The sequence below is a fragment of the Callithrix jacchus genome, chromosome 7, assembly GCF_049354715.1.
Source record: "Callithrix jacchus isolate 240 chromosome 7, calJac240_pri, whole genome shotgun sequence".
Classification (NCBI taxonomy): domain Eukaryota; kingdom Metazoa; phylum Chordata; class Mammalia; order Primates; family Cebidae; genus Callithrix; species Callithrix jacchus.
In genome coordinates this window covers 12,293,405-12,752,590 of record NC_133508.1, presented here as the reverse complement: position 1 = coordinate 12,752,590, position 459,186 = coordinate 12,293,405, and the positions used below count along the sequence as shown (strand labels likewise).

The 459,186-nt window shown below is 46.9% G+C and overlaps 1 protein-coding gene and 2 pseudogenes across 17 annotated transcripts; 1 reads left to right on the top strand and 2 right to left on the bottom strand.

Annotated features, from left to right (window-relative positions):
- Positions 1-5,286: 5,286 nt before the first annotated feature.
- DIP2C (DIP2 acetate--CoA ligase C (putative)) lies at positions 5,287-392,908 on the bottom strand. 17 transcript variants are annotated; one of them, XM_035252738.3, is made up of 39 exons: positions 392,733-392,908; positions 195,140-195,211; positions 193,443-193,610; positions 183,445-183,555; positions 166,240-166,365; positions 151,163-151,372; positions 147,381-147,515; positions 143,648-143,767; positions 141,670-141,867; positions 135,790-135,881; positions 129,551-129,661; positions 120,739-120,862; positions 120,293-120,402; positions 120,023-120,125; positions 117,639-117,703; positions 113,661-113,754; positions 113,100-113,219; positions 111,785-111,899; positions 92,731-92,870; positions 90,105-90,241; positions 85,686-85,894; positions 83,823-83,937; positions 83,120-83,321; positions 79,316-79,425; positions 77,975-78,055; positions 72,855-72,978; positions 71,871-71,992; positions 70,793-70,904; positions 70,602-70,711; positions 67,409-67,539; positions 53,074-53,242; positions 49,977-50,147; positions 37,567-37,596; positions 36,137-36,198; positions 19,255-19,312; positions 16,905-16,979; positions 13,960-14,134; positions 11,733-11,856; positions 5,287-8,371 (listed from the first exon to the last, which is right to left on the bottom strand). In XM_035252738.3, the coding sequence occupies exons 1-39, from the start codon at positions 392,815-392,817 to the stop codon at positions 8,119-8,121; spliced, it is 4,869 nt and encodes a 1,622-aa protein (XP_035108629.1). In that variant the 5' UTR covers positions 392,818-392,908; the 3' UTR covers positions 5,287-8,118. The 17 variants fall into 17 exon arrangements, with proteins under 17 accessions (XP_035108629.1, XP_035108630.1, XP_035108632.1 ...); XM_035252739.3 differs by having other exon boundaries at positions 193,443-193,607; XM_035252741.3 differs by lacking the exon at positions 392,733-392,908 and adding an exon at positions 271,537-271,558.
- On the bottom strand, positions 332,931-335,080 carry LOC144577113 (uncharacterized; annotated as a pseudogene).
- LOC144577112 (uncharacterized) lies at positions 355,637-358,359 on the top strand (annotated as a pseudogene).
- Positions 392,909-459,186: the final 66,278 nt, after the last annotated feature.

Below are 459,186 nucleotides of genomic sequence, written 5' to 3'. Positions count from 1 at the left end.
TGATGATGGGAAAATCATTTGAAATTCAGTCACCAAAAAAGCCCTGGCACTAGAGCCACAGTACTTATTTGAGGGCTATCCATGGCTGCATTTGTGCTATACTCAGAATCAAGTGGTTCAGATGGAAACCATATGGCCCACAAAGCCTAACATATATTCTCTCTGGCCCTTTACAGAAAGTTTGCCTTCCCTGTCTTACAAGGCTAGCAGTGAGCTACCGCTGACACCAAGCACAGCCAGGAAGCCTCTCGTTTTCTGGAACAACTGCCCATTAACGGCTAATGGTTTCATCTTAACCCATAGAATCCCTAAAACCCATGAATATCACCTAGTCCCATTTTGGCAGCCCACTTCAACCTCCAGGAAACAGAGCTGGTTATAGGCAGCAGAGTGTCACCTGTCTTTGGTGTATGAGCTCCCCAAAATGATCATCTAGCTTATGACGACCTGATGTAGCCCAGGAAATGCCTGCAGCATACCCACTAGCAGCAGGAACCACTCTGAGGATGAGAACGTTTTACATTAAGAATTCCCTGTTTTTTTTGCAGCAGACTACTCAGGCCAGACATGTGTGGCCTCTCAGCGATTTGAACCATTTGAAACTCCCTATCCCTGCAGGGAGGCTGGGTTCCTGGTGGAAACCTAGCCTGACAGTGAGAGGCCCGAGGAGCAGACCCTGTGAAAACACCTTTTTACACTGACCAAAGCTGTCAGTCATGGGCCAGTGATGCAACAGGTCACCTGGTGCATTCTAGCTCCTCAAAAAAGCAGCCCCTGGGAGGGCCAGGAGGAGGCTGCTAGCCCCAGCTTCCCTTGCAGCCTCCCCAGGTGTGCCCAGGAGCCCTGCAGGTTTGGGTTCACCAGGTCCCACCAGAGGCCCAAGATGCTGCATTTCTTTTTTCTTTTTTTTTTTTGAGACAGCGTTTTGCTCTTGTTGCCCAGGCTGGAGTGCAGTGGCACAATCTCAGCTCACTGCAACCTCCGCCTCCTGCGTTCAAATGATTCTCCTGCCTCAGCCTCCTGAGTAGCTGTGATTACAGCCATGCGCCACCATGCCTGGCTAATTTTAAAAATATTTTTAGTACAGAAAGGGTTTCTCTATGTTGGTCAGGCTGGTCTCGAACTCCTGACCTCAGGTGATCCACCTACCTAGGCCTCCCAAAGTGCTGGGATCACAGGCGTGAGCCATGTGCCTGGCCCAAGCCGCTGCATTTCTTACGAGCTCCCAGGGGATGCAGATAGTCCTGGTCAGAGGTGCACATTCTGAGTATCAAGAGCTGTGGGGCCTTCTGTGATTGAGGAAGGGGCATTTCTGGGGTGGGCAGAAGAAAGGTCTCTGGCTGAGCTGGAGCAGCAATCTCCATCACCGTTTTCTAGTAACTAACTTCCACTGTCTTCCCTTCCCACAACTGACCAATGGCTTTGGAAAATGCTCTGAAACTTTTTCAGAGGAGTTGACCCCCAACTCCACACTTAGGGGAAGTCAACCCTACTTCTCCTAATCCAGAGAAGGAATAAAAAGGAATTTGTTTCTAAAGGCCCTTTAGAAGTATCTTCAGGTCTGACAGGGGCAAGCTAATCTCTCTGGTCACCTTCCAGGAATCTTCTGACTGCAAAAAAAATAGCATTACTACCTGACTGTAAACCCAATGAGAGAGAAAAACACAACCATTTAACTCAAATATAAGCATCTGGCCTCTGCTCATCATAGGAGAGTAACACAAATATCTATTTTTAAGATGAAACTAAATATAATTGACCAAAACATGAATGGGGAGACCTCAGTATGATACAGCTCTTACCTGGATGGAATTTGTAATCAAGAGGATGAGACTGGATTATAACTTGTGCCAACGTGAAAGGGTTTACTCAGGTATCGTTGATTTTGCTTGAATGCATGGATAATTTCCAAAGTTCTTTAGAGCTGAATTTCACCATTTATTTTAGTGCAGGTCCTGGTGAGCCCACCTTGACTTAGGTCATGGTAAGAAGCAGTGAAGTGGCCACAACGCTGGGCAAGAGAAGCCAACATCAACAGCCAGGGAGTGGCTGGGTCCTTACCAGGCTGGTGGGCCCTGGGCCAGGAGGAACAGCACCTTTGCCTGGTCCATGAGTAACTGGGTCCAACTCTCCTGTGGACATAGAAGGCCAAGGTGACCAGCGTTTGCAGGAAAAGGAGGAGGAATCGGCAGGTTGGGAAGGTGGCCATACCTCCTTAGTCACCTCTATCAGATTCCCTTCTCAGCCTCAGGGGGAGCCTCTCCTAAGCTGCGTCTTTGGTATGTCATGGGCACTCGGAGCTGGTGAAAAAGCTGGAGGGTCCTCTGGGAGATGACAGAAGCCCAGTGTAGCCTTGTAGTCAACAAGTAGGTGTACTTACCCCTGAAGTTCTACTTCCAGATTTCTGAAAACACAGGAAGGCATATGTGTGATGTCTAAGCTAACCTCAGCCTCTGGGTAGGGTTAGAAGGGCTAGCTCCAGTGTCCCAGGAGGGCCTGAGGTTGGTCCCTTCCCTTCCCAGCTCCCCTCCATGGTTTAGCCTGATCCCTTCCGTCCCTGAGTCCTGCACATGGATGCTACACACAGAGCCTCTGCTCCACTTCCAGGAAATGGAATCTGCACAGCTGGGGCGGGGTAGCTGTCTGTTAAAGAGCAGACCTACGAAACGAGCATTTTGACATCATTTCCTGCAAAAACACATTTTTAAATAGCTCAGGTTCTTGTTCCAGTACTGGAGCCTAGGTGTTGCTGGGGTGCCTGGGATGAAAGGGTCCCTAAAGGTGGAGTTCTCCTGCAGTTCAGCTCAGAGCAGAGACACCAGGATGCACTGTTGTGGGGTTATCTGTCTTGGTGGCTCAGGATAGTCCATGCCCTTTCCCTCCACTCTGTTCTATCCCAGACCTGTAGCAGCTGACGCGTGGCCAGGTCCATCCCTGGACATCCACTTGGACCTGGCTACTTCTGCACCTCCTGAAACAGGGATAGGTCCCTGGGGCCTCCTGAGGGGGTGCACACACACCTCCAGGTGCTTCTCACACACTCTTCTCCAATAGGGCCACAAAATATGTTTCTGCCCAACTATGCTGTATAACCAAACTTCCTAAGGACTCAACCTTTCTGCCTCCGGCACCCTCCTTCCCGGGCAGGGCTTCTAAGAAACATGGCTGGAAACCTTATCTGAGTGAAGCCAGCTGGTTTGTAGAAGTTATTTGCTAGAAGTCTTTGTAGTTGGTGTAGTTTAAAAACTTAGGCTGGGCATGGTGGCTCATGCCTGTAATCCCAGCACTTTGGGAGGCTGAGGCAGGCAGATCACGAGATGGAGACCATCCTGGCTGACAAGGTGAAACCCGTCTCTACTAAAAATACAAAACCTAGCTGGGTGTGGTGGTACACGACTGTAATCACAGCTGCTCCGGAGGCTGAGGCAGGAGAATCACTTGAACTTGGGAGGCAGAAGTTGCAGTAAGCTGAGATCGTGCCACTGCACACCAGCCTGGTGACAGAGTGAGACTCTGTCTCCAAAATAAATAAATAAATAATAAATTAAAAATTAAAAACTCAAGTCTCAGAGGCAGTAACGGAAGCCCTTTCTATTTCTACCCATTTCTGCCTTGAATGCCAGTTCTAAACAGGGCTGATCTGGCTACCATGTGACAGCTCAGGCACAAACTCGCTGTGCCCATGGAGGTCCAAATCCAGTTTAGAGATGGGGGTAAACACAGGTGTGCAATCTGGGGAGTGCAGAGCAGAACCACCACTGGACCCCTCGAGCAAGCTGGGTGGACCCCTGTTGCCAACACCCCACGATGCCCTCATCTGACAGGCCACGTTAGCACTGGGGCCAGCCCAAACCACTTGCTCAGCTAGGGTATCAGCTTGGTCTTGCCCAGGTATTTTGTTCACGGAATTAACACTACAGGCTAAAAGACAGCAAGAGCTACAACTGAGAGTAAGCACTAGACTTGAGCTGCATGTGCCTGCAGTACATTTTGCCAGAGGGAGATGATGATACCAGCCAATGTTTTCATCCTACAAAGAAAACCCAGGGATGACAGGAGAGGTCGTCTAGGACTCAGCATGACTTTCTGGAATCTGGTAGAAAAAATGTTTATCAGCACGGATCAGGCATTGAGAGTTCTACTGAGACAACACAGTCAGAACTCAGCATCACAGCAAATGCAGCAGTTAGGAAATGACCCCTTTTGCTCTCCACGAAAGCACTCTGACTGCCTCTGTCCAGGTGGACAGACCATCTCACCCTCAGCTCACTGAGATATTTCACAGAGAATTCTCAAGACAAAGTGGGGGCTAGCCAGCCCACAAAACTGCTCTTGGTTGCGTCCTAAGAACCCAGCCTTGTGCGAGGGGCCATAGAGAACACAAAACACAACTTCACAGTAGCAAATCCTACACTCACACATAGGCGCTGGAACTCACACATGCATAGTTGAAAGGAGGGCGCCCCTCCCCGCCCCCGCCGGGAACAGTTCTTCTGGTTACCTGGTTTGTGCTTGACTGGTCACAGTGAGGGCTGCCACCTGAGAAGTGGGGACCCGTGGAGAAGCATCTCTCCTTTGCTATCTTCAGCTTAATCCGACGCAGCCCTGCAGGTCTCACACCAGCTCTGCACTTTTACACATCCAAAGCCTCATTCTCAGTCAGCGTGGGACTATCCTGAATGAAAGCTGGGGGTCAGGGGAGGCAAGTGAAATTCTAACAAAAAGGAACTTGGATTACACCTGGGTCTCTGTGCAAAGATTTTAGCTCCACTGATTTTCTTGTGAATAAATGTTTATCTTCATGGAAGGCCAGCTGACCTGCTACTGCTTTCCGAAAGAATTCTCAGATCTTGGGCAAAAGATACAGCTTTTGTTTGTCACATGGACAAAGACAATTTGGGCTGGAATAGTCAACCACTCCTACTTCCTGATACGCAAAGGTTCCCTATGATACAGCTGACAAAGCATTTGCACACAGGACTCATGCTGTTTGTCCCCAAATTACCAATAATCTGTACACTTGCAGCAAAATGTGAACAAATATATTTAGATATATTTAAAAGAATTAAAAAACATTTCACAAAACATAGTTGCCATAGGAATTATTTTTAGCAATAAATGCCCACATCAAAATTTAAACATTGTTCAAAGTATGATTATCTGTACTAAGTAATGCAAACAAATTATGTAAACAGAGTCAGATACATTTCCCTGCAGGAGTGACTTCCTTCTTGGGATTAAAGCTGTCCCAGACATCTTTCCAGGGGACCAATTAAGAAACTGCTATTTTCAGAGCAACAAAAATAAAAGCTTTTATTTGTTCATTTGAATATAAAACAGGCGTTATCACAGATGTACAAAGCGTACTGGTGGTTTAACATACAAGAAGGTTGCTGTCCTTTGCACATAAAAATTTTGTTTGAAACCGTGATTGGTTGAGTACATGAATTTCTCTAACCAGTCACCACACTCTGAAATAACGCTGCTAACATTCAACTGATAAAAGGGACCATCTCCCTTGGGTAAAGTGTCAAGCAGGATTAAATATATATAATAAACAAGCACCATGAGGAATCTGCTCCTGTTTGATTAGGTCTGTGTTTATATGTTCATTGTGTACCCTCTTTTTGTGCAAGTTGATTACACGGTTTTGTCTGACTTCAAAAGCACAAGGTCACAAGACAAACATTTTTTTACATTCTCATGAATGATATCTACAGTACAATTTCTGAAACAGAATGACCCTTCTTTATTGCTGAAACTGGTGGTACTGTCTCCTTTCCTTTTTCTTGCACAACGAAATTTCAATCTCAGTCCACCAACTCTTTTGAGCCAAAACTCTAACATCAGAGTTGACAGGATGCAGAAGAGACTGCTGCTAACTGCCCTCACAACTGCACTGCAGCGTTCACACTCCTTGAACGTAGAGTTGATTTGGTGACAGTTAAAATTATGTTTAAAGTGATATCTAAATTTGTTTTGCTTCCTGACTTCAGCTGGACCTCAATGTTTTCCTGCACACTGCAATTAATGTTTCATAGTCAGTGTCTGACCTGAAGCCCTACACCTACTTCCCTTTAAACAAGGTGGGTGGGTGGGTGGGTGTAAGAAAATGTCTTTTTTTCCTGTGTGTGGTGGTTCCCCTCTTAGGAAGCAGAGACTAGGAATGTGTATCTGAAGCATATGAAGAAAAATATTCACACACAGCAATGAGGTCAAACAATATTTCAAGAATCAAATGGTTTGCGGAGATGGACGGATGCACCACATATGCAGACAAATTTTTTGTATGTGCCACTTAATTTTTTTTTTTTTTTTACAATAATCAGCCTTGGATCTCAGAAGTCAAACAAAACTCTTTTAGCAAAAGGCTTACTGCTGACTGCATACAGCAAAGGCAGACAAAGACACTGCCTACAACATAATGAAAAATAATCTAAATTTTGCCCAGCATCAATCTTAGTCATGCATATCTAGCACCGAGAGCCACTGCAGGTCACACTGGGGCAGTCACAGAACACATCTTTCTCGGAGTGCAGATGCTCCTTCTTGGACACCGTGGGCCAATTCAATTTAGAAGTGCACAGGTGAGCTCTGAGAAGCTGTGGCCAGGAGCTGCCAGGGCAGAAACCGGGGCACAGTCGTCCACAGGCGGCAAACGATGCAGCTGGAGGACTTCTTGCTTTAGCTGGAGCTCTGGCATGAACCCCCAGGAACTGTGCTCAGGAGGCTCACACAGAGCTGGCTAGGTCTTAAGATGAGGGGACGATCACCGATGTGAGTTCCGGACACTTTGTCCACTCCACATTGGCCATCAGAGGGGGAATCATTGCAAGCCAGTGCAAATGACCACAGAATCGCATTCCTTTTCATAGCAAGGACCAAAAAAAGATGACACTAACAAAAATGATGAAAAACATTGTGCAATGAATTCTTGCAGCTAAGAAAACTATTTGCCAACCTAAACCCCTCGGTATCATCAGCACACGCTGGCATAAACACATTCACTGTTGTCCCACAGCAAAGAAAAAAATAGTGCACACTGAGCTTTAAATCCTTTCACCATCCTTGAGATGGCAATAATTTCACTTGCTGGTCTCTGGTTCTAGAAGAAACTGAGACAGCGCTCCTGCGCTCTGTGACTGCTGCAACAGCAGAGTGTGTGTGAGGACGAGGGGGCACACCATGCAAGTGACAAGTTCTGCATCTTCAACTGTAAAATCTCCTTTGTTCATTAGTGAATTTATATTTCATATATATATATTTGTTGTGATACTATCCACGCAAGATAATACAACACTTTTTTATATTAGCAAACATTACAAGACTTTAATATTCTTGAATGTTTTTCTCTTTTATAGTTCTAAAGAGATCAAAATAAATTAAACGTTTTGTACATAATTACATATTAAGGAAGTTAACTTATTTTATCTTTTTAGTTTAGTACAAAGATATTTGCAAGATAATTGCCGAAATACACCTTATTTATAATTTCTTCTCATTCTATACTAACTTCAAAGGCCATGTATCAGCCTTTGTTTCTTCAGCACATTTCTGACAAAGAAAGCTGCTAAAATCTAATTGAAAGGTGCTATTTGGAAGGTTGTCTCGTACCTCAAACTTTCCTAAAAGGATGAGATCTAGCAATGGCTTAAATTAGTAACAGATCCATGTCATTAAGATTTCATGACACATTAAAACAGAGAAAACAATTCTTTGTCACGCTACATAAACTGTTTAAAAGAACCCAATAGAGGGCAGGATACTTTTTAATTGCTATTCGGCTTAACAAAATACCACATTTACGAAGAAAGCACTTATTATCCAATAATTAAAAAAGAAAGAAAAGAAAAGAAAGTTTTTGAAATGGGCTTTTCCAATGAGCTGAAGGCAGTAATCCAAAGTCCTTCTGAGCGAAATTCAGTGGTAAATTCACATTTCACCCCCATGCCAATCGTGGCTGCTGTGAGAAGTCCTCTTCCTCCTTCTCTTCCTCCTCCACTCTCACCACAGAATGGCTGCATTCTGGTGAGTATTGCCCTGTGTCTGCAAGCTTCAGTGGACACGGAGAACAATGTTTACATCTCTAGAAAAGTCCATGGAAGCCAAGAGGTGAGACTACATGTTGTAGGCCACATAGATGGGGTCTAGCTGGTCTGCCAAAAACCCATCTCGCAGGTGCATGCGCTGCTTCTCCCCTCGGGAGTTGATGGGGATGACGCCAATGTCCACTACAACCACCACTCCCACAATCAGGTAGTGCTCCTCCAGGACTACGTTGGTCACCAAGGGAACCAGGTCCAAGGCTTCTTGTTCCGACCCATCAAGTTCAACCACAACCACCAACAAATTTGTCCAGGTAAACACAGCACTAAAGGACAAAAAAGAAAGCCATCATTATGTGTATTCATGCTTTATTTAATAGCTGCGGTTTCTTTTCACAAGTTTGCTTGGCTCTCTCTGACCTGCCCAAGCACTCCCGACAGTCTCCTCTGGCCTCTCCATGTCCTCCGTCTGCCGCTCACTAAACGCCCCCCACACAGCCTTCTTGGCGAAGCACTTGCCAGTGTTTTTCCTACCAGCCTTCTCTCTCGGTGGCTTCTGCACGTATCTCACCATCTTCCCGAGTTCTCATTTCTAGCACAGGGTTATGCCACCTGGCTACGGAGTCTGTATTCCAGTACTGCCTCTGCTGCTTCCTGGAGAACCAATGCCCTGATCGCAGAGTGCAGCAAGCCATCAGCCTCCGCCCTCAAGGCAGCCCTGGGCCTCCTGCTTCTAGACCCCAGCTCTGCTGTTGCAGGGTGTGGGCGCAGGTGTGTGTGTGTGTGTGTGTGTGCGGAGACCCAGGGCATGGGTGCATACTCCTCTCTGTATGTGCGGTGCACCCGAGGGGGAGCGTGTTTCCCAGCCCTGCGGCTTGGGCTCAGCATGGAAGCTGGTCAGCCTGTGTTAGGGAAGTGAATGCCAGCGGAGGCTCCGGAAGGGCTGGCTATGGGGGCTTCTCCTGGTGTGTCTTGATGAAGACACACCTGGGCTGGCCCTTGGGTCCCAGAGTATAAGAAACACATGGAGAAGAGCCACCAGTCCTATGCCTGGCCGAGCTGCTCACTCCAACTGAGCCAGCCCCCGACCGCAGATGTGGGGACATCTTAACAACTCTGTCTAAAGCACTGAGCATGGCTGGCTTCCTTACAACAGCTGCTACCCATGTGCAGAGAGAAGTCTTCTGGAATGTGGAAGAATCACTCAAATGTTTTTTTGGGGGATCAAGTCATCTTTCGGCAGGACGGGCACCAGAGTATTTTGTCCAGCAGGCGGAAGCGAAAGCCCAGTGCTTTACATTTTAAACTACACAGGATTGGCTTTTAGAAATAGCTGTTTAAAGGCCCTGATATTCACAGACCCTGGTGCTCAAGGTCTGCTTGGCTGAGGCGGCCAGAAGGTTCCCAGACAGTGGGGCTGGAAGGAGACCGGGCCCCAGGGCTGCTGGTCATGTGCCTGACAAACACATTCAATCCCAGCTTGAGGCAGGAGGTACTGAGGAAACTCACTACTGTTCTAAGTGTGAGAGTAAGTCAATTAGGAAAAACATGTATATTTTATTCAGTATGGCCCATATATGTTAAACTGAAAGGGAAAATTGGAGAATTTTCCTGGAAATTCTAAACAGTTCTCCTAGATTTGGCTTTGTGATTGCTGCACGCCTAGGAGCATGCTAAGAAATGTTTCCAAGAAAACATGCTGGTGCTTAATTCCAGTCACACTGCTCCTTGTGATGTTAAAACGTTGCTGAGTGGCCCATGTGAGCCCATATTGTGAGTCTGATATCACAGATACGTACATCTCAGGCACATTGGGTATACTTTTATTATGGCATTTGAAATTTACAGAACAGTCCTAGAATATCACAATGCGCTCGGCTCTCCGGAGGTAAGAGTTGGTGGAGGGTGTGCTTGCTCTATGGCTTCCTCTGGACTGCAAGGACCTACAGGATGGTGCCAGCGACTCAGGCTCTCAGAGCTTTCCCAGGAGCTGTACATGCTACGTAGTGCTGACAACAACTGACAGAGGAGACAAAGTGTGTCTGGCCTGAATCTGGCAACATGGAGAGTCCTGTTCCACAAAGCTGGAGTCATAGCTCAGCACGGAGCAGCCAGCAGTGGCCAGAAGGGGCAGTGCAGGGAGGCTGGGAGAGGGAAGATGGAGCAAAGCATCATGTCAAGCATTCGAAAGTCCACTCAAAGGGCAGCATGTGGACAAGGGGCATGTGAGTCCCTGACTAAGTGAGGGACGACCCAGGTTGGCGGCCACGTGGCAGGTAACAGCAGCAACACTTACTACAGAGTGAAGCCCAGCACCAGGGTCTAGAAGCCCAGAGGGTACCAGCGAGGCCCTCGATGCTCACCTTTTATTGGAAACCGGACAGAAAATGCTTGAGGGAGGTGATACAAACCAATTTTAATTATTTCCTCAAAAATATGAAAATGGAAGGCTGTAACTGATATTCATAGCTATTTAGACAGAAAATAAGGTAGGTCCTGGCCGAGTTTCTGGGTCAAAGTCTTCTTAGAATTTCTGTCTTCTTTGTATACTTGAGGAGAGAACTGTCAAGGAGACTGACAATTTGAGGAATTTTGTTTATGAGTGAGTAGGGGCTTAGCAAATTCAAACCACAGGATCATGGTCAGGTATGCAAACTCGATCTTGTAAATTCTGCCAAGTACTCAATGTTCAGATTCAGCAAATGGCAGTAAGTACCAGCCTTTACTGCACCTCAGTTAGCTAAGAAGAGGAACGAATGATCTCAGAAACCATCCTTTCAACCCAGAAAAGCTGTTGATGAGAGAGTGCAGAATGCGCCTCCCTCAGGGTTCCTGAGCTGAGACTGAGACTGTTTCATCAGGGGCCTCTCAGTAAGCACCCTGTCTGTTATCGAGGGAATGAACAAGTCTAAAGCCAATGGTGTTGAGTCACTTTTCATCCTAACTGCAAATATAAAGGCACCGAGCAAGCCCGTCAAAGTCCCCAGCCCTAGCTGGCTTAAAGACTCACAGCACTCTAGCATCCAATCCACTCCCACACATCAGAAGAACGTGCTGCTGATTCTCCAGCAGCACCACAGACATGCTCAGCACTTCACAACAGATTACACAGGTCAGAGAGGAAGATAAAGTCCCATCGCAAAGTCCTCACCTGGGCCCAGACCAGAGCCTGCCCCCAGGTAGCAGGTACAATACACATACCCTGTCACTGCCAGCCTTGGCCTACCTCAAGCAATTCTTCCTTTGGAAGTCTCCGCTGGGGTCTGGCCACAGGCTGCCTTGCCTTTCACTGGAAATTTTCCCACGTCTCATGCTACTTACAGTCCCCAAGTCAATAGTCATAAAAGCATATTCTGTGCCTATGTATGTGTCAGGTTTGTTTTCTTCCTATATCATGCTTTTGTAAATTAAAAACCAAACAATAATTTGGCTTCCTGGAAAATCTTATCAAGTAGTTTTCATAGCAATAGAAGTCTATCATGTTCAGGTAACATATGATATATTAACTCGATGTGTGGAGTGTTCTTTTGTTGCTTTAACCCCAAAAGATAAAGGTTTATAGTTCAATGTTGACTTGTACGCCCTTCCCTACCTGAGCGAAACTCTCCTCTACCGCCATGCCTCCACATTCCCAGTGCTTCACAAACTGCTCCCGATTCGGGTACAAGCCACAAGCTCACAACTTACCATTCTGTGACGCTTTTATGGGCTCTGATGACTGAGGTCTCGATGTCGATGGGGTGGTACCGCATGCCCCGCAGTTCCATGGCTTCGTCCAGGGCCCCAACCACGTAGAGGGCATCGTGGCGCTCTGTTCAGGAATGAAAGCCTGTGTGAGCTTCCCTGTCATGCTGCTCAAGCCACTTTCCTTCTTTTGTTAAAAAAGATGAAAAACTACCCCAAGTGAGACATGGACACGAAGGAAGGGAATCATGGTTTCAGGGACAGTCTGTTTCCTTCTGCCAGTGAGAGAGCTCCCTGGCAAGGCCCGGCTTATGTGTTGGTGGCCAACAGGCCAGCTGCAAGGCCGCCATGCTCCCTCTGCACTGGCTCAGCTTCCACACCCAGTCAACTGCCTACCCCATGCTCATCAGGAGCAACTGAGGGATGGGTCAGCACCCAGTGGTCTGAGTCCCGTGGACTCATCGGCCGAGGTCTTGCCTGCCCAAGGTCATACAGGATGCAGCGTGGCCACAACAGACCCAGCTCCCTGACTCCATCCCACACAGGCTCCTCTGTGCTATTAGTTCTGGGTATAAGCAGGTAAAGAAAGCGTAGCTCCTGGTAATGTTCATGAAGATTTCCTTAGCTCACGGAGCCATGAAATTTATTTCTATCCTTCATGCAAACCTCAGAATCATGACAATGACAACAAGTGGTCAAGTCCTATCTTTCCTTAAGGAAATATGTCCTATATTTTTATAGGGTCATAAGCATATTAGGGAAAATTTGAAAGGAAGGACTGACGTACAAAATAATATCAGATATAAGTATTTTCTAATTTCAATCAGACAAAGAAAGACGGAGACACTGACTCAGTCTCTGCCCCTACAGCAGCTTTGCCTCTTCCCCTATGGCAGGGGACATATCCTTCAGGGAATCCCTGCTCCCAGGACTCAGCGGGATGTGGCTTTCCTGGCCTTTCCCTAGGAGTATAAATTGCCACCAGCTTTTGCAGCTTCCAGGAACCTCAGACAGCACACTCAAACTAGTCTATAATTTCCCACAATGCAAATGTCATACCAGGATATTTTCATATGATTCCTAAACATAGCCCATTGGGCCAGGCCTTCATAGGTATGTTAGACAATGAAGCCTTACTGATGTCTAGAAACTCATCTTCCTGGGGTTTTGGTCAGGCAAGATCTCATCAGGAACCTCAGCTCCCATTGTTGTGAAATAGCCAAGTCCTGCCTCTATTTTTAGCAGAACTAAGGAGCTAAGAAAGGATTCTGGAATAAGCAAAGAATTAAATATGGAAGTGCATTTTTACACTGTGGCATCAGGAAGCACCCCTGGCCTCACCCCTGCTCTCCTCTGATGAGGGAAAGGCAATGCCACTCCACACCAGGCGCCAGCAGCTGTAGCACCAGGCCCTGTACTCTGATGAGTGCATGGGCAGAGACAGCCAGCCACCAGGGCGATGAGCCTTGAGCCTCCTCTTCCCAGATAGGGACAGACCCAGCCCTGGAAGTGGAGCATGCATGTTCCTGAAGCTACTGGGCTAGCTTCTGTCTCGGATGAACCCCGTGTGAGCATGCAGCCTTCAGACGTGCTGAGGAGACTCTGTGGGCTGAGACTGGGCACTTTGCTGTGGGAGGCACTGCAGCCTGTGCTCAGCAGCTGGGCCCCTCCCTAACTTTCAGTCTGCACTGGTTCTCAGGACAGGACGGGGTACATAAGACACAGCTCAGCCTGTGGGACACATTTGCGTTTTGCCTTTCTCTTTTTTTTTTTTTTTGAGATGGAGTTTCGCTCTTGTTACCCAGGCTGGAGTGCAATGGCGCGATCTCGGCTCACCGCAACCTCCGCCTCCTGGGTTCAGGCAATTCTCTTGCCTCAGCCTCCTGAGTAGCTGGGATTACAGGCACGTGCCACCATGCCCAGCTAATTTTTTGTATTTCTAGTAGAGAGGGGTTTTCACCATGTTGACCAGGATGGTCTCGACCTCTTGACCTTGTGATCCACCCGCCTCAGCCTCCCAAAGTGCTGGGATTATAGGCTTGAGCCACCGCGCCTGGCCTTGCCTTTCTCTTTTAAACTCAGCTCTTTTCACACTGGGTTGCAGCCTGTGCACATGTCCTCCTTCCTGGGTGTGGCCACAGTGAACCTTGGGAATGGCCTCAGTACCTAGGGGAGTCTAACGTCTCTGCCCATCTGTGTCGGGGGGCCGTCAGCCCGGACTCTTACTCACCTCCATTTGCATCTGTGAGCTCAGTTCTCCGCAGGAACCCCAGGTAGCCTGTGCGTGCCCAGATGGTCTGGGTGTCTCCAAAACTTAGTCGTGAATTGAAGTGATCCGACTGGAGGGACTCGTCTCCATAAATAGTGAAATAACCACTGGCGTTGTGGGCACTGTGAACCCAGATCTGCGAACGGAGAGAAATGTCACCGTGGAGGACATTATTTTATCTCCAGCGAAGTGAGGCTACAACTTTGACAATAAATTATATTCAGTGATATGAAAAGTTTCCTTGAACTGAATAACCAAGATGATGTTAATCTCGTTCAGCTTTCTGCAGACACATGGAGGATACTGAAATAAACTCACTTTACCAACTTTGTGGCCAAGAAACCAACCAAGCCATCCACCTATGGGGAATTGTATTAAAGCAGATTGGTTGAAGATTTCAGAAACAGCTTGTAAAAACATACACAGCAAATGAACAAAGTCATACTAGATTCCTTACACTTTTCCAAATGATTGTTTCTAAAGAGCAAGAACAAAGTGGAGAAGCTTTGAGATTTCTTCTCATGTCACCTGGTTAGCATATCTCTAGACATACATTGCAATAAAACCACACACCACAGAACAAAACCTGAGGGATGAATGCGTATCACACCAAAAAACGGAGACAAGAATGCTTGGATGTCTGACATCTGGGGAAATGGGTAAGCAAAGACTGATATAGTGACTCAAAGCCACAGCCACGTGGATCACACAGAACCATGGACAGGGCTGGGTAAAAGCAAAACCGCTAAGTTCCCCAGATGCTCATGCTGCTCTGCCCACACAGCAAGGGTCAGGAGAGGAAGGGCCTTTTGGACTCTGGCATGTTTGCAGTGGAGACATTCTGGGCTTGGCTGTTTCTGTTATTTACTGACAATGAAAGGTGGTAAGTTCCATGAAGTCAGAAACTGGTTTACTACGGCACCCACGTCCCACAATGCCTAACGCGCAGCGGTACTCAGTGTCTGCTAAACAAATGAAAAGACGAAACCGAGAGAGACAGTGCAGCATCAGATCAGGGAAATGACAACATTCTCGGTTCCCAAACACAAAGAAGTTCTCATTAAGGCAATGGAATATTCTACAGCCTTAAAAAAGAAGGGAATCCTGCCATTTGCAAGAGCACGGATGAGCCTGGAAAAAGTGATGCTGAGTGAAAAGCCGGAACAGAGAAGGACAAATACTGCACTACCTCACTCACGTGGAATCTAAAAAGCTGCGTTCACAGAAGTGGTTTACAGTGGTTGCCAGGGGCTTCAGAGTGGCAAGGGGGAGATGAAGGGCAAAGGGGCAAACCGCCAGAGGGCATACAGGTTCTGGGGAGAAAAGGCAGCCTGGTGACTACAGTGAATAACATCCTATTGTTTACTTGAAATTCGGTAACAACAGAGCCTAAATGTTCTCAACACACACACAAGAATGTGAGGTGATGAACAACAGAACTAACCCGGTCGTGGTATCTGTTTCATATTATGTACCTACATCAAAGCATCACAGCACGTCCCTTACTTATTATAATTTCCTTAATCACCCCTCAGACTGGAAAACACACATTCCCAATAAGAATGTCATCTTGGAAATTCCACCAGTTCTGGCCACCCTCAGAGGGAAGAGAATTCTGACCTTAGCCCAGCACATGTCTCAGGCAGTACCTGTGGGGACCCCTCTGGATGCTGGAGGGGACCAGCACCTGTGGGGACCCCTCTGGGTGCTGGAGAAGCAGGCTCTGCCTTCCAGCTTTGTTTCTAGGAATGTATTTAAAGGAAACTCCTAAGCGGGAGCAGCACAGAATTTTATCTTTGTAGTTCTGATCTTCCATGTGTCTGAGAGAGTCAAGCCAGGGGCCAAAAAAAAGGCCCAGGAAGAAAAGCAAGGTGGGATGTGAGAACTGGTTAGGACTTGCTCATTAACTGTGTGTTCACCACACACCATGCAGAAACGTGTTCTCGTGTGTGCTGGGGATGCAGCTGGGGCCGAGGAGGTGGCAGCTGCAGGAAGGGGGATGCCCAACGAGACGGGACAGGTGACAAGGGGAGCGAAGTTGTCCATGGCTGCACAAGGGGCTTGGTCTAATGGCACAGCAGGCCTGGTCTTGGATGGAGTAACTGGGGGGAGGGCACAAGTGCTGGCACTGTGGGAGGAGGCTGGCTCCAGACACATTCTTCTCCGGTGCCCTCCGCTTCCTCATAGAAGCAGCAAGCTCATTGCTAGAAAGAAGAATGGGGAAGAAGGAGGACGCATGAAACAAGTTGCCTCTCAGACTGGGAACGCCCAGCAGCACCAGGGCCTGCTTGAGAAGAGGTGTCAAGAATGGAGACCAGACTGTGCAGCTCCACAAGGAGTCTTTCTCCAGCCAAATCCCACCAGCAGCACAGGTGTTGGGGGGCACAGCAGCAGGGAGTGAAGAGCCAGCCAGGGTGGGTCCATCCTGAACACAATGGGCAAAGCTGTCAAGTATCCTTGTTTGCTTTCTGATCTGAAATCACCACGTGACCTCTTGGCTGCTGTGAACTGGCTCTGCTGTTGTCCTAGCATTACTCTCTGTGGAGGTCTCTGCCGTTTTTCCTGGTGAAGGACTTCTAAGTAATAACAGCAGGAACACAGAAAGCAAATTCGAAAGCTAAGAAGGAAACTCAGTCCACATGCGTTATGTGTTTAAATCTCTTCTGAATTATTTGAGGAGAATATATTATACTTCCCTAAGGAAATGCCATCTTGTAATTGTGAGCTTTCATGGACTCATTTGAGCAACAAAACTTACTTCACACTATTTCCAAGGCACTCATAACTCACTCAACTCAAATGGGCATGTGGCAGATCAAGGGTGTGTGAGCAGTTCTGACGGTGTCAAGACAAGCCAAGGACATACAACAGAAAATAACCTGGATCTCTGCGGGTGCTCAACTCACCTCTCCAAGGTGCGAGTCCCCTAGTGGTCCTTTCGTTTCTGGGTTGGCAATTATAATCCGAACCCCTGGAAGTATCTATTTGGGAGAGGAAAAGTCTCATTAATGGAAGGAACACAGGAAGAGGCTAAACACAAGCCAACCTCAATCTCGTCTTCATGTCCTTTCCTTTTTAAAGACCGTTTAGAAAGCAATTAAATTAACATATGCCACAAAGTTATGACCCATTATGCAACCACAGCCTCACAATCACGATCACATTCTCACTGTAATTGTTACAATATTGTATGCCATTATGGTGATCTTAAAATTAAACATTTTGATTGACAATCACACCTCAATAAAGCTAAAAGAAATCTATTTAAAATCACAAAAACAACTTTTGAACAAAAACATGATAAATGATGTCACGTTTAACACAACCTGACTTTTGCAAAATGGGAATTTTCAGTTGTTTCAATGAAGTTATTCACAATATTTACAGATTCAATATTACGTCTTACACCCGGGACAAGGCATGGATGGAAGGTGATGCTGGCCATCATCACTGAAGTCAGAGAGTCACAGAGTGACGTTTTCAGGGGTAAGCATGGACTTGAAGATAACCCAAAATGATTCTGGCAAAACTATTTAGCAGACAACTGCTTTGGTGGTGCCAGAGGGAAAGCTTCTGTATCAACTGCTAATGAAGTCTGGCAGGCTTTAATTAGGATGTCTGTGTGATATCCAGCTCATCTCCACTGAATTGTCAACTCAAGATACTGGGGAACTGCAGGTAAACATCTTCTACTGTAATGGATGTCAATATTAAACATTTCCTTTTTTTTCATTGAGACAGGGTCTGGCGCTGTCACCCAGGCTGGAGTGTAGTGACACAGTCACAGTTTACTGCAGCCTTAAGCAACCCTCCAGCCTCAGCCCCACAAAGTGCTGGGATTACAGGCAGAAGACACTGGGTCTGGCCAGAATTTCCTTCTTAATGGAAGTTTAGCCTAGAAATATCTCACATTCCACTGATACCACTTAGATAGGAATCAAAAGTTCATTATGGAATTCCTGAATATAGCCTGTCTCAGATCAGTTCATCTAACATTTACAATTGAGATAAAGGCAAAGCATTTTATGGTAAAAACACAGAATGTCCCAGAATAGTCATACTGTGCTTTCAGTCTGAAGTGAGACTTCAGGGCTCTGGGTTCCGCTGCTGGCGAGGTCCGCCAGACTCTTATGGTGATGGTGAGCACATTCCTACTGCTGGAACCAACTCTGTAAAGAATTCCAACTTGCAGTCTTGCAGGCAATTTTATAAGAGGCCCAGAAGCAACATGAAATGCTTTTAGAATTCTATCAATGGAGAAGAAATCTGACAATTGGGGCCAAAAAGGAAAAAAAAGAGTCTTCATTTAGGTTTAAGCATGTTTATTGCCGGGCGCAGTGGCTCACGCCTGTAATCCCAGCACTTTGGGAGGCTGAGGCGGGTGGATCACGAGGTCAAGAGATCGAGACCATCCTGGTCAACATGGTGAAACCCCATCTCTACTAAAAATACAAAAAATTAGCTGGGCATGGTGGCGCGTGCCTGTAATCCCACCTACTCAGGAGGCTGAGGCAGGAGAATTGCCTGAATCCAGGAGGCGGAGGTTGTGGTGAGCCGAGATCGCGCCATTGCACTCCAGCCTGGGTAACAAGAGCGAAACTCTGTCTCAAAAAAAAAAGTATGTTTATTGCCCTTTAGTTCTAGTAAATAACACAACCACTGTGGCAGAAACTACTAGGTATCTTTTGATAACCATTCTTTTTTACTCCCACAGTAATAGATACCCCGATTTTTAGGCAGGCCTGCAGATAGTCAGAATTGATATCTCAATAGTTCCCAACCTTCTTTTTAGCTAGGTGTGGCCAAGTGACCAAATTCTAATCAATGGTATTTCAGCGTAGGACAGCTTGGGAACCTTTCCTACGGTCTGCCTGCTTTGTTCTCTTCTTTTTCTATTTCTCCTCCTGCTGGCTGCAACATGGAAATGATGGCTGGAGCAGGAGCAGCTGCCTCAGCCCTGAGGTACCCTTGGGAATTGGGCTACACTGTGCAGAACGAGGCCAAAGGCACCAGCGCCTGTGCTGGTTTCATGGAACAGGAAATGCCTATTTCCCAACTTTTACCTGAGGAAAGAAGTCTAACTTGTTTAAAACACTGTTATTTTGAGTTTCTATACTGATTAATATGTTACTTTCCAGAAAGCTTTTGGAAAAAAAAAAACATTCTATAAAATACATTTCTTAAAACTTAAAAGCCCATACACACACACAGAAGCAAACTGACACAGAAATGCATGCTTCTTCCTATAATTCTTACCTTTCCCGATTCCATCAGGGGCAGGCTATGAGGGGATCCTCTTTCCACTAAACGGACTCTACAAACAGAAAGAGAAAATATTCCTAGATGTGTTTTCTGTCCAGTTTCCCCTTCACCAATTCAGCATGAGGTCATGAGCCCAGCAGGCTGTCAGGGAAAGTTGATTCTGAGCATCATCCAATGGCAAAGACATATGTCACAGAAAGGGCAACCCAGTAGCAGCGGAAACTGTACCTAAAGTGATGGCCACAAAGAAAGCAGATGAAGCCGCATCTCTCAAACCTGCCAAATAACTGGAAAAATGACTCTGAACTTAAAGTAAACATAAGTCCACTTATCATTTTCAGGAAAGGAAAAGAACACAGATTACAGGGCATCCTTGAAAGAGCTATGGGTCACGCAGGACTGTGCCACCTGGTCCTGAAGCATGGATGGCTGCACTGTGGGTGGAAGGCAGGGCCAGGTGTGCAGGGCCAAGAGTCCAAGGCAGTGTGAGCATCACAGCCACAGAGGAGAGAGAACTGCTGGGCCCTGTGACGGTAAAGCTACTCAGAAAAGACTCTTCAAAGAACATGTCATAGTAATTTAATCTTAAGAACTGCAAGAACATTGCAGCGATCACAGCCAGCGCTTTGCCAACGGTCCCTGCAGGTGCGTTATTTCTGTCTTTTGAGGCCTTCAGTGCTGGTTTTACATTTTTACCAGGTCCTAGTGGACCAAGACACTCTTCATTTCCCTAAGAGGCAATTTTTATTTAAACAAAGTAAAGCAAAGGAGAAAGTGCTCAAAGGCTTGAAGATGGCAGATCACAGGAGGACCTGCCTCCCACCTGGGGACAGGCTGTGGGCAGGGAGTCTGTTGGCTCCTGAGATGCCCTTCCTACCATTGATGTGTCATTTTTCAGAGACAGGGTCTCACTCTGTCACCCAAGCTGGAATACAGTGGTGTAATCGTGGCTCATTGCAGTCTTGACCTGCTGGCCTCAAGCAATCCCCCCACCTCAGCCTCCTGAGGTGCCGGGGCTACAGGTGTGCACTACCACACCCAGCTAACTTCTATGTTTTAGAGATGAGGTCTCACTATGTTGCTCAGGCTGGTCTCAAGCTCCCGGTCTCAGGTGATCCTCCTAACTCAGCCTCCAAAAACACGAAGATTACAGGCGTGAGCCACCATGCCCGGCTCTCACCGTGATTTGAACTACACTCTTAGGCACTGGGCACAGTGGTCTTCCTCTGTAACTGACAGGTATAGTCAAAGACAGAGGATGAAGGGGAGGCAAGGGGCAGGAGGTACCAAGAAAGAAACCTGAGTGTCAGGGCTCTGAGGGAACAGTCCAGCATACCCCTCTGCAAAGCATGAGGGAGACCGTGGAGGGTGCGTGCACCTCTGGGCACAGGGGTGTTCCTGCCACGAAGGGGGAGGCACCCAGTGGCATGGAGGACAGGCAGTGTCAGTAAACCCAGGAGTAGCGTGAAGGGCTCAGCGCAGGCACAGCGTGTGTGCCAGTGTTTTCGGACGGGCCTGACAGCTGCACTGCTCCTGCCAGATCCAGGGCTGTCTGCAGTGAGGGGCACCGTCTCCTGTGGTTGTTCAGTGACTGAGGCTACAGAACAATTCCTCCCAACCAACCTAGTGTGACTTCTCCTGTTACTGCAGCAGAACAGCCTGTGCTGGGGAGGGTCATCTGTGGTGGAGCAGAAACAGAGAAGGCTGGTGGCACTTTCCCTTCCTCAGGAGAACAGAGAGGAGACACTGGGGAGGCTGCCTGCATGTGTAAGCAGGAGTCTGATCAGGGAGGAGGACTTACTGGAGCCATTTCACATTGGATGACAAGCATCAACTCTTTGGTGTTTGTCTTAAAGGGAAACCTTGCTGCTAACAGCTGATGACGGCTGCCAAAGAGTTCACATGATTCAAGCTCTTCGGGAAAACACCGAGACTAGACAACACTAACCTCCTCCACAAAAGCCTCACTGGCTGCTTTAACACAGAATTGCAAGAAACCAAAGACCTTTCAGGAGCTAGGCAGGGTTATGCTAACTTTGGGTGGGTTACTATTGAGACTTGCCCTGAGAATACCTAGAATTTGTGGTGCAACACAAACATGCTCTCCTCTGGACCCTGACCATGCGAGCAGCACACAGCATGAGCACACCTGAGATATTGGCAGGACATGCCCATGCCGGACAAGGACACCAACTCCTTCCTCCTGTGCCAGGCACACGTGCCCTGATCTGAGCGGCCAGTGGAGTCAAAAGCCGGTGAACTGTGGATTCCAGAAATGGGCGATCTGCTCCAGATGAAGACAGTAGCAGAGAAGCCAGGCCAGCTGGCCAAGGCAGCAGTGAGAAAGAGGCACCTGAAGATGGCAAGGAGAGGGAAAGAACGAGAGGTGGGGTCAGATGCCCCTGCCTCAGCTTCCTACAAAGGCCAGCTGACCAGCCAGGGAGTGAAACAGCCAAAACTGAGGGCTGTTTTGGACACACTGTTGCCGTTTCTGTGCCCAGTCCACAGTCATCTCTACTTTACGATGTCTGAGATCCTGTCACTGCCTGGAGTTGGATGAATCAGCAGCTCTGGGAGCTGTCACTATGGGGATGACTTCAGATAGGGTCCGGGGGTCACTCAGGAAACAAGGCTCTTGAGTCACAACAGTGATGGGCAAATGCCCCAGGGCTCTGCCAGGCAGGGACAGGCTGTGCAGTATTCCCAGATCTTCCTTCTCTCCATCCCGGTGAGTTACCGCCTTGGCCTGTGCCCATCCACTAAGGGGCATGGAGGAAAACAAGGCAGGCGAGGCTCCGGGCAGGTGTGTGCTGGCCAGCGCCTCGCCCTCTGGCCGCACATCCTTCACTCTCTCCTGCTCTTGCCCCCATACTGACCCACAGCCTCAGGAAAGGAAGCAAGATGGAATCTCAGCTGAGAACCTTGTCTGAAGTGTGGAAAACATGGAAGATCTATCATCCAAAATTTCCTCTCTGGTTAGTATGAAAAAGGTGTGCTTCATATGAAAACAGGTACAGGGTGCTAAATCACTCAGGGCCAGTCCAGGATGAAGAAGCTCAATATCCTGCTAGCAAATGCCACACAGGAATTCCTTCATCTACACCAAGCTGAACAATATCCACATAAAGAGAGAAAACGACATCCACGTAGCAAAGAGAGGAAAAAAGCTGCCCCTATCTAAGGGCAGAAGAGATGTTTTTCTACAGAACTAGGAGCTATATCTGTAAGATACACATTGAAGGGCTGATTACCTCCATGTGCAAAGAACTCATAGCAATAAACAAGGTGATCTTGGTTGTTCTCAAAGCAGTGTCCTCCACAGTTACAGGGCAGGCTGAGTGAAAACGCGAGTCCAGCAGAGCTTGGTGCCGACTTTCTCGAACTGGGGATCATATGCAGATATCACCAGGTTTGGGCAAATTAAATGGGCTATGACTCTGAAGTGCTCATGGTCTGTGAGTTATAAGTAGCTGTGGTTATTAACACTTCTCAGTTAGAACTCGGTTGTAAGGTTAAAACCAAGGCATCTCCTGGCATGGTTTTACAGGCATGAGCCACCATGCCTGGCCCTCACTGAGATTTGAACCACACTCAGGCACTGGGCACAGTGGTCTTCCTCTGTAACTGACAGTTGTAGTCAAAGAAAGGGTGGACTGCTTTACAAGAGAGAGGTGGGCTGCTGGAGGGAAGTGCAGAGGTCTGAGGACTCCAGGAGCCAGAGCGGGGCAGGAGTGCTCCATGAGGGAGGGAGAAACACATAGAGCCAGCCAGGCTAGCCCTCTCCTGTGGGAAGTGTGACTGAGCAACCAACAGGACCAAGTGATGCCCTAAGAGGACGCTCATATCACAGGAGCCATTGTGCCAAGGCCCGTGCCCAGCAGAGCTACCCCTGTGGCAGAGCACCTGCCACTCAGGTCAAGTCTGCTTCAGATAACTCAGAGCTGAGTAAAGCTGCCAGCTCCGGACTGGGAACTCTGTGCTGCTTTTCTTGCTGCCTCCAGCGTGCATTACCGCTGACCAAATTGGCTCCAGGAGGTGGGCACTGACACCCTCCCCAGGTGAGAGTCAGTTTTAAACAGCGCACTTACTTTCACAGCAAGGCTACAATTTAACTGTATATCTGAATAACTCTTCTAGCCTGGCCTGTCTTGCCCCTTATTTCTTCTTGACTCTAGTATAAATCCTGGACTTGCGGGGAATGAACTGTCTTTTCATCCTATGCTATCAAGTGGACTTGAAGTTTAGACTTTTACTGCAAAAGCAGAGACAGAGAGTTGACATGAGGGTACTTGCCACTAGCCTCTAACCTGCCCTGTCCTTGAACTGCTCTCAGATTGACTCAAATTAGCAACTTGTTTCACTAGAAGCAATGCCTTGGAATGCTGGAGCCCTGATTGTACCATGTAACCCTGAGTGGGGAATGAAGGCATGGTGGTCACAAGGTCTTTCTGTGAGGTCTTCATTCTTCATTAGTGCTTCCTGGGAATGGCTGGGAAGGTGCTGCTTAGATAACCTGGTTTTTCATCATTTGTCTAAGGAGAGCCATGGTCAAACCTCTCTCTAATCCTTCCCCACAAAGCTACAGATGGGACTCTTTCTTCTTCCAACTAAGATTCTCACCAAAAGGCAAGAAGCCTCATCTGGGCCAGGCAAAGGGGGATGAGCACACCTGCCCTCTGCCAAGGACCACCGCCCCCCACGCCTTGGCAGTACCTGGAATCCTCCCACTGGCTGGTAGAGCATCCATCAGCACACCAGCTCCAGACACATAACAACAACCGAGAAACAAAACAGCATTCTCTACCCCAACAAACATGCGCTAGCACATGGCAGCGCCGCCCCCACCAGAAAGACAATTGCTTCAGACGAGTGCAGCTGGAGCCATGACCAACGCCTCAGGGTGGGGCACCTGATGCAAAGCACCACCCCGTCCACCCACGCCGCTGCTCAGCACTGGCCTGATGGCCACTCATGACCTGAAGGTTCATGCACCCTCTGCACCTTCAATCTCAAAAACCGGCATGAGACCAGATGCAGACAGAGTTGGTGCCGACCTCAGTGCCAACTCTGTGGCATTTCGAGGGGAGCAGATGGGACACAGAGTAACCCGGTGCCACATGGAAAGCTCAGCTGCAGCACAGCCATGCTCACCGTTTGAGGATGGCATTTATGAAAGTGCTGCTGAAAAAGCAACCAGAACTTAAGATTTTAAACTATACCTTCTTCCAAAATTAATCTGAAACATTTAAAATACCCAATATAATAAGACCATTTGAACAACAACCTTTTAAAAATCCCCTCAAAAAGAGGAGAAATTAAATATTCAAAAACTTTAGGCTAATTGACAGAGATGCTGTGATTGAGTCTAGTCTGCAGCCTCCTGGCAGCTAAGGTGAAGGAGAAGACTGAGGAAAGTGTTACTGTCAAAGTTGAGATTTTAAGGTCTTGCTATTTCCTTTGCAACCAGTGAAGCACATAAGAGCATTAAAATCACAAGGAATAACAATGCTTAAAAATAATAGGCATTGCCGGGTGTGGTGGCTCACGCCTGTAATCCCAGCACTTTGGGAGGCCAATGCGGGCGGATCACGAGGTCAAGAGATCAAGACCATCCTGGCCAACATAGTGAAACTCCGTCTCTACTAAAATATAAAAAATTAGCTGGGCGTGGTGGCGCATGCCTGTAATCCCAGCTGCTTGGGAGGCTGAGGCAGGAGAATTGCTTGAACCCAGGAGGCGGAGGTTGCAGTGAGTGGAGATCGTGCCACTGCACTCCAGCCTGGCACCTGGTGACAGAACGAGACTCTGTCTCAAAAAATAAATAAATAATAATAATAATAGGCATCAGGTTCACACATTCAAAATCGAAAACAAATGCATTATTATCTCTACAGGAGGTCCTCCTGGGACTTGAGCCCTAAGGAAGCCATAGATGACTACATGAGACAGCCACGGTGGTCACCACAAAAGGCTAAGGGCAAGCAGACTTGGTTATGGAAGCCCAGAAACAGACACCAATCACCCTGAAAATGAGCAACAAGAGAAAATAGAAGAAGGTTTTCATCTAACCAACAGCATTGCACAAATGAAGTACCAAAGCATACTTTGTGTACGTTTTAATGTACAGAATTATAAACTTAACCTGACGCCCCTCCAATCCAGACTCTTCTGTGCATCCTCTCCTCTTTTCTCTCCCTCAGGAGGAAGAGAGCTCTCTGTTTTTTTCTTCCCATAAAAAGCACCATTTGGAGGTATGGACTGAGCCTACCTTACAGCACAAACTGCCCTCTTCCCTCTTCTTCCAAGGCCAGATGGTTTCCAAGTTTCCAAAGTGCTTGATCTCTGAATGCTAAGTCTCAGCACAGACCCCTGCTACCTAAGATCCCAATCACATGTATTGATGTGCGGGGTGCAGAGGCTCATGCATGTAACCTTAGCACTTTAGGAGGCTGAAGCAGGAGGATCACTTGAGCCCAGGAGTTTGAGACCAGCCTAGGTAACATGGTGAGACCCTGTCTCTACAAAAAATGCAAAAGTTAGCAAGGTGTGCTGGCATGCACCTGTAGTCCCAACTACTCGGAAGCCTGAGGTGGGAGGATCACTTGAGCTTGTGAGTCAGGGATCACCGTGGGCTATGATCATGCCACTGCACTCCAGCCTGGGTGACAGAGTGACACCCATCTCAAAAAACAGTTGGGGGTGGGGGAGGAAGCATCAGTATTACTGTGGCAAAGAGTGGGATAAACTGTTTATCGCTTTATGTCCATCCATAAGGTTTTCATGACAAATTCCTTTGCGCTGAATTTAAAAAAAAAAAAAGCATTTTTGTTTTTGAGAACTCCTTGGCTTTTAAAAAAATACTTTCTGAATAAGACCTCAAAAGCACAGGACACAGTAGCAAAAACAAGCAAATGGGATTATATATAACTTAAAGCTTCTGCACAGCAAAAGGGAAGAATCAAAGTGAAAAAACAACCTACAGAATGAAAGACACATTTACAAACTACTCCTAAGACAGGGAATTAATATTCAGGATATATAAGGAATTCAAACATCTCAACCTCAAAAGCAAAAACCCAACCAAACAAAAAACCAAGCAATCTGATTTAAAAATGGGTAAATGATCCAAACAGACACTTCTCAAAAGACATAAATGGCCAGAAAATATATGAAAAGTGCTCAACATCACAAATCATCAGAGACGTGGAAGTCTTTTTTTTTAAGTGAAAGCAGGTTAGTTAATTAGGAAAGAAAACAAATAAAAGAATGGCTGCTCCACAAGCAGAGCGCAGCATGGGCTGCTCGCTGCTTATACTTATCATTACTAGAGAGCTGAAGTTCAAAACCACAATGAGATATCATCTCACTCCAGTTAAGATGGCTATTATCAAAATGACAACAAATATCAAATGCCGGTGAGGATACAGAGAGGGAGGAGAAACTCTTAGACACTGTTGCTAGGAATATAAACTAGTCCAGCCACTATGGAGAGTAGTATGAAGGTTCCTTAACACACACACATACACAGAGACACACACCCTTACACACACACACACACCCTGTGAAAAGAACTACCATATGATCCAACCATCCCACTGGGGGTTTATCCAAAGGAAAGAAAATCATCTGTCTACTGGAGAGACATCTGCACTCCTCTGTCTACTGCGGCACGATTCACAACAGGTAAGACATGGAATCCATACAGGAGTCCGACAGCAGATGAATGGATATGGAAAGTGTGGTATGTTACACTGGATACAATTCAGCCATAACATAATGAAATCCTGTCATCTGCAGCAAGATGGACGAAAATGCAGGACATTACATTAAATAAAATCAGCCAGGAATAGAAAGTTAAACACTACATGTTCTCACTCATGTAGAAGCTAAATAAAGTTGATTTCATAGAGGTACAAAATAGAACAAGGGACACTGGAGGCTGGGAAGAGAGGGATGGGGAGAGATTTGTTAAAGAGAACAAAGTCACAGCTGGATGGGGGGGATAAGTTCCAGTGTTCTGCAGGATGACTATAACAGTAATCTACTATTCAAATTGCTAGGAGGAAGACACCAAACATTTCCAAAGAAATGATGCACGTTCCTGATCTAACACCCTGATCTGCTCACCATGCGCTATATGTATTGAAACATCACTATTTACACTATGAGTTGTACAATTATGTGCTAATTAAAAAAATAAAAAATTTAAAAATACACTTTTTAGGACAGTTTCAGATTTAAGAAAAATTGAGCAGATGGTAGAGCTCCCACGTTGCCCTACAATACAACCCAATTTCAGAATGTGCGCACATCTGACATCAGTTAGAATTAGTGAGCCAACAGTAAGATGACTTAAATCCATCCTTTACTCAGGCTTCCTCACTTTCCCCTCAATGCCCCTTTCCCATCCCAGGAGCCTACCCAGAATCCCACATGACATTTGGCCGTCACATCTTCTTGGGCTCCTACGGGCTGTGACAGTCTCTGAGAAATGTCCTTGATTTGCTGACCTTGACAGTTTTGAGGGGACTGGGGAGCTGCTTTGTAGGCTGCCCTTCGGTTGGGATCTGTCTGACCTTGTTCATGGATAGACATGGGTCACAGGTGTTTTGGAGAAAGGCCTCAGAGATGAGCACCCTTCCCCTGCTCATCACTGTTCAGGGTAACCTTGCACTTAGCTAGGTCACATCTGCAGGTTTTCCCCAACCCGTTCACATGCCCTCTCTGGAGGCATCGCTCTGCACAGCCCATGCTGCAGAGGAGAGGGCATGTGCTCTCTTCCTGGCTTCTGAGATGCAAGAGTGCTGGCCTCATGGACGGCACAGCCTCCTGCCTCTGGGTGACCAAGCCCATGCCCCAGGCCCAGTAGCTTTTGTTTTTAGACAGCATTTATCATGTCATGTTTACATGCAAAGGCAACATTGTTGATATTGGAGGGAGGGGGTGTCGGTCAGACCAAGGGCTGTGAGCAGACAGTAGAGTGCTGGGGTCTGGGGAAGGTGGAGGGGTCAGGAGAAATGGCAGCTGCAGGGAATCATGGTGAGTGGGAAATGCTCATTGATTCATTTAGGAGATAAACTGAGGCCCTGAAAGGCTTAAAGTCACACTGATGCAGCAAAGGGGAAGAAATTAGAAAATTGGATGTGAAGACTCAAAATATCAATGAGTTTAAACACGGACACAGGCTCTCTGGGATATGGATGGTAATTCTAAAAAAGCACAGACAAAAATATTATGGCAACAAGCCTGCCTCTTTCTTCTCCTGAAAACATGCCTTGGAGGGGCAGGACCCAGAGCCCACCTCTGGCAACCATCCTGGCCTGCTTGCCGCCGGCCACAGTGCTCCATGGCTGCTCTCCTTCCACACACATCCAGCTAGGGGATTTTTGGAGAGTGGGGAGCCAGAGAGGCGGGAGCAGTGCAAACCAGGCAACGGGAGGATGACAGAGCCTTGCAGGAGACTCTCCTGTCCAAATAACATAAGTGACATACATGGTGTAAATGTCAGTTATTTCCTCTTCATTCAGTTTTCTCCACTGGTTAGTCATCTGTTTTCTAGTGGACTGCAAGTTCTGTTTAAGGAATCGTGAAAGCCATACTGTCCCTTACTCAATGATCATGTCTCAAGTTGGGCAAGACAATGGATTAGAAGGCTGTTCATGCCTGAAGACAACCAGAGCAGAAGAAATAAAGGAGAAAAATATAAACTAATCATAAGAAAAAAGGCATCTGCATGAGTACATACATAAAATTGTATATCCACGTAAAGGTGTAACTACGTCAGCTAATTGTACCGAGACCTACAGCTAGCACTGTCCCAAGCACCTGACGCATACTAAGAATCCTCCTAACAACTTTAGGAGTGGCATCGCTACCACCATTTCACAGGCAGAGAAAGTAAAACACAAAAAGGCAACCTGTACAGGATCTCATGGCCAGAAAGTGATAGATCTGAGGCCAGACAATGGGTCCTGAGCCTAATCCAAGCACCTGTTAGATTCATCACAGCCAAACAACTCTGAGGCTCAGCTAGGATACCCAAGGGATGGGGGAGGGAGGGTGAGGCTCCTGGGTACACATGCTGGGGCGGTCACTTGAGGAGCATGTGACACATTGAGAAGCTGGAGCGAAAAATACAGTCATGTCCCTTGATAACATGGAGACATCTGAGAGATGAGTTGTCAATCGACTGCGTCATCGTGCAACCACCACAAGTGACCTACACACCTGGACGGGGGAGCCTCCTGACTGCGTCATCATGCAAACACGAGTGACCTACACACACCTGGATGGGGGAGCCTCCTGACTGCGTCATCATGCAAACACGAGTGACCTACACACACCTGGTCGGGGGAGCCTCCTGACTGTGTCATCGTGCAAACATCACGAGTGACCTAAACAGACCTACACACACCTGGATGGGGGAGCCCCCTGACTGTGTCATCATGCAAACACGAGTGCCCTACACACACCTGGATGGGGGAGCCTCCTGTGTCATCATGCAAACACCACGAGTGACCTACACAGACATGGATGGGGAGCCTTCTGTACTCCTAAGCTGTGTGGTATGGCCAAGTGCTCCCGGGCTGTATGCCTGGACAGCACGTGACTACACACACTGTAACACAACAGCATTTCTGTATCTAGACATAGAAAAGGGACAGTAAAAAATGCTGTAAAGAGATAAAAAACAGTGCACCTGCATAGAAAACTTACCCATAAACAGCTTGCAGGGCTGGAAGCTGCTCTAGGTGAGCGGGTAGTGAGTGCACACAAAGGGCTAAGACCTCACCGGACGTGGCTGTCAACTTCATAAGCGCTGTGCCCGTAAGCGACACTAAATCTACATGAAAATTCCTCTGCTAAGTAAATTAACCCCCATTCACTGTAACTTTATGTTGTAAATTGCTAAAAGCTTTTTGACTCATTCATAAAAACAGATTAAAACATATTGTAGAGCTGTATAATTTTTCCTTATATTCTTCTAAGCTTCCAATTAAAAGCTTTTTAGTTTTTGAACTTTTTTTGTTAAAAATGAATAGACACACACATTAATCTGGGCCTCCACAGGGTCAGGATAACTGAAATTGCTGCCTTCCACCTCCACATCTTGTCCCACTGGAAGGTCTTTAGGGCAATGACATGCATGGAGCTGTGATCTCCTGTGGGAACAATGCCTTCTTCCAGAGTCTTCCTGAAGGACCTGCTGAGGTTCTTACAATTAACTTTCCCTTTTAAGTAGAGAGAACATACTCTAAGATCAAGACCAATGATAAGTACCTAAACCAGTTGCACAGCTGTCTTTTATCATAATCCAGTATTACGCATGTGCTGTGTACGATCCTACTTGCTGTATGTTTATATGGCTGGCAGCACAGGTTTGTTTACACTAGCATCGCCACAAACACAACGGCTCCAATGTCAAAAATTCCTCCATTTTCACAGGAATTTTTTGGCTTTATTGCAGTCTTGGGGAACCACTGTCGTTTAGAGAACAGTGTCTTGGGGACCACTGTGGTCCGTCATTGACAGAAACGTCACTACACAGCACACAACTTATTCAGTAAAGGAGCATGGGCTCCACTTACAGCCAAGTTCCCAGTCTGCTGAAACCACAGGCCATGATGAGTGGACTAAAGACCAGCTGGAGAACTCTGGCACCCTCCCAGCGAATCCTTCTCATGCACACATGTATGCACACGAATGTACTCACACACAACATACTTCCACATGCATGCACGTGTGTGCATACAACACAACTCCACATGCAAAACATAGGGCAATACTAAGACTCAATTTGCATGTGCAGATGCACATATATGCAACACACACAACTCACATAACCAACACACCAGCACAAATGCATCTGCATGCACACATGTACGCATGCAGCATACACACAGAAAACATTCAGTACACTACACTCACATGCACACTCACTTGCACATACATGCACATGAGTGTGCACTTGCATTCTTGCAGACCCTCATACACTTGTGTCACACACCCACCCACCCATGCAACATACACGTGCATGCTCATACTTGCATGTACTCATGTGTGTATAAATACATGCTGCATATTTGGATGCACACACAAGATGTGCAAAGCCATAAATGTACACCAGTCGAAACAGTCATAATTGCAACACACTTGCAACACACTCATGACACACATGCCTGTGTCTATTTTCAGCACACAACATACACGATACACTCATGCACATGCATGTGCAGTTGAAACACATGCAATATTGCACACACAGGCACACTTGCAACACAAAACAGCATCATATATACACAATACTCTTGCACAAACTCATACTCTCATGCACATATGCACTTACATCATACTTGTACCCAGATCACACTCACCATGCAACATGACAGAGGCAAGCTCACATACACACACACACATTCACTTAATGTGCAGACACTACATTCATACATGCAGGTACATATACCACACTCACATATGCACTGAGACACACATACAAAGACCTGACTGGGTGGAAAGCCGCTGTTTAGCTGTTAATCTTGATCTCTATCTTCACTCCTTCCATTCTGCTGCTAAGTCTCAAGTTTATTGATGCACTTTTATTCTGTGCCCCCTGCTCTCAGGATCTTGATACCTGGGCTAACCACTGAGTTGGAATTAATTTAATGTCTATGCTTTTCTGGTAATACTCTTTAACTATGACTTCAAGTCACAAGCCCTGAGGAAGCTAAGAAAGTTTTCATTCTCAGACTTTACACCAGGGTAATGTTCGTAAGATCTTACAAATTGCTGAAACTATTTCTTTTTGAAACAAGGTCTTGCTCTCCAGGCTGGAATACAGTGGTGTGATCACAGCTTACTGTAGCCTTTAACTCCTAGGCTCAAGCAGTCCTCCCACCTCAGCCTCCTGAGTAGCCAGGAATACCGGCACATGCCACCACACCTAGCTAATTAAAAAATTTGTAGAGATGGAGTCTTGCTATGTTGCCCAGGCTGGTCTCAAAACTCTTGTGCTCCAGTGATTCTCCTGCCTCAGCCTCCCAAAGCACTGGGATTACAGGTGTGAGCCCCTGTGCCCAGCCTTAAAACCGCGTCTTTAACTGTGGACAAATATCTATATTTTTTCCTATCTAAAGTCTGAAAAACTCAAGTATTCATGGAAAGACCAAATTGGAAGTCATGAGACACTACTGAATTCATTTTAAATGAATAACATTGTAAGGAATATTTTAAAAATGAACAGTCTCTTTCAGATAGTCTCAAAAGTTTCATCATTTCCTTCCTGCACATATGGGACTGTGATCTGTACCAGAAGCAGGGAGTGTGTGTCTCCTTGCTCTGTGATGCAGAAATGCTCTCCAGGGTGACCTGTGCAGATGCAGGTGGGTCCCACCCACCATGGCTCCATGAATAAAAAGGGCATCAGACACAGAGGCAGAAAACCAAGTAGAAATGGCTAACGGACCTGTTTGACCACTGAATTCCACAATGGTGGTCTTCCTCTGTAAGGCTTCACTCTCCTCCTCTCTCAAGGAAATTGCATGTGCATACCAATAAGCTAACCTTCTCCAGAGTAATTAGATGATAATTGGGCAGGTGCCTTGGAGCTCCCAAGTGAGTGTGCCATTAAAGTGACAGAACAGTAATTAATCCCGTGATAGAACCTAATGCAGATCAAGTGAGAAAACCAGCATCCCATTTTTATAGGAAGAATAACAAGAAAGAAATAGGGTCAATTTTTTTGGTGGCTCTCATTTCGTGCCCACCAGCTGCTGGCCTTGGACTGTCTGACTTTCTCACCCTCTATAGTCAGCTGCCCTGGGCCTGTGGATCAGAAGAGGCAAGTCCTCTGTCATCACCCAGCTGCCAGAGCTCAGTGACAGCATCTGCCTCAGTCTGACACTTAATAGAGTTCCTTGACATCGTCCTCACAGGTGCCTGGGAAGACTGGTTTTACTGCACCTGTTCTGAGCACCCTCAAAGCTCCTGCTGAAATGCAATTCCCAGGGTTGGAAGTGGGGCCTAATGGGAAGAGTGGGAGTCATATCGGTGGGTCCCTCAAATAGGTGTAGGACCTCCCTGGGGGTGAGCAGGTTCTTGCTCTACCAGCTCCCAGGTGAGCCAGTGGCTAAAGAGTCTGTTTCCCCCATCCCCTCCTCCCACCGCATGATCTCTGCACATGAAGCTTCTTTCTCTCCATTGTGAGTGAAGCACCCTGAGGTGTGACCAGAGGCAGATGCAGGTACACTTCCAGCAGAGCCTGCAGAACCCTGAGTCAAATACACTTCTTTTCTTTATAAGTCACCCAGCCTTAGGTGTTCCTTACAGAGACTGAAACGGACTAAGGCAAGAGGGAAGCTGAGGTGACAGAGAATAACACCTCATCCCAAAGGAGCTGACTTCTGACCTGTGTGACCCAGAGTCCCCTTCTACCAGTGGCTTCAGCACAAGGCATGTTACATGCTGGTAAAGGTCAGAAGTAACACTGGAGATTAAAGCTGGATGACATTTTTACCTGGGAATATTTAAGGGAGGTTTAAGGAAGGAGAGGGTGTTGGAGCTGAGCTTGGAAGACTGGAGGGAAGGCCCCTGAGGCCAGAATCCCTGGAGTGGGCTAGGGACCGTGGGCTGCAGGCTGTGAGTGGTTGCTGGAGGCACTGGAGGATGAGGGTGGGACACCCCTGAGTTCTCTGGACTGGGATTAAGGGAGAAGAGGCCCAGCCAGATGGAGGGGGCAGAGACAGACACAGTCAGAAAGGTCAAAGAAGAGAACATCGTGAGGAAAAAAAGGAAAAGGAATGAGAGAGTGAGAGCAGCCCCAGGAGCCGGGAGGGAAGGGTAGCATCTCTCACCCAAGTGCACGGGAGGAAGAGCGGCACCGGCTGCCTCTGGAGGCCAGCAGGGAGCAGTTCAGGGGTGCCCGGGCAGGGCCTGGTGAAAGGAAGTCCCTCTGCCATGCAGAGCTGGACTTTGTTTTTGTTAAGTAAACAAAACAGCTTTGTAAGTAAAATGCTGAGGACACAGGGAGGGTCTGAGTCTTGTGAAGACATCAGCATCCAAGGAGCTCCCCTTAGTGCTGCTCAGACAAAGGCAAGAGCCAGCACCAGGAGTGCTGACGGGAGCCATACGGTGGCGTGTGGGAACCTGACCTGGACGGTGCGCTCTTGTTCCCTACGTACACTCACTTCCATCTCAGATGCTCTCCAAAGGAGCTAGCAGCAGAGTCAGGGCAAAGTTTGCTCTTTGAGGGCCAGGTCATAGACAGAACTGCACAAATGTGTTCTTTGATGAGCTACTGCTCACTTCCTCAGGAAGTTATATAATTACAAGATGTTTTCCAAAGAATTCTTATGGGGAGTTAAGCAGATTTGTTTTAAAGCCCAAAAGTAATTATTTAGAAAATTGTACGCCCAGAAACAAGTTATCTAATCTCAAATGGCATTTCTGATTTCTCTAAGAGTTCCAGTCTGAACTTTGTCCCTGGCAGGTGGTGAACCTGGGACAGGTGATATCTCTGGCCCTCAGCCTGTAGGGCCTCTCTAGGGCTTCTAGGTGGCCACCACTTATCTGTAATTTCTTAACTGTGCAGCCAGTGGGTCTGTCGACCGGAGGTTCTGATACAAGAGCCACAGGGCGAGGCACACATCCACGAGTGTGAACTGTCAGGGTAGCCATGGCTCCTGGGCCTGGGAGCTCTCAGCCACAGGCTGTTTAATGCAGGCTGCAGGGCAGCATCTCTGCCTCCCTCCACCAGATGCCAGCTGAGCCACTGCTCACATTGTGATGACTGAAAATGCCTCCAGGCACACCAGACCTCCCCGGGGGCACAAGTACACACAGCAACACGTCACAGAGCAGCTGCTGATGGTGATAAGGGCAGACACCACATCCCACACACTTCACCTAAGCCACAGTGAACGGGAATGTCTGGTCACCAAGTGGAAAATGACCTGTTTCAATGGGGAAGTCTGCAGTAAAAATGACAGCATTCTTTCCTTCCTCTCTGGAGGAAGGTGAGCAGGTGAAATTTCATCTGAGCAGGTGAGATTTCTCTAAAGGTCTTTTCATCCTGCTCAACCCTATCATCCCTGCTTCCTGGAGACGTCCTCACACTCTCACCAAGAACTCCACTTTTCTTCTCCAGGGCCGCTTAGGAGGCCACATAGAAAAGGTGATCCCTAACCCCTATTCTAAGCACCTTCACAAAACATTTCCATTCATGTAAAGAAATGTGGGCATTTCTTTACATGAATGGGCATTTCTTTACATGACATTTTATGAGAGGTGCAAAATGATGCCTGACTAAAATGGCCAAGGAAAAGAACCAAGCACCTGCCCCCAGGTGAGACAGTCAGATAAAGCAGCTCTGGCCACATTCTTCCTGCCACTGCTGTCCCGCAGCAGGTTTCTTTTTCCCTTTTTTTTTTTTTTGAGACAGAGTCTTGCTCTATTGACCAGGCTGGAGTGCAAAGGTGTGATCTCAGCTCACTGCAACCCCTGACTCCTAGGTTCAAGCAATTCTGACTCAGCCTCCCAAGTAGCTGGGATTACAAGTGCCTGCCACCAAACCTGACTAATTTTTAGTGGAGACAGGGTTTCGCCATGTTGCCCAAGCTGGTACCAAACTCCTGATCTCAGGCGATCAGCCTGCCTTGACCTCCCAAAGTGCTGGGATTACAGGAGTAAGCCCCTGTGCCCAGTCAGTTTTCTAATTGCAAAGTTCAGGCCAATGCCTAACTCCACCACATCACTCACGACGGCCATGCTCTGAGCAGATAAACATCACACGCACCACTTCTCCTACACGGATACCTGCATGCAAGACCACAGAACAGAAAATAAAAAGGGAAACAAGAAAAAACCCAGCAGCATACAGTACCTGTCATGCCTCAGGGCCCTCATGTCCACGTAGACAGTGGTTGGGTCAGGTCCTGAGGTCCCCTGCAAGCAACAACACAGGGTGGTTAGTTCAAGTTTACATGGAAGATCAGGGTCAATGCTTCTTCTAGCTGGGAAACATTTCTTTGGTAAAATCTTAAAGTGAAAAATAAAACTAAAAGCATTTATACCAACAACCTCTCCAAGGCACCACCTGTTAGCTTTCAGTCTGATAACCTAAATTCCAGAAGGAATACCTGATTAGGATAATACTGGATTCACACAGCTTGACCACAGATACACAGAAAAAGGAGAGAGAAGAGATAAGCCACACACTGTGCCAATTAAAAGGAAACTGCCAGGATGGCGGCTGGAGGCAAAAGCAGGTGGGAAGGGTATGAAGCATCTTTGTGGAGAAACTTTTACTACATGCATACACCTTTAAAAACAAAAGGTATATTCTGAGGGCCCAGGGCAGTGAAGATGCGTGACGTGGACGGACAGGTCAGAGAGGAAGAGGTGAGGGCAGCATCTTGATCCTCCGGCCTCAGGAGGACATTTTTGTCCAAGACATAGGTCAGAAAAGGGGTATTTTGTCCTGGTAAGCTACTCAGGACTTTGTGGTCTGAGCCATCGGGGTGTTGATTTTACACAGGGATCCAGAAATCTTATTTTGGCACCATAAATTGCTTGAAAAATTATACCATGCTGACTTCTGACCAGTTACCTCTGTCCAGATAAGAGCAGTCTCATTACAAACCAAAATTGTATGTCCACTTTTTGGGAAGGCAATATAATACCTTGGTTGAAAAAAAGACTGAATCTACAATAAATTTACCAAAAATAAAGAATCTCTTCAGAATTCATTTGAAGAATTACACTAAAATTCTTCAGGAAAGAATTTCAGTTTTTGTACTAAATGCATAAAATTGTCTTACATTGTTTATACATAAGGAAAAAAACCAAAGACAATGTCATTAAGACATACCAGTACTTAGTAACCCTGGGCTGTGGTGTCTCACCACCGAGATCGAGAAAAAGAACAGAACATGCGAGTCAGCTGTGTAGCAAAGCCGCGCCACAGACCAGTGCCGAGCAGAGAACCAGCCACAGTGAGTAATGCAAAATACACAGCCACAGAGGATCAATTAAGAATAAACAAGCAAATGGAAAAGAGGTGGAGAATGAAATAAAACAGAGACGACCCAAACTGGCAAAGGATCCACTGACCGCACTATGGGAAGATAGTGTCGGCTCTGCGTGAGGCCTCAACGCAACACCACCGGTCTGGCAGCACCCATGATCCCGGGGCCCACAGACCCCCCAGCCAATCTCTGCACTCAACTGCTAGTCTGTCCCATGGCTGGATGCGTGCAAGGCAGCAGGGCTAGACAAGGAGGCACGGGTGTGACAGACAGGAAAGTCCCCTACCTGCTCGGCCAGGGTCCACAGCCTGTGAGGCTACAGCAGCAGAAGGGTGAGGACAAGAACAGAGGAGAGAACACCAGATAACAGAAACCCACACACACAACACACAGACACACATGACCCGACAGTGAAAAATGGGACAGAGAAGAGGGAAGGGTGGGGAGGAGAATGCGAAAAGCAGGAAACAAAATGAAAGGAAGATCAAAAACAACATCAAAGATGGAAATCATTAAAAATAATCACCGTATTGTTAAAGGCTAAAAGAAATGTTTTAAAGATGTCAGCGTATCCATAGAGCAACAGAAGAGGCAGCAGCAGGTGACTAGCCGAGTGACTTTCCAACACGTAAGGTAAACGGTGCACTGCATAGTCTCACTCACCGTGCTCTTTCTGAGGGAAGCAGGAGGGCAAGTTTTATTTGCTAAATCTACTAAGGTAGTTCCAAGTTTCTGATTCTAGTAACAAAGGAGGGCCTGCAGTGTTTACATCTTAAATTAGGGCTCTAGACCTATCCACCTACATGATCAGGCGAAAGCAGAGGCCACTGTGCATCTGAAGCCTGAGAGAATCTGACACTGAACTCTCCTGCTCAGCAGCCTCATGAGGAGTTTCCACTCCAGCAAACATCGTCTGTTGCTATTACCCAAACAGACACCACTTTTTGTTTTCTTCTCCTCCTCATCTTCCATGGGTGTGGTCTCTGCCTGCTGCCAGTATTAAATCATCTACCTCAGCTGCTGGACAATTCCAGAAAGCAACCTGGGCAAGCTTCTTGGATGCAAGGTATTTTTCCTTATGTCACTTAGCTGTCTTTCCCAAATATTCCCAAGAGGTACAAAGAGTAGACAATTTTCCCCAGGTGCCTGGACCGATGCACACCTGTTCTTTGTGTGTACGGCCCAGCAGCCACCCACACCCCATGATGACAACAGGCAGACATTAGAGACATAGCCGCAGCAGCCAAAAGGGAGTTCTGAACTGGGATTCTTCAGGCTGAAATTTGGTAACAAAGCCAGATGGAAAAACTGCCACCACTCACAACAAAGCCAAGTCTATGAAAATAAGCAATGACTCAAGATTTAAAAAGAAAACATTCATGATTCCACTTTTCTCTGTTACTTCACTAGGGTAATTATGGCTACCATCCTCTCTCAGCATCCTTATCTTTAAAAAACAGAGGCAGGGGAGGCCGAGGCGGGTGGATCACGAGGTCAAGAGATCGAGACCAGCCTGGTCAACTTGGTGAAACCCCGTCTCTACTAAAAATGCAAAAAGGTTAGCTGGGCATGATGGCATGTGCCTGTAGTCCCAGCTACTCAGGAGGCTGAGGCAGGAGAATTGCCGGAACCCAGGAGGCGGAGGTTGCGGTGAGCCAAGATCGCGCCATTGCACTCCAGCCCGGGTAACAAGAGCGAAACTCCATCTCAACAAAACAAAACAAAACAAAACAAAACAAACAAACAAAAAAAAACAGGCAGGGCATGAAAACAGAAAATAATTGGTCAATAAAGGCATGTACATTTCAAACACATAATGGATTTTTGCTGAATATATTCACGCTGAATGCAGTGATTTAAATAACCCTTCCTTCGTGATTCCTTGAAACCTAAATATTAACTGGAATGAAAGTAAGTCAACATTCTCTCTAAATTATCTTGCTTCAGAAATTCTATTATAATGGCTCAAGGTAGTATCTCAGAAAAAAATGTGCATGGCTAGTACTTCCTTCCCGTCTTGCATCACATGGAGGTGGCAACACTGCACCTGCAGCCAAGTGGGCTGAAGCGTGAATGGAGTAGAATTTGTGAAGGAGGTGAAGAGGAAAGATACAGATGACTCCAAATTACAACATTCCTGAGCTACAAAGTCTGAAATTTCAAGATACATATTGAGTGAGTATTTAACAAAATCTTCATATTGCCAAAGAATGCCATCCTTAAATAAAGAGATCCCTAATGCAAAAGAGTGCCTCTCAGTACTCAAGAATCAAATACTTGCAAAAAGGATCCACAGAAAAACAACATTATCCATTTCAACTAAAACATATCAGAAATAAGATAAAGCATTTTTGAAATTCCAAGTTATGGAAATGAGAAAAAAGGAACCACATTAAAATTCAGTTACATAATAAAAACATTAAAGACTCAGCCTTCCATATCCCTGATTTTTGCATCTTTTGATTTAACCAAACTTGGTTCACAAATATTTGAAAAAACTGCACTAGTACTCAACAGGCACAGACATTTTCTTGTAATAATTCCCTGAATGATACAGTACAACTATGTACACAGCATTTACATCACATTAGGCATTATGTCATTTAGAGATGTTTTAAGGTACGCCAGAGGATGTGCATAGGTTCTATGCAAATGCTGTGCCATTTTCTAGCAGGGACCTGAGTGTCCGTGGACTTAGGTATCCATGGGGAGTCTGGAAACCTGTCCCCTGTGGAAACTGAGGGACAAATGTATATACCAAAAAATAAGTTTCTTACTGACATAAAAGTATTACACCAATTAGGTATTAAGTGCTTTTGGAACAGGTGAGTTGTATTTAAATCTCAGCTGAAGATATACAGACTCACACCCCAAATATCAGCACAGAAAACACAAAATGGCACTAATTTTAGCACTTAAGCTGATTAATGATTATCCTTTTCAGCAATTCACACACCATAGTGTTAGCATAATCTAGTACTTGCACATACCATAGTATTAGCACAATCTAGTACTTAACACATATTTCTACAGTTAAGTAGAAATGTGTGAAAGAACGAACCAGCTCCAAAGAACTGACACTGGGCTTATCTAGTACACTAGGATAGTCTGAGAAGACAAGAAAAAGCTTGTGTTATATGTCTCCAGGCAAATAATATTCCTGAAATTAAAAGGGAAAATGACATACAATTTGACTACTTCTTTGTACTCCTCTTTCCAGAAGAATTTCTCTATTCGCATTACATGTAGGGGCTATGGAAATGTAACAGGCTTGGAGGAGCCTTATTGTTGTACTCTGAGTCATCTTTTCAAAACAAGTAGCGAAATATGACACGTCCCTGCCCGAAGCCCTGCAACAATTACCCACTGATCTTGGGAAAAGGACCAGTGCTTCATGCATCCCTCTGTCGTCCTCCCTCTCCTAACCCTCAGAGGTTGCAGGGGCTTCAGCTCCACTTCCCTGGCCAGAGTGCTCTTCCCTCCCCATTGTCGTCAACGCTAACTCATCTTCCTGAACTCCAGCCAGCATCTCCTTAAAGAAGCCTGACTGGGAGCTCCGCCCTCCCTGTGCTGCACCGGATCACCAGCCGCTGGACACTGTCCTTCACACGGTCTGTGGCAAATGTCCGCCTGTCCTGCACATGGGAAGGCCCACCAGGATGAGGCTGGGTCTGCTCTCGCTGCTGTGAAATACCTTAGACTAGGTAACAGCTGCTCACAGCTCTGGAGTCCAGGAAGTCCCAGATCAATGCACCTGCAGAATGGATGAATATGTTCCTTTAGGCCTCTTGCATGAGGGTGGAAGTCTCATTTGTGAGGGTGCCTTTTTCACGATCTAAGCACCTTGTAAAGGCCTATCTTATTCTACTATGTTAGGAATTCTATTTCAACATACAAGTTTTAGGGGACATAGACATTCCACCTCAGCAGTCATGTCGGCTACAGTCATTTGCTTTTCACGTCTTTCTGGTGCAACTGCTGCAGGTTCTTGTCCTTGTTCTTTGTTCCTCCCTTCCTGCCTCCTTTTCTCATGAATGGAAAGAATATTTTTGTATCTCATTTTACCCTCTGTGTATTAATTTTTTGCATGATTTATTGCATTCTATCTTCACATAGTGTTATAAAAACGAAGAAATCTTGCAATGGTGCATTTCCAGGGCCCTTCCTGTTTTCTCATCTGCTATTCCTACATATGCTATAAGCACATCAGCTGTTAATATTTTTGCTTTAAACAGTTAATACTTTTTAAACAAACTGAAAAATACTGACATGTCTACATACTGATAGATTCTAAAATGTTTTCTTGTGTTTATCCATTTTAGTATTCTTCATTTCCTCTTAAAAATTTGGGCTTCATTTTGCCATCATTTATTTTTATCCCAAGACATTCTTACCATTTCTTGTGATATGTGTTTGCTGATGGATCCTCTAGGTTGGCTAAGTATGTGCTTTTCTCTTCCATTCTGAAGGCTCTCCTGTGGATAAACAGTTTTCTCAGCAGCCTGCATGGGCAACTCCACTGTATTCTGGCTTCCTGCACTTCTGATGGGCGCTCAGTATCATTTTTATTATTCCCCCCATGTAGCTTTATTTACACAGCTGCTTTAAGACTGACTCTGACAGTGACTTACAGTGTTTTGACAACAATGTGTCTGGGTGTGGTTTCTTCTCATTCACTCTGCCTGGAGCTCACTGAACATCTTGAATCTTTGCATTAATTTTTCCCTTCATTCCTGGCCACAGGTCTTCAAATTGTTCTCCTGCCCTGTTTTCTCTCACTCACCCCTTCTGGGTCTCTGATCGCTACAGGTAGACCACTGACGTCCCACAGGCCTCAGACACTCTGTTCCACTATATTTTCATGCCTTTTCTCCTTGTTTTATGTTTGGGAAATTTCTGTTGATCAGACTTCCAGTTCATTCAATGAATCTTCCCTCTGCTGTGTCTACTCTCCTCTTAAACCATGTGAATTTTATTTCTAATACTACACAGTTTTCATTTCCAGTATTTCCATTTTGGTTTTTTCATAGTTGTTATCTTTGTGCAACACCCCCCAACTCTTCATAGATGTCGTATACTTTTTCAACGACTTCCTGCTCACAGCTATTTCAAAGCCTCTGATAATTCCAACGTGTCTCTTCTACTGACCCTTCTAGCGGCCATGTCCTCTCATAAACATGAGTCCAATTCTCTTGCTTCTTCTAATTTCTGATTATATAACACAAATAGTGTTTTATGAACAATGAAGACTGTGTTTAAAAGAACAGTAAAGATTAAATAACATTTACCCCCAGAATTTACAAGCCAGTGGGCAGGATCTGGACACTGGGCCTGAGCACTGACACTAGATGTCTTCTATGCTTTACGGCTGAGAGATTGGCTCTCCAAACAGTGGGAGACTCTTCTCACCTAGGGCTTTGCTGCCGGCTCTGTAGGTAACTGGGTGATTCTCTCTTCTCCTCAGTCTCACCTCCAGCCTTTGGAAGGCAAATATGTCACATATGGTGAAGGGCAAGGATGTTGCAGAGGGATGTGCTATACCCTCATCCCACCTCCATTGTTGAAGTGTGAGTGGAGTGCCCACAGTGATCCGGGCTGTCCTGGAGCAGTAAGCGCGTGGCTCTCTTGAGTGATCCAGGCTGCTCTGGAGGGGCAGCTAGAGGCTCTACTGGGTGATCCGGGCCGCTCTGGAGGGGCAGCTAGCGGCTCTATTGGGTGATCTGGGCCATGGAGGGGTAGCCAGCAGCTCTCTCAGGTGATCACGGCTGTCCTGAAGGGGTAGCCAGCAGCTCTGTCGGGTGATCCAGGCTGCCCTGGAGGGGTGGCCAGTGGCTCTGCTGCTCACCTTCTAGCTCTCCAGCTCTCCAGCTCTCCAGCCCTCAGGAGCCCCTGCTTTTTGCACACTAAACGTCCTGAGTGCCTCAGAGAAAATGGATCCACTTTTAGGGCTCCCCCTTCAGATGCCAGGTGCCTGTGGTTTTATATTCACTAGAATACAAAGGCCTAGAAACCCCAGGTTGGTGAGAACGTTGGAATGCTCATCCACCTTACAAACCAGATACTACCATTTACATTGTTTAAAAAGTTCAGAAACTTTTTGCTTTATCATTTTTTATGGTAAATTCTTCCTCCTGGCTCCTCTGCCATGGGTAAAACCACATACAGGTCTCAGATTGCCAAAGGAGCCTTCCATTGCTTACATGTCAGGAAACTGGCTGATGTGCAGGGTAACTAGAATATGTTTTCCATGATCCCAGCATTGGCTTCCTTAGCTGGGACAACATGTATCAGCAGGAGAGGGTATACAAGTTCCTGCTGGCTGTGGCTCATTCCCTGAGGCTTTCAAAATCCCCAACAGCACCTTATTTTTTAATTTCCTTCACCTAAAAGCAGTATAGGGGGACAAGGACCCTGAGAACTCAAGTTAATGAAAGTCTTATTATAACTATTTGAGAATTAGTTAAGATTTACATCATCCCATGAGCCTTCTACATTTATACCCCTTCCACCCCTGCCTTTTTTTTTTTTTTTTTTCCCAGACGGAGTCTCACTCTGTTGCCCAGGCTGGAGTGCAGTGGCACAATCCCAGCTCATTACAACCTCTACCTCCTGAGTTCAGGTGATTCCTCTGACTCAGCCTCCTAAACAGCTGGGATGAGGGGCGTGTGCCACCACACCTGGCTAATTTTTGTATTTTCAATAGAGACAGGGTTTCACCATGTTGGCCAGGCTATTCTCGAACTCCTGACCTCAGATGATCCACCCTCCTCGGCCTCCCAAAGTGCTGATATTACAGGCTTGAGCCACTATGCCCAGCCCACTTCTTTCTTTTCAACAATCCACTCTATTTCTATTACTAAGGTGGCTTTCTCTTTCATTGTGTGAGTTTCAAGATTTAAGGGTCACTGCAACAATTACTGTTGATTTGATCCCACAAAGCCGCTTATAATAAAGCTGCCCTCTAAGACAAATCAGTTATTTTTCCATATAATAAAAATCAAAGTTTCTGTTTATGTTTTTTTTTTCTAATAAACAAAGAAATGAGCTCTCTTGGAAAACCGAAGACCTCATGTTTTTCTTCCCTTCTACAAGAAGGAGGATGCTGATTTTTCTGTTATAGCGAACAATATCTCTAAATCTAATGCAACAGAAGACATTCCAGCTTATGTTTTTGAAGAGTAATTGTGGCTGTGAGAAATATATTTCCAAATATTAATAATAAAATGATACCATCTAATAATCCTAAGAAAAATTTATGTGAAAGCTAATTAAACATAGAAGTCATAACTTGATCTTTCTAATGTCCACTTTTATCATAAATTCAATAAATTGCAATTGTTTTAAAGTCATTTTTACAGCAAAAGATTCTGGGAAATGTTACTCCTAAGAATAACACATAGCTTTTACTTCTAAATTTTGTTGACTTTACCTCCTAGCTTTGTCAATTAGGAAAGTTCACTTAACTTCTCAGGGCCTTCATCTCTCTTCTTAAAATGACTAAGGACACTGAATGAGCATGGGAAGACCTAACTAGATGCTGTCTGAATCCCAGCGGTCCAATGCAATTACTAAAGAATGTATTTTTCAAGCATGAATGTCTCTTTTCTTAAGGTGCAAGCCCCAGACTTCCTGTTTGAGATGAAAATGCTGAAGGCTGAAGAACAGTAAACCCTTGCCTTTCATTTGCAAGGAACAGTTACAAATGTCGTACAAAGCTTTTAGCTGGTGAAGATTCACACCAGGGATTCATTTTAGAGAAAATACAACATGCCAAGTTATTTTCCATGGTAGACTAGACTCTAGTCAAGTAAGTAGATGTTTAATTTCTCTAATGTGAATCGTATTTACACACAGATTGGTAGTTAAGGGAATCACTACTTTCACGAAATGTGTGCAACATCAAGAGGCGACTATGTGATTATGTGAGATGGCACTGGACACTCGCAGAGATTCTTTGGTAAAACCATGTCCTTGGCCAGGTGCGATGGCTCATGCCTGTAATCCCACAACTCTGGGAGGTTGAGGCAGGAGGGTCACTTGGGGCCAGGAGTTCAAGACCAGCCTGGGCAACACAGTGAGACCCTGTCTCTACAAACAACAACAACAAAGAAAAAACTGTGTCCTCTAACACAGCTACTCACAGAGCAGAAGAGACACGGCCATGTTCATAAATAATTATAAAGCAGGTAGAAAGCGTGAAGGAGGAGGAACAAAGTGCCCTAGGAATTTAGAGGAAAAAGATCACTGCAGCTGAGGGCGTCCGAGAAGACCCCACGGAGGGGACCCAGGCAGAGAAGCAGTACGAGGGCAGAGCAAGGTCCATCCAGGCCGAGCACAGTGTGCCAGGGTTACAACACAGAACAGGGAAGACTGCCCAAGACAGTGGCTTAGGAAACACTGCATGAAGGGGAGGCAGATGCTTGGGACTGGATGGTGGGAGGACCAGAGTGCTACTGATTAAGATGGTTTTTGCAAAGTGAAAACAAACCCCCAATGTATGTCTGTACACCTGTAACATTTAGTGTGTCAGATATGTTTTAAAAAGTGCTTGTCCAGGTGCCAAGTCAGCACTGGTAAAACTGCATGTGGCTTCCCCTTGATGCAGCACTGCTCAGTAGCACCAGCGAGGCTACTGCAGTAATAAAAATCATGAACCACGCAGCTCTGCCTTCCCCAAAGACCAGGGGCCCTTCTGAAAGCGATGCCACTGACACGTCCTAAGCCCTGGTGCACACAGGTGAGGCTCCCCTTCTCGTGGACAGTATTCTTTGCTGAGTTTGCTCCCTATCTCCTGGAGCTAAAACTCTTCCCTCACTCCATCAGGTGTCTCAGATAAAACCCTTCCCGCCCTCCATCAGGCATCCCCCACCAGAGCACAGTCAGGGAAGGCCTGCTGGGGTGCGGGGGTGCGGGGGCACGTGGGCTCCAGTGGAGAAACCGACGCTGTTAGGACACAGTCCATCAGCTGAGAGCAGACATGTCCCTGCTTCCACACTCGCTCAATGCTGCTGTTTCAAACTGAAAACTAAATTTGTCAACATCTTTAAATATTTAGTTACGAGGTTTGGAATTTCGGGAATATCTTAATTTTTTGTGTTTTTGATTTTTTACATCAAATGATGGTGATTATCTTGGGGTAGATGGGTTTATGAGTGTCATTTATTTATGAGCTAAGGTATATATTCTGATTTTGTTTTCTAAAGTAAATATTTTTTATAAAGAAAAATAAATCCAATGTATACAAAATTCAGAAACACTTCAGGCTTTCCTTATTACCACTCATTAGAACTCAGTGTGGTTCGTACATTTAATGTATCAGGCATGTCCTGTGTGCTGGGCTCTGGAGAGCTGGGGAGTGAGAAGCTGGTTCTGCCTCTGGATCCAGGCTTCTCCCGCTCTGCTTGCTATCACCATCATGTTTAATTCTGCAAAATTTTTAGAAAATGAATGTTTCCAAAGACCAGCTCTGCCTGAAGCCTTTGCGCTTACTGCTGCCTTCACTGGACTTCCGCACATCTTCAGCCCTTCGCTGTGCTCTGCTGAAGTGTTCCTGACCGCCTGCCCCCAGGATGTCCCCCTGTGCTCATGGCACTCCAGCCTCTTACTGCCTACTTTTACTAACAATTACTCACTTCCTGAAAAAATTATCTACATGCTTACTGTCCATCTCACTGACTATGAGAAATGTTTGATTGTGGCACAAACTTTGTCGTAGTAAAATTTGACCTAGGCTGACATGAGCCCCTTCACACCTGGGTCTACTGCCCTCCTTGCTGCAGGAGCACTGCCACATGCGATACTGAGCTGTGGCATGACGCATCACATCTGTGCACGTCACCTTTCACAAAGCCAGAAGCCTAATTCTGAGGCACACCTACCCTCAAAGGTTCTGGCAAGGGGAGGTAAGCCTACACTGCTTTGTACACAAATTTAATTTCCCCCTGCTAGTAGACACGTTGATACTTCCAACTATTTTCCAATACTATTCAGACAAGGAAACACTGACTGAAAGGAGCTGTGAATAGGGCAAATAAGTAGAAAACCGAACATGTACAAAAATGCTTAAAGATAGTGCCAAGATTGCAAAGTAGCACAATGACCCATGATTAGCAATAGTGGATTTTGATTTAGCGGTCATATTGATGAAACCGTCTTCTGTACAAGAATGTACTGCTATTTGCTATTAAGAATACAGAAGAGTCCTCAACATTCTCACAGCACACATTCATTCAACATCCACCATGTGTCTGGTCCCGCTCCAGTGCCAAAGTAAGGACGGTGGCACGCTGCAGATGCCTCGCATCAAACACCCGCACCCCAACTCTGTTCTTCACTCTGTCCCTTTCCCTCACAGCAAACACCCACACGCCGAATCTGTTCATCATTCTGTCCCTTTCCCTTGCGTCAAACACCCGCACCCCAACCCTGTTCTTCACTCTGTCCCTTTTCCATGCTTTTTTTCTTTCATCTCCATGTTTTGGTTCATCTTTAGTGTATTTTGTCTTCTTCTACTGTGCATACTCCTTTCTTGTAAACCATGTGAAAACATTTTTGGATCCAGGTGGATAGAAATAAATGAAAAATAAAGAGGAAAATAAATGTATGTACTCTGTAAGAGGCCAGTGTTGCACAAAAGGCTTTAGAACTCTGTTAGCTGTTGGAGTGCACAGTGCTAAGTGTTACTAAGTCAGCACTAAAGCAACTCTGCTCTTCTCCCTTGACCCCCAGCCTGACATTTTAAGAGACAAAGCCAGAAGCAGCAGCCTCACATTGCCATTGCCCATCTCTCATAATTCAAGGATTTGCTCTTGCCCAAGGGTCCCTGTGGCTGGTGGGCAGAGGCAAATGGGACATCACACTATTGCTGAACTCATTTATGAAGCAGATTTCTGCATTTCCTATTTCCCCTAATGGGATAGATGGCAGTAAACATTTATGAGGAACAGAAAATGGTGAAAAGGGAGAGAAAACTTCAATATTTTAAGAACCTAGTTTAGTGAAATAAATCTAATTCTTTTTTTTTTTTTTTTGAGATGGAGTTTCGCTCTTGTTACCCAGGCTGGAGTGCAATGGTGCCATCTCGGCTCACCACAACCTCCGCCTCCTGGGTTCAGGCAATTCTCCCGCCTCAGCCTCCTGAGTAGCTGGGATTACAGGCACGTGCCACCATGCCCAGCTAATTTTTTGTATTTTTAGTAGAGACGGGGTTTCACCATGTTGACCAGGATGGTCTCAATCTCTTGACCTTGTGATCCACCCGCCTCGGCCTCCCAAAGTGCTGGGATTACAGGCGTGAGCCACCGCGCCCAGCCTATAAATCTAATTCTTAAGATGACCTCTTAGAAAAGGTTAATTTTAATCACAGGACAAGGTTTACCTGGCTCTTGAGAGAAATTTGGTAATTTATAATTTCTTAAAAATGGAGCTATTGTAATAATTAAAAGAGAAGGAAAACAGAAACAAGGAACACCACATCTAGGAAAAGTAAAAAAAAAAAAAGGCCAGGTGTGGTGGCTCATGTCTGTAATCCCAGCACTTTGGGAGGCCAAGGTAGACCGATCTTTAAGCTCTGGAGTTCAAGATCAGCCTGGGTGACATGATGAAACCCCATCTCCACAAAAAATAGGAAAATTAGTCAGGCGTGGTGGTGCGCACCTGTATTCCCAGCTACTTGAGAGGCTGAGGTGGGAGGATCGCTTGAGCCTGGGGGTGGGGGTCGAGGCTGCAGTGTGCCAAGATTACGTCACTGCACTCAAGCCTGGGTAACAGAGTCATACCCTGTCTCAAAAAAGAAAAAGAAAATTAAATAAAGCTTTTTGTAGCTACTTTTTCTGAAGTGATCTCAGGACGAGAGGAGGTTCCCTCCTCTGACCCAGTGGCCAACTCCAAGCACCTAGACAGGCATAAAAAGGGCGGAAAGAACTTTTGGAGGCTCACCCAGCAGCAACTTAAACAATCACTCTGTGATCACCCAGCAGCAACTTAAGCAATCACTCTGGGATCACCCAGCAGCAACTTAAGCAATCACTCTGGGATCACCCAGCAGCAACTTAAGCAATCACTCTGAGATCGAAAGTAGGACAGGGGTGGGCAGAGAGGGAGGTGGAAGTGATGGCACCAACCATTTGCCTCAGCAACACCTGCTGAGAAGGAAGCCCTTATTCTCTCAGGAACCAAATCTGCAGCTCTGCCTGGGGCTGGCCAGCCACTCCTAATGTGGTCTTACTAGAACGTCCTCACTTACACCCATTTCACAGAAATGCAGCTTTGCTGTTTCTAAACTGCCACTGCAGCAGAAATCCCAGAACCTGCTCAACGTAATTCCTACAGAGATTGTCTACATACATGAGACTAAGTACTTCAAGAGACAGATTCCTCAATCTGTCTAGTATTAGACAGATTTATCTGACTTAACAAGTCTGACAGCAGGAGTCTGGACAAACTACTACTCCTGTCATAAAAACTAAAATGTTCTAGGACAGAGTAAGTGCTATGAATGCTTGTTATGAATAATAGATATGAATGCAGACTGCAGGTTAAAAAACAGAGATGTACACCAACCGCAAGCATGACTGAAAGATCTCTTCTGAATGTAGCTAAGCATCAGCCGAGGGAGACGGGTGGAGACAGTCTGTGCTGTGCCCACCCCTGAAGCCACGCTGTTGACTCAGTGCCTGTGATGGTGGCGAATCTCACCTGCAAGCAAATTGCCAGGTTCACCCTGCAGCCAAACGAGGTGCTGACGGCCCGCGGGTGAAGGCCCAGGTCCTTAAACAGCTTTGAGAACGACTGTGTGAGTGCGATCCGAGGCCGCTCTTCTGCCACAACCACACAGGTCCTTACTCGGGACAAGTCCAGCCCTCGAGCCTGGAGATAACAACAGAGAAACTGGTGTTAAACCTTGTCCATGTGCTGAGCTTGGAGTGAGCCAGAGATTCCTTCACTCGGATCCCTGCATAAACACTGGAAAACTCAACACAGCTATACAACTTGTGTCCACTTCATTAACAAATCCAGGGTGTTGGTGAAAAAAACACACAGCTTATTCAAACGATTAAGAACGAAATTATAAACATGTCTCAAACAGCCACCTGGAGCCACATAACTGTGATGAGGAAAAAGGTTGAGGAAAAGCAACTTCCTGGATGAGACGATTAAAGGCAGTTTGGGAAAGGAGAGGCATCTGATACATTCTTGTGGGCACGGATGTACAAGAACACACATTGGAAAGAAACAGGAAAAATCTACACATTTTAAAGAGATGGGGTCTTGCTATGTTGCCCAGGCTGCAGTTGAACTCCTGGGCTCAAGAGACCCTCCCGCTTTAGTAGTCTCCCCACTTTGGGCTCCCAAGTAGCTGAGACTACAGGCATGTACCAACCACCACACCCAGCATGAAAACCTACATTTTAATATATAGGAATATAAAACTAAATTTTTTAGACAACTTCATATAGACAGTGCTCCATTTATGTCCCTTTACACTGAGAAGGTCACAGATAAATTCTCACTCTCAAGCGTGTCCATTTCTACAGTAAGCATAAGATTAAGAACATCTCTCAGTTTCCACACCAAATTTAGTCAGCTAAGCACAACAGCAAAAGTCATACAAGGATTTCAAGGAGTTAAGCGCAGCTCGTTCTGTGGTAAAAGCTGGCTCTGCCTCGGCCAAGTGGAAGGAAAAGAAGTTAGCAATAGGCTCATGAATGTGAAGGTGAACCGTGAGTGACCACGTCTTGGAGTGGAAACCAGAGCTATTAACAGGGCAACCACCAAAACCCCAACTGTCAGGTCCTTTGAGCCCTTTCAAGGTAGCCTCGGCATGCGGACAACTGAGAAGGGTCCTGATGAGGAGACACAGCTCTAGCTTTGGAATTTGCTCTCCATGTACAGGCATGACTGCACACACACAGTTAACCAGGAAAAACTCAAGTTAGTTAATTCAAATTACATACTCACATATGTGCATGTCTGAGAGGCAGAGCCACATGCAGCTGCAACAGCAGGTCTGAAGCCAAAGATTCTAAATTTGGCTCCAGGTTCATTCAAGGTAAGAACCTGGAAAGGTAGCTTAATTTCTCTGTGACATAACTTTCCTCATCTTTAAAATGGAGACAATAACGGCTCCTATATCAGAGAGCTATTGTAAGGATTAAATGAATATGTAAAATGCTCAGTGACCCTCAACTATGTCATTACTATTTTATTTTGGTTATTTATACATGTGCCTACAGGAAGTTCATGAAAATGCACTCACTTGCTAATATAATACAGGTGAAGGTGAATAATATTTTGTAACTTTTTTCTACAAAACTTAAAATGATTGCACAATTACTTATGTTACATGAAGTTATCTTGCATTTTGCTTTTCTGATCAAGCTTAATGCATTAGGAAGACAAAATGCAGGACAGATAAATGTACCGCTGAGCTATTTATCTGTGTGTAGACACAAACACAAATATACTCTGTCTATATACAAAGACATATATACATCCAAACAGTACATAGTCAGTATTGAAATCTAATCAAAACTGGTCATAGGATTATTCCCTCCTAGTTACTTGGAACTAAGGACTACTTAATTTACCATGAAGATATACCTATCAAAATGTCCTTGGTTTAAATGGAGGGAAATGCTACTAATCTTACATAATGGCAATTACTAAAAAACAAAACACAACACTGTTAATTGTAAAACAAATTTAGCTCAGGGTCCAGACCTACAAATCAGGGTCTCCAGGGAAAACAAAAATGAGTGGTTAAATTCAAACCTACCTTTTTAAACACCAATATCAGATAAAGTTAACACCACCTAAGAGCTTCTAAACACTGAACACTTCAGAACACTGAAGCCACCAAACAAACAAACAAACAAACAAACCAAGAAACAAATTCAGGATCTTTCAAGTAGACCCAGTGGAATGATAGACATTGAAAGTATTTAACATTCTGGCTCGTTGCTGTCTGTGGTTGTGGGGAAATATTCATGTTAAAAACATTTTCATGTTTTGACAGGTGGCTCACGCCTGTAAACCCAGCACTTTGGGAGGCAGAGGCGGGCGGATCAGCTGAGGTCGGGAGTTCAAGACCAGCCTGACCAACATGGAAAAACCCTGTCTCTACTAAAATTACAAAATTAGCCGGGCGTGGTGGTGCATGCCTGTAATCCCAGCTACTTTGGAGGCTGAGGCAGGAAAATCACTTGAACCTGGGAGGCGGAGTTTGTGCTGAGCCGAGATCGTGCCATTGCAATCCAGCCTGGGCAACAAGAGCGAAACTCCATCTTGGGGAAAACAGCAACAACAACAACAACAAAAACCATTTTCATGGCTGGGTGCGGTGGCTCACGCCTGTAATTCCAGTACTTTGGGAGGCTGGGGCAGGTGGATCATGAGGTCAGGAGTTCAAGACCAGCCTGGCCAACATAGTGGAACCCTGTCTCTACTAAAAAAAAAAATACAGAATTAACTGGGCACAGTGGCACATGCCTGTAATCCCAGCTACTTGGGAGGCTGAAGCAGGAGAATTGCTTGAATCGGGACCCAGGAGGTGGAGGTTGCAGTGAGCCGAGATCACGCCACTGTACTCCAGCCTGGGCTACAGAGTGAGACCCCATCTCAAAAAAAAAAAATTTCATATGAAGGCCGTTTGTAAGCTTCAGGTGACGTCAAAATAAACTTAAGTTTTTTTTTTTTGAGGATTGTTTTAAATTCACCCAATCACAGATGTGCCTTCTTAGAAATGAGTCCCTGTAGGCTCGTGGGGCGCTGAGCTGCCAAGGGAGCTGCTTACCTTGAGGGACTCTGTTTGTGAGCCCAGCCCCTTGGTGCACAGCTCCATCACGGAGTAGGAGCAAAATGTGTCTCGGACTTTGTACTGACTCACGGCAAGAAGCCACAAGGCAGGGTTGGTTTCCAGCTCAGAGGGTGGGATCAGGATGGACTGGTGCCCAGAATACACACTGCAGAGAAAGAAGAGGCTGTCAGGGCGGGAGCTCAGCAGCGCTGGAGGCTCAGGGCAGCACTGACTCCGAGGAAAAGGAGGACCTGGAACAGCCCGTGCTGCCATTTGTAGATGGGGAAGTAAAACCAACGCTGCAAATTGCAACATGAAAGCATTCTGAAAAGCAAATATGTACTAGAGAATCATGAGGCAGTTACTATCACTGTGAACACACAATTAAGACATCTAAATGCTGTGATGCTGTTACGTCTCTCAGACCTGCTGCATTATTAGCAAACTGGATCCTCTTTCTTAGAAGAAAACATAGGGATCAAATTTTTGCAAAAAGCTGTCTAACTTCGGAACAGAAACTAGCAAACCACAGACACTGCCTGTTTTTGTAAATAAAGTTTTATAGGAACAGGGCCACCACCACTTGTTTAAATATTGTCTCCTGCAGCTTTGAGCTGAGTGATTGGACAAAGACCACAGAACCTAAAATATTTACCAAACAGCAATTTAAGGAAGAGTAGGCCTATATCTGGTTTAGAAAACAGATAGCCAGGGTGAAAAAAAGACAATTATGATAATTAAAGTTAGTCACCCAAGCTTTTTAAGTTTGGATTTTTACTTAAAAATCATCCCAACAAATCACCAAACAGAAGAAATGAGGAAAATATAACCATTCTTTAATTTTACCTCCATACTAGAAAACAGATTTAGAGAAATGAAGAATAGGTTACATATTTCAATTCATCATCAACTGATGGGGTAAGTGTGGATTTAATAAACAACTTGTCAAAACTACATTTTTAATGTTTTTTTTTAGTTTACTACTATGAATTCACATTAATAGATATCATACATTAAAATGTCCTAGATACAACACGTTCTAAGATATAAAATTTAATTAATGAGAATGTTCTGTTGCCCAGGCTAGAGTACGGTGGTGTAATCATAGCTCTACTATAACCTCAAATTCTTGGGCTCCAGCCATCCTCCTGCCTCTCCTGAGTAGGTAGGTCCACAGGTGTGCACCACCATGCCTGACCTTTTTTTTTTTTTTTTTTTTTTTACAGTGGTAGGGTCTCACTGTGTTGCCCAGGTTCATCTTGAACTTCCAGGCTCAAGTAATCCTATCTTGTTACTGCTATGGCCATGGAAGATGTGCCTGAGCCTCCCAAAGTGTTGGGATCATAGGCATGAGCCACCATGCCCAACCTACACAGTCTTTTTTTTTTTTTTTTTTTTTTTTTTTTGAGACAAAGTCTGACTCTGTCCCCCAGGCTGTAGTGCAGTAGCATGATCTTGGCTCATTGTAACCTCTGCCTTTTGAGCTGAAGCCTCCTTCCACCTCAACCCCCCAAGTAGCTGGGACTGTAGGTGTATACCACTAGGCCTGGCTATTTTTTGTGTTTTTTTTTTTTTTTCTTTGTAGAGACAGGGTTTCATCATGTTGCTCAGGCTGGTCTCAATCTCCTGGTTTCAAGTGCTCCTTCTGTCTTGGCCTCCCAAAGTGCTAGGATTACAGGCATGAGCCACCAGGAGAGGCCTACACAAAATTTCATCGAAGAAATAGCACTATGGTTAATGAGTTAGGTCTTGTTAACTACTATGCTATAATACCAAAGCCAGTTCTTTAATTTGGCCAATCTCATTTAAAAACTTTCCTAATTGTTCATAACCATTTTCCTTAAATAAATGTAAGGAAATTAAGTTGGCTAACAAAATATATTTCAAACAGGACCCTTAGCATGAAAAACTACTCTTCCGCAAATGTGACAAAGGTGTTTTGGGGCAAGTTTCCGGTTCTTTCTTCATTCTCTATCACAAAGCTTTATTTATTTTTGTCAAAAGGAAACACAGTCAGCCCTCTATATCTGTGAGTTCCCCATCTGTGGCTTCAACCATGAATCAAAGATATTCATGAAAAAAACTGCATCTATACCTAACTTGTAGACTTTCTTGTCATTATTGACTCAACAACATAATACAACTATTTACATAGCATTTACATTGCATTAGGTACTACAAGTAATCTAGAAATTATTTAAAATATAAGAAAGGAAGTGCATAGGTGATTTGCAAACACTATGCCATTTTATATCAGGGATTTGAGCACCCTCGCTTTTTGGTATCCACAGCGGTCCTAGAACCTGTCTCCTCCATTGACACTGAGGGTCGACTGTAAACAATGACCTTTTCAAGGGTTTAATCATTTGAGATCAGGGTTAGGCACGTAAGGGGTGAATATCAGGCCTCAAATTATTACTCTGTTGTAAGTTGGCCATTTTGCCTTAGTTTTAAAAATTTTATCGTGGTAAAATATATGTAACAAAGCTTACCATATTAAACACTTCTTTTTTCTGTGACAGAGTCTCACTTTGTCACCCACGCTAGAGTGCAGTGGTGTGATCACAGATCACTGTTGCTGTGACCTCCTGGGCTTAAGTGATCCTCTCATCTCCGAGTATCTGGGACTACATACCACCATGACTGGCTAAAATTTTGGGGGGAGAGATGGGGACTCACTACGTTGCCCAGACTGGTCTGGAACTCCTAGGTTTAAGCAATCCTCCTGAGTCCGACTCCCAAGTCATTGTAACCATTTCTACATATTCCTTGAAGTGGCTTCCTCAAAAATACACATCGGCATTAATGATTTGCTTGGTCAGAACTGTCAGCATACAAATGGGTTTGGATACCCAATGTGAATTCCTGACTGAATAATTTCAAACATACCTGTGAAAACTAAATATAGTTTCATCTCCTTCCTCATCCCCATAAGAAGTCAACATTTAGAAAAAACTAGTAAGTCTTGATGGCAGAAACAAATAGAAAACCCAACTCATGATCTCCTACTTGCCCTTACCTCGCTCAATATGACAAATGTTGATTAGTTGCTGTATTAGCCAAAATTGATTTTTTGGCACTAACAATAAATACTGCTATGGGCAAGACAAACCTACTTAATAGCAGGTTGTTTACTCTGAAGCCATTATTTTCTGATAATGTTTGGAACCTGAGCTGTTCTTTAGATCTTAACTTCTAAAAGAACAAAATAATTAAAAATAGACATTTTAGTAAGTAGCATAAATTTGCATATTAGCAATCTGACAGATTACTAACCTGACAAAACATACCAACAACTAAAAGCTCTCCCAACTTAGGCATTCAACAAGACAGGTTCACCTCACCTGGGGGGAGTCCCTGGTCGAGCCCCCTCTACCAGCAAGCATGACGTCCAGCCCAGGGTCTCGCTATACACTTTAGCTACTGCAATGAAACACTTTATTCTTTTTTTGTTTTGAGACACAGTCTCACTCTGTCACCCAGGCTGGAGTGCAGTGGTGCGATCTTGGCTCAATGCAACCTCCGCCTCCAGGGTTCAAGCGATTCTCCTGTGGCGTTATTTCTGAAGCCTCTGTTCTGTTCCATTGGTCTATATATCTGTTTTGGTACCAGTACCATGCTGTTTTGATCACTGTAGTATACTTTATTTATTATAGTATACTTTGAAGTCAGGTAGCATGATGCCTCCGGCCTTTTTATTCTTGCTTAGGATTGTCTTGGCTATGCAGACTCTTTTTCAGTTCCACAAGAATTTTAAGGTAGTTTCTTCCAATTCTGTGAAGAAAGTCAATGGTAGCTTGATGAGGATAGCACTGAATCTATAAATTACTTGGGCAATATGGCCATTTTCATGATATTGATTTTTCCTAACGAGCATGGGATTCCTAATGATTCTTCCATGAGCATGGGATGTTTTTCCATCTGTTTGTGTCCTCTCTTATTTCACTGAGCAGTGCTTTGTAGTTCTCCTTGAAGAGGTCCTTTACATCCCTCCTAAGTTGTATTCCTAGGTATTTTATTCTCTTTGTGGCTATTGTGAATGAGAATTCACTCATGATTTGGCTGCTTGTCTGTTACTGGTGTATAAGAATGCTTGTGATTTTTGCACATTGATTTTGTACCCTGAGGCTTAACTGAAGTTGCTTATCAGCTTGAGGAGATTTTGGGCCGAGACAATGGGGTCTTCTAAATATACAATCATGTCTTCTGCAAATAGAGACAATTTGATTTCTTCTTTTCCTAATTGAATACCCTTTCTCTTGCCTGATTGCCCTGGCCAGAACTTCCAATACTATGTTGCATAGGAGTGCTAAGAGAGGGCATCCTTGTCTTGCGCCGGTTTTCAATGGTAATGCTTCTGGCTTTTGCCCCTTCAGCATATTTGTCCATTCAGTGGGTTTGTCATAAATAGCTTATTATTTTGACACACGTTCCATCAGTACCTAGTTTATTGAGATTCTTTAGCATAAAGGACTGTTGCATTTGGTTGCAGGCTCTGCGTCTATTGAGATAATCATGATTTTTGTCTTTGGTTCTGTGTATGTGATGGATTACATTTATTGACTGGTATATGTTGAACCAGCCTTACATTCTGGGAATGAAGCCGACTTGGTCATGGTGGATAAGCTTTTTGATGGGCTGTTAGAATCGGTCTGTCAGTATTTTATCAAGGATTTTCACCCATTCAGTATGTTCATCAGGGATATTGGCCTGAAAGTTTCTTTTGTTGTTGTGTCTCTGCCAGGTTTTGGTATCAGGATGATGCTGGCCTCATAAAATGAGTCAGAGATTATTCCCTCTTCTATTGTTTGGCATAGTTTCACAAGTAATGGTAACAGTTCTTCCTTGCACCTCTGGTGCAGTTCAGCTGTGAACTCATCTGGTCCTGCACTTTTTTTGGTTGGTAGGCTACCAATTGCTGCCTCAATTTCAGACCTTGTTATTGGTTTGTTCAGGGATTCAACTTCTTCCTGGTTTAGTCTTGGGAGGGTGTAAGTGTCCAGGAATTTATCCACTTCATCCAGATTTTTCTGGTCTATTTGCATAGAGGTATTTGTAGTATTCTGATGGTAGTGTGTATTTCTGCGGGATCGGTAGTGATATCCCCTTTATCATTTTTTTAATTGCATCTATGTGATTCTTCTCTCTTTTCTTCTTTAATAGTATGGCAAGGGCATGATGGTGCACGCCTGTAATCCCAGCTACTGAGGAGGCTGAGGCAGGAGAATCGCTTGAACCCAGGAGGTGAAGGTTGCATTGAGTCGAGATTGTGCCATTGCACTCCAGCCTGGGCAACAAGAGCAAAACTCCATCTAAAAAAAAATGGTCTGGCTAGCAGTCTATTTTGTTGATCTTTTCGAAAAATCAGCTCCTTAATTCATTAATATTTTTGAAGGGTTTTTTGTCTATATCCTTCAGTTCTGCTCTGATCTTAGTTATTTCTTGTCTTCTGCTAACTTTTGAATTTGTTTGCTCTTGCTTCTCTAGTTCTTTCAATTGTGACATTAGGGTGTTGATTTTAGATATTTCCTGCTTTCTCTTGTGGGCATTTAGTGCTGCAAATTTCCCCCTTCACAATGCTTTAAATGTGTCCCAGAGTTTCTGGTATTCTGTGTCTTCATTCTCATTGATTCCAAAGGACATCTTTATTTCTGCCTTCATTTCATTATTTATCCAGGAGTCATTCAGGAGCAGGTTGTTCAGTTTCCATGTAGTTGTGCGGTTTTAAGTGAGTTTCTTAATCCTGAGTTCTAATTTGATTGCACTGGAGTCTGAGAAACTGTTATGATTTCCATTCATTTGTATTTGCTGAGGAGTATTTTATTTCCAATTGTGTCGTCAATTTTAGAATAAGTGTGATGTGGTGCCGAGAAGAATGTGTATTCTGTGGACTTGGGGTGGAGAGTTCTGTAGATGTCTATTAGGTCTGCTTGGTCTAGAGCTGAGTGTAAGTCCTGGGTATCACTGTTAATTCTGTGTCTCACTGATCTAATATGGACAGTGGGTGTTAAAGTCTTGCACTATAGTGTGAAAGTCTAAGTCTCTTTGTAGGTCTCTAAGAATTTGCTTCACGAGTCTGGGTACTACTGTATTGGGTGCATATACATTTAGGATAGTTAGTTCTTCCTGTTGCATCCCCTTACCTATGTAATGTTCTTGTCTCTTTTGATCTTTGTTGGTTTAAAGTCTGTTTTATCAGAGACTAGGATTGTCACCCCTGCTTTTTTTGGCTTTCCATTTGCTTGATAAATCTTCCTCCATCCCTTTATTTTGAGCCTATTTGTTTCTTTGCATGTGAGACGTGTCTCCAGAATACAGCACATCAATGAGTTGTGACTTTTTTCTTTTCTTTTTTTATTTTTTTGAGACACAGTCTTACGGTGTCGCCAGGCTGGAGTGCAATGACATGATCTTGGATTGCTGTAACCTCTGCCTTCCAGGTTCAAGTGAGTCTCCTGCCTCAGACTCCCGAGTAGCTGGGACTACAGGCATCTGTCACCACGCCCAGCTAATTTTTATATTTTTAGTAAAGATGGGGTTTCACCATGTTGGCCAAGATGGTCTCGATCTCTTGACCTCGTGATCCGCCTCAGTCTCCCAAAGTGCTGGGATTACAGGCATGAGCCACCGCCCCTGGACTTGGGTCTTGACTCTTTATCCAATTTGCCAGTCTGTATCTTTTAGTTGGGGCATTTAGCCCATTTACATTTAAGGTTATTATTGTTATATATTAATTTTATCCTGCCATTATGATGCTAGCTGGTTATTTTGCCCATTAGTTGATGCCATTTCTTCCTAGCATTGGTGTTCTTTACAATTTGGTATGTTTTTGCAGTAGCTGGTACCAGTTGTTCCTTTCCATGTTTTGTGCTTTCTTCAAGAGCACTTGTAAGGCAGGCCTGGTAGTGACAAAATCACTTAGCATTTGCTTATCTGTAAAAGATTTTATTTTCTCCTTCACTTAGGAAGCTTAGTTTGGGTTGAAATGAAATTCTTGTTGAAATTCTTTTCTGTAAGAATGTTAAATATTGGCCCCCACTCTCTTCTGGCTTGTAGGGTTTCTGCTGAGATCCACTGTTTGTCAAATGGTTTTCACTTTGTGGGTAACCCAGACTCTCTCTCTGGTTGCCCTTAACATTTTTTCCTTCATTTGAAGCTTGGTGAAATCTGATGATTACATGTTGGGGTTGTTATTCTCAAGAAGTATCTTTGTGGTGTTCTCTGTATTTCCTGAATTTGAATGTTGGCCTGCCTTGCTAGGTTGGGGAAGTTCTCCTGGATAACAATGTGAAGAGTGTTTTCCAACCTGGTTTCATTCTGTCACTTTCAGGTATGCTGATCAAATGTAGATTTGGTCTTTTCACATAATCCCATACTTCTTGGAGGCTTTTTTCATTTCTTTTCATTCCTTTTTCTCTAATCTTGCCATCTCACTTTATTTCACTGAGTTGATATTCAATCTCTGATATCCTTCTGCTTGACCAATTTGGCTACTGAAACTTGTGTATGGTTCACAAAGTTCTCGTGTTGTGTTTTTTAGCTCCATCAGGTCGTTTATGTTCTTCTCTGAACTGGTTATTCTAGTTAGCATTTCGTCTAACCTTTTTAAGGTTCTTAGCTTCCTTTCATTGCGTTAGAACATGCTCCTTTACCTTGGAGAAGTTTGTTTTTACCCACCTTCTGAAGCCTGCCTCTGTCAATTTATCAAACTCATTTTCTATCCGGTTTTGTTCCCTTACTAGCAAGGAGTTGTGATACCTTGGAGGAGAAAAGGCACTCTGGTTTTTGGAATTTTCAGCCTTTTTGCAATGGTTTCTCTCCATCTTTGTGGATTTATCTACCTTTGGCCTGTGAAGTTGGTGACCTTTGGATGGGATCTGAGTGGATGTCCTTTCTGTTGATGTTTAAACTGTTCCTTTCTCTTTGTTAGTTTTCCTTCTAACAGTCAGGTCCCTCTGCTGCAGGTCTGCTGGAGGTCCACTCCAGACCCTGCTTGCCTGGATATCACCAGCAGAGGCTGCAGAACAGCAAAGATTGCTGCCTGTTCCTTCCTCTGGTAACTTCATCCCAGAGAGATATCTGCCAGATGCCAGCCAGAGCTCTCCTGTATGAGGTATCTGTCAGTCCCTGATCGGAGGTATTTCCCAGTCAGGCTACACAGGGGTCAGGGGGCCACTTGAGTAGGCAGTCTGTCCATTATCAGAGTTCAAACGCTGTGCTGTGAGATCTCCTGCTCCCTTTAGAGCTGCCAGGGAGGGAAGTTTAAGTCTGCTGAAGCTGTGTCCACAACCACCCCTTTTCCCAGGTACTCTGTTCCAAGAAAATGAGAGCTTTATTTATAAGGCCCTGATGGTCTGCTGCCTTTTTTCAGAGATGCCCTGCCCAGTGAGAAGGGAATCTAGTGAAGCAGTCTGCCTGCGGTGGCCTTGCCAAGCTGTGGAGGGCCAGCCCAGTTCAAACTTCCTGGTGGCTTTGTTTACACGGTAAGGTTAAAACTGCCTACTCCAGCCTCAGCAATGGCGGACGCACCTCCCTCCACCTGCTCGAGCGTCCCAGGTCAAGCTCAGGCTGCTGTGCTACCTGCAAGAATTTCAAGCCAGTGGAGGATCTTAACTTGCTGGTGTCCATGAGGGTGGGACACGGCAAGTCAGACCACTTGGCTCCTTGGCTTCAGCCCCCTTTCCAGGGGAGTGAGCAGTTCTGTCTCACTGGTGTTCCAGGCATCACTGGGGTATGATAAAAACAAAAAAACCTACTGCAGCTACCTCGGTGTCTGCCCAAATGGCCTCCCAGTTCTGTGCTGGAAACCCAGGGCCCTGGAGTTGTAGGTACCGGAGGGACTATCCTGGTCTGCGGGTGTGAAGACTGTGGGAAAAGTGCAGTAACTGGGTGGGAGTACAGGAAACAGTCCTAATGGCTTCCCTTGGCTAGAAGAGGGTGGTCCCCAGCTCCTTGTGCTTCCTGTGTGAAGCGACCCCCCACCCTGCTTCAGCTCACCCTTTTTGGGCTATACCCACTGTCCAACCAGTCCCAGTAAGATGAACCAGGTACCTCAGTTGAAAATGCAGAAATCACTCGCCTTTTGCATCAATCTCATTGGGAGCTGCATGCAGAGCTCTTCCTATTCGGCCATCTTGGAAGCTCCCCCACCATCTTAATAATATTGAATCTTCCAATACATGATTATGGGCTATCTGACACAATTTTTAAAAACAGGTATAATCTTAAAAATATTTTGAAACAATTCCATTACATTCATGATTTTCAGATAAACAATCCTCTATGACAGAAGAAAGCTTTAGGATGAGGACACATACATTATGTGTGTCACTTAAAACTTTCAAATAATCACAAAGTTACAAGTACATTTAAAATAATTTTTTCTCCTTGAATTATCTGATGGTGAGTCATTGACTCGATGCCCTTCAATCCCAGACACTTCAGGGGTATTTCCAACAAACAAGTATATTTTCCTCCAGAAACAACTTAGCCATCAAAACCAGAAAACCAACATTCCTTCTATCCCAGCTCAGACCCTATTCCAGTTTCTCCAGCTGTCCCTGATTACATACTCTATAGCAAAAGGGTCCTGTTTGCACAGGCACACTGCGAGCAAGTGGTTAACTCTCAGCCTCCCTCTGCCCAGAGCAAGTTTCTGGATGTTTCATGACTCTCCCAACAGCAGGCTTTGTGAAGTAATTCTAGGCAGGTGCACTGTCCAGTCCCCTAGCTTGGGTGGCCAATGTTTCCACACGGGGAGATCCAGGGTAGGCATCTTTGGCAGGAGTATTGCGGGAGCGACACTGCTTTCCCCATCTCACACCACGTAATGCAGGATTCACCATCACTGAGGTTGCTTGGACCACCTGGTTCACGCTTTTCCACTGTGAAGCCTCTTTCCTCTAACTATTTTGTGGATGGCTACTATATAAATTCTCATTTCTCATCAAGCTTTGAATTTGCTCATCTATTTCTATCTGAATAGTTGGAAAATTTCCTATTTTACCCAAAGTGTTACAATCTGTTTCAATTTTTATTTCTTGAGACAGGGTGTTGCTCTGTCACCCAGGTAGAGTGCCATGGCGTGATCTCAGCTCGCTGCAACCTCAACCTCCCAGGCTCAAGTGATCCTCCACCTCAGCCTCCCAAGTAGTTGGGACCATAGGCACACACCACTACACCTGGCTAATTAAAAAAAATGGTTTTGGAGGCTGGGTGTGGTGGTTTATGCCTGTTATTCCTACATTTTGGGAGGCTGAGGTGGGAGGGTGGCTAGAACCCAGGAGTTCAAGACCAGCCTGGGCAACATGGCAAGAACCCATCTCTATAAAAAGTGTAAAATTAGCACTCCTGTGGTACCAGGATAACAATGGTTTAGTGAAGGATGGGTCCATGTACGATGGTAGTCTCATGAGACTATTATGAAGCTGAAAAATTTCTACTGCCTATAGACATTGCGGCATACCACATTACTCACATTTGTGGTGATACTGGTCTAAACAAACCTGTACTGCCAGTCACATAAAAGCACAGGACATACAATCACGTCTTCAGTTCTGTTCATGTGATGAATCACATTTATTGCTATGTATATGATACAACCTTGCATCTTGGGAATGAAGCCTACTAGGGCATGGTAGATTAGCTTTTTGATGAGCACATACGGTTATGTACACAACCTAATACTTAACTGTGATGATAAACAACTGTGTTACTGGTTTATGAATTTACTGTTTTTTTTTGTTGTTGTTATTTTACAGCATACTACTACTTATAAAAAAGAAACTTAATTGTAGAAGACCCTTGGCAGGTCCTTCAGGAGGGTCTTCCAGAAGAAGGTATTGTTATCCTCGGAGGTGACAGCTGCATGCACATACTGACCCGAAGATGCTCCAGTGGGACAAGACGTGGAGAAGAAGGCAGTGACACTGAACACTCTGGCCCTGTGGAGGCCTGGGCAGCTGTGTGTGTGTGTGTGTGTGTGTGTGTGTGTGTTTGTGGAGGCCTAGGCAGTTTTGTGTGTGTTGCGGAGGCCTAGGCAGTTTGTGTGTGTTGTGGAGGCTTAGGCAGCTGTGTTAGGCAGCTGTGTGTGTGTGTGTGTGTGTGTGTGTGTGTGTGTGTGTTGTGGAGGCCTAAGCAGTTTGTGTGTGTGTTGCAGAGGCCTAGGCAGTAGTGTGTGTTGCGGAGGCCTAGGCAGCTGTGTTAGGCAGCTGTGTGTGTGTGTGTGTTGTGGAGGCCTAGGCAGCTGTGTGTGTGTGCATGCGTGAGTGCATGCGTGTGTTGTGGAGGCCTAGGCTGGTGTGTGTGTGCATGTGCACATGTGTGTGTATGTGTGTTGCAGAGGCCTAGGCTGATATGTGCATGCATGTGTATTCGTTTTTAACGAAAAGTTTAAAATGTAATTTAAAATTTAATAGAAAGGAATTTATAGAGTAAGGACATAAAAAATTATTTTTGTATAATTGTATTATGTGTGTTTTAAGCTAAGTGTTTTTATAGATGAGTCAAAAAGTTTAAAAATTAAAACGTTTATAAAATTAAAAAGTTACAGTAAGTTAAGGCTAATTTATCATTGAAGAACTATAGGCATTTTTGATGAACTTAGTGTAGCCGAAGCATTCTGGTGTTTATAGAGGCTACAGTAGTGTGCAGTAATGTCCTGAGCCCTCATGTCCAGGTGCCACTTATTCACTGACCCACCCAGTGAGTTTAACCTTCTGGACCTTACTTTTACTGTACCTTTTTTGTGCTTGAATATGTCTAGATACACAGATACTTACCATTGCATTACAATGGCCCACAGCAGTCAGTGCACTGGCACACTGCACATGACTGCAGCCTGGGTATGTCAGGCTGTCCCAGCCAGGTCTGTGTAAGCACACTCGGTGTTTGCACAACAGTGAAATCACCCAAGTGGAACACATCCCCATCACCCAACGATGCCTGACTGCACTTACTTCCAATCCCCCACATGCAGCCCATCTCCCTCTGTGGCTGCTCATTCCCGGAACAAGCTCTGACTCCCACACTGCACCCTGCCTGGCTCCCACAGCCCAGGCTGGGAATACCCCTCTGTGGACTCCCCTCCTCTGAACTGGGCTTGGGCACCCTGTGTGGCTGCTCCACACCAAGATGCCCTCCCTACCCTGCTGCGCTCTTAGAGGTACACCCCTAGGACAAGGCCTCCTCAAATTTCTGCCAAATTCTCTTTCCAGATCTGCTGAACTGCATGGGAAAGTGAAGTCATTATTATTTTAACTTCTGTATTAGTCATTGTCCATCTAGGACCCAAGTGCTTTTTCTTTTTCTTTTTTTTTAAGCAAGTCCAATGGGATCTGTTTCTATAGAGGATTTTTTTTTTAATGGAAAGGTTTATGGCTATATTTATTTGTACAGCTGCAAGGGCAACCAACAAAGTACTGTGATCTTGTGACTTCTGAGTTATTAATATTTTTCAGGAAAGATGCTTGTTAAAGTTCATCACAACATGGACAAGCCCTTAAAGAGTCTATTGTAATTGTTGGTTCACACAGAGAACTTACTTTCCCTGCCACAAACACTTTCCCTCTGATTTTCATGGGGAGCCAGGCTTGGTGAGCCTGCAGGCAGGAGTCTTCCATCTGTTGGCTTTGGTTTTAATTGTACACTCTGCCAAATGAAATATGGTCACCCTACAAGGGCAGTTGTTCAGAACAGACCTCTGCTCTCTGGCTTCGCATGTTATCTAAGGCCATTTTGGCCCAGCTGCTGGAATAGTATGTTCTGGGCGATTTCCCAAGGAAAAAAAAAAATCACTCACAATATTATTGCATTTTATATTGAGGCAAAAATCATTAAATATTTCATTATTCAGTTTTATCTGCTTTCTCAAGAAGCTGAATTGTCCTAATTAGAATATCAGTATTTTTCAAAAATACAAGATTACATTTTAATCCAACTTAATACTATTAAATATTAAGAATACATTAAAAATGTTTGTTTACAGACATGAGAAAAAATTCCCACTGGGTATGGTGGATCATGAGGGCAAGGCAGGTGGATCACTTGAGGTCAGGAGTGCAAGACCAGCCTGGCCAACATGGTGAAACCCCGTCTCTACTAAAAATACAAAAATTAGCTGGGCATCGTGGCAGGCACCTGTAATCCCAGCTACTCGGGAGGCTGAGGCATGGGAATTGCTTGAACCTGGGAGGCAGAGGTTGCAGTGGGCTGAGATTGTGCCACTGCACTCCAGCCTGGGTGACAGAGCGAGACTTTGTCTCAAAAAAAAAAAAAAAAAAAGGAAAAAAGAGAAGAGAAAGATCCACTATAAATTTTAGGAAAATCATAAACAATTTCATACTGTAGCATCTCAGATTTATAAATACATTAATGCATATTCATAAAATAGTATGTGTAAAAAAGATTTAACGGTGAAGTTATACGTTTGTGTTAGCTTTAATATGCCCCATTTTTTAAAAAAGGTGGGGAGCAGGAACAGGTGGAAAATACAAAACTGCTAAAATGCTGACACATGAAGCTGGATGACAGTCACTGGTGTGTACTGCTGGATACGCTCTACACTTAAGTATGTTTGAAAATGTTAATAAATTAGAAAATGAACTCTGAAAGACTATGTGCTCAAATGCTGCTAGTGGATATTTATCGGTAATGCCCTTTATCAGGTGGTATGATTATTGATGGCTTCATTTTCTTCTTTATATTACTTTGTATTTTCTAAAAATTTCTACAATGATCAAGTATGTATGATCAGACAAAAAAGCCAAGAAACATCCATTTGGTTTTCTGGTCCTTCATTCATCCGATAAATATCTGGGGAGCACCTGCTGTGAGCCAGGCTTCGAGCTGACTGCTGGGCAGAGTGCCGCACGCCCCAGGGAACACTCAGCCCTTGTGGACTCACCTCTGGGCTTGCCCAGCCTAGGCCCTGCAGTAACAGCTAGGGTGATGCCCAAGGGAGGTGAGAGGCTGCAACGCCTGCTGGCCCAGCAGGAACCCAGATCAAGCACGATCACAAGGCTTTACAGGCATAAGAGCCAAGTCCGAAGCCCGGGAGTCTTCTGATTGTCAGAAATAAAGGTCCACACAGACAACTCTCCAAAATGTTCCTCTACTGCTGCAGAAAGTGACTGTCACCCCAGGCGCTGCTCTGTCCCCAAGAGCCAAATCCACCAGGAGAGGGAGAGACAGGGACAGGAGTCAGCTACAGGCCTCCTCCAGCAAGGGTGGGGGTACAGGGCCAGTGCTGAGGCTGCCTGACTGGGTGTAAGGTCTGGAGAAGAAGGTGCATGATTTCTTTTTTTTAATGTAAAGATATGGAGAGGAATCTTACCTGCAGAGGCACCAGAGGACAAATCCCAGTCCACAGTAGGGGTCCAGGCAGATGGCCACTTCTCTAGAAGGGTAAAGTTCACATTGCAGCTTAATGGAACGGCAGAAGGCACTGGTGGCTGCATGAGACATCTGCAAAACACAGGGCAGTGTTATCTGAATGGCACCTGACACCCTAAGACACCCGTGAGAAAACAAGGCTGCATTAAATGCATGGGACAGTATGCCCAAGGATATCTATGAGACAATAAGGCTGCATTAAATGCATGGGGCCCGACACCCAAAGGCATCTAAAATAGAGTAAGGCCGCAGGAAATGTATGCTGGCCTGGCACAGTGGCTAATACCTGTAATCCCAACACTTTGGGAGGCCCAGGTGGGATGATGGCTTGAGACCAGGAGTTCCAGGCTGCAGTGAGCTATGATTACCACTGCACTCCAGCCTGGAAAACAGAGTGAGACCCTGTCTCTTAAATAAAATTTAAAGAACAAAACCCAAAAAACAACAAATGTATGATACCTGGCACCAAATACCCAAGGCTGTTTTTACGACCAGGGACAACTATAGCCAAGCTGGGGCTACGTTGTATCTGGGGAATGTGAGTGGCCAATATTTTCACTGGGGTTCTCATTGTCAATGAGTAAACCTCACTCAGAACTGCCTGTCCTCTGGGACCTAGCAATTCCAGCTGTTGAAATAGTGCATTTGAACAGCAAGTCATGCAGGAAGGGGTTCTAGTGTGACTCTCTCTCCAACACACTGACCCACAAGTAGAGGAAACATGGCACACTCCTGCCTCTGCCAGTCAAGGCCCTGCCTCATTCATGGGTGTCTCCAGGGCTGGACAAGGCCTCTGCTGTACAGCAGGTGGCCAGTGAGACCTGCTGGGTGGCTCGCCATCTCAATGATCAGGAAGTGAAGGCTCACAGAAGTGAAAGATTTTGCTGACTGTAACATGAGTTAGAGCCCAGGTACTCCTACACTCATCTTTTACCATCCTCCACCACCCTGCAGGGAGACGGTGGCCAAAATCCATTCATCCCATCATTGACCAGACAGTGAAGAGCTCTCCACATCTTCCCCTTTCCTAATCCCTGTAATAGTCCACTACAGTCCGTGTGTAATGTAGATTGATTTGAAATACAATAAAATATATTACTAAGATTAATTTTCTCACAGAAGCTTTCTCGCCAAACAAACCTAAGAGGAAAATGGAAGTTAAAGCAGCATAGAAAATGGTTCTGATTTCTGTCATTTTAAAACATGTCACAAGTTATCTAAAGTTGAATGTTGCGCAGAGCTAAACTGTAAAGGGACCAGCACGGAGCCTTGTAACTGGAAATCCAGCCAAACGCCTGGCTCCCATCTTTCATTCGCCACTCCAGCAAGACGTGAGAGAATCAGGGTTGGGGGTCCTCCCACTGTGAAATGCTGCATCATTGTTGAAAGTTCTGCCCGGGAGAGGGTTTCATAACTGCTTTACTATATTCATAAAGTGGAACGTAATACTTTTATAGAATATAAAATGTAAGTAATTCTTTTTAGTTTGCTTTTAAGGTAAATATTTGTTTAATGGAGAAATGAGACTTAATTTATCAAATACTCATCCAGACTCCTGCCTCCCTGGATTAGCAGCTAGTAAAATCCTGCCTTCCAAAATTACCCACCCACTCAGATCAGCAACTGGAGCAAGCCTGCCCTGAACTGCTGCTGCTCTGTGCAAAGCACTATTTCCAAGTGAAGAATTGAGCTCTTCAGCACAGCAAATACTAAAGTATTCGTTATATATCAGGTATGGTGTTAGGTGCTGGAGATGAACAGAAGACTGAGACATGGTCCTGCCCTCTGGGCCCGGTGGGAATTCAGAGATGAGCACGTGGACAACCATGCATGATGTAAGAGAAGGGTGCTCCTATCACCCCGGCTGTGGGTCTCAGACCCACTGGGGCCTTCATGTGACTTCAGCAGACAAACAAGAATGGACACCAGTTAAAGAAAAGCAGCCGGCAGGGCACAGTGGCTCAAGCCTGTAATCCCAGCACTTTTGGAGGCCAAGGCGGGCGGATCATGAGGTCAAGAGATCAAGACCATCCTGGCCAACATGGTGAAACCCCGTCTCTACTAAAAATACAAAAAAATTAGCTGGGCCTGGTGGTGTGAACCTGTAGTCCCAGCTACCTGGGAGGCTGAGGCAGGAGAATTGCTTGAACCCGGGAGGCAGAGGTTGCAGTGAGCCAAGATTGTGCCACTACACTGCAGTCTGGCACCTGGCGACAGAGCAAAACTCTGTCTCCCAAAAAAAAAAAAAAAAGAAAAGAAAAGAAAAGAAAAGCAGCCAAGAAAGTTCTGATGATCTACTCTACATGAGATGCTGAGATTGTAACTGGGCCATGAGATCAGAAGCATGAGCTTCTCTTGGGCTGTGACAGTAGGAGTGTCACTGCTAACTTCATCCTATAGGAATTACGTCATCTTAATCTGAAAACATTTCTTTTCAAAAGCTTTTGAAAAATTATTTTATTTCATATTGCAGCTAATTTGGCATGTCGCCTGAGCTGAGAGGGTCATCACCCAGGCTGGAGTACAGTGACGCAATCTTGGCTCACTGCAATCTTCGCCTCCCAGGTTCAAGCAATTCTCCTGCCTCAGCTTCTCAAGTGGCTGGGACTATAGGCGCCTGCCACTATGCCCGGTTAATTTTTGTATTTTTAGTAGAGAGAGGGTTTCACCATGTTAGTCAGGCTGGTCTTGAACTCCTAAATTCAGGTAATCCACCTGCCTTGGCTTCCCAAAGTGCTGGGATTACAGGCGTGAGTCACTGTGCCTGGCCAATGACGATTTCTAATAGTGCCCAGATTAAAACGCAACAAAGTGTAGTGTGCAGAGATTTATCGTAGGGCACTCAGATTTAAGAACCATCAAGAGAGAAAACACGTGCAGTGTTTTACTGTCAGCTATGGAGACTGTGTTCACATAAAAACACATTTGGGGCATTTGGACAGAATCAGTCAGCCTGGTTAAGGACAGAAATGATCATACACGTCGTGCTGTGAATGAAACATGGACATACGGCTCTTTCCACATCTCAGAGTCTGATTACACAAGAGGTGCTGACAGTTGGCACGTGGGCTTGCCATGTGCAGCATGCTCTGAAGTGGCCTCCCGTGGCCACCTCCTGCAGCCGCCCTGCTCACCTTTACGCCAGCTAGCATCCCAGTTGTGGACACGCTGAAGTCGAGATACGCAAGGGTGTCTGGGTTGCAAGGTTTGCAGATCTGGGCAGGCCGCTTCTTTGGCAAATCATCTGGAGAAGAACACGGCTATCAACAGATCTGGCCTGAGCAAGGCCCATGAGCAAACCACCATCTCCAGCCAAAGCACTGACCTGTGTCCAGGATGAGGGGCCACGTCCTGACGTCCACAGCTGCCGCCGCCTCCCTGGACCGTAGCAACTTACAGATGAGCTGTGTTGTCATCAGACAGGCAGAGCGACTCACCTGGCATCAGAGAATGAGAACAGAGCCGGATGAAAGGGTGCTCACTACACATATGTCTCCTGCTCACTAGGCACACTAAAACCATGTAGCTTTTAGGAAAACAGAGCTATACTTTCAAACAGGAGCAGATTAGGCTCCCAAGCCCTGCTGGATCCTGCTGGTTTGCTTAGGTAGAAGAGAGCTAGGAGTCTGGTGACAGAAGAGCTGGGTCAGAATGTGGGGCAGGGTGCAGGTCCTGAAGCCTGTGCACCTGCGCTTTCCCGGCCCAGCAGCATCCACAGCATCATGACCACGTACAGAAAAGAGCTCACTGCTCACACCATTAGCTCTGTTCTACTGGAAATGTCACATATGCCCAGACACATTGTGCGTACTTTGTAGCAGGAGTGGCCACTGTGAGGGTCCTCCAACACCATGGAGAAAGGGACTCAGATGTGGGCGGAAGAAGGCATTCTCTGCCCCAAATTGCTTTCCCCTGTAGTTCCTCCTTCAACGAGGAAAATACAGCGGAATCCTATGAAACTTTTCCAGCTGTAGACAAGGGAAAACAGATCTATACTTTCAAACAGGAGCAGGAAACTTCTAAATCCTGAGGAGAGAGCTGTTGAAAAAGCCCTTCGTCTTCCCGTGGTGGGTCTGCTCAGCTGAGTTTGTGAGGAAGCCTGAGGGATGGTGGGGATACCCTCTCTTGGGACCTGTTTTCTCCCAGGCATCTTCAACTTCAAGACCCTGCAGTAAGAGCTACTATCCAGCTTCTGCCTCCATGTACAAGTTTAGATCTCACCTCTATACCCAGACCGTAGGCTTCCTGCAGGCAGAGACCCTTTCCTGTCCTGACTGATTCCAGACACACACACCAGCTCCCATAGCCAGCTGCTGCCCTGGGAGATGTCAGAGTCTGCGTGCGGGCTGTGAACTCAACACTCATCTCCAGGCAGGTGGAGGCCCAGCTCCCAGGTACGTTACCTCCACAATCATCTTAACGGTAGGCAGCGTTGTCGCGATGTTCTGTGGGTGCGGGGGGCGGACGGTTATTGGCACACAGCCTGCATACAGGCAGCCATAAAACGCTGCGATCAGGTCTATTCCTACACAGGAGAAAACCAAACATCACTACTGAAGCAGATCACGCTGCTTAGCGGCCACTGCCCCTGTCAGCATAAATGCCAGTCTAGGACAAGTTCAACAGGTAAACGAGCAGCAAAACTTTTCACAGGCTCTGTCATCCTGGTGGGTTTTGTCAGCTTTGGCGGGCACTGTCATTTTCCCATCCTTTCAGACTGAGATGACGAGGCAGCCTGGAGGTTTAATTTCTACATCATTTTGCTAAGGAAATGCCCACCTTTGCAATTGTGAATTTAGTTAAGATTTAGTGCCTATTAAGTGAACCACCTGAGGTATCTAGTAACACAAATTAGACATAAAAGTCTTTGAAGGGGCCGGCGCGGTGGCTCATGCCTGTAATGCCAGCACTTTTTGGGAGACTGAGGAAGATGAATTATGAGGTCAGGAGTTCGAGACCAGCCTGGCCAACATGGTGAAGCCTCGTTTCTACTAAAAATATAAAAATTAGCCAGGCGTGGTGGCAGGTGCCTGTAATCCCAGCTACTTGGGAGGCTGAGGCAGGAGAATTGCTTGAACCCGGAAAGTGGAGGTTGCAGTGAGTCAACATCACATCACTGTACTCCAGCCTGGGTGACAGAGCAAGACTTCATCTCAAAAAAAAAAAGGTCTTTGAAAGCATCAATTTATTGAAGCCTCTGACAGTAGCACATGTAGCTGGTGCTCATGTGTGGTCATAGCCAGACACAATGGGCTGGTTAGCATCCAGCTGGATACCGCACAGACTCCTGGCCAGCACACTGCCCTCTCAGGCACCAATGGGTGTGTCAGGGAGCTCCGTGCACTGCAGTGGTCGGCATCTCTCAGGGAAGCCCACCCTGCCTGTACCTGGGGGGTAGACCAAGGCCACATGGTCACCATCCTGCAGGTGGCCCCGCTCCATCAGCATCACGGCAATCTTCTCAGCACGCTTGTGCAGCTGCACGCAGGTCAGCGAGTTCGCGATCGCACCCTGTGGGCCAATCACAGGGACAAGCGTGTAAGATTCCTTCAGTTGAGACGCTTGGGGAGAGCGCGCACGCTTCATATAACTCACTGACACAAAGCATAGGTCAGTGGTTTTTAGAACATGCACAGACCTGTGCAACCAACATGGAGAGTCAATTTTAGAATGTTTTCAGCTTCCCCCAAAACCACATATCCGTTAGAGGTCAACTCCATTTTCTTCCAACTAGGTAAGAAGTACAGACCAAAGAGCATCTAGATGTATTTGGGGTGGCAACAAACATTTTAAAAAATGATTATGTGAATTAAAAAACAGTGGAACAAAAAAAAGAAAAACCCTAGTAATTCTGGGACTTGTGTTACTGTCATGGACAGTGAGAATTACCATTGCGCCTGCAGGCCCCACACATTGGTAATGAAGACTGATTAAAAATGTTCATTTAGAAAGACCACAACAAGGGACTGGGCGCGGTGGCTCAGGCCTGTAATCCCAGCACTTTGGGAGGCCGAGGTGAGTGGATCACGAGGTCAAGAGATCGAGACCATCCTGGTCAACATGGTGAAACCCCGTCTCTACTAAAAATACAAAAAATCAGCTGGGCATGGTGGCGCGTGCCTGTAATCCCAGCTACTCAAGAGGCTGAGGCAGGAGAACTGCCTGAACCCAGGAGGCGGAGGTTGCAGTGAGCCGAGATGGCGCCATTGCACTCCAGCCTGGGTAACAAGAGCGAAACTCCGTCTCAAAAAAAAAAAAAAAACCACATCAAAAAATCAAGGAAGTCAGAAAGTTAAAAAAAAAAAAAAAGGAAAACAAATAGTTAAAAACACCCTAAAGGAATGAACAGAACTGTCAAACACAATTTCATGTAGACTTTACTGTACAAACAAATAGAAAACATATTTGTGCTGAAAATGCCTTACAAAAGAGTTATTAAGGAAGATGGGCTGCAAGATACGTACTAAGAAACATCCTAAGAGTGTAGGATTCACTATTTATTTTTTGAGAAAGGGTCTCTGTCTCCCAGGCTGAAGTGCAGTGGCATCATCACCATTCACTGCAGCCTGGACCTGCTGGGCTCAAGCGATTCTTCTGCCTCAGCCTCCTGAGCAGCTGGGACAACAGGTGCCACCATCATGCCTGGCTCATTCTTTAAAAAAAAAATTTCTCGCAGATATAGGGTCTCCCTATGTTGCCCAGGCTGGTCTCAAACTCCTGGCCTCAAGTGCTCTTCCCACCTTGGCCTCACCATTTAAGTCAAGAAGAAAAATATGAATAAACTGCACATTATAAGCATGCAGCTAACCAAAACAAGCTTTTCCTGAGGACACACTTTACAATTTAAGTTCATGTGTGGCATTCTCAGATGTGGAGAGACTGATTTTTACAGCCATTTAAAAACCACTTCTTTGTGACTGGATTCTGTCTCACAGCTGCTAACAGGGTGAGGATCGTCCCTCAAGCAGTGGGAACTGGACTGAAGTCCATGGGTCCAGGAAGACTCCAGAGCCAAAAAGTGACAGAACGACCGGGCTCAGGAATTTTCCTATAAGTCACGGCTACAAAGAATAATGTGAGAGTGTGGGGAGAGAAAGCACTGCAAGCCCAAGAAGGCTGCCAGGGACCGGACACCATGATTCAGCACTTAGGCGCCGGAAGGGAGGCCCCGAGGGGCTGGTGGGGAGCTGACTTTGTGGAACAAGGAGGATGCTGCATAGACAAACAGTTTCGGGGGCTAATCAGCAGCGATGCTGGGAAAAGCACGTCAGCCTCCCTGCTCAAAGGGCCCATGTCGGAAACACATGGGCGGGACGTGGTGTGAGTGGAAGAGAACGTCTCTGGAAGCATCAAGATGTGAGTGCCAGACCCTGACCTCTACCAAAACGTCCAGAAGATGGCCAAGGAACAAGGACTGTGGGGAGGCTGCCCAGGTAACTGCCCCGTGGGTCTTCAGATGTGTCCCACCGACTGTGGTTGGTTTCCTCCATGTAGGAGAGGGTTAGCTTACATTTCTCTGAATTCAACCTTCTCATCCCACACATTTTCCTTAATTATTTTCCCCCTTAGAGGATACCTAAAAAATAAGAAAACAGAAACTGATTTAAAGTAGAAGAGCCCAAGAGCAGAAGGTGGCAGAGATGGGCAAAGACAACAAGAGTTTCTGCCATGTTGGTCAGGCTGGTCTCGAACTCCTCACCTCAAGTGATCCACCTGCCTTAGCCTCCCAAAGTTCTGGGACTGTAGGTGTGAGCCATGGCACCCGGCCTCCACCACGTTAAGTGAGCTTGTGACTACACTGCCAGCAAAAAGTGGCCAAATCCATAATCAACAGAAACGTGCCTCCTTGATGGAAGCAGTGGCTGCGCGGCCTCGCCCCAGATGAGTGACTGGTGTACGTGCTGAACAGGGACACTTAGGATATGCTGAGTGGTTCCTTATTGGAATGAATTTCACCCATTTCTTTTTGCTTTTTAAAATCTTGCTTTTAGAAAATGTGTGATTCTCTATGTTTCCGTTGGACAGTGCTCAACAGGGAAGCTGATTTAGGTGGGGATTACATTATAAACATCGTGGAAACGATGCTGCTGCCTTGGTCCGGGCCGAGCATCTCTGGGTGTGCATACAAGGCAGCAGAGGGGGAGACAGACACAGATGCCTGATCTGATGTTTGTAGGAAAGCAATGGCTCAAGTGTGCCTGTCTCTATGTCCAGCGAGCCTTGGAAACAGCAGGTCACACCTCCAAGGAAAAGGTATCCTCAGGCCATGTCTTCCTCACACAGTCCAACAGTAAATTACTCACGGCTTTGATCCCTACATCTGGCCCCCATCTGATTTGCAGTTGTTCCTAATAAAGCCCTTTTCAGAGAACCTGAATCATTTCTAGGAAACACCTTTTCCCAGAAGATCCAACATCCAGCTATGCAAATGACCACCACAGGGGATCAGGGCCAGGAAGCTGTCTGTTCACAGGGCCAGACAGACCAGATGCCATGCCCAGCACCATGGCACCATCCAGCAAACAATCTGAGGGATCTTCCCCAAATCAGGCACAGCTGGAAAAGCCCTATTTTCCTCCTGATGGCACACGCTGCCTATGAACACATCTAAATCATTTCCAAATCTTTGCATATATGGGGGTCTGCTGCTTCCTGAGCTGCCCATCAATACCTCTAGATTATTGAACACAGACGCTCATGTAACCCACACACATGGGTGCAACATGTCAGGCAAGGTTGGGGCAGGGCTTCAAGGAGACTCAGAGCCGAATCCGCCCCTGGCAGCTTGTGGCTTGCGAAGGGATGGCCACCAAAAGCGTCTTCTGCTGAAGGATCTGGGGTGCCAGAGGGAGGCTAGAGTTGGTGCCACAGATTTATGTCACCACTTTGGAGGTGACAATGGAATTCTCTACAGCACTGCCAAGACCAAAGGGAAAGAGGAACAAGTCACAAGTAGTTTACAGGAGAAACACTACTTGGAGAGAACAAAGTCAGAGGAGAGGAGACAGGCAGGAAATCAAGACAGTGCCCGAGGACGGCGAACCTGACCATCGACTGGGTTAGCAAAGGGGCCTCATCCATATTCACAGGCCGAGGAAGGGTTCAATGGAGAAAGAGACGAAAAGTGGAAGGTGGTGTTTCAGATACAGGGACCCACAGCAACTCTGGGTCCTCAAGAGCTCCAGCCCCCATGCCTGATCTGTCAGCTTAGGGCAAAGGCTTCATCAAAGCGCCAGCGAACTAGGGCCAGAGAGGTAACAGAAACAGGCCTTGCTGTTTTAAACGGCTCTTCCTGGGAAATGGTCTCAAGCAGATACAGTGAAGGACCAACTACTGAGATCAACTCAGCACATGTGGCAATGTCAAGACAAGAAGCGCATCTCTGGCAGAGGAGGAGGAGGAGGAGAGGTTATTCCTGTGAACTACATCACATGCAAGGAATGGTATAACAAACTCAAACCAGAGAGTTGGGGAATAATTTCACGATATTGCTGGCACTTTCTTTTGTCTTCAATCTGCTGCTTCAAATGGCAGGGGGGCCTAACACACTAAGATTTTGATATTTACTAATTCTCAATAGCCACGACTTTTTGAAGAGCTGCAAGAGCCTATACTTGTCAAGAAGACTTACATTCCTCATCTATTTTTCAAGCTTCATTTCCATGGCAAAAAAAAGTTACAAGCATACTAAGATTTTTGCATTTTTGTTGTTAATAGTATTAGCTTATTTAAGACCTTACTCTTAAGTACTACAATAGAACAATATTTGATGAGCTTGGTTTTTTCATGTCAAGTGTAAAAAGAAACTTTAATTACAAAGTGGAAATGATTTTTCATTCTTGAGTCTGCAATAAACATAACTTCTGATGCATAAAAAAGTAGTTTAGGGCCGGGTGTGGTGGCTCATATGTGTAATCCCAGCACTTTGGGAGGCCAAGGAAGGTGGATCACTCAAGGCCAGGAGTTCAACACCAGCCTGGCTACCATGGCGAAACCCCGTCTCTACTAAGAACATAAAAATTAGCCAGACATGGTGGTGGGCACCTGTAGTCCCAGCGACTCAAAGGCTAAGGCATGAGAATCGCTTAAAGCAGGGAAGTGGAGGCTGCAGTGAGCAGAGAGTGCCACTGCACTCCAGCCTGGGCAAGAGAGAGAGAGAGAGACTGTCTCAAAATAAAAACAAAAAAGTAGTTTAGTAATCAAAATAAAAATGCAAATATCTCAGACTTGCAATTTCTCTCTTGTAGATACCATTAAGAAACACTGTAAATAAGGTGCTAAAATATCTGTATTCATAAACAGGTATAAAGAACTGCACAAATTGTTATGTTTAAAAGCAATCCCTAGGTAAAAATGTCTCATTAGTCAAAATAGCAAAAAATAAAAAGAATTAACATAAGACTTAAGTGAAAGGATTGAGTCAGAAATAAAGAAACAGGAGCGTCCCCAGGGACCAGGCTGGCCCCTTCGAGGCGAGAAGCCAGGGAACGTGAGCTCCGGGCCTCACCCGACAGTTGAGCAGCGTGTAGAGAACGTGGTCTGGGGTGGTCTGCGCTCTCCACTGCAAGACCTCCGAGAGGAACAGGAACTGGAACAGAGCACGGATGAGGCTCAGGCTGTGCTGTATGAGGTGAGGCAACCCCAATATTAAACCCACAGAAGCTGTCTGAATGGCTTTGGGTTTGATATCCACGTGCTTCTCTGCAGAGAGTCGAGGACCCTCATGCTGGGAAAATCTCCAACACATACAATGGCAGGACAAGCGAGTATCCAGCTTTATTCCTGCAGGGACTTAGATTCACAGCACCCGACTTAGAGTCACAAAGCAAAGGACTGATGCTGTACCAAGGTTTGAGAGGTTTTCTGAAAGTCTGCCCAGGATAGGAACCATTTCCCTCATAGGCAAGACCAGCCTGCACAGAAATCCCTTCTCCTGGGGCTTCCAGGAGATGTGACATGGACTTCGGTGGCTACAACGACAGAATCAGATCTATCCGGTTTTAAAAAGTGGGCTCTAACAAATTTAGGTTTCTAGAACAGCAATACCCTAATGGCATTAAGCCACATTGCAAATTACACACACTACATGTTCCCTACCAATCTGGTTCACGGTAAAAGGGGCAGCCTTGTTTCACATCTGGGTACAGCAAAAGCCCACAGATAAGGCTTCATCCCTTTCATAAATAGGGGTGGCACAGTGATCAAGGGGTTCTGATTAACATAATACTGGAGGTTACCAAGTTGGCAAAGTTTCACAGGGTGGATTTTGCCCCATTTCCTAATGGGCCATATAGAAGGGGACACCTTTTGGCTGTGGGAAACAGGACCTCTGGTGAACCTGAGCATTCTCAAGGCTGAAGAGTTCTAATGGGGACTCACAGACACACACAACACCCTGTGCAAAGTCTGGGCCTCAGGAGGTTCTTCCATTGCTTCTAATGCCACTGTCAGGACGCCTGGCCCCTGAACCTGGGTTTTGAACTGCTTCTTAGAGTCCAAAGAGCCCAGGACAGAAAGCTTGCTGCAAGCTGCTGTGGGGCAGAGTGAGCTTTGGATCTGGGCTGGTGCGAAATTAGAAATGAGTAGTTAGGGGAACACAGTGCAGGACAAGCACGGCCAGATATTTGCCTCAGTCCTGCAGGTCAAGGGATCGGACACCCCTCACCAATTTCTGCATCGCTGTGAAATTTTCTGAAACTTTGTATCTCCTAATAAAGATGTTTTTCTTATGAAATTATATGGTCTCTTGTAGGATAGGACAGGTAGAATAAAGGCGAGATGGCAGTGGAGGTCTAACCGCCAGAGTGGGAAAGTCGGGGATGGTCACCATGGGGACCTGGACTCCTACCTTCCGGGCCTGGTCGTTATCTTCTATCTGACCCAGGTCTCTGCCACTAGCCTGGGCAATTCTCTTCCCAGAGACCAGGTTCCCCACCATCACAGAGGCGGGGCCGATTTCTGGAAAGAAACAGAGGCACAGCCATTAGGAAACAAGAGAGAAATTCCTTAAGACTTTGACCTCCCACCTTGGTAGAGACCTACCAAGGTAGGGAGAGAGGAAGGGAGAAGGTGAATAGGGTAGGGGGTAGGCGGGAGGTGGAGTTAAAGAATATATACCGAAAGAATTGCATGTAAAATAACGATGACATTATCAATTTGTGCCTAATCCTTGGTTTGAAGGCTACTATTAAGCCAAATTCTTAAACTCCTGATAAGGGTCAAGTACCAGGTTTATAAACCAGGCCACATGCTGCATTAGTTATCATGCATGAAAAGCTATGGCTAAGCAGACTGCTCGTTGTCATGTCAAAAACACACACGTGTCCAGATGCAGTTGACAGGGAGGTGGCACGGAACAAGACTTAGGATGGGCCCGTCATTGTGACAACCACCACCGAATCCCTTCACGGACATGGAGGCACCAGGACCAGGCAGTCAAGGCCTGACGTCCTCTGGCTGGCCCCCAGGGAGAGCAGGGCCACCAGGTCTCTACAGACACACAGCCAGCCTTTTCAAATTTGGGTGCTGTGAACAATTCCACTTATCACAGCTATGCAGGAGAAGGGAAGGCACTTCAGCAGGAGTGAAATCCAGAGAACAGTCTGTGAGCCTATGTCTGGGCTTCTGCCTGCCAATGCTTGGGTTCTAGGTCACTTGTAGGAGCCTCATAGTAAGATGCCTTCTACACTCAATAAATCATTTTTGAATTTTCACATCGTAGTTGTGAACAGACTGTTAATTCTTATGGAAGAGGAATAGCCTTTTCATATTTAGCAAAAGAATTTGGTCAGGTGCTGCATGCTGGACGGAAGGGAGCAGCCCTGTGGTGGGAACAACGGCTCCCGTGTGATTTCCAACACCTGGGAGCACCCTCATTCACCTGCCATGCATCTTCTATCTATCAGATAGAAGCATCTTCTGAATGAAGCATCTTTAACAAAAAATTTTTTGAGACAGTCTCACTATGTTGCCCATGCTGGTCTCGAAGTCCTGGGCTCCAGTTATTCTCCCACCCCAGCCTCCTGCATTGTTGGGACCACAGGCGTGAGCCACTGCACCTGGCTGGTGAAGCTCTTAGCCTTCTCCTTGGTGACTGATGCTGGGCAAGATGAGACGGCTCTTCTAAGAAGCCTACTTGGAAACTGGCCTAAATGGGTTCCAAGGCTTCCCCCAGTGTTGTTAAGAATTCAGACTGGGGTAGGGAAAGTGAGCTTTTGAGGAGGGATCAGGCTTTGGCAGAGCCTTATTTGGTGCTCCTCTGGCACGTCTTCCCTTGTCTCCACGTGCACCCTCTGGACCGGAGTGCCTCAGGGACCTCGAATGCCTCCCCACACAGACTCAGGGACTCAGTTTTCCTAATTGTTCCTGGGAAGCGAGGCCTTCCAGCTGCACCTCACTCTCAAAGCCTGTTCTTAGCAGCAGGTGATGGTCTCCCCTGTTGCAGAGAGGTAGGCGTGTCCGAAATGCTCCCTGGGTATATCACTCTCTAACCCTTTAAGACAGAGTTGAGAGATATCCCAAAACATGTACATTTGACACTCACGTCTCTTCTCTTTTCTGCTCCCATTTATGGATTCACCCATCTGCAAGTCAGCAGCCACAGTGCTGGTGTTATCAAATTCCTACCATACAACGTGTGGCAAATTCACTCAGGGCACCGGGCAGGAGTTTTATCTCCAAAACAGCAGCAAGACACACAGAATCCCAAGTAGGAGGTAAGGCCAGCCCTTCCCAGGAGCTGGGGCTCTGGCCATTTCTCAGCGACCCCCACCCTCCATGCTGGGGCAATATTCCCAGTGGCTTTTAAAACTGTGGAATTGCACCTAGGTTTGTAACTCTAATATTTTTGCTAGCTCAGCTGCTGAGTTCAAGGTCTTTTAATACTTTTTTGCTCAAATAAGATCATCTCAGGGTACACAGTGCCATTAACTGAGTAAATATGAATTCATCCAGGAAGAAAGGCAATTTGGTTGTTAACAGTCCTTCTCAGTTTCCAGCATCTCAGAACACCTCACCCAAAAATGGCCTCAAGGAGTGTTTGCTTTGGCTTCCAATAACATAGCCACTTACTTGTCAGGGTCATTTTAAATGTTTATTCCAAAGAGGCCTTAAAAGTCATCCAGCCCAATTCCCTCTGTGTGGTTCGGAAGCTGAGGCCCCAGGGGATGTCCTCTGTGCTGCCCCAACTCATGCCCCTTGGTGGAAGGGCTTTGTATCAGGCCCTTGGCAGAGACAGACAAGTCTATGGGTAACTCAAGGGGCCTCAGCTCCTGACCTCACAGCGAGGCTGCTGGCTGTGTCTCCTGCCTGGGTTTTCCCGACCTCGCTGGAGGCTGCTGGCTGTCTGCTGACCTCATGCGAGGCTGCTGGCTCTGTCTCCTGCCTGGGATTTCCTCACCGGCTGTCTCCCGCCTAGGTTTTCCCGACCTTGCTGAAGGCTGCCGGCTCTCTGTCTCTCCCTGGGATTTCCTCACCTCACACAGGCTGCCTCTGTCTCCTGCCTGGGTTTTCCTGACCTCAGCGTGAGGCTGCTGGCCGTTCTCTCTTGCCTGGGTTTTCCCAGTCGCTGGGCTTTGTGACATTTGGCTCACGTGAGCCAGGCCCTGTAGCTATGGAGTTATCACAGCTTTGTATTTGCACAGGATTCTCCCTACCATAAACGCTTGTCTGAACCCTGTCTCCACCAGCTCCTGAACAGCCAGGCTTCCCACCTGGGAGCAAAGGTCACTAGGGTCACTGGGTCAAGAGTGTCTGATAATGAATCAGACAGTGGGGAGAGAGAATCAGATCACTTCAGAGTTTACAATACACTACAGAAACAAACAGCCCAGGGAGAGCAACTGCATCTGCATTCTTCAAGAGGCTGTTTACATCCTGAGACAGCAGACGGAGGAGGCGCTTCCCACCCTCCCGGGGCCTCAGACTGAGGAGGTGCTTCCCATCCAGGCACTGAGACAGAGGAGGCTTCCTGCCCTCCCAGGACCCTCAGACTGAGGAGGCTCTTCCCACCCCTGCCCCTCCCAACCCCAGGGCCCTCAGACAGAGGGGGCGCTTCCTGCCCCTGCCCCTCCCCACCCCAGGGCCCTCAGACTGAGGAGGCGCTTCCCATCCTCCCCAGGCACCCTCTAAGGAAGATGCCCTGTGATTTCAGTGGCTCGTAACAGAAGGCCATGCACCCAGAATTTAGCGAAAAGGACACTCTGTCACCTGCAACTCCACATTCACTGTCGCAATTGTAAAAACCAGAGATCGCAAGAACAATGGTGTGAACAAAAAAGAAATGGAGGAGTATTTAAGGAAATCTCTAACATAAGAAAAAAATTAAAAATAAGTAGGTCAGAAATGAAAGAGCAACACTAAATGTCAACCCGATATGCTTAGAAAGGAGAGCACCACGGCCAAGTCCTTCAGGGGAATGAGCTTTCGCTGCAAGGGAACAACAAAGCCAGTAAGTTCCATGCTGATGACCACACAAAACACCCGATTCTAGAGAGGACAAAAACATGGCAGTTACAGCCAGGAGACCAGAATCCAGGTGCTCTCCCTGTTCTATTCTTGGGGTAACCACTTCTTTCCTGCAAGCATGAGCTTCCTGCAGGCAGCTCTGGGTGAACTCCCGCACCTCACAAAACTGCCCACGTACTGCACATACCTGGCTGCTTCTGTCGAGGCTTAGGCAGGTTTGTGACGCAGGTGTGAGGACACATTAGGACATTGCAGGGGTGCAGAGAGCCCTCCAGAAAAAGCTGTTTTGTTTCTGACAAATGGATGCCACCAAGCGGGGTTTTGGGGAGGGTGTTTGCTGGTACCAAGGCCAGGCAATAAACGCCAACCTGATGTATACTGTCAATTGCCTAGAAAGTTAGGAAAGAAGAAATCCTATTATAATAGGAAGCATAAACAGAAACACTCAGTATATATTTATATTATGCAAAATATGATCCACAATACATAGCAGTCTGTGCAGTATAAGCACTGTTTCCAGTGTAAAAACGCCAAGGAAAGAGGGTTTTCTTACTAAACTCACCAAAACTAAATAATTTTACCCAGGGCTTGGGGAAGACCACATACAGTCAAAAAGGAACTTTGGAGACAAGATAACATGTTCTCAAGATCAAACAGAAAGCTTACTTTGACCTCCCCAAGGTGACCGGTAGGAACCAGCTGAACAAGCTCCTGGTCCCTACACCCTCGATGTGCTCAGCTAGTTTCTGGACACTTGATGTAACTCCTGATCAAACGAAGGGAAGGGAAAAGGACCACCCCATGGGCAAGGCCACAGCTGGTCAGGTCATGATCTGAATGAAGTAGGGAGGCCAGAAACAAGACATGAGAGGACCAGCGTGGAGGGTGACCTGCAGCACGCGGCTCATCCACTGGAAGCTGTCCTCCTCTGTGGAGTCGGGCCTCTGCTCAGCCACTATCACGATCCTCTCGTCGTGCAGCACAGTCACGGAGAACACGGCTATCCTGCGGGAACACAGGAGCATGGTGAGCATGCGCCAAGAACGCCCACTCAGCCTTCCCTCTGCAATCAGGAGCTCCATAACTGTCACTAGTGAGTGACACATCTCAGGAGGCCACAGCACCAACTATAATTCCAAAATGGCAGCTGTGCTTCACAATTTCCCCACAATCATCATTACAGGAAGAGCTGTGGGAGGTGCCCAGGGATGCTGCGGAGCCAAAGTTACCCTGATCCCCATGGAGGCCGCGCACAGCACCCGTGGGCCCTGCTGACAGTTACACCTCTCAGTATGGCGATTGAGCATGCCATGATCAGACCTGCTGAAAGTTAGACAGCCACACCCTTCACATCTCAAGTTTGCACCTGTGGAGTTAATGGTCTCCAAATCAGTAGAAATTTCCTGTTTTGGAACTAGTGATTTTCTGCTAAGTGTATGTGCCTTACACAGTCAGCATAGCACAGTTACCGCTAGTAAACTCTTTTTTACAAAGAGGTTGTAGCTTTAAAGATAATTAAAAGGCGGCAAGTCTACTTCCCGCTCCCGTCAGCTTCCAAACTGAAATAAGGCTCTAAAATGCTTTGTGACTTCCTCCAGATTGGCGAAAACTCCAGAACCAGGGCAACTTGTTTCATCACAGAGCCTCCCCTGTGCACCTGGCAAGGCAGGGAAGAAGAAAACTGTGGGAGAGCAGGGAAGTGACAAACATCTGCCCTCTCACACGAGTCTGTGGGTGATGGGCATCCACACTCTCACGCGAGTCCGTGGGTGACGGGCGTCTGTGCTTTCAGGTAAGTCTGTGGGTGAAGAGCATCACACTCCCATGTGAGTCTGTGGGTGTTGAGCGTCTGCGCTCTCAGATAAGTCTGTGGGTGATGAGTGTCCACACTCTCACAAGAGTTTGTGGGTGACGAGCATCTGCACTCTCACGCGAGTCTGTGGGTGACGAGCGACTGTGCTCTCGGGTAAGTCTGTGGTTGATGAGCGTTCGCACTCTCACGTGAATCTGTGGGTGACGAGTGACTGCGCTCTCAGGTAAGTCTGTGGGTAATGAGCATCCGCGCACTCTCACGTGAGTGTGTAGGTGACGAGCATCTGCGCGCTCAGGTAAGTCTGTGGGTGGAGTGTTCACATTCCGATGTGTTTCTGTGGGTGTTGAGCATCTGCACTCTCACACGAGTCTGTGGGTGGCAAGCAACTGTGCTCTCAGGTAAGTGTGTGGGTCATGGATGTCCGCACTCTCATGTGAGTCTGTGGGTGACAAGCGACTGTGCTCTCAGGTAAGTCTGTGGGTGACGAGCGACTGCGCTCTCAGGTAAGTCTGTGGGTGATGAGCGTCCGTGCACTCTCCCGTGAGTCTGTAGGTGACAAGCATCTGCACTCGCAGGTAAGTCTGTGACTCAACGTTGTCCTTGAGTCTTTCCAACCCGCTCCACAATGAACATCTGGATCTTTAATTTGTGCTGCTATTTATCAGAAATAAGTTTTCAAAAGCATATTTCTATTATACTTAGAGGAGAAGTTAAATGGAAATATGTTTATGGGGCTCAGGAAATTTCTATAAAATCTTGGACATTCAGAAATAGATTAAATCTCAGAGATCACTGAGTCCAGGTGCTTCAATTATATGGAAGAGAAAACCAAGACACAATAAATGTAAAGAATCTGTGTAACTTTTAAACCCTTCAAAACCATATGAAAAGTGTGGCCGACAGACAATACATGCTTAATTAGCAGAAGAACACCACTGACCTTCCTCTGTAGACAAACTTCATGGGCTCCACAGCCAGCGCGGTGGCCACAATGTCGTCAGCGTTGTGCCTGCGCCCGCTGACCACCATGAGGCCGTCCATCTTGCCCACCACGAAGACAAGACCCCCAGGACCCACAAACCCCAGCAGGCCTGTCCTTATGAACGGGTATTCGCTGATCGGAGCCCCAGAGCTCGTCATGGGAAATACCTGGAGAAACAGCGTCCATCAGGCCACCATCCACGTGGTCAGCTGGTTTCAGTCCTCCCTGCTTCTCCTGTGCACATGGCACTTGCTTGGCTTAAGCTCTGCCTCCTGCCCGGGGGCCGAGGTCACAGTGACCGCTGGTGGCCAACAGTCTTTGAGGCAGAAAAGGAATTCCGGCCCACCTCGGCAGAAGCCCAGCTGTTCCTGCACCCCTGCACCTCCACTCGCCTGCCGGAGCCTCCTCCCACCTCTGAACCCTGAACAGGTAACAGGTAGCAGTCTCACAGTAGGTCAATCAGCTGATGGATTACATTGATTATAAAACCACAATGTAAAAGATGAGTAAAGAATCAAAGTACATTTTAAACAACATATGTCAGTCTTAAAGTAATCTCTGCTCATTCATAAAATGTTATTTTCCCTTGTTCAAAGTATGCTGAAAAGAAAAATATTAAGGAAGGAAATCAGGGACTTCAAGCTCTAAACCTCTTTTCCTACACCCTTGCAGGTAACTCACATAGAACAGAGATGTAGTTTTTATTTAGATTTGTGTCTAGCTCCAGATTCAAGAGATATTTTAGAAAGTTGAATTCACATTCAAGAAAGTTATCGTGGACAGGCACTGTAACATCTGTTTGGCCACATCCAAAGTTCTAAACATTTAGGCTAGGAGCAGTGATTCATGCCTGTAATCCCAACACTTTGGGAGGCTAAGATGGGATGATTGCTTGAGGCCAGGAGTTTGAGATCAGCCTGGACAACAGCATGAGACCCCATATGTACAAAAGAAATTTTTAAAAATTATTCAAGTGTGGTGGCACATGCCTACAGTCCCAGCTACTCAGCGCTGAGGCAGGAAGATGGCTTGAGCCCAGGAGCTTGAACCTGCAGTGAGCTGTGATCGTGCCACAGCCCTCCGGCCTGAGTGATGGAGCAAGACCCTGTCTTAACAAACAAAAAGTTCTAAACATTTAGGAAATGTATCCCCAAACAACTTATGCTTTTTTACATACAGCTTAAGTGTTGTGATACGTCTAAAGCCATGACCTACTTGATAAAAAGGTAAAAGTTCTGAGTTGCAGCACTGAGCAGGCAGGCCCACATGTCTGACCCCTTAATGTCTCTGCTCATTACACAGCACATCTGTGCACACACCCCATATATGCACATCACACACACATCTGTGCACATGCCCTATATATGCACATTACACATGCATCTGTGCACATGCACCACACGCGCATATCACATCCGTGCACATGCCATATATGCACATCACACACGCATCTGTGCACACACCCCATGCACACATCACACATGCATCTGTGCACATGCCCCACACGCACACCACACATGCATCTGTGCACCTGCCATATATGCACATCACACACGCACCTGTGCACATGCCCCATGCACACATCACACATGCATCCATGCACACACTCCACGCACACATCACACATGCATCCGTGCACATGCCATATATGCACATCACACGCACCTGTGCACATGCCCCATGCACACATCACACATGCATCCATGCACACTCCACGCACACATCACACATGCATCCATGCACATGCCCCCCACACACATCACACATGCAACCGTGCACCTGCCATATATGCACATCACACACATATCTGTGCACATGCCCCACGCACACACACATGCATCCATGCACACGCCCCCCCACACATGTATTCGTGCACACAGCCCACATGTGCACATCACATGCATCTGTGCACACGCCCCACACATGCACATTATACACACATCTGTGAACACATCCCTCACATTACACAAACATCTGAACACACTCCCCACACATGCACATTACACACGCATCTGTCCACATCATACACATGCACAACACACGCATCTGTGTATACACATTTGTCTACACCACACTCCTACCTATGCACATTACACACACATCTGTGCACACGTCCCATATATGCACATTACACAGGACATCTGTGCACACGTCCCATATATGTACATTACACAGGACATCTGTGCACATGCCCCATATAGGCACATTACACAGGACATCTGTGCACATGCCCCATATATGCACATTACATATGCATCTATGCACACTCCCCACACACGCACATCACATATGCATCTGTGCACATGGCCCACACACACATTACACAGGCATCGGTGCACACGTCACCATTACACAGGCATCTGTGCACACTCCCCACACATGCACATTACACACACATCTGTCCACACCACAGACACACCTGTGCACATGGCCCCCTCACACTCACACATGCATCTATCTACACCACACACAATTACATGCATCTGTCTACACCACTCACATCCCACACGCACATTACACATCTGTGAAAACCACACATGCATATTACACATGCATTTGTGCACATGCCCCACACATGCACATTACACTCACCTGTGCACACCACACACCCCACATACACATCAGCGCACACTCCCCATACACACACATTACACATCCGCATACAGGCCCCTCCCCACATATTACACATGCATCTGTGCACATGTCCCGCACATACACATCACAATCTGTGCACACACCCCACACATGCCCCATACATGCACATTATACACACATCGGTGCACTCCCCATACATACACATTACACATGCAACTGCATACATGCCCCCACACACATTACACGTGTCTGTATACAAAACTTTCCATACATGCACCTTAAACACAGTGCACGCTCCATACACACACACACGCATCTGTGTACACCACAGACGCCATACATGCACATCACACGCATCTGTGCACACCCACATGCACATTACACCAACTGTGCACACGCCCCATACACGCACATTACATACACATCTGTCCACACCACCCCCCCCACACACTACCCACACATCTGTGCACACATCTTACACATGCACATGACACATGAATCTGTGCACACCAGGCACATTACACATGCATCTGTGCACATGCCCCACAAATGCACATCACCCACGCATCTGTGTACACGCCCCACACGCACATTACACACACATCTGTGAACATGCCCCACACATGCATATTACACAGACATCTGTCCACATCCCACACATGCACATTACCCATGCATCTGTGTACACATCCCACACATACATATTACACACACATCTGTGTATCCCACACACATTACACAATCTATGTACACACCCCACATACACATTACCCATGCACCTGTGCACACCCGACACATGCAATTACACACACATCTGTGTATACCACATGTTAGACATCTGTGCACACCCCCCACACGCACATTACACATGTGTATACCACATATATTACACACACCTGTGTGCACACCCACATGGGCACATTACACACATCTGTGCACACCCCACGTGCACATTACACACACATGTACACACCCCCACATGCTCACATTACACACATCTGTGCACATCACACCCCATATGCACACATTACACACATCTGTGCATACCACACACCCCAAATGAGCACATTAGACATCAGTGCACACCACACCCCACATGCACACATTACACACATCTGTCTACACACCCCACACATGCACATTACACATGTATCTGCACATGCCCACACACACATTACACACACATGCACACCACACACGCACATTACACACACATCTGTACACCACATATGCACTCCCTATATACACACATTAAACACGCATCTGTGTACACCACATACATACTTGCTTGTGCCACTGAGATTGTTACACACATGTCTGCCCAAGTTCTCACAGGTTCATACCTGGCCGCATCTAGCCCAGGCTGAGAGGCAGTAAAGGGGCTCCAGTTGGCTTCCCTAGGTGAGGGTTCATACCCAGCCATGTCTAGCTCAGGCCGAGGGGCCGTCAAGGGGCTCCAGATGGCTTCCCCAGGTGAGGCCCTTCACACACACAAATGCACGTTCCCTCACAATCCAGTAAAAGTGAGAAAAGTAACAAAAAGGACCCTTTTAAAGAAATCATGCTTATTCTTTTAAACACTGGTTATAAGGTCAGAACAATGCTGATAAAACAAATTTATCAAAAGCAATAAAAAGTGGAAAGTGCAATCATTTTAATTAATAGAAACACATCTTGCTGAAAATCGAGCCTACATTTCGTATCTATCACTGCACACCTTGCAAGGGTTCTATGGAGATGGAGCCACAGACAGTGCTCATGGCAGGACTCTCCTCAACCTACCTCAAAGGTGTTCTTGGTCATGCCAGAGAGGCCATAGTAGGACGTGCCCGTCGCAACTGCACACACGCACAGCTCCCCGATCTCATCTGTTCTACACAGCTGAGGAATCCCGTCTGGCTTCACCGAACACATTATGGCTAAAAGCAAACAGAAAAGCACACACAGTGTGAAAGGAGGTGGGGTGGGGAGAACGAAGAGGAGGAGGAAGATGGGAATATGAATGAGGATACCCATGAACAGAAATAGGGGCTGGAGCAAAACTGCAAGGATGGCCATCAGCCAGGCACTCATTTCCCTAAAGAGTCATGATTTTCATGTTGCAGCAAAATGTCAAATTTAACACATGAAACATCATTACCTATTTTCAATTGTCTAATGTTAATGTGCAAGTTGTATTTAGGTGTGTAACCTCATCTGCCATCTAGATATGGGGAGGACCCTCAGAACCAGCATCAGGGCCACCTGCCACACGCACATCAGCAACGTGGGTGCAGCCTGAACTCTGCAAATCGAGCCTCTAACATCTTATGGAAATCTTCATTTTTGATTTCATACTCCCCGCAAGGTGAGTCCTTCAGAGAACATTGTTTAAGTGCTTCAGCACATGGTTCCATGATGATAAATTCTCACTGGTCTGTGCCATGAGCACTTTGATGCTTTGTACAACATCAGCATCCTACGTACCCTCACTGCAAGCCACCCACGAATCTGATTTGGCAACCAAGAGCCTCACATTTCAGAGGGGTGGAGTGCCTACTGAGTGACAGCTGAGCTGTTTGGAAAGAGCCTCAAACGGCTGGTACCCAATGGGCTGGCGTACAGGTGTCTAAGAAGTAGAACAGTGTTCGAAACGTAAGAAAAGTTACTCACAGAAAGAAAAACTCACATGAAAATTACACTGAAACCATTCTTCTCCCATCAGATGGGTAAAAATAAAATTCAGGTAATACAGTGGATAAGGGAGTGGAAAAAGAAAGAAGTGCTGTTGTTTACTGCTCGGCAGGGTGTAAATCCTCACAGCCTTCGGAAAGACAATTATCATAACAACTACATTAGTAGTTCTCTTTCAAACAGAACTCCCACTTCTAGAACTGTTTCCATTAGACATGAGGGCGTCACTCACTGCAGCAGCAATAGAGGAAAAATCACCCAAACGGGAGGCTCAAATAAACTCTGTGCTCCCACAACATAGCACTGTGCTGCCTGGAGAACAGCATGGAGCTTGCTATGTGCTGACAAAGGGACTTTCAGGTATAAAACATGCACATGTACACAGTACTTTATCATTCTGTCAGAAAACCACCCAAACCCAGGGCAGAGACACACACATGGGGTGCACACTTCACAATACTCCATCACTGTGTGAGACACACACATATGGGGTGCATGCTTCTGTTTCCACAGCCCCGGGTGCATCCGACAGGGAGCCTGGGAAGTTCACATGGTCAGAAAGTTGCGTTTTCATCGTGTTCTTCAGAACCTTTTGAAGATTTCACCATGTGGCTCTCTTTATTTGAAAACTAGATATTAAAGGGAGAAATGGAGCCAGGGGGCCTGGCCACTGCTGGGAAGCAGGGGCTGTAGGGCCGGAAGCAGAGGGAAAGCTGCGGGGACGCTGGAGGGCATCTGCAGGGAATTGGGAGGTTAGTGAGAAGGAGGAAAGCCAAGGGCTGCCTTCATCTCTTTTGTGCCCAACAGGGCAAACAGAAAGGCAAGATGGCTTCTGGAATGCCTGGCCCCAGCACAGCTCACCAGGAAGGGCATGAGGGGTCTGCCTCTGTGTGACTCCACAGGGCAGGGGTCCCTGCTGAGGCCCACCTGACCTGGTGCCCTGCACCTGCTGCTGAAGGTGGCAGCACTGCTCGAATGGGCCTGGCTACGCTGCTGGGCTTGAGTCCACACCCCGTGCCTGGGGAGCTCAGCAGGAGACAAAGGCTCTGGGGGGCGCCAGCTGAGAAAAGAGTCGGGTTCGCTTTCGGGGGCCAGACAGCCAGGGGCTGATGCTGCCTGCGGTCTCATGAGTTGAAAGCCAGGTATGTGAACCCTGAGAATGGTAAGGTGGCTCCTGGGAGGTGCCTGGGTGTTCCTTGTGGGGCAGGTTGGGAAGCATGGTGGGCTCTGCAGCCAGGTGCTTCCTCACACATCTGCGGAAAGGCTTCTGAGACTTGGAAAGAGGGTTCTCTGCTGAAAACAAGCTTCATGGTCACACAGACATATTCCTCGGTTTTCACAAGTGTCTGCCTTCAGGGAACCCGAGCTTGGCTGTTCCCACTCTGGCTGGTGCCTTAGGGTGATGGACAGGTACATCCTCTGGGGCAGAGGGGAAGCTGCCCAGGCACCAGTGTGGACCCTGCGTTGGCCCCAAAGCCTTCCAGGGAAGAGAAGCCTGAGGTCCCAGTGTGCAAAGGTACCCTTCACCATCTTCTCGATCATCTGGTGTTTTCCTTTACCAGGAGAGCAAACACTGCCTCAAACATCTGAAGCCCAACAAGGACTTCAGAAGCTTGGGAGTGAGGCTCTCACCCAAAAGTGCGCACACAGGAATGTGGAACATGTGTTCTGGTGATGTGTGTTAGAAAAGCATCTAACAACAGGTTAGTCCATGCGGCTTGAGACCCACACTCACCTCCAGGCATCACGAGGCCAACATCCTGCACGGTAAGCACCGAGAGCTTCTCTTCCGAGTCCACACGAATGACCCCGTAGGTCAGCCCATGCATGGAGAGGACGCCCCGGCCTGGTGGCTGGTTACTGTCATCTGTGGGCCTGTAATAGCAGTTTTCAAGTTGGATATGTGGGAGCAGATAAGCCATCACAACCACAGACGCGCAGTCAGCACACATGCAGCAGTCTGGGCACCCCTGGGAACAGAGCTGGCCGCCACATGGACATCAGGAGTGCTCGTTCTGTTTATGACAGCTGACAGCCAGTCTACTGCTTCCAGCTCTGCATTCCCGGGGAATCTCAACAGCACCTGAGAACTACAAAGGTGGCTCCTCACCCACCCCTTCTACACAAACCCTGTACAGACTGGCTCTCCCTCCCCTCTCAGCTCCTGCTCACTGCATGGTCTGTGCTTCCAGTTTCATAAACGTCTGGATGGGTGTGCATCCCCTCCAAGAATGCAGACAAAACCACTGAACAGAAATTATGGAAATCCTGACGGTCCAGCCTCAATTCAGATGCAGCCTGTCTAGGCGTATGCCCAATTTTATATATAAGAATCTAAATTAAGATTTACGCTGTGCCATTCTGGCTGCCAAGTGCTAAGGAAGATTATTTGGGTGGCAGGCAAGCTGTAAAATGCATTGTGGGTCAGGAGAGGAGGGGTCTACATAAGCCCATTTTCAAAAGACCGCTGTGCTCACGCTCACCACTCTGTGGCCCCCCGACCTCCTCTGCCGGACACCCAAACTCGCTCCTGCCACTACCCAAGATATTCCCCCAGCTGATGTCTGCACAGCTTTCTCCCTCCCTCTCTCCAGAGTTTGGCTCAAATTTGGTCTTCTCGTCCCCTCAGAAAACACCCCCACCCAGTGCACCGACCCCACAGCATACATCTCTGACTACCTGTGCAGCCTCCTCCCTCAGACGCTAACTCTCCCGAGAGCAGCCAGAATTTGTTTTGTTCACTGCTGCGTCCCAGCCCTGGAAAAGATCTAGCAATAAATATCTGCTGACTGAATTTGTGAATAAGTAAGTTAAAATATCTCTAAAATCATGGATTATATCCCTGAAAACTAACAATTCTTCAATGGTTAACTAAGGAGTCACCACAATTTAGGTATATATCACATTTGTTTCTGTAATTTTCCATATACAAATCTTTAATGCACTTCAGACCTAGAAGTTAGACTATAAGTTTTCTGTTTAACTTTAAATTATTATGGTTTATAATGAAACTGAAGACATAAATGGGGCAAGATAAAAGTTAAAATTTGCAAAAAGAGAACTCATTTGAATGAGTAACTGATGTGTTGAAAAAAAGCATAAAGGACTCAGGAAACAGAATTAGTCTAGATCTAAGAGTCAAAAAGGATAGAGCCAACCAGATATAAAAGATAAGTCTGCCCAAATAAGAAAACCCACATGGAACCACCTGGATAGGATGAGCTCGAATCAGCAGGCTCCAAATTATTAACCTGGCCTTTTACTGCCCAGAAACCCCAAACAAATCAAAACTTCAACGTGTTCTCAGTGGTTCCACCACCATTTCCTCTCCCTATAAGAGTTCTCTACAAAGATTCAGTGTGGAATTCAAGAACTGTGAGCTTCATCATCTGTTGTGGGTTGAATTATGTCCCCACAAAAGATCACCCCTCATATCTGTGACCTTATTTGGAAGCAGGGCCCTTGCAGAGACAGATGTCCCTGGACTTACAACGGGGTTATGACCTGATAAAACCATTGAAGGTGAAAAACCGCTAGTCGAACCACCTTAAGCCAGGACCATATGTAGGATCAAGATGAGGTCATGCTGGGTTAGAACTGACTCTAAATCAAATTATTCTGTCCTTGTAAGAAGAGGAGAGAGAGGCACAGGCACAGGGAGAATGTCATGTGACGATGGAGGTAGAGATGGGAGTGACAGGCACCCATCAAGGATCACTGAGAAGAGCAACACCAGAGGCCAGGGAAGGCCTGGGTGGGTTCCCTCAGCGCCTCTGGACATCCAGCCCTGCGACACCTCAGTCTCTGACTCCAGCCTCCAGAACTGAGACAAGTACCTGTTGTTTAAACAACCCAGTGTGTGGTACTTTGTAACGAGAACCCAAATACATTGTCTTCGTAATACAAATTTAAGGTATACTTATTGTTTTAAAAAGTCACATGAAAGCAAAGTGCTGGGCAGCCAAGCTTCAGAACACTGACCTGCCATGATCTGTGAACAGGCCAGGAGGAAAAAGTTGTGTTAGGACCCAATCACGTATGTACTGTTGCCTCAGTTAAAAAATCCCCTATCCTCTTTTATTTTTATTTATTTATTTTTGAGAAACAGTTTCACTCTGTCATCTAGGCTACAGTGCAATGGTGCAATCTTGGCTCACTGCAACCTCTGCCTCCGGGTTCAAGCCATTCTCATGCCTCAGCCTCTCGAATAACTGGGACTACAGGTGTGTGCCACCACAGCCAGTTAATTTTTTTGCTCTCATTAGTAGAGACAGGGTTTCACCATGTAGGCCAGGCTGGCCTTGAATTCCAGACCTCAAGTGATCTGTCCATCTCAGCCTCCCAATGTGCTGGGATTATAGGCATGAGCCACCACACCTGGCCAAGATCCTCTTTTCTATGTTTAAACACAGTTAATGAGAAATAAGACTTGATTCCTAAATACTTTAAAATTACAAATAGTGTTTGCTATAGGAAATTTTCAATTATACAATGACAGGTACAGGAGGCTGAATACGTTCACTTACAACGTAAATTAATGACATTAAACTTGTACTAACTTAACCTGCCACTGTACATTTATATTCCCTTGCTAGTCAGAGAAACCACATGGCCCTGGATAATTTTCCTTGCAGGTGTGCAAGACGCAGGCACACAGGTGGGCACAGAAGCATGGGAGCTCCCAACACAGGTGGGCACAAAAGCACGGGGGCTCCTGACTCAGAGGCGGGCACAGAAGCATGGGAGGTCCCGACTCAGAGACGGGCACAGAAGCGCAGGGGCTCCTGACACTGAGGTGGGCACAGGGGCTCCCGACACAGACGCAGGCACAGAAGCACATGAGCTGCTGACACACAGGCGGGCACATAAGCGCAGGAGGTCCCGACACACAGGCACAGAAGCACGGGAGCTCCCGACACACAAGTGGACACACAGGTGGGTACAGAAGCGCAGGAGCTCCCGCCACACAGGAACAGAAATGTGGGAGCTCCTGGCACATAGGCAGCCTCACAGCCCCACCTCCCAACAGACGCGGTGTCTGGGGTCACCCCTTAACTTCTGACCTGGTGGTGCTGATGCCTCCCTCTCCAGATGGTAAACCAATGCCCCACTGGCACTCTCCATGTGCCAGAATGGTTCTGAGTCCTTCATGCATAGGGACTCACTTAAAATTCACCACAAGCCTATGGTTATTATTCCACAATTTCAGATGAGAAAACTTGGGTATGGAAAGGTTGACTTGATTACCCAGGTGAGTGGTGGGGCTCAGCGGGACTCAGACCCAGAGCATAGCCCCTGCTGACCTGAGTGCCTGTCCCTCCCTGGCCTTCTCCTGCCTCTGATCCCAAGACATGGAGTGAATCAGTCTACTGCTGTCTTTTTATAAAAAATTAGAAGCAAACAGTATGACCAACACGAGCACATTCTTAGTATGAACAAGGCTAACATCACAGTCAAAAGGGAAAGTCCCTGTTTCTGCTCCAGTCCTATGCCCTACAGATAACCACTATTGAGATTTTTTTATGTAAAGGTTTAAACTCCTAGATAGGCAGTTACATATAAAATTTGTATGTATACTAATATACTGATTTTTAAAAGTAAAGCAGAATCAAGATGCATCTTCTTCCATAACTCACTCTCTTCACCAAACATATCTGCAGATCCTTCCATGTGCCTATGTGGATGGGTGCATCCGTGTGGGCAGGTGTGTGCATGTGTGTGTGCAGGCATGTGCACCACTGAATTCAGCTGGTTTGTTACACAGTGTTCAGTAATATGAATATATGATCATATATTTTCTTTCATTCAATTTTTATATAGCTGGAAATGTATCTGTAATATACATATCTAGAAAGAAAATGGAAGAATCCAAAAGCATATATACTTAAAATTTTAAGACCTAAATACCCTCCCAGAAGAACATATTTTGCATTCCAACTGACAGAACATGAGTATTATTTTCTCATCTACTAGAAAAGCACCTAGCACTGGCTCTGTGTTGCTGTGGTTACACACTTAACACCCGTTTCTGCACAGCAACCCTGTGGAGATGGGTGCTGCACCATGACCCTCCCGATTAGCAGACGGGCGGGTGTGAGGAGGACTGGGTGCTGCCAAGGCCGCTGCTTCGGTGCTGAGCCAGCGCCAGTCTCAGGCTGGCCTCAATCTGTGCATCCGACTACAGCACCAAGCTGCCTTGGCAGTGCCTGTCTCTGCACACTCTGGCCAACACTGATAATCAAACCTTAAAATATTTCCCAATTTGTTGAGTAAAACACCATTCCCTGTTGTTTCAAGTTGTGTTCCCTGTGTTATTAAGCAAGTTAGATGACATTTATCTCGATCCACACCTCGCTAAAAGTAAAAATCCCAAGTAGGTAGACGAGGTGAGGAAGGGAGGAAACAATCCCTATAGGCAGAATCCAAGGGGATTTAAAAATATCTAACTTAATAATAAATATCAGTGAATTAAATAATGGCTGATAAAGGTATCCACCCCACTCATCAACTTCCAAACTCAGTTCCAAGGTGAAATGGTGTTCAAGACCAAGCAGGTTAATGTGTCTCACGAAGAACACGGATTCCAGGAAGGACCAGCTTAGTGATCTCCAGGACTGTAAGGAGGTGGCATCCATGCTTGCAGAGATGGAATGAGCAACATACACAGCTATGTGTACAATACCACAACGATGTGCAAAAGGGAAGCAAAAATAAAATTAAAGGACAACAGAGTCTGGATGTTTCGTTGCCTCCAGATCTCACGTTGAAATGTGACCTCCAACACTGAGGCAGGCCTGTTCTCACAGTAATGTGAAGAGTTCTCACTCTATGAGTTCACGTGGGATCTGGTTGTTTAAAAAAGAGCTGAGCACCTCCTGTATCTCTAAGCATGTGACACGCAGGGACACATCCCACTCTGCCTTCTGCCATGATCATGAGCTTCCTGAGGCATTATTGGATGCAGAGCAGATGCTGCAGCCATGGCTCTCTTACAGCCTGCAGAACTGTGAGCCAAAATAAACCTCTTTTCCTTATAAATTACCCAGCCTCATGTATTACTTTATAACAATGCAAACAGACAAAAACAATGCAAAATGACAAAAAGGAGAGACGCATGCCAGACCTAAGCAATGAGGCCTCAGGAGAAATGTGCACTATGGCTTCAATGGAACAGTTTGCACAATTTACCTGTTATAGCACTTTCAGCCTCTGTAAAACATTTCATTAAGCCTAGCCTGAATAACACCTGAAGAAACAGCTCCTATTAATTTCAATGAACACATCCACAGTTCACTACTCCTGACCACAAGCAGAGCCTGGTCAGGCTCAGGACATTAACACAAAACAGACAGATCAAGTGGTAAACAAGCCTTACCAGCCTCTAGTTCTCGGGCTTACAGAGGAACCATAATTGCATCTGCACAACTTTAGTGCCACTTGTCATTGACTGAATCCTTAAACAAGTGAGTAAACAAAGGTCTTGCTGGGCGCGGTGGCTCACGACTATAATCCCAGCACTTTGGGAGGCCGAGGCGGGTGGATCACGAGGTCAAGAGATTGAGACCACCCTGGTCAACATGGTGAAACCCCATCTCTACTAAAAATACAAAAAGTTAGCTGGGCATGGTGGTGCGCGCCTGTAATCCCAGCTACTCAGGAGGCTGAGGCAGGAGAATTGCCTGACCCAGGAGGTAGAGGTTGTGGTGAGCCGAGATCGCACCATTGCACTCCAGCCTGAGTAACAAGAGCGAAACACCGTCTCAAAAAAAGAAGAAGAAGAAGAAAAAAACAACAAACGTCTTTCATTTTTCTCATCTTATCTGGGTGATCTCCAAGCTGGTAATTCTCAGCTTAGAGAGCCTAGAGAGCGAGCTTCCCACCTTCACCGCCTCGCCCACCCTGTGTATACAGCCTTTTTTTTCACTAAATATACTCTTTACAGATATTTAATTTTTTTGTTAGCAAAAGAGGGATCACACCATATAAACTTTTTGCAAACTCGTTCTCATAAGCATCAGCCATCTTTCTGCGTCCAGGGGAGGTTACGGGCTGGAACTGGGTGACCCCATGGGGAAGGCCCCTCCTCTGGCATCTTCCGACTGCACCTTGCACCTCGGCCAAAACAAACTTCTCAGCATCTTCTAACACATTGTAAAAGGCAGGTGGTGGGTTAAATAGCAGGAAAACTTGCCTTGCTCTTCAATGCTACCTAATTATCACATTCTTGTTCAGGTAATTTTCATCTATAAACTATTCTGTAGTTAGAGAATTTCAAAATTTTATCCCATTTTTTAGATAAGTTACGTATTTTAGTTTATCTTGCTTTCTCTTACATGTGGGATTATGGAACTCTGGGTCTGACTTTTCCGTGCAGTCAGAAGTGCTTGCTCTTGGCAGCCGTGTTGGCTCAGGGCTGATGCTGATGTGTTCCCCCATCACTCATACAGGCAACATCAGCACCCAGTGGGTGTCAGACAGCATCCTTCTCACTGTGGACACCTTTTCTTTGATTTTGTTCCAGTATTCTAGGCTGGATACTTTCAAAAAACAGAAGACAGCTGTGCTGACAAGGGGATATTTTATCTTTTCTGGAATTACTGTTTCATTGTTTTGTATGATTTTTGCCTTTTCATTACTAAAATATCAAAGTATCCAAATAGTACTTTGTAATTACAAAGCTAATTGTGTTTTTTACTTCAACAATTTCACAATGTAGCTTGAAGAAAATCAATTCTATCATCTACATTCTAGAGATGGTAACAGACTCAGATGGCAGAAGGTTTAGGGCACACTTGTAGCCAGGAAATAGTTTCCTGGTTTTCGCCTTCCAATTATTCCTTTAAAAAAACTCTGATGAGTTCAGGCATCACAAGCTCTTATTTCCCTAGTATTTTTCTACTATAAAACTAATATCAGGAGAAAAGAAAACATAAAGTATAGTAGGCTGGTCACAGTTTTAAAGAGTAGAAACTTTAAATGCCTAGGTGAAAATACAGTTCACGTAGGAAGACAAAGCAGACTTCACTAGAGAACATGACTTTCTGCTAACCACTTGGCTGGCATGTGTGAACACACAGACATGAAGGCGAAAACAGACATGTGAAGGCACATACCACATCAACACAAACATGAAGACAAGCACGCAAAAGTGGAGACAGATACGTGAAGACACACACCACATCAACACAAACATGAAGACAGGTACACACAGGTGGAGACAGATATGTGAAGACACACCACATCAATACAAACATGAAGACAGGCACACAGGTGAAACATACATGTGAAAACAGATATGTGAAGACACATACCACGTCAACACTAACATGAAGACAGACACAGGTGAGAACATAAATGAAGAAAGGCATGCATGCATGAACCCAGACATGCATGAGGACACACACATGAACACAGACATGATTGCATGGAGATACAGAGACATGAACACAAGACATGCCCGAGGACAGGCACACACACAGAAGACATGCATGAGGACTGGCACATCTCCAGCCCTTGTCCCTTCAAGGTCTCTGACTCATGTTCTTAAAGAATCTCAACCACCCTGCAATGAGTGCTGGTCATTCCTTTTTGGAGATTGGCCTTTTTCTGAGGGGAGAGCCAACAGCATAAGTTCTGGCAATGACCTGCCTCCAGTGCTGGGCAACCTGAGGGAGGGTACAGTACCTGGAGCCCAGGCGCTAGGCTGCTTCTGGCTCCCACAACCCTCTCCCACCCTCCCTCCCCCATCTCCAGGGCTGCTGCCGCTCTCACATGCTACCCCACCCCAACCATTGCCAGGGCCGCTGCTGCTCCCATGCTTCCCCACCCCCATCATTGTCAGGGCTGCTCATAGCTCAGATGTTCACACTCTGCCCTGCTGTACCTGAAAAATGACTCATAGCTCAGACATCCACACTCTGCCCTGCTGTACCTACAGAAATGACTCATAGCTCAGACGTCCATGCTTGGCCCTGCTACACCTGCAGACTGACGCATAGTTCTGATGTCCACGCTCGGCCTTGCTGCACCCAAAGACTGAATGCTCAGACGTGCACACTCAGCCCTGCTGTACCTGCAGACTGACTCATAGCTCAGACATCCACACTCAGCCCTGCTGTACCTGCAGAATGACTCATAGCTCATACATCCACACTCGGCCCTGCTGTACCTGCAGAATGACTCATAGCTCAGATGTCCAAGCTCGGCCCAGCTGCACCTGCAGACTGACTCATAGTTCAGATGTCCACACTCAGCCCTGCTGTACCTGCAGACTGACTCATAGCTCAGATGTCCATGCTCGGCCCAGCTGCACCTGCAGACTGACTCATAGTTCAGACATCCATGCTCGGCCCTGATGTACCTGCAGACTGACTCAGCTCAGATGTCCATGCTCGGCCCAGCTGCACCTGCAGACTGACTCATAGTTCAGACATCCATGCTCGGCCCTGATGTACCTGCAGACTGACTCAGCTCAGATGTCCATGCTCGGCCCAGCTGCACCTCCAGACTGACTCATAGCTCAGATGTCCATGCTCGGCCCAGCTGCACCTGCAGACTGACTCATAGTTCAGACATCCATGCTCGGCCCTGATGTACCTGCAGACTGACTCAGCTCAGACGTCCATGCTCGGCCCAGCTGCACCTGCAGACTGACTCATAGCTCAGATGTCCATGCTCGGCCCAGCTGCACCTGCAGACTGACTCATAGTTCAGACATCCATGCTCGGCCCTGATGTACCTGCAGACTGACTCAGCTCAGACGTCCATGCTCGGCCCAGCTGCACCTGCAGACTGACTCATAGCTCAGACGTCCATGCTCGGCCCTGATGTACCTGCAGACTGAAGCATAGCTCAGACGTCCATGCTCGGCCTAGCTGCACCTGCAGACTGACTCATAGCTCAGACATCCACGCTCTGGCCAGCTGTCCCTGCAGACTGACTCATAGCTCAGACGTCCATGCTCAGCCCTGATGTACCTGCAGACTGACTCATAGCTCAGATGTCCACTCTTGGCCCAGCTGCACCTGCAGACTGACTCAGCTCAGACGCCCATGCTCTGCCCTGATGTACCTGCAGAATGACTCAGCTCAGACGTCCACGCTTGGCCCTGCTGTGCCTGCAGCCACTGGGTGGCTTTCCTGTGAGTGCCTCAGCTTCTGACTTATCTACTTTTTTGTTTTTTTTTTGCAGGAATGAACCACTAAGTGATACATTTTCCAGAGAGGGCCAAAATTCTACAAATAGTGAGCAAATGCATCTGCAATTTTATTTGCATTCTACTGCTGATAATCACTATCCTTTTAAAATTAAGTGTACTAAAAGCCAAGCAAGCAAGTAGCTGCACAGAGGACAGGAAATGCAATCTCTGCTTTGTCACTAGGGCAGAACAAGTTGTCCCTGGAAAGTGGTTAAAACACAGGACACAAATGCTTAGATCACAACATAGAGGAAACGCCCATCCTAGTACCCATTCAAACCCATCCTCCATAGACCCTTCTCTGCAACAAAACAGAGCAATGTAGCAGCCAAACACTTGGTTTTTTGAGACAGAGTCTCGCTCTGTTGCCAGGTGCCAGGCTGGAGAGCAGTGGCACAAACTCGGCTCACTGCAACCTCCACCTCCCAGGTTCAAGCAATTCTCCTGCCTCAGCCTCCCGAGTAGCTGGGACTACAGGCATGCACCACAACGCCCACCTAATTTTTGTGTTTTTTCAGTAGAGATGGGGTTTCACCATGTTGGCCAGGATGGTCTCCATCTCTTGACCTCGTGATCTGCCCGCCTTGGCCTCCCAAAGTGCTGGGATTACAGACATAAGCCACTGTGCACGGCCTTGTTTTTTTCTTTAAAAATCATAAGGAGTAAATAAAACGTGAGCACTCTGTGCTTCCCATACTGGATGTAACAACATTTAAGAAGGCATTCATTTTGTTCCCATGCCAAACCTATAGGGAAGCCTTTCCAGACCCCACTTAAAACAGCTTTGCAGAATGTATGAAAGCCATTTTTCACTTAGTAACCTGGCCTCTGACCTCTCCTACGTGGAAAATTCACCTCAAGTATTGAGACAGAACACACTATGAGTTCAAAGGCCCTGGCTCATTTTCCAAAAACACGCATCTGTCCCCACCTTTCTGTGGCACACAAATGAAACCCCAGCATGCAGGGAAGTTTTCCTGCTGTTCATATATTCAGAAAACAACACAGAGAGGAGTGTGTTGGTGGAAACACAAGCACGAGTGTGGCTTTCTTCAAATTTACTCAAAAGTGACTTAAACATCAGGATGATGAAAGATACAGATTCTGAAGCCTCGCACTGGCTTCTCTCCTGAAGATTTTCACCACTGAGACAGAGTTATTACCTAACTCATCTCCAGGTAATGAGAGTCGAAGTGCAGTGGCCAATTATAGAGATTATTCTTTCGCAAAGCATCAGCACTGAACAGTTTAAATACGCATCACATGCACAGTAACGCCATAAAAAGACAGCAAGTATCCTATGAGACTGAAGAATGATAGAGGGGCAGGAAGAGCTGGCACAGGAGCGCTCAGAGGCTGCTTCTAGTTTTCAGGACACAGTCATTCCTAATTCAAACTGGAATACTAAACTTGTACCTTTTAATCCTTTTCTGACCTTCAATTTGAACCCAATCATGCCAATCAGAAAGTGGCACATCTGAGAAGACCACTGACGCCAACTCCAGGGAGGTGGTTCTGGAGAGGGACTGCTGTAACCCACTATCCGCCGTGTCCAGAGACCACTCCTCCGACACCATGCAGGGTGCAGGCACAGCCAACCTGATGTACACGGCCACGGGCACCCCCGGGCGAGACAGTGGAAAGGAGATGCCCCCTGCTCTGGTTATTTCTGTCTGTGTCCTGGTCAGTGCCTGCCCTTCCAGTTTTGCCTGTCATAACTTAAAAGTCACACACCACTTTGGGAAGCCTGCTGCAAGCAGGTCTCCACACTCACTCCACACTCCAAAGCTCACCCCACAGGAATGGAAAGAGCCTCCTCTTCCCTACCACTGGGCATATTGCCATGGACATGCTGCCCAAGGATTCCCACACCTCCTCTCTCTTGCCACGTCTTCCTCTGGACCAGCCCTGAGTGGGCCGGCAACAGCCGACACAGGACACAGCTTCTTCGCAGGAGCCTGTTCTCGGCAGATGGCCACAACAGTGTATTTAGGCCGTCAGTGGCACCTACTTCTTCTAAGTAAAACGAAAACCAACAAAAACCCAAAACCACACACTGCTCGGCTTATGGAAAATGCCAAGTGTGTGTATAGCACGTGCATAAACGTACAGGAAGAGGTGTGGCCTTCACTTCTTGTGAATGACATGGGATTGTCACAGGAAAATGTACAGGAGGAACTTTCTGAATTTACCTCCTTTAAATTTTACTTTCATTCACTCAAAAAACATGTATTAGGCACCAACTATACACCAGAGACAATGAAAAAATAAACATAACAGTAAATCCCACAGCACATGGAAGTCAGTAACATTGGAAGAAATGGGCTGATGAGGTCCCAGCATGGAAGAGCAATCGCATCTCCCAATGCAGGGGCCACACTGCGGGGGTGGGCACAGGCACAGGAAAGAGCAGACACAGGCCTTCAACCTACTCATGGAGGAACAGCCAGGCCCACGCGAGTGAGAGGAAGGGGCAGGAAGAGAGGCAGCCGGGGCAAGCAGGCAGGTCCCATGGGCCGTGCACTCCTGCAGACTCAGTCACCTGAACAAGGGGCCAAGGAGGGCTCTGGCCAGACGAGAGACAAAACAGGAGCACAGAGCCTAGGGGAGGGCAGCCCCGGCAGCGGCAGGGAAAGGAGAAACAGCTGGATTTAGACGTTTCCTGGCAGCCTGGATGGGGGGGGCCCCAGGAAGAGGCAGCACAAGAAAGGTTCTGAGTTTCCAGCCCGGCAGCTGCAAGGACAGAGGGAACATCAGCATGAGGCTGTGGAGGCCAGTAGAGAAGTAGCAATTTCTGAATCACTTTTAACAGTAAGAACGTATACATTGCTTCCACTGGGAATGTTAAAATATGTGAAATTATGATGACTGATATTTAAATTAGACACTACCCTCCATGCTTCTTATGCTCATTACCAAAGTGAAAGCAGAATTAAATTGTCAACACAGTGCCAAGAACACAGTGCCAAGACCACAGTGCCGAGATCTTCATGTATTCCTGGACCCGACCCTACTTTTCATGGACAGTGAAATGCTACAAAGCCTGGCAAGTAGGAAGGTGCATGGCACACACAGCCCACAGGCTCAGTGGCTGCAGATGCCAGGCTGTGACCTTGTGCCCACAAGCCACTGCAGCCCTGTGACGCCGGTGGCACCAGTATCAGCAGGCACAGTATTGGCTTCCTCATTCACAAAGGAAGAGACTGGAAACCTTGAAGGATGGTTGGTCCAAGGTGACATATCAGAAGGTCCAGTAAGTCCAATCGCCTGCCTTTTCTACTGAATACGGTGTTTTTGAAAATCTAAATGAAGACGTAAAAGCACTTTTAAATCTACAAAATAATGGACAAACTCCAGGTATCAAACACCATAGCAAACATTTGGTAAATATTAGCTGACTAAGCCATCTTGTGATACAGCTTAGATTCTGTCCACCGATCCTATCCCATCCTAATAGCAAACTGAAGGGGTGAAGGGTGATTTTAAGTCACGTCAAACCACAAAATCAGTTCTGGCACAGCACACTGTAGCACTGACCATGCACAAGTTCTCAGCATGGAGGAAATTTGCCAGGGTTTAGAGCCAGGCATCACCTGTCTCTCTGCTCCTGCCTTGCTCATTTCAAGGTGCCCATTGTCCTGGGTCCCTCTGGCAGCTGCTGGGCCTGCAGAGCCGCAGAGGGTGCACAGCCACAGAGCCAAACCCTGAACTCAGCTGTTGGTTTTAGAAAGTACGGTACAGTTTTTCACATAACCTGAAGCCTGCTTTATTTCAGTTGTCTTTGAGGGTATTTAAATCTAAATTTAAAAAATAACCTCCTATTTCAATTTTGGTTACAGGCATTTATCATTCTGAGATCCAAGAAGGATGGCGAAAGGTGAGGCATTTGTGGTACTTGTGATTAATTTACATGGGTAACACAACTTTTTTTTTTTTTTACATTGGTAACACAACCTGCACTTTCAAATACATCACAAGAATATTTTCCCAAAATTGTACTGTCTGGCTAAAACCATGAAGTCAGTAAGAAAGCCATGAGCGTGGCTTAGATTCAAAGTCGTCCACCTTCTCCTGGGTGGTTTTTTGTGGTTTATTATCCTATACAGGAGCCACACAGAAGGGGGCACACATCACCAAATGTCACATGTGGCCTGGGACACATGGCGTGGGCACAGGACATAGGCACAGACCATGAGATATGAACACCACTATTACCACATAAGCAGATCAGGGTAATCTTGGCTATGCCTTCATCTCACTGGTATATTGCAGACTTGTGTGAGTCATGAAATGCTTGCCTTTTGGTTTTAAAGACTGGGAAGAGTCACGGGATAGAGTGCTGAGGAGAAAGGTGAAGCAATTTCCTCAAGGCAAGTGTCCGGACCCTCTGCAAGGGGTAGTGTCAGGGTTAAGAAAAGGCACAGATGAGTCTTCGAGGAAAGATCTTTCATCAACATCTGAAGGTCAGAAGACAGAGCAAGGATCATGAAGCGGATTTGGAAAGTTGAAAGCACTTTCTCTTCAAAAAGCTGTGTTACCAACATACCTTTTTATTTATTTATTTGAGACAGCGTCCTGCTCTGTCACCCAGGCTGGAGTGAAGTGGCACAATCCCAGCTCACTGCAACCTCTGCCTCCTGGGTTCAAGTGATTCTTCTGCCTCAGTCTCCCAAGTAGCTGGGGTTATAGGCACATACCATCATGCCTGGCTAATTTTTGTATTTTTTTTCTAGAGACAGGGTTTCACCATGTTAGCTGGGCTGGTCTTGAACTCCTGACCTCAGGCGATCCACCTGCCTTGGCCTCCCAAAGTGCTGGGAATACAGGTGTGAGCCACCGCCCCCACCCCCACCTGACACACCTTCTGATGGTATCATTTGCTTTTTCACAGGAGCTGCCTACCATGAGGTCATTCTGCCTGTCACTCAGGGGTACTCAAGGAGGGGAGAGAAGTCAACCTTCCCGGCCTCTTCAGAGCCCAAGCCCAGGGCTGTGCACAGCAGGGGAGGTGAAGTTAAGATGGTCACTTGCTGCGTATGGCAGGAGTCGCACTCTTTCTCAGGAAAGGGTCAGAAAGTAAACACTCGAGGCCACACTGCTCCACTCAGCTGCTATGAGTAATTGGTAACAAGCGGGCATGGCTGAGCCGCAAGGAGATATCAAGCACAGAAGGGGGCAGGGGGGTTCGTTTACCCGTAATGCAAGGACACATTCTGCTTTTTCATGAGGACATGTTCTGCTTTCTCACACACAGAAAGGGGTGGGGTGGGGGTCTGTCCACCCATGACACAAGGACACATTCTGCTTTTTCACACATGGAAAGGGGCAGAGTGGGGTCCATCCACCTGTGGCGCAAGGACGTATTCTGCTTGTTCACCCAGTGAAACCACAGGGCAAGTTCCACAGCTATCTGCAATGACCTCTTCCTTGACCTGACAGGCTGTGGACGTCCTCCCTCACCATGCCCCTTTCTGGCCTTTCTTTTTGCTGCATTCACATCAAAGGAACTACTTCTGCCAAACAACAGGTGTTCTAAAAACATCTGCTGAGTGTGAGAAGTTAACATGGAGCCAGAGACAGGTTGGAAAGCAGAGGGTGGAGGGAAAACAGAAGAACAAGAGTGCTAACAGGCTGAACAGCGAGGGGACCGCAGCAGCGGGCATGCTCTCCCTGAAGATCCATGTGAAAGAGAAGGGTAAACAGCTGTCTGGGAGGGGATGTGACATGGGCAGCGCCCAGGAGGTGCTGGGGCCAGGGGACAAGGCCCTTAGTGCTCGCAGCTCCATGCCAGGCCCAGCCAGGACTGTTTTCTGATCAAGTGCTCTTGTAAACAGGACCCACCCCATGAATCCTGCCCTCCCACTACCCAGTTTCATGGCTGGCTGTGGGAAACAGAGCACAGGCTCCCTAGACCTCTGGGGGCACATGGGCTCTGGGGAAGGGCTCCAGGACCCAGGTGGCCCTGTCTCTGGAGGGGATTGCAGGACCTGGAAGAACAGCAGGCGAGGCAGCTGCCCTCCCTCTGGGGTGGAACAGCTCCAGGGAGACCCGCCTGCCCCCGTTCTGGTATTTTCACTGGTTATCTGGAAACAAGTGACTATGTCTCTAAAGACTGACAATGGCTGCAGGTTATCATCCGGAGTGGGGAGGCTGGAGGACCGGCAGAGGCATGCTGGGGGCCAGCAGACAGGAGCCACACCTCCCAAGGCCAGGCCAGCTGCCCCAGCCTTCAGGCTCAGATCAGCTCCTGGTCTCTGGTACATCTAATACACAGATTCACCAGCCTGGGGTGGAGGTGGGTTCAGACTCTGTTTCAGCCAGTCATGAACGGAGTCTGGAAGCTGCTCAATCCCCACTGCTTCTTTTCCAAAGGAGAGTTACACCTTTTACAAAACTGCAAACTACCATTCCCCGTCCATTTATGATTTCACGGACTCAAACTAACGATCCCCCTGTGTATACGGCAGGTTCTCGTGATGCTGGGCATGTTTGCTGGTTGGTGAGTTTAAAATGCCTGAGCCCCACGAACCATGAGAGAAACGTCTCTCGGGCCACACTGAGACACACTCAGTAAACAGATGCTGCTTCATTTGCCTGTAATGGACCCTGACCTTTTAATCTTCTCAAAAAAAAAAAAAAAATTTTGAGAGCATTTTAAAATATTTTACAAGAAAGGATTAAACATCCTTTGCTCATCCTGTCTTCTTCTTGCCAATCAATGCTGGGGCTCAGTGCTGTGGACCTTCACAGAGTGTGCTCTCAGGAGAGGCAAACGGGTGAAGCATCCTACCCTAACTCTGGGTGCGGAGAAGCATGGGTGAACCATCGCCCTCCCCATAATAACTCTGGGCTTCCTGCTTGTGAATGGCTCATTTTCCAAATTGACTGTGGCAAAGCTGTGACTCGACAGAACTGTGGGGTCTTCAACATTGACAGGTGGAAGGAAATTTACAGATTACTGAATCCAACCTCTCATTTTCCGGTGAAGACAATGAGGTTTGGGGCAAAGGGCGGTGGCCAGGATCCTGCAGCCACCCACCGAGGCTCTGAACTGGCTCCAGACTCGAGGCCCCACCACACTTGCTGCCTGAAGCCCCTCCTTGGCATCCACTCTTGGGTCCTCAAATAGACACGCATTTTAGTGCTGATCTCTGAAGAACATGATTGTGATGGTAAATCTGCTACTACAACCTTGGATGTAATTTTTCTCCAAGGTCTAACAGGAATGCCAGAAAATTATTCAGAGAGCACCTGCTGTTAGGGTAACTCTATCTTTTTAAAACCTGGCATGAGAGCTAACACCATAAAAACCCTAGAAGAAAACCTAGGCAAAACCATTCAGGACATAGGCATAGGCAAGGACTTCATGACTAAAACACCAAAAGCGTTGGCCAAAAAAGCCAAAATAGACAAATGGGATCTAATTAAACTCCAGAGCTTCTGTACAGCAAAAGAAACAATCATTAGAGTGAAATGGCAACCAACAGAATAGGAAAAAATTTTTGCAATCTACCCATCTGACAAAGGGCTGATAGCCAGAATCTACAAAGAACTAAAACAGATTTACAAGAAAAAAACAAACCCCCCATTCAAAAGTGGGTGAAGGATATGAACAGACACTTTTCAAAAGAAGACATTTATGCAGCCAACAAACATGAAAAAAAAGCTCATCATCACTCGTCATTAGAGAGATGCAAATCAAAACCACATTGAGATCCCATCTCACACCAGTTAGAATGGCAATCATTACAAAATCTGGAGACAACAGCTGCTGGAGAGGATGTGGAGAAAAAGGAACACTTTTACACTGTTGGTGGGAGTGTAAATTAGTTCAACCATTGTGGAAGACAGTGTGGTGATTCCTCAAATTTGACCCAGCAATCCCATTATTGGGTATATACCCGAAAAATTATAAATCATTCTATTATAAAGACACATGCACACATATGTTCGCTGCAGTGCTGTTTATGACAGCAAAGACCTGGAATCAACCCAAAGGCCCATCAATGATAGACTGAACAAAGAAAATTTGGCACATATACACCATGGAATACCATGCAGCCATAAGAAATGACAAATTAGTGTCCTTTGTAGAGATATGGATGAATCTAGAAACCATCATTCTCAGCAAACTGACACAAGAACAGAAAACCAAACACTGCATGTTTTTACTCACAGGTGGGTGATGAACAATGAGAACACTTGGGCACAGGGAAGGGAACAACACTCACTGGGCTAGGTGGAGAGGTGGAGGGGAGGGGAGGGGACGGACAGCAGGGGGTGGGGCAGATGGGGAGGGATAACACCAGGAGAAATGCCTGATGTAGGTGACGGGGTTGGTGGGGGGAATGCGGCACGTATGTACTTATGCAACAATCCTGCAGGATGCGGGATGTGCACATGTACCCCAGAGCCCAAAGTACAATTAAAAAAAAAAGTGAAGATCAGATTCTGGCTAGTGTTACCATCTTTTATCTATTTAAATTATGTAAGACTTTTAACTTCTGGTTTAATCAAAATTTAAAGTGGCTTCTGATATTTCAAATGTTTCCAGTTTCTCAGCCTGATAGTCAGCTAATCTAGTTAATATTACATGAACACCTAAAAGCTTCAGAAGGCCTGTTTACTTACGGAAATAATTTTAGTAATATTTTTTTGGAAAGCCCAATGTTTTCCTAACACAGAGCAGAACTCATGTACTTTGTACACTGACTTTCCTATGTCATTTACACTACATCTGTGCTATATGAGAGAAAACCTAATTATGGATGGAACCCAAAGATATTAAAAAATAAGTCATGTCACAAGTTTCAAAGGTCTAGATGAGTTACACACTTTCTGACATGAGTGCTGATGGCGGAGAGGCTGCTTAAACAGGCCTTTCTTGCACCAGCGCCTGAGATTGATGGTGTTGAACACTTTCCACCTGGGCAGCACCGATTTTACACCCCCATTACCACTTCCTTCCCAAGCACTATGCTGCCATACAGCAGGCTGCAGTGACCTGGATCATAGTGACCTGACCCAGGGCCCTCTGGATGACAGCGGCCTCAAGGAAAGCACCCCATGGGACATCTGGTTACCACAGACCTTCGAGCCCTTAGATGTGGTACTAAGCTCCTAGAATGCTTAGCAAAGCAGCGCCCTTTAAAGTTCAGCATTCCAAAGGGCAGAAAGTGAAGACAGCGAAGGGCAGAAATGGCATGCCACAGAGCATGTGCTTGACTGTGAGGATCTCACTTCTTCTAAAGCCTACTCTATCCCATCCCAAATCAAACCACACATTGATATGAGCAAGTGGAAACGAGTAAACTGCAAGGACTGGATATTATGGCTCCATGTGTCTCCAGACAGTTCCACTTATTAAGGAATTACAGTGAAACTTCAGGGATCAATGTTTTTTAATGAATGAATCTAGGCTGTTTGAAAGAATCTGTTCCAGCACATAAAAGAGAAATAAACTCATCCTGAAAAGTTAGGTCCCATTTTCACCCTCACCCTCAGCATCGACTGTCAGGATTTCCTGATCTCCCTCTGCTGCTGAATTAGGATTGTCTCTAGGTTATCTACATAAATCAGCACGACCCAGTACCTCCGGATGGCCACAGTGAGGGCCTCTGGCGAGCTGGCACAGGGACAGATGACCTCCTGTCGAAGGCCTTTACTTTGGAAGACATTGAGAAATGCATCGCAAGAAGAAATAGACCCTAGAGTGAAAGAGGGACAATGATCAGACAGCTGAAGCACTGTGACTGATTACAAAATCCCGTAACATAAAGCAGTTCTGAATGTAGGATTCAGGCACAAGTGGATCTAGGCAGCATGGAAAAACACTGCATTTAATACAATTATGTTCAAAATAATAGAACTCAAGAATTTAAGAATGCAATCTCCACATTTATGATGCCTTTTCTGGCAGATGAACTTACTTTAGTCACTTTTCTGAGACTTGTTCCACTATTTTCAGTATGCAAAGTCAAAGAGGGGAAAAATCTAAATCAAATGCTGAAAACTTTCCTCTATATTAATTTAAATGATGAGGGTGAGGCAAAATTATGAAGAACATATCAGCTAAACTATTTCCAAATATAGATATACTTTCCTTTATGTAAGATGTATTGTTCTGTGGAGTTATGGGTTAAAAACAATTGTTTATTAAATTTGCTCAGGATTTATGAAATTTTATAAGTGTAAATTGTAAAACATGTTTATGAGTCTAATTTTGTATATCTGGCATTAAAGGCGTTTATGCTGCTTTAGTTTACAAATTTAAACGCTGCATGTTGCATAAATGTGGTCAGAAACCTCCTTTCATCAATTTCACATTGCTTCTAAGCTTTAGATCTTTTCTCACAAAAGCATGCCAGCTAGGTTCTTATTTCAGTTAACTGAAATATTTCTCAAGGTATATTAATAGCATTCTGTAGAACTGCTAGTTTACTTTATCTGGGCATTTTTGTTAGAGGATGTAGTAATGAAATTACATTAAAAATGACAAATTAATTTACTAATCAAGGAAACTACTATAGACCATAAAGGAATAGCAGCCAAATATTTCCTGAGGCACTTGTTACCTGCTTAGGGCTTATTTCATTTAATCCTCATGAAAGTTTATGACTTAAGAACCGTTTTACAGCCAGGGGAAACAGGGTCAGCAAAGGAACTTTTTCTACAGAACCAAGACATCCTCTGAATCCCAGGGCTGTGGTGTCTGCAAATACCTATCCTTATCCTTACGCCATCGCACCTCTCAGCCAGAGTGAGTGCCACTGTTTGGTTATTTTAAGACCACTTCTTTACTAAGATAAAGATGAGAAAAAGAAAAATCAAAGTGCAAAGAATGAAACTTGGGGAAAAAAAGACTCCACAGACCCTGCCTCGTGAGTTCACATGGGTTCTTCACTTACAGGGGTTCGCTCCGTCTGCCACGATCAGCATTCGCAGAGAGGAGAGGTTGATGTCTCTCTGATCTCTGTGTGCTACTAATGCCCAATGCATATCCCTCGATTTCACACATGCCACTTTTGCTAAATAGAAAAATAGAAATAGGTTAGTATGTGCCACTGTCAGACCATCCCCTATTGAAAAAGAGGTCATGATGAGTAGTGGGGAAAGGTGAAGAATCATTTGTCACTCAGCCCCCACGAGCCACATAGGACCCACTTTTTTTGTTATTTTTGAGATGGAGTTTTGCTCATCACCAAGGCTAGAGTGCAGTGGCACAATCTTGCCTCACTGTTACCTCCTTCTCCTGGGTTCAAGTAATTCTCCTGCCTCAATCTCCAGAGTATTTGGGATTACAGGCGCACGCCACCACACCCAGCTAATTTTTATATTTTTAGTAGAGACAGGGTTTCACCCTGGTGGCCAGGCTGGTCTTAAACTCCTGACCTCAGGTGACCCACCCACCTTGCCCTCCCAAACTGCTAGGATTACAGGCATGAGCCACCCTGCCTGCTGAGACCCACCTTTGTACTGGCAGACCTTCTGGATCCAGGAGAGAGGATTCACCTTCATCAGCGAGTATGGGATGCTGATCACATGCATCATGTTCATGACACTCTGCAATCAATGAAGGAACACATAGGGTGAGCATGGAGGGGCATGCAGAGGAGCAGCTCTCAGCCAGCAGTACAGACACCAGGCCGCATGGGCCCCCAGAGGAGGAGTGGTTCTCAGCGAATGCCATGAACACCAGGACGCAAAGGACCTGAAGGCTCTTTAGGGAGGGGATGGAAGGGATGGCCAGTACAGAGAGGCATGCAGAGCAGCAGCTCTCAGCCAGTGTCACGGACACCAGGCCTCACAGGGCCCTGGAGGTCCTTAAGGTTGGGACAGTAGGGATAGCAGGGACAGCAAGTATGAAGGGCATAGCAGAGGAGCAGCTCTCAGAGTGTGATGCAGACACCAGGCCACATGGGGCCCTAGAAAGGAGGAGGAGTGGCTCTCAAGGAACACCACAGACAATAGGCAACATAGTTCTGGAGGAGGAGCAGCTCTCAGGGAGCACCGAGGACAACAGGCTGCACAGGGCCCTGGAGGCTCATTAGGGTGGGAGGGTGGAGAGGGGCAGGGATGGCTGGTCTCCTTCAGGTGTGACATGGCCAAGTCTTGCTGTGATCCTATAAAGGCATGTCTACAGAAAAGCGACTTCTCAAGGTCTCCCTTGAACACCACTGCTTTCCCTAAACTACACTGAGATAATTAGATAATTTAAGGCCAAATCCTTCTGAAGATGAAACCTTTGGTGCAGGATCATAATTTTCAATGGCCTTTTGTATCCTCAGAGCCTAATTCTTCCTAGTGTGATATGCTAACTTTCATTTCACAGAACCCATCTTGAGAATCACATGCTGCGCTGAAACATGGGGCTGGGGGAAGCTCACACTCTGGCTCCTGCCAGACCTTGCTGCAGCAGATCAGGATTCCTGACAAAAATAAACTAGGAAACACTGGCTAGTACCTACACACTGCTGCAAACTGAGGGTGGGACTCACATCTGCATGGGCACCACGCTGAGGCTGGGACTCACACCTGCATGAGCACCATGCTGAGGCTGGGACTCACACCTGTACACTGCTGTACACTGAGGCTGGGACTCACACCTGCATGGGCACCACGCTAAGACTGAAACTCACACCTGCATGGGAACCACACTGAGGCTGGGACTCACCCCTATATGCTGCTGCATGCTGAGGCAGGACTCATACCTGAATGGGCACCACGCTGAGGCCGGGACTCACACCTGCACACTACTGCACACTGAGGCTGGGACTCATACCTGCACATTGCTGCACACTGAGGGTGGGACTCACACCTGCACACTGCTGCACACTGAGGCTGGGACTCACCTATATGCTGCTGCACGCTGAGGCAGGACTCACACCTGCATGGGCACCACACTGAGGCTGGGACTCACACCTGCACACTGAGGCTGGGACTCATACCTATATGATGCTGCACGCTGTGGCAGGACTCATACCTGCACGCTGCTGCACACTAAGGCTGGGACTCACACCTACATGGACAGCATGCACACACCTGCCGCAGACCAGGCACCACCTGGCAGGCTGTGTGGTAGGCTGGGATTCTCGAAGTCTTGCAGGCTATAGGGTGGAGGCAGATAAGATGGCACAGACCCCTCTGCAGAGCCACTGGCTTGATTGGGGAAGCTCCAGATGAAAGAGGAAAGATAACATGCCCCTTCCCTCCCCAGAGCTCTAACGGCTCCCTCCCCACTGTGCTGGGGGAGGTGAGGGCATCTTTCTGGTTGCTGCAGTCTGCTCAGAGACCTCACTTTAGATGAGACGGTGCAGAGACTCGCACCTGCCAGGGCTGCCAGCTGTACCCTGAGAACAGAGCTGGCACCACCCATAAGAGATACTCAAGGAGCGAGGTGGCCCCAGGATGAGGACTTGAAGCACGGCTGTGTGGACAACATCACAGCCAGAAACTCAGGCATCCTAATAATGAGAGCAAGTAACAGCAACAGTAACGTAGCTGTCTGTTCTTCAGGATCTGATAACTGAATCACATGCACCAAACGTACAGGTGCAGTGGGTGCTTAAGCTTTTGGCCACATAATTCTCACACCAGCCACATCAAATAGGATTGTCATTCCTATTCACAGACAGGAAAACTGAGGCTCAGATTTGAGAAGGGCCTTAGATGCAAAGGTGACATGTCCGAGTCACAAAGCAAAGGCTGACACACAAGCCCAGGTCCTCCAATCCCAAAGCTGGGGCTCCCCCACCCCCACACCAGTGCAGGACGGTGCCAGTACCAGGCTGCTCATCCCATCCCCTAACAGCAACCAGGCTTTAGAGATGACCCACATGTGTCACAGAAAGAAGCCAGATGGGCTTCTCTGGAGCCTCAGGTATTTGGTCTAGGAGATACTTGCTGGCTCCTCCTCACATGAGTTCTGGTTCACCGAGAAACAGCAAACCCTGTATTCATATGTCCATCACTCATGCGACAACTACTAGAACTTTCTACCTCCAAATGGTAAGACACTTTAGCATGAGAAATTATTCAAAAGAAAAATAAGTGGAAATTACCACATATGAAACAGATTGGGGGAGCAACTAAGCAGTCATGCTCCTCGTAGCTTTTAAGTGCCAAGTCTGCCTTAAAAGACAAGGTTACTTCCCCATGAGAAGCACCCACAGCCCGGCGCTGTCATCTGGGGCACTCATGATTGTGAGACAGTCATTTCTCTATAACACACACAGATTTCCACCTTCAAGGGCAAATCCATAAACTACTTTTCCCTGCAGGTAACACAACAGCAGGCCCCATAAACGCCTGTAACACACAGGAACATCCACCTATCCAGATGCAGAGGACAGTAATCCACACACAAAGCAACCTTTGATGTTACTGTAAGATACTGAATGCCAGAAGTGTGGGAAAAAAGATAATGATCTCCATGTCAGCCCTGGGAGGCTGCTTTTTGGCAGCTATAACCTCAATCCACGCATCCAAGACCCTCACACCAGTGGCTGCTGAAACAACTGGCGTTGTGGTGTAGCCATGAACCATGTTAGTGACAGCATCAGCCTCGTAACAGTGACGGTCTTCCATGCACAGCGTGGGGAGAAGCGACTTGCCCAGGTGGACATGGATGCAAATCTAGTCACTTGTATTCCGAGACCAAGCATACTCCTGTGTGGACAGGCAGGGTGGGCAGGGGACTCGTGTGTGGACAGGCAGGGCGGGCAGGGGACTCGTGTGTGGACAGATGCTGGAGAACAGGGACTCCTGCGTGGACAGAGGTTGGGGGGACAGGGGACTCCTGCGTGGACAGAGGCTGGAGGGACAGGGGACTCCTGCATGGACAGAGGCTGGGGTGACAAGGGACTCTTGTGTGGACAGAGGCTGAGGGGACGGGACTCCTGCGTGGACAGAGGCTGGAGGGACAGGGGACTCCTGCGTAGACAGAGGCTGAGGGGACAGGGGACTCTTGAGTGGACAGAGGCTGGGGGGACGGACTCCTGCGTGGACAGAGACTGAGGGGACAGGGGACTCCTGTGTGGACAGAGGCTGGGGGGACAGGGGACTCCTGCGTGGACAGAGGCTGAGGGGACAGGGGACTCCTGTGTGGACAGAGACTGAGAGGATGGGGACTCCTGTCTGGACAGAGGCTGGGGGGACGGGACTCCTGCATGGACAGATACTGAGAGGACATGGGACTCCTGCGTGGACAGGCTAGAGGACAGGGGACTCCTGCATGGACAGAGGCTGGGGGGATGGGGACTCCTGCATGGACAGAGACTGAGGGGACAGGAGACTCCTGTGTGGACAGAGACTGAGAGGATGGGGACTCCTGTCTGGACAGAGGCTGGGGGGACGGGTACTACTGTGTGGATAGGCAAGGTACAGGCAGGGCGGGCAGGAGACTCCTGTGTAGACAGATGCAGTGGTCGGGGGGGGGCCTAACTTACTGTTAGGATGCCATGCCAGAGCCCGACGTCCTTCTTGAAGTCCAGCACATTCACAATGGTTTCAGCTGCACAACAGAGATAGTCAGAAGATTTTTACTTAGGGCAGCACAGATCAAAATGCAAAGAAAATCAAACATTGCATCGGGGGTAGTACCAGATCTTGGAAAAATATCATTTTGCCCTATCTTAGTGGAAATTCTGTAGCCTCCAAGTAGACCCGTTTGAGTGCCGGCTATCCTGTAGTTTCTAGACAGATATCCTAACACATGAGTGAGCAGCATTAGCTCTCCATGCTACGCCTTAAAACACAGCGTTTCTGGTTGGAGAAGGTGGCTCACACCTGTAATGCCAGGTGGGAGGCTGAGGTGGGTGGATCACCTGAGATCAAGAGTTCGAGACCAGCCTGGCCCACATGGCAAAACCCCGTCTACACTAAAAACATAAAAATTAGCTGGCGTGGCGGCAGGCGCCTGTAATCCCAGCTACTCGGGAGGCTGAGGCAGGAGAATCTCTTGAACCTGGGAGGCAGAGGTTGCAGTGACCTGAGATCATGCTACTGCCCACCAGCCTGGGTGACAGAGCAAAACTCCATCTCAAAAACACAAAAAACAAACTAACAAACCACCGTGTTCCTTCTCTTTTTATGTATTTTCCCTTCCTGGCCTTTTCCTTTAAAAGATTTCTTTTTGCTTCCTCGTGAGTCTCCCACGAGAGGAAGCTTTGCAGCCGGCGTGCCCTGTATGCATAGAGGAAGAGGTGGATTTTTGGCAACGCAGGAGCCTACGCAGCTCTACTGGAAGTCTCCAAGTGTGGGGTTGCGATAAAAAAGGAGGCAGCGGAATTTGGAAGACAGGGAGGGAAGTCTATTCAATGACTATGGGGGAGGGCTCTAAAAAGGTGCTAAAAGTTCCTGCTTGATGAGGATCTCTATCACCTAGCATGGAAGTGAAGCCCCAGAGCTTGCCAGGAACAGGCCCAGCTTTCTCCTGAAGTCACCCGGCCAGCCAAGGCCAGCAGCTGCCTGCACGTGACTCAGTCTCACCTCCCCTTTCACAGGCTGAAGTGTGGCGGGAACAGACTGAGTGGCTTTCACAACAAACAGCCAAAAGGAAACAACCCAAGTTCCTTTTTAAAGCAGTGAAGTCAGGAGTGAATGGCTCTATTCCCATCCAACCTCTGCAATGGTGACTTCCCTGGACCCTAGAGGCATTATTAGGGCAGGGAGCAGGGGTCCTAAGGTTAGACAACGGGGCAGTGAAACTAGGGCAATGCGTCCCCACAAGTGAAAAGTCCATGGCCAAACATCTGAATACCCATGAGACACACGTGCTGTTTTTAAAAGGGAGATAATCAGGATAGGGAGAATAAAAACAGTAGAAAAAGAAAAGCCTTTCATTCCACAGCGGAGCAGCAGATGCAACCATGGCTTTGTCAAGTTCCAGAAAGAGATGCCAGGCAGGGCTGCACACTGCAGCTGTGCCCCGTCAGGACCCTGGTCAAGGGGGTCACTAGGGGGCTTCAGGGGGTCTCCGGAGTGGGTCTCAAGGGGCCTCAGGGCATCCCTTGGGATCTCAGGGCCATGGGGGCTCTCTGGGGGGGGTCTCAAAGGGCCTCAGGGCACACCATGGGGTCTCAGAGCATCTCAGGAGGTTTCAGCGCATCTCAGCAGGACTCGGGGCACCAATGAGTCTCTGGGCATCCAGGGGTCTGCCCGCACCCTTCACTCTCTGTGCCATTTCAGCACGGTTGCCACGGTTCCCTCCACTCACTTCCCCTCTCTGCCTCCCATACCAACCCACCCAGGGGAAAGAAAACACAGAATGGGCACCAATTCATCTCAGCCATGGAAGCCCAGAGTCTGAAGCGATGGGCAGGGGTGGGCAGACACGCGGGTGTTTTATTTACAATTCCTGACGATACACAAATGTGCACCTAGGGATGAACCTTCATGGGGTTCCCAGAGTCTCCCCAAATCCACACGCTGAAGCCCCAGGCCCCAGCATGGCTGTGTGTGGAGACAGTGCCTTTAAGGAGGTCATTCACGTTCAATAGGGTCGTAAGGATGGGCTCCTAACTACATATCTTCTTACCCCTCCTATGAGGAGCCAGGAAGAGGCCCTCAATGGGAACTGCCCAAGAGCACGCTGACCTCTGACCTCCAGCACTGTGAAAACATAAATGTCTGCTGTTGAAGCTGCCCAGTCTGTGGTATTTTGCTACGGCAGGCTGAGGTGATACCCTAACTCAACAATAAGTTAACATCAGTGGAACTGGGCACAAACTTCACGCTATTTCTACAGCTCCTCAAGGGAGTGATGTGGCCTCTGTGTCAGGTGTCCCGGTTAGAACCAGGGTCCCAAGGAGCCAGAGTCTGGCAGGCCCACCTTCCGTGTAGCCGCACGCCTGCGTCAGGGCCTGGCAGTGGGTCAACAGTGCAGTCCTCGTCACCGTCACGCCCAGAACGCTGCCGTCCTTACACGTCTTGTACTGAAACAAGACAGAAAGCGTGAGGAAAGGGGCTGAGAGGTCAAGGCAGCTTTCCTGGTTATTTGAGGTGCTCCGAGTCCCTTAATTCTGGCGCTTGTGTAACCATCGGAAATGCATGTTAGTTCCCAAGGTCACACCAGGGCCAGTGGAGGCCGAGACTGACTCACCTCAATATAAGCAGTGTCGTTATTAGCATCTTTAATGTGAGGGAACCAGTCTCGGGGTGGCTTGGAGAGATGCTTCGACTCTGTGACAAACCACAGCAGCTTTGGCCAACCTTGGAAATAAACAACAAGTTCCTTTTAAGTGTTGCCCAGAAAGTGTCTATAGAATTTCTCTCCATTCTTGATGTATACTTTCAATCACTTCAACTAGATGGAAATCTCTGGTGTTTCCATATTTCATGGGACCTAAGACGTCAACAGACGAGTACCCAATCCACCACCACGTGTTACATCATGTCACCCCATGGGCCGGCCACCCAGATGTGTCATCAGAGATGTGGATGCATGAAAAGTTGTGGGTCTGCAACTCGGGCGGGATAATGCATTCCCACAGCCGTCTTCTGACAAAGGACTTGGGCATGCAAGCTGTCAGAGGCTTGGTGGCCTACCTTTAAACTGTGGGATCTCTCCTGTTGGGCTTTTTGGAAGTCCTTTATGGCAAGCATCACTAGTCAAGGCTACAGTAACTCCGCAGCTTCCAAGCAAGAAACCTATCTGCTGGCTCCCTGCATCCTGAGAGGGCAAACAAGAGAGGAGATGAGAATCCATGACCTGCCCCACTCCAGCAGCACCGCCCAGCCTTCAGTACTGGGCAGTGAGCTAACCTTCCAAGCCCTTCCTCCAGAGTTCACATGGAATCTGGAGTCTGCAGAACCAGGCAGCAACCCCAGCCCTGCAGCTTGATGTCTGTGGGATCCTGAAGAGATTAGCTTGTGTGGCCTCCAGGTCCTCACATGTAAAACAGGGATAGAAAGAACAGCCCTCACCCAGGTTTGTTGAGGGACAAATTAGAAGTGTATGAAAAGGGCTCAGTGCAGGGCTGGTGCTCCATGGGTTGCATGAAGAGGCTGCTATTGTAGTTCCCTCTGATTTTATAAGACTATGATTATATGACATTATTACCATGGAGGACAGACAAGGTCTGAGAAAACACTTCTACCTAATACATCAACACCAAGCACCTGATTCTTAAAATGCTCAAAGACCAAAGGCATGGAGGGCACACCTGGTGTGGGTGCCAGAGAGGGAGAGCACCTAGGCCAGAGAAAGGAAGACCTGGGTCACCACCTTCCTCACCCTGAGCACACCTGGTCTGCCCTTTCCTCATCCTGAGCACGCCCAGGCTGCCCCCTCCTCAACCTGAGCACACCCGGTCTGCCCCTCCTCACCCTGAGCACACCCGGTCTGCCCTCTCCTCAGCCTGAGCACGCCCAGTCTGCCCCCTCCTCACCCTGGGCATGCCCAGACTGCCCCCTCCTCACCCTGGGCATGCCCAGACTGCTCCCTCCTCACCCTGGGCACACCCGGTCTGCCCTTTCCTCATCCTGAGCATGCCTGGTCTCAGAGAAGTAACTAAACTTGCCGAAACGGGTCACTGCTGTGCAGCCGCACTGGAGATACGGGTACAGGTGGCTCCTGACTGCCAGCAGCAGTTCTGGAAGGTCAGACCTGCGCAGACGGGACTCCCTTGGCTGCAGCAGCCAGGGAGCAACCATGCCCATGCCAGTCCTCACTCCTGTCCAGCTGCCTGGAGGCAGGTGGGAGAACAGCCAAGGTGCTCACATCACTCTCTCTATGCCCACCAGTTGTGCCAGCTGCATGGGGTTTCCATTATTTGATTCATAAAATAATCTGAAAGCTCCAAAACAGCCAGGATTTCAGGAACTAAAAATGCCACACAGTAAGCAAGTCATCCCTCTTCACTCCCCAGATGGCTCTGTGTGGACCTCCCAGCATAGACCCCAACAAGTCCCCTCTTCACTCCCCAGATGGCCGTGTGGTCGCCCAGCACGGCCCCCCAGCGTGGACCCACAGGTCACCCCTTTTCACTCCCCAGACGGCTGTGTGGTCCCCCCACCACCCCGAGGGTGAACCACCCCAGCGTGGAGCCTGCACAGCCCAGTTTCTGTTGGTGACCAGAGGCCTGGCTGTGGATCTTCCCACCTGCTCCCTGATAATGGAAAACAGGAGATGAAGACTGGTGTTTTCACCTGGGTAAATTAGGCAGCATTAAAATTTCAAAGCTGTAGTCTCTTAAGTGCTTAGTTAGTACTTTTCGTATTGTAGATTTAAATCGACAGTGAAAACGCCTCTCTGTGGAATTTTCACGGAGCAATAACCAAACAGGCCAACCAACCAGTGCACACACAAAGCAACTCCACGAGGTCTGGCCATGGGGAGCTCAGCTGACAGAACCCACTTCAGTGATGCCTTGTGGTGCTTTTCCTGCAGGCAGTGCTCGCTCAAGTAAAGCCATGATTTGTTACTTTTATGTGAATCTCAGCATCACATTAGAAAATGCCCCAACTCTGCAAAGGTGATGGGCACAGGTGGGGTGACATCAGCTTCCACAGCAGGAAGGCGGCTCCACTGAGCCAGAAAGCACCCAGCCGAGGCAGAAGCACATGTGTGACAGTCACAAGACGGAGGAAGGGCTGAAGCCAGTCGCTCATGGCTGTGGGTGAACTCAGGCCAGGAGCCAAGCTTTCCCTAAACCCTGCCTTTGTAGTGTTTGCCCATGATTTGATCTCTCAAGTGATAAAATCACACACATAAAAAGACCCCTAAAAATTAAGGAAGAGACCAAAAACCACAGGAGCAGCAGGCCTGGGGGGGATGTAGCTGTGATTCAGCCATGGTAAGGCTGGGCCTCCTTCTCCTCATCACATAGTGCCCCCGCAGCCCCATCAGACGTCAGTCCTCAGCACAACTCTGCCCAGGCCTAGCCAGCATGCACAAAACAGCCCTTACCGTGCCTCACCCTGCACACCCATGTGGGAGGCAGTCCCAGTAAGCCTTCAACACACACACAGGTGCCCATGCACACACATGCTCACACACATTCACACACAGGTGCCCATGCAGATGTGCACAAACACATGTGCCCATACACATGTGTGCACACATTCATACACAGGTGCCCATGCACACACACGCATGCACACATTCATCCACAGATGCCTATGCACACACACGTGTGCACACACATTCACAGAAGTGCCCATGCAGACGCATATGCACAAACTCCCACGTGCCCATACATGCACGTGCACACATTCACACACAGGTGCCCATGCACACACATGTGCACATTCACACATGTGCCCATGCACACATGGGCACACATCGACACACACATGCCCATGCACACACATGCGTACATACATTGACACACACATACGCATGCACACAGATGCCCATGCACAAGTGTGCACACACATGCACACATACTCATGCACACATGTGCCCATGAACACACACATGCACATTCATACACATGCATTCACACACACATGCCCACGCATACATGTGCATGCACACACACAGAATCGCTCAATTAAAAAAGGGACCAGACAGGTGGTTCCTGCACACAGCACCAGCAGCAAAGGGCTATGGGTCCTTGGTGGGCCTCACAGCCTCTGCACGTGACCCAAAGACCGGTCAGACCAGCTGCACCTAGACTAGTGGCAATGGCTTTCTTGATTCACAGGCTTCAGTCCTCTGTCCTTGGAAAAGTGGCGCCGACCTCAGTCTGGCTGGATCAGAGGCCAGCTCCAGGAAACAGGTGCCATGCTTCAGGAAAGTGTGACTAGCAAGAATCCTCCCAGCACCATTCAGAAAACTAGGTTCTCATCAGGGCCTGTATTCTAAGACTCTTCTAGTGGCTGTAGGACTGGCAGATGAAAGAAATATTAGGGTTCACATACTTGTCACTACACTAATATGCTCATTTTGCATTGCACCACAGCCAATGAATTCCTTCAGTTAAAAATAAAAAAAGTTCTCTAAGACCAACAAACTGCCATATTCTAAAGGCACATTTCTCAAAGGATGGCACACAAATGACCAGCACATCCATGAAAAGTTGCTTGACATCACTAATCATCAGGGAAACACAAATTAAAACCACAAGGAAGCCAGGCATGATGGCTCATGCCTCCTAGCACTTTGGGTGGCTGAGGCAGGCAGATCACTTGAGGTCAGGAGTTCAAGACCAGCTTGACCAAAGTGGCTAAACCCTCTCTCTACTAAAACTATAAAAATTGGGCCGGGCGCAGTGGCTCACGCCTGTAATCCCAGCACTTTGGGAGGCCGAGGCGGGTGGATCACGAGTTCGGGATATCGAGACCATCCTGGTCAACATGGTGAAACCCCGTCTCTACTGAAAATGCAAAAATTAGCTGGGCATGGTGGCACGTGCCTGTAATCCCAGCTACCCGGGAGGCTGAGGCAGGAGAACTGCTTGAACCCAGGAGGCGGAGGTTGCGGTGAGCGGAGATCGCGCCACTGCACTCCAACCTGGGTGACAGAGCAAGACTCCCTCTCAAGAAAACACAAAAAACAAACCAAACCAAAAACCACCACAAGGAGACATCACCTTATATTGCTCACATTGGTTATCATGGCTTTTATTAAAAAGAGGAAAAATACCTGTTGGTGAGGACGCAGCAAAAAGAAAACCCTTGCACACTGTTGGTGGGAATGCAAATTAGTACGGCCATTATGGAAAATGGTGCGGAGGTTTCTAACAAAAAAACTAAAAATACAACTACCATATGATCTAGCAATCTCGCTATTGGGCATTTAGCCAAAGGAACTGAAATCGATCTGGAATTCAGGAGATTATCTGCATCCCCACATTCACTGGAGGGTTACACACAAGGGCCAAGAAGAGAAATCAACCAAAGAGCCCAACGACTGATGAATGGAGGCAGAACCGGTGCTATTCCGCCTTCAGTGAGGAGGAAAGCCTGCCGTGTGCTGGCCCAGAGGACATTACTCTATGGGAAATAAGCCAGCCACAGAGAGGAATGCCGCAAGACCTCATCTACGCATGGCATTTGTGGTGAACAGAAAGGTGACCACAGGGGCTGGGGAGGGAGGAGATGGGGAGACGTTGGTCAGAAGAGACAAAGCCTCAGATTGGAGGAAGACATTTTGAGATCTACGGCACAGTGGGGTAACTATAGTCAACAAAAATGTAATGTACATCTCAAAATAACTAAGAGTAAATTCCAAATATCTCATCATAAAAAATGAGGAGTAAGCAAGTTAACAAATATATTAATCAGTTTGATAAACATTCTTTGTATGCGTATATCAAAGTATCACACTGTACCACATAAATGTATATGATTTGTCTGTTAAAATACTATTTGAAAAATAAACTCAAGTCATAGTCTTTAGAACTGAGAGTCTCGGCCTTTGGGGAGGTCTGTCTTCTATACCTGTGAAATCACTTGTGGCTTCCCTAGAATTCTATCCCAGGACCACTGGTCTGCATAGTAAAGGTTTCCAAATGCCCTGTTAACATCTGTGCATTCTCCACAGCTTTCTGCATAGCCTGCGACATCTGCAGGCAAAGCCACCTCACGGTTATATTGGCACATAGAGGGCAAGGCAGGAATGTCAACCATTTCTTCTGAGAAGGGTTTTGGTGCTAATCATGCTTGGTAATAAAACTGCGTCCACGGAGGGCCCTAGAGGTGAGTGAGGGACAGGCAGGGGCTCTATACTGGCATCTCCACATCCTCATCACCCGTGTAGGTTACAGTCACTGACACCTAAGTCCTCAGGGACCTCCCAGCATGAGAAGTCTTGTTCTCCTGAGATGTCCCCACCCTGTTCTCTTGCTGTGCTCCCTGCCCTCTGACCACACAGAGTCCCCCTGAGATGCCCCCATCCCCACGCGGACCCCATCCTGTGCACAGTGAACCTGCAGCCTCTACTGGGGTGCAAGGGGCTCTCAGCTCAGGAGACTGTCCGGTCGTCCTGCGGGGGAGGAAAACTCTCCTCCTCCACCAACACTGACACAGCTTCTCAGCCACGTGCCCTTAGATTTCTAATCTGTTCAAACTGGACAGCTTACATCTCTATCACCATTCAAAGGTGCTTACCTTTGTTATTTCAAAGGATCTTAAACATGTGTTACGGTGAAACATTTCATGGCTGAAATAAATGCCACCTTGGAATTTCTAAAAAATCTGCATCAGTGCTATTTGGAGCTATGCCCAGGATTTCAGATAACAGGATGGCATTTCTGCCAACCAGAAAGCACTTGAACTTGCTCAGGAAAACCACCTCCCACCTTCATCCAAATTATTTTCCTTTGCACACCAGCCTGGTGTGGAGGACACCAGGCTATACACTTAACATGGACAAATACAAATTGTTAAAGTGAAGAAAAGAAAAAATTGTTACAAATAACAATGACACATGTTCTGTGTCTGGTTATTGAAGGAGTCTCCATATGCTCATGCCTACAAGTTCCTGCAAATCATCATTTCACTGTTGCTTAGAGACCTCAGAGCATGTCCAGAGAGCCTCTAACCACTGACATGAACATCAGCTGAAGAGGAGCTGCATAAACCCCTCACTAGATCCCAGGATGGGGGTTAAACTAAGGCACTGAGAGATCACAGCTGTCACACTTAGGGAATCCTCCAGTCCTTTCCACTTTTCTCAAATACTGTGATGACCACAGGACCCAGGGAAATGTCTGAGGCACACGTGGCGTGCAGGTTGCAAATCAGGGGAAACACATTCTCCCATAGTAGCTACCATAGACACCCCCGCCCCTGCTTGAGGGGAGCTATGCTGGACACACACACACAGGAAGCCAAGCATGAACCTCCTGGCATTGTACACAGGAAATGAAAATAGCAATCCTCTTTCCCGTTTCCAAAAGGAACCCCATGTTCTCTCCCTCCTCATCCAAGGGGCAGAGTTTGAAACGCAACCATATAACTGGCACAGACTCTGAAGAGATACCCAAGATATGTTCCGAGAGGAGGCAGACAGTTTTCTTAAATATTGAATCAACAAACTTTCATGTTGGAGTAGCCACAAAGACAACCAGAAGTTCCTTTGTAAACTCTTAGCCTGGGCTACCAGTGATTGCTGCCTTTAGAGCTAGAAGAGTCACTCACATGGTACACTCATTAAAGATGTGCTGAAGGGGCCTGACACAGTGGCTCACGCCTGTAATTCCAGCCCTGTGGGAGGCTAAGGCAGGCAGATTACCTGAGGTCAGGAGTTCAAGACCAGCCTGGCCAACATAACAAAACCCTGTCTCTATTAAAAAAATAAAAATTAGCCAGGCGTGGTGGGGCACACCTGTAATCCCCTGTGTCAGGGGATTACATGTGTCAGCTACTTGGGAGGCTGAGGTAGGAGAATCACTTGAACTCTTGAGGCAGAGATTGCCGTGAGCTGAAATTGTGCCACTACACTCAGGCCTGGGAGACAGAGTGACTCCATCTCAAAAAAACAAAAAAGCAGTGCACTGAAGGGAGCTGATGGTTTCCAGGAAGTGTCCACAGGCACATCACAGGTTCAGACCCGGTGGTCCCTCAGGGCGCATAGTGCTGGCTTACTCCCACAGGACTGGCCATCCTACGGGGAACAGCGGCATGACCTGCACTGCAGCCACTCCACTTTATGTCTCTTAAAGTTACCCTAACTCTGCTTCACAGAGGAACAAACTATCCACATGGACGACAACCTTATATTGATATGTAGAGTAAACCAATAATAAAATTCTAAGCCCCTCAACCAACTGAAGAGACCTCTTCCCTCAGCCAAGGACATTCCAAAGTTAACCTGAAAAACCAGTTCAGCCATGAAGGGGAGGATGGGTCGGATGTGCCTGACACCCTTGTCCTCTGAAATTCAGGTACAGCTGACCAGCAATGGCATTAAACAGACTCTTTGTAGCAATAAGATACCAACATGACAAATAGCGGGCCCTGAAAGAAATAAAAGTATTTTACCTCAAAATAGTTTTCTTTGACGTAGTTTGAAATCATCCTATAAAGCTCTCTCTTGTGGGGAAACTCTACATTGTGTAGAGAATCTCCTTCCCTTTCTAGGTCCTCTTCCTGATCCAGGGGAGATCTAACTAAGTGTGGCACCTTTTTAAGTCTGATAAGAACCATTGACATCTATTCTCTCTGAAGCCTGCTACCTGGAGGCTTCATCCACATAATGAAAATCTTAGTCTTCACAACCCCTAACCCTAAGACACTGGTTTCTATTGATTCCAGGGCTTTAAATGAACTCTTTCAACCAACTGCCAATCAGACAATCTTAGATTCCACCTGTGACCTGGAAGGCCCCAACTTCCGCTTCAAGCTGTCCCGCCTTTTTAGACCAAACCAACATGCGTCTCACATGTATTGACTAATGTCTTAGGTCTCCCTAAAATGTATAAACCCAAACTGCAGCCTGACCACCTTGGCTCATGTTCTCAGGACCTCCAAGGCTGCAGCCTGACCACATTGGCTTATGTTCACAGGACCTCCAAGGCTGCAGCCTCACCACCTTGGCTCATGTTCTCAGGATCTCCCGAGGCTGCAGCCTCACCACCTTGGCTCATGTTCTCAGGATCTCCAAGGATGCAGCCTCACCACCTTGGCTCATGTTCTCAGGACCTCCGGAAGCTGCAGCCTCACCACCTTGGCTCATGTTCTCAGGACCTCCCGAGGCTGCAGCCTCACCACCTTGGCTCATGTTCTCAGGACCTCTGAGGCTGCAGCCTCACCACCTTGGCTCATGTTCTCAGGACCTCCGGAAGCTGCAGCCTCACCACCTTGGCTCATGTTCTCAGGACCTCTGAGGCTGCAGCCTCACCACCTTGGCTCATGGTCTCAGGACCTCCTGAAGCTGTGTCAGGGCCATGTCCTTAATTTTGGCAAAATACAATTCTAAATTGAGACCTAACTCAAATATTTTTTGATTTACAATGCATATTAATCTTTTTTATATTGGATTAAACAATAATTATAATAGTAAGTTTAGTTGTTTAATTATAGAATAAGATTTGACAAGTCACAGGTCAACCTGGGACTGGATAACGTGAAAACACCTGAACAAAAGCAGCATCCACCATTGTTCAAAAAATAATAAATTTACTATTATTTACCCCAATTCTAGTGCACATGACACCAAGGAACAGGATTCTCAAACACCCTTGCTTTACTGACCAAGATGCTGCTGCTACACATTTGACCCCAAAGCTGTACTCCACCTTGGGGGCACCCATCCCAGCTGTGGGGGCCACTAGTGACCACACCCCTTACTGAGGCCACCAAAGGAAACCCAGTGTCTCAGGAACAGCCAGGAGGCCTTCACCCTACTAGGAGACTGCCACCATGAAAACCATGTCACCCGGTGAGACCAACCAAAGGGCACGCTCCTTACCTTCCTCGTGAGCGGCACCTCGATGGGCACAGGGACCACTTCTGCCAGCAGGCAGCCGTAGAAAGCCACCATGAAGGCAGCCGGGTCGTTGTTGGGGAACACCAGCGCTACCTGTAGGACAGGCAGAGCGGGGTCAGCGTTAATGTGGGATCCTGGCTTCCTAAGACGCCGCAGAAGAGCCTGGTTCTAGGTAAGAGGGCATGCCTCAGTGAAAATCAGGTGCCCTATGTAAGATGCATTGCAGTAAGCTGTATTTTAGTAAGCATCACATGCCTTGCCTTTAATTCACGTAGAAGACAAACACGTGGACAATCGTCTATGACACCGTCACCAGAGCACAACTGCCTTTTTCTGCATCCACACCCACACGTTTTCACACAATGAAGTTATAGCCTACTGTTGCTCACCAAGCTTTGTAAATGCTTCCTTGTGTTTCTACAGAGTCTTCATAACTGTCATGGGATGGTTGTACAGTTCTTCATTAAGCCGTACACAGGACTCAACTCAGATCCCATGTTAGTGCTTAGCTCTGGAATCTCAGGCACAACTGTAGCCTCTCTAAGCCTTAGTTTTCTTCTCTCAAAAGTGAGAAAGATGATAGAGCCTATGTCTTAATGTTTGGTAAAGGTCAAATGAGAGAATATAGAGAGCTCAGGGATGCCTGACACACGGCATGAGGTGGTATACACTAAGTGACTGGCACTGGGGCTGGCAGCACTGTCAGTCACCGGATGCCACACACATGCATGTGTTGTGGCCCTGCCCTGGCAGCAAAGTCCTCCCTGTGTAGCTGCCTGTATGTGACACCAACTCATTCTGCCTAGCTCAGCTTCTCTTTGGAATCAAGTTCCTAAAAGTAGATTTGTCACAGAGTTCTAAAAGTGTGGTTAATGTAAATTATCATCAAGTAATACTGGTACCTAATAGATAGTATGATTTTTTTTTAAGAAACAAATTCTCACTCTATTGCCCAGACTGAAGTGCAGTGGCACAATCATAGCTCACTGCAGCCTTGAACTCCTGGGCTGAAGTGATCCTCCTGCCTCAGCCTCCTGAGTAGCTGGGACTACAGGTGGGCCCTACCACAGCCAGCTAATTTTCAAAAAATATTTTTAGATGGGGTCTTGCTATGTTGCCCAGGCTGGCCTCTAACTCCTGGCCTCAAGCAATTCTCCTGCCTTAGCCCCTCCAAAGCGTTGGGATTACAGATGTGAGCCAGTGTGCCTGGCCAATATAATTTCTAAATGTTTTCTGATAGTCCTTAACAGTATGGTGTATCCTGAGGAAGAACAATTTTCCTTCAATGACAGAGTTTTAATAGACAACTGTATTTCTGGATTCCCACTATGTCCTGCAGAACTCTGCTTCTATTTTAACATAGGTTACTGGTAGCTTTAGTGTTATTCTTCCACATGGACAAGTTTGGTATGTTTTCATCAGTACATGAATCCTATGATTCAGCACATATGCATCATTTTTGCATTACCTTTTTTTTTTTGAGATGGAATCTTGCTCTGTCATCCAGGCTGCAATACACTGATGCAATCTCAGCTCACTGCAACCTCCACCTCCCAGGTTCAAGTGATTCTCCTGCCTCAGCCTCCCAAGTAGCTAGGATTACAGGCGTGTGCCACCATACCCAGCCAATTTTTAAATATTTTTTGTAGAGACAGAGTTTTACCATGTTGGTCAGGCTAGTCTCCAACTCCTGACCTCAGGTGATCTGCCTGCCTTGACCACCCAAAATGCTGGAATTACAGGTATGAGCCACCATACCAGCCCTCATTCTTGAACTGAAACAACTTTTATTAAAAATGTCCTAACTAGAACTAATTTCATTGTGAACAGCTTTAGACAAACATCCTGATAATCTCTGTATTTAAGCAAGCAGGCTGACATGAAAGGATCCAGATGATCGTTGAGAGGGGACAGGCCATGCTGGAAAGGCCGAGATGCAGGAAACTGGTAGACACAAAATCAAGTTCTGGATTCTATGAATATTTCCTTTCTGTGTGGCATTTCTACAGTCCACTACAATCTGCTAAGTAAGAGTTAGAAAAGGAATGAAATGATTTGCACATCTATACAGATAAGCCACAACCAATTCTTTTTTAAAACTACCTAGCCAGAGCCAATTTATCTAGACTGGAATTGTAATGGAGAAAGAGTAACTCATGCAGAGCTGAGTTTATACTAGTCATGAGTGTCATCTGATGGACTGAGAGCTGATGGCATGTTTTTCAGATCTTGAACAAACAGTATTCAGTTAAATATAAGATTTCCATATTGCCACTGCTTCTTCCCATAAGGCAGACCAAAAAATACCAGGAAACTAAGTTTGACAATTCAGAAGGTGTTGAAGTTCCATCCAAAATTGATGGTTGCATGCATTCATAAAGAACGCCTTCAATTCTGACTCATTATTCTTCCCAGAATACCAGCTCTGGAGGTACAGTCTTCACCAAGGCACACAGCTGAACTGAAGAGGATACCTGTCATCCTCACAGCCAGACTGCGATCAACCCTCCCCCGAGAAGCACCTCCAGTCTGGCTCCTCTCCCGGCACCTCTGCTCAAAAGTTCTTCCCTACCAAGGGTTTAAAATTATCACTGGTTTATCACTATTCAGAGTTAATGCTGAAAATTCCATATTATAGACCATTGCAGAGTTGTACTGAAATGTGAAAAGTTAATAAAGCAAAATATAAAATTGTACATTATTGTATGGATGCGACAATACAAGTAATGGAGAGAAAGGGTCAAATACTTAAACGTTCTTTTGGCATCAAAACTGAGAATTTTTTTGCAATTTGTTTTAGGAAAAAAGTTTGTATTTACATCATTTTTGTTAGGCATTCCTTCAATATGTGAATCAGTCACAAATCCGGTTTTATTGGTACCCCCATAGTGATCCCAAAACAATACTCTACGAATGCAAAGATGCTTGATTTCTGTCAACCCATATGGCTTCCCTCCACTCAATCCTCTGTGTGCTTCTCTGATAGTTGACTGCACCTGATGATTCACAGAGGAGGCATCAGCCAGTCAGGAGATACAAGCCCAGCCTCCTCAGCAGAGCAAAGGCCTTTCCAGCGGAAGGACTCCCAGCTTCCTCCCAGCTGCCCTCCAGGGCTCTGCACACAGCCGGCCCCACTGTCCAGGTGAATGCTTCAGCACCTTCCACACTACTTCCTGGTACCTGCCCAAGAGCTATAGGCTCATCTTTTTCGAGAAGCCTTCTCAGATACTCTTTTGTAAGAAAAATTTTAGAAAAGTAGCCATTTTTTCTAAAGGGGCTGACCCACCAAGCCAAACCAATCCCTGCCCAAAAAAAACCTCTTTATGTATTTCATTCAAACTGTGCTCCTGTATCCCTACTGACATCTTAGAGGAACAGAGGAGTTTATTTTGTGATTATTATTATATGGAAACTTTAAGAATCTGGAGGCCATCCTACTAAAGAATTTTTTAAAAAACTATTAAGACTGTGAACCACATTACAGATAAAGGAGATAGTCCATGACAACTGCCATTTCATTGTTGTGGCAACACAACATTTATGTTTCTAACAATTTTTACATGCAGAATTTGGTAGCATTAATTACAATCACAGTGTTGTACAACCACCCTCACCAGCCATCTCTAGAGCCTTCTCATCTTCCCAAGCCGAAACTCTGTCCCTATTAAACATCACTTTGCATTCCCCTCCCCCAGACCCTGGCACCTACCTTTCTACTTTCTTTCTCTACAGTCTGACTACTCTAGGCACCTCATGAAACCACCCTTGCAAAAACTGTAACCGCAGAAATTATGACAGTAAAAGGGATCAGACCTAACCAACTCCATCTTGCTTCTAACCTTTAAGCTGTCCTTGTTCATTCCTGGGTGTAGGCCAGACTAACCTTGGGAAGGAATTCAGTTTATGGTTTGACTCTGAAACAAAACTGATAATAGCCATTTCCCAAAAAGGCCCCCTTCTTGCCTGGGGACCAGTCAGCCTTTGCAGGACTAACAAATTAGCTACAAGATTAGAAATTACCATTTGGGGTCATACAGCCTCTGGCTCCAACAGTCTGACCCTCCCAAATCGCTTCTGGGGATAACATCACTATTGTAAAACCTAAGATCAGGGCTTGAGATAATTTGCAGACCTTATACTTGATGGAGTAGCTGATACCACCCAGACAGGTCATCTGGCTCACCCAGTTCAGTGATGCCACCCAGGAATAGAAGACAGCAGGAAAAACTGGCTTAGACCTTTTATGATTCCATCTCCAACCTGACCAGTCAGCACTCCCCACTTCCTACCAAGTTATCCTTAAAAACTCTGATCTGATCCTCAAAGGCTTGGAGATCAAATTCCTGTCTCTCGCACAGCCAGCTCTGCATTAATTACTCTTTCTCCATTGCAATTCCCATCTAGATAAATTGGCTCTGGTCAGGCAGCGGGCAAGGTGAACCCACTGGGCAATTAAGCTCATATGAGTGAATCACACAATACTTGCTTTGTGTCTGGCTTATGTTACTAGTCATCACTTCTTCAAGGCTCATCCATGTAGTATGTGCCAGAATGTCCTCCCTTCTAAAGGGAAATCCACATCCTGTTCCATGTATTTGGGGTTGCTTCTACTGTTTGGTTTTCTGAGTAGGCTGTTGAGCCTGAGTGTTCTAGTATCTCTTCTAGACCTTGTTTTCAATCCGTTTGGGTACATACCCAGGAGAATTGCTGGATCAAATGGTAATTCTATGTTTAATTTTTTGAGGGACTGTCATAATGTTTTTCACAGAGGCTGTACCATTTTACATTTTCACCAGCAACACACAAGGGTTCCAATTTCCCCACATCCTTGCCAACACGTGCCCTTTTCTGTGGTTTGGTAATTACCATCCATCTTGGTGTCAAGTGGCATTTCACTGAGGTTTTGGTTAGCATTTCCCTGATCAGCAATGCTGAGTAGGTTTTCATGTGTTTATTGGCCATTGGCAAATCTTAGTTGAAGAAACGTGTATTCAAGTCTCTGGCCCATTTAAACATTTTTATCGTTTCTTTTGGTGGTGGTGGCGAGTTGTAGGAATTCTTTAAATATTCTGGATATTAATCTATTGGAAGATAATTTGCGAACATTTTCTCCCATTCTGTAGGTTGCCTTTTCACTCTCTTGATAGTGCTCTTTGACGTACAAACATTTTTAATTTAAACAAAGTTCAATTTATTTTTTCTTTTGTTGCCTGTGTTTTTGGTATCATATCCAAGAAACTGTTGCCAAATCCAATGCCATGAGGTATTTTCTCTATATTTTCTGAGGCATTTTATGTTTTCTTCCAAGTTTTGGTTTCAGCTCTTCCATTTTACTTTTTCTTCCAAGTTTTGGTTTTAGCTCTTACATTTGGTTTTAGTTCTCATATTTGGTCCATTTTGAGTGAATTTTTCACATATGACATTAGGTAAATGTCTGACTTCATTTTCTTGCAGGTGGATATCCAATTTTCCCAGCACTGTGTGTCGGAAAGACTGTCCTTTCCCCATTGAGTATCTTTGCACCCTGCTAGATATCACTTGTCCATATCCATGAGAGTTTATATCTAGGCTCTTCATTCTGTTCCCTTGGTTTACATGCCTATCTGTAAGCCAGTACCACATTGTTGTGATTATTACAGCTCTGCAGTCAATTTCGTCATCAGGAAATATGACTCCTACAATTTACTTTTAAAAGTTAAAGGCCAAACGTGTTCAGTAAAAAATGGGAAGAATCCCAGTCTACCACAGTCTCCTGGAGCTGCTACGATCTGTGGAACACGCCCCACAGCAGACTCATGCCTTTATAGTACTGCTGAAGTCATCAAAGGTCGTGCTCTTATTGGTTTATGGAGCTCTAAATGATGTATTTATGTAATTCACTTGGAGTCCTTTAGGCAGGATAATCTAAGCTTGGGGCATCTAAAGCACATAAAGAGGCTCTACACGTAAATGCAAGAAAACCAGGTCCTAAACCAAGCCCCACATCTAGACTCGGGTATAAAGTGTGAACAAGACCACAACCTGCTCAGGATGTAACATTAGAATGGAGACACTATTAATAGTATCTGCCCTGTGTAGCTTAACCAGGCCGAAGGTAAGAATAAAAATTTGCTTTCCAATGGAGAGTGGCCGCGGCAGCGCTGAACTCTGGAATTAACAGTAGGCACCTTTCCACACAGGACTGTGTGTTTTCTGGATCCAGCAATTTACATTGCACTTACCCGGTCTCCAGGCCGCACCATGGGTTCCTGCTTTGTGCCTAGTTTGTGCAGAATGCTGTAAGCAACCTTCATACTTCTTGTCCACAGCTTGCCTACGAATACAAATCACAGACAAGTGTGCATGTTAAATCATAGGAGAGCACTGCTTCTCCAAACCCACGTCTAGGACATGCGTCCATTCTGCTTCCTGCGTATCATGGTCTGCAAGTAACCTGAATTGAGGACAGCTGAGCAAAGGGGGAACTGGTAGGCGAGAGTAGAAACTGAGTGAAAGCAGAAAAGCAGCAGGGGTTCTAAAGACAAAACTTCAGGAGAGAATGAAAATAACAAGTGAAAAGCAAGCACTGGCCAGTCTTCTGATCTGTCTGTGATGGGGTGGGAGGTGCTGACAGTATACGCACCGTCACAGGGCTGGTATCTGCCCAGCTGAGATGACACTACCAGGGAATGGAGGAGCCCTGAGAACCCTCTTCCTGAAGATCAAAGATTGAACTCATCCTGAGTCCCTGGAGTAAAAGCACTAACTCCAACTCTGACAGTCAGAGCTGCCTTGACGCTCGAACAAGGCCAGCACAAAACAAATGCCCTCTCAGTGTGTGAAGTGCCTGCAGCAAAGCCACTGAAAATGCCAATTATCAGTACAGAAACCATGGGGAAGGGTCTCTGGAGGAAGTCCTGGGGGGTCCCCACAACAGCGTCACTGCCACATGTCACGCATGGTGATATGTCCCTCGTCCACAGCCGGTCTCACGTGAGTGTGATGAACACAGAGCAGAAAACCACCTTGAGAGGCTCACTCCAAACAGCCTCTTTCCCTCCCCAAGTCCTGCGTTTCTCACCTTCAAACTTTCCTAACCTCAGGAGTTTAGGGTGTTTAATCACAAATCCTTGGATTCAGATAACGGTAAATATTTGAAATTATTTAAAATTTCTGAACTCTAAAAACATTACCACAAAGCAAGATTAAAAACAAACACTTTAGAAAAAGGGCCTGGCTCTGAAGAACCCACCTCCTTCACATCCCAGCCTTGTCCACACCAGACACGTCCTCAGCATTATCAGGTCGGGTGAGCAGTCAGAGATCAAACAATGACTTTAAAGCCTAAAGTGAGTTCTTAAATACACCATGGCCTTTTACAACCCAGTCTCAGGACTGCATCTGTGAGAGCTTCTTGGTAGTCAAGGTGTCAGAAGACATAATAATAGGGTAATAAAGGTAACAGCAATCTTAACTATTTTCTGTTTCAATGCAATCAGTTTTAATCTTTTCCCTATTTTAAATGTAAACACTAAATCAAAGATTTTGTTGTCTATAACACAGTGCAAATTTCAAAACTCTGAATTTATTTCATATCGGAATGAGAGCTCCTCAGATTAGTGTTATTATTTGCCTACCACAGGATTTAACTCCTTACTAATGAGAGCAAAGAGAATGATTATCTCTGATTGCTCTAGTTCCTAGAACACTTCTTGTTCATAGTGTGTGCTTCGCCAATGTTTCTTCATTTTTCTAATATCACAGGCGAGCCATAATGAAGTACAAAGTTACAGTGTGCATTCTAGCATATGCCTGAGCACGTCACTGCTAGACAGACACTTTCATTCATGTTCCCTCCTCCCATCTTCTTTAACTTCTCATCCTCAACACCATGGGCAGTCTTCAAGACTGGCAGCTTTACAGTCATGTGGAATTCCATTTGAGGATTTTCTTTTCCTGAAAACAATCACTGGCTCATTAGATGTAACTCAGGAGTATTTTTCCCCCAACAAAAACAGTTATTTTGTGGCTTTAGATTTCTTTAATGTGAACAAGATTAGGGAACTATTATAGTTGGGTAAACAATTACAATCAATTCATTGCAAATGAAAGAAAAACAATGTGTTGTTACTGAATAAATCAATTACACTCAATTAGCACCATTATAGTTTGTGAAAGTTTCAACTCCATTCTCAGCTAAGAGTCTTGAAATCCCAAGTTCATACAGATGCTAGTTTACAATAGAGACTTTGAAAAGGCTAAAACACATGCAAACTTTTGGCAAAATTCTTGAAATATAGTTGGTATTTTTATACTTCTCAAAGAGAAAAGTCACAACGTTAAGCTGCTGATATAAAGATACAGCAGCTCTTAACTGATGCATAAAGGAGATGTGTGTGATGTAAGCACTGTTGTATTAGATATTAATTATAATTTCCCTTGGCTTTGACTGAGGAACAGGCAACTGTACAGAGTGTGTCACTGCTGAGGGGCGAGGCAGTGGGTGATGACAGGCTGATCCAGAGCAAGCCTGGGTACAAGGCAGGAGCTTGAGAGACACACCCTCAATCATGCAAAAAGCAGAAAGGCCATAGAAAGGTGGCTGGCTGCTCTGCTAGTTCAAGCATATAGATTTCTTGAAACATCTGGAGCAAAAGTCAACCATAAGTAAATAAAACATAAAAAGGGAGATAAACATGAGCATTGGCTTGGTAGAGAAAGCAAAATGAACTCATAGGTCTCTCCTGAAAACCACAGAGGTAGCAGAGGAAGAATGTACTGAAAAGCTTCTGCGAGGTAGGACATGCTAAAAGGTATTAACTGCACAGCATGACTTACTCTTATTAAGATTATGTAATGCCATGTGTAGTCTAAAGTGGAAACCAGAATTATAGATGTTTTACAAGTTTATTCACTTGTGGTTAACTTTCATTAGCCACCTATACCTTCTATTAATGATCCTGAGGTTTATCAGCTAGGAATTCTGCTACCCCAGTGCTTCACAGAAAGCTAGATTTGGGGGTTGAAACTGCAAGACTTTAGATAGTACAGCCCTTTAGTTATACGAAATTACTCAGTATTACAACAATTCTCATTTGATGAGCTTGTTTCTGAGTCTCCTTAGCAACAGCCAATCACTCATTCATCCACGTTAGTGTTTCTACATAGATGGCACTTTCCACCATGTTACTGCATTTTCATCCCATAAGCTGTAATCTTGTATCTGGGAACATGTTCCTTTCTTATATTCCTTTAAAGTAAAAACCAAGATCAACCCACAGCCTGCAATTAATACGGATAATTAAAATACAACAAAATATAGATGATTTAAAAGGAGGAGTTAAAATGCACTGGTTGTGGGCATGAGTTCTGACGAATCCAACTTTACATATGTAATGGTCAGTCTGTGTCTTACATCTCCAATTCATCCTAACCTTGCAGGAAGAGGAAAGACACCAACACTGCTCCGCTGTTCAATGCAAGGGGTGATGCTTCTGTTCAAGATCACAAGCCCCGTAAGAACTGTGTCTTATTCATTTTTGATCCCAAACCTCAGTTCTGTGACAATGAATAGTGCATGCTTAACATATCCAAGAGAACATCTGTTACTTCTCAGAGTGAATGCATGCACCCGTGAACGTACAGCTGCTCCTGGAATTCCCTGCATATAGGCAGGAAGACCTTGGCGGCCATCAGCTGTCATGCAGCAGCGACTCCAAGTACACAATTAGCTCCAGGGCCGAATTTGGCCAGAGATGAGGGTCACACAGAAAAGTCTTTCATCCTTTTGACCAAAAAAAAAAAAACCTATTTCTGAGAGCATAATTAAAAAAATAAAGTTTACGCTCCATAATGGAAGACATACACTATCCATTTAAAACTACCCATTGAAGCCATAAAAGAAAATTGGGCTACAAAACAAATGCTCCTAAATCCAACATGCTCCCAAACCCAGTGATGTGCTCCTAAACCCAAAGATGTGCTCCCAAACCCAATTATGTGATCCCAAACCCAGTGATGCTCTCCCAAACCCAAAGATGCTCTCCCAACCCAAAGATATGCTCCCAAACCCAAAGATATGCTCCCAAACCCAAAGATGCGCTCCCAAACCCAAAGATGCTCTCCCAAACCCAAAGATGCTCTCCCAAACCCAGTGATGTGCTCCCAAACCCAAAGATGTGCTCCCAAACCCACAGATGTGCTCCCAAACCCAATGTGCTCCCAAACCCAGAGATGTGCTCCCAAACCCAAAGATGTGCTTCTAAACCCAGAGATGTGCTCCCAAACCCAAAGATGTACTCCCAAACCCAAAGATGTGCTTCTAAACCCAGAGAGGTGCTCCCAAACCCAATAACGTGCTCCCAAACTCAATGACGTGCTCCCAAACTCAATGTGCTCCTAAACCCAGTGATGCGCTCCCAAACCCAATGATGTGCTCCCAGACCCAAATCCCACATCTGCTGTGAAAGGCACAGGTCTACAGCTGCTGCCTCCAGGAGCTCCACATGCAAAAGGCTAGGCTCTATGAGGTTCCATTATTCAATATAGCATCTGGCTCTGACTTCCATGGCTAATGTAGAAATCAATTCCTTTCCTACCTGCAATCAAAAAAGTGTTGTGTTATCACCACAAAATCTAAAGTTAAGAACAAAATCTACAACTGACAACAGTTGGAGCTATGTCAACAGGTGCCAAGAGCCTGGAATCGAAACAGCTATGTTTAAAATTTCAACTATCAACATAAATCTCACATACACAGACATAATGTGAACCATTTTAGTCTTTTAGTTATTTTCTTATCTTTTACAAATTCCAATTAATTTTTTAGAGATGGGGTCTTGCTCTGTCACTGAGGCTGGAGTGCAGTGACACGATCACAGCTCACTGCAGCCTTGAACTCCTGGGCTCAAGGGATCCTCCTGCCTCAGCTCCCCCGCAGCTGGAAAGACAGGCATGAGCCATTCTGCCAGCCTTTTAGTTACTAAGCTAGTTTCTTTGCAAAGCTGAGGCAGAAAGTGAGAAAAGAGCCTGACAATCTGCTTCTCCATGGACTCTTATCCACAGAAGAAAGAGAAACACATTTCTCTGCTACTGTCAACCATGTGCCAAAAGTTTACAGCCTGTATTGATTGTACTGAAGACTTAAGAAAAAGGTGATTTCTCTGTCCTTCTGAAAAAGTCCTCTGGAAACCAATTTTGTTTCTTCTGATACATATCAGAAAGTTTAGATATACATTTTTCTAACCAGCAATCTTTATTGAAAGCTTAGCATTTCAATAAATTGCATATGTATTTAAGAAGATCTAACATCTTATTAGAGTTATGGTCACTGCTTTAAGCAATCATTTCTGGTGTTAACTAAAAAAAAGAATTAACAACTACTCGCACTTTTTATATTGAAATAATTTTCCTAAAAAGTTTCTTTAGATTCCATTTATTTCTGTGCAAGAAACATAAGGCAGCACAAAAATCAATCAGCCACCCAAAATAAAGGAGACTGAGTTTCAAGTGCTTGGGAGTGGCTACCCAAGGGATGGGCAAAGGACAGAGGGTGAGACTCCGGGATTACCATAAGTGAGGATGTAAATGGACAGGGATGGATAAAGGACAGAGAGTGAGCCTCTGGGATTACCGTAAGTGAGGATATAGATGGACAGGGATGGACAAAGGACAGAGGGTGAGCCTCCGGGATTACCATAAGTGAGGATGTGGAGGGACAGGGATGGACAAAGGACAGGGTGAGCCTCCGGGATTACCATAAGTGAGGATGGAGAGGGAGGGGATGGAGAAAGGGCAGAGGGTGAGCCTCCAGATTACCATAAGTGAGGATGTAAACGGACAGGGATGGACAAAGGGCAGAGGGTAAGCCTCCAGGATTACCGTAAGTGAGGATGCAGATGAACAGGGATGGACAAAAGACAGAGGGTGAGCCTTGGGGATTACCTTAAGTGAGGATGCAGAGGGACAGGGATGGGCAAAGGACAGAGGATGAGCCTCCAGATTAACTGTAGGTGAGGATGTAGAGGCATGGGAGTGGACAAAGGACAGAGGGTGAGCCTCCAGGATTACCATAAGTGAGGATGCAGATGGACAAAGGACAGAGGGTGAGCCTTGGGGATTACCGTAAGTTAGGATGTAGAGGGGCTTCCCATTGGTGTCCATGGTGGTCAGGCAGGGGGCCTTGGGTGAGATGGTGCCCCACCTCTGCAGTGCGGCCTCCAGCGATGGTGGCCAGTTCGTGACCACACCCAGCTGCTCTCCGCGCATGGCCAGCATCTGGGCCCCCTCCGGCTTTGGTTGGTTTGGATCTGGTTGTTGAACTAAGTCATTTGAATACAAGGGGTTACAAGAGAAATGCATCCACATTAGCATGGCTAATTTTTATTCTTCATAAAGAAGCTAGATTTATATTTAAGGTGCACATATATTAGCTGACACAAAAGCATGCTTATCTATAATTGGGGTCTATACACTAACATCGTGAATGCTGGTTAAAAAAAAAAAATCAATTCTTGTAATATCCAGGATAGTATGTGGATGGAGTACTTCGGTGGACCTGGACACATCTGCAAACTGACAGCAGGTGGAACTGCGTACCACATTGTGCCAAAAGCCTGGAATTAAACAGCCATGGATGTGGTCCCATCACTACTTTTTCCATGATAAACTAGTGATTTTGGACCCCAAATTGCTTAAATTTGCTAAATTATGTTTTGTCCTTAAAGACTAAACAGTAAATTTCTTTTCGGAGGCAGGGTCTCTCTCTTTTGCCTTAGCTGGAATGCAGTGGCATGATCACAGTTCCCTGCAGCCTCCACCTCCCAGGCTCAGGTTAACCTCTGACCTCAGCCTTCTAAGGAGCTAGGATTACAAGTGTGCACCATCATGCCCAGCTACTTTTACCACCATGCCCAGCTACTTTTAGAATATATATATGTTTTTTTTTTGTAGAGACAGGATTTTGCCCAGGCTGGTCTCAAACTCCTGGGCTCAAGTAATCCACTCACCTTGGTCTCTGACAGTGCTGGGATTACAGGTATGAGCCACCGCACCTGGCCTGAGCTGTACATTCAAACCTGCTACAACTACTCTGAATAACAGGGCATGGAGCAAGTATGTTCCCAAGTAAAGCTAAATCCAGTGTGTCGTAGTTAAATACCACCTGCCCAATCCTTGAGAGAGAGAAGAATGGAAATTATCGCTCCCATTTCTGGAAAAGGTTCCTCTCTCACTTTATGACTGACAAGAAAATCAGTCGTTTTTACTTGTGGTTTAACACATAAGATAATAAGGAGCTCAAGTTTGCTACAATTAGTGATTATTTTATTTGTTTCAAGTTTAAGTTGTTTGTGTAGAAAGACCCAGAAGCACTCGGAGGCAAAGGCAGTAGCTCTGGCTTCTGTAAGGAGAGGCAGGAGGAGGAGGGGAGGAGATGGCCCTTCAAATGCATTCAGGGTGCCTGTTTTGCTGAGAGCAAAGGATTTCCCCAGTTTACTTGCTTTTCAGTATTTTTATACTTTACTTGTATTTCTATACTCTTAAAGAGTTCTTGAGAACAGACCTGACCTGTGTCACCAAAGAAAATCACATTCTGCAGAGGACAACTAACAACCAGGTAAGAGATCTGCCAACACTGCGGCCGCCTGGGAACATCACCTCCTCCCAACCTGGGTTCCCATCATCCTGTGAATGCCAAGATGACTGCTCTTAAAAAGTAAAAGAGCCGGCCAGGCACGGTGGCTCATGCCTGTAATCCCAGCACTTTGAGAGGCCGAGGAGGGTAGATCACGAGGTCAAGAGATTGAGACCATTCTGGTCAACATGGTGACACCCCATCTCTACTAAAAATACAAAAAATTAGCTGGGCATGGTGGCGCATGTCTGTAGTCCCAGCTAGCCAGGAGGCTGATGCAGGAGAATTGCCTGAACCCAGGAGGCGGAGGTTACAGTGAGCTGAGATCACGCCATTGCACTCCAGCCTGGGTAACAAGAGTGAAACTCCGTCTCAAAAAAAAGTAAAAGAGCCTTGTAAAAAAAGTGTCATTGTTTATGGGACCACAGGAGCATCTGAAAGAAATATGTGGGGAAGAGTTCTCTCACCTTCCAATAATTCTTCAAAGTCATCGACAAAGAATTCTCGTAAAGGTGGTCTTTTCGGTCGTTTGAGGGTATTGACAAGCTGCTGGATTTTTGCTGACACCCGGCTACTTACTGGTACTCCTGAAAAACAGGAATCGGGGGTAGGGGAAGCAATCATCACAGCTTGAACAAGCACCCACAGTACCACAGCCCCATCCCCAGTGCAGCTGCAACAGGCTGGCCTCCTTCTAGATGCAATCCCGGGAGGGGCCCAAGGTGATGCTGCTGCACAGTAGCCCTGCAGCTACACAGGAGATGGGACAGAGATACACGGGACCCCAATGTCCACCATGCTCCAGGATGTGCTGCTCTGCTGGTCACACTAGGAAGAGCCTCAGGACCACACATGCTTGATCTCAGCTCTAATTCTCAGGACAGAGTTTGCCATCTGCAGAAGGGAGACTCTCCTCATTCCCACTGCCCCAGGCCCCCCTTCTCAACAGGGTGAGACCACCAGTGGAGCAATAAGTCCTTCCCTGAGTCTGTCTCTACAGAGACCACCAGCAGTCAGCCTCACGGAGGCGTGAGAACATCGGGCCGGTGAGTCACATCTGGGAACCCCCAGCATCCCCACAGCCCAGGGTTCAGGTTCCAGAACCATCACGCCCAAGCCCCGTCTTCTGATAAAGGCTGAGCTCCTCACATGGGTTCCAAACGCACACAGTTCAGCCCACACATAAGCAATGCATTCTAAAGCACAGAAGTTAAAGTCTCTAAACTAAGGTTTTTGTGTAACAGAATACTAGCACATACCTATCCAAGTGTGCTGAGAAAATCCCCATTTTATAATACTGTGCTTATTAATTACAATGATGAATGCTGTATCATTCTGAAAATCAACTAAATGAACTGATAAATGAAAAAGAAGTTTCCAAATTTCAAGATGAATAATAAATCAAATAAATGAACAAGACAGAGGACCAAGACGTTGATGCCCCAACCAGATCAAAAGCGTCCTCCCCAGGCACACATTGCCAGCTGGCAGGACCTAGAAAACCATCACCCAGAGCTACGGGCTTGGATGGGGTGGGGTGGGGTGGGGGTAGGGAGGGTGGAGGGCTCTGCAAGTGCGGTCGGCAGGAACTGTGAAATCATCACCCGGAAATGCGGTCTTGGACGGTGCAGAGGGGCGTGACGGGGATGGGGGGCGGGTGGCGGTGGGGAAGGCTCTGCAGGTGCAGCCGGCAGGACCGGAGAAGCCATCACACGGGGCTGCGGGCTTGGACAGTGCAGTGGGCTCTGCTGGGGTGGCTGGTAGGTCTTGCCCCTCACCCGAGGCAGAGCCCTTGTTTTTCCCTGCAGAGGACCATAAAAAACAGACTTCAGCCAGGCTTGGTGGCTCATGCCTGTAATTCCAGCACTTTGGGAGGCCAAGGTGGGCGGATCAGCTGAGGTCAGGAGTTCAAGACCTGACTGGCCAACGTGGCAAAATCTCCGATTAAAAATTAGCCGAATATGGTGGCGGGTGCCTATAATCCCAGTTATTTAGGAGGCTGATGCAGGAGAACCACTTGAACCCGGGAGGCGGAGGGTGCAGTGAGCCAAAATCACGTCACTGCACTCCAGCCTAGGCAACAGAGTAGGATTCCATCTCAAAACGAAAAAACAGACTTCAACGTTTGGAGGAACAGAACAGAATTCAAGGAAATTTTTTCTATCAAGGATTTTTTTTTTTTTTGAGACAGAGTTTCACTCTCGTTACCCAGGCTGGAGTGCAATGGCGCGATCTCGGCTCACCGCAACCTCTGCCTCCTGGGTTCAGGCAATTCTCCTGCCTCAGCCTCTTGAGTAGCTGGGACTACAGGCACGCGCCACCATGCCCAGCTAATTTTTTGTATTTTTAGTAAAGATGGGGTTTCACCATGTTGGCCAGGATGGTCTTGATCTCTTGACCTCATGATCCACCCGCCTCGGCCTCCCAAAGTGCTGGGATTACAGGCATGAGCCACCATGCCCGGCCCCTATCAAGAATTTTTAATAGTCTCAAAATGCTCTATGGGCACTTTCAGAATTGAGACATTAAATATTTCATATCTCTGAAAATACAGAAAAACACACAGTCCAGAATTCTCAACATCTAACCATAGTATTTTCCCATTAAATAGCCCAATTAATTTGGTTCAATGAATCAGAGACCATTTCACAATGCCAGTGATCTCAAGCTTAATTTGGCAGAATTGCCTTGGGGCCCCCCTAACTTCCAGCTCATGACGTCTGGGGCGTGGCCCAGAATCACCATGCCAGCAAGTGCCCCTGGGGGATTCTGGTGTGGGAGGCTGCGACACACTGAGACCACACAATGCACGATGCAGGATTTACCTGGGGAACAAAGGCAAAGGTGATAGATTTGAAAGATGACAGTTATTAAAATGACCATAAGGAGACTAACAAAAATGGCCACCTTTGTAAAGACTGAATTGATTAGAGAACTAAAGCAAATGATGACACTGAAACGCCTTCCAGGAAAAGTCATTGCACTAACTGGACACTTGCAAACACACAGCTGGTCTCTGCCTCATGTGAGAATGCAGCAGTACGCTTGTCAGAGCTCAGAGAGGCCTCCTCCCTGTCTGCCTGTGCCTGTCAGACGTCAGATAGGCCTCCTTGTCTACCTGTGCCCGTCAGGGCACGGATAGGCCTCCCTGTCCACCTGCACCTGTCAGGGCTCGGATAGGCCTCCCTGTCCACCTGTGCCTGTCAGGGCTCGGATAGGCCTCCCTGTCCACCTGCACCTGTCAGGGCTCGGATAGGCCTCCCTGTTCACCTGCACCTGTCAGGGCTCGGATAGGCCTCCCTGTCCACCTGTGCCTGTCAGGGCTCGGATAGGCCTCCCTGTCCACCTGCACCTGTCAGGGCTCGGATAGGCCTCCCTGTCCACCTGTGCCTGTCAGGGCTCGGATAGGCCTCCCTGTCCACCTGCGCCTGTCAGAGGTCAGATAGGACTCCCTGTCCACCTGCGCCTGTTGGGGCCCGGATAGGCCTCCCTGTCCACCTGCGAGTCCCATGCACCACAAGACGGCACACCAAGGTGGCTCCATGCAGCTTCTCACAAGGGCATTGTATTTCACTGCTAGGCTCTACTCTGACTTTTATGACCCCAGGAAGGACTAAGACTTACATAGAATAGTGGCTGGATGATACGAACAGCCATTGTCATTAGAACATACCAAGACCAGGCCACGAGGATGGATGGAGAACCCCTCAGCCGCAGTCTGCTACCAAATCACTGGTAATCTCTGTCCAACACAGATAAAAAAAGACCCTCTTTCTTCGGAGGTCTAAAGCAACATATCAGCCCATCTCACAATTGCTTTGTTGTACATTTAACTTCATCTTGCTCTTCTAAGTAACTGTTCATGGTCTTAACACCTGTACTGTAATTTCTCAATTGCTGAACCACCATTATTCAGTAGCTAAAACGTCAATATCTTATAAAATTTCTTTTTCTTCTCATGACTAAATTCCTACAACATTTACATTTTTCCTACAAGGAGTAACATTTGGCTCACTTGGAGAATATCTGCATTTCTGTGGCTAGGCCACCTTCCATGAGAGGCTCCCGAAAGATCTGATTTATTGGCTTTAACAGAAATGATTGCTCCCCAGGAAGAAACACACCCAGTCCCAGGCACAGAAATGGACATTGGCAACAGTAGTTTACCAGAAAGAAACACATCTCTGCTTTGACACGTACCATCCCCGGTCTCCATGAGCTCGGCGTTGCCATACTTGGGTGCTGTCCGGGACCCCGTGGAGCCCTGCGGTCTCTCCACCTGTATTGAGTGCTCTGAGGTGTACGTGGTTACGTCAGGAGGTGCAGAATGATTTTCTGTAAAGAAGCACATCATGAGATTTTCTGAAGTTTTCTCTGAAGGCTGAGCAAGCCACGGCCTGGGAAGAGACCAGAGCACAGGTGCTCACCCTGTGCATGCCGTGAGCTGCCAAAGCCACTCTCAGCCACGTCCACCACACCATCCAGCACAAAGGGGGACCTGGCATAACTCATGTTGCCACAAATGGAGCAGAGTTCAGTCCAAATTCCGACGTCATTTCCTACCAGGAGCCACGTCAGCAGACCTCAGTAGCATTTTAACTAAAGTAACGTTAGCCAATGGCAGGGCCTCAGGAATGCTGTGTTTGTTCACAGAAGGGTCCTATTTCCTATCTGCCACAGGCAACACAGCTGAGGGCTTACTCACACTTTGAAGCCAGGAGTCTCCACTGGAAACCCGGCTCCAGAAACTTCTGGGAATTTGGGGAAGTCCCTTAAGCTCTCCATGCCTCAGTTTCTTCATCCATCAAATAGGAATAGTAATGGCCATGACCATGTAGGGTAGTGGTGTAGATTAAGTGAGTTAACATGTGTAAAGGTCATAGGTTTTCCTTCATAAAAGGGGAGACATTAAGAACTATTATTTTATTATTTATCTTAGGACAAACAATACTAGTCATTCAAAAAACCACATTTACACCCTAATGTGTACTAAGGGCTGCATTAGGCCAATGAGCACGTGGAGCTCTTTCCCTTACAGCATCCCCTGGAGATAAAGCTGAGCCATACATGGCTAAGTGCGGAAAAGCAAGCTTTTCTATTTAACAAAGGAAGCGTTGAGGAAGATGCGCCAAGCAGCCCATGAATGACACTCATCACACCTAGAATCTTGACGGGCGCCCCATGTGGATCTTGGTTCTGAATCCTCCTCTGACAGAAGCTTTTCGGGAACACCTGCCACTTGTCCCACGTGACAGAAGCACAGTATTTTGCCCTCCTGAAAGTGGTGCTCATCCCCAAAAGCCTTTCTTCACCGGACACGGCATGTGTCAGTACCATGACTGGAGGCCATCCAGATGGCAAAATTAACAGAACGCACAAAAACAGGAAACAGAAAATTGAGGCACAAAAGAGGCTGTGAAAGGAGGATCCTTTATGATCTGAGAACAGAGCGGGGAAGGTAGGAGGGGAAAGCTGCCTGGGCACTGCGTCAGCCCCTCCTCAAGGAGGGTGTTAATCTGGGGTCACAAGTAGATTTGGCAAGGCCACAAACTTGGAACCTGTAACTGAGAAGAGAAGAATCATTGGCTCTCACTAAGGAGCAGGCCTGCCACACTGTTCGTCAGTGCGACATTCCGCCTGGAAGGCAGGCAGACCCACGCCCGATTTCCTGCAGAAGCAACTCACACACCCTCAGTCCTCGGCGGACTTGGACGGCAGCATCTGGAGGCCTTCTCTCCGCTCCAAGGTGTAAAAGCACTGCACACAGCTTCTAGATAGACAGTGGGTAGAGCAGCAGAAAGAGAAACCTGGAATGGGATCTCCTATCTTATGTCAAATTGGCTTGACTGTTGAGATACGTGTGAGATGTCCCTACTTAATTGCTGGTGTAATTAAATTGGTGGAAAAAATCCACAAAGGACTACTTGAGATTTTGCTTCAAAAACAAGTAAAGCATGGCCAGCTCTGTGAGACTCTGTGACCTGGACTCCAGCCCTGGGCTTTTCTCCCCTCTGACAAAAGCAGCCTCTGCGGTCTCCACTTCCGTCCCTTGCCGGGGTGATCGGCCAGTGTGACTCAGTTGTTTACTGTGCCCTGGACTCCTTAAAACACTCATGTGCGTGCACACACACACGCATAGGCACACACGCACATGTACACATTTTCTTGTTTGTAGGCTTCTATCATCTCAAAAGGTCAAATGCAAATCTGACTTTTTACTTCTTTTGTTTTGCCACAGAAAGTATTTTCTTTTCTCGTCAAGTTTACTTTGCCACTGCTTGCTTTCCAGAAAAGTTTCATAGTTATAGAAAATTTTCAGATATTCTAGGAAGATCATCTTTGTGCCAAATTAGAACTTACTGAAATGTTATACACCCAAGAGTTACATTTAGGTCACATTGACCTTGATGTACATGAGTTACGAAACCGGCATAGTTTGGATAAATTAATTCTTTGTGCTAAAATTTCCATCATTATTGCAATGATAAACCCACTGAGGGAGGCCCAAGTACAGTGATTAATCTGTTCAAAAATATGTGTTTTTCTTGGTAATATTCTGAGCATTTCCCTAAAAATGAATAAAATCAGAAGATACAAATGCTTCCAAGTGGCAGAGGTGGTGTTTGGCCTCTCAGTTCAGGTGCCAGATGAAAATGGCAAAGCCTCGGCCACTATCCTGGGATCCAACATATACAGGGAATTTTATTATGGAAAGTCACACATTTCTGTTCAATTTTTAACTTCCTGTGATTTCAAGTAGAGGTTATTAATTCACATAAACCAGTGTACATGTTCCCGAAAATGTGTCAAACTGAAGTGTAATAACAGTACTTTGCATTTGAGTATTACTTTGCAGACTTTTAAAGAGTATTTCTATTTTCTCCTTTATACTCCCAACAGTTCTGAGAGAGAAAAAAGAAATTATTTTTCTCATTTTTCACTAAAAACTTAGAGCAGGAGAAGTGACTTCAAGATCCCAGCAGCAGTTATTGGGAAAAGTGAGACTAGACCCAGCTCTCCTGACCACAGAAAAACGGCCAATACTTAAACTCTCGGTGAGCACTGGAGGGGCTGAGACCCAAGTCAATCCGAAACACCTCTGAGCATCGAAGAGTCACTGACCTAGAGTGAACATTCTGGGGTTCTGGGGTATGTGTGGGTAATTTAATCACGCGTGACACTCACTTGTTTCCCTCTGCATTTTTCAGAAAGCAGGCTTTCCTGTGGTAGCTGAGATACCGGGAGGGTCTGAGCCTGTAGTTGACACTCTGTTATAGGCAACATGGTATGCAGCATCTCCTGTTGCTGCTTTAAGGAGAGGCACCCCCAAACCCTATTCAACCCAACTCATGTACTTTATGAAAAACATTTACTACTGAACCATTCAAAGGCAGAGCGATGCAAAGTTCATCACCGCTCACCCATGTGCTGGCTCTTCCTTTAATAATTCTCACTTCACTTCTTTTCGACAGCATCTTCAAATGTCATAGGGCAGAGGCCCTAACTGCTTTTTCTAACACAGGGGATCTCCCTTGCCATGGAACCTACACACATAACAGGGTGATGTGCCCAAGAAATCCAAACAATCAGTCATGATTAAAGTCCCATCTCCTTAAATGACTCCCACAGTCAGGACGAGTCCACTTTAAAACCCTGTCCTATTGATCGGCACTGTCAGAGGTTCACTTAGGAGCATAAGTGAGAAGAAAACACATGAGCGGATATGGCTGCAGGTCTCTCCAGGAACAATGGATTTGTCGATGAACAGAAGGCCCCTGGAATCGCAGCAGTGGGAGGGACCTGGGTGTGAGAAGCAGTAAAGCAGCTTCCAGAAACAATCAGATCAAAGCACCCCAGGGGCCAGAGGGGCTCTGTGCTTTTTCCACAGAGGGATTCCACAGGGATGACACAGATAGAGGAGAACATGCACACAGAAAGGCGTTTAGTCAACAGGCACGGAAAGACACTGGAAGCGTACTCACCTATGTGGGTCTGGGCCATGACGTCTGCCAGCCTGTGGGCGGCCCCGCTGCCCCCGCTCTGCGTGGAGGATGAGGAGGTGGTGGATGTGGTGGAGCCATGGATGGCCTGGCTGATCCAGTGCTCCATGTTGATGCTGCCTTGGCTGGAGGTAGGGGTGCCCTGGGAGTCCCCCTGCACTGAGCCTTCGTCTTCTGAGCCAGAAGAGGTATCTGTGTAAGAAGAAAGGCGATTTGCTATATAGTGCAGCAAAAACACATACCACAATTTCAGACCCTCTCCAAACACAGATTGACTTCACCTGAGTCTGAACAGTTGTTCAATGACTTTTTGCTATAGACTCTCTTGAGAAGTTAAACCACTTTTCAGATAATGAACCATTTCTTTTGGAGTAATGAATTTTTCATCCAAAACACCTTAAATAAACATACTATAAGATGTTTATTTTGACAGTGTAATCTCAAAGACACACCCATTTCCTATACACAACAGTTTCAGAAGAAACCACGTGTTTTCTTGTGTCACCCACAAAGTGAGCGCACGAGGGCCACGTTCCCTCAGGGATGCTGAGGCCTGTGCTGCTCTCCTGAGTCTCACAGTGTGACTATGTTTAGTCCTTGTTAGTCCTGAGATGTTCTTCTGAGCACTAATTTATTTCTAAGTCAGTGTGTGTTAGACACCCATGCAGCTCCTTAAGGATGAAGACGCTGATGCCAGTAACAGGAGAGAAAGTAGAAGGTACTCACGTGGAGTGGCCCCACCACCCTCCCTTTCCTCCGGTGCACACAACAAACCTTCATCACATTTTACACGCAAATGAAATCTATTCACTTATACGGCATTGGTTTCTTGTACATTCTCATTATTTACTGATTTTTCTATCTGTACAAATTGGATATCTTGGATTGTGATAAAATATATCAACTTTTTCACTGTAATTTATGAGAATATTTTTCATTTAATAAGTTTTCATGCAGTATCAAGGGTTTTGAGAATGAACTATTGGTATATTTGTTATTTAAACTTCAATGTAAGAATGCCATTCAGAATCCTTCCTACAGGTGAGTTATGGGAAACGCCAGCTCAGGTGAGCAGCTCCAGAGCATCAGGTGAGAGGAGTCGTCATGGCAAATAATCTTAAGACACAGGTTTGTCTTTCAAAAGATAATAACTGCAAACAACATTCACACTTACTATCACTGTCGCATGACTTGGGCTGTCTGGAAATTTTTTTAACGTTTACTTGTTAAAAATTTGTTAGAAAAGCAACAATATTAAGAGCCTGAAAAGTCTCTATCACCCTGCCTTTCAAGAAAACTTACACAATTTATATAAAAAGTGAAACTGACACAGCCTCGAGACTTTTGAGAAAGGTACACCACCAGGTATCCAAATGGAGCACAACTATCTCCCCAGAACGTCTTCTCATGACTCTTTACAGTCTTTCATTCCTAACTCCTATCCACCTTTTCCAAGAAAGCTGCAGAATAATATGTAGACACTCCACAGAATAACAGCAAAGCAAACAAGCCGCATATGAAAGGGATGATACTGCAAGACCAATGGTGACCAGCATTAAATACCACGGACAAGAATTAAGGTTGATTTAACATTCAAAAATGAATCAGTGTTGTACACCGTATAGAATTAAGGGAGTAGAACCACAAGCTAACCTTAGAAGACAGAAAAGTACTGACAAATTCAAGATTAAAAATTCAACAAACCAGGAATAGAAGCTAATTTCCTCAACCTGTTAAAGTGCATTCATGAAAAGCCACAGCTAACATTGTATTTAATGGTCAACAATGGAATGCATTTTCCCTACAACTGAGAACAAGACAAAGATATGCCCTCTTGCCATTTTTATTCACCATCATCTGGCAGTTTCCAGCTAATAAATTCAATTAATAAATTTAGTAATAAACTAAAGACAGCCAGGTTAGAAAGGAAAGAATAAAAGAGTCTTCATTAATAGATGACCGTAGATGCAGAAAACTGTGAGAAATCCACCAAAAATGCTTCACATTACTAAAAACTGAGTTTGATGAGGTCACAGGACACAAGATATACATATATTAACAATAAACCTGAAAATGGAATTTATCCTTCCATTCACAATAGCATCAAAAGCATAAAACATTCAGCACAACTTCTAACAAAAAGGTGCCAAATGTGTACACTGAAAACTAAAAACATCACTGAGAGAAATTAAAGAAGATTCAAATAAATGGAGACAGAATAATAATCATGGATTGGAAAACTCAGTATTATCAAAACAGCAATTGTTCCCAAAGTGTTCCATAAATTCAAGGCACTCCCTAATAAAATCCCAGAAGGGAGGGAGGGAGGGTGTGTGTGTGTGTGTGTGTGTGTGTGTGTGTGTGTGTGTGTGTGTGTGTGAAATTGAAAGCTTATTCTCAATTTTATTGGGAAATACAAAGGAACTAGAACAGCCAAAATAATTTTGAAAAAGGAAAACAAAGTTGGAGGACTTCACTATCTGATTTCAAAACTTTACATAAAGTCACAGTAATTAAGGGAGTGTCAGCACAAGAGTAGACATATATGTCAAAGGAACAGAATTAAACCCAGAAATAAAGTCTCATATTTATGGTCAATTAATTTTTGACAAAGTTCTCAAGACAACTCAGAATAATATGATGTACCCAGTTACCCACACCCCAAAAAGAAAGCATGGGAAAAAAATTCCCCCAAACCAAAACGACAAAAAAATTCACTTAAGATCCCTACTGCACGAATACCAATTAACTCAAAATGGATCACAAATCTAAATTAAACAGTAAGACTATGAGATTTAAAACTTCCAAAAACATAATCCATAAATTAGTAAACTGGACTTCATCCAAATAGAAAACTATTAAGTTTTAAAAGATGACAATCTCCCTATAGCTAATGCGACAAATTAGCTTGATCGTAGTGGCTTATAACAACACACATATTTATTATCCTACAAATGGAGAAGTCAGAAAATCTGAGTGTCGGCAGAGCTATGTTCCTTTCAGAGGCTTCAAAGGAGCCTTTCCCAACTTCTAGAGGCCACTTGCGTCCTTGACTGACAGCCCTCCCCATCTTTTCAGAGCATCGCTCCATTCTCTGACTCTTCCTCTTCTCTAGTAAGGACCTTCTTGATTACAGTGGGTCCACTTAGTTAAGCCAGGATAATGGTCCCATCTCAAGATCTTTAAATTAAACATGGCTGAAAAATACCTTTTACTACTTAAGGTAACACGTTCATAAGTTCCAAGGATTGGTACATGAATATCTTGGGGGAGGGGTATTTATTCTGTCTACCACAGAATAGTCTGTCCTTTCATTGAGAAACTGTACATCTGTAAAAGTGTTATGTTCAGATTGTATAAAGCACCTATAATCCATATGATGACAACCAACCCTTTTAAAACATGGGCAAAAAATCTGAACAAATGTTTTACCAATTAATATATACAAATGGCTATGAATAGGAATTAGCACATTAAAAGCTAATAATATTAAAATATGCTTAGCATCATTTAAATAAATATTTAATAATATTTAAATAATATTAAAAGATGCTTAGCATCATTAATTGTTTCAAATTAAATGCACAATGATATTCTATTTCACATCAATTAGAATGGCAAAAATAAAAATACCAACAATACCAATTGCTGGTGATGTTGTAGAGAAATTGGGATGCTCATATACTGCTGGTGGGAGTGTAAAATGGTGCAGATATTTTGTAAACAATTTGGCAGTTTTTAAAAAGCGAAACAAACTTAGGGTAAAAGTCAATCATTGTACTAGTTGGCACCCAACCAAGATAAAGGAAATTATATGTATACACAAAGATATGTACATATATAATGTTGACAGCAGCATTATTCACAATTGCTAAATACTGGAAACAATGAATAACCAATTGGTGAATCAATAAAGAGAATGCGTTATATCTATCTAATAGAGTATAATTCAATAGCAAGAAGGAATAAGCTACTGATGCATGGTACAACATGGACAAACTTCAAACAGGTAAAGGAGGTATAAAGAAGAGTAGACATTTGATGATTTTATACCATAAAATTTTAATATAAAAAACTAAAAGCCATAAAATCATAAACATAGATTAAAATATTCTAGAAAATTTAGAGAGTGCTGTTACAATTTATAGGATTCTTTTCTTTTCAGAGCTAACCTTTCATCTGGTATCATTCCCAATCAGCCTAAAGTACATTCTTTAGCATGTTTATAGTATCATTCTGCTGATAACACATTCTCCCTGCTTTTGCATTTGTGAATGTGTTATTTCACCCTTGTTTGTAAAGGAGATTTTTACTAGATATGAGTTGACAGGCTTTTCCCCTCCTTTTAGTACTTTAGAAAATGTCTTTCCATTGTCTCGCGGTCTCTATTGCATCTTTATGGAAGTCATGCATGGTTCAAATGCTTCTTCTCTGGTATGTAACGTGTCTTTTTCTTCTGAGTACTTCTGGAATTTCCTTTTAATCTTTGGATTTCAGTACTTTGACTATTATAAACTTAGATGTGATTATTTTTATACTTGTTCTGCTCAAAGTTCACTGAACTTCTCAGGGCTGGACACTGGTATTTTACACCAATTTGAGAAAATTATGACTCATTTCTTCAAATACTTCTGCTCCTTTCTCTCTCTCTTCCTTCTTGTATTACAAGTATGTTACCATTGTACCATAGGAACTTGAGGTTCTGCCAATTTTTCCTTAATTTTTGTTTCCCTGGTCTTCACTTTTAATTTCTCTTCATCCCTCTTAAAGTTCATCTATCTTCCTTCTACAACCTGTTAAGCCCATCCAGAGAAATTTCATCTCAGTATTGTGTTTTTCAGTTTTACAGCAATGTCTCATGTATTCTTTCCAACCCCACATATGCACAGCTTTCCCTACCATCAACATTCTCTACCAGAGTGGTACAGCTGATATTTCTACACCGAAACATCATTATCACCCAAACTCCACAGCGCACATTAGGGTTTTTTCTTGGTGTTGCACAATATATGGGCTTGGATAAATGCATAATGTATCCACAATGACAGTATCATACAGAGTATCACATGATACTAAAATCCTCCTGCTCTGCTTATATATCCCTGCCTCCCCCAGCCCCTGGCAGCCACTGATATCTTCACTATCTCCACAGTCTTGCCTTTTCCAGGATGTTGTATAGCTGAAATCACACAGCAACCTTTTCAGATTGGCCTCTTTCACTTAGCAATATGCAATTGAAGTTTCCTCCATGTATTTTTATGGATAGCTCATTTAATTTATTTTTAGCACTGAATAATATCCCACCGTCTGGATGTACCATTTTACTTATACACTCACCTACTGACGGGCATTTTGGTTGCTTCCAAGTTTTGGCAGTTATGAATAAGGCTGCTCTAAATATCTATGTGTAGTCTTTGCGTGTGGACATAAGTTTTCAAATCCTTTGAGTAAATGCCAAGGAGTATAATTGCTAGATCATATGGTAAAAGTATATTTAGTTTTGTAAGAAACCACCAAACTGTCTTCCTAAAGGCTGTTCTATTTTGCATTAAGACCAGCCACGAATTAGAGAGAATTCTCACTGCTGCGCATTGTTACAAGCTATGGTGCTGATGAAGTTCTGGATTCTGGCCATTCTGATAGGTGTGTAGTGATATCTTACTGTTGTTTTAATCTGCATTTCTCTATAACATCTGAAGCATCATTTCACATGAAGATCTGCCATCTTCATATCTTCTTTGATGAGGCATCTGTTAGTCTTTGGTCCATGTTTAATTTTACTTACTCATTTTTTAAAGACGGAGTCTCACTATGTTGCCTAGTTTGGAGCCAATTCTCAGGCACAATCCCACTACTGATCAGCGTAGGAATTCCGACCTGCTCCGTTTCCAATGTAGGCTAGTTTACTCCTCCCATGAGGTCACTGGGCTGACACTAAACTTAGTGTAGACAACTGATAGGCATAACTCACAACAACCTGGAACTCCTGGACTCAAGTGATCCTCCTGCCTCTGCCTCTGCCTCCTGAGTAGCTGAAACTACAGGCATAACTCACAACAACCTGGAACTTCTGGACTCAAGTGATCCTCCTGCCTCTGCCTCTGCCTCCTGAGTAGCTGAAACTACAGGCACATGCCATCACACTTGGCTGGCCCCTGTTTTAATCAGATTGATTTGTTATTTTTTCCTTTTAAGAGTTCTTTGAATATTTCAACTAAAAGTTCTTTATCATTTACATATTTTGTAAACATCTTCTGTCTGTGGCTTGTATTTTAATTACTTTGAGTCATTCACATAGCAGAAAATGTTCATTTTTATTGGAGACTAGCTTATCAATTCTTTCAATTCTTTGTTGTATTATCTAAAAAGTTATCACCAAACCAAAGTCAGCTAGATTTTCTCTTACCTTCTATAAATTCTATAGTTTTGCATTTTACATTTAGATCTGTCATCTATTTTGACAGGCAAGAATACAATACTTTACCACTATATGAATGAGGATGGTGGCTGTGTGATCTATTTTAATTTTTTTGAAGATGTAATGTCTGTCTAGGTTTATTTTTTTCTCTGCATGTGGATGTCCAGATGTTACAGTACCATTTGTAAAAAAAACACTGTATTTGCTCCACTGTATTGCCTTTGTTCCTCTGTCAAAGTTTAGTTGACTTTTTTTTTTTTTTTACTGGGCTTTCTAGTCTGTCCCATTCATCCTTTTGTTTGTTCTTTCACCAATGCCACATGTCTTCACTATAATCAAATTATAGTAAGTCTTGAAGTTGGGTAGGATCAGTCTTCAACTTTGCTCTTCTTTTTCAATATTGAAGTGGCTGTTCTGGGTCTCTCCAAACTTTCAAATCAGTTTGTTGATATTAAAAAAAAAAATCTTGTTGGGATTTTGGTTGGATTGCATTGAACCTATATATCGAGTTGGGAAGGAAACATCTTGACAATACTCAGGGTTCCTATCCATGAACATGGACTCCCTGTCCATTTATTTAGTTTTCCTGTGAATGAGTTTTGTAGTTTTCCTCATACAGGTATTTAATATATTTTGTTAGATTTTATACCTAAGTATTTCATTTTGGGGAGTACTAGTGGAAATGGTTTTTTAAAAATTATTATTTTTAGTAGAGATGGGGTTTTGCCATGTTGGCCAGGCTCCTGACCTCAGGTGATCTGCCTGCCTCAGTCTGCCAAAGTGCTGGGATTATGGACATGAGCCATGGGTTTTACTCTCAATTTCTGCTTGTTCATTGCTGGTAAACAGGAAATTCACTGAACTTTTGTATATTAAACTCATATCCTGCAATACTGGTGTAATCACTTATTAGTTCCAGATTTTTCCTGTTTATTTTTGTTTTCTTTTTGATAAATTCTTTTGGATCTTCTACGTAGGCAAGGATGCCATCTATGAACAAAGTTTTATTTCTCTTCCCAGTGAATATACATATATATTTTTCTTGTCATAACTGCATTAGCTAGGACTTCCAGTACAATGTTGAACAAAAGTAGTGAGAGGAGACACCCTTGTTTTTCCTGATCTCCTTTCCAGATCTTTGTGGGAAAGATTCTAGTTTCTCACAATTGAATATGACATTAACAGAAGGTTTTTTGTAGATATTCTTTATCAAGTTGAGGAAGCTCACCTCTGTTCCTAGTTTGCTGAAAGTTTTTATGAGCGTTAGATTTTGTCAAATGTGTTTTGTTTTTCTCTAGCCTGTTACTGTGATGAATTACCTTAATTAGTTTTTGAATGCTAAACCAGCTTTGGATATGTGAAACAAATTCCACTTGGTTTTGCTGCACAATTCTTTTAACAGTGTTGGATTTAATTTGCTAACATTTTGTTGAAGGTTATTGCATCTATGTTCATGAGAGATGTTCCTCTATAGTTTGCTTGTAATATTTTGTTCTAGTTTTGGTATTAAAATGATGCAGGCTCCAAAGAATGGGTTAAAAAGTATTCCTCAGCTTCTATATTCTGAAAGAGATTGTAGAGAATTGGTGTAATTTCTTCTCAGATGTTTGATAGAATTCACCAGTGAACCTCTGGGACTGGCACTTTCTGTTTTGAAACTACTGATTCAATTTAACAGATATAGGCCTATACAGGTTGTTTCTTCTGTTCAAATTTTGGCAGATTCTGTCTTTAAAGAAATCAGTCCATTTCATCCGAGTTATCAAATTTGTGGCCATAGAGTTGTTAATAAAAGTCCTTTATTATCCTTGTAATGTCCATGGGATCTGTAGTGATGTCCCTTATTTCATTTCTCAATTGGTAATTTATATCCTCTATTTCTTTCTTATTCTTGTTAGAGGCTTATAAATTTTCTCTCAAAGAAAGAGCTTTTGGTTTCATTGACTTTGTCTACTGATTTTCTGTTTTCAATGTATTGATTTCTACTGTTTCATTATTTGTCTCCTGCTTAATTAACTTGCTGTTCTTTTTCTAGTTTTCTAAGGCAGAAGCTTACTGATTTTAGATCTTTTTTTAACATATGCATTTAAAGCTATACATTTCCCTCTAAACATTACTTTCATTGCATCTCACAAATTTTAAAAAGGTTTCATTTTCATTTACTTCAAAATTTTAAAGAAATCATATTTCTTCCTTGAGCAAGGTTTTATAAGCATATTGTTTAATCTCCTAATATATTTTCCAGTCATCTGTTACTGATTTCTACTTTATTGTGGTTAAGAACATTGTTGTTTCATTCCTATTCTTTTGAATTTGTTAAGGTCTGTTTTGTGGACCAAAACATGGTATATCTTGGTGAATGTTCTGTATTTTGTTGTTGGAGGAAACAGCCTATAAATATACAGTTGACTTAAGATGTTAATTTCAATTTCGTCCTTACTGATTTTCTGGCTACTGAACTGGTCCATTTCTGATAAAAGGGGGTTAAAATTTCCAATGATAATAGTGGGTTAATTATTTCTCCTTGAAGTCTATCAGTTTTTGATTTGGCATTTTGATGCTTTGCTAGGCAGAAACACATTTAAGGATTATTGCATCTTCTTGGAAAATTGACCCCTTTATTATTATGGAATTGTCATCTCTGGTAACTTCTCTTGATGTAAAGTCTACTCCGTCTCAAATTAACATCACCACTTCCGTTTTTTTTTGAATTAATGTTGGCCAGGTGCAGCGGCTCATGTCTGTAATCCCAGCACTTTGGGAGGCTGAAGTGGGCAGATCACCTGAGGTCAGGAGTTTGAGATCAACCTGGCCAACATGGCGAAATCTCATCTCTACAAAAATACAAAAAAATTAAAAAAAAAAAAAATTAGCTTGGCATGACGACAGGTTCCTGTAATTCCAGCTACTCGGGAGGCTGAGGTAGGAAAATCAGTTGAACCTGGGAGGCAGAGGTTGCAACGAGCCAAGATTGCACCATTGCACTCCAGCCTGCGCAAAAAGCAAGACTCTGTGTCAAAAAAAAAAAAAAACAGTGTTAACATTTTTATATTTTTCCATCCCTTTACTGTTGATCTATATCTCTCTTTATATTTAAAGTGGATTTCTTATAGACAATATATAGTTGGGTGTATTTGGACTACTGACTTTGAAAGTGAGTAATGATATACAGTTGGATTAACATCTACCATATTTGTTACTATTTTCTATTTGTTGCCCTTGTTCTTTTTGTCTTTCACTTTGATTTTTTTTCTTGTGATCTTAATTGAGCATCTTCTATGAGATTTATTTTCTTTCCTTTCTTAGCATATCAGTTCCTTTTAAGTGGCTGCCTTGGAATTTGCAATATAAATTTATAAGTAACCCAAGCCCACTTTCAAACAACACTATACTGCTTTCTGGATAATGTAAGCACCTTATAATAACAAAATAATCCTAATTCCTAATTGCTCTCTCCTATCCCTTGTATCACTGCTGTCATTCATTTCACTTATATTTAAGTATGTGTATATGATATATAGATAAGCATATATAACCAAATATATTGTCACTATTATGAATGAACTGATATGTCAGATTAAGAAAAATGAAAGTTTTTCTTCTACCTTCACTGTTCCTTTGACGCTTTTTTTTTTTTTTTTTTTTTAACAGACAAGGTCTTGCTCTGTTGCCCAGGCTGGAGTGCAACAGCATCATTATAGCTCACTGCAGCCTTGAACAGGATCCTGGGATCAAGTGACCCTCCTGTCTCAGCCTCTCAAAGTAGCTGGGACTACAGGTATGAGCCACCGTGCTTGGCTTTTTTTTTTTTTTAAAGAGACAGTGACTTACTACATTGTCCAGGCTGGTCTCAAATAACTGGCCTCCTGCAATTCTCCCACCTTGGCCTCTCAGAGTGTTATGGTGACAGCCCCTGCACACAGCCTGTGCTCTTCCCTTCTTTATGTAGAGCTGAGTTACTGATCTCTACTATTTTCTCTCTAAAGAACTTTGAACATTTTTTGCAAGGCAGGTCTACGGGCAACAAATTTTCTGAATTTTTGCCTGGGAAAGTCTACTTTTCCTTCACTTTTAAAAGATAATTTCACAGGGTACAGACTTCTAGGTTGATGAGATTTTTTTCCTCTCAATACTTTAAATATTTCACTCCATTCTTCTTGCTTTCATGGTTTTTGAGGAGAAGTTGAATATAATTTTTATCTTTGATCTTCTATAGGGAAGGTGATTATTACTCTGGCTTCTTTGGTTTTTTTAATCTTTTGTCATAGTTTGAAAATTATATGCCCAAGTATAGTTTATTTTTGTTTTGTTTTCATCATTGTTGTTTTTACATTTTTCCTGCTTGGTGTTTGAGCTTCCTGAATCTATGGTTTGCTGTCTGGCATTAATCTGAGAAAATTCAGCAATTTTTGTTACAAATACTTCTTCTGTTTCTCTTTCTTCTCCTTGTATCATAGTTACGCATATTTTACGCCTTCTGTAGTTGTCCCATAGTGCTTGGATACTCTGTTCTTTTTTGCTTTTCAGTTCTAGAGGTTGGAGTTTTATATTTCCCTTCCTCCAGGTCAGAAGGCTCTGATAAAGCCCCAGTAGGTTAGTCTCTAGATAACTAGCTTCTCTGGAAGGCAGAACAAGTGAAGGTTGCTCCTGCATATTTAAAAATGATTCATTTTCTCCTTCCCCTATAGTAAGTATGAGGGGATTTTTCTCTGATATTTACTTCAAGGACCTGGTTGAGCTTCTGATGGTACAACTCACAAAAGCACGGGTCCATGTGCATAAGCCTCCTAGGGGGTTTAACTCTCAGGCTTGGCCACACCTCACTGCAGCAAGTTGTCAATTACAGTTAAGATATTTCAATTCCAGTGCAGTTTCCTTGGAGCATTCTGTTCCGGCATATGATGGTTCTCCGCTATTTTTTGCCTGTCCATCCAATCTGGGGACAGCGGCTTCTGCAACCTCATGTCTCCTGCACGTTTAAGAAGAGTTGCTGATTTTTCAGTTTGCCCAGCTTTTTGCTTGTGAGGAAGAAGTGACAATTCCCAAGATCACCAGGTATAGAACCTGAAGCTCCCTATCTCCATCATAGTAAAAAGTGTCTTCTTTTCCTCTGGCTCAAGTATTAAAATATTTTCTTTTAGTTCTTTGACACATTTTCTTTTGATTGCCTGAATATTTATAATTGTAGATTTTAAAACTCTGTCTTCTGCTATATCAGATATTTAGACCAGGGCCTTTCAACAGAATTATGAGAGTCCTATATAGAACTTTAAACCTTCTTTGTAGCCTCATATATATAAATGTATAAACAGGTACAATTAATTTTACTAATATATTTTTAACTCAAAATGCTCATACTATACTTTCAATAAAATAAAAATATTTTCTATTTTTCATATTAACGGATATGTCTTTCACACTCATAGTGAATTCAATTCAGACCAGGCGCACTTCCTGTGCTCAGCCGCCGCATGTGATGAGTGGTGACAGATCTAGTGTGGTGGACTCCATCTTGCACAGTGTGTGTGCACATTTTACTGCCTTTTTTCTTGACCACAGATTGTACCTTCTGTCACCTCCTGTTTCTCTGTATATGCAGTGATTACTTGCTGAATATTACACATTGGAAAACATGTCGAGTATATTCAGGATCCCATAACCTTCCTCTGAAGCTTTCAGCTCTTGTTTTAGCAGGCAGTGCAAGCACTGCTGGGTCATCGTGACCATGGGCAGGCTTTGACTGATTCGTTGCTAGTGTGGATCTGTGGAGAGCTCCGGTCCTGCACCCACTCCAATCTCCACCTCCTGGACCTGGTAGGGTGGCCGTGCTTAGCTCACACCTAAGCTCTCCGTGCATTGTCTGCAAGTGTTCTCCATGGAGAGAGCAAGTGCACTATGCATTCATCTCATTCATTCTCCTGCTCTCAGGTTCTGGCTTACACAGTTGTGGTCCACAGACTGAAAACAGCCATCTCATTTGTTTCGTGCAGTTTTACAACTGTTTACAGCAGATGTGTGATTTGGGTCCCTTTCATTTCATCACAGCTAGAAGCAGAAGTTTTGGTAAATTATTCTTGTATCTTCACATGTGAAAACTAAAGGAACGTTTCATCCATAGAATATTAGCATTGCAACAATCCTAATGAGATTTCCTCCAGAAACTATGATCCTGGTCAGCAACCAGTCATTTCACAGAGAGAAGATAAACTTCAAGAATATTCTCTGAACAGCAATGAAACTGAGGTAAGATCTAACTACTGTTACCAACAACCAAGAAAAATAGATCAGAGGAAATGCAGCTAAGATTTCATTGAAGTAAGCATGATAATAAACATGCAGACTACCACTAAGCACAAAACAGGCTGGGAGTAAAAAATTTTTATGATATTGATTTATGATTGTACACAACTGCCCCATGTGATATTACTAGGACTCCTTATGAAAATTTACAAACTGTGTTTTATGGTTAACATAAAAATGCTAATCAAATAAATGCAAATATTTCACAAAAACATTTCAAATATACTTTTATATTTTGCAAAGACATCTGCATAATAAGGTTTTTCATCACACATGACCCAGTAACATTTCCCAGTGGCTGGATTCAATATGAGAAATAAGCATAAACACAAATAATTGCACCGCTTCTTCCATTTTAAACTCATTTCTCTTATATAAAGTGGTCAAGAAAAATACCTATTGCCTTAAATACTGGCTAGTGCCAAAAATTTGGTTTAAAATTTTTTTAAACTTTTAAGTCCATTTTGTTAGTTACACAAAGAACGCATACAAATAAAATTTTTACCATAGGTTTTGGTATATTCTAACCATAAACAAACAGGATTAAGCATATTATTTTTTTTGAGACAGGGTCTTGCTCTGTTGTCCAGGCTGGAGTGCAGCAGCACAATCATGGCTCACTGTAGTCTCAACCTTCCTCCCAAGTGATCCTCCCACATCAGCCTCCTGAGCAGCTGGGTCTACAGGCACACACAACTATGCCTGGCTGATTTCTGTATTGTTTGTAGAGATGGGGCTTTGGAATGTTGCCGAGGCTGGTCTCAAACACTGGGGCTCAAGCAATCTGCCTGCCTCGGCTTCCCAAAGTGCTAGGGTTAGAAGCGTGAGCCACCACACCCAGCCTAATCATTTTTAAACGGTCTCTAAGTATTTATTATTATTTTCTCATTGAGATGGGGGTCTCACTCTGTTGCCCAGGGTGAAGTGGAGTGGTGCTGCCTCAGCTCACTGCAACCTCTGCCTACAGGGCTCAAGTGATTCTTCTACCTCAGCCTTCCAAGTAGCTGAGACTACAGGTATCCGCCACCATGCCCAGCTAATTTTTTGTACTTTTGGTGGAGAAAAAATGGTACATTTTGCCATGTTGTCCAGGCCGGTCTTGAACTTCTGGGCTCAAGCCATTCACCTACCCTGGACTCCTACAGGGCAGGCGTTACAGGCATTAGCCACCATCCCTAGTCCCTAATTAGGTGCTGCAATTTAATATTAAAATAAAGAAAGGGAGGAGCCCAAGGGAGCATGTTGGCAGAAAGAGCTCCCTTGCCAACAACCTTGCTAGCATGGCATTCACTTCCTTGCCTGCTGGCACTGTGTTCTTCAGATGAACATGTATCTGTAAATACAACATAAAAACACCATAGGAACACCACGTCTCTACAAAAAATTAAGAATTAGCTGGGTGTGGTGGCATGCACCTGTGGTCCCAGCTGCTTGAGGGGCTTGAGCCCAGGTGGTCACAGCTGCAGTGAGCGACGAGCTGCGATCACGCCACTGAATTCCAAACTTGGCGATGGAGCAAGACCTTGTCTCAAAACAAACAAAAAACAGCGAAAACTCAAAATGGTGCACTCTAAGTTCTGTCCTATAAATCTCCGTACCTTTACTTGTAAAGGCACAAAAAGGTGACTACTCAGGAGCTGTCTGGAATAATGTGGCATATCCTCGACCTCAGTTCTGATTTGAATCATGTCCTGCTGTCTCACTGCTTGCCAAGACCGAGCTAAACTTCAAAACATAAAAATACTCCCATAAACGTTGTACTTTTTCAACTATTCACATTGTACCTTAAGTTTCTCTTGTAGTGGAAAAAAATGGTGGCATTTAAAGCAGCATGTAGCTTCAAAGTGGTATGGGAGGTGATTTAGGTCCTTCAAGAAGACAAGCTTGCCACAATGACATGAACAATGCTGGAATCAAAATCACAGAAACTAAACTCCAAATAAAGTGGGTTCAATCCACGTTTCTAACAAGTATCTGGGTAACTGAACTTTCTGCTTCACTTCGGTTGTGAAGATCATGAGATGTAGTTTATAATTATTTGGGCAGAGTAAAATAGAGAATTTGGGTAGTTACGTAAAATTAAAGATTAAATAAAAGCAGTATTCTATAACAGAAATATAAATGGGCTATTACCTTCAGTCATTTAGATCAGGGGTTGGCAGGTCTGTGCACCCAATCTGGTCTGCTGTTCTTGTACCTAAAGTTTTATTGGTACATAGCAATACCCACTTGCTATCACCCATGGCTGCTTTCACACTCCAAGGGCAGAGCTGAGTAACACGGCGGGCATCTGAAGGTGGCAGGCACCTCAGGAGGCAGTGTCAGGGAACGTGTCCCTTACCTGGAGGGGTATAGGCATCCATGGAGGTCTGCACGACCAGGGACCTGCGTTTTGAAGGCATAGGCACTGCCATCTTCCGCTCTTTGTGTTTGGCCAGAGCCGCCTGGACAGCTTCTGTGTGGACATCTGAAACAGAGAGAGCTTGGTCACTCAGTGCTCAGCTGAGGTCCCAGAGGCCAAGCTGCCCCCTCTTCTGTTCCTGGAGCACAGTTCATCCACCTTCTCAAACTCACCAACACATGGGTAGGTGAGGAAAGAAAACTGGTGTTTATGATTCCAGTAAAGACATTAAAATTCATTCGCAGACTTTTAATTACTGATTTTATCACTGCAGAATCCATATCTATAAGCAAACACTGACTGTAAAGTACGCTGTAATTTTTCTTTTTAGGATGAATGGCCCTTGATCTTTGGAGATCTCTTTGTAGATCACACATTTGAGCCACCAAATCCTTTCACCGTACTGCTGAGGGTTGTGTGCACGCCTCGCACCCTTACTCATGGTCACAGCTCAGCTGGGCACCAGCCACGGGCCAGGACTGCGTTGACTATTGATATGGTTTGGCTGTGTCCCCATCCAAATCTCAACTTGAATTGTATCTCCCAGAATCCCCACATGTTGTGGGAGGGACCTAGGAAGAGATAATTGAAGCATGAGGGCCTTCTTTCCTGTGCTCGTGTTGTGATAGCAAGTAAGTTTCACAAGATCTCATGGGTTTATCGGGGATTCTGCTTTCACCTCTTCCTCATTTTCTATTGCCACCACCATGTAAGAAGTGCCTTTTATCTCCTGTCATGATTCTGAGGCCTCCCCAGCTATGTGGAACTATAAGTCCAATTAAACCTCTTTTTCTTCCCAGTGTTGGGTATGTCTTTATCAGCAGTGTAAAAACAGACTAACATGACCATTAACACGTTTTGTGGCTATTAACCCATTACATTAATTCCACACATTCGCTGAGTGCCTCCTCTGTAAGGTGGTGCCCTAAGAGCTGCGGACACAGTGGTGACAAGGTAGATGTGTCACCACATCTCACATAGGGCACTCCCTAATGGACAAGACAGGGTCCAGGTGACAGATGAAGCAGCAACTCCAAACTGTGAAGCCAGAGAAGAACCCTCTTAATGCAAAATTAAGTAACAGGAATGAATCACACAGGCTACCAATACGAGAATCTTCAAGACACAGGCAAAAACCTGCTCAAGGGCCCTAAACTGTGAGAATGGTGTTGGCAGATAAAAACACCACCAACAAAAATGGTCAGTGTGACTGAAGACGAGTTGGGGGGCAAGGATCCCCAGGATGGGGCAGTCTTCTCTGAAGCTGCAAGGATAATCCCACTGAAAGGGAATCAGACATGTCTTTCCTGCTTAAACCCTCCACACTGCTGCCTCAGACAGGACCCAGATCCTGTCGCATCATACACCCCAATCAGCCCATTACGCTGCTTGGTTGTGGTCATCCTTTGTGTGTACTTTCTTCCTCCCAACTAGATCAAGAGCCTGGTTTTCTGGCTAGTCTTTCTAATTCCCAGGTCAAAAACCAATACATGACTGACTTAGGTTCATGGCTAAAACTTGAAGGGCTCATCAATGAGGTGACACAGTCCATTCACTTCCCAGGGATCACTTTCAGTTTTACATATTCTTTTTAAACTTTTTCGATGTAATTTCAAACACAGAAAATCTGAAGGACCAGCATAGAGAATTCCCATATAACTTTTACCCAGGTTCACCAACTGCTCTTATCTTACACCACTGTTTTCCCTGTCTCTCCCCCATGCATTTGCTAAGTCAAATGAAAAAAAATTTCAATACCATGTCACTCTATACCTAAATGTTTTGATGTGTTCCTCAACACAAGGATATTCTCTCACATAAATTTCCCTCAACGTCAGGAAATTTAACTGTCATAATACTATAGTCTAATCCAAAGTTCACATTCAAATGGTGTCAACTGTCTCCATAATTTTCTTACTTTGTCTTCCTATTTTATGATCCAAACCAGGATCATGAATTGCATTTATTTGTCATGTGATTTTCACCCTCCTTAAATCCAAGTTTCTTGGCTTTTGTGTTTCTTGAAATTGGAAATTTTAAAGAATACAGGCCAGTTATTTTATAGCTTTTCCTTTATTCTGGTGTCTTCTGGATTCGAGAGTGTGCATTTTAGGAGGGACAAGCAGAAGTCTGTCCTGTGTGACAATGTCAACATTGGTCATTCAGTGAAGGTGGGGCTTATTGAGCTCCTCCATAGCAAAGATTCTACTTCTCCCATTGCAATAAAGATGTGAAAGGAGAGACCCTGACGCTATGTGCATATTCTGTTTCTCATCAATGCTTCACTACTGGTTTTAGCATCCATTGATGATTGCCTGTCATTCCTTCTAAATCATTAGATCTACACTCACTTTAAAAATATTCATTTTATCTTTCATCATTCATTTACATGTATCAACATGTTCCATAGAGTCTGACTTGGTGGGTTGAAATTCATAATTATAATGGTTTATTCTGGTGCTCAAACGGCTCCAGATTTGACACCAGATTCCCCAGCCCTGGGATGAGACCCAGCTCCTTCTAGTGAAAAATGGTGTCTGGAATCTAAGACTGGGTACCAGGTGTGCTGCCACTGCGGGTCACTGCTGCTGGACAGTGCTGGCAAGCAAAACACACCACATGTGCACACGCAAGTACACCCATGCCCATCCACAGGCACTTCTGTTACTGCTTATGTCTGCTGGGAGCCACCAGCTCATACTGGTACCTCCTGCTGCAACCCAGTGCTGTACGATCCATTCCAGGCTGTGGCCTTCTCATTTCTACCTCTCTTGCCAAGAAGGAAACCTGGCTCCTGTTAGCCTCAATCTAGTCACTAATTTATTAAGCTTATTTTGCTTAAGCCTGGAGATACAGAATGCTTTTAGAATTGTTATCAATACCACTGTGAAAAATCTATCAAGTAGAGTTCAGTGTTCACTTATAATTATTTTTTCATTGTTTTTGGAAGGGATGGAGTATAAAGTATACATAGTGAGATGTTCAGATCTGAAGTACACTTGATGCATTTTGATAAATGGAAATCAACCTATTACCCCAATAAAGATAAATCGTTCGCCCCGAAGTTCCCACATGCCCCCTCCCGGTCAACCCTGGCCCTCAATAAACAGCCACTGTGCATTCACAGTGAGTGGTCCTTGGCGCTCTTCCATCAATGGAGACTCGTGCAGATTCTGCATCATCATAGCGTGCAGACTCCACGCTATGGTGTTCCCTCTTTACGCAATTCAAGGCTCCTGGAACTCATCCCCACTGCCTGTTTCAGTTTTAGTATTTTGCACATTTTTCCTGATGGGAACTAGGACAATGTACGAATATATAATAATTTGCTCATGTTTCTCCAGCTGAGAGAGATTTGTTCCCAGTTTTTGGCTGTGACAATTTACTCTTAAGATAACATACATTCTTTTACATGGACACACATTTTCATTTCTCCTTGGTGAACGTCTAAAGTGTAACTGCTGGGCCATATGGTAAGTGTACACATTTTAAAGAAAACTTCCAAACTATTTGCTAAAGTGGCTGTAACATTTTGAGTCCCCATCAGTGTGAGATCCAACCTGTCACATCTTCACCAGCACCTGCTACTGCACTTCTTTCCCACTCCTGTGAAGTGGAACCTTGTGGGTTTAAGTTGTACTTACCTGACGACCCCTGGCGGGCACCTTTCACAAGCTATCTAGTCACTTGCAGATTCCCTTACATGTTCTCAATAAGCCCCTGAGTCTTCTGTAAATCAAGTGTCTCACCAATTCCAAGTCTTCGTGCCTCTGAGCTCTCCTGACTCGCTTGACTGACAAGGACCCCAGTAAGTGCCACATGGACTAGAGCCATGGAAAATGGCCGTGTTCCGGTACACACCCGACTGTGTGCAGAGCAGCCAGGCTGCCACCACCAAGGAGGGTGACGGTCAGCTCTCATTTTTCAGGAATGGCCTTTATCAAATAGAGCCATTTCCCTTCTGTTCCTGATTTAATAGGAAATCTGTATAAGGACTATTAAATTTCATCAGATGTTTTTCAGCATCTGAGATGACAAAATGGGTTGTGTCACCTTCATTTTTTGTTAATTATATCGATTTTTGAATGATGAGCCAAGTGTGCAATGCAAAACTATGCCACATCATGGGAACAAACTCCAATTGGTTGTGGTGTTCTTATCCCTTTTACATTTTTCTGGGGCTGATTTAGTAATAATTTGTTAAAAGCTTTTGCATCTGTATGTCAGGAAAAGGGGAAGCTATAAGATTTTGCCTTGCATGCCAGCTAACAAGGCAGCCAGTACCAGCCCAATGTGAGCCAGGACATTCCTGGGCCAGGAAAAAAGGGCTTTTCACACACCGTGGCAGCAGGATCCATTCACCCCTGCTGATACTCGGTGACATCCTGGCCACTTAAAGGACTTTCGAGCTCATCTTGTGTAAGAAAAGTCAACTTCTTCACCTCCCTATACAAAGGCAAGATGTTATTTAGACAAAACAAAATTAACGATCATGTAAAGAAATGCTTACATTTTTCTCTTCTGAGAAAATTTGTTTTTAGCAACCATGGCTTTCAAAGCATGCCCTTATATATTACACATGATATTGCTTATCACCAAAGTCACAGTGCTTTCCTACTTTCAAAGAATTTATCCAGAGTCCTGAAAAGTGAGTATTTTAAATAGAAAAGCATATGTGGCTTTCCTCTGGTTAAGGAGTAAGCCAAATTTTGTGAAATACGTGATTTTTCTAATTAGAAAATCTGAGAACAAGACATCATTGTGAGATCCTGTTATCTCTAGGGAGGAGTGAAATGGGTGTTAGAAACTGAGGGAGCTTTGGAACAGGAATCTCATGGCCTTAAATGGGGAGTCCAGCAAATGGGAAAACAGTTGTTCTGATTTATGGACATTTCTGAAAGCTTCAAGTCCACTCCGTGTTGCATTCTGAATGACTTCTTGTGATGTGGACCCAACAGAAGAGAGGTCACACGTAGTAGTTCAGCACTTGCCAGGGTGTGGCACCATGCTCACCTCTACAGAGTAAAGATGTTTATGTAAACATTACAATGGTTCAACTGTATAAAAACTGATATGGATCGATTCCCTTATTTCTCACTTGGGCCACACTTTCTGATTCTGCAAGAACATACTGCTTGGCTAAAAGACATGATGTTGACATTGAAAAGCAAAAAGACACTATAAAAATGGTGCAGAGACTTCTTCTCCAAGGCCACTGGGACACATACTCTGTTGGTGACCAGCTGTCTACTAGCAGCAGCAAGAGAGACAGAGCTCCACACGTGAGCAGCCATGGCACCCATGGCTGTGATCCATATTAAGACCCCCAAGGGTAAGGACAGGCCAATCAACAGCCTTGGAAAGTATACTTCTTTTCCAGAATAGCTTCCCAAGAGAAAACAGAAACACTGATAACTGCAGACATTTCTATGACTGGTCTGGAACAATGAAACCAGACACCTCCAACAAGGAACACATGTTGTTTCAACTGAGCCAAACAAAAAGACCAAGAAAACAGCACAAAAGACAGGTTAGTTCTATCACTTACACACCCGGAGGTACATGTATGTACATGTATGCCTATGCGTATATCTATGTATATGGCCGTATGTGTAGGTATAAAATATACTGTCCATGCCACAATAATGGCATCCTCTAAATATAGCCTGCAAGTTCCTCAGGGCCAGGGTGGGAGCCTTGAAGCCCATCTTCAGCACCAGGCTGTGCTCCCTAGCTCCTGCCCAATGGACAGTGACCAATGAAGCAACAAATCCTCCTGGCCCTGTCCCTTCTACACCACATCAGGAACAGGTGTATACCCAGCACAGAAAGCTCCCTGGAGCCTGAACAGATCATTCGATTCTAATTCAGATTGACCTCCTCCTACTCTCTGCAGTACAGTCCTACAAACAAATTTTCAAAAAGCTACCAAACCACCACCTCAAACCTCATGTTTTGTCTACTTCAAAACAGGACATGGGACTGGCATTTATATGGCCACTGGAGCACTCACAGGGTATTATCCTATTACCCCTCAATGCCCAAAATAATAATGTGGTCTCTCACAGTCAAAACAAAACCACCACAACCACCACCACCACCACCCAGCCTTACTTTAAGTTGTAGCCTCTTTCTATATGGTCTTCCTTTTTGCCCCAAACTTGATGTTCTTTTTACTTTCTCCTTATTTCCTGATTATAATTTGATCACTACAATTAAAGTGCTTGTGTTAAAAGCAGTTTTATTTAAAAAGAATTGAAAGAACTACATCAAAATTTTAAGAGTAGCCATTTCAGGATGACAAGATGACAATATTTTGCTTTGTGTTCTTTTTTTTTTGACACAGTCTCTCTGTCACCAGGCTGGAGTGCAGTGCAGTGGTACAATCTCGGCTCACTGCAACCTCTGCCTCCTGGGTTCCAGCAATTCTCCTGCCTCAGCCTCCTGAATAGCTGGGATTACAGGCATGTGTCACCATGCCCAGCTAATTTTTTTATTTTTAGTAAAGACAGGGTTTCACCACGTTAATCAGGCTGGTCTCAAACTCTTGACCTCATGATCCACCCACCTCGGCCTCCCAAAGTGCTGGGATTACAGCCAGAAGCCACCACACCTGGCCCATTCTTTTCAAAATTTGCAAAGTTTTTTGCTTTGAGTGTAATCACTTTTACAATCAGATGGAGGTTACATGAAGTGCTTAGTTAAAGGAGGCCATGAAGCATGCACACACCGCCCTATTTCTAACATAAAGCAATTGTTTGGTAAAGGATGGAGAGGCAGGAAAAGTACATCTTAAAGCAATGCAAGTGTATTTTTCATAAAGGCAAAAGACATTTTAAAAAAAAGTCTGCACCATACACAAGTCTGCTAAATTTTGTTATAAAACAGAAAACAGTAACAGAAGAACACTTTAACCCACAAGGAGATCAGCACACACCCACTCGGGGCCACTCCAGAATGAAGATAAAGAGTGGTTCACTCACAGCTGACCCACAGGATGGGTAACATGAGCAGGAGGGAAATGTGGGGACCACGCAATGTCAGACTGCTGACTGTACAACAAAAGCGAGCAACACATAAGCCAGCAGAGTAACTAAACTGTTGTAAAAGGATGTCTATATGCTATGTTAACCACAAATCAATGGCATGGTGACAATTCAAAACATCTATAAACAGCACCTTGAAGATTCCATCAGACTGTACACTGAACAATATTATGACAAATAACAATGACAGGATAGCCCCCCCTCCCCAAATTGCGCTATGGGGTCTTCTTAGTGCAGACTCTTAGAGAACAAGCTAACCCCATCAAAACAAGGCAAAGATGTGGAAAAAGGACAACCTGCCTAAGTTCTTAAGCTTCTTAAGCCTGCGGTGTAATTACAGCTGAAAACATCTCTTGCAACATGGAATGAAGTGTTTGAGTTAGAATCTACATCCATGCGCTAAGCTGTTGCTATGTTTAATAATCCCAGTGTGACTCAAATATCCAAACCAGAAAGGAATACCCGGCCACTAGCACCTAAAATAGTAATTGAATGGATAGCTCTTTGAGGAGAGACCTTTCACAACATGACACTGAGAGGGGTCATGCGAGGCGACCCATGCCCCGGCCCCCCGGTTCCTCTTGCTGCTCCTCCTGGGTCCTTCACACAGCAGGGTGTTCTGCCAGCGCCCTCCTACAGAGAACACACCCCACGCAGCTACTGGAGAGGTCTTTTCCTGAGACATCCAGCTTAAAAGGCTGCATGTCCACTGCCAGTGGCCCAAATCCTGCAGGTGAGGTGAGAGAAGAGGGAGAGATTTGACCACAGGGCATGGGGGTCAGGAGGGACCCATCCCCCGTGAGAGCCGACATTGGTGGGTCATAGGGAGGCCCGGCCAGTCTGAGGCCCTGGTTTGAGGAAGGGGACAGTGTCAGATGAACACACAGTGCTGGAAAGGGTATTGGCTGAGAACAAAGACATTTGCAGCACTCCACATAAAACCCAGATCACTCTGAGAAGAGCTCATAAGATGAAGAACTTCTAGGAAAATATAACATGGGTAAGCAAGTTGCTACAAAACAAATATTTCCTTGAAAATACAATATAATTTCCATAAAATGAGCCAATAAATGAAATTCAGCAGCTGTGCAACATCAGAAAGCCATCAAAGCATCAGATCAGGTACCCTACACAGCCTCAGTTACAAATGCCCTGAATTCAGTTTCACCCCACCACTTGAATGAGACACCAGATGAGAGGCTGTGGAATGGAAACAATGATACACAGAAATCTCCTGTGTGAGGGTACCAGGCAGGATTGCAGAGAGGTCGACAGGTGTGTAGGCGAATGTCACAACAGTAACAAGATTTGCTGGTCATGCTAGACACACAGACAGTGTCACAGACAGCAAATGCCTGAAATACAAATGCTTAAAAAGATAAAAGGAGAAAATAATGGGGATGCTTAGCAGTTAGGACAGAAGGCAGTGATTTTCTAGGATTTCTAAGTATCTTTGAGGATGAGCACTGAAAGTATTCAAGGATACTTCCACCTATGGAGAGGCTGGGAAGTGATGGATTAAAATTTCATGAAAACAGAAAATTACTTTAGTCTGGGATTGTAAGTGGCATTAATGTGCTATTGAAGCAAAGAGAAAAGCAGCAGATGCATAAATACTGAGTGAGAAGGACACAAGGGAAGGAAACAGGTACAGCTGGACTCAGGGCTGTCAGGGCAAACGTATCACAGGGCTCCAAGGAGACCACACTGCCTGCAGCCTCAGGTTGTGGGCTCTTGCTGGTGAACCTCCTACAAAGCTGTCAGGGGTGGGGGGGGTGAGCTGCTGGCTGCCGTGCCACACAGAGGCTGAGACCCCAGCAGTAGCATGACCTGCTGGGGCCCGTGTGCATAGCTCCGGGACTAAGAAGGGAAGCTACTGTCCCAACACACTTCTGTCACACTCCACTAACGTGAGCGAAGGAATTTGCAGGGCTCAGATCCACTGTTTCTGAAGGAGGCAATAAAGGGTGAATTTGGAACTGAGAGACAATAAATTGGTAGAGGCGCATTTGATAACCCAAAATAGGCATATATTTCTCGTCTTTTCTCTCTGGTGCAACTGTTTATGGTTCATTCCCTTTAGGCCTTTCACTCTAAGAATCCAAAAGTACCCATCTATTAAGAGAAAGGATTATTCAGGATCAGCTTCATGCAGCATTGAATAGATCACTATTGCTAGTAAAGAATGTGTTGATACTTCTTTCATTTGTAGTGTTAAATTGGTAAACTAAAATGTATTTCTTTAACAGCATTTCTTAAAGTACTGAAAATGGTAATAAACCACTTAGTATGTCATGTGACGCTGGAGAAATAAAAAATGTCTTCTCTTGCAATAGTTTATTAGAAGTTCAACATCACAGCACACATATCACGCAGCCATTCCTTATGTCTCCATTTTATGCAAGCACCTCTTCCTAAAATAATGAAAATGAAACATTCGTTTTTCTTTCCACTTAATTCCATGAGCTGTGATTCTGTCTCACTGACAGGAAGTAGCAAGGGACTGGCAACATCCCAAGCTCCTGTGTTCCAGGGAAACGGAAGAATAAGGATGAAGAGTCCAGGCTTCGGTATCAGAATCCCAGCTCTGCCACTACCACTGAGTAAGTTCTCAAATCCCTCAACGCATCCCTTTCATCATCAGTGGGAGCAATACTGTAGAGCTGCTGTGAGAATCACCTATGATGGAATATACACAGCAAACTACTAGGTACGGGTCACACAGCAGCACTCAATGACAGCTGCTTTTATAAATACCTGGAAGCAACAGATTTGCTACAAATTTCTAAACCTAAAAATCCCAAAGGGATTAGACTGTTGACAAATCCCACCTTGTCCACTGGCACAGACAACATGAATTCCTGGAGTGACATGACTACAGGACATACACATCCCATAGTCACTTGGGAAATGCGGGCTTATCCTAACACTAGTGTTTTGCATGACCATATATTACAGACCACAGGATAAGCCTACTAGTACCGCATCTTGATAGCAGGAAGACAGGCAATGATGCCAATCACCTCCAAATGGGACCAAGTGAACAGTATCAAACCAGTCATCAGCAGCTTCAAAGCCAGTTCCTTGAAGGTCAGTCCCAAAGGGCCATCACTGGCCATGGGTCCTCGCTCTTCAGACTCTCATATTTTGAGTCCCCACATCAACATCTAACTAAGGTCTTTAAACAGATGAAAGTTAATACACCAGTTTCCTTTTGGTTTAACTAGATCGTGATCTGTTTTGTTCTGGGAGAAACCAGTATCCTGCAGTACAATAAGCAATGGAATGTTTTGGGGATAAAAAAATCGGAACGCTTCAAACCCCTCAGAGAAAGAGGTAGTATAAAAATGCACCCTTTATGCTTGCTGTCAGTATTGCTGTTACTAGCATCCTATATTCCTATGTATATCCACAGGTTTAAATCTAGAAAAATGTACTCCCTTCACTTCTGTCTGCTGAAGTCATAAACTCACGATCCATTTCCTAGAGCTCCTGTTATTTGCACAAAGCTCACAGCATTACACAATCAGCACACACACAGCCTGGGGACTGCCATCCAACGTTAAAGACAACCGTGAAATCAAGAGGAGAATGTTCCTCCAAGGTAGATACTTGGCTTCACAGCAGCAGGGCAGGAAGATACAGGTTTGGGAGCCAGGCCACACAGGTTCAAACCCCAGCTCCTCTCTGTTACCTTAAGCAAGTTACTGAACCTATGCACATCCCCGTTTCCTGGGATGCAAATTAGGAATGGTAAGAGTCCCTGCTAGAGGGGAGGCCATGAGGATTAAATGACTGACCACGTCGGAGAGCTCACAGCAGAGCTGCTCGTGGTGATAAACACACTCCACAAGTGAGAGTGTTCAACAAGATGCTCATCCTTAGTGTGACCCGAGTCTGAAAAGCAGACCAAGAAGTAGTCGAGTCTGGGAGAAGCCAAAGTTGTGCAAGGGGCCGAATGAGACAGGCTGTGTGGAACCCCACCTGTCCACGGCCACCCTTCATGTCCACTGCACAGTGTTCCCTTCCGCAAGGATTTCTTGTTGTCATGCTGCACTTTTGTTCTTTGGTAAAATATGCAGAAGCAGAAGTGTAGAGAGTCATGCAAAATGGTGAAGACAGAGTAAAGGCAAGAAGATTTTATTTTATCTTCACTTATTCCTTCTCTAAGCCTTTCTTTATGTGGCATTTCTGACCTGCATGTCCAGGCTACTGGTGGCCCGTCAAACACATTCTTCATTTCTCTTGCAGTGTTTATTTTCAGCATTGCCTTTTGATTCCTAGATTTTCTTTCCATCTCTCTGCTCAAGCTGTCCACTTCCAATTACAGCACAATAGTTTGAGGTTATCATCTCAATTCTCTGACAGATCTAGGAAGGGTTGTTTATTTTTAGTTTGTCCAGCTCTTTGCTCATGGGGACAAGTTTGATAACTTCCAAGCTCCTCAGGTGCTGGGCTGGAAACCAGAAGTCTATGCATCCCCCACTTTATTTTATTCTTTTTATTAAAGAAGATGTCACAGTCACAGAATCCACTGGCTGACAGAACAACCCTACATAACCCACCACAGGCAGCCTTGGAAAATCCGCTGTGTGCTCAAGAGTGTGTGTGAACAGGAGACATGGCTGTGTCATTCTGGAAAGCATGACCCTACAGACATCCCTGAGAGGGTCTTGGACCCCTGGGGGTCCCTGGGCTCTGTTGGAAGCTTTCCATCCTAGAGGACACAGGGACACTCTACTGCAAAGGAGGGCAAGGCTGAGGTCAGGCTCTGATGCCTGACAGGGCAGCCCCAGCTGTCCACACTCAGACACAGAGGTTCTTAGTTCACCAGAAGACACAGCAGTAGTTCCAACCACATCAGGGAACGGCATGCTGCATATGACTGCTGGTATTCTTCCTCTCACAGTCTTGGTTAGAACGGGCACAACACAAGTCTCAGGGTTTTTGGTTGGGAGAAAAAGGGTGATAACTAAAGTTAGAATCCAAGCTCTGAGACTTTACCTAGTTAAGGTAATGAAGTGCTTAAATTAGACTCTGCTACATTCTAGGTGCTTGATAAATGCCTGTTCTTTCACTCACTTCCGAAATCAAACTCAAGTTCCAAAAGAAAGTGATTTAAAAAGAAGAGATATATACTACTATAAAGAATTTTCGTAAAAATTCATTACAAGGTAAGGTCATGGGTTTAGAAATGAAATGAGAAAATACAGCCAGGAAGATTAAATGGCTGACTAGATTAATTGTTAAGTAGGTCAATTATCTAAGAGATAACAGAATAACTTCTTGGCTGATGAAATTCGGTCACTGAAGCAACCACAGTAGCTTTACTGAAAGATGAGTGGTCACAGAGCTTGAGCTGCCGAGTCTCCCAAGGAGCCACAGCCCTTTCCTCGTGAATGACTCCAGTGTTCCTGGTCGGCTCAGGAGAAAGGAAAAAGCAGACAGAAAACTCTGAAACGTGTCTACTGGTCATAGACTAATATAAGCTCCTCTTACCTCACACCTCATTGTTAAAACCATGTGAGCATGTACTCACATGAGAAAGTAAATTATAGCATATCTAAATTTAAAGAAGTCACAACTAGATCCCTGTAACAACAGTAAACAGCAGAGAATAAGGAACCCCAATAATGACCCCTATGCCCCTCCTGCTTTTCTGAAGAGTAGCTGCCATGATATATAAAGGGGAGTGTTCTGTGTTGGCTACAGAAAGTAGAGCCGCACCTGAGCATTCACAGGCAATGCGGAGGCCATAGGGTACACTCATACCCCTATCAGTCACTGCTGATTAAAAACAATGATGAGTACCCAAATTTTAAAAACTACAACAGCATGCATGGAATCGTGGTGTTTTCCATTATATCTCACATAAATGACACTTCAAGGAATGTCTACAAAATTGTTCATAGTATCTTCTACGTAGTAAGTGAATAGCTAAGGTAAATTCTGCCACCTATAACCTACACACAGTAAGCTTGATTCCCTAAAGAGAAGCAGCTGCAGAACTGGGGAGCATCATCTGTGCAGGTGCATAAGCTGGACATCTCCGAGTTATCCTGAGTACAGAATCAGAGACCAGCATCTGTGCAGGTGCATAAGCTGGACATCTCCGAGTCACCCTGGGTACAGAATTGGGGAGCATCATCTGTGCAGATGCATAAGCTGGACATCTCTGAGTCACTCTGGGTACAGAATTGGAGACCAGCATCTGTGCAGGTGCATAAGCTGGACATCTCCGAGTCACCCTGGGTACAGAATTGGGGAGCATCATCTGTGCAGGTGCATAAGCTGGACATCTCCAAGTTATCCTGAGTACAGAATCAGAGACCAGCATCTGTGCAGGTGCATAAGCTGGACATCTCAGAGTCACCCTGGGTACAAAATTGGAGACCATCATCTGTGCAGGTACATAAGCTGGACCTCTCAGAGTCACCCTGGGTACAGAATTGGGGAGCATCATCTGTGCAGGTGCATACGCTGGACATCTCAGAATCACCCTGGGTACAGAATTGGAGACCATCATCTGTGTAGGTGCATAAGTTGGACATCTCCGAGTCACCCTGGGTACAGAATTGGAGGCCATCATCTATGCAGGTGCATAAGCTGGACATCTCAGAGTCACCCTGGGTACAGAATTGGGGAGCATCATCTGTGCAGGTGCATAACTAAGACATCAAGGTCACCTTGATTTCCTCTCATGTTCCTCCATGTTGACCCAATCTTCAGGACCTATTGCTATTCTCTTTGGAGCATTTTTCAAATCTAACTGATACAATTTTTTTTTTTTTTTGATGCTGTGTCACCCAGGCTGGAGTGCAGTGGTGTGACCTCAGGTCACTGCAACCTCCACCTCCCTGGTTCAAGAGATTCTCTTGCATCAGCCTCTGGAGTAGCTGGGATAATGGGAATGCGCCACCACACCCAGCTAACTTTTGTATTTTTATTAGAGATGGGGTTTCGCCATGTTGGCCTGACTGGTCTCAAACTCCTGAACTCAGGTGATCTTCCAGCCTCGGCCTCCCAAAGTGCTGGGATTACAGGCATGAGCCACCATGCCCAGCCCTGACCAATATCTCTTAACTACACCTCAGTACTTAAGAGATATCAGGGTCTTTTGGACTCCCCCACTTTTAGTCCACGTTCCATGATGCTGCTAAAGTGATCTTCAAACCCTGAACTGGCTCCCACAGTGCCTTTGCCTAAAATCTTCAAGTGGTTCTCATCGTCTTCAGGATGAAGTCCAAATTTCCGAGCATGACACACAAGATGCTATAACCTGGCCCCTCCTACCTAACTTCTTGCCCTTCCCCAAATGTGTTATGCTCCCCCATCTTCCTTCCTTCAAAATATAGAAGCCAGGCAATATTGGTGCTTGGCCAACATGAATGAACCAAGCAGAGTTCCTGCCTGTGTGGGCCTCGTATTCTATGGGAGAAGGTGAGAGACGGAGGCAGATGGAAGACGGATGGATGATAGATGGAAAATGGATGGATGGTGTATGTAAGTGGACGATTGACAGATAAGTGGATGATTGATGAAAGGGCAGACAGGTGCATGAGAGGTCAATAAATGGAGGAATGATTGACAGGTAGGTAAATAATACAGATATGCAGATGGAGCGACAGAATGTCATGTGGTGACAATGGCAACAGAGACATGAATCAGGATGGGGAAGGGGAGGGACTGTGTATGAAGAGGTGCTATATTTCACAATTCTACAAAAACAGGAGAAAGGAACCCTGCTTCTCATGTTGAGCCTCACTTCCCCTGCGGAGCAGGGCCTGCAGTCTGTGAGCTGAAGTGTTGGTCTCCTCCAGTCACCCTCCCACTCTTAGCCACCCGCTTCGCTGTGTGCCTCTCCCACACCTTCTTGCCTTTGAAGAGCTGACATAAGGTGCACAGGTGAACAGAAAACGCACCTGAGGTCAAGAGATCACTGTCTCCTACTACTCTCACCTCTCAGGCTTCTATCTAGAGAGAAGCACGTGAGTCGACCACAACCTGCCACACTTATCTCACGAAGTAGCTGGGACTATGAAGATGACACGATTCAAAGGCCAGGTCAACACACGGTTGATCAACCCCCTGCAGTGTCGTGGAGAGAGACAGAACATAGGAAACAAGACGCAATGGCGACTGACGCTGACCTCCTCTCCTGTGTGGTAAGGCATCAGGCTTTCATCCCACCGTGATGAGTGGCCCGTGTGATCCTCAGCCATCATGCGGCCTCCCTGAACTTGTTTCCTAATCTACAAAATGGAAGACCAACCACCACTGGCTTCTGTGAGAATTGAAGCTATGTGAACTCACTTCTCGGTGTGCTGTGTGTTCACAGACAGGGCACCGACACAGTAACACTGACAGGGTGAGAGAAGTGTTCATCGCAGGCTGACAGCACACAGGCGCCTCCACTTTCCTGAATGTGACGGGGGCATCCAAGACACCCACATGAGTAAGAGAAGCTCTTGGTATGCATCAGGGTTTAAGACAGTTCTGAAAGAATGGAGGTTGGATTTGGGAACAAATCCTCCTCCATCCCATCCCCACACGTTTTCCTGGGGTCAAAGCCTCCTCGGAGAATGCAGGAGGGATGCTAAGGAGGTGCACCGGCTTTTCATTCAGGCTCTCAGGTGCATCCTTCTCGTTTGCATGGGTGACACTTCCTGTGGCCATAAAACGTCCCCTATAGAAAGGACAGTAGAGCCAAGACGCCAGGCAGACAGCAACTGAGGGCACAGCAAAAGCAGCTAATCACATGAGCCTGTGCAGACAGAGAGATTCATTACAACCCAGCTGAGACTCACAGGATTTCCTCGACCACTGGGTGAGTGTCATAATCACTTAGCCTCAGTCTCTTCTTCTGACACACTAGACAACAGTCACACTTCACCTGCTTATCATAAAGCTCAATGTGAGAATGCTGGTGATGCGCATGTGAAAACAAAGTGATTCACGAATCAGGTCCATCAGCAGGGATCACCCCTGACCTAACCAGTGCCCCAGGAACTACAAAGAATTCACAAGTAATTTTCTTTTAAAGAAGCAACTTGAACCTACATGTTGGAAAAACTCTCTGAGTAATTCAAACATGAATCACAGCCTAAGTTTTTTGTTTGTTTTGTTTCATTTTGAGACGGAGTCTTACTCTGTTACTCATGCTAGAGTGCCGTGGCATGACCTTGGCTCACTGCAACCTCCACCTCCTGGGTTCAAGCGATTCTTCAGCCTCAGCCTCCTGAGTAGCTGGGACTACAGATGCATGCCACCACACCTGGCTAATTTTTGTATTTTTGGCAGAGACAGGGTTTCAACATATTGGCCAGGCTGGTCTCTAAGTCCTGACCTTAATGATCCACCCACCTTGGCCTCTGAAAGTGCTGGGATTACAGGCATGAGCCACCAAACCCAGCCTTTTTTTTTTTGAGATGGAGTCTTGCTCTGTTGCCCAGGCTGGATTGCAATGGTGCGATCTCAGCTCACTGCAACCTCTGCCTCCCAGGTTCAAGTGCTTCTCCTGCCTCAGCCTCCCGAGTAGCTGGGATTACAGGCATGCCCCATCATGCCCGACAGCCTAAGTTTTCTGTTGCTAAATCAATAAAATTTCAGCTGGCCAAGCCCTGGTGACAGTGGCAATACAGTGTCCAAACAACCCATGCAGATGGCATCATAAAACACAGAGGAAAACCAAACAGGAAACGTGTGATAGTGTATGGTTTTCGTTGCCATTTAGAAAAGTACACCTGGAAGACAAATCACTGAGGGCAAAAAGAGAAAATCTCTCCTAGCAACCACGATTACAAAATTATTTAATAGAGACACCTAAAAATGAGAAAGATTTGGCACAAGATTATTATCTTTTTAATTAGTATGAAGTTCTAAATAAACAACATAGAGTTGTAAAGCATGCGAAGAGCTACCATTTACCGGACACTGGAGTCTCCCAAGAGGGTGTGCCTGCGCAGAAAGCTGGAGGTTCGTTGCCTGCCGGAGACCCACACCCACTATGCTTCTGCCTCTCCCAGTGGCTGGGCACAGGTACCTTCTTGGCAAAAGTGGCAGACAGACGAATTACTATCATGCCCTGCCCCGTGCTTACCTGACCGATAGCGCTCATCTCGTGACCCTGAAGACCGTCGGCGGTGGTAGCGGGAGGCAGAGGAAGGAGTGACGGGAGGCCGGCGTTCTTGCGGCAAAGCTTGGTCCACCCCTGCATTTCAGGGAAAACAGCAGAGTGAGGTGTGGCTGTGCTGAGTGGAGTCCGCAGCCTCTAGCAAACCATCTCTCCCTCCTCACAGCAAAGCCAGAGCCACCCACGGGACTGGACATGGGGGCACCTGAGTCCACAGGCAGGAGGGTGAGGGCTGAGGGGAAAGCTCTCCCACAGGTGGGGAGGTCACTCCTGCCTGGATGCCACCACAGTCATATCGCAGTGCAAAGGCCCCCTGAACCACAGGGAGGGACACAAATTCAGCCACAGGTGACAACTGGATTCCTTGGACTTAGGGTGACAGCAACCAGGCCCAAGACACAGACTCAAGGTATGACCTTTCCATGTAATAAATATACAGAATGGGTCATATATATTCCCAAGAAAACTTAAAAGTGTATTACTAAAGTTAGTTTTAAAATAAATTTTATAGGACAATTTAACAATATAGTTCAGGTAACCAGGATATACCATGAACTTCCACCTTTGCTCATTCTAGATTACTCTCTGGAAACTTACTCCATTTGATGCCAAGTGTTTTAACACATTATATTTGACTATGACTTTCACGAATCACAAAAAAAATTCATGTGGTCAGATAAAAATGATTTAATGGTGTTAGTCAAAACACTGACCCAAATCTGCCCGTCATGGTATTGATTATACTCAGGTAATAACAGGATGGCCAGGAACACAACTAGACAAAACTAAACCCACAGGAAGGGTGTCATCCTCACAGTTCCCTGAAGAACTGTTCCAATACTGAGCACCAATCACTAACAGATGCTTCTTCAGGAAAGGATCAGTCATATTTGACTGAAAGTAAACAAGAAATAAAAGTTTTAAGTTAACAAAAGAAAATATTTAGTCCTTGGTTTTCCATGTTGGGCTCTTAGGACAGTTGTCGAGTCTACAGACTTAATCTTCCTCTTACCCTTCCGGTTTCTGAACAGCAGCCTTTGATGGCACCCCTGTAGGTCCCACGTCAGGCGGGCGAGTTCAGAACTGAGTAAAGCACTGCTCCTATGCCACCATGTTGTGAAGTTCCATGTGCTCTTCTTTCAGCAAGCATCCAAATCACTATAGTTCCTGATGGCTGAACTGTCTGCTGCTACCAACCTCTTCCAGTCATCACTCACAAATAATCTCTTAAAAATGACCTTCAGTTACCTTTTTATCAAACAGATGCATTTTAGGAAATCAAAGATTACTACGAATCTCATGTGAAAACAGTAGTTACCTGGCACTTATGTTCATAAATATAGACTTATAATGTGACTTCCTGAATTGTCCTTTTTAGATCCCACACCTTAAGCCACTGTGGTCATCATGCCAGGGCTACGTACAGATGGTCTTCTGCAGGGTCTGCAGTGTGCTAAAATACCTTCCTATCTTTTCAATGATGCTGGAGTTAATACTTGTAATCTATTTTCCATTATCTTGGCTTTCAATGTACCTATGGCCAACCCTTTCGTGATTCTCCAGCAGCACTGAAAACTGTTTCCCATGCTTTTCTTGCCCACGATCAAACACTGACAACCTGGTAAGAACCTTTGTTCGCTTCTGGAAGCCCTGTTGGAACCCCGCCCTGACCCAAGACCTGCTACAGTCACTGGGCCATGCCCTTCTTCCCACCGGCTGTGGACACTCACTGTGCTGGTCACTTGTTCTCACACTCCTCAATGCCCCCTCTACTCTCCCATCCTAAAGGAGCACCTCAAGTGGCTTCTTCAGAAAGAACAGATGAGAAGGAATACTTGGGGGCCCAGCATGTCTGAAAGTGCTTTTCTTTCTACCCAGCGTGACTGGGTCTTTTACCTACATAAGGAATTCTAAGTGAAAATTACTTTCATTCATTGCCTTTCATTTCCATTATTGGTGAGAAGCTAAACATCACTCTGATACTATAATCTTTGGGTAATATCCATTTCTTTATTTTCTCCTTCCATCATCTTTTCTTTATTCCCACTGGAGGAGCTGCAAGTAAGTTTTTTCTTCTTATGGGGGCACAACACCACATCTCTTCCCAGGAGGGCTTTCATCTAGGCTGTTTTGTTTGCCAAAAGAAGAGTCCTCTCCTCTCTGGTTTTATAACCAAACACAGGCACGTTGATCCTTCTGGGATGGGCTATTCCCTCCACATGTGTGCTCTGATCTGGGGCCTCTGTTTTCAGTACCATTCCCAAATCTGGAGCCTCCCCATTTAATTTCTCCAGAGAACACACAGGGCTGGGAGGAGGGGAGGGGCGGCCACCTGCTTCCTGGACACAGTTCTCCTGGCTCCACACCTGCAGCACCCATAGCTCTCCTAGTGTCTGCATCTTGGCTTTCTCCATTCTGCTAAATGATGAACCACAAATTCCTCTACTTGACTTCTTGTCCTGTGGATTTATACCTTACACAGTCACTGACATCTTAGCACAATTTGAGGAGAACTAGAGATAAACACACATTTTCAAGTTGCCAAGTGTAACTGGTGGGCTGGTGTTTTCAATGTTTCCCCTTCGATCTTAGTCCCACACTTATCCAGTCCATTCAAACACGCTTCCTGGAATCACCTCCAAGCCTAACCTCCTCTTGGTGCCCATGGACAATGGTCTACAGAGTTCTAGGATGCTGCTTGGCTTCTCAGGCCTTATCAAACACAGGCCTTACATGTCTGATATCAAAAAGCTATTTTTGTATACCGACCTTGTGAATACTTACTCTCATAGGTCGAAATGCAATGTTTACAACAAAAGTTTGAAAACAGAAACGAATAAAACAGAAGGGTTGAAAACCAGCTCTCAGGACAGTCACAGAAAGATCGGAAGCCTCATGACAGAAGGCATGGTCAGGGGAGAGGCGGGTGTGGTCCCTGGGAAGGGGAGGTCCCCAGGGAGACGGTGTGGCTGCATCCAAACATGCAAGTGTGGAGGACAAAAAGCGAGGCCTCCTCAGGCAAACACACAGCTGAGATGGAGTTGAGATTCTCCTCCCAGGAGTACCTGCTCAGCTTTCACGCATTGGCCGTAAGAGGCACCAGTTCAACTCCAGCCCTCCATAGACAGGAGATTCCACGCCTATGGTTGGGGCCCCGATCCATCTGGCTCCTGTGATTCTGTGGTATTCTGGGCAAGTTCCAGAACCTTTCTTAGGACAGAAGTAGCAGTGATAGCCTGGCCTAAGCACTTTATACTTCACTCAGTCATCAACACAAAAAGCTCCAGGCCGGGACCATTCCTTCTGCTGTTTTCTTGGCAAGGAAACACGGGTGCAGAACGGATTCCTGAGTGCGGGCAGCCTGGTGCCACCCTTGTATGGTGTCTAAACATTCTCCCATGACTGCCTTTTCATTTGCAAATGGGCCCCTCAGCAACCTGGCATGAGGGCCTTCAGGTGCTCCCCATCTTCAAATATCTGAATCCCCTATGACCTGTCTCCTCCTGGGGTCCGCACATGGCCTGCCTGGGCACTATCCACCGCAGGTGTTCTCTGCCTAGAGTACTGTGGCTTCTACTTCCTCCCAGTGCCCAGAGCTGTCTTCCCCACATTGGTCCAGAAGGGCTCTGACGGTTTCATTCCTTTGCGTCCTGATGACCACAGAACAAAGCCCCCAACTCCTTCACTGGAAGTGGGTCCCTCTGAGCCTCACTCCACCTTCCTGTCCAGCCGCATCATCTCTTGTGCCCCAAACCCCGGACCTGAGTTAAAGTGGAATGCCCACTGTCCCAGGTCTTAGCACCATTTTTATTAGACCTTCAATTACTTACAGCACATAATTAAGAAAGGATTCCCCAAGGAAATTCTAACAATAGAGTTCTGTGAACTGAGCAGCCTGTCAATTCCAGGTTAGTAAGTGCAGGAGGGTACTCCATCGATACCATGAAAAAGCAGACAGTGGACAACATGGCAATCCTCAAGTCCCCCTCAGAACAGGGCAGGCCTGGGCCACCACCCTCTGACACAGCAGTGCTCCACAGGCCAGAAGCCCAGCAACACGGGCGCCATGCGGTTCTTTAGGATGTTCAATGTACCAGAAAAAGTCAGGATTTCTAAATACAGATAGTCAGAAGTACACTGAAAATCCTGATTTTTCAACATGTTTTTAAAAGACATCATCAAGAATGTGTGGAGGAAAACTTAAATTTTAAAAGTATGTGGGATTTAAGATGACAAGTCCTTGCTCCAAATTCCCATCTTGTTCTCACTCATCGCGTGTCCGGGCATGCTGGGGGTGCAGACATAAACATCTCTATGGCTAGCCTTGGCTCCCAGAGCTCTCCTGGCCTCCTTCCTGGGCACCCAGGGGCAAGCACGCCATGCTCCATGGAGGCCTCCACAGGAATGTCCTGCATGAGAAGCCCGCTTTGGGCCCTTCGTGAAACTGCTGGGGATTGTTCTGTATTTCAGGTCTGTCCCAAAGCAGTTTCTGAATCCAGAATCTGTCCCAAAGCATTCTCTCCAGGACCCAATTACACACTCTTGTTCATATCACAGAACTTGTTTTTAAAGTAAGTACAATCAAGAACTTTGACATAAAGCAAACAGGACAACTGTTTCTTTGTATTTACTCAGATGGGAGTACCACACAATGAGAAGACTGAAACCTACCTGCTCCAACCCCACAAATTCTCACCCTTTTTTTTTTTTTTTGAAAGTTTTGCTCCGTCGCCCAGGCTGGAGTGCAATGGAATAATCCTGGCTCACTGCAACCTCAGCCTCTTGGGTTCCAGTGATTCTCCTGCCTCAGCCTCCTAAGTAGCTGGGATTACAGGCACCCACCAGCATGCCCAGCTAGTTTCCGTATTTTTTATACAGAAACGTAGAGGTGGGGTTTCACCATGTTGGCCAGGCTGGTCTCATAATCCTGACCTCAGGTGATCTATCTGCCTCAGCCTCCCAAAGTTCTGGGATTACAGGAGCAAGCCACCGTACCCGGCCCCACGCTGTCCTCCTTTCTATCCATCTTTCATGAACCGAAATCTTTACCACAAGTCAGTATACATTTGCTTAACAACCATTTTCCTATTATAATATTTTAACTTATTAGGGGCTCACACATGGGAAATTGTCGGCAATCCGGAGTTGGGAGGGTCTGATATCTGTGCATCATCCCCCAGCCTGACCTCTGGTCATGCTCACTGGATCAGATAACAATCTCTCCATCACGGCCAGGGCTACACGTTTCCGCACTTTGCTTACACCTTGGATTTTTCACAAAACCCACATGAGCAGTTCCAAAGTGGGCACTACCCTCCCCACTGGAGACACACCCAACTCTGCTCAGACCCGAGACACCCCGCATGGTGTGGGCTCCGCTGCACCCTCTATCCCTAGCGACTGACATCTGGGATGAGGAATGTGATTATTAAACGTTGCTAAAAAGGCCAGGAAATGCACGGGTTCAAATTCACAACTGTGTGTGACAGAACACATCTCCAGCAGCTGAGCATGGTACCCTGGGAAGTGCCGGTGGGAACACGGCTGACCCGTAACACAGGTGGTTAACCTTTCACTGAAGCAACTTGTTCTAGAAAGATTCACACTAAGTCACAGGCAATACAATCTAGACACTCTCATTTCTCCCTCTCTGGGATTTAGGTTTGCACCTCACCCTGTGAGCCACCACACGGCCTGCCCCTAAGTGGAGGAAACCTGCCAGGGACAGGCTCCCAGGACCCTGCAGCCCAGCTGAGGAGGAGGTCTCTATGCCAGCACATGCAGGAAATGGCTGCGCTGGGGTCACAGGACTGTAATGCTCATGGCAGAACAAGAACGCAGACCTGCTCTGCACCTGCCCTGGGAAAGCACAGCTTCTGCTGACATGAAGCATCAGAACAACCAACAGCAGGCCCAGGTGAACAGGCCATGGTCAGCCAGCCAGGTCTTCTAAAGAACACAGAACAAAGTGGCATTTACGTCCGCAAAGGTAAGAAAGGTTCTCGTTCCGTATGTGACCGAAGTACAAGATTCACAAATGCCAACTCCAGGCCACTTCCTCCCTCACAACTGTCAAAACCCAGTGGGGGAATCTGCAACGGGCCTCAGAAGAAGCCCTCTCCATGGTGAAAGGGCAAGGCAGCCACTCAAAGCGATTGTACTCAGGCCAGAAGAGCTGTTCTCATGGGAACATGTGATCCACTTACAGGATCCAATGCTGGAATTTAGGCCAAACAACAGCACTCAGGCCAGAACAGCCATTCTCATGGGAACATGTGATCCACTTACAGGATCTAATGCTGGGATTCAGGCCAAGCAACAGCACTCAGGCCAGAACAGCTGTTCTCAGGAGAACAGGTGATCCACTTACAGGATCCAATGCTGGGATTTAGGCCAAGCAACAGCACTCAGGCCAGAACAGCTGTTCTCAGGAGAACAGGTCCACTTACAGGATCCAATGCTGGGATTTAGGCCAAGCAACAGCACTCAGGCCAGAACAGCTGTTCTCAGGAGAACAGGTCCACTTACAGGATCCAATGCTGGGATTTAGGCCAAGCAACAGCACTCAGGCCAGAATAGCTGTTCTCAGGAGAACAGGTGATCCACTTACAGGATCCAATGCTGGGATTTAGGCCAAGCAACAGCACTCAGGCCAGAACAGCTGTTCTCAGGAGAACAGGTCCACTTACAGGATCCAATGCTGGGATTTAGGCCAAGCAACAGCACTCAGGCCAGAACAGCTGTTCTCAGGAGAACAGGTGATCCACTTACAGGATCCAACAGTAGGATATAGGCCAGGTTCTAAAAATGATATAAATCCCACTGACTGGGCTGGACTGAGGTACATGTTGCCCTCTGTCATTTCGGTCATTAATTAGCACTTACATGTTACCATCTACCATTTAAACTTATCCAAATCAAGAATAAAAATAAATCTGTGGCACAGATAGATGCTGAGGCAGTGGAAGCTCTCCGGTGCCCATTTCAGGCTTTGTGTGAATCTGAGCAACATGTGGGCATGGTGGAGTCTGCCCTCAGGACACTGCACATCCATTCTCATACCATGGTGGGGGTGGCCACTCGGTAGGGGGCAAGCAAGTGCTGCCCCAGCCTGACCCCATGGGCAGACTCGGCCCCTCCGTCCCGCACCCTGGCATCCATTCAACAAATACCTGCCCAACATCCACTTTCTGTGAGCAGGCAGCCAGGGCCTTGGGCAATTTTTATATCCGACTGTGGGGAGTGGGGTGGAGACTGAGCACTTAGTAACCACCACCCAACTATTCCTGTGGTGTTTCAGAGACAGGACGCCAGGGAGATGGGAACCAGGACCATCTGACTCAGGGATCGGGAGAAATCCCTCAGGACCAAGGGGTCAGGGAAGAAATCCCTCAGGATGCAGCATCCAAACTGAGCTTTCAACACCACCTGGACACGGCCTGTGGACTGTCTGACCAAGGGATTGGGGGAAATCCCTGAGGACATAGTATCCGAACTTACTTTTCAGCACTACCTGGACATGGCCAAATGTGCATCCTGGGCAGAGTTCCCAGTGTAGACAGCAGCATGGCCTTTGGGGAGCCCTGGCAGCAGGGTGTGGGGAGGAACTGAGAAAAGTCCGGGTTTGTGATCAGGGACTAGGGTCAACAGCCAGACGGCACAGCGCGAGCCTGCAGGCCAGGGCGGCTATCGAGTTCTCAGTGGAAACAGTGTGGGGCTGAACTCTCACTGACTATGGGAGGCCACTCACACAACAACCACACAGAGAGAAGAGGATGTGCCGTGCACACTGACCCCCTTACAGAATCCTCATAACTGGCACCTGGGGTCAAGCTGTCTGGCTGTTGGAGGAAAAGCAAGCTGGGCTTGGAGAGGAATACTGGATCTTCATAAATTGCTTAAGACCAAGAAACGTTTCATGGACAATCACATAAGAAGCTGCTGTGAGAAAGAGGAACTGTATCTGAGTGAGGAAGATTTCACTGTTTACAACCACCACACTGAAATTTTACTACTTTAAACCTCCATGGCTTGTACTGTAAAAGCAGTGAGCTTTGTAATCAAAGTCCACAGTGTTACTGAGATATCCCTGAAGAGGGTGCCAGAAAGTGGAGTCCATTTCCTACATTTACCAGTTTAACTGGGCTGGGTCTGATGAGGGTGGGTCTGAATTGCAAAAGGGCAGGTGCCAAGTGGGCAGCTTCCCTAAACAGGGTCTTCTCCCTGAAAACGATCTTCAGGCACTCTTACTGGCCCTTTCACTGCACATATGATCCTCACATTTCTTCCTGGCTCCTGGCACTCTTCCTCAACTAGATTTAGGCAGGCGCTCAGCACCGTGGTCACTTCTGAACCCTGACCGGGGACCTGATACCGCCACTGCCCTCCTGAGCCACTGGGACGCACCTGGCTGGCCTAGAGAATGAAATTCCCAATGCAGCTCGTAATCCTGCTTCCCAAACATCCTAGAAACACTTCTAGAATACTTTCTGGAGAAACACGGATATAAATGTTGGGGATAAAAAGGGTGGAAGTTTATCATAACACTCGCTACTTCCCAGGGATAGTCAGACATGGTGTATGCTCACTCATCACCAGCAGCATCTCCTAATGAAGGTCAGCAGGGGAACACAGCCTGGCTGGAACGCCAGCCCTTCCTGAGTCCAGTGTCTGGGCCTGAATCAGGTGGCCTGGGCCATCTTTCCTCCTGTTTCCTCACGTCTCCAGCTGATAAATTCTGAAATGGACCTCACAGCTAACACCCAGTGCTGTCACCTTCTCATCAACTCCGCCACTTGCTCCTGAGTGTGCGAGGGCATCAGCCAGGGGCTGGAGAGGAGGAAGGTGGTGGAGGCTGGGAGACGAGGCAGGGTTATCCTCTTCTGAAATCCCGATGGCCAATTTTAATAATAGAGTTTGCCTCTATGACTTGATTTTACCAATTTTTTTTTGAGACAGGGTCTCACTCTGTCGCCCAGGCTGGAGAACAGTGGCGCAATCATAGCTCACTGCGGCCTTGACTCCCTGGACTCAAGAGATCCTCCTGCCTCAGCCTCACGCACAGCTGGGATCACAGGCACACCACATCATGCCTGACTAACTTCTTCTTTTGTAGAGATGGGGACTCCCTTTGTTGCCCAGGCTGGTCTCAAACTCCTGGGCTCAAGCAATCTCCCTGCCTCAGCCTCCCAAAGTGCTGGATTACATGAGCCCCCGCGCCCGGCCTTGTATATGATTTTAAAACACCACATTTTGAATTATAACCATGAACATGAATTTAAAAATTCACCGTGAATATGATTTTTTCTTTTTTTTCTTTTTGAGATGGAGTTTCACTCTTGTTACCCAGGCTGGAGTGCAATGGCTCAATCTCGGCTCACCGCAACCTCCACCTCCTGGGTTCAGGCAATTCTCCTGCCTCAGTCTCTTGAGTAGCTGGGATTACAGGCACCAAAGTAATTTTGACCTTTGAACAGAATCCTTACCTCTAAGAACAAACTCTATGATTGACTGGTTTTTCTATTTCAAAAACCCAAACTTGGCTCTTTGGGATAGAAATCTCAAAATTACTCCCTCAAGCAGATCTCAGAGGCCAAGACTCAACAGCTCATCCTTTAATGAGGTCTTTGACTATAAGGAGACCACTGACTTTAAGAGCAGCTTTATAATTTGTCATGCATTCTTCTTGTTTTGTAAGTGGTGCCCCAACTGAGAAAGTGGAATTATGAAAGCAACATTCTACTTAACAGGAAACCCAGAACTGGGCCCTAACTCACAGGGACAGAGCCGGACTCTGGTGAGCTCTGGGCCTGCGGAGTGCCCTGGCTGGAACTCATTGGAGAATGAAGGGGACCCTCAGGCCCAGGCCACACCCTACGGGCCTATACAGGATGGCACTTGGAGGGTGGCCCCTTTTCAAATGTTGTCCCTGCTGTGGGGCTGGCTCTCAGCAAAGCAACGCTCACCGAAACGAAAGTAAAACAGAGGCCGGTTCCCTGCGGTGCTGGCCACCCGCTCCCGGGCCGCGGCTTCTCGGACGTCACACACCCCGATGTGAGCAGAGCGGAACGTTCTTCTCGGCACTCCTTCACTGTGCTGCAGTCTACACCGAACCACGGCAGCTCCATTTGCTGCTGTAACAAGTTGAAAAAAAACTAATTAATTCAAACTTTAGTTTTTTTTAAATTTGTTACAGCACTGAGCAGAGCTGCCGACCCCATGCAGAACAGCACACAGACCACCAAGGGGACCACACAGCGTGGTCACCCTCTGAGCCCAGCCAAGGCAAAGCCAGGGCCACCGCAGGCACCACAGCGCTCTGGAGAACCGTCCTGGGAAGCAGGGAACTGCTTCTGTTTCACTTTTGTTCGGCAAGGCACAAAAGTTAAAACCAACAGCGTCCGCAGCCTACAGTCAGCCCCCCAACCTTCCACAGGACATGAGGGCACCTGCAGAGGGGAACTCACAGGGACAGGGCTGGGGCAACTATCACCACATGGCTCTATGAGAAAAGAATAAGGGAGGGGGCGCAGGCCATCGGGGTATCTGCCCAGCACCACCTGAAGCCTCTGGCCCCAGCATTTCCGCCAAGCCCTCTGCTTCCCTTCTCTCGGATTCCTCGGCATCTCTCCCTGACTTAAGCCTCGCTAAGCAAGGCCTGCACGAACACATCCACCATTAAAGCACTGTCTCAAAAATCAAGGTAAGAACAACAGGAAATGAAAACAAAACTACAAATAGCAGAAGCTCCACACCAAGCTTCCTGGAGTGTGAGCCCAGGAAACTTTCCTTGCTGAGTCAACAGGACGCCGGATAGGCGTATCAGGGCCTCAAGAAGACCAGAATTGGGCTTTGCGCAGGTGTGGACACATGCATCCTTAAACCTTTTAAAATCTTGTTTCAACTATAAAAACTATGGAGTTCATTTTACAACTTTAAAATTCATGTTGCTATCCTTTGTGTTTGAGGAAGAAACTGCTTGGGTTAGCTTTAAGCCATTCCTCGAGCCTAGAAAATTTTCAAGGAAGGTCACTTTCCGGCTCAACTGAGCTTGCCTGGGAACTGAGGTGCTAGAATCCTAGTCTAATATGAGGTTCTTTCTACTGAAATTTACAGAACCTAGCTCAAGTGCAGAGAAGCTACAAGTCTGCACATGTAGAAACGCTGGCAGGGAAGTGATCATCATGCATGTTTATGACCACCTCCCAACACACAACAAACTTCTACGGTTTCAGAGTCCTAGGTGGGATATCACAGCAGTGTCTAGATTTGGCCTCCTAAGACAGCAACCAATGCCTTGGATTAAACCATAATCAGCAGTAATAAATAACTCTCTAAACCAAGTATCATAAATTGAAATCATAAATCATAAAATGTATTTTTATGATTACAGCATTTTAAAGTAATCAACACAATATTGATCTGTACTTATAGAGGAAACACCTATTACATTAGGCACATTATTAGAAAAATCCTATGTGCCTTAGACATTCACACAGCATGTGTGATTGTTCAAAGGAATTAGATGCCTGGCACGTGAAGGCCAGGCACCTCGTCCTACAGACTCAGGAGTACAGAAACGTCTGCCTGCAGGTGTTTCTCTGGCATGATGTATTGAACGAGTGAAATGAGATGACTCATGCTACTCATCGGGGTTACGTACTCGGAGGCTGTGGCAGGTAGGCTCCAATTAACTTTGACCTCTTCTTTTCATATCCTTTTTGTGTGATGTCGCCTGCAAGAGAAGGAAAAAGAAGTTCAGCATTATCTCAATGGACAGAGTTTATCATTCAATGGCGCTCAAGAAGACACAGTCATCATGGTATCTCATTTGCCTTATCATTGGAATATTAAAAACAAGCACTGCACAGCATGCAATGGGAGTTCCACCCCAGCTCTTGAACAAAAACCCACAGCATTTACATCACATAAAACTCATATGTTAAACACACACCTATTTCTGGCCCCTTCCTGCTTGGTTTGTCTGGCTGGGGTCCAGAATTAGACCCCGGCCACCTCATTGCCAGGGGCTGCCACAGGAAGCCAACCCTGGCAGCAGGGGCAGTTGTTAACTCAGTCGACAACTGATCCTGTGGCTGCTGGGGCCGGGAAGGCCGACACCAGCACCACTCAGCATCTTCTTCATTAATGAGACATTTTCCAATAAGCCTGTCAGTCACAAGGACTTTAAAACCATCACAATGTTTTTGAAAAATAAGTGATGAAGGCCAAGGGAAAAAGCCAAAGAACAAGGCCTGCAGAAATCCAGAGGAAGTGAGAAAGGTGCTTGTGGTGAGGTAAGAATCCACACGTTAAAGCCATCAGCTCGCAGATGGCAAGGAAGCCACGTAGCAGCAGTGCCTTTCCCGGGGCCAGTGCAGCACACAGGCCAAAGCCACCTCATCAACATACAGAGGCCTTTTCCAATCATAAGCTCCAGTGCACACAGAATACTCATTAGCTGCTAACATTTTTGGAATCTGTTGTCTTTTCTTCTAAGACTGACAAAATCATAATTCCTGGAAGCGTTAAAAACTCAAGTTTTAATAAAAATATAGCAAGCGAGTGAAAAGTTATCATGATGTACACATAAGCTGGTCAACTTGCTTTTCCTAGTGAAGGATGTGCACTGTTGGGGGGCAGCCTTTGCCTCTGTGGCCGCCTTCACCAGCTCACCGAGGCTCACGGCAGGTTCTTGTCTCCCCACGGAACACAAGGCCAAAGTCTGAACACGGAGCCACAAACGATATGACATGAAATCCGCTCTGCCCATCGATGAGTGTTCTCGAAGCTAGCTAGCTAGCTGGCCAGCACCAACAAAGGGTTGGTTTCTGCAAAAACATTAAAGCTGTGTGCAGCATTACGCGTGCTGGGCACTCCACACCCGCAGCCATTGGCTGCCCACTGCAGAGACTTATCGGTTGCTTTTGGAAATGCCTTGTTAACCCAAAGGATGTCCAAAATCTGAACCACAGGGGCAGCCATGTGCACATGTGCTCTGGAGCTCAGGGACGAGTTGCTGCCTCAAATGCTGGCTGTGAAGTCAGTTTCACTCTTTTCTCCTATAGACTGCAATGCCGGTACCACCACCACCAGAGAGAAAAATATCCAATTTTGAGAAAACATTATAAAAACAATCTGTAGAGGAAATAATATGCCAGAAGCCTGGACATTCTGTCCTGGCCCATCAATCACAGGAGACCTGGTTAACCGGTGGACACATCCCCAGCCATTTCACTTCAGCTCTCTTGAGAGCAGAATGACAGAGGAAGAGGCATCCAGCTTAGGGGGCTTGGCCAACTCTAGCTCCCCTCTTCTGTTGCACAGAAGGTGGGTTGTTCCACCTATGAGGACAGACCAGAACCCCCTACCCCCCACCCCATCCACACACTTGGCCTTGGGATCCCCTCTCCTGCTGCAGAGAAGGTGGGTTGTTCCACCTACAAGGACAGAGCAGAAACCGACCCCATCCACACACTCAGCCTTGGGATTCCCTGAAAAGGAACACAAGGCCGAAGTCTGAACACGGAGCCTGCTCTCCCTGTGGTTCCCAGCCTGGCCTGGAAGGTGGCGGTGTGAGGAGGAAACTGCTCCGCCCACTCTGTCCTGTGCTCAGCATCTAGAGGAGTCACCTCCACAGCCTGCTCCCTGCAACTGAGGAAGTACCCCGGTGAACAGGAAAGAAAGGGCCAGGAGCAGATGGAACACAGCTGCACCAGGGATGATGATGGGTGAGCACCTGCCCCGCCATATAACAACATGCCAGGCAGCTCTCCTGGCTGACTGCCCTGCTGCTCCAGTGGTGGCTCTCCCAGCTGACTGCCCCGCTGCTCCAGTGTCCCAGTGGCTCCCCTGGCCGACTGCCCCACAGCTCCAGTGTCCCAGTGGTTCCTCTGGCCAACTGCCCCGCTGCTCCAGTGTCCTGGCCTGCAGTCTGCCTTGAACAATTCTACGATCAAGTTCCAACCTGAAAGCCCGGTCTACACCCAGATTTCAGCTCCCAAGTCTCACTAATTTCTCAGTTGACCATTTAAGGGTGGGGAGCTTCTCTTCCTTAATTTTCAGTTGAGGCTGGAGTCAAAGAAAACCGCTGGTGAATTCTGTCTCACTTCAGAAAGCTCAGACTGCCAAGGCCCCCAGCAGGAGGAACAAGTGCGTTCCTCCAGGCCCATGGCTCCTCTCCCCAGGAAGTAATGCCTGCAGGCCTAACTGCACACGTCTTCTCACACTCCTCACCACACAGGCTCTACAGCGAATCTCAGAACAGGGAAGGGCCAGACACAAGGACAAGCTGCTACTGAAAAACAGGTGTTTGGCTTGATTTAAATCGAACCCCCAATCAATCAGCAAAGAAAATTTCCAGAAAAGACTAAGAAATCCTAGGTTACTATAATCTCTCAAAACCTAGGAGGTGGGAAAGGGCAGCACCACTGAGTCACTTCCACGCCCTGCACTTCCCCTAAACCAAGGTCTACAAGCTAAATCTTGAGGCTGAGCCCAGGCTCCAGGCCACTTCTCAAGATGCCCTGTGCTCACAGCCTGTTCCTTACAGAGCCGCAAGGCTAGGCAGAGTTCTGTCCAGCTCTTCACGAGAGGGTTTGCCGGCCCATCCCCAAAAAAGACATTATTAAATCCTTATAACTTATTTTACAGATAAGAATTTGAGGTACAGACGGTATTTATGTTCCTCGCCAGAACCACAGAACTAAGACACAAGTCTGTCCAGCTCCAAAAACTTGTCCCATGAAAACCACGCCCAGTGTCTTCCACACTGAAGCTGGTGCAGTGTCCAGAGACTGCACCCTGGCTTCCTGGGCCGTCCTGGTGTATTCACACCCAAGCACATTTTCCCCACTCCATAACCTGCCTGGGAAGTGCCCCTCTCTGAAGGAAACAGGACTCTACTTCCAGCTTTGCCCTCTCCCAGTCCCCGCCCTGCTTGGATGATGCCTCCTGGTGCTCACGGCACCAATCGCACGGTATAGCTTGTGTGATGTCGTGGATGACTGTTTACGCACACGCACAGTTGATCCTTAAAACTGGACAATGTCACATAGAATTGCACCTCAACCCGGTTGTTACAAACTTACGTACTCACATAAGTGCATACACACACAGACGTCTGTGCCTGACGCGGAGAGACCTGCAGATAAGCGACTGGCTGGGGGAACTGAAGACTGAGTCAGATGTGGGGAGATCATTTCCCTGTTCAGTGACGGGGCGCAGGGGGCGGGGGCCGAGGGGAAACTTATGACAATTTTATCACCAAAGTGCAGAAGACAATGGCTTGATTTGCGTGCTGACCCATGGTGCCTGATGCCATGGCCCCTGAGACCAGGCTCACTCAGCACCCAAAGCTAAGGGCTCACAGGCTCTTGCTACGTTTTCATGGAAAAAGTCCAGTTATTTTTAACTCTGAGCTACCTCAGCATCTGGCAGAAAGAGGTCCAAAAGATTCCCATCATAGACTTGCTGCAAGTTTACATAAGCAAACCTTCTAGCAGCGGGTCTTTGACAAGCTGTCCGTTATTGTGAAGCAACCAATGTTTCCTCTGCGAATACAGTAATAGATAATAGGCGATACCCCAGTAAGACAGAGTCACCAGCAGAACACTGAGACAGAGGGATGATGTTTCTTTCCTTCCCCAAATGGAAGAATTCTTTTTTTCACCTAGGTTGCAATCTGGAGTTTCAGGGCAAAACCCAATTCTTAGAAAAGCAAGGAAAGGTCTGCCCCATAAACGCAGGGTTAAAACAACAGAAGGGGACACCCAGCCCTGTGGCTTGGGGGTCCTTCCTCTCCAGCCTGGCCCACAGCAGCCAATCTGGCCCCATGCAGAGCCAGTGCTATCCAAGAGCCCTGTGGCCCTGAGAGATGAAGGGAATGGGCCACAGAGCTGCTTCCAGGGTGGGGCTCAGCTCCGAGCACACAGACCCACTCGGCCGTGATGGTTTCCATGCGAAATGTCAGGAGATTTAATGCTGGAGTGAATACTGTATATTACAAAGCAATTGTTTCCATGTTCGGAATTCTACAGCTGTCAGGAGCTCTGGTGCTGCTGCTCCCCTAAGCCTACTGCTTTATAAGGAACCGGGAGACCCTGGAAACCACTGCCCTCTCAGCAAGGCTGAGTTTTTTTAATCTCCAATAGGCTTCTTTGTTCTCCAGCAGAAGCTGTAGGCCGGTAACAGCTCCTACGTGTACCCTTTGCCTGCACTGGGGACAGGGGCAGGAGGACCTGGGATGTCCTATCACCCCAGCAAGCTGAGCACAGCACAGGCCCCCCACAGGCCAGCTAACTAATGTGGGTCTCATTTTTCTGATGGATAAAAAATAGGTAATAGCACCTATATACCTGCTACCACAGATAAAGAGATCAAACACACAGGATGTGAAGGTCTCAAAGTACTAAGGATGCAAGAATATCTTTTAAAAATTGAACAAGCACTCATTCAATACCTGTTACACATTCAACTTGTGAGAGACGTCCGAGTCAAGGGGAGACTCATGAACACAGACCTGCTGTGCAGCCTTCAGGGCCACAGGAATTGCCCCTTCAGGGGAGGGGGGCAAAGAAGATGGACCCCGGAAAACCAGGGACTAGGGAGAAACTAAAAATCCCGACTGATTCAGAACACAGTTGTTCTGCTTTGATGTCAACCACCATCTTGGGACCATGGACGCATAGGCTCCCATGCTGCTGAGATGCTCCAAGCTCTGGGGCTGAGGCTCCTGGCCCCACACACACCCCAGGAAGCAGCCAGAAGGGTCGCTACAGGAATGCAAATATGGTGAGCCTGTCTCCCCAAACCGAGTCAGAGGCTTCTCCCTGCTGTTTGGGCTGAGACCAAACTCCCCACAGGGCCTCCAAGTCCTTCCTGACTTGTCCCTCCACCTTCACCTGCTCTGCTGTGGCTCTACCTTCACCTGCTGTGCCCATCACCGCCTCATTCTCACCAGCCCCCAGCACATTTCCAGTGTGAATATAGTATGGGCAGCTTAAATTCCATAAAGATCTTTTAAATAAAGCAGCCAGGGTAAACATAAAGACTGCACTGGGATTCATACATTCATCAAAGCTTTCTGTTTAATAAAAACATTATTTATTGTTATTTAGTGCCTAGTGCCCCCATACTCCAGGTGACAGAGCAAGACCCTGCCTCAAACACACACACACACACACACACACTCTCTCTCTCTCTCTCTCTCTCTCTCTCTCTCTCTCTCTCTCTCTCTCTCTCTCTCTCTCAATGGCAGGAGTAGAAAGGAAACATTTAATTAATGGCAGGAGCAAGAAGGTTTTAGATACACTGTTGTATTCAGATGTCCAGGTCACTTCGAGTTTTACCTTTTTGGTTTTCTGAATTTGTACTGTCCCCTGTAGCTCTTCTATTTGGTATGTTAAGAATTCCAGTTGGAAGGAGGATTAAAGTAAAGAGCTTGGAGTTCATTCTACTTTCAACACATGGATCAAAAGAACAGGAGAAAGATCAGCAGAAGTTCACACTACTGCAGTGATCTTGAAAATAAGCTTCCAATGTTAAAAGAAAACATCGTAGTACTAACAGTCCCTGAAGGGCTTAAAATACGAACACCAGTGGAATTTTTAACAATTCGAAGGGAGGGTGTGGTGTGCGTGTAGAGCAGAGGCTCTGTGAGTTTGAGGAGATTCCAGTCCTCCTGCAGCCTCGTAACACCCCCTCCTTCCTGTGCCTGGAAGAGTGGGGGCTCTGCACGAGGTCTCCAGAGACGCCCCAGTGGTAGTCCTGGCTAGTCGGAAGATTTGAATATACCAGTTTCACACAAAACTGCTGTCGTAACTTGCTAAAAACGCTTCAGGCAAGCGTAATTTCTCCAGTATGTTCTGGGAGTTGGCAATCCCTCCTTCACACAAAAAGGAAAAAGAAATCACCCCTTGTAGAAGGGCAGCTCTGAGAAGACTCTGCCAGTATTACACCCAGCTATTTACGTTTCTCATGATGCTGATTCTCAATTTTCCAGATCTCAGGCCTCACCAGTAAGCTGGTTTTACTGGATGTTGTATGTAGATTTTCTGGTGGTGGGGGCAGGGAGAAGGGGCAAGGCAGGGCCAATGAGGCCCAGCTTCTATGATTTCTAGCTAGACATTTAGAAGGTGAAGTGTAGAACAGGACCCAGCATGGCCCAGTCCTCCCTGTGGGCTCTTCTCAGATGGCTGCTGTGGGCCTCATGGCTTGAGAGCAAGCCTCTTGCACTCCACCCTCCGCTCCCTGACAGAAAGAGGGAGAGACCCCTCAGAGTTTTTCCTTTGGATTGGGAGAGAGCATGAACCTGAGGACAGGTGGATAGGGGAAAGGATGGAGGCTGATAATCCACCTACAAAGCTGGGTTCCTACTGCAGACTTTACAAACAACTATGGCATTTAAACATGATAGATTCCACAAGCATTATCATCCTGATTTCACAGATGACAGTCTCAGCAAGTCCGAGACGCCTACCAAACGAAATCACCGCACAGAACCACCTGGCTCTGTGCTGCCATCCCACCCCCGACTACAGGAGATCCTTCAGATGCCACAGCAGGGAGAATTTCACAGTCCTGCTGAAGGAGGGGAGGACAACTGGAATAAACAAATGTCCACATCACTTCCAGGATCTGAAAAGTTATACTGGACCACCCTGAGGTGAGCAATGGATTGGTCTATCCCGGATGCCAGGCCACAGGGAACGGCTGCAACCCCGCGCCATGTGACCCACTTCTGCATCAGAAAGTGCTCTCAGGGAAACAAGAGAACTGTTAAGGCTATCAAAGACTGAATCACTTTGACAACAGAAAGAAGTGGGCTAACCTTAGCAAATGCAAAAGTGCATGCCGTCCCGAGTCCTAAACCCTGGGAAGAGCACATCTCTGTCAACAGCGCTCCACAGCCACCATGTTCACGCCAGAGTCAGAAGCGAGCAGCAAGTTCAGCACTGGAACCAACAGAGTCTCAACTTTCCACAATACACCAAGCACTGTCTTCCTATTTTAGAAGCACACACCCCCTCGCCCAGAGTTTGACTTTAAGTCTCTGCAGAATCATTTAAGCAGCTGCAGAGTAGCTATGGCTTTCTGCTCAGTTGCCTTTTTAAGTCAAAGCACCCAAGAGTCAAAGCAATCCAAAAGGCTGCTCATCCAGTCCAAACGCAGCATGAGAGAGCAAAGCTCAGAGAGAGGTGCAGTGAGTGGTCAGGCCACCTGTGCCCACATCACAGAACCAAGGGGATCTAGTATTGGCAAAGATGTGGAGCACACAGTTGATGGGAGTGCAAATCAGTGTAGCTGCTGTGGAAAATAGCATGAAGCATTTTCCAAAACTAGAAACAAACCTTTATGATCCAGCAATCCCACATCTGGGTAAATATCCCAAGGAATTTAAACTAGTGTAACGGAGAGATACCTGCATGCTCATGTCCACGGCAGCGCTATTCACAATCACTTAGATGTAGAATTGACCTATGTGTCCGTCAGTGAATGAACAGATAGAGAAATCCTGGTGTACGGACACAATGAATACTACTGACCTTAAAGAACAAAATCCTGTCATTTGCAAAAACATAGATAAACCTGGAAGACACTATGCTGAGTGAAATAAACCAGGCACAGAAATACAAATACTGCATGATCTCACTTACGCAGGGCATCTAAAAGAGTAGAATTTATAGAAATAGAGTGGAATAGGGGTTACCAGCGACCAGGGATGTGGACACAGGGAGATGCTGGTCAAGGGCACACACTTCATGAGAAAATGAGTAAATTCTGGAAATACAATGCACAGCATGATAAATACAGTTAATAACAATGTATTGTCCACCTGCAATTCAGTCAGTGAATGAATCTTAGGTATTCTCACCACACACACAAATTAACTACAATGCACAGCTTGGTGAGTATAGTTAATAACATGTATCGTCCGCCTGCCATTCAGTCAGAAGAGGGATCTTCCCTATTCTCACCACACACACACAAATTTACTACAATGTAACTACAGTTAATAACAATGTATCATCCACCTGCAATTCAGTCAGAAAAGGGACCTTACCTATTCTCACCACACGCACAAGTTAACTACAATGCACAGTGCGGTAACTACAGTTAATAACAATGTACTGTCTGCCTACCATTCAGTCAGAAGAGGGATCTTCCCTATTCTTACCACACACACAAATTTACTACAATGCACAGCGTGGTAACGACAGTTAATAACAATGTATCATCTGCCTACAATTCAGTTAGAGAAGGTATCTGAGGTATTTTCACCACACACAGGAATTAACTACAAAGTGAGGGATGTGTTATTAATAGCCTGAATTCGGGGAGGAAAAAAAACCCTGAAATCCTTCCCTTCCCCCACCCTAAAAACTATTTATAGATTTTGAATGTTGGTCTATGTGGAAAAAATTTTGTTTTTTCTAGTAAGTGAGTAAGGCATGCTAAGATACATCCTTCGGTGTCCATGGGTGAGGACACCTGTCCCGGGGGATCAGGAAGCCAAACTCTATGGATGCTCGAGTCTCTGATAGACAATGGCGCAGCATCTGCACAGAACCTATGCATGCCCTCCTGTGTACTTTAACTCTCTAGATTACTCATCATACCCAAAACATCATGAGTCCTGTGTAAACAGTGGTTGTACTATATTGTTTAGGGAATCATGAAAATGAAACAGCCTGCACATGTTCAGAGCAGGTCAGAGCATTCTTTTCTTTCTGAATACTTTCACCTTCAGTTTGGCTGAATCTAGGGTAATAGAACCCACCGACCTGGAGGGTCAACTCTACATCTTGGAGATTTTTAAAACTCAACAGGCAGGGAGAAGGAATACAGGCTCCCCCTCCCACACCCCTCAGTACTTCCTGGTGGTTCTGCTGTGTTAGCTGCTTCTCTTTTGACCAACTTCAGAATGAATCTTCATTCTGGACAGACGGAAGCAGGTGTCCTTCTCTCGAAAACCGTGTTTGCTGCAGCAACGAGCTCAAGACCATATCTTCTTCCAGACGTTCATCCTGAGGAATCCAAACCGTATGTAGTGAAGATCAGTCCTGCCACATTCAGCAAGTTCTTGGATCCAAGGAAATGAAACATGCAGCCAGGGCTCCTCTGATGCACACAAGGCCATGCGGAGAAGCATCTGGTAGTGTTAGGGCATCGGGCTGGTTCCACCATAAGGATGGGATGCAGAGGAAGAATTTCTTGAAGCAACAGTCATACATTTGGATTGAAATGCAAAACGCAAGGACCAAAAAAATAGCTGTTTTGGAACAGGCTGGGACAGGGAAAATATCTGTCATGAGATTAACAACAATTTTTTTTTTGAGACAAGGTCTGCTCTGTTGCCCAGGCTGGAGTACAGCGGTGCAGTCATGGCTCACTGCAGCTTTGACCTCCCAGGGTCAAGTGATCCTTCCACCTCAGCCTTCTGGGTAGCTGGGACCACAGGCAGGCACCACCACACCTGGCTAACTGTGTATTTTTTGTAGAGATGGAGTCTCACTGTGTTGCCCAGGCTGGCCTTAAGCTCTTGAGCCCAAGTGATCCTCCTGCCTGGGCTTCTCCAGACTGCTGGGATTACAGGTATGAGCCACGAAATCCAGCCTCTGTCATGAGTTTTATAAACACAGTACTTGAGTGTTTTCCAACCTCTTGCTATCCAGCTGGTTCCCTGGCTGTGGTGATGGTAGTGCTGCTGCTGTCGCACTGATCACCTCTTCAGGAAGGGCAGGGCAGATGACAGGGACGTGGTGTACCCAGGAAATGGCCCAGCCCTAACAGGAGATGCCTCAGCTGAAGGAAGTCCTCAGAGCTCCTGCATCTCCACACCGATCCCACTCACCATCAGCAGTTTGGGCCACAGTAGCAGGCGCCGGAAGAGATGCTTGCCTCTCCTCGGGGTCACGTCCGACAGACCCCACCCAGGACATGCAGAACAGGTCAGAGTCACACTCATTTCTCCCTGCTGCCCAGAGGGTTCTCTTAGGGGCTGGTCAGAAATGCACCTCTGTCAAGGGATGACTGACTTCCATTTCACTTACCTGAAATGAAGTTTCTGCCCATTCCTTCTCAGCAATTTTTCAATGAAGAAGTCAGTTCACCCCAAGACTCTGGGCTCAAGTGTGCCCTGATCTCCAGCCCTGAGTACAAAACCTCCTCTCAGCTCCAGGGTACCTTGGGAAGAGTCAGAACCCCACTCACCGTCCTGCAGCAACACTCCAGGCCTAAAAAAAAAGCATCTGCCATGCGGGCGAGTTAAGGGGGCAATGAGCATTTGTTGAGTCCTGCTAGCTAATTACAGATAAAACATGGTTTTTGAGAGCTGTGAATGCGTATTTTCTGTGATGTTGTTTATCTACATGCCGGCATTTCTCACCAATGCTCCTCTGCACTGCAGAGCACTGCTGACTTCGGAGAAAAACTGCTTTCCTTGAGGGATTCTCAACTACCAGTTTTCATGCAAGGCACTGACTCTGAAAACACAGTCCTATTAATTTTTTTTATCCTTTTTCACACATTGAAAATGGGCTGCTCAATGAGAATGGCATGGCTGAACCCCTCGATGGTTCGCCACACGCTGTGCCAACTGACCCCTTGTCAGCACCGAGGCCTCACAGCAGCACCCACGCTGTCCCCTTCTCCCTTTGTGGGCTGCTGGGCTGCATCAGTCCATTTTCATGCTGCTGTAAAGAGCTGCCCAAGACTCTAATTTATAAAAGAAAGAGTTTGATTGACTCATAGTTCCACATGGCTGGGGAGACCTCAGGAAACTGACGTTCATGAGGAAGGTGAAGGGGAAGCAAAGGCATGTCTGACGTGGCGGCAAGCGAGAGGAAAGTGCGCAAGAGGGAGGAGCCCCACACTCATCGAAACACCAGATCTCGTGAGAACCCCTCACAATCACAAGGACAGCATGGGTGAATTCCCTAGAACCCAATCACCTCCCATCAGCTTTTGCCCTTGGCACGTGGGGGTTATGGAAATTACAATTCAAGATGACATGTGGGTGGGGATACACAGCCAAACCATATCAGGGGCTTTCCTGATACCATTTTAAAGGAACTCTAAAATGTCCAGTTATCATTCGTCAAATTATTCACTTTATCAAAGAGCAAGCATGGATACCCTGGCCCCTTGAACCTGTGAATAGCCTAGGTGCTGACTAGTACTTGTCTCCAGTAACCTGGCTCTGCCGCCCCAGGAGCAAGGTAGGAGCCCAACCTCAAGCCCAGCTCTTGCTCAGGTGGGTTCTGAAGGCAGACATGGCCACTGAGAGCAAGTTCAGACCCAGGGAATAGAACTGAGGACCCCTCAGCAAGCGCAGACTCCTGCAAGCCTTCACAGGAGATACGGGTACACCTGGTCCCTCCTCTACATCTGTATATCCAGGTGACCCCTGCGGACAATGCCTACCAGCTTCCCTGACACCCACCTCCCTGATCATCAGTGTCTGGCGGGAAGGCGGGTTCAAAGCCCTGCCTATCTCAGGAGCAGAGACCACGGCTGCTTCTATGTTCTCTTCTTGAGACCTATGGCCACCAGCCCCTGGCCGCTCTGTCAGACATTATCTGGTACTATTTCAGTAGGTCCTGTGACCACCACAAATCCAAGATACACGAGGAGAAAGTGACTGCTGCTTAGTAATTAAACACAAATACTGCAGCTTTCACTTGGCCCTGGCTTGGAAACACTGTACATGCACCTAGACTTTATATGAGAATTTCCAAATGCCATAGAAATTATCTTGGATTTTATATCCTCATTCATTCATCCCTCAAATATTTGATCCCTACTGTGTGCCATATGACGGACAGAGTCTAGTACATGAAACAGAAACCCTACACAACATAGAAGCCACACACAAAACAGAGAAACTGTACACAAAACACAGACACAGTATCACCAAATGTGTGCTGAATAAAAGATTTTAAAAGTTTTACTTTAAAACTTTTTACAAGCTGGAAGTAAAGGGATGCTTAAGTCAATGACTTCAGTGATTTTCTTAAACAAATCATCCCGTCTGGGTAAGAAATGGAAAACAACATGAGGCAGACTGGGTCCCACCAGGAGAGGAATGACAGCACCATCCTCCCCTCACAGGTTCAGGACTCAGAAGATGCCAAGAGCTTTATACCATCCTTAAAGCTAAATTTTTCCGACAATCTTGCTTTCTAAAATAATAGTTCAGTCATGAAAAGGCTTACAGTGGATTTAAGAGGTCTGAGGTTTTCTTTTGGAGAGTGGAGGGGACAAGTGACTGACCACAAGATGTATGTAATCAGCTCAAGTTATTCCAGAGTTCATACAAACGTGACAACTCTCTCTGAGACCAGTGAGCTGGGGGCATCCCTCCGCAGGGGTCACCGGGACCCCTGAGGCTTCCTGTGCACAAATTCATATCATGTCAAAAATACCCCAAGCTGCAGGGAGGAAAGCAGAGACAATTCCTTGCACAACACGTAAATGTGCTAAGATTTTGATGTCTTCACTAGCTATTTAAATAATAACATTGATAGTACAAACTTTAATTTGTAGAAGCATCCTTTCTAAAAGATTCTGCCCAAACTTTATTATAGGGAATGATTAAGAATATACTTTATTCACAAGGTAAACAAAGTAGAACGTATGTAATCCTAAACTCACTGATACAGTAAGAGAATTAGAACTTGTCAGCAAAGATGTCTGCTTTGCAATACTGACTCCTACAATAAAAGAATCAAATCCCTGTTGTTTACATAAACACATGCATATTCAAGGATTTTTATTATGTTTATGAAGAGACATGCATTGGTACCCTATATCCCAATTATAGAGGGAAGATGAAAATATCCAATCAGAGAGAATGGGGGGGTGGGTCTTCATTTAAAGTGAAAAAAAGAGGCCAATAATCAAAACAGCCTGAAGCACAAGATATTACAAGGTAACTTGCAGAACAAAGCAGCCCAGACAAGCAAATGGACTGGCACAGAGAAACACAAATGAGAGTAAAATTATATGTAATTCAATATATGAGCACCACAGTATTCATTCAAGAATATGCATGACATACCTACTACATGCCAGGTGCCATGTCAGGTGTTTCACAATATCAGAACACCAAATATAAAACTTCTGCACCTGCACGGCACTTCAATTCCCGGCCAGGTGCACTGGCTCCCTGTGACTTGGGAGGCTGAGGTGGGAGGACTGCTTGAGCCCAAGAGTCTAAGACCAGCCTGGGCAACACAGTGAGACTCCATTTCTACTATATTAATTAATTAATTGGGTATAATGGAATGCACCTGTAGTCCTGGCTGCGCAGGAGACTGAGGTGGAAGGACTGCATGAACCTGGGAAGTCGAGGTTGCAGTGAGCTCTGATTGCACTGCTGTACTCCAGCCTGGGTGATAGAGACCCTATGTCCAAACATTCAAATTCCCACATAATTTTTACACCACCAATACACCATGCAACCATCTTCCCGATAAGCTCAATTATTTCCTGGTCAAGGCACAGAATGTGAAAATATTATGAGGTGCCTGCAGAAACTAAACCTGCATGAATTTTTATCTTTTGCTAAAATGAGATCCAGGTGAACTAAATAAAACCACCATGAGCGCTCCAAGGAAAATAATTTTCAACTGAACTGAAACAAAAATTAAAATCTATGAAATGCAGCCAAAATAATGATGGGATGTAAGCTTGTAGCATAAAAAGCTTGTAGCATATTTGAAAAAAGTCAAGTCTCAGGTCCATAACCTAAGCTTCTATCTTAATTTAAAAAGGTGAAGTAAACTCAATACCAGTAAAAAGAAAGACATCATAAAGTGCAGAAATCAAAGAAACTGAAAACAGAAAGAAGCAAAACCAAAAGCCTACATGTAAAAATTCCCAATGAATCTACAAAAGTAAGTCCTAGATGCAATACCTGAGTTTAGCAAGGTCATAACACAGTCAAATCTTACTTCAATTACTGGCAATTAGTATTTGGGACCTAAATTTTTAAAACAACACTATTTACAGTAGCTGCATAAAAACCACTTAGGTATAAATCTAACAAAGCACACAGAGAATGTGTATGAGGAAAACCACAAAATACTGATGCAGGAAAGAAAAGAGCTACATCAACTGAGTCACAAGTCCGAGGAGAGGCAGCAACAGAGTCAAGATGCCAGTTCTCTCTGCACTGACCTACAGACATGTCACAATTCCAACATAAATCCCACCAGCACTTTCTATAGATACAGATAAGCTAAGTTAGATGAACAGGAAGAAACAGAGGACAATAAACATTCTGATTACAAAACTGGCAAAGATCGAAGAGATACTTCAATGAAGTAGATCGATGGATTGCAAATAACCACCATGGGGAACTCACAGAAACGCCCAAAGAAAATGGCGGTGCTGCTATATATAAATTTAAAAAATAAAATAAAAACTTTGACAAAGGAGAAACAAATAAGGGCTACAAATATGTATTTTAAAGCTGGAGGAAAACTATGGAAGTCTTCCTTGAGTCTTTCTCTGAGAGCACCACCTGACCATCCAGGAGAAGTCACTGACAGACCCAGAACAGGTGGGCACTAACCACAGCTTCCAAACAGGTGAAAGTCATTTGAAGAACATCCAGAAATATCCCTATGGCTCTTAACCTTCTGCTGGGCTGAACTCGGAGTTACGCTGATGGGCCTCCATATGCACACTCAGCCTGCATTTGTAAACCACTTTTTAACTCTCTCAGGACAGGGCAATCCTTCTTTGTCCCTACCATTTTCACTACAGTTCTATATGCACCTGAAAAATTCTGCCACCTACATCAGACATTTTGCCTAAACCCATTACTGTCACTTACCCTAAATTTGCAACCATTCATTTTAACTGCAAGTCCAAAGACTCATTTCCACAGTAACTATTTTACTCAAGAATTAAATTCCAGCTTGCTGATCACACTTAAAGTCAACTGCTTTCAGCTTCTGGGTTATAGATAAAATTGGTCTAATTATGTAAACAGAGAGGATTTCACAGAAATACTCTCTCTTCATTTCATGACACATGCAGGCATCACCTGTAGCCTTCAATCCAACTGCCTGCCCACCCAGAGCATGAAAGAGCAACAAAGAGTTTATCCCCATCTCCCTGAGCTGGAGACCCACGGCACATCAATCACTGTCCAATCACTGCACGGCAAAAATTTGTTCTAACGCCCCGTGGAAAATAAAGGCCACACCAGAAAAGGCATGCAAGGGAAGTAGCCGTCTGCCACAGGGCTCCCACCTGCAAGATGGCAAATCCATGCCGGCATGCCGAGGCCAGCCCTCAATGTAATGCATACCCTGCCACCACAGAACCATTCCAGGCACAAACCACCTGGAAGTCCTGGGAGAGAAAACCCAGCACGCAATGTTGCCATCAGTCCTGCAAGTATGATCCCTAGGATGGACAGGTTAGTCCAGGAGAGCAAGGACAGGACTCTGAAGCCACAAGATGACCGGACAGAGAAGCACACACAGGTTCCATGACCAAGTCATGAGTAATGAGATGAGACACTCCCCCGAGTTCTGTCACCTTGCCACTAAAAATTTAGGACATCTTCCTTTTTCCCAAGAAAGCCTAAGTCCTGAGTAACAAAAAGTGATGGCTAACCTGGTTATTTTTAGCCTCATAATAAAAAACAACCCAAGTCACTAAAATGTCACATCCTATGGCTGCATCATGGCTTTTATGGCATGTCAAACCCTCAGCTCCAAGCAGCAGTGGGAAATCGTACTCAAAGAGAAGAGGTGAGCCCTTTAGTCTCCGTTTCTTAACACTCAAAGCCACTTCTATAGGAGCTCATGCAACCCTCAGTGCTAGGTTTAATCATTCATTCATTCAACAAAACCACCATGAACCCATGGGATCCCCACCACCCTGCCCTCTGAGGGATACTATTCTGCTGCAACCTGTGTCCACACCCATATAACTGCAGCCCAGCACCCTTCCCAGAACCATGCGTACCTCCCCAAAAGAAAACAACTGTACAGAGAACGATGACATATCCAGTTGTGTTCAGAGGAGCAATTCCAATCGTAAATGTTTTAAGGCAACAGACTAATAACTGGCACCTTGTCAATACAGAGTTACTACCTTTCCAGCAGTATCGCCAGTCCCTCTACAAGGATACACAGACATACACAAAGGAGCTCAGGAGTCCAAGCAGGCTGTTAGGAAAACAAGAGAAAGTAAAACACTTCAGGAGCAGAGAGGAGAATCTCCACCTTCTACTGCTATAATTTGTATCTTTAGTGATCAAGGCAAGGGGCAACCCCCTGCCTGAGGCTCTCGGCTGATCCCCAGCTGTCCTTCCTGGTAATAAAATAGCTGCCAAGCTGCACTACCTGTGTGCGCTGACACGAGTAGAGATGGAGGCCGCCTGCCCAGCTGTGCTTCCTGTGTGTGCCCCTGACGCCAGTGGAGATGGAGGCCGCCTGCCCAGCTGTGCTTCCTGTGTGCCCCTGACACCAGGGGAGATGGAGGCCACCTGCCCAGCTGTGCTTCCTCTGTGCCCCTCACACCAGTGGAGATGGAGGCTGCCTGCCCAGCTGTGCTTCCTGTGTGTATGCCCTGACACCAGTGGAGATGGAGGCCACCTGCCCAGCTGTGCTTCCTGTGTGCCCCTGACACCAGTGGAGATGGAGGCTGCCTGCCCAGCTGTGCTTCCTCTGTGTACCCCTCATACCAGTGGAGATGGAGGCCGCCTGTCCAGCTGTGCTTCCTCTGTGTGCCCCTCACACCATGGGAGATAGAGGCCGCCTGCCCAGCTGTGCGCCCATGACACCAGTGGAGTTGGAGGCCGCCTGCCCAGCTGTGCTTCCTCTGTGTGCCCCTCATACCATGGGAGATGGAGGCTGCCTGCCCAGATGCCCCTGAGCATCTAGGTACCCCTGACACCAGTAGAATGCTGCGTGGGCCTATATTGACATTTGTAGCATCACCACCCCCTGTAAAAACCCCCTTTCGGAAGTAGCAGGATGATGGGGCAGGTTTTTTCCTGGAGAAATAAAGATGCTGAGAAACCCAGAGATTTGAAGCAGTGTCTGAGACAGTGAGCAGTTGGCCAGAGGGGATTAGGAACGCAGGTGAAAAAGTAAAGGGGACCATGACCTCTACATGACATCATGTCAGGCAGCACAAGCGGGTACTGGTATTCCTAGAACCATCTTGCACTGCGTGGCATTTATATGCTTCAGCACACTGCCCATGCTTGTTACCTTCAGAAGACACATTTAAGTAACCTCGACTCAGTGCAAGGCAGCTGGAGAGAGACTGCTGGAGACCACCAGCCCGGAGTCAAGCCTCCATTATCTCCTGCTTGCAGGGCTTCCGCATGAAGCTGACACATCCAAATGTGCATAAGATTTATAAAGAGCAGACAAGCTCCATGACATCTTCGGAGAGGGAAGCTGTGCAGTGTCGGGCGGGGACAGCAGCAGCAAGGGAGATGAGCATGCGGCCTGGGGCAATGCAGCCTGGAAATCTCAGGTAGATGGCCCGTGTGTGTATCCTTGGGGTCTGAGGCCTTCAACTGTCCGTGCGGCTCCCACAGCTCAAGTCCAGTCTGTGGTCATGACCCAGGGCAGGGCCACTCACAAGGCACAGTTCATCTCAAATGTGATGGGGGTGCTGAATGATACACCAATGTAGCGGAAGAGAATCCCAGGAACCATTTGCAGAAGGCACTCACCAGGCCACTCCCAGCAACATACATGCTGCACCAAGGGGCTGGGCACTTGTGCAGTCTACAGCTGCATCCCATCCCCCAACACACAGTGGCACCCAGCACATATTACTTGCCAGCTGGAGCCCCCAAAGCAGGAAGGAGGGGCTTCGCGAGCCACACAACATTCCCATTTCACACCCAAGAAATGAGCCCCTCACTGAAGTCGGTCCCACACCGGCCAGCTGTGCCCGATCAGAGGTATGCGAGGTTCTGTACCTGGTCTCCAGCTATGCTCAGTCAGAGGTATGTGAGGTCACAGACCCAGTCACATACCGCGCCTGATCAGAGGCGTGTGAAGTCATGGACCCCGTCACCTGCTGCACCCAATCAGAGGGGTGCGTGGTCAGAGACCTGGTCACTGGCTGTGCAAAATCAGAGGTGTGTGAGGTTACGGACCTGGTCACCCACTGTGTACAGAGGCATATGTGGTGATGTACCTGGTCACCAGCTGTGCACAATCAGAGGCGTGTGAGGTTACAGACCTGGTCACCAGCCAAGACTTGTGCTGACATTTCCAATGTCATCCCGGCTTCCTTCAAAACTTGAAATATCTTTAGATATTTCCCAAAAACTTTTAAAAATGATGCACATGTGCACAGGTGAGTTTGTTCCTGCACATTCCTTTCAATACAGAGGATTGAAGATTGGAGGTTAAAGCACTTCAGCCCAGTGTCCACATCCCATCCCATCTGCAAAAACTTGAGCACAAGCAGCCCCCTCTGAAGCCACCTGGAGCCAGTGGCAGGCCAGGGACTCAGGCCCAGTTTCCTGTCAGTTACACTGAACAAAATGTCATTCAACACTGGCCATGCCCCTACACTTTAATGTCTAAAAACCACATGTAAATCTTCCCAAACAACTATAATCTATGAGATTTTACAGCTAGAATCTTAAAGATATCAGAGACTGACCAGTCTTGACCTACTTCACAGCAGACACTGCCCAACTTGACTCTGACCCTAGCTTTGTGCGAAGGCAGCCGTCACCTGGCCGTCAGGGTGACCACAGCCCAGGCACAGACAGGGCTAGCTCTGGTCCCTCCTTGCACCTTAACTGGGCTCCTGAGCTACTGTCTATGACCAGTGATGCTAACACCCAGAGGAGCTTCCAGGAAAGCGGTAAACCTTCCAGGTCGTCCCCTCACTAGAATGGCCATGTATAAATCAGCCACCTTTGTTACTCTCCTGACATTCCCAAAGAAAGGGTGGGTTAAACTTCTTCCTTCTCCACGGGCCGACACAAGTCACACCTGCCCTGACACCAGGCTCATCTACTTCATCCTGGGAAACACACACAATTCACAATCAGAGGTGCACACAATCAGGCTACGCACCATCAGAGGCGTGCACAATCAGAGGCTGTGCACAGAGGCACACAATCAGAAGCTGTGCAGAGGCACAGAGGCTGTGCATAATCAAAAGCTGTGCATAATCAGAAGCATGCACAGTGGTACACACATTCAGAGGCATGCATATTCAGAGGCACACACAATCAGAGACTGCACAATCAGAGGTGCACACAATCACAGGCTGTGCACAATCAGAAGCTGTGCACAGAAACACACACACACAGAGGCACGCACAATCAGAGGCTGTGCACAATCAGAGGCGTGTAGCATCAGAGGCATGCACCATCTCCACGTCCTCATTAGAAGCTGTTCCTGACCATTTACCTGAGGCCAAGTTTAAATGAGTAGCCCAGGTTGTAAAAGACTTTTGGGAGAAGAGGACTTTTCTACAACCCTTCTCTGAAGGTAGAATCTACGCGTTCCGTCATCAGTACCACTTCTGCCTGTCCCTGTGAGGAAGAGCTGCAACCATGTCTTGGTGCCCTTCCAGTGCAGAACGCTGCCTTTCCCTCTCTTTCCAAGCCCAGGATGGCTCCTGGCGACCCACCACCTCTGCTCAGCCATCCACCCCCAATGCCTTCCTCCCTCACCCCACAGGGGAGCTCCTGCAGCCAGGCTTTCTGGCTCACCGCCCTGATGCAGTCACTTACACCCTCATCCCAGGCTGGAAATCTCTTTTGAAAATATCCAAATCTTACCCATGTCAGGCTCCATCTTTCCCCAGAGCCACACAACCCCGCCAGAGCAGTATATCCAGTGTCCATGCAGCCAGGGCCTGTGCACAAATCCGCGGGCTCAGAGCGTCAGCCCCTCAGTTCCTCCATGTGTCCCCTTACTCCCTGCTCCCCAGCATTAATGTTCTCTAGCCTCAATTTCCTGATAGGTAAAAGGAAGATTAACAGTGCTTACTTACCTGCATCACTTAACAAAGCATCCAGCCCAGAATATATCCTTGATAAATGACAGGTATTGCTGTTCTGTTACCATTACGCTGGTTCAAGATTTCCTGTGAGCCTCTAAGCTCTTTGCAGCAAAGACAGCTCAACAGTCCAGTTCAGGCCTGTCTGTGGCAGATGGATAGGTGAGTGGCCGATGGACACACGTGACACTGAATGGGATTGTGCAAAGCCAGCCCTGCGTATTTTGGCCAACAATGAAAAAAAAGCTTCCCATGCTGGCTTGCTGCTGTCCTAACTGCAGCGTCCAGAAGGAGCCACTTGTAAGGCAGCTGTGCTGCACATACTTTCTCATAAGGGGATGGCAAGGGGGAGACTGGCTGGAGACAGGAGGTCGTGAGCTACGGATCAGGGCTTCGTGACCTAGAGAAGGCGTCACTCAAAAACGCCACTCCGTTCCAAGAGCTGTGCTGGAGGCCACCACGCAGACCCGACCGTCCCACTCCAGGGCCAACCACCTGGTGCTCTTGGATGTCTCATCCTGGGCACCTCTTCACAGAGCAAATGAGCTTTTGACTTCAGCCTGTCCTAGCTAGAACACTGATCCCACCTCCCATATCCTGAACTGGATTTTTTCCAGGATCACTCTGGAAACAGAGTTGGACAAGCAGGCCCAAGACATTTCATGGCATTTCCTGGCACGGATACTCATGATGCCCAACCATAAAAAACTAGGGGTCAACTGGTTTTGCAGACTGTACCTTTACTTGTGGCATGCATGGATATTGATTTACCAAGGGAGTGGCACAGAGGAGGTCGAAGGAAAGCCTGTAATGACTGTGCCAGGCATTCCCGCATGCACTGACATCTTCAGACTCGGACGGCATCCCTGTCTTATAGATGATCAAACTGAAGCTCAGAAACTAGGGAGTTTGTCCAAGATCAGCAACAAGCACATGGGCAGCTGGGGTTCAACCAGGTCTTTCCCTGGATCCGTCTGTACCGCTTCCCATCCCACGCCACCGTGGTCCCTGACAGACACAGCCCATCCCACGCCACTGTGGTCCCTGATGGACACAGCCCACCCCACGCCACTGTGGTCCCTGATAGACACAGCCCATCCCACACCACTGTGGTCCCTGATGGACACAGCCCACCCCACGTCACTGTGGTCCCTGACAGACACAGCCCATCCCACACCACTGTGGTCCCTGATGTACACAGCCCATCCCACGCCACTGTGGTCCCTGACAGCAGGTCCAAACATCTGGCACCCCAAGAGCAGAGTACGGAGTAGAGCGGCTTCCATAGTGGAAGCTCACAGAGTCCACTCGCCTTCCTGCCGAGTGCCTCAGCAACTCCGTGTGGTCAGGTCTGTAGCTGTGACCTCACTGCACCAGGAGATCTGTGTTTTGGAGGGTGCTCATCCAGAAGGGAGAAGGGCATCTGCGGGGCTGCTTTCACATGGAAGCCCCAGGCCTGACCAACTCACTGTGGAGCCTCAGCTTGGGCTCCTGAGGAAGGTTCTAAGGCCCATCTTCACCAGAATATAACCCAGTAGATGCTTACAGCGTGCACCGACCTCTCCTCCTTCCCCTCCTAGCTGGGCTCTACTGCCTCAGGAGAAGCCCTGCTTGTACTACTCTCAGGAACAGACAAAGGAAACACAGGAACACCGTCAAGGCACAAGGGAGACCTCTCATCAGTTAAATTCAAACACCATTTATTATGCACCAACTAGATGCAATTGGTGCAGAAGCTGCGAGAAACCCCAGGGTGACTAGGAGTTAGAGACCCCTAATCCAGGGCCCCTTCCAGACTGCCTCAGATCCACTTCTCAAGGGAGAAGCGACTCCAGGAGTGAGGCCCTGGTGGCTTTCTAATGAGCAAGGTCAGAGTGGCCTTTGGGCAGCCTCTGGGCCCCCCACCAGATCATCTGATCAGCTGGCCAAAGGCTTACAATGCCGGTGATTCCAGGAGAAGGGCAGAAACCTGCTGGACAGAGACTGGGAAAGGCAGCACCAAGATCAGCTGGAGGAGGAGTGGGGAGGAGGGGCAGGGGTGCTTCAGTGGGGGACTCATTGGTGGATCAATGAGACACAGGACACCTGAGAGAATGGCCCACAAAGTGACGGCTACCAGCCTGGAGAGCAGCTTGGAGAGGATGGGGTCGCTGTGGGATCCTCCCAACCCACGCTTGGGATGGGTCTGGCTACAGTGAGAGGAGCTCTCATTTCATAGCAAAAGGGGTGCAGGCAACACAGCAGGGCACGCACTTCAGCACAGGGCTCAGGAACCACGGGGTGCAGCACGGTCTAAGGCAAATCAGACACATGGGAAGCCAAGGTCCCACTTTAACATTCAGTGACATCGAATAGAGGGAGTTATCTGTAGCGACTTTCTGAGGGACCCATAAAACATGCATGACCACTGACACTGACGAAGTCATTCCTAGGTCCTGGGGGCTAACACTACCTCACAAGCACTGACCACCGATACTGACCAAGTCATTCCTAGGTTCTGAGGGACCTGTACAACATGCACTGACCACCGACAATGACCGAGTCAGCCCTAGGTCCTGGGGGCTATACTACATCCACATACTTTGGTTCCATTCACAGATCTATGCGGGGCAGGTGTCAGCCCCAGTTTATAGAGATGAGAAAGATACTGCTTGGAGAAGCTAAGTGATAAAAGCAGACACAGACACACCTGCCGTCTCCAAGATCCCTGCTCTATGTTCTAAGGTCTCAAAAAGGCTGGGTGTTTTGCATTTTAAGTGACTAATCATAGGCGGTTTTCTTCTCTCCTACACCTTTTTAGACTGAACGTGCACGTCCATGCTTAGCTGCAGATGCACTGCCGCATGTGGACCAGCAGTGCTTTTCCTGCCTGGGGTTCTCGTCACGGCCTTCGGGAAAGCTCCCGCCTGCTTTATAGCTGTGCCAGGCAGGTCCAGCCAGCAGCACAATGAAATTACTGCAGCATCAGAGCTAAGTGCTGGCTGAGATTTTGACAGCGGAGCCAGCGGAACAATGAGGATAAACCAAACAACACTCTTCTATTGTAAGGCAGACGGAAGTCTAGAAGCAGAAGGAGCCAACACCCCTGATGCAGGCAGCTGCGTCTCACTACGATGCTAATAGTAGTTTGCTGTTTCCAGGCCTCCGAAAGCCAGCGGTTTCCCTGTTTATCTGCTCTTGGGCTGCCTGATCAAATATCTGTAAAGATCAGCGATATCTAAATTGACCCAATATCCGCACGCTGAGCGCTCGGAGACGGCAGTATAGAACGGCCAGCATGTCGCTTAGTCACACAGGCACAAACACGTCGCTTGCCACTTCTGCCTTTATTTGATCAAAACCTAGTATTTTCTCCTGAATATTAACATTAGCAAAGTTCAGTCTGTTAGCCTTCATGATCCATTTGAAACATCAGCTTGCTTTGTTCAAGAGATTTAAGACACGCATAAGTCTTTCTTGCCAAGGTCAATACACACACACAGCCGTTTCTGAAGTTGTTGTTTCTGGAACAAAAAAGCCTTGGCTGGCCTGCCCCTGTGAACATTCCCACGAAGAGCACACTGTTGCCAAGCTGCCTGGCCGGCCAGCAGGGGGCAGGAGAGAGCAGCAGGTGCCAGCACAAGGTTCCTGCCAACCCGCTTCACTCCATCAGGGCAGGGCATCTTGCCAACCCAGTGGCTTCCTCCAAAGGGAAGCAGCCTCTTCAGCTGCCACAGCACTGATTTCAGACAGCTCAGCCAATGGGGCAACAGAGTCAACAGAGTTCTGAGAAAAATGTACACCCTCACGTTGTTAAAGGAAAACTTCTGTTACCAGGCAACCTTAATATTAGATTCAACGTAAAACAGCCAACGAGACTGTTTTCAAACCAACGTGCTACTAGTACTTTCTCTTCCAATGCTGCTTAAACACAGGGAAGTATGAGGGAAAAAGAGCATTTACTTCTTAAAAATTAACACCTCTTCCAGGTTAATTTCACCCATATTGTAAAGACTCAGAGCTGCAGATTCCTTAGAGGAACATGGGGGGAGGTGGATCCCAAAGCTGACCCAGCCCGTTCCCCAAGGTCAGTCACCCACAGGGTTCACACCTCCCAAAAACCTGCTACCTTCACAAAGAAAGGTAGTGTCTCCGAAATGTCTTGGTGGATAACTTAGAGGACCGTGCATGGGGGGTGGAGGGGGAGGTGGATCCCAACACTGACCCAGCCTCCCTCCAGGTCAATCACCCCACGGGGGTTCACACCTCTCCAGGACCTGCTACCTCCACCAGGAAAGGTGACCTCTCTGAACTCTCTTCAGAGGGAGCACCGAATAGGAGCTAGAGACAGACACAGACTCACCACGACTGCTTAAAAATTATAAAACACAACACATATTTAAGGACGTCTTAGTTTTTTAAAACTGTAAGAACAGTGAGCCTGGTTTAGCCTCTATTCCACAGTGACACAGTGTTAATCTGTCTTTCACTATTTGTTCCTTCTCCAGCAGCCACTGCCTAGCTGACCAATGGTGGAGGAAGAACGTCTTGTGCTCCTGAGAGACTCTCAGTAAAAGCGTGAGCAACACAATTGCTGCGTCAGGATGCCGCACACTTTAGGGTCACCCACAGACCACTAATGCTTTCTTACAAGTGCGCCGACCGGGCCTCCTGCACTTTGTAAATGTTGACCTTCCTAAGCTTTGTCACATTGAAAATGTTTAACTGCAGTCCACACATACCATACTTGTCTTATTTTTATCCTAGAGGCATATTATTACAGCAAATTAAATTTGCAAGGTTGAAGGGTTTTCTCAAAGTTGACTTTAATCATGGGAAAAAAAAAATAAGGCCAGCTGTTTGGGAGGCTGAGGCAAGCAAATCGCTTGAGCCCAGGAGCTCGAGACCAGCCTGGGAAACATGGCAAAACCCTGTTTCTACTAAAAATACAAAAAAAATTAGCTGGGCATGGTGGCATGCGTTTATAGTCCCAGCTACTCAGGAAGCTGAGGTGGGAGGATTACCTGACCCCAGGAGGTGAAGGCTGCAGTGAGCCAAGATTTGTGTTGCTGCACTCCAGCCTGGGCAACACAATGAGACCCTGTCTCAAAAAAAAAGCCAAAAATATAGCAGAAACAACTATATAAATCATTATGGAAGGGAGCTGGCTGGGAACAATGGCTCACTTCTGTAATCCCAGTACTTTGGGAGGTCAAGGTAGTGGGGGATCACTTGAGGTCAGGAGTTCGAGACCAGCCTGGCCAACAGAGCAGAACCCTGTCTCTACTAAAAATACAAAAAATTAGCCGGGCATGTTAGTGGGCACCTATAATCCCAACTACTTGGGAGGCTGAGGCAGGAGAATCACTTGAATTCAGGAGGCCGAAGTTGCAGTGAGCTGAGATCACGCCAATGCATTCCAACATGGGTGACAAAAGCAAGACTCTACTTTAAAAAAAAATAGCCGGGGAGGGGGAAGCTATCTGTTTTCATTTAAGGGAAGGGAGAAGAGCATCTGGCATTTACACATTTCACACACACATCTGCAGTGGTGCCCTAAACGATTCAAGGTACAATTCCTAAAGATATAGCTCAAAACTACTCACCAAGTTACATGCTAACAGCACATGCATTTTAAGAGTGCTACATTATGTTTTTTAAGTATCTGTATCCAGTATTTTAGCATACTAGCAGTGTTCCCTTCAGGTGCCATAAGCCTAAATGATTACATGTTTAGTCACTGATTTTAATTTGTAGTTTCCTTTAGATAAAATATATCTAAACATAAACTACTAAATTAATGACTAAGGGGAAAAGTTACTGATTAACTTAGAAGTTAAACTTTGCAAACTGAATGTGTTGGCTCTCATGTAAGCTAGATGATTAGTTTTTAAAACTGTTTCTGTTGTGTGTTTCCCTCAAGGATGGAAGTCTCCTCTTTATGCTCAGAAGCAACAGATATGCACAGGAGTTTCAAGGAAAGGTGAAGACACATAAGCAAAGTTAACTTCATTACAGCCTGCACTTCTCAGACACTGTGCCACACTGCAGCCTGCAATTTGCCTTGTATCATGCATGCCTTCCACACCTTACCAGAAAGCCAAAGTCTCTAAGTGTAAACAAGAAAGACAAGCAGAGAAATGACCTCCAACACGTCCAGCATGCACGCAAATGTTTAAACATTCATCAGAGTAGTCGGGCGCGGTGGCTCAAGCCTGTAATCCCAGCACTTTGGGAGGCCGAGGCGGGTGGATCACAAGGTCAAGAGATCGAGACCATCCTGGTCAACATGGTGAAACCCCATCTCTCCTAAAAATACTAAAAATTAGCTGGGCATGGTATCGCGTGTCTGTAATCCCAGTATTCAGGAGGCTGAGGCAGGAGAATTTGCCTGAACCCAGGAGGCGGAGGTTGCAGTGAGCCAAGATCGCGCCATTGCACTCCAGCCTGGGTAACAAGAGTGAAACTCCATCTCAAAAAAAAAACAAAAAAAAAGTTCATCAGAGTAAAACCAAAAACCCACAGTAGCTCACAATTTTAACTGGTAGAGTCATCTGCATAGCAATTTACAAAGTCAAATTAAGTAAAAACCTTATTGAAACTCTCAAGAAATACAAAGTTTATTAAAAAAAGACATCTGCAAACATTGACAGTGAGGACAGGACTTCACTCTGCATCCAGCTTGTCCTGGAAGCTTCAACCAAATGCCAGGGTGTATAGATCCAAAAATCAGAAGAAACAAGTGTAGAAATGTGTACAGTCTCGACAATGTACAAGTTCAGATGTCGGATACTCAGAAACCTTGAATTTCCAATTAGAAAACAGGAACATGAGCAAGTTTCCCTGCAGTGCCCACCTGCTGCCTAAGAAATGCACACCAGGAATGCTGGCCACCTCAGGAGAACAGAAGGCTTCCCCAGCAGAGCCCACCTTCTGCCTAAGGAATGCTTAACAGGGACGCTGGCTACCTTGGGAGGACAAAAGGTTTTTTGTCGCACTCACTCTGAGAGCCATATACCTGGCCCCGCCACAAACACCTGCTGATAATGAAGAACAACCCCCCTTCCTTGGGATTTACTCAAACACTTGAGCCAGGAGAGTTTATTACAGAGTGTATTATCGACTGAGTTCTTGTTCAATGCATCAAGCTTGTTGAAGGCATGGCAACCCCACTCCTGGTCCAATTAAGTGAACAGAACAGAGCAAATGCCCCCAATTTGATGGCACTCAGTCACAACAGCAGCAGCCACCATTCACAGGGTGCTGGCTTCATGCCAGGAATGGTTCCAAGCATCTTCTCTACGTCTGAGGAATGTGCATTGCAACCCTGCGGGGCAGTTCACAACGTGCACCAGAGAGTTCTGAGGCAGCTAAGTCCAGACTGTCCGTGGGCCTTGCCACGTGGCCATCCACTTCCCCTGCAGATCACAGATCACTGCAGGGACAGCGGACCCCAGGGCTGCCTTGAGACAAGCTCCCTCCACCGCCTCCTCCTGGTGCCTGACACCAACCCTCACCATTGCTGTCAACACCTTCTTATCACTCCCAAGGGGCCTGTTCTTTCTGCTCTTCCCGCCCCTTGCTCCCTGCAGCCTGTGTCCGGCAAGCGCAGACTCCTGCAAGCCTTCACAGGAGATGTGGGTACACCTGGGCCCTCCCCTACATCTGTATATACCGGGGACACCTGTGGGCAATGCCCACCAGCTTCCCTGACACCCACCTCCCTGATCATCAGTGTCTGGGGCGATGACGCTGCCTGTCTTAGGAACAGGGACCACGGCTGCTTCCATGTTCTCTTCCTGAGACCTATAGCCACCAGCCCCTGGCTGCTCTGTCAGACATTATCTGGTACTATTTCAGTAGGTCCTGTGACCACCACAAATCCAAGATACACGAGGAGAAAGTGACTGCTGCTTAGTAATTAAACACAAATACTGCAGCTTTCACTTGGCCCTTGCTTGGAAACACTGTACATACACCTAGACTTTATGTGAGAATTTCCAAATGCCATAGAAATTATCCTGTGCTCATTAGCAAAAAGCAGCACATCACTTAAACCTACATGACTAGTAGTACGACAGAAACACTTTTCCTATGTTTGTTGATCTGCTATATGACCACATCAATGCCAACACACACAGTGATCACCACCTTCCGTGGGGCCTGATGCCTAAGAGTCTAATTATCAGAATGTTGGATTCCTGTGCTTGCTGGAGAATTTCTTCCCCTTGTTGAAGTGAAAGAGGTAAAATTCTAGGTGCCTGCAATAACCTCATTTCTGTAGCTAAGCAACTTCAGTAGTAGCAAAAACAAAAGGGCTTTTTTAAATGTCTTCTTCTATACAAGCTAAATACAACTTAATTTTTACATCCACCTTCTCATCAGCTCCCACCTGGTGAGCAGGCAAAGAGCAGTTCTCAAAGAAACAAATTGTTCCATAATTTTAGCATTATCACTATTAAGCAAGAATTATCCCCAAAATACACAATAATCTTGTTCTTACATTCAAAAATTGATTGTCACATAGTGAAATAAGCACTTAATGCAAAGAAATGTTTCTTTTCAGATTTCTATTCTAGAAAAAAAAAAAAGATTCCTGGCAGAGAGATAAACACTAATTATACAACTATCCACAGTGCCTCAGGGAAAAATAATGTCATCCAATTAGTTCTTTAAAGTGTTACAAATGCATTTGAGTTTTAAGAGTAATTTGTCCATAATTATCACAAGAATCTTTAAAAATCTTAATACTGAAATAATCATAAATGGATATAAAATGTAAAGCAGAAGAGTTAACATTTAGGGTAGATTTTGGCCCATATTTTTAACACATGCATAGTTATTATTTATCCGGCTGAAGGATATCCCTCTCCTCCTAGGCTCTTAAAGACTGATTTTCAAACACAAAGAGGGTGACAGTTACCGACTGCCTGCTTTTCCCCAAAAAGCACTCAGGGTGAAATTCTCACCCCCAAAACGAAGGTGTCAGGAGGTGGGGTCTTTGGGAGGTGATGACTTCCCGAGGCTGGAGCCCTGTGAATGCGGTTTGTGCCTCAGAACTCCCTCGCCCCTCCACCATGTCAGGGCCACAGAGAAGAAGGCGTGTGCAAACCAGGAAGGGGCCCGCACCAGAACCACCCGGGCGGCACCCTCATCCCACCACCTTCCAGCCTCCAGAACAGTGAGAAACAAATTCCTGCTGTTTACAGTCCACTCAGTCAATGGTGTTTTGTTACTGCAGCCTGAGCTGCCTGAGACCAATGCTAACCGTCCTATGGAGATGGCTACTCCCCCTTCCAGAAAGAGGGTCTCCCGGCTGTCTACTAGGGCTTAATTAAAACCCGTCTCCTCCCCGTCAATGACAGATCCCACCTCCACCGCCCTGTGAACCAGCGGTTACTAGGATTAAAGGAAAAGGAGGATCATTTTAGAACAGCCCCTCCACGTCAGTCTGAAGCCTGTAACTGTGCCCACTTCCACACTGGCCATGTCACTGGACTACCCACGCCAGCTCTGTACACTGGTCCCAGGCTCTGCACACAGACTCTTCCAGCTGCCCATCCAGTATACCCATTTCCCCTCTGCTTTGCAGACTGTCCTTCAATATCCAACCCCCCTCTGTAGCCCAAGGGCTTCCGATCTGGCCATTTGGGGTGAGTCCAGCCATACACTGTAGTCCTTGGCTCAGGTAACCCAGGCCCAAGCAGCTGGCACCAACACTCCTCTGGCTGCAGAACCTGCAAACCACTAGCCACCCCAGGGCCCAGGAGGAGAGGCAGAGGAAGCTATGAAGCTGCCAAGAGCTGAGAGGTGACAGGGAGCCCCTAAGATGAGGTGGATGCCATAGAAGGAATTCAGAGAAAGAGCCCCAGGGCTGGACAGGCCATGCCCATAGCCTGCACTGCTGAGCCCAGGGCTGGACGGACCATGTCCATATCCTGCACCCCTGAGCCCCAGAGCTGGATGGGCCATGCCCATAGCCTGCCCTGCTGAGCCCCAGGGCTGGACAGGCCGTGCCCACAGTCTGCACCACTGAGCCCCAGGGCTGGAAGGGTTGTGACCGCAGCCTGCACTGCTGAGACCCAGGGCTGGAAGGGTTGTGACCGCAGCCTGCACTGCTGAGCCCCAGGGCTGGACGGGTTGTGCCCACAATCTGCACTGCTGAGCCCCAGGGCTGGAAGGGTCGTGACCACAGCCTGCACTGCTGAGCCCCAGGGCTGGACAGCCATGCCCACAGCCTGCACTGCTGAGTTTTCCAGGTTTCTGAATTCATTCAATTGCTGACCCAGGCAGCAAGTGTTTCCTGAGTGCTGGCCCCATGTGGCATTGGATATGGCAATAAAGTAGGACCCACCCACCCTCCTCTCTCCCGCACCCCCAGCAACATACAGGGGGGCCCCCATCCTGGCGGGAAGTCAGGATATGTACAGGCCTGGGTGCCCAGCTGGCACCGTGAGCCTGGGAAGGGGGGTGTTTCAGACGGAGAGTGAGTGCAGCCTTGCCAATGGGCTCAGCAGTCACCTGTGCTGCCACAGCCAAGATGAGTCAGGATCAGCTCACACAGAAACCTGACCCTCTCAAGTGGGCGCTGAAGCTCATCAGAGACAGAAACTGTCTCCTGATCGTCTCTATCACTTTCTCTACATGTCTACTCACACACAGACAATGGAGTTTCAGAAGCACAGCTGTGACTTTGGAGACAGATCCCAGGCCTCCCTGTGCTCCTCTCCTTGGTGCCACTGACTGGGAGGGGCCGGTATGGCTGCAAGGCTGCACACCTACAGCCACCCAGCCACTGAGACGTGGACCTTTGATGATTGCTTCTCCCAGAGAACACTGCTCCATCTTGGAGAACACCATGGCAGGCAGAAAGCTCTGAGAAAGAGCATGCTTCTCCCCAGAGCCAACGGAGGCACCCCCACCCTGCAATTCGGCAGTTTACTTACATTCTGAAAAATATCTGAATTAATGTGGGACACTAAAATGAAAAGGTCATGCCAGAAGGTTTAGAAGGCCCAAAGGTTTCTGAACCAAGACTGCTGGGGTCCATGTGCTTACAGGGAAAGTTTCCACAGGGGCCTTCAACAAGCAACACTCTGCAGGGAGGGCCACGCTCTGGGCAGAGCCAGCACATCAGATGCAGCCAAGTCACATCAGAGGCTACAGCAACTGACATACAGTGCTCTTCTAAGATCTGCAAGCTACCTCCAGTACCAAGTGACCAGAGAGTAATTTAAGACGCAGGAGAAAAGGATCAAGTTAGAAATGAAGTCATGTCTGCATACTAAAGAATTTCTATACCTACTGGCTTTCTGAGAGTAACAACTTCAACACGAGATACACATCTCAGTCGGAAGGAGTTTGGGTTTTCCATGGGCAGAGACAGCGGCTCTCCAGGAAACGTGAACCCTTTCACACCCACTGAGCCATGTGCCCCTGGAGCCAACCTGACCTGTCTCAGCACCTCCTGCTCAGCCTCCAGCCAGCTCCTTTCAGCAGTCGCCCCTGCTGCTCCCAGAGCCTGCACCAGCCCAGGATCTTGTCTTCTTCTGCTGTGAACCATCTGCTGCCAAATTTTCACTCTGGGGCAAATAAGCCGGAAATGAAAAAATTACGGGACACTTTGCTTTTTAAAATTTTTGTCTTCCATGAGGTCAAGAGATCGAGACCATTCTGGTTAACATGGTGAAACCCCGTCTCTACTAAAAATACAAAAATTAGCTGGGCATGGTGGCGCGTGCCTGTAATCCCAGCTACTCAGGAGGTTGAGGCAGGAGAATTGCCTGAACCCAGGAGGCAGAGGTTGCAGTGAGCCGAGATCGTGCCATTGCACTCCAGCCTTGGTAACAAAAGCAAAACTCAATCTCAAAAAAAAAAAAAAATTTTCTTTTGTCTTCTCAGAAAACAAAGAACACTAATTCTACTTCCACGGTTTAATATGTTGCCTCCATCTGCATGTTCGTGGATATATGTTTTTATGTATATCTTAATCAATACTTAGAAAGGCATGCACTGTTGACTACATTTAGTTTAATTACATTTGAAATAAGAAGTTTTAAATTCAGTGAATTTAAGCACTCAAAATTTAAGCCCTCTGACATCTAGTAATTAAATGAACCCAACAACCCAAGCATCTCCCCTGAGGCATCTGGAACACGAGATTATGGAGCAGCCTTTGCTCCCAAGACGGCCCTCGGTGATAAGGAAAATCGGTCAAAAAATCATCCCTCCAGCCGTCAGCCACGTGCTTAGAGGTCTGGCTTCCTCTCTGCCCCACAAAGCCCGACTCTTGGTCATAGCTCTGCTGCTCGATGGGGTGAGACCGCAGACGTCACTGAGCCTGTAAGGGGAGAAGCCATCAGGACACAGGATTCTGGCTATCCCGCAGCGCTCAAGCTCACCAATACCGTAATTAACTTCGCAGTGAATTACTTAAGGCTTATCTTCTGAATAATTTAGATATGTACATTCTAACAGGGAAATCCTGAACACAGAATGCAGGCCATACCGTCACACAGATTCTATCAGGCCAGCACCATTTTTGTTTGCCTTTTCAACAGACTTTTTAAACGCAGTTTTCAGTTCATAGTAAAATCAGGAGGAAAGTACAGGGTCCTCATGTATCTCCTTCCCCAGCACACATACACAGTCTCCGCCTTTCTCCCGCTCGCACCAGACCAGCACATCTGTACAACGGACAGACCCCCACCAACATGGCACCACCACCCAGGGTCCACAGCTCACACCAGGGCTCAGACTACTGCTGCTCACTCTGTGGGCTTCACAGACAGCATGGATCCCCCCAGGAGGAAAAGCATCACATGGAGTAGTGCTGAATAATATCCCATTTTCTGACATACCACAGTTTATCCATTGGTTTGTTGAAGGGCATTTTAGCTGCTTCCAAGTTTGGGCAATTATAAATAAGGCCGCCATCAACATCTGTGTGCAAATTTCCACATGGACGTAAACGTTCAGCTCCTCTGAGTAAACGTCCAGGAATGTGATTGCTCCTGTGGTCAGAGGGCTTGGTTCCATGGGAAACCGCCACGCTGCCTTCCCCAGCAGCTGCCCAAGGGAGGGTTCTGATGCCCCACATGCCCACTGGCACTCAGTGGCGTCAGAGTTCTGGTCTTGTTCACACTGCTGGGTGTGCAATGGCACGTCACCCTATGCTATACGACGCGGCCGTCTTTTCACTTGTAGATTTGCCATCTGTGTATCTTCTTTGTTGGGGTATCTGTCCAGGTCTTTGGTCCATTTTTAACCAGGTTGTTCATTTTTTATTGTTGAGTTTTACAAGCTCCTTGCAAGTTCTGGATCACAGCCTTTATCAGTTGGCCCTTTTGTAGGTAAGTTCTCTGCATCTGTGACTTGCCCTCTCATGCTCCTGAGGCACTATGTTTTTACTTTAAAAAACACTTTAGACAGAAGATGGGCCTTCCAGCCCACCACTGTTCTCATTTTAGCCGTGGCCACCATCCTCCCAGTTCTGGTTCTCACCTTTTCACAATCTGTTGGTTGGTTCCATGGGGGTCCCTCCAGCCTAACTCTCTAACATATTTCCAATGAAGGCAATGTAAAAGCAGTCAGCTTGCAGGCTGGAAGGAGCTGATGGAGGCCAGAGGCAGAGGGTGAGGGCCAGCAGCTTCATCCCAATCAGACAGGCAGGCCTCTCAGACGTCCCTCTGGGTCACCTCCAAATGGCCATGGGCAGGGAGCAAGGCCTGGGCTGGATTTCAGTGCATTTGACCTGGCACCGCATTTACAGGTGAGCTTCTGTAACCGGAAACTCTACTCTCTGGGGAGAACATGGTTTTCATTACCCAAGGCTTTTAATTAAGAAACCAAAGAACCATGCCTGGAGTGAGGATGCAGTGACTGCTGAGTTACCGCACGTTCATTTCTACCTGACCTAAAGGACCCTGGAGTGAGGATGCAGTGACTGCTCTGAGTTACCCACACACTCGTTATTTGTTTTTACAAATAAAGAACCCTGTGGGCCTGTTCCAGGACTTTTTAGCCTAGACTTAAAAATTCGCAGCTCAGGAAATCCTAACCATTTTAGGAACCTGAGGGGTGGGCCAAGGGAATCTTTAAGAGTTTGATGCTGGCTGTGGGGTCAGCCAAGGGTGGCTGGGGCTTCCCACAAGCACTCCTGGGAAGCCGTAAACTGGCCTAAGGCTGGTTCCACCTCCCATCCTTGGTTTCCACACCCAGCAGTGACTGAAGCCCCCACCCACCCCCACCCCCCACCCCCCCAACCCCATCAGTAGCAGTCCCTGGCCCCAGGCCCTAACATCCATGTCCAGGCCCCAGTGGAGCAGCTTCTATCTCAGGGAGGCTGAAACTGGAGAGAGCCTGGAGCTCTAGGCAATCCTGGCAATACCACTTGCTTCTCTTCCAGAAGCTGGATCCCTGAATACCTCATGGAGCAGTCACCAGCCTAGAATGTCCCCCCCGAAGGGTTTACAAGAGAGAAAACCTCCTTGGCTCCTCAAGCCACAATACTGCAGAGTCCCTGGTCACAACATCCTTACCTAATCAGGAGCCGTTCACACCTTTAATCAAGACATGAGAACAAAAATGCAATGGCACAGTCCTGCACACCCAGAACTCATACCATCTATTGCTCAAATTCATCTCATCAACACCAAAAAGCCATGGTGGTAGATATCTGGATGGAGGCAATCGACAGCTTTTTGCTGGAGATGCACTCTGTACATTTACTGCCCAGTCATCTTGGAGTCAGGAGCTGCTGTGCAGAGGGAAGCTGTGCACATCGCAGGTGCGTGCAGCACAGTGAGTCTCACTTGCTGGTCGTCTCTCGGCCAACTCCCAGCAACAGCACCTGTAGGGTCCCATCCCCCAGGAGCACATGCTTGGACAACACAGTGTCCTGATGATCCACACAATGGCACTGCATGCCCCAGAAGCTTAAAAAGTACCACTTCATCAATGCTTCCATGGGTTAGGCAGGGCCAGAGGCCAACCTCGAGCAGTCAGGGTTCTCCGTGGGGCTGGCGTCCAGGCAGGAAGGCAGCTCAAAAAGCTCTCCTCTCACTGTGGAACTTCCTAGGCCCCCACATGAACAGAGCCTCAGTAACATGCAAGAAACAACAGGCATGAGAACACTACCAGAGGATTCTAAGATGGGCAAGCCACGCTGATCATGACACATCTGACAGGAATGGCATCAGAGCCCCTCCCAATGCCCTGCGAGGATGGCACTGCCGGTGTCTCCCCAAAACCTGCCAAAGTCGAGTTAGACTCAAGGCTCCCATGGTGCTACCAGCATCTCCCTAAAACCTGCCGGAGTTAGACTTGAGGCTCCCACAGCACTGCCGGCGTCTCCCTAAAACCTGCTGAGGTCGCGTTAGACTTGAGGTTCACACAGTCCTACCAGCATCTCCCTAAAACCTGCCAAAGTCAAGTTAGACTCGAGGCTCCCAAGGAGCAAGGCAGGTCTGTTCAATCCCACAAACTAAACCTTCTCCGAGGCCGTCTCATGGCCCCCACCTCACAGATGGGAACCAGGATACCATGACATAGACCCAGCCACAGTTGCCCAAGCTCTGCACAGGATGCTGAGTTTCCATGTCTGCTGGCATCTAAGTGACTGAGCCCCCGTTCCTTCCTCTATACACCAGTATAGTGAAGACTTACAGACTGTATATTCACATAAAATACTGCTTAACTACAACTTCTGATTTTAAAAATGTTAAATTCCTACTCACAGAGCTTAAAGTGTTCTGTCCTAAGAGGAGGCAGCTATAATTAAGCACAAGAGAGAAAGAAGGAATGAGAGTGGTGCCGAGTGTTAGATATTCATCTCAATCTATTCACCACATCACCAAGCTCTGTCACCTGCTTCCTTTGTTTTCTGTCCTTAAAAGACACAAAAGCACAATAGTTAATTCTCAAAATAGACAACCTATTTTACTGATGCTTAGCTACAAAGTAGGGAACTATGTATCCAAAAATGAGATACAGGAAACCAGAAAAGGCAGGAGACAGATCCTAAACACAGTTAAAACAATCAGGATGGGAGGGCAGCGGCACCAGCACTTGGCCCATTACTTCTTCTGTGAGCCACGTAGGCTGGGCAGCTCCCTTAGCGCTGAAATTACATCATCTAGGATTTCTCTTCCAATTACTTTGGTAAATTATCCTTCCTGCTATGGAGAGAAACATTTAGCTTGCTTTATTTTTTTAAGTCAGAGTCTTGCTCTGTCATTGAGGCTGGAGTACAGTAGTATGATCATCACTCACCGCAACCTTGACCTTCTGGTTCAAGCAATGCTCCCGCCTCAGCCTCCCAGGTAGCTGGGACACACAAGTGAGCTTCACTTCGTTGCTAACAAATTTCTAATTCACCACTGCATGGCAGGCACGTCGGGGCCATCTGTCTGGATGCCCACCTTGCCCATCAGCTGTGTGGTCTCTAAAGTGGATCCACTCCAGTTGCCCAAGCTCTGCACATGATGCTGAGTTTCCATGTCTGCTGGTGTCTAAGTGATTGACAGCCCAGAACACCCCTCAACATGCTACCATGAGCTGGGCTTGATTCCACAGGCATCTCTGTTTCCCATGATGAGATAGAGTACATGAGCATAGATTAATGGGTGTCAGCAACTAACACATTTCTCAGTTTTAAGCAGAGGACCAAGGGTTTAGTTCTTTACTTATTTGCTATGGGCTTGATTCAAAACAGCTTTCTGGACTCCCAGGGACAAACATCTCAAACTGGTGAGAATTCTGACTTTATTTACGGAAGAATCAACTAGTGCCCATTTTGTAACTGCTGTTCTCATCAGAACTTGAGGCCAAGGGGAAAAATAAAAGGGGGGCCAAGGTCATGACACCCAGTTTGTACAAGGTCAATCAGCCTAATGGAGGGGGTGGGAGGAGTGGGGTTTTTAAACTGTTGAGTTTTAAAAACATTGCTGTAGGCCGGGTGCAGTCACTCCAACTGTAAGCCCAGAACTTTGGGAGGCTGAGGTGTGAAGATTGCTTGAGGCCAGGAGTTTAAGACTAGCCTGGGCAATGCAGCAAGACGCCGTCTCTTTAAAAAAGAAAAAAAAAAGACTGTTACTAAAATATAAAATAATAATAAAAAGTTTAATACAATAAATTACTATGTGAACACTGCACCCCCTGCTGACAGACGAGATGGACTCTGTGGCTATGATGAGGCAGGGAGAGAAATGTAAGCAGACATCACAGGGAAGGCTGGCACCAAGCCCTCACGTCAGTAATTCCTGTGCAGTTAGTTAACCAGCATGATGTCTCCTCCCGCAGTCAGACAGAAGCTGCTTCAGAGGAATGCTGCCCACTGGAGCTTGGTGGACTCCTGATTCTGCCCAACCAAACAGCCCACCCTGGGACCTTGCCTGCAGCCCAGACTGGACAGGAGGGCCTCACAGCATTCTTTCCCATCAGAAGCCGCAGACCCTGAACCAGTCCCAGCTGTTTACAGAGGCTGCGCATTAAAGTGTCTCTGCCCGATGCTGGAGAGGATGTGGAGAAAAAGGAACACTTTTGCACTGTTGGTGGGAGTGCAAATTAGTTCAACCATTGTGGAAGACAGTGTGGCGATTCCTCAAGGCCTTAGAAATAGAAATTCCATTTGAACCAGCAATCCCATTACTGGGTATATATCCAAAGGACTATAAATCGTTACTATAAGGACACATGCACACGAATGTTCATTGCAGCACTGTTTACAATAGCAAAGACCCGGAATCAACCCAAATGCCCATTGATGATAGACTGGATTGGGAAAATGTGGCACATATACACCATGGAATATTATGCAGCAATCAGAAATGATGAGTTTGTGTCGTTTTTGATCAGGCAGATGCTCAGAGGGGCACAGGGACATGGATGAATCTGGAGAACATCATTCTCAGCAAACTGACACAAGAACAGAAAATGAAACACCGCATATTCTCACTCATAGGCGGGTGATGAAAAATGAGAACACATGGACACAGAGAGGGGAGTACTAAACACTGGGGTCTACTGGGGGGAAAAGGGGAGGGCCAGTGGGAGGGGGAAGTGGGGAGGGATAGCCTGGGGAGAAATGCCAAATGTGGGTGAAGGGGAGAAAGCAAACAGAACACACTGCCATGTGTGTACCTATGCAACTGTATTGCATGCTCTGCACATGTACCCCAAAACCTAAAATGCAATAAAAAATAAAAAATATAAAAAAATTAAAAAATTAAAAAAAAAATAAAGTGTCTCTGCCCAACAGCTCACCTTTGGATGTGATGCGCTGCATCCACCTCATTTCAAATGTTACGCTCGCCCCAAGGTGAACATGGGATGTTACAGGTTAACTCACTGCGCTTGTGCTAGACATTCCACGAACCCCATGAACACACACAGCAGGCTAACAAACCCCGGAGCATTTAAATGCCACGAGAGGCCTCCTCCCCTCCTGAGTGCGTGTGCATACGGTTTCTCCAAGACCACACTTCCCACACCATAGATTGTTACTCTGAAAATAAAACCATCTCCTTTTTTCTTCCTCTGTGGATCTCATGGTCACATTGTTAAAACTATTGCTACAAATGCAAATAAATGGGGAACTTGCTTTGGAAAACATCTAGCTGCTGGATTAACTTCAAACAAAAAGTCACCAGATTCCACAGGCAGATGCTCAGAGGGGCACAGCTTTCTAAAGGCACCGAGATCCCTCGAGGCCACACAGCCTGGGGCAGCGTGACAGCCTCAGGGCAAACTAAACAAAAGCTTGTTTCTCTAAAGGAAGATACTCGAGTCCTTCAAAATATTTTCTTCTGAAAAGGTTAGACAGCCTCCTAAAACACTGTTTAGAGTGCCAGTGTGCTCAGGAGTGAGAAAGGAAAACCCATCTCAGGACTCCCAAAATCAATCACTAAGCTGAAGGGAAAACAGTCAAGGTGGGGAGCTGCTTCAGGGCAAATCTGCCTCCTGTTCTATTCCTAAAACAGACAGTCCACAGAGGACCCTTTCTGCCTCGTCCAGCATGTGGGTTCAGAGTCCCTTGGCCCAAGGGCTTCACGGAGGATCCTCCCTGCCTCTTCCCGCATGGGCTCAGGTGTCCCTTAGCTTGCAACTGCATCACGCCAGTCTCTGCCTCTGTCTTCACATGGCCTTTTTCTGTGTCTCTGTCTCAAATTTTTCTTTCCTTTCCAAGGACACCAGCCACTGGACTCTGGGTCCACCCTAAACCCAGGATAATCTCCTGAGAGCATTATATCTATCTGCAAAGACCCTGTCCCCAGTAGGGACATTCACAGTCCTCGGGGCTAGGACATGGACATAAGCTTAGGAGGACAAAATTTAATGCCAGGTGCCAAACAGACAACGAATGCAATTCCAAATTCTTTCCTGGGACTGACTCCCAGTGCTCTGTGGAGGGGAGCCATCCTGAGAGGTGTTAAGACAAAGGCAATAAGTGCTATTTTTAGAAGCCTAATCTAAGATTGATTAAACCTTCTTTCCAGTAAATAGCTTCTACATAACCAGAAGACAGTGAGTGAAATCCAAAGGGGAAAGGCAGTGATCTGAAACTATCTTCTTGAGGTCCCTCAGTCCTGTTTTCTACTTGAGTATCTCAAAGTTAACACACCAGTTCTCCATTCTTTGTTTTTCCTAGAACGTATCATCCCTGCCATGATACCATCACCTATTTTGTATTAATAGCAGATAAGCAAAAGAGTGTCGGCATCACAGTGAGGGTGGAGTGAATTTGACAACCTGAACACACAGAACAAAGGCCGAGTGCAGGAAGCAGTGGGGATCCGGGCACTGCACAGCCCCCGTCCCCTGGGGCCTCACCTGGATCAGAATCCCTGATTTTGAGGTAAATATGACTCAAACATGGCAGGTGCAGTCTCTCCACTTAAAGGACTCTCTAAAACTGTTTCTAAAATACCCAGTGTTAACAAATAAGAAGGATCACCCTGGCTTAAGTTCCAGACTTAAATTCCTTTCAATTTGCCTCCCTTTTCCCCCCATGAGTAGCTCCCTAATGCCCAAGGAAGCTCAGACAACACAAGTAACTGAGACCCAGTGCTCAGCCTCCTCCCCCAGTCCGCACCTATGCCCAGAGCACGAGCGTCACTCACATTTTAGCCAGGCTTTTCACCCGTGAACATGACAGTGTGAGAGGGATGAGGAAACACACAGCGACATAGGCTGGTGAGTAAACTCTGGGTGGTGCAAACCCATTGCTCTGGCTACAAGCAAAGTTCTTGGAGTCTCCCTAAATATCGAAGCAGTTATCTCTTGTCTGTGATTTTTTTTTAAGATGGAGTTGTTGCACTCTGTCACCCAGGCTGGAGTTCAGTGGCATGATCTTGGCCTGCTACAACCTCCACCTCCCAGGTTCAAGCGATTACCCTGCCTCAGCCTCCCAAGTAGCTGGGATTACATGCGTGTGCCCAACACCTGGCTAATTTTTGTATGTTTGGTAGACATGGGGTTTCACCATGTTGGCCAATCTGGTCTTGAATTCCTAGCCTCAAGTGATCATCCACTTTAGCCTCCCAAAGTGCTGGGATTACAGCCGCTAGCCACCACACGTGGCCATCTGAATTTATTTTAAATTTTTAACTTTTTTATGTTTCTAGGCATAAATGTATCCTCAGGGGATGACAAATGCTTCCTGATTTTTTTTTTGTTTTTTTGTTTTTGAGACAGGGTCTTGCTCTGTCACCCAGGCTGGAGTGCAGTGGCACAATCATAGCTCATGGCAGCCTCAAGCTCTCTTCTCCAGAGACCCTTCCACCTCCCACTCCCAGATACCCAGGACTACCGGTGTGCACCACCACGCTTGGCTAGTCATTTTCTATAGAGATGGGATCTTGCTATCTGGTTGTCCAGCCTGGTTTCAAACTCCTGGCCTCAAGAAATCCTCCAACCTTGGCCTTCCAAAGCACTAGAATTACAGACGTGAGCGCTGTGCCCAGCCTCCTGAAGATTTTCATCATAAACAGGTGCCATGATCCTGGACTCTTCTGGCTCAGCCTGTACAGGGGCTAGTGCAAGACAGAGCTCATTCAGGGTCTCAAAGCGGAAATGAGCAGGCCTGCCAGTGCCCTCAGATCTAAGTCAACGGTGTCAGCCTCTGGGTTTGAGTTTTTGGGTTTCTGCTGTTCTCTAGCCAAACTTAAGAACCTCACAAATAAGTCTAAGAATCTCAAATTACCCAGGAAGGGATATAAACGTTGCAAGGTTCTTACTGAAAACAATTTTTTTAACAAAAGAAACTGTACCTATTAATACTATCACAATTTTAAATCCTATCAAAAAACATAAATTACAAACACTGGGTAATATGACTTTGAAAAATTTGCTCATTAGCGAAAAGTAGCACATCGCTTAAACCTACATGACTAGTAATAAGACAGAAACACTTTTTCTATGTTTGTTAATCTGCTATATGACCTCAGTTGTGGGTTGTCTGTTCATTTCATTCCATGCATTTACTGAATTTCTACAGCATTTCTCACCAGTTGAGCAAATCTTTCATAGAGTGTCATATTAATCCTTTAATCTTTGCTATATTGGATTTTTAAATACTTATTTTGCTTCTAGAGTCTGTACTCTGTCCCGGGGTTCCATGCATGTGGATTCAACCAACTATAGATCAAGAATATTTTTAATGTGTTTATATTAAGCACTCAGACTTTATTACTCATTATATACAGTTTAATAACTATTCACATAGCATGTACATGGCATTGGTGCTATAAGCAATCTAGACATGACTGAAAGTCTGCATGAGGATGTGCGTATGTCATATGCAAACACTATGCCATTTTATATGACGGACGTGAGCTCGCAGACCTTGGTATCCATGGGCAGTCCTGCAACCTACCCACATGGGTACTGTGGAATGGCTATAATAGAAAATAAAGTTTTATACTAAATCTAATCTTTTGATAAGAAATTTCTGTGCATCACGTGTATTATCTGGAAGCCCTTCCTGGCTCAGAGACTTGACATGCTCTTTTTGTCCATTTACCTAACTCCTCATCACTGTAAATTTATTGAACACAAGTCAACTTTTACAATTAAATTCTTACAGGAATCATATTCATACTGTAAGCTGCTTTGGTTAATAAAGTGAAATAACCAACAGTTTTGAAAACCAGCTGTATCAGGATAAAACTGACCCACAATATGCAAAAACATGTGATTTCAAAGCTAACCAGCATAAAACATATTACAAACCCCTAAATATGAAAATATCTGACACCAAAACAGACATTCCAGAATAGACAAGATGTTCAAAAAAGCCATTTGCAGAAACCACTTTCCCCTTCATTTTTCACGCGGTTTCTAGAAGCCTGTGTTTAGTAATAACCATGAATCAGAAGTAGCATCCGCTGCAATTACTGCTACTGCAACACAGACTATTGTCAAAGAAAAATAAAAAGGATACCACATATTTCCTATTTATGAGAACAGGTGAGTGTTATAAAAATGATGTGTGTGTTCCGAAGTCAACAGTGTTGAAATTCTCCCTCGACACTAGAAGGTAATCACTAAAGCTATGTACTTGGAAACTTCCAAGGAGACCAAGTTCAGAGCTGTCACAGTGCAGCCCCCTCCTCGTGTGATTAACTCAGACTGGCTTGAGGGCAAGTGCCCCCATCACAGCAAGAAAGCTGCCCAGCCCAGCACTTCCTGAGATCACACAGACCTTCACCTTCCCCCCATCTTCAGTGGTTCCTTTACACTGGGAACCAGAGACCAAAACCTAAAACACTTCCACAAATCTCAAAACAGTCTTAAGTCCTCTTCTCCTTCGCCCTTCTCTTCCTGAAAAAGCCTCTTTTATAAGCAATCTGTAGTGCTTATCAGAGCCAGGGTGGATGGAGAGCTAGTGTCTGATGGAGTTTCAGCGTGGGGTGATGAGAAAGTTCTGCAGATGGATGGCGGTGATCGCAGCACAACAGTGTGAACGTACTTAATGCCATCAAACCATACACTTAACAACTGTCAGAGTGCTATGTAATTTTACCACAGTAAAAGGAATTTAACTGAGAAAAGTAATCTATAATTACTGTCTCCAATGTCTTGCATCCTGTAAGGTGCATTTACTTTTGGAATTCCACAGAGCAGTTAAAGACGAATACTCCTTTTGTCTCTGATACGCAAGTAAAGTCTTTTCAAGGGTTTTGATTACAGGAAAGTAGCTGGAAAACAAAGAGTGTGTTAGACACGGCAGCCACGATAGGACAAACACACAGCTGGAAGGTGGTGGTTGTGCGACGTGCAGACGGGAAGCGTATGGGCTGCCACAACACCCAGCACTCAGAGGCGCCTGGGCAGGAGCTGAAGGTGCACCAAACATGCGCAATCATGCAACACTGACAGGCCCAAGTCGGCCACTGCTGCCGACATCCACTCTGGCCAGCGCATCCTCTGCCACAGAGGCACACACCCTACCGAGGACAGTGCACAGGTTAAATGTCAAAGCACGGACATGCTCAGGTACAGCTGCTCAGAGAGATGCAAAAATGACACATTTCCCAAACCCCAGCAGTGTGACCTCCACCCGACTGCACCCCACCCCATGTATCCCCACACTTGTCTCTTCTGGATCTCACAGCGTGACCCTCCATCTGACTGTACCCCACCCTGTGTATCCCCGTGCCCGTCTCTCCCGAACCCTGCAGCACGACCCTTCACCCAACTGCACCCTGTCCCATACATCCCCACACCCGTCTCTCAGCCCTCACTTCTCATTGGGTCAAGCGCTAACAATCGCTGTGTGCCTGGTGCACCAAGCCTGGTCAGTGGCCTCCGGAGAGTGTGCCAGGACATGCCCCTGGGAACCCCAAGTGCGCAAGTTGGTCTCCTGCAGGACACTTGGCTTTTCTATCTGCGGGAGCCCGCACCCATCCCTACAACTGACTGCACTCTCAGAAAGTCACAAAAGGCTCCTCACCAACTCAGCAGCATCTTGAGGCCACATCTCACCTGCCTGCTCAGAAGCCTCCCACCCTGCGATGGCTCACTCCTTCCTGAGCTCCTTTAGCTTCCTGCCTCAAATCCACTGGTTCCTCTCCTCATGGGCCTCTTTCCTGTCATCTGGCAGGGTTCCACCAGGACCCTCTGGCTCTCACGCTACCCCAGATCTGCAGGCACACCCACTGAGTGGAGCACACGCGTCCAGCTCGACCTTGCTGATGTACTCCATCTGGCCCTGGACTCACAGTGGGCTACTGGTGTGTATCTGTGAATTACCTCCTGGGAGACTGCCAGGCAACAGTCACATCAACTGGGAGGCACCTCTGAGAGGCGGAGCGCATGGTGCAGTGCCTGGAACATCACATCCCTCAACAGGCGTTCCGCATGTTCTCTCCTGGCAGAGATTCGCTACAGGAAGAAAGCCATTCCTCCAGTGCTGCTACTTCAAACACAGGGGAAAACATCAACTTCAGAAACGACGGTGTCAAAGAGGCAGGACCCACCAGCAGGGCTGCCAGCGGCCAGACAACCACACCTGCAGCATTCCCAGCCACCACGGCCAACAGCCCAGGCTCCAGAAATGCGTGACTTCACAGGAGTAAAAATCCTCCCAAGCCAACTATTTCCTTAACAATCAGACTGGGGACTGGGGGCTTCTAACCCTGCCCCCCTCTTGGTAGCACAAATCATCAGATACCAGTTATTTTCTAAGTCAGCACTTTGCTTCTGCCAAATGCACCAGGAAAGGTCAGAAATGTTGAGTGATGACAATGACACCAGTACCAACAACATGCGGTTCTGGTGGCTTTGGTGACTAGCTGCACAGATACAATCGAACGGTGCCGAGATCCATGGATATCACCGGTCTTCCCAAGGATCCTGTTCCTGAATCTTCTACATGTCACCCAAGCTGTTAGGAATAACCATCTCCTTTGCAAGGGCTGAGCCATGCTTCCCACTCGCCCGTCCTCTGCCAATACACCTGCCTTCACCAGCTTCATGCACATTTCCAAGCAAGTGTGTGTGCAGGTGCTATCACTTATTTCAGTAGAAAGAATGTACACAGACACCACACAGAGATGAGTAACCCTGTTAGGAGCTTTGCAGGGAGATCTAAGTGATTAAATGTGCCAAACTCCTGTTGCCATGGAAATGAAACTAATGTACTATGCCTGCATCTCTTATTGCACTACTAAAGACCATCTGGGTAAAGGGAATGTGCTTCTACATATCATTCAGCTCACGTTTACATGTCGGTTTTCCCTGCACATGGCTGTTATGTGAGATAGAAATCAGTAAGATAGGCTGTAGCATAGATTATGGATCGCTGTCTCTCCTAGGTTCAAACATACCATTTAAGATACTCAGAAAATGAAGCTTAACTCTCTGGGGACATGAGTTACACAGTAACACATTAGGATGCAGTATCTTTCCAATTCTAAATGTCAACTCCAAAGAAGTTCTTCAATTTCTGTTTTGTTGTTGTTGTTGTTGTTTTGAGACAGAGTTTCGCTCTTGTTACCCAGGCTGGAGTGCAATGGCACGTCTCGGCTCACCGCAACCTCCGCCTACTGGGTTCAGACAATTCTCCTACCTCAGCCCCCCCGAGTAGCTGGGATTACAGGTACGCGCCACCATGCCCAGCTAAGTTTTTTGTATTTTTAGTAGAGATGGGGTTTCACCATATTGACCGGGTTGGTCTCGACCTCTTTACCTCGTGATCCACCCGCCTCGGCCTTCCAAAGTGCTGGGATTAGAGGCGTGAGCCACCGCGCCCGGCCCCAATTTGTTTAAATTGAGAAAGAATTTACAAATCATAAAATTCCCCATATTAAAGGGTACAATTCAGTGTCTTTCACGTATTCTCATAGCTTCACAACAATCACCACCACTATTTAATTCCAGGATTTTTTCACCACTGGCCAAAAAAACCTTGAACCCATCAAAAGTCAGCACCTGCTCCTTCCTTCTGCCAGCCCCTGGCATCACCAGCCAACTTCTGTTTCTATGGATTTGCCTATTTTGGATGCCTGTCGTGAGTGCGATCATACAGTGCATGACCTTTGGTGCTCGTTCAGGTTGGAGCACATATTCCTTCATTCCTTTTTACAGCTGAATGATATTCCATTGTGTGCATGTTTTGTTTATCCATTCACCTGTTGAGAGACACCTGGGTTATTTCTACATTTTGACTGTTACCAACAATGCTAAGTGAAACTGCTAGGTTATATGGTGATTTTATGCTTAACTTTCTGAGGAACTGCCACACTTTTCCAAAGCAAGTGTAGCATTTTACTTTACCCTCCCGTTAGCAATGTATAAAGATTGCAATTTCCCATCCTCATCAACATATCACTGTCCAATACTTGGGTTTTACCCACGCCAGTGGTTGTGAAGTGGCATCTCACATTGTTTTGATTTCCATTTCTAAGATGACGAATTCTGTTAAACATCTCATGTGCTTTTTAAGGCATTTATATATCTTTCTTTGGAGATGTCTATTCAAATCCTTTGTCCATTTTTAAACTGGATTTTGTTAAGTTTTAAAATATATTCTTGACATGAGGCCCTTATGGGACTAATCTGCAAATAATTTATCATGTTCTGAGGGTTGCCTTTTTACTTTAATAGTAACCTCTGAAATGAACATTTCTAATTTTGATATTGTCTTTTGTCCCTTCCGTTGCCTAATCCAGCATAACAGTTTCACCTGGATTTCTCCTCTAAGGACGTCCCCCCAAGATTCCCATGTTAAAATCATAACCCCCAGAAACTCAAAATGTCACTGTATTTAGATATAGGGCCTTTAAAGGGCAAATTGGGTTACATAAGATCTTTAGAATAGGCCCTGATCCACTGTGACTGGTGTTCTTAGAAAGGAGAAAATTTGGACACAGAGTCCTCAGGGCCGCACACACATAAGAGAAACTTGCAGAGGCACAGAGAAGACACCATCTACACAGCATGGGGTGAGGCCCCAGGAGGATCCAACCCTGCCCACACCTTGACCCCAGCCTCCAGAACAAAGGAAAGAAGATTCTGTGGTTTAAGCCGCACAGTCCGTGGTGTTTGTCATGGAACCCAGCAGACTGACCGAATGGGTCCCACAGTGTCGGCTCTTACGCTGGATCCGTTTTGCGCCACTTTTTGTATAGGGTGAGGGAGGGTCCAGTCCATCCCTTTCCATGTGGATATCCAGTTGTCCCAGCACCATTTACTGAATTGTGAAAGGAAAAAGTAAAGCAACCCCTTACGCCAGACTAGAAGATATACTGAAGAATTATAAACAATTTGTTGTCGGTTTAAGCCAGTGGTTTTCAAACTTTTGTGTCTCAGGAACCCTCTGCACTTTAATTACTAAAGATCACAAAAAGCTATGTCATGAGGCTGGGAACAGTGGCTCATGCCTGTAGTCCCAGCACTTTGGGAGATTGAGGCGGGTGGATCACTCAATGTCAGGAGTTTGAAACCAGCCTGAGCAACATAGTGAAACCCCCATCTCTACTAAAATACAAAAATTAGCCAGGTATGGTGGTATGCACCTGAAGTCCCAACCACTTGGGAGGCTGAGGTAGGAAAATTGCTTGAACCTGGGAGGTGGAGGTTGAAGTGAGCTGAGGTCACACCATGTCACTCCAGCCTGGGTGACAGAGCGAGGCTCTGTCACAAAAAAAAATAACAAAAATTTATTTTTTTAAATTCATTTTTAAATAATTACACATTAATAAACAACACAGTCTTAAAAACCATTTTCCAAAATAAGCAACAGTGTGGCAACAGTTTGCTTTGCTGTGAACACCTAACACCTCTCTGTACCTGGGACAGCGGGGTTCTCCAGCCTGCATCTGCATTCAGTGGGCTGCAGAGCTGTGGTTGAAGTTTATGAAAAAAGTCTAGCCCCACGCTTGTGTACACAGTTAGGAAGAAAGAAGTATTTTAATTGTGTTCTCAGGTAATTTTAGGTATTCTCTGCTGCTATGCTGAATTTAACAAATGGCGCCTCCGTATAGGCCATCTGTGAGGCACAGTCTAGGCCCTGGTGGATGGGCCTTCCTGCCTCAATTCCTTCTAAGCCAACTGGGCGATCCTGCACTTGAATGGCTCTTTTACCAGCACATGATTTTGTAATCACACATTGATTAGAAAACACTGGTTCACAGTTATGCACAGCTTCCACATTTCATTATATGTCAAAAAAAAAAATCACATCAATATCACCACTGATCACGTGAGAAACAGTGGTGGACATGAGATTTCTATATTTTAATATTCACTGGAGAGCTCAAATGTCTATCTTTGGGAATAATTTAAGATGTTTTCCTTGAAATGAATGAGTAAATCTCTTCATTTTTCAGGCCACACCTGCAAATATCAACATCTGAAGAGGCACAGTTTGTAAGTCATTCTTTAAAGAAGGATGTTCATGGAAGAAGTGGTTCTGTGGTTTCATAGCTCAGAGGCACCAGCACTCTCCCAAGATAACCATCAAATCCTTGGAAGACACACCTGTGTGCACTTCCCATTTCTCACTCAGAACATTCCAGAGGGGAATGCTAAATCCCGGTGCTGCAGCAGGACTCAAGTTTGCTCTCACTCACACAGTAAACCTAGGCAGCTCCCCCAGACCCCACCCTAAGGCCACAGCCTTGGTCCTCTGATCTAGGAGGGCTCCCAAAGCCCCTGCCAACAGAGAAAAGCATGCGCCTATGTCTTAGAAAGCCCTCCTCGGCCTGGCGAGCACTTCTGCTTATGTGTCAACGAAGTGCATGTGATATGGCCACAGCCAGCTGTAAGGCAGGCAGCACACTAATCAGCAAATACTCAGGGTGTTACAGACGAGAAAGGCAGGAAACAGGAGGTACCCAGCATATACTCAGAGCTCAGGTTATGGAGGAGGAAGGCGACAGCAAGGTACCCAGCACATACTCAGGGCTCATGTTATAGAGAAGGAAGGCAACAGCGAGGTGCCCAGCATATACTCAGGGCTCATGTTATGGAGGAGGGAAGGTGACAATGAGGTACTTAGCATATACTCAGGGCTCACGTTATGGAGGACGGAAGGTGACAGTGAGATGCCCAGCATATACTCAGGGCTCATGTTATGGAGGAGGAAGGCGATAGCAAGGTACCCAGCATATACTCAGGGCTCACGTTATGGAGGACAGAAGGCGACAGTGAGGTACCCAGCATATACTCAGGGCTCACTTTATGGAGGAGGAAGGCGATAGCGAGGTACCCAGCATATGCTCAGGGCTCACGTTATGGAGGAGGAAGGAAGGTGACAACAAGGTACCCAGCAGGGTTCACATCACTGAGGAAGGGAGAGTGGAGACAGGATGTTGGGAACAGTCTCTGTCATAAGCTTTAGCATTTACAAGGCTCGCTGAAGATTATCTGACTTGATCCTCACAATATAGGCAGAGGCATGACTGTTTTCACCACTTCATAAATAGTCAGAGATCCAAAGAACTGATGATCACATGCTCTTCCTACAGGCTCCCAGAAATCATCTTCAAATCATCATCTCTGTCTCAGTTGTATACATGTGATAGTACCTCAGTCACCTGTGGAGCCCTCTCTGCAGGGGGATTTTAATGCCACTCTGCCATTCCATCTTTCCATCGCACCCCTGCCCTCTCCTGCATTTCAGCCATACCCACCGCCCCTCGGGGAACCTGCACCACCCCACCTCCCTGATGCCAATGGCTTGGGTCACCTTTGTCTTTCATTTACACCGCAGGGACCTGTTCTTCCTTCAAATGCAGCTCAAACTCATTATGTGAAACCTTTTTCAGCCATCACAACTGTCATGTGTAAAATCAGAGTCTGTGGAATGCTTCCTTTAGAAGGTGCTTATGTTTCCTCATTGGCTGTGATCAGGATCAATTTCTGAGCAAAGCCAGGTGGTGTGGCGGTCCCCTCTCCCCACCTCTGCCACAGTACACTTAACACAAGGATTTCGGAAGCACCTTTTCAGTCCAATTCACGCATGAGTCTGACCCACTCGCTAGAAAAGCATCTGGAGGTAGGGGCTTAAAGGTCCTGGGTAGGTAAGGAGAGCTTAGTACCCTCTCTGGAGTTGTTGCCAAGATACCGGTGGCTAGAAGGGAAGAAACTTGCATCTTGTGAAATATCCAGGCCCTGAGACCTATTCAGGAGCACAAGATGGGGGCAGGAGCCTCAAAGGGACCCTCGGAAGGGCAGTCAGCAGGAGCTATGGAGGCTACCGGGAGGGAGGCAAACAGCAAGGCCAGAGGTTACATGGCCAGAAAGAAGGGGACTTGGCCAGGAGGAAGGTGATGTGGTGGGACAGGGAGGAGATGTGGCCAGAGGTGATATGGCTAGGAGGGAGGAGATGTGGCCAGAGGTGATGTAGCCAGGAGGGAGGGGACTTGGCCAGGAGGGAGGTGATGCGGCCAGTGGGAGGAGACATGGCTGTAGAGAAGAGACATGGCCGGGAGGAAGGAGACGTGGCCAGAGGTGATGTGGCTGGGAGGGAGGTGACATGGCCAGAGGTGACGTGGCCCGAAGGGAGGTGTCATGGCCAGAGGTGGCGTGGCCAGGAGGGAGGTGTCATGGCCAGAGGTGACGTGGCCAGGAGGGAGGTGACATGGCCAGAGGTGACATGAACGGGAGGGAGGTGATGTGGCCAGAGGTGACATGGCTGGGAGGGAGTTGACATGGCCAGAGGTGACGTGGCCAGGAGGGAGGAGATGTGGTGAGAGGTGACATGGCCAGGGGGAGAAAACACAGATGGAGGGAAGGGACATGGCCAGGAAGGAAGGGACAAGATGGGTCTCCAAGCATCGGACTGCAGAGCTGCCACACTTGCACAGCCTCACAGACTGTCTAAGCCTGATTTATGGATGACATTTTAATTAAGATGTTATATCTAACTTTAAGGAAAAGTAGCAATTTGGAACCATCATGTACATTTAAAGCATGGTACAAATATAGCACATTTCCCAAGCCAAAGAACAGTGCATTGGCAGGAAAAAATAGCAGCTCACCCAAAAAAAAGTGAGTAAAGAAAAAATTCATTTAAGATCAGAAATAAAGAGATCCTACAGCTCTTCTAGTCCCATCCCCACCTGACCATGAATGGGTAAAGGGAAGTAGATTCTAGTCAGTCAGCAGAATTAAAGACAAAGTCGATCGATGTTACTTTTTACTTGACAGAAAACAAGAAACTCATCCAGGAATCCCTACAAACAGTAGCTTTAGTCCCCAAAATGCAGAATTCACCTTCATCAAATTAAATCAACTGCTAAGTGTGTATAAAGTTATTTTTTTCATTATTGACTCCCCACTCCCAGGGGCCTTTTTAGACCTTTTTTTTCTCCTAATTGCCTCCAACACCTGGGAAATTTGAACCCCACAGGTAAACCATGCCTCCATTCACACACAGCATCCTTTGGCGCAGACAGTTCATTGCTCTAAGATGTCCTTGCCCCCTAAGCACCAAGTACTGCCTGCTGAGAACACACAATGTGCACACATACGAACTCAGAGAGACCCACCCACAAGCCGACAGGCAAGATATGGCACATGAGAAGGAAGACAAGACTAACAAGCTTCGCCAACACCCCAAAACCACAAAGAGGCGGCACAGCCTCCCGAGCCAATGATCCTAGAAAACAGCCAAGTGCAGCATTTGGAAAAGCAGCACCGCGGGCCAGGAGGGTACAGGGGCTTCAGAGGGGAGGGGCACCCCCGTCCAGGTGCCTGGGGCTTCAGAGGGGAAGGGCGCCACTGATCACATGCTGGGGGCTTCAGAGGGGAGAAGCATCCCTGATCAGGTGCCAGGGGCTTCAGAGGGGAGAGGCACCCCCAACCACAAGCCGGGGGGAGGGGCACCCCTGACCATGTGCAGAGGGCTTCAGAGGGGTGTGCCAGACCACATGCTAGGGGCTTCAAAAAGGAGGGGTGCCCTTGACCAGGTGCTGGGGGCTTCAGAGGGGAGGGGTGCCCCTGACCAGGTATTGGGAGCTTCAGAGGGGAGGGGTGCCCCTGACCAGGTGCTGAGGGCTTCAGAGGGGAGGGGCACCCCTGACCACCTGCTAGGGGCTTCAGAGGGGAGGGGCACCCAACCACATGCTGGGGGCTTCAGAGGGGAGGAGCACCCCCATCCAGGTGCCAGGGGCTTCAGAGGGGAGGGCCACCTTTGACCAGGTGCCGAGGACTTCAGAGGGGAAAGGCACCCCCAACCACAAGCCGGGAGCTTCAGAGGGGAGCGGCACTCCTGACCACATGCAGAGGGCTTCAAAGGGGTGGCCCTGACCACATGCTGGGGGCTTCAAAAGGGAGGGGTGCCCCTGACCAGGTGCTGGGGGCTCAGAAGGGAGGGGTGCCCCTGACCAGGTGCTGGAGGTGGCTGGACAAACCCTGGGTGCCTGAGTCACTTTTCACTTCCTACTCCTGAATCTTGCCCTGAAGCTCGCAGCAAGTCCATGTACTTATTTACCCATAAAATTAAGTATCTGTGAGTAACACAAGTCACTAATCCACACAGCTCTGAGTCCACAGATAGCTCCCAGAGGTGCCACTGTTCCTTCTGGTAGAAGCTCGGCCACAGAGGCCCAGCCTGCTAGAAGGGAGCCTGTGTCACCAGCCTAATGCCACTCACACAAGAAGGTAAACAGGATGTCTACCTTCTGGAACCATGCTGTCTCCTAATGAAACAACTAGGAACATGTAGATATTTTATTATTTTATTTTTCTTAAGACAGAGTCTCCCTCTGTCACCCAGGCTGGAGTGCAGTGGTGCAATCTCGGCTTGCTGCAATCTCTGCCTCCAGGGTTCAAGTGATTCTCCTGCCTCCGCCTGCTGAGCAGCTGGGATTACAGGCGTCTGCCACCACGCTTGGCTAATTTTTGTATTTTTAGTAGAGATGGGTTTTACCATGTTGGCCAAGCTGGTCTCTAACTCCCAACCTCACATGATCTGCCTGCCTCGGCCTCCCAAAGTGCTGGGAATACAGGCATGAGCCACTGCACCCAGCCCATGTAGCTATTTAAAATTGACTAAAATTAAATAAAATTAGAAGTTGAGTTTCTCATTTACACTTCAAGCATTCAATACCCACAGGTGGCCACTGACCACGGAGGCTGGTAGACAGGTGCAGCGTCTCCACAACACAGAAGGATCTATGGACGAAGTGGCTCTAAGACCATCCTGGTATCTTCATATTGAAGCTACTGAAGTTTTACTCTGTTTACTACAGACATCAGCATTCTCCCATTTTAAAATGTCAGTGCTATTGCAACAATCAGACCTGTGACTCCCAGAAGCTCTTCTCTTCCTGGACAAACAACTGCAGAGTGTCCCCGCTCTGCCTCCACACTAAGGGATGGCAGAAGCCTCTGTGTAATATCAGGAAAAAAAATTGAATCCCTAGCCCCCTCCCCCACTACAATTTTTTGAAATGCCTCTTAATATTCAGAATTGCCAGTTGCAATGAACAGGCACCCCTCAACCAGGCAGCAAAGGGGGAGGAAGGAGGAGATGCAGGGACACCTGTTTCCTCTGGGACCCCAGGTCTGGCTGGGACCGAGAGGGCAGCACAGCCCAGCAGACCTACAACACACCTGATGTGATAGTGCAAACGGCTTTCCTGGGGCTCGGTCCCCCCCTCCTCTCACACTGACCATTGCGGTTCAGGTAAAGGCAGCTCTCTGAGCCCCAACACCCACAGCTGGTCCCCTCCTCACAGGTCTCAGCTCTGCAGTCACTGCCTCAAGTCCTCCTTGATACTTCACAACATTGTCCAAATACCATGCCCGCTCCACCCCACAGCTGTTGCTGCCACCCATTCTGCCATGGATCCTGGCACACAGCAGGTGCCTGAGACACCCCAGGGAGCACACGTGGCAGGCCAGGGCTGGGAGTTCCAAGGCCACACCCTGCACACCACCATGAGCACTAGGGAGGCTACGGAAGGGGTCCCAGCTTCAGGTCTTCGACTCAGCTTCTCCTGGCCCCTGAGGCCAAGAACCTAGTGAGAAAGGGTGGATGTGAAGCAGGTTCCCAAACGCCCTTCCTGCTCCTCAGGAGGAAGCAGGCCTCAGTGCACGACCCCATGAGCACCATTCTCCTGCCAGGCCAGCTATCTCACAACACCAACACCTTCACCACAGGGAACCCACTCCTGTAAGGAGAAAGCCATTAAGTACCACAGGAACCACATCCACCAGCAGCATCTGCTAAGCCCAATCAGTGACAGAAGCAGCCAGGATCCCATGTAGCATGCACCAACTCAGAACCTGCCTGGACACCACAACCCGACCCTGATCAGTGACAGGAGCAGCTGGGACCCCATATAGCATGTACTGAACCTGCCTGGCAGCCACGACGCCGACCCCGATCAGTGACAAAAGCAGCAGGACCGCATGTAGCATGCACTGACTCCAAACCCACCTGGCACCCCATGACACCGACCATCTTGCTGAAGCTCAGCTTCAACTCCTCAGAGGCCTCTTCCAGGGGAGCCAGGCCTGCCCATTTTCCCTGGGCTCAGAGAAAGATGAGTGGCTTGGCCCGTAGTGTGAACAGAGTCAAGCTCCCATTAGCTATGCAGATAACCTCCCCAGCCCTAACCTGGGAAGGGGCCAAACACAAACACAGCCATCTTTTGCCCATGTAGGTCCAGAATTCAGCCAAATCTCTCAATGGAGTAATGACAGGTCAACTTCAGGTTCCTCATTGCCAGGCTCTGGGGTGCACCTCGGGCCACTGCACCTTTGAAATGCAGCTGTGGACTCTTCTAGGCTGCTCAATGTCACGGCCCATTTTGTTCAGACACTGTGGGCTCCTGCCACAGTGTCATGCCCAGGCTACTCCTGCCAGCATCCTCCAAGACGCTGCTGCAGCCGCTGCAATCTGGTAACAACCACTCATGGGCATCAAAGGGAGGGCTTCTCAAGTGTCTTCCAAGAGCGGTGACTTGTGCTACAGCTTCAGAAGGCCGAATCCTAGCTGAACCTGGTTCAGTCTGCAATCTAAGCCTGGTTGCTGGGGAGACACACTCCGTTGTAACTGATGGAGGCTGTCAGTGGCAGCTCTACCAAGACCAAGAACAGCAACTCATTTGAGATTTACGATCCATACTTTGATGTTTAAAAGGAAAGCATGGTGAAGTTCCAGCAGCAAAACATTTTCAATCATCTGTCACATCAAGATACAGCAGAAATTCTGCTACAATTTTAATAGGGTCTATGCAAAGGAACAGATGGGTCTATTTCAGGAATAGAACTTGCTGACTTTTTAGAAATAGAGTGAAGTCCCTGCCAAGTAAATGGCAGTTTATACTTCTGCTTTGGACACAGAGAGGGAACATTCTTCCTTATTATTCTTATACATTAACTTTAAGTATTCTGATAGACTAAGTGTATAAAATATCCAAAAATAAGTAGTTCTGTTTAGTCTACTTATTCCTTAAACGTAGCTTTCAAAAAGTGACCAACACCCCATGTCTGCCCTGGCTCCAGCCGTCTCCACGGAGACGGACAGAGCTTGGGAGATGGCCATTGTGGAGGCCTGGAAGGCCGAGCCTTTGCTAAGCAGAAGAGTGACGGGGTGAGCCATCCTAGGGAAGAAGCCCATGTTTGCTATGTTATTGATGATATCCACAATAATTTGTACTTTGCCTCCCAACAGGACCTGGGATCCATGTTTGAGCAAGCGGCGCATACCAGGGGACCCTGCACGCCACTCTTTCCCTGACTTCCCAGGAAGAGCCAGCCGCTGGGGCCCAGGGAGAGCCAGGTCTTGCCCCTCTTCCCCCTCGTCCCTGCCCCTGGCTTGCTGTGGCAACCAGCAGTGCCAGATGAACACATGTTCACATGGAACATTCAAGAGGAGCCTCTATGCAGAAATCAGCCAGGAAGCAGGACTTTGCATGTCAGTGACAGTCACTGGAATGGCTGTGCAGAATCGAGTTTTCAACAATGTGGGTGCTGCCGCTAAGTCCCTCAAGCCTTTCATGAGTCCAGAGCCACAGAGCCATTTGCTGCACTCCCACAATCTCTAAGCACCCTGCACAGAAGCCCAGTTTATCCAAAGGATCATACAATTTTGCATGCAAACGCTTGAAGTTTGGTGTAATGAATTAAAAGTTTTAAGGCACCACTTCAATTTTCCATTGATCCATTCATTCAAACAAGTGTCTCTTAAGTACTACATGTATTGAACACCGTGGAATTAGGATTTAGTCCATGCCTTCAAGACATATATATCATAAAAGAAAACATATACACTTGCAATTGTAACAGTGGTGAACAGGAGAGAATTTCACAGGCTCATCAACAAGAGCCAGGGAGGAAGCAACGGTTCATTTCCATTTGCGGTGAGTAAATGTTTCCTTGAGAAAGTAACCTTTTCTACAGTGGTATCTGCTCCTTACTGTTTAGATCTTGCTTGATAGGGTATTCAATTACCACCTTCTATGCGCTGCTTATATAAAATACATCATTGTCAAGGGAGGTTATAAATTATAAAATAACTGAAATGCTTCACAAACCCTGAGCTGTGAATGGTGTGATGTGTTCCCGTGTTCTTGAGACAGAAAGGGCAGGACTCTGGTCCCTTCTCCCCACTGCCCCATTCTCAGAGAGGGGCAGAGGCCAGGCTGCCATGCAGGCCCAGAGCTGGCTCCAGGGCCAAGACACCCGGCACAGACTCTCTGCACCCCTTGCAAGAAATACAGCCTTGGGGGCCAATCACTAAGTTACCGGCTTGAGGGAGTGAGTCTCATACAAAGTCTGTGCTTCCAAGCGCCAGGACGAAGCAGGGGCCACCAGGAAAGCTGTTCCAGGTGCTCCTGAAACCTGGGCACAGAGTCACAGCCTCGTAGGAAGTGTAGGTAATGAGGTAGCCCAAGACTGGGAGGTTGGCCAGAAGCTCAGAGGCCAGACCGGCCTGCAGGAGATGACCACTTCTCTCCCTTCATTAAAGACAGACAGTCTGGGCTTCACTTTTATATATGGAGTTAACAGTACAGAAGTATCACAAACAGATTAGACTTCATATATTTACCCCAATTATTTTTTGCATTAAAAAAATGTTTATTGCAAGTAAATCTAAATCCAACAAAAATAAGTGTAAAATTGCATGCCTATAAAATATAAACCACAATCTCTTCACCCATATGAGACAGAAAATTTAGTTTACTTTTTCTTCAATGTTTCATTATCTGCTGATTTTTGTTTCAAGTCATTACTGAGGTCTCTCCTCACGGTCCCATGAGAAGGGTTCATGGGCTCTTTGCTGTTTTATAGTTTTTAGGTTTATGAGCAGCATGATTTTCCCACACTTGTTTGCTTCCTTGATCACCAATTTTTCATAAGGATATCATTGTGTGTTGGAAAACCTAGTAACTGAACATGATTCAAAGTGAAAAGAGTAAGGACACGTTGGATACTATGACAGAGCACCCTCAGTCACCCAATCGCCCTGGGTGACCAGGTACACCCCTAATTTCCTTGTAAACCCAGCATCCGGGTATCGCTGTGGCAGACAAGACTGGCCCACAGGGCCGGGGAGGGTGGGGGCATGGGGAGGCATGAAAGCAAAGAGAAGAGAAGCCAAGTGACTCATATTTAGGAGACGTGGGTGATCCTGGGCCCCGCCACGCACACCAAGGTCTCTGGCACCTCAGGGTGTCCTCAAGTGGCCATCCACACCTTCCCAAGAGGGGGCTCCGCATGCCCCAGCAGCTGCTGCCTGTCTGTACCAGGGCATGTTGGAGGTTGCTCGGCAAACTCGACCCCCTCAGACTGAACACAGCCCTTCCCTCAAAGACCCTGTCGCTCCAAAGTGTCACTATCTCCACAAAACAAACCTCTCTCCCTCCAGTGTTCCCACCCTGCCCACTGGGGCCCGGGCCCCCCATCCTGTCCACACATCCACTTGAGGACAGCAGCACATTCCGCTGGGATCAATAGCCCCACACTCACCCCAACACCCACCACATTCAAACAACCTTTTTCTTGAAACATCAAAGGAGATACAAAAGACCACCCTAAACAAATGCATGCCTTGAAGAGTTACAGAAACACGCTTTGACCCTGACCCTGGAAGTGATCTGTGCACCCAAGTCCTTCACAACTCCCTGTCCCAACCTTCATGGTCTGTCAGACCCACACGCATGCTCGCCTCTCTCTCCATCTCACAGCCAGATTCTGCCATTTTCCTCAGCTTTAAGTCAATGCCCCAAACTTCTCATATGGCCCAGGAGCTAGCTCCCTGGTGGCCCCACAACCGCCCTCCCAGGGCTCACACAGCTTCGTGCTCCCTCCTACAGAGCTCAGGGCTGTTGGTGTGGCCCAGGGGACATGGCAAGGAGACCAGCCACCTTGACACCGGCATAAGACCGACGCTTCCATGTCTCTGGGCAAAGAAGCAGCCCTGTCAGGGACAGGCCTCGGCAGCCCCAGGGAGGGGCCCTGTGTGGTAGACCAGGCCTCGGCCCGCAGACACATAAGCACAGCATCCTGGAACAGAACTTCTAGCAGAACTGAGCCTACAGATGGTGCAGCCCTGGCCGGCATCTTCACTGTGACCCAGGGGACTGAGCCAGAACCACCCAGCAGGGCTGCCCTGAATTGCAACCTGTAGAAACTGCATAGCTGTGCGTGAATGCTGCCTTAAGCCTGTGGGTTTTGGGGTCACTTTTCACACACCAACCATGCATTTTTGGATGCGCATGAGTTCCCAGGCCGCAATGGGAACTGCTGGCCTCACCTGGGCTACTGCAACATTGCGTTTCTCTCAGAGGCAGAAACACTGCCAGGACTCCCTTTTCTTCACAAAGTAGTAAGAAGCTCACAATATAAAATTAAAAAAAAAAAAAAAAGCAATCCGCAAAATACAAGGGGAGGTGCACACACAGGCGTGTGCAGGCGTGAAAGCACCAGGGGCTGTCTGTGGGTGCCTGGTTTTTAGGTGTCTCCCTCACCGTTTTATATCTGTACCCCCACAAACAGCACACCACAGTACTGAGGGAAAGCCCCAGCGTCTCAAGAGGTACATGAGGCTCTCTACTTATGCGACAGGTTGCATATCACTACATTCTAGAAATGCGAGCCCCCCACCACTGCCAGGACTGCGTCAGGTCTACCCTGTGCTCCATGGACCAGGCTCCCTGCCAGCCCCCACTGACTTGCCCCTGAGATGGCACAGAGGCGGAGCCCCACCAGAGACCTGCAATACCTGTCATTAAATCAAACTTGGCCACGGATAAATGCGAAGATTTTTATTAAACTTGACTCTGGAACATTCATCAGAGGACTCATAACTGAATGCTCCTTTGTCCAGATGCCAATGGAGAAGGCCAAGGCACGGGAACCCACAGAGCCCAACAAGGCAGACTCAGAGCTGTGTGGCATAATTAGCACTGATTTTGTTTTGACAGTTGCCTTTTATATTCAGATTAAAATAAAAGACAAGATGCAAAAGTAGCTCACATTCTATTTCAATTCTCTGTATTTCTGTAGTAACTGGAACCCTTTCCCTCTGGTTTCCCAGCCAAGCATTAAATAGCCCAGCTGGGATAGTCTGGGCCTCTGTTGTAGAATGAGTGAGGGGGGTAGGGAGAGAGAGGAGGAGGGAGGGAGGGAAAGAAGGAGAGGGAGAGGGAAGGGGAGGGGAGGAGGAGAAACCCCGAGGGCTGGAGGGATGGCAACTTCGGGCTCCCCCTTCCATGATAACTAAGAGCTGGCATCATGCACGGAGCACCGTCGTCTGACTGGGCTGACACACTCGAGAATTAAATTAAAATGCTTAAGAAGAGGAGTAAGCACCCAGCATCTTCAGATTAGGGTAGTGTCCTGGTTTCACGTTTTCCTTACATGACATTCTATAAATTGTAAAGATAGCACATTTTCTTACTAGCCATGCTGTTCCCCCAATACTAACTATAATAAAGACTAGACAGCATCTGAGTACTGAGCATTTGTCAAGCCTGGTGAGGTAGGAATGATTTACTTTTCTAAAGAAAGAAACAGGTTATGTGATAAACTTCCTGAGCCACACAGCTGTCTCCAACTCCCGCTGCTTCCTAACCCTGAAACGGGATGGGAGGACTGGAGTCATTTGTATCAATAAATTTACCTGTATACATCTCACAGATTTTGAGATTCAACTCCCAGATCGAATCATCTCTATTCAGAAATGTATAAAGGAAGGTGCAGTTACATGACCTCGGGCTGGGGGAACAAAGGCAGGCAGGCTCGATGCAGATGTGGGGTGAGTGTGGAGGTGGATGCCTGGTGCAGGGGGGCAGGAGCACGTCCGGCCAGGACCAGCAGCACAGGGGCCACCACCATATCTTGGGCACAAGCAGCTTCTCCTCCACAGGAATCTAACCCTAAAGTGTGTTCCTGAGAAGTATGGACCACCATCTCAGAAATCAGACATGATGCAACACACTTACCTATACAGGCCAACCACATCAGGGAATCGCCAATAATTCCCATCTCACCATCAATTATTTATTTCTGGTAAATATTGATAATTGAAAGTTAACTGAGGCAACACAGGAACAAAATAATAGAAATGTCAGTGAATCCACTCCTCCAGCTGCAGAGCTGGGCTGTCTAACGATGAAACAGAAGGAATCCTGAAGAATGCAGCAAGACCCCAGACCCCACGGACCAGTTACCAACTCTCCTCTGCAGGAGAGTTAGGCCATGGGGCCAAGGAGTGGTTTCCAAGGAATCTAAGAGGTTCTCAAGATCTTCAAAGTTTAATGGGAATTGTATATTTGTATCTGAGTCACACGAGCACATTAAAAGCAAAATTTCTCCTTTCCACTAGAATTATAATGAGCTTGGGGCGGCAGCACTAGCTGTATCTCATGCTCATGAGACGTTTGGAGGCAGCTGTGCATCTAAGGTGAATCATTTTAATAATGAAAGAAGCACTTGGTCCATTGATTCGGGACCACAGACCCCATGACCAGGGTCTGCCCAGGACAAGCCTTGGCCTGGAATGCATGGTGTCCGTCGGGGTAGCACCAGGGGAGGGCCAAGGCAACCCCCACATGAGCTCAGTGTGTCCTACCCAATGCAGTTGGCATCAGCCACAAGGATCTTTTGTTTTTGTTCAGGAAGGAACATGTTTAAAAGCCTGGAGTCCTCAAAGCTCCCCACAGAGCTGGGTTAATGTGCACCTTTCTTCATGTTAAAATCAACAACTATATACGGCTGCTGGCAGCATCTCAGCGCAGGTGCGATGCTGGGCTTTCTTGCTGTCTGGGGAAAGCAGGAATTCCTACCTCCCCAGAGGCTCTGGGGTTGAGCTCAGCTTCTCCCAGGTAAGAAGCACAGACCAGCCTCCCACATGTCCCTATGTGCAGCTCCAGTCACAAAGCAGCGGTGCAGACCCTGGCACCTTGACTCGAGCCCTCACAACCCAGGCCAGAGGCGGCAGCCCAGCTCTGTGGCCATTGCCTGACAGGAGGCAGCTGCTGGGGCCACTACTCATGGTTCAGCACAGCAAGGTCCAGACACACTGGGCAAGACATCCACCCACCTGGCCATTCATCTCTAACCTAAAACAGAAAGGAATTCAGGGAGGTGTTCCCTCCCCTTGACTAACCCATCCCTCCTGTTCTCATCTCTCCCTCCTGCCCTGTCAGTGCACCCAAGTCCTAACGCCCAGTTTCATAGGGAATTTAAAAAAATGATAATTTTAGAAACTGGGAGCTACATATAAAACAAGTCAGATAAAGCAAGTGTCAACTGATCATCCACTCCATATACAGCAGAGCATAGTCCTTGGGATAAAATCCACAGGGGAGAAAAACACACCACCCATGATCAAGGTGGACAGGATGCGGGGAGCCACACAGCGGGGAGGTTTGAACAAGCCGGCATGAACACAAACTAAAGTGCTCAGCAGTGGGAAGACAAAAGCCCCACAACACCAGAGACAGATAAACACTGCTGTTAAAAAACGTCTCACTGTTAGGGCCGGCACGGTGGCTCACGCCTGTAATCCCAATACTTTGGGAGGCCAAGGTGGGCGGATCACCTGAGGTCAGCAGTTTGAGACCAACCTGGCCAACATGGTGAAACCCTGTCTCTAAAAATAAAAAATAAATAAATAAAAGTCTCACTGTTAAGAGTCCATCAAGATTAAAGTTCGTGAGTCACTTAATGTATCAGCACACAAACTTCTCAAACGCCTGAAACTCAGGGCAGTAAACACATGAATCAGGTTTCCAAGTCCACTGTTTTCTTGGATAGGCCTCTGATTCTCAGGCTGGTTTCAAAGTAAGCTTTCTGTGTTTGCCAATAACTTAATCATTAACATACTTGAAAACACACTGACTTCCAAATTAATCTGCTAATAAAATATTAATTACCACACTGGTTATCCACAGAAAAAACCATCATCTTCTGGTTGTAAAAACATTAAAATTCTAAACCCGGTGGCCATCTGAACAGCCCCTCCTCTTAGCAAGGGCATTCCAAAGCTAACCGGAAAAACCAGTTCAGGCCATGATGGGGCAGGGGTCAGATTTGCCTCATGATCCCTGCCTCCCTTCTGGAATTAGGGAGAACTTAGACCCTAAGTCTGATAGGAAACATTTATAATCTATTCTCTCTGAAGCTACTTGGAGGCTTCCCTCTACATGACAAAGCCTTGGTCTCCACAACCCCTCATCTTACATTACTCTCTTTAGATAAGAACTTAACTCTTTCAACCAACTGTCAATTAGGAAATTTTTGAATCTATCTATGACCTGGACACCTCCATTTCCAGTTGTCCTGGCTTTCCAGGACACTGGCTAACAAAGTACTCTTAATTTGGAACTCAGAGCATGGCGTGTTCCTTCTAATTCTTTCTAACTTGCTGGGTTACAACATCTGCACAAGACATGAGCGTGATGGCTCTAGCCCCTCCTTTGGTGCTGGTGGCGTGGCTCCACTCTGAGACCCTCCTGCACCAGCCGGCTGTGTGCCTGCCCATGATGGCTGTCAGCAGACTATAGTGATTCTAAAATAATCAGCAAGCTGACGTTCCCAAGGGTGCATTTTAAAGAAAAATGTGCAAGTTTTACTGCATGAAATCAGCTACATCGTTTGCTACTCCAGAGGCTTTTTCTTTTGCTTTCCCAAGGTTCTCCGAATGGTCCCGACAGGCTGCGTCTGACGTTTAAAACACAGAGGAGCTACGTCAAAGAATTTTCCCCATTCACCAACATCACCAGGACAAACTTTAAACAGTAATGATGATTTCCCTGTCTGGAAAATTGAGCTAACTTGAGGAACGCAACAGATGTGTTTGCCAAAATTGCAGGTGGACATTTTAGTAAATGAATCACTATTTCAAGGAAGATAATGGCTCACTATTCAAAGGCATGTTTTTGTCACTTTTTATATTTCAGCTTCATGCATTTGAATCATGAAGTGACAGACTCATACCTGATACGTTACAGAATCTCTACAAAATAGACAAAATTCCAATTCTGTACATTCAGTCTCATTCTTTTCCATATGCAAACTGATGGTCGTAATTTAAGTTGGCATTCCAAAAGGATTTCTAAATTAAAATGCCTTCTACTTTAAGCATTATGTGTTAAACATTAAACATTCCATTGTTAAACATTTATAACAGGGTTTGTATGGCCGGTTTTAAAGATTTCTTCCTCCCTGAAAACAAATGTTCTGTTCCTTCAGCCAGCTTTTCATATATTTAACCAATAAATGGTCCATTCTGAAATACTCCAGAAACAGAAACACATTTGCAGAGTGGACACACTCAACACAGAAATCCAGAGCATCAAACAACAGGGAACAACCAGCATGATGGAGGAGGCGGCAACATGTGAGTGCCCCTAAACACACACACAAGCCTGGCTGCTTAAAAGGAACAAATATAGCTCGATATGCCTATGTGAGCATTGACTTGTCTGACCTTATCACACTACTGCCTTGCAGAATCCTCCTAGCTGAGCAGGAATCTTCCTTGGAGGTTTTTCTCCCTTACACTGCCTGCAGGTGCCCACTGGGCTCCTGGGGCGGTCTCCTGTCTTTGTTTAGAATATCACAGTATCTGGAAGTCTGTCTGATCCCAAGTCAGAGCCTTGTTATCACTCAGACACCATCACTCAGGGCTCGTCGGCCACCTCCAGCTAACGCAGACTGTTCTGCAGGGCCCTGCAGGCAGGCCTGCTGCATCCATGCTTTTAAGGTTGGGGCTGCCGATTTTCAAGCACAGATGCAGACTAACATATTCATAATGACTGAAAGCAACGCCAACTTTTATGTTCCTTCCGTAATGGTGGTAATAATAATGGCAGCATTTCCCCCATCCTTAAAAAAACCTCCTAATAGCCGTTGTATTCCACCCCCTTCCTTAAAACTAATAGAATTTACCAAACTAGGTGGAATCAGTCTTCATGAGAAAGTGACAAATCAGTGTTCATGCAATGGCACAGTACCTGGGCACACAGCGTAGGTCAACATCCCAAACTAACCACCCATCACAATATTCCCAACTTGCAGGAAAGCTAGAAAAATCAGATTTAAAATATATCTAATTATAGCAAAATTTCACAAAAATAACAATGAAAATCAAACAGAAACCAAAGTTTCTGAGGAAACTAACTTTGTTGGCCAAGCAAGGAAAACCATTAACCAGTGCTGAATACATTGTTTATACTTCTAGCAGCCAAAGATGTGTCCAGAGGAAAAGAGACTTTGAAAGATTATTAGCCTTTCGGTGAGAATGCTTTCTTAATAAGTTCATACTACTAGGCTCTATCAATAGTCAATTAAGAAACAAGGCAAATTATTTTGAGTAGTTTTCCTTAGTTCTTAATGTGTCAAAAATTCCAACACTGCTAAGGTCGTTCATTCAGGGAATCGATGCTGAATTTGAAGGAACTGAAGAATTAAAGTCTATGAATAATCTGAATGGATCAACTATCTAAGAGAGTATTTCAAAGCTGAGAAAACACTAATACCACACAACCTGAAGTGGAATCTGCTAAAATGTGTCATAACTAAGCAGGCAAAAAATATGGAACAGAAAAAGATTTAGGTGAGCAAATTCTCAGACCTTGTGAAAATCCGAAGTGTCTGAGTCCATGGTGCTCCTCTCATTACTCACTGGCAGGCCATCGGTGGAGAACATTTCCCGCCTTGTGTGTGGCTGAGGCAGGACTGTGTGAACATCACTGGCCCTCCTGGACATAGCCATCGTCATCTCCTTGCTCTCTCCGGCCCACAGCTCCATCTCCTCAATCACGGATCACCCACCCAACGCCCTGGCCCAGATGCCACCTTAGGGTGGTGAGGGGTGGTTCCAGGGCCTGACTCATACCTCTCAGCCACAGGCCTGATGTTCGCAGTCTTAAGAACCATCGTTCCACGTATTTTCTCCAGGGACAGGGGCAAGACTGGTAACTGTTATTCCATCTCAGCCAGAAGCAGAGGGCCAAGTGCAGCAGAGCTAAGGGTAACCACGCAGAAGCCGAGTGCTATGTTCTGATCCCAGGTCTGCTGCTCGACTCTGCGGTGTTTTGCCTGTCTCCTTTTGGCCTCCATTTCCTCATCTCTATCATGGGGTGAGAAACATTCCCACCTCAGCAAGTTTCTATGAAGATTCAATAAGCCAATATGCCCAAAGCACTCAGCACAGTGCCCAGCATACACCATGCACTGCACAGAAGACAGCTTACATGGAAAGCTGCATGGAACACCAGCCACCTTCACCCAGTGCTCTTCCCATCTCAGAAAAAAACACACAACACGTGAGCAGAAACTGGAAAATGACAAATGTCTTCCCAGCCTGACCTCCTGACTCACTCTCACACACAGTAGAAATCTTTCTTTTCTGTGTTTGACCACCACCTTTACAATATCCAAGCAAAACCGCATTACAACTCAGTGAGTTTAACATCTACTGAAAACCTGGCAAGGATGAATAGAAAGAACTTCTCTGGTCCCCTTCGCTACCATCAATTTCCCTTCCTGTATTCAATGGCAAGCCACCAGGTACTGCAGGAGAGGGCAGTGCCATGGCTCCCCTAATCAGTTAGGAAGTCCTCTATGGAGCCCTTGCCATAAGCCTTGCTCTAGCCTGGACCACCTCTGGTCAGTATCAGGGCCTCCAGTGAGCACAGGCTGGAGAACACATCCATTCTGTCAACAGACTAGGTATAAACATCCTCTCTGTACAAAGCATCATGCTGACATTTGTACGTATGCAGCATTTAAGTACCTAAAGAGTACCACCCTTCCAGAAGTTTAAATTCAGTTGAGGAAACATAAGACTCCTAAAAATACGAAACAGTATCTGAGTTCTAAAAAAGAACCAAACACACACACTTGTAATACAAAGTCAAACTTTCAAAAAATACACATTTCACATGCAGTGAAACTGTCAGCAACTACATTTTAGCCCTTTTTAAACAAGGCATATGAGGAGCAATCAGTTTTTCCAAACGTAATCGATGGCATTTTCCACAGACTAACCCAACTTCACCTAGAATGTAAAACCACAGAATTCACATGTGCTAAAGGAGTAAGAATGTAAAATGGTACATTTCCCACTTGCCACCGGTAAGCTTAGTTTTTAAAAAGTGTACCATCAAATGCACTTGAAGTTTCAAACTCCTGCAACTGCCCAAAACCCAAGAATAAAAATGTGTGCTTATAGTCACATAAGAGTAGAGTGCAGCAAGGAGACTAAAGCCAGAGTTACCCTCCCAGGCTAGCGCCCTGCTCTGACCTACGGAACGGTTTAATAACTCAGTAAAAACCTGCAGGAGTTACCCTCCCAGGCTGGCGCCCTGCTCCGAGCTATGAGCTGTGGAACAGTTTATTAACTCAGTAAAGCACTGCTGAGTCCGAGGGTGGAAGGTAACCACTGACCAGTACTTCTCACACGTCGGGAAGCAGGCAGGCCCACGGTGGGTGCCCAGCTGCAATTTGCTGTTTCAGATCCACCTCACCTGCTCTCCTGTGAAGGGCTGCGTTCAGACACCTGATGGAACCCTGACGGAGAGGGGCAGATTCCAAACCCACCAGAAAACAAACAACTCTCTCAACACTGGGACATACTCTAAGAATAGAAGCTTTAAAATCAATGTCTTCTGATAGGACTTTTTGACTTTAAGATCTTCGGTCCAAAAAGAGTAATCGCTTACATTTTTGAATGTTTAAAGAAATGTAATTTTTTTTTTTTTTTGCCCGTTTTAAAAATGTAATCATAGTTACCATTTGTTAAAAGCCTGGCCAGGAATCTCACCAACACATTTTTCAGGTGACCCTGGCGGGGAAACCGTGCTGTGTCTTCCTCAGAAGCCATGTTACTGCAGCCAGTTCACCTGGTGCACGTACCACTGTCCCGTCAGAGGTCCCATGAAACCCTGGACCATTACAGCTGCCCTTCCTCTCAGGGAGCACACACCACAAACAAGCAGCGCCAGCATGTCACACACTGCTGTTTTTGCAGTTCACTTAGACTGACGCTTACACATTCCAATAGCAAAACAGACGCCGGTGCTGAGAAGACATATGTCAGCACCCTCTCCCGCCCTCTCCAGCAGCGAGCGCCCATGGGCCCCAGCACACAGAAGCCCAGGCTTTCTTCACAGCAACCGTGGCCAGGACTTTTTGAGTCTTGCCATAGAGGCAGTGTTTTCAAAGACAACAGCAGCACCTCTGAGGGTCCCAAGAGGGTACAGCAGTGGCCCACAGCTGCTCCAACTCAGGCCCATGTGAGAGATGGCGTGGCTCACCATGTACCATGCAGAGCAGCGTCTGTGGCTGCTGTGATGCACAGGTAGCGTGCCACTGAGGCATTTCATCCACAGCACATACTGCATCTGAACCAAGGCTCAGAGGAGAGAAATCCCATTCCATAAACCATCAGAGGCCAAGGGAGCCATCTCAGAACTGATGTTCCATGGCTCGAATCTCTTTGAGATGAACTGACCTATTCAGAAAGGGAAAAACAATTCTTTGTAATTGGAAAGAAGCTAAATGTTAAGACTCATTGGGTTGCACAGAGCCCAGATCAGTGTCATCTGAGAAGCTGGAACCGCATGTATCCAGGGTATCCAGGGTCCCATCTCAGAGCCGCCAAATAAAACCCAACTGTGATGGAAGGATAAGTACCTGTTGTGTTTTTTGTTTTGTTAGGTTTTTCTCTTCTGTTTTTGAGAGGGAATCTTGCTCTGTCACCCAAGCTGGAGTGCAGTGGTGCGATCTCAGCTCACTGCAACTTCCGCTTCCCAGGTTCAAGCGATTCTCCTGCCTCAGCCTCCTGAGTAGCTAGAATTATAGCCGTGCACCACCATGCCTGGCTAAATTTTAGATTTCACCATGTTGGTCAGGTTGGTCTTAAACTCCTAACCTCATAATCCTCCTGCCTTGGCCTCCCAAAGAGAGGCACCTGTTTTAACAGCCACCCTTGCTCCCAGCCACAACACAACTGAAAGTCAGCAGATAATTAACTGAACTGTTGAATCTCTTAATCAGAAAAGATTTCCTAAATCATCTGAATATTTCTGCCAAACAAACATTCTCTTTGGCTTACAAGCCACGAGCACCAGTCAGCATGACATAGAGAAGGCTGTTTTTTTTGAGACAGAGTCTCACTCTGTTGTCCAGGCTGGAATGCAGTGGCATGATCTTGGCTCGCTGCAGCCTCCACCTCTGAAGTAACTGGGACTATAGGTGTGCACCACCTCACCCAGCTATTTTTTGTATTTTTAATAGAGCTGGCACCTCACCATGTTGGCCAGGCTGGTCTCGAACTCCTGACCTCAGGTTTCCACCCGCCCCAGCCTCCCAAAATGCTGGGACTGCAGACATGAGCCACCACACCAGGCTAAGAAGTTTCTGATAGAGGCTTAGGGGAGGCTCCTGTCCCATCCGGGGGCATCCATGTCCCACCCAGCTTCCCACACTGACAATGCTCAAGGCATCACAGCAAGGGCAGCTGCATCCCCGCAGTTCTCTGTGCTAAGGCCACAGCTGCTTGAGCTGTCACCGTCCTGGAGCTGCCACTCAGCCTTGTCATGCTGGCACAAGCACAGCAGAAACCACCAAGCCCCCAGGAGGAAGGAGTGAGGTCCAGGAGAGCGAACCAGGAGAGAGGGGTGCAGGTCGGCCCAGAAGGCCACTACGTTAGTGAGTTCGCACACCTCAAATACCTCTCACATCCATCCGTACAGGGAGGGGATGGAAGCCATTCAGAACCCATGGCACTTTCTCTAACAAGGAGTGAAAATATCAGAGCTAAAATTCTACCCTAGTGGGGAGATGCTATTCAACAAGTTTCATAGACCCAAATGGGAGCAAGAGAAACCAATTGCACAAGATAGGTAGATGGAAACGAATCAGAAATTCAGCTGTGAAGCTTTCAGAAAAAACGTGAATTGATCTGCACAACGGCTGTGGCTCTGCCCAATCGTTTCTGCAAATGTCTCCCTGTGATGAGCCATCTTGGAGCCTTTCAAGACAGTATCAAAATCAAAATGCCAAGGAACATTTGTATTTTAGACAACCTGCAACAGTACAGAAATGAGCAGGGGTGCCAGAGAGTTAGTTTGTTTGAAATAAATTACAGCATGAGGGCAGCTGCTTCTTGGCTGAAGCAATGAAGTGGGCTCCTGCTCACTGTTGGGGAGACCAGCTTTCAGTTACAACATGGTCAAGGGTCTGCAAACCACGATTCCCGAGCCATAGCCAGGAAACCAGAAGTGATTTTTGCACTTTAAAGGTTTAGCAAAAGAAAAAGAATATGCAGAGACTTCTGTCCCACAAAGCATAACACATTGTTACCCTGCCCTTTACAGAAGCTTCTAGCTTAGGTGTCAGCTACAAAGTGTTTCTATAAAATCATGTCATTGATTCTCAAGCGCGCCAGGAAAAGTCACACTTCTGAACAACCCTCAATGGAGATGCACCATCCTGTATTTAAAACAGATTTGATTTTTGTAAAAGCCAAAACAGGGTAGGTAATTCAGCTAAGTATTATCGTAATACAATTTGAGATACATAATGATGTGTGACAACAAAATAACCAATTGGCATTCCTGTGTGAAAATGAACTGGTTCAAAGTCAAATGCAAACCAACCAACCAAAGCAGATTTGGGCTCTCAAAGTGATCAGTGAAACTGGGAATAACATTCAGTTAACTGATACTCATTTGCTTTATTACTTAAAAAACGAAACAAATACCACTACACAATCACTCCTTAATTTAACTACTGCTGCAAAATAAAGTGGAGAGACTTCTTACTGAAAGGCTAATAATCAACCATCATCACCATGAATAGACTGCTGTGCAGGCTCAGGCCTCCCACCCTCAAAGACATGGAGAGGGAGGAGAGGGGATTGTCAAGAAGAAACCAACGTGGCAACCATGACCTAGTCAGCTATTTTACCCTCACACCTTTCTTCCCGACTTAAAATTCTGGAGCCATCTGGGCCTTATCTTTCTATGTCAATAAGTCAGCAAGTTCTGGAAGCCAGACATCTACAGTGCTTCTGGCAGCCACAACCTCTGTCTTCCCCCATGTTTTGGGGTCCCATCAGCTCACCCCTGGATAGTTTCGACAGCCTCCAAGCTCCAGCTCACCATGAATAGAGCTTGCACTCCACGGACTGAAGTATACCAAGAGCCACTCGAGGCTGCCACTCCCATGACCAAAGGCTTTCAGAGACAGTCACAGCACTGCATGATTCCATGCAGCTTCATCAGGCACCACATGGCTCCAGCATTCCATCGCGCCTGTCACTGCCACCATAGCTATGAGTCTATGACGTGCCAGGAAGGGACTATATGGATCATCTCATTTAAGCATTACAGTGTCAACAGGTAGATTTTGTTGTGCCTGATTTATGGATCAGGAAAGTTTTAAAGAGGCCAAGCACAGGGCCCTGCTGACACAGGAGGAAGCCCCGCTAAGGCCTGGGTGTGACCCCACCCCACTCTCCCTGGGTCCCAATGTCCACTCCTCCCAGTAGCCCCACAGAGGCCTGGGTGTGACCCAGCCCCATTCTCCCAGAGTCAAAAGGTCCACTCCTTCCCAGCAGCCACACAAAGACCTGGGCCTGACCCCACCCCACACTCCCTGGGTCATAACATCCACTCCTCCCCAGTGGAAGCCTAATCCTGGGTCTGCCTGAATTGCTGCCATTCCTAAGACACGACCCATGTCTCCCCACCTCGTTCTTTATCCACTTCCCACAGCCCAGAGGCGTGTGCACTTCTACCCAACCAGCCGTTGCACTTCAGCACCTGCATCTGACACATCACTTCAGCCAAAAGCTTCTCTCAAACCTCCCCTCCAACTGCTGGTCACACAGGCCTGTGCCCATCACCTGTACCACACAAATTCTCAAGTATTCCTGTATCACACTGTCCAACTGATTAAAGTCTGCTGAGAGGAGGAACCTGTGTAGATAAATGCACATCCTACTTCACTCCCAGAACACTGCCTTGCATGAGGCAACCGACTCACAGCAAATTCAATTCATCCCAGTATTTCCATTCAAAGAAACGCAGAGCATAAGGGCTCTGGTAATAATTAAAAGTATATTTCATTAGTCACCTGAAATTCCATGTACTGCTGCAACACCAGCATTCCTACCTCAATGGATGTTATTCTTCCAGCACACGACTCCCCGCAGGCACTGCAGGCTTCCCAGCACCCCACCCCAGCACTGGCCTAAGGACAAGACAGTGTTGCCTCCAACAACTAAAGGATCTGAAGCTGGCCACCTGCTCTGTAGAATAATGGAGAGAGATGTTATTAATCCCTGACATTTCCACGGACAGGCCACTCGGCGAAACTGGGAAGAACGCCACAAAATAGCACCCACAGGGAGGAGCACTTCTCTCTCCAGCCTGACAGCAAACGGCAGCTGAGCGATCGCTTCAGGATAACTGTGGAGTACATCTAAGGTCTGCAACAGCCACGACGAGGGCCAACTCCCCCAATCCCACTTCCTGAGACTCAGCCCTGCCAGGCCACCTCTCCTGGAAGATCAGCTCCAACGCACCCCGAGAAAGAGTTGGGAACTAGCTCCATGGCTCATTTCCCAGGATCCCACCACCACCCTTTATCCTTTCTCTTCCCTCTCTCTTCCTCCATCCCTTCTTCACTCCCACCCTCCCTCACCCCTTTCACTTCCCTTCTCTCCTCCTTCTCTCCTCCCTCATCTCCTTTCTACCATGCACCTTCCTCTCCTCCATCCCCCTCTTCACTCTCATCCTCCCTCGTCCTTTTTCACTTCTCTCCTTTTCCTCCTCTCTCCCCCTCATACCTTCCTCATTGCACTTCCCCATCCAACTCAGCCAACGTATTCTCAAGTCAATAGACAGTTTTCTTTCACTTGGTGTTTTTGTTGCAATGACTTTTTAACAATGAATGGAAAAAAAAAAAACAATGAATGGAGATCTGTTTTGGACTATCTGGATGGCCACCTAGTGACCAGCTGCTTCCCTGTGTGCTTCATGTCCACTCAGTGTCCTCATGACACCAGTGCCCAGCAGCACAGCTGTGATCAGGATGTAGAAGAGGCATCCTGCCCAAGAGGCCCTGCAAAGCCTCCACAGCAAACTGGAGCAAGGCCCAGCATGTTAGGGAGAGCACCATGCCCATGATGCAAGCAGTTCAGCTTCTAAAAACTGCCCATTGACTGTGACTTCCTTTGTATCCATGGTTACAACAGAACTGTAAGCATTCTGGAGTATGTTTTTGGTTTCATGTTTGCAAATTCTAAGCAACATTATAATAAAAGTCACTGAACTCTGCCCCTAAGGCTCTAGGAGTGTTTTCCTCTCTGAAAGGAGCCCCTTCCAGGACTCCAGATTGAGCGACAGCCTTCGATCACAGTTATTTCAGTGGTAACGGGTCGACTCAGCCTGCAGTGAGCTGGGGCCTCCACAGCCTCACGGCTCCACATGCCAGTGTTCTAAGGATCACACGTGTGCAGACAGCACCTGGCATGTGTGCAGCAAGCTTGGCTAACATGCCCAAAACATCTCACTCATACCCGCTAGCCACACCTCTTCTCTCAGCCTCCATGGCGTTTCACTCTGCCTTTATGTTGCTGGGGACTATGCATCCTGAGCCACACAAAAATTCCTCAGCTCCTTCAGGGCAGGGGGCTGCATCTCTCCACCTCGGGGCCCCCTATTCCAGACAGCACAGGATTTGCAAAGTGGGCGAGTCTAATGTTCGTGACACTTTCTCAATATTCCTTTCACATCACTCCAAAACCAAAGAAGTAGACCAGCTTCTTACTGAGACTATGAGGAAAATATTTGTTCTATTATTTGTCACTTAACATAATACTTGTGAAGAATGTGACTTTAAATGTACACTCTAAGAACCCAAACTGTGAACATTCTGCTCCAGTGACTGTATTTATGGGTTACAAGGACAAAACTTCTCCACGGTAGCCAAAAAATAAGTGAATGCTCTTTTTTAACATAACCTCCACTCATCTGAAAGTCACAGATACAGTTTTTCCTTTATAAAAGATCCAGTGATCCACAGGCCAGGTTTAATAACACGTGGGTCCAGGTGAGAAAATGACCCGTCAGTGTCCCTCCCGGGAAAGCTCCACAGAGCTGCCTCCCTTAAAGACCAGGGCAGCCAGGAAACCACGTTCTCCAGTAAATGATAGTCAACAGGATTCAGTTAATAAGCTGCTATAAGACTGCGATCTCCCACAGCAGAGAGAGCCTCTCAAGAGTCAAGATGTCCCCACTCCCTGAATTTCCTACAAAGAACAGGGCACGCTACCCAACTGTGGACTAAGGCAGTTAATAAACGTGTTTTCAGGAAACAGCAGAATCAACCCACAAATGAGAGGTATCATTTTCCTTCTAGGAGGGAAATGCTACAAAGCATGTACGTTGTAGCACGTAAATGATTTCTTTGGGTGTTCCTATGTCTGTTGTCACATGCAGCACATAACCTCAAAAGTCCAAGTTCTGTAACTCACATCCCAGGAGGTGGAAAATCATTCCTAATTTTAGCAATCAAGTAAGAACCTGATCAAGAGATGCCTACTTGTTCTGGAGTCTAAGCAGCAATATATTGCTGCAATATAATGAACAACAGGGATGATTAATGAAGAAAATTTCAATACTAAAAAAAGACTAAAACATAATTGGATTTATTCTACTCTAGTTTAGACAGAGCAGCCAGGCAGTTCACCCATACATTATTATTATTATTGTCATTGCTATTATTTGTTTCTGAGACAGGGTCTCACTCTGTCAACAAGGCTTGAGTGCAGTGGTGTGATCTCCACTCACTGCAAGCTCCACCTCCCAGGCTCAAGCGATTCTCTTACTTCAGCCTCCTGAGTAGCTGGGACTACAGGCATGCAGCCATTATGTCCAGCTGATTTTTATGTTTTCAGTAGAACTGGGGTTTCGCCAGGTTGCCCGGGCTGGTCTCAAACTCCCAGGCTCAAGCAATCTGCTCACCTCAGCCTCCCAAAGTGCTGGGATTACCAACTGTGAGCCACCACACCCAGCCCTTTTTTAAAGTGATTATGTGCTTCGGAATCTTGTAGGTACTTTTTTTTTTTTTTTTTTTAAGAACAAGCAGAGTAATTCCATAAGAAACCACTAACAGAGGTTTTACACATCTCAAAACTCACAACTGAAATGCTAAGAATAAAGTGTATTTTATTCACAGAAGCAGCATTCTTAAAGTCCTATAAAAGTGATACCGTGGACACACCACCACCAGTGCACAAACTGAGATGTGGTGGGACTGCTTGGATTTCCCAACTCATTGTGAACAGTCCTCCTGTTACTTTCCTCAGTGGGGACACTTTATTCTGCTTTCTACTCAAATTAAGTATCTTGCAAGGGAGCTGAAGAAAACTGAATAGCAGATTTTAAAACTTCAATGCTTTTCTCAATTTAAGCCATGTTATAATGCATTTTATTGACTATGTGGTCAATATTAAATTCAATACCTTGTATCAATAAAGAGATTATCGTTTTAGCAATAAGGCTTTTTCTCTTATATACAAACATCTGTAACTTAAGCTAGTAAGCTGGGCATTTCACAAAAATTTTGCGTAATTCCCAGCACAGATTTTAGCAAAATAAAAATCCCTGGCCGGGCACGGTGGCTCACGCTTGTAATCCCAGCACTTTGGGAGGCTGAGGCGGGTGGATCACGAGGTCAAGAGATCGAGACCATCCTGGTCAACATGGTGAAACCCCGTCTCTACTAACAATACAAAAATTAGCTGGGCATGGTGGTGCACACCTGTAGTCCCAGCTAGTTGGGAGGCTGAGGCAGGAGAATTGCTTGAACCCAGGAGGGGGAGGTTGCAGTGAGCCGAGATCACGCCATTGCACTCCAGCCTGGGTAACAAGAGCGAAACTCCGTTTCAAAAAAAAAAAAAAAATCCCTGTTACCTTTCCACAATTAAATAACCAAGGATAGGAAATTGCATGGATACAATAACCATTCCATTATTTTATATACACACACACAAATGAGAGTATGCTCTGGAAAACAGTATTTCAACATGCTAACGATGAAGCAGAGGAATTCCTCAGCAGACAGTGTCATGTGGCATGTGATGAATAAAGTACTCTGGCCCACACCCAGCCGAGTTAAATGGAAATGCGGGAAATGTATTAGTGACCGTGGCGGGGCACCCTGATAGGCCCCAGTCCAGGAAAGAACAGCTAACACCTGGCTTCTTCATGAGAAATCCAAAACATACACAAGAGACTTTGATTCTTTGAAAAACAATCTAACCCCATACTAACCTGACGCTCCCATTGACAAAGTTTGCCATAAACACAGAGGTGTTAATCCACGCCCTGGAAAATCAGGAACACGGTATATACACGACATTTTAAAACACTCAATGCTGACAATATCTTAAATGCGCTATGATACCACAGGTTTTGTGCAGGACTTCAAGCATCACAGCCTGATTACCTGTCCCGGTGCTCAATGCTTTATGTGTGCAAGGCCTGCAGTTACAATTTACTGGGCTTAATGTGATTCAATCTGTCACAGAAGAGAGCTATGAAGTTTCCTTAATTCCACGCAGATTCTCAGGTTTACCTTCCATGAGTGAGTGCTCCGCCCATGAGATAGCAGCGGGAAGACCCAGGGAAGGCCCAGGAGATGCCAGGCACTCACGAACTGGTATCAATCAGTCCACTGGTCTTGGTTTAAAGGAAAACAGAAAAACAAAAAAAAGGAAAACAGAAATAAGAAGGAACTAAAAGCGCTCACTATATCTAATATCACAATGTTCTTAACTCTACCTTAGCCAAAAATAAAAGTGGAAAAGCAAAACAACTCCAGGGCATGATTACAATGCCAATCTGAAACATGGAATTGCTAATACTTAGCAAAGTTGACTGTGGGCGCAACTAATATACATATAAACACTGGTTTAGCAAAATCCAGTCTCTGTGATTACCTTTAAAACAAGTAAAATTCTCATCTGAGGATCATGTACACTAACTGAAGTTTTCAAATGCAGGGATTGGTAAACTCCAGGGTGTATGATTTCTGCCACACACGAGGGAACCAGTGAGACAGGAGCTAGAATCAAGTGTGCTTAGGCCATCCTAGGACAGAAATTCAGCCTCTGCCAAAACAAACTCAGGAGCCTGTCAACTTCAACAGTGAGCTCTGCTTCAGAGAGTCAAGATGATGAAGTCGCAAAGAGTCTTCTCCCTCCTATGGGCATGTGTAATCCTGGCAAAAATAGCTCAGCATCATCAAAAACCGGAAAAGAACACAAGCCTCCCAGACGTCATGTCCAAGAGAAGGAGGAAGCAGGGCCCAAGGTTGCTCAGCAGAACTGTTCCTGGAGGGGAAAAGAACCAAGGAAGTCACAGGAGAGCAGGGCGAGCAATAGCGGCTTCCGTTGTCTCGCTGCAAGCCGGGCCTCAGCCAGGGGCACAGTCTCATCCAACTGGACTGACTAGGAAGCTCGAGGAGTCACAGAGAACTCAATTTAGGGTCATCTTCGGATGTGCAACAATGGAAAACCATCTCACGTCACCCGCTCCTCTCCTCCACAGTAATAGCTGAGCTCACGCTTTTAGGACTGCAGTGGCTTTGCGTCTGTCACATCCCCCACTTCCTCCCTTATGCAGATGCTATTCCTGGACGCAGATGCCCATCCCTGTGCTGCTCCTGAAGCCGCATCTGTTGCCATGCAGCACAGTGACCAGGAATTCACCTTTGTCCAGGAGAGGCAAATGCAGAGTTCACACATTCTTACACAGGTTTGCTGGCCAAGAATCTAACCACACTGTCCTATTCCAGATGTGCTGGCACCAAGCAGAATGTCAGATAGCCAGCATTTATGAATGGGATCGATGGGGTTTCTTCTGGAACTCCCAGGTGGCTGCACAAGGGAGGGAGCTGTCGCCCAGGTTATGATCCTGAGCCAAAGCAAATGCCACAGACCACACCACACTTTGGTCCTTACCAACACTTGACAGTTGCTTATTTGTGTGTTGAAAGGCAGTGTTGGGGGCACAGGCATCAGACAGGCCTGGTCTCCACCATGGGACAGCAGTGACTGCCCACAAGTCCCTTCCTAAGCCCTGGCCTGCCCATCTGGCGTTCATTCAGTAACAATGCTCACCTCATAGCACTGCTATGAACACTAAATTAGCCGGCACACAACTTCCCCAGCACGTATATACACACCCAGATTCATTTCAATTGTGCTTTCTACCCCAATTTAATACGACCAAATGCTGTCACTGAGACAGAAGAACCAATGTTAGAACAGAAGGTTAGGCTGGGCATGGTGGCTCATACCTGTAATCCCAGCACTTTGGGAGGCTGAGGTGGGCAGATCACTTGAGGTCAGGAGTTGAAGACCAGCCTGGCCAACATGGCAAAACCCCATCTCTACTAAAAATAAAAAATTAGCCAGGCATGTTGGCATACACCTGTAATCCCAGCTACTTGGGAGGCTGAGGCATGAGAATTGCTTGAACCTGGGAAGTAGAAATTGCAGTGAGCCAAGATCACACTGCTATACTCCAGCCTGGGTGACAGAGTGAGACTCTATCTTTAAAAAAAAAAAAAAGAAAAGTCAAAATGAAAACTAATTGCCAATATCCAGACTCCATTTATTCAAAATATAAAATTAATTAGCTGGTACTTGATCAAGTTATTTTTTTCTTCATTACAATCCTGTGTATCTAACACTGCTCAAAATGTTTACGTTTGAACATACCTTGAGGGTGACTGACAAAAAAACACAGTGCATGTATTTCATAAGTGAGCAAGTTCCAGTAAGGCTACATCCTGCTATAATTAATCCTTTGACAACATAAAACTGAGCCATTCTCTGACATAGCACTGGCACACAGTACAAGAAGAATGACCTCCAAGTAAGTAAGTTGCTAGATTTAGAAAACACATAAATACAGTTTATTGCTAATTCATCAGTAATTAGCAAGAATTTAAAGGAAGAAAAAGCATCAGGACTGTAACTAGGAATAAAGGCAAAAGTTAACATGAGAAATCAGTCACATTTAAATCAGTGCCCTTTCTATGTGGCCATAACAGTTTGTACACCTGTTGTTTATACTTTACCATGCTAAGCTGTCACCAAGCTCTCTATGAAGGTGGTAAGACCTTCCCGAGTCACAGAGCCTCGTATTCCTATTTAAACCTGAAACAGCCAACAACATGCTTAGCACGCAGTAAGAACTCTGTGGATGCTCGGGAATATATGCCAGGGTGAAGGGTCCCAGCCCTGCCATCAGCCTGCTGCTTATTAAAAGTATCAAACAAAGCCCTGCCTTCAAGGTGCTCAGATCTAACTAGCACAAGATTTTTCTTTTAATATGAAAAGTTAAATAACTATGAGAAAAGACTCTGAACACCTATGAGAAACATAAGGCGACCAAATAAGGTGAACTCAGCTGAGACTAAATCGGAGATGGTCTTTTAACCACAAAAGAGGAAAGAACTGAAAAACCTTTTAGAAAGATGTGAGCAATTTCTATTTCTCCACGTTAGAACCTGGAATTTACCTTTGAGACAGACCATCCTTCTGTTCTGAAAAATCAGATTATTCTTGCAATTGTCCATCGGGATGGAAATTCCCAAAGACATAGAAAACAAAGTACTAATTTTAAAAATCTGAGAAACTAACTACAATCTTAGGTTTGAGATTTCTTATTCTCAAATTCCAAATTTGGAAATGTTTTGTACAAAGTTCCAATTTCCCCTGTTTACTTGAAACCTCTCTACTCTTTTGTCCTAAATATCTTCTTTCTCATCCTTCCAAACAGTACCTGAAAATGAACTTACACATCATTTTCAACTTTAAAAAAGAAGAACTGCGTTTGTCACAAACTGTTTATATTTGCAAAGGTAGCAGGGATTTTGCTATATCATGAAGAAGAACAAAAAGCAGTAGCTACTCCACAAATAAAGAGAAACAGTATGAGCACATTTCCTGATGAATGGCAATTTCTCACTTATTGAGTACTAACAAAGTTGTGAAAAGGAAGCTAGATGGTTGCTCTGTTAGTTCTACCTCACTTCAGCCTTCGAGTCACTGCTTTGGTTCTCTCTCATCTGGGTATGAAACACACCTCATAGAGCTGTTTATGATTTCAGGAGAACACATCAATTAAGTTTTTGATTCCTAAATCATTGCAAAGGGTCCAGTAACTGGCCAAATTTCAACAAGGTTGCAAGGAATAACTATTTTCATCCTATACTCTCTGGTGCTAGTGAGATGGTATATTCCTGGATCCCTACTGGAGCCCTATTCCTGTTGCCACAAAGTATACACACATCCATATCCATATAGTGTGCAAACATAAGTGCACTATAACGTGTGTGTACATCCACAGAGCATACACACATCCACATACATCCATATCATGCATCTACATAGGTTCACTATTAACACATATGTACATGCATAGTATATACACACATCCATAACCACCCAGTGTACATGCATAGGTACACTATAACATCTATGTATGTGCAGTGTACACACATCCAGATCTATAGTGTACATATGTAAGTGCAGCATAACATGTACATACATGTAGTGTACAGCCATATCCATAAAGTACATAGGTACACTATAACACATATGCACATGCAGAGTGTACACACACCCATATCCAGTGTACGTATATACAATATACATATGTACATGCATAGAGCATACACACACCCGTACCCAGCGTACATACATAGGAACACATATGTACATGCATATAGCATACACACATCCATACGGCATACATGCATAAATGCACTATAACGTGTGTGCACAGAGCATAAACACATCGATATCCATACAGTGTACATAAGTGCAGTATAAAATATATGTACATGCATATAGCATACACAGCCATAGCCATACACAGCACACATACGTAGGTACACTATAGCACATATGTACATGCATATGGCATACACATATGCACATCCATATGTACACAGGTATCCTATAACATGCATATACACACATACACACATTCATCTCCAAACTATGTACATGCATAGGTGCACTACAATATGCATACACATGCACATAGTGCACCCATATGCACATGTATACAATGTACATACATAGGTACACTGTAACATAGAGTGTACACAGGTGTAGCATGTACACACATATGCAGTATATAGTATACATACAAATGCAGCATGCATACAGGTACAAGTAGTGTGCACATATGTCCACAAGTATATTTACAGTGCATACACATGGATGTATAAAGTGTACATGCATGCTTATAGTACACACACGTACTCTTATACAAATAATGTGCACATGCCCATATGGTATCTGTACATGGGTATATATGGCATTACATACATGCAAATGCATACACATATGCAATACAGATACATACATGTCCAAATGGTGTGCATATAACCATAGTGCTATAGTTGCATGTACATATGTACACAATGTGTACATGCATGCCTAAAGTGTGCACACATGTACACAGTGTACATGCCTATACATTGTAAATACATGCAGTGGAAATGCATATAGTATTCATACACCACGTACACACGTGTACATTTAGACAGTGCACATATACGAAGACCCAGAAAGGGCCATGAATTATTAACACTGTGGAAAGGCTTCTAGTTTCTAATTAAGTGAATTTTTTTTCAAACTACAATAGAACTCATACAGAGAAGGTTTTCAAAAAAGAATTTCAATGAATAAAGTTAGTGACAAAAACACAGTGGGAAGGGTACAACCGTTTTCCCTCAGAGCTCTGGCTTGACCATGGAAGTTCAGAGATTTCCTAACGCAGACACGTCAGCACTGATTCACAATGACACGCTCTTTAAAAATTAGACATGTGTACTCATGTTTAGGCCTTTGAGACCAAGCCTCTTATTTAACCAAGTTCCGACTGAATTTCTTGACTCACAGTATTCTAGTGGAATATTCATTTTCTGGTGAGACAGGTGAACATCCCAGGGTGAGCACAACACCAGCCCTTCAAGGTCAACTTTCCAGGAGCTGTGTCTGGCAGAACGCAATCCAATACCCAAGCAGGATTCTCCACCACAAAGCGAGCATCCCCAACCCGGCCATTTACACAGATGCTTTCTGATACTCAGTCTATTTGTTTTCCTTTCTTGAATTCAGCTGATTAAAAGACGATTGCACATTAATATGAATATACAAAAAAAATGGAAGTGTCCATTTTAAGTAGGTAAATTGTATGGTATGTGACTTTTATCTCAATCAAGCTGTTTTTGAAAATTAAAAAAAAAAAGACAGCCCATGTGTTCGTATGTCTGAAAAGTTAATACATCCATATCCCACTTTCTAAACAAGAGACTACAAGTATGACGGTCACCAAACAGTGGCCACTGTTGCCAAAATACAGGCAAAGTCTTCTGCAAATATGAATGAGTTTCTAGGAATACAAAAGTAAAGAGAATTTACTTAAAATGTTAAGCTGTCAAAGACACTAGTCAAAAAGCTACTTAGAGGTTTTTTTAAGTTGTTTTTAAAAGACTTTTAAGTTGCAATATTTAAAAGCCTCTGGAAAAAGAAAAGACATATATATCTGAAGATTTACATTAAATGATTTTCAGGTCCTTTTGATAAAGTTAAATAAGCTCAGCCTTATGGGTTCCATTCTTCTTTGACGCCACGGATGGAATCCACCACCACAAGAGAATCGAATAAACAGCAAGCCCACACCACAGGACGCAGGCAGTGAGCCAGGGCTGACTGGTTATCAGGTTCTGGGGCAGTTCTACTTGGTTCTACCCAGGCCCCACCGGAGATGAAAACCTGTGCTTTAGAAGCCTTCAAATCCCCCACCTTTCAAAATTAAATCCTCTCCAATTGAGGCCTGAGTCCAAAAATCGCCCGACATCTTAGCATGTGTTAGGCCGGCTGTCCCCAACCTTTTTGGTACCAGGGATCAGTTTTGCAGAAGACAATTCTTCCACAGATGGGGGCTGGGGGGTGGTTTTATGATGAAACTGGTTCACCTTGGATCAGGCACTGGATCCTCATAAGGAGCACCTACATGATCCCTCTGATGCACAGTTCACAATAGGGTTCGAACATCTGAGACTCTAAGGCTGCCACTGGCCCGACAGGAGGCGGCGCTCAGACGGTCATGGTCACCCACCCGCCGCTCACCACCTGCTACAATCTTGGTTCCTAACAGGCCATGGACGGGTACTGGTCTGCAGCCCAGGGCTAAACCTTACTGGCCAGTGCACACACCAGCCAGGGTGGAGACACTGCTCATGACCCTGCTGGGCAGGAAGGAAGCTTGAGGGCAGCTCCCTGACCGGGATGCTGTGCACCCAACCCAAATAAATACAGAGGTTCTCTGTAAAAATCCACTGTATACCTGCCATAAAACAGAACCACAGCTGGACAACAAGACCCCATCCCTACTACAAAGAAAAAAACATTAGCCAGGCATGGCGGTACGCACCTAAGGTCCCAGCTACTAGGGGGACTGACATGGGAGGATCGCCTGAGCCAGGGAGGTCCAGGCTGCAGTGAGCCGGGATCACGCCATCGCATGCAAGCCTGGGTAACAGAGCAAGACCCTGTCTCAAAAAATATAAAATAAAAACAAACAGAAACTGGATGAGTTTAGGGTGGAGGAAAAACCACAGGAGACTAGAGAATGGTGTGATAGGGTTTCTATCAGGAAAAACAACGTGTCTCCAAACCAAGTGTTCACATCCTCACAAGGCCCTGTGCTCGGGAATCACCAGTGAGGCCACAGGGCCAACCTCTTCCTGCTTTAGATAAAGTGGAATCAAACACTTTAATGAGACAAAAGGGCTTTGACAAAACCGGGAGGTTCTCAGAATTTCTAATTGAGAACACAGGATTACATATGTGAGTTCCTGTGATATAGTCTCAAAACAATGGAAGGAAGGTACCATTTTCAAATAAGAAAATTTCTACTGCATATTCAAGTATTACCTCTTGGGAAAATTGGGAAGACTAATTTTCCCCATAAACAAAACATACACAGAGCACTTTGCCACACATAATACAGGTAATTTATGACAGCTGCCATATATTTTCAGATATCTCACCATTTGGGCATCTTCTAGCTTTGCAAAATTCAGTGATTACTTTTAGTCTCCACAACACACACAGAAATGCATGATCATAGCTCCACCAATGGAACATTCGCCATTATAAACACACTAATAAGACAAAGAATGTTATACTCAAAGTGCATCTGCAAACACGGTTTTCTTCTGAAATGCCAAGGTATACAAAGCAGACATGGCGTATCACTCAAGCCCACAAGCACATGGAACACCCAAGCACACGCAAAGCAGACACAGCATGGTGCTAAAAACAGAGGAACACCTCTCTTAGTAGAAGAGAACACATAGGATAGCTAATTGAGAACAATATTTTTTAAAAGTCTATATGCAATGACTTATTCCAGGGAACCTGTTTGGTACCTACATTAAAGGCAATTCATTATTCTACCTAGGGCTCTTTACAGAAGGTTCATAGTAAGATCCCCAGAAATGGCATTCCCCTAGTGAATTTTCAACACCCAGATTTCAGTATTGAAAACTTTGTAAGCAGTCAGGAGAGGGGCAGCTCAGAGGCTGAAAGCACCCAGGTCAGGGCAGCAGAGACGTGGCCAGAAGTGGGCCCTTCTGTCTCTTACAGCCTCACCTGAGCCTCACTTTCTGCACTGCCCTTGGCTGCTCACGAGATTGTGCCAAAACAGATCTATGCATGCCAAACACAGCTCTCAGCAGGTGGCCAACAGCTGGAAGTGATTCCACCACTTTCACCCTTCCCCTAACTAGTAGAGAACACCTGATGCAGAAACAGGTATTAAATGAGTTAGAAAAGCCAAAATCCACCCAATCTATCACTCAAAAAAAAAAAAACAAAAAAACACTACTGCCCAATATTGATGTGAGCCAAAAACATGGAAGTCTTGAGATCGCCCATGATTGCCCGGAAGGAGAGCAGCTCTGAGCAGAGACTCATGTGAAGGAGAGAAGTGTGGGGGCTGGGGTTATAGGGGTGCCCGTCTTTGAGACCCCACTGAGATCACCCACCTCTGTCCCTTGGTGTCTGTCCTATGGAGGAGGTGGCCCCCAAATCCCTGCATCCCCTTCAACACTGACTCTGAGGCTGTCCTGAAGCCTCCCAGTGCTGGGACTGCCTCTAAATCCTGTTACCTGCACACCCACATAACTGAAAATAAAAATCAAGTACCCAGACAGGAAAAGAAAAATATATGTGAATCCTCCCCTACTCAACAGGCATTTAAAAAGTAACAGGAAAATTGTGATCATTTTTAAAAAACAACCACCAGCTGACATGTCCTGTTGAAATGTTTTCACTAATCAGGAACATCTTTACAAGCATCTGTGTTTTTAGGAAACCAGCTGACAGGTTCCAAATCATCTCCGAGTCTGTGACCTGACCCTCACTCACGTGCACCCCCTTTCCAGTGGAACAAGCCCTGGACAGCATTCAAATGGTGAGGAACAAGGGTAGCTTTCCCTCAACAACCCAAAACAACCTTGACTCCAGGAGCCCAGAGAACAGCGACATTTGCTTAGATACTTCCCCTTGGACCTTGTCAGATGGAGCGTTCCCCTCCCATGCCACCCTGTTTTACTCTCCCTGGGACCCCAGCGGCCATCTCCCTCACAAGCTGGAAACAAAGGCCAAGCTGATAAAGACTTCCCTACTAAAACCACTCAGGAGACGGATGTTCCCAAACACATGCGGTCCTGTGTATTACACACCTGGAGAATACTCAGACTGCAGACAGACGCTACAAAGACATTCTCCTAAAGAGCAACTCAGTTTCTAATTTCCTTTAGTGAAAAATGTGAGGGCCAGAACTTTCCAGAAAATCATGTCTGGAAGGAAACCATTCACCTCCGGCACTTCCCAAACCCGCCTTCTTGCAGGTGCTGAGGGACATCCCTCTCCCTGCCAGCTGTCTGCCCAGGACAGTAGCAGGGCTCCAGCAACCGACACCTGGGCAGCTGATGAAGTCTTGTCCCCCGGGTGAAAGCCTTGTACCAGGCGCCATTTCTCAAAGCCCCCCAGCAAGAAAATAGAGGTGGGACAGAGAACGAAGGGCTGACTCAAGGTGGGGGAGCCACGGACCCGCACAGCTCAGAATCAGACGCATTCTGCTGTGGACAGTGCCCGGGGAGAGGCCAGCACAGAGACCCCTGTGCCTGTCAAACGGGGCCAGCAGCCTCCAGTCCCAGAGGGAGGCAGAAGCCCTCGCTCCAGGGCTGCAAGTTTGTGATCACACCTTAGAGTCTGGTTCCAGGATTTCCAGAATCAAAAACACACCAAACTGTAAAGCCGCCAGGACAGCAGGGCCCAGGAGAAGACCCAGGGCAGGGAATGGGTAGAAACCACACACACGCATGTGTGCACACACATATGCAGAAAACACATGTGCACACTTACTCTATACATACCCCACCCCCTTCACCAAATACCTTACACACAAACATTACACATGTATGCACTCCATGCACACCAAATACACTGACCACAAGCACACACGACACACACATGAACCTGCTCACTCCACACATACCTGTTCAAATACACTCACCACCCCCCACACACACACAGAACACATACACATGCATGCTTACACAGTCCTGGGATCGAAAGGGAAGCTTTTTACTCCTCCCCTCTGAACACGAGGTCAGTGTTCCCCTCGCATCTAACCCTGGGAATCGAATTGGTGACTCCTTGTCCACCTGAGGACCACCCAGGATGATCCACATGCCTGCCGCAACAGCAGCACCGCACCTGGTCCCCAGGTGAGCAAAGCAAATCCCACCTTTTGACAAAAACTGGATGAGCCGGACACGGGTGGCCTGCAGCGTGTGCATCTGTGTGTATCATTAAGCCCCGCATCTGTGCCACCTGCAAGAGGAACACAGCCCTTGGTCCCGGGTTCTCAGGACAGCCTGTGAGGTGCTGGTGCTTCTGTCTCCCAGTGGAAAGGACAGAGGCCGTGGTCAGGGCTGGCACATCAGGAGGTTGGGGTTCAAATCCCATTTGCCTTGCAATGAAGCCCTTATCATTCATCTAGTGACTTCTATCATCAGCCTTAACACATACCACAATTACCAGCAATTTTGAGTGTCCCTCAAGACATTGTAAATCACCTGAATAAGCCAACGTTTTATTAGAAATATTTTGCCACATCTGCTTTCAAAATTCTATGTTATGAAATGACTAATGAAAACTTGAGCTATGCAGTAAAGCTCATATTTAAATGAATCACAAAATGACTGTCATGAAGGAAGTTTTACCTTGAAGTGAAAAACAATATCCTCTAAATGATATCAGCCAGAATTATCTTAAATCATTACTGATCCCATATACTTAATGAATTACACAGAATAATCTCAGATATGAAGTTAAAACCATTACCTGAATGAACATGTTCAGCTATAATAAGCCACATAGGCATCTCTGGAGATGATTTTAATTGGGACTTACAACACGCGCGATTGGGGCAAAAGGTTGTATGCTGGCTGTTCCCCAAGGTGAAACACAGAAAACCACCACCAACCTCAAAGATGCCTGCTGCTTTGAAACAATCTTGTTTCCACAGATGAGGTGGAAAGAATACTGTCAATATTTGCAAAGGAAAAACCATGCAAGAAAAGAATCTTATCAGTTATTGGGATGATTAAAAAAGAAAAGACATTTCTGGAGATGTTTATCTTTTCTCCCTTTTCCTTCCGAGACAGGTTCATGGCTCTGTTGCCCAGACTGGAGCATAGTGGAGCAATTAAAGCTCGCGATAGCCTGGGTGATCCTCCCACCTTAGCCTCCACAGTAGCAGAGACCACAGGCACGCACCACCACGTCCAGCTAATGTTTCTGTTGTTATAGAGATGGGGTCTTGCTATATTGCCCAGGCTGGTCTTGAACTCCTTGGCCTCAAGTGATCCTCCTGCCTTGGCCTCCCAAAGTGCTGGGATTGAATGCACGAGACACCATACCCAACCTTTTTCTTAATTTTATAACAATTATGCTGCACTCAAGAGAAAATAGAACTATTAATGAGAAGAAAGTTGGTGAAACAGTATGTTGATATGAGATACTAATTTTTAAATCTGAGTTTGAATTAACTATTTGTTCCATTTGTTTTATGCCATGTTAAATAAAAAATGAAATTGTTAACAAAATATACCAAACAAAAATGATAGCTCAAATCAGGTTTTACAAAAAAATTCAACAGATTATGATTCCAATCATATGTTTATTTCTAGATTTTAGAAAATAAGTCATAACCATCTTCTATAGTTTTGTTGCCATAAAGCCAAGATTAAATCAAAATGTGCAAATGTGCGTCAGGGTGAGGGAGGGAACCCCAGCCCACAAAGCACGCATACACAGAAATATTTCGACCAAATTTATTTTCCAACATATAATTAAAGAGATCCCAGATATACTTTTCCCTCTCCCTCCAAAGTATCTGAGGTTGAGTTTATCCTAGTATTTGATAAAAAAGGCACGTGTGAAAAAGGTAACTGCAAAGCTCAAGCAACCCACGCAGACCCCAGCAGACGCTATAACAGAAGGGAGGCCGCGTGGGCAGGGATGTGAGCATGCCCCTGCTGATCATACGGAAGGGACGCCGCGCAGGCAGGGATGTGAGCATAACCTCGCTGATCTACGAAAGGGAGGCCGCGCGGGCAGGGATGTGTGCATAACCTCGCTGATCTACGGAAGGGAGGCCGCGCGGGCAGGGATGTGAGCATGCCCCTGCTGATCTACGGAAGGGAGGCCACGCGGGCAGGGATGTGAGCATAACCTCGCTGATCTACGGAAGGGAGGCCGCGCGGGCAGGGATATGTGCATAACCTCGCTGATCTACGGAAGGGAGGCCGCGCGGGCAGGGATGTGAGCATAACCTCGCTGATCTAAGGAAGGGAGGCCGCGCGGGCAGGGATGTGAGCATAACCTCGCTGATCTAAGGAAGGGAGGCCGCGCGGGCAGGGATGTGAGCATAACCTCGCTGATCTACGGAAGGGAGGCCGCGCGGGCAGGGATATGTGCATAACCTCGCTGATCTACCGAAGGGAGGCCGCGCGGGCAGGGATGTGAGCATAACCTCGCTGATCTAAGGAAGGGAGGCCGCGCGGGCAGGGATGTGAGCATAACCTCGCCGATCCTAGGGAAGGGAGGCCGCGTGGGCAGGGATGTGAGCATAACCTCGCTGATCTACGGAAGCGGGGCCGCGCGGGCAGCGATGTGAGCATGCCCTCACTGATCTACGGAAGGGACGCCGCGCAGGCAGGGATGTGAGCATAACCTCGCTGATCTCACGGTGAAAGCACCCAACACTACAGACTCCATTCCAAGAGTTAGTGGAAAACTCACCCTCGCACCAGGATGCTCTATGTTCCTAAATCTACCTGCTTTAAATAAATATGTATGAACTGTACTTTACTCTTGAGGCTCAATAGGAGATACTTACTTTCAGATTTAGCCTAAGTGCACATGTCATATCAGAAAACAGACATTCCAGCAAAAACAGTGGTCAAATGCATTTCTATAAAATTTCTACCTCTTTTCAGAGAGAGAGAAAAAAAAAGGGAACTTGCCGCCAAGGGCTGGAGACAAAGCTGTTACTGCAGATGAGAGCACTGAGCACTCCAGAAACTGCGACACCACGAGGCATGGCCATGCACCCTGGATGCGGGAGTAACACAGGAGACTAGCACAGGCCCTCTCCAAAAGCAGGAGGCTGACTCCTTCCTCCTCCTCAACCCCTCACCCCCAGCTCCCTCCAGGCCTCAGTGGCTGCTGACAGGGCAGAGCCACAACTGGGAGGAGGCTCTCAATTCCACCAGGGACAGGCACCCCGGATGCTGGGGATTCCGGGGATTCCGCTTTGGCCCTCCACGCCCACTCACCCCCACCCTTCTCAAAAGCCAGGTGTGGCCACTTTGACCCTCTTTTTTTCTGTGGCTCCAACAAAAGCCAATCTAGTGAGCCCAGGCTGCCTCACACTCCAGGGATGCCTGGCATAGGCCAAGTGTCCTTAGCCAACCTTCCGGGGCCAGAAGGGTCTTGGAATATTTCACTATCCGGTAGAGCATCCCTAGTCTGAAATCCAAAGCATTCCAAAGACCATTTCCTTCGAGTGTCATGAGGATGCTCAGAATACTTCAGGTTTTGGAGCATTTTGGGGTAGGGATACTCAGTCTTAATTTAAATCTCTCCAAGGAAATCACAAACACTGAAGCCCCTGATATCCACCCTACACAATCCCAGCACACCCTCTGAAGTCCTCAACAATACATTTTCTGTATTCAAAAATAACCACAAGTCACATGAACTCACATGCAGCCACAGAAGGGTGTTCTGGACACCTGTACAGGCTGGATGAAATTTAACTGTCACCTTTTTACCTGGGTAATTTAAACAGTCATTCCTCAAAACACACCTGTTTCACTGAGTTACATTTTAAGGTGAGCACACACACAAATCATTTAAGGAAAACAAGAGTCACTCTGGGCCGCATGTGGTTGCCTTACTCCCACGAATGACACTCAACATTCACCTTCACTTCTGGATAAGGGAGAAGAGGCAAAGCAATATTTTTGTTAAAACAAAGACACAAAAAAACAAGGTTAAGGAGGGTTTGAGAGGTACCTCCAGTCCTCCTGGAATTTAATATCTGTACGGGCTATTTTAAATAATAGGATGTATAAGAATTTAGAAAAATGTTCTTCATTGCCACTTCTGCTTCTGGTTTCCAAAGAGTTAAAAACCAGAGCCCTTAAAACAAGTATCTTTAATTTGGAACAGTCACTTTTCTGGTCCTCAGTGACAGTTTGTCACATCTGCCAGGGATGGGCTGGGGCTGGAGTAACGTCTGAGCCACTGCCACAAGTCCTGGGGATGGCTCCACCTAAACCAAAAGTCCCACTTCTGGAATGGGCAATGTGAATGTAAGAAACCGACAACTCCACATAGGCACTGAGGAATGAGAGCTAAGCAGAACCCTGGCACAGTTAGGGCTTGAGGAATATCTCACTTTATAGTGTTACTACTCAGCTATTTCCTTTTATATAATCCTTTATACAATCATATATTAGTTTATAGAAATAGGGCTTAACAAATCCCTTTATATAATCCTCTATTATAATCATATAATAGTTAATAGTGCCTAAAGATTATTTCCCTACATATATACCTATAATTATATCTTAGTTCATTCAGAGGAATGCCTAGAGTGGACACAGTACAGAGCATGAATTAAGGAATAAGCAGCTTATAATCAGAGGAATATCTAAGAGCAGACACCGTGCAGAGCATGATTTAAGGGAAAAACAGTTATGCCAGGACAAGAATCCATGGCCCAGGCGGCAGCGTTCAGTATCGTAAAGATACCCGCTGTATGGCAGGCTTGGGGCGAGAGCCACTCCTCCTGATAAAGGAGTTGTAGGACCTTGCTCCAGTTCTTGTGGAAGGCTGCCCTCAGACCAGCAATCCACCTTGGTGACTGTGAACTTTATCAGCTCTTGCTACTGTGCTGCTTGAAAAGATCTTCCCATAGAACCCATTGGAAGCTGCCAGAAGGTGGCGGTAACCCTGACAGCTCTGTCACTGCTATGTGACTTAAAGCATTCTCCTATAAATCTTCTTAGAAGTAGTTTGACCATAGATAGAAGTATTGCACACTACGCAAGGCCCACCTTCAAACCTCGGTGACCTAATGGGGGTGGACCCCTTACTGTGCACGGCCCTTGCCTTTGTGGGAATGGGCCCCTTGCTGTGCACTGTCCACCTCCTGGCCTAGGTGACCTAATGGGGGTGGACCCCCATGTTTTATTGCTCATGACCCTATCACTAACCTTAAAGATGATTTCACTCACTGCCCTGCCCCCTAACCTATACACAATAAATACTCATGCTTCTGGACATTTGGGGCCTTGCCTGACTCTGCTTAAAGGTGGCGTGGTCGCCCGAGCCCAGCCGCGTTTTTCTTATACTTCTGCGTCCTGTCTCTTTATTTCTCGGATCCTGCACCTCAGCACAGCATAAGGCTCACCCCACAACTCTGGGGCCATCAGCCCTACATCTGGCTCCCAACAGTGTCAGAAACCAATACTCAGCTCCTGGAAACCTCTGACCATGCCAGCCAGGAGCGGCCTGCCACACATGTTCCTCTAAGGCATCATCCATGCAGCAAGGACTGCACCCTCCTCACCTAACGGCAGGAGGGGCAGCATCCATGGGCTGCTGATGCTCATGCCTGGCAGTTAGCCAGCAGCACGCAAATCCCACAGCTGCGCAGAGACCACCACTGGGCAATCAGAGCAGGAAGACTTGGTGCCCTGGTCGTCACCTTGCCCAGGGTGTCCCCTGACAGCAGCAAGGGGAGAGGACGATGCCTGGAAGGCTCACAGGAGGGGAGAGGAGAGGAGGGGAGAGGAAGGGAGAGGAGGATGGAGGGGAGGGGAAGGGAAGGGAAGGGAGGGGAGGGTAGAGTAGAGGAGGATGCCTGGAAGGCTCATGGGAGGGGAGGGGAGAGGAAGATGCCTGGAAGGCTCATGGGAGGGGAGGGGAGAGGAAGATGCCTGGAAGGCTCATGGGAGGGGAGGGGAGAGGAAGATGCCTGGAAGGCTCACAGGAGGGGAGCAGAGGGGAGAGTAGAGGAGGACGCCTGGAAGGCTCATGGGAGGCGAGGGGAGAGGAGGACGCCTGGAAGGCTCACAGGAAGGGAAGGGATGGGAGGGGAGAGGAGGATGCCCAGAAGGCTCACAGTAGGGGAGGGGAAGGGAGGGAAGGGGAGAGGAGAGTAGGACACTTTGAAGGCTCACAGGAAGGGAAGGGACAGGAAGATGCCCAGAAGGCTCGGGGAGGGGAGGGGAGGGGAGGGGAGGGGAGGGCAGGGCAGGGCAGGGCAGGGCAGGTGCACGGCCTCCATGTTTTCCACACTCAGCAGGGTAAGAAATTCCTGTAGAAGTGGAATGCACGAGACTAGAACACCCCAAGCAAAGAAAGGGGAGGAGGGGTCAAAAAAGCATTCACTCATTAACAAGGAGAGTGGGCATGAAGCCGCTTCCAGGACCGCATAAGAAGTGCTCACAGGTGTTTCAGAAAGTAAGGGTAGTGGGAGATAGCTTGCTCAGCTCTGAAACAGGCTGCCATCCCACAGGCCACAAAGTCCCTGAGATAAGCATCTCAGTGAACAAAAGTCATCCCATCTCTGCCAGAGAAAACCTACAAGCCAACACATAACCACACAAAACCTGGGCTTAGCCATTAAGAACAGCGAGTCTGACTCAGTATATCCTTCCAGATGATTAAAGATCCCAGGGGCTCATCAGACAACCTCAAGGGACTGTCTCTGCCCAGCCCCTTTCCAAGTTCTGGACAATTTTTCTTAATGTGCTGCAAGCAGCATGCTCCAATAGAGACGTAATTAACTGGCTCTGGGTCCTCCGATTAAATTTTGCAATTAGAAATACATACTTGGCCAGGTATGGTGGCTTATTCCTGTGATCTCAGTACTTTGGGAGGCTGAGGCAGGTGGACTGCTTAGGCCTAGGCAACATTGCAAAACCCCGTATCTACAAAAAATACAAAAATAAGCCAGGCATGAGGACACATGCCTGTGGTCCTGGCTACTCAGAAGGCTGAGGCAGGAGGATCACTTGAGCCTGGGAGATCAAGGCTACAATAAGCCATGCGCACACCACTGTACCCAAGCCTGAGCAACAAAAGTGAGACCCTGCCTTAAAAAAAAGAGAGAGAGAGAAAGAAATATATACCTGACTAAACAAAAATAAGAGGCCTAGTGGGACCACTTGAAAACATACCTGCAAATTCTGGCTGGGCATTCCCTCCCCTTGATTCATGGTGGGCATGGCACAGCTCTGAAGGACGGGACCCCACGCACCTTCCGAGGCTAGACCTTAAAGTACAGGTTTTCCTTGCTGGAAGGAACAATGGCCTTGGAGCTGGGACACCTGGGGCAGTGCAAAACCATCCTGAGGCTGCCATGGGAGGGGAGTCTGGGACGTCATGAAGCCTGAGACACCCTGGGACAGTGCCACCATCCCAAGGCCACCATGGCAGGAGGGCCTGGAACACGAAGCCTGGGATACCCGGGGGCATTATCACCATCCCAAGGCCACCATGGCAAAAGAGCCTGGACATCATGAAGCCCGGGACACCCTGAGGCAGTGTCACCACCCCAAGGCCGCCATGGCAGGAAAGCCTGGACATCATGAAGCCTGGGACACCCTGGGGCAGTGTCACCATCCCAAGGCCGCCATGGCAGGAGAGCCTGGACATCATGAAGCCTGGGACACCCTGGGGCAGTGTCACCATCCCAAGGCCACCATGGCACAAGGGGGCCCTGGTGCCACTTAGAGGCTGCACAGCAGGTCCAAGCCCAGGCCAGGAGTGAAAAGGCCTCCATGTCATTTCTGTCCCTCCAGCTAAGACCGCAGACGTCACAGAGCAGAAATGCATCACCCTCAATGTCCCTGTGTAACTTTTTGGCCACAGAATCTGGAAGCATAGAAGATGGTTCTTGGCTGGTTTGTTGCTGCCTCAGATAGGGGCTCAGGCTCCCGCAAAGGATCTCTGTCCTCTCCACACAAAACCTGGCTCACACCAAGCAGCATCTAAATCCTAGAAGACCTGCTAAACGCAAGTGCAATTACAAAGCAGTGAAATGGGGACAACCGAAGAGGGCCGGGCTGTGCTCCAATGGAACCGGGGTCTCTCAGGAAGACCTGGGCATTCCAGGGAGCCGGCTTCCTGAGATCCCCGACATGGATCTCCTGATCCTGTCACACATGAATCAGCTAAGGACCGATTCCATCAGAGGACTGAGCACCACCCTGAAACACATACCAAAGTCAAAATAAGCCCTGTACGACCCAGAGGCTAGTGAAGACAACAGGACCAGATAAGGACAAGGGATCCTGGCAGGCCAATCCAGGCCCGATTGAGGGGTGGCAGCACTGCCTGTGCCCCTGCAGATGCAGAGGGATGAGCGGCTGCAAGCTGGGCTTGGAGACTGACTCAGCTGCCCCTGCTTGCACTTCTGCTCTGTTTCTCAGGGCAGGGAGAGGAGGCAGAGGCAGCATTAGCACTCACCTTGCCCCCTGGCTGCTTTTTTTCTCACGTGAGTCATGCACACTTTATGTGGACAGCATAGCTATAATAACGGCTCCCTGATTGTTTCACTGCCTATATAAAGGGCTTTCAGAATTCACTTCGATCCTCAGGAAAGGGGCCATACCTAGCTTTCTCCCTTAAAAAGCTGCATCTCATATGGGGAAAAGAAAAATCGATCAAGACAGAAATCAAATAAAGGCCATAAAATACATCAATTTAAACATTAAAATTTAATAGTCCACATTAAATTGAAGATGAGTTAAGTCACATTTCCAAACCTCCAAAAGCACAGCAGTCGTTGCTGGGAGGGAGTGGCCTGCATCAACAAAGGCTGGTCTGTAAGGGCACAGGCTAGATGAGGGCTCAGACTTCAAGTGCAAGGAGAACGTCTCAGTGAAAGCTCCCCTGCCCCTGCAGCTGTCCTCTTCCAGAAGACACAGTTATCTGTCAGTTTAGAACATGGCCTGGGGAGGCCGGAGGCAGGCCTGGGTGGGTCACCTAGCAACCAAGCTCCTCACCCACGCAACCACACCACACTGAGCTAAGCGGGACACAGAAACACCACTAATTCTCCCCAAAAAGAACAGGAAAGGTAGCACACTGCCACACCAGGCATCTTGCAGCTGAGAAGATAGAGGGAAGCCAGGAAGGCACGTTTAATCTTGCTCACATTGTGGAGGGAGGGAATAATGTCATTCAACTCTCCATTACAACTTCTCTCACTTGAGAGTTGCACAGTTCTTTCTAGCAATGAGTGGCAGAAAACAAAAATCATAGACCCTTCCTAGAAATGTTTCTGAAGAACTGGACATAAATTATGTTCAGGAAACAGCATTTGAATGCCTCAAATGCTTTTATTTTAACAATCCCAGAGTAAGTAATTCTATAAAACCAAGAATCATGGTCTCACATGGCTCCAGCATCATGACCCAGGTGACAAAGGCACACACATCCTGCAGCTCTGACACTTGGCCAAAGTGAGGCAAGTAAGATGACCCTGGGTGTAATTTACACCGACACAGGAAGGTGGCTGGGCCCGAAACCAAGAACACCAACATCCTGCAGGGCCTTACCCAAATGCTGCTCCCAAGGTACAACCAGGAAGATCATTCAAAACTGAGGAATGTGGCAGAATAAAGCTGTCAGGAGGTTTTAATCACCAACAACACTAGCTACATGACCCAAAAACGAGTAAAACCCCAGGCCCCTCAAGAATAAGTTTCGTCTATACTTAAATGATTTAATCACCACATTAGAGGGTTGGAGGGTGGAGGGCAGGTTATTCCTTTGTTTTGCAGTAAATATATCCAGCTGCTGTAAAAGGAAAAGGCAATTTGGTAACGAAGCTTCTTGGAGTTTCCCGACAGGCCTCAAGGAGATGTAGGATAAGACGTAGGCTGCATGATTCATAGACACTTTCTGCCCATCTGTAGAAAATGTCTTAATTACTCTAAGGGTGTCTTTTATATTAAAAGCTTGATTTTGATGAAGTCTTATCTACTGTGTTTTTTTCCTTGATTATGGATCATGGTATCATGACTAAGAACTCTAACACTAGGGTCAAGACAATTTCTCCCATTTTCTTCTACAAGATTGGAAGTTTGGCATTTTACATTCAGGGCTACGGTCCACCTTAATTTTAATTCAGGAATTTCTCCTTGTTTTCACTCTTTTGCATATGGCTGTCCCATAATTCCAGCACAATTTGTTTAAAAGACTCAAATTCCACCGAATTGCTTTTGCATCTTGGGGTCTATTCTGGACTCTACTCTGTCAGCTGACCTGTCAGCTGTCTCTATTCTGAGTGTAATTTATTATTTTAATGGATGTCTCTTGGTGAAAAGGTAATTCTGTCTGGAAGAAAAAGCACACTAGGAACACTCTGATGAGATTCTTCCTCTTGTCAGGAAAGCAGAGGTGAGGTCTTAATGGCTCCCAGGCAAATGCCCAGGTAAAACCTTAACACACGACACAGAGAGCAATTCATTTCGAAACAGTTACCGAAAGCCACAACATGAGACCAATTCAGTCATGAAAACGGCAATAATTTAACAGAATGAACAGAATAATATGAACAGAATTCATAAAGAACTGCTGAGAAGCATGTGATGTGTTATATACATCACCGTATCCTCAGATTCTGACAGTTGACTAGAAGAACAGAAATTCCTTCATGGTACAGGAGAAAATTAGGTAGGGGTGGTTTCCATACCACACAGGGCATGCAGGAAATATAAACTTCCTCTGAATTGGAGAACCCCGGAGTGATGTGATAAACCCGGTGAGAGGCACGGAACTGTGAAAGCCGGAGGGAGTCTCGGCCTGGGCCCCTCCACCCAGCCTCTGTGTCCATAGATAACGAGGCTCAAATGTCAGGCCAGGAGCAACCAAAGTAGTTATCCGGGGACAAGAAAACAAGCACATGGTGCAAAGCAAGGATCTGAAATAACACAGCACCTGTGAGTCAAGTGGGATAAACTGACTCAAAATATAGGTTCTAAAAGAGCCACAGCAAGCTGTTCCTCAGTTCCAGAAAGGCTAAATGACTAATGCGACCCTGAGCATCTTCTCCCAGCGACGACCCTGGTGACACAAGGCCAGCTCCTCTGAACCCACGCCAAACCTCAGGGAGGAATTTGCAGGTATAATTTATTTTATTTTATTTTTTTTAGATAGAGTCTTACACTGTCGTCCAGGCTGGAGTGCAGTGGTGTAATCTCAGCTCACTGCAACCACCACCTCCTGGGTTCGAGAGATTTTCCTGCCTCAACCTCCCAAGTAGCTGGGATTATAGGTACCGCCACCACACCCAGCTAATTTTTATACTTTTAGTAGAGACAGGGTTTCACCATGTTGGCCAGGCTGGTCTTGAACTCCTGATCTCAGGTGATCCGCCTCCCTCAGCCTCCCAAAGTGCTGGGATTACAGGCATGAGCCAGTACTCCCTGTCATTACTGGTATAATTCCTAAGCTACTCCCTCACACCCAGTCCCATTTTTTTAAACAAGTTTTATGGCTGTGTTTTTTCCAAGAGAACCAAACAGTTACCCATTTGAAGCACAAATAACACTGACATTGTTTAAAAACGAAAAATGCCAATTTTCACAGAGGTTTCCAAATACCTAGCCTATTTGAGCTTTGCAAATAAAATCAAACTGTTGGCTGAATACAACTTCCCTCTTCACCTCTCTGTGAATTAGACACAAGGATGAAGCCACGAGCTAGGAACATAAAGGCAGGAACCACCAAGGAGCCGAGACTCCAAATGAAAGCTCGAGGGATCAACACAAGGGTTAAGGTTAGGGCACCCCACAGGGCCTCTTCTCCTTCCTTTTCAGAACTTCCAGAGAATGAAGCAGGGAACACCTCAGACATCCAATGGTGCAGGCGCCGGAGGAGGAAGGCAGCCTGAGGGCGAGGGCTGCGGTGGCCTATCGTGGGCTCCAAAGCAGTTTGGCAGCTGGGAAATCACATTCCACAAACAGCAGAAATTCTCCATGTGTGTAACATCTTCCACACTGAAGAACTATGTGCGAGTCTAAAACCATATTCGAGTGTTATTTCACATTTCAAGCAAAGACAACGCTGACAGCACATGAGGGTAAAACTTCATAGCCATGTGTTCTGGGTGTTAAACAAGAGTTTTTCTGTTTTAAACATGTAGTTATAATTCTCAGATTTCTGTATAATTCATACACTTCCTAATTAGCAGAAATATTAATAAAATGAATTACAAGTGTAAGATCAGAGGAGCCTTTCAAATGACTTCATTTTGAAGGTTTTGCAACTGTGTGTTTCGACTTAAGAAAATAGTTCCGGGTATGGGTAACAAAGCGTGACAGACTTTTGTGGCTGTAATCAGCGTTCATGTTGGCTCTGTGGTGGAGGATGTTACCACACGGTCACATTCTTCTACAAAAATCCTGAAAAATGAAGGCTTGAATATAGATACACACCCCTCACGCAAAATAATCCCAATGTCCATCAATGTGAAAACAGATGAATTACAGTCATGGAATATTCCTGAGCAGTGAAAACAAACTATAGCTACAGGTGATAACTAGGATAAAGAAAATCATCTTTTAAAAATACTTAAAGTGAATTGTCTAGGTGGAATTCCTCGACTACAGGTGTCTGCTTAAAAATGGTACTGTTTTGAATCCTGCAATTTAGAAATTATAATTAGCAACCCTGTTTAGGTGCACGTCTAGAAAAAAGCAAAACAATGACTACACAACTTTAAATTTTGGTAAATTATAACTATTACTGTGAAAATTCCAAAAATTAGAAGTTTTTCCCAACTGTTCCTTTGATGAGCTTCAAAATAAATACCATAAAAATACAGTTCTGGTTAAGTTAGTAGAATCAAAGTCTGAAGATGTATGGGCTGTCCCTACCTCACTATCTGTACATCATGTACAAATCTAAGAGCAGGTAGGGCCTTTGAGGGTGCGGGTCTCCTCTGCCACCTTCCTGCTGGGCCAACAACCCCAGGAGGCTCACTGGGTTTCCATCCCTGCCTCATTCACCATCCCCCAGGGTGGTCTCATCCTTGTCTGGGGCTCAGCTCTGCCCCAAGTTCCTATCTTCAGAGCCTGAAAACACCCACGCCCAGGGTAACCCTAAGTCTACATTTACCCCCAGAGTCCTAATTTTACATCTGTTTCACCAGCATCACCTTAGTGTCGACTCACAGGATAAATTCCAACAGCCTTCACACCTTACCCCTGCCCCCACTGTCTCCTAGCAAACCCCACTCAGATGCACCTGCTCCAGATCCCATACCTGGGTCTGTGCGTGCCACCCTGCTCTGACCACTCGAGGACCACCTCTCTTTCTTGAGGAATCAGCTGGGGACCAACTCCTTGTTGAAGGCTGCCCTGACCTCCAACCCTCTCCAGCAAAGGCTAGGGCCCTCCTTGGCCCTTCCCCCAAAACCTGAGCCAAGCACAAAGATGGTGTGGATCATAGCTGTGCCTGGGATGCCCTGGACAGGGTCCTCAGATGCTCTGCATGTGGCTCAGGGCACCACCTGAACACACCAAGTGCTGAAGAAATAAAACCGATGTGCGCTGACCTCTGTGATAGGGCTTCCTTTACCATCAATATCCGTTTCCCTCTAGACAGTAAAATCCACAAGCGGTGGGGGGTGGGGGGAGCGGTTGTCTCACTCATCTTCAAATTCCCAGAGTCACCCTGGCAGGTAAAGGGGACTCAAATGTTTTCTGAAGAAAGCAGCTGTTAATCAGATAAATATGGACATTGAAACCACTATCTGTTGCAGAGTTGAAAGGCCTCTGAAATTCAGAACTCTGTGTAGGAGTTCAGCACACTTCATTATGAATGACTCCAATCCCAGCAGAACTGGCCCTAGAACCAATGCTAACCAATTAAGGAGCTGCTCATGGTTCCTCAGTTCATTATCACAACTCAGTGACAGAGCAGCCGTGCACAGATCCTTAGACATCTACGCGGAGTCGGATAATGGAGGAGCCCACAATGTCGAGTCCTGTGAAGTTCTCGCTGCAGACCGAGAGAGAATGGCCAGACATGGACCCGGGGAGGGTGCAGACCTCGAATCAGATCAGCTGTTATAAATAGCACACCTGCCAGGTCCTTTCCTATCTGCATGGCTTCTACAAATTCCTCAACTCTCACATCTGACACCTAAGAAGGACTGCACAGCCCCACGTGAAACCTCCCATTTACCTCCCAAGATGACCCAGCATGGTCGAGTACAAATTATTAAACTGGAGGGTAAGGGAACCGGAGGGTGTGTGGTGCTGTTCTCGAGTTCCTGCTGCTTCCTGACGGGATGGCCCAATGCTTCATACCTAGAGAAGGGCATGTCTCATCGGCCCCATCACAGAGTCAAGAAAACCCAAGTTCATCTTCTCAAGACCACACACAACCAAACCACAAAGCAGGGCAGAATCTCGACTCTCTGGGTTCAGGTCATGTCAAGTTTATGATCTGCTGCTGCGGATCCTGCAGGAAATGACCCTGATTTGGGTTTCAACCTCAAGTGACCCAGAAGCAGGGGGATACCTGGGCATAGACATCCCTCAGCACCACACACCCAGAGTCTGTACCTGCCAAGAACCTGGCAGCTCCGGGCTGCAGGAGACGACTCAAGGTGGGGCATGAACACATTCTCAGCAGGTGGGGCTGCATGCAGGGGCAGGGACAGCAGGGACACCCTGACCGTCTCTGGAGCCATGAGCCACAAGGGGCTGCAGGCTTTGGAAGGACTTCCTCTGGGAGGGCAGACTTGACCAACTGAAGGGCTGAGGCAGGAACCTGCCCCTCATAGCTGTCCCCTCTATCAAGGGAGCTAAGAGTAAGGAACAGGCACATTCTCCATTCTTTCCAGAAAAGCAAACAGGAAAACCAGGGGCTAAAAGTACCAAGACTCCACTTTGGAGAAAGCCAGCCACAGGGGTGAGTTTATGGAAGCTCGCTCAGTCCCACAGGGGTGAGACCCTTCTAGCTGTAATCGCCCATGGCCAGTGTCAACCAGTACATCCAGCAAGTCTGTACAGGCACACAGGTCTTAGAGCCCATTTCTGAAAGGCAGCATCAGCCCCAGGGGAACCTAGCTGGCTGTGAGCTCAAAATGACCCACCTAGGCCACAGCTGGGAACATCTCGGGCAAGAGTCAGCTGGGGAAAATGGCACGGCCAGTGCCTGGATTTGGCCACAGCACTGTCTCCCAGACAACATTGTTCAGTATATGCAGCTCCGAGACGGGGCGGGCCTTGAGGGCAATGTTCACCCCCTACCACCCTTGTACCTGGAACGTGGCAGGACCACTGTGAACAAACAGCAATCTTGGAAAATTAACGGATCTAGGCCCAGTGAGTCAGACACTGAGTGTGCCACATAGTGGGCCCTTGGGTGTGACAACAGGGGATGGTGGGGGATGGTAGGTCCCCCGGCTTCCTGACCACCTAGATTCCCTCTTCTCTTCACCTCCACAAACTCATTCTTATTTGGGCTTCGAACTCCCTGGAAGCAAGCAAAGATGATTCTTTTGCCCCCCATATGAGTAGTGCTCTTAGTTTGGTGGAACAAAGAAAGCCCAGAATTATTTTTACACATTACAATCAGAGTGAACAGACTGATGATCAATTACTCAGAAAACAAAAAGTTCAACAGAAAAAGGAACCCTGGAAAGTCTAACCTCAAAGCAGCCCCTTCCTAATGTAGGTGGCCTGCACGCTGCACCTGATCTCTGCGCCCGGAGCCTCCACAGTGAACGAGCTGCTTCACTTATTCTCCCATGACAGCATAACACAGGTGGGTATGACGAGCTTGAGAGGCAGCTTTCATCCCCACAGCCCCCAAGGCCAGGGAAGGGCCATTAGAGGCTGGTCCTGAAGCATCTGTGGTCCTGCAACCACGAGCCTAGGACAGGGGGACTCAGAGCTGACCCTGCCCCCGACAGTCTGACATCACTGCCACCTTTGGAATAGCACATCTCGGGAGGACAGTGCTAGCATGGACCAGCTAGCTTTGACCAAGACGGAAAGGAGCACCCCCTTGTTGCCCCCACCCCCATGATTCTCCAGAGGAGCCCAAATCCCTGGGCCCCAGGGACCAGAACTGTATCCTCAGGGAAGCCTGGTTGTCCAAGGCAAAGTCAAGGCATGTTTTCTTCTGATGCATCACCAACTACCGTAGGCCATGAGCTCTAGGCCCACAGTGCGCCACACCCGGACCACGGGAGCTTGCTGAGGCGTCTGAGCACTCTCCACACTCAGGGCCACCTCTCTCCTGCTGCTGAGCTCCAAAGTGAAGTAAGGCTTCCCAGCAAGACCCAGCAGCAGCGATGGCTTTCATGCCATGGTGCAGCTGGGAGGCCTCAGGGACCCTGTGTCCAATCCCTGATCTCACAGATGGGAAAGCCGTGGCTCAAAGTGTTAAAAAAGAAAAAAAAAAAAGAATCAAGGTCCACATCATGAGTTACTTCCCAGGGTTGACTGAGCTGGCCCCTGCAGACAGGGGCTGTGGCTCCCATAATGCTTCGGGATTTCTTCTGGTGCTGGCATCAGGAAGCCATCCCGGAGGAGGCGCACCCCTGGGGAATGCCTGGACTCTGCTGCTCCAAGTCCAGGCTGAGCTCTGCAAAGTCAACACTGAATAGTGGCCGGGGTCACGTCGAGAGGTTCTGTCATTGGCTCCCCACATCCCCATACACTGCAGGACCATCCAGAGGACACACCTGCCATCACAGCATCTGGACAGTGGGAAGCAGTGTTCTGTTAGTGCTTAAGAAGTTTTTATTCAACTTTCTCAGAGACTGGCAAAACCATTAACTAATTTCACTTCCCAAGACCAACTTCAGAGGCCTGCAAAGCCAGAGAGGGGAGCAAAGACGTAACACGTCCTCACCCGAGACTTGCTGCGAGCATGTGCTTCTCAGATGTGTCACAAGGTGCAGAGCTTGTCTGACACTGTTCACATCCCCTCACCTGCAGGTCTTCTATGTGGCATCAGCCTCCTGGGCACTCTGGGGACAAGAAGTAAAATGGCAAGTCCCCTCTGCAGCAAGGGCATGTGGCAGGGACCAAATGGAATCAAATGACCTTCCTTTTTCTGACAGTCTCAAAACAGAGAAAAATGCTACAGCCAACGCCCCCCCTCACACAGGTTTATCTACCTGTTACTCGGAGTCCACGACAGAAAACTTGGGTTTTCATCAGTTCCTATTTTCCCCACCCAGGAAGCCTTTGTTTTTAATATCATGCGAACCTGGCCTACACCAGCCAAATATTGGCAGTTTTCTATGGTTCAGTTGAATAAAATATGATCAAGACCTTTTATGAAACCATGAAGAAAAAGTAGATATCACCATATGTGATTCCAGACTGCAGCTTTGTTCCTGAAGCACTAACTCTTCTCACTTAGGATTTTAGACTCTGAAGAATAAACATCAATATCCCACCAAGAAAACCAAAAGAATGAAATGATTTTGCATCTACCTTGAGCCTTTCCGGAACAAGGCAGGACACAAACTTTTAAAAAGCTGTGCTGTCCCTCCATGTACATAGGGGCATTGGTTCCAGAACACCCACCAAGTTTACCCAAATATATGTGTCCGCAGGACCCATGGACACCCTTGTAGAACTGCGAAGGAAACATCAGCCCTCCACACAGTCAGGTTTTTTCAGTAAGGGTTTGGTTGGAAAAAAAATTAACATAAGTGCACTTTGGGAGGCCAAGGCAGGCAGATCACCTGAGGTTGGGGATTCGAGACCAGCCTGACCAACATGGAAAAACCCCGTCTCTACTAAAAATACAAAACAGCATGGTGGCGCATGCCTGTAATCCCAGCTACTTGGGAGGCTGAGGCAGGAGTATCGCTTGAACCCAGGAGGCAGAGGTTGCAGTAAGCCGAGATTGCCCCATTGCACTCCAGCCTGGGCAACAAGAGCGAAACTCCATCTCAAAAAAAAAAAAAAAAAAAAAGTGAACCTTCAAAGCTCAAACCCACATTCAGGGTCAGGTGCATTTACTACTTGTGTTATAATCGAAAGCCTGAAAGCCACCATTCTTGATACCTTAATGTGACAGTTCAATTAACTGTTCTGATTAGATGAGAAAAATGCTTATTAAGCCGACAACGAGAGTGGACACTGCTATGGTGAACTGAGAGCAGACGTGAGTAAGCGCCAAGGCTGGGGTGACTGCCTGTGCTCACATCCTCAGACTCACATGGTTTGTTCTTCCACCTCCCTATCTGCTGAAAGGGATAATCCCTCTTTCCCACAACTAAACGACTTTTAAGATTCAGGTGAGAAGTGCTAAGAAAAGCTGAAAGGTCACAGATAACATTTTTAAAAATAAACTTCATTATATTAACATAAGCATTTAACAAGCCCATTATAATGATGAGAAAATGGTATTCAGTTGCCAGGCAAGGTGGCTCAAGCCTATAATCCCAGCACTTTGAAAGGCCAAGGCGGGTGGATCACCTGAAGTGAGGAGTTTGAGACAAGTCTGGCCAACATGGTGAAACCCGGTCTCTACTGAATATACGAAAAATAGCCAGGTGTGGCGGTGGGCACCTGTAATCTCAGCTACTTAGGAGACTGAGGCAGGTGAATCACTTGAACCCAGGAGGCGGAGGTTGCAGTGAGCCAAGATCATGCCATTGCACTCCAGCATGGATGATGACAGTGAAACTCCATCTCAAAAAAAGAAAAAAAAAAAAAGGTATTAAGTTTTCCTCCCGATGAACCTATCACCACAGTGAGGTATCCTATAGGTACTTATTCAACCATGAGATATACCACAGGAGACGTAGACTAACAGGACACAGTTCCTCCCTGAAAGAAGGCTGAACCCAACAGAAGGAATGAACACATTCCGAATGGAATCAGTGTGGGGAATGGATGCTGCTGGAGGTGGAACTGGCTTCAGAGCACCTGCTCAAGTGGCTGAGAAATAAGGAGCCATTGGTGGCATCACCTTCCACGCCCAAGCTGGCGGTGGGGAGCCTGTCATCAGCACCACCACTGCCCCAGACAAAGACCCCAAGAACAACCCGACAAGCTTACAAGCTCACCAAGGAGACAACTGAGCAATGCGCACGGAGTGACATGAACATGCAGATGTGAGGACCACAGCTGGGGCTGGTTTTGTGCATCAACCTGAGCAGGCCCCTGGGTGCCCAGATGGCTGGTTCTGAATTATCTGAGTATGTGAGATGCACGTTTGCATCTGGACTGAGTGGAGACCCATCCTCATCACTGTGGGAGGCACCACCCTGTCCACCCAGGGCTCCAGGGCTAGAGTAAAACAGGAAGGTGGCGAAGGCTTGGCTTGCTCCGGCTGTCTGGCTGTGGGCCGGTGACATCAGTCTTTCCCCCTGTGCTCCTGGGTCTCAGCTCCTCAGAACTAGATACTAGATGGGATCTGCACCCTCTGCTTCTCAAGCCTTCGAGCCACACCCTCCCAGGCCTCCAGCTTGCAAGGCAGTGGGTCTGGGGCTTCTCAGCTTCCATGGCCCCCGCAGCTAAGCTCACCCTAGAGACACACCCACACACAGCTGCCTCTGTCTCTGTGGAGAGCCCCGACTAGAAGCTGCCCCTCGAAGTGGTCTTCAGGGTTTCCTTATAGCCCCTGAGATCCCAGTGCCCCTCCTACAATTCTAGGCAGAAAGGAAACACCTGGTGAGTGGAGACTGATGGGCAGAGGTGTGTGCTGAGGATGTGCTGAGCAGGAGGCCACTAGCGCTCTCACTTAGCAAATGATCAACATTGCTTGCAACAAAAATGAGAATAGGAAAGCTTTCTTCAAACAACAGAAATGAGTTTGTTTCATGATTTGCTCTGAATACCCTAACCATATTAATGATTACGTAAGTCTTTAAAGGCCTTTGAACTACATCTGTCCCTTCATGTTTTTATACCAAATAAGCCTGAGGGTAGAAGAGGATAAATAACGTCACTGACCATAGCTGGGACCATGTGAGGACACAGCTTACACCCATAAGGTCCTGGCAGCCCCAAGTCCTTTCCTTGCTATTTACAGAAATAAGGGACCTGGCTGAGCGTGGACCTGGCCATGCCCCCAGGGGCCAAGAACTGCACCTGTCTGTCCGTTCTTCCCTCCGCCCCGCAGTTCCCTCCTACACAGACTCGGGCTGATTCGGCTCACACATCATTCATCAGTGCCGTCATTAAACATTTATCTTTGCTTCACCACAAAGGCCTCCTCTGACCAGGACGAGATCTGCAGTCAGCGCAAGGCTGTAGGACATGAACAGACCAGACTGACCGATCACGGCCTCCCACAAGGAATGCACCAGGGAAGGAGTCGGAGAGGCCAGGGATTGAGCAGCATTCACCAGGGGAGGCGAAGACCGGCATCAACTGCCACTGAGGGCCTCCGTTTGGACCTCAGGGCAGCTGCAATCACATTTTCCAATGCTCCAGGAGACCCCTGCATTGAACACGAACATTTTCCAACCTTCAAATCAATACAGAATCACAACATGGACATTCCCTCAATCCAAATAGCCACCCCACAAAACAGACATGCAATTGTCATACACATTTCCTGCAGGAAAAAAGTCAGTCTCAGGCACAGGAGCCACGTGGGGAGATGCCCCAAGCCGCAGCCTAGGTCTTCCCCAATACAGCTCCTCTTTTCTCCTTCCCCCCACCCCTCCCCCACCCCCACAGCTCCCCTTCACCCAGCCCCTCCCCACTCCACCCCCAGCTTCAGAGGCTCCTTCCTCAAATTCTTTCCTCTTGATAAAGTCATTTGTTCCCCAAATACAAAACAATTAAAGGCATAGGGGCTCAAGAGAAAATCCACATGGTGGCTCATGTTTAGATTCTCTTAAGTTTGAGAATAACCAGGTAAGAATCTTTGGCATCTGAATGTGGTCTGAAGGCATCTGAGCAAAACACCTGGCGCTGGCCCGGAGGGGGTCATGAGGTATCTTGGACATCACTGTAAATTTGCACCAATTACTTAAAACATCACTAGCAGAATAGAAGCAAGTGAATAGTTACTTTTCTGTTAAAAGTAGGAAAAAACTCCAGGCTGCCCTCAAGGTACAGCCTTCCTGTCAGGCCTCTATATGCAAGTCTGGACCCAGAAAGTCTGAAGTCCTGCCTGCCTTGGCTGATTGCCCCCCACCCCCCTCACCCCCACCCCCACAGACTGATTAAAAATCGAGATACAACTGAATCCTTAATAGGCCAAAAACAAACCAAGTTCCATGGAAGTATCATCTCTTCACTACATCACAGTTAAAGGAAGCAAACAGAAATGAGTTTGTTTCATGATATGCTCATGAAAGGAAGCAGCACTGGCCGTCCGACAAGCTATTCACTCGTGGGTCAGTAAAGGAAGGCAATGCTGTTCAGGACAATGAGGAGATGTTAACCTGAAAAGGGCAAAATCCAGAGGCTGGAGGGATGGTCCAGGTAACCTAGCACCCTTAGTGGACAGAGGACTCCCTTGAGACCACAGAGCCCAGAGCCCCAGTGTTTTCGAGGCAAGAATTCAACTGCAACCATGATGTCCTAACGCCTTCTGTGTCTCTGCCCATATCACACGGAATCCGTGAATGCCAAGGAAATGTAATGGATTTCACAATACATTTAGATTTTTAGCATGAAATGCAAACTGAAGACTAAAGATAAACAGTGAGAAACTTTGGGAATTAACCTAAATACAGTTCACTGAATGCCCAAACTCAAAGCCAGTCTCCAAGAGGTGATAAGCCAGGTGTGATGGCTAACGCCTGTAATCCCAGAACTCGGGAAGGCTGAGGCAGAAGAATCACTCACGCCTGGAAGGTTGGGGCTGCAGTGAGCTGTCAGCATGCCACTGCACTCCAGCCTGGGTGATGGAATGAGACTGTCTCAAAAAAATAAATAAAAATAAATAAAATTTAAAAGGAAATCAAATGAATTCAGCCACACCCCCTATTAAATTTTCATTTGGGTACCTGGAGTGATCTAGTTCCTTTTTCCCTTGCAATACATGAATAATCTAACAAATAATTAAATGGTTATTGCATTTCAGGGAAAAAGCTAAAAATCATTTTAAAGTTCCCCCCACAGAACAGAATATTGGTATTCATCTCTATCTGCTTTACAATAAATGTGGTATTCAGCTTCACATGTCTACAATATGGTTTTTGTTAAACAGCATTTATGTAGACAGATGAGAAAGTCAAGAAACACCTGGTCTATGTAGAAGCAACAGAAGACATGTTTCAACAGAGAAGTGAAAAGATACCACGGTGTGGATCATCAGGAAATTCTGTCCTCATCTTCCCCATGGACACAGAAAACACCCAAGCACATGCCTAGTGTCCACCAAGAGCACGGAAAGGCTGGGGGGGGTCCCTCAAGCTGTTAAACAATTGGCCCCACTTGTCACCGCCACATAACAAAATCCCCATGGCAATTTCAGCGTGTTTCGTTCATGATTTCCACTGACATCAGGCTTAAGAACTTAAACTTAGAAATGTTTTGCCTACCTTTAAAATCCAAATGCGGGACTCTAATAGAAATCAACACTTTTGATTATTATGGGTTCACGAAACCTTTCTAGATTTCTACTTAGAGAAACCTATAAAGTTCCTGTCAGTTACATCCTTAAAGTTTTCAATAATTTTAAAATGCAAAGGTTGGGCAAGACTAGTAAAGACAGGGACACACACATACACACATCAAGTTATCTCAAAGAGATGAGCCCTTTTCTAAGATTCAGGGTGTAAATGTGGTTGTCATCCTGCTTTTGAGGAGAGAGGATGGGCTGTGTTGTGTGACCTGACTTTCCACCATGCACCAACAATGCACCATAGGGGACAGTGCTGCCACCACCTCCCCGGTCTCTGCTCAGTGCGGGCCAGGGGAGCTCATCCTGTGTACATCATCAGGAGGCCAGGTGTGCAGGAGCCGGGCTTCCAGGACTCACTCTAGGCAATACCAGGGCAGGCAGTGCCTTGTGCCAGTGGGCATCCAGCCTAGCACAAGAGGAGCTCTGAGGGGGTCTGTGCTTCACTCCCCAGCTCCAAGCAGAGGGGAAGGGGGCGACTGTGTCATAATTAATATGCATTTATAGACACACAGAGACCCTGTAGTGCAAGGAGCAGAACTAGAAGGAAGACATTTGGTTATGACTGGCAGAGCCACCCCACGCCTTGGCACTTCCTGCCGAAGCCTTCACTGACCAGGCTCCTCCAGGGTCACTGCCTTGCCCAGCTCACTATCAGGGCAGACAGCAATGCTGAGCCTCAGCACATCCTCCCACTCCTCCTCACCAGCCTAGGGGATGAGCTGCTAATGAGAGGGTCCCAATGCCTGAATGTGGGAACATGGAGGTGACGCCGAGTAGAAAGGGGGATGGCCCTGATGGCCAAGGGTGTACAGATATTCCCAGGTGCCATGGCAGCCCTTTCTATTTTAAAGAGGATCGCCTCAGGTATGCAGATATTCCCATATTCCCAAGCATTCTAGCAGCCCTTTCCATGTTAAAAAGGATGGCCATGGGTGTGCAGATGCTTCTGAGAACCCCAGTAGCCCTTTGCACCTTAAAAAAGATGGCCACGAGTGTGCAGTGCTTCTGAGAGAACCAGTATCCCTTTCTACCTTAAAAAAGATGGCCACAGGTGTGCCAATGCCTCCAAGCGCCCCAGAAGCCCTTTCCACCTTAAAGATGATGGCCATGAGTGTGCGGATGCCCCCAAATGCCCCAGTAGCCCTTTCCACCTTAAAGAAGATGGCCACGGGTGTGCGGATAACCCGCTGTGCTCCAGTAGCCCTTTCCACCTCAAAGAGATTTTCAAACAGTCTCTTTTCAGTCTCAAAACTATTCAGTGAGGTTGGAGGAGTATCACTGTGGACAAACAATGATTGGCACCAAGTAAGACTGATTTTTTAACCACGTCTCAACCATAAGAAAATCAGGTCTTTGGCCATCTGGTCAAAGCTTTTTCTATAAAAAGTTGGATAATTAAATGGAACAGACGTTTTCCAAAGCTTGTTACAGAAGCCATATCTTCCCAGCTGTGGCTCTGTGCTGTCACGTGCACATGTCAGTAGGCAGCCTTGCCAAGACTCACGGCACGTTACATGTTCACCTAAGAAGGCTGCTCAGTCCATCATCGAAGGCTGTGGCGTGTTCTGAAATGAATCTGCCACTTCAGCCTACACTCTTTACTCCCTTGTTTGGGTAAAGAAAACCAAAAGGCAGAATTTGTTTTGGCCAATCGCCTGCTGCACCCAACTACAGAGGTTTTAATTATAGTATTTTAATTGCATCATAGAAAGCAAAGTCATACAGATATCAACTCATTACCACCGCTCCAAAGATTTGCTAAATCTCTAGATAATCAGGCAAAAATTTTTAAAGCTACATTAAGGTTTACAACACTCAAGTTTAACACTACATCCATGCTTCAAAAACCACCATTCCTATTTTAGGAGTCAAAATGCATATGAGAAAATAAGAAATGTGCTGAATGTGTTTTTTGTAATCTTAGAAAAACTGCCACTTTAAAAACAACACTAGTTCATGGCTCCAAATGGATGTGGCCGATAGAATCACTCAATTTCATTTCCACCTGAAGCCAGGAAACCAAAAATACATTCCCAGACTCCAGGGCATGAGAATTCCCACTTCTGGAAACGGTCTGGAATGCAGACTGGTGTCAGAGAACTCTTTCCTGCCCACACTCTAACCGTCCTCTGTGGAAAGCAATGAGTCAAATAAAGACAAGTCCACCCCACAAGCGGGACTGGACTCCAAAGGACCTTTCCAAGGTGGGAGGCGCCCACTACTCTGACCACAGGCCTGCAGGCATCTCAGGGCTCCCCAAAACTGTTCTCACTTTCACAGTAGAGTGAACAAGGACAGGAGGAGCTGTGTGGGGAAGCAGGGATGGGGTGGCTGATCTGGGATTAGAAATTTTCTGAGGCTGCCTGTTCTCCAGAAGGGCCTCAGGCAGGGGTAAGGAGAGAAGAGGAACCAAAATTTGGCTAACAAGTGTTTTTTGTTCCAACTGATCAGAGGGAACAGGCAGTTTAATCACTTAGGAGGCAGAGAATGGGTGTTTGAAGGCTCATGTCTGGCCTTGTCCTGCGGTCACCCACAAGTCAGTGTAAGCTATCTGGGAAGGGGCTCCTTCCAGTAAACAAAGAGGGGGATATCTTAACCATCACTGTTTTACAGGATCACAGGGCTCAGGCAGCATTCAGTACTGTCACACACCAAGGTTTTTATAGTCTGAAGAAAACTCCTCCAGTCCTAAGGTGTCAGTTCTCAAGCCCTCAAGTTCCTGTTAAGATTCCCAGAAGGGCCTCTGCTTCTTAAACCAAACCCCAGCTGCACAGCCATCTTCCTCCCAAAGCAAATGCAGACAGAAGGCTGTGGCTCCACTGCAGTCTTAACACTATCGCGGCCCTAACATGGCAGCAGGGTAACAGCTCTGGCCTGAATGTCTGTCCCCAAAAGCTCACACTGAAACAATCTCCAACGGGATGCCTTAGGAGGTGGCGCTTTTGGGAGGCCCTGCTCTCAGGACTGGGGTTGGCATCCTTGTTGGGAGGCCTGAGGGAGCCCTCTTGCTCCTCTGCCACTTGAGGCACAGTGAAACTTGCTGTCTGTGAGCAACAGGCCCCAGGGCACCGGATCTGCTGGCACCTTGACCTTGGACTTCCTAGCCTCCAGAACTGTTGTTTACAAATTACCCAATCTACAGCAGTCCAGATAGCCAGACAGTAATGTTACAACATTAGTTCCTTTCTCAGTGGGCCAGAGGCCTTCTGTGAGCCACCGCTGTAAAGCAAGGAGTCCCTGGAGGATGGAAAGGAGGTTCACGAGGAATTCTACCCAGAACCAGGGTGTCGATCCTTTCTCACAGGAAGCTAGCTGGGCCATGGCAGAAAAGTAGAGTGGGTGGGCCAGATGCAATGTGTCACTGCTTGTCTAAGCTTCTGTCTCCGCCTCAACATGACAGCAGTGATAACAACTCTCACCCAAGCCGGTCAGGGAGGTAAGAGTGCTGGGTGATTAACGATTGTTAGCGACGTAAAAATTAGGCAAAGAACCCACCCTACGTCTTATAAAACCAAACCTAAACCAGCCCAGGAATTCCACATCACCACCAATTTGCATAGAAAAATGCTAGATTCTCATATGTAAGCTCTAGCATATCATCTGTATTAACGTTTGCAGAGTTTTCATATACTAAGTATATAAAATAGGAAAATAAATCATGCAATTTGGAGGCCAAGGCAGGAGAACCATTTGAGTCCAGGAGGCGGAGGTTGCAGTGAGCCAACACTGCACCACCATACTCCAGCCTGGGCGACAGAGACTCCAGCTCAGGAGGAAAAAAAAAAACAAAACATGACATTCTGCCGCTTCATACTAGTAAAGTGGGCAGATTCTACACCTGACCCTCATTCAAAGGTCACCTAATGCTGACTTGGGAACTCTGTTTCTGATGTCCTTGAAGTTTTAATCCCAACATGTAATGTGTTTAAGACAACTCCTCCAGGAGCTCTGAACAAGTATTTCAGATATACATTGAACAAGACCACACTGTGACCAAAATCTAACCTTTTTACAGACCCAAATTGCAGAACCAAAGAAGACACTGATTCTGCCCAATTTTCTTTTCCACGATTCTTTGCTTCCTACAGACCATCTCTCATTATAATTTAGGAATGATATAACAGGGTTATCTATCAAAGGTTTGTAGGTGAAGAATAGAGACAATTCATCAACTTCCTATTGCTGCTGCAATAAAAATGCAAAAGAACGCAAACCTACTTTCACAGCCCTGGAAGTCAGGAGTCCAGGGCTGAAGTTAAGGGGTCACCATGCTGCATTCCTGCCTGGAGTCTCTGGGTGCCCTCCCAGCTCTTAGAGGCCACTACACAGCTTGGCTCACAGCCCACACCCCTCTGTCCCATGCCCCGTCCTTGGCCCAGCGCCCCTCTGGCCCCTGCCCCCTCCTCAGCCCCACAACACCCACCCCTCAGCTCTGCCCTCAGCCTCATGTCCCTCTGGTCTCTACCTTGTCCTTAGGTCTCCTCCTCTGAGGCAGACCCTCGTCCTCCCTATCATAAAGGCATGTGTGAGGACACTGGACCCACCTGGACAATCCAGGGTCCTATCCCCATCTCACTATCTTTTAGTCACATCTGCAAAGCCCCTTTTGCCATGTAAGGAAAATTTCATTATACTAACATAAGCATTTAACAAGTCCATTATAATGATGTAAAAAGTGGCATTGTTCTCCTACTAATGAACAGGTCATTTGGTCATCCACATAACCTGTATTTATTTGACTATTAAATATACAATACTTTAGGAGATATAAAGATGAGGAAGACGGTTCCTCCCTGAAAGACGACCGGATCCTAGACAGAAGGGATGAACACATTCTGAATGGAATCAACGTAACTCAACATTTGAGTCAGAGAGGCCAAGCAATAACATTTTTAAAAAGAAACAGAAAGCCATCACAATCAAGTAGGCTTCATCCCAGTGATGAAAGGCTATAAACGTAATCCACCACAAAAACAGAACTAAAGACAAAAACCACATGATTATCTCAATACATGCAGAGAAGGCCTTTGACAAAACTCAATAGCCCTTTATGCTAAAAACCCTCAATATACTAGGTATCTATCAACAGAATGTATCTCAAAATAATAAAAGCTATTTATGACAAACCCACAGCCAGTATCATACTGAATGTGCAAAAAGAAGAATTCCCTTTGAAATCTGGCACTAGACAAGGATGCTCTCTCTCTCTCATCACTCCTATTCAAAATAGTATTAGAAGTTCTAGCCAGAGCAATCAGGCAAGAAAAAGAAATAAAGGGTATTCAATTAGGAAAGGAGGAAGTCAAATTGTCTTTATTTGCAGACAATATGATTGTATATTTAGAAGACCCCGTCGTCTCAGCCCAAAATCTCCTGAAACTGATAAGCCACTTCAGCAAAGTCTCACGATACAAAATCAATGTGCAGAAATCACAAGCATTCCTAAACACCAATAACAGACTAACAGAGAGCCAAATCAGGAGTGAACGCCCATTCACAATTGCTACAAAGAGAATAAAATACCTAAGAATACAATTAACAAAGGATGTAAAGGGCCTCTTCAAAGAGAACTACAAACCACTGCTCAACAAATAAGAAAGGACACAAACAGATGGAGAAACATTCCATGTTCATGGTTAGCAAGAATCAATATCACGAAAACAGCCATACTGCCCAAAGTAATTTATAGATTCAATGCTATCCCCATCAAGCTACCAATAACCCTCTTCACAGAACTGGAAAAAAAAAAAACTACCTTAAGCTTCACATGGAACAAAAAGAGAGCCCACATAGCCAAGACAATCCTAAGCAAAAAGAACAAAGCTGGAGGCATCACACTACCTGACTTCAAACTACACTACAAGGCTACAGTAATCAAAACAGCATGGTACTGGTACCAAAACAGAGATACAGACCAATGAAACATAACAGGCCTTGGAAGCAATGCCACACATCTACAACCATCTGATCTTTGACAAACCTGACAAAAGCAATGGGGAAAGCATTCCCTGTTTAATAAATGGTGTTGGGAAAACTGGTTAGCCATGTGCAGAAAATAGAAACTGGATTCCTTCCTGACACCTTACACTAAAATTAACTCCAGATGGATTAAAGACTTAAACATAAGACCTACCACCATAAAAACCCTAGAAGAAAATCTAGGTAAAACCATTCAGGACATAGGCATAGGCAAGGACTTCATGACCAAAACACCAAAAGCATTGGCAACAAAAGCCAAAATAGACAAATGGGATCTAATTAAACTCAAAGCTTCTGTACAGCAAAAGAAACAATCATTAGAGTGAACCGGCAACCAACAGAATGGGAAAAAATGTTTGCAATCTACCCATCTGACAAAAGGCAAACATCCAGAATCTACAAAGAACTAAAACAGATTTACAAGAAAAAAAACAAACCCATTCAAAAGTGGATGAAGGATATGAACACTTTTCAAAAGAAGACATATATGAGGCCAATAAACATATTAAAAAATGCTCATCACTGGTCATTAGATTAATACAAATGAAAAGCATATTGAGGTGCCATCTCATGCCAGTTAGAATGTCAATCATTTAAAAATCTGGAGATAACAGATGCTGGAGAGGACGTGGAGAAACAGGAACACTTTTACACTGTTGGTGGGAGTGTACATTAGTTCAACCATTGTGGAAGACAGTGTGGCAATTCCTCAACAACCTAAAAACAGAAATTCCATTTGACCCAGCAATCCCATTACTGGTTATATATTCAAAGGATTATAAATCGTTCTGTTATAAAAAGACATTTGCACGCACATGTTCATTGCGGCACTGTTCACAATAGCAAAGACCTGAATGATAACCCAAATGCCCATCGATGATAGACTGGACAAGGAAAATCTGGCACATATACACCATGGAATACTATGTGCACCATAAAAAATGATGAGTTTGTGTCCTTTGTAGGGACATGGATGAATCTGGAAACCATCATTCTCAGCAAACTGACCACAAGAAACACCGCATGTTCTCACTCACAGGCAGGTGTTGAACAATGAGAACACATGGACACAGCAAGGGAAGCATCACACACTGGGATCTGTTGCTGGGGGCTAAGGGAGGGACATCAAGGGGTGGAGAGGTTGGGGAGGGATAACGGAGAGAAATGGCAGATATAGGTGATGGGGAGAGGGAGGCAGCAAACCACATTGCCATGTATGTACCTCTGCAACAATCCTGCATGATCTGCACATGTACCCGAGAACCTAAAGTACAATTAAAAAAAAAAAAACAGAAAAATATTAAATGACCAAGCTGAAAAGAAATAGAAATAATCTTACCAACACAAGAACAATTTATCACTATGGTTTATTTCCTTCTAGTATTTTTTGTATGTACTTTTTAATCTAAAAAATTGATACATAATGATTGTATGTCTTTCTGGGGTACTTGTGATATTTTGATACATATATACAATGTGAGTGTAGTGATCAAATCAGGGTAACTGGAATATCCATGAACTTAAACATTTATCATTTCTTTGTGTTGGGTGTGTGTGTGTGTGTGTGTGTGTGTGTGTGTACATATATACACACACACATATATATATTTATTTATAGGAATGTAAAAGATTAGAGTATAAATATGTAATCTGCTTGTTATATAATCTTTATACATATAATTTTAATGGCTTAAATTATTCTATAATGTAGATTTATCACATTTTGTTTAATTATTATCCAATGTTAGATTTTAGTGTAGTTTTATCATCATAGATTTCTTTTGCCCATTCCTGGACTTCCTATAAAAGGAATTCAATAGAACATATTCTTTTTGTCTAGATTTTCTTTTTGTACAACACAATGTTATTAAGATCGATCCATATTTTTATATGTATCTGTGGTTTATTCCTTTCTTTGGCTGAGTAGTTTTCTATTGTATAAATATATCAGCTTATTTATCCATTCTCCTGTTGACGAACATTTGAGTTGTTTCAAAGTTTAGGCTCGGGGGAATGATACAAGATGGCCGATCACTAACATCTCGGGATTGCAGCTCTCAGTGGAAGTGCAGAGAACTAGAGGACGCCACACTTTCAGACAAATTCTGGTCGCTCACGGAGCAGAAGAACCCCAGTGGAGGAGTCACACGGGTCGCCAGCAGGACTCTTGAGGCTGGCGCAGCAGTTTCGCCGGCACCTCAGCGTGGCAGCTCTCGAGCAGAGTAAACAGGGCTGGCTCCCCTTCGGACGGAGGTTTGGAGTACCCACACGGGTCCCCAGCACGACTCCTGAGGCTGGCGCAGCAGCTGTGACGGCACCTCGGTGCAGCAGCTCTCGGTGCAGAGTAAACGAGACTGGTTCCCCTTCTGACCAAGGTTTGGAGCCCCCGGAAGGCAGAGTCGCCTATTACGGACACAAGAAGGAAGCCAGACAGGAGAATCCTGGGCAGAAAAGCCCCATCAGTCTTAACGCCGCTGTTCTGGCCCTGGGAACTAACAACTTGGACGTCCACTCAAGAGACCTAATCTGAAAGTTGGTAATTTCAAAGATGACAGGAGGATAAATTTACAATGATGGGAAGAAACAAGCGTAAAAAGGCTGAGAAGACTCAAAATCAGAACGCCTCTCCCTCTAAAGATGATCACAGTTCCACATCAACAATGGAACAAGGCTTGATGGAGAATGAGCGCATCCCAATAATAGAATCACGCTTCAGGGAATGGATAATAAGAAACTTCGGTGAGTTAAAAGAACATGTTGTAGCCCAACGTAAAGAAACTAAGAACTTTGAAAAAGGGTTTGATGAAATCCTATTGAGAATAGACAACTTAGAGAGGAATATAAGTGAATTAATGGAACTGAAGAATACAATACAGGAACTCCGAGAAGTATGCACAGGTTTAAACACTCGAATTGTTCAAGCAGAAGAAAGGATATCAAAGGTCGAAGTCCAACTTAAAGAAATAAAACAAGAAGACAAGATTAGAGAAAAAAGGATAAAAAGGAATGAGCAAAGTCTCCAAGAAATGTGGGACTATGTGAAAAGACCAAAATTACGTTTGATAGGTGTGCCTGAATGCGACAGAGAGAATGAATCCAAGCTGGAAAATACCCTTCAGGATATTATTCAGGAAAATTTTCCTAAACTAGCAAAGCAGGTCAATATTCAACCCCAGGTAATACAGAGAACACCACAAAGATATTCCTCAAGAAGAGCAACCCCAAGGCACATAATCGTTAGATTCACCAGGGTTGAAATGAAGGAGAAAATACTAAGGGCAGCCAGAGAGAAAGGTCAGGTTACCCACAAAGGCAAGCCTATCAGACTTACAGCAGATCTCTCAGAAGAAACTCTACAAGCCAGAAGAGAGTGGGGGCCAATATTCAACATCCTCAAAGAACAGAACCTTCAGCCCAGAATTTCATATCCAGCCAAACTAAGCTTCACAACTGAAGGAAAAATAAAATCTTTTATGAACAAGCAAGTACTCAGAGATTTTATTACCATCAGGCCTGCTTTACAAGAGCTTCTGAAAGAAGCATTACACACAGAAAGAAACAACCAGTATTAGCCTTACTAAAAATATATCAAAAAGTAAAGAGCACCAACATAAAGAAGAATTTACACCAACAAATGGATAAAACAGCCAGTCAACATCAAATGGCAGTAACCCTAAATTTAAATCGACTAAATCCCCCAATCAAAAGACACAGCCAAAACCCAACGGCATGTTACATCCAGACCTGTTTCACATGCAAGGATACACAAAGACTCAAAACAAAGGGAAGGAGAAAGATTTACCAACCAAATGGAGAGCAAAAATAAATAAATAAAAAGCAGGAGTTGCAATTCTCGTATCAGATAAAATAGATTTTAAAGCAACAAAGATATAGTGGTAAAAGGATCAATGCAACAACAAGAGCTAACGATCCTGACACCCAGATACATAGAGACTTAGATTCAATGAGACAGAAAATTAATAAGGATATCAAGGACTCAAACTCAGATCCGGAACAAGTAAACTTAATAAATATTTATAGAGCTCTCCACTTCAAATACATAAAATATACATTCTTGTCAATACCACATCACACCTACTCATAGGTTTAAATGAAACATTGATTGGCCATTATTAATACCCATTTTTTTTTTCAGAATAAAGCAATATTTCTGTTCACCCTCCCTCTTTCTCTTCTTCTTTCTTCCTCTCCTTTACTCATTTTTTTTTTCTTTCCTTCTCTCAAAAAAAAAAAAAAAGAAACCAACTTGTAAACCTCTAGATCCAGGTCGGCAATGTCTCTCTCATTGCTTGATTTCCTTCCTTCCCTTCCCTCCCTCCCTCCCTCCCTCCCTCCCCACTTCCTCCCTTCCTTCCTCCCTCCCTTCCTCCCAAAAAAAACAGTTTAGGCTCTTACAAATAAAGCTGTTATAAACATCCATTAGAGAAAAAAAAACAAAAAGTATGTACTGTGTGCCTGCTGTAGTTCATAGCTAAGCCTAGCGTCACAAGAGCGAGCGTGCAGGCCCAAGTTTAAGATCAAATATCAAATATCAGGAACTTTCAACATTAATATTTAACTGGCCTCTTGATTACAGGTTTTTTTTTGCATTTTAGGTCTTGGGGTACACGTGCAGAACGTGCAAGGTAGTTGCATAGGTACACACATGGCAGTGTGATTTGCTGTCTTCCTCCCCTTCACCCACATCTGGCATTTCTCCCCATGCTATCCCTCCCCAGTTCCTCCCCCCTGCTGTCCTTCCCCATTCCCCCCAATAGACCCCAGCGTGTAGTGCTCCCCTCCCTGTGTCCAAAAAAACCTAATTAAAGAAATTAATTTCCCCCCCAAAAGACATTTCTCAATCTATTGTCCCATATAAACTAAGTGGCTATATTAAAGAAAATAGACAAATGTTTAAATTAGGGAGTTTGCCTATGACTCCGAGAAGCATGATTTTCTTCTGGCCAAGCAGGGAGCAGCTAGACCAGACTAAGGGGAAGGAAAAACAGCAATTTCTACTCTGACCACGGCCTGGCACTGGGGCATTCTCCATCAGAATATGAGTGTAGCGACCACACACCACCCTCTGACAAAACGCAGCCCAAGGGTGTGAGAAAAGGCCGTCCACATCTGAAAAATCTACAAAGTGTAAACACATCAAAAGCTACAGAAGACTAAAGCACCAAGGAGACCCCTGCACCCTTGGGGTTTACAGAAAATGGTCAGCATCACGCATGCCTGAGATCTGGGGTCAGCTCCCAGCTGCAATGATGCCATGAGTGCAGCCCTGGCTTCCCCTCTGCTCAGAGAGCTGGTCACTCTGCTGGCAGCACTCAGAGCTCAGAATGTCTTAGATGAAAGTGACATATTCCTTTTAAAATGGGGAATTGGGGCACCACAACTGAAGCTCTATGACTATCTCAACTACTGGATTTCGGGGCAGCATTAGGAAATCATGAGAATCCAAACCTCAATTTCATAGCAGATTCCAGATTTACTATAGGTTCCAGAATTTCCTGAAACATTCAATTTATCACTCAGGATTCCCTTGACAAAGCTAATAAAGTCTAAATTCCTTAGAGAAAAACCACCCTAAGCATCACTACAAATAAGATGAACTGATGCCTGCCCTTCACAGCAAACATATAAACTGCTATTCACACAAGACTGTGCTGGAGGAAGCTCTCAGCTGAAGCAGAATCTGTGAGACTTCATCATTCCCACTGTGGATTGAGTGTGAAGACTGTCACCAAACTGGAGCCCCAGTGTGGAGCAGAGAACAGAGTCTCTAACACCTGCCTGGACATTTCATTTTCACCTCTGTCTTGGATACTGATCACCCTCAGAACTACTCAATCACCCACATCTCCAGGTCATTTATCCAGCCACCGGGACAACATAGTTATGCAATAAAAACGTCTTCTCAGGGGTTTCTATCATACTAAACAAGGAAGCTCAGAAGGCCAGGTAAGCCCAAGGAAGGGGAAATGTCCTCCAAGCAGAAAGAAACCAAAGACGACCGGGCAGACTCTCTCAGGAGAAAGAAACAGAGCCTGCTTGCAGCCTTTCAGGCCCTGCTGGCCACAGCACCATTTCCACAGACGCATCCTGCTGGGCCTATCCAAAAGGGCCCCACTTGCAAGATGTTCACCCCTACTTCCAGCTCCTGCAAGACCCTCTGCAGCCCCACTCCACAGTGGGTCCAACTGTGAAAGTCTTCCTGGTGAGACCCCTCAAAGCCTACTCAGCATCCGAGACCAGGAAGCACCGAAAACACTGACCAAAGATATAGAAACATACAAACCCATTCCCCTCGCACTGCCTTCTGGATTCTGTTTTCTTCAGAACAAGTCCTGCATAAATCCTGGGCTGAGGGTGCCAGCCATGGCCCAGCAACACCCGGCTCATGGGCTCCACTCAGCCCACAGAGGACCACTGAGGCCCCAGCATGCTCTGTCCGAGAGGCAGCAAGACACCAACCACAGCCACAGAGCTCAGGGCGCGGCAACTCACCCCTCTGCCATAATGGCCTGCTGTGATCTGAATTCTCATTGGTTGAGAAAGGGATCTCGTGGCCACTCACCCCTCTGCCATAATCACCTATTGTAATCTGATTTCTCATTATTAGAAAGGGGATCTCACTGCTCAAGCACTTCCTGCTGCCCCCTCACAAACAAAAAATCCAAAACCCCTCTTAAAGAACGTTTCTATAGCCTCAAAGCAAGGCCAATCCTGAGACCAGGAAAGATACACACGCATATCTGACATCTGGTGGGCATCACTGATGACCAATGCCACGGCTTCCATGTGGCATGAGACGCCAGAGGCCTGTCATGGTGACTCAGGCTGAGGTCTGAATGGGGCCTTGCCAGCAACCAGGATGAACACCCCAAACCCAAATCCCTGCACTCACATGTGTGTCAGAACTGCTGCATGGCCATCGACACCAGTTAAGAACCAAGACAGATCTGTGTCCTGTGGTCCTCACAACATCCATACACGCACAGGCCCACATGGCACCCTGCTCACCTCCAGTGGGGCTCTCCTGCCAAAGAGGATGACTCTGAAGTCTGCTGAGATTTCCAAAGCTCTAGAAAGTCTTCCTCCTGTTTGTTCGGAAGGCCTAAGGCCTTGAAGACACCACAGTGACAACTGACCTGCCTCTTTTAAGGCAGCTCAAACACAGCAACAGTCCTCAGCTGAGTTGCTGGACCTCACTGCCCTCGAGAGCAGCTGACAACCTACTGGGCTAAGGAGAAGGCACAGACATCACATCCAGAAGCCAGTGGTGCTCACGTCTGTGTTCCAGGAGCCGCCCAAGTGAGTCCCTCCAAGGCTTCCCAGTCCCACTTGAAGATTTTTTTCATTGTATCTCTCTGTATAAGAGACGTAATATCCCATATGGTATCTATGAGATTGTCTCTACTTTTATGAGCACATATGCTCCCTGACTTACCACAGGGCTAAACTGTTCCAATAAACCCACCATAAGTGGAAAATATCCTAAATAAAAAGTGCGTTTGACATAAAACATTTTCAATTTACAATGGGTTCACCCAGAGGCAGCCCATCAGAGGCCAAGCAACGCATGGTGTGTGACTAGTTCATACCATCATAAGGTTGAAAAATCGTTAAGTGTAACCATTGTAAGCCAGGGACCATCTGTATTACGCTCCCATCTTCAGAGACAGAGGAAACCTCTTTTTACACAAGAATCGCAATTTACAATCCTCAAAATGGGTAAGGGGAAAAAAACCTAAATGAGTTTAACATTCTACAGGTTCAAACAAAGCCAAAGTTAAAACAAACAAAGGGCCACAAGGCCGTGTGTGCCAATTGCTAAGACACAGGATTCTGTACTAACACTCAGCACAGCCCCTCAGGGTGGGCCCCAGAGGCAGCTGAGGCTTGCAGCTACAGACACCCTAACAACCCAAAACACGAGTTCCAGGTGTGATTAAGTCGTGTGATGTCTCCACTAGAATATGTGCACACATTCGTTCCTCAGCAAATCTCATCTGATCTTTGCTTGATCTCCCTCCCATGACCTAAAAGGAACACACACACACACACACACACACACACACACACACACACACACACAGAGATCATTTCAAAAACATTCGTACTTGCATTAATTTCTGGGCCTTCAAAATAGCCCTAATGGGGGATAAACCTCTCCTCCAACCCACTGCTTAGTCTTCTTAGTGGATAAAGGATTTCACACAACAGAAGTCAGCACATAAAAGATCTTGTATAAAAATAACTAAGTGGTTCTCATTACAGTGATACGACTAGTATACCAAGGACACCAACATAGAGCACAATGTCTATTAAAGAATGATTAATTTGTTCCCCTAAAAATTCTAATATCTACACAGGAAAAACCCTATAACGTAAGCATATTTTGTCATTCTTTACCATTGTAGTCATATAAACAAAAGGGAGTATCACAAAAGCAAAAGGTAAGACATGTTTGGTTTTTATGACTTGCTGTTCTAAATTTAATATAAACTTGCTAAAACCACCAAGACAAACATGACTACAAAATATTGAACGATCCTCACCTAAATTCAAGTCACTGTTCAAACACTATTACCTCTGCTCTCCTCACAGGAACTTTCCAAAGGTAAACTCTGGAATTGACAGGACAAATTTTTTCTGGTGATGAAAATTAGGAAGAAACTGGTGGAAGGCTGTTCCCTGGCTGTCAGAAGCTTTTCTTTTGCAAAATATCACTGAGAAAAAAAGTACCAAATAGATCTTTACATTCACTTACAATCTATCAAAAGCAATACTGGAGCAAGCTTTAGATATTGGCCACATTCTATCAGGGATGAATTTCTGAATATTAAATCAAAATCAGTCTCTCAAGTCTTACAGCATCCAGTTCGTCTTCTCAAAACCACTTAAGATTTCATAATTAACTGAATTAAGAAATAATGTAAGTCATCTCCTTTATCTTTGACATGAAGGGATAATTTTCCCCCAGAATAGTTCCTCTTTTTCCTTCACATGATTTAATCTTTGGTTGGAGTATTTAACAGGATAATTTGTGTTTCTTTCCTTCTTAGAAAATAAAATACATCACCTTTCCAATATCAAAAACACTAAATAAAGATGCTATAGCTTAACCAGGTCAAAAGCAGTTTTTAAAAAGAGGACAAAACAAAATAAAACCTAACTGCATCTTTGGGTCTTATGTGAGGCAATATCAGGGTCACCTGGATGGACCCCTGCTTGGTCAGTGCAGGCAGGAACCAATTAAATACAGAAACCCAAGCGCTCACTCAAAGCCCCTTCCCAGCAGTGCATCCCAGTGGAAGCCACAGGCACAGAGGAATGCCACATTCCACTGCAGGCTTTGGGGATAGGCTGCTTGCTGTAACATCAAAGTGGCTCACATCCCCCGAATATAAAGTCAGTGACCACTCCCAGATTCACCACAACAGTGCCACAGCAGCCAAGATCCAGAATCACCCCAGTGACCATCGACAGTGGATGAAGAGAACAAGGCCTACGTGTACAAAGGAACAGCTCCCCACCACACAGCATAGAGCCCTGTCACCCACAGCCAAGAACTGAAATCATAGAGCCCTGTCATCTGCAGCAGCATGGAGGGAGTTGGAAGTCATTACATTAAACAAGCCAAGCACAGAAAGAAACCCCACATGCTGTCACTCATAAGCAGGAGTTGAGAGCACAGATCTCACCAAGGCCAAGGTGGTCAGCAGAGCCCAGAGGGTGCGGTGAGGAACAGGAGAGATTAGTAATGGGCACAAACACACACAGCCTAACAAGAGGACAAGACCTACTATTCAATCAATCAGCGAGGGGGATGGCAGTGGGTCATCTACCGTGTATTTCAAAATAGCTGGGAGGGAATAATTTGAATGTTACCAGCACAAAGAAAAGAAAATGTTTAAAGTGAAAGACATCCCAATTACCCAGATTTGATTAATATAGGAACGTATCAAGATATCACATATACCCTGAAAACATGTACACTATGCATCAACAAAAACATAAAAATAAACCAATGGCACAACTGTTTGCAAAGCACCTGCAGGTGAGAAGAACCTGACATGGTTTGGCTATGTGTCCCCATCCAAATCTCATGCTGAACTGTAATCCCCAGTGTTGGAGGTGGGACCTGGTAGGAGGTGATTGAATCATGAGGGCGGTTTCAAACGGTTTAGCACAATCCCCCAAGTGCTATGTAATCAAGTTCTCATGAGATCTGGTTGTTTCAAAGTGCATGGCACCTTCCCCTTCACTCACTCCCTCTCCTTCTGGCCGTATGAAGACATGCCTGCCTCCCTTTCACCTTCCACCCTGATTATAAGTTTCCCCAGAAGTAGAAGCCAGTAGAACCCACAGAACCATATGCTGATTCAACCTATTTTCCTTATAAATTACCCAGCCTCAGGTAGTTCTTTATAGCAGTGGAAGAATGGATTAATGCAGGTCCTAGGACCAGCAATGTCTTTCTTCTACCCAGCAGTCATCAAGTCACCCCAGCTGGTTTTCCAAAGCCTTTGCCAGAATGCTGAAGCTGTTTTGGGGATACTAACTTCCTCATCTCTGGCAAACCAGATGGGACATATTTGTCTCTTACCACCTTGCTCAGAACCTCCACTTCTTCCTTTTTTTTTTTTGAGACGGAGTTTCGCTGTTGTTATCCAGGCTGGAGTGCAATGGCGCGATCTCGGCTCACCGCAACCTCCGCCTTCTGGGTTCAGGCAATTCTTCTGCCTCAGCCTCCTGAGTAGCTGGGACTACAGGCACGCACCACCATGCCCAGCTAATTTTTTGTATTTTTAGTGGAGACGGGGTTTCACCATTTTGACCAGGAGGGTCTACGATCTCGACCTCATGATCCACCCGCTTCGGTCTCCCAAAGTGCTGGGATTACAGGCTTGAGAGAACCTCCACTTCTAAAACAGCCTCCCATCAGGGGCCTCTCTAGCAGCAGAAAAGCTGAGCATTCCTTTCACTTTCCTTCCTCTGAACAATTAAACATCTTAAGCTTTTTTCCCATCTTCCCAGTTCACTGAAAAAACATCTTATGCTTTCCATTTTTATAACACACACACACAAACACACACACACGAACGAAAAGAAGTGCAATGAGAGCAAGGGGAAGTGCAATGAGAGCAAGGGCTCTTGTTCTCCTAGATCTGAGCCTGGCAGTCAAACACTAGCTGGATTTGTACTAATACGATATCCAGAGACAGAAATGCAAATATCCCCACAACTTCAAATACCCTAGGATCTAACAGGCCCAGTGGTCCATGTAATTATGGTTTATGCTGGGCCATTCAAATGGTGTCCAAATCCCTGTCCAAGTGAGCTCTTCAATTTTAGGACTTTTCAGACAGCTGCTTTTTCGCCTTTTTTTTTTAAGGGATCTATTACGTTACAATGAAGAATAACCCAGGCCAGGTGTGGTGGCTCATGCCTGTAATCCCAGCACTTTGGGAGACCGAGGCAAGAGGATCACCTGATGTCAGGAGTTCGAGACCAGCCTGGTCAACATGGTGAAACCCTGTCTCTACTAACACAAAAATGAGCCACGCGTGGTGGCAGGCACTTGTAATCCCAGCTACTTAGGAGGCTGAGCAGGGGAATAGTTTGAACCCAGGAGGTCGAGGTTACAGTGAGTGAAGATTGCACCACAGCGCTCCAGCCTGGGCAACAGTGGAAAAAACAATAAAAATAAACCAATCTACCCAGTTAATTCTTCACAAATGTCAAACATATCAGTTAAAAGATAAATAATAAGAAAGCATATTTTTAAATTTCAATCTTTAAAGAAGACAGGAAGATGGAAAGAAGTTCTCCAAGGATGGGAGGAGAAAAAGTGCAGTTAAGAAAATTTTAAAACCTCAGAAGACAGACAAGTATGGAGTAAGACCTCAAGGCAAATTTTCTTTGCATTTTGATTTAAAAAAAAAAAAAAAAAAAGATGCCCAAAATATTAACTCTCCCATCTGCATCTTATATTATTCCCCATCCTTTGAAAGGCTGGAGATGGCATCCCAGGTTCCAAAGTGCCCAGCCGCGGCTCACAACAGGCAGTATTTCTCATAGCTGTTTACTCCCGACTGTGCCAAGAGCACTCTGTGGCCCAACTGACACAAAAAGGTCCTAATTTACACACATGTTCACTTTGAACAAAGAAATGAAACAAATATTGACACTCCATGGAACCAAGTATTCTCTTCTGAAAAGTCAAGAAGTGTCAGGTTCCCATGAGCCAAGCAGCTTGGTTACGGAAAGCACTAGCTGCCTTGCTGGGTTAGCGTTAAATGTATTCAAAAATTTAAGTTATCCAGCCCGGCTCCCAGTGGGTGTGTACGTTGAGCTGGCTGCAGTACTGATGCATACGGCCCACCCTTTCCCATGGTTTTGCCTAAAGCAGAGCACCCCACACCCAGGAAGAGGCCACAGGACAATGTGGCCCGAGGTTTAGAACAGTTGCAAGGAGAGCCGCAGGCCGACTGCCTCGTCCACAAAGGGTGACCCACTTCAGAGGAAATCTCTGAACAAAATTCATAACAGGTGAATTTAAAAAATTCAAGATTTCTAATTTCATCCCATAAGAACTTTTGAAGAACAGATGTGTACCTGCTCCCTCCAAGTCAACGAGAGGAGGCTCAGACAGTCACTCACAAGTCCTCAGCCTCCACTTCTACACCTAGAAAATGTCAGCTCAAACAGATCACAACGCAGTGCTATTTTCTATAAATAAGAAGCACGCCCTGGCATCTGAGTTGAGATGTGAATGTCTGGAATGTGCCTGCCAGGCCCGGGAGAAACTGCAGCAGCTGCAGGATACAAGCCCACTTAGGAATCCAATTTGGAGGGAACCCAAGGCACCTAAAATTGGTTCCACTGGTTTTATTTTCTTGGCAAGGCTTGACCAGGCAAACAACTGCATTAGTCTCCACCCTGGATATCTGTGATTCCTTACCTCTTTTAATAATTACCACTGTTTCTAATTCGTGCTAATTGGGATGGGGACTTAACAGCAGGTAATTAGAGCAATGGCAGAATTTGCTACTGAATTACAATGGTCCAGAATCCTGACAATGGATGCTTATGGAAGAACTGTTGCCCAGAAATGGAGTTCAACAAGTCCTCCCCACGCCCCAGGAAATGTGGCATTTCCACACACCCCTGCTTTGGTCTTCCTGCCAGCCTCCTGATCTTGGCCATCTGATGGCATCTGACCTCCTGTCTACCCTGCCTTCCTCCAGCCTGGGATATTCAGGGATGCCCATATACAGGACCAGAAAACCAGGGGTATCCTAAACCAATACCTGCATTCAAAGTCCTCCACAGCACCCTGACGGTCACCAAGGGCCAGCAGAGCAATCCGGCAACTGCTCCCAGAACCTTCGGCCTCAAAACAGGCACATGTCTGGATTCAAGCTGACAACACTGCATTCTCTTTGCCATGCACACATGGAGAAATGTCAGGTTCCACCTAAAGGTATCATTAGGTTTCGCACTGGCTAGGAGCCCAAGTCAAGTCACACTTCACAATCTCAATTCACCATCAACAGAAAAGCCTGCAGTTCCCCCCCACCCCCCGGGTGCACAGTGTGCATGCATTTCCCCTGGAAATTCAGATGTGAGCCTGGCTGAGGCGGCCACACAGACACCGCAGCCCCTGCAAGTGGGCCTGGACGTGTCCCTCTGCTATCTGCACACAGTGCCCAAGGCTAGTAGTGCTCGCTCTGTGGTGGGATCCATCTGGGCCCGCAGAGGACCTGGGGCACAGGAACTGCTGAGCCAGCCTGCAGCCAGAGGCCTAAGGGATCCCTACAAGGCTCTCTGGCCAAGGTGCCCTCACCACAGGCAAAACCACACAAGAGAACTGCCTGCAGAACTGGAAACGTCCCAATCTGCTCTGCCAACACAGAAAGACAACAGCCACCTGTGGCTGCTGAGCCTGAAACGTGGCCACTGGGATTTAATTTGTAAAGTTCTTTTCAAATGTGTTTAGATATGGAATCAAATCTTTATTGTAATTAAATTTAAAGGAGCCCCTGGCTATGGGCTCCCACGTTGGGCATCAGGGCTCCAGAGAGTAAGCGTGGGAAGGAGAGGCCCAGAGCCTCTCTGCGTTCTCCACACTAATTCAACAAGTCACTGTAAGGAGAGGCACTCCAGCAGCAGGAGTGGCACGCATGGGAAGAACTGGGTTGGCCCCGACACAAGCATGACCTCCATGGCATCCTGGCTGCCTCTGCCAAGAGGCAAGAGACAATGACGCCCACCTGGACTGGTGTCCAGATGCGATGACGCACCCAAGCATTAGTCCCACGCCAGCTAGAGATCACCAGCCTCTCATTTGTGAAACAGGCAGAGCTGTCCTGAGCCCTCACAAAGAAGGAAGAATTAAGGAGGCAATTCTCATGATATCCACAAAACACATGACACTCCTCAGCGGAACAGACACAGGCTTCCCTGTGAAAGTGCCAAGGACTGTGCGGTCCCCAGGCTGGCTGTTGTTCCAACAATCAGGGGAAGAAACCAGATCCGTTTCCTTCTTTTAGGAGAATCACTTGTACTGTGATTAGACTGAAGATAGAAAATGGTTTATGTTATTTAATCACCAAGCACCACTTCTGCAAGGAGGGCCTGCGAACCTGCAGCCATCCTCATAGGGCTGCAGTGTTTAAATGCAGACATGGACAACTATGAGGTCTGGCTTCCTCGGGGACGCTAAATTCAAACTTTCGCCACTGAGGAATCTGTCATTTACAGTCACTCACCTCAGCAACAGAAGAGGGATCAAGACACAGACTCCAACTCAGGCACAGGTCCCATCAAATTCACAAATTTTACAAAACATTTACTTGGGATGCCAGAAGAAACGCAGCTTAAAACACATGCAACACACAGTTTGCTTAGCCCGTTCTTCCGGTAACTTCTACTCCTAAAGCATGTCACAAGTGGATTCTACAGACGGATGACAGACACATCCACGCCTTGTCCGTGGCAGCACAGAAACCCGCTTAGAAGAGAGTCACTCCCATCAAGCTTCCTGGCTTTGGTGTTTAAAATCTGTGTCTCATGCATGAGATTACACACCTCTGAATAACAGACACTGCGACTGTCATTTCACCCAAAAGGGCTCTAGGAAACCAAGCACTGCCCAGACGCCAGAAGTCACTGGCTGTCTCCCTGTAGCCCGATTCCTTCCTGCCTGCAGGGAGTTTTGGAGATGCAGTGATCACAGTTAATCACAGTTACAACCACATGAGACTCTCCGGCCATGAACAAAGAAACTGAGTGCTGAATTCCTCCACATTTAGCACCCTTTTGTTTTATCCTAAAGACGGCTGAGAAAGGCTGGGGCTGATCTCCTCCTGGAGTGTAATGACTCCAGCCACTTCTCCCCACCCCAGGTCACCCCCAAGTCACATGCTTTTGAGAAACCAAGGCAACTCTGTTCTCTTCACTCTGGGTTCCAAGTACCAAATTCCTCAATTTTATCAATTAGGTTATCAAGAGCCATTTGTAATCTGGACTGCCATCTGATACAATATTTAAAGCTAATTTAGGTTGTGGTAATAGCTCCTATTTACATTATAAACTAGCATGAATGAAAACTTTAATCTGTGTTTATTGTTCATGGGACCAATTTTGTAAACAAACCAATTATTCAAGCAATGATTGTCTTCAGCCAAATGCAAATTAATTTGCTTTGTTCATAAAAGATTTATTTTCCAGTAGGAATTTTTAAATTCATGATCCGAATTCCCCAAGCCTGTCTCTGCACCTTCCCCCAAGTGCACAGCGGGACTCCTCAAGGCATCCCATTGGTGGGCCCACCAAACAGAATAAGTACACAGCAGCCCCCCAACCTCCAACCCAGGAAGCAAGTCTGAGCCCCAGCAACCCCCTTGCCCAGCTGTCCAGCCAGGGCTTCCTCACCAGCACGGCACCAGCCCCGTCACCCAGCCGGGGCTTCCTCACCGGGCAGCACCAGCCCCCTTGCCCAGCCGGGGCTTCCTCACCAGGCAGCACCAGCCCCCTTGCCCACCTGGGGCTTCCTCACCATCGCAGCACTAGAGGTGTGCCAGGTTTGAAGCCACATGTGCGTAGAGAGCAGAGTGCTTCATGGACCACAGGACATTCTGCAAATGCAGATTCCCTCCTTGGCAGTAAGGCTTCACCATAGGAACAGCCCAGCAACCCTCCGTACCTTCCTCAAAGTATCCAGGCTAGCTGTAGAGAGGCTAATGAGTGCCTAGGAATCGGCATTTAACACAATTCTTAGGAATAAAAAAGGTTGAGGGCCACGCCCATCAGCAAGGTGGCCTTCACTTATTCACTGGCTCCGAAAACACAGATTGAGGTATTGGGCCAAACAGAGACAGGACAGGGATGGGGAGGTGGAGGGCGAACTCCATGGACCACTAACCACCCCTACCGAGACTCCATGATTTAAGGAGAGGCAAAGCCAGGGAGAAAAGATGTCCACACCACGCAGGAACTGAGATTTCACCTCAACCGTGCAGCACATGGCTAACAGCCAAGGCTGGGCAAGCTGGGGGCATAGAACGGGCTCACAGGCCCAGAGGTGCCCCCCACACCCAGACCCAGCGCAGACCTCTGGGCACCGCCTCCGTGCCTCCAGCCTGGCTTATTTCCTGCTCCCTCTCTACTGTGTTGGTCTCTCAGCTGCCCTCTGAAGCACAGGACCTCTGCCCTGGACTGCCGCACACACTTTCCCCACATGCTTGGAGGACTGCAAATAGGCGGGTAAAAGCTGGGTTCCAGGGCTAACGTCTTGCCTGAGACATTAGTTCCACCCCTAGCTGTGATGTGAGCCCCTCAGTTTCTCAAATGTGAGATGGGGATGGTAACTGAACACACTTCCCAGGGTGGCTGTGGAGACTGAGACCACGCACAGCCATACTATGGCGTCCAGCATACAAGAGGGTAACCACCCCTCCCCTTGGTGCACCTACCTCCCCTTGCGGTTCTGAAGGAGGCTCAGAAGCCACCCTCCAAGGGCACTCATCTGTTCCTTATTGCACTAATGCCTCGCCTACAGAAATCCACTTTGACTTCCAGCAGTGCAGGTGTGATAATTTAGGAATCCCGCTTGCTTGTGAGCTCCAAGAGCTTGAGGTCACCAGGATCCCAGGACCCAGCACTGTCCCACTCTGTGATTGCATCTTAAAACTCCAAAATACTCTTCAAAATGCTATTGACATTTGCTTTGTGCATAAAATGCTAAAACCCTCAAGTGAAACAAATGTCTTCAACAGCTTGATTCAATTATAACATGTGAGTTACACATCTGCCAAGCTGTAAGGCCTCATGCCTTTACCAGAGAGCATTTTCTCATGTATCATTAAATGGTTCATTAATATAAATTACGACAATCTCTTTAAGAAACAGGGTGGTTGTTTTTTTTTTCTGGCATTAGCTGACCAAAGGAAAATTGGGTTCTAGCAGGCTTGCTGGCCTGTAGAGACACACACATCTGCTGAGACAAAACCAAGCTCCTTCCCACTGACGTGGCCTCCTCCCAGGCCCCTCACCCGGGCACCCCGGGCACCCGCAGGCCCCTGGAGGAGCGAGCTGACCTGCCCACATTTCTCAAATGCACAGCTGCTGCTAGCACCACAGACGGGGCTCAAGGCTCCAGCGCAGGCGCCCACCACACTAAAAATACCACGCAGCATTCACACCAGGTGATGGTGGCTTTCACTCCACCCCAAAGCCATGTATAAATTCATAGTCGTGACTAAATAATGATTTTTAGACCCCCATGACCTACTTTGCTTGCTTTTATACCACTAAGTTAAAAGACTATCACTCAGCCACAGCCTCTGAAATCGTGGAATAATTCATTATTTGGGAACAGAGCCTCTGCCAGGTCACAATAAACGTTCAGGGCAACACCCCATGGCTTCCTAAAAACAACCACGGTCCACACAAGCCGGTGCAGACCAGGGCCCTCCTGCACTGCTCAGCCATATGACCACATCTGGGCGGAAGCCGCACCACCACCGGAAACACTGTCCCTCGCCAAGGTGTGCTTGGTTACGACCTTTTTCCAGAACTAAAAACCTGAAAGGACAGGTCTGTATAGAAAACATCAAAGGTACTTCCAATTCCTTTTTCCAGCTCAGGCCGCAGGAAGCTTTTTTCAGCCTTCACCATATTCTGAGTGTGGCCTAGTTCCCCTAAGACGAGATAAAATCAGAATTCTAGTCACTGCCTCCCAGGCTGTGTGGCAGGCACACCCTTCCTTCCCAAGCTCTACCTTCAGTTACATGAGGAAAGGCATGGTAAGCCCCCTTTCCTTGGGTAAAACCACAGTTCCCAGAACTCTGGGGCCGTCCCCCAACTCCACTGTGAACTCCTGAACAAATCACATTTCCATATATACACCTTCCTGTGCTAGTTTTCTATTTCTCCTGTAAGAACTCACCCCAAACTTAGCGCCCTAAACAACACTAATTTTCTCACATTTCTGGAAGCTGGAGTCCCAAACAGGTCCCACGGGTTAAAGTCGGCAGGGCTGGCTCCAGGGAAGCAACTGTCTCCTCGCCTCCCTCAACCTTGAGGGGTTTCCACATCCCTCGGTCCATGGCACCCACTGTCTCCAGGGCCCACGGCTGCCCTGATGGCCCCTCAACAGAAAGACGCAGAACATCGGGAGCATAGGCTCCACGCAGGCGCCAAGCCTATCCACCCTCCTGGCTCCTCACGAGCTCCCGTGCGAGCTAATACGATTCCACTTTAACAAGCGTCACCTGTGCAAGGGGCAGTGCCCACAGCTGTGAACCTGGTTACCCTCGTCCACGTAGACCCCAGGACTAAACTCACGGGCCATGGACCATTCCACAAGCAATGAGTGACCGACCACCTGCCCGGGGGACCTCCATGGCCCAGCAGAGACCTCTGGTGCCTCCCCTGGGCCCAGGGATCGGTAGCTCAGGCTCTGCAGCGCCAGAGGGCCCTGGATAAAAATGACAGCTCCTGTGTCAGGGAGCCACCTGCCCGCGGATGGTTCCCTGTACTTTAAGTAGACCAGATGGACAACCTACGCCACACGCAGCTCCATCACTAGAATAACAGCCGCACGTGGCGAGTGCATGGATCGCCACCCCTCTGGCCCCGCCCACCTGCACTAGCACATCACCCGCATGGCACCCAATCAGACACAGCTGCTGCACAGCCCAGCTGTCAGCCCCCAAGAACATTCTGGATCACAATTCACAGCAGTGACTCCCATCAGGGCCACATGTGGTTGAAGGTATTTACAGGAGGAGGCCACAGCTGATCAGGCTGGACTGAGAGCCCTTCCCACTGTACATTCTTATAACACCATTTTATTTGTGCATTATTCAATTGTATGGCTTTTCTTCTTCCTATTTTATGGGAGTGTTTCTTGTTCTCACGACTGCAGTGATACTTCAAGCTACAACTATCAATGTGTAAATAGCCTGGAAGGTGCCTTATTAAACATTTTACATGCAAGCAGTCAGAGGCACCTAAACAGGAGGCCTGTTTTCTTCTCTGAGCCAAACCTACATCCAACTCAAAACAACACCCAAGGAGAGGGGCTGCATCCCCAGCACCCGTTCCAAGGTGCCTCCTGGGGGGGCAGGGAGAAGCCCCGGGTTATGGCACCTTCATACTAAAGTCCATTTGGGTAAATGTAAGCAACAGGCTTAAGAGATTAAGCAAACCATGAAAAGAAACCCCTAACCACAGTTTCTCCAAAACAGAATTAAACTCCCTTTAGTTTGAAGTGGAAAAGCAGAAGTGATGATCAGGATACAAAAAAAATGATCAAGTATCTGAACACAGGAGAACAGACAAGGGCCGTCGTCTCTTCCTGTGTCAGGAGGAGCTTCTCATCTATGCTTTAGAAGGTTGCTCCTTTTGACTGAAAGTTATTGCCAAACCTGGTGTGTAAGCAAGCTTCAATTATTTCAAGGTTCAGCAGTAAAACTCTGCAACTCTCAAAACCATTTTAATTGGTTTGAATTTTTAAGTGACTCAATTTGTTGGCTGGATTATCTAATGGCTTAACCATGTGGTCATGTTGGAAAATTATTCCAGTTATTTTTGTTTTTCCCACTGAAGACACATGTGAACGTTCTTGTAGTTTGCAGTTGGCTGGTTCTGATATTTGGTCCTGAGGAGGCCCAAGTACCTGGAAAAGAAAAATCTGAAACCTTAGGACATTGAGTGTGGTCCGGGGAGATGGAGACTCCAACCCAAGGGCCACTGATGGACTCAGCACGTGAGCAGACCAGCGTGATGCACCAGGCCATGTATTCTCCACTTACAAAACAACACAAGCACACACCCCCAGGCGTACACTCTGCACACACTCGCATGTCTGTCCCTACCAACACCAGCACACACCACTGGGGGGTCCACACACACTCTGTATGCACTCACATCTGTCCCTGCCAACACCAGCACACACCCCCAGGGCATACACACACACTACACACTCTGTACGCACTATCTGTCCCTGCCAACACCGTCACACACCCTGGGGTGTCCACACACGCTCTCTATACACTCATGTCTGTCCCTGCCAACACCGGCACACACCCCCAGGGCGTGCACACATGCTCTGTACATGCTCACATCTGTCCCTGCAGCCCCAGTCAAAGAGTCACAGAGAGGAAGAGGAAGAGGAGGAAGGGCTCAAAGGGCACAGAGGTCCTGGGCCAGCTCCACTTCCTACCTCAGGGGAGACCCCTCATATGATCCCAATGGTCACTTACTCTTCCACCTCCATCCTCCATCCTCCCTTGTGGATAAGCAGGAAGCCCAATGCACAGGGCTGTGATGAGCATGAATAAAAGACTGCAGGAGCTCACACCAAGGTGCTAAGTACGGGGCCTGCGGATGCTTACATCATAAACCAAGAGGCTGACACGGCTTCCGGAAAGGATATCATTTGCTGATAAACTGAAACGTGTGACCTAAGAGCCTATGAAGGTCTACAAACAAACCAACCAAAAGGTTTTGTTTTGTTGTTTTTTTTTTTGCAAACACCATAGCCTGTTTGTTTTTAATGCTCTACCTTCTTTGTGTATAATTTAGTTTAATTTCAGTCAAAATAAGTCCAATAAATCAAAAATAAATCATAAGTAAGTCCCAAAACGCAAAATCACAGGACTGAGCATGGACAGTCATTTCACTTCATGTCCTCCAGCCTTTAGGACACATCAAGGAAAGACATGATTCTAGGATTCCTGTTAGAAGCGCTGCCGAGGCATCTGCTGGGGCTTCCAAGTCGCAGCTGTTGATGCTGCCCACGAGCTGCTTGGACAATGCTGAAGATTCCTGAGGTCTCTTCTGTTCCGGCCCTCACCCAGGAGAGAAGGTGCGTGGAGATAGGGTGGGAAAAGAGAGGGAGAAGGAGGGAAGAAGGGGATGGGAGGGGAGGGGAGGGGGAGGAGGAGCACATTCCATCCAGCAAAGCAGCTGCATTGTAGTGAGAATGGAGAGTGTGTTGCCTCTCAGGACAGGGAGCTCAAGCTGTTTATAATTGTTAGAGTCAACAGTGACCAGCTGAGGACAGGGCTGTAATTGGAGTTGACAATGTTTTATTTTCATAGTTGATACTGGGGACCTGGACCTAAAGCACCATGCCTTACACTTCTGCCAGATGGTCCACTGCCTCTTTGTACTTGAGTCCATTTGACTAAATACCCAGTATTGACTTGGAATTATGACATATAGGATACCCCTTACCACGGTAACATAAAACTCACGTTACATGGCAGTTTGCTCAGGGACTGGCTTCTAACTCTGGGTGGGAATGTTAAGCTCAGTCCAGTTCAATTCAGTAAGCATTTACCAAGAAACTACTAGACCTAGAGCTGTGTTAGACACTGGATGTGGGGTGATGGGGATACGAAGATGAGGAATTAGACCTCAAGAAGCTCAGATGCTCTCATTTAATTCCCTAATGTAATTATCCAGCTTCAGTCTGATGGCTGTAATGTCTAAATTCTTTTTTCTTTATTCCAGTTCTGCATAGCAAAGCATAAATACTAACAGAGAAATGATTCTGTGTTGGAACATTCAGTGAACAGAGAAGCATTCCAGAGCACGAGCATCAGGTAGCACAAGGTTGCACAGAGGCCGCACCAGATGGACACCTGCAAGGGGACTGCAGCCGGGCTGGCCAGGGAGGTCACAGGAACAGGCGCAGGTGTCACCCTCCAGCTGCACTTGGGTTTTCATAAGGACGCATGCAGGGAAGGGGATGAAACCAGAATGTGTGGGGCTGAGGGGAGGACGGGATGGACGCAGGGCTGAGGGCTGGCCACTGCCCCTTGTATCCATGCCCCTATGAATGCTGCTCAAATCAGCCCCAACAGTGAGAGGTCGGGTGATACAAGAGGCCGAGAGACTTCACTTCCCTGGCATTAACAGATTACAGTCATTAAAAACATCTTCTGAGTTTTCATCTGGAAAACTTTGCAAATGATATTTAGAGACAAGAGGCAGAAGATGAGGCCAACACAGTTGGAACAGAAGCGCCACCTGGCTCCTTCTCTCTGCACTCAGGACCCACCCGGAGCCCTTGAGCCAAAGAGGACTCAGGAGCTGCCAGGCTCAAGACCACCACCCCTGACCAGAGTGGTGAACAGCAGGGCGAGGTCCCTGGCACGTGGATGGCAGGATCTTCAATATCTCAATCCCAGGGCATGGAGCAGAGAAAGACTGGGGCTCCCAGCTGAAGCTTTGCTGTCATCTCTGTCACCAAAGTCGAGAAGGACTGAGTAGGACCAAAGCCGGACTGCCAGCTCCTTGGTGGCTGCTGACGAGGCCCTCATGCTGCGGGTGGGACAGTCTAGGGGAGCCCACAGACAGTAGCAGGAATTGTAGCCATGAGTGCCCCAGGGGCCCCAAAACACAAGTGCGCAGCCTGAGGAAGGCAGTACCCATTGAGGAAGGTGGCATCCAGGCGTGTGCCCCACTCGAGAGGCATGTGGAACCGGAGCATGGCACTTTCCTGTGAGTGGCTTTGTGGGGTGTAGGAACACAACGAGGGGCTCCAGTAGTTAAGAAGTCACTCCCACCAACCCGCAGGGACCCAGGAGGCCCCTCTGGACCTAGCTGGAGTCTCTCCAGGGAAGTCTCCAAAGTCCTATAGAAGGGGTGAGCATCATTCTTGCTCTGCCCTGATGAGGCCCCCTGACAAGTATCCTGAATATGCAGGCACACAGCTGGTTTACTCACCTGAAAGGGACCTGCTTAGCCACCAGCCAGGGAGGGTTGGAGAGAACCTGACCAACACATGAACCCTCCCCAAGCACTCACCTGGGGCACCCACGAGAAAACTATGGAAGCTGTGAAGACAGAGGTAAACACAGGGAGGAGGCTGCACCAGGGGAGGTGTGCTGCGCCCCACAAGCAAACAATGGAGGTGTTCGGTGCTCTGAATACCCTGCTGCACCCACAGCTGCAGGCCTGGCCAGCAGCACGACCTTGGCGGCCTGGACCCAGGAGCACGTGTTAGGCAGGAGCTGCCCAGTCCTCCGGGAGTGGCACCGGGAGCAACCCCTCACCTGGCACTCTTGCTAGATGGACACCATCATTGTAGATGCAGGTACCTGTTATCGACTATGACAACCAACTATGCACCTTGAATTACAGCCGTGTTCTCAGCAGGTCACTATTTACACTGACAATTACAAGTAGCTTGAACTCGCCGTCCTGAGAGGCAACAAACCCTTCATTATCTCGGCCGCAGCCACTGCGCAGCCCTCCTCCCCCACCACTTCCGGCTGGGGCAACGTGCAGTCCCATGACAGTGACTCAGAGCCAGTACAGTAGCTTCAATGCAGAAAAAAAATCACAAAAAAACTCAAACACATCCCAAAAACGGGCAGTTGGTAGGAGCTGATTCCTAAATTAAACATTGTTCAGAGGCTTTCTGGGCTAGCATGACTCTAATAACAGGCTTCTGCTTTCTGCTTCCCTAAGAGTAACAGGAAGAACAGCTAGGAGGCCAGGCTCTGCTGTTCTGCAGGCACCGCTACGTGGAGCCTGCCCTGTGGCCACGGTGGCCTGTGCCAGACAGTGTGACGGTCACCCGCAGTGAACACTCCGCACAGCGGAGCGCAGACAGGATGAGGAGGCTTGGGGAAGAACAGAAGGTGACTTCTAACCCTGCAGAAGACATTAACCCACACAAGGCCTCACACACACTGCGCTTCAATCAGGGCCAAAGCAGGCCCAGCTCTTAATAGTTCCAATAAATGCAAAGGCCACCCTGAAAAGCTGTGTGAACCCTTTTGACTCCTCACAGGTGAGGAGCCACTGCCTAAAACACAACATGAAGGAACTGACCTGAAACTGCACATTATAAAACTTATTTTTAAATGATGGCGCTTAATTTAAAAGACTCCCAAAGGACACTGCATTAGAAAGTGACAGAATGAAACTGTGAGGGTGACCACAGGAGTCCCTGGGAAGGGGCCTCCAAGATTTCACCACATGTTGAGTCAAAAGAGTTTTGCAAGCTAAGGAAAACTGCATGTGATGAAATATTTGATTAATCACCTAATTCCTCTCAACATAAGAAACTATATTAAAAAGTCTTCCCAGAAGGTAAGGCAAGACAGTGGGCTGTGAATACACAAAGAAATATTCACTACATCCATGGACCATGACAAAAGAAACACTGACAAAGGCTGAAGCCGAGTGCCAAAGACGCGCTGGAGTCCAGGGCTCCGTGCACACCTGTGCCAGGGACAGGAAGGGTCCCACTGTCCAGAAGGCAAACCAGGGTGGGAACACCAGGGCACCTGTCCCAAGGTGCAGAGCCAGTGAACAGGGTGCCAGAGCCATACTGGGCCAATCCCAGCTGCCAGGCTCTGGGGCTCCTGGGAATATACTCTTGGTGACTCGACTCCTGGGTGGGAGAGGCGGCAGCATCCCCCAAAGGCACCTGGAGAAGTGGTGTTACTCTCTGTCCCCTGTCCCTGGTGTTACTCTCTGTATCCTTCTGTCTCTGTTGTTACTCTCTATCCCCCCATCTATGCCCCTGTCCCTGGTGTTACTCTGCGTCCCCTGTCCCTGGTGTTAATGTGTCCTTCTGTCCCTGGTGTTAATCTCTGTCCTCCTGTGTCTGGTGTTACTCTCCACCCCCGTCCCTGGTGTTACTCTCTGTCCTCTGTCATTAGTCTGTGTCCTTCTGTCCCTGGTGTTACTTTCTGTCCCCTGTCCCTGGTGTTATTCTCTGTCCTCCCGTCTCTGTTGTTACTCTGTGTCCTATCCCTGGTGTTACTCTCTGTCCCCTGTCCCTGGTGTTATTCGCTGTCCTCCTGTCTCTGGCGTTACTGTGTCCTCCTATCCCTGGTGTTACTCTCCATCCCCTGTCGTTACTCTGTGTCCTCCTGCCCCCTGGTGTTAATCTGTATCCTCTTGCCCCTGGTATTACTGTGTCCTCCTGTCCCTGGTGTTACTCTCCGTCCCCTGTCGCTGGTGTTGCTCTCCGTCTCCTGCCCCTGGTGTTACTCTCCGTCCCCTGTCGTTACTCTATGTCCTCCTGCCCCTGGTGTTACTCTGTGTCTCCTGCCCCTGGTGTTACTCTGTGTCCTCCTGCCCCACGGTGTTACTCTGTGTCCTCCTGCCCCTGGTGTTACTCTGTGTCCTCCTGCCCCTGGTGTTACTCTGTGTCCTCCTGCCCCTGGTGTTACTCTGTGTCCTCCTGCCCCACGGTGTTACTCTGTGTCTCCTGCCCCACGGTGTTACTCTGTGTCCTCCTGCCCCACGGTGTTACTCTGTGTCCTCCTGCCCCTGGTGTTACTCTGTGTCCTCCTGCCCCTGGTGTTACTCTGTGTCCTCCTGCCCCACGGTGTTACTCTGTGTCCTCCTGCCCCTGGTGTGACTGTGTCCTCCTGCCCCACGGTGTTACTCTGTGTCTCCTGCCCCACGGTGTTACTCTGTGTCCTCCTGCCCCACGGTGTTACTCTGTGTCCTCCTGCCCCTGGTGTTACTCTGTGTCCTCCTGCCCCTGTTGTTACTCTGTGTCCTCCTGCCCCTGGTGTTACTCTGTGTCTCCTGCCCCTGGTGTTACTCTGTGTCCTCCTGCCCCACGGTGTTACTCTGTGTCCTCCTGCCCCTGGTGTTACTCTGTGTCCTCCTGCCCCTGGTGTTACTCTGTGTCCTCCTGCCCCACGGTGTTACTCTGTGTCCTCCTGCCCCTGGTGTTACTCTGTGTCCTCCTGCCCCACGGTGTTACTCTGTGTCCTCCTGCCCCACGGTGTTACTCTGTGTCCTCCTGCCCCTGGTGTTACTCTGTGTCCTCCTGCCCCACGGTGTTACTCTGTGTCCTCCTGCCCCTGGTGTTACTCTGTGTCCTCCTGCCCCATGGTGTTACTCTGTGTCCTCCTGCCCCTGGTGTTACTCTGTGTCCTCCTCCCCCTGGTGTTACTCTACGTTCCGTTACTCTCCATCCCACAGGCATTCTGGCCTATTTGGGATAGGACACACACCCTGTGCAGATGCCAGCATGGGGCCAGAAGAGCCTGAGACTCTCTCACTGACACTCAGGAAGGATGGAACAGCCCATGGTCATGCTGACAGGGCAGGGTGAAAACATCTGTGTCCATAATATTCTTTTCACTAGAACTGTTTGGACTATTCATGAACTAATCGGTTAAATATTAGCAAGGACCATTCACATTTATTCTTTTTGGCTAGTTTTCCAACTCACCAGAAACCACACTCCTACAAATTACACCTAACTCAATGGCAGTGCTTTGTGTCATTTAGGAAAAACACACCTCTTTCCCTCCAGCTTTGTCCTCCTTCCATGAAAAGTGCCTCTGACTGCATTGCTCGCTATACCAGGATTTCACTCAGCTACAGAGAAAAATCTGAGTGGGTTTCAGAGGTGAGCGGTCCCTGCACAGGCTAACGTCCTCCAGGGAGCCTGGCCCAGGCCTGCCCCACACACCAGAACTGTGCCTTCCTACCCTCAGACCCCCAACGCTGCTTCCCCTCCAGGCATCGTGCCCAGGCAAGAAGGCCAGACAAGGACCCAGGGCTGCTGTGGTTCGGGAAGTCCTCCCAACAACTCCCTCTCCGTGACCCCCAATCAGCATCCTAGCATCAGGACCTGTGTCACCAGCCACCCCACTGTGCAAGAGAACTGGATTTTCAGCTGGGTTAACTGCTTCCCTAAACAACATTAGGGTTTTGTTACTGAGGAAGAAGGAAAAAGGAGGCATCTTCTTGGCAACCCCATGACGTCTGGCCCACCAGTTCTCACCACACCAGAGATGTCTACCCAAGATGGTGTCTTCAACAGAGTGCCACTGACCCAGAAGTGCAGTAATTTTTAAAGTCAGCACTTTCACCAGAGTCGCTGACTCCTTTACCTTTACACCCAAGAAAAACATGTTTGCCAAGCAAATTAGATATCCACGAGGTTTAAGGGAAACCCCAAGCCTGCTTTCTTTAAGCCTCAGACTTTTCAGACCATCATGGGACGTTCACTTGAGAATGAAGCTGCGCCCGAAAGCTCTGCTCCTGCTGGGCATCATAAACTGACCACACGGCTCAGCCACGTGGACCTTCAAAGGACTTCACGAGAGGCACCTCCCTGGTACATGTGACAACAGGTGCACTTCATTCAGCCTCGAACAGGCCACACCCTCGTTATAGGGTCGGGGATCTGCCTCCTGCCATCAGCCTCCAACCTCACTGAGGTTCTGCCTCTGTGTCTGTAATAACTGCCATTTTACCCAGGTACTAAAATGCAGCATCAGAGTGTTTAAAGGTCTTTAATATCATCAGCTTTCTGGGTACAGTTCTTGGCACTTTAATGCAGCCATTCAATACAGGCCTTACAACTCAGATGTAGCTCATACCTTTCCTACTTAACTAAGGAGGAAACTGAAGCACAGAAGGTTGCAGGAAAGCACACAGCTTCTAAGTAGTAGACTGGGATTCAAACCAGTGATCATCACATGCTGAGCTACCTCTCAGGCTGCGGTAACGTCCGATATTAACCAGGTAGAACAGCGTTCCGCAAATCAGCCAGAAATGGTCCTTGTGGATGGGCCTGTGGTTACTCCTCCCTGCAGAACGAGACCATTAGCCCAAAAATCCACCTGTGCCACACTCAACTGTTTACATATCCAATTACTTTTAAAATATCCTATCACACATGTGTACAGCCATTTAGAACCATATAGACTGTTTTGCTGACAATCAACCCAAGACCTCTGTCGGCAACAGGCAGGGTGCCAGGTCCAGAGAGGGCAGGACAGAGACACAAACAGGAACCGCTGCATCCCTGTGGGGCCTTGTCCTGATGGGCCCAGGAGGACAAGGCACAGACCACGGGCACAGGCAGGCAGTGGGCCAGGAAAAGTGCTGGCAGGAGGCAGTGCTCTAAACTCTGATGGATGGAACTCTGCTAAGCAGCAAAGGTGGAGAGAAGGCACCCATCTGAGAAGATGAAGAGGCAGCAAAGCACAGCTGGCCTCGGGGAACCAGAAGCCACAGGGACATCAGGCTGGGCACTGCTGTCTGCCAGCCACTGGCTGAGGGATTGTCCTGGGCCTGGAGGGGCATCCCTAACACTCTCCACTGGATGCCAGGGTCACCCCCAGCCCCAGGTGAGAACCACGGATCCCAGAGGTGAATGAAGTCAGCCTGTGGGAAGCAGGGGGCTGGGTCAGCCCTGCACGATGAAAGCTGGATTCTATTTTGTGGGGTTTTGGTCACACTAATGGCCGGTCAGGGTTGTCCAAGGGGAAGTGACTTCCAGCAGTAAAAAGGACAGATCAGAGAAGGGGCCGGTGCAGCCAGCAGGGCACTCGCTGCCTGGGTCCAAGGAGAAGGAAATAAAGGCTGGTAACATGACAGTGGCAGGGAGCCCAGAGGGAAGGAACTGGTGGTAGAGACACAGGGCTGGCCCCACACAGGGCTGCAAGTGACTACCCGTGGGTTGTCCTATTAATTCTCATCATGGTCCCTAGAGGCAGCTATGAGGATCCCTCTCCTGAGGACAGAACTGCTCCAGAGCCACACAGCGAGGATGGACAGAACCAAGATTTGGGCCAACTCCAAAGCAAGGGATCCTGACCTCTCACCTGTGGTCCCAAGGCAGGGACTGGAATCCCCTGGATACACAGACCCTCCCAGGAGCTGCAGGAATGGGAAGTGGATGCCCCAGACCAGCAGCAGGACCCAGGGTTTCTGCCCTCCACAACACACTGGGACCAGCCACTGCACAGGTGGACACATGGTGCTTTAACCCATGCTGGCAGAAGGACGCCCTCACTCTCAGGGTGGAAACCACAGCCATGATCAGGCCTGGCCTCACTGCTTTAACCTGTGCTGGCAGAAGGACACACTTGCTCTCAAGGTAGAAACCGCAGCTGCAATCAGGCCTGGCCTCACTGCTTTAACCCACTCTGGCAGAAGGATGCCCTTGCTTTCTGGGTGGAAACCACAGCCATGATCAGGCCTGGCCTCACTGCTTTAACCTGTACTGGTGGAAGGAAGCCCTCGCTCTCAAGGTAGAAACCGCAGCTGCAATCAAGCCTGGCCTCACTGCTTTAACCCACGCTGGCAGAAGGATGCCCTTGCTTTCAGGGTGGAAACCACAGCTGCAATCAGGCCTGACCTCACTGCTTTAACTCATGCTGGTAGAAGGACACCCTCACTCTCAGGGTGGAAACCACAGCCATGATCAGGCCTGGCTTCACTGCTTCAACCCTCGCTGATGGAAGGAAGCCCTCGCTCTCAGGGTGGAAACCGCAGCGCAATCAAACCTGGCCTCACTGCTGGGCACAGCCATACGTGCTGCTGAGGCATCCCAATATCGGGGTGCCCGGAGCCACTCACTGAGATCATGGTGCTTTCTGTAACCGCCCTCGTTTCTTTATAATATAGATCTAGACTCCATCTTTTGCAATGCGTGGGGTTCTAGGAAGAGGCCGGCCAGCGGGAAGTATCTTGGGCTTTATGCCAGTGACAATGAACTTGGCTCCCAGAGAGGACAGCTTTTTCCCTGTAGTGACCCCCAGGGGCCATGCCTGCACCCACCTTGCTGAAGATAATTTGCTTTCTCATCCATAAAAGAATAAAGTGGACTAATTCATTTCCACACTCACTTCCAACTCTAAGAACCTGTGTTAGGAAATCAAAGACACTAACCCAGGAAGCAAAGCACAAGATTAATGAAATGACGCAACCATCACAATTCACAGCATTACAGGTTTTCTTTTCTGGTCTGTTCTTCTCTTTCGGTTTAAATAATTAAAGATACTTGTTGACAAGTAAAAACTTCTCTATGACACTAAAAAAAAATGGTTCTAATTAAACATTTAAGCATTCTTCCATATACTTTTAAAAACAGTTGTAATTATAGTTCCACTTAGTGTTAAGTATGTTAACTAAATGGAAAGTTAATTATACAGACGGGCAATTATAAAAAGTAAGATAACATATTCATGTCATCCAGAATAATTAATAAGACCTCTTTGATTTCGTTCAGACCAGGGATTCTGTGCTAATAGGCTCTCAGCTCTCTTGAAATAATGGTGAAATTTTAAAATTAGTTTTGTACTTAAACATGTCCCCAAAGGGAAGCACAGCGGCTAATGTGTGTCGAGGTGCTGAGCAGAGTGAGCCGCTCCCTGACTCCCATGGGCTGCGTCCCAGGACCAACACCCTGACTCCAGTGGGCTGCGTCCTGGGACTCCCATGGGCTGTGTCCTGGGGATCAATGCCCTGGCTCCCATAGGCTGCATCCCAGGGACCAACACCCTGACTCCCATGGGCTGTGTCCCGGGGACCAAGGCCCTGACTCCCATGGGCTGCATCCCCAGACCAATGCCCTGACTCCCGTGGGCTGCATCCCAGATCAATGCCCTGACTCCCGTGGGCTGCATCCTGGGACTCCCATGGGCTGCGTCCTGGGGACCAACACCCTGACTCCCATGGGCTGCATCCCCAGACCAACACCCTGACTCCCGTGGGCTGCGTCCCGGGGACCAACGCCCTGACTCCTGTGGGCTGCATCTGGGGGACCAACGCCCTGACTCCAGTGGGCTGCGTCCCAGGGACAAATGCCCTGACTCCAGTGGGCTGCGTCCCAGGGCCATCTTAGTGCAGTGAAAATTCAGGAAACAAACCAGGTGGCAGGAGGGGGTCTTGCCCTCCAGGAACCTCATGAGTCTTGCTAGGGGATCAAACAAGGAGAGAATGAAACCAGAAGCCACTGAATCCAGGCCTGGATGCCCAGGCCTTGTCACACACACCTGCTGGCCAGCATCCTCCCAGGCCCTGCCACACACACGTGCTGGCCGGCATCTCCCTGAGACTTGTCCAGCACAGGCAGCAGCAGCACCCAGCCCTTGGAGCGCAGGGACAGCAGAGCAGGGTCATCGAAGCTGGGTGGCTTCTCCACAAGACCTCCCGACTCTCAGGGAGCTGAGGGCTCCTCAATGTGAAATTCCAGCTGAGCTCCAGGGGAAAGCAGGTGGGAGGGCCTGGCTTCTCCACCCCCATCTCCTCTCATCAACCCTGGAAGGGGGTCAGATATCAATGCTAACTCTTGCACTGACTCAATTAATTCAAACAATTCACAAAAACAAACTTACTTTGTTAATTTCATAAAACAAACTAAAATTTGTTCAAATAATTCACATAATTAAAATGATTTTAATTGTTAATTTAATTAAGATGACTCGGTTTTAAAAGCATCATCTGTCTTGGTACATTCTCCTTACTACACTTCCCGTCTTCCAGGGAGGTTTCCCTCCAACCAGCATAGCAGCAGATTCTGGTGTCTTGAGTGTTCCCAGGCTGCCATCAGCCCCTGGGGTGCTGACAGTTCTGTGGCCATCGCCATCCTCATTAATCTGCATAAGAACATCCATCCACAGGGATGCTCTGTGGCCCCACGTGACAACATCTGACGTGCAGCTAAACACTTGAGGTGTCACCTGGTGACAGAACTGTGGGCAGGGTAGCGCGGTCAGTACTCAGCACCTCCAGGCAGCCATGCTCTGAATGTGTTTTGTTAAAAGACCATTCTTTAATGGGTGAACCCTGAGAAGAAAAGCTAAAGATTGTTTTTAACTATTTTTATATCGAGACAAATCTTTATCAAACATTCACTCAATGCTAAATGTCACTTCTCCAGCCAGCCCCTTTAAAAATACCTAAAATTTAAAACTGTGACACTTTCAAACACATACTTAGTAATGCATTCCCAGGAGCCAAGAGAACGTAGCAGCTTAACGTTTTCATATTATATAAGCATGAAGTTTGGCAAAGGCATTTTAATATTTTTACCTGAATATTTTAATAAAATCAAAACATCACTTTCACTTCAATACTCTACTTAGAATATAATTTTCTATTAAATAAACCATCAATGTCAGTAACCCACATGCTGATAAACTTTTGAAAACTTCAGAAACATAAGTATAATCAAAGACTACTTTTAACTTTTGAGCTGAGAAGAACCTGTGTCAGGAAACAGAACTGAGATTGAAGAAATAAAAGCATAGTTTTTTTGTTTTTTTGAGACGGAGTCTCCCTCTGTCACCAGGCTGGAGTGCAGTGGCATAATCTCAGCTCACTGCAACCTCCACTTCCCAGGTTCAAGCGATTCTCCTGCTTCAGCCTCCTGAGTAGCTCAGATTATAGATGCAAGCCGCCACACTTGGCTAATTTTTGTATTGTTAGTAGAGACAGGTTTTTACTATATTGGCCAGGCTGGTCTTAAACTCCTGAACTCGTGATCCACCTGCTTCAACCTCCCAAAGTGCTGGGATTACAGGCATGACCCACCCCACCCAGCCTGTACTCTTTCCTTATAAATAAAACCCAGGGCCACCAGTGTACCCAAGACCCTGGGCACTGAGCAGAGAAAACATCCAGGGTGAGAGCGTTCACCTCCCAGCAGTGCTGCAGAGTAGATATGGTGACTTCAAGCCACAGGTGGCCACACCTCCCCTGCCTCTGGCCCATGGCCACTGCTCAAGTGTTCCTACCCCACTCCAGCCTGAGCCATGGGGTCCTCACATAACCCTCACGTAACCCAAGGCCACTGCAGCACCTCCTGGAACAAACCATCCAGAGGCAGACTGCTCTCCACGCAAAGTACAAAGACTGTTTTGAAAACTGCTGGGCTCTGGAACTTATCCCAGTTAACAGGCTAGATTAAGAAAACTGACCAAAAACAGTAGGAAGAAAAACTCATTCTACCCATTGAGGCATGAAACATGCACACAGCCTCTGAAATAACTGCAGAGGAGTTTTCCTGGGTTAGGTACTCAGTGGGGTGACCCTACCCCAGAGTTGGACCACGGCACACAGTGGGAACCAAGGAACATCTAATAAATGTGGGAAATAACTCAACTTCCAAACAGACACAGAAATCACTTTCTTCCTTAAAAGCTTCTCTCTTTTATCTCAGAAAGATTCTCTTTGGTGGCTTCACTGCTAAAGGGACAAGACTGTCATCCCCCTCCAGCAGGCTGGCCGCTTTCCAGAAAGCAGCCCTGGACAGTCTCCAGATCCTACAGCCCTCACATCCACCTTGCCTAGTGATGATCCCTCATTACAAAACCTAATCATCAGAAAGAGCCTCCCAATCCATAGCTGGCGAGTGGCATTTTATTCAGGGAAATGCTAATAAAAACCTGGGCTCTGCGTGAACTCCATCCCCTCAGTACTGAGGCTCCACACGGATCATACACAGGGAGAGACAGGCCTCTCCCCTTCCTGGCGCCCCAAGCCTCTCATAACATTTTATTACCCGAGTTTTGCGATGGTTACTTTTAACCTGCCTGTCTGAGACAGCTGCACTAAACTACCTGTCCAGGGCAGATCCACCTGCAGTGACTATCAGCCCAAAGTTTGAAGTAGCGCTGGAGAACAAGGCGGTTTCGGGGCACTATGCTTCCCTGCCCTCTTTTCCAGGGATGCCAAGTAAGTTTCTGCTGCGGCTGATGATATCACTACTACACTAACATTAGTTCAATGGCAGGCCACCAATTAACACTTAATTTACAACCAAAAAACCTAAACGTCCTTAAGAGTGAAACCCCATCTCTACTAAAAATACAAAAAATTAGCTGGGCCTGGTGGTGCATACCTGTAATCCCAGCTACTAGGGAGGCTGAGGCAGGAGAATCACTTGGACCTGGGAGGCAGAGGTTGCAATGAGCTGAGATCATGCCATTGCATTCCAGCCTGGGCAACAAGAGAGAAACTGTCTCAAAAAAAAAAAAGAAGTGATTCTAATGACACCGTCAACATTTTAAGTTCTTCCAGAGGGTAGCACAGAATTATCACACATAGCATTATGTGTGATCAACATTATGTTATCAACATTCTGTCCTCACAGATCCATAACTAAATCCTTATTTCAAACTGGTCCCATATTTTTCAGAATTTAGGAAGACTGAGAGGAATAACCAAGAATGAGCAAGGTTTAAACAGAGGTCAATCTTCCCGACTCTCGCTTAAGAACTCACCCCAAACTCCCCCTGTGGAATCAGCCTGGATAACAGTCCCTGGTGGCCACACAAGAACAGAGAGAGGATTCCATGAACCCACGACAGACCCTGCCCTCTAATCCAAGGCAGAAGAGGGACGCAGACAGTCACAAAAGCCAGAAAAGCAGGGAACTGTGATTCTTGCTGATTTAATGTAGGAGATTGGGCCTAAAAACAAGGTAAATCCACCTGTGAATGGGGTGAGCTCCCAGCTGGCTGTGTAGAGGCTGTGGATATGAAGGAACTTACTTTCCTACACACTGAAGTCCACCAGGATCTCCATATCTGCTGGCACCTGGGCCTGGCTGGTCCCTCACAGAGTGGGATGGCAGTGGCCGTGTCCAGAAAGAATGTCAATGGTGGACGGACAGATGACCTGGACAGACACTGAACCCAGACCAGGGGCCTGGCAGGGGAAAGTGGCACAGCCTCAGGGCCAGCAGGGCGAGGCCAGGAAGCAGGTCTCTGGGGCGTTGAGGGCCCTGAATGGGCCTGGCAAGGGCCTGCGTCTCCTCGTCCAACAGAGGCAGGAGTGGCTGCCCAGTGTGGGCTGCAGCTGTGGTGAAGCAGCTGGTGTGATGCAGCAGGAGATCATGGCCAGCCCTGCCCCCAACCCTGGAGGAGCAACCCAGCTGCAAACACTGCCTCAGAAGCCTCTGTGTCCTGAGCCCCCAAAGGGGAAGGCAGAAAATGGCCCCAGGGCACTGGGCACTCAGGAGGCGGTGAGACCTCCAGGCCCTGCAGTCAACCGGCAGGTGAGGGCAGAGGTGGCCAAACTGCAGCTCAGTGAAGGGGCCTTGCCAGGAAAGGCCCCCAGAGGCTACCCCACCAGACGAGGCAGGGGTAAAGGGAGTGAATTATTTCCTGCCCAGAAGCTCCACAGGGGCCTTGGTGGTGACGTTTAACCTCGTCCTCTGACAGACGACCATCCAGACAGAGTCACTCACACCTCTGTTAAGCTCTGCACCCAAGCGGAACTGTCACCACAGACGCTGAGGCAGGCAGTGCTCATCTTGAAATTGTACAAGTGGTTTCTTTATCCAGTTCTCCAAATTCTTAATGACAGTCCACGCTAAACGTGTGTTTTCAGTATCACCTGTGCTCACAGCTATGTATAAAATAACTTTGTCACAAAGAAAAGTAGGTGGTGAACACGGGAGGAGGAAATCCCCACGACCAGTCGAGAGAACATCAACAGCTGGGACGTCAACTCTTCCCTGCTGAACCCAGGAGCGGCTTGAGTCACTTCCGTTTTAATTTCCAGATTTATTTTTACTTTCCCACATTTTCATTATAAAAATATTGAAACATATCTAAAAAGTAGAAGAACAATACAATGAATGCCCAAGTTTTCTTCATGTGGAGATCCAACAACTGCTAACATTTAGTTAGATTTGCTTTCTCGCCCTCTCTGTAGATCATATATAGACAGATGATTCTCTCCTCTGGAGCCACTTGAAGGTGAGAGGCTCCTGCTGCCTCCGCAAGTCCTCAGGCACACATTCCCTAAGAACATGGGCTCCTCTCCTCTGCAGCTGCAGCACCATCATCAGCAGACAAGAACCAGTTCAGAGCGTCGCTGTCCAGTTTATATTCAATTAACACAATTGTTCCAAAAATGTCTTTTCTACCCAGGCCACACATTGCGCCTAGTGACTCTCCTTCCCCATCTTCATCTGGAATAGCCTCACACACCTTTTATCTGTGACCTGCACTCTGAGAGTCCAGGGCCATCGTCTTGCAGAACATCCCCTCGCCCAGACGCATCTGTTTCTTGACACGTCATTAAATTCCCTCCTATGCACCTCCATTCCCTGTAAACAGGAAGTTTAACTCTAGAGGCGCGATCATCTTCCGTCAAGCACTTCTCAGCATGGCAACTTCCCAGTAAGGCTGCCGGGCCACGAGAGGCACAAGTTCCTACTCCTGGTCACTGACTGCAGCCAAGACCAGCACCACACGGACCCGTGCACACCAGCATCCACACCCCCAATCAGAAACGCCTGGAGGGGATGCAGGCAGCTGAGACACCTGGAGGTGTGAACTGCAGAGGTGTGAGGCAAGAACAGGGTCAAATCATAATGTAACGTCTGACTCCAGATGGTTCCACCTGGGTAAGACAGTGACATCTCCCTGCCAAGTATCTGAAGCCCAAGAATACAACAGAAAATTCACGACCTGCCTTCATCCACCCAGGCTGCTATCACAACACACTGTAGGCTGGGCGGGTGCTGACAAACAGCAGAATTTCGTTTCTCACAGCCCTGAGGCTGGGAAGCCCATGATCAAGGCCTGACAGGTTTGTCTGGTGAGTGCTTCCTGGTTCACACATGGCGCCTTATCGCTGGGTCCGGACATAGTGGAAGGAGCGAGGGACACTGTAGTCCTTTTATGAGGGCACAAATCCCATTTATGCAACCCAACCCTCACAATCTCCTCACCTCCCAAAGGCCGCACCTCCTAGTACCATGTCCTCGGGGCTGAGATTTCCAACTTGTAAATCTTGGGGAAACATAAACATTGCAAAAGGCCATCATTTAATTTTTCAAAAAGACACTTTTGCTTCTACAAAGTCTCAAGATAAAATCAAAAGAAAGAGGCCTTCAGAGAAGTCAATCCACACAGTTCTCCCAAAAGGGCAAACAATCGATAGCCACCACTAAGACCCAGCAAGTGCCCCAGTCCGCATGACTGATTCTAAATCGCCGGACCTCTCCTCTGCCACTCAGAGGCCAGAGTCACCCCTTAGTCCAGAGCTTCACACCAAAGCAGAGCTGCCTGAGAGACACCAGCTAATCCAGTAAGACAAGCCAAGACTCTTGCCCAAGGCCTCATCCCTCCACCAGGGAAACGTGGAAGGGCCAGATGTCTGGCAGCCCTTCCTTCCTCCTCTGAAGCCCCAGAGACACTGCCCCAGCCAAGTGGAGGACAGATGTGTGCCTCAGGCATCAGAGGGGTGACGTCAGCTGGACACTAAGTCTGAGAAAATGAAAACAGGACTGCTGCAAAAAGCTCAGGCTCAATCACCTCTGAGCTAAATTCTAAATGCAATGTTATTTCAGATCTACGTGGAAGTAATTCTTTAAAAGTATATATGAACAGTGACTAGCAACCAGGATGATAAGTACTCAATATGTGTTTCATGAATAACTCAATTCTTAAAATTTATGAAAAGAGCATGCTCTATTTAGGAGAATTCTATTTAATTTGACATCCTAACTATACAGTGGCTCCTTCGTGCTGACAGCAGAGTTTGCTTCAGTTAACTCAGAAAAAAGGTAAGTAACTCTAATAAGAAACCAAAAGGCTTTACAGAGAGTAAAATAAAATTATGGTGCCAATTCAATTGTGCATGGCAATTTCACCTAAATGTTTAAATTCTCTAAGCACGGTACATAGAAAACAAGACATAACATAAATCAGTGTATCCCCTCAAGCACTATCACCTAGAACTTGACAAAGTTTGACTGTGAGTTACAAGAAAAGGGGAAATGAGGCCATCAAGTTCCTTCCCCTCTCTCCTTATATCCCATTTTGTTGATCAACTTAATGCAGAGAAATTCCTGCTTCAGATTTGCAGACATTGGAGCAATTCTGGCATTGATTCACCCAGGACACTAGAAGGCTGGAAGTCTGCAGGGTGCACATATTTAAAATCACAGGAGCACTGGAGTGGTGGAAAGAGGTGCCCACTAAGGCGTCATCATTTCCAGGACAAGCTCTGATTCCACCTCCGAACCCTTTTGCAAAAACCCATTGCTACAAACCCACAGCCAGCAGGAGGAAACACACAGGAGACCCAAGTGCCCTCCTGCCTTCCCAGAAGGTCTCAGAAGGATGAGACATGTAACCCACACTCAATCTTGGACCCTCCTCCCTGCATTCAGTTTGATGCGTGTCATCTGTCTGAGGTCCCAGGATGGGCACAAGGTCATGTCTCAGGTTAGCAGGGTGCTGCCCAGAACACGGTCCATGCAAGGGGACGCGTCAGGTCAGGAGGGTGCTGCCCAGAACGCAGTCCATGCAAGGAGACGTGTCAGCTCAGGAGGGTGCTGCCCAGAACATGGTTCACACAAGAGATGTGTCAGGTCAGGAAGCTGCTGCCAGGCTCTCGATGGGCACATGAGAATGCATCAGGCTGGCAGGGTGCTGCCTGGCTCTCAGTATCAGCCGTATGTGCACATTCTCCACTGAAGCCATGTTGAAAGCCCCTTCTGGCAGGTTTAGGAAGCTCGTGTCCAAGGTCATTAAATGCATGGCAAGCTTGCCTTGGAGGCATTTTACTTTGCTAATGACAAGGAAGCATTTTCATCGCACTGAACAGTTTAAAGCGTGCTTTCTTGTCCACTGACTCTTTGAAATAGGCATACTGTGCTTGTTTTACAGATTAAATCAAGGCTCTAATACACTTAGACCCCTGTCCCAGGTACACATAAATCAGCAGCATCACTAGAATGTGTTTTAGACCATGGGAGGAAGCCAAATCGCAGCATCATCCAGCAACACTGCTAAAAGTGTATTTCCAAATGCGTCTCCCCGGCCCAGGCTGAGTTCACAGCTTCCACTGACCACACGGCATCTGCCACGCACTCTGCGCGCTTTCTCCCACACCCGCCGTTCCTGTGGCCTGTGCCTGTCCCTCCATGTGCCAGCGCATACCACACAGGTAATGCACGCCTCCCATAGGTGACCAGTGCCTGAACGTCCCCACTGCTGGCGGGGTTCCCGTAGGCTCTGCAGGACCCACAGAGCCCTGCCTCAGCCACCAGAAGTTGTGCTTTGTCCCTAGAGGTGCCCTTTGATGAGGCAACACAGCAGATGGCCAAGAGTCAGATAATTAAGGCTCAGGAAATCACAGCGATCTTACCTTTAGAACTCACCGCTCTCCACAGCACTACATCCTGAAGGGTGGGTCCCCAGAATCAGGGAAGAGATGCCCAAGGTTCCCTCTCACCCTGACAGCCTCAGAAACTGCTCCCTTCTGTTGGTTTCTCACCACACCTCAATAAACTGAGCTCACAGCAAGAGGTGGGCAAGCCTGCTCGGCTGGAGTAAAAAATGCAGCAGACCTGTGGTGGATGTAATGGGGGAAGAGCATGAGCAGGCCCCAAGAACCTCGAGGCAGCACTGCCAATCAAGGCCAGACTCCAACTGTGGCAGCAGCAACAGCATTGGGCAAGTCACGGAGAAAGCCCCACCCAGGGGGGCTGCGTGAACCAGCAGCGACCCCAAACCAATGTGCTCATCTCACTGGGCACATGCACATGTGTGTGGTCACATGTGAATGTGTTCCAATTAACATGATGCTATGTCATAATCAACAATGCTTCCCCCCAGGATTCATTACATGTCACCTGGCACACAGACTTTTTTTCCTGCCTCTCTTCCTATACAAAGAAGTGGAAAATGGGTAAAAGATCATTCACCACAAATTATTGCTAATTGCAAAAAAAAAAAAAATCCTACCCTCATATTGGAAGACCTCAAGGCAACACTTCATTCTGTGAGGTCACGGTTTAGACCCCTAGGTGGGTCTGCTATTGCGGGGAATCCCCAGATGAGCAGTTTTGGTGCCGGCAAGGACGCCTGCCACGCCTCTAGGTCTCAGCAGGTGGCTCTGTGACCTCGGCTGGGTCATCAACCTATTCCTGCACTCAGACCCCACCAGGAATGAGGACACCAGCCCACATATCTCTACTCCCGAGGCTACCTCCCCTACATTCTGCTGCATTGCTGGGTTCCATGCCTTAGATCCCTGGCACCTTACAGTTGACATTCCCCCACCAGCCCTCACGAAGATGATACTCATCCCCACCTGGTCAGTACTCAGGGAGAAAGGAACCCAGGTCTCAGCTCGATTTTCTGCCAGTCCATTGAAATAATGGCTGGCCAGCAGCGCTGGTGCCTAACACTGCCAGGTTACCTGTGAGGAAAATAAAGCAGACAAGATGTACTCAAGTCAACTGCAGCAAGTGCTTCTATATTCCTGCTCCAACAAGGAAAGGCAGGCGGCAGAGCACGTGGCTCACACCTCTTGTCCTTCCTGGTTGGGGCAGGGGTATAGAAGCATTTTGGGAGGCTGAGGCAGGAATAATGCTTGAATTCGAGACCAGCCTGGGCAACATAGCAAGACCCCATCTCTACAAAAAAAAAAATTAGCCCAGTGTGGTAGCACGTGCCTGTAGTCCCAGCTACTCGGGGCTGAGGTGGGAGGATCACCTGAGCCCAAGAGGTGGAGGTTACAGGGAGCTGAGATTGCACCACTGCACTCCAGCCTGGGCAACAGAGCAAGACCCTGTACCAAAAAAAGAAAAGAAAAGAAATACAGGAGATCACTAATAATTCCAAATAATGCCTGCTAATTTGAAATCTTTTCCAGATGTGATGAAGGAAATCATTTTTTTTCCCATACCCATTCTAAGGAAACATTTCTATTTTTCTGCTGCACAATTGGTAACCTGCTCTTTCAGATCCTGGCCTCTTTCAGCCATGAATACACCAAGCAGGACTTGCTGGTGTGCAAGCAAAGCACAGCTCTGAATCCTCAGCATTCTCAGACCCACCAGGAGCAGAGGAAGGGATGCTGGACCCCTGCCTCCGAACGTCACACTGGGGTGGGGCAGGTTTGCACTTCTAATGCATTCCAGCCTACGGCATACCACCCTAAATGCCCTCGATCTAGTCCAATGCATACCAGAGGGAGGAGCCACACACACAGGGCAGGTCACAGAGCAAGTGTCCAGCCACCAGGCCACCAGGTGCCTATTTAAATAGAAACCAACCAAGCAGCTTAGGTCAAACAGGTTTATGCTCTTAATGCATTGATAAATGCAGCGATAAATATCACTCCTACATTAGACCTTCGGCTCACTGACAATCAGAGCAATGGCCTGAAATGTCAAAGCTGAAGGGTGTGTGCCACAGTCAGGGCTCCACATACCCCCATTCCAGGCCATGGCATGCGGGCGCCCTCACCAGCATCAGGGTCTCACAGACCAGCTCCATGCTCACACTTACCGAAACATAACCATCCTTTCAGCCTTTCATTTATCCGTACCCTACAGCGGTGTTCAAGGGAGACTAACTTAAGAAAGGAACGTAATACAAACATCTGTGAACTCTTCCTCCAAATCCACTGTGTGGTCCTCCAGAAAGAGAAAGATTAAAAAGAAAAACAAAATTTAAGAATCAAACACAGGCTGGGCATAGTGGCTCATGCCTGTAATCCCAGCACTTTGGGAGGCCAAGTCAGGCAGATCACCTGACGTCAGGAGTTCAAGACCAGCCTGACTAACATGGAGAAACCTCATCTCTACTAAAAATACAAAATTAGCCAGGCATGGTGGCGCATGCCTATAATCGCAGCTACTCAGGAGGCTGAGGTAGGAGAATGGCTTGCACCTGGGAGGCAGAGGTTGCGGTGAGCCAAGTTCTTGCCATTGCACTCTAGCCTGGGCAATAAGAACAAAACTCCATCTCAAAAAAAAAAAAAAATCAAACACAGGGCCAAGCACAGTGGCTCATGCCTATAATCCCAACAACTTTGAGAGTCCAAGGCAGGTGGATCACTTGAGGCCAGGAGTTTAAGACCAGCCAGACCACCCTGGCAAAACCCCATCTATACTAAAAATACAAAAACCAGCCAGGCCTGGTGTCAGTCACATCCTTGTAATCCCAGCTACTTGTGGGGGGTTGAGGAACGAGAAATGCTTGAACCGGAAGCAGAGGTTGCAGTGAGCCAAGATCACGCCACTGCACTCCAGCCTGGGCAACAGAGTGAGATTCTGTCTCAAAATAAAAAAATCAAACACAGGAGCCTGTGGAGCAAGCCCTTGCCCCCTTCCATGTCAGCTGTGCTGCACCAGACAGGAACGTGCCAAACTCAAAGAAGAGTCCACCTGGCTGGGTAAACGACATTACTAATCACACAGGCTTGGATCCCCTAACCCTCGTTATGTCTGTGTCATCCACAAGCAGGGACTGGGCCCCCACGACACACAGGGAATCCCTCTGGCCATCCGATGATCATCCATTGATAAATAAAAAGCATTAATTCTGGCTGGGTTGCAGAGTTGCACACATCAATACTTGTTACTGTTCACAAATGTTCCACTTGAGGGTAGAGTGAAGTTACAGAATTGGGAAGAACTTCACAGACGTATGACAGGTGCATTTAAGGAAAAAATGTAAAGAAGAGGTGAGAACATGGAACATCCTAACCTCTGTCTTTTCATCACCCTCTAAATCCTATGATTCCAGTTGTGTTCATTCCCCAGTGAAAAATAACAAGTGATTCACACTCAGGCACAAAGTGGCTTAGGAAGCTATGGCTGTTTTTAAAAGATGAAACAATTTAGAAGATCAGGATTCCAAGAGCGTATTCCTTACTTAAAAAGAGAAGACACTGGGAGTTACACATAAGCATGCCGAGGAGCCCCTCTGAAGAGCAGAGAACGTGCAGCCTCTGCAGACCAAGGCAGGTGGCCGGGCCCAAGAGGAGGAATGGGGAGGCTACAGGAGGCTTGCAGAGGGAGTGGTCCCACCCACAGCCTCTCGCAGAAATTCCTAATTAGACCCTGACAGCAACTCTGTTTATTGAATTGTCTCCTGGTCATTAAGAAGAGTGAAACTGTTGAAAGCCTACAGCCAACCCCCTGGATAATAGACACGATATATTTTAGAGACGGAAAGGATCCTATCACAATCTCAGACAAGAACACAACTGCAGGCATATCCTGGGAGTGTGACTTCTTGCTCTGTCAGGGACATGGCCCTCCACAGAGCCACAAGGGTTCTGCCCCACACCCCCACTTCAGGGAGTCTGGGCAGGTACAGCTGAAACAGTACCCAGGGGGCAACCTCTGCCCCCTACTTCTCAAAAGTACATGCAGAAGCAGACAGAATGAACACTGCGGCCCCAAGCCTCAGACATACAGTTCAGCACTGCCGTCTGTGAAACAAGAACAAAAGTTGCATGGGAAGGTGAGCATGAAAATAAAAAGAATCACAGTAGAATTACAGTGAAGATGGATGAGATGGGGGAGGATTGTGAGGAAGCTGAGAAAGGAACTGAGTACCTGAAGATGCACCTCAGGGCCAGGACATTCCAACATGACAAAAAAGAAGCCTCTGGACAGACAAGGTGGGACATCATCTTCATCAAGGAAATAAAGGGGGAAAGCCTGAAAACTTCAGTTTCCTACCACGAAGCAAAAATCAAGTTGGCCTCAGACTTCCCTCTATAACACTAAATTAAAGAAGACAAGGACACGGTATCTGTGGGGTCTGGCAGGAGAGCTGGCACAAAGGTCCCAGAGCTGCCATCTTCAGAAGCAGCCACAACAGCCTCAGATCCAGTGCAGTCTTGTCTTGAAAAATCTATCAGAGTATACCCCCTCATCAAAGCAGAGCCAAGGCTGGCTGCAGGGGTTTGGTGTAAGGCGATTTATAAATCTTTCTCCATACAGACCCCAAACTCAAGAGGCCGATGATCACACCCTGGAAGGAGCTCGATCCACGGGACACCCTGTGCCTCCTCTCTGCTCCATCTCTAACTCCAAGAAACTTTTATTCATAAAATTATGTTATTTCCAATTTGTTAATTGCATATGTTAAGTTTATAAAGAAACCAAGAAAATTGATAAAAACATTGATGACTTCATCATCAATAATCAATGTATTGGTGTATTATAACTAATTTTTAAACAAAACACGTTGTCTAAATTTTCCAGAATGAACAAATACTCCTCTTTTTAACAAGGAAGGTGCTTTTTTTGTTTTCTGAGATAGAGTTTTGCTCTTATGCCCAGGCTGGAGTGCAATGGGGTGATCTTAGCTCACTGCAACCTCCACCTCCCGGGTTCAAGTGATTCTCCTGCTGGGAGTACAGGCATGTGCCACCATGCCCAGCTAATTATTTTTTGTATTTTTAATACAGACAGGGTTTCACCATGTTGGTCAGGCTGGTTTTGAATTCCTGACCTCAGGTGATCCGCCTGCCTCGGCTTCCCAAAGTACTAGGATTACAGGCATGAGCCATTGTGCCCAGCCACGTGCTTCTAAAGTCACCATAAACAATTACATAACCATTCTATGATCGTGGTCTCACAGTAAAAAGGGAACAACATAAACAGCAGAAGGAAGGGCATGAATACATTAATAGTGTTTATCTCTGAATCACAGGGGGCCTATTTTGCCTTCCATTTCCCTATGTTTGACCTGTCACTTCTGTAATACAATAAGAGCAAACGCAATAGTTCAAGAAACATTGTTACCCACTAGGACATAAATCCCATCTCCCCCAAAATGCTGTAAAGCTGCATCCGCCCACCTCTGATTTTATCTTTAAAGTCAGCTAGGGTTTCTCCCCTAAAAAGAATCATGTTGTATCATTATTCTTTAAATTAAGGTGACTTACATCCACACAGATTTAAACACCTTTTGGAAAGGTGACATGTGAAGTTTAACTAAGATTTGTGTGTTCTGAGAATAGCCAGGGCCCGTTCCCAGGTGAGGGGCCTCCAGAAACACTGGCTGTATCAGCTGGGCACTCCTCTGGGAAACAAGCCCTTGACACCTCTAGCCTCCATCCCCGGCCCCAGCAGGAATGTGGTACAGAGCAGAAGACAGGCCACTCTATTAAAACCCCAAGGGCTGTTTCTAGGAGCTCCTCACTCCCCCGTGCTCCCCGCACCCTGTGCAGTACTGGAGTCTCTGTCCAGCCTCCCCCAAGACTCTTCACGCCCACACACCACACCTCCTTCTACACCACACTGACCTGCACCACCCAACTCCCCATGTCTCTTACTGACCACCCGCCTTGACTCCCCCATAGCCTGGAAGCTTCAATGCTGCCTAGCAGCAAGAGGGGATGGGCAGCAACCACAGCGGCCAGGTGGCACCTGCTCCCGCAGGCCTGCAGGATCACAGGGCCTACCTCAGAGCCGTCTTTAATCACAAGTACAGAGACAAACAGATGCAGCTTTAGCTTTACTTTGCTGTTAATGCTGTTAAATTAACTTTATAACACTTGGTTATAACATGCATTAATTTTTATAGCAAATACTAAAATAACAACTCATAATGCATTCATTTACCATATTAAGCCAAACTGAAAAACCAAACACACAAGCAGAATTTTATAGGACTGTAGTAGTTTTTGTGAGGCTGTCAAATTATTTTAAGCTCAAAATTAGAGTAATTAAATCTGTGACTCTCAACTGGGGGAGGTGGCCACACACAGAGGGGGATAGTTAAAATCCTTTTTTTCTTCCAAACCTCACACAGATCCACTCAGTTGGTAGTTTCCATTACTGGAATTGTGTCCTGTTCCTTAGGTTAAGAACAACTGCCTAATGCCTATTAAAAATAATGTTTCTTCTTTTCCTAAGCGAATGTGAAATGAGCCATGGTGGCAAGGTGGGCGAGAACAGAGGAAAACTGAGTCCACGTCCACATTTGATAGTGGCTTAATGCACCTCAGAGTGTGTTCTCTTTGCCTTCATTAATTTCCAGGTAGTAAGAAAGCAATTTTTCTTATTGGAAAAGAAGAAAATTAAGTGACTGTAAAAAATATAATTTCCTCAAAGCAAAACAACAGAGAACCAACTTTTCCTTTTTTCACATTACCCAATAATTTTAAGACTTAGGATTTTGTCACGTTACAGCAAATGCCATTCATTAGAGGGAAGTCGGAAGTCAGAACACAGTGTGTGCTATTCAAATCCTCAATGAATAATTAACTCAAATGTGCTCGGAGTGCTATAAAATGAAGTTAATTTATTTTTAGTTTAACCCAAAATCCCAAACCACTTGCCAAATGATCCTCTATTTATCCTACTTAAAGGGCAGGTGTTTCCGGCAGAAAAATCACTGAAGTTTTTATTTGCAGTTAAGAGCAGCATGCCTTCTTATTATGAAAGAAGTGCATAGCCCCCTCGAGGGGGTCACCTGTCACCCACATCCCAGTGCTTCACAGCTTTGTGGCACACCATTAACACATCAAAATGGAAAAGGAAATTTAAGCAGTGTTTGCTGTTCAAAGTTCACGTCAACAATTCCTTACTGGGAAGGTCCTTTTGAGCCTTTCCTACTGTGTCTTGGAGCTGCCAGCAACCCAGTTCCAGGAGAGAAAACAGCTCAACACCTCCACGGTCCATAGAGTCCTCTTGTTGGAACAAGGACTCCCCAGGAGAGAGGAGCCCCCAGCAGGGTCAACACTGGAGGTCCAGGGGGCGGGTGGTAGTGGGGAGGCCACGTGGGGAGGGTTGTTCCGTGTTCTCTTCCCCTCAGGAGACAGCTGGTCCACAGGAACACAGCAGCAGATGCAATTTCAGGGCCAGGGACCATGGTGCCCCAGGCTGTGGACCACACCAGCTCACAGCCACTGCATGCCCCACACCAGGGCTGTGGACCACACAGTTAAGAGCAGCTGCATGCCCCAGACTGGGGCTATGGACCCAGACTGGGGCTATGGACCACACCAGCTCACAGCTGTTGCATGCCCCATGCCAGAGCTGTGGACCATACCGGCCCACAGCAGTTGCATGCTCCAGACCGGGGCTGTGGACCACGCCAGCCCACAGCAGCCGCATGTACCAGACCAACACAAGAAGAACACAGGCTGACAACACCTCTGTCTACAGTTATCCTTCCTAAGAGAGTCCACAGTCACTTCTATCAGGTGCTCTTCCCCCGCCCCAGCTGGTCCCCCCGTGACAGCCATGTCCCTGAGAACAGGATGGGAAGCAAGAAGGGGCGTTGGTCCCTTCAAGTCACAGGGGCTGCCAGGCAGCACCTTCTACCTGCCAAGGGCCGGAGGCATGGAAGCCATTCCATAGTGCACAAGCCAGCGAGGGGCCTCCCAGCCTTAGAACCTGGACAGCTTCTGGCCAGACTGCTCTGGGCTGACCCCCTCCTCACGCTCACTTCCTTGCATGATACAGTTCAAATTGTTTTCCGTAATTTACAACTGGAATCCTGGGTGATCCACCACAGAACCCAGATATCCTCAGTTCGGCCCTGGTCCCCACTTGTGAGAGGCCCATGGCATAACAAAAACTCCCCCGTGATTCCTGGGCCACATGGGTGTGTCCCCACAGGACCCTGAGGCTGCACAGCTCTGGCTGTTTCCCTTCCAGAGCCTGGAGCTGCCCTCTCTACATCTCTCCCAGTACCAGGGCTCAGGCCCCAACCCCGGTTTCTACGGAAGCCCTTCCTTCTGTCCTAGCCCCTGCCACACCTCCCGGTCTCACCACACTCAGCCAATGCCCATTGGGGACCTCAAAGGGCAACTCCACCTGCCCAGGTCTGGGACCACCACCCCCCCATATATATATACAGACCCAGGTCTGGGACCACCGCCCCCCCATATATATATACAGACCCTGTCCTCACCTGCATCGCACCAATGATGGCGCCATGGTGTAGGTTCCGGTCACCAGTCAGCCTCCCCACCAACGTGGACTCCTTACAGGCGGGGCCACCAACGTGGACATGTTCCCATCAGGAACCACCTACTTTCAAATCCCCAGCACGGTGCTCAGGTCCCAGGGAGGGCCCAGCAACCTGAGGAACAACCAAACTAGTGACTGAAGGAGTGAGTGTCTTACCTTGTTAAGTGGAAAATAGCAGAAGGGTTAGTAGAATGTACAAGTAACAATTTCAGTTTCATGAAAATCAGTATCCACATGAAAGGTATTATGCATAAAAAACTTAACTTTGTTTCAGCGCCTTTCCAATTAACTGTTTTTAAACAATATTTCCCCTTACAGGTGCATCTTTTATAAAACAAGAACAGAAGACTCTGAGGCCAATCTCAAACATTTATTCGAGTGAATTCACATCCCCCAAATTTTCTGTATCCTAAAATCTGGACTTTTGCCAAATAGTGCCGTTTGCACAGAAATCTCTCCAAGGAGCTGAGGAGCCTAGCATACCACGGCCAGGTCATCAGTCAACATCACCAGCAGCTGTGGCATGAGAGGGAGGGTGTGTGAAGAAACCAATGGGGAACCACAAAAGAAATCACCTATGACTGGAAACAGCCATCCATGGTATACTCAGGGCGGTGGTTCCAGGACCCCATGGACACCAAATCCAGGCACATTTGGGCCCCATAGATGCACCTGCTGAATCTGCGTGTACAAGAGTCAGCCCTCCAGACACGAGTTTCACATGGCAGGAACAACTTGTTTTTTCCCTGAGTTTGGCTGAAAAAATCCACATGTAGTTAACCCACAAAGCTCAAGCCTGTGTCACAGAAGAGTCAACTGCATGCAATTGACACTGATTCCTACTACAATATCCAGATCTCAGCATAACCAGCTTGGTAAACAAAATGAGCAAAATTCAAAAACTAAAGCAGCGTCTTTTCCTGCAAGTTGCCTCAGAGCCATCACACACCAAGCAGTAAACCCTCACAAGACTGTGGGCATCTCAGGGCGCCCCACCTCCCCAGAGACCAAGAGGTCACAGTTCCACATTATCCAGCAACGCTTTAGATGTAGCCTCAAGCCTGGGAGCCCTCCTGGCCAGCCCAGAGCAGCCCCAGAAAAGAGGTGTGAGGGGTGATGTCTATAGCTCCTTAAAAAAAAAAAGTCAGATACTCAGTTCCACATTTAAAATAGTCATGGCACCCAGGTGCTGTGGCTCATGCCTGTAATGCCAGCACCTTGAGAGGCCGAGGTGGGCAGAGCACTTGAGGTCAGGAGTTCAAGACCAGCCTGGCCAACATGGCAAAAACCCTTCTCTACTAAAAATACAAAAATTAGCCAAGCACAGTGGCATGTACCTGTAATCGCAGCTATTTGAGAGGTTGAGGCAGGAGAATTGCTTGAACCCTGGAGGCAGAAGTTGTAGTGAGCCAAGATCGCACCACTGTACTGTAGCCTAGGCGACACAGCAAGACTTTGTCTCAAAAATAAAAAAACAGACCAGGCGCGGTGGCTCAAGCCTATAATCCCAGCACTTTGGGAGGCCGAGGTGGGTGGATCATGAGGTCAAGAGATCAAGACCATCCTGGTCAACATGGTGAAACCAGGTCTCTACTAAAGATACAAAAAATTAGCTGGGCATGGTGGCGCGTGCCTGTAATCCCAGCTACTTGGGAGGCTGAGGCAGGAAAATTGCCTGAACCCAGGAGGCAGAGGTTGCAGTGAGCCGAGATCGCACCACTACACTTCAGCCTGGGTAACAAGAGCGAAACTCCGTCTCAAAAAAAAAAAACAACATATGCATGCCTAGTCCTTGGAGCTGTGGCAACAAAGCTGGCAACATATTTTGGGTGTTCACAATCAATGTTTTACATGAGCTACACTGCAAGTCTCAATCTTGATCTTGCTACACTTATCACCCATTACAAATTAAAACAAGAGCCATAATTCTGTCTCCTACTAAAATATCCTAATTGAAACATGTTAACACAATGCATTTCTTTGGGTGAGAAGGTCTCCACCTGGGTGGGGAACAGAGGGCCCACCAGTTGTGTGGTGGCCCTAACCACTGAGGACTCGCAAATCATCCACAGCAAGGCTGGCGACTCAAAAAGAACACTAAATTGCTCTTTGACATTAATTCTTAAAACTTGAGAAACCTAAGTTCTCTTTGTAAATTACTTGAGAAAGGATGAAGTCAGAAATAGCTCAGAAGAGACAACCCTTGCTAATCATGTCTGCATTAACAGATCCCCTAAAAGCATCTCTTCCAACAGGGACACAGACTGCAAACAGGAACGTCATGCATACCTTTCCCAAATTACCCAGTCCCAACCCATCCATGCCTCACTCTGCCCGTCAGGAGGCCCCAGCCAAGTCCAATAAGGAAATGACCCACACCAGAGGCATGCACAGGCAGCAAGGGCAGTGGTGTCCCAGGATTCCACTCCATAAACCTTGGCAGCATGCAGGGAGAAGCGTCTCTCCTTATTGGTTGCTGCCGGAGATTTGCTAGTGGCGCTTTCATTCTTCACAGCTGCTATCTGATCTCATGCTAATCAGTGTTTTTCAGACAACAAAGTCAAAGTTTCTTGGAAGAGACTGCCAGATGAAAAAAACGGGAAAAAAGACATAAAAGGTAGAAAAGCCAGAAGTCCGTTTCTGTACTCAGCTGGACAGGTGAAGTCATTTAAGTGCAGAATGATCTGGGCATTCCAAATACGCAAGGCTTTCCAATTTTGTTAAAATGAAACCCAGCTTATGAAAAGGCCTGGACTTCCCGTAATGTGTGGTATTTATAGTGTGGAGGGCACTGTAGAGAAGTCATCAGAGTATTAACAGCCAAGATCCACTGAGGCTCTGCCATGTTCAAGGCATGAAGCAACTGTTCACATAAAACACCTCACTTCATCCTACACAGAATACACAGACTGCTTCACAGAACACTACTGGAGAGGGACCACCAAATGATCCCCAAGAAGTAGTGAATACCTTAAAAGTAGGAAAGCCAACCTCCTCCCTGTCTCTTATCTCACTGTCCTCATTTTCATAGAACCAAAGAAATATCAAGGGCCAGGGACACTGCTTTGAAGCACACTGTCCTGGTGATCATACTCTCCACCATGGAGCCTGACAGTGTCTGTTCTGTGCTATTTGAGGCTACTCTCCATACGATACAACACTGTTTGTTCCATTCTATGCTACTCTACAGAACAGACTATTTGTTCTATGCCATATCAACTATTCCACTCTATATGATAGATTATACTGTTTCATTCTACACTCTATAATACTGTACTGTCTGTTCTATTCTACACTATTTTTCTTCTATACTGAAAGGAGTTAGCCAGCTTGCTTAGGCAGACAGTAAGGGAAGGGTCCCAGAGAGCCTCCCACCCATGTTTTGTGCAGATAAGGAAACTTGCTCAGGGACCTTGCCTAAACAGTAAGGGCCCACATGCGCAGGGGCAGGCAGGGAGGGAATGGGGTGGAGCCACCAGAAATTCGCTCCTTACCAGCCCCATCAGCTTCTATGTAAAAGCCCTCAGAATCAGCTGGGAAGGGGCAACCGGCCACCTGCTTGCAGGACCCCTCTTTTCACTGAGAGCTTTTCTTTTCACTTAATAAATTCCACTGCACTACTCTTCGATATCCACGTGCCTGTTTCTTCCTGGTCATGAGACAAGAACCTGGACCCAGATGAGCTAAGAAGCAAAAAATCCTGCATCAGTGCTACAGAACACTATCCTCTGTTATGTGCTGTGTGACTCTACTATTCTACACTATACTATGTAATATTAACACTATGCTGTCTGTTCTAATCTAGACTATACTATGCTATGTAATACTATGTTGCTAGTTCAGTGCATACTATATAATACTACCTGGCTTGTTCTATTCTAAGCCATATAATACTATTTGTTCTATTGTATACTATACTATACTTTTGTTCTTTGCTACCCTATATAACATTATACTATTTGTTCTATTCTGCACTACTCTGTGTAACTTTATACTGTTTGTTCCATTCTATGCAATACCTGCATTGCTTTACCATGCTCTACCATACAAGAGTAGAGCCAGTTATACTTTCATAATCTCTTTTCCAAGCTCTTATCCAGTGCAGTATTCAAATGTGATGTTTTACCATGCCTCACATAAATGCACATTTCACAATAATCAATGCCATTTCCAACGGTTATAGAATTCTGTCACTATGATTCTATCGATATGGCTTCTTGGGGCTTTTCTGTAAGTTCCTTGCAGGGTCTCTTTTCCTAGTGAAAAGAACAGTAAGGTCCCTGTAAGATCCTACGAAACCAGCATCAGCACAGGCTCCCAACTGTGCACACTGCTGGACTCCATGTGGAAGGAGTGACAGGAAGACAGACAGCTGTCGGTGGATGGCAGGCAATAAGGACAAAGGAGATTCCAGAACTGAGGCAGGTACCAAGGCTCTGGCACATCTGAGAGTCAATCCCAATTCTAGCTGCTCACAGAAAGGCCGAGGTGACTTAGCACAAAGAGCATGGAACTTTGCTTTAATAAAGCAAATGCTTAAAATCCACTGTGAGGAAGCCATGGTGAAATAGCAATAGGCTCCACTAATAAGTGCTGCTTTAAAAATGGAAGGGAGATGGTTGATTCTCACATGGGCCATGTGCAAAGTTGGCTACACCTGCCACTGGACCTGCTGGTGGACCTGCCGCTGGACCTGCCACTGGGCCTGCCACTGGACCTGACACTGGATCTGCTGCTGGACCTGACATTGGACCTGACACTGGATCTGCTGCTGGACCTGACATTGGACCTGACACTGGATCTGCTGCTGGACCTGACATTGGACCTGACACTGGATCTGCTGCTGGACCTGCCGCTGGACCTGACGCTGGACCTGCCGCTGGACCTGACACTGAACCTGCTGGACCTGACACTGGACCTGTTGCTGGACCTAACACTGGACCTGACACTTGACCTGACTCTGGACCTGCCTCTGGACCTGCCGCTGGACCTAACACTGGACCTGACACTGGATCTGACGCTGGACCTGCCGCTGGACCTGATGCTGGACCTGACGCTGGACCTGATGCTGGACCTGCTGCTGGACCTGACATTGGACCTGACACTGAATCTGCTGCTGGACCTGCCGCTGGACCTGACACTGGACCTGCCGCTGAACCTGATGCTGAACCTGACACTGGACCTGACACTGGACCTGACTCTGGACCTGACTCTGGACCTGACTCTGGACCTGCCGCTGGACCTAACTCTGGACCTGATACTGAACCTGATGCTGGACCTGACTCTGGACCTGACACTAACAAATGGTGCAAATCTTTATGGAGAGAAAAATATAATGCATCTGAGAGCAGCTGTCCCAGCTCTGGATGAAGCTGGCAGAACTAGGAAGCAGCAGAGACACGCATCATTCAGTGGGCAGACTTGGCGACCTTTCTGCAAGTCCAGAAAACCTCAAACTGCATGACTGCAACTAGAAATACCAATCATTAGCCAGACCTCCCGGCAAATATCACCACTGACCCGGTGTCATTCTGTGCAGTGTATTATATCACAAGTACAGGAACTCATTCACAAAGCCTTTAACAAGGATGTATTAACATGACTTTAAATGTATTATAACAGCTTTGCACCCATTTAACATGTATTTAACCCCAACGGTGTATGTAAACACATATTTTACAGAACTTTACGCATGCTTACCTAACAGCTCAAACCTTTACAGTGTCTCTCTCTCTCCCTGAAAGGACAGTGGAGGATCCCATGCACTCTCTCCAGGAACATGCCCCTCCTGGAGAGGACTCACAAATCAAATGTGCACATACACACATGCATGCATGCACAGACACATACATATCACACATGCATACATGCAGACATGCAACACACACATTCACATAATCACATGCATAATACCAACACATACACACACAAACACACATGCACACACATGCATATACATATACGTTCATGCATATACGTCTGACACATAAACACATACATATAATATGAACAAATATACATTCATAACTATACACACATAAGCATTCATGCATGCAGAGTCGTACATATATGCACTGTCATGCCTAAACATGTAACACATGCACAAACATAAGGCAACACATACACATATATGCAAATGCTTGCGTACATGTGTACATTACAAAGGCACACATACATGCAAAAACATACATGTAATACACACATTCATACACATAAATGCAAACACACACATATATATACCACTCAAAAACCCCTTTATTCAATTCTATACAAATGGTTTATCCCCTAAATGTACCTTCTTGTAATTAATAAGCCCTACTTTACTGCACATTTCTACATTTCTTGATTTCACATAATGAGGTCTCACACACAGCACATATATACACATTCAGACTTGAAAATATGTGAACATACGAATAGAAATACGCACAGGCGCATGAATACTCTCTTCTGTAAAGGTATTCTCAAACTTGAACGAATTCTGCTAATTACAGTCAGAGTTAGCAAAGATATTTGACCTCGGACTGAATATACTCATTCTTTTTGTTACCCCTGGCAACAGCAAGAATGTAAAACAGGGTTGTATGATATGGTGCCACTTATTCAATCCCACTTCCTGGGATCTGACCCACTTGTAATGGCTTGTCTGTCTGAGTGATTTCCTTCTGACTAAAATAATAGGATAATTCCTTTCCTTCCTGCTTTCTCTTTCCCAGAGAAAGGCCTTTCACTACCCTTTCATCATCTCAGAAACTAAATCATAGTTGTCAAAATTGAAGGCAAAGAAACAGCCTTAGGAGAGAATCCCACAGTGGGACAGACCAGAAAGAGGAAAAAATATTCCTTTTGAAAATGTGCAAAAGGAGAAGTCAAGAGGCCTGGGTTCCCTCTCAAGACAGAAACAGATGTTGGCAGAGCAGTAGCTCAGCCCAGTTCATCACTGTGTATAAAACAGAGGTTCTATAGCCCTTGTCCCTGTTTCATGACATTGCAGTGAAGGAAAATGAAATAGAGAGCACAGGCTGGAGAAAAGGGAAAGTAGGATGACTTTTAAAATGTGTACCTGCTTTTCAAGGGCACAATGAGGACATTTTCAAGTACACTAAAGCTAATTTATAAGACAGGAGTATAAACACTCAACAAGGTCATTAGACTTTAGACTTACAAAGAAAACAAATAACATTCTCTCAGCATCACAAGTCAGGTGTTCTACAAATACTAAGAATAGCCAGCGCAACGGGATCCACTATGAGGTGTCAAAATATAACCCACGAAGTGTGGCCGAGAGCTCCTATAACCTGATTTCTAGGAATCTAATTTTAAACATCCTCACAGCTAGCACATCACAAAAATACAGAGCTCCAAATGCCGTAACACAAGTGCTAACAACACCTAGCCAAAAATATACAAGGCATTTCAGGCAAAAATCCCAGAATCAGAAGAACACAAGTTCTATCCTGAAGTTGTTCAAAAGCTGGTGCTGACTGAGGCTCTTCTGCAGACTTCAACAAAAGACATGCTTGAATTAGCCATCGACAGTAACCCTGAATCAACACACACAGTGTTCTGAAAAGCACAAGGCCTGCTCTGGGCTTGTAACCCATGGAAACTTTCTCTGGACTGTACCAAGTGGCTGACTTTGAGAACTCAGAATAACCAACAACCAGTCCATGAACAGAGAGAGAAGACTGCAGCCTCCCTGGGGACCTGGCTCTTGCCTGCCCGCTTTCTTCCACACACCTCCACCCTTCCCCCTTTCTTCCATGTACCTCCGCCCTTCCTGGCTCGCTCCTCCACCTGGAGACACTCCAGGTTCAGGCCCCTTCCCAGCTGTGTCCTGGTCCACAGCCGGCCAACTGCCCCCATGAAGGGCCAAGCCTTGAAGGACCATCTCCACCTGCTCCCTTCACTTCTACCATTACCCCCGGGCTCTGGCTGCCCTTAGGGACCAGGCCCACCAGGCTCCAATGGGACTTGACTCCTGGTTCTGGCTGCTCTCAGGGACCAGGCTCTACTCGCAGGCTCCAACTGGAGTTCTGCCCTCTGGTTTTCAGCAACATTTGCAGTCCTGCCTCCTGGTTTTCAGCAACATTTGGGACTCTCTTCTGGAAACTCTTGGCTCTGGGCTTTAGTGAACTGCACTGCCCAGCTCTTCTCTGGACTCTAAGGAGGCCCTTTTCTGGGTCTTTCTGGCCCTTCCTATGTTTCCAAATGTGGGCTTTTCTTTGGCTTCCTCCCTGCTAACACACAAGCTTCACAACACTTCTACATAAGAGGCTCCCAAATCCACCCTGGTCAGATTTTCCCCAAGCCTCATTCCGTATTTCCAAACTCGCAGCTTGCAGTGATGTCTCCGAGTAACTCCGAGTCAGGTCTGAAATACAGTTTGCCATCTTCCACACTTGCTTCTCCTCCCGATTTTCAGCCAATCTAACTTTCTGGCCTCAACCTCAGATATGCATGTGCATATTTTATCTATGCAGAAAGAGTACAGGCATCAGGCCTGCTTTCATTCCTGGGCTCCTAGCTCCTCCTGAGGGTGTTGTGTGAGGTACCTGTGCACTTTCCAAATACTAAGTGAATATACATTCTTTGAGAACACTTACTTGATAATTTTGTAGCACTGCCAGATAATGTAGACAAAGTGAGAACTAAGAAGGTGTGTGGAAGCTGCCTTGCCCAGACCTCACTCACCCAGCCGCTCCAGGCTGTGCAAGGTGTCGGTGCACAGGCAGGCGCAGGCTGCACCCCCACAGCTGGGCCTCAAGAGCTGAACACAAATCATGAAGCAGCTGTGTTTGTTCCTAAATCTGTTTATGCCGGTGTGCTTGTTACACGTTACTTAAACCAATAAAATACGACTCCAAAGAGGGAGCAATTGATTCTATGAAAACTACATTGGATGCTTTTTAAAGACTTGATATGGGTTAAATTGTTTTTCATTTTTATCTTTTTTAAATTGTCATCAAATTAGGTATGGTCAAAAAAAATGATAAAATGTTTGAGGAAATAATTTTTAAAGGTTTCAAATGTAACTTATCTTGTTACTCTTGTGTTGCCTGCTCTCATCTAGAAGGTTCAAAGCTGTGGCAGGCCTGCAATGGCTGTGGTTAGAGGAAAGAGGCCACACCCACAGCCAGCAGAACATGCTCAGCAGCAGCCTGGCCCTGCATGGAAGAGGCATGAACACTCTCGGGAGAGGTGGATGTACACTTATGCTTCCCAGCTCCGACCTCTTTGATTAACTGAACGTCAGATAAAAGGGTTTCTACTGTGCAGGAAACAGTAAACACTCTGGACCCTGCTGGGGCAGACGGTGACTGTGACCCAGTGACACCACTCTCCAACAGGCAGCGTGGTCTGCAGTAGGAGACCTCTGGGGCAGCCCTAACCCAGCACGGGTGAGTTTCCATTGTAACTCTATGTCCAGCAGAAATAAACTGTGGAAAACTGGGAGATGGTACAAGAAAGCAAGGACACAAACTAATAAATGAAAGGCCTACAGGAAAGGCTGAAATAGGCCTGGGAAAGGAAAGGCCAGGCTAGAACTTAAGAACAGCTTTCGAGGCTAGGAGCAAGGACAGCAGCTGCCCCATCCATGCCGGGAGAGAGCAGACAGACTCAGCCGGAAAGCAATTCCCCAACTAAAGTGTCTTTTGAAAGGGAGATCTCAGAGTTTCCCTCCCTGGAATGCTTTAATCCTTCATGGAACACAGCAGAAATTCCATAATCCTGCGACCCAGGAAACAGGGAGGGAATGGCACCCTCCAGCACATAGAAGCATTTAGAGGAATAAGCAGCTACACAGAGATGGCAGAATCCGTGCCTCAAAAAGGCCAAGATCTCTAAGAAATAAAGTTGTATGCAGATTTACCCATGGGCAGGCTGAAATGCATATGCCAAGACACAGTTCTGGAAGCTTGTCTGCTGGAAGGTCCACATTCAGGTATGTTTCATAGTCAGCAGAACTAGATTTTCAGAAATTTAAAACTCTTAATGAAAAAATGCAAAGCTGCATGTCTCACACTACTACCTAAAGTAGCAGTTCTCAAGCAGGACGATTCCGCTGGGAGGAGGGATGCTGATGGCACCAGAGGGTAGGAGACAGGGGTGACACTCAACATCGCAGCTGTGGAGGACAGCCTCCCCACAAAGGCTCCTTGGGGCCACACCAGAGGGTAGAAAGCAGGAGTGACACTCAGCATCGAAGGCACCGAGGACGGCTTCCCCACAGAGCTCTTTGGGGCCACACTAGAGGGTAGAAAGCAGGGTGACACTTAGCATCACAGGCACTGAGGTCCGCCTCCCCACGAGGGCTCTTTGGGGCCTTATCAGAGGGTAGGAGGCAGGGGTGAGGCTCAGCATCACAGGCGCCAAGGACGGCTTCCCACAGGGCTCTTTGGGACCTCATAGGAGGGTGGGAGGCAGGGGTGAGGCTCAGCATCGCAGGCATGGAGGACGGCTTCCCTACAAGGGCTCTTTGGGACCTCACTGGAGGGTGGGAGGCAGGGGTGAGGCTTGGCATTACAGGCGCCAAAGACGGCTTCCCCAAAAGGGCTCTTTGGGACCTCATTGGAGGGTGGGAGGCAGGGGCAAGGCTCAGCATCGCAGGCACTGAGGACGGCCTTCCCACAACTGTTCCTTGGGGCCACACCAGAGGGTAGGAGGCAGGGGTGACACTCAGCATCGCAGGCGCTGACAACGGCCTCCTCCCCATAAGGGCTCCTTGGGGCCAGAGCATCCATAGTACTGCGGGGAAAAGGCCTGACACAAAGGATCAAGTATTTGTGTTTTCAACATAGCTCAGGGAGTCTTCACACAGAGATACCCATCTGCCTTTATGTGCAAAGTTGGGGACTTGCAACGGATGAACCTTCACAAGACACAACACATGGACCTAACAATTCTAGTTGCTCCAGGAGACAGAAAAGAAGATTTGGAGATGCACCAAAATTCTGTGAGTTCTTGACTAAAAAATCACCAAGTCCACTGTGTTCCAGCATCAGCAGTCCTGGGAAGGCCCAGACCCACCTCACCCCCAGCAGGACCCAGACAAGGCTTTAAACTTCAGACGTCCCTTTTCATAACATTGGCTATTTCATATGGTTAATAAATCATCCAATAAAATGACACGTGTAAGCTTAGTTATAAACTTGACACATTAACACTATTAATAATTAGTATATGTCTGGGTTAATCAACTTTAAAATGCTACAGAGAAATCATTGGTACTAAGAGTTGTAAGAATGACTTTTTAAAATTTATGTACCTCAATTTTTTATACTGTTACTTTTTACATTTTAAAAAATGTATATTCTAAAACACTTTTGCTATTTTTAAATGTACCCAACATATATCTACAAACATATAAGGAATTTAAAAAAATATATCAGGGTAGAAGGAATTAAAACTCCTAACTTAAAACAAAATAGATGGGAAAAAAAACAAAGTAGAGAGTTCTCACAGATTCCTTAAGGAATATATAGTAATAAAGCTCAAAAAGTATATTAAAACCTTTTTAACTGTAAAATGTTTTAATTATCAACTAACAAGAAAATACTAAATCGTGACTAGCAGATTCCCGAATCTGTTCAGCACCTGAACTCTACCCTGGATCTGCTGAGGAACAGATCAATTCTGTTAAGAGTTGACCTTGAAATTTAAAACACACACAGACACACACACTCACAGAGCTTTAAAGATTTAGAGTTTCTGAATAAAACAAAATAAAAATAACATTTCAGCACCTGTGAGTTCTCTTGACTCTAATTTGTGTTTTAGTTTGGATGGTTCATAAAATGTACATAGACACCTTAACTGTGCTTTATTGTTATATACTGCGACTGTTAATCTCTATTAACCACATTCTATAGCTAAATTCTAATACTAATCATGGTGGCATCATTAGGACATTGTTCTAGGTGGTGCTTTTTTACTAAAAAAATGGGGGATAGGTAATAAATAATTATGTAATCTAAAGCAAAAGTTATATGAGTCTGGTAACATTATCATCTACCACAGAAAATATTTTTAATAGTTCCAGGAAACTTCACATAAAACACTAAATAAAACTCTAAGTTCAGTATATGAGTTAGATATGTTTCCAAAAGAAAAGCACACAGTTGGCTGGGAGTGCCTGGATCTTCTCTAGCAAAAGACTCGTGGAATCCATGCTTTTGCTGCCACATGATGAGGCACACGCAAACTGGAATGCAGTCTTCCAACCTGCAGAACAAAACGCTATGGGACACCACATCACCAGATTCTCACACTGGGGAATCCTCATGTTACTCTCCTCTTCAGCAGCTTTCCCAAAACAAAACACGTCAATCAAATGAACTGGATGAAATATATGCAATCGAAAGGAAAACAAGAGCCAACCCTTATAGGGTCTCACACTAGGAACACTCCATAAATCTTACACTGAATTCATTCACCCTTGAACACAATCTGCTGATAAAAGGTAAATAATCAGGTGGAAATCACTCAAGCACTTTTCCTCCCCCAACAGACGTTGAAGTCTTTGCCTTGGCATTTATGGAGTGCTCTAACTTTTAAGCGTTTGCTGTCACCAATGCAGGCCAGCAGGACCCTGAAAAAGCAGAGGTCCCACAAGCTCCTCCCTCGATGCGTGGTTACCTGCAGTGGAGGAAGGAAGAGCGGCTGCAAATTCGTGGGAAAGGGTTATGTAGAATAATACAAGTCCATGTAACATATGTAATTATGAGTTTTCATTTTCTTCAAACTGGCTTTATTATTATTATTAATTATTCCTTCAGCACCTAGTGGTGCTGGGTGTCACTCCCTACCTCCGAAAGGCTCACAGCATCCCTGGAAAAGCAAACAAGGCGAATGCTGGTCTACATTCAGCGCTAATAAGGAGCAAGTGGGAAGAATCCAGAGCATCCCCGCCTCCCTCGTCACTCCTCACTGATGTGAAAACGTGAGTACAGCGCACATGGGAAAGCCACTGGCTCCCAGAGCCTGGCCCGCTGTAGCAGGATCACTTGGGACTGAGATCCTGCGGCCTGAGTTGGGGCCAGGGAAACCCCGCAGGCAGGACTGCAGGAAGCAGCCATTTCTGCACACAGGTAACACCAAATTGGGGGTAAACCAAGATGGCTGGATCGGCCTGTGGCCTGTTTGCCCACAGGTATTAACAGTTCAATAGTCATGATGGCGGCAGCTAAACAGCCTACCACAGGACACAGCTGGGGTCTGGATGTGGGCCGGTGGAAGACACGTGTATTGAGGTGTGTGGTCAGGGCCGGCCTGCTTCCCCAGGCCTGCAATGATAGAGGTAGCCCCCCAGGAAATACCACAGGCAGCCCCCAGCCAGCAAGCTGCCCCAAGAAGCAGCATGTCCCCGAAAATCAGAAGCAGCCAAGCTGACCCCCACCTCATCTGAAAGAGCTGGGTGCCAGGGAGAGGGCACCTACCCAGTCTCCTAATCTTAAAGTACATTAAGAACAACACCAAGAAAAAGAAACACAATTGCCCTGACCTGGAAAAGTGAAATTTAAAACAAGAAACATACAGGTTCTAATTAAAAGGCAGACAGACCGGGCGTGGTGGTTCACGCCTATAATCCCAGCATTTTGGGAGGCAGAGGTGGGTGGATCACTCGAGGTCAGGATTTCGAGACCAGCCTGGCCAACATGGTGAAATTCCACCTCTACTAAAAATATGAAAATTAGCCTTGCATGGTAGCATGCGCCTGTAGTCCCAACTACTCAGGAGGCTACGGCAGGAGAATTGCTTGACCTGGGAGGTGGAGGTTGCAGTGAGCCAAGATCGTGCCACTGTACTCCAGCCTGGGTAATAGACCGAGACTCTATCTCAAAAAAAAAATTTTTAATAAAATAAAAATAAGATAAAAGGCAGACAAAAGGAGATTTCCTCTGATCTTAAAAACAGAAGTATTTGTTTCACAGTCTAGATAATTGAAGTTCTGCAAAGAAATCACCTAGGGCCCTGCTCTCCCTCACAACAGGCTGGGACAGAGGGAAGGAGGACAGGACGAGAGCCCCCTGTCAGGAGGACGGCCTGCTCAGTGCGGGCTCCTTTCTCTCCAGGTAAGACCCCAGCATCTCCACAGGAACACCCATCTCCCTTCCCCGCAATCCACTCCAGCTGCTCACAGCCAGTCAAGGGGGCCGCTCTTCTGGTAGGAGCACACGGCTTTAGGGAGAGCCTGAACTCCCATGTTCCAGGTGTGGCTTGTGAGGGAGCATAGAGGAAGAACACACGTCCCGAGAAGGAGGAGGCGCAGGAGGACAAGAGAGGCAGATGCCCATCAGTGGTGCTGAGCGCAGGACTTGGCTGAGGCCTCCTGGGGAGGGGCAGAGGCAAACATGCTGCTGCTTCTAGGCTGCTAGGGAGGACACACACTCGGAAGGGCTGCAAGGCATGACTCGCCGAGGAGCAGTCAGGTGGATGCCCCGCCTCCCACATGGCACACACTGAAAACATGCAACACGCACACAACACATTAGTCTATACAACACATATGCAATACACACAACTCACAACACATGTGCATATAGCACACTCATACAACACAAATACAGACACAACTTACATACAACACAACATGCATGTACAATGCACTCATATAACACAAGCCTCATAAGAGAACACAGGCAACTCACAACACAACATACACATATAACACACTCATACAATACACTCATACAACACAACACTCATATACCAAATAGATACAACTCACATATGACACGACATACACGTACAACACACTCATACAACACACATGCAATACATGCAACTCACAACATATATAATACACTCATACAACACAACACTCATATACCAAATAGAACTCACATACGACATGACATACACATGCAACACACTCATACAATACACATGCAATACATGCAATTCACAACACAACATATACGTATAACACACTCATACAACACAATACCCATACAACACACACAATACATGCAACTCACATACAACGCAACATGCACGTACAACACACTCATACAACATCTAGGATATTTGAAGAGGGCATAGTCTCAAAAACATGCATTATATTCACAGCTGTGATTTGCATGATATTTGCTTTCATGGCTTCCAGAACAGCAGAACAGATCAATCATAAATATGTAAAAGTGATCTGAAGACAGAATTAACATTCCACATTTCAGCTTAAACTAGTCATGTGATTTCCAGTAAGTGGGAAACATTCACGCCAATTTTTATAAGAAAGTTCAATGTAAACACAGTACAGAACACAATTTTGTTCTGGAATTTATTTAATATGACAATTTTAATTGTCTTTATAGATTCCTGATATTGAAGGCTCATCTTTATTAATGATTTTTTCTGACTGAGGAAACGGAAAGTTGTCACTGCCTAACAGCAATACTCAAAACAGCCTGTATAAAAGGAAAACAGTGTATCTATGCACATATGCACACACACATGTACACATGATACACACGCACATACACATTTGCACATGTGCACGCATACACACGTGTACAGGCATGCATGCACACACATACACATGTGTATCATCTCAGGTATGTGGATTCAAAATTCTGATGCAAACTAGAATAAGCACAAAACAGGTTAGGGTGTCAACAAGTGAGAAGATGAATGTTCTGGAATGTTCCAAAGACAGTATCAGAGGAGGGCTGCACATCACAGAAAAATCCTACCCATTTTAAAAGGGACCATTCTTGCCAACACTGGCATGGATTAAGATTATTTCATTTACATAAGGAACAGAAGATATAATACTTTGGTTCTAATGAGATTCTCTAATCATTAGATTATTTTCATAGTTATAAGTAATCACTAAATAACTTCCTTTCAAAGGTCTAAAACTAAAAATAAGATACCAAAAGAAAGTCACAGTCCTGACAGCTCTATCATGCAAATCACAGCTGTGAATATAAAGCATGTTTTTGAGACTATGCCCTCTTCAAATATCCTTCATGGAATTCTATACCAGTAATGGCTGGTAGTTTAGTTAATTGTTATACCAGGTAGAAAAGTGTATTATTTAGGATATATGAAGTAATCATGTAAAGAGAAATGAACTCATACTGAAACCAGGTCTCATTTCAAAACTGTTTCCTACCTTGAATTTGCTCAATTGACTTCATAAGGTGGGCCTCACCGAGAGAAAGCAGAGCTGGGATCTCCCCCGAGACCGCTTGAGGAAGAGCTGGGTGGGCACCAAGCCCCTCAGATCGAGGGCTCAGCCATGGCACTGTGACCCCATCACTGCAGCTCCCTGAGCATGTGTCCCTGTGTGTCATGCAAAACCCTGCCATGCAGGTGACACACGCCACACACCTGACAGGCTAAGCACATGCAGAGCGATCAGTAAGTGGTAACTAGAAAAGGCTATGGCCCTCCATCATGGATGGAGAAAACAGGCCACAGACACACACACGCCAGTGTGAAACATCGGACAGGGAAAACAAGCCACAGATACACACATGCCGGTGTGGAACATTAGACGGGGGAAACAGGCCACAGACGCACACACACCGGTGTGGAACATCAGAGGGGGGGAAACAGGCCACAGACACATGCACGTTAGTGTGGAAAATCGGATGGAGGAAAACAGGCCACAGATGCACACACACCGGTGTGGAACATTGGACGGGTAAAACAGGCCACAGACGCACACACGCCAGTGTGGAACTTTAGACAGGGGAAACAGGCCAGACACACACATACCGGTGTGGAACATCGAATGGGGGAAAACAGGCCACAGATGTACGCACGCCGGTGTGGAACATCAGACATGAAAGTCCCGGCCAGGCACCATCCACTCCCACTAGGGACTCCTGTTCCTGGGGAGCCTTAGATGAGCTGGTTCACGTCCATTAAATGTGACCCCAATCCCTGCAATCACTGGAGGTCACCATTAAACCGAAGAGCACTTAACTTGGAATACAAGCACTCTGCATTAAAGCACTAAAGATGGACTGGAGGCCACTTAGAAACCATCACAATCATTCTTGTTAGTGACAGCGAAGCTTCAAGAGTGGTCACTTTTCCTGCAGAAATGCCACAGAGGTGATTCCTGGAACTCATTCAGAATATTTCTTTTCCAGAAACCACACAACCAATAATTTAGTAGTGCTGTCTCTTGCCCAGGAAGATTAAGATTTCTGATGAAACTAAACCATCTCCAGCCTCCTGATTCTAAAAGATGTTCTACAGAAAAGCTGATAAAACGAAACCATCTCCACCTCTGGATTCTAGAAGATGCTTTCCAGAAAAGCTGATGAAACTAAACCATCTTTAGCCTCCTGATTCTAGAAGATGCTATCCAGAAAAGTGAACTCAAAGGGGCTGCATATCTTTTGTCATCCATGATATAAATAAAAAAGTGTTAAATGTACAGAAAATGTAATAATTATACAGCAAATACCCATGTATCTACCCCTTGGATCACAGATAAGATTTTAAATGTAAAGTTCTAAAGGTTCCCAGCTAAGGAAATGTGCAGCGTAAGCCTCCACCTGGTTAGAAGCAAGGGGAATGGAATGAGTTTTTCCCAGACTTGCTGCTCAGAAGGAAGGGGCTGCTGCAGCTCATCTACCCTGCCCCGGAGCACCGAGGATGGCTGTGGAGCTCCTGCCACCCACCACAGAAGCGAGGCTGGATCCCCAATCCTGGTGTTAAGAGTGAGCCAGCCTTTAGAGGTCATGTGGTCTATACTTGAATAAAAAATGTTCCAGGAAACCAAGGATTCCAAAGCCTGTGATGAATTCCTATTTGAAACCTACTCTCCTCATTTGTACAGAGAAGACAATGCTGTCTCCTGGGAAAGCATCTCAGAAGCACAGAAAAAAGGATCCAGATGAGAGCAGCCGAAAACTACAAGGCACCCTGCAATTATAAGACTTTTTCTATATCTTTGTTTCAATATTCTATATTCAATATTCTAAATATTGCTCTCCATCCCATATCATCTTTCAGGAGCAAATCATAACAATCAAAACTGTCAGCAGAATCCCTACTAGCTCAGTTGCCCATGTCCTGCTTCTCCCTGCATGAAAATTCCTGCAGAATGATGGGGCCATCCAAGAATGGCTCTCTGCCATCATCTGCTCATACTCCTTCCCGGGGGGAGCTATTCCTGTACTCATGGTAAACCTGTATAACACCACCAGAAAGTCCTTGTTATACACTTCCCAGAAGGGCTGATTGTATCCAGAATCCTAATTGTGTTGAACACTAAACCTAACAAATCATCAAGAAACCAAGGAAATGCAAGGCCATCTCCTACCCCGGGTGCATGGCTACTAGGGGAGAAATAGAAAATAAGGTATGAAAGGAAACTTTTAAGATATTCAAACCATCTCTGGATGATTCCAGGAACCCATCACAGATCACTGCTGTTCCTAATAGAAAAGAAGTTCTAATAGGAAAGAAGTTCTAAAATACCAACAGGCATGATTGAGTCCCTCACTTGTATGAAATCAAAATAATAATCCATCACTATCAACAAAAGGACAAAAGAAAAATTCTACTTCCTTTTAATATTAATTTGTGTATAAGTAACTGAGAGAAAATCTTAATATCTGAACTGCAATATCAACAGAAAATAACCCCAAGCACCCCAATTAAAAGACATAGACTGAGTGGTTTTAAAAAAAGAAAAAGCAACTGTATGCTGCCTACAAAAAACTCACTTCAGCTGTAAAGAGACACATGGACTAAACATGAAGGGATAGAAAAACATGTTCCACATAAATGGAAATCAAAAGTGAGCAAGAGTAGCTACATTTATTTCAGATAAATCACAACTTAAGTAAAAAACTGTAAAAAGGGGGGGAAGGTAACTATATAATGATAAAGTGGTCAACTCAGTAAGAGAATATAGTAATTACGAACGTATGGGCACCCGATACCAAAGTACCCAGATATATGAAGCAAATATTATTAGATCTGAATAGAGAGGACAGGCACAGTGTCTCGTGCCAGCAATCCCAGCACTTTGGGAGGCGGAGGCGGGTAGATCACCTGAGGTCAGGAGTTCAAGACCAGCCTAACCAACACGGTGAAACCCTGTCTCTACTAAATACAAAAAATTAACCGGGCGTGGTGGCATATGCCTGCAATCCCAGCTACTTGGGAGGCTGAGGCAGGAGAATCACTTCAACTCAGGAGGTTGAGGTTGCAGTGAGCCGAGATTGCACCACTGCATTCCAGGCTGGGCAACAAGAGCGAAACTTCGTCTCTAAATAAATAAAGTGAGAGAGACTCCAACACAACAACAGCAGGAACTTCAAAACCCCACTCTCAGCAATGGAGATCATCTAGACAGAAAATATCAACAAGGCATTGAATTTAAAGTGCACTGTAGACCAAATGGACCTAGGACACATTTACAAAACACTTCATCCAACAGATACAAAATGCATATTCTTCTCAGCACATGGAACATTCTCTAGGATCAACCACATGCTGGGCTACAAAATAAGTCTCAATACATTTTTTAAAATTGAGATTATACCAAGGATATTCACAGACTACAACAGATTAAAGCTGTAAATCAACAACAAGGAGAAATTTCAAAACTTTATAAATACATAGAAATTAAACAACATGCCCTTGAATAGCCAATGGGTCAATAAAGAAATTAAGATGGAAATTTAAAAATTTCTAGAAACAAATGAAAACAAACACAACATAACCAAACCTATGGTATACAGCAAAAGCAATATTAACAGGAAAGTTTATAGCACAATAAACTCCTACATTAAAACAATAGAAACATTTAAAATAAACAACCTAACAACGAACTACAATGAGCTAGAAGAGCAAGAAAAGAACAAATCAAATCCAAAAGTAGTAGAAGAAAAGAAATAATAAAGATAAAACAGGAACTAAATAAAATTGAAACTAAAAAATACAAATGATAAAGGAAACAAAAGTTGGTTTTTTGAAAAGATAAATAAAATAGACAAACCATTAGGTACACTAAGGAAAAAAGAAATCCCAAATAAATAAAATTAGAAACAAAAAAGGAGAATTACAACTGATACCACAGAAATACAGGGTTCATTAGAGACTATTACGAACAACTATATGCCAACAGATTGGAAAACCTAGAGGAAATGAATAAATTCCTGGACACCTATGACCTACCAAGACGGAACCAAGAAGAAACAGAAATCCTAAACAGACCAACAATGAGTAACGTGTGACCGAGTAATAATAAAAAGTCTCCCAACAAAGAAAACCCCAGGACTAGATGGCTTCACAGCTGAATTCTACAAATTTTTATTTCGATTCTTCTCAACTTATTCCAAAAATATTGAAGAGAAAGGAATTCTGCCAAGTTCATTCTTCAGGGCCAGCATTATCCTGATACCAAAATAAGACAAGAGCACAATAAAAAGAGGTCAATAAAACTATAGGTCGGCCGGGCGCGGTGGCTCAAGCCTGTAATCCCAGCACTTTGGGAGGCCGAGGCGGGTGGATCACGAGGTCAAGAGATCGAGACCATTCTGGTCAACATGGTGAAACCCCATCTCTACTAAAAATACAAAAAATTAGCTGGGCATTGTGGCGCGTGCCTGTAATCCCAGCTACTCGGGAGGCTGAGGCAGGAGAATTGCCTGAACCCAGGAGGCGGAGGTAGCGGTGAGCCGAGATTGTGCCATTGCACTCCAGCCTGGGTAAGGAGAGCGAAACTCCGTCTCAAAAAAAAAAAACTATAGGTCAATATCCCTGATGAACACAGATGCAAAAATCCTCAACAAAATGCTGGCAAACTGAACTCAACAGCAAATCAAAAAGATTACACACCATGATCAAGTGGGATTTATCCCAGGATGCAAGGATGGCTCAACAAACACAAATCAATAAACATGCTACATCACATCAACAGAATTATGAACAGAAACCATACGATCATTTCAAGAGATACAGAAAAAGGATTTGATAAAATTCAATGTTGCTTCATGATAAAAACTCTCAAACTAGGCACTGAAGGAAACATACCTCAACACAATAAGGCCATATGTGACAAACCCACAGCTAACATAATACTGAATGGGGAAGAGCTAAAAGCTTTTTCTCTGAGATCCATAACAAGACAAGGATGCCCACACTCCTCTTCAACATAGTACTGAGAGTCCTAGTCGGACCAAACAGGCAAGGAAAGAAATCAAGGGCATTCAAAGTGGAAAGGAGGAACTCTAATTGTCTGTTTGCAAGCAATAGGCTCTTATATATTTAAAAAAAAAAAAAAGACGTCAGCAAAAAACTCTTCAAACTAATAAATTCAGTAAAATGGCAGACTACAAAATCAACATATAAAAATCAGTAGCATTTGTAGAGACCAACAATGAACCCGCGGAAAAAGCAATCAAGAAAGCAATCCCATTTAGCTACAAAAATATAAAATAAAAATAAAAATACCTTGGAAGAAATCTAACTAAGATGGTGAAAGATCTCTACAAGGAAAATTATATTCTACCCTTGAGGGTAGAATAGTGGATTCTAGAGACAGGGAAGGGTGGCGGGAGGGGAGAAAGGGAGAGGTTGGCAAATGGATATGAAATCACATCTAGATAGGAGAATAAGGTTTAGTGTTCTATAGCCTCGTAGAGTGAGTATAGTTTACGGTTTAGTGTATATTTTCAGGCAGCTAGAAGAGAGGATTTTGAATATTCCCAGCATTAAGAAATGACAAATCTTTAGATGAGGGACATGCTAATTACCCTGATTTGCTAACTGCACATGATAAACATACATTGAAATATAATACTGTATCCCATAGATACGTACTATAATGTGTCCATTAAAAATAATAATTGTTAAAAATCCAAGTGCTATTTCTCATTTGTCCTATGTCAGTGTTGTGGGCCACTGGTGGAGCCCTAGCCATTTGCAAATAAGACTATAGTCACTTGAGCTAAAAGCAAATGAATCACCATAAAAACTACCACTGGCACCAAGTCTTATTTCCAGAATTTCCTGCCCACAGCACTGCCATAGTCACTGTGGGCACAAAAGACACACTAGCAACCAAGTTTCAACCCCAGCACAGTTGATGCCTTCATTTCTCTAGTTTGGAACAGATGTGTATTCAAAACTTACATTTACTCCAACTGCTCCCTTGCTTAAATAGCTCCTTAAGGATGACTTCCTGTTACTAATCCCAACAGCTCCGGTGCACCACTATATTCTCCAAAGTAAATAAAAAGAGAAAATGTGTTGAAAGCCTGATAATGTTTCCTTAAGATTCCAGCATGATGTACTGCTTGAAATGGCTACTCCACCTTGTTCCTTTATGGTACTTTTAAAGTAGCCCCATTTATTATAAATAATTGAAGCCACAATTTCTGCCATACCATTAGGTTCACAAAGGGTGGGGCCACAGGACTTCAAAGTCTGTCTCTGATTTTTTATTTAAAAAAAAAACATTTATGAGAGTAGGTAATGAAAATAAATATTCACACAACTCAGAACAGGGATGGTGAAACTTAAAGCCCCAGCCTGGCACAGGTATCCAGACAGTGAGGGTGAGGACACAGACTCATACGGTCCCCACAATCCCCCAGAAGTGCCACAGACAGGTGGGTGGTCTGAGACAGAGCCAAGCTCCGAATTCCAGGAGCTGTTCTGCTCATGTGCACAAGGATGCCCCACATCACCTGTCCCAGTGCAGAATACGAGGCTGCCCCACATCACCCATCCCAGTGCAGAGCACGAGAATGCCCCACATCACCTGTCCCAGGGCAGAGCACGAGGCTGCCCCACATCACCTGTCCCAGTGCAGAGCACAAGGATGACCCACATAACCCGTCCTGCCACAGAACACAAGGATGCCCCATGTCACAAGCCTCCAATGCAGAGCATGCCCCAAAGGTGCCAGCCCAGCCTCCCCACACACACTGGCTGCCAAGGCACATGCCCTCCAAGAAGGAGGATCCAAGAAGTCACGGCAGAGTGAGGTTCTGCTCTTCATCATCCCCAAGCAGAGGCGAAAGCCCCAGCAGACATTTGGAGAACCCCTACAGGTGGCTCTGGACTCTAGTGGAGGCTCAAAGATGTCCCCAAATATTCCAGGCTCAAATCTAAAACAGGCCACTCTTCTAGATCTGCCCAGACTGGAACCTATATAGGCTGTCCTTCCCAGCTTTCCTCTGGAATAGCATGCTTAAAAGCATATCAACTAAAGAGGGGCCATGAGGAAGGGAGAAGTCTTATCTTTAAAAAGAGAAAGATTTAAAAAAAAAAAAAAAAAAAAAGGCACTGAGGCTCTGAACCCATCTGAGCACAGCGTACCGGCTCAGCATCTGTCATCACTGCATCTGTCAGACATGCATACTCCCCACACCCATACTCCCAGTCCCCACACTCCCGATGCCTGTCTCCTAGTGCCTGTGGTCCCCACACTCACGTTCCCTGCACTGTGCTCCCTGTGCCCATGCTCCCCATGCCTATCTCCCCATGCCCATGCTCCCTGTACCCATGCTCCCCACACTCATGCTCCTGCACTGTGCTCCCCTCACTGTGCTCCCTGTGCCCATGCTCCCCGTGTCCATGCTTCCGGTGCCCATGCTCCCTGTACCCATGCTCCCCACACTCATGCTCCCTGCACTGTGCTCCCTGGGCCCATGCTCCCTCTGCCCATGCTCCCTGTACCCATCTCCCGTACTGTGCTCCCCTCACTGTGTTCCCTCTGCCCATGCTCACTGTACCCGTGCTCCCCGCACTCATGCTCCCCGCATTTTGCTCCCTGGGCCCATGCTCTCTCTGCCCATGTCCACACTCATGTTCTCTGTGCCCATGCTCCCCACACCCATGTTCCCCACACCTGTGCTCCCAGAACTCATGTTCCCTGTGCCCGTGCTCCCCACACCCATGCTCCTCACACCTGTGCTCCCTGCACTGTGCTCCCTGAACCTGTGCTCCCTGTGCCCATGCTCCCCATACTTGTGCTCCCTGTAATGTGCTCCCTATGCCCATGCTCCCTGTAATGTGCTCCCTATGCCCATGCTCCCTGTGTCCTTGCTCCCCATGCCCATGTTCCCTGCATCCATGCTCCCCACATCCTTGCTCCCCATACTGTGCTCCCTGCACCCATGCTCCCTGTGCCTGTGCTCCCCACACGCATGTTCCCTGCACCTATGCTCCCCACACTGGTGCTCCCCACAGTGTGCTCCCTGTGCCCACAACTGCTCCTCGAACTCTCTCCCACTCTCTTCCTCTGTACACGTCTCTTGATAGTCACCGTCACCTCGAATCGCCTGGATAAATGGAGGTAAAGAAAACATCCAGAGTAGCATCTTAGAGGACAGAAGTGGAAGAAGCTATTTATCAAGCAGGACTGTGAGATGAGCGCATCTGATCCACATTAATCCTGACGGTCAGTTTATGAGCCCCTTTAGACAGCTGGGGACACCGAAGCGGGGAGGGACACACTTGCTTACCCCGATGATGCTGACAGCACAGGCCCAACCCCAGTCCCACAGCCACAGGAGGAGGGCTCCTGAGCAGGCAGGCACAGAGGTGCAGCCCAGAGAATGCTTGGGATGCTGGCACAGACTCCTCAGGAAGGAAAGAGAGAAAGGCCCACAGAGACTCAAGCAGCACAGAAGAAGGTCACCCACAAGTTAAAAATAGACATTTGTGCTTTACCATCCCAGAGTGCTAAAAATCCAATCCTCTCATGCACGCAGCCTGACGTGAGCCTGGCCTCCTGCAGCATTCGGCCAAGCCACAGACACACCTGCCCCTCTCCCAACAATAGCAGGCTCTGCAGCTGCACTTCAATGTACTTGGCACCCTTCTCTGAGGATTAAGCTACACTCTGTCAGCGCTGGGTGAGTTTAATCCCAACAAAGCTAACTGTGTCGATCTGCAGTGCAACAACCAACCTGCTTTGGATAATTCTGAATCGCCCAGCAAGGCTTAGTGACACGACTTACTTTTCCGTTTTCATTTCAGGTAAACTGGCCCACACGGTCTAGTTTACCTGCTGATACTTCCTTGGAAAGACCATCAGGGGAGATCCACACCATTTTCATCTTTATAGGGATGTGGATTTCAGTTTGATGAGAAAGGGAATGGGGAAATAAAACAAGGATTCAAAACAGATGCCTGTGTGTTTCCTGGGAGTGACAAAGCCAAGAACTGTGGCTCTGTGTCAGACAAGGGAGCAACAGAGACAAAGCCACAAACTCCTGAGACGGAGGACCTGACGCATGGTGCAGCCACCGTTTGTGGCCATGGAAATTTCAGGGAACACAGACCCTCAGTCACATGGTACAGCCACTGCCTGCGGCCACGGAAATTCCAGGGAACACAGACCCTCAATCACATGGTACAGCTGCTGCCTGCGGCCACGGAAATTTTAGGAAACACAGACCCCAGTCACATGGTACAACCACCACCTATAGCCATGGAAATTCCAGGGAACATAGACCCTCAGTCACATGGTACAGCCACTGCCTGTGGCCACGGAAATTCCAGGAATACAGACTCTCAATCACATGGTACAGCCACAGTCTACGGCCACAGAAATTCCAGGGAACACAGACCCTCAGTCGCATGGTGCAGCCATCATCTATGGCCATGAAAATTCTAGGGAACACAGACTCTCAGTCACATGGTACAGCTACCATCTATGGCCACAGAAATTCCAGGGAACACAGACCCTCAGTCACATGGTGCAGCCACCACATATGACCACGGAAATTCCAGGGAACCACAGATGCTTAGTCACATGGTACAGCCACCACCTATGGCCACAGAAATTCTGGGGAACGTAGACCCCAGTCGCATGGTGCAGCCACAGTCTGCAGCCGTGGAAATCCAGGGAATGCAGACGCCAATCACATGCTACAGCCACCACCTATGGCCATGGAAATTCCAGGGAACACAGACCCTCAGTCACATGGTACAGCCACCACCTACAGCCAAAGAAATTCTGGGGAACACAGACTCAGTTGCATGGTGCAACCACAGCCTGTGGCCACAGAAATTCCAAGGAACACAGACCCCAGTCTCTAAAGTGTTATTTGCTTTATGAACTGCACCACAGTGATTGTGGAAGAGTTTCTCTCTGTGCAGAGCTCAGTATCCAGAAGGGCAGTCAGCCCCAGGAATACCTTCCTCCTCTTCAGAGCTCAGGGCCCAGGGCTAACGCCCTTATTCAGCAACGGTGCCTTTGGGGGGTCCTCCAACACACTGCATGCACCTCCTAGGAGCGGAGGCTACAACAGGGACCCAGAGACCAAGTCCCTCCTCAGACAACAGTGAGCTGGTGGCCTTCCACTCTAAGTTCCAACTGCAATGGAGTAGGTATTCCATGAACACTTGCTAAATGAATGAATAATATAATAAAGTCGTCTGTGCTGACCTTTGCTGGTCTTCTGAGCTGACTGTGGGCTTCAAAGTGTAGTGCTTCAGATGACCTCATTCCTGGAGCAGCCAGCTCTTCCCAAAGCCACGGCCGCTGGAACACAAAGGCCAGGGCTTCTCTCCTGCAGCAACATGCTCAGGACCCTGTGCTGGACATGCTGGGGGTGTCTCCAGCAGAAGAGCCCTAACCCTGACCTTGCAACACCAGTTAACCCCAGGGGAATCACAAGTGCTCAATATCCATTGTGATTTAATATAACAATTTTAGAAGAAGGGCAGAGTGTCACCTCTTTCCTCAAACTGGGAACCATAAATCTCGATACAAGGCCTTAACTGAGGCTCTGTCTTAAATCCTGCTAAAATTACCAGCCAAACACTCAAATTTACAATAGAGTTGAAGGGGAAAAAAAAAAAAAAAACTAAGCCAAACACCCATAAGAAATGGTCAAGTAAACTGTGATACATCAAACCAAAGATTAAACATTAATACTATAAAGTAGCAAGATATTAAAAGAATACAAACTTTATGTACATCATGGCTCAAGCATTCTAAAATTGCATAGAGACAAAGACTAGAATAGAAGGAGGATATGTTTACAGATACATGTGTGTCTTTTAATTTTAATGGCATATTGTTTCTCTAATAAATGTTGTATGATTTGACTAACCGGATAATTCAGCAAAAAAAAAAAAAAATCAATTGTGCCTATGGATAAATATGTAAAGAATCCCTCTCTCTCATGCCAATGAAATTAGTTTGGGTCTGGCCCACAGTATTCAATCTTTTAATTAAGACACAAACACCATGTTCTAAGCTATTAGCAAAAAAAAAATGATTTAAAACCAGGAGCCCAGAAGAAAAGGACCCTATCAATCATAGCATCTCTCCATGCCTCTCTATCCTGGACAGTGTTCTTTCATTCCCCATTTTTCATACCTATTGCACAAAGCACTTAGTAAAGAACTATCTCAATTCATGAGTCGCACAGCACAAAGGGGGGACGTTGCTATCAAACATACCCTGCAGCCCAAAAACAAAGCAGTAACCCCAGTGAAGAAAAACAAGAGACTGCTGGTTATCATTCTAAGTCTCACAATTCAAAATGTTAGCACTTTCCTACTTTGTTGGTTTCAAGAGCTTGTTAAAATTAACTCCCCTACTGCATATGGAAGAAAGAAGCAGGACAGTTGTGCAGGCTCCGAAGAGGTTGTACCCCTTGTTCCATGGCCGACTGCTGTCTTCCCACACCAGCTGGGTTTACCAGTTAGTCTCCCTCAAAGGGCACTGTTTATGATCATCACAAACAAATGGATGCAATTACTTATTTTGAGATGTAACAAGTTTTTGGCCCTCAGCAGGAAGAACAGGGCACTGGCACAAAAGTAGGTAACCTCTGCATGGCACACACACAGAAGAAAGATTAAAGCCTTCAAGGCGGAGCCATTTGGAAAGCTAAGGTGGAAACAGGAAGGACACCAACAGGATAGAGTGGTCAGAAACCCATCACGTCTCCAAAGGGCTCTTTCTACATTACAGAAGACAAAATGCCCCTACTTCCAGGGTAAACACCCATTTGCCAAACTCAGCCAGTGACTGCAAGCAGGAGTTTGCTTTTTTAAGGCGTCTGAGTAATGATGAGAAGAGCGAGAAATGATCTTAATAATGGGACTGACAGGGACCAGGGCTGGTGACTCAGCCGATGTACACAGCATCAAAACCAAGGTTCCTCAACGTGCTCCCTCTGCAGTTCAGAAGAGCGCTACAACTCACCCCATAAATCACTGCTTTAAAAAAATCAGTTCTAAAAAAAGAGACGACCCATTTGAAAGCAGCTGGGAGGAGGAAGACAGAGAGTGACTCACAGCATCCAACCGCTTGTAGCCTCGGAATCATAACAAGAATATAAAACTAGTGGGTCCAGTGTGAGGCAGAACAGAGATGCTGTCACGGCTCTCAGGAGGCTGAGCGGTAAATGCATGGCTCAGGCCCCGCAGCACGCTAATGGCGCATGGAGCAGCCTATGGGCCTGTGCCCTCCATTTGGGTTCACTTTCCTAGCTTCCTGGCTAAATTTGATGTATAGAATTTATTCACCAAGAAAAGAACACTCAAATCAAACTACTGTCATAACTCTGCAGGACTCTTAACATTCCAGTCCACACGCTCCAAAGCCCACACATATCAGTGCTGCCACTGTGCAGGTGACAGTATTCTCAACGCATCCTGCACGTAGCCATCTCATTCATGATACTTGGTTATCTGTGATGACTTTCAGACAGATGCAACAACACCACCGGGCCGTGATGCCTGGCTCCAGCAGGCGGGCAGCTCGGGCAGCATCAGGCCTCACCTTCCTGAACCTACGGACCCTCCCGCCTTCCTCCCAGTTAAGCAAAAGACTGTCTGTGAGGCTGAATGAGACTCAGCTTTCACACATTCATTTTTCAGAGTAAGCTATTTCTTTTCAACAAAAATAATGTGCACAGCATCCTCAGGGCCTTCTCTTAGGCTCTGGAAGGCAGCTCTTGGGTCAGCTCTTGCACAAGTGTGTGTCTTCCTCTGTGTGCGGGGTGAGACCTCCAAGGTATGCACAGGGCTGAAGGCGTAGGGCGTATAACTCCATTCAAGAGCCACACACATTTGTGCCAAGTGCCCTGAAAAAGCCACCCCCAAAACCTACAAACTTCCCATTGGGACATCGCTTTAGGATCCCCCATGCAGGCTGTGTGGGGAGCAGGACTCTGCACATTCATATGTGCTAATAATAACACACGCAGCCAGGTGCGGTGGCTCATGCCTGTAATCCCAACACTTTGGGAGGCCAACGCAGGTGGATCACCTGAGGTCAGGAGTTCAAGACCAGCCTAGCCAACATGGTGAAACTCCATCTCTGCTAAAAATACAAAAAATTTAGCTGGGTGTGGTAGCACATGCCTGTAGTCCCAGCTACTCAGGAGGCTGAGGCAGAAGAATCACTTGAACTCAGGAGGCAGAGGTTGCAGTGAGCAGAGATCATGCCACTGTACTCCAGCCTGGAAAACAGAGCAAGACTTCATCTTAAAAAAAAAAAAAAAAAATTAACCAGGCATGGTGTCAGGTGCCTATAGTCCCAACTACTCAGGAGGCCAGGAAGGCAGAGGTTGCAGTGAACCAAGACCACACAATTGCACTCTAGCCTGGGCAACAAGAGCAAAACTCCATCTCAAATATATACATATATATTATATTAACACACGAACACAGGTCCCTCAACCAACGCAGGGTCCCTCAACCAACACAGGGAGACTCGGCAGGTTCCCGAGCCTTCACCTCCCTCAGCGAGCAGGTTCTCCCCTGCTGAGAAAAGGTTAGGCTGCGCTACTGCGGAGCATAACTGATCACTGAAGGAATCAGCTACATTAATTAGCAGAGCAGAGCATAGAGGACGGAGTCAGTGGGCATGGAACACACTGACAATTACCAAATCCACAGAGTACAAAACCATAGCACCTATTTTTTTAAAATTCTGCCAAAACCAACCATTTTTGCAGGCTATATCATGAGTTCTATCAAAATAATTCAGTGCCTCCCAAACAAATGGGAAAGAGCTCCTTCTGAAGCATGCACTGCCCAAAAAGATCAGCAACCAATCAACAGAGAAACTTACTTCCTAATTTGAATCAACAAATGAATCTTTTAAAAATAACAATAATAGTAAGACGAGGCCAAGCACAGTGACTCATACCTGTAATCCCAGCACTTTGGGAAGCTGAGGTGGGTAGATCACAAGGTGAGTAGTTAGAAACCAAGATGGTGAAATCCCGTCTCTACTAAAAATATAAAAATTAGCCAGGCGTGGTAGTGGGCACCTATAATCCCAGCTACTCAGGAGTCTGAGGCAGGAGAATCACCTGAACCTGGGAGGTAGAGGATGCAGTGAGCTGAGGTTGCACCACTGCACTCCAGCCTGAGCAACAAAGTAAGACTCTGCCTCAAAAATAAAATAAAATAAGACATGAGGCCGGGCACCGTGGCTCACACCTGTAATCCCAACACATTGGGAGGTCGTGGCAGGCAGATCACCTGAGGTGAAGAGTTTGAGACCAGCCTGGCCAACATGGTGAAACCCCATCACTACAAAGGTACAAAAACCAGCCAGGTACTATGGCAGGCGCCTGTAATCCCAACTACCTACTCAGGAGGCTGAGACATGAGAATCACTTGAACCCAGGAGGCTGAGGTTGCAGTGAGTCAAGCTCACACCACTGCACTCCAGCCTGGGAGACAGAATGAGACCCTGTCTCAAAAAATAAAAAATAAATAAGACACGAGTTTGTCTTTATGGGAAAGTTTTCTGTTTCCTCTCCAATTTGCTTGGCAATTCCATTTAAAGTATCGGTTATTAATTAAATAACTTTTAGGCCCTTTAAAGCCACAAAAAATATGCAATTATAAAAAGTAAAATTGTAGGAAAGAGAAAGGAGAAGAAAATATTCTAGGGGAAGGAGTAGTATGAGAAAGCAGCTGCCACAGCCCTCCTGTTCCTTAATCCTTCCCAGAATAGAGCTCCAGATCACCTGGAGGCCTCTTCACCCTCATGGCCTCCCCACCCTCATGGCCTCTCCACCTGCAGGGCCTCTCCACCCACATAGCCTCCCCACCCTCAGGGCCTCCCCACCCACAGGGCCTGCTCACCCACAGGGCCTCCTCACCCAGGGAGTCTCTGCACCCTCACAGCCTCTCCACCTGCAGGTCCTCTCCACCCATGGGGCCTGTCCACTAGCATAGCCTTCCCCTCATGTAGCCTTCCCACCTACACAACCTCCTCACCCAAGGGGCCTCCGCACCCTCACAGCCTCTTCACCCACAGGGCTTCTCCTCCACCTGCACAGCCTCCCCACCTGCACAGCCTCTCCACCCACACAGCCTCCCCATCCACATAGCCTCCCCACCTGCACAGCCTCACTACCTGCACTGCTTCCCAACCTGTGTGGCCTCTTCACCTGCATGGCCTCCTCCCTGGCTCACACTCAAACCCAAGTGTGTAGTGAGACAACACCCCTGGCCTCACACCCCAAATGCACCCCCACATAGATCCAAGGCCGTAGGCTTCCACAAGAGGGCTGCCCAACACTTCTCCCCGCAGAGAGCCCTTGTGTTTTGCTGGCCATGTGCTCTGTGGTGTGAGCTGGCCTCACTTTCCCCTTTGAGGGGCACTAGGTGACACAGGGCAGGGACCAGCAGTGGAAGAAGGATGAAACCCTCAGCCCCGAAGCAGTTAGTGACCTTCGAAGCCCACAAAGCAGAACACCAGCAGTGCATGTAACGGTGCCCCCGGCACAGCAGAATTGCACCAGAATCTAGAAAACTGGACAATGTGTGACCCACTCAGGCTGGTGGCCCATGCAGGAACCTCAGGGGAATGCTCTGCTCTTTCTCCCAATCTATATTATGTGCTTAAAAGAATTTTTTTCCATCCTCCTCTGTATGAAATGAGCACTGGAAATTCCACATATGTTTCTATATTTTCTGATATTTTAATAAAATGATGACAACCAACTTGAAGAATTCTCTCCACTTGAATTTTGATTGAAGATGGGAAAGCAATCCACAGAAATAATTCAGCATTTTTAACAGCTGTTTTCAGCTTTCACTCTGAAAGCAGATATGTTGAGGAATTTTTGAAGTCCAATAACATAAAGAAACAAATTTTTGATCCTTCAATTCGTGGGTTTCTATCAAACAACACTGGAAAACAAGTTGATTCATCTAATTTAAGCCTATAAAACTGTTTTATGTGGTTACGAGACACAGGATTGCAAATGACCTTACAGCACTACCCTCAGAAACTCAACCTGGGCAAACCCACACTTCACAGTAAAGTCAAAGACCACCCAGTGAACAGATGGAGCAGTGGGGCCGGCACGGGCTGGAGGGTGCAGGGATACTGAAGGGAGCCATGAAATAACCCTCTCACACTTTCTTCTTAAATGTGTAGCTCAGGTCTCAGCAAGATTCATACGGAAGGAAAAAACATAATTAGCCTTCCTGCATGCAAACACACACACCCCTTTCTCTGCCTGGTCGCTCAATAAGAAACTCATTAAGCCCTTTTATTAAGAAATCTGTACAGATGCAAATTGTTCATGGGGAATTCGGCTGAGAGCACCTTCATTGAAAGCGGCTATGCCACTGTCTGGGCAGCAAGATGGTATCACTCACCCTCCAAGAGCGACTGACAAGCAAGTGTCATCACCTCAAAAGGCCACAATGCCCAACACAGCGGACACCAGTTCCCAGTGACATCCCAGACTCTGGGAACAAATGTGGGTCCAACTTCTGAGTTGGGGCCCTGCAGGTGGGGGACCCTCAGACTCGCCCTGCCTAGCTTTGGGACACCACACTCTGCTGGCATGGATGGGCACTAACACCTCACATCAGCGTGACGCAGGCAGCACAGAAGTTCTTGTCCTGAGACAGCACGCGAGGTGGGTGCTGCAGGCACGGGTGCACCTGGGCCATGACGCAAGCCAGGAAACCTACCCAAGGCTGACACAATCAGATAACCCGGGTGGGCCTTTCTCCCAAATGATACTCTCCTTATCTTGCCAAACGAGCTGTCCACGCTGCACACTCTATTTACCAGTTTACGTCCGAACCCTGCACACAGCTCTCCTGCCTCCTAGCCATGCCCTCCTCATCCTTCCCTCCTCAGGAGGGTGGCAGCCAAGTCCACAGACTGTGTCATGTTACAGGACACTGACACACCTCGAGGAACCGCACATTTGAAATTGAAAAACAAGAACACTTCCCGTCGCTGGAAGTCTGGAAAGGCAGTTGGCTGCACACCACATCCCCCACTCCCTTCTTGGCCCTGAAAGTGTTAAAAGGGAAAACAAAGTCAACACCAGCTCCTCCCTGCTGGTGAAAATTGGCACGAATGAATTTAGTTTCTGGCTGCCAGCCCTCACAAAACCGTTACCCAAAAAAAGTTCACCATGCTAAACCGCTCCAAATATAAATGCGAGAGGCGCCGGCCCACCCCACTCCACGTTCCATGAGTGGCCTGACCAGGGTGAGCCCGGAGACTGCTAAACAGACCTCAAACATTTCAGATTTGAGAACTTCAGTGGTTTTGGGGAAAAGACCTGGCAAAACCCGATCTGAAACTTATGACAGTTGAGCACATGATTAGGAGCAAACAAGAGGCGTACACAACACTCCGTGAGACCGCGGTGGCCGATCTGCCACAAACCCTCCTACGAAGCCCGGCCGGGGGGGAGGGGGGAGGTCTGCGATTCCACCCAGGCCTCCAGCGCCACACACGCGAACAATGGTGGTGGGATCCCCCGGGCGGCTACAGGACCGCCGCACAGCCTGAGCCGGCAGGGCTCGAACCCAGAGTCAACCGACAAGTTTCGCATTGAAATCAGCCGGGCGTTCCAGGCAGTCCCCGCAGGCGAGGAGGTGGCGCGCACCGCGCTGCTGCACCAAGGACGCGGCGGCTCCAGCGCAGAGCGCACGGGAAGGCCGATCCCGCCGGGCCCGGCCGCTGCATCCTGCGTCCCCGCGGCGCCCAGGCCCTACAGACACCCCCAAGGCGGGGGGTTCGCGGCCCCCCAGACACCCCCAGGACGGGGGGTTCGCGGCCCCACCGACACCCCCAGGGCGGGGGATTCGCGGCCCCACAGACACCCCAGGGCGGGGGTTTCCCGGCCTCACAGACATCCCCAGAGCGGGGGGGGGGGGGGGTCCGCGGCCCCACAGACACCCCCAGAGCGCAGCGCCCAAGCCCCACAGACAGCCCACAGCTTGGGATTCCCGGCCTCACAGACACCCTCAGAGCGGGGGGGGTGTCGCGGCCCCATAAACACCCCAGGGCGGGGGGTTCGCGGCCTCACAGACACCCCCAGGGCGCAGGGAGCTCCCGGCCTCACACACATCCCCAGGGCGGGGAAATCGCGGCCTCACACACATCCCCAGGACCCGGGGTCTGGGGGGCCTGAGGGCGCGCACGGTCCGGGCTGGGGTCTCACCTCACCCTCCGGGCCCGGCACCCGCCCCGCCACAGGCCCCTCGCCCCCCGCCCGCCGCGCGCGGCCCTCCCCGGCGACAGCGCGGCCCGGCCCGGGGCGGGGGCCCGGTTACCTTCCGACAGCTCCAGCTCCAGCTCGGCCAGGCGCGCCCGCACCTCCAGCGGCAGGGCCATGCCCTCCAGGCTGCGGTCCGCCATGCTCCGCGGGCGCCGCGCCCCGCACGGCCTCCTCTTTGTTCGCAGGCGGAGGTCTCGGCGGCCCGCTCCTCGCGCCCGGCGGAACCGCACCGAGGAGCAGGCGGCGGCGCGGGCGCGGGAGGCCGGCGGCGGGCGCGCAGGGACCTCCCTCCCCTCAGCGCCTCTTCAGCGCGGCCCCGCCACAGCTGCCTGGCGCGCCCCCGCGCCCCTCGCGCCCGGCCCGCCCCGCGCGCTCTTGGCCCCCTCAGGCCCTGCGGCCCCGGCCCCGGCCCGGACCCAGCTACTCTCGGCCACTGCCTGGCGGGAGCGTCTCTGCGCGCTCGCGTCGCGGGGGCGCGCAGGAGGAGGCGCGCGCAGGCGGCGCGGGGGGGCGCGCGGGGTCCCGGGCGCGCGGCCGCGTCGGCGCAGCGCGCGCTCCTGGGGGCGCACTCGTGGGGGTGGGGCGTAGGGAGGGCCCGCGGGGCGGGGAGGGGCGGGGCGGGGCGGTCCTGGCATCTCCGCGTCCAGCCCGGCCTCCGGGCCCGGCCCGGTCGCCTGGTCCACCCGGCTCCCTGCGAAAAACACGTCCTGGAGCCGCAGTTTGAGGGCTGCGCGTTAACTCCCAGTGCCCCGGGTCCTGTAGAGCTGGTTTTTTCGAATGAACATTTTAAGAGGCGGAGACGGAGCGCTAGGCTGGAAGTTTCGAATGCAGCCGGCCAGCAGATGACCTTGAGCACCTCTGAGCCTTTGCCTGGGGGTCAGTGCCCTCATCTGTGAAAAGGAGCTGGAAGAGGTTGGGTCACCCAACCTCCAAATGGCAGGGCAGCCCAAAAAGCCTGGCCCCAGGCCTCGCTGGACGGGCTGCAGACCCCTGGGTTCCGATTCTCCTTCCCCTTGAGGGACCATCAGTTCCCAGCCTCTGCGCCACCTCTGCTTGTCTCTAGTCCTATTTGACCCCCTCTGTGTCTTTAGTCCTGACCATTTGGGGAGGCCCTCGCATCTCCAGCTGCCCACTGAGCAACCTTGCCTAATACTCCCTGACACGCTAAATGCCACAAAATGAAGTCAGCTGCTCCCAATGACTATCTACCTGCTTCTCATAACTGCCCCGTTGTCTTCATCGTCTTCCTCTCCACACATTCTCCCCAGTCTGTCACCTAAAGCCCTGACTACCTGACCTCCTTTACATACTTGTACCCTCTCTTCCTAGCCCGGCCACTACCTCAGGCCCAGAGCTTCCTAAAGAGCTCCTGGCCTCCCCATCCTCCACAGGACACTGGCCAGCACTGGCTCCCTGAGGCTCAGCCGCACTCACTCCACTTTCAAGGTAGGCAGCAGGAACACAGGTTCCCCCCACTTACCTTGACTGGAGCCCCCACCAGTGGGCGCCCACCTGCAGGGCAGCCTTGCAGCCTCCATACTCCCACTCCTGCAGACAAGGTGGCTGACCCCCAACACCTATGCTCCTGGCCTTCACCCTGGAGAGCCTACCCCATCTCTGCCTGTTGCCTGCCCCCTCTCTGCCTGAAGCCTGCCCCTTCTCTACCTGGGCATCCACAGCCATCCCTGAGTCCAGGTCCAGAACAATCTCTCCCCTCCCTCTTCCTGCCCTGGCCACTTCCCACCCTCATCACGTTTGGCCTTTCATTTATCTTCTCTGTAGTCTGAGTGAGTATAAGTGCCTGGAGGACAGAGCCCATGTCTCAGATCCTTGCCCTTTCTATGGGTCTAGCACTGGTGGCAACTGCCAGAGGTGTGTGCGTTTCCTGTAGGGATCTGTCCTTTCAGTGGGGAATTGTGAGAAGCAAACGACAGACAACCATGAGCTGGGAAACGGGAACCCCACAATCCGTGTGCTTCCTGCCCGAGCTGTGCGCCTCTGTCTGGTGCACACTGTGGGTTCGTCCTTCTCTCAAGACTCCATTCGGTGCAACAGACATGGGTATCACAAGCATGTGGCCCCACCATCATCTCTCCCCTTTTCATGATAAAGACACCAACCAGCAATGTAGGGGCTGTGGAGAAGATCTCACCCAGCCCCCTGCTTGTCACAGATAAAAGTCCTTAGAGACAGAAAGGGGAGGCAGAACCAGGATTCACACCCCAGTCTCCAAAGCAAAGCCCTGAGTTCATTTCATTATAGCGAAGTCACACTGTGTATTCCAAGCAATAAATGGTGTCAAGTCCATTTAGGGCAGGGTAATGTCAGAATAAAAATATGTATTGCCAGGCCAGGCACAGTGGCTCACGCCTGTAATCTCAGCATTTTGGGAGGCTGAGGTGGGTGGATCATTTGAGGTCAGGAGTTCGAGACCAGCCTGGCCAACATGGTGAAACCCCGTCTCTACTAAAAATACAAAAAATTAATTGGGCATGGTGGTGTGTGCCTGTAGTCTCAGCTACACAGGAGGCTGAGGCAAGAATCACTTGAACCTGGGAGGTGGAGGTTGCAGTGAGCCGAGATCTCACCATTGCACTCCAGCCTGAGTGACAGACCAAGACTCAGCCTAAAAAACAAAAATTTTTTAAGTTAAATATATATATAGTCCCTTTTAATAAGCAGATGGGCCTTAATCATTTGCATATGATCCTATAACTGATGTTGGTTGCAAAGAAAACTTGTACTTTGCATTAAACACATTGAGATTGTAAACTCAGATTTTGAGCTGACGGTTCCTTTCAGCAGGCCTTTGTGCACCTACACATTACACGTGTGAGTGTCAGCTCTTGGCCTTAGACTGTCATTTCCAGGAGCCTGATAAATATCATCTTTATCCAGAACTCCTACCATCTCCTTGAAATTCATGCTGTCCACAATCAAACTCATCCTACCTACCAATCCTCTCCCCGATACATTGTTTCTAAGAGCAGCATCCCTCTCACTTTGAGTCCCCTCAAGAACTTCTATCTCGTTGAGGCCTCCGGCTATGGCACAGATCAGGCCTTCAGAGCCACCTTCCAGTCTCTGCACCACAGCTGCCAGATCACTCTTCCTAAAAAGTACCTCTCAGCACAGACCACAGGCCCCTTGCTGCACAACCCACAAGGATTCTATGCCTACAGACTAAAGAACTCCTGAATTTGACATCACTGGTTTCACAGGCGCTGCACTAAACATTCCTCCCTGCATTCTGTTTGTACGGTCTCCTTCCTGCCCCACGGTTCAGCTGTGGCGTCTTTTTCTGACATGCTCCCTCCTGTCGTTTCTCCTTCCCCGAAACCTGAGTCATAGCCACACACAGAGTATCACCCAGTCTTGTCCAAGTTGAAACGCCACATCTTCCATGCAGCCTTCCCAAATCACCTAGTTAGAAAGATTCTCTCCCACCTGTGGAATTACACACCTCTTTATCCTCCTGCTCTCCCTGGGATTGGTAATTTATATGTGTGTTTTATCTGGTGGCTGGCTTATCTACAATTCTCCCATTATGTTGACTGACATCACAAACAGCATAGTGCCTCTTGTCTGGAAGCAGAGACCAGCACAGCAACAGGGAGGAGCAGCCATATCCCCAATCTCATTCTGTTCCGCCTTGAGCAGCCTCACAGTATGTGTGACTTAGTGAAAACCTTGCCATCCCCTGTGTTCTTAAGTGTAAAAACCTGGTTCAAATGTGTTTCCAGAGAGAAATGAAGATGCCCAGTAGATGTTTATTAGAATGAATCAAATGGACTCCCAGGTTTGGCAGACTTCAAAAGCTCTGCCAAACCCCTGAAATTTCCACCAGGGATTAAAGTCACATTTTTGAGCTCTGGTCAGTTGCCTTCAGCAAACCACTGTAAAAACTCATGACTGTTGTGTGGGAGGTGGCTGCACAACTCCCAGCATTTATTAACACAATAGCGTGGTTTAATTTATCAAAAAGGGGATGGGCACATCGGCTCATGCCTGTAATCTCAGCACTTTGGAGGCTGAGACTGGGGGATCACTTGAGCCTAGGCATTCAAAATCAGCCTGGACCACACAGTGAGATCCCCATCTCTACAAAAAAGATTTTTTTAAGTTAGCCTGGTGTGCTGGCATGCATCTGTAGTCCCAGCTACTTGAGAGGCTGAGATGGGAAGACTGCTTGAGTCAGGAAGTTTGAGGCTGCAGTGAGCCAAGATCATACCACTGCACTCCAGCCTGGGTGACAGAACAAGACCCTGTCTCAAAAAAGAATAATAATAAATTATTAACTAAGCCAGCCTTTCCATAACAAAGCCCAGGGGGTCTGAATATGAATGTGGCCAGGGGAAGAGGTGCAGTGGGAGGGAGAGGCTCCTGGCCTCCTGGCAAGAGGTTGAGGGCTGAAGAGACACTAAAATGTGACATTGACGCTATCTTTGCTACTCCACAGTTTTGCCAAGTCTCAAAAACAGTGTGTGAGCTCCACAGAGGGAGCACTACATGCGTCAAATTAAACAATTCATTAATTACCATGCCAGCTAGTATTTGAGGATCTATTTCTACGTCTTCTGTACTGTCTGCTGAAGGGTAATTCGTCACCATTATTTACCTAACTTCCAGGACCTTACCTCTATTTTTTTTCTGTTTCACTGAATTCCAAGTCAATTCTAATGAGTGAAAAATTAATTACTTAGGTGTAACTGAGTTCGAGATTTCAGGAAATCTGGTTGGGGAGGAAACAAGCAGCAAAGGAATGTGTTGAATCAGAGCATGCAGAAGGTATCAGTGCTAGGCAGAGGGTTTATTTATTCATGAGATCACTAACGGGAAGGAAACAGAGCTCTCAGGGAATGGCTCCCCTGCAGAAATGCACCTCAGAGCTGCACCTGGACTCCTTCTCTCTTCATCAGATTAATGGAAAATTGTTCATGCTGTGCTCTCCCCTATGTGTCCCAATTTTGTGACTTGTTTTTCCTTTTCCAAAGCTCCTGGAAGAGTGGGTTGTAAAATACTGCGGTTGGCATCCTCCAGGTACTTACAGCTGCCATCCTATGTATGTCCGAGGGAAGCAGGGGCTACAATCTCACTGTGACAAAATCTTCCTAAGCTGCAATTTTCACACAGAACTGCGGCTGGTAGCTTATATTTTGGTTATGTTGCATTCTTGTCTTACCATATTATCAGAAATTCAGCTTGGGTAGACTAAAGAAAGGACAAAAATGAGTAATTACCTGACACAGAAAGCTTGGGTTTAATTAATTAGTACTTAGAAAGCAACTTAAGACCTCTGAATTCAGCTCATCTATGCAGTCAAGAGATCATTAACATTTTCATGACAGGTGTTTTTTACAACATTATAGAATTAATTCTGTAATTTGAATATGACTAAATTTGGTAAAACCAGAGGTACATTTTCCTTTCTATTAGTGGTTGCTGTCTTCCTCTGGACGTAACAAACTATCCAATCTATTTACTGAATAACAAGTACACTAGTGAAAGAGAAAAGGCAAGAAATAACCCCAGAGAATCCCACAGTACAATTGATTTGCTTTTCCATTTAATTGATGGAAGTACTAAGAATTCAACTGTGACTCAAAGGTATTTTGATAGAAAAACAAGTTATGAAATTTATCTTGAGCAAATCACCTAAGTGTTTGGTTATATATGTTATTACAAATCGACATACAATTATTGATAATTGAATTAGTTCTGGTGATTTGAATAAATTCCATTAATTCTTAATCATTGTGCTAATGGTAACATTGTCAGCACACAATAACAAATTGTGCAAAAATCACTCCTGTCTGATCTTAGATTATATAATACTTTTACAGCATATTTCCTTTGCCAATTATGATTGATTAATGTCTGGCTTAATGAAGCTACTGTTAAAATTAATTACCATTCTAGAACACATATCCACCAACAGCAGAGACAAGGGACACACAAACTTCTGAAGTGGAAGGGAGAGGGATGTAAAATTTTGCTGTCAAAAATCGACAAAGTGAGAAAGTATCTGAAAATTTTGAAATCGACTTTCTTCTTCAACACGGAAAAACACACACACCCCCAAGTCAAGCACATTCCCAGATGGCTTCTGTGGCACCGACTGAGACCCCTCCGTGGTGTTCTTGAGTTGTGCGAGTGGCAGAAGCTTGTGGCTGTGGCCTGAGTCTGGACCATCTCACACCCACACCGACACAAACAAAGAAAATCAGAGGGCCATGAGGGTCCACTGTCCACGCTGAGGACACTGTCATCTGGCGATGTTCAGTGACTGTGGGCCGGGTTCCCTCACTATTGCAGTACAAACCAGCAGTTGAAGCTTCATTTGTTGAGAATGGTCAGGGGGAGCCTGAGTCAAGGGACGTCCCGGAACATGCGGACCGCAGTCAGGTGGGAGTGTCACTGTGGCCGGCACTGTGTCTCAGGTCCTTGCTGTCCTGGCCACCAATGTCAGGCTGGGCTCCAGGAAGCAGGGCCCGAGGCAGGGGCTAGGGGCAGGTGCCTTATGGAGGGTGTGCGCTACAGACAGAACCGTCAGGAGTGGCCACCTCAGCACAGGACGAAGCAGAGCCCTCGGCCCTGCAGCTCAGAGCACCACAGGGCCAGTCCTCAGGGCAAGACGCCACCGGGGCCAGCCGGTGCGGGCAGGGAGTGGCCCACCCATGGGCTCATCCCGCCAAGAACACGCATGGCTGTGACCCACCCACAGCCACATGACGGCCATTAGAGGACGGGGCACTCAGCCTGGAGCACCCAAGCAGGCTCGCTGAGAACCACCACAGGCCAGTTGGGCGGAAACCGGGAACCCAAAGGGGCTCACATCTATGGAGCAGCGTCCACCAAGCAGCCTGTTCAGGCAGACGGCGTCTCAGAGGGTGAGGGTTCCACATGATCTCTAGGGAGAACATTGGACGTATGTGATTCGGTGTTTTTTGGTTTATTTTGTATGTTTTTTTTTGTTTATTTTTATTTTTAATTTATTTTTTACAGTGCAGTGGCACTATCCCGGCTCACTGCAACCTCTGCCTTCCAGGTTCAAGTGATTCTCCCATCTCATCCTCCTGAGTAGCTGCAATTACAGGTGCCCGCCACCGTGCCCAGCTAATTTTTGTATTTTTAGTAGAGACATGGGATTTCACCATCTTGGCCAGGCTGGTCTTGAACTCCTGATCTCATGATCCACCCGCCTCGGCCTCCCATGGGGCTGGGATTATAGGCGTGAAGCCACCACACCCGGCCTGTGTTTTACTTTTATGTCTCCATTTGCTTTGTGTGGACTCATAAAGAATTTTAAACAGCATTCTGGTGCCAAGCCCTGCATTGAATGCTGTATAGGATGTGGGTCAGGCACTTACATGTGTAGGGCCTGTAGTCCCAGGATGTGGGTTAGGAGCTTACATGTATAGGGCCTGTAGTTCATAGGGCGTGGGTCAGGAGCTTACATACGTGTAGGGCCTGTTGTCCCAGCAGGAGACACAGAAGCAAAGAAAAGTGGCAGGCACCCCTGGAAAGTCAGGCCTCTTTAGCCAGGAGAGGTTAGTTTATAAGGAACCATGGTTTGTCCACAATATCTGATTTGAAACCCTTCCCCTGCCCATGGGAAACTTGTGTCACTCAGCCCTCGAAGTGCATGGCCAAGACCTCTCCCGGACCAGCTGTTCATCTCCCCCGGCCCAGGAGTTGCCCACCTGGTGGTTTCCCTCTGGCAATCAGACCTTCAGTGTGGGCATCGTAGACCTTGGCAGGTGTGTCACGCTCTGCACACGAATCCCGTGAGCCTTGCCGGTGTCCAGTTACCTTCCCAGCCCCTCACCCTGCCCCGGCTTGGAGAGGAGTGGGCACACCAGGGCCCTGGATCCCTTATTCCTGGCGCACCCCTCTGGATGCTCACTGAGGGTAGCTCCCTGAAGGGCCTTCACACAATGCCAAAGCCAAGGCTTCCACATACACAGGCTCCTCGGGAATCTGACCTCACATGGGAAAGCATGGCCAGGCAGTCACAGAGTCTTGGCCAAAGTGTTTGCACCGGGCACCCCCGATGCCCCACAGCTATGGGGGTGGGCCCTGAGGAGCCTGCCTATCCTGAAGCAGCTTGCCCAGCCCCACAGGCTCAGACACAGGCACCCCTTCCTGCAGCCCTGGTGGCATCCTCCTCTCCAGCAGGTAGTCTCACCAAGGGCTGCACGTAGTTTCTCAAGGAATTTAGACCCCAGGAAGACGTAGTTGTGCAAAAAAGTCACAGGAGAGCAAAGCAGAATTTAGCAAGTGCCATGAGTAGCGTGTTCCTGAGGAAGGTGAAGAATGAGGTCAATCTGAAAATCATTAATGCCTGCTGGGGTCTCCACTGGGCACTCCCACCGTGTGGCACCTCCTCCATCCCCTTCACAGATGGCACTGCTATTGCTCCCTCCCACCCTGGGCCTCCGCAGAATGTTAGATGGAAATACTCTGAAGCACAAGAAAGAGAGAAAGAAAAAGATTGGAGGGTGGAAAGACAGAGGTCAGGAATGGAGGGAGGGGCAGAGAAGGGAGAGTAACATGGGACTTCGGAAACTTTCAGAAGATGTGCACTCACGAAGAAAGATCCGTGTCAGCAACACAGAAGGAGGCAGATGAAGCAAGACTCAATGCAGGCAGAAACAAGAGTTGAACTAATGATTTTTTTAATATGATAAATCAGATCATTTTTTTAAAAAATCAGGATGCAAAATGCCATAGGCTTTTTTGTTTTGTTTTGTTTTGTTTTTGAGACAGAGTCTCTCTCTGTCACTCAGGCTGGAGAGCAGTAGTGCAAGCTCGGCTCACTGCAACTTCTACCTCCTAGGTTCAAGTGATTCTTCTGCCTTGGCCTCCCAAGTAGCTGGGATTACAGGTGAGCGTCACCATGCTCAGCTAACTTATGTATTTTTAGTAGAGATGGGGTTTCACCACTTTGTCCCAGCTGGTCTCGAATTCCCGACCTCAAGCAATCCACCTGCCTTAGCCTCCCAAAGTGCTGGGATTATAGGGGTAAGTCACCGTGCCCAGCCCAAAATGCTGTTTTTAAATGTTGCTGTGGAAATTAGATATTGTGTTCACTTCGGCAGCACATATACAAAAATTGGAAATTAGATAGGATATCAGATTCCTGGGGCTGCCATAGCTAAGCGCCACAACTGAGTGGTTTTAACAACAGACATCATCCAGGCATGACGGCTCACACCTGTAATCCTAGCATTTTGGGAGGCTAAGGAAGGCGGATCCGTTGAGCCAGGAGTTTGAGACCAGCCTGGGCAACATAGCAAGACCTCATCTCTATAAAAAATTAAAATAAAAGCAATTAGCCAGGTGTGGTGGCACGCCTGTGGTTCCGATACTTGGAAGGCTGAGGACCACCTAGGCCCGGGAGTTTGAGGCTGCAGTAAGCTATGATTGCACCACTGCACACCAGTCTTGGTGACAGAAGGAGACCCTGTCAATCAGTCAACCAATCAATATAAGGAAAAACAAAACCCCAGAAAGGTGTTGTCTCAGTCCTGGGACTGGAAGTCTGAAATCCAGCTGTCAGCAGGGCCCTGCTCTCCCTGGTGGCTGGAGGGGAGGATCCTTCCCATCTTTCTGGCTTCCAGGAGCTCTGCAGTGCTTGGCATTCGGCAGCTCATCACTGCATCCCTCCAGCCTGACTCCACGGCCACACTGCTGTCTTCCCTCATCTGTGCTGTCTACAAAGGTCCTCTTCTTATGAAGACATCACTCATATTTGATTAGGACCCACAGTAATCACCTGATCTTGACACAGTTAAATCTGCAAACACCCTATTTCCAAAATAGCTACCCTCTAAGGTGCTAAGGGTTAGGACTTCCATCCCTCTTCTTTTGGGGGACACAGTTCACCCCATAACAGATGTTAATATGGGGAAAACAAATTTAGGTAGAGGCTTTTCATCTTAAGCATTGGGAAACTGCAAAGGGTTAACTCTCACACAGCAAATGAACGAACCAAAGCTGTGAGTGCGATGGAAGCAGTGGAAGAAATTATTAGTAACATATGGTATACAACTTTTACAATTTTTGAATAATGAAAAAAGAAATTAAAAGGCAATGAACCAGTGATTACAGAAGAGACTGGTTTTATTTCTAGAACATGAGAAACAGATCATGCTTATCTCATCGGCTGATTAACTGATGGGCTGCCTTCTCCGCCACCTGAGACAGTTTCATTTGACATCATGTTTCTGGTCACCTTAGTGATGGACAGCTACTCTGACAGCCAGTGCCTCTGATTATAATTTTCTGAGACCAAAATATTCCCTTTTATTATAAGAAAACTTCTACTAGTGAATGTGTCTTAGCTTTTCAGAGAGGTGCCCTTCCTAATACTGGCCTATAAAAACGAGCTGTAGTAAGCCTCTCTGAACTTGTGCTGGCTCCTCTGGCAAGCAGAGACCACCCTGGAGAACAGACAGGGCTGTGTCCTCTGCACACAGTTACCCCTTCGAGGAGGAAGCTGTGCCGCCTCTGGGCTGTGCACACCCATTTCTTCTTCACTCTCACCAGCCAGGTCAATCTTCCACTCTCCTGGGCAGTGTGTGCGTATGAGCCTGCACCACATGTGGTGTATGCATGAGCGTGCACCATGGGTGGTGTGTGCAAGAGCGTGCACCATGTGTGATGTGTACATAGGAGCATGCACTGTGCATGGTGTGTGCAAGAGCGTGCACCATGCGTGATGTGTGCATGAGAGTGCACCGTGTGTGGTGTATGCATGAGCATGCACCGTGAGTACTGTGTGTGCATGAGTGCACTGTGCATGTGTGCGTGAGCGTGCACCATGCGTGGTGTGTGCGCATGAGAATGCACCGTGCATGGTGTGTGCATGAGTGTGCACCATGCGTGATGTGTGCATGAGAGTGCACCGTGTGTGGTGTATGCATGAGCGTGCACCGTGAGTACTGTGTGTGCATGAGTGCACTGTGCATGTGTGCGTGAGCGTGCACCGTGCGTGGTGTGTGCGTGAGAGTGCACCGTGTGTGGTGTATGCATGAGCGTGCACCGTGAGTACTGTGTGTGCATGAGTGCACTGTGCATGTGTGCGTGAGCGTGCACCGTGCGTGGTGTGTGCGCATGAGAATGCACTGTGCATGGTGTGTGCATGAGTGCACCATGCATGGTGTGTACACAGGAGCATGCACTGTGTGTGCTGTGTGCATGAGTGTGCACCGTGTGTGATGTGTGCCTGAACGTGCATCATGTGTGGTAAAATGGAGTTTTACTCTTGTCACCCAGGCTGGAGTGCAATAGCGTGGTCTTGGCTTATTGCAACCTCCACCTCCCGAGTTCAAGCGATCCTTTTGCCTCAGCCTCCCAAGTAGCTGGGATTACAGGTGCCCACCATCACATCCAGCTAATTTTTGTACTTTTAGTAGAGATGGGGTTTTGCCATGTTAGCCAGGCTGGTCTTGAACTTCTGACCTCAGGGGATCTGCCCACCTCGGCCTCCCAAAATGCTGGGATTACCGGCATGAGCCACCATGCCAGTTTCTAATAACTTAAATATGCTAAGTTATCGTTGACTTCAGTCAGTCTGCTATCAATTACTATATTTTGTTCATTCTGTCTAACTGTATTTTTGTACCCATTAACCATCCCCACTTTCCCCTGCACTCCCCACTATTCTTCTCAGCCTCTGGTAACCATTATTCTACTCTACATCTTCATGAGTTTCGTTGTTTTAATTTTTGGTTCCCACAAATGAGTAAGAACATGCAAAGTTTGTCTTTCTGGGCCTGGCTTATTTGACTTAGCAAAATATCCTCCAGTTCCTTCCATGTTGTTGCAAATGGATCTCATTCTTTTTCAGGGATGAACAGTACTCATTGGGTATATGTACCACATTCTCTTTATCCATTAATCTGTTAGTGGATGGTTAGGCTGCTTCCAAAACTTAGTTATTTTGAATAATGTGGCTATAACATGAGAGTGCAGATATCACTTCTATATGCTGTTTTCCTCTCTTTGGGGTGTATATCTAGCAGTGGGATTGCTGGATCATATGGTAGTTATATTTTTAGTTTTTTTGTTTGTTTGTTTTTGTTTTGTTTGTTTTGAGACAGAGTTTCCCTCTTGCTACCCAGGCTGGAGTGCAATGGCGCAATCTCGGCTCACTGCAACCTCCGCCTCCTGGGTTCAGGCAATTCTCCTGCCTCAGCCTCCTGAATAGCTGGGATTACAGGCACGTGTCACCATGCCCAGCTAATTTTTTTATTTTTTAGTAGAGACAGGGTTTCACCATGTTGACCAGGATGGTCTCGATCTCTTGACCTCGTGATCCACCTGCCTTGACCTCCCAAAGTGCTGGGATTACAGGCGTGAGCCACCATGACCAGCCTATTTTTAGTTTTTTGAAAAACCTGCATACTGTTATCCATATCTAGTAATTTTTTGTTGTATGCTGCACATTGTGTACAATATGTTGCAGACAGAGAAGATCATGTCTTCTCTCTTTATAGGGTGCTGAGTTTGTTCTGGCAGACAGTGGAATTAGTAATACTTATTTTTGGTCTTTTCAGCCTTTGTTCTATTCTTTGCTAGAGTGAGTCTGTTTGGTTTAGAAAGCCGGGCACGGTGGCTCATACCTGTAATCCCAGCACTTTGGGAGGCTGAGGCAGGCGGATCACAAGGTCAAGAGATGAAAACCATCCCGGACAACATGGTGAAACCCCATCTCTATTAAAAAAAAAATTTTAAAAAAAGAAAGTATTTTTATGATATGATCCTAACTCTAGAGTGTGGGACTCACTCTTAAGGCTTGGCCTTTCCAGGATCTTAATTCTATTCCAAAATGCTCAGTGAGATTTCTCCACTGCTGAGGTTGGAACTCCTATGTCTCCCAAAACTTCATGCTTCCTTGTGTCACCATTTAGTTCATGGCCTGCAGTAGGCAATCCCTGCTAAGCCCCACAGAGTTCTGCCCTTTGCCAGTGCAGCCCAGATTTGAGCCAAGGGGCCATGGCGAAGCTCCATGGATATTTCTGGGGGCTCCTCTCTGTATAGTTTCCCCTTCTGAGAAACCCCACCAAATAAATCCAACCCTTTCAAAAACTTGAACTTCCTGTCAGGGAAGGCGCGGAGAACTAGAGGACGCCACACTTTCAGACAAATTCTGGTCGCTCATGGAGCAGAAGATCCCCCAGTGGTGGAAACACACGAGTCGCCAGCGCGACTCTCGTGGTCGGCGCAGCGGTTCTGCCGGCACCTTGACGCCGCAGCGCTTGGCGCAGAGTAAATGGACCGGTTCCCCTTCTGACCGAGGTTTGGAGCCCCGGGAAGGCAGAGTCGCCTACTACGGAAACAAGAAGGAAGCCCGACAGGAGAATCCTGGGCAGAAAAGCACCATCAGTTTTAATGCCGCTGCTCTGGCCCTGGGAACTAACAACCTGGACGTCCACTCAAGAGACCTAATCTGAAAGTTGGTAATTTCAAAGACGACAGGAGGATAAATTTACAATGATGGGAAGAAACCAGCGTAAAAAAGCTGAGAATACTCAAAGTCAGAACGCCTCTCCCTCTAAAGATGATCACAGTTCCACATCAACAATGGAACAAGGCTTGATGGAGAATGACCGCCTCCTGATGACAAATCACTCTTCAAGGAATGGATAATAACAAACTTCGGTGAGTTAAAAGACCATGTTGTAGCCCAATGTAAAGAAACTAGGAACTTTGAAAAAAGGTTTGATGAAATCCTATTGAGAATAGACAACTTAGAGAGGAGTATGAGTGAATTAATGGAACTGAAGAATACAATACAGGAACTCCGAGAAGTATGCACAGGTTTAAACACTCAAATTGTTCAAGCAGAAGAAGGGATATCAGAGGTCAAAGTCCAACTTAATGAAATAAAACGTGAAGAAAAGATTAGAGAAAAAAGGATAAAAAGTAATGAGCAAAGTCTCCAAGAAATGTGGGACTATGTGAAAAGACCAAATTTACGTTTGATAGGTGTACCTGAATGCGACAGAGAGAATGAATCCAAGCTGGAAAATACCCTTCAGGATATTATTCAGGAAAATTTTCCTAAACTAGCAAAGCAGGTCAACATTCAACCCCAGGTAATACAGAGAACACCACAAAGATATTCCTCAAGAAGAGCAACCCCAAGGCACATAATCGTTAGATTCACCAGGGTTGAAACGAAGGAGAGGATACTAAGGGCAGCCAGAGAGAAAGGTCAGATTACCCACAAAGGCAAGCCTATCAGACTTACAGCAGATCTCTCGGCAGAAACTCTACAGGCCAGAAGAGAGTGGGGGCCAATATTCAACATCCTCAAAGAACAGAACCTTCAGCCCAGAATTTCATATCCAGCCAAACTAAGCTTCACAACTGAAGGAAAAATAAAATCTTTTATGAACAAGCAAGAACTCGGAGATTTTATTACCACCAGGCCTGCTTTACAAGAGCTTCTGAAAGCAGCATTACACACAGAAAGAAACAACCAGTATTAGCCACTCTAAAAATACACCAAAAAGTAAAGAGCACCAACATAAAGAAGAATTTACACCAACAAATGGATGAAACAGCCAGTCAACATCAAATGGCAGTAACCCTAAATTTAAATTGACTGAATTCCCAATCAAAAGACACAGCCAAAATCCAACGGCATGTTACATCCAGACCTGTTTCACATGCAAGGATACACAAAGACTCAAAACAAAGGGATGGAGAAAGATTTACCAACCAAATGGAGAGCAAAAATAAATAATAAATAAATAAAAAGCAGGAGTTGCAATTCTTGTATCAGATAAAATAGATTTTAAAGCAACAAAGATATAGTGGTAAAAGGATCAATGCAACAACAAGAGCTAACGATCCTAACACCCAGATAGGAGACTTAGATTCAATGAGACAGAAAATTAATAAGGATATCAAGGACTCGAACTCAGATCCAGAACAAGTAAACTTAATAAATATTTATAGAGCTCTCCACTTCAAATACACAAAATATACATTCTTGTCAATACCACATCACACCTACCCATTAGTTTAAATGAAACATTGATTGGCCATTATTAATACCCAATTTTTTTCAAAATAAAGCAATATTTCCATTTACTCTCCCTCTTTCTCTTCCTCTTTCTTCCTCTCCTTTACTTATTTTTTTTTTCTTTCCTTCTCTCAAAAAAAAAGAAATCAACTTGTAAACCTCTAGATCCAGGTCGGCAATGTCTCTTTCATTGCTTGATTTCCTTTCTTCCCTTCCCTCCCTCCCCGCTTCCTCCCTTCATTCCTTCCTTCATCCCTTCCTTCCTCCCTCCCGTCCTTATTCCCTTCCTTCCTGCCTTCTTCCCCCCCCAAAAAAAAAAAAACTTGAACTTCAGTCTTTTCCTTCTCAGCTCCAGACCACCATCCTGCTTGGCTCTGCCTCCATCCCCTGCAGCAGGAGAGCTCCCAAGTAGAAAGCTAGAACAATGGCAGGCAGCACAGGCTCACCTCATGAGTTTCTCTTCCCTGTGATGCACATTTTCTTGTATTTCTTTTGTTAAAATTAAGTGGGTGAGCTCACGGTTGAGTTGCCCACCCAGATGACACTTACAATGCACACTTTTCAAAGCCTACCACACCTTGTCCCCCGTGTTGTCCACGTGGTAGTTGTTTCCAGTGGCAAGTCTGGAATCACATGCTGTGTCAGTAGAAGCCTGTGAAAATATTTTCATGTGCATGTAATGTAAATATCAGTCCAGATTGTACAAAAAGGATAATGATTTCTGGAGGGAGGTCTCCAACAAAAATAATGAAACTGATAGAATTGGCATACTGAGAAGAGATTGAGGTTGAATTATTTTGGTGATAAGTGATGTTTATATAGTCATAATAACGTAAATTCTGATAATTGCCATAAACAAAATACTTAGGGAGGAACAGAATCGGAAATGTTTGTGGGTGAGCACAGAGAATAAGAGGTAAATTAGAAAGCCAAGTCTGACTCAGCCAGGTGAGGTGGCTCACACCTGTAACCCAGCACTTTGGAAGGCCGAGGTGGATGAATCACTTGAGCCCAGGAGTTCAAGACCAGCCTGGGCAACATAGTGAGACCCTGTTTAAAAAAAAAAAAGGACAGCCAAGTCCAGCACTATGAGCTTACTATTTAGAAATATGAAGTAAACACCAAAGGAAACATCAGAAAAGTAAACTTTACTTGCCTGTAGAAAATGGAATGAAATCGGTCTGGAAATTGCTTCATTGGAAGTCTAATTATGCAAGTATACATTCTTTATTGTGAAAAATAACATACAGAAGTGTGCATAAATATTTTGATATTTAACAAATAAATAGAAAGCCAACTAATTCTCAACCAGGTTATAAAATTGATTTTCATTTATTTTACAAAATATAACATATAGAAATGTGAATAAATGTGAATAAATGCTATAGGTAGCACTTAAATAATTGAAAATCCAACTAACCATGAGCCAAGTCAAGAAACTGAACATTATTTTCATCCTAAAGGCCCTCCATGCATCACTTCCCGACTACAGTTCCCTCGCTCCTACCAAGACAGACCATTCTCCCAACTTACACAGTCATTCTTGCTTTTCTTTACCATCACTGCATGATTGCTGTAAAATATGGTTTCATTTTGCTTACTTTTGAACTTTGAATAAATAGAATTATACTGTAAGTATAATTTTTACTTATTTTTTTCCACTCTCCTTTAGGTTGGTAGATTCATCCATGCTGTTTCATGAAGCCTATATTTTTTTTCCTCTACATAAATATTTTTTGAATATATTAGAATATATTGATTCATTCTACCATTCTACTGTTGATGGACATTTGGGTTGTTTCCAGATTCGGCCATTATAGGACAAATATAATTTTATAAGTAGTATAATACATTGTTATATAGTATCATATGTATGATATCCTGGTGAACATAAATGCACCTTTTCCCTGCCACTCTGCATTGCTTTCTATGTCATGGATTGCCAAGCGTTTTGAGCTCTCTGTTCTGTTCCACTCAGCTACCTATTCATTCCTGAACCAATGCTACACGGTATTGATGAATACAGCCAAAAACATCTACTATCTGATGGAGCCAGACCTCTTGTGCCTTCCTTCACCTCCTCCCCTCTTCTCCCTCAATGCCGTGGCTCTTCCTGTCCCTGGAATTTTTGCATATTTTGAATTACTTTGTCATGTGCCCCTACCTCACCCCAAATGCCTCCTGGGATTCTGAGTGGGAGTGCATTAAATCTAGAAGCCAGTTTAGAGACTAACCACCTCTCTGCATTTTGATTCTCCACATGGCACATCTCTCCATTTGCTTTTCAGTCATGTCTTTCAGGAAAGTTTTATAATTTTTCTCATAAAGGGTTTTTGGACCATTCTTCTTTATCTATTATAATTGCTATTGGTGATGCTATTTGTAAATGGTATATTTTAAAATTACATTTTCTATTTGTTGATTTTATATAGAATACAATTGAATTTTTATACTGATATTGTTTTGGTAACCCCCCTGTAAACTTTCTTACTAATTCCAATAATTTATCTGTAAAATTTATTTATTTATTTTTGAGACAGAGTCTCACTCTGTTACCCAGGCTGGAGTGCAATGGTGCGATTTCAGATCACCACAACCTCCGCCTCCTGGGTTCAAGCAATTCTCCTGCCTCAGCCTCCCAAGTAGCTGGGACTACAGGCTGCGCCACCATGCCCAGCTAATTTTTGTGTTTTTAGTAGAGACGGGGTTTCACCATGTTGACCAGGATGCTCTCGATCTCTTGACCTTGTGATCCACCCACCTCAGCCTCCCAAAGTGCTGGGATTATAGGCGTGAGCCACCACGCCTGGCCAAAATATTTTTTTAATTTACTACAGATACAATAGTTTTATCTACAAAGAATGATTGCTTAGTTTGTTCCTTCCCTCAGCATTGCTCAGGTGGTGCCTCCCTGCAGCGGGTTAAGCCCTGAACTTCTGCTCGGCATTGCCCAAGCACACGCTCTCTGCAGTGCCTCTGCTCTTGTGACAAGTCTCTGCCTGGGCCCCAGGTTGTCCACAGCACCTTTTGAAATCCAGGTGGAGGCTGCCCCATAGCTCCAGCATTCTTCTTGCCTAAAAATTAGAACCACACAGATGCCACCAAGGTTTACAGCTGTACTTTGCAGAACCATGGTTCAGCCACTGCTGGGGTGACTGAGCACACTGACTGGATGTGGGTCCCCCTCAAGTTCCCAGCCGGTGACAGGAGCAGCCTTGAGGATCTCGGAGGTGCCTTCAGGGCCGTTCTCCCACTGTCCTGATGATTCCTTCTTTCCTTGGTCATCTCCTCACTGAACAGTTACTTGGCCACACCCTTGGTTTGCTCTCCCAAACTCACGTTTTTATTCTTTACGTGGTCAGGCTGAAACATTTCAAAATCCTTCCATTTTGCTTCTCTTTTAATGATGAATTCCATCTTTAAGTCATTTATCTCCTATCTGACTGTATGTGATTTAAGGTAGCCAAACAACTTTTTCATCATTTTGCTTAGACATTTCTTCTGCCAAATATCCTGGTTCATTGCTCTCATATTCCACCTCCCATAAAGGCCTGAGGCACGGATACAATTCAGACAAGTTCCTCACGTCTTCATGACAACGATGGCCTTTCCTCTAGTTTCTACTACCTTGTTCCTCATTTCTGCCTGACACCTCATCAGAATGTCCTGTCCATATCTCCACCAACATTCTAGTCACAACGATGTAAGGAATCTCCTGGAAGGTTCAGACTTTCCCCACAGTTCTCATTTTCTTCTAAGCCCTCATCAGAATTTCCCTTAATGCCCCATTCATCGCAATCCAGGCTGTTACTAGCACATACCTCCAAATTCTTTCAGCCTCTACCCATTTCCCAATCCAAAGTCACTCCTACATTTTCAGGTATTTGCTATAGCAACGGCCTGATTTCTCACTACCAGTTTTCTCTCTTAGTCTGTCTTGTGTTTCTAGAATAGAATACCATAGACTGGCTTATTTATAATGAACAGAAATTTATGTGGTTCAGAGTTCTGGAGGCTGGGAAGTCCTACATCAAGGTGCTAGCATCTTGTAAGTGCCTCTGTGCTGTGTCACCTCAGGGCAGAGAAGGCAAGAGAGTAAGAGAGGGCTAAACTTTTTTTTATAACTAACCCACTCCTGCAACAATGGCTTTCATCCATTCATGAGGGCAGAGCCTTCATCACCCCATCACCTCTTATGATAGGCCTCACCTCCCCACATTGTTGCATGGGGGGCCAAGTTTCTAACACACGAACCTTGGGGACACACTCAAACCACAGCACTAGTAAAGGGTATCTTGAGAGGAGATGAAGTAAAGGATAGGTCTCCGCATCCCAATATTCTCCCAGCCTAATAGCCACAGATAGGCCGATAAAAGAACTCCAAATAATCAGATTTCTGAAATCTATGCCAATCTCTTTGAAAAATAAGTCAGCCACAAGAACAAGAATTTTCCCCGCTGATACTTAAGCCAAAAATTGACTGCCCTCAACCAAAAAAAAAAAGAAAAAAAAGAAAGGAATGAGAGAGAAAAAGAAAAGAAAAAAGAAGGAAAAATCCATACAAAAAAACAACAGGAACTGGGGCAAAGTTGGAATTCTGTGGCTCTCACCCTAAAACTGCAATGAATGAGCTGTGCCAGTTGGACTTGACTATTCAGGAACTTCAAAACAGTGGGGCATGTATTTAATCCATTGATTTCATTTTGATTTCATGATCATATTCTGGGGCTTACTATATTACTATATTTTAAAAGTTTTATATTTCCGTTCATAAGTGAAATTGGCCTGAAATATTCCTTATTTGTCCTTGATATCAAGGTTTGTTATATCTTAAAATAAGTTGCAAAATATTCCTTCTTTTTCTGATGTCTGGAAGAGTTTACGTAAGAATGGAATTGTTTTCTCTTGAGTGTTTGGAATAGCTGCCTTGTGAGGCAGGGGGCCTGGAGTTTTCTTGTAAGGGAAGAAATGTACTACTGAGGTAAGTATTTAAAGGTTTTCAGTCTATTGTAGTCTTCCATTTCTTCTTAAGTCAGTCTTGATATACTTCCCTAAACATTTCCCCATTTCATCAATATTTTCAAATTCATTGGCAGAAAGTTGTTAGTAATATCTTATTTCCACAGGTTTGTGTGTGTGGCACCTATAATGATATTTCCTGTTTTATTCCAATATTGGTATTTGCACCTTCTCTTTATTTTTGGTGAATATCATGAGGTTTTGCCAATTTTATTCATTTATTGAAGAATAAACCTTTATATATCTCAATCCTTCCTGTTGTATATTTGTTTTTGTTTCCTTTGATTGCTGATCCTATCTTTATAATTTATTTTATTCTTTTTTGGGGGATAATTTTGCATTTGCTTTTTTCCACTTCTTTGATGGATATTAAGCTTCTTACTTTTCAGCATTTCTTCACTTCTAATATATGAATATGAAGCTATAAATTTTCTTCCAGTTAAAGCTTTGGCTTTATTTATAGTCTTAATATGTAGCATTTTCGTTATTCAATTCAAAATTTAATTTTCATTATAATTAATTATAGCACATGATTGATTTAGAATAATGTTTCTAATATCCAAAGCTATCTTTCCATTATGATTTTACTATTGAGTTCTCCCTTAATTACATTATGATCAGAGAATATTTTGATATTATGTAAATCATTTGAAACATTTTAAATCTTCCTTTATAATCGTGTTTGCAAATTCTCTGTGTATACTAGAAAATATGTTTTCTGCAATTGGTTATAGTGTCCAATACAAGCTTTTAAATCTAGTTGGTTACTTTCATGATTCATCGTTTTGTATCTGGTCTGGTAACTTCCACTGATCACTGAGAGGAGTGTACCAAAATGTACCTCTATAATTGTGAATTTGTCTATTTTTCCTTATAGGGCTATCACGTTTTTGCGTTATATATTCTGGTGTTATCTTTATGAGGTGCATCCACATTCAGATCATCGTATCTTCCTAATTGAATGTTCATTACTACAGAGCATCCTTCTCATCCCACCCGATGCTTTCTGCCTTGCAGCCTATTTTGCGTGACATTAATCTGTTTACACCAAAATATCTTTTGCAAGTACAAAAGTTGTGCATCATTGCTAATCATTTATACATGATCTTTTTTCATTGGCTGACTTAAGATTTTTTTCTTGTCTTAGAGTGTATCCACTGAGCTTTAAATTTTGGTTGTTATATTTATTTCTACAAGTTCTGTCATCTCTCTCTGTTGCTCAGTCTGAAGCGCAGTGATGTGAATGTGACTCCCTGTAGCTTCAACCTCCTGGGCTCAAGCAATCCTCCAGCTTCAGCCTTCTGAGTAGTGTGGTGACCACAGGCATGTGTCACCACACCTGGCTAAGTTTAAAAAAGTGTTTTGTAGGTATGGTGTCTCACTCTATTGCCTAGGCTAGTGTTGATCTCCTGGCCTAAAGCGATCCTCCTACCGCAGCCTCCCAAAATGCTGGGATTACAGATGTCAGCCACCATAACTAGCCTAGAAGTTCTGTTTTTAAGTGGACCTTATTACTGTTTATAGTTTCAACTTTCTCTGCATAAATTTCAAATGTGTATTTCATTTCTTTAAACATGCGATGTTTAGTTGTTTCAAAATACATATCTGATAATTTCACTCTTTAAAATCTGTCCAGTTCTGCTTCCATTATTTTTGTTTCTCCTGATTCTCATTCATGTTGTCTCTGCACCACCCACCGCCATTACTTAGGGTATCTTGCAATCCCTACTAGAAAATGTGTTTTCTGCAATAGTGTCCAATAGATGTTATTGTGGTGATAGTGTCCAACAGATGTTATTAAATGGCCACCTGCTGGCCACTGACCTTGGAAGTTACTGCTGTTGGTTACCTGAGGTCCTGGATATATACACCCTCCTTTACAAGCTTTCCTGGTTCCTTGTAGGAATGTTAGGATGCTAACAGGCTCAACCATCTCAAGTCAACTCCATAGCTGGATTTTCCTTGGCCTCCAAGTCATAGATCATATGTACCCAGTACCTGTCTATGCAGGAGCTGGGCTCTGGTCCCAGATAAATTCTCTGGAATTTTTTTCCCCGTGTTCTTTCCTAGTCTGTTCATTTCCAAAGCAGCTTTCTTTAAAATCCCCTGTGGGTGTATGGAGGGCGGTTTAGATATGGCTCACCTCTGCTCTGTGTGTGATTCCCTTTGGGGTCCCAGCCTAGCACCAGGAGCCTCTTCTTTATGACTCTGGGTACAGGGACTGATTTCTCCTCCTCTCATCCTGGGTGGCTGAGAAACCAAGACCTAGGACAGGCCCAGCAGGCACTCTCAGGGTATCCTTTCCAATATTTAATGTACACACGCTTGGAAACTCACTACAGACTTTTGTACCATAATTTGGAGTTCCTGATGTCTTCTCATATTTTTGATATTTTTGAAGTTTTTAAAAAAATATATAGGCTAGGCATTGTGCTCACACCTGTAACCTAGCACTTGGGGAGACTGAGGCAGGAGAATAGCTTGAGCCCAGGAGTTTGAGACCAGCTTGGGCAACATAGTAAGACCCCATCTCTACAAAAAAAATATAAAAATTAGCTGGGTATGTGATATGGTTTGGCTGTGTCCCACCCAAATCTCATCTTGAAAATTGTAGCTCCCATAATCCCCACTGAAGGGACCTGGTGGGAGGTAGTAGAATCATGGGGACAAGTTTTTCCAGTTCTGTTCTCATGATAGTGAATAAGTCTCATGAGATCTGGTGGTTTTATAAAGCGCAGTTCCCCTGCACACTCTCTCCTGCCTGCCACCGTGGAAGACCTGCCTTTGCTTTCCCTTCACCTTCCACCATGATTGTGAGGCCTCCCCAGTCACATGGAATGTGAGTCCATCAAACCTCCTTTCCTTTATAAATTACCCAGGGTTGGGTGTGTCTTTATTAGCAGTGTGAAAACAGACTAACACAGTGTGATAGTGTGCACTTGTAGTCCCAGCTACTTAGGAGGCTGAGGCAGGATGTTCACTATTCCCAAGAGGCAGAGGTTGCAGTGAGTTGTGACTCACTGCATTCCACTCTCTCTGGGTGACAGAGTGAGGCTCTATCTCAAAACAAAAGGTAGAAGTTCTGAGTCACTACTTCAGTTTTCTCTGGATTGTGGACCAGAGGAGTTAATGCAGTTTCTAAAAATGCCTGACATTACCAGGAGATTAGGTTGGGCTTGCAAGAATCCAGTTCAATCACTATTAAAATATATTCTTCTCCTTGAATAAATGTTCATAGAAAATTGAAAAGTATTGTTTTATAGGCCTCCTGATCCTAGTTGGTTTTTATTGCTCTATTTTTAAATATTTCATGGAATCAGGACAATAGAAGTTTAGACAGCACAGTCCCTGCACTGCTTATTACTAAATCTCCTAAGCTACTGCCTAAGCTCACTTCCCAGGGAATGTGGAAAAGTGAGCACGGTTACACAATCAGAGACTCATACACTGGAAGGATCCTTGGAGATTTTCTGAACCAACAAATCAATTGATTTTTAAAAAGAAACAGAAGAACTCTCAAGGTTAAGTGACTTGCCCACATTAAATCTGCAGTGTTAAATTGCAGAGATTCAACTAGAATGTGTCCTCTCCATTCCAGGTCATTGTCTCAGTAACAGCTCCTCCTCTAAGAAAACTCAACAACATTCAAACAACACCGCTTCTCTCTCTGACCTAATAGGATGCCCTGAGTTAGATGCATACAGCTACACAGCAGCTCAGCCCTGCCACCGGGAACCAGACCCTCCCCTCTCTGCATTGCCCCATTCTTGTGGCTAAAGAAAGAAAAGTAGTGCAAGGATGGAAAGAAATGTTTTCCTACGAGGCTTGGACTTGTTCTTGCAAGGATGTCCCTGATCCAGGGACATCTATCCCTATCTGGATGGTTGGCACGGTGTCTGATGGTCAGTTTTAGTTTTCTAGGCTCCATGGAAGAGAAAGAGGAGCTTGCAGAGCATTTCCTGTGCCATCCCTCTAAACTAGATGTTTCACAGGTTTGCTTTTGCTGATTTTAACACTACAGCATAGTCATCTCTCTCTCATATTTGTAATGTTGACAGTCACAAATATGTACAGACTTTTATATGCAATTTAGTCAAGGTTGGTAAATCTAACGCTTGTGGCCACCATCCAGACCAAGAAAGAGAACATTACAAGTCTCCATGCTTCCCTTGCCAATCACAACCCCCAAAACAGGCATCTGACGTTTTTGCTTTGCTTTATAGTTTTACAACGTGTGCGTACCTCCCTAGAATATTCAGTTTGGTTTTACATGTTATTGAATTTCATGTAAGTGGAATCACATTATGTTTTTTTTTTTAATTTTTTTAGAGATGGGGTCTCACTATGCTGCCCAGGCTGGTCTCAAACTCCTGGCCTCAAGTGATCCTCCTGCCTCAGACTCCCAAAGCTGTGGGATTGCAGGTGGGAGCCTCAGTGCCCAGACCATGCTATGCATTCTTCTGGGACTGCTCTTCCCCCTCATCATTATATTTGTAAGATTCATCCACACTGTTATCTGTACCTGCCATTCTCTCATCTTCATTGCAGAACAGAATCTCATGGAATAAATGTACTTCAGCTTATCCATTCTTTTTTTTTTTTTCTGAGACAGAGTCTCACTCTGTCGCCTAGGCTGGAGTGCAGTGCACAGTCTTGGCACACTGCAACCTCCACCTCCCAGGTTCAAACGATTTTCCTGCCTCAGCCTCCTGAGTAGCTGGAACTACAGGTATGTGCCACCATGCCTGGCTAATTTTTGTATTTTAAGTAGAGACGGGGTTTCACCATGTTGGCCAGGCTGGTCTCAATCTCCTGACCTCGTGATCTGCCCATCTTGGCCTCCCAAAGTGCTGGGATTACAGGTGTGAGCCACCGCGCCCAGCCTTCCATTCTATTATTGATGGGCATTTGGGTGGCTTGCAATTTGGGGCTATTAACAGTAATAATATGACCCTTTGAGCAGGCTGGTACATAGATCTTTAGACACACACAGAATCACACTCAGATCTCTGATGTGTATTTCTAGGGGGAGAGCTGGTGTGATTTTCTTCCACTTCACTGGATAATATGAGACCGTTCCCAGACAGCACCCTCTGGGACCCAGGTGTTAACAGGGCCTATAGAGCTTATTTGACCCATTATTAAAGTGAGGGTTAGCTATAAACTTTCCAAAAAACACTTTTTCTGGCCAGGTGCAGCGACTCACACCTGTGAATCCCAGCACTTTGGGAGGCTGAGGCAGGAAGATAGCTCGAGGCCAGGAGTTTAAGACCAGCCTGAGCAACACAGTGAGACTCCATCTCTACAAAAAATACAGATTAGCTGGGCATGGTGGCATGTGCCTGTGCTCTTCGATTCTTGGGAAGCTGAGACAGGATCACTTGAGCCCAGGAGTTTGAGGTTACAGTGAGCTGAGATTGTGCCACTGTACTCTAGACTGGGCAACAGAATAAGACCCTATCTAAAAAAAAGAAAGAAAAAATAACAGATGTTGGTGAGGTTGCAGAGAAAAGGGAACACATATATATACACCGTTGGTGGGAATGTAAGTTAGTTCAGCCATTGTGGAAAGCAGCTTGGAGATTTCTCAACCAGGAGTCCCATTACTGGGTATATATCCAAAAGAAAACAAATCTTTTTACCAAAAAGACACCTGCACTTGCATATTCATTGAAGCACTATTCACAATAGCAAAGACATGGACTCAACCTAAATACCCATCAGTGGTGGATGGGATACAGAAAATAGAGTCCATACATACCATGGAATACTATGCAGCCACAAAAAGAACAAGATCACATCTTTTGTGGGATGGAGCTAGAGGTTATTATCCTTAGCAAATAAACACAGGAACAGAAAAGCAAATACCGCATGTTCTCATGTTTATGTGGGAGCTACACACTGAGCGCACATGGTCATGAAGATAAGAACCACAGACACTGGAGGCACCAGATAGAAAGTGGGGGGTGAGGGCCAAAAACTGACTCTCAGGTACTGTGCACAGTGCCTGGGCGACAGGGTCATTCCTAACACACACCCCAGCAACAAACCGGCACGCGAACCTTCAGATCTGAAATAAAAGTTGAAAGAAAAAAATGGAAAAAACAAAGAAATTGGAAATAAATATTATGGAAGATTTATTTCTTCATGGTTTTTGTTTGTTTGTTTATTTTGAGACAGAGTCTTGCTCTGTCACCCAGGCTGGAGTGCAGTGGTGCAATCTCAGCTCACTACAACCTCTGCCTCCCAGGTTCAAGTGATTCTCCTGCCCTCAGAATCCCAAGTAGCTGGGATTACAGGGGCCCACCACCACGCCCAGCTCAATTTTTGTATTTTTAGCAGAGAGGAGTTTTGCCATTTTGGCCAGGCTGGTCTCAAATTCCTGACTTCAGGTAATCTGCCTGTCTTGACCTCCCAAAGTGCTGGGATTACAGGTGTGAGCTATCGTGCCCGGCTTCCATTGTTTACATTCTAGAGATAGGATACATAGATGGATGGATGGGGAGGCAGGCAGAGAGGCAATCAGCAGACAGGTGGACAGAAGATGAACTCTAGATTTGAAACTAGAAAACACATTCATGAGAGAAACTGTCATGAACGTTTCTGCCCACACACGCTGTTCCTCCAGTTTTTAAAGTTATTAGATGCTATTCAATACATAATTGTTGATCACAGTTGCATTTCAAGGCATTGTTCCCACAAGTTCAGCAAACTGCTTGATGTAACCAGACATTTGTGAAGCCTGTTCACCAGACGTTCTGTGCTCTGCAAAAAGGGAACACAAGGATGGGCAGAGCAAGTTTTACTCAGATCCACAAATTTGATACCATATTTATCTGATTTTATGTACATTTTTCCATATTTTAACTTCTCTGAAATACAGCGTGTCTTTTTTTTTTTGAGACAGAGTCACTCTGTTGCCCAGGCTGGAGTGCAGTGGCACAATATCGGCTCACGGCAACCTCTGCCTCCAAGGTTCAAGCAATCCTCCTGCCCCAGCCTCCTGGGATCACAAGCACCCACCACCACTCCTGGCTAATTTTTGTATTTTTAGTAGAGATGGGGTTTCACCATGTTGGCCAGGCTGGTCTCAAACTCCTGACCTTGTGATCCACCCACCTTGGCCTCCCAAAGTGCTGGGATTATAGGTGTGAGCCACCACACCTGGCCTCAGCGTGTCTTAAAATGTCAGTTTGTCATTTTAACTAGTTCATTTGGCGGCACTTTTTCTTTCTTGGTGACTCATAAAATAATGGCATTCCTGATAGTTGAAACCATCTTAGATTCCACAAAATATGCTGATCATTTCGCTCACTTTCTTATATTCTTTAAGCAACATTTGCTGGAGATGAACATTTCAAAACGTTGTCTGCTCACATTTTTAGGATAAATAAAAAGCAAAAAGCTTCCCTCATCATCTGAAGTCAGTTGTTTATCTCCATTGGCACATATATTTTAGGAATGAACTTGTTGTTCTTTTAAATAATGATATATGTATATTTAAAACTTGTAGCAATACTAGAAAGTCTCATTAAAAAAAAAATGTCGTCCCAAATTCCACCGTTCAGAAATAAACACTGTCAACATTGGGTGAACATTATTCACAATGTCTCCAGAAAAGAAAATTTCCCGTCTGCTATCTCTGAACCAGGTGTTCTGTTCAGGCTCTGAAGTCACTCTCCAGGACGCACTGTCCTTGGGTGGGGTCACACACCGACTCCTTCCGGCTCCTGAGCGTTTCCCGCTGTATCTCTTTCATCATCTCAAGTTTCCCGCCTTCCTTTAACTTGACTTTCCAGTCATGTCTATTCTTCGCTTGTTTGTAATTAAATGAAATTAACTGGGAAGTTTTGTTGTTGATGTTATTGCTTCTGTAGCTCTCCATTGCTTTCTGCTGTCTCACCACATCGTCTCTGAACTGCTGTTTCATTTTGTTCATATAATCATATTTCCCACAGCAAGCGGGAAGCCCTGAAGGGAATTTACTTCTGTTCCTTTGGTGATATTTCTTCTAGCCTGGGTTCTTCGTGTTTTGCTAACAGGGTTCTTTTCCCTCCCTCTTTCCTTCTCCCTCCCTTCTTCCTTCCTGTTGTTTTTCCCCCTCCTCTCTCCCTCCTTTCTTCCTTCTCCTTCTTTCCCTCCCCCTCCCTCCCTCCTCGTACCATGCTCCTCTTCCTCCCTCGAGCTCGTGGGCAGTGGCAGCTTGGTTTCCTCTGATGTCCTGTGGCTGAATTCTCTCCCAGTCTCATCTGAGACCAGTTTTTCTTCCACAAGGAGTAATATGGGAGTTGTTTTTATATCCCAAAGGTACTGTGTGTGTCTGAGGGTGAGTATGTGCGACTGTGTGAGTGTTCAAGTGTTAATGTGCATGTTTTTTTTTGTGTGTGTGTACATGTGTGTTTGTAAGTGTGTGTGCGTGAGAGTGTGTTAAAGACTCACGTTGTAACATGGTAACTGCCCCATAAACTGCATATCTCAACCATACCTCGGCTTTCTGTTGAAACTGCTCTCTGTAACCCTAATGTGAGAGGCAAGCAGTCCAAACCAACGCCATCTTGGCCCCCGCACCATTTTAAGAAAAACTAAGACTTGTAATAAGTAACTAAGGTCTGTAATTTCCCACCCTACCGTTAGACAACGTGTAAACTAACGCTTATCTTTACTTCTGTGAATCACTTAAGTAACAATCAGAAGGTCCAAAGCCCCTCAACCTCACCCCCGCCCAGGAGGTGGTTTACAGGCATAAAAGGTCTTGACACCCTCCTTTCGAGGCCACGGGTTAGAGAGACGTGAGTCCTCTGTGGCCACCGGCAATAAAGACTGTAATTTAGCCTAGTCTTTGTCTCAGTGGTGATTTCACGCTCGCTTGGTTACAACAATGTCATCATACACTCATGTCTGAGTATGTGAGTTCAGTGTGAGCAGATGTGTGTATGTGTATTTCTGAGCATGTCTGAGTGTGCAGTGAGGCAAGGCGGGAAGGGGTGTAAAAACTCAATTCCATTTACAATAGTCACAAAAACAATACAGTACCTAGGAATATGTTTAACCAAGGAGATGAAAGACCTCTACAAGAAGAGCTACAAAACACTGATGAAAGAAATCGTAGATGACACAAAAAAATGGAAAAACATCCCATGCTCATGAATTGGAAGAATCAATATTATTAAAATAACCATACTTCCTGGCACAATCTAGAGATTCGGTGTAATCCCTATCAAAATACCAATGTCATTTTTCACAGATTTAGAAAGAACAATCCTAAAGTTCATATGGAATCAAAAAAGAGCCTGAATAGCCAAAGCAGTCCTGGCATAAAGAACAGATCCAGATGCATCGCATCGCCTGACTTTGAATTATGCTTCAAGTCTATAGTAACAATAACATGGCACTGGTACCAAAACAGAAAAATGTAGATCAATGGAATAGAACAGAGAACCCAGAAGAAAAGCTACACACCTGCAACGAACTGATCTTCAGCAAAGTTGAACAAAATAAACCACAGGAAAAGGACATCCTCTCAATAAATGGTGCTGAGAAAATTGGTTATCCATATCTAGAAGAATGAAACTGGACTCCTAACTCTCATCATAAACAAAAATTGCATCAAGATGGATGAAAGACTTAAATGTGCAGGAAAAGAAATCATCAACAGAGTAAACTGACAAGAAATAAAATGGTAGAAAATATTTACAAATTATGCCCCCAACAAAGGACTAATATCCAGAAATGACAAGGAACTGAAACACCTCAATAAGAAAAAATAACCCCATTAAAAACTGGGCAAAGGGCATGAACAGACATTTCTCAAAAGAATAAATACATATGGCCCACAAACACATTAAAAAAATAGTATCACAGATCATCAGAAAAAATGCAAATTAAAACCACATCTTATATCAGTCAGAATGGCTATTATTAAAATGTCAAAAAACAACAGATGTTGGCATGGGTGTGGAGAAAAGGGAACACTTATACCCTGTTGGTGAGAATATAAATTAGTTCAACCTCTATGGAAAACAGCTTGGAGATTTCTCAAATAACTAAAAAAAGAGCTACCATCCTACCCAGCAATCCCACATTTGGGTATCTACCCAAAGGAAAAGAAATCATCATACAAAAAAGACACCCATATGTGTGTGTTTATCACAGCATTACTCACAAAGTCACGAAACCAACCCAAGTGTCCGTTAAGGGTTAACTGGATACAAAAATGTGGTATGTCCAAACTACGGAGTATTATGCAGTCATAGAAAAGAATGAAACCACGTCCTTTGCAGCAACATGGGTGGAGCTGGAGACCATTATACTAAATGAACTAACTCAGAAACAGAAAAGCAAATACTGCATGTTCTTGCTTATGAGTGGGAGCTATACAATGGTACCCACAGACATGAAGATGGAAATAGACGCTGGAGGCCTGAAAGTGGGGAGGAAAGAATAGGGGGAGGGATGAAAAAGTACCTGTCAGGTACGATGTTCACTATTTGGGTAATGGGTACTCTAGAGCTCAATCCCCACCAGTATGCAATATACCCAAGAACAAACATGCATGTGTATCTTGCACCAAAAATAAAACAAAGTTTAAAACAAAAACTAAAGGAAAAGAAATAAAATTAAGCACAGCAATTTCCCTGAACTTGAAAACCTTACCAGCACCCAGGCCCAGGATCGAGTGAGGCTCTCCAGATCGGGTGCCACTAAGCCACTTTCTCTTGAACATCCACAGATCAACACAAGGAAACCATTGCGGGGTGCATGAGGGAAAGTCTAATGAATCCATCCAAAATAGGATCTGAATTTTACTTCCGGACTCTAAGCATGGTGTGTATAAACTGTGTGTTTTAAGGGAATATCTTTCAATTAAGGTTTTCTAAAAGTACCTGAAATACATCTGGGTTTTAACTTTGCCACTAAGGACACACTGCATTACAGCCTGGGTCACCTGATTCATAAACCACAACTTGTCGCAAGGTCCTTCGAGGCACATGTGACCCTTGGTGTTGTGCCCATGTATCAAGCGTCTCACACATGTCTGTTGTGTGCCAGGCACAATTCTAAAGTTTTGAGAAGGTGGCCATGAGGAGGTGGCGTTCTGAGACTGAGGTCCCATAAGTGTCTTGCTCAGGAAATGTTAAAAGATACCTAGCTTGAGACAGGAAGAAATATCTGTGATATTTCTTCATAACATGAAGAAACAAGTGTCAGAATAATATATAATATAACCTCATTTTTAAACAAAAAAAGGATGTGTTGTGTGTATGTGTCTCTGCACGTGTGTGTGTGCATGTGCATATGAGCACACAGGAGAAGTCTGAAGGGGTTCACGTCTAACTGATCACGAGTGCTAGTGAGACACAGCAGAAAGGATGGGAGAACTGGAGCATCTCACTTGTCACTTTACACTTTTTATATTGTTTGAATTTATTTTACACTGAGGATTTATTACTCTTATTTCCATTAGTTTTTCTTTTATGTCTATTGTGATAAAATACATATAACAGGCCAGGCATGGTGGCTCATGCCTATAATCCCAGCACTTTTGGAGGCTGAGGTGGGCAGATCATCCGAGGTCAGGAGTTCAAGACCAGCCCGGCCAGTATGGCCAAACCCCATCTCTACTAAAAATACAAAAATTAGCTGGGCATGGTAGCTCATGCCTGTAATCGCAGCTACTCGGGAGGTTGAGACAGGAGAATCACTTGAACCCGGAGGCAGAAGTTGCATGAGCCGAGAATGTGCCACTGTACTCCAGCCTGGTTGACAGAGTGAGACTCTACCTCATAAATGGAAAACAAAACACATATAGTAGAAAATTTACCATTGTGACCACTTTTTTTTTTTTGAGACAGAATTTCGCTCTTGTCACCCAGGCTGGAGTGCAGTGGCACATTCTTGGCTCACTGCAACCCCTGCCTCCCGGGTTCAAGTGACTCTCCTGCCTCAGCCTCCTGAGTAGCTGGGAACACAGGCGCCCACCACCATGCCTGGCTAATTTTTTTGTATTTTTAGCAGAGACGGGGTTTCGCCATATTGGCCGGGCTGGTCTCAAACTGACCCTAGGTGATCCACCTGCCTTGGCCTCCCAAAGTGCTGGGATTACAGGTGTGAGCCACTGCACCCAGCCCTGTCATAACTACTTTTAGGTGAACAGTTCAGTGGCACCAAGCGCACTCACCCTGCTGCCATCACCACCATCATCCCTAGAACTCTGTCTTCCCAAACAGAAGCTCCGTTCCATTAAACACCCCTTCCCACCCGCCTCCCCAGCCCCTGGCACCCACCCTTCCACCTTCTGTCTCTGTGCATCTCACACAACTCCAGGGACCTCTTGTGGGTGGAATTATGCAGTGTTTGCCTTTTCTGTGTCTGGCTTAACCCACCTCAGCATGACGTCCTCAGGGGTCATTCATGTTGTAGCCTGTGTTGGAATATCCTCCCTTTTTCCCAGCCTGCTTTAAGGCAAAACCCACAGCTCACACCGTACTTGATGTTGAGACTGAATTTTCTCTCCCTCAGCTCAAACAGAACTTACTGTCCCCTCACAGGTCTCCCTCCTTAATTCAAGGTGAACCGTGAAAACAGCCAGAAATAATGATAAAAGGGTGACAGATGGAAATAATAATCCATATGAGAGTATATGACAAATTTAGCTGACATAAATTGACCCTGATGCTTCCTTAGCAGAGAATAAAATTGACTTTTTTTTTTTGAGACAGGGTCTTAGTCTGCTGCCCAGGCCGGAGAGCAGTGAGGCTGATCATAGATCCTCCCATCTCAGCCTCAGTAATGGCAATTATAGGTGTGAGCCACCATGCCTAGCTGAAAGATTTTTACACAGAAACACAGCATTACTGTAAAAATAAGAGGCAGAATACATACATCATGAAGAGGACACCCAGGACCTGCTACAAAGGCCGTGAGAAAATCCCCAAAATTAACAAAGACTCATATTTCAATGGCCCATTCATCACAACGATATAACATTAAACCCACCTATATATTAATACTAGAAACAGGTTTCAACTCACCCATACATCCCACATACTTTAATGTGAATAGGAAAAGAAATCATTAACCGGGGGAAAACCTAACTATTGAACGCTTATACTGTTATTTAAAGAGTACCTACAGAATTCTCACCTCAATATTTTCTTGCAAAATATGCTCTTTTTAAGTCTAAATAATATCCCATTATCTATACATGAGCCACAGTCATGTGGGAGAATGCCAGGGATTGCCAGGTAGAGGCTGTTGATGTGGACCATTTTGCCACCTACCCCACACTCCAAATCATGGGAATTAATGTACAGCTCCTCCAATGTTAGATAAGAACATTGGCTTCACCACAGGCTCATCAACATTGGATATGATCAGTTTTTTAAATGTTTGCTAATCTGATACGTTTAAAAAATCATATTAATAATTTCTTTCATTTTGATTTCCCAGGCTAATACTGAGGTATAGCTTATTTCCATACGTATATTGGCTATGTAAATTTATTCTGTGAATTACCTCTTTAGATACTTTTCCTATTTCTCTATTGGTTTCTTTTTAAAAATATTCTTGCCTAGACCACTGTTACATACATAAAGGTGAAATGGAAGATTAAACAATTTTGCAGGTAATTCAAGAAAACCTTCATTTTGTACATAATTATCCAGATGTTCTAAGGGCAAATTTTGATTTGAATCATCCATCTAATTACTTTAATTCCTTACTTCTCCATTTTAGCCAAGAAAACTTAGTTTTATTGTACTTTTACTGAATAATTTTAAAATAAAACTCTGTTCAGCTTTGTTCTTACCACGACCAAAAATCTAGCACTAGAGATTAGTTCCACCTCATCTATTTCCAGCAAGAGTCTCTGACAAAGCCTTTCTTTCTGCTTTTACCTAAAAACCTCTTCCAGAGCTTTGTTGTTAGGGTGTGTTCTTCCGAACTGGTCGAATTGGAGAAGAAATAAATGAGACCACCCTGCTGTGTGCTAACAGCCCCTACCCAGCCACACTTCCGCCTTCAGGAGGCCAAGGCATGGTCTGCAGAGGCTTAGGGGGTCAGTGCTGGAGGAGGGGCTTCCAGTGAAGAGTAAACAGCAAAAGATGGAATATTCCAACAAGAAGGGAAACGAAAGTAATAGAAGATTCAGTCCTTATTTACAGCAGCTACAATTTTCTCTAAAAATGAAAAAGAAACCAAATGAAGAGAATTAAAATAGATTTTTAGCCAAGCGGCAGCATAAACAGAAGGAGGAATCTTTAAGACGCGACAGTACACCTGTACACCAGCAGCGTGTCTGCCTAGAAAATAAGGAGAGAGAGGAAGAACACCACCACCCTTGACAGAATCTAAAAATATAAAACAGCTTTGAAAATTTAATTCGAGAGATGAATAGCAGGCTGTGCATGGGGCTCACGCCTGTAATCCCGGCACTCTGGGAGGCCGACGTAGCCAGATCACTTGAGGTCAGGAGTTCAAGACCAGCCTGGCCAACATGGTCAAACCTCGTCTCTACTAAAAATCCAAAACTTATCCAGGTGTGGCGGTGAGCGCCCATAATTCCAGTTACTCAGGATGCCGAGGCAGGAAAATTGCTTGAACCCAGAAAGTGGAGATTGTGGTGAGCCGAGATTACACCACTGCACTCCAGCCTGCGATGAGTAAGACTCCGTATCAAAACAAACAAACAAATAAACAAAAATCACTGAAGTGGCAGTGAGTTTACCATGTTTTCCTATTCGGGGGGGAAAAAAAAAAGAAAGGCATTTTCATGTCAAAGAAAACAATTTGTCACCAGCAAACGCTCACAACATGAAACGCTGAAAGAATTTCTTTCAGAATGAAAGAAGTTGATATCAGATGAAAATGTAGATCCTCAGAAGTGAATGAAGAGCATAAGAAATGGTAAATATCTGGCTAAATACAAAAGATGTTTTCTGCTTTATTGCCTTTAATTCTTTTATGCTGCATGTGACTGTTTAAAGCAAATGCTACATTACCTTGTGGAGTTCATAATAAGCGTAAATAAAGTATGTCTACCAACAATAGCATAAAGGGTGTGGGTGGGAGGAATACGGACCTATGTGATCATAGAGTTGCCACATTTCATGTGACGTATCAGAGCAGTCACGGTGAGAGTGAAGGGTGTCGAATCCAGGTTCCTGCTGTAACGGAACTCTCCTTCCTGTCTTTCCCACTAAATGCAGCTATTTTAAAACCTGAATATGAAGCATGGAGCAGCTAATGGCAGTCTCTAAAAAGTAAATAGGAAAAGGTACATTGGGAGGAAGGACAGCACTTTAAATATCACTGAACTGGCAGTGACTTTCCCATGTTTTCCTTCAGCGTCATTCAGCCTAGACTCAAAAAGCCTAAAATCCAGACTAGAGGGTATGGGTACAGATGGCCTCAGAGACCCTCAAGTTCTGGGTTGAGTCATTCATCGGAAAAAGGTCTCCTAACACTCAGAAAATTCCCGTTAAAAATGTGTATATATTCACTTACGTCCTAATTCCTAAGTAATTCTGTGGTGGCAGCAGTGGCAACAGCAACCAGAAGGACCCACCCACGGGAGCTTGAACTATACGGGGAGCCAGACCTTTCTCTCCACGTGGAGGAGCCGTGACACCAGGGTGGGTGGGGCACACATCAGCTTCCTTTCCTCTCTTCTCTGGTTGACTGGCCCTGGACAGCAGGACAAGAAGAGGAAAGCTGGAGTTTTCTCCAGGACACTTGAAAAGTGCCAGGCATCGTGGAGAAAAAGAGCTTAGAACACTGAATCCATGAAGCTGTTTATGAACATCTGGGCTCGTCCCTGAACTACACATGCATAGATCTCACTTGAAACAAATGTACAATTTTCATGGCTGGGCACAGTGGCTCACGCTGGTAATCTCAGCACTTTGGGAGGCTGAGGCGGGCAGATCACAAGGTCAGGAGTTTGAGACCAGCCTGACCAATATGGTGAAACCCCATGTCTACTAAAAATACAAAAATTAGCTGGGCATGGTGGCACACACCTGTAATCCCAGCTACTCAGGAGGCTGAGGCAGGAGAATCGCTTGAACCTGGGAGGAGGAGGTTGCAGTGAGCTGAGATCACACCTGTGCACTTCAGCCTGGGCTACAGAGAGACACTGTCTCAAAAAAAAAAAAAAAAAAAATCCAAACTTTCTTTCTGAACAATCCTAATTTAACATTAAGAGAATATTCTTTTTAAAGAGGAATTCCAGCTAATAAATACAGAAAGACTGGAGAATGAGAACATCACCAGTTTGCAACCCCTAATGAAAGAACTGATCTGTGCAAACGGCATCAGCACAGAGTAAGGAAATGAATGCCTGAACAGGAGCTGTGAAGTGCCCCGTCAGAGAAGCGTTTTCTCACTAGTCAATCTTAGAATCACCATTGAAGCTGGACGATGTCTGTGCATCCTCACGTGAAGCGAGGTAAAGAACACTGCACCGCCTGTGAAATATTCCTGCTCAGCTCCGCTGCATTTGAGTCTGATCAAACCTTCACACTGCCATCCAGCTTAGAGGAGACAGCGGCGTGTGGAAGCCAGCCAAACAGCATGGCCCAGTCCCCAGTGTTAGCTAGCTGTGGACACAGTCACGCTGCATAACAAATGGCTCTGATCGTGATTCTCAGCTCTCAGTCCCGCAGGAGGGAGGTGGGCCCCATGGCTCTGTGTCAGTCTCGGTTCTGAGCCGTGCTATGGAGGGCAGGGGCAGCAGGGAGGGAAGCACCTCCGCCCACCCTAAGCCAACGAGAGTCACCACCCAACCAGCCATGCTGGGGCCGTCCTTCTCCTACAGAGCCTGAGGGCAAGGAGAGAACTACTTGCTAAAAAATATCCTGCATACCTCATCAGGAGATAAATCCAGAAGGTGGAATATTCCGTGGGACAATCGACCGAGTTCCTTCAGATCAAAGATGAGAAACAAACTGTGGAGCAGAGGAGAGGTGGCTAAGACGACTCCTGATGAAAAGAGACTCCAGAATCATGTCCTTCACAGGGACACAGATGAAGCTGGACACCATTATCCTCAGCCAACTAACACATGAACTGAAAACCAAACACCGCATGTCCTCACTTATAAGCGGCTGCTGAACAACGAGAACACGTGGACACAGGGAGGGAAACACCGCACACCGGGCAATGGCAGGGGTGGGGTGGGGGGAGGCGGAGTATCAGCAGAAGTATTGGATGCACACGGGGCTTAACACCAGGTGATGGGTTGATGGATGTGTAGGTTTGTTACACAGTAGGTTTGCCTGTGTAACAAACCTACACATCCTGCACACATATCCCAGAACTAAATAAGAGACTTCAGAGACGACACCAAACAGAGCCTACAGTTCTTGATGGGATCTTGACTTGAACACACAAACACATGCATTTCCCTAGCTCTGAAGCAACTAGAGAAATTCCTCTATGGTCTGGGTAGAGACCAATCAAACCTTTACCTCTGACAGGTTTTCAGGATAATGATGAAGGCATCATTGTCAATACTGCTGCTACAGAAGCTGTCCACTGCAAAGGGAAGGTGCTTGGGAGGTGGGGAAATGGAGAGGGGCTGCCCCTCCCTGCCCACTGGCCGCTGCCCAGGCGCTGGGCTGCTTGCTGGGGAGGGTCGCCTGCTCACTGCCTGCAGGATGAGGCCACCCTCAGACTCCACCTCTCTCCCTGCTGGGGCTGCCTGAGGCAAACAGGTTGGCTAGGGCTTGGCCTCTGCCCAGCCTCCAGAGGGGGACTTCCCCGGCCCACCTGGGTTACAGCCCCAAGGCCCCACAGGTGCAATTGGGAGGGAAGAGGACAGTCAGGCCTGATGGGGCCCCGGGGGGGTGGCAGGCACTGGGACCAGTTCGTCGTGCAGATGGGGGCTGAGGGGAATGAATGAGATGGACAGGGCCTGGATCCACACCAGGCTGTCAGCATAAAACACACCAGATTTCCAAGGCTTCGTGCCAAAACCCCCGCTAATGATCTTTATAATGGTTGCATGCTGAAATAATATTGCAGATATAGCGGTTTAAGTAAAATATTGTATCAGATTTTTATCTGCTTCTCTTTTACTTCTTAACCATGGCTACTAGGAGTTTAAAATGACATGGGGCACCTGCCACCATGCCCGTTTGTCGTGGGCAGTTGGCCAGATGGGAGGACGAGTGTAGCAGAGCCACCATGGATTTAAGGGGTCACTCGGATGCCTGCTCCCCGCCGTGGATTTAAGGGGGTCACTCGGATGCTTGCTCCCCGCCATGGATTTAAGGCTGAGGTCACTCGGACACCTGCTCTGTGGCGTTCGTGGCACAGTGACTCAGTGGGTGGGGTGAGGATACCCCATGGAATTCCCACAGGCACTCGAGGCAGGACCATCTGCTGCAGGTGACTCGGTCTCTGAAAAGCTCCTGACAAGGTAGAGCCACCAACTCTGGCGAGATGTTTTTTTTTTGAGATGGAGTTTCACTCTTGTTGCTCAGGCTGGAATGCAATAGTGCGATCTCAGCTCACCGCAACCTCCACCTCCCAGGTTCAAGTGATTCTCTTGCCTCAGCCTTCCGAGTCGTTGGGATTACTGGCACCTGCCACCATGCCCAGCTAATTTTTGTATTTTTAGTAGAGACGGGATTTCACCATGTTGGCCAGGCTGCTCTCAAACTCCTGACCTCCGGTGATCTGCCCACCTTAGCCTCCCAAAGTGCTGGGCTTACAGGTGTGTGCTTCTGCGCCCAGCCTGGTGAGATTTTATTTTATTGGTAAATAAGTTTTTGCACTGAACTAACACCAGACTTCACAAACGTGGGGAGGAAGACGCAGCACCTGGGGGCAGACACAACCCTCAGGGCTGTTGGGGGAGGGGAGATCACATGGAATCTAGAGTCTGGTTACTTTGGCAATCACTGAAATGGGATATTTAATATTCATGCATTTCACTAGTGACCCCAGTGTGCCTCTGTGCCTAGCCCTGGAACAGATGACTCACAGGAGGGACGGGCTGTGTGGCGAAGAAGCCAGGAGCCGACTGAGAGGCACTTTCCCTGGCAGAAAAAGCCGGGCCCCCAGAACCTCCTAGGGCACCCTGAGAACTCTGGGTTTGTTCTGAGAGGGGCAGGCACTAGCTGGGGCACGTGAGCAGGACATGATGGGGCCACTTATTCTGCAGGGAAACCAGCCTCTGGCTACTGCAGGGGTACAGGAGGCAAGAGAGTAGGGGTGAGGCCAGATAGGTCACCCGGCCCAGCCCCGCGCAGGGGGTTGAGAAGCTGGGTACACACGCTCCAGGCGATGGCCGTGTCCCCGTGCCCCTGAGGCAGCAGGGCCTGCCTGATGTCAGGGTGGCTGCAAGGTGTGCCTCAGTGATTCGGGGGCATTCTTGGATGTACAAAGCCTGGCTTTGTCCCCGAGTTTCAGAAAACTGCTTTTTCCTCCAATCCCACTCATTTTAGCAAAGTAGAACCGGGACTGCAGGCAGCGTCAGCGCTGAAAATACCGGGTATGAGAGATGGAGTTTGAAAGATGAGTGCGTGGAGCTGTACCCCAGAAATGCAAGTGTAGGTATCACCCTTGGCCAGCAGGTGTCATTTGCCCCTAGCAGGAGGCAGAGGCCTGCGCTGCCCACCTGCTCAGGAAGGGGTCAGTGGTGAGGCCCAGCCCCACACTCCCCTGTGCGGCAAATCACTTGAGAGCTCGCTGAGTACAGGTTCCTCTCTAGGGGCTCGTGGGGGGCTGAGATGCTGGAGGCGTCCTGAGAAACGGGGCCGGAGGCTGCAGCCAGGTTTGCTGAAGAGCGAGGGGGCTGGAAGTTTTGCATTATCTTATTTTTTCCCCTCAAGATGCTTTTGTGTCCCAGGGCACACTCCGGGCACTGGCCCTAATTGTGGCCCCGACTAGAGGTTGAGAGTAGAATCTAACATGGAAGCTCTTTCTGAAAGGTTTGCTTGAGTTCCCGACACACTCTGCTGCTGCTTCGGCAGGTGCAGCCAGCTCTGGAGACAGGCCACAACACTGTGTTAGGGTTAGGGTCACCCGCTCAGGGCCTCCAGCATGCACACCATCACTCCCTGTCCTAACCACCGGCCTCCCCAGATCGCTGAGACTAGCCCGTGGGCAGGAACAATGCTCCCTGTGTCGTAAAGACAATAGTAAGACATGGGTGTCACAGACATTAAGCTATTTAGTCTTTTGAACTTGCTCATGTCAGTTCACAAAACAACCAGTAGAAACTGAGTCCTGGCCTTCACCTGGGAGAGGCTCACTGAGCCGTTCCTCTAAGCCAGAGATGAAGACACAGCCACTTACGCCCTCCCATCCCCCGATGGGCAGGGCTCGCTGCCACAGCCTCCGTGACCAACTCAGGAACTGACAGAAGCAGTCAGCCATGCTGGACACACCTTCACCCCAGAACCCCCAGCACCACCTGCCAGGGTCCCATTCTTTCGAAGTCTCCCACTCTCCAGCTCTGGACCGCCATCGCCACCCACAAAGAGGAGGAGAGGAAGTTCGAGTGTCCTCAGGGGCCTGTGGCCAACTTTCCACATGCCTTCAATGCCTGGCGTTGGCCCCTGTGTCTGGTGAGGGCTGCTGGCTGCTGAGACGGATCACACACTGTGTTTGGAGGCACCAGCCACTGGCAGCACCGGTGCCAAAAGCCCTCCGAGATATTATTGGAAAAGAGCCTCAGTGTGCCTGCCTGGCATAGAGAAGCCTCCCGAGAAATGTCAGATGAGTCATGAGTCTCAGAGGGGGCGGGCAGCCAGGGAGGAAGCAAGGAGTGAAACCAGGAGGGAGCAGCAGGAGGGCGGGAGGTGGGGGCCGGGGTCAGTGCATCGAGGGGTGGGTCACCGGGGTCCGCAGCTGGTGCAGATGCTGTGTGCACAGACATCCTGTGAGTGCCCGGGCCCAACCCAGGCCTCCATATCCAGATCTAAAGGGGTGGCCCTGACCTCAGTGCCCCTCTGGCCTCAGGTAATCATTCTCTGTCAGATCAGAGGCCCTTCTGTTCACCTGGTGGATGGCTTGGGTCTCTAACGCCACAGGGTGTATCCATTCTTAGCCCTCAACACCTGTGCATTCAGCTGAGCCCTGATCCTGGCAGCAGGTCCTGTGTGGCCGGACGAGACCCCTGAACTCCACAGGGCAAGGCCAGCCCAAGAGGAGAGGCTGGAGCAGAAGGCGCCTGTGCCAAGATCTCCCCACAAACCGTACTTTCTTGAGATGGAGTTTCACTTCTGTTGCCCAGGCTGGAGTGCAGTGGCGTAATCTTGGCTCAATGCAACCTCTGCCTCCCGGGGTTCAAGCGATTCTCCTGCCTCAGCCTCCGGAGTAGCTGGGATTACAGGCATGCACCGCCATGCCTGGCCAATTTTTGTATTTTCAGTAGAAATAGGGGTTTCTCTTTGTTGGCCAGACTGGTCTCAATCTCCTGATTTATAGGTAATCCGCCCTCCTTGGCCTTCCAAAGTACTGGGATTGCAGGTGTGAGCCCCCGTGCCTGGAGCACAAGCTTTCTAGGTGCAGCCCTGTAAAAGGTTTTCTCCTCCTCAGCGCAGCCCGTCGATTCTAAAGGTGCCATCATACTATGCGTCTCAGGGCGTGGCCGTGGCCCAGTCTAGTGCCCTGGGTGGCTTCACCTGTGGACTGGCTTTCTGGAAGGGGCCCAAGAACCTGCATTTTAAAAAGTTTCCTGGGGGGATTTTTGTTCAAGGTCACCCCTGGCCTGGATTTGGCTTTTCTGCCCCGATTGGCTTCTGAGGCAGCAGCGATCAGTTCGGGACACCTGCCCAAGCTCTCTCCAGGTGTCCTGAGGCCCAAGAGACCCATCTGATTCCCCCAAGAGATCAAAGCAATCTCACTTGGTCAAGCCTCTCAGATATTCCCTGGGCAAGGCCGCTGCAGCCCTAGCCCAGGAGGCAGCTCACAGCTCCTGGATTATTTATTTATAAGTCGGGTCCAGTCCAGCCCATCTAAGCCATCTACGCCCCTTTTGAGGCCTGGCAGGCATCCAGGGATGCACTGAGAGACCCTCTGTCCCCCACCCACTGCTCAGAAGGGGTGAGAGGCCAGGAAAACCACTCCCATTTTAGAAAGGTGGTTTTATAGGCTGTGCCCACTGTGGAGCCAGGACACCCAGGACCTGTGTGTGGGCGAATCTGTGATGCAGAAACGTGTCAGAGGGAAACCCTGACTCCAGAGCCCTCCTTCCCCAGTGTGGGCTCTGACACTAATCCCTGCTGCAGTCAGCCCTGGCACTGTCCACATCGACGTGGGGCTGATGGCCATGCAGGGTGTTTTCCGTCACATCCCCTTCTTGTTGCCAGGATGGGAAGAGGAGCTGAGGGCCGCCCTGGAGCTGTGCAGGGGGCTGGAAAGTGCCAACCAGACATCTCATCCGCCTGCGGGGGCTCCTTGGGAGTAGAAACCACTCCCGCCCCACCAAGCCGGAGCAGGTAGATAAACACAGCAGATTCCTCCCTGGGGATAATCACATCCCTAGGGGCTCCACAGGACCAGCACCAGCTGCCCACGAGGTCAAACTGCAGTACAAGGCACCTTCCCCTCTCCCTTCCGCTTCTGCTTCCTGGGGCCACGTACCAAATAAACCACTTGTTCTCAAATGCCACCCTCAGTGCTTCCTGTGGTGGGGGCCTCTACCTGACTCCCCGATTCCCCGGCCTGCAGGGAGGAGGCCAGCTCTGGGAGCTGAACTGTTTATCTGGGACGGATTGGTGGGCAGAAGCCTCGCAGGAGGGAGGGAGGAGGGAGGGTCTTCATCTGAACTTGGCCCTCCTGGGAGATGCTGGGGTCCAAACTGGAGGAAACAGCAGAGATAAGGGCAGCAGAGCAGGCAACCGCGAAGCCCAAGCGTGTTCTGTGCTGGGGCCAAGGACCTGGCCTGGCAGTTTGGTGGAAGGCACCAGTCTCCAGAGCCCACCAGGCCCGTGAGCATGAGCAAGAGGCAGGTGAGAGCGTCAGCTTTGCAGCGGGGCAGAGGGACCTGTGGAAGCTGGCCCAGCGGCTTCTCTAGCCCTTGGCCACGGGAGCAGCTTCTACCTGGGGAGAGGTGAGTGGGTCCCATCGTGGGGAGGCAGCAACCCTCCATCCAGAGTCAAAGACCCCCCAGTGAGGACAGCGGGACCTAACCTCAGGTGCCTGGGTTGTTGGCTAAGGGCCTCCGATGCAGGCAGGAGGGCGTCACTCCTTCCCAGTCCCTGCGACTGAGCGTAACATGAGGCTCCATGAACCATTAACCATGGAGCTAAGGCTCCAATGAGGAGTGCTGGGAAGTGCATTTCAGAAGCCTGCTAAGTCTCACAGTCCGGGAATCAGAATTTCTGATACTGACTGAGAATTCAGAGAAGCTCTCATTGCCAGTAGGCAGAACCTGGAGGGATGGAACCTGCGTGGTAAGACCAAGGCCTCCCTCACAGCGGGGGATGCCCGGTGGAGACCTGCACAGTAGGGGGAGTGCCCAGTGGAGACCTGCACAGTGAGGGGGGGTGCCCAGTGGAGACCTGCACAGTGAGGGGGGGTGCCCAGTGGAGACCTGCACAGTGAGGGGGGGTGCCCAGTGGAGACCTGCACAGTGAGGGGGAGTGCCCAGTGGAGACCTGCACAGTGAGGGGGGGTGCCCAGTGGAGACCTGCACAGTGAGGGGGGGTGCCCAGTGGAGACCTGCACAGTGAGGGGGAGTGCCCAGTGGAGACCTGCACAGTGAGGGGGGGTGCCCAGTGGAGACCTGCACAGTGAGGGGGGGTGCCCAGTGGAGACCTGCACAGTGAGGGGGAGTGCCCAGTGGAGACCTGCACAGTGAGGGGGGGTGCCCAGTGGAGACCTGCACAGTGAGGGGGGGTGCCCAGTGGAGACCTGCACAGTGAGGGGGGGTGCCCAGTGGAGACCTGCACAGTGAGGGGGAGTGCCCAGTGGAGACCTGCACAGTGAGGGGGGGTGCCCAGTGGAGACCTGCACAGTGAGGGGGGGTGCCCAGTGGAGACCTGCACAGTGAGGGGGGTGCCCAGTGGAGACCTGCACAGTGAGGGGGGTGCCCAGTGGAGACCTGCACAGTGAGGGGGGGTGCCCAGTGGAGACCTGCACAGTGAGGGGGGGTGCCCAGTGGAGACCTGCACAGTGAGGGGGAGTGCCCAGTGGAGACCTGCACAGTGAGGGGGGTGCCCAGTGGAGACCTGCACAGTGAGGGGGAGTGCCCAGTGGAGACCTGCAGAGTCAGGGGTGTGCCCAGTGGAGACCTGCACAGTGAGGGGGAGTGCCCAGTGGAGACCTGCAGAGTCAGGGGTGTGCCCAGTGGAGACCTGCACAGTGAGGGGGAGTGCCCAGTGGAGACCTGCACAGTGAGGGGGAGTGCCCAGTGGAGACCTGCACAGTGAGGGGGAGTGCCCAGTGGAGACCTGCACGGTGAGGGGGAGTGCCCAGTGGAGACCTGCACGGTGAGGGGGAGTGCCCAGTGGAGACCTGAACGGTGAGGGGGAGTGCCCAGTGGAGACCTCCACGGTGAGGGGGAGTGCCCAGTGGAGACCTCCATGGTGAGGGGGAGTGCCCAGTGGAGACCTGCACAGTCAGGGGTGTGCCCAGTGGAGACCTGCACAGTGAGGGGGAGTGCCCAGTGGAGACCTGCACGGTGAGGGGGAGTGCCCAGTGGAGACCTGCACGGTGAGGGGGAGTGCCCAGTGGAGACCTGCACGGTGAGGGGGAGTGCCCAGTGGAGACCTGCACGGTGAGGGGGAGTGCCCAGTGGAGACCTGCACAGTGAGGGGGGGTGCCCAGTGGAGACCTGCACAGTGAGGGGGAGTGCCCAGTGGAGACCTGCACAGTGAGGGGGGGTGCCCAGTGGAGACCTGCACAGTGAGGGGGTGTGCCCAGTGGAGACCTGCACAGTGAGGGGGAGTGCCCAGTGGAGACCTGCACGGTGAGGGGGAGTGCCCAGTGGAGACCTGCACGGTGAGGGGGAGTGCCCAGTGGAGACCTGCACAGTGAGGGGGAGTGCCCAGTGGAGACCTGCACGGTGAGGGGGAGTGCCCAGTGGAGACCTGCACGGTGAGGGGGAGTGCCCAGTGGAGACCTGCACGGTGAGGGGGAGTGCCCAGTGGAGACCTGCACGGTGAGGGGGAGTGCCCAGTGGAGACCTGCACGGTGAGGGGGAGTGCCCAGTGGAGACCTGCACGGTGAGGGGGAGTGCCCAGTGGAGACCTGCACGGTGAGGGGGAGTGCCCAGTGGAGACCTGAACGGTGAGGGGGAGTGCCCAGTGGAGACCTCCATGGTGAGGGGGAGTGCCCAGTGGAGACTTGCACAGTCAGGGGTGTGCCCAGTGGAGACCTGCACAGTCAGGGGTGTGCCCAGTGGAGACCTGCACAGTCAGGGGTGTGCCCAGTGGAGACCTGCACAGTCAGGGGTGTGCCCAGTGGAGACCTGCACAGTGAGGGGGAGTGCCCAGTGGAGACCTGCACGGTGAGGGGGAGTGCCCAGTGGAGACCTGCACGGTGAGGGGGAGTGCCCAGTGGAGACCTCCACAGTGAGGAGGTGCCCAGTGGAGACCTGCACAGTCAGGGGTGTGCCCAGTGGAGACCTGCACAGTCAGGGGGAGTGCCCAGTGGAGACCTGCACGGTGAGGGGGAGTGCCCAGTGGAGACCTCCACGGTGAGGGGGTGCCCAGTGGAGACCTGCACGGTCAGGGAGGTGCCCAGTGGAGACCTGCACGGTCGGGGGTGGATGCCCAGTGGAAACCTGCACAGTGGGGGCGGATGCCCAGTGGAGACCTGCACGGTCGGGGGTGGGTGCCCAGTGGAGACCTTCACAGTTGGGGGTGATGCCCAGTGGAGACCTGCACGGTCGGTGGGGGGTGCCCAGTGGAGACCTGCACAGTCGGGAGGGGCCCAGTGGAGACCTGCACAGTTGGGGGTGGGCCTGGCCCCCCACAGCTGGGCTCCTGAGACACAGCCGATGAGAGGCCAAAGGTCCAGTGTGGAAAATGGCGCGAAGACCATGTTGCAATCTCTGATGCTGATGGCATGCAGTGGCAGCATTCCGGATGTACTGGGTGAATGAACTAACGTGGGCTTGGCCTGTTTCTCCTTTTTTGAATGTGGGTGGCATCCCACTTCCATCAGACCACACTTCGGAGACCTCCAGGAAACAGGGTTCCTCCTGTCCGCAGGAAGACACAGGATCCCTGAACCAGAGCGTGGCCCTGGGGGAGGCCCTGCCTGTTCTTCCCAGGGGGAATGCTCGTGCGGGGATGCAGGAAGGGCCGGGCACCAGTGCCATCATACACTCTGGGCCAGGCAGCCATGACCAGTGGGCCCCAGCCTCTTCCCACCCGGTGGCCAGCACTCCTCCAGCCCCCAACTGGCCCCAGTCTTCACTGTGACTGCCACTCTGGCCCACAAGCTGCCCTCATCCTCTTCCGTGGAGCAGGTGGCACCCTCACTGATCTCTGTCACAGACATCAATCTGCACAGAAGGCTGCTGTGTGCTCACGCTGGAAGGAACCTGTGGGGCCCTAAGATACTCTGTCTCTTAAGCCACCCCACTATGTGCAGCAGCCAGGACTAGACCGGCTAAGGACTGACTGAAAGGCCCCAAACCTCTGTCCACCTCCCAGGCTGGCCAGCACCTGGTGATGGGGTTCAAGGCAGCGGCAGGGCAGGGCTGATGAGGCAAGATTTCCCACCGGCCTACAGAACAGGTGTGCGGAGCCTCCCAGGGCCAGATGCAGACGGAGCTGTCACCACCTCTACGCCTGAAGTTCTGGGAGCCTCCTTCCCATCCCCAGCAGCAGAGGCCACTCCACGTCTCCCGCACCCCGGCGACTCTGGGGTCTGAACTCTCAGCCAAGCTCGGCCTCCGCACACAGCAGTGAGAAGCCAGGCGCGACGCAACCCCCCGGACGGCTCCCCACTGGCCCCTCTCTCTGCGTCTCACCTCAGCCTCCTGAGCCTCAGAACCGTTTCTGAGCGGCACTGGGCGGGTGCATCTTACTTCCTCTCTCCCCTGCAGTGCTCAGAGCGACACCGGTGTCCCTGAGCTTCACCGCATCAGGCTTCTCTCGCCCTTGGTGAATCGGGCCCGAGTCATCCCAGACTCACTGGGTGCGTTCCTCTGAGAGCCGACGAGGGTGACTCCGTCGCAGCCATGCACCCTAGCGGCTGTTTTCCAGCATTTCCCGCTAAGCCCTTGGTTCCCCTTTCTGTTATTTATTCCACTGAGGAGCTCTGATGAGCACGAGACGAGCTCGTGCCTGATAAATACCGGCCGAGGCTGCTGGCACCTGAGCACGTTTTTCCCAGAAACACACCTGACGCCCAGCCCCGAACAGCGTGTACTGCCTGCAGGGCAGCTTTTGTGCCCTCGAAGCTGGCAGGCCAGAGCCTCGGAGGACTGCTCCAGGAAGCCTCTGGAGAGCAGCGACCTCAGTTCATTCCCCGCTGGCTGCCCCCTACCCCCTGCCCCGTCACCCGCCCTGTCTCCTGCTCTGAAGAGCAGTTGTTGCTTCCTCCCCTGCCCCTCCAGCCCCCTCTCCTGGCCAATCAGCATCTGGCACTGTGGTGGGCTGCAAAGAAAGCTGCCGGGTGTCAGCACAGGCCAGGGTAGGCTGTGGAACAGGCACCCCCAAGGCCGGGCCATGGCAGGCAAAAGCACCTCCCTTGTTGGCGTGCTGGCCAGAGGGGTCCTTCAGCCCCCAGGGCACTGCCCTCCTTCCTGTCTCCGAAGCTGCCCCCACACAGCCCTGGGAGGTGCCTGGAGGGTCAGTGCCTATTCTGAGGTACTCCCACAGGTGACATAGTCACTTCTGCCCGGTTTTATTGTTTGAGCAAGATGCCTGGCCCGGCCCCACAACCTATGGCAGCTGTGTGAGCACGTGGGGTCTCTGGCCCAGAGGTGCTCCTTCCAGTGTGCAAGTGACTATGGGGGGTGGGGGTGTAACTGATAAAAACGTGAGAGGCAGAGGAGGCTGCTGTGGGGGGCGATTCACCACAGAGAACACACTGAAGCTAGGATCCCAACCTTGAGACCAGCCTTCGGTGTTTAGGGGAAGTCCTTGGGGTGGGGTATTTACAGCCAACCACGAATGTTAAGCTACAAAATGGCCTAGAGATAAGAAGGACCCTGAAGACCAGTCCCCAGGTTTAAATGCATGAGCGTCCTGCAGGATGGAGCTGACTGGGGGAGAAACTCCGGGGTGCAGACATGCCTTGTCTCTGAGGTCAGGACAGGACTGAGGGAGGGCTGGGGAAGGCATCCGGGCAGGCGAGGCCTCCAGCCACACAGACCAGGGAGGGTGCCGGCCTCAGCGGGCGTTCCGCCCTCAGAAGGCAGCCTTCCAAGAGCCTTCCCAACTAAAGAGCAGCTGGAGCCCCTCCAAGAGGAAGTTTCAGTCCTCACCACTGGATGCCATTTCTCGAGTGCAGACTCTTCTTTTTTAAAAACAAAGAAATGCAATTAATTTGTTTTACTTTTCTGGAAAAAAAAATTGTTTTTGAGATGGGGTCTTGCTCTGTGGCCCAGGCTGGAGTGCAGTGGTGTGATCATGGCCCTCTGTAACCTCAGCCTTCTGGGCTTACCTGCCTCAGCCTCTCCCAAGGTGCTGGGATTACAGGTGTGAGCCACTGCACCCAGCTAACTAATTTTACCGTTTTCACGGGCAAAAACTGTACACAGCACCAAGAACCCAAAGTATGCAGAGGAAGCACAGCCCATCCTCTCCGTCCTCCCACCCCTGCCCAAAGACAACCGTAACTGTCAGTCTCTGCCGACTCCCAAGGGCTCCTGTTGGGGGAGGGTCCTTGTCTAGGGTAAGGGTGTGGCCAGCACAGGGTGGGGCTTTCCCTTCTCTCAGGTGAGCACCCTTGAATGTAAATCTGACATCACTGCCCTCAGGCTCAGTGCAGACCCTCAGTGCAGCTATTGGTGTGGATGCCCCACGGCTGCCCCCAGCCGGCTCTCAGGCCTTGGACTTCCAGGGCCCCTTCATCATGTGCGACGCTGATCCATTCTTGCTGATGACTTCACCACATCCACGGCCGATTCCACTCATTCCTCAAGGTCCAACTGAACGCACTGCCTCTTCCTCCCCAGTTTCTGCAGGGCTATCCGCCCTCCTCTCAGTCCCTAGACCTATACCATCCTTGGTCATCACAGGCGCAGCTGTGGGCAGAACCACGTCCCCCAGATCCATTAGCTGAAGCCTGAGCTTTGATGAGTGATATTTGGAGACACAGCTTTCCAGAGGTAGTTAGAATAACTGAGGCCATGAGTGTGGGGTCCTGATCCCAGGAGCCATGGCCTCCAGGAGAAGAAGAGACACCGTGCGCTCTCCGCCTGTGCAGAGGGAAGGCACCAGGTGGCTCTGCTGGCACCATGACCAGAACTTCCAGCCTCCAGACCATGAGCCGTAAATCTCCATGTCTGTGGTGTTGGGCGGACACACGCTCTGCCAGGGTCCTCTGCAGGCAGGGATAGTGCCGGCCATTCCTAGATCCCGGGGGAGCAGCACAGACTGCAGGGAAAGCAGCTTGCGAGCCCGGCTTCAGGCACCGAGGCAGTGTCCAACTCCGGCCGTCCTGCAGCCACACATGAAATCACGGCCATTGCTGCAAAGGTCTTGGGTCCTTTGAGAACCTGAATATGAGCTTTTTGCAGCAGCTCCTACCAATGCTTTTTAAATTCCAAGACAATGAGTGAACTTGCCTTGAGAGTCTTCTGCTTCTAACCTGGAGTCCTGACCGTCTTTGGCCAGACAGAGCTCAAGCCAAGCTAAAGCTTCAAGGCAGGACCAGTCCCTGAGACAAGACTCACCTTTGGGGCATTCTCCTGACTCCAGGGCACGAGGGTGTGCGGGCTCCCCTCTGCACAGTGAGTGGGGGCCCTCAAGCAGGCCATGCCAGGCTGGTGCGAGGGGCTGCGGGTGCCCTGGGCTCCAAGGATGGGGGAAATGGGGTGGAGGGGGGACTTCCCTGCATCAGCTCGGGAAACTGGCCTGTTATCAGCGGCTGGTGAGGCTGTTCCTTCAGGCTTTTTCCTGCCTGTTCAAGACATGCAGGCACAATGAATGAGTCACTCAGGAGGCCCCCGAGCCGGGCCGCCCGTAGCTGGGATTGGACCTCCGCTGGCTCTGCCCATCCTGCAGGCCCTTCGGATGCCAGCCCCGTGTCCCTGGCCACCAGCCAGCAGTGGAGCAAGCATCTTGGGTGCAGGTCTTGCCCCTGCATACATGTGAAGTGCTTCTTTTTTTTTATTTTTAGAGTTTTACTATGGCAAATTTAAAACATACAGAAAAATAGAAAGCACAATATATTGAACTTCCATATACCCATCATCAACCATTATCACAACTGTTAACTTTTACTCACATTTTTTCTTTTTTTTAATTGTATTTGGGCTCTGGGGTACATGTGCACCTCCTGCATCCTGCAAGTTTGTTGCATAGGTACACATATGCCATGGTGGTTTGCTGTCTCTATCTCCCTGCTCCCCACCCCCGTCACCTACATCAAGCATTTCTCCCGGTGTTATTCCTCCCCATCCTTCCGGGCCCCCTTGCTGTCCCTCCCCTCTCCTCCCCTCCCCTCCCCCTCTCCACCTAGCCCTGTGAGTGTTGTTCCATTCCCTTTGCCCAAGTGTTCTATTGTTCATCATCCGCCTATGAGTGAAAACATGTGGTACTTGGTTTTCTGTTCTTGTGTCAGTTTGCTGAGAATGAAGGACAGGGAGGAGTCGAGGCAAGGCAAACCTGTCACCAGCAAGTCACGGAGTTGTCTGGGGTCTGCTGTGGAGTTTCCAGTGCGCTCCAGCCCTGCCACCAGACCAGCTAGGCCAGACCCCCTGGGAGCGGGGCCGAGCACCAGCTTTACAGTTGTCCCAGGTGGTTCTGAGTCACTGAGCCACAGGCAAGTTTGGAGCCAGGAGCAGCTGTCAAGGATCCCATGCAGCTGCACTGAAGCCCACACCCACTCCCCAGCCCAGCCTGGTGAGTGTGCATGTGTTCACCTGTGTGTGCACATGTGTACATGTATGAGGGTGTGCATGCATGCCTGTGTGCATGCGTGTATGTCTGTGCACATCTACCCGGGTGTGCACATGCATGTGTTTACATGTCTGTGCCTGTGTGTACACGTTTACCTGTGTATCTGTGTACATGTATGAGTGTGCCTGTGTGTACATGTCTGAATCTGTATGCACATCTACCTGGGTGTGCACATGTACCTGTATGTACATGTCTGTGCCTGTGTGTACATGTCTGAGCCTGTGTGTGCATCTACCTGGGTGTGTACAGGTCTGTGCCTGTATGCACATCTACCTGGGTGTGTGTGTCTGTGTATGCATCTACCTGGGTGTGTACATGTCTGTGCCTCTGTGTACATGTCTGTGCCTGTGTGCACATCTACCTGGGTGTGCACGTGTGCCTATATGTACATGTCTGTGCCTGTGTGCGCATCTACCTGGGCGCGCATATATGTATCTGAGCCTGTGTGCAGGCAGTCAGTTGCCAAACAGATCATGCCAACTCACTAGACAGTGACTTGCCAACAACAAAACTGGACTGTCATCTTCGTAGAGCAGTGGTTCTTTTCTTAAAGCCAGTTCTTCATCAGAAATCTAAGGGGCAGGCCTCTGGGCAACTCTGACGCAGACTAACGGTCAAGAGCCGCAGGTGTTGATGAGACTGCAGGGCATCCGTCCTCCTGAAAAGGTGGACACAGCTTGCCCCTCAGAGTTGTGGGCGCAGGGCAGCTGTGTGGGGTCCCTCCTCTCCCACCAGGACCTCCACTCACCTGGGGTATGTGTGCCTCTCCAAGTGTTCACCTGATAATAGAGACCTAGTGGCTGAGTCTTCCCTTGTAAGCATAGGCTGCTCACCACATGTGAACAGGCTGTGTTGCAGATGAATGTTCATCCCCAGCACATTCAGTATTCACTGGGGAAGGGCCTGGTCTGGTGAAGCCTTGAGCTGCCTGGGCAGGGTGGCCCTCAGGGCTGGGCCACATACAGGAATAACATGAATTAGAAAACAGGATACTCCCAAAATATGTAAAATTTTTAGCCAGGTGTAATGGTGCACCCCTGTAGTCCCAGCTACTTGGAAGGCTAAGGTGGGAGGATCCACTAAGCCCAGGAGACGGAGGCTGCAGTGAGCTGTGATGGCGCCACTGCACTCCAGCTTGGGAGATAGAACAAGACCCGTCTTAAAAAAAAAAACAACACCTTAAAAATAAAAGTTTTTAAAGTTCTCTACTGTTTCTTTTCATGCTTATTGTTGGAGACAGCTGCATGGAAAGACCACACTCTAAGTCACTGCCGTATCCAATTAAGTCAGAGCTGCTGGATGACACTGTCTATTGCTATCACCTGTTTCAGGTGTACCAAGAACACTCCAAATAAAACATACATGGGATGAGATGCGCCTGGAAACCAGGAGAAATGGTGTAACGTGCTGCAGACATTCAAAATGGAGCTACAGCCACGGTTTTCCGACCCAGTGTTTCTGTTTGGCGTCACTCACTCTCTACAGCTTTGCCTCCTTAACATAAAGGAATCTGAGGAAAAAACGGCACAAGGCATTGAACCATGCTTTTGAGCAATCTTTTTTTTTTAAGATGGAATCTCACACTGTTGCGCAGGCTGGAGTGCAGTGGTGCGATCTCTGCTCACTGCAACCTCTGCCTCTTGGGTTCAAGCAATTCTGCTGCCTCAGCCTCCTGAGCAGCTGGGATTACAAGCATCCTCCACCACACCCGGCTAATTTTATGTATTTTTTTTAGTAGAGACGGGGTTTCACTATGGTGGCCAGGCTGGTCTCGAACTCCTGACCTCGTGATCTGCCCACTTCGGCTTTCCAAAGTGCTGGGATTACATGAGCATTTTTAAACAGTCCTTCCAGCTTTCCCCTGGTACTCAGCTCCATCTTGGGACCAAATGCTGGCCCAACACTAGGGCCTGGGCAGAGTGGGATCTGTGATATTTGTGTAGACAACTTAGTACATTAGGCATAGGGTTCTTCCTTTTTAAAGGGCTCCTTTGACCCTTACTACACTGCAAAATGGGCAGGAGAGAGCTGCTCATGCACGTTTTAAAGACAAGTTCAAAGGATGCAGAGATAAGAAGACTCATCCCAGGTGTTCAGTGAGTAAAAGTTAGGCTTGGAGCCAGCTCTGAGAGTTGAAGGAAAACAAATTCAATATTTAAAAACAACAACAACAACACTGTATTTTCATATGCTTGCAATGAACAGTAAGCAATAGAAAAAAATCGCATTAAAATATGAAATCTCTACAGATAAATTTAACAAAAGATGTGTAAGACCTGAGTATGTTGACTACCAAACACTGAAATTAAGTCAAACAGTGGCATTAAGACCTAAATAGAGACTCAGAGGACCCCATACTGTCAAGATGTCAGTCCCACCCAATGGATGTGCAGATTCCATGCAATCCCAATAAAATCCTGGCAGGCTTTCTTGTAGAAATGACAATCTGCCACTAAAACATGGAAATACAAAAGACCTAGAATAGCCTAAATTACCTTGAAAATTAAGAGCACAGTTGCGCTTGGGGCCAAGGTTTCCCAGCTCCTCACCTGGGCCAACCTCAGTGCATCTGATGGCTGCCCCCTGGGTTCTTCCTTGGTGCTGGTGCTTGTGCCTGCCATCAGGGGACCTGCCAGGGCCAACCCTGCACCCCTCTAGTGCCCTCCTCCCTACCCCACCTCAGGCTTAGCAGGGAGCTCAGCCCACTGCCTAAGGCAACAGAAAGCTTCTCCCAGTAAACCAGGATCCAGGATATACCCAGCCCCACTGGCCACAGCCACTACTACCCATACACACCATCTACTGGCTCACGGTTCAAACTGCACAGCTTGATGTAAAACCTGCCAACAGAAGTGCCTAGGGCTCTAGAGGCAAAGCCAAAAGACCCCAGTAGTACTTGCTACAGTCACACGCCTGCCTCTGGGGGGCGGTGGGGAAGGAACTAAAAGATAATGATACAGAGAAATAAAGAGAAAAATCCTACCTGCAAGAAAATGATTACAAAAATTAGAAGTGCCTGCGTCTCCAGATGAGAAGGAGCCAGCAGAAGAATTTTAGTGCCATGAAAAATTTGAATGTACTGACCCTGCCAAAGGATCCCAGTAGCTCTCCAGCAATGGTCCCTGACCAAAACGGAAACTAGAAATGACAGATAAGAAATGTAGGCATGGATTTCAAGGAAGATCAACAAAATCAGCACAGAGAAACTTCTAAAACCACCCAGGAAATGAAGGAAGAGATAAACATATTAAAAATAAATCAATCAGAGCTTCTGGAATTGAGAAACTCATGAAACTTCAAACTACAATTGCAACTTTACCAATAGAGTGGGCCAAATAGAAGAAAGAATTACAGAGCTTAAAGACCAGTCTTTTGAATTAACCCAGACAAAAATATAGAAAAGAAGTTTCAAATGAACAAAATCTTCAAGAAATACAGAACTATGTAAAGTGATAAAACCTATAAATTACTGGCATTCCTGAGAAAGAAGGAGAAAAAGTAAAAAACCTGAAAAATATATTTGAGGGAATAGCTCCAGAAAGTTTTCCTAATCTTGCTAGAGAGGTAGACATCCAGATAGAAGAAATTCAGAGAACACCTCTGATATGGTTTGGCTGTGTCCCCACCCACATCTCATCTTGAATTTTAGCTCCCATAATTCCCACGTGTTGTGGGAGTGACCTGGTGGGAGATAACTGAATCATGGGGGTAGATTTTTCCATGGTGTTCTCATGATAGTGCGTTTGTCTCATGAGATCTGATGTTTCTGTAAAGGGCAGTTCCCCTGCACATGCTCTCTTGCCTGCTGCCATGTAAAACATGCTTTTGCTCCTCCTTTGCCTTCTGCCATGATTGTGAGGCTTCCCCAGCCACACAGAACCATGAGTCCATTAAACCTCCTTTCCTTTATAAATTACCTAGTCATGGGTATGTCTTTATTAGCAGTGTGAGAACAGACAATTACAGTAAATTGGTACTGGGAGTGAGGCACTGCTGTAAAGATCCCCAAAATGTGAAAGCAACTTTGGAACTGGGCAACAGGCAGAGGTTGAAACAGTTTGGAGGACTCAGAAGAAGACAGGAAAATGTGGGAAAGCATGGAACTTACTAGGGACTTGGAGGGCTCAGGAGAGTGGAGGACGTGGGAAAGTTTGGAACTTCCTAGAGATTTGCTGAATGGCTTTGACCAAAATGCTGACAGTGAAATGGATAATAAAGTCCAGGATGATGTAGTCTCAGATGGAGATGAGGAGTTTCTTGGGAACTGGAGCAAAGGTGACTCTTGTTATGCTTTAGCAAAGAAACTGGCAGCATATTGCCCCTGCCCTAGACATCTGTGGAATGTTGAACTTGAGAGAGACGATTTAGGGTATCTAGCAGAAGAAATTTCTAAGCGGCAAAGTGTTCAAGAGGAAGCAGAGGATAAAAGTTTGGAAAATTTGCAGCCAGACAATGCAATAGACAAGAAAAACCTATTTTCTGGAAAGAAATTCAAGCCTGCTGCAGAAATTTGCATAAGTAACAAGGAGCCAAATGTTAATCACCAAGCCAATGGGGAAAATGTCTCCAGAGCATATCAGAGACCTTCAAGACAGCTTAGAGGAAAAAATGGTTTTGTGGGCTGGATCCAGGACCCATCTGCTATGTATAGCTTAGGAAGTTGATGCCCTGTGTCCTCGCCACTCCAGCCATGGCTAAAAGCAGCCAAGGTACAGCTCTGGCTATGACTTCAGAGAGTGAAAGCCCCAAGGCTTGCCAGCTTCGACATGGTGTTGGTCCTGCAGGTGCACAGAATACAAGAACTGAGGTTTGGGAACCTCCACGTAGATTTCAGAGGATGTATGGAAATGCCTGGATGTCCATACACAGGTGTGGCTGCAGGTGAAGAGGGCACAAAGTCCTTAGACTGTACAAAGCAGCAAGACCCTGAGCCCAGCCCACGAAACCATTTTTTCCTCCTAGGCCTCCCAGCTTGTGATGTAAGGAGCTGCTGTGAAGACCTCTGACATGCCCTGGAGACATTTTGCCCATTGTCTTGAGAATTAACACTTGGCTCCTTGTTACTTAGGCAAATTTCTGCATCTGGCTTGAATTTCTTGTCAGAAAATTGGTTTTTCTTTTCTATTGCACTGTCAGGCCGCAAACTTTCTGAACTTTGATGCTGTGCTTCCCTTTTATTATTATTTTTATTTATTTATTTTTGAGACGGAGTTTCGCTGTTGTTACCCAGGCTGGAGTGCAATGGCTCAATCTCAGCTCACCGCAACCTCCGCCTCCTGGGTTCAGGCAATTCTCCTGCCTCAGCCTCCTGAGTAGCTGGGATTACAGACACACGCCACCGTGCCCAGCTAATTTTTTGTATTTTTAGTAGAGACGGGGTTTCACCATGTTGGCCAGGCTGGTCTCGATCACTTGACCTCATGATCCACCCGCCTCGGCCTCCCAAAGTGCTGGGATTACAGTCGTGAGCCACCACGCCCGACTCTGTGCTTCCCTTTTAAACGTAAGTTCTAATTCCAAACCATATCTTTGTGAAAGAATAAAACTGAATGCTTTTAAGAGCACCCAAATCACCTCTTGAACACTTTGCTGCTTAGAAATTTCTTCCACCAAATGTCCCAAATTATCTCTCTCAAGTTCAAAGTTCCACAAAGTTCCTAGGGTAGGGGCAAAAGGCTGCCAGTCTCTGCTAAAGCATAACAAGAATTACCTTTGCTCCAGTTCCCAATAATTTCCTCATCTTCATCTGAGACTACCTCAACCTGGACTTTTTGGCGAAAACCATTCAACAAGTTTCTAGGAAGTTCCAAATTTTCCCATATCTTCTTGTCTTCTTCTGAGTCCTCCAAACTGTTCCAAACTCTGCCTGTTGCCCAGTTACAAAGTTGCTTCCACATTTTCGGGTATCTTTTTTTTTTTTTGAGACAGAGTCTCACTCTTTTCACCCAGGATGGAGTGCATTGGCATGATCTCAGCTCACTGCAACCTCTGCCTCCTGGGTTCAAGTGATTCTCCTTCGTCAGCCTCCCAAGTAGCAGGGATTACAGGTGCTTACCACCATGCCCAGCTAATTTTTGTATTTTTAGTAGAGACAGGGTTTTGCCATGATGGCCAGGCTGGTTTCAAACTCCTGACCTCAGGTGATCTGCCTGCCTCAGCCTCCTTAAGTGCTAGAATTACAGGCATGAGCCTCACTCTACCAGTACCAATTTACTGTATTAGTCCATTTTCACACTGCTATAAAGAAATACCCATGTTCTCCTTTCCATGTTGAAGAATAAAAAAAAAATCCAAGAGTGGGTAATTTACTTAAAAAAAAAAGAGGTTTAATGGACTCATAGTTCCACATGGCTAGGGAGGCCTCACAATCATAGCAGAAGACAAAGGAGGAGAAAAGGCATATCTTTCATGGTGGTAAGAGAGAGTATGCAGGGGCCCTTCTCATGAGAAGATCTCATGAGACTTCTTCACTCCACCAGAACAGCATAGAAAAAAGCCATCCCTATGATTTTATTACCTCCACTAGGTCACTCCTATGACACATGGGGATTTTGGGAGCTATAATTCAAGATAAGATTTGGGTAGGGACACAGCCAAACCATATCAGCCTCTGAGATCTATTCAAAAGGAGTATCACCAACGTATATCATCACCAAGGTCAACACTTAAAAAAAAAAATCTTAACAACTGCTAGAGAAAAAGGTCATATTATGTACAAAGGGAACCCGATTAGGCTAACATCAGACGTCTCAGCAGAAACCTCACAAGCCAGGAGAGATTGGGGGCCTATTATCCACATCCTTAAGGAAAAAAAATTCCAACCAAGAATTTCATATTTCACTGAACTAAGCTTCGTAAGTAATAGAGAAATAAAATCTTTTTCAGACAAGCAAGTGCTAAGGGAATTTATTGCTGCTAGACCAGCCTTATAAGAGACCCTTAAGGGAACTCTGAACATGGAAACAAAATAATACCTGCTGCCACAAAAATACACGTAAGGACACAGCCCACAGACCCTATAAAGCATCCGTTCAATAGAAACTAAGCGACCAGCTAACGACTTCACAATAGGATCAACACCTCACATATCAATATTAACTTTTAATGTAAATGGTCTAAACACCCCACTTAGAAGGTACAGAGTGGCAAGTTGAATAAAAAAGCAAAACCCATCTGTCTGCTATCTTCAAGAGACCCACCTCACATGTAACAACACCATAGGCTCAAAGTAAAGGGTTAGAGATATGGAAAACAAAAAAAAGCAGGGGCTACTATTCTTAGATGTTAAACCAACAACAGTTAAAAAATAAAAAGAAGGACAAAGAAGGGTATTACATAATGATAAGGCTTCAATCCAACAAGAAAACTATCCTAAATATATATGCGTCCAACACTGGACCACCAGATTCATAAAACAAGTACTCCTACACCTACAAAAAGACTTAGATCACCACACAATAATAGTGGGGGACTTCAATACGCTACTGACAGCATTAGACAGATCATCAAATAATAAGAAATTCTGGACTTAAATTTAACACTTGACCAATTGGACCTAACAGATACCTACAGAACCCTTCACCTATCAACCACAGAACATACATTCTTCTCATCTGCACATGGAATATACTCCAAGACTGGCCATATGCTTGGCCATAAAGCAAGTCTCAATAAATTCAAACAAAATTGAAATCATACGAACCATACTCGCAGACCATAGTGGAATAAAAATAGAAATCAGTACCAAGAAAATCTCTGAAAACCACACAGCTACATGAAAATTAGACAACTTTGCTCCTGAATAACTTTTGAGTAAACAACAAAATTAAGGCAGAAATCAAAAATTTATTTAAAAGAAATGAAAACAGAGACACAATATACCACAATATCTGGGATGCAACAAAAGCAGTAATAAGAGCAAAGTTTGTAGTGATAAACACCTATCTCAAAAAGTTATGAAGATTAGCAATCTAACATCACACCTAGTGAAACTAGAAAAACAAGAACAAACCCCAAATCTAACAGAAGGAAAGAAATAATCAAAATCAGAGCAGAACTGAATGAAACTGAAATGCAAAAATCCACCCAAAAGATCAATGAAACTAATAGTTGGTTATTTAAGACTAGACAAGATTGATATACTGCTAGCTAGATTAACAAAGGAAACAGAATCTCCCAAGATTGTGTAGGAAACAAACAAGCAAACAAACCAATATTGATTATGAAATTGAAGCAGTAATAAACCTACCAATCAAAAACAGCAATGGAATAGATGGATTCACAGCCAAAGTCTACCAGATTTATCAAGAAGAGCTGAAGCACTCCAAAAAAATTGAGAAGGGACTCCTCTCTAACTCATTCTACGAAGCCAACATCCTTTTACTAAAACCTGGCAAAAACAAGATGAAAAAAGCAAACTACAAGCCAACGTCCCTGATGAACACAGATATAAAAATCCTCAACAAAATACTAGTAAACCGAATTCAACAGCACATCAAGAAGAATTCACCATGATCAAGCAGGCTTCATTCCTGGGATACAAGTTTGGTTTAACGTACACAAATCAATAAACATGATTTACTACTTAAACAAAATTAAACACAAAAACCATATAACATCTTTTTTTTTTTTGAGGCAGAGTCTCATTCAGTCGCCCAGGCTAGAGTGCAATGGTGCAGTATCTGCTCACTGCAACCTCCGCCTCCTGGGCTTAAGCAATTCTCCTGTCTCAGTCTCCTGAGTAGCCGGGATTACAGGCGCCCACCACCATGCCCAGCTAATTTTTGTATTTTTAGTAGAGATGGGGTTTCACCATGTTGGCCAGGCTGGTTTTTGAACTCCTGATCACAAGTGATCTGCCTGCCTTGGCCTCCCAAAGTGCTGGGATTACAGGTGTGAGCCACTGGGCCCAGACATAATCATCTTAATAAATGCAGAAAAAAGCTTCTGATAAAATCCCACATCCCTTAATGAAAAAATCCTCAAGGAACTATCAAAGGAACATGAAAATCATCAAAGGAACAAACCTCAAAATAATAAGAGCCATCTATGACAAACCAACAGCCAACATCATCCTAAATGGTAAAAACTGGAAGCAGTCCCCTTCAAAACTGGAACAAGACAAGGATGCCCATTCTCACCACTCCTAGTCCACATAGTACTGGAAGTACTAGCCAGAGCAGTCATGGAAAAGAAAGAAAAAGGCATTCAAATTGGAAAAGAAGTCAAACTATCTTTCTTTGCAGATGATATGAATCTGTACCTAGAGAACCCTAAAGATTGCCAAAAAGGCTCTTAGACTTGACAAATGACTTCAGTAAAATTTCAGAATACCAAATCAATATATACAAATCAGTAGCTTTTCTATGCACCAATAACACTCAAGCTGAGAGCCAAATCAAGAACACATATTCACAATAACCAGAAGAAAATTAAAATACCTGGGAATACATCTAACCAAGAAGGTGAAAGATCTCTACAAGAGCTAAAACATATGAATGAAAGAAATCACACATGACACTAACAAATGAAAAAACATTCCATCCTCAGAGATTCAAAGAATCAATGTAGCTAAAATGGCCATACTGCCCAAAGCAATCTACAGATTCAATGCATGCCTATCAATCACCATCATTTTTCACTGAACCAGAAAAATTTTGAAAAATTTTAGAACTATTCTAAAATTCATATTGAACAAAAAAGAGCCTGAATAGCCAAAGCAATCCTAAGCAAAAAAATAAATAAATAAAGTTGGAAACCTCACATTACCTGACTTCAAACTATACTATAAGGCTACAGTAACCAAAACAGCATGGTACTGATACCAAAACAGACCCAAAGACCAGTGGAACAGAATAGAGAACCCAGAAATAAAGCTACACACCTACAGCCATCTGATCTTGGTCAAAGTCAACAAAAATAAGCAATGGAGAAAGGACTCCCTATTCAGTAAATGGTGCTGGGATAATTGGTTGCCATACACAGAATGACACTGGATCCCTACCTCTCACCATATACAAAAATTAACTCAAGATGGATTAAGTATTTAAATGTAAGACCTCAAATTATACACATCCTAGAAAAAGTCTTAGAAATCACCACTTTGGGTATCAGCCTTGGCAAAGAATTTATGACTAAATCTTCAGAAGCAATTGCAACAAAAAACAAAACCTGACACAGACCTAAACTAAAAAGCTTTTGAACAGCAAAAGAAACTAGCCACAGAGTAAACAGATGAACTACAGAATAGGGGAAAATATTTGTAAACTATGCATTCTACCAAGATGTAATATTCAGAATCCATAAAAAACTTAAAGAAATCAACAAGCAAAAAATGCATAACCCAACTTGAAAACAGGCAAAAGACATGAACAGACATGTCTCAAAAGAAAACACAAGTGACCAACAAATGTGAAAAAATGCTCCATATCACTAAACATCAGAGTCAAAACCACAATTAGACACTATCTCACTCCAGTCAGAATGGCCATTATTATTTAGGATTTTTGGTTTTTTTTAGGACAGGGTCTTGGTCTGTTGACCAGGCTGGAGTACAGTGGCATAATCACAGCACACTGCAGCCTTCAACTCCTGGGCTTAAAGGATCCTTTCACCTCAGCCCCCCAGAATGGCTGGGACTACAGGTGTGTGCCACCACACCCAGCTATTTTTATTTTTTGTAGAGACGAGGTCTTGCTGTGTTGCCTAGGTTGGTCTCAAACTCCTGGGCTCAAGCACTCCTCCTGCCTTAGCCTCCCAAAGTGCCAGGATTACAGATGTGAGCCATTGTGCCCAGCCAGAATGGCTAGTACTGAAGTCAAAAAATAATAGATGCTGGCGAAGCTGCAGAGAAAAAGAGAATGCTGATACACTGTTGGTGGAAATGTGGGCCCTGCAGTCCTGGTCCCAACGCCTGCCTCACATGGCTGCACGCATCAGAATCCTTTGGATCAGCCATGCAAAGTAAGCCAGCAATGCTCCGATGTCCCCAGGACAGAAGCGTGGAATCACCGCCAAGTAGCCACTCAACCCACACCCTCCTGCCTGCAAGCCAAGGACGAGGACAACAAGGCCTCAAGGGGCATGACCCCCGTGTGCTGTCCCAGGTCTCAGGAGACCCCAGGATAGAGCTCTGGCTGCAGCAGCCAGGGCCACCCTTCAGCCCTGTGCCATGTGACACAAAACACAAACTGTCTCCTTCATCATGTTTCATGTAGATTGTGTTGAAATGGTCCTATTTTGGGCACAGTCAAATAAAATATTTCAAAAATAACTTCCCCTGTCTCCTGTTGGGCTTTTCTGGGGGTCGCAGGAGCCCCTCAGAGCAGGGCTAGAAGCTTCTCTTGGTTTACTGAGAAGTGGCCCGGGGCTCTTGCCTGTGGGGGTGTCTGCCTGGTACTCACTGGCTGGGTCACTGACCCGGCTGAGGCTGGCTCCCACAGGCCCAACTTGGCGTCCAGGCTGCAGCCATTTTGCAGCCCATATGGCCATTCCAAGAAGGGGGTTAGCAGTTTTCCTCCCATGGAATGGCCAGGACACAGTGCAGCTTGTTCCCCCACCCCAACCCAGGCTTGGGGGAACAAGCCCCGACCCAGGCTTCCCAGAGCCCTGTCTCTCCAAGTCTGGTCTTCGGGCTCGAATGGCATCCTAAACAGGGTGGGAAATGCCTCTTTCCTGCCAAACCAGAGGTCAGGTGGGCCAAGTACATGAGGGTGGGGCCATCTGCTTCAGGAAAGGAAGGTGGCTTCTCCTGGAGACATGAGGGTCCGCACTCGTGCCACGTGGGCTCCTGCTGTCTGGCCAGACAGGGCCCACGACCTCCGCCTCTCCACACCTCCCATCGGTGGTCTGGCCCAGTCCTGGCTGTGCACAGATGGGAGGTGTGGGCACCTCGAGGCGGTCCTGGGCTAGGTGACTCTCCGGCCTTTCTCACCTTGAAGCATTGCTCCCTGGACAAGCTCCTCGGGACTCCCCACTGACAGCATAGGTGAGAGGCCCATATTTCTAGGAGAGGTGGCCCCTTAGACTCTGTGTCACTCAGGGTCCTCCCAACTTGAGTCACTGGCAGGGAATCTCTCAGCTCACTCTGTGCCCTTTGCAGTCTCAGCGCTGGCCAGTCCTGTGCTGAGGGGCTGTGCCATGTTCCCAACTATTTGTGGCCAGTGGAAGGGAGAGTGGGGTGGATGGGTGAGCCGCCTGTAGTTTAGGAGAAAAAAGGAAACAATTCAACAAACTCGAAATGTAAAAATCGTGATTTTTTAGAGAAATACTGTTCAAGCATTTTACCTTAAACATTGTGCCTCTATGACAATAACTGGGTTGGCTGTTTTCTTTGGGTGAGCTCTGCCAACATTTTTTCATATCCTTTTTAAATTTTACATTTAGGTTTGAAGTTTTCATTGTCACCATTAAGTTTCAGTATATTTTCTGCAGTCATCCACAAAAATGGGTCAGTAGCATAAAACTGTTTCATCAGAACATAAATGTAACATAAATATTAGCTGGAACCATAGAAAGTTGCTACTTGTTCACTTTGACCTCTAAAAACAGCAATTTCATCTGGCATGACCAAATACGACTCTAAGTAACACACGTTTACAAGCAAAGCTGACCAGGCTCTCCGAGCTACAGGGAGAGTAAGATGAAGCTTTGCAGGATGCAGCTGGCGGCAATCACTCAGGGCATCCCTGAGAGTGGCTCTCCTGCAGCAGGACCACAGGCCCGGGAGGTCACAGCCGAGGTCCCACAGAGCTGCCAGGGCTGGGCGGGCTCTGCCTGCGCCACTCCTGTGTGCCAGCAGCACAGCAGGGGCAATGTGATGCCGATGAGCCTGGCCTTGGCTCCTCAGGGAGGACCTTGGAGACCTGTGCTGGGGACGGTGGGTGGCCTGAGGGGTCGCCTCCCTGGCAGGCCCCTCCATTGGGTGCCACCCTGAGGTCTCTGGCTGCCAACAAGATGGGACCACCTGACTTTCTAACAGGAAGGATGAGGCCAAAATATGTATCCTGGACAGTGACAAGGCATTTTTGCAATCGCAAGGTGAAAACTCCAAGATACCTTCCCAATTTTGGGATACCACAAACCCGCTGTCCACAGGGTGGGTTTTGCACAGGTGCCTCACACTTCAACCTGTGTCGATTCTCCTCACCTGGGGAAAATGCTTATTTAAATGCTGCTTTACAACTGCTCTTGTCAGGGGCACCGGGAGGGCTGATGGCTTCCCACGCCCTAAGTGGGTGCTGGTGACATCCCCAGAATGGGGCATGGCTGGAGCCCAAGCCCTGGCTGAGGCCACATCCTCTGGTCACTCTGGCTAAAAGAGGGTGCCTGCCTCTCTTCTCTGGGGTTCCTCTCTCCCCACTTCCCCAGCTTAGTGTCTATACCACGAACCCATGTGAGCTCCACCCTGGGCTCACTGTGCTGATGGTTTCTTTCTAGTCCTCCCCCATTGAGCAGCAGGTGGCCCGGGCTCTTCCCCTACCTCCTGACCTCTCCCTCCAGGTTACTTCCTACCAAGCAGCTTCTGGGCCTCGCAGGGGCTTCTGGAGGCTGGAAGGTGTGCAGGGGGCCCGGAGGGTGCAGGGGATGCTGAGGGTGCAGGGCCTAGCCTCCGGCCAGCCCCTTGGCCTCTGGTCTCTGCTCTGAACAAGGCACGTGGGTGCCTCTGGGCTTTTGAGCTGGGATGGAAAGGACCCTCAGGCTGCTGCACAAAGAAGGGTGGACAGGGACCCAGAACACAAGCAGGGACCGAGGAAGAGGCGGGCACAGATGTGCTGAGGCCACCCCACGCAGGGAGGGGAGGAGCATACAAGCCGAGACATGTACCTGCATGGGCTGAGTCCGTGCAGGTCAGGGCTAAGGGTGAGGCCTGGTGGCCTCTGCAGAGGTACCTCTGGTGCCTGTCCACAGCATCTGGACACCAGGCTAGGGATGGACCCAGGGGCATCCCCTGCACAACTGCTGCAGGTACCCAGGGGAAGACGCTTCACTGCTGCCAGGCCCTTGGGGCTCACGCCAGAAGCAGACTCATTAGAAGACTACAAACAGTGCTGAGTGCTGCAGAGGAAGACAGGGACAGAGGCAGGTGACAGGCGGCTGTTGGAGATGGCGCCAGTCATCTCTGGAAAAGGCGAATGCCCTGCGAAAAGTGGGAGAAATTCTGAGGGAAGGGGCCAGCAGGTCCCTGGCGGTGTGGGCGGAGGGTGTGTGCTCAGAGACGAAGTTGCAGGTGGGTTAGGGAGGGCTCCCAGGAGGGACCTGAAGGTGCGTGTCTAAACCTTATTCCTTCCTGCGGGAAACCATCGGAGCGTTCAAAGCAAGGGAACAGGTAACACTTGGGCTGGGTGGAGTACAGCGGCAGGGAGACTGGTGACGAGATGGCTGGGCTGGACGAGGCAAAGGCAGGAGTGGGTGGGACTCTTGGGAGGGACACAGGGAAGAACCAAGGCTGGCAAAGATTTGGGTTGCCTGTCTGCGTCGGGGCTGCCCATGGAGATGGGGGTCCTGTGAGGAGCAGGAGGATCGAGGCCAGACTGTGGGCGGTCCCAGCAGAGACATGCACTGACTACATGCAGGCAGCCACGCCAAGGACGCAGGAGGCTCAGCAGGCCAGGGCTGAGGAGCTCGAATGTACTGAGCAGACTGTTAGCAGACTCTTAATTACCCCTTCTTTTTTTTTTTTGAGATGGAGTTTCGCTCGTTACCCAGGCTGGAGTGCAATGGCGCGATCTCGGCTCACCGCAACCTCCGCCTCCTGGGTTCAAGCAATTCTCCTGCCTCAGCCTCCCGAGTAGCTGGGATTATAGGCGTGCACCACCATGCCCAGCTAATTTTTTATATTATTAGTAGAGACGGGGTTTCGCCTTGTTGACCAGAATGGTCTCGATCTCTTGACCTCGTGATCCACCCACCTCGGCCTCCCAAAGTGCTGGGATTACAGGCGTGAGCCACCACGCCCAGCCAGTTACCCCTTCTTTCTTAATGGCCCCAATTTTGTTCAGGGACCTACCTCTCCCATCACCATGCACCTTGGGGGACCTGGCCCCACCCCAGAGCCCAGGATGGACTTCATTTGCATGAAAGCTCCTTCCCTGTGATGGTGTTTAGGTCCTAAATCTGGCCAATAAGATGTAAAATTTACCAGCATCTTTTTCCTTATTCCCAAAGCCACACAAGGAACTCTTCCCTCCCCATGCCCACCCCGGGGTTAAGATGTCTGGCTGCAATACCCCAAACTGCTGCAAACTCCTGCTGAGGACGCTGCCGCCATGGTGGCCTGGCCTGACAGCAGCCTGGAGCCCTGCCTTCCTCCACAGGGGACAGCACATCGCACCTGCCCCCGGGCCCAGGCTGGGGCCTCTGTGCTTCCAGGCTGATGCAATTCAGCTGGTATGGCAGGCACGGCACTGCAT

Bases quoted from the DNA above. Each gene is read 5' to 3' on its own strand.
- DIP2C (XM_035252738.3), bottom strand. From the start codon at position 392,817: ATGGCGGACCGCAGCCTGGAGGGCATGGCCCTGCCGCTGGAGGTGCGG. The intron at 113,220-113,660 runs GTGGGTCTCAGC...TTTTCTATTTAG, and splicing joins GAAGGTCTGCCAGTACAAAG to CAAAAGTGGCATGTGTGAAA. The intron at 85,895-90,104 runs GTAGGTTGAGGA...CTGTTTCTCCAG, and splicing joins TGACCAAGAACACCTTTGAG to GTATTTCCCATGACGAGCTC.